Source organism: Stegodyphus dumicola, chromosome 10 (assembly GCF_044657685.1).
Source record: "Stegodyphus dumicola isolate Sdum_Otavi_A_Nest chromosome 10, ASM4465768v1".
NCBI classification, from domain to species: domain Eukaryota; kingdom Metazoa; phylum Arthropoda; class Arachnida; order Araneae; family Eresidae; genus Stegodyphus; species Stegodyphus dumicola.
In genome coordinates this window covers 170,326,411-170,903,126 of record NC_140777.1, presented here as the reverse complement: position 1 = coordinate 170,903,126, position 576,716 = coordinate 170,326,411, and the positions used below count along the sequence as shown (strand labels likewise).

The following is a 576,716-nucleotide window of genomic DNA, read 5'->3' as shown; positions in this document are numbered from 1 at the left end:
TATTTTGTAAAACTTTAACGAATTTTTCATTAACAAACTCAACGAGTTCAGAGCGAGCATTGTACGAAAAATAACAGTTTTATCTCCAGTGCGGAAATTCTAAAGATATGCTGTTTTCAAATGTATGTGGTTTACGTGAGAAGAACATGATATTCAATAAATATAGGTAACACACAAAACTTTAAAAAAAGGTTCCTTTTGGGCGTAATATAAAATCTGAGTGCTTCTAGATTTTATTTATCTTTTTTCCCTTCATTACACTCAGAAAATGTTATGCTCCAAATTTTATAAATTACTAAAATAAATAATCCACTTTAATGTTAATAATTTAATGATGATATAATCAAATAAATAATTGTTTTGTAAAGTTATAATAGTTTTGAAAATCACTGCCTGAAAATTTTCATTAAATTAAAAAAGATTATCAGATCTTGATTAATTTTACCTTATTTATGTCGAAGCATCACGTACTATCAATCTTATTTAATTTTACTTTATTTTTACGCAAAATTAAGTTCATAAATTTTGTGCCTAGAGTTTTTACCGTTTTACCAAAGTAAAGATGTTTGTACAAGAATTACGCGTGAAAAAAATGCGCGATATGCAGTAAAAAGTGCTTTAATGAGATATATTAAATCCTATTTGGAAAAAACTGTGGCTTTCATAATCTCATCACTATACAACGTATCACATTTAATAATTAAAAAGAGTTATGTTATCCAAACGCCATAGTTTTCAGTGTTAGAGTAAACCAGATCGTCCCTACTCTTTCTTGCCGACATGTCGATGACGCGCGCCCCGCCCACTGGGTTAGTCTATCTCTTATAAGGTCCATGCATAACTCAGTGACGTGCGTCTACTCTAAAATTTGCATGAATTTCTGACCACTCCTTCTTGGTGTTGCATTTTCAATGTCGACCAGTTTAGTAAATTAAACAATTCGAAGTTTAGTTTTTCCTTTTAATAACACTCAAATATATTCCTTTTTGATTTACTAGCATGCAACATTCTTTAACTCATACTTTTGTTAAACATGGTATGCCAAGCAATATGCTCATTCAGTTTTATTAATTTAAAAAACATAATCTAATAATAAAACAAAAATTATTAAATTAGAAGTATGTTTAATTTTTAATTTTTGCAAGTAATATTACAAGTTGGCTATGTTCCTATATGCTATGTATTGCTATTTTCAAGAACTCGAATTCTATAAGATTCTGTGAATAATATCTCCCTTTTTTTAGGAGATTATATAGATCAATACTTTTTTTAAAACAATCTGCATAGCAATGCTTGTCCTTTAATTATTAACGTTTATTAACCTTTTTCGAATTATTTTACTATTATTTTAATTTTAGTAAGCAAACATTTCGCTCTTTCATTTAGTACAACCCTTGAATACTATATGAAACTTTAAAATTAAATATATTGTTCAGGTTTGGTCATAAGAGAGTTACACATTTTGTGTTTCATTCTTAAGTAATATTGCATTTCTGTTAAATGTAAGTATAAGGCTAGGGGGATACTTATCGTAGGAAATGTTTTTACTTTTCCTAAATATAAAGATTCGATTATCCATGCTACAAGTTAATCTAAATAGAATTCCTGCACTATCTTCGGACTAAAACATTTACAAACTAATATAACACTTCGAAGGATTTACGTCAAATTTCTATTAAGTATGTATTATGTTTATCTCTATTAAGTTTGTATTAAATTTAAATACAACTGCTATTTGCCACTAAATTTCTATTAAGTTTGTATTAAATTTGTCAAACGCTTTATAATTTACTGTACAATCACATTTGGGTTTTTGTGTTGTGTATGAATAGGCGTCCTGAAAGGTATATCAAGTATTCGCAGGAAACTGAGCTTAAGAATGGATCACAAGGAAAATGGTGGAGATTTAGTTTATTTCGTTCTATCTGCACATTTTAAAATTAACTGAGAGAAGAAAGCAAGACCCATTCAGCCAAATTTTAATTCGATCGCCATTTTAAGGCATAAGGCATTCTGGAACATCACCGTACTTTGCTGAGAATCAAACCCCAAATCTTCCAATTACTAGTTGAAAGTGCCGATCATTGCATAATAATAACACATCGTTACGAAATGCCAAACTGAGGTAAGATAACTTCCCCTCAAAGCGGGGTTAGGTTTGCCAGAAAGTGGCAAGAAATGGCAGGGTTGCCAGATTTGGCTCGAAATTTCCCATTTGGAGACAAAAGCAGCTACATGCCATAGACGGAGTGAGAACATTCTAGAACGAATTCTTAAAGGTTTTCCCCAGAATGTTCTCGAAGTTAGGTTAAAAGCTATATATACCCCGCCTGTACGGGAGCAGAAGATTATCGGGAGTTATTGAACTCAGTAGTAGTTTGATTAGATAAGATAACATGGACAGGAGTCAAGCTATTGGTGCCATCTATTGATGATACCAGAACTAAATTCAAGAAATTATGTTTTATTTCTGGTTTCATCAACAGATGGCGTCAGTAGCTTGACTCAATAGAAGTGTCTTGAGCTCAGAGATTGGCTCGAGAGCTATCGACTGCGTCTGGAGCTGCACTTTAGTGTTTTACCGTGAAGCTGTCTTCATCTTTATAGCCTGAAGGCTGTGTTGCTGATTGTTTCAACGTGTTTGTCACAGTTTTTCGACGATTGTAAAGCATCTTTGCAACTACTCTGTGTGATACTGACGAATAAATTGTGTTTTAATTTTTCATCAAGTGCTGTCAGCAATCACTCTAAATCCACGAATCCATAGAACGCAACAATATTATAAAATATCTATAATTTGTTGTAATAGGATCTTTTAAATTCAGTCTTTTTTAAAACAGTTCAATGATTTTTATGTCTTTATATATTGACGTTACCACTATTGACGTTTTCGTCTTTATATATTGACCTACATTTTTGTTTTCCTCATTGCGCTAATTAAAACATTTCTTACTTTAATTTGCTCAAAAGCGCTTATTAATTGTTTTGTGTAACTTACATCAACTACAAAGTTTGACTCTAACAAACTATTCTCCCTTCCCATTTTTTCATTTTCATTTAAATAATGAGATGTCTAGACTATTTTCCACATACCGTCTTCAGGTTCTACTGCTGTTATAATTTTTTGCTTACTTATCTGTCATTTCAGGATACCTTTAGGGCTTGGATTTCATTCTATAATTAAATTTCTGAAGGTCTTCCGTCTGCACACAATTTCACAATTAAAGAGGGATATTTCTCAAAACCTATTCCTAACAGAGCTGAAACCTATTATTTCAGCTTTGTCCGGTTTTGGAAAGAGGAAGAAGTCGCAGGGATTAAAATGACCGGATACCAGAAATGGTTCAAAATAAATGCCTTCATAGTTCAAACTTGTCAATAATACATTTCAAGTTAAATTCATCTAATGAAATTCGTTATTATTTACCATAACATAATTGAGCAAACTCATAAACACCATGAACATTCTTTTAGAATAATTCCATCAATTTTTTCAACGCTCTGTAAGATTATGTTAGTTGAAAGACGTAGAGAACAACCATCATGTTCAACTGATATTCAAACCATTTCTGAACCGGTCAAACCTCTGGTAAGTACACCTAAAAATTCTTTACCGAAAACTTCCAGATGTACATTTTATGAAAACATTGCTGTCCGTATACGCCGCGTATCATCATGTAACAAACTCGGCGAGTATTCGAGAGGCGCGTGGTTCGAGCCCCGGCGAGGACATTGTTCATTTTTCATGTCTCCTGCTTCGAAATAGCCTAATGTCTTTACAATGTAAAGAAGGAAGGATATTCATACTTTAAGAGTTTTTGAATAACATGCATTTTCAGTCTCAGCGTTTTTCCTTGATAACTTTAGACAGATTGTTTTGGGTTTTTGTTCTGAAAGAATTTTCATAAAAACATCTGGAAAAATGTTCTAAAAATACAGTTGTACTAGAGCTATTTTGTATGCTTTGTACTAGAGTTATTTTTTATGTTTTTTTTAAACTTGAAGGTATTTATTAAGTACTTATTTATACATTGTGCAAAGCAGAAGAAATAGCGTCACGAATCGAACAAGAGGGTGCAATTAAACAGCAAAAATTAAAAAAAAAAATTTTTTAAAAAAATTTAAAAAAAACCTGAGAATTAGAAATTAGTTTCAACAAAAGCAGTGGATCAGAAAAAATTCGTCACAGGGGAAGAAAGAAAGAATTTGTTGCCAGCAGCAAAATTATCTCTAAGAATGCGTGGAATTTAAATCGGAAGCATTATGTTCGAAGGGGAAAAAAGAACACGAATTAAGTGTTTCTAGCACGAAAAGTGGCAGAATAAAATACGTTTCTTCTTTATCAAGGCCTGAAGAAAGTAAAAAGAATTAAGAATGCATTACACAAGACAATTCTTCAAGATACGATCTTAATTTTTATGGACTTTTATAAAGACGAAGCCGAAAAAAATTTCCTTAGAATGAGTATTTTACTCAGCATAACGTCACTCACGGTGACAAAAGTGAATATAAAAATTTTTTAGCACGCAAAAATATGTTATGTGTATGTGTGTGAAACCTGAATTTTTTTATAAATGGTGGCGCCGAAGATACTGAATAAAAATGTAACAAGCCATGTAAAATGGTACGTACTCGTTCTTGAGCAATTACAGTTGCATTTTCATATTTATTTAATATATTTGAAGTGAAAATAACAACAGCGGGCATAAATTAGCAGGACAGAAAAGCTGAGAATTAGTTCCTAAAATTCAGTGTGAAGATTAGGATAGGAAGTATATTCTTACTGAATAGATAAAGTTTTAGTTTGCAAGTTTTAATGCTGTTATTGGCTGAAATGTTTTTCAACTTTAAGTACATGCATGCATCATGAGTGAGTATTAATTTTGAAATAAAGAAATATTTATTTCAAATATGTTACTCGTCTTAGAACAGAAAAAGGAAATAACCAAATTGAAGAGAAGACTTAAGTCTTGCAAATTAAAGTTACAATTTATTTTACCTAATCTCATATATACAGGGTGTTTCAGCAAATCGGTTGCAAACTTTCAAGGGAGATAAGTACACCACACGACAACATATATATATATATATATATGTCATAATTTGATGCATAGGACGAAACCGATATTTTAACAGCTTTCTGCAGTCATGGCTGGGAGGTTCAATGCATATAGACGATAGAAAAAAACAGTTTTTTATAAATCACCAATCTTTTTTTCCACACATATCCAATTAGTACGGCAGACACTTATTCAATCATAATTAAATATGATAAATTTCTATGTACATTTTTTTTTAAGAAAGGAAGTAGGCATTTGAGAAGAGAAGCAGTGCGGTGTTCGCAGAGCAGCAGTTAGGAAAGGGAAGAACGACGTAATTGACGTATGACAGTTAAAGACTTGGCAACAACAGTTTTTTTAGAACAGTAACGTTTTGAACTGTAATGTTTGACGGTAATGTTTCTGAATAAAGCAAGTATCTAACAATTAATGTTTGAACGGTAACGTTTGATGGAAATGTTTTTGAATAAAGGAAATAATTAATTGCTAACACAAGCAATCCAACGCGTGAAAATAATTTTAAAATGAGCATATTTTTAGAATTTCCGATATACAGTCTCGCGCTCTGGAGATAAAATGTTTTTTTTTTTCGTACAGTGTCGCCATTCCTCGCTTTGGAATCGTTAAGTTTCTTAATTAAGAATCCTTTAATGTCTGAAAAAATATGAAATAGATAATAAAACAAATTTCAAATTCCAATTTTGGGCTTCCAGATGACCATATTCGATAGAAGATTACGTTATTCAAAACTGGATGGCTCTAGATTCCGTTATTTTATTCCAATGCGAGAAACACACATACATTTATGGAGATTCTTCATTATTTAATGTCTTTAAATATAATACTGGGCGATAATATTTGGTGTCAACAGTTTGAAAAATGAATCAACGCAGAAAGTGAATCGACGCAAAATGCCAAAACGAAATTAATAACCGTTTCGCGCTGACACGCCCTTTGGGCTAAAAGAAAAGAAAACAACCATTAATGTCTAAACCTTTCTTATTAACATTCTTTCCTTGAAATGACTTTCCATTTCGTAAAAATAGCAATCTTATAAAAGCAAAGGAAGCGGATTTCGTTTCTATGGATGCCCATTAACCTCCCCTCGCGTTTGTCTTTTAATGTGTTCCGACGTATCGCTTAATAAGATATTTTATTAATAAGAGACAATTAGATCACGGGAGCCTTTACTCAATTAAACTGTCCTAATTCATTATAAACTATTAAATGAAAATACCATTAGAGTTTTACAAAGAAGAAAATTTCTTCGAATATTTCAATAGAATTAAAAAAGAAATTTGAAATGGCGCATTCTCTTTCTTAAAAAGCAGGGGAATGTTGAATTGAACGTCATAATGCATTGGCTGTAGAATCTTAAATCCCCCCCTCTTTCTTCAGGCTCTTATTTTTATTTCTTCAGGCTCTTATTTTTTTCCAGTTAAGAAAGGTTTTCTGCAGCGGAAAAAAAGTGTTTTTCAATACCTCTAAGGCGTTGAAATTTTTTTTCTTTTACGAACAACAAATTATGCAAAAATGTATTATTCCTTTTCTTGGATCATTTTTTCTCTTGAATAGGAAAAGGTTATCAGGGAACTTTTAATACGATATAGTATGAGTTTTAGATTTATTAGAAATATACATTTTGATTATTCTCGAATTGAGCGCGTTTTTTTTGAGGAGGGAGAGAGAGAGGGGGCGATTGCATAGAGGTTTTATTTTCGGAGCATGTTGAACAGTAAACCTTTCGTCGATGGCAACAGAATGGAAACATAGTTATTTAAAAGCGCAAATTTTAAGTTTTCTTAAATATATTCATTTATTAACATTCAAAATATTAACTATTTTATATACATAAAAGTTTATTAGCTAGTATTAATTAAAAGAACAAAACGTTGGTGATGCATATTAAAATTAAGTAATCAATAATCTTAGAAGTTAATCATTCTAAACAGCATAAATATTAAATTCCTAGCAGCCCCCGTGAGTTAAATTATTAATCTTTACCGTTATCTTTTCAATTTTAATGTCTTGTCTTTTTACATGCATTTCTTTCTAAATATATCAACTTTGTGTTGAGAATTTAACAAATTCTCAAAGTAATTTACCGCATTTATACACTATATATCATTTATCGCATTTATACACTTATATGTCGCCCAACCAGTTTAGTGATTAGCGTCACTGACTGCCATGCCGAAGAGACCGGGTTCGAATCCCAGAGAAGGCATGGATGTTTGTAAGTGTATAGTGTCGGTGCGGCATGGCGGCACTCTAAATATGCGGCGAGCCGAAATTTATGTTATGTGGTTTGGTGTTATGTTATGTGCTTTTATGTGGCTTGGCGGAAAGGGAGACGAGTGAGAGACCTTCGACCCGTTTCCTTGGAGTGCTCTCCATCAAAATTGGGGCGGAACTGAGTAAAATTGCACTGTCACTTGAAAGATGCTCAAAGCTGTTGCCAACGTAATCTAGCGCTCCTCGCCACGAGGAATTTCGTGTGCTTGGACTGACTACGTCAGACAAGTGAGCATAAGCAACAACAACAACATACACTTATACTATTTCCGTATTTATTCTTCATAACGGATCATCTATGAGTGCTTCAGCATCAATCTATCTCATTCCTAAATCATCACACTCACATATACATGCACACACACCATCCCCCCACACATACACATATATATTTATATACGTATGTACACTGCGGGAAAAAAAAAGGACAGTTCTTTATCTCCCGTTCTACTGGTCGATTGACGAAATTCAAATTGCGTTTTTCATGTCTCGAAAGCGAGACTTAGGATATGTATTAGATTTATATATAGCATTGTTCTAATATACGTATTTTGTCAGAAAATTGGACTTTTTCTGAAATAACATACCAATTTTTTCCATATTTTAATTCTACGGCTCAAATTACGCCAAACTACTAAGTTTTGTAAAAATCGCACGGGTAGTTTTTAAAAAAATTAGCTCTCAAAATTTTAGCTCCCTAATGTTAATTGAGTTTGGTATATATTTATTAATCTCTGTTTTTTATTAAACTTGTTTGATTCTTCCTTTCACATTTTAAAATTGAGGTTCATTCCACATAAAACTCACCCATTTTTTATGATTTAATTTTTAAATTCGTATTTTTAAATAATTTTTATAAATTTTTCAAAAAAAAATTTCAATTAAAATCTATAATTATCATCATCTTAAAGTAGACGTATTTCTAAACATACCTGAAAAAAATTACAGTTTTTTATTGAAATTTTCCGAAGGTATACGTGAATTTATATATTGGTGCGTTTTGAAATTTGGCATATTTGTTGAAAGCGATAAAGCATCAAATGTTGTTTAGACACTTGGCTAAAATTATTCGGAAGTACAAACCATATGACTTTTTTCCGCTCATGGTGGCAATGTAAAAGGGTAGGAACGAGGTTCCTTTTTCCCCGCTCCGGCATAATGGAAGGGAAAGGAAAATTGGTTGTTCGCCAAGTGAATTATTCTTGGCGAAAACTGAAAAGATTTAAGCCAAGATACAGTTTTGAATTTCTCCGCAAATTTCGCACCAAATTTTACAAAAATTAATATATAGGCATAATTTGAGTCTTAAAATCGAAATATGGAAAAAAATTGGTATGTTATTTCAGAAAAAGTCCGATTTTTGTGTCAAAATATCTATGTTAGAACAATGCTATATATAAATGTAATATATATCTCAAGTCGCGCTTTCGAGACATGAAAAACGCAATTTGAATTTTGTCAATCGGCCCAGTAGAACGGGAGGTATAGAATTGTGCCATTTTTCATTTTTGCACATTGCACATGTAGGAATATTGATGAAACTGATGTCATTACGGCATTATATCATATGAAAAATAGTATTATATAAATAAATAAAGGATTAATTAAAGACAAGGAAATTATGCGTACTTCTTTTCTTACATTTTAAGGTATTTTCTCCCTCCTTACAGCTTGCTTTCGTGGTGTAACGGTACCACACTTGGCGTGAGAGGTCCAGGTTCTAGTCCTGGAGAGGGTATTGCACATTTTACACATCTCTTGCTGTAGAATAACCTAATGATACTACAAGTAGCGCCCAATCTAAAATGTGGCGGGCAATAATTCATCACCACCAGGACCTGGCGAGCATCAAAATAACCTAAGCGATTCTACAACATTATTAGATTATTATATTAAATCATACAATATTGCCAGTAGAATGCACTAATGCGATTCTGAAGACGACCTGTCATATCTCTCGGATGTTTTCATTATACTTTAAGCGTATTAAAAAGGCAGTTGATGCGATCCTGTTTGGCATCTGTCAGTTAAAAAGCAGTCCTATTTCGCACTTGTCACTGGTCATCGTTTTACTATCATAATCAGATATAAAACCACACTGATGGCCCATTCTCATTTTTATTCACACACACAAAAAAAAAAAAAAAAAAAACTGCTCCTATGTCTCTCGGCATGGCCAGATGTTTGGAGATCATCGTTGCTATTGTTCATAGTTGTTGCGCTATTACAGTTCTGCAAGGTGACGGGGCAGCATCGTGAGTATTTGTTCCTCCCATATTCCCTACTATTATTTGTTTAAGATGATCTCGCAAAGATTTTACCGTCTGTGTATTGACGGCATTTCAGGATGGACAAAATTTATCTGATAATTTACCATCAAGTGGGTTTATTACCTGATTCATGTTCAAAAACAAAGGCAAATACAGGGTAGGTAAATAGTTTTATATATACATATAACTCTTGTGTTAGCCACCTTTTGTGACAATACCTGGGGTAATTTATTTGTCACCATCACTTCATTTGACAACTTTTTTAGTTAAGTACAAAGGAACTATCAGAGCACAAGAAACTACATTCACATAATCTTCGATTTCCGAATTGGACCGATAAGTTCAGAGGAGATGAAGAGGATGAAATATTGCCATAGAACGTGAGGTCACAAATCCCGTCAGAGGGAGAAAATTCGAAAAAATAATTACAAATGGTGTGACGTCGAATGGAACAAAAAGGGCCACTAATACATAGAAAATCATTTATTTGACGTTGTTAGCAGGATTACAGTGAATCACAGATCTACGCTAGGAAAGAGACAAAGAGACAGTTTTATAGGAATTGTCCGAAGTTACAGCCGATGATGTCATTGCACAGCCGACACTGACGGGATTGCCGGACGCGTTCACACATACACAGCATGCTGGTCTCCTGAAGCGACGACGCTTCATGCTGTAATAATACTCCAGACAGCTGAAAGCAACAGATTTCAGGTGATCTCAGAAGAAGAAACCTAAGGGATTGAGGTCGAGGGTGGAGGCCAAGCAACAGATCCGTCGCGTCTAGTCCACCTCCCGGACTGTATAGCATCAATATGTAGCTCTTCGGATATTGCTGTTGGTACATACTAAGCGTCCATTGCTCAACCGTAAATCAGATGCATATCCGTATATTCCATTGTTCTTGTAATCTAACATGTTATTTTCGAATGAACCCTCGAATTCTGCAATGCTCACTAAGGAATATTTGCTCCCTGCTTTTATATTCCCCATACGCATTGTAAATTTGCATGAGAAAAAGTTTGTTCTTCTCGACCGCAGTGCTCCTAATCCTCACATTTGTTTGGTCTCATTTGTTCATATGAATCTGAGCATACTACCTAATAATCGGAGATATCAAATAGGTATTCTAACTAGGGCTTCCAAAAAAAAAATTAGAAGATGCAAAAAAACACCTATGAATGGAAGATATTTTGTAAGGATTTGTTTATTTTCATTTGACCAAGTATCTTATGTTCAAGACCTTTACTGTCATTCTCTTTTCCGTTTTTCTGCCAGAATGCTAATTTTTAGTTGGCGTGTAATCAAACGAGGTAGAAAGAGACAGTATTTTAAAGGAAGGTTTTGGATTGTTTAATCAGAGCGTGTTCTACCTGCTGAAGGCCACGCTGCTAGTTGAATTTCAGAGATAGCTGTGTGCGGCGTTGTTTTATTCTTGCCGATAGCGCTTTTTCACGCCGGTATAGCTATCTTGCGTTAGGTTTTGAGCTACCTTGCGCGTTATTTATTTCTGTGCAGCCTTTGGGTAAGAAGGCGGGATTTGAATAAGAAGGCCTTATATACTCCCCCTTTTAAAGGGCGACTGGGGGTTTTTAGAGGACCCTATCGCCAAATCCTGGGTGAGGAGAATCATCATCCAACACCCTTTTAGTTCGAGCGCGATTGCAGAAACATTAGGTTAATTGGAAAACCCGGAGAAGGAGTAATCGCCTTCGCCAGGATTCGAACGACGGACCTTTGGAATACCGGCCCAGCGTGCAGAACCAATACACCACGAAGGCACTCTAGGAAGGCGGGAGAAATGCCTTATAGGCCTTTAATTTACTAAATTATTCATTACTAAATATTAATTCGACCATTCTAATTCTTAATTGGATTAAGAAGCAGTCGCTGAACGTTGGCATACTAAGAAAGATCAACACCTTCTGTTTAATTATGCTTTCTGAAACCGCGTTTTTTTCCCTAAGAAGCGATTGCCATCAAAGCGTTCATTGCATTTAGAAGTGTTCAGGGTAGTGAGCATTTATTATTAAATTGTAAAACTTTTTTCCCACCTTGTAAAAAAATTTGTAAAAGAAAAGTGTAACGATTGGGCTTTTTTGAAGAACTAAATTTTTAGTTCTTGTTGAGAACAGAAGTGCCCCTTCCCCAAATAATCCCCATAAAATTTTCTTTTGAGCACTTTAATTTAGTGCGCTTGTTAATGTTTGTAAATTTACGTTTGATATTTATTAATGTTTGCAAGCTTCGTATTGTACGATACGGAAAATGAAGACTTCAGCAATTATTCAATCCTCCGAGCAAGCTTGCGCGATATAACTGATAGTTTGTTTATCTAGCACTGGATGAACTGTGCTTCGAACCCCGATGAAGACGCAGCTGATTCTCGCTGAAAAAAAAAAAAAAAGTAAAAAAAATTAAAAAAAAATAAAAGTCTGAAAGGTTTCGGATTTTAAATTACGTCCAAAGGGGCGTTTTTTTTTTTTTCACATTTTGCGCGTTACCTTTATTTATTAAATACTAGCCGCTAGGTGGGCGAGCCCTTCGTCTGGCTTTTAAATATACCAGAAAAATACCTAAAGGAAACACCAAGCATTAAATTTAAAACATGCACAGAATTTTACTCTCCAGAACAACTTTATCAAAAAAACATCAATAAGAATGTATTATATATATAAAAAATGAAATAAGCAACATCCCTTAATACAAATATTATTTATCCTAATAAATAAATTAACCAAATTCCCGTTACAAAATCTTAAGAATTTAAATGGTATAAAGGAAGTTAAGAACTTTGTTTCATAAAAAAAATCATGCAAAACTTTTTATATAATTTAAATTTTATATAATTAAAACATAATATAAAATATTACAATGAAATAAGAAATAAATCTCATATTTTCAAGAGAAAACAGTCAGCAGTCCAGTATCCAAAGCAATGAATAAAACACTGTTGCCAAAACCACCTTTCTAAAAGAATGAAACTATCATTAGAGAGCAATAACCAATCAAAATTGTGTCTTGTAGTTGATATAATTCAAAATATACAAACCTCTTTGCCATTAGCTAATAAAAAGAGAGAGAGAAAAAAGGAAATCCTTTCTGTTGTGCCTCGCGATACACAAGCGCGTCAGAATAAGAAGATTGCGATGTGCGTGTTGCGCGTATACTTAATAATATTTTATCTCATATTTTCAACAGTTACCAGTCCAGTATACAAAGCATTGAATGAAAAACTGTTTCCGAAACCACATTTCTAAAAGAATGAAACTACTCAAAATGATGGCATAAAATAAAAAAATAAATAAATAAATAAATAAATAAATAAATAAAAAAAAAAAATCTGATTCAAATTTTGAAAAAATCGCTTCGAGATGCACTGGCTTTTGTCTAGATGCTCCTATGTACCAAATTTCGTAGTCCTGGGTCTATTAGCTTACCCGCAGCACGAACGAAAGACACACAGACTCTTTCTTTTATTATATGTAGAGATTATGTTCTTCGCACTTACTAAGTCATAAAATGCAGTTCAAGAGCAGTATCACAAAATAATTTTTAAATGAGCGTTCTTTAGTATTTTCGATACACAGTCTCGCTCGCTGGAAATAAAAATGTTTTTCCTGTACAACTTTGCCATTGCTCAATTTAAAATCCTTGAGTTTGTTAATAAAAAATTCGTTTACATTTAACAGCCCACCAGCGGCCGAGCGATAAAGTCGCCGAACACTGGTAGTTCGGTCCGAGGTTCGAATCCCGCTAACGGGCTGGCTGCATGGGTGTTTTCGTGGTTTTCCCCACGTGTAACGTGTATACGAGCCAGTTTCCCTTAGAAAGTCCTCCACGAAAGCATCCCTCCCCTTAGGCAGATAGCCATCGAGGCTTTGCCTTAATCACACACACACACGTTAATGTTTTACAAGATATAAAATAGATGAGATAAAACAAATTTCAAATTTGGGCTTTCAGATTCCCACATTCGGAGGAGGATTACGTTGTTCAATATTTGATGGCTCTAGGTACCGTTGTTTTATCACAAGGCGAGAAACATACATTCATTCATGCAGATTCTTCATTATTTAATTTCTTCAAATATAATGCAGGGCTGTGATATGTAATGACAACAATTTGAAAAGTGAAGCAACACTTATCGTGAATCGACGGGAAATGCCAAAACGAAATTAATAGTCGTTGTAGGCAAGTTGCTTCTTTGGACTTAAAACTCTTTGCAGCTTCGATAAAAGGAAAAGTATTTAGAGACAAGCACTTGTCTTTTATACATGTTTAATCATTAGACGTTTAAAATTTATTAACACGCAGGAGAGAAAACGTTATTGTGTCAAAGAAAGCGAAATAATTTTTTTAACTTTTACCATTCCAAACTCAAGTTAAGAATAACGAATGTATTTTATACGGCGATTTAAAGCTTTTATTTTCCCTTGTAGTAGCCTATATTAGAAGCAAAAGTTTCACCAACTTTCTTCGAGACTTGTGAAAGGGCAAACAAGACAAGAAAAAAACACAGAAAGTACGGAAGTTGAACTGAGATTGCCTGAAGCAAAAACTGCCTTTGCTCTTGGGAACAACGCTTATAAAAAGGAAAAATTTCGAGAAGTTCTCACACAATTTGTCCGGTCTTTGGCATCCACACCACCTCCCTCTTCTAAGAGTGGCGGAACAATTGTGTGATGATGTTGTTGGCGTGACAGATATCGGAAAGAAATACCCTAGTGATGGATCATCCATTAGTGGTCTTTGAGTGCACTCTCAGAACATGTTCAGATGTGAGAAGATTCTGCCGCTAGGGGACGTAATAGAAAGTTGAGTGAATGAGGGTGCAGTTACCATAATGTTTGCAAGCCAAATTGCTCTTCTAATCAATATTCAAAGATTAACTTTGTGAAAACGTTTTTTTACCTTATTTACTCCTTTTTCCTGGAGTAGCAATTCAGTCCAATTACTTACTATCACTCACAGTTTAGGGGCACGTTTGTGGAACAGAATGTTTGTGTGATAGCTTTTAATGGATGAAAAATGGATTCCTTGATACTGTCGCGTTTTACGCGGCGTTAAGTGGTTTTACCGTTGTTTAGTGGTAGATTTTATTTTTCTTGTGACAGGCTATGATGGATTTAATAATATTTGCTGAAACTTACATGGGAATAAAAATATCCTTCAACGATCAGTTCAGTTGAGGCATAGATTAAAAATAGTTTTTTATTCTCATCGATATTATCTGCTGATATGAATATGTTATTATATAAGAAAGGAAGTCAACATTCAACTTTGATAGGCTGCTTCTAGATATTTTCAATAAATCTTAAAGCTTCTGTTGGGGGACAGGAGTGGAATATAAACGATGAACAGAGTTGTGAAAAGGCTACGAATCCTTGTATATATAGATGAGTAGAGTGAGCATATAGGGACAAGGAAGCAACGAAAATGAGCATTTGGGGACAAGATGTTTGCGAAAATCATTTGTGCGAAATTCGTTATCGGGCTTTGTAACCATTACACCCGAAAAGGGGATAGAATGGTGAATTCATCGTCCAAGTAAATTACATATATTCATCTAAATTGTTTAAGAAAGTCCAGAAAACCATAAGTAAGTTTGTACTAAAGAACAAATATGTCGTCAATGTAGCATATACCCTAAAACGCAAACTACACATTCGTAAAATTATGTACTCGAGATTGAGTTTGTAAGTATGACAGAGGAGGAAAGAGTATGAACTGTATAAGTACTAATTTAGCTACAGATTTATTGTTGTCTTCTTTAGACATGGTTTAGTCTAGGTTTGAAAAACTTTTCGGTGCCTTTAAATGTGTATTTGACTTACTCGTAACCTTATTTGCAGCCATGAAACCAGAACTGTAGCAATATAAAATGTTACCAAATAGAGATATAATCTGATGTTTGGTGAATCCCTTTTTCTACTGGTAACACCCCGCCAAACTCCATAGTAAAAGAGAGTTTTCAATTTTGTGTTTTTTCACATAAATGGTTTGTGTTTTAAATGATAATAAAAGATTATAAATTACGGTAATTTTTTTAACAGTGTACATACATTTAAAAGAGGAAAACCTGAAAAATATGCATTTAACTATTATTTTGTCTTGTGAAGCTGTAATTGAAGCTAGGACAGACTCAGCTCCTAAGGTACATAAAACAGTCTTCACAGTGACTAGAACTGTCGCTTATTCAGTGGTAGGTTCAGCCCTGACAGGGACGGTACTGGTACTGTTTTGTCTGCCCCTTGGTTGAGGGGGTGTTACATGGTGAGATATCAAAGGTCTGGCCGTGACCCAGGGGGTTTGGCCGTGACCTTCGGCCATGCTTAGATTTTACTACTACTAAAGCTGGAAGTGGTGGCCACTTTATTGTGGCAGCACCTTCACTTGGCCATGGTTTGGCTCGTCATTGCCAACACTGGCGGACAGTCTTTGACCTGACTTCGTTCTCTTTGTAGGTGACTGCTTACTGGCAGCCACCGACAAGTGAACTATGTAATTTTGTACCCCTGGGTTGACCAGAGGTTATGCCTCTTTGAACCGCCTCTAGGGGTTGGTGTATGTTAAGGGCTTCATACAGGGCAGGTCTGGGAGTCCCTTTTCCCTAGTATATTGCTAGGAGGAACGAAACAGGGTTTGGAATAAGAAACAGAATTTGAGTTTACCTACTTCTTGTTATCTACAGTAATGCTCTATGACGGTCCCGCGAAGCCGTTTTATGCGTCCTGCGAATACACTTGAATTATGTATTTGTTTTTAATAATTACTTATAAATTTAGATAATTCATCGCACTTTTGTTTGCAATTTAGTATTTATTAGGAGAATAGAAGAGCTCTATTCAGTCATTGCATTTCAGTTTAGTTCAAAGATACCGTTTTCACAATCGTATGTATTTTTTCTGAATGTGCCGAAGAAAAATTTAAAACGTAAAAGAAAGGGAATAGGTTGCCATAATTTCTTCTCAAGTTCTATTCCACTTGGAAAATTCTGTTTTAAAATCTGGAAAGTTTTCATTATTTGTTTATTTTTAGTTAATGTTAAAAGTAAATTATATAGTGATAAATTCAATATATTAGAATTATTTGAACTCGCTGTTAATACAAAAATTTAATGATTAGCTTTTAGTACTTTTGAATCACAATGTCTAATAAGAAATTTCTAGAAGATGTTTTCAAACAGATAGAGGATAAATACTATGAATTTGAATATCTTTTTGTATTACTTATGCATGTTTTGATAAATATTTGGCTAGTGAAATTTGAAATTAAGTTTAAACTTAAAGTGAAATTTTGTTTTATTTTGCTGAAACGAAAACTTCTGCCCGCCAACTGACTAAGAGTATGAAAAGGAGTTTAAGATTGCATCTAGGCTATTGACTTTGGCGAAGAAACAATATTGGAAACTAATTTTAGCCAGAGCTATAAATCGCATTGGGCCTTCTACTTTGCACTAGCTGTTTAATTTATAATTCTATATGCTACACATAATAATAAAGTATTATACTTGTACTCTAAATCTGAGTTTTTATCATCAATAGAGACAGTTTTTGTCTGGAAGAAAATTCACCAGCATCCCGCAATTTCTATCTTTGACTATGGTTAAATATCAAAGCTAGGCAGTTAGCTTTCGTGCGCTTTCACAAAATCAAAGCTTAGACTACGAAAGCTATAATACTTTACTACTCATGTAATTATATATATATACAAATATGATTGTGTATAAAAGATAAATATGAAGACTTTCGAATAACTTATAAGGTATTTCTCCCACTTCCCCAGCGTGCCTTCGTGGTGCAGTGGTTCTGCACACTGAGCCGGTATTTCAGAGGTCCGTGGTTCGATTCCCTGAGAAGGCGGTTGCATATTTTTCATCTTTTCTGCTTCCAATTAATCTAATGACTCTACAAACTAAGTGCATATTCATTCAGTAAAATCATTAACGGTTGCTAAAAATGAAAAGAGAGTTTTACCATGTAAACATTCGATAGAATAAAATATACAGTTACAATTATAAAAGAAAGTCTTTTTAAAGAAATACATTTTATACTAACGAACTTTTCCTTCAGGGTTGGTCAAATGTAATTATTGTAATTATGGGTATGTAATAATGTAATTATGGGTATTAATGTGTCGGGTTTTACTTGATCTGAAAATGGGTAACCAGTGAAATAAAAAGCGATTTATCTCTATGTCGCAAGTAACTATAAAGTCTTGAGAAGGTTTAAATGACCTTTTTATTACAGAAGAATTTAGAATAAAAACGCACTTACTTGTGCTAACAATATCAACCACAGTCGTGACTACTCAATAAATATTACTCGAGGGATGACTCAGTAATTCTCCCAGAGCATTAAAATTAAAGTGCCGAAAGTGATGTGATGAAAAGCGGAATAATTATAACAATCAAAGCTGGAAGGAACTAAACGTAGCGTGCACGAGCAGTCAGAAACACACCCTGTCTTAAAACTCCAAAGTACTATGTGTTTTGCTTTCTGATGAGGAATATGAAAAAGAGAACTTAAACTACAGATCCCGGTCATAACAACCGGTTAGTTTAGAACAATAACGTTACAAATAATAACATCAGTATTAGTTTTACCTTATGAAAATTTATTTAAATAACAAAACAATAGAATAAGGCTATTAAGAAATTGCATATAGACCTGCATACCTCTTTTCCTTACAGCTTTAAGTCATTGCATTTACATAAAATGCAAAAACTGTCGTATATAGTAGAGCTTCGATCTATCGTTATAACAACGATCGTTTTGTCGAATCTATCCTTCGCCACTTTTTTAGCTCCGAATGAAGTATTACATAAATAACATTACTTATATCTTTATCCATCTTTCATCGAACTGCCGTTTTACTGCCTTAATCGTTAACATAAATCTTTCGCACAGCCCTCAACTCCGGGTCAGCATTTTCGCTGAAATCTGCAGTGAGCTAATTTTTGTTATTGTCCATTAGTTTGTTTCTGGACTGATCAGCGACCAAGTGGTAAAGTCATTGAACATTGGTAGTTCGAGTATTGGCAAACACGCTGGCTGCAGGAACGTTTCCTTGGTTTTTGCAGTATGTAAAGGGGATACGAATCTGTTTTCTTTAAATAGACCTCCACGAAGACATCATATCCCTTAGGCAGACAGCTCATGTTTGATTTCTTATAATTAAATAAGTAAATAGTTTACGTATGCTGGTCTTTAGTATTTCAAGATTAGTATTCAGTTTGAGTCCGCGAAGAGTTGTAAAGAAGATAAAAAAATTAATAAAAAAGGTGTCGAACTTCTCTGAAACTTAAAGCTTTCCAAGATATAAAGTGTTTTTATGTGCAATACTGAAAGCGAAGCTGGACCATAAATCATTTTAAGCCTTAAAAAGTTCAGTTTTTAGTTGAGGCAAAAGCTGGACTGGATTGGATTGATTTAGGGAAAAGAACTCAAAAGTTAATCCCTAAGGAGAAGGATGCCACCATGGAGAATGTTTTAAGGAAAATCTGCCTGTATTAGTTCTACGCATAGGGAAAACCGCAAAGCATCTTATGACTCAACATTTAACAGTTTTTCGGCATTCCTTAAATGCCATCGAAAACGGATAGATCAAGTTTCACTGTACATTCATCTCAGAAACCTGTAAAAAATTATTTAATAAAAATAAAAATAAATAAGATATAAATTTTTAATGCAATCAGAAAGTGCAAAATTTTGCATTGCTGTTTTTATTGCTACATAATTTGAGTTACTATAATTTCCACGTTTTATATCATTTTTATAAGTCCTTTTTCAAGATCCGTATTTCGCTCGTATATCTTATTAAGTGAAAAAAAAATAAAAATTGATGCAAAATTCTAAAGTTCTTAAATATTTAAAAAATGAAAATTAAAAACAAGGACGCTTTTTCACCTTGGAAAAAAATCAGAATCTAGCTGGAATTAAAATGAAAAAACCTTTTTTTTTTCTCTGTAATATGCAGTTTTCTAAGTCGAAAACAAAACATGGTATAATGTAGATCGTAGATAGTCATAAACATTATTTAAAAAGGATAAAAAATTGTTTGATTCTACAATCCCTAAGAAGATTAAATGCCGTATATTTTTGTAAGAAAATAAAAATTTCCTGGAACGTAGTCTACCAGAACAGTTCTCAAAACGATGTTAAACTCCTTGGGTACCATCGGGCGAGAAACTTATTCCATAATCCGATTTTCTACCACTGCTTTGCAAATACGTTCGCCTTCAATCTAATAAGCCCAATCTAATCACTAGCAAAAAAACCTGGTTTGGTTCTGGGAAGATGGGAATGCAAAGGACTCAATTTGCAGTTTCAGTTATGGAAGAATTTATTTGCACTGTTTAGATGTACATTTCATTATATTTTCTTTATGTTTTTACGTAGTAACTTCTGCGACTTTACAGGCTCATTCAGTGAACTATTTATATTTCACTAATTAATAATAAGTTGTTGAATATGTTTTCAGAATTCGCATTCGAATAAAACATTAAAAATCTGATACAGACACCACATGACTTGTACGGCCTATTAACCTATACACACTTTTTGGCTGTATTTCATTCAAACGTATTTCCTGGAATTTCATTCGAGATATATTTCTCATTCAATTAATTGAGTTCTCACTTCGCGGTAAAGCACAGATACATAAAAACTCAAAGCATCTTCAATAAATATTGTAAAATATAGAAAATATAAAACACCAAATACAGTTAAACAGTTAGAAAAGCAATTTTTACAAATAGAATTGCAGTTTCCACGCAAAAACAAGGAATTCGAACAGAGGGCGAAAAGGCAGATTTTTCGGTGCACAGCACTAAACATTTAGTTTTGGTATCAATTGGATGTGTTCTGTGGGCGTTGGTCACTGACACTAACCACCAGAAGGGGTCATTTTTTTCTTGCGTCTTGGACAAAATATGTGTAATGGTCGCAAATAATTTCATTATAACACCTGATATAGTAAATAAAACAAGAGTTTTGCTGAAAAAGTTAAATGCCTTTTGCTGCCCCTCAAAGAGTTATAAGCGTTAGTCGGAAGCGGTGGTCTCTTTATTAAGGAGGCACCTAATACACTGACTACCAATAAGTATTTGGACACCTATGCAAATGACGATATCTGCTGTCCTAAGGTACGTCACGGACTCCGCCGGTATATATCGTGTAGGAAACAGCATCGGCTTTAGTTGCATGCAAGATGCCTCGCAATTCAGAGCTCTCTGATTTGGAGAAAGGTATAATTATCGGGTATCACAAATGCGGCCGATCCTTAAGGGACATATCTAGCCATCTGAAGTACCCAAAATCCACAGTGGCCTATGTGATTAAGAAGTGGAAGGTGAGCGGTGATTGTTGGAATGTGCCCCGAGTCGGCAGACCAACGAAACTGGGAGACAGAGACCGACGAGTGCTGTCCAGAGAAATTCGGAAGAACCGCACCCAACCGATGGCCTTCATCCGCGAGGAGTTTCAACAGGCATCCGGGAGTATTGTTTCAATGAATACCATCCGTAAGGAAGCACATCTGCTTGGTTTTCATGGTCGTGCTGCTGCCCATAAGCCTTTGATCACAAAGTCCAACCGTGTTGCTCGGTTAACGTGGTGCAAAGCACATCGAAATTGGACCGTAGATCAGTGGAAACGGCTTCTTTGGAGTGACGAATCAAAGTTCACCCTTTACCGTTCGGATGGCAGGGTCTGGGTCTGGCGTCTACCCGGAGAACGTCTCCTGTCAGAATGCATTGTGTCAACAGTCAATTTCGGCGGAGGTGGAATTATGGTATGGGTTGGGACCCTTGGTCCCCATTCATGGTAAGCTCAACTCCGATGCACTATTTTGGATGACAATGTGCTTCCTACGTTGTGGCAGTTTTACGGGTTGGACCCCTGTTATTTTCAGGACGACAATGATAGTTGTCATGTTTCGACGTTAACCAAGGCTTGGTATGGTGCCAATGGAGTTCATAGAATGGACTCGCCTGACCAGAGTCCAGACCTGAACCCTATCGAGAACCTCTGGGACGAGTTGCATCGACGAATTCAGGGGTGCACTACCCGTGCAAAATCGGTGAAGGAACTTCTATGTCTTCTCCAAGCCGAGTGGAAGAAAATACCACTAGCTGTCATACAAAGACTTCTGGAAAGTATGTCCCGCAGGGTCCACGCTGTAATTACCTCTCGTGGAGGCTCTACCAACTATTGATTTTGAATAAAGTTAGTTTTTCTTTTCTATCACAGGTGTCCAAATACTTATTGGTAGTCAGTGTAGATGGGCCATCGTTATCTCTTATGAAGGAACGAACAAATTATTATAATAATGCCTTCTGTGGGATTCGAATTCGGGTCCTGCAGTACGGCAGAAAGGATCACTAGCCATTTTCAAGCCTGGGTAGCATTTGCAATAACATTAACAATAGCATTTTCAAAAAAAGTAAAAATATTTTACTTTGGTGTTTATTTTGAAAAGAGATATGTAATATCTGTTTCATTTTATCACCATAACAACTTCATTTCGGCGAAGACTTTTCGTAAAATTTAAATGTTAAGCTTTTTTAAACTAGTATAAAATAAAAGTAGCCAAATTTATTGTTATATCTCTTAAATTTAAGTTTTTTAACTTTTTTTTGTCTGGCTGAACTTTCTTTGGTACCGGACAAAAAATAAGAATAGTAAGTTCTACTAAAAATAACCTGAAACTCTTAAATCCCAAGCTGTGAAGGGGAGGAGAGGAATTGTGTGATTTATCTAACCCACTTTACATTTAATCAACTGTTCTAGAATCAATTAACTCAATCAAATGGAAATTCCCACTTCGTAAAAATAAACAGGAATAAGTCTTCGCTGGTGTTCGGGTAAAATAGAGTACTATCTCGCAAACAAAAGCCATTACTTAAATTCACTTAACTACGTATTCACTTAATTTCGATAATTAACTCAAGAGCAACAGAATTCAGTTTCATTAACTCAAAAACGTCACAAACACCAGAGAAGAAATATTCATAATACCATCAAAGAAGTCCTCTTAAAAAATTAAAAAGGATATAGAGTCTAAATACCTTGCACCTAAAAATCATAAGAATTTATCCTCAAAACAACATTCAAATAATTATAAATGCGTTGTTAGTACAAACAATTAAAGGGCGCATTGTGAAAACTCTATCCTATCAAAACCCCGAGTAAAACTCCAAATTTCTTAAAAGTCTTACGGTTCAAAGTAATGGAGTGACTGGACAGACCCAAGTAAAGTAACACAAAATAAACAAATGAAACATAAAATATACAAATCAAAACACATTTATTAATTCTACATTGAATTTCAGATAGTTGCACAAATATAGTTGGATCAGTATCATACAAAATGAAACTTAAGATGAAAAATACATATATCATTCCAAAATGTACACTCATATTAATAGTTAGTATATTATTTTTTTAAACATTCCATAACTCACAAATTAATCAGGTGAAACAAGTCTTAATCCTCCCAAATAACTGATCATTTATTTAAAATTTCTAATCACTTCCTACTATATATATATTATTAACTAGTCCACCAAGGAATTAGGGAAGACAGAAAAGAGAGCAGAAATAATCTTAAAAATTTCACTCACACGTGGGAGACAAATTTTCCGAATTGAAAGATCTTTAGTGTCCAATCCAATATTCTAGGAAAAGAGCGAACACCATTATTTTTCTGGCAACAAGACTTTCAGTCTATTATTATTAGGAACCATAGGTGAAGGATACTAAAGACAAATACTTCTTCAATCAGTCAGAAACCGCTTTGAAAATGTCCATTCTGGAATGCATCTGGGTCAGGATGAGCCAGATACCAAGGACAAACACTTCTATCTGGAACACTCAATCAGGAACTGCTTTAAAACTGTCCATTCCAGAATGTAACTGGGTCAGGAAGAGCCGGATACCAAGGACTAACACTTCCTTCAGAAACTCTTCAATCAGTCAGGAACCGCTTTGAAAATATTCATTTTGGAATGCATCTGGGTCAGGATGAGCCGGATACCAAGGACAGACACTTGTATCAGGAACGCTTCGAGAATGTCTCTTTATGGTGTTCAGAAGAGATAATGAAAAAGATGCGGTGCTAAAGTTTTGTGTAAAGAGCTCTTGACATCGCGCAAACGAAAATTCTCATCAGCCAAAAACCAAGAGAAACGCGGCCCCAAACCGCTGGCGTAGGTGACCCGCAACAGGACAAACATCCCACGATTTCTTTTAAAAAAACTTCACCACTGCAATCTGTCTGATTTCAACACCCTAGCAAGTTCCGAAGAAAACTCGGTTTCTCCACCCACTAAAAAGTTTAGGCCCAAAATTCCGCATAAAATTAAACTTAACCTAACCGGGAATTTCTCTTTTATTTTGCTGAAAAACTCCACACGCACTCAATGAATCAAAATAGAGACGCTGTACAAAGATCTGTTGATCAGCTGGAAACAGTGAGTCACCCAGAAGTGTGAGAAACCAAAATTCGACCCCCAGCTGACAAGCAGAAAAACAAGAGATAAGAATTAATGCTTCTCCATACAATGATATTTACAGACGCCTTTCCGTCCGAAAGAAACTCATTTATTCAACATTTGCAGCATTCACAAAGAAAGAAGCAAGGACGCCAATTGAAACTTCCTTTTATCACCCCAAAACAACCGTTCCCCCCGCAGCGAAAGACATGCGATATTACACTACTGTACTGCCTTCTGTTATAAAAGCTAAGAAGTCATTTCCGTCCAAAGGAACGCTCCGTATCTTTGTTAGAAAAATTAACCATTGAAAAATAAATAGCTAAAGATTTTAACAGTTGCAAATATATATATATTTCACTACACGCTTTACAGTTTCAATTTAAATAAAGCACCTAAATATTGATTAATTTAATAACGTAAGCACCCTTAAAAATTCGCGACACAACATTATATATTTAATTTTGGTTATCTAAAACTTAATAAATTAATAATGATTACCTTAATTAATAATAACAATTATTAATTAGTATTAATTTTTGCAATAATTTAAATTTATCATGTGGATGAAATATCAGCTTATTTACTTTTTAGTAATTAAAATCTCAACTGTTTTCTAAAGATATTCAGTTTTTATCTTTGAATAAACGCACAAAATCAAAACTAAAGCAGTGGAAGACTTTTCCATAAAAAGCTAAGAACATATTTATTTAGGTAGTTTATTTAAAAGCAAGGTAATTAGCATATTAATTAATTATAAAATTGCTTCTTCAAACATATATTTTTGCAGGCAGTTCGTACATATTTATTCTTTTTTCTTCACCTCTTCTTTTAACTATATTTAGTTAGGTGCATAGCATTTTTGGGATCCCAGGTGGTCTTCTATTGCTTACGTGTTATTCCAAAAGACTTTACCTTTAAAGCCCCACCGATGTATTCAAATCAGTTGGCCTGTAAATAATGTTACCCCCCCTCCATCCTCAGTGGCTCAGCTCAACACATGAACATTTTTCGCACATTTTGGAATTTAGTACACTTCGCAATGTTTAAAAAATAAACATTTCATGAAGACCGTTGAAATTTTCGAAAGAAGTGCTTATAACTTCTGTCCTGTTGCCGAGTTCATTTGTTGTTTATTTTCCAAATTAAAAAAGAAACAACTTAGTGCATTGAATAAACAATTTTTGTGATTTTGTCAGTGAAATGATTGCTGAGATTTGTAAAACAAAAATTGATGAAACACGACCATCTAAAATTAAAACAGCACTCGCCTACCCCTCCCCCAAAAAAACGTCTTTTATATACTTAAGATTCCTAGATGAAAGTACTAAATGTTTTACGACACTATTTTAAGGAATGGTGTGTTGAAAAATTACCTCGAAATCACGTATCAATTTTATTAAAATAAAATCGCAATAAAAGATTCAGTTAATTATAACATCCAAAGTTGTTTAGTTTGTAAAAATATTTTTTTCGATACAATTCACTATGTAAAAATAATTTGTTTACCGAAGACATTTTTGCATAAATTATATATTAACAAAATTATTAATTATGCAAAAAATTATTTTATTAATCTATTAAGCAATTAAAAGTATTTTCTTTAAATGAAACTTTTATTTAATCCAAAAAAATTGACTTTCTAAAGCATAACAATGTGTGTTTGTAAAAAGTTCTTTTAAACTTCACGCGACACATGGCTACGTAACTAAGGATTAAAATTTTCGAAAATTTTCATTTATTCAACTTGAGGAGTTTTTGAAATATTTCGATGTCAGAAAAGTGAAGAAAGCTGGAATGCCTTCGCAGAGATCCGAACTCCAGACCACTTAAACATGTATCGAGTGTGCATTCAGTTACACCACAAAGGCAAGCATAAAGGAGGGAGAAAATACCTCGTAAGTTATTATCACCATGTATGCAGGATATTAGGGAAAATGTTCTATACTATAAGGACTACCTATTCTTTAGTAGTTTTGAAATATGTTGAGGTGAGAGCCACGTTTTTTCCTTAGCAACGTCTACTGAATACCAATATGTATGGTAATCCGGTTTGTGTCTTTTATTGCTCCAGAAATCGTTTTAGCTCTTTCTTCTGAGGGCGGGAGGAGGTCTTCCTTTAATATCGGACGTTGTCAACTTCGCAGTTAAATTCTATTGTGAAGAGAGGTATTCTGAATCTTATATAATAACCTGGACGACTCGCTGTGAAAGACAGCTTTTGTAGGTACTATTTATTTAATTTTCACATCATACTACGTTTACGGAAAGCCAACATATCTGCTACCCAGTTTTAAATAGAATTTAGTTTTCAAGAAGGTTGCAGAAAATTCGGTTCAAGATCCTGCTCAGCGCATGAACCCATTAATAAATATTTTACGTAAACTTTCAAATGTGCAGACTCATATAATGCAAAATTTGAGTTAATCTTTAATATGACTAGCTTTGGGTGATTGTAAATAAAGCTGATACAAAAATGATAAAAAAAAAAAAAAAAAAAAAAAAAAAGAAAAAAAGAAATATCTCAAAGGCTAACCCCTCCACAAAAAAAAAAAAAAAAAAAAAAAAAAAAAAAAAAAGGGGGGGGGAGATAAAGTGAGAAATTACGCTTCATAATGTAACAATTATGTGACTTGAATAAGCAATGAAAGACGTTGCGAAGAGCTGACTAAACATTAATTTTATGCATCGTTGCTAATATTGTCCGGCTCTACCTTTATTGCATTAATTTAGTTAGAAGGTTTTTCTCCCGCCTTCTTAGCATGCCTTCGTGGTGTAGTAATCTGCACGCTGGGTGCTTGTTCCAGAGGTCCGTGGTTCGATTCCCTGCGAAAGCGTTGCTTAATTTTCATCTCTCCTGCTTCGAAATAATCTAATGTCTCTACAGTGGCGCCCGAACTAAAACGGTGGTGGATGATGATTCTCCACACCCAGGATTTGGCGACTGGGTTCCCTAAACCCCAGTCACCCTTTAAAAGGAGGAGCATATAAGGTATTTCTCACGTTTTTTTAGCGTGCCTTCGTAGTGTAGTCGTCAGCACGCTGGCAGCGAATTCTAGAGGTTCGTGATTCAATTCCTGGCGAAGGCGTTGCTCACTTTTCATCTTTCTTGCTTCCAAAAAATTCCTAATGTCTCTACATAGTACTCAATTTCCTAATGTCTCTACATAGTTCTAAATATCCTAATGCCTCTACACAGTATTTATTACAAAACTGGCCTTCTATATCAAAGGGCCGGCAGCCCAGAAGGGCTATTGTTCTCAAAACGTATTTTGTGGCGTTTCACTGTAAACGGCAAATGACTTTTTAAATTGTTGCCACTAAATATTATTGCCCAGTATTATATTTAAAGAAATTAAATCATGAAGAAGTTGCATGATTGTATGTATGTTTATCGCATTGTGAAAAAATGACGGTACCTAGAACCATCCAATTTTGAATAACGTAATCCTCCGCCTGAACATGGGCACCTGGAAGCGTTAATTTGGAATATCCAATTTGTTTTATTATCTATTTCATATTTTGTAAAACTTTAACGAATTTTTGGTTAAGAAACTCAACCATTCCAAAGCGAGCAGTGCCAACACTATACGAAAAAAAAAAAAAAATTATCTCCCGCGCACGAGGCTGTGTATCGGAAATTCTAAAGATATGCTGTTTTTAAAGATTTTGCTATGTCGCTGTTGAATTGAACTTTATGTGGTTTAAGAGCGAAGAACATGATATTTAATAAATTAAGGTAACATACAAAAGCCTTTGGACATAATATAAAATCTGAAAACTTTCAGATTTTTTTTTTTTTTTTTTTTTTTACTGTTCAATAATTTTGAAAAGAAACATACAGTCTGCTGAATTTTTGAGTTTCCAAATTATGGCATAAAAGTCACAAAACCTCCTTGCGTATTAGTTATTTAAAAAAAAAATTTTTTTTTCCAATGGCAGATTGTGAAGAATTACAATTTTGTAACAGAGTCCATTAATCTCAACTAAGGCCAGATGTCGTGGTCTCTTTATTATGGAGGCACCTAATAGGAGGGCCACTATTGCCTCTTATGAAGGAGACGAACAGTTACAACCAGCCTTCTTCGGAATCCGAACCCAAACCCTTCGGTACCGCAGTCTGGCTCCCCTAACTACTACACTGTCTCGGCGTCTGTATTATGAGTTATAATATACATAATATTTTCTACAAAAAAAAAAAAAAAAAAAAAAAAAAAAAGGAATATTGCAACCATGAAGGATTATAAAATAGTAATCGAAAATCCATAGTTCCGGTCCGCGCAAGGACATAACATGTGTTTTGGTGTAGTCTGTACATATTAATTCCTGAAGATTTCTGACAAATTATTTAAAATAGTTCAGTCATTGTACAGTAATTACTGAACAATAGGTTTTTAAAATAGTCTTTACATATTAATTACTGTGCACACAGTTATTACTGAACAATAGTTTAAAATAATTCAGCAATTAATAGTAATTACTGAACAATACGTTTACAAATAGTCCGTACGCAGTAATTACTGAACATTTATAAATATTTATAAATAATCTGAACACAATAATTACTGAACAATATTTAGTAACTATAGTAATTACTGAAAAATAGTTTTTAAAACGTCTATGTACAGCAATTACTGAACATTTATCGGGAAAATATACTTAACTTGATTTTTAAAGTTAATTAATAAAAACACTTATGTTTAATGTTAGTTTCTGTCACTGAATACCAGGCATTTCATTAGAGATCAAATTGTTTTAACTTTGTGTTACTCAAATTTCTATTCTGCCCTCACCCTAAATTTTTGTAGTAACTAAAAATTGCCCATTCTCAGTATTAGGCAAAATATTTGAAAAATTATTGATGAACAGACGTAAAACATAATTTGCATCAGGAGAATTATCATAGCCCGAATCACTACGGGTTTAGAAAAGGCAAATCAATACATGCATTACTTGATATACCGGCAAAAATTAAAAAGATAAAATCCATGCAGCATATTCACCGCTGTAGAAAATTTAAGCTATGAGTCAAGTATATTAGTGTTTTCTATGTATATATACATATATGTGTATACTAAAGTACTCATAACTGTTTACACAGTGAAATGACTTATTCTATTTCCCGTCGATAGCTGTATATCATAATAAAATAACTCCACACATATTCCACAGTTTAAATACATTTATTTTCCATAGCGACACTCAGGCGCTAGGTTCCACCTTACAGCGTAACATATAAATCGCAACTTCCAATGTACCACAAATCAAGTTTCTCACAGAATACATTTCAATGTCAATTCCGGCGGCGCATGCGCCATTAGCCAACAAACCGCTCTGGCGCCAAGCATTTCTCAGCTAATACAAAACACACAGTGACTTGAAATATTAATCCACTCCCAAATGTTTCAGATTACCAGAATTTTACTTATGATAAAATTTGGTTGATCTTTACATTATGGTAACTTGGCGATTTTTTGGCGAAAATTTGGAGACCAACTCTACTACAGCAACCCTCTATTTTTTTTCCCCGCCGCCATTTTGTCTTCACGAAGTAAAGACATGTTTCTTTTCTTTTTATCTACTGAACACTTCTTCCAACAATCTACTAGCCGAATTACACTTATGCTAGAAATTTTATCTAACAAAACTGCTTAATCATGACAAATATTCACTGCAAAATTGGGAAAAAGTGCACAATACCATACTCCTTACGCGTTTTTCAAAATAACACATACACATAAACCATGTACACGCCGACTTATTTTTACTTAAAAAAAAAAAAAAAAAAAAAATCTGAAATGTTTCAGATTTTAAATTACGTCCAAAGGGGCGTTTTTTAACATTTTGTGTGTTACCTTTCTTTATTAAATATCATGTTCCTCGCACTTAAACCATAAGATCCAGTGCAACAGCAATATCGCAAAATAGTTTTAAAACGAGCATATCTTAAGAATTTCCGATACAGAGACTCACGCGCTGGAGATAAAAATGTGTTTTCTGCACAACGTTGCCATTGCTCGCTTTGAAATCCTTGAGTTTGTTAATCAAAAATTCGTCAAAGTTTTAAAAAATAGGAAATCGATCATAAAACAAATTTCAAATTTCAAATTTGGTCTTCCACATGCTCATATTCGTTGGAGGATTACGTTATTCAAAATTCGATGACTCTATGTACCGTTATTTTATGACAATGTGAGAAATATACATACATTTACGCGGATTTTCATTATTTAATTTCTTCAAATATAATGCAGGACTCTAACATTTTATGGCAACAGTTTGAAAAGTGAACCGACATTTATCCGTCCGACGCAAAATGCCAAAACGAAACTAATAGTCCTTCGGGATTCAAATCCCTTTGGACTAAAAACATCCCAGAATTACACAAAAATGGCATTGCGCACACTCTTCACTATATCCATGTACACTGCTTTTTTTCTCATAAATTAGAAAAATTTCACGAAAATACATGACAATTTTCTGAATCTTTAAACCCGGTAAAAAGAACATATATGAAATTACCTGATCGCGAAAAAGTACATACCCTTTCCAAATATGAACATTTCCCCGTATAAAATAAATAAAATATCCAAAAACTTTTACCTCTACATTATCTATTATATTACAAACGTCACTAACTAATTCATACTTTTACTTCATTACAAATGGTTACAAATACTTAGTGTCAAATATTTAAATTGTTTCCATGCACGTTTACGCAAATTACTTTACTTCCACCTTACATTTAGAACAATGCATAAAAATAATATCCTCAAATAATTAAAAATACTAACTTACCTATTCTTCTTCAGAATCTTGATAACGTGTCCGATAAACTTTTCTTATTTCTGTTTCAGGATCTTTAAAATCATACTTATAGTTCACACCAAGGTACCAGGTAAAATAAATAACTTAATAAAACATCTTTACTTCTATCTCGCACAACCTTAAAGAAACACTTATTACTACGCCTTTCAATCCCACTAAATACCCATTTCGAATTCACTTTAGTTAGGGGCATGGGATCCAAAAATTAACGAACACTGTTTCACACAACACAGAATAAAGGGAAATACAAAATTTCCAGATTTTTTCCCGATTTCCCCCCTTTTCTGATTAAAGAACCGTAATTCGTCCATTAATATCACATGACATATCACATGATCTCTCATTTCCCTCACACAAAATAATGCGTAATCGGAACTGAGTACTGCTCACATTATTACCAAAGTCCCAGGTAGTAACCTTTATCGCCTCCAAAATGTCGCCAAACTACCAGTTACCATATTGTAAAGATCAGCCTAAAATTTTAATAATGATGATAATTAATTAATTTAAATATGATAATTTTACTTATGACTGATGATTTGCGTAAAGCTAACTTGTATTTAAAATACGAAAATCCTTTGTATCTATCTATGATTTTATACTATTTCAGTTCGAATCGCACCTTTTTCTTACTTTTCATGAATCAAAGTATTTCATATGCGGTAATAATATTCTATACTGTAATAACTTTTTATACGAAGCACTTTACATTTAGTTTACCAATTAACTTGATTAACTAATCTGTATAATTAAAGAAGAGGTCCTTTTTAACCAAGCATTAAATATGCACAGCAATTTAACTTTCCTTAAATGAAGAGGAATATTTTTTATACATGTGCATCTCTTTTTGAAGTCATAGCTAGTTAATTCTTCATTAGACCAATTATATATAATTAAAGACGTATTTTTTTTCTCTAGAAATCATTAATCCGATAGCAACCACATCATTCATTTTAATGAGCTAAAAATTTTTTATTAGTTCAGTAATTAAATATGTTTTAATGGTGACTTTTAATTATAAGAAAATATTTTGTTTTTACACATGGCAGTACATTTTTAATCCTTTGATGGAACCATAAATATAGCACTTATGGATTAAACTTTGCATTAGTATTTTTTTATCATATTTAAACTTCATTTGAGTACCTTTTTTTTAAATTATAGATTTATTTTTTGGTTTCTTCCTAACATTCTTTACCTACGAATTTAATAACTTGCTGTTTTTATAAAAATAGTGAAGGTTTTCTGATTGAAGGCAATTAATTTTGTTTTCGTGTACATATAAAGGTTTTTGTAAAATTGTAGTGCATTCATTAATTTTATTCAACAGTTATTTTATTTATTAATTCTTTACTAGCTCTTTAGCTTTTCATTTTTCTTGTCAGGATGCTAATTTCTAGTTCGCATGTATTCAAATTAGGTAGAACGAGATAATATTTAATAGAAGGTTTTACAGGGCAAAATTAGAGCGTTTTCCGCCTGCTGAAGGCCACGTTATTAGTTGATTCTCTTGAGAACAGTTTACCTGCAGCTTTGTGTTATTCTAGCCATTAAGTTTATCATATTATTAGTAGGTATTAGGTTAAAGCCAATTTGCGTGCATTCTTTCTCAGTAGCCTTTGGGATACAATTTAATTCGTTAAATTCCTTACTTTTTGATTTACGTCATAAATGCTGGCTGGTTCTGTAAGCACAAGCCATGCGTTCTGTTAATCTATAATATTTAATAAAAGGGTCCTTTTACAGCCTTTCCAAGTTCCGTTGTAATTTTTAAGAAACAGCAAGAAGTCAAGTCTTCTAGAGTTCTATTTAGTTTGTGTTACCAAAAAGTGTGAAACTCTGTAAAATATTCTTATGCTAAAGAAAATTAAGAAGAAAATATTTTATCGTGATTGGTTTAAAGGCAGAAGGACAAAACGCAAATTTGATCAGAAATAATTTATTAAAATAATAGTCTTTCAGAGGCCCACAACTGAAATTTCAAAAATGTAAAATTCATCTTCATTATTAATTTTAATTTTTTGATCAACTTATAAGATATTTTCTCCATCCTTTCTGCATGCCTTCGTGGTGTAACGGTAGGACACTCGAAGCGTATTCGTGATGTTTAGGTTCGAGTCCCGACGCGGGCATTGCTCATTATTCACAGGTATTGCTCCCACATAAAAATATCCTAATGACTACAAACTATATAACTATTTACTGTAATAATAGATAGAAAGTTAAGTACGACATTTAAAGCTACGAGAACCTCAGCTTTAAAGGTGCTTGTCCGCATTTCGGGAGTTTATGATCGACAAGGATTGTCGAATCCTTGTCGATCATAAACTCCCTTTGTTCGACAAGGATTTTTTTTTTTTCTTTTGAAGAATATCTGTTTCAGGTTTTCTCAAAATTCATAGAATACTGTACTCATATTAATGTCGATTTAAATAGTGGAATTTCGTTATTCCAATTTCGACCATGGTTGGAATCGAACACAGGAATCAAGAATGGTTCGAATCGAAAATGGTTAGAATAGAAATTTAAATTAAATGCAAATTTCTAACTCCTAGAATATATTTCCACACTGCGAGAGCAGGCATTCTACGTTGTACAGATAACTACATTACGAAAGAAAAGTATAATTAATTGGGATACAGCATATAGCTTAGATTCCGCTAAAATATTTTAATTTATGTATGCCAGATATATTTGATTGCTATAGTTTGGTTTCTTTGAGTAACAAACTGCATGTTGGAAAAATTTGTAATATGGACGCCACATGATTTCTTTGTGCGACATAAATTACATAGATTTTTTTCCTGCTCTTCATTTAAACTTATTTTCTCGAATTTCATAAGAAATGTATTTCTCATTCAATCAACTCAATTCTCATTTTGCGGCAAGATACTGAATACATAAAACTCAAAATAGACAATGAAACTAGTGCACCAACTGACTTAATTCACTACTCCACTAAGAGTTTGAAACATAAGTAGATGGCTCTCTCGTTAGGCTTAGCTGTACGTAAACTTTTAAACTGTTGATAATTCTGCAGCTATTGCATGCAGTTTAACTAACGGCATGAAAACCTTAAACGGATCATAAGAACAACATAATGCAACCACTTTAGAACAAAAAACGCACAATATACTAACATAAAAGAATAAAATACTGATCTCACCGAGCCGGGTAACAGGAGACTACACGCGCACACACACACACACACACACACGTATGTAGTATGTGTGTGTGGTGTGTAATCTGTATATATATATATATATATATATATACACATATATACAGGTTTGGTGAAACCAACTGCAACAAAAAAGGAAGGAGCACAATTCCATATTATAAAAATCCCATGTACAAAATTTTAGCGTTCTACGGCTACTCGCTTACTCGCTTTTGATTTACAGGAAATACATATGTACGTACAGACAGACGTCAAGAAAAAATCCCTTCTAAATCCATTTTATATCCATTAATTTTACAGTCCTCTTTGAAAAATATAGTTCTTTATTCTGTCCATACGTATAATTGTTAGGGAAAAAAAAAAAAAAAAAAAAAAAAAAAAAAACCAAAAAAAAAAAAAAAAAACGTAAAGCTTTCAAATTTTACATTGCGCTCAAAGGAGCGTTTTTTTAACATTCTGTGTTACCTTTATTTATTAAATATCACATTCTTCTTACTTAAACTATAAAACTCAGTTCAACAGCAATATCCAAAATAATTTTAAAATGAGAATATCTTTAGAATTTCCGATACATAATCATCCGCGTTGGAGATAATTTTTTTTCCGTGCGGTGTTGCATTTGCTTGTTTTGAAATCGCTGAGTTTATAACTCCAAAATTCTTTAAAGTGTTACAAAATATGAAAACCACAATAAAACAAATTTCAAATTCCAAATTAGGGCTTCCAGATGCCCAGATTCGATGGAAGATTATGTTATTCAAAATTGGATGGCTCTGGATACCGTTGTTTTATCACAATGCGAGAAATATACATCCATTTATCCATATTCTATATTATTTGATTTTTTTTAATATAACAAGGCGGATAATATTTGGTGGCAATAATTTGAAAAGGTGAAGTAACATTTATAGTGAATCGACGCGAAATGCAAAACCGAAATGAATAGTCCTTCCGGGCAAGTTGCCCCTTTATACAAAAACAATTCAAATGGATTTGAAAGCGGTCAAAATGCATATTTTTAATAAAATTTGACACCCGAAATTTTCACGATAAGAATATTCCCTTTACAAAGCAGTAAAAAGAGTGCATTTATTAATGAAGCATCCTGTCCTAAATCCTGAATTATACGTCAGCTACAGGAGAACAAATTTCTCTATGGTTGACAATGGGTTAGATAAGTATCGGAACTGTAGACAGTAATCTAATGGATACCTGTAACTGCCCAAATATATAATAAATTATCCTCATTCTTTTTATCCTACACTGCAAGCATATTTATCTTCAATTACCGAATTTCCGATGACTCATTGTACAGTTACAGTCAACATTATGGACTGCAGTTTGCTTTCTCTTTTTCCAGCTTTAGAAGCTGAAACTCGATAGCACTTAGTTTAAATCTAATTACCTAATCTAATATACTTATTATATCAATTTTGTCATTATTATATGTTTAGAGGGATACTTATTAAGATCTGATCAGTTTCTCTGAAGCTTTGAGAAAGGTCGAAGTATTTTTCTAAAAAACTTAATGACCAACTGCTTCATCGCTTTATATCATTTCAGTTTATGAAAGTTTCACAAGAATACTCAGCAGAGTAAACCTGTTTACTAGTGGTTAATACTTTCTTTAAGGGAACGTAGCTTATTAAACATAAGAAATATGAAGAAAAATGACCAAAATCTTTGATAATATTTGTGTTAGAATTCTCATCTGCATATTGAGAATAGCGGGTTCGAAGTAGTCTGTTTTTTGTGTTCTGCATTCTAATTTTCGGCGAACTTTAAAGGAAATACTTTTTCTAATAACTTAAATTTTTGTTAACTTAAAAGGTAAAAACTTTATTAGTACATTTTGGAATTTTTTATAGTATATTTTATAAATCTCTTTAGTATGTCTTACAAATTATAAAAAAAAGTGATCAATAGTCCTCATAATATTTGTGCTATAATCTTCTCCTGCATATTGAGAAATAGGGAATTCGAAGTAGTTTATTATTTCGGTGTACATTTTAATATTATGCGAAATTTAAGGGTAAAACCTTTAATAATAATTCATAAATCTGCAACTGTTTCTAAACATTCCCTTTCATATTTACTCAGTCATAATATAGATCAAGAAGAGTCCAACATGGAGAAAACAAGCGGCTCAGAAATTTAAAAAAAAATCCCCGATGTTTCTCTTTTATAATTTAAGTTATTTACGAATTCAGAGATTAGAAATTCATATAATTTTTATGTAAGAGTATTCGGTACTACATGAATATGCTATATGTTTATACTGATGAAATCAGCAAATTATTTAAATTCAAAAGTACATTTTTATTTGAATTTTGAAGGCACAATTAGAGTGACTTGCTTGTTTGTTAAAGGTATTCTCCGTTTTTAAGCTAGTGAATATTAATAATAAAAATCAGTCTTTAACGTAGTATGTGAATTCTATGCATACTTAAAAATATCTACTAAGTGTTACATTAAAAAAATATGTTGAGTGTTAAAAGTAATTAGCTAATACTAAAATATAGGAAGAATTAACTTTATACAGTCTTATTGTTGAAACAACCGTATTACGATAGTAATATTTGCTTCCGATAATCTGTGATTTTATAATTTAAACTGATAATCATAAAGTAAGAAAGCAATTAAAAATTTTCGAATGTTTTTTATTTTTGTTGTTAAGATAGGCCATAAAGCATTAAATATTTATAAGTTTCGTTAAATTATGTAACCTACTCGCTAATATTTCAAGATGGAAACTGACATTTGAAGAAAGTACTAATATCTAGTCAGTTACAAAATAAGAAAGAAACCAATGCAGTCATAAAATAATTCTGAAATTCCTAAGCGGAAAATTCCCACTACGAAAAGAAATAAAACATAAAAAATTAATTCCAAAATAAATACCAGATTTCTCATGGGACTAAAAAAGGGAATATGTTGAGGAAAAAAATAACTATTTGTTGACATAAAGACATTTCAAATGCTTCAAAAAGGTAGCTTATATAAAAGCAAGAGCATATATATCTAAACTTAGTGCTATTTATCCCACATACATGTAGCTCTGGCCCACCAGCGGCCGAGCGGTAAAGTCGCTGAACACTGGTAGTTCGGTCCGAGGTTCGAATCCCGCGAACGGGCTGGCTGCATGGGCGTTTTCGTGGTTTTCCCCATGTGTAACATGTATACGAGCCAGTTTTCCTTAGAAAGTCCTCCACGAAGGCATCCCTCCTCTTAGGCAGATAGCCCTAGTGTGCTTTGCCATAATTAAATACACATACACACATGTAGCTCTGTTTCTGACTTTTAAAAGGGCTCATAGGCAAAATGAATTAGAATATTAAACTTCAATGCATCCTTGTCTGAAAATGTAAAATAAGATACATAAATATTTTCAGTTTTAAAATATTTATTTGTTCCTTCATCGTTGCCCGTTTTTGCCGGTTGCATATTTCTGAATTCTATTATATACAGATGTTAAATTTATTTATTAAATGTTAAATGCACGTGCTCTTGTATTTTTAATTTTTCCGGCTTAGCTTTCTCATAATATTCGTCACGCGCTGCACTGTACGGGAAATAAAATAATTTACAGTTACGGTAGTTTACAGTTAGTTGCTTGCTTTGAAATCGTTGAGTTTGTTAACCAAAAATTCGATAAATGTTACAAAATATGAAATCTATAGTAAAACAAATTTCAAACCCCAAATTAGGGCTTCCAGATGCGCATATTCAGGTGGAAACGTACGTTATTCAAAATTTGATGGCTCTAGGAACCGTTGTTTTATCGCAATGCGAGAAACATTCATACATTTATGCAGATTCTTCATTATTTAGTTCTTTAAATATAATGCGGGGCTGTAATAGTTTGTGGCAACAATTTGAAAAGTGAATCGACATTTATAGTGAACCAACGCAAAATGCCAAAACGAAAATAACAGGGCTTCTGGTAATTAACAGGCTAAACGAAATTAACAGAGCTAAGAACTTCAGCTTAAATACAAAATCAAACTAATTTCTAATTTACATTCTGGTTAGGAATACAGAAAGAAGTTAGAGCACAGATCCAAATCAGAATAACTGATTAGTTTGAAAGCTCTAACAAGGATTTTAAAAGTCAAGTATAACTGTGAAAAACGTGTAACTGAGGAACGTATAAACAACAATCTATATTCTAATTACTCTTACTAGAATTATTCTCATTTTGTTCAAAATGGATTCTAAAGAGTTAGAATGGATTTGGCAAGCATTCGGAAGACATTATTATACAGCTAAAAATGTTCTGGTATACTGTAGCTATCTTCACTAAGAAAACTGAATCTTGTAAACTAAACTTTTTTAAAGATTTTTCAAAAGTGAACGTTCTGATATTCAGATAGCTAAATTCAAATTTTGACTGAAAATAGGCTTTTAATATGAAATTTAAAGGAAACAGTCTTTTTCTTTTTATAAAATAAAAGGAATATAAATATAAATAAATTTATAAATTAAAACATTTTTTTAATTAAATTCTTTTATCCAGAGAAAAGTATTGATAGAAAATTGAGAATTGCTGCCTTAGAAATATATTCTTCCTATCCATTCATATTTTAAATACTGAATTTTGTCAACGGCTTCGTGAAACTTGCAATCTGTTTTGATCTAGTCTTTCAAGAGAATCAGTAGTTTGCACCAATTATGATCCTCGAAGAGTTAGAAAGATACAGAAGGATAAGTACTGAGTTACGTATTATTTAATTGGCAATTACCCGAAATAGCGGAATTCTTAATCCGTAATCTGGGCAACACCAAGGAACCATAATCCTGGTAACATCAAATGAAACTTCTAAGCATGCTACAGCTAAACAACGCTAAGTTTCAATTATGTGAATGTATACATATATTTAATTGGTGATGTTTAGCTTCCTTTTCGTACAATTTAGGAAAATAATGAGAGTTTAAGTAATAAAAATTACAAGGAGATTACGCTGTTGTATATCAATAAAATATATACTTAAATATATATATATATATCGGCTTTCTTGTAAGCATAAGATTAATACTAACACGACAAAATTGATGCATGAAGTTATATGGAATTCATTTATATTTTATTGCTTGATCAACCTGTAACGAAATGAACTCAAGGGTTGTTTGTCTAAGACCTTGACTGCGATTACTTCAAGTCATAAAATTTGAGGGTTTTATTTGTCATAAAATTTGAGTCTTAAAATTTGAGGGTATTTCTTATACCATTAATGAAAAGGATTTTGGATCGACGTATTTTAGATACACTCTGCGCACAAAAAGGGAAGACAGGCCTATATCTCCCAATTCAGAAATTCAGCTTGCGTTTTTCATGTCACGAAAGCGCAACTTAGGATGTGTATTAGATATATATATATAGCATTGTTCTGATATAGGTATTCTGACACAAAATCGGACATTTTATGAAATGAGATGCCAATTTACTTAATTTTTCAATTCTACGACACAAATGATGCTTAAATATTAAATTTTGTAAAATTTGGTGCGAAATTTATGGAGAAATTCAAAACTTTATCTTAGCGCACTTTTATCAGTTTGCATCAAGAATAAGTCACTTGGTGAAATCCTTAATTTATCGTAACCTAGTTTCCTTTTTCTTTATTCATTGAGCACTAGCGGAAAAAAAGGTGCATCATTCATTCCTTCAAATAATTTTAACAAAGTGTGTTAAGCGCATTTGGCGTTATTATCGCTCCAAAAAAAAAAAAAAAAAAAAAAAAAAAAAAAAAAAAAGGATGCCAAATTTCAAAAAGCTACAATATAAAAAATCCAAGTATATGTCTGGAAATTTTGAATAAAAAACTCTAAATTTTTTTAAGTATGTCTAGAAATGCATATATTTCAAGGTGATTGTACAATTTTTATAGGTTGCAATTCAAAAATGTTTTCGAAAAATTAATAAAAGTTTCTAAAAAATACAAATTTAAAAATAAATCAGAAAGTATCTGGAAATTTTATTTGCATCGAACCTAAATTTAGAATTCTGCAAGGTGGAAACAAGCAAGTTTAATAAAAAAGAGACATTAATAAATATATACCAAAATCAATTAATATTGAGTAGGTAAAACTGTGAGGCCCACCAGCGGCCGAGCGGTAAAGTCGCTGAACACTGGTAGTTCGGTCCGAGGTTCGAATCCCGTGAACGGGCTGGTTGCATGGGTGTTTTCGTGGTTTTCCCCATGTGATGCCAATTTCCCTTAGAAAGTCCTCTACGACGGCATCCCTCCCCTTAGGCTGATAGCCCTAGTGTGCTTTGCCATAATTTAATACACAGGAAAAACTTTGAGAGCTAAGTTTTTTAAAACTACTCGTTTAAAAACTTGGCACTTTGTTATAATTTCAGTCGTAGAATCGAAATACGGAAAACAATAGGTATGCTATTTCAGAAAAAGTCCTACTTTGTGTCAAGACACCGATGTCTAAACAATGTTTTATAAACTCTAATGTATATCCTAAATTGGGCTTTCGAAACATGAGAAACAGAAGTTCGTTTAAAGGGAAGGAATGAAACTCTTGGTAATTAATCCAACATTATCCTCTCACTTTTGGGACGTAAGACACAAATAACAAGCTCCGGTATCTTGTTGCTTTGAAATGCGAAAATTGCATAACATGTACTAATTTAAATGTTGTGAAATAAATTTCATTGTACCCGCCAGATTTATAGATCCTTGGTACCTTAACCAATTACCAAGGTAATTCCAGTAGTGTTCTCTCGGGATATTAAATCGCTTTAACTAGCTTGCAAAGATTCATGCAAACGTCTGCATCACAATTAGTGTCGAAATTGGAAACGGGAGCTCCTCAAAGTATTTTTTAGTCACAAAATTTTTAAATTTGCCGAATGCTTGGGAAACTTTTCCGGCACTTAATGAAAGAATCTTTCCTCTGAGCATATATATCATAGGTTGTTAGAATGGTGTAATACCAGGAAGTGCTTTAACGTTCTTTTTAGAAAGGAAAAACTATAATTGGCGAACAAAGCTCATTTTAACTCGGAGACTATGTTGGCTGTAATTTGATTCCGAAAGGTGCTCTCTTGAGAGCTTCGGTAAACGTGAACCTTCCATGGCATTTTTCTTTTGCATAAATTCTGAATGCATTCGGATCAGATTGACTGCCTTATATGGAAAAATAAACTAATTTTTTTTTACTAATTTTATGTATTTTACGCTCATGGCAATAATTGAAATGAAAGAAATGAAAATGAACTAACTAAGTGCAAGAAAATAAATTAACTAAAAACAAAGATAAATTATCCTAACGTCTGCACAATTAGGGTAACACTTAAAGTTGGCTCTGACTAAGGTCGGTGTAATAAGACTAATTCCCTAAATTACGAACAATATAAACAATAAAGACGACTGCATGCAGTTTTAAGCAGTTGGAAAACTGCATCATAACGGTAGATTACGGAAGTTCTTTATTAAGAGTAGTGAAGTTACGGTTACGGTTACTGGTTGATTAATGTTTTTCATTGCCTATTTTATTATTATACGTATTATTGCCGCGCAAACGGGATAGTTGTTAGCGATGCTGATTCTCAGACCGAAAAGCACGGGCTCCAATCACGGTAATGGGATAGATGTTTGTAAATGTAGAGTGTCCTGCGTGGCATAGAGGCACTTTAAATGTGCGGCGAGCCGATAGTCCTCTGGAGAAGATGAGGGTAGGAAAAGAAGGGAGAATCTCGGACCCCTGCCACCGGCGTACTGTCTGTCATAATTGTGGGCGGAACTGAACTAAAGTGGGGCTGTCACTTATTTGGTGCTCATGCCAACGACAGGCGAATTTTACTCCTTGCCGCTACGAATGTCGTGGGTCTGTGCTGGCCTTTGACAGAAAAGTGAGATTGGTAACAAAAACATTATTATCATTATTGGCTGAAAGAAATTTCGCATTATAAATCTACATGTGTTATAAGCGTTAGATAAGAATCAGATGACAAAAATTAATTTTGAAATGACGCATTATAGAGAACTTAGAAGGGAGGGGATATTTTGCAGTTACATACCAGAGATCAACAATATATAGCTTTAAAAACATCTTTTATTTTTGAAATTAATAGTATAATTACAGTTATTTTTCTTAAATATTTTGTAGAGACATTAGGATCTTTTTTTTTTTTTTTTTTTTTTTTTTTTTTTTTTTTTGAAAGCCGGAGAGAGGAAAACTTAGTAACGCTTTCGCCTGGAATCAAACCACGGACGGACCTCTGAAATACCGGCTCAGTGTGCTGACCACTACACCACGAAGGCACGCTAGAAAGGCGGGAGATAATAATTGGCGGATTCTCATCTGGAAGGAACTAGTACATGGAATACTTCTGAATTTGTGTATGAATGTTTCCGATTTGGTGAAGGCAGAGCGATGGTCTGGGTGCGACTATCGAAAAACGGTGGTCTGAGGTCTGGGAAGGGGGACGATTATTGACTCGTCCCTAGAGGGATGATCTGGGGACGACGCACTGGCCTGTACATTATCAAGAATGGAACACTAACGGCTCCGCAATATAGGGATGAAATTCCTTAGACCTATTGTTGTCCTATACGCTGCAATAATCGATGTTGAATTCGTTCTCATGAATGATAACATCAGGGCACATCATTCTCAGCCAGTAGGCTGTTTTCCTTTTGACAAAGGAATCCTTCTAATGGATTAGCCGGCATCAATCCAGATATGAACCCCTTAGAACATAGTTGGGACATTCTAGAGGAAAGGGTTGTTAGTCGCTTATCACCTCCAGAAATAATTCAGCAGTCTGAAAGCTCTCTTCTATAGGAATGAGAGAAAATAACACAGTCTCTCATTGATAACTTCATTGATTCTATGCTTCGTAAGTTACGACAGGCGAAAACACACCCCTTTTATCGAATTATTTGTATCCGAGAAATCACAATTTTTATTTGCTTGTATAATATGCATATAATGTGCATTTTTTGTTTATCAACATATGTTGTCAATAAAATTAAATTATTCCTTGTTCGTCACTATTTTTCCTCATATCTTACAACATCTGTGCATCATATATCAATCACCAAAACATTTCCTCATCCATAGTTTATATCCAAAATTATAATATCCCCTAATTGTTTTAAGCAATGTATTATTAGTTTTCAAAGACTCCTATTCTCTTGAAGTTATGGTTATATCTACTGCTCTTATTATTTATACGCTTATTAAAATAAAGATTTTAATTCAATTCATATTTCACAGAGAGGTAAAACTGGTTACCTTTATTTTAATTGAATTCATATTTGCTCTTACTAGGCAATATCATAATTTTTTACTTCTTTTAATTCATTTAAGATTCAATGAATAATGATTTAATAAATTATTCTTGATCCTATTCACATTTTTATTTTGAACCTCGTTAATTTGCAACAGTAAGTCGCATTTCAAGGTTCGTTTGAATAAGGCAAATCTACGGGGCCATCTATCTGAAAGGAAGAATGAATCCGTGGAGAACTTTTTGAGGGAAACTGGCTCACATTCACGTAACAGATGGGGAAAACCACAAAACCTAGCCATGCCACCAGCCCATTCATCCGCCTGGGGGTTTAAACACAAGGCTAGGTCGAAATACCAGTATTCGATGTCTTAATCACACAGCCACTTGTGAGTGGGCAAGTCTCATTTCAAATAGAAAATATTCACATAATAATTAACTATTAAATTATTTAATAATGGATGACTGATTGCACTGATGAGCAGTATACAATTATAATTTGAAACAGTAGTTAGTTTATATCACGTGATTTTAATAACTCTGCCAATAAATGACAGTAACAATTCTTCCAATTCAAAGTTCTGATAATTGTAAAGTGTAATAATTGCCAGAACGTTTGCAGTTGCCATGCGAAAAACAGAATAATGTATTCTAGAGCTTCTACAACCTTTAATAAGAGTTTTTATTAGTCCAAAGGGTCAATTTGTCCAGAAGAACTATAAATTTCGTTTTGGCATTTTGCGTTGGTTCACTATAAATGTCAGTTCACTTTTCAAATTGTTGCCACCCAATATTACCGCCCTGTGTTATATTTAAAGAAATTAAATAATGAAGGATCTGCATAAATGTATGTATATTTCTCGCATTGTAATAAAGCAACCGTACCTAGAGCCATCCAATTTTGAATAACGTAATCTTCTACCGAATATGGTCATCTGGAAGCCGAAATTTTTGAATTTGAATTTGTTATTGATTTCATATTTTGCGACACTTTGACGTATTTTTGATTAACAAACTCAACAATTTCAAAACTAGCAATGGCAACACTGTACGAAAAAAAAAATTTATCGCCAGCGCGCGAGATTGTGTATCGGACATTCTAAAGCTTTGCTCATTTTAAAATTATTTTGCGATATTGCTGTTGAATTGAATTTTATGGTTCAAGTGCAGAGACCATGATATTTAATAAGTAAAGGCAACACACAAAACGTTGAAGAAACGCCGCCTTGAGTGTAATGTAATATCTGAAAGCTTTCAAACATTTTTATTTTATTTGCTTTTTATATTATAATGCTTTTTCAAATAGCACTTTTTACACATTAATACATTTTTACTGTTACTTCACATCTATAAAAAAACTTTTTTTTTAATCAAAATTGTTACTAAGAGGAATTTTATTTTACTCTCTCAGACTTCAAACAAAATTTTTTGAAATAAGAAGCAAACGCTGATTAAAAATACAGAAGCAATAACATGTTGTTTTCACTGTTAACAGATTTAATTAGATGAAATAGGGTAAGAGAAAAGAAAGCTTCGTTTTTTATTTTGGAATAAATATGTCAAGAATTTAATAACAAAGACTGTCTTCTTGCATTATGTAATCCAATAACTTGAGCTCATAAGTGACAGTTCGGTGCAGTCAGATTTTAAACTCGCTTGCATTAATTTAGATTGAGGAGTTACGGCGAAAATGAATTGCACTGCGTAATTAAAATGCTTAAACATGTTTATTAAAGTAAAAAACAATGTTTCTTGAAACCTAGGTAACGTGCAGTATTATTTCCTTCGGAAATTAGATTGATCTAATTTGATTAATTACATATCTACAGCCGAGTTTCTAGTTTTCTTCCACGAAAGCTCTTCTTCTCGAAAGATTACCATAACCGAATACGTCTACGCAAGCAGCTGAATCTGTATCAATGGCTAGAAGTTTTGAAGTAATTCAGCTATAAAATTCCGATCACGCAAGAGTTAGCTACTCGAAAAGGTTTGTTTTTACTTCCTTGTATAAAGAAAGAATTGTAATCGCGATCGAAGAATTGTAAATATTATTAATTTTGGGTATCGTATTTCAATGAAAATATCCATTTAGACCGCTTTAACCATTTTAACCCTTTGTTGCATCATGTCCACTCTAGTAGACAAAAGTTTAAATTTGTTGATTCTTCTGTAAATGCCTTAACAGGTTCCATTCCTGTGTTTATTCATTCTGTATTATTAGAACATTCAACTGTCGATCATAGATGGCTGTATAGCATCACTAAGTAAAGCATTGCTATTTGGAAAATGGCTGCAACTTCTGTTTCCAAGTTAGTACAATTTCTCATAGTAAACATTATATAATCTTTCTTACATACATTTTCTTATATTGCAATTTTTTATTCGTAATTAGTCATTTTAGGCATTTTATTTTAAATGTCAGTTTGAGAAAATTGTGGTGTGGGTAGATAAAGATCTACCGAAAAGAGTGAATTGAAACACAAATATACTGCTTATCAAGCCAAAATACCACTGGAAATGTTTATGTTTGGCATGGAATTTCTAGAACATTTGACATTTGAATCCAATAGGTACAGGTTACAAAATCGTAGCAAAATGAATTCAATCCCAATCGACGAAATGAAGGTATTTTGGAGGATCTGTATGTACATGTCGGTTGTAGATTTACCATTTAAAAGATGCTATTGATCACTGCAAACAAGACAGGAAATGATTTCAAATGCAAGGACCGTAAATTGATGGGAAGAGATTTGTATGCATGTACGTATATGCATGCTGTCCACTGTAGTGAACAAACTATAGCAATTATTTAAAACGAAATTTGAATAAAATTAATTTTTTTATTATTACTAAGGTTATTTTAAGTGGAAAAATACAAACATTTTCGTTTAACTTCTCTAGATTATTTGTATGCAACAAAGGCTTAATAAACCTGCTTATTTCTGTCACTTCTACTTGCTTTTGATTTTTTCTCAGATATTTTTACATCACACTGTATAAGAAAAAGCAACAAACAACTTTGTATGCAACAAAGGGTTAACGATGTTTTTACGCGACATCTAGACTTACGCAGAGAATAGTACACTGCTTTTACTAAAAAGGATTGTAAAATGAATTTAAAATGGATTCAGGAGAGATTTTTTTCTTATACGTACATACGTACATACAAAATATACGTACATACAAACGTATGTATGTAACTCGCGTAACTCAAGAACGAATAGCCGTAAGACGTTGCAATTTTGTAAATGGCACTTCTGCACCACCCCTTCTCCGATGCAATCGGCTGCACCAATCTTATATATATATATATTTATATATATGTGTGCATGTGTATTCCCATTCTGTTACCTGGCTCGGTGAACTTAGTTTTTTTTTATTCTCATCAATTTTTAAATTGCGCATTTTTTACTTTAAAAGCGACTGAATTATGTGGATTTTATGTTCCCCTTAAGATCTTGATGCCTTTTGTTAATCTGTATGCAATAGCTGTAGAATTAGCAGCAATTTAAAAAATGGCGAGTTAAGCCTAACGAACCGCCATTTGTTTACAAATGAAATAGTAAAATAGTGAATTAAGTCAGTTTCTCCACCTTCAATGCCTTTTTGCCGAGTGCGACCAAAAGTCAATTTTCAGTTTTGTGCATCAAAAAATCTGCCTTCTTGTCCGCTGCCCGTGTTACTTGTTTTTGCGTAGAAAATCTAACATTAATTGTAAATATTTTTTTTTAAACTATTTTAACAGTATTTGGTGCTTTGTCTTTTTCTGTATTTTACAATTTTGAATATGTTTTGAGTTTTTATGTATTTTTGCTTTACCGCGAAGTGAGAAGTGAATTAATTGAATGAGAAATATATCTCTAATGAAATTCGAAGAAATGAGTTTAAATGAAATGCAGCAAAAAATGTGTATAATTTAATAGGCTATACAGTGAAGCTATGTGGTGTCCGCATCAGATTTTGTTTGGGTTATATATTCACATGACATAAAATGGTGAAAACATCCATACACGATAATGTTGTTACTTATTTTATTCGTCAGCAAACCGATTTTCTGCTTGGATGTTTTTTATGAACATATCCCCTTTCCACCCTAAAAACATAATGTGAATATAAGCTAAAACTTCTGTATAAAGACGGCAAGATGCGCCGTTGCGGCTTCTGCCTTCTGCAGGTTTATTTAAATACATTTTATAGAGTCTCCTGGGGTACGCATCTTGCACAGCACGCAGTAACCCATAAGCCAGATATACTCTTAATACAGGAGCCGTACTGCAGAACTGGAGAGGTGGCATGCCTACCAATTGCCTGGAAGATTTACCAGTGCAAAGCCGCAGCAAATGAACCTGCACCAAGAACTGCAATAGTTTGCTGCAACACAGCCTGGTCGCCTCTCATTATAACGCAACAGCGAGACCACGTAGCAATACTATTAAGTTTTGCGAGGATGCAGTTAATTATCTCTTCAATTTACAGCCCCCCTCCAGATGACATTCAAGAGACTATTTCAAGCATTGAGGACATTAGCTTTAAGTACCCATCGATCCCGCACTTACTCGGTGGTGATTTCAATGCCCATAGTACCATATGGGGGTATCCCACCACCACCCCTAAAGGGCAACTGCTAGAAGATTTCCTGAATTCTAACGGCCTTCAAATTATCAATGCACCTCATGCACAGCCAACCTTTGATAATACCTACCATCAGGGCTGGCCGGATATCACTATCACTACCCAGGACATCGCCAACAATGTCCATGACTGGCAGGTGGCCGACAACGAAAGTTGTTCGGACCACCGATATATTTACTTCAATATAGAAGGTGATACGAGCATTAGCATACTCAGGAGATTTAAGTTACCAAAGAATAGAATACAGGCACTCACAAGGGCCTTTTCGCAGGCGCTTCAAAAGGAGCAAGCGTCGGATTTATGCAATAATCAGAATGACCTTAATGACCATACAGAACAACTTCTAGACACCATCCGATGCATATGTGATATGATACCTGCCCACCAGGACTGCAAAACGACTACAGGGTATTGCGTGGTGGACGAAAGAACTGCGCCAACAACGGCAGAAGTGCAGAGCGTTAAGACGCCGTCTACGCTCTACGACAGACGAGGAAGCAAAGATTACAATTCTCGCAGCATTCAGAAAGGAAAGAGCAGCGTACAAGATTAACCTCCTAAAGGCGAAGATCGCCAGCTGGCGGAAGTTCTATACGGAGAACTCAAATCCATATGGAATACTGCACAAACTAGCAACCTCCAAAGTCTTCAAGCCGGATCATCTGTACGCCGAGACCACAAATCCACCCTCCACCGGCAACATAGCAGAAGATACTGCTACCACATATCTGAATGCAGCCTTCAGGGAAGATAACCCAGAGGATGACACGCCACAACAAAGACTAACAAGAGACTGTCAAGACGTCCCAGATACCCCGGATGATATCCCTTTCGAAACGGAGGAGATTAAGCAAGTCTTCAAATATCTTCCGCTCAAGAAAGCGCCAGGCCCTGAAGGACTGGACTATGCAATCATCAGGGTCGCATACACTGCCTGCCCAACATACTTCAAGGCCTTCTTTAATGAATTCCTAAGACAGCAGATATTTCCATCGGCCTTCAAAAAGGGCCAAGTCGTATTCTTTCTTAAAAAGAATAAATCACCAGAAGACCCCAGCTCCTACAGACCGATATGTTTATTGTCTGCGCTGGGGAAGGTTTACGAGAAACTTCTGGTGAATAGGTTAAAGTACCACCTTCACCGTACCAAATTCCTTAGCAATAACCAATATGGGTTCAGAACTGGCCTCTCTGCAGTACACGCTCTAGATAAGATCAGAAGCCACATTAACGATAATAGAGGCAATAACCGGCACACGGCATTTATATCACTAGATCTCCAGAGTGCCTTCCAGAGATCCACCAGACTCCCTCTGGTGGCCTGCAATCAAGCAGGCCCTCAGGGAGGCAAAGTGCCCCAAGAATCTATATAACATCTTCAACGATTATCTGGACTCAAGAAGTCTCATAATCTCAAACAATAGTAGTGTCTATACAAAGAAGCAGGAGAGGGGCTGCCCACAAGGCTCTTGCGCGGGGCCCCTGCTTTGGATAATTACGTTCAATGCGCTACTGCAACTCAATTGGCCTGACCACACCAAAGTAGTGGCGTATGCCGATGATGCGGCACTGCTAGTTACTGGCCGTACGCGAGACGAACTGGAGAGGAACGGCTCCGCCACTTGCTCCAAATTCTATGACACGTGCCAAAAGCTGAAACTCGTTATCTCAGCCCAGAAATCTACGGCCACGGTCATACCGCGTCCAGGTACAAACCCCACACGAGACGACCTTGTATTAAGCTAATGGGCAGAAACTTGAAAATGACCAAAACGTTGAAATACCTTGGAGTCACGTGGGACCAAGGCTTGACCTGGCTACCACATCTACAAGAAGTCAAAGTCATAACAGCCAACATTGCAAAGAAAGCCAGGCAGTTTCGGGGACAAAACTGGTGCAGATCCCTTATATTCAAAAACGCTCTACTTGACGGTTGCAGAAAGGATTGTACTCTATGCCTCAGCTATTTGGGCACTACCAATGGGCAGCCGTAAAATAAAAGCCCTGTCAACAATACAAAGACCTTTTGCTCTCGACATTAGCAAGGCATATAGAACAACCGCGACAAATGCAGCACTTGTGCTTACCGGGCTCACACCCTTTCACATCAGGGCCAAGTTAGAAGCAATATATGAGCGGGTAATAAGATTAAAGGAGAATGCTGCACTCGGCACCACAGTCTTCAGCACGCTGCAGTACGAAACACCAGGCAGCACACAGCACGTGCACCCAGCACATAAAAACTCGGGCATACACGTCAAAATAGCAAAGAGATCTACGCCGCGAATAGAGGATGTACCAGTCGTCTCGCAATTCTACACAGATGGCTCCAAACATGATAACGGAGTGGGTTGTGCTTATGCTTATTATGAGCATGGTACACTTCACAGTCAATGGAAAGGTCATCTTGCAGCTCACAATAGTATCTTCCAGGCGGAGGCCATAGCAATTGAAGCGGCAATACAGTACGCACATGACATACAACTTGCACGAACAGAAATCTGCACAGATAGCATGTCAGTGCTGCAGGCATTAAAGAATCATCATCACACATCTCCCATAATCCTGCAAATCCAACAGACATTGCATAGCAACCAGAAATCTAACATCAAGCTAAAATGAGTAAGAGGCCACTCTGGGATCGCAGGCAATGAGATGGCAGATCAACTGGCCAATGAGGCAGCAATCAACAATAATGCACAGGCTGTCTCAGCACTAATCCCGCCGTCATTTTTAAAAAGACAACTAAGAGACATAGGGAATAAACAATGGCAACACGAATGGGAGAATGGAGATACCGGCAGAAGGACTTTCGAATTCTACCCTGTAGTAGATAAAGAACGCTTACAGGCCATACCCCCTTTAGTAAACTATATCACGGGGCATGGCCCTTTTCCCACCTTCTTTTATTAGCGTGCTATCTCCATGACAGAAGCGTGTGTGTGGGGGGAAATTGGCTCCCCCGACCACTACGTGTTCAACTGTAGCCTCACGACGAGCCATCACCTACCATATCCCACTACGGATATAGTACCTTACAAGAGGTTCATCATCAAACACGCACCTGCGATAAGAAATATATGTAAAATTATACAGCAGCTGAGCGCCCTAGGGCAGGATGTCTGCCAACCAACATAGGAATAATAGCATACACAGCGCAATAATTCTATGTCTCTATTGTAACTTAGCAGGTGTTATGTCTAAAATTGTAAATATGTAAGTGTATCAGTAACTGTGTAATGTAAGTAATAGTGTAATGTAAGTAATTTAATCAATGAGTGTAATACGTCGTACTATGTGCACTTTTAACATAACGTAATCGGTAATGTAGTCATTAGCGCGTGTAACGCGTGCCCCATGTGTATTATTTTAAGTAACGCATATATGATTATAAGGCAAAGTATGTGTACCTATCTTGTTATATAGCATAATGTCATTTAAGAAGTAATAGCAATAATGTAAACCATAAGTAATCCAGTTATAAAGTAACTCAGCAAGTTCGCAATACAATTAGCTTAACGTAGTATACAGTCAGGTTATAACTCTAATAAGTGTAGATTAATGTCATGCATTATGTATGTGTAGTCTAATGTCATGTGAAGTGTAAAGTATGTATGTACTAATTCATGCAAGTATTATGTATAAGTTTAATGTCATGTCTATCATGTATATAATGTTATGTTTCATGTATGCATTATGGCCTATGAACACCCAGGTCAACCATTAACATAAGAATCTGTACAGAACCAATGTCAAACTGGAATAGCCCCTGTATGGCCATGTAAACCTTTTCATGAAGGCTCAGTAACTCCCGGTGCGCCCTTGTGGGACCCCAGGGAGTTCTTGTATCTATATAGGGGAGGGCGTGGGACATATGCCTGTTTACCTCCGTTAAACACCGTCCTCCGTCACCTGTCACCTGTATAAAGACGGCTTTAATGAAGCAAATAATCCTTGAAATTTGTTAGACAATTTCTAATAAATCTGAACTGTTAATTTCAGAGAATTTTAATTTCAAGAGACAGCTCAAATTGGTCATTGAATGGTGAATTTAAGCTGCATTTTTTATATAAAACAGATTTCATATTTTTAAATCTGAGTCTACTAAATATGAATAAGTGCACATTAAAATAAATTTCATTTGTTGTAAATTAGTGTAAAGAAAGAAATACACAATTACGTACTATATTAAAAAGTACTGTAAGCAAAGTCTTCTGTATTATATAAAATACAACAGGCGAAGAATGTATACATTAATTTCACTTATTAATAGATACATTCATCACTTACTGTATTTTATATTAAACAGAGTAATATAAAAAATTATGTAGAGCAGTTATCCAGTTTATGAGTTTTAATAAATAAATTGTTAAATTTAGAACTTATATTTTTTTGAAAAATCTCAATAGCGTTTAAAATTTAAAATTTTATTTAAGGAATGGCATATTTGCAATTAAATATGTGTTTAGCAATTCTGAGGAAAAAAAAATCTTACTGCAAGTAATTTAGCAAAACGTAAACTACAAGTTTCCGTTTACCATTTTCAATTTAAGAAACTAATTAGGATATAAATAATGCAACACAAATACTTAAACCAATATGTTAGATCACTAGAAGCACGAATTAAACTTTTAAGAATTTCTTGACTTTAATCGTATCAGACTTTTAATAGCAGAAAAAGTTTCAAGATGCATTATTCTCTTCTTACATTAAATTTAAAAATTAATATTCTTTTAGTGTTCATTTCAAATTTAATTATTTTTACTGGACCGGATAGATTTATGCATTCTTCTGACATCAATACCGGAGCATCCCCCACCCGCGTCAAGATCTCAAACGAAGCTTTATTTATTTCTGCCCTTGAAATCCGCGAAGAAAATTTCAAGTGTGAAAATATTTTCTTGCCTGAAATCCGAATTAGACAGTAACAGAGTTTTTCATAAAATGGATATTTAAAATCATATATATATGTATATATATATATATATATACATTGATTATATATATATATATATATATAAAATGTAGTAAGCTCGCCTAAAAGTTACCAGGGGCTGTGGCTCCAAAAAGTTCAACACATTTTAAAAAACAATGTCATTGAAGGGTGAGAAATTATGCTACACGAGAAAAGAAAATAAACACAGTAAAATACTTAGCGTTGGAAACTAGTAATGGCAAAAAATACAGTAAAATACCTATGGATATGACACTTGAAAAATTAAAACATATGAAAATCAAACAAGGAACAAGTTAAAACATAAAACAAATCTGATTTGTTTTATGTTTTAACTTGTTCCTTGTTTGATTTTCATATGTTTTAATTTTTCAAGTGTCATATCCATAGGTATTTTACTGTATTTTTTGCCATTACTAGTTTCCAACGCTAAGTATTTTATATATAATCATAATATATATATATATATATATATATATATATATTATGATTATATATATATATATATATATATATATATATATATATATATAATAGATACATTAAGTTATTTTTGAAACAAAAGACATGAAAAATGGGCAATGGCCTCGAGACTGGACCTCTCGAATACGCGCCGAGTGTGCTACCTTTACACCACGAAGGAACGCAGAAAGGAGGGAGAAAATACCTTGTATAATCCCCCCTTTAAAAGGCGACTGCGAATTAGAGGTCCCAAACGCCAACTCCTGGTGGTGACAATTATCATCCACCATCTTTTAGTTCGCGTGCCACTGCAGAGAAATTAGGTATTTTGAAGCAGGAGTACATGAAAAATGAACAGCGCCCTCAACGGGACTCGAACCCTGGACTTCTCGAATATATATATATATATATATATGTATATATATATATATATAAGACAAAAAAATTTAGAGCTAAAAGTGAAAAGAGTTTCTAAAAGAAGTGAAATTCAATACCAGTAAATTTTAAAATTCCCTACAAATATGTAAAATTAACCAAAAACATAAAGAACAGTTTCAGGAAGGTTTATTTTCCTCCTATATTTCATTTAAGATAATGAATCTCTTTTATTATACAATAATTCCTTCCACTTAATTCCATTTTAATTCCTGTTATCATATATTCTTCTTCTTCTCTTTCCGGCATAGTCTTTTACATTTTCATTTTAATTTTAGTTGCAATTACAGTGGTTAAAAATATTTTAGTTCTGGTTACTGCAATCGAACTAGTTGGTTACGTGGTTTAGTAATCCATGTAAGAGGATTTAAATTATTTCAAGAGTAAATATTTGTGGCCATTATTACAAATAATAACCAACTACTTTATCTACTGCTTAAAACTAGGAAACAATATAATTTGTTTTATATTACTAATTAAAAACAATTGTAATATACGGTAATGTTCTTATTAATTTCGTTCTTCAAATAATTAATAAGTTATTTCACTCGTATTACATCAGAGTTATTGCGTACCATTTATTTTGATATGTATTCATGTCGGAATTTCTAAGGGAATGTGGCATGCACAGAAATTCCTCGCTTTTTAATGATTTTTAGTTTTACACTTTCTAATTCACATTCAAAATTGTATATATTTGACTCTGCTTCAGTATAGTTTTAAATTCCTCTCTTTTTTACTTCCTTGTACGAAGTAAAAAGGAAGTATTGCAATCGCGAAAAGTTTCAGGCAGCATATTTCAACGAAAATATCCATTTTGACCGCTTTCGAATGCAATCTAACGATGTTTTTGCGTGATATCTGTACGTAAGGACAGAATAAAAGACTCTTTTCCTCCAAAAAAATTATAAAACTGCTCTAAAATGAATTCTGAAGAGAAATTTTCGTAGCGTCTATACGAACGTATGTACGTACGTATCTTGCATAACTCAAAAACGACTAGCCTCAGAACGTTGAAATTTTGTATATAGGACTGCTATAACATGTAGATGTGCACCTCGTATTTTGGTTACAATCGCCCGCACCAAAAGTATATAAATATATGTATATATATATCCCCTCTATTACCCGGCTCATTGATCTCAGTTTCTTTACTCTTATATGTTTGTGAATTGTACATTTTTTGCTTTAAAAATGATTGAGTTATGTTGTTCTTATCTTCCGGTTAAGGTTTTTATGCCTTTAGTAAATCTGTATGCAATGGTTTTAGAATTATAAACAATTTTAAAGTTGTTTAAGAGACGCTAAGCCTAATGATTTTTTTGATGGCGGCCATTGTTTGTTTATATTTGAAGCAGCAGAGTAGTGGATTTGTTGCCAATCTAGAGAAACGTATCTTCGCAACAACAAAGCTAACGCCTTCATTTATTATTGCGAATTAAATCATGCTTCATCCTTTCTGGAATTTTTCGAGGAAATAAGTGTTTAAGATTTACTTCGTAATTTTTAATATAGATATTTTGAGTTTTTATGTATTTTTGCCTTGTCGCGAAGTCAGAACTGAGAAATACTCAATCGTCCGTGAAAAACTGTTTGTTTTTTGTTTTGCTTGCTTAATTTCTTTTATACATCGTTCTAGCTTTATTATAGTATTTGAATAGAACATGTGGCAACGATTTGATAATTCTTTAAATGATATAAAATTTGTGCATTCTGAATTATAATAGGAACGAAATATAATATTGTTAAGTGAACCTAGCTCCAGAGTGTCACTATGGTAAACAAATGGAGTGAATTTTAAAGAATGCATTTATTCTATTGTGGTTTATGCGCTGTCAGCGAAGTAGATTTAATTCAATCCAATATGTTTAAACGAAATGCAAGAAAAAATGCGTATAATTTAATATTCCGTACAAGGAAGTCATGTGGTGTACACATCAGATTTTTTTAAAATTAAAATATGGGGTAATGCTAATTTTTTGCTACTTTTGTTTACATAAATTATTTAGCTTTGGAGCATGTTCAGTAGCGAAATGGTGTTTTAGGGTAACTTAATGCATTTGCAAGCTAGAACTGGACTGGTTTTATATATTAATATGTTCCGTATTAATCAGTGTTATAATTCTTAACTTGATTACTTACTAGAGGATAATTTGTTTACATATTCACTGAGAGAAAAGATAAAATAGAACAATTGTGAAACGAAAACAGTTCTTCCTCCAATAATTGAAACTATAGTATGAGTTTTACAGAGTTTGAATTTTCTGAGCAAATACAATAGTTACCTTAAGAATATCAATCTATTGTAAATCTAGTTCAATCCAATCTTAGTTTCTTAAAAGCGAAATTAGAAAATAAAATTCTTATTTCACATAAAGATTTATAAGGTTTTTTCTCTCTTCTTTCTGCATGCCTTCGTGGTGTAACGGTAGCACACTCTGGGCATACTTGAGAGGTCCAGGGTCGAGTCCCAGGAAAAACATTGCTCATTTTCGTATTTCCTGCTTGCAAAAAATACTAATGACTCTACAGAGTAGCAGTTGCATTAATATACATTCTTTCTGATTAAAATAGCATTTAATCTTCCCATATTTTATTCACAACATGCTTTTTGCATTTTTCTGCTTATTTACTAATTAGTCAGAAAATAATCAGGTCCAAATCAATTCTGAAATCATTTAAATTAATTTTTGTAGCAATTAATAGCACATTTTGAAGTTGTGGAACTATAATTTGGTACTAAAAACAGAAAACTTTCTGCTGTTACACCTCTCTTCCTGGGCAACATATAATCTTTTTGAGCCTGGTAGTTATGCGAAATAAAAAATTTAAATATAAACAGCTGTTCAGCTTTAAAATAACTAGAGCAAACTTTTCGAGTTTTAAATCAACCCAGATTGTAAAGAACGTAGAACTTCACGATTATATTCTATTTGACACGTTTCTTCCCCAAATTCACGTGACAAGAAAGAAACTGTTTTATTGAAAAGGTTATGAAGAAGTTGGCAAAGTACCAAGTGAAATAAAGTTTACCCTATGCTTTCGGATTTAATTTAAGGAAGATGCTTCAAACGTGATTTCCATAAAAAAGAGTTTCCTTTTTTTACTGGCAAAGAAGAAGTATTTTTATAAAAATTATTTGCAAGTTTACTTAAGTACTTTTACTGTACGTACTCTATGACTTCTAAGATTTAATACTGTAGTTTAGGTTTAATACTTTAATACTGCAGGATTTGAGAACTAGTTAATTTATTTTTTCGTAAACTTAAAACTAAAGGATCACATGATATATAATTAATGATCTCAAAATTGCATTGTTTAGTTATAAATATCGAATGCGAATCTGAAATTCTTTGAAGTTGTTAAAGACATTTTTAGCATTTTATTTTACCATAAAATATATTTCGAAGTACTTGATTGCAATTTTGAGACAATATTGTAGAGTTCCTCACTTTGTAAAGGCTAAGTTGTTGTTGAGCGTGAAGGATCTTAAGAACTGATAAGCGAATAATCGCTTAAGTTCGTGTGACAAGAAACAAAAAGATGGAAAGGTAAATAACCGTTTATTATTCAAATAAGATTTAACAGAACTCCGTCTTGGAGTGTACAGTCAAAGCCGACACTTGGGGTTGAACTTAAGAGGCGAATAAATAAACTAAAGCTAATCTAAACTAAAGAGATATAACCGAAGCTATCAAGATTCTAACCGAGTTGGCCCCTTAACGCTAATTGCGGAGCTATCAAGGGCCTGAGTACGGCCGGGCGTAATAACGGCTTTGCGAGAGCGTAGCCAAAAAGGCAGACGCTCGCAAATCAAAAACTCTGATTCTCTCTAACTCAGCAAGTAGAACTTCGCGGTCAAATACCGCTCTTCCTCATTATGTATTCAGAGTGATTTTAAAACTACGTTCTGGCCAGAAGTAGTACGTTGAAGTTTAAGAATTTGACAGGAAAGGAACTTAAAATTTAACTGTTAATAAAATTAACATAATCCTTACAACATATCTTTGCAAGGATTCAGTGCTCGTGGTCAAAATAAATAACCATAGAATAGAGAGCGATAATCGAGTTTATCGTATTTGTATTAGAAATTTAACTTTATGGAAATCAGAAAATATTGAAAGCTATTTTATCATATTTGACTTTCTTAAAAAATTTCTCTTGTATAATGATGTCTGAAAGGAGAAATGATAATCAGCTGAAAACAAATAAGGGAAATATGAAGATAATGGGAATTTCTACCAATAAATCTTGTGCCTTTTTCACAGTATCATACTTAAGAATACGAAGTATAAATTATTACAGAGATATGGTTAAGTTGTTTTGGATTGACTACTGCTATTTTTAAACCATTCGACTTCTGAATGAAACCTATTTATTCTTTAACGAATGACACATATAAGATTAGTTAAATGTCACGTTTTAGAAATATATAATAAATTTGACCAGCCACAGAGTTTTAAAATTCGAGCATAAATTTCTTTATGTGGATGTTAATTTTGGAAATGATTGAAATCCTTAATGCATCTAAAGTTATTGAGCAGATATTTCTTACACAACAAGGTCCATTTCAGTTGCATATCAGCAACTCATACATGTATAAATATATATACATTGGATTATCATACATGTATAAATATATATACATTGTTGCGTTTTTCTTTTCTGATACAAGTTGTTACGTTATTTCTTCTTTCACGTTCGTCCGGGGTTTGTAGTTTTGGAGTGAATAACGACGACACTTGATGAAGTATCGAAGCACTCTTTATTTACCAATATTAATCAGATAGCTCCAAAATCACTTTCACAGTAGTCGAACTTTTATAAATATGCTGGCACGTTCAGCGACACAGCCTTCACACTGTCAGGCAATAATGGTGAAGACAGCTGCACTGCAAAGCACCAGAGTACAGCTCCCGACTCTGCTTGGTCGTTCTCGGAACTCCACGTACTCTCGAGACTCTCCATGCTACAACTCGCGTTCATTCGTCGATACATAAGAGTTGAGTTGAGCTGAGAGCAGAATCTGGACACCCGTGCGGCTTACTAAGACTATTCGGATCTAGTCCAGGTTCCGCAACTATCTGGGGCAACACCTCATGGGGCCTATAAGGGCATACATTGGTCCTGTATACATGCTTACATAGTTACATAGTTCATAATATATGCTTACATAGTTACATAGTTCATAGTACATGCTTATGTACAAGTAGTTCATAATACATAGATCTTTCATAATACTTGCTTACATAGTTCATACATATACATGCTTACATACATAGTTCATACATATACATGCTTACATAGTACATAGTGGCTTACATAGTTCATAATATATTGAGCCTGTTACATAATACATACATATAGTTAATAATAATTTTCATTGGCCATAGTACATACATGTTTCATAATATATTGAGCCTGTTACATAAAACATAGTGGTTTACATAGTTCATACTTGCTTACATAGTTCATAATATATTGAGCCTGTTACATAATACATACATAGTAGTTCATAATAATTTTCATTGGTCATAGTACATACATGTTTCATAATATATACAATAATAATAATAATAATAATAAATAAAAAAAAGATAGAAGAGAGAGAGAAGAGAGATTGACAGGGAACTACTCCATACTGCACAAATCTGTTCCCAATTCCTCCAGTTTCTGCATTATCTTGCATATTTTGATGCGAAATGCTGGCTGTTTGATCAGATAACGCTTATGAGAAGTTGCCTGTTCCGGAAGCTGCACATGCCACTGTGCGGTTAGAGGGCATTGGGTCAAGTAATGGTCTGGTTTACCAATGCCTCCACAGACACAACTTTCGGTATTTGCAATTCCTCTCTCATAGTAATAGGAGGGGAAAGGCCCGTGCCCCGTCACAAATCTCGTTATTTGTGGGGATGACTCGAGACGATCGAGCGAAACTTTATGGTAATATTCATAGGTCTTCCTGCTTTGTTCGGTAGAGTCCCATTCCCATTGCCACTGGCGCTGAGCTGCTGTCCTTGTCACTTTTTTAAGGTGAGACCACGGGAGTTTGGTAATTACGCATTGTGCATCTATATTGTGAGCTGCTTCTTTTGCTAGTCTGTCGGCTTCCTCATTACCTTGAATGCCGGCATGTGCCTTTATCCAAGATATGAGGATATTCATTGTCGACGAACGCTCCTTCAGCGTGTCCTGAATCTCCGCTATGATAGGAGATGGATGTCTGGGATTTCGTAAGGCATATATGACCGAGAGGCTGTCTTAAAGAATATTAACAGTGGATCCTACTGGGGGGGGCTTGTTAACTCGATAGCTTTACGAATCGCAATTGCTTCAGCCTGGAAAACTGAATTATTCTGTCCCATATGACCTTTCCATGTTATCAGCGTTTCCTTGTTCTTAGTTACTATAAGGCCACAGCCTACTTGTCCGTCAACTTTTGAACCATCCGTATAAACATAATAATGATCCTTTATGTCAGAGTCATCTTTCCATGACGTGTGGGCCGAGACTCCTTTTCCGTAGTTAGACGAATGGATGACATTTACTGGCCTTATTTTTTCATGGAGGCTGTGCTGAGAGGTGGTGTGTGCTACAACCCCTTTTCCATGGTGTGAAGGATGGGTTGCATTTATGAGACGTTTTGTTTCATACTCCTCTGGATCATAGCATAGCGGTCCAAAAGTAGTGCAGAGATGTAATTGGAGAACAGTCGTTACTGCTGCTTCTTGTGCTGCTCTAATATGTAATGGCAAAAGTCCCGCCAGTATTGTGACTGCCACTGTCGATGTTGTACGGTATCCTTTTGTAATAGCCAAAGCCAAGGGGCGTTGTATACTACTGAGCAATTTCTTTTCCTTTCGTTCATTGGAGTATACCTCTCGACTCAGCACAGTCTAAGACAAAACTCGACAATGCACTAAAAGACTGTCGATGCACTCGACTACCAACTCGGCGCTAGACTTTGAGACACTCGCTCAATGACTGACTATCAGCTCGCTAGACGAGGCACACACTCTCGCACTCTAAGCGAGGCATACCTGACTGCGGACCAGCAGGGTTTATATAGCTTCCGGCTTGTGTTCCAGAACATTCTGGGCTAAACCGGTAAGAATTCGTTCCAGATGGTTCTCCATCCGTCCATGGCATATTGCCAATTTTTTCGCGAAATGTCGCCAAATGAGCGATCTCTCGCCAAATATGGCAACCCTGCATTCCCTGCCATTTTATGGCAACCCTAATACTGCTGTGCGGGGAAGCCATCTTACCGTACTTGGACATTTCGCAACAATATACATATATATATAATTCGATATATATAAATATATATATATATCCAATTATCCAATTGTTTATGCATGCTTATGTGTTTCTGTTATAGTATGATATTTATGTGTATTTTTGTTGTTTGGGGGATTTCTTTACTGGTTTAAAACACTGAGTTGATTTTTTTTTTTTTTCTGTCTGTCTCCTGTATGGTGCTCAATGCTCTTGCTAAAGACATGCTCAAAGTTGCACTCCTTGCTACGATGAATTTCGTTGCAAGGAGCTGATGTTACTGTCAGACAAGTGAGATAAGTCTGTCAGACTATCTATAATAATAAATCGTTTTATGCTGCACCTTTTCAAAATAAATCCATAGCATGTGACTTTTTTGTAGCATTAATCACTCCATAGCCACATAATGCTTCATCCAATAAAACAGTTTCAGATCTTTTACGGAAGTTCAAAATTAAACTATTGAAAAAAAAAAAAAAAAAAAAAAAAAAAGACAGAGAAGAAGCTGAACTAAAACTAAATCATTTTGAACCGGAGTTTTACCCTAAACGCATCACATTCAGTCTCTCTTAATTCATTCCTGTGAACTCACTCGCCTGCTACGCTTGCCTCAGTCGAAATCAGTTGTTATAAAAATGTAGAAAAGGCACAATTGTGATCAAGAACTGGGACGGACATTGCGCTTATTGCGGTGTGTAATTCAACTTAAGAATATATTCCTCAAGAAGAAACAACTGCTAAATTTCCGTAATTGCTAACTTCTTGTATGCACCAAGCTCAGTCATTCTAAAATGATTTAAATGCATATGAAACTCATAATTAATATACTTTGCAATTAAAAAATATTTTTATTAAAATGCACTTTTAATTCCAAATTTCATTTTAACATATTTCTTCAAAGTTTGTTGTAAATATTGCTTTTACTTTATAAAGTATTTTTGATAAGTATATTAATACATATATTTCTGCACTAAGTATATATGTTTAAGTATATAAGTATATATATGTTGTATAGACATTAGGTTATTTCGAAGCAGGAGACATGAAGAATGTGCAATGCCCTCGCCGGAACTCGAACCTCCGATCTCTTGAATACGCGCCGAGTGTGTTGATCACTACACCACGAGGGCATGCTAAGAAGGAGGGAGAAATACCTTATATACTCTCGATTTTAAAGGACGACTGGGGATTAGGAAACCCAATCGCGAAATCCTGGTTATGGAGAATTATCATCCAGCACCCTTTTAGTTCGGGTGCCACTGTAGAAACATTAGATTATTTTGAAAAAGGAGACATAAAAATAAGCAATGCCATCGCTGGGACTTGAACGGTGAGTCTCTCGAATACGCGTCGAGCGTGCTGACCACTACACCACGAAGGCATGTTTAGAAGGCGAGGGAAATATCATATAATGTATATAAAAATATTTCTGTAATAAGTACAATAAGTACATTTCTATGTTTTATTTTATAAGGCATTTTCTCTCTCCGCATGCCTTCGTCGTGTAAGTGAAAGCATGCTCGACGCGTATTCAAGAGGTTTAGGGTTCGAGTCCTGGCGTGGGCATTGCATATTGTTCACGTCCCCTGCTTCAAGCGAAAAAAAAGATAATGACTCTACAGTGGCACCTGAACTAAAAGGGAATGGACGATAATTCGTCACCAGCAGAGTTTGGAGACTGGGTCCCTTATCGCCAGTGGTCCTTTAAAAAGGGAAGTATATAATCTATATTCACCCTCCTTTCCGCGTATGCCTTCGTGTTGTAATTGGAAGCATATTCGACGCGTATTCGAGAGGTCCAGGGTTCGAGTCCCGGCAAGAGCATTGCACATTGTTCACGACGTCTGCTTCCCCCCCCCCGAAAAAAAACCTGACGACTTAATAACTTTATACATTGCAAAACCGCCATTTCTCTTTAATAAGCTGGGTTATATGATTGAATTAGGCAAACGGGGGGGGAAAGAAATTTTTCAATGAAATGTTGAAAAATACATTTTTAAAGTCAGGCACAGTTATAGAATTTTTTTGCTCTAAATGTATTGAAATCATGTTTATACACAAGGAAAATATGTGTTTTTGTTAAAAATACATAAAACGTAAAAATGTTCCCCAATATTTTTTATTGTGGTAATCCAAATATTCTGCAAACAAAAACATTTTTCCAGCAAATAAAATACATCAGTTTTTATTTATTCATAACTTATACGGCGTTAAAAATTTAAATATAATTTGTGTTACAAATCGAAAATAGAGCCTAGAGGCAAGATAAAAATGCTACATTTTAAAAAGTTTTCTTCAAGGTTCCTATATCTCTTCAGAAACTATTCGCATCTTTTCGTTTTCGTAACGTCCCTACCGAGACTTCAGATAAGAATCGATAGCGGTTCAGCTTCAAGTTATCTCCCCGAGCCTCACTCCTACCGTCTTGTCCCCCAAGCGACTGTCACCTGAATCTTCAAAGTGAGTGTTTTTCCTTCGGGCTGTAACTCTGGCAAACATTTCTTGGAATCGAAAGGGTAAATGGGACGTTCCGTCGGCAAATAGAAGCAAAATGTGCCTGCTTATTGGCTTAAAGATAAGTGTTTAGGTATTTCTTTTAGGTATTTTGCTTTTCAAAGAGGATTTAGACAGAAAAGCAGATTTAAGATTCTTTTGTTCTGTAAGCAGCGAAAAGAAAGCAATGACGCCTATTTAAAAATTAATAAACTGAATTTACTAAAAAGGTATTTTTCTGTGAAGAAATACTGCAGAAAGCTAGCAGTTTTAATGCTGGTCCATAGCAAAAGTTAGCATGTGGAAGAAAAGATGTCGGTATATACTAATTTAAATTTAGAAAATCAAAATCCCTTTTATATAACTGTTGATTTCAAATGCCCGTACTTTTCATCTTCCCCTTCCCCCCTCCTTAAAAAATATTTTATGTCAGTGTTCTGGGAATTATAATTTAAACACCCCAAAAATCAATTATTTAAAAAGGAAGGAAGCAGTGATTGAAAAAAAAAAAAAAAAAAAAAAAATACGTACCGATGGTCTATTATGTAGTATATTTAATCAATCAGCATTTAGTTCATATTTACGCTGTGTATAGCTTTTAATTAATCGTAATTAATCTTAATTTAACTAATTAAGAGCCCTTTCTTTATATTTAATTGCATTAAAATAGCACGCAAATGCAAATTAACGTAGCACGAAAATATGCATTCTTTTGAGCTATTATGAAAGGAAATCTTTATTAAAATGTATGTAACTGTAATATTTTTCCTAATATGCAGCACGTGATGGGAAATAATCTGCACACATATATGCAATATATATCTATCTTTATATTTTTATGAACTTGGACTAGAATCACATCAGTCCTATTTGTACTATGTATGTAATTTTTCCTAATTTTTATATTTAATTACATTTCTATCTACTTGCATATTATTGTCTACAATAGTGTAGTTATTCTAGTATCATTTCATTCTTAAGTTCGATATGTATACTGTAAAAAGAAGTTCATCTGGAACTGAATAGTACATTTATTTTATATCGCACGTAATCGGTCTCTACCTTACGTAATGGGTACGCGGGAAAAATCCACCCAGAACAAAAGGAAACGGAAAGAATTCCACCGAAAAAATAAGGAACTGAGGAGAAAAAAAAAAAAAAAAAAAAAACTCTAAGAATCTTGGCAAATAATATCTTCAAACGGAATAGGGAAAAACAGCCAACTTCGCATTTAACCAGCTGCATACAGCTGGGTAGCTGGGTGCCTTGAGAGAGGTGTAAGCCTACCAAGGTCATTTGGAAAGGAGTTTTTTCGTGATGCCTCTGGGAAAATTGTATATACTCCCCCACTTGTTTTTAAATAGATTTGTTTCGTCCCGTGTTATTAATACTGCTTTCACACTATCGCTCAGATGAATTCTTATTCAATTATGCGACATGGGTCAATGGATCACTTAACCACAGTTTAAGGGCCTACTATACGGAGTGCAAGAGGAGCAATTATTGATGAACTGAAAATGACCTGCTGGACATCTATGTATTTTTTATTATCGCACAGGCCAGCAGCTCGCTGCAATCATTGTCAGAAGTTTCCGCTAATCTGAATTTATGGTTACCATAATAAAACTTTTCTCTCCCAGCTTGGCGACATTTCTAAATACGCCTTAATTATCCATTGCAAAATAATGATGACTTATTTTCCCTTCCCGTTTTTTTTCCGGCGCTCTTCTTTCCGTTTTTTTTCCGGGTGACATTTTTCCTAGAACATATATAATAAAATACTCTGTTCATTTGTAAAACATCATAACGTTTTTTCTACATCGGAAACATATACTCTCTTTAAGAGCTTTGTTTGCTTATGTTATTATTTTCTATGCTTCTTATGTTATTATTTATATTAGAAACAATCATGATGTGTATTCTGTCATCTCAGCCCTTAGCTGGGGTCTGGCAGGAGAATAATCCTCTCCGATGAGTAGATGATAATCCTGTATTGTGAATAACCTGATTGGGAGCCTGCTCAGCCACGAGTAATAATAATGAATGAAAATGCATACATTTAATAGGTTGTGGTGTAGAGGGCAAAACCGCTGCACAAACCCCGGGTTGAAATGAACTTCAAACTCAAGTTCTAACCATAACATGAATTTTAATAAGATAAAAACATTAATAGTTGCGATTCTTGACAGTATGGGACTTGGATACATTTAGTCCCGTACTTTCAGAATTTTATTACAGGAAAAATGCTTCAACGCATTATACACAAGAAATGATCGTTCTTAGCAGGCCAACATGCCCATAGCTCTAAACAGTAAAGTTTTTTCTTATGCTTATGCTTATGCTTTACTTTCACTACAGGCATCAACTTCTTAGAGTTTAAGCCTGATCCTTCTAACTTGCCTTACGGCCATTCACGGTTGTAGAAAAATTTAGGGCCCTAGATCAGGCAATCAGAGCTTTAAGGTGGCGTACACTAACATAATACTAACATAATAGCAAAAATTTCAATTTTTAAGTCATGAAAATCATCTGAATCCTGACTGAAGAACATAAAACTGCTTAGTGAGAGGTTCGAGACAATAATATCTAATTGAGAATTCAGGGTAAGAGTATCACGTGACAGGTACTAGCCAGTATGGTTGGATCCACATTGGTAGGCGTGGTGAGTTCAATTATTTACACTTTGTACAAATAACACTAAAAGTCTTCGCCTGTCCAGGCACTAAGTCCATATTCTTAGTAGTAAACGGAAACACAAATTCACAAACACGAAATAAATCTTGGTTAAATACTTGGATAAATACTAGGATTAAATGCTTGATTAAATACTTGAATAAAATGTTGTTTTATTCAAGAATTATTTAGAATAATTTAATGTTATTTTACTGTTGAATAAGTTGGATAAAACTATATACATATTTACAGCAACCACTTTACATTGTGGTGAATTGACTTAGGTCATTTCACGACGCTTTCCACATTGGGATCGTAAGTTCGTATGTTTAGTTCGTAAGTTCTTTCAATGTACTGACTGGCGAATTCTCCAAAAGAGTTGTGAGCATCCATTAGGATCTGCTCCGTTATTTGTTTAATTTTTAAGTCTTCGTAAATGATCGTATTTCTGACATACCAAGGCGCATTAACCATCGCTCTTAGTATTTTATTTTGCAGGAATTTAATTTTCCTTCGTTCAGTCTTTAACGCCGTGGCCCAATCGTGGCTGCATAAAGCAAAATTGGTCTAATAAGTGCTAAATACAGAGTACGTTTAATTTTTAAGGCTAAGTTTAGATTTCCATCCTATGAGATTATAGAGGGACATGTAAGCTCTATTTGCTTTGCTAACTTGGTTAATTACATGGTCTTTAAAGCTAAGTCGTTTCTCAAGAATCACTCCGAGATATTTAGCGGACGAAGAGACTGGGGTGATATCATTTCCAATTTTTATGTCACTATTTGTTCTCTCATTTTTCTTGTAACGACGAAAGTGATATTGCATTTTGATGTATTAATTTTTACCTTCCATAGCTGACACCAGGCGGCGACAACGTTCACGTAGAATCGGAGGTTGTTTAGAGCTAACTGCGGGCTTCTTGATTGTAACAAAATCACTGTGTCATCTGCATATTTTAGTGTTTTGGACCCCAATGGATCAGGTAAGTCATTTATAAAAATATTAAAAAGCTTTGGTGCGATAACTGTTCCTTGCGGGACCCCACTTTGTATTACTTTCTTCTGTGACAGAGTATCTTCAACCCGAACTTGAAAAGTTCTTCTCTTCAGATAAGAAGTCATGAGCTTCACAAAACTGATGGGGAGCATGAAATTATTGATTTTAATAGATCAGGTCGTCGTGCCAGACTCTGTCGAACGCTTTCTCCAGGTCTAGGAAACACGCCGCAACTCCTGTCTTGTGGAAAAAGGCGCTGGAAATAAATTCTACAACATTAAGTACTTGGTGGGTCGTGCTATGGTGCTTTCTGAATCCGAATTGCGCTGGGTCGATCAGATCAAGGCGTTCCAGGTGACTTGTGATTCTTGAGTTAAGAGCTCTCTCGAATATTTTGCCAACCGCCGGTAAAAGGCTGATGGGACGATAACTGGTAGCTTCCGATGGGTATTCCCCCAGTTTTAAAATCGTAATAATTACAGAGTATTTTTTTTTTCTTCTCAGGAAACCACCTTATATATCTCCCTGTGTTTACTCGCGCTGAACTCCCAAGGGGAATGATTCTTTCACTCATACATAACAAAGAGTCCATCTCCTGATCCTGATGAAAAGATTTCTTTTACCTCTTTTTCCACTGGAGTGACCTTCGAGGTTGCAACTGGAATCATTAACAAAGGCACAGGATTTCACCACTGATGAAAATTATTGCACTTTGAAATCACTCATCCTACACAAAGAACATTTATGCCACCTTATCACAAGGTAAAACATATTCTCATATTTGGTAATTCAGGTTTTGTAATAACATTGAGAACGTTTCGGGCATGCATAAAATCTAATTCATCAACTCATAGAAGTTTGCATAATTTTCATAGTGATCAAAGCATTTCATGTATAGAAAAGAAAATGACATATAGAGAATACGGATATTTTTTACTGTTAACATAAAAGGAGTAGCTGCCTTTAGGTATTTTCTAATGCATTTTATCTTCGGAGGAAGTAGGTTAAATCAATGGGAACTTAAAACTGTAGAGTTCGCCCACTTATTTTAATTTTGGTATCTTTCCTGAATTATCTATTTCCCCTTTTATTTCCTCGCCAGGATGCAAAATGAGTAAGTGAATGAAAGTATTTAAACAGATTAAACGAGAAGGTTAGACACACGTGATTTCGTTAGCGTAGCTAACGTTTACTATTTTGTGCTCCAGACTTAGCTGCTAAGCACTCGGGCCGTCTAGTTTGTATAACGGCGTTGTAGGTTGCCGAATCAGCCTGTTAGATTATGTTAAATTGTATAGTATAGTACTACAGTTTACCTTTTGAATTTTCTTGTTAAATTACTTTTAAGTTATCACTGCAAGTAGTCGATGCTGTTGTAAGCATGATATCCGCGGCTTTCTGTTGAAGAAAAAGGGTCTTTTACACCCTTTTCGCCAGATTGTGCGTTGGCATTTTGTCACATTGCATGATAGCTAAGAAGGTTATAGCTTATAAAACAATTTTAAATTCACAGCTAATAATAAATGGAATGGTACAAGGTAATATATGAACTATTAGTTATCTTAATGACTGTTAGTGACGTGTTCAAGGTAAAACCCCGATTCAAGGTAAAACCAAGGATTTAGTTTTAGTTCAGATTCTTCTTCATTTTTTAAAAGAAATTTATTGAACCGATTCGTACAATACAATATTACTCAATATTCTTCGAAACACATCTCTCCTGCTTTAAGAGGACTCATACATCCGAAAACTCAAAAGATCTTCGAATATGTGACTGTCGCAAGAATTGAGATAACTTATTTATTTTAAAAGCAATTACTTCCAACTTTTTACAGCTAATTACATAATATAGCTGCTTTCTGAAATAGTAATCAGAAAGTTTGTGTTGCCACAAATATTTTTATAATTCAATCCGCTTTGTGACAAAATTTTTCGTCATGTTTCCACCTTGCGCGCACTGTTTAAAACATTCTGTTGCATAACTTAATTCCATATTTAATATAGAGCTTTTATAACATTTGGAAACAACTGTGAACCAAAAATTCTAAGAATTTCATGTTAAATTTTTATTTTATTTGGAGTTGAGTTTATAAAATGTATTTTATTAAAAAAATCTATAATAAATCTGTAATAATGTTTTCGTCCATAAATTTTTTTAATAATAAAATATTCATCAGATTTTTGGTTCAGTTAGAAAATAGTGCCCATATAAAGAATTCCATCCAATTTCAAGTATGTACCGTTAGCCATTTTTAATATATCATGCGCGCAGAGTTTAAACATGACGAAAATTTTCTCACAAAGCGGATTAAATTACAAAAATATTTGTGGCAACACAAACTTTCTGGTTACTAGTTTCCAAAGCAGCTATATTATGTAGTCAGCTATAAAAAGTTGGAAGTAATGGCTTTTAAAATAAATAAAATATCAAAATTCTTGCAAGTCACATATTCGAAGATCAGATCATAAGGGGTTTAAGGCGTATGAGTACCCTTAACACACTTGTTCCGACAAGATTTCCGTACTTTATATGCATCCTGGAAGTCCGGGGTCACAGGGATGACCTCTAATAACTAACTTCGTTGTAGCCGTCTTGATGTTCTCCAGGGTCCCAAGATGCTGTCCTTTGAGGGTGTTTTTAATCTCCGACGATCAAATCTCTTTTCATATCTCCGATCAAAAGTCTCAGACGGCGTTTTCTCAAGTTTGAAACAAAACTTATCTCTTATCGCTGCTCGAGAGTTTTTTGGACAGGATTCGAACTCCTGACCTTCCGGTTTCTAGCTAGACGTGCTTTCCAATTCCACCACGAAGGTACGCGGTAAGAAAGGTCAAAATACCGTACATTCCCACTTAAAGGGCGATTTGAGGAGAGGAATCCAGTCGCCAAATACTCAAGGAGCGAATTATCGTCCACTATATTTTTAGTTTGAGCGCCTTCGGGATTCTTCGAAGTCGAGAAAAGTGAGAAATCAGCAGTGCACTCTACGAGACCCGAATTCCCAGTCTTTCAATTCCTAAACCGAAGTCCTTTCCAATTATACTATGCAAACACGCAGTATGAATGGAGAAAAAATCTTACAAGTAGGCGCCATTCAATGTGATTACATGCGGCCACGGCTATTTTTGTAGCAAAACCAAATGGTAAGATTAATGAACAAGAAAACATTCTCTAAAATTGCAATGGAATTTAATTAATCGAGTAGAGATATAACTACAAACATTTAAATAGTTACAATATAAGGTATTTTTTTCCTAGCATGCGTTCGTTTGGTGGTGGTCTGCACGCTGGGGGCGTATTCCAGAGGTCCGCAGTTCGATTCCCGGCGAAGGCGTTGCTCATTTTTCAGCTCTCCTGCTTCCAAAAAATACACAATGTCTCTACAACTCTGACAGCATTTTATATGGGAATATGCAAAAGTTCATTTATGAGTTGTTCATACTGCCACTGACCTTGTACACAATGATCATTTATGAACTGTTCGCCTAATTTATGCCTTTTACGCCAAACTCCCCTAATTATGTACACAAAAATTATTTATGAACAGTTCTGAATACCTTTCATTAATTTTTTACGCAATGTTCATTTATGGACTGTTCATAATGTTTCTGGAAATTATTTTCCGATGATGCAATCCTAATCTGAATGTTCAAGGTCATTCTGGATCTTGGCAATTGTAAGGGAGTTCAACGATTTCGTCATCACCGCGTTCAGAAAGTTTATCATGATTTGCTTGGATTTCTTTCAGAAAGCTACTGGCAAATATCTTTTTCTGCTCTCAATTTTGGAAGATATTTGTCACAATTCATGTTAGTTATAGCGGTTGGTTTTTCTTCAACTTACACTATTTTATCATTTATTAAAAGCTTAGTATATTCAAAATGGTTCCTTTACTGTCTAAGGCGCGGCACCAGACATGTTCGATAAATGCAGCGCATCACCAAAATTAGTTTTCCTTGCTCTTATAACCTTTATTCCTTGCCCCTTCATTCGCCCTTGTAATCACATCATTCATGTTATGAAGGACCCTAATATTCATCTCACGGAGATAATATTTTTTTTCATCAATTTAATAATCCATTGACCACACGGTTGAATTAGGTTGTGGTGTTTGTTCGCAAATATACAATTTCAATATACTTAAGAGAGACATTTATATTGTGCACTGCGCGTTTGTCAGTAAGAATAAATATACCATTCTTCAGCTCATTGTAATATTTCAAAAGGCATTTATTAAAATTTACTAACGTCATGCACACCTTGAATTATATTTAAATTTCACTAGTGAACTCTTTAAAGGAGTTCAAGTTAAAGGCATGCTAAGAAGGGGGGAGAAATAAGGTATTTCTCCCCCTCCTTAGCATGCCTTTGTAATATGGTGGTCTGCACGCTGGGCGCGTATTCCAGAGGTCCGTGGTTCGATTCCGGATGAAGGCGTTGCTCATTTTTCATCACTCCTGCTTCCAATTAAGGGCTGTTAGAACCCAAAAATCTTTAAAAATTTTTGATTTCGGATTTTTGCTTTTTCAAATTTTCTACACTTTTATCTTTCTAAAAATACCATTCTTTAATCTCTATGAAAATTAGAACTGTAAAAAATCTAGTTTTAATTTGTTATCGAATGCTTAGAATTATAAATGAGGATTTTTACATAAAAACGCGTTTTTCTCCAAACGTGAGTTTTTTATACTCGATGTACCTTTTCTCAGGAACTACTGCTCACAGGTATCTAAAATTTTTATGGCTATTTTATTAGGTTTCCTTATATGTACTGAAATGAGCTTTTTGTGATAAACTAAGGAAAAAAAATTAAAACATTTTTGTATGAGAAAAGTGCTAAATTTTACTATGCATATATTCTGTAAATTATTACAAAATTCAAAATGTTTCAAAAGATCATTTCAGTATAATCAGATATGTATACTTTAATTACACAAAAAAATTAAAGCGTTCATCTGCAGCAGATTTTGAGAAAAAGCACATCGAAATAGCCGAAAGTAATCGAAAATATCGAAATTAACATTGTCGGTTACCCCTTAAGCTCTACAAAAGTATCAAGGAATTTTCTTTCTCCGATTACTAATAATTTTCTTCTTCTTTTTTTCCTTTTTCTTTCCTTTCTTTTTAGCCAAAAGGGGCAGTTTGCTCAGAATGGCTGTTAATTTCGTTTTGCCATTTTGCGTCGTCCACTATCAAACAGCGTTTCACTTTCCTACTTGAAATACCTATGTTACTCGCATTGCGAAAAAACAACTGTACCTACAGCCATCAAATTTTGAATAACGGAATCCTCCACCGACTATGGGCATCTGGAAGCCCAAAGTTGGAATTTAGAATTTGTTTCATTGTCGATTTCATATTTTGTAACACTTTAACGAATTTTGGATTAACAATCTCGACGATTTCAAAGCGAGCAATGTTAACACTGTGCGAAAAAAAAAAAAAAAAAAAAAAACATTTTTATCTCGAGCGTGCGAGATTGTGTATCAGAAAATCTAAAGATATGCTGTTTTTAAATACTTTGTGATAGTGCTGTTGAATTAAATTTTGTGGTTTATGTGCGAAGACCATGATATTTAATAAATGAAAGTAACATACAAAAAGTTAAAAAAAGGTCCTTTTGGGCGTAGTATAAAATCTGAAAGCTTTCAGCTTTTTTGTTACATATCTTTTTTTATTACTTACTTTCTTTCTTTATTTTTTTTACCACACATATTGATGTAGTATAAAACGGGGCTCCATCTTTCTCTATTTTATAACCTTCAGAACTTTTACGAGGGCTATCCAGAAAGTAGATTACGTTTTGGAATAAAAAAATAAACAAAGTATAGGAAACAAATTTTATTATATACAGATGAAAGCCACACTCAAATACTACTTTTCTACATAGTCACCATACAAATTAAGGCATTTATCGTAGCGATGTATTAGCTTGGAAATTCCTTCGTCGAAAAATTCGGCCGCCTGCGCCTTCAACCACTTCGTTACCTCTTCTTGCAGCTGTGCGTCGTCATCAAAACGCTGCATAGCCAGCCACTTCTTCATTGCTGGGAATAGGTGGAAGTCGCTCGGTGCCAGGTCGGGACTGTACGGCGGATGAGGAAACAACTCCCACTTAAAAGATTCAAGAACTTTACGAGAGACATTTGCCGTGTGGGGCCGGGCGTTGTCGTGAATCAACAAGATCTTAGAGCTCAACATTCCTCTGCGCTTGTTTTGAATTGCTCTTCTGAGTTTTTGGAGAGTTTGGCAATACCTTTGAGAGTTTATTGTAGTGCCTCTTTCCAGGAAGTCCACCAAAATTACACCTTTTCTGTCCCAAAAAACAGTCGCCATCATCTTCCTTGCCGACATTGTTTGCATGCATTTCTTGGGTTTTTGGGAAGAACTTGTGTGCCCCCACTGCATTGATTGCAATTTCGTTTCACAGTTCACATGTTTCACCCATGTTTCGTCACCAGTAACGATGCGATCGAGTAAAGAGTCACCATCCTTATGGTAAGCGTCCAAAAAGTTCAACGCTGCAGCCATTCGCTGATTTTTGTGGTCCTCTGTCAAGATTTTTGGAATCCATCTTGCACAAAACTTGTGGTAACCAAGCTTTTCGCTGATGATTTCGTGCAACAAACTTCGCGAAATTTGTGGAAAACTCAAAGAAAGTTCCGTTATTGTGAAATTTCGATTTTCACGGACTTTAGCATCGACTTTTTCGAGAAGTTCGGCGGTCACTATGCTGGGTCTCCCACTTCGATCTTCGTCGTGAACATTGGTTCGGCCATTTTGAAATCTTATGACCCACTCCACCTTCAGTGATAATGTTGTCCCCATACACTTCACGAAGCTGCCGATAGATTTCTATCGGTTTACAGTTTTTTGCAGTCAGAAACCTTATTACTGAGCGCACCTCGCAGGATTTTCAATTAACGCAGACATTTCAAACCGTCACAGTATCTGAACGGAGCACAGCACGAACCTCTCACTAGCACGGCTAGATGCAGACTGAGCTGCGCAACGCTCTGACCCCAAGATGGCCGCGCTAGCCCCGCCCCTAGCGGACACAGACGGAAACGTAATCTACTTCCTGGATGGCCCTCGTAATTTTAATAACATATATATTTTGGTCAATAGAAGTTACTGTTCACATATTTCGTCTGCATTATTAATGTTTTCAAGGTAGTACTTTGCAGGCCATTTTGGGCCATTCATTCGATACTCATGCAAAGTTAAAGCAATATCCTTGTCTTCACTATTAATGCATTTATAACCAATATTTTCTTTCATTGAATAAGCCAATTATATATTGTTACAAAATACTTCTCGGTTTTGAGGGTTAATTCTTCAGCTTTCTGGCCCACCATGGAACCATTAACTATTACATTCTTTACGTGAACTTTTGTGAATCAAACTTTTAGTTTTGTAAATCAAACCACATTACTGTGACTTTCCTTCCCTACATCTCTATTTCATTTTTTCATTTCCATTTTGCTTTGTTCTGCAAACTGTGTCTTTACGATTATTTGAAATCTTGTAGTAGAGGGGTTCAGAAACATTAAACTTAAGAGTAGCATCCCATAGACAAATGTTTCGGAGCAGGTGTAATAAATCGACTTTATGTCTTAGAGAGTATTACGCATTTAACTTGTCTCTAGTATTTTAAAAATGATGTATTAAATGAGATAAATTAAATAGAGTAAAATGATAAAAATGATGAAAATGATAAATGATAAAAATTTCTAAAATGGACTATAAATGAAGTGACTAGAATAAAAAATGAGAGCTTCCTGGAATAGAAAATTCATGAAGATATAGCGAAGAGATTTTTCGATGCACAAGCAGGGTTATTTAGAATTCCAGCTTAGTTAAACTGATTAATCCAGCTGATAATTCTGGACTAACCTGTTGTAAGAAGTTCCATTATGTTTCTATGTTACTTCAGTAAAGGCCAAATGACACAGACTGTCTATTTCGATTCCTTGAAATGAAACGCGAAACATTTTGGTCTGAAAGTGGATAAGTTCCTAAAAAAGAGATCAGAATAAAGGATCCTTTCCCTTGTTAGTTTCTTATAGCGTAATAAAGGATAATTCCTGTGCTGTTATAATGAGCTAAATGATTTCAAAGCCATGGGTTTCGTAGAGAGAAAAATATGTGTTGCTTTAAAAGAAAATGCTTCTTTGTGCGTAATTATCGAATAACTAGATTGTCTGAAATTAAGCAATTCTGAAATATATAAGGAAAACATACATATTAGATGGTGAGCTTCATGCAGTAGCTTTGAGTAAAGGATTTTCTTTTTGAGCAAGGCGCCTTCTTATTAGTAGTATTGCTTTTGAACTTGATAAAAACTAAAATGTAGAGCGACTGTGTTCTGGGTCTGTTATTTCCTAAGAGTCTCTTCGTTTAATAAGGTCTCCTGCCATTCGCAGGAAGAATAAAAAAATACGTTAGTCTGTCTCTCGGTTCTACGAAGGAAAAGCGGACTGCGCAGTTTCTTCATGCTTCTAAGCGGTTTGGAGAAGTGGTGTAACATAATCTTCGACCAATGTAAGATGATGTAAAGAGGGAGTGCATCAAAAGACAGTTTTAATTAATAATTACGTAAAGAAATAAATCGTTAAATTTTGAAGAAGAAGCAGGAAGGAGCGAAGCAGACGGTAAAAGAAAAACAGGGTGATCCGCTTTAAAGCTTTTGCGATGAGCAAGACGAGAAGCTGAAAAAATTGGTACGTAGGAGAGAGAGAGAAAATGTGCAGAGATGAGCTGAGTTTATTTTGCAAAGTAATGAACGATAACTGAAGATGGATCGGCTAAGATTCTGGCTTGTTAGCATGGGTGCGAAGAAATGCCAATTGTAATTCCCACCTGAATGTTTAAAAATAGGAAAGCTGTTCAAGTCTGTTATTTAGTGTGTGGTGGAAGAAATGGGATCCTGACGTCTCAATCCCAGCCTCAGGAGGCTTGATGTCGCTGTTTCCGATTGCGTAGCAGCGACGACTTGTTCATAACACTTCACAACTGTCTACAACGTATTATGAAGATCTTGTTTAAGATTGATATTTAGCATAACGATGAGCACAGGTGTACTGCAACGAAAAAGAACAGAGTTAATCGTGCAAATTCCCCCTTTCCCCGTGTTTGGACTTCCTTGGACACTCAAATAAATATTAATGTCGGTTTGAGATCAATTATAAAATACTGTCGGGCAATTAAACACGGGTATTTCTTCTTCAGGAGCCAAACATATTGTTACGTTATTTTATTTCTTCCTTTACGTTCGTTCTGATTTGGAGTGAATAAAGACTACACAACTTGATGAAGTATCCAAACACACTTTATTTAGCCAATATTAATCAGATCAGCTCCAAAGTCACTTTTTACAGTCGTCGAATATCTACTATAAACACACTGGACCAATCAGCGACACAGCCTTCAGGCTATCAAGGTGAAGACAGCTTCACGGCAAAGCACTAGAGTACAGCTTCCGACTCTCCTCTGTCATTCTCGGAACTCTACGTACTCTCGAGACTCTCCACGCTACAACTCGCGGTGCTCTCGACGATACACATGAGTACAGCTGCCGACTCGGTTCAGTCGTTCCCGGAGCTCAGCGCACTCTAAAACAGAACTCGACGATGCACTAACTCGCGATACACTAAAGACTCTCTCGATGCACTCGACGACCAACTCGGCGCTACACTTCAAGACACTCGCTCAGTAATTGACTATCAGCTTGCTAGACGAGGCACTCGCTGCTTGGCTGTCAACTGGATCGACTCCGCACGGACTGACTAACTCGAAACACTAACTGTCTGCCAATGCCAATGATTAAAATTTGCGGAGTCCCTATGGTTCAAAACCATGTACCTCCTCATCAGAATTACATAAAAGCGAGCAGAAATAGGAAAATTGCATAAGTAGTAAAATTGATGCTCAATAGTGGGAGCCACATGCCTCGAGAAAGTTTAGGGATAGCGAAAATTTATAAAAACTTAAGTATTTATAAAATTTTAATTTTAATTAGAATTTATAAAAATAATTTTTTCGCACTCTAGCAGGATTTATATAGCTTTTGACTTGTGTTCGAGAACACTCTGGGCTAAACCGGTAAGAATTCGTTCCAGAAGGTTTTCCATCCTTCCATGGCATATCGCCAATTTTGTCGCCAAATGGGCGATTTTTCACCAAGTGTGACAACCCTGCAATTCCTTGTCATTTTATGGCAACCCTATAACTGCTTTGCAGAGAAGCTATCTTACCGCGCCTGGACATTTCGTAACAATGTGTTGTCATTTTTGACAGAAATGTTTTCTGCGTAAGAAAAGCAACCTTCCAGATCAATAGAGTTTTATTAAAAATCTGAGCCAATGTAAGATCGATTTTTTCGCGTAGTTTTAATTTAAATTTGATATATTTCTCTTCCAGTTTAATACAGTCCTATGTTTTGCACAGATACGTTTCTTTACCCTTATATGTTGTAGATATTAAAGTAAGAGGAATTTGCAATATAATTTTATATTCAAATTTTAGGATCATCTAAGAAAGATTGGTGCAGGAGGATCGTTTGCTTTACTTTTTGTAATGAAACAGCAGGATGGTCAGGTTGGTTACTTTTTCATTCTTTTTCACATCACACGGCAAAGTACGATAGAAAAAAATTTGGTTTCAACAATATTATGGAGATGGAACAGAAGTACAGATTTTGGGGGATGTAACATCAATAGCATAAGATTAAGTCGATGAAACAGAAGTACAAATGCTATAGAAATTGTGTAGAGATTCTTGATCTTTCGAAGAGGGTATTATAAAAAGTCAACCATTTTCTAGGGGATTCAAATATCTGATCTTTCGCTTTGATAATTATTTATACCTGTAAAATACGCATGCAGTGATGTAAAAATTCTTTACATTTTATCTCGTTTAAAAGATTATTGGAAAGAGAGGAAGACACCGAGTCGATCAAATTCAAGTAATGACGAATTATCGTCTACCCACATTTTAGTTCAGGTGTCACTACACATATTACTCGGATTTTGAAAGTGAAAGGCGTAAAGAATCAGCCGAGTGTTCCTAGTAGATAGGATTCGAACCATAGATCTTTCACTTACTAGACGGATGATTTAACCATTTATACCACAAAAACAGAGTGGAAGAGATAATTCTTTGAAATTTTATTAAGATTTACTGCTGAGTGCAGCTGAAGAAAACATTTAGAACAATGAAGCCGAAAACAGATGCTTTTCTAATTCAAAATAAATAAATAAATAAATGATAAACAGCAATTAAAGGTCAGGCAAATGGTAATGTGTAAAGTACGTGGCTGTCAGCGAAGTTTAAGATTTGGATACTAGTTTTCGTGTAATAAGTTAACTTTGGAAGAAGTTTCTTTCGTTACTTTCGAAATTTCAAATCGCTGAAAGACGGATGATGTAGCAAAATCGTGGCACTTTTGTTGACAGACGTTCAGTGACTGGCGAAATTTTATTCAGGAATGCATGTTGTGTGCTCTGTGTATCAAAGTGTGTGTGTATTTAATTACGGCAAAGCACACGAGGGCTATCTGCCTAAGGGGAGGGATGCCTTTCGTGGAGGACTTTCTAAGGGAAACTGGCTCGTATACACGTTACACATGGGGAAAACCACGAAAACGCCCATGCAGCCAGCCCGTTCGCGGGATTCGAACCTCGGACCGAACTACCAGTGTTCAGCGACTTTACCGCTCGGCCACTGGTGGGCCTCTGCGTATCAAAAGATAGGGGGCGGGGAGCATTGAGTGGTAAAAATTGAGTTTTGCTGATGTTTGAAATTGATATTTCTGCTGTTTGAAGAAACATTCACAACGGTAAACGCATTTTTTTTATTGTTGTTCTTATTTTGTGGAATTTTATGTTTTGTTTATTTGCTATGAATTTTTGTCGTTATTGTTGTTTTTTTGAATTGTTTGTAATTTATTTTAGTTTATTTTGTTGATTTGTGCGCAATGCCGAACTGTGCGCGATGCCTAGATTGTGCAATTCACTGATTTTTTTTAATTAACAGAACGCTGTGTGCATGGTATTATTTGAAATTTATTGTTATTGTGTTAGTTTATTTTAGTGAGGTGTGCGTAATTCCTAGGCTGCATAGATTGTGCAATTCTCTGATGTTTTCTAAGTTAAAACAGATCGCTCTATGCTTGGATTCTTTTTAAATATTTTTGGTTAGAAACGTTACGTTTTTGCTATTTAAATTTTTGTTTTTATTTCCGATTTTTGACATAAATTGTGTGTTAAAAACGTGTTTTTTAGCACGTGTGAAAACCGCGTTTTTGCAGACATTTTAGGCTTAAAGTCTGATCAGTCATAAAATCAAGATCCTCCTCCCCAATGGCACACCCTCAACCGACTTCGGCTTGGCCTCTACTTATGAAGGCACCTAATGGGTGGACACGTTTGCTACCTATGAAGGAACAGACAGTTGCAGCCATGCTTTCTCCGGGATTCGAACCCAAGCCATTTGGTATCGCAGACGGATTCACTAACCACTATATCATCTGGGCCGTAAATCAAGACGTAATTTATATGAAAATATTTTACTATTGTTAATTTACCTGCGTAATTTTTAACTATTATTTAATTATTTTATACCAAATATAAATTCAATATCTGTAATAGTTTCAAGAATTACTACGGTATATTTCATGATTTAAATATTTTTCGAAATCTTCTCGATGTTTATAAATACTTTATTTTGAATCCTAATAAAAGAAATTTATGTCTGAGTTATGCGAAACACTTACGTTTAATTAAAATTTTAGAGTTCTATAGGACAACTATCCTAATAGCATTTTGAAAGTCTACGATTTTAAAAGCCAGACTACAATAATCCTGAAAATTTGGCAAAAAACAGCGAACTTAGAAAAGAACAGGCGATTTTGTTTGGAAACTGAATTATAGATAAACTTTAATGAGTTTTACGAACAAGTCAGGATATCCGAAACTCTGCCATTTAAACTTTGAAGATAATGAATTATTTCCTTGGCTTCTCCTTTATTCAAGATAATAGAATAAAAATGGGCGAAATTTCCTAAATTTGCATACTACATGAAAAAGTACTCTTCGATTTTCTATATAAATTCATTACTTGACTGAAAATCTCTATAAGAAAGAGCATGAAATTGAATTGCGTTGTGTTAATATCACAGCAAAATTCATGCTTGTTTCTCGAGCACTATAAAAGCAGTAATTTGTGCTGAATTTATTAATAAATTAATTGAATTCCATTTATGTCTGCTTGACATAAGTTCATGAATTTATGTTTTGTTTAAAACATAAATTCATGAATTTTGTTTGTAAAAAACATTTAATAAATCGAATAGGGGTTTTTCAATAGATTTAACGACAAGCAATCAAACATATTAATCCTCTGACAGGCTGGGGTTTTCGCTAAGGAAGCACAAATTTTCCAAAATTACCATGAGAAAGAAAATTATTTTCTTGGTTTTGATGTCATAATGTCCCTAGTACTATATATCTGAATTTATGTACTTTTGATATATTGCCGTAATTTCTTAGACATATTTCGAGTGTAAATACGTGCACGTATGTACACGTTCTTACAGACGTCACAAAAGTATTCCAGGCCGTATCTTCCACCGTATGTATACGGCCTTACCGACCAAATGGTTTTAATGCACTCAAAATTATCAATGTCTTTGTGTTTGATTACCGGTGGAATGGCAACCTTTTTTTAGGGAAAATGTCAATTTCGGTTATTTTCGGCATGTTTAAAATCAGTCCGAATATGTTTTCTGTAAAATTTCCTTTATAAAGATAGACCTTAATAGAGGTAGATCACTATTTGGTAGACATGCTGGAACTTGAAAATTACATGGTCGTCGCACTTGCAGTTTTCTACCAAAAAAAAAAAAAAAAAAAAAAAAAAAAAAAAAAAAAAATTCTACAAATCTGCATTCAATTAATTCATCAGTTACTTAATTTGTAACAGTCCATGGACCATTCATGACCTATTTGTATGTATCTGGACTAAGCCACACCAGCCTTTGTGAATGTGGCGATGTTGACTATCCAGAACATTGTGTCTTCCACTGCTCAGTTTTTAAAAAAAGTTACATGAAACAACTATCTCCGTAGAACTGGCCTTACTGGTTTAAACATCTCTTGCACAATAATGTCGGATTAAATAAGCTTCAGCAAGTCACGTCACTTTCCAGCGTTTCAATAATAACTGTATCACAACATAAAAATATTAAAGTTCCAGTATGGTCATTTTTAGTATCGTAATTTTAACTAATGGGCTTACTTTAAATTATCTTTTAAATTAATTTTTTCTGGCGTTTTTAATATGATATTTTAAAATAGGCTATTTTGAAGTTATGTTGAAATTCACTTTGTAAAACGTACAGTTACCTCATTGCATCAAAGAATATAGTTTTCAAAATTATTGTATTAATCTCTGTAGCATTATCTGGTTAATACTGGCTCAAATAGATTTGTTTTTCTGTACATTTTATCTGTATCGTACGTAACACAGTTGTGCACAATATCAAAATGTAACACTCTATGTAGCTTATTTATGACTATGTTCAATCATGATCCTCCGACTACATCTTGGATGTGGGAGCAGGTAGGTAGTAATTCCTTCCATGTGATGACATATTCTGTTTGCTGTCTTTTGACATCTTATGTTGGAGTTCATCCCACTGACTTGAGTAGTCATGAATAACTGCTATCAGGTGGAAATCTATTAAACATTAAAAATATTCCAAAATAAAATTGCCTTCGATTCCACTAAACAGTGTCTTTGCAAAAATTGTTAGGAATTATTCCAGATCATACTTACAGTTCCTACGAATAAAAATTTTAAGCTTTCATTGTCTATGTTTTATCGGCACAGAAGCTTTTCTTCGCAAGAGTTGCCCACCGTGGGCTGAGCTGTAAAATCACTGAAAGCTGTATACGGCCTTGCCGATCAGACGCTCAATCAATTCTTGATAGCTCAAATCCTTGATTTTAGCTACCAGCTCCTTTACCTAAATTTAGACGTGGCCTTGTTTTGGCCACGTCTAATTTAGGGGGAAACGGGCTGGTTGGCGTGGAGATTCTTTTTTTTTTTTTTTATTGGCCACCCTCTAACGTGGATTCAAGATAAGTTTCCCTTAAAATGATATCCAAACAGATGCCCAGTGTGTTTTTCTCTGACCCAAACAATCCAAATCTACCAATCCAATAACGTTTTAACCTGATCCAAACAATAGAATCAAGAGTGAAATAGCTTCGAATGTAATTCATCCAACCGAAGAATTATTTTGCTCTAAAAACTGCATGCCGCAGTAATCAGCAAAGCAGAAACTTAAAAACTGATTTTAAGCAAAGATTTGTAAAATGTAATTATTTAGCATTCCACAGAATTAATGTTATTAGAAATTATTGAAATATCGAACGTTTCATCTAGCTGGAAATAGAACGAACGGCGTAATGGAAACGAAAATATTCAGTAAAATGGAATATTTCTGTAATATCTGACGTAATGCTAGCAACTCATGATCTCCAGCCGAAAGTCCCCCAAAGTAGGAATAAACATTCAGATTATGACAATGTGTCAACTTGTAATATCCTCATATGAAATGCAGAGTATACGAATCTTGTGCAAATTTGCTTTAAACTGGTAAGTTATTAACTTGATAAATCAAATAAATAACTTAATAAATCAAGTTAAATTTTTATGTACAAAAATTATATGATAAACACTTTCATTAAATTATATGACTTTTTCCTATGATCGGGGAAAGGTGAATGACAAAACGTCATTAGGGAGCTTGAATAAAATTAAATTTGATCAAATAAAAAATTTCTCTGAAAGCACTGAAATCAGTACTTCTAAGATAATGAAGATAATGCATTCTAACCGTAAAATATATTGTTACGTTTTTCTCCTCACGTTAAGGGTTCGTGGATTTGGAGTGAATAACTACGACAGCACTTGATGAAGTATCAAAACACAATTTATTAGCAAGTATTACTCAGGACAGCTCCAAAATCACGTTTATAGTCGTCGAAGAACTACTACAAACACGCTGAAACCATCAGCGGCACAGCCTTCAAACTATCAAGCTATATCATTGAAGACAGTTTTCAGATCGGGTAAAGCACCAGAGTACGGCTCCCGACTCTGCTCGATCGTTCTCGGAACTCTACCTACTCTCGAGACTCTCCACATTAGAATTCGGAATGCACTCGACGGTACACTAAAGTGCAGCTCCCCGACTCGGTTCAGTCCTTCTCGGAACTCAACACATTTTAAAATAAAACTCGACGATGCACTAGCTCGCAATACACTAAGAGACTATCTCGATGCACTCGACGATTAACTCGGCACTAGACTACGAGACACTCGCTCCCTGACTCTTAACTGACTCTACTAGTCACTGAGCACTGACTCTCCGCATACCAGCAGAGTTTATATAGCTTTTGACTAGCGTTCGAGAACATTCTGGGCTAAACCAGTAAGAATTCTTTCCAGAACGTTCTCCATTTCTCTATGGCATATCGCTAATTTTGTCAAACAAATGGGCGATTTCTCGCCAAATATGTTAACCCTGTCTTCAATTGCAATTTTCTGGCAACCCTAAATCTGCTTTGCGAGGAAGCTATCGTATCGCGCCTGGACATTTCTTAACAATATCTTTTGGAAATGAGCATAAAATCTTAACAAATTTAGATGTTCACTAATAATATCAGAATATATGGTCCCCCCCCCAAATTTAAATTAATGATATCTTAAGTAATTCAATCATTTAAGGGGGAATCCCTTTCTTTGAACATCATGGAATAACGGAAATTAGGATCAGGGCTGCCAATCGTGTAATCACAAACTTTCTGTTCTGTTCGAAAGGAACAGATAAGAAAATGAATTACGACTGGTTATCCCTGCGAGTTTAGGATTGAGCACTTTACACGAACTGCTTGATTCGCCATCATGAATCCACTTCAGAATTAAAAAAAAATGCATAGAGTAAGGAAAGCTTTTTATTATGCATAGATGTAAAGATTTGTAACTGAATACGTCAAGTGTTGTAATATTTGCCAAATAATTAGCGATATTACTTATATCTAAATAGAATAAAAGGAACTTTCTCTAATGAAATCTTAGAAGTTGATATGCTAAGCCTTTACCCCAAGATAACAAAAAAAAAAAAAAAAAAAAAAAAAAAAAAAAAAAGGGGTCTTGCTTGTGTTGGTTCATCTTATTCCGAATTGTCTAGAACAGAAAGCCGTCCGCAAAAACTGTTACAGATTCATTTTTAAATAAATTAATATTAAAATGTGGAGCACCAGTAAAAAGTAATCTCATACAATATAAGCAATTCGTAAGTTAAATGTTTGAGGAAATGTGTACGGGTGTTGGCATGAAACATTACAAAACGGTGCCTTATCGACCACAGTCAAATATTACAATGCAGATGAATAGAAATATAGTTATATTTATCCGCAGTTCTGTAAGAAATTACCACCAACGCAGTTATAACAGTATTAATGAACAAGCCTATGCACCAAATTCCGAGAAACATGATGCCACTGGTGAATTGAATAATTTATTGGCAGAATTTGATCACGCCTCTAGATAAACTCTTTTTTGCTGAAAAAAGGTCGGAAGAATTTAAGTTGACAGACATTCAGAAATTAATGGATGAAGCAATGAGTATTTTGGATATCGGCTGAGCAAAAACAAAAAGTTTTATCATGATAAAATGAGGCGTGAGGTCGATTTAAAGGTGAGAGAAAAAGGTTTTAAAAATAAAGCCTTGCTTTAATAATACCTTGCGTACTGGAGCGAAAAATGGGGAAAATTTAATAAATTCAAAGGTCTCGTTTTTAATCGAGAAAATCAGGGAAATGCTTTTGTATTTAAAAGAAAAAAATGGCTAATCCTGTACATCAGATAAAAAAAGTATTATTACCTGGCTGGTATGCTGCTTACAAGAGCAGATTACAGAATCGCTTGATTTGAACAAGGCACTGTTTGGTTTATTTACATTTGGCGGTTTATTTAGCAGGGTTCAGTGTTCGGTTTATTTATCAGGGAAAGCTCGGTTTGTTTACCGGCGGCTTTCGGATAGCAAGACCCGCAGAAAAAGAGAAAGGATTCCGGGAAGGTGAAAAAAGAGAAAATGTTCAGGTTCGAGGACACATCAAAAAGAAAAGCTGCAGAATACAGGGAGCTAAGAAGAAAAAAAAAATATGTCAAATGTTCAAGAGGCCATTGTTGCCAAGGGGTGTTGCGACCACCCGAGTACGTGTGAACAACGGCAGGGTGAACACTGGCGATAAGGGAAACGTCCCGGTAAACAAGATCAGCAAGGAACTTGCTTTGACTTAAAAATGACTGGTCCGTAAAGGCAAAATCTAAGCTGCAAATGGCAACGGGAGGGGAAACCAATACGACGAGTAAAGTCAAAAGGATCAGAAAGCGAAAAGCACAGAATCAACTGCAGATGAAAGTGCGCAGACCGCCACCAGAGTGAAGGCGAAAAATGCCACCAGACGACTCGCATAATTACCACCCTCAGAAACGGATGATGGTGGACAAGACCGTCACGTTTCCAACTTGGAGTGTATTCCCGAAAATGATATGTTTAACTTCCACTATAAAAATAAAACATAAATTAAAATTTATTTAATTTCTTCGATTTATTTTATGTATACTTACGAAGTTGGTAGCATACTTTTGTGTTACCTCAAACGAATATATCTAAGTAAAATAATGAGAAGAAGCTTTTTTTGGTGATGTATTCGTTTGCTTTTAAGAATTTTATATGTGTGTTACAGGCAATTACGTGCGTTAGTCTAGAAGACTAATCTGTAGCAATTTTGTCGTGAAGGAATATCATACAATAGGAACTATTTTTTATACTAAGTAAAGCTAACTTAAGTAATCCTTTAATTGTAGTATGTTGAAAAAGGTTTAATACTCGTATCTTGAATGTATTACTATAGACTGTTGCGTGCATATGGGTTCGTAATGGATTGAATGCACACAGAACCGATAATAGTTTGATAAAATTTATTTTTACAAAAGAAACCTTTTACAGTTCTAGAATTTTCCACAAAACAATCGCACAGCTTGTCTCAGTATCACAGAACACAATTAGTAGTTCAACTTCAAACAATTAAAAACGCAGTGCAAAGTGCATCTAAAAAGGCGAAGCTCCTACCGAGATCTTTCAATACTACGAATTCACGCTGGACTAAACAACAACAACCGAGAAACTAGCACTCTTCCTGGTCTGATACAGTTTTCCTCAGACAGCCGAGAAATCGCTAGTACCTTCCATTTCTCGAAGTTATTGGAAGGCATACTAAGACTGGATAAAATTACTTATAATAACAATAACAGTTATTCAATTACAATACCCATTACAGTTATAGAGGGACCGGACCAAATAGTCGCTACGTTTGGCAACTTCTGACGATTTCTCGTCAGATTTGGCGACAAAAATAAGTTGCCAAAACCATTGCCAGTTTTTCGATATCTCGCCAATTATTAAATAGACTTGACCCTGTGTTCTTATTTTCTCGGTAGAGCATCTTCGTTTTGAAGCATTTCATGTTACAATATACAAAAAAAAAAAAAAAAAAAAAAAAAAACAGAAAGGTTTCAGATTTTAAATTAAGTCCAAAGGGGAGTTATTTAACGTTTTTTGTGTTATCTTTATTTATTAAATATCATGTTCTTTGTACTTAAACCATAAAATTCAGTTCAATAGCAATGTCGCAAAATAATTTTAAAATGCGCATATCTTTAGAATTTCCGATACAAAGTTCCGCGCGCTGGAGATAAAAAGGTTTTTTTTCCCCGTAGAGTGTTACCATTGCTCGCTTTGAAATCCTTGAATTTGTTAATCAAAAATTCGTTAAAGTTTTACAAAATATGAAACTGATTATAAAACAAATCCCAAATTTTAAATTTGGTCCTCCCACATGCCCATATTCGTAGAAGGATTACGTCATTCAAAATTCTATGGCTCTATGTACCGTTGTTTTATCACAATGCGAGAAATAGACATGCATTCATGCAGATTTTTCATTATTTAATTTCTTCAAGTATAATGCAAGACTCTAACATTGGGTGGCAACAGTTTGAAAAGTGAAACGGACATTCACAGTGATTTAACGCAAAATCTCAAAACGAAAACAATAGTCCTTCAGGGACAAAGCCCCTTTGGACAAAAAAAGAAACTAAATTTCATACATAATTTCATTAAAATTATTTAATTGTGCACTAATTCGTAACGATATGTTGAAAACTAATGTATTATACAAGCAAAATGTGTTCCTAATAGCGTGCATTGTAAGTGAAATTAAAATGTAGAATATTATAAATGAGCTTATTTAAAATTTAGATGCTCCAGTCAATATTTATAAAGTTAAGGGAAATTTAAGACCAGATCATTAGGTACAGATTTTGAAATATGGTGTTAATGAGGCCTAGTCTGTGTTATATTTATAGCCATGTAGGAATTCGGTTAGCAGGTAGTTGTTGAAATGCTACAGTTTTATACACTGTTTGATCCAATAAAAAGCTGGACAACAGAGTGAAAAGAAAAAGAGGTTTAGAGAGAAAACATAAAAATCGAAAGATTCTTTGCGTATCTGAATATGTACGCAAATAATGCAGTGTATTATTTATTTCTATAGCGAAACTATTTTCATTTCCGTATCCCTCGAAAGAGATGTGAAAACAGGATCTGGAAAAATGCTAAATGAAATACTGTAGAAAGTAAATTTGAAATTAAGAGTTTAAATACTCACGCTTTTAGATTTTCGAATTTAACACCATAGCCAAATTCATTAACCTTTTTGTTGGGAATTTGCTTAAATCCTGGTTTGGAAAATTGTAAAGTTTTTATGTTAATTAACTAATTATTATGATTTGAACTTTACGATAATTTCATCTTTCCGTAATCTTCGCCAGATTGTAAATTTAGTATTGTGTATTTAAGCTGAGGATATGAATGTTTAAGGCTTCTGGTAGTTTCCTCTTACTGTTACTTACTATCGTCAACTCTGCCTAAATTGCCTAAGTTATTCCGACTGTAGCATTTTGCTAGTCGACATTTAAAATACGCGCCGGTAATTATCTTGAGCCACGTATTTTGATGCTAATAATCGCCTAGCAGTGGCTAAGTGAATAAAGCAACAGTGTGCTGTTAGATTTTGCCAGTTAAACGTCGTCTCTGTTTGACTTATTCGTGGCTTACATTGTAAAGGCATTAGGACATTTTTTGAAGCAGAAGATGTGAAAAATATGATTTCCCTCGCCGAGGAGCGAACCCTAGACCTCTCCAATACGCGTCGAATGCGCTAACCATTTCATCACTAAGGTATGCTGGAAGGAGGGGAAAATACCTTATATACTCCCCCTTTTAAAAGGCGACAGGAGATTAGGAGATCCACTCTCCAAATCCTGGCAGTGAAGAATCATCATCTACGACCTTTTAATTCCATTGTAGAAACATTTTGGAAGTTTTCGAAATAAGGAAATTGAAGAAATGAGTAATGCGTTCGCCTGGACTAGAACCCTGGACCTCTCGAATACGCACCGAGTGTGCTAACTGTTACACCACAAAGACATGCTGAAAGGAGGGAAACATGGCTTATAATCTGATGTGTAATATGAATGCTAATTTTCTTAGAATGTTCTTTGTCAAGGACACTTTCGTTAGATAGTTAATCATGAAAATTCGGAGTTAAATCGCTCTAACTATAGGAAAAATACATTATCCGAATCAAAAATTCATCTCCTTCTTCACAGTTTTAGTTTTGCAGCGTACTACAATCACACTGCACTTAATACGGCTTCCCTTTAACTATTACCAGACCATTTGCATTAAAATCAAGGAATAGAAAGGAAGATATTATAGAAAAAGAGAGATTATATCTGAAGATATTTAATTTTTTATGAGTAATAACAAACGTTTTTTCGCTAGAAAAGAGACTTGATTTCATAACACGTCTGTTGCAGACTTTTTATAGGTATAGTTAGCCAATCTTAAATACGATACCCGACAAAGCTTTTATTCCTCAAAAGCCTGATCGGATGCTCGCCTTTGTCAGTTGGTGACTATATCTCATTCAGTATGAAAAATTCTTTGCTCGTTGATATTTGCTTCCTAGAGGATATGAATAATAGTTTAAATGCTGCGTATTTTTACTTGAAGTTGCCAAGAGAGTACAACTGACTTCTTTGAAAGTTTATTTATTAAGTTCAACTGTTCACATGTCTGCGATCAATGTTCAATCATTTTATAGATATTAAATGTATTGTTCTTTATGTTTAGGAAAACGTACGCCTTTATTTCTAATAAAATATTCTGAAATAATGTTCAATACATCGAAAACGTTGCTTTTTATAGTCTTATTGTAAAATTTTCAAGATACGATTTCAGTCAGATAGTTGATTGAAATTATTTCTGTTCTTTCCTTATTATTTGTGTGCTGTGCTCAAATCATACCTTTAAGATTTCTGCATAAGAAAACTAGCTCATATGTAATTTATTTTACCAAATAATACCAAGAAAATTCCATACAATTCTCTCATATTTTTAGAAATCGAATTCAAAAGGAAACTTTCTACGTAGTGTTACGAATTTTGTACATATATAAATAATCCTGGATAAATTGTAGTTTATTTTGCATAATGTAACATTACTTTCTAAATATGGTTACACCAAAGCCTCAAGGGCTATCTGCCTTATCGAAAGGTTGCCTTCGTTGAGGCCATTCTAAAGGAAATTGGCTCGTATATATATGGGAAAAACCTCAAAAAAGCCCATGCAGCCAGCCCCGTTGGCGGGATTCAAAGCTTTGACCGAACTACCAGTGTTCAGAGACTTTACCGTTTGGCGGCTGATGGGTCTTTGATGTATAAATAAGAACACCGACGCAAGTCTATTTAACATTGAGTTAATGGCTATCTCGCTAAATTGGCGAGATATAGCCAAGTTGGCCAGGGTTTTGGCATTTAATTTTTGTCGCCAAATTTGGTGATAAATCGCGAAAAGTTGCAAAACTTGGCAACCATTTGGCAACATTTCGGTCCAGTCCATGTATCACTTTAACTGATATTGTGATTGGGTGAATGTAATTAATTTATATATGTAGCTGTAACAATCCGATCCTCATATGCCTTTCAGTAATTTCGAGAAATGGAAGGTACTCAAAATCTCTCAGAGATTACGGAAGGAAACAAGACCGAGTAGGTGAAGGATCAGTTTCTGAGTGGTAGTTCCTACTTTAGGGCTGAAAGTGGAGTATTGAGAAATCCGTGAGAGCTTCGCCTTTTAAATGCGCTTTGTATTACGTTGTATTTAACGGCCTTAGTAGTTTGAAGTGTAAGTACTATTTATACTTTATTACCATAAAAGCTGGGAAGAGCTGTACGAGTAATTTTGTGGAAATTTCTACAAGTGTAAAATGCTTCTTTCGGTAAAATAAAATTTATGAAGCTGTCATGAATTCTGTGGGCGTTCAGTTTATTACGAACCCGTACACACGCAACCGTATAAATATTTTTAGCCATTTTTGTTGATTATGCTCAGTTTAAATTTTTTTTTTTTTTTTTTTTTTTTTTTTTTGCTTGCGTTGTTTAGCACTAGTTTAGACGCATGAAATAATTTGTGTGATTTGTGAAAGAAATTATTTATAAGTCCGACCTAAAAAGAATATATTATTAGACAATAATTAAACTAACTTTTTTACATATTACTAATATTATAAAAATTTTATATTGTCCCATATTAGAAGTGTCTCTATTAAATTCGATGTCTTCAGTTTATTAACGATTATAGTCGCATCTGCATTTTCTTCAATAATTTCTCTCTATTATGTCTAGCATAAATGAATCCCAGTTTTACCGATTCTTCAAAATTTTTTCAAATATAAATATTAATTATTCAGTTCAAGAACTTCAATTAAAAAAATTCAGTATGTAGCATAAATCCAAAAAAGATAGAAACTAGTATCAAGGTATACGAGTTTCTAGAGAACATGACCGCATAAATGGCGGACTTAGAAAATAATCATGGACATTAAGACATAGACTCCAAAAAATAGTCATAGACGTTAAGACGGAGACACCTAAAGAATTATCAGAAATGTTAACACACATACATCAAAAATAATCAGAAAATTTAAAACACAGACACCAAAACATAATCACAGATGTTAAGACACAGACATAAAAAAATAGTCACAGACGTCAAGACACAGACATAAAAAACAGTCATAGACGTTGAAACAGAGACACCAACTGTAGTCACAGACATTAAGACACAACCAAAAAGACAGTAAAACAGACCAAAAAGTCATCAAAAGAAGTTAAGATATAGACACCAAAAAAACGACAAAAGAGAAAGTAACAGACAGTAAGATTCTTCAATTCGTCAAAGTTTGCCTGTGAAACGACGTTTCCTGCGCCCATAGTCACCATGCAAAAAAACTGAAAAACACTCAACGCATATTTTAAATTCAGTCTATTTGCAATCTGCATGCATCTGAACCTTGAAGCAACTAAAACTCAGAGCTAAGATTATCAATCTTTAAATTTTAAGCAACCCTCCTAACCTTATACTTAATTGTTTTCATGAATCGCTTTTGTTTATGCCGCGCATGGCGTAACCTATCTTTGCAGATATAGATGGGAGATCTAATGATTCTTTAATGACAAATCGTTAACTCTAGGCAACCATTAAATGCGACTGATCTTTAAGGCTATAAGAACTGGAACATCATTTAATTTATGAAAAGAAATTTTCCCGTTTTCAATTAAGGATCACGTGATTTAATTATCGGAGATACTGAGGCAAAAATTTTCTTTCAATCGTGTGGTCAGTACATATTTTTGAAGCACTAGAATTCAGAATTTGAAGTTTATGCTATTTCAGTTACATTTTAACTGAACGCTTTCTGTCTCATATTTTATAAAATATTCGAATATACAAAAGCGATTTGAGATTGTCTTTTAAGACAATTAATTTTTCAATCAGAATTAATACATCTTATGTCGGTTGCAGCAATCAATATCATAATGTTGAATTTTCAAATTATATGCATTTACGAATATTTGCAATAGCTTTGATAAATACAGAGAAAAATCTATTATCAGTGCCTGGATTTTGCCATTTAAAACGTCTGTTTTTTTCATATGTTGAGTCAGACAGAAAGGAAACAAAATCATTAAATATTAATCTCAGATTGAAAAAAAATATTTTTTTTTATTTCTATATGCATAAATAAGAGATATTTCCTGTTATAAAGTCTCTTCTCCTTTCAATGCAACTAGGGCATATTTTGCCATGCTCGGATCTCAAGCCTAAAGAAAGTACGACCAGAAAAGTATTCAAATGGTAACTTAGGATTTAAAATAAAGCACCAATACACTTAAACAAACGAGATGAAGAGTGTCTTTCATTCTATATACATTTTTAAATTCAACTATCTTAAATATCTACAGGTTGATCTATATAGCAAATACGAGAAAGCTAAAAACAATTAAATATACTGGATAAATGGGTGTAAATCGTTTTAAAAGAGAGAATTAAAATTAAAATTTTTAAGAGACATTGACAGCTTTTGATGGTTATAAAAAAGTTTTAAATATCTGAATAACCTGTTGAAAATGTTTCTGATGATATGAAATTTATTGTGTAGAAGAAAGCCCGGTAGTGATTAAGAGAACAGACGTGTTGATTTTTCTTTGAAGATTTCTTTTAAGCAACATAAAATTTCAATGATATATTAGTATTGCTGATGTATTTAAAACAGTCTACCAGGACGTAGTTTATGTTTCCCACAAGTGCTCTGACAGGAAAGAGGTTCTTAGAAATAGTGATCGAGAAGTTTACAGAAAAATATCTATTGTGAACAGATTACAGAAAAATATCTAATGTGAACACCACCTGAATTTCGTGTATGGCGTATTAAATCATACACATTTTAGCTGCCCTCCATTTAAACTTACTTCCTAGAATTTTATTAGAGATATATTTCTTATTTAATCAATTCAGCTCTCACTTCGCGGCAAGGCAAAAATACGTAAAAAGTCAAAACTCCTTTATTCAAAATTGTAAAATAGAGAAAACCTTAAAACGACTAATACATTTGAAAACAGTTAAAAGAAACTTTTACAATTAAAAACGCCAAAACAAGCAATTAGGCCAGCGGTCAGGAAGACAAAATTTTCGGTGCACAAAATCGAAAGTTAACATTTGGTCTCAATGGGTAAAAAGACACTGAAGTTGGTGCACCAACTGTCTTTATTCACTATTCTGCTAAGAGTTTCAAATGAAATGAAAAATGAAGGAGCATAACTAGATGTTATAGCAGTACCGTTTAAAAAATTTCGCCGCCTTCTCGTTTTTGAGTTATGCGAGATGCTTACGTACATACGTACGTACAGCCATACGTAACGAAAAAATCTGAATCCATTTTACAATCGAAAAAGAGTCTCTTATTCTGTCCGCACGTACACATGCTACGAAAAATATCATTCAAATGGATTCGAGAGCCGTCAGAATGGATATTTTCGTTGAAATATGATACCCGAAATCTTCCGCTACTAGAATACTTCCTTTACTTTGTACATGGAAGTAAAAAAAACAATTTAAAAACAATTATCCTACAAAGAAAAACGTAATAAGAAGTAAAAGTGGAATAACCATTTTTTAACAGTAAAGTGTTTGTGCATTGATGAGAAGAGAAAATACTGTAAGTCACATGAATGACGAAAGAATTATTCACAAGCTGTTATTAGTGATTCGAGGAGAATCATTGCGTCACTAGTAACAATTCTTGAATATTTAAACTGGCGAAAGCTAAAAAAAAAAAAAAAAAAAAAAAAAAAAAAAACATTAAATAGATTAATAAGAGTGGTGAAAATGCTGTTTGTGCTTAATGGAATGGCGAGATTGGACATGAAATAGAATTAAGTGCTATTAAAAAGTATAAAAATGACAAATACGTAAAAGATTCAATTTGACGAGTTAATTCAACGCAATTAAATGATTAGAAAAGCTCAACAATTTAGACAATTTAATTAAAGGGTAGCTGCAAGGTTTTTTATGTTAATTAACCAGTTATTATGGTTTCAGTCTCTACTATAATTTTCTCTTTTCCGTATTCCTCACCAGAATGAAAATTAGTTGCGTGTATTCAAGTTGAAGGTTTTGAGTGCTGAGATTAGAGCTTCTAGCAGCCGCGTCTGGCTGTTATTCACTGTTGCCAATCTGCTTAAAAATATTTTGCGGACTTGGCTTCTTTCTAGCCGATGCTTTAAAATACCTGCCGGTCAGCTTAGTGAGTCTATTTTATGTATATTATCCGACTGCATTATTTTCATTGAAATTTTAATGTTCTGTATGTTAATTTGCAGAAGGTATTTAGACGTTTTTAGAGAAATTTCGGTAAAGAATTGTAAAAAATAATGGTCTTAAACAAAGATTCCTTAACTTATTATTCGAAATCAGAAGTATCGTCTGCTACCTTTTAAATGCATTCTTCTTTTACCATGTCACATGTGAACAAACTGCGAATTTGTTAAGAATATGTCTTTGAGCTTTCCAAGGAGAAATATCCCCATTCTACATATCCATAACGTTGTGAAATGCATGGTAATGAAATTTAGAAGTGGAAAATAATCAGCATTACAAATCGGAAAAGGCAAAACCGTCAATCATTACTTCTGCATGAAATATAGATTACTTCTGCATGAAATATACAGTGTCTCAAAAAAGTGATGGGACACTTGTGCTTTACAAAAGGAAACTGCAATAAAATAAATTTAAAAAACATGTAAAATTTTTTGTGCGTGTGTTTCATACTTAAATTTAGTAACAATTATTACATAACATACATTTTCTCAAAATATTAAAATATTAATTTAATAAAAATACAATTGTTTAGAACGGAGCAGAAAATGGCTCACTTAAGTGATGGGACACTACGTACTATGCAACAAAAATCGTCTGAAGTAAGCAATAAAAATATCTTTTGGGATATTTATTTTTACTGAAAAGCAATTGCCAGTAATTTATAAAATCGTCTGCAGTATTTCTCTCCAGTTTGTTTTGGAATTTTTGTGTTTTTTAGCTCTGTGCAGCCATGAATGCTAAACGAAAAGAAACTTTGCCTGGAATTCGAAAATTAGTTATTAATTTGCATATTGAACGTGGAAAATCTATTAGAGAAACTACTGAAACAGTTAACCTGAGTCATTAAACAGTTTTCAATATCATTAAACGATATAAAAAGAATCATATGATTCAGGATAAAAGAAGACCTGGCCGACCATCAAAGCTATCCAATGGAGTAAAGCGAATTATTGTTCGAAATATTAAAAAAAAATCCAAGAATGAGTGCTCCTAAAGTTGCTGCTGATTTACAAGCATTATATGGAGTAATTGTTAATCCTGAGACTATTAGAAGAGTAATTCGATCTACTGGATATCACGGTAGAGCAGCCAGGAAAAAATTCTTCGTAAGTGAAAAGAATAGAAAACTCAGACTGGCTTTCGCAAAATCCAACATAAATAAGAATTCTGATTACTGGAATGAAGTTATATTTGCTGATGAGAGTAAATTTAATATATTTGGTTCTGACGGTAGAATCTTGGTGTGGAGAAAACCCAGGGAAGAATTTCGCAAACAGAACTTGGTGCCAACAGTAAAACATGGTGGAAGAGGAGTTATGGTATGGGGGTGTATGTCGTACGCTGGAGTTGGTAATCTTGTTTTTATTGACAGTATAATGGATCAGTACAAGTATATTGACATTTTAAATCAAAATTTGAAATCTTCAGCACGAAAATTGAACCTTCATAACGATTTTAAATTCTACCAGGACAATGACCCCAAGCACAGTGCTTCGAACGTTAGACTCTGGCTGCTGTATAACTGTCCTGAAATAATAAAAACACCCCCACAATCTCCACAATTAAATCCCATAGAGAATATTTGGCAAGAATTGGAATCAAGAATTCGCAAACACACCATTTCTTCAAAACAACAATTAAAATCGGTGCTTCAAGAAGAATGGGGTAAAATCACTCCAGAAATCACAAAAAAGTTAGTCGAATCCATCCCAAGAAGATTAAATCATGTTTTAAAAGTAAAAGGAAATCCAACAAAATATTAAAACCTTTTAAAAAGTAAAATTTTTGGATAAATATTTGATGGAAAAGTAAGTGTCCCAACACTTAAGTGAGCCATTTTCTGCTCCGTTCTAAACAATTGTATTTTTATTAAATTAATATTTTAATATTTTGAGAAAATGTATGTTATGTAATAATTGTTACTAAATTTAAGTATGAAACACACCCACAAAAATTTTACATGTTTTTTAAATTTATTTTATTGCAGTTTCCTTTTGTAAAGCACAAGTGTCCCATCACTTTTTTGAGACACTGTAGATTTCAAACGAATACCCGAAAAGTGTAGGTACTGCTTCTATGTTTCTAAAGTTACATCGTTGATAGCAAAAGAAAATCCACCAAAGCAGAAATCAATTCCAAACTCTTCAAAACATCTGTCGCAACAATAAATAAAATAATAAACCAATATTTGCATTTTAAAAAAGCTAAAACACTTAATGTGTCCATCTTTTGCGGAGGCCCGTGGCTAGACGTAAAATTACTTGTAGAACCCTGTACGAAAACTATTTAGCAGGAGATAAATAGAAATAAACTGTAACCCTTAATGAAATTTGGGTTTACCTAAATGACTGGAATACAAAAAGTGTCTGTTTATTACCAAAAACGAAAAAGGAAAAAAAAAACGTACGTAACTGGTACTTCCAATTCGAAGAAAATTTCAGTAAAGAGTCTATGACTTTTGCAGGATTCTCTTACGATAGGAAATCAAAAATAAGAAGAGTAGTCAAAAATGTTTTAATCAACTCAATATACTATCAAGAGAAAGATTTTACGCTCGATATTTATTGAAAAAATCCTTTATCCCAATGACTTTCAAAGAATGAAACTTCATCAAGACAAAGCAACACGTCATACTTCATTCCTTGCAAAACTCAAGACTGATACAAGCATGTGTATTTAAGCGAAGTCCCATGAAGTTTCATCTACGGATTATAATCCTTTTGGTCTTCTGAAAAGAGTTCGTTTATAAGCGCAAAACCACCGCGGTTGATGGAATCAGGAAAACAATGAAGGAACAATAGAAATCAATACACCTGGAGATTTTATGAAGAGCTCTTCTATCATTGAAATCAGTATACAAACGTATAGTTCAGAAGAAAGACTATCTGCTCGAACACTTAAAAATTAATTAAACGGCTTTAATTAATTTTAATTATTTAAATGTCATATATTAATTAAAGGAGCTCGAAACCCCTCTAATAATGTGTAAAAAACCCCTGTAGTTACTTTTGTAAATACCCAGAAAGTTTTGGAGTTTGCTGTGCCACAAGCTCAGTTCTTCACTTAAAGACCATATAAAAAGATTACTTTAACTTAACTTATTACAGCATTTTATGATATGTTTACGACTAATCAGTAACTCGCGACCAGTCTATAGGGTATGCAGGACTTTTTTACAAGCTTCCAGTTAAAGTAGAACCCCACGGAACAATTTTTAAAAATTTAGTTCCAGAATGCAAGTATTGAAAATAGTAATTTTTTTATAATTTTTTAAATACGAATAAGAAGAATAAAGGATTTCTCAAACATGTACGCATTTCTGTTTTAAATAAAACTATCGTTAAATTTAAGGTGAAATTTGACACAGATGTCCGTGAAACAAGAAAATTTTACTCTGAATATACGTCATACATATATCATCTTTTGTGTAAGATAACTTGTAGTTATATCGCCTTTCGTCTTTTGTGTAAGATAACTTGTAGTTATATCGCCTTTCGTTATATCATTTCTATAATAAGTTACTTATGTTAGTTAGTTACACTAGTTATGTTAGTTACTCTTAGTTACTTATGTAACTAAGCATATATAGTTTGAGAAAGAAAGGTAAAAAAAGCAACTAATTAAGCAACGGTATCGTTTTGAGCCAAGATTAATCAATATGAGTAAGCATTTTAACTTTAAAATGATACAATGTTAGACCTTCTAAATAAAAATTTTAAACAATGTAATACGCATTAGAATTGGCATTTTTAATTAGCAAATACTAGCATGGTTTGCGCAAGCTTTCACTCTGAAATTAAATTGAAACTGAGATTTATATTTTCCTTGCTTGTTTGCAAATTCTTTATCTTTATTAATATTCTTAGTTCTTCATCTTTGTTAGCAGGGGCACTAATCCATGCGTAGCTCTGCTGATTACTTTATATATATAAATATACTGAGAAATTTAATAAATAAAAAAATCTAAAAGCTTTCAGATATTACATTACGCCAAAAGGTGCATTTTTTAACATTTTGTGGGTTACCTCTATTTATTAAATATCATGTTCTTCACACTTAAATCATAAAATTCAGTTCAACAGCAGTATCTCAAAATAATTTTAAAATGAGCATATGTTTAGAATTAATTTCTGATACACAGTCTGGCGCTTTGGAGATAAATATGTTTTCCTTTTCCGTACAGAGTTGCCATTGCTCGCTTTGATATCGCTGAGTTTGTTAATCAAAAATTCGTTAAGGTTTTACAAAATATGAAATAGATAATAAAAAAAATCCAAATTCCAATTCGCAAGGAGAATTTACGTTATTTAAAATTGGATGGCTATAGGTACCGTCGTTTTATCACAATCTGAGAAGTATACATACTTTTATGCAGGTTCTTTAATATTTAATTTCTTTAAATACAATACAGGGCTGTAATATTTGGTGGCAACAGTTTGAAACGTGACCCTACATGTAATGTTTTCAATGCAAAATGCCAAAACGAAATTAATAATCCTTCTGAGCAGACGCCCTTTGAGGTAATATTTATGTAATTACTAAATAGGACTTTACAGACAGGGTTTTGTGTACTAATATAGTTTTCAGGAATACATTTGATATTAAGCAAAAAAATGAATTTTGCTTCCTGTCGCTTTTTAAGTGTTGCTACAATTTAAGTAGAGCTTGTTACATTTTAACAAATAAACTAAGTAAAAATTTAAAGTCATGTGGAATTTAATCGTAGGTACAAATTTCCACTTCTTTGTCATAACCAGCGGGATCCTAAAATTAGTGTACATAAATTGAGATAGAAACACAAATTTGAAAGGATATTGTAAATGATATGAAATAGACTGAAAGTAAATTATCCCTGAATAGTAAGTTGAGGCCTTCAAAGCCTACGTAAAGTTAAGCAATTTTGCAACTGTTAGATATATTGAAAAATCTTCTACAAAATTTCTTACTAAAACTCTAACACTGTAACAAAAATGCATGATCATATGAACCTATTTTGTTTGCAATAAAATGCATTCAGTTTCATAAACGTCATTCCTTTCCGCTCAGAGACATCTTTTAGTCAAAACAGTTAGCTACACTACAGGCTCGCGACAGCTTTTACCCAAGCTATAGAAGGTACACAATTAGACGCACCCAGTACACAATTTACGTTTATAAACTTACATATTTTTAATACTGAATCCCTGGTATATTCAAAATGTCTGTTCTGAGTTTAAAACTTGATTTTTCTTGAAAATATTTCTGATGTTTTGCACTTTCTCTAAGGAAATGGTCCCTAGAGTGCCTTGTCGCCGGTAATGCTAGTAAAGGATGTTGTCATTTGAGAAGGGAAACAGTCCCACTTAAGCCGAAACCATCTCATGTCTTTTGTGGTATACTATTGCTGAAACTAATCCCCTTCTGAAACGACACCCCTCAATCGATGCACTGCATGATTTCCTCCTTCCCCTTACAGCCTTTCGAGGAAACGTCGCCCCTGCAGCTTCCAGCTTCGCCTACTGTCACCTAAACCCTCCATTAATCTTCTTCTTCACCTCTTCCAAGGTAGAGCGACAGGGGTGTTGGTGTGTGCTGGGGGATGGACTGTCGGGGGGAAGGACGAAATGTAAAGATCCCCGACGCCAGCGCCATCGGAAGCAGTCAAGGTGCGGATCCGGTCCGCCATTCATCCGCCATCCCTTGCGAAGGCGCCGCTGAGTGGTGGAGTCCGCAGTTTGCAATCGCCCGCCGCCAGGCACGTTCCGCGGTGCTGTTTTCTGCAGTCTTCTGCTTCTGAGTCTTGGAGACGGGGGTCTTGGATGTGAGGAGAGAGGCAAAGAGAGAGGGAAGACGACAGAGAGAGGGAAAGATGATCAACAGGAGGTTCGAGAGGCGGTGGTGATCGGCGGCGAGAAATGCTGGCCGGGAGAAACCTGGCCGCTTTTCTTCTCCTCCTCATCCTCTCTTCCTTTGCCATTCTTGCTCCAGGTAAGGTCCATTTCCACTGAAGTCTAACTTCTCCATTTCCTATTTTTCTTCTGCTCATTCAAGGGCGGGTAGCTAACGCATCCTTAATTAACACAACCAAACACGGACTTCACAAACCTACGTTAATAATTTGAGATCTTTGGCAAGGATTATAAGGTTCAGATGCATTTCCAGATAAACAAAGGGCAGAGGAATCTTGTTCTGATTACAAGACGCTTTGGTAACAAATGATGGGTTGTAATTATCCATTGCGTTTGCACTTCAAAGCACAGCGATTTGAGGTATCTTACTACAACTAAGTTTTTATTGAAACATTCAAATCGCTCTTAACATATCATTTTGATATATTATAGTATAAATTTACAAGAAATTATGGAAATTTCTACAATTAAAATACACTACTTTACAACAGCTGTCATAAACAGAACTAACACAGCTCTTTCTGGCGAAGTGAGACTCAAGTATGCGATGATAAATATGCTGAGAGACATTTGTACAGTCAGATGGAAGGAAACTTAAACTTTTGTGGCATTTATGAATAGTAGTATTTTAACTGGAAAATATAATTTTATTCTAAAAATGAATAATATAATTTTATTCTGATAAATCTTTAGAACGCTAAAATTCGTCATATTGTTTAATATTAATTTTAATTCTTTCCGTGAACTAAACACAAGATAATTTAAAATGTTAGAGTCTTTAATTATTCCTATTTGGAAACGTATCACAAGGCATTGTTATAATCATAAGAAGTACAGTTTTAAAAGTAAATGATTTATTTAATTTAATTTATATAGAGTTACTATTCTATTTATTTGCATACAAAATAGATTATCAAAAGGACGGTGTGTTTCTGTTCCACGAAGATGCTGTTAAATCCATGGACAACATTTGACTTTCTTTAGAAACAACTGTTCTCTAAAGACTACCGATAACAAAAACAATCGATTTATACGTATTTTGTGTTTTATACACATACTGTTTGGGTAATATATAAATACCCTATTTTATTCATGTCAAAATGTTTGTGAGAAAATAGATGCTGTTAAAAGGACTGAAGATAAAATATGTTTTCAATATTGCATCAAGTTTGTACGGTGAATCGCTTCTCCATTATCACTTACATTGTATTATGTAAGAGCATATTCTGAAACACTGTACATTCTGTACATGCTATTGACGTAAATATTTAAAAACGAAATGTTTTTCTAACAGATTTGCACTTATTAATAAATGATAAAATAAACTAATATCTACATATATCCTTACGTGTTTATAATATTCAAATTTTATTTTAATGCTTTTTATAATACTGCGCTGCGTAGTTTGTTTCCAAATTTTTCAAATCGTCAAAGATAGCTCAAAAAATCTTTGTGAATTCATTTTTAAGGAAAGTTTCGCTTATATGAAATATATTAGTTCGTATTTCCCTTTGCTCAAAGATAAGCTGTATATTTATTAAAAATATAACTTTGCTTTTTTAAATAAATAAAGCATAAGATTTAAATCTAAAATATACTAAGATAGTTTTTCCCTTTATCTTGATTTATATAATCTATCACTAAGCCATAATTAAAAAATGCAGGAATTTTAAAGTGACATTTAAAATTCTATAATTTTATGAAAGCACTGCGATTATTGAGTTAAATACTTTGGTTCAAACTTGGAAATAAAACAACTTTAATTTCTAGTTAGAAGCTGTAAGCAAAGAAAAGAGGTTCAGGAAACAGAACTTTTAGAGTTTTAAAGACCATGATGAACTGACGGAGAAAAATTTGCGAGGAATCATACTTGAAGGGGAAGAGCAATCCATACCTTGCTGTATGTCGAAGCAGTAGATCCTTCTGAAAAGAATTTATCACGTTATTCTAGGAAAGGTTTCATCATATAAAAAGGTACTCATTTGCACAATAAAGTCATCATACAGATTTTGATTGTAAGAAAAATTAACTTTTATTAATCCTTACTCTCCAGATTATGTATCTTGCGAACAGCTTTCCGTTCTCTCAAATGAAAATGTGACACTAAAACACAAATTTTGATAACATTTTAAAAATTCAGAAAATCTTATGAATAATATAATATGAGAATAAATAAAGGTCACATATTCAAAATCTGTATGAGCACAGTTAAGAGCTATACAGATTTAGAGATGATCTGTTTAGGAGCTGTAACATTGTAAAAATATTCTTAAATAACGGCCTTTTTCATTCCTAAACTTCGTAGATTTTCTAGGCTTATTTCGCTCTGAGCGATATTTGAACAATGAGTCTCGAATTCTTCGACTTTAGCTTACTCTAAACGACACTGCATTTCCTAGCCAAAAATATTCATTAACATGTGTTTTATCTTTGTGAATAAATTCATCCAAAAATTTAACAAATGACTACGCTATTGCTATGAGGAATGTGACGACATTTGATTGCATGCAATGAGCAACTACCAGGATTGCGCTATTACTTTGGTTTTTACTGTTTAAAAGAAAAACAGAAGCAATACTATTACTCAGTATTACGTTAAACAAACTCACGATGTAGTATAAGAACTTAGAGTGGGTTACTATAGATCTAATAAAAGGTTTTTTTCAAATTATCACGCATATATGTAATATCATTATTTCCAATACACGTATGTTCCTATGCTCGATAATCTGATTTTATTTACATTAACATGATTTCTGTAAACATTTATACATACATATTTTGATTATTTTTATTTTATTTTCTAATTAACCTGGTTCTACTTAAAATATCTATAACTGTTATATTGTGAGAAAAAAACGTCTTTTAAAGATTTCGATTTTTTTCATAATTAATATTTCTGAGAATAAAATCGTTTTTCTCTCAGACAAAAAAGGCGAATGAATGGATTTTAGCTCCTGTCTGTTTAAATCTAAGAAATGATAGAGCTTTCAAAAGAAACTGATAAGTAAATACTGAGACAAGATATTTAATTCTTAATGAAGAAAAAAATTAAAGTCCGAATCTTCATAAGCTCTGAATCTTGAACATAATAATAATGAGTTATTCATTTAGCGACATGCACAGCGCTTGCGGAAACAACTTTAGTCTTTCAGTATTTATGCTTGGACACTCTATAACCTTATAAAGAGCATTCGCCATTGTGTTCCTACAAATGTATAATCAGTGATTACCTTTCGGACTAAATCTGTTAATATATCTGGGAAAGCACCGTGATTTTCAATACTTGTTTAAAAGGACACCGTGATTTTCAATACTTGTTTCAAAAAGAAAGCACCGTGATTTTCAATACTTGTTCAAAAAGAAAGCACCGTGATTTTCAATACTTGTTCAAAAAGAAAGCACCGTGATTTCCAATACTTGTTCAAAAAGAAAGCACCGTGATTTTCAATACTTGTTTCAAAAAGAAGTCTGAGAAACGTCTTTTGTGAGACTTTGGGGAAGAATTTAAAGTATTGTCTTCCAGTATCATCTTCACCCGGTGTTTCTTGCCAAATTTCTATCCCCTTTTCTTGGCCATTAAGGTTAAAAAACTTCGTGGAATTTTACATTCAAGTACATTGTTTTAATTACAGTCTTACTAATTCATCAGCGTTTTCATTTTGGGCAATGTGGACGTCTAACACACTCAAAAACAGAGTAGCCATTGGTAAAACGGAGAAAATCTCAAGACACTGCACAAAAAGAAGCAACCGTGAATAATATTATGTTTCAAATGTTCAGAACTTAAAGCAGATAAACAGAGTAACGCTTAGTGTCTGCAGTTATGAAACTGTAGAAACTGTTATTAGTATGTAATATTCACCTTGTTACATTGGAGGTTTCCCCGCCGTGATAGTTGGTTCATGTCCGTGGCCGGAAGCCATCATTACTCACTCCAGTGGTACCTTGGTGCCCTCAATTCAATATAGCCTCATTTTCGTCTTTGAAAGTACCTTTTTAATTTCGAGAATATTTTTGAAATGCTGTATTTGTCAATTATTTTAGTACAGCTTAACTATCTGAGTAAACATTTGCCTTTAATTTGATACCTTTGATCCATTATAAAGCTTTCAGTAAAGTAAGTGTTTCAGCCTGGTAAACAGAAAATCTGCTAACTAGAGAGAAGGAACATTCTTCTTTAACTATGCCATCGTGGTAGATATAGAAATTGTTCCCTGTCCCATCATCATTTTTTGAACCGTTCGAGTTCAGAGTTTAGTTCGTAGTTCAGAGCCACTGTTCTGTGGAGAACTTAAATCCCACTTAAAAGCTTCAATTTTGGCCGTATGTTGTGACCACTTCAAATCAGGACTTTCTATTCCTTCACTTAAAATCAGGACATTCTATTCTTTCTTTAATAATACTTATTTTCAGCCTGGTAGACTGAACATCTGATATCTAGAGAGAAAGACCATCCTTCTTTAACTATGCCATCGTGATAGAGAATTCTTCACCGTCCTATCAGCATTTTTTCAACCGTCCGAATATAGTTCAAAACCACTATTCTGTGGAAAATTTAAATCCCACTTGAAAGCTTCAATTTTGGCCGCGAGTTGTTACCACTTCCAATATAGGCTTTCTATTCCTTCTTTAATAACACTTATGTCATAAAGATAAAAATCACACTTATTCTTTAATATCACTTATGTCATAAAGATAAAAATCACACTCATTCTTTGAATAGCACTTTCTATGTCCAGCTGTATATCAAGTTTAGATATTCCAGTAATTCGAATGAACTTCTTGACAATCTTGCTTGTCTTTGCTTTTTTTAAGTAATAGACGGGAAGCAACCATGTTAAGTTTTCTTCCATAATTATTACGAAATTTAATCATTTTTTGTCTTTTTAAAGTTTTGCCATTCATCTTGGTTGTCGGAGTTGTTGGGGCCGTACCACGCTTTTCAACTGTTATAAACATCAAACTTGATTTTTCCGGAGAAAATTCTAGTTTACAACTTTGTGCCCATTTTTGCAACTTTTTTAAAGCTTGTTTTGCTCTATTCCGAACTTGTTATTATAAATAGCGATGTCAGTTATTATAAATAGCACATCATCAGCATAAGTTTGTATATGCAAATCATCACCATATTCCAGTTTCAAAACAGAGTTCATAACAATGTTCCAGAACAAAAGCCCAGAAAGTTTAGAAGACAACAGGACGATATTCACGATGAAACATCGAGAGAAAATAAATACTCAAAGCAAATCGACCAGTAAATGTACCAAATACTATTACTGAGTTTTAAGTGAACTTTCTCTGATATGCAACATAACTGTAGCGTTTGATACATATAAATGACATGCTTAAATATTTAATCTTTCCTATTGCATTCGGATTTAGCGGAATAAAGAATGTCGGATCATTTACGAAACTTAGGAGTCGTATATTTTTTAGTAGACATGAAATGCGTAAATTGTTGTTGTTGAAACTTATCTCATTTACCTTACAATTACATCAGAACAATTCCGCGAAATTTATCGTGGCAAAGAATGCAAGATTGTGACTATCCTTGGCTATAGCCTTGAGCAGCATAGAGTACACTTTGCTCAGTTCCGCCCCAGTTTTGATAGAGAGCACCCGGGGGACGGGTCCAGAGGTCTTCCATACCACCAACCTCTCGAGAGGACTTTCGGCTCACCTCATTTTTAAAGTGCCCTCATGCTGCACGAACATCATATATTTACAAACATCCATGCCTTCTCAAGAATTCGAAACCGGTCCTTCGTTACTACACTCAGCGTCCGTCACTAACCACTATCTCGGTTGGGCAGCAGATTTCGTGCGTAATTGATCATTAAATTATTGCAAGTAAATTAAAAGAAAATAAAGGTCGTAATTGTTGGGGCCGGAAAGATATGTGGCAAATATCACTTCGGAAACAGAGTGTCGCAGATATTTTTAGTATGAGTATTCACGGATAAAAAGTAATGAATATGTGTAAGAAATCAATTTTAGACAAATATTAGCAATTCGACCAAAAAAAAAAAAAAAAAAAGGAATATGAAGGATCTGAATGAAAGGAACCGCCTACGCATAAGAATTATAGGCTCTAGTGTAGAATAGGGTACCCCTTCGATTAGCGACATTTTTTTTTTTTTTTAATTTTGACGATGAAACCTCACTTCTGGTTACCATGATAGTTTTAACTTTGTTTTAGCTTCCTGATTTTATTTAAATGAAAATAGATTGATGTGTACATGGACAAATTGAAGGCAGTGCGCAATGCCTAGTTTGTGCAATTGTAGGGTGTTTTTTAAGTCAAAACAGATCGATGTGTACATGGACACAGAGTTTGTGCAATTCTTTGACTTCTTATTTTGGTTTTGTGTAGCGGCCATCTTGAAATTGTGCCTTCCTGGCGCCGATTTTGGCGTCAAAAAAGAATCGCCCAAAAATAAGGGCCACCCAATTGTAAACTTTTACCGAATAATATTAGTTTTCTAATTCTGTAGTTAAAGTCTTACAGACATTGCTAGACTTATATGGAGTTATTGCTAATTCTGAAGCAAATCATAAAGTCTAAAGAAGGCTAAAGTTTACTTTTCTGTTTAATTCTTAAATGAACAGAAAAGTACAGCTTGTGCGACAGACTAACCTTCGCTTCTTGCGGGAATTTAAATAAGCATAAGATAAAGTTTTAACTCAAATGTAGGTAACGTAGCTATAGACTGCACTTATAATACACTACTTAAGCTGGCTCAAGATAATTATCGGCGTGCAAGATGCTTGATTTAGCTAGAGCTGACGATAGTAAATAACAGCAAAACGTGGTTGCCAGAAGCTCTAACTTTATGTTAAACTGCTTTCCTGTCCTCTTTCTTTCCCATTTTCCTGATGATATTCAATTGAGGTTGAAAGGGGAGAATATTAAAAGGAGGGATTTAGAAGATAGAATCAGAGGCTGTTCTGCGTGTCGAAGGCCACGTTGCTAATTTGATTCTCTTGAGAGTAGTATTCTGCGGCGTTGCTTTATTCTCGTTGTTAGGCTTGTCACGCCGACTTTAGGTCAAATCCAACTTGGGCGTTCTCCATTTGTGTAGCATTAGGCTAACTTGCCTTTCATATAGTTAAGTCAAATTTAACACCTATGATTTAAGACATAAATGCTGGCTTCTGTAAGCACGAAAATTGCATTCTGTTAGCTTTTATTTCATTTAAATAAAACGAGAATACGAGATGTTATAGCCTTCAGTTAGGGAGCTTATCGGATTTACCTTTACGTTTACTAGAACTAACAAAACTGCTATCTTTTATTCATGCTTTTAGTATCCCTGCGTTTCAGCATTTAGCAATTATAAAATGTCTGTTGAATTTTATAACAAACGAAAGGCAATAAACGCTTAGTTGCTGAAATAAATATTGTTGCGTGCTTGCTTCCTAATAGATAGAATGCACACAGTTCGATGATAGGTTAATAAAATTTATTTTATCAAAGGAAAAATTCTGAATTTTTCCACAGAAACAATTTTACAGGTGTTCACAGTATCACAGAGTGCAATCAGCAGTCACACTTCAAACTACCAATAACGGTAAGCACAACGCAATGTAAAGCGCACCTAAAGAGAAAGCTAACCTGGAGTTAATATCTCAGTTCACGCTGAAAAGCAACTCGCAAAAACAATAACAGCATACTGACTAACTAAGAGCAGATGCTCTCTCTCTCTCCAGCCTTATATAGTTTCAAACCGGCTGCCGAGATATTTATAGTACTTTCGGCTTCTCGAAATTACTGGAGAGCAATACAAGGGTGGAATTATGGTTACGGCTAACATAGTGCTCAATTACACTTATTCAGTTTCAATACATATTGCGGTGAACCGGACCAAAATGTCTTCAAGTTTGGTGACTTTTGGCGATTTCTCACCAAATTTGGCGAGAAAATAAGTCGTCAAAAACCTTACCATCTTGGCGATATCTCGGAAAATTACCGAGAAATCCATTTAGACAACGTTAAATGCACTTGCAAGCCGCACAACCGGTATAGTGGTTAGCGTCGCTGACTGTCGTGCCGAAGGGCGCGGGTTTGAATCTCGGAGAAGGCATGGATGTTTGTAAATGTATAGTGTCTGTGCGGCATGGCGGCACTCTAAATATGCGACGAGCCGAAAGCCCTCTCGTGTGGTTTGGTGGAAGGGGAGAGGAGTGGTGGACCCTTGACCCCGCCCCGCTGGTGCTCTCCATCAAAATTGCGGGCGGAACTAAGCTAAATCGCACTGTCACCTGAAAGATGCTCAAGGCTGTTGCCAACGGCAGGTGTATTCTAGCGCTCCTTGCACTTGCTCCTGTATTCTTATATGATAATGTTGATATTGATGACATAGCTTTCCTACCAGATAACTGACGTAAGACCGGAATAGTAAAAGCGTTATAAATACGAAGACTATACGTACTATCTCTAAACATTAAATTCAAAATGAAATGTATTTATTCAAAGACTATTGCTTATTTTTTTAGTATTTCAGTGTATGTAGTTTTTACCTTAGTTTTTAATCATCAAACAAATCTTCATGAAGAGAAAGACGTTTAGAAAACTGCACATGCTACCTTGAAAGTAATGAAAACATGGACAGTTGAATAAAGTTATAACATTTGCCAACATTTGTTTCTCGAAGGCTATGCATTTTAAACAATGTTAAGGCAGCCTCGTGCTAGCCAGGTCTGCGTGCCTCTTCATCCTAGGTTCTGTAATACTAATTTTAAGATGTGAGGATTTGTAGTATTTTCTCATACTTGCTTTTGTGGTTTAAGAGGTTTTAGCCTATTTTAGCCATTTGAAGAGCGGTGGTTCGAATCTATAATAATCACAAATAGGCAAACGTTATAGTTGACTTTTCACATTTCCTGCTCAAAATGTCCTGCGAGTCCTTACAAGGTCTAAAACTTACGTTTCGACAATATATCTCCCAAATTTTAAATGAAATTTGAGTAACCAGTTGTAAAATTCGGATGCAGTTTCGCGGAATGCACGTTACTTAATTGCTTATCGCGCTTTTATTTTCTGTTTATAAATTTAAGAGTATTTTAAAACCACGGAAAACTATAGTTAGATATGAAAATGAAAATATATTTCTTATAGCACTGCCCATTAGACTCAATTCTCAATATATATTAAATACATATTATATGTGAAGCAATGAAAAGGATACGGTTATCTAAATATCTTAAGTCCACACACCGGAGAGAAACGAACAGTAAGTAATGAAATAGTTTCCTAATTTAAATTAATTATACTAATGGTCTGTTATGTGAAGCTAAATATCAAGCCGGTGAGATATTGCTGTAAATAAAATCAAACATCACTTTAATGATAATCAACTAAAACTTTATTATCTACTCTCGTAATTATACAAACTTCTCGCATGTCAAATGTATAATTTTAAAGTTCTAGTGCAACGACCGACAGGAATGTCTAAAACAATACTACGGCTGACAATCAAAATTTAAAATTAATTCAAACTCAAACACTTATTACATAGAATCATTCAAATTCAAATAAGAATATAACCAGTACTTCATTTTAATGTATGCGAGTTGTTAAAAACTTCTTTATTTTAAAAAATAAGAGAAGAAAAATAAAGAATGTGTTAGTGTATTTACAGGTTACTATTTGAATGTTAATCTTATTACGATTGCAAATTATAATGTGTGTACTCTTAAATATGTTTATAAAATTTTAATTTCAAAGAATAATTTATTCAGTTTTGAGTAGAAAATTATGGTGTCCATTGTACTATGTTTTGTAATAAATAAATTATAAAAATTTGCCTTGCTAAAAAATCAAGATTTTACATTGATCGTTTTACATATTGTATGTATCTCGCATAACTCAGAATGTTGAAATTTTGTGTATGAGACTGCTATAATATCTAGATGTGCACCTCTCTTGTTGGTTGCAATCAGCCGAACCAAACTTATATAAGTTGTATTTATATATAACCCACTCTGTTACCCGTCTAGGTGAGCTCAGGTTTTTATTCTTGTATTGGCATTTTTTGCTTTAAATGTGAATGAATTATGTTATTATTACGTTCGGGTTAAGGATGTTATGCCTTTAGTTAATTTGCACGCAATATTCGTAGAATTATCAACAATTTAAAAGTAGTTTCAGTGGCATTAAGTCTAACGAAGTCGCCATTTGTTTAAATTTGAACTGTTAGTAGAATAGTGAATTAAGGCCGTTGTGCATCAGTTTCACTGTCTTTTTACCCAGTGGAACGAAACGTAAATTATGTGCACCGAAAAACCGGTCTTTCTGCCCGTTGGCCAATTTGTTTATTTTTTCGTGGAAACTCTAATTTTAATTGTTAAAAAATTAACTGTTTTTAACTGTATTTGGTGTTTTAGTTTTTTTATTTTGCAATTTTTAATGAAGATGTTTTAGGTTTCTTGTATTTTTACCTTACCGCGAAATCAGAACTCAGTTAATTGAAAGAGAAATATTTCTGTAATGAAGTTCGAGGAAATAAGTTTAAATGAAATGCAGCAAAACGTGTGTATAATTTAATAAGCCGTATAAGATAGTCATATGGTGTCCACACAAATTTTTTTCTGTTAATTTGACGTCTCTCTTCTGAAATTACTGCCTTAACATTTTTAAAAGTATGAATAAATTTATAAGTTCGCGATATTAAAATATTGTGTGAGATCCCAATTATCTGGCTTTGTTTTTGTATATGAGCGGGTTTCTTATTATTGATTTCTTTGACCTGTATTTTACTAAATTCATGTATAAAGCGATATATTTATAACTTATAGCTCTTTATGTGTGTTATAAAATATTCCTAAGCTCACAAGAGAAGCGTATCAAACTGTATAATAATCCTCTTAAACGATGTTATCTAAGTAATTCATCCATGAACGCTATCTAAAACAAAAATATTTGAAATTTCTTTCTCATAATATTACTTACACATTAGATGACTGATCTCGTTCGAAGGATGTTTTTTAAAAATATTGTTATATTTCTGAATTTATAAGAAATTTTATTATATTGCCCTCGATAAATGTAATGCCAAATGAACATAATTAACAAAAACATCAACTATCATTCACACGAAAATACTGATGATAGGAACATATTTTTTAGTTTATGATATATATACTAATCATAAGATAATCTACAGTGAAAGTAGAATAATTAGAAAATAGAGATCCACTGCTAATATATGACTAAATATATTAGTCAATATTCAAAAATTTTAAAAATTTGAAGGGAAAATGATATAATTTAAATTCTTTTCGGCTAATTGTTTTAACTCGCATTCTACGTCATGCATAATAATGTACAAACTTTGAGTGCAAAATTTCAAATCATTCTATAAGGAACTTTTAGAGTTATCATGGTTGAAAATAAACATAAATTAAAAAAAAAAAAAAAAAAACCCTCGCATTTAAAGTTTTTAGATTAATGTTATATGACATATAAACACAACTACTCACTTTGCTAAACGAAATGGGAAAATGCATATAATAAAAATACTTTACCAAATTCTGCAGACATATTGAAATGTTTGAAATTACTTAATTAAAGAATAACATAAAAACGTGTGAAAACTTCATCTTTAATTTTCGCTTTAAACTTTGACCTCCGGTGTGGCAGACTGTAACTTCTGGTTTGTCATCTCTCTCTCTCAAAAAAAAAAAAAAAAAAAAAAAAAAAAAAAAAATGGAATTTCCACTTCTAATTAACATATCAAGAAAAGAAAAACATTTGGTGTTTTTAATGGCTAAGAATGTGGCCTTTAAAAATGTTAGATAAAAAATTTAGTTGGCCCAAATCGCCCTTTTGTACGAAGTTAGTTACCTTAATGGCACTGATTACATCAATCTTCGAAAGTCTTATAAAATACTAATTATAGTATATTGATTTGCCTCATACATATTTGATATTCTTGTTTCGACTGATTTATAAATTCATTGATCATAGAAGCGTGAACTTAAAAACTACTTTTTATTCTTCGAAATATAAACAACTTTTCAAAGAATTTCTTTTTAACTTTTGCATTTCGCTTTATTTCCCAAGTGGTGAGGTTTGTGTAGAAATTCGAGATTAGAAATTGCCTTTTGATTTTCAACGAAAACTGCTCTACTGTTTCTCATGGGTATTTTGCCATTTAGAAAACTTTTCCTTTGCTCCTTCTTTTGCTATAATATGGCGAGTAAATTTCAAGCATCATTTATACCTTTGAACAATTTCAAAACATTCCAAAAATGTGATTGTATGTATATATGCTTGTATGTATCTGCTGTGAATGAAAATAAGAGCTTTGCAGATCTATGCATATATTCGATATAAATTTTCATAATATTGATTTTATTTTAACTTTCTTATCTTTTAAACAATAGTTGTAAAGATTTGCTCGAAAGATGAGTCGAAACAGGTACTTGTCGACCACGTAAAGTTAAATTAATTCATGTCATATCGTAAAGACAAATGCTTATGTATTAGATTAAAGGGTGCAACCTTTTTGTGGGACATTTCCTTAAATGGCTGATATTACAATGCATTGTTAACTGCTGATTCTTAAATGGCTGCTGTTACGGTTTTACCTTGCTGAAGTGTGTTGTGTATATAATTGTATTCGTGATAACTGACGTTACATTGCGGATTCTTAAATGTATACTGTTACAAATTTACATTGCTGAACTGTATTGTGCAACGATTGTATTCGTCATTGCTGATGTTACATTACTGATTCTATAATGGCTGCCTTTACGGTTTTACATTGCTGAAGTGCATTGTGTAAATGATTGTATTCGTCCTTGCTGATGTTACATTGTTGATTCTAAAATGGTTGCCTTTACGGTTTTACATTCTGAAGTGCATTGTGTAAATGAGTGTATTCGTCATTGCTGATGTTACATTGCTGATTCTAAAATGGCTGCTGTTACGGTTTTACATTGCTAAAGCATATTGTGCAAATGATTGTATTCGTAATTGATGGTGTTACATTGTTGATTCTTAAATGGCCGCTATTAAGTCTGTTGATGTATAGTGTATAAATGATAATTACATTGTATATGGGGACAGGAAGGCTAAACTTCCAGGTTGTTAGCCTATTGAGTCGCCGAAAACTAAACGTTGAAACTATCTCCCATATACTAATTCAGAAGTCAAACAACAAAATTCAGAGTTATATTTTGAAAATTTTCACAGGACTAGTTTCAGTGGTTTTACCGAACCCCATCCTCAGCTGCAAAACCATAAATGAACAAGATAGGAAATAATTCCAATCCATCTTTGCCTTCGGCCTTTAAAGAAATAACGTTTTAGTTCTGGTTTCATCAGCAAATGGCGCCGCTTGCTTATTCTTGTCCAGGCTTTCTTATCTTATTTAATCATTATTTCCTATCTTGTTCATTTACGGTTTTGCAACTGAGGATGGTGGTTCGGTAAAACCATCGAAACTAGTCTTGTGAAACTTTTGAAAATATAACGCTGATTTTTGTTGTTTGACTTCTGAATTAGTATTTGTTCGGCGTGTTATTGTGTCTAAATTATCTCCCATATATTTAATCATTGCATCCCTAGTGAGTCGACCTCTGTTTTCATTCTGCGGGCTTTTCATTGCATTACGTTAGCAATTTAAGTTTTTCAGTCTTAATTTCTCTCCAAGTTTTAGAGATAATCCGAATTTTACTCTGTCTTGTTTATTACAGTACGCATCACTCTTCTTCTGTTATCCAATACACAAATGGCGCGAAGTATCTAATAAAGATCTAAAATAATTCTAAATGCAGCATCTAAATTTCTACACGTGAGTTTCAGAGATATTTCAATCTAAATCAACATTCAGTCTATTCTAAAAATGATTTATTAGAATACCAAACAAATTAATCTAATCTAGAACCTATTTAACATCTCATCAGCAGCATCAAACAAATCGAGTTCCAGAGTTTCCACTGTTTCTACTTAGTGTTCTCAAAATCAATGCGCTTCTACTGATTTTCGAGTTGCCATTTAGAGGCAGAGAAAAGCGAATGTTCAAACCGGAACAACTGTGTTGTTGAAGATGTTAGCTAATTTTAACAAATTTCTGCTTAACGTAGTTGATCAAGTTAAATATTTAACTGGCCGTTGAAAAATAGCAAGGTTTTACATAACACTGTGAGAATATATTTTTATTATAAATATACGAAATAAGCAAATACTACCTTAGATAAAATAACATAAATTGACGACGTTAAACATGTTTATTAAGCATTGATACACATACTATATAACATAATTAATATCTGTCGACCAATGAAGCTATTTTTAGCATAAATCGGACGGCGAAACTGACTCATGTTGGTATCAACTAAGCAACTTTAAATTCTAAAGAAAAAAAGGATAGAAATGTTTTTAGAATAAAATTCAGAGGTATCGAATCCTTAATGTGTAGTTCTAATGTCGAGCAATATAGTTTACGAATGAGCGTAAAGCTGTTAGTTTACGAGCGCTTTTGTTTACAGTCAAGTTTGTGTGAACAATCGTTATCTCATCGTGTAGTGTTTTAGTATCGGCCAATATTATATTGCTTCTCTTGAGCAATATATTTCTGTTATTTAAACATTATCTTACTTACAGTTTAATTCAGGCTGCCCATCAGAAACGACTCATAGAATTACAATAAACACAAATATCATCGTCAGTTAAGTGTATTTGTCTACTTTTACGATAAATATGTATATCTACTGTTGTCATTAATTTTCAGTCCTTCCCTATTTTCTTATTCAATGTATGAGGAAATGTGTTTTTCCAAAGCAAAAGAAATCATTGAAGTCAAAATCCGAAAATCAAATTTAACTGTATTCTTTACCACACAGGTACCCCTCTACGCTCTTAAAATAAGAATAGAAGAATGAGTGCGTGATAACTCGACAAGTTCATTTGATAGTTGTTACTAACCATAGTTGGATTCCTGTATTATTTTCATTTTTGTTAACTATTGTACATTGTTTGCATGAATATGAAGTTGATAAACGCAATCGTGTATTAATTGTACTACGCAAACATTTATTCAATTGTGATTAATAATAAAAGTCTTAATAAAGGATTAATAATAAATTTTAAAAAAATCTGAAAGGCTTAAGATTTTAAATTACTTACAAAGGGGCGTTCTTTTTAACATTTTGTGTGTTACATTTATTTATTAAATATCATGTTCTTCGTACTTAGACCACAAAATTCAGTTCAAGAGCAATATCGCAAAAAATTTTACATTGAGTATATCCTTAGAATTTTCGAAGCACAGTCTTACGCGCTGGAGATAAAAATGTTTTTTCTGTATAACGTTGCCATTGCTCGCTTGGAAATCCTTGAGTTTGTAAATCAAAATTTCGTTAAAGTTTTAAAAAATGGGAAATAGATAATAAAACAGATTCCAAATGCCTATATTCGCAGGAGGATTACGTCATTCAAAGTTGCATGGCTATAGGTACCGTTGTTTTATCACAATGCGAAAAACATACATACATTTATGCAGATTCTTCATTATTTAATTTCTTCAGATATAACACAGTGCGATCATATTTGGTGGCAACAGTTTGAAAAGTGAAGCGGGTATTCAGAGTGATTCGACGCAAAATCCCAAAACAGAAACAATAGTCCTTCAGGGACAAAACCCCTTTGACTAATAATAATGACATAACTAATATACTAATAATTATTATTAATCCTTAAGAAAGCACTGTTATTTTTGTTGTTACAAATCTCACTTCTCTGACAATGGTCAGCTCAAGCCCACGACATTCATCGTGACAAGGTGTCAAATGCGCAGGAGAATTGAACACTGTATAAGTGACAGCCATACTTTAGTTCAATTCCGCCCCCAGTTTGAATAGAGCATATCGGAATGGACGTGTCCAAGGGTCTCCTATCCCTTTCCCCTACTACAATCTCTCGAGAGGACTTTCGGTTCGCCTCAAATTTAGAGTGCTCTCATGTCATACAGACGCTATACATTTACAAACATCCAAGCCTTCTCTGGGATTAGAACCCGGGCCCTTCACTACGGTAGTATTGTTACATGATAGTTACTAACCACTATCGTGGCTAGGAGGCACAAAGGATTAATAATAATTATTAAATGAAAGAGTTATTATTAAGTCTTCATATAACTGAAATACATTTATTTCTAGCACATGTTATGATAATAACGTATTTAAATTCATAATACAGATGTAAGAACTTGTTAAAATTATTAAGTGCCTTAATACAGTAACTCCTCAAATGAAGGGAACTAGAACTCAATAACTTTTGATTAATAAACATGAAGTAGCAAAAATTTAATGTTACTTTACCAAATTAAAAGATGACATTTAAATTATATAGAAAACACAGTATTTTGTGCAACTAAATTTGGTGATGAAATGCTTAGGAAGTACAAAATACATTTATTGCGCTTTAGAAAGACAGCAAGAATTATGATTTAATGCATATGACCGAAGTTATATAAATTGAAGTTGCAGTACATAAAGTAGGTAAACGTTTCACATATCTTCGTATTAATATTAGATTAAGAAAACATGATATTCTGTTACATAAAATTAATCCAGGAAATCCAAAAATGCTATGTAATGCAAATTTAAAAGTGAAGTGAAATAAATTCGAAATTAATGCAGTCAAGTTTGTTCTTATCAGAAAAGGAAACGCTTTACAAATGCAAATAACCCAGTACAGATTCTTATATTAAAACATTATTAATTTACTGCAAGACGCTGGGTGTGTGAAGTTTATTTCTGCATATTTGTTTATCAATGCTTCTTTCTTTTTTTCGGTTCAGGAAACTTATCTTATTTACAAAGAAGTATTCTAAACAAATTATTATTATGACTATTTTGTTTAAAATGAATTATTTCTTCCACTTATTTTTAACATGCTAAAATATAGCGGCTTTTCGCACATTTTTAGATGAATTTCATTGCGTTTATAGAAATATTTTACTCAAAACATTTTTGTTTTAAATGTTCTGTTTGATAATCCGTATTCTTTGCTATCTTTCTGCACCTTAATTTCCACAATACAGTAAAGCCTTTCGTAGTATTGGAAGAGGTATTTTACCTTCCCTTGAATTCCCCTTGAGCAACTTTCTAAAGTCCAAGGACGGTTGTAGGTCGACGGTTATTACGTTTGTACAATCCGCATTTTAAAAGTCCCAAAGAGCCAAATTCCGTGGATGATATATCAGAAAATTTAGTAGGGATATGAATTAAGGGTATGTATGGCCTTCACTCCCGTTTCTTGTTCCATTTTTTTCGTGAAATTAATAGTGGGATATTGATATGCGGTTGCTTGGTTTGTCTTAATGCAGTTTTACTCATTGATGGCTCCATGAGTAAAGAGATGTTATTTAATATTTAAAACCTTGCTATAAAATATGTTCTTGATAATACGTGGAGTTGAGCTTAATATGTTGCTCCATTCTCTTTGTTTTCAATTTTCCGTCCTATGAAAAACCAGCAACTATCGTGAATCGTGAATCTTTAAATTCTTTGAACCATGTTTTAAGATTTTTTTCCCTTCGGCTTGATGATACTAAATGGATCTCTTTTTATTGAATTCACTTAAACGCACCAAAGATTCCTCTATTGTGACAACATTTTTCCATTTGAACTGTTGTTAAAAGTGTCTGTTGCTTTGCGATTTAGGATACCTTTCAACGACTGATGAAACGCCTCGCCGCAGGATTTGCGCTCATTACTAGCAACTGTCAGAATTTGTGAGGGGTCGTATCATCGGATTGAAAGAGGCAGGTTGGGCAAATAGGAGAATCGCTCGGCATATGAGTCGAAGCGATGCGGCGATTAGAAGATGCTGGCAAGAATGGGTGGACAGTGGTAGATTTCAGGGTCACGATGGTAGCGGTTGACCTAGGGCCACAACAGATCGGGAAAACAGAGTGATTGTCAGATCAGCTGTCACAGAAACCGATTCATCGCTACCAATCATCAGAAGAGCGACCCGCGCACGAGTGTCCACCATCACCATTCACAGAAGCGAAATCTAGACTCGTACGGACCGTTACACCACCTGATACTCGCGTGTGCACACTGTTGAGCCAGATTACAGTGGTACTTGGCTCGATCAGGTTGGAATGATGAGGACGTATAGTCTTTAGCGACGAATCCCTCTTGCAATTGTTGTCGTGACGATTATCGAAGACGTGTCTGGAGAATCCCAGAGCAGCGTGCCGATCTTGCTTTCACTATTGCACGCCACACAGCCCTCAGCCAGGAGTTAAGGTCTGGGGTGCCATTTCCCTAGATAACCGTACCCCTTTGGTCGTCATTAGAGGCACACTTACAGCACAGCGGTACGTTGACGACATTCTGAGACTTGTTTTGCTACTGTTCCGTTTGCAGTACCCTGGCCTCCAGACTACATACGGCACGTGTTGCTATGAGCTGTCTTACAGCTTGTGAAACACTTCGTTGGCCAGCCAGCTTGCCAGATGTCTCTCCCATCGAACATGCCTGGAACATGGTGGGAAGGCGACTACATCTACAAGGAAATGTTTATGACCTAACCCAACAACTGGAGTAAATGTGGCAAGAAATACTGCATATGAGAGCAGCCGGGAGCTTTATCAGTCTATGCCACGCTGTGCGGCAGCTTGCATCCAGACTAGTAGTGGGTTATTACATTATTAAACTCGTTACTTTGTAACTAAGTAATTCCGAAAATAAATCATTCAATTGTTCTGAAATTTTAATCATTTTCTGTTCTATACATATTCTTCCTATCCACCAATTTTTGTCTCCATCGGACAACTCCTTCTTGGTGCGTCGACTTTTTTGTGATAGAGTGTAAATTGGCAGTTGGAAACAAATTCCAAGCAGACGATTTTTATAGCAAAGCAAAATCTTCTAAAAAATGTGCAAACAGCATCTGTAAACGTAAATAACAAGATTGCAGCAATGTAACAGTATTGTTACAATTTTGCAATTCATAAGTATCATTATTACGATTAAAATCATTAACAGATGCCATAATAAAGTAGGTAATAAAATTTAATTAAAGAAGGCAACGCGATTTAATCTGAACAGGTAATGCAATTTTAGAAAAGTGGTCGGACAATTTTTATAACGATATTCTTCTTTTGTTTACCTTTTAAATTTTGAATTTATTTCCCATTCTTCTTTTGTTTCAAAATGGATTTTTGATACGACTATTCAAAATAGTTTTCCTTTTATGATAATATTTGTTCTTCAGCTTTTATTTCATACTTACTTTTTACTTTTCCGTGAAACATTTTCGCTTTTATCTTATCTGTTTTTAAACTTCTCTCGCTTCTTTTCGCTTTGTCTTCTCTTCTTATCATTACATTTACTTTCCCTTAATATTTATCTTTAACAACACTGCTTCGTTATTCATCTGGAGTACCCAGACTTACATGTTTTATTTCTTTTTTACTAATAACTATTAAAGCAACTATTAGTAATGCTTTTCTTTTGAAGGAATTACATTCTTTCAGTACCCTTTATCTATATTTTTACTGCAATTTGTTTTCATTCAGATGAAATAAGCTTTACTTACCAGAAATAAGTTCATTTTATCATCATTGCTGATGTTTAATTTGTTGAAAGCATGCAGACATTTATTATTTTACACTAAATGTCAAAACTTAACTTTCTAAAACTATGTTCCATTCCACAATACATTTAATTGCTCCTAAGCAGTGAGTTAAAATTATATATATATTTAGCCATAAATATGAAGAGCAAAAACGTTGCTAAAATATATGCTTTTATAATTTTGGTGATTTTATACGTACAGCTTATTTCAAATTTAACGAATTATCTGGGCCGAAGATGGAATTCACAATAAGCCCAAAATGGTCGTTAATACGGGAAATAAAAAAAGGTACCGAAATATTGATTGAAGCCCAAAAATTGAGGTTTCAGTTCTCAATAATGTAACTGAATGAAAAATATTTTGCCTGTAACTCATAGTGATGGAGTTCTAAAACTTTTCTTCAAGCAATAAATTTTTGTTTAGAGTCTAAAGCCAAAAAAGCGTAAAACCTATTCTCTGCTCCATTCTCCGTACAATGTGTACCATGGACAAAAAAAGAGGACGACAGTTCTATATCATCCGTTCTACTGAGGCGATGGACGAAATTTAAATTACGTTTTTCATATTCTAAAAGCTCGACTTAAGATATATATTATATTTAAATATAGTATTATTCGAATGATAGGTATTTTGACACAAAATCGTACTTTTCCTGAAATGACATAGCTATTTGTTTCCATATTTCGATTTTAACACTCAAATTATGCTAAAATGCCAAGTTTTGTAAAAATCGCACGAGTAATTTTTTAAAAAACTGGCTCTCAAAGTTTTAGCTCCAGCGTGTTAATAGACTATTTATTAATATTATTTTTATTAAACTTATTTGATTCCTTTTTTGCAGTTCGAAATTTAGATTCAGTCCAAATAAAACTCTCAGACTTTTTCCGATTTATTTTTAAAATTTGTGTTTTTTAGTACTTTTTAAAAACTTTTCGAAAAAAAGTAAAACGTTTGAATCGTAACCTATAAAATTTTTGCCATCACCTTAAAGTAAATGTGTTTCTAGGCATACCTACAAAGTTAGAATATTTTTTTAAAAACTTTTCAAGATATACGTGAATTTATATGCTAGGGCATTTCATAATTTGGCATATTTGTTATTAGTGGTAATAACACCAAAAGTGGTTTACTTTTGGTTACATTACTCTGGCAAGAACATTTAATTTCAGTTTTATTTAGATTTCGTTCCCACATCGTTTAGTATTCATTGACCTAACAGTCATTTGTTCTTTATTTTAAATTATCGTATTATTTCCATATTCAAAGACCTAATTCATTTATACAATTTGATTGGTGGAAGGAAACTGTAATCTCAGAGAAATAAACTAACATCAAATATTTTTGACAGCTATCTTTAACACTTCACCAATGGCCGAGTGGCTAAGCCCACTGAATACCGGTAGTTCGAACTCGCTTGGGTTCTAAACCAAGCGAATGGATTGGCTGCATGGTTGGCGTTTGAGGTATCCTTGTGCTTTATGTGAATACAAACCACTGTTTCTCAGCAAGTCCCTTCTATGCTAAGATATCTCTTCCATTGAGTACGTATATTGTATCCCTTCTATTGAATACGTATTAGGGTATAAAGCAAAGATAATTCCTATTTTCATTTATTGTAATTTTAAAGTTGGTTTCTAAATTAATACGTTCTAAAAAAGGGAAATTATTTTAAAATTTAGAATAGATTTCTTTAATATGCAAAGATATAAATTCTTTAAAAATAGATAATTTTTGCTGCTCTTGTATTGAGAATTGAAAAGTCAATGCCATAGTAATTAATTCTGGATTTGCTGGATATTCCTTACGTGTATATATATATATATATATATATATATATATATATATATACATCTGGTTTTTGTCTAAAGGATGGAAATAATAAAGTTATTTAACACGAAATGAAACTGTCTGATGTAGCACCATCGATTGCAGTAACGAGTAGTTTAGTTCAAACTCTATACTTTCCTCCAAAAATTTACCCAAAATGAAAAACTGGCACAAAGCGAGAATAAGAATTAAGGTGGTGAAATGTGGCAACAGAAATGCTCCATGTACTTTCTTTTGGAAATTATGAAGACGAGTACAAATACACGTATGTAAATAGTAGCGATATACATGCAGTGCTTTTATGGAAAACATGAATTATTATTATTACTCATTCATGGCTTAAAATTGTCCATATTACCATACTTAATAGGTATTTGTCATTGAAATTTGTAAATATTGTTCGCATGTTTATATATGATTTTGGATATTTGTATCTGCATATTGCTCTTATTTTTATTGCCTCTGCAGTCGTTTGAGAATTGGTTTTAAAATGCCAGAATTTTCCTATTGCACGCTAACAAGAACAATAGGAACACAAAATATATTTCAGATGTGCAGTGTAGCTTACAGTGCCTTTGTTATTATTTTACTTAATGCTAGGAACGTTTTCCTATATGTAATTAATCAATTAGTTTTTACTGTATTTATGTTTATTACATAGAAATGTTCGGTATATATTCATGATTTTATACATTTCTAGTAATCTTGAAACGGTACTTTTTTGTTATGGGGATCAAACTCAGGAATGTATGTATGTATGCATGTAAGTATGTAAGTAAGTATGTATTCATGTAAGTAGGTATTTATACATGTGTGTCAGCATGTATGCAGGTATGTATGCATTTATATAAGAATGTATGCATGTATGGATGCAAGTAAGTATGTCTATATATATGCATGTATATAAGTATGTATGTATGTATGCATATGTATATGTATGTATATGTATATGTATGTATGCATTTATAGATGTAATGTCCATATGGGCGGCAGAAGTTAAATCTATGGAACTTCTTGATTACAAAGACATTTTAATGGAACTGAACAAACAGCAAATACACATACGACGCATAAAAAACAAAATACTAATAGAAAACTGCTGTCGTCTTACATCTAGCTTTGAATTTTAATTCTTTTTGCCAATTCTAAGAAAGTATTCCTAATAACTATATATTTCCCTGATTTATTGTTAAGCCAATTATTTAATTTTAGGTCAATTCCTACATTGATGTATATATGTATTTACGCATGCATGTATGTATGTACGTATGTATGTATGTGTATACACACGCACATTAGAAACCGGTATCCGATAACAGAAAAGTACCCTATAAGGTATTTCTCCAGCCTTCTTAGCATGCCTTCGTGGTGTAATGACCAGCACACTCGGCACGTATCGAGAGGTCCGAAGTTCGAGCCAGTCAATGGCGATAGTGGCTCCCGAACTAAAAAACTTATGGTGGATGATGATTCTCCACCACCAGAATTTGGCGATTTCGTCCCCTAATCCCCAGTCGCCCTTTAAAAGAGGGAGTATATATAGGTATTTCTCCCGCCTATTAAAATGCCTTTGTTGTGTAAGGGCGTGTATCTAGAGGTCCGAGGTTCGAGTCCCGGCGACGGTATTACTCATATTTCATGTCTCCTGTTTCGAAATAACCTAATGCCTCTACAACCCTTAAAACATATAGTACGTTTTTCCAGCAACTGTCTTTACGAGTATTGCTTTAGATCATTTCATATGTAACGTTTCTATTAAGAAAAATGTCTAAATAATTTTTAGTAAGTTTTTAGCAGACTTAAGCGCATACAAAGCATTTCTAAATGTGAAGCGTTTTTAAAACAGAAATACAGTGAAACTTCAAGCTGTGGAATGTATACAATACTGGAGACGCATCACGAGCGAGAGGGTTAGAAATTTCTTAAAAGATGATACTTATTGAAAGGAAAAAATTATTAAAATAACAGGATTATTAGTGACCATCTTAATAACACCAATAGCATCAAAATAGACATTTTAAGAATTTTTACAACTATCTATATTTAGCATCCCTTCTTCATATGACATTTTACAATTCGGATGTACGATTCAGTAATCGGAAAACATATTCAGATAATAATTCGCATTGACAAATAAAAATATAATCTGCTGATAAGTTTGCATAATTGTATTGCTCAACTATACCGGGTTTAGCAATTGAAATCTACTCCTTTCCCACTTACGTTAGTACGAATTCTTCACAACATCGCATACATTGACAACAGGAGATCAGGTGACAAGACATGGGTAATTTGGCTAATGTTTCTTTACATTTCATTTTCTAAAAAAATGAAATTTTCATACGTATATCTTTAAAATTTCCCGAATAAGTCAAATTCTATAAAACTGCATACAGTTTCTGCTACGAAATTATATTTCTTAAGAATTAAAGCTTAGCACTCTGGAACCTCACAAGTCGGAAAAATTATATACACCTTTTAAATTTTATTTTGGTAGTTTAAAAAATAATACTTTGTAAAATAGAAATTGCTTATTCCATTCTACATTTTCTGAGTGGCAATAAGAAAAACCAAAAGAGAAAATTCTTGAATATTGACTAAATACATCTAACATTTATGTTGTTATTGTCTACAATCGGACAGGTCCCATATATGACTGTCCATACAAAATACAAGAGGAAAATATAACCAGTAAATCCGCCACGAAGTGAAAGCAAAGTCCTTACAAAGAGGACTCAAATAGAAATACTTGACAGCAAAGAAAAGCGGAAGTGCTTTATCGGCATGACATCTGGAGTGACATATTTCTGAATTTCTATCAGCTGCAAACATCTTAACAGGAACTTTCATTGGACTGGGATGTCAGGCGGTTTGAAGTGTTCATTATGGAAAGCTGACATGTGAATGCACTGCTCTCAAAACATCGTTTTAATTTCGCAGTGTAAGACTGCCTATCGGTCATTTTAATTTAAGTGTACCGCAGATAGCTCGTGTATTGAATGCATAAATTTCAACTTTAGAACAGCGCCATTACAAAAAGACTGTCGTTTGGTTAGAATGAGAAAAACGTCTTAGCAAATCTAATCAAGTTGTAGAGTCAAAAGGTTATTTGGATGCGGGAGACGTGAAAAATGTACAGTGCCCTCCAACGGGAGTCGAACCCTGGACCCCTCGAATACGCACCAAGTGTTCAACCGTTACGCCATGAAGGCATGCAGGAAGGAAGGAGAAAAATACATTATATACTCCATCTTTTAAAGAGCGACTGGATATTAGGGGATCCACTCGCCAAATCCTGGTGATGACGAATTATTTTCCACTAGATCGGGCGCCAGTGTATAGTCATCAATTAATTTTGATCCGGAAGACGTGAAAAATCAGAAGTGCCCTTATATGACTGGAACCCTGGAACTCTCGAATATGCGCGGAGTGTGCCACGAAGGCATGCTGGAGGGAGAGAGAAAGTACTTATAAAGTTGTAGCGGAAGTGCTTTTCGGCATGATATCTGGAGAGCAGGAAGATGAAAAATGAGCAACGCCTTCGCCAGAAATTGAACCACGGACCTCTGGAATACGCGCCCAGCGTGCAGACCACCACACTACAATGGCATGCTGAGAAGGCGGGAGAAATACTTTATATACTCCTCTTTTTAAAGGGCGACTGGGGTTTTTAAGGAACCCAATCGCCAAATCCTGGGTGTGGAGATACATCATCCATCACCCTTTTAGTGCGGGCATCAACGTAGTGACATTAGGTTATTTCTAAGCCGGAAAATGAAAAATGAGCAACGCCTTACCAAGAAATCGAACTACAGACCTCTGGAATACGTGCTCAAGGTGCAGACCACCACACCACGAAGGCATGCCAAGAAGGCGGGAGAAATACCTTATATATCCCTCCTTTTAAAGGGCGACTGGGGTTACCCAATCGCCTAATCCTAGGTGTGGAGAATCATCGTTCACCACCCTTTTATTTCGGGCGCCCCCACCTATTAGGAATTTTTTGGAAGCAGAAGAGAGGAAAAATGAGTAACATCCTCACCGGGAATCGAACCACCGACCTCTGGAATACGCGCCCAAAGTGCTAACCACCACACTACGAAGGCATGGTAAGAAGGCAGAAGAAATACCTTATAAAGTTGTATTTTTAAAACGTAGAATTATTATCGCAGAAATGACTGGAAACTTTCGTTTGACAGTGCTGAATTCACTGTATAATGTGCACCTCATTGAATAAATCATGTGTCAGATTCTCGTGAGTTAGTATTGTTGCTTTCTACTACAATTGCGTGAATTTGGAGTGATTGGTGACAACACTTAAATCAAAACACAATTTATTCGTCAGCAGTGAAGCTATAACGCTGAAGACCGCTTCACGGCAAAGCACTAAACTATAGCTTTCGACGCGGTCTATCGTTCTCGAGCTAATCTTTGAACTTAAAACACTACCACTGAACTCAACGTATTACTCTACTCCGCGTACAGATAGGATATATATAGTTTTTGACCTGCCTTCGAGAACAGTCTGGGAAAAAACGGTAAGAATTCGGTCTGGAATGCACTTGCTCCATCTATGGCATATCACCAATTTCGTCGCCAAATAGGCGATTTCGCGCCAAATATGGCAACTATAAACATGTTTTTGCGGAAGCTACCTTACCGTAGTTATCTACTACGTTCACTGATATTTCAATAAAAGACTATCCAGTGAGTTATTTCATTATTTCATTTCGCAACAGCATGTTTTCTGTTGCATTTTAGATTGCCATATAGGTATTCAGATGTCATATACGTAATCATAACATCTACGTAACCAGATCGCTGTAAGACATATTAAATTTTCAATTTTCCCCTTGCACATGAGTTTAAATATATGGATGTTTATCTGATTTAATCCTCTATTTTCAGTATGCTACTGAAATTATGGAATTTGAACAAAGTCAGTTGTTTGAAGAAGTAATCCAGTTGCATGAAAATGTGTGTCCATGATGCTGAATGCAGTTTGTTTGTTGAGATAATCCTGAAAGAAGAAGAATCAGAGAAAAAGAAGAGAGACTAAATAGAAATTAAAGTCTTAATTGGGATAATCTGATTTTAAAATCTCAATCAGTCATTGTAATTTTTTTCTCCTTGACACTCTGTAAATGTAGTTAGATGATGCTGATTTTGGTCGGATCGATGGATTAATAAGGACAGTAGACAACAAATATCTACCATACGAACACTAGAACTGGATTCATGAATAAAATAACTGTTTTAACAGAAGTGGGATTTTCTTCTAAGAACATTGTGTTTACGCAGTTGAACAGAAGTACTTACATTCTTCCTTATATAGCGTATTTCCAGTTAACCGGAGGCATATTAACCTGACCTTGACCTTGTTTATAAAAAGGGGAGTCTATTTATTGCGAAATGATGAAAAATGTAATATCATAAATTATTAGAATAAAGTAAAATATGGTAAATACAAAAAAGAAAAAATGCGTTAAATAACAGCAGTGACAGCGTATGATGTCACAGTATTTAGGAACTGCTTTTATGCATAGCCGTATGTAATTAGTTGACAAAACAGGAATATGTCATCATTGTAAAATCAATCGTTGAAAATAAATTACAATCATAAAAATAAATTAAGTATATAGCCATTAATATTCTTCCCATTGACTGTATGCTGATTTGTTGTTACCAATCTCATTTTTCTTACAAATATCAGCATAAGTTCACGACATACATGGACACGTGCGCCTGTCGTTGGCAAGGACCTTGAGTACCATGTAGGTGGCAGCCGGATTTTAACACAGTTCCACCCTCAATTTTAAGATAGAGTATCCCGCGGGGATAGATTCGAGATCCTTCCACACTTCTTTCATTACCAGCAACCTCTCGAAAAGGCTTTCGGCTCGCCGCATCTTTAGAGTGTTTCCATGCCACACAGACACTATACGTTTACAAACATCCATACCCTCTCCAGGATTCGAAACCGGACCTCCTTCAGTACGAGATTCAGAGTCGCTAGCCTCTAAACCGGTTGGGCGGCGGATGCTGATTTAATTTATATAACCAATTGGACCTATTTCCAGATTATTTTCCAGATTATTACATTGTTTGAAAATAGATCAATTATTAATAGCAATATATTTTTGTTAATTATAATATTAATTATTTCTTTCTTCAGTATTTTGTAACTGCTGATAAATCTGAGTTAACCGTGGACGTCATTTCCGGTATTACCCTACTTATCTGGGGGGGCGGGGTGCCATATTTATGTTCAAAAATGAATCATGCCTTTCAAATTGCAGCTTTTGATATTATACGGATCCAGATGGGGAAAATGCAACTCATATTAAATAACAAAAAGTTAGTAATGTTAGTAATGGTGATATTTTTATTATAGAGCCGTAAGTATAATTTTTAAACATTTTTTCTATTAATTAAACATGTCTGGGGTCCATCAAAAAGTATCGTTAAAATGTAGAAAGATTCCTTAAATTTAGATTAAAATATCTGGATATTAAAATTAGATAAAATACCTTAAATATTGCAGTTTAAATCTCCATCTTCCTTCCTTTGAAATTGCCTCGAGTCAGTTCCTAATACTCAAGACTAACACTGATGGAAAATGGAAACGCGGCACTTAATTTGTTGACCATTCACCTATAAAATTAGTTGCATTTACCTTCCTGACATTTAAGCAAATAGGTAGCAACCATAAATGACAAACACTTAAAAAGATTCACTTCGGAAGATTTTATTTTCAGTCTTTCGTCAAATATATAAAGCATTCATTAAACTTCATGCACCACTTCACAGTCACGGAGGGCTCCTGAAAATCATCAAAAGAACAATTAATGGGCTGCCTAATGATGTCATAAGAAGTAAATTGCCTCTTAGTTAACAATAAAAAAAAATTCGATGGGAAAAGATTTGGGTAAAATTATCTTTCTTTCTTCCCCCCTTTTTTTTTTCCTTTTTTCTCTCCCTGCCGGATATAACTCTTCTTTTTCTTCGATGGCATTTCAAGATCAAATTTTAAGGAATTTGGCTTCTCTGAGAGCTAGAAAACTTTATGAGCAATTCTTGGCACGTAAAAGTATCAGCACTTTGGCTGTAAAAGCAGTAATATACTTCCTTATAATAAAACTATCGCCTCACCCCTTTTCTCTCGTGGTTAGCCATGACATTAAAAGTGCATAAAGTTTTTCGATAAAATAAAGTATATGTTCTCAATCTGCAGTTGTATCTAGCTTAGTGGTAGACAGAAAAATAGAACAAATAAAAATTCACCATCTAACTTTATGACGCCACAAAGTGCATATGAGCAGCTGCTAGTCTTTTATAGTACAAAGCGGGCGGCCGTATGTGTGTATATGTGCGATTAATATGTTTGACGCATGTGGATGTTTGTAACTTTTATGTCTATATAACATAAAGTCCTGATTATTCGAAAAAGTGAGCAAATACTGAAGCTTCCGTAAATTTACTAACTTTAAAATTTCGTTTTGGATACGCACTTGGATATTTTGAAGTATTGGATATGGATTGTGAACGTGCACTTCATTCAAAATGCGCCTGAAATTTTCAATAATTCGCTCACATGTTAAATAGTGTTACGAATTTTGTACATAGATAGATGATTTAATGCAGTTACATGTGAAATTGTTATATTTTTCTGTGTAATGTAACGCGAAAAATCTGAAGAGAGAAGTTAAGCCAAAAGAGTAAAAATACAGGGGCAAATTGAGTAAATGGGTATCTCGGTAATTTGGCGAGATGTCGCCAAGCTAATTTTGGCCACTTATATTGACCTCAAATTTGGCGACTTATGTTAACCCCAAGTTTGGCGACCAGTTGGCGACATTTTGGTCCGGTCTCTTTACATCATAATAAGTACTGCAATTGAATAAATGTAATAGACCACTATATTAGCTACAACCGTAATTCTGCACTGATATATTGTCATCCAGTAATTTCGAGAAGCAGAAAGTACTAGAAACATCTCGGCCGCCGAGTGAAAACTATACAAGGCCGGAGAGAAAGCATCTACTTTCAGTTGCTTAGTTATTGTTGTGAGTTGTGAGTTCCGCGTGACTTGAGGTACATCCTATTTAGATTTCTGTTTAGATGCGCTTTGCATTGCGTTGTGTTTAACGTTCTTAGTAGTTTGAAACGTAACAACTGATTGCACTCTATGGTAATGTGAACACCTGTACAATTATTTCTGCGGAAAATTCCAGTACTTTAAAGTGTTTATTTTGATAAAATAAATTTTATTAACCTATCATCGGACCTGTGTGCATCCAAACTATTACGAACCCGTACGCACGCAACAATAGTGTTATTGTATTCTCTATAGAATAAATGCGTGACAAAACATCTTCCATGATGCTTGTTAATTGATGCCTTATTCTTTCATCAGTTAAACGTTATAGGAATTTCCCTATGGTAGGCAGTAGATTAATTTGCCTGTTTGATGATGGTACTTCCGATATTGTCTTTTTCTTGCCAGGATGATTATATGATCTGCTTTCAAGCAAGCTGGAAATACCTGTATTTCCTGGCATTTATTGCTCGGTGCTAGAAGAAATTTTTTCGTATATATTACGAATTATCTTAATAAGAATACTCTTAATAGTATCTGGTCTCAGGGCTTTTCTTTTATTGAGCTGATTCATTATACTCATAATTCTTTGGAGGCAAATATAACATCACTGATGCTTCGTTTCATCTTCCTCTGGATCTCCTTGAGAAAGACTTCAACAAGGGTTTTGTTGACGGAATTTTCTGCTCTATTTTGTTGTGTGTTGGAATTTCTGATCGCGGTGTTTTCTTGATCTGTAATAGTGGTTGGACTGAACACTTTCTTGGAAGGTATTTTATAAAATATCCAGTATGGGTTGGCATTACTCTTCTTGGTATACAAAACATCTGCAATGCTTTGGTTTTGGGTTTAAAGATTTTTTTTTTTTTTTTTTTTTTTTTTTTTTTTGTATAACCGCTGCTGTGAGGCATATGCCGCCCATGCGTTTATTCTCCCTGCTTCGTTCGTTTTTGATTCCATTTTCCATCTCAGAGCTTTATTTTATTTGGCATTTTTCTTAATTCATCAGTCCACCAGTTTAGTGGATTTCAGTTTTGAGATGTCTTGGTCTAAAATGCTTGTTCCCAAAAATTTGGATTTTCTTAACAAAATTTTTCTTGCTATATTTATCTTATCACTGTTACGTGCTGTTTTAAAACTTCTTAATATATTTGGTTGTTCTTTTATTAATCGTTTTTGAAATTTCTTTGTTTCAGTTTTAGTTATTCTAAATCGCTTGGTTTTCATTGCTGATTTATTTTTTTTTTGTGGGAAATTAAATATATTTCGGATCTGAATTTCTTCTATCATCAGTCACTTGCCCTTCTTGTTTAAAATTTGCTATGCTGTTGCCGGTGATTGCCATATCTGGAAACCCTTGGCCTGTTTGTTTTAAATGATAGAACTTGTTCAATTCGATTTTGGAAATTCAGGTTATTAGTATTTAAATATATCCTATTTCTAGTGGAAGTACCCTCTGGCTGTTAAGCTAGATTGAGAGTAATGCATCTAGACAACAGACAGAACGATACCGCTGTAATCCTTCTCTAATAAAGATGCAAAAAATATGATTGATAGTCCCACAGTTTTTCGTCTGATGAGATATGGAACCCAAATAAAAAAATTTCTACAGAAAAATAAACTAATTCTTTCTAATTATATCAGCAACAATGGCACGCAGTTTTTAAGGATTTTCGTCTTTCTAATCAAATGGTCGTAAACGCTCAAGTTCCATCCAATATTTCAGTTATATTCAATTTTAATCAATATATTTTCAGTTATATTTCAGTCAATATATTTTCAGTTATATCCAATATTTCAGTTATATTCAATTTAAATATGGCAAAAATGTATCGTAATTAATCATAAATGAATAACGCGAAAAAACAAATACACAAACAGACATTCTTCCTTATATATATATTTTGTAAAACTTCGAAATTTTTTATTAACAAACTCTACGATTTGAAACCGAGCAGTGGCAACAGCTTTCGAAATAAAGCAGATTTTCATCTCCAGCTTGCGAGACTATTGCCACTTGAAAAACTGAGGGCGAAAATGATCGTTTCTCCGGGTTTTTTAATTGATATCTCTGATTTTAGCTGTTTGTTTTTGGAAAACAGTGGATGTCGACCTTGTTCAGGACCAAAAAAAGAATCGTAGAAAGTTTCGCGACGATAGCTATAGTAGTGACTGAGTTATTAGAGTACAAACACACATACTTTCTTCTTTTATATATATATATAGATAACTCCTCTTTGATCATTGTCGTTTGATCTCCTTGATTTTGACCATTCTATACTATGAGCGTTTAGGTCTCCTATAATATGTTAGGCTAAGAGCATTTTACCAATAATCTTTCAATTTCATGAATAGTTATATTAATATCTTCAAGTGGAGTAGCACACTGTGAAGATAATTTGAACATGTGTTGTATTTATTGAAATGGACAGAACATTGTTTGAGATTTTCAAGATAATTAGTTCCCATTCTCTATTGATTACAACTAGGACCGTTCTGGGGTTTAATTTATGCGAACGAAAATTCTTTTCTGTATTTTTGGAAAATATTATTACGAATTTGGTATTTAAAAAGCTAATGTTAGTTCAATTATAAATTAAATGGTTTTATTTCTCGCGCAGTGCAGCGCGTGACGAATATTAAAAGAAAGCTAAGCCGGAAAAATTAAAAATACAAGAGCGCGTGCGTTAAATAAATAAATATCTCTTTTTGATTTCGAGAAAGTACTGGAAAATTCTAGCGCGTGATTTTAAAATCTTATAAAAGGAGGAAAACATCTCAGTTTGTAGTAGTTGCTTAGTTTGTTGTTGTTTAGAAAACTACTGTTGTTGATTGTAGCGAATTCGCAGATTAGCGTTCTTTAGCTGTTTTGAATTACGTTCTATTGGATATTTGAGTAGTTAAAAGATAACTACTGTGAGATATTGTAATACAGCATGATAATTTGAGAAAATTTAAGCATTTTTGTTGTGATAATAATAAATTTTTGTTCATTTTTCATCGGACTTGTGCATTCATTTAGTAACGAATCCGTACGCACGCAACAATTTTTGGTGTCAGGAGTGGGGTTTGAATGCCAATCACAAGAGCGATGGAAGAGCAGTTAAAACAATTCATGGTAGCTTTTGCTACATTTAAAGAAGAAATGAAAGACTCTGTTAAAGAAGAAATTAGGTCCGTTAAAGAAGAAATGAAGTTGGGCCAGGAATCTGTTAAGGACGAAATGAAAGCCGTTCAAGCTGGTCAAGAAAAGATTGAAGCAGGTCAAGAAGAAATGAAAAGAGAGATTACCTGAATAATAGAAAATAAATTTGAAGCTATGGAAGGCAGAATTGACACAGTTGAAAATAAAGTTGGACTAATTGAAGAAAGAGTTTCTTCGGTGAAAGAAGAAATAAAAGAAAGAGTTTCTTCTGTAAAAGAACATATAGAAGGGAGAGTTTCTGCTGTGGAGGAACGAATTGAAGGAAGAGTTTGTGCCGTCCAACACCAAATCGAACAACAAATTGATGAGGGAGTTTCTGCAGTTGCCAAAGAAATGGATACTTTAAAGAAATTCGTAGCGTCGGCAGGAAGCAGGAGTGATAATTTTAAATTCTTACCAATGCCTGCTCGTCCACCTCTGAAGCTATCCACATATGATGGGAAGACCTCCTGGCAGGTGTATAAGACACAATTTTCTGTCGTGGCGGATGCGAATGGATGGGATTCCCAAGCTAAGGCCTGTTATCTCGTCGCTTCTCTGAGAGCAGACGCAGCGGATATCCTGCAGACGCTTCCCGAAAACCAGAGACTAGACTTTGAAGCTCTATCCGGCGCATTGGAGCTGCGCTTTGGCGAGAAATGTTTAAAGGACTACAGCAGGCTTCAATTAAAATCCCGTCAACAGAAGCCCACCGAATCACTCCAGGAACTCGCCACGGATGTTGAAAGGCTGTCCCACCTCGCATTTACGGAGTGCCCGAGAGAAACGAGGGAAATTCTGTCGCTGCAATATTTCATCGATGGCATCCGGGACCCTGAAATACAGAAAGCACTGCGAATGGCAGATGTAAAGGATGTAAAAAGCGCTCTGTTGTACACCGTGAAATTGGAGGCAGCCCAGCAAGCAACTCTTAGGGATCGCTACCCAGTCAGAGCTGTGCGAGTCCACGACCCAGGGGACCAATTGATGGCTCGTTTAGATGATATATCCAGACAAGTCGATGCTTTGATACGGAGTAGCAGTGAGAACAAAGTGGCTGTAAGATGTTGGAGATGTGGTTCTGAAGGTCACCTACGACGGCATTGCAGAACACCCCAGGGCACGGATAATGAAACGGATGAGTTGACAAGACCAGTGAATGCTTTAAGACGGAATAGTGGTGAAACAAAACCGACCCTAAAGTGCTGGAATTGCGGTGTTGAAGGCCACCTACGAAGGAACTGCAGAACTTCTCAGAGCACGGAAAATAAGGCATACGATTTAAACAGACAATTAAATGCCACGGGAAGGAAAAGGACTGACAAGAAACCAAAGTGCTGGAACTGTGGAGCTGAAGGTCACGTACGAAAGAATTGCAGAACACCCCAGGGTACGAAAATTGAGACAATTTCTGAGCAACGACGCAGGAAACAAATTAATGACCATATCAAGGAACGCAGGTTGCCAGATAATGAAAAATCCTGTTTTAAAGCGCTTAAGACCTCTATAGTGAGTGGCAACAATAACGGACTGTCCATCAATGGGAATATCGATGGAGTTCCTTGCAATATGATCATTGACACAGGAGCTAATGTTACCATCATTAGGAAAGATTTAGCTGAACAGTTTAAAGATAAACTTATTTGGACGCCATCCTGTGTTACCCTTCAGACTGCGTCTGGTGATAAGATCGATATAACTGGGAAGTTAAACGTAAGCATCACGTTTGGAAGTGCCGCCTACCATCACACGGCATATGTGGCGGATATCACAGATCCATGCATACTCGGATTGGACTTCTTAAGGAAATACAATTTTTCCTTAGACTTAAAAAACAACAAACTGCTTTCAGCATCTGATGGCATGACTATCCAACCTCAAAAAGGATCCTCGCCTGGAAATGCCGACGCCTTGTCCGAAAGATCCAGCTTGGGAAGCTGCCGAAATCATACTAGGGTCGAAAAGAAACGCAAGACTACCAGCTCTTCTCCAGCCCAGATGCTCTTTGGTCGAGACCTTCGTCTGACTTGTGACCGCCAGTTTGATCGCCGTACGGATGCGCCTTCATCGCCTGAGGAACACATCCAAGATGTCCAGGCCCGTTTTGAAGTGATGCCCCGTTTCGCACGAAAGCGAGTGAACTTGGCGACGGAGAAAGTGAAGACCAGATACAACACGAGAGCTACTGGACATAGATCCAACGAAGGAGACAAGGTGAGGTTGTGGAACCCGATTCAACGAAAAGGACTCAGTCCTAAACTACAGTCACCTTCGGATGGTCCATGTACAGTGCGGAACAGACTGAATGACGTCTCCGTAAGTCTTCGAACTGTAAACCTAAAGTCGGTCATTACGACAGGTTAGCTCATTACTATGGCCATAGTACGTAATGTAAATAATTGTAAATAGTATCAGACCATGGTCCTTTTTGTTTATAAATGTGTATTTAGTATTTGATTTGTATTTAGTATTTGATTTGCATTTAGTATTTGATTTGTATTTAGTATTTGTTTTGTATTTAGTATTTGATAGCATTTGATTTGTTTAAGTTAGTTATTGCATTTATTGTTTATATTGTTTGATATTGTAATGTAATGTTTATGCCTCAGTTGCATTTATGCCACAGTTGTAAGTTTAGCTTCCTGTCCAGGGATTGTACTGCCCGGGACGTGCAGTCCTTGGGAAGGGGGCAGTGTTACGAATTTGGTATTTAAAAAGCTAATGTTAGTTCAATTATAAATTAAATGGTTTTATTTCTCGCGCAGTGCAGCGCGTGACGAATATTAAAAGAAAGCTAAGCCGGAAAAATTAAAAATACAAGAGCGCGTGCGTTAAATAAATAAATATCTCTTTTTGATTTCGAGAAAGTACTGGAAAATTCTAGCGCGTGATTTTAAAATCTTATAAAAGGAGGAAAACATCTCAGTTTGTAGTAGTTGCTTAGTTTGTTGTTGTTTAGAAAACTACTGTTGTTGATTGTAGCGAATTCGCAGATTAGCGTTCTTTAGCTGTTTTGAATTACGTTCTATTGGATATTTGAGTAGTTAAAAGATAACTACTGTGAGATATTGTAATACAGCATGATAATTTGAGAAAATTTAAGCATTTTTGTTGTGATAATAATAAATTTTTGTTCATTTTTCATCGGACTTGTGCATTCATTTAGTAACGAATCCGTACGCACGCAACAATATTTCCCAGGAAATAGGTAACTCCTTATTTCTTGTTGCATTGCATAAGGTTCTTGGATAGATATTAAGTTGAATTGATATTCTTTCGTATATTGTACTAAAGAATACGTAGCTGATATGCTTCTAATTAGATTTATCTATAAGCATTTTATTTTATTGATGGAGAAATTTTATTTAGTATTGTAAAATTTGATTTTAAGTTTGAAATATTGGGTCTTTAAATCAGGTAATTTTGGTTATTGTGATTCATTTTTTGCTTGTTCACTAATTATTATTCCTCTTTATAGGCGAATAGACTTCATGAATTACATTTATTGCCATTTCATTTGCATTATTGTATAATGCGCTGTAATAAACACATCTTGTGTTTCTAATGTATTTTATTTAAAGAGATGTTCCTCTCCACAAGAAGGACAGTATTGTTTGTATGTGCAATGATTATGTGGATGAAATCTTGACACTTATAACAGCGCGGTACACCATCGAATCTGCTATCGTGGAAACGTTCCCCACTGTATGAAAATTCTTCTCACTTCTGTACTCTTTCCGTAAGTTTTCCGAGAAACATGGAATTATCCACTTTTTTGTAATATCCAGTTTTCCCTTTTCTGTTCGAAGAGTTTGGTAATTACATCTTCTCATGAGATATTTTTTGGGACATTATTGGTTTTCATATAGTTTATATGACTACGGCAAAGCCTCGAGGGTTAACTGCTTAAGAAAAGGGGAACCTTTGCGGAGGACTTTCAAAGAGAAACTGGATCGTTTACATTTTACACATGAAGAAAAACACGAAAACGCCCATGCAGTCAGCCTGTTCACGGAATTCGAACCTGGAACCAAACTAAAAGAGTCCAGCGACTAGGACATTAGTGATGGGAATATTTGGAAATAGACTATGGGTTTTTAACTTCTATAAAAACGTTGGTTACTTCTGTTTCCGAAATTGCATTTGCAGTTTTGTTAACTTTATCTTGGTTGCTACAAGAAACAATGATTCGTATTCTTCAAAATGGTGCAATTTTCTCTATTCTCGCATCTAGGGTTTTAAGAAGAATTAGTTAATTTATTTTTGTGTTACAGTAATTTTTCATATTTTAGTTCTTTTCCTGAATAAATAAGAATCTCAGGAAATTTTATTTTAAATTTCTGCATAAGATTTGTTCTTTTTGTTCGCTTTATTCTTATTGCAGAGTTATTGAGTGAGGTAAAAACAAGTGGTGTGAGGTATATTACTTTTGATAACAGTTATTTTAATTTGTTAGTCTCTTCTGTCCTTTCTGGTTTCTCTCACGTTTCCTGTCCAGAATGTAAATGAGTTGGAGTGAACAATAGTGTGTTTAAACTGAAGTAGCGAAAAGGTTAGACAGAGCGTGTTTTCGCGTCTGAGTACGCACGTTGTTACTTCTGCCGGCTGTTTAAATTTTGAGTCTCAGCTTCGCATTCTTGCCGCCGAAGTTAATTTCACGCAGGTGTAGGTTTATGAGTCAACCTGCTAGTTAAAATTAATTTGTGTAGTCTTGAACTACTAGGTTCCCCTTTTAATTAAGTTGCTACCGTTACGTTCCTCGTCACAGTGGCTGGTGAAATTGTAAACACGAAAGTTCGTGCCGTTCATAAATAACTGAGTTCGATGAAAGAGTCTTTTACACATTTTCCTTGTTGTATTCATCTTTTAGATTGAGCAATAAGTCTCTACTCAAACTTTCACGTAGGCTTGGTATGCTTACGAAAACACTAGGCGTTACAGTGTTCTTATGGCACGAGATGTTACACAGGCCTATTCATATAATTTTCATTTTTTTTGTTGCTGGCAAGGATGTTACGGCTTGCTTCTCGCGTTGTATGGGGAATGTGTTATTTCCTGTTCGTGGTGGAATCTAAAAAAACGTCTTGAGGTGGATTTGGTTTCACAAGACCTATTTGTATGATCAGTCGAGGTTTTCCTTCAGTTGAAGAAAAATGTATTGAGTTAAAAGTTTATTACTGCCTGTTCTCGTTTTTGTGATTTCTATGCATTTAAGCTTTTGGGAATATTATCTTTCTTTTGCTATCATTTTAGAATGTAAGTTATCTTGGTATATGCCTGTAAACTACTATACAGATTTAGTATCAGACTTAGGTCCTGAACTTGACGACTATTTCTTCATTTTGGAAGACTTAGTTTTCCAAAATGAAACTTGAATTATGTGAAAGTTTCAAGAAGGTTTGAATTATATGAGAATACATCAAAATTTCTATACCTTTATGCTACTATAGAGCAGTATTTAAATGCCGCCCAACCGGCATAGTGGTTAGTATCGCTGACTGTTGTGCCGAAGCACCCGGTTTAAATTCCAGAGAAGGCATGCATGTATTTATTATACGTAAACATTGCGGCGTGAAGACAAAATGATTAAATTTGTAAGCAGTTTGGGGATTTACAGGGGTGCGAAATTAATAGCCACATCTGGCAACTAAAACGGCCCTAACTCGGTAAGGCAGGGAGTCGAATTGGGCTTGGATGGCAGAAACGGGCAACTCATTCCATGCTGGTTCAAGTTTATGCAACCTTCATCTACTGTACCAGCTGGAGAGGGTGGTGGGCCAGTCTCTTAGCAACCCGTGACCGGATGTTTACATGATGATGGGGTGACAGATCTGGAGACCGTGTAGTCCAGAGCAGCAATAAGATACCCTGTGTATCCGATTGCCAAACTCCATCTTCCAACAAGATAATACGAGACCACAAGTTGCACGCCGTGTTCTGACCTTCCTTGATACACAGGGTTACAAACGAAAGGAATATGACCCGATCCCCCTGGTCGGGTCGTATTCCTCTTATTTGGCATAATACGATATACGAGTGAACTCCGACCTTACAAAGCGCTTAATGAATGCCAAATCCACTATACAACTTTTATTTTATGCAGTGCTCCGGATGTCGTTTCTCCTTTCTTCATTGTCTAAATCCGCTGAAATACTAAACATTTGCATATTCCTACCTCTTCTTCCTTTTATGTGATTTTGACATTCAACAGATCATTCCTTCCTGGTGTTGCAATTTTAATGGCCAGCAATGTATAATTGCCTTGCTGCAAAGTGTGACCTGAATTAATTGAATGAGAAATATATATCCAATTAAATTCGAGGTAGTAAATTTACATGAAATGCATTAAAATGTGCATACTTTAATAGGCGGTACAAGGAAGGTCACGTGGTGTCCACATCAAATTTTATAATCACTCTAGTAGTAGAAATAAACAGTGTCGGCCAGACAGAAACCTATAAGCAGGCTTTCTATTTAAATTCAGTTTTAATTTCAGTATAAAATTTAAATATTCTAATTCATGCAGAACTGTCCTCCTATTTAGGCTTGCGTAAAGATATTATTGTTGATATGTCAGCGGAAACAACATTTTAGTAGGTAGGCAAAAGCTTCTAGCTTTCTATGTGTCTCTTAACTACAGTTTGTCCAACAATATATATTCATAACATCAAACTGAAAATGGATGATTTATTGAAGTCATCATTTAAGATAAATTATCTCAATCAAATTGATAATCCTCCGAAATATTTTATTGAAGATAATTCCGATAGCCCTTCAAAGGATGAAGAACTGTGATCATACTTGCATATTATGTGAACAGGGGGAAAGTTTCTTTCGATTTAGGAAATAAATTTTGATTTGTGTAGGTTCCTAAAAATTTGCAAGCATATTTTATATGCACACATACGGGCCAAAAACATCTTTCGCAAAGATGGCGTTAGAAAATAATTCTGAATCTTCTATCGCGAGCAGTGATGCAAAAATCTTCAGATATTTATAAGCAAATTTCGGAAGACTTTGAGTTGGAGCAAATATTGAAATTAAAAAGAATATAACAAAATAAAAAAAAATAGGGAGCCGAATCTCAGCGTAAAAATATCCTCTATTTCTATTTCTCCTGTAATATTTTCAAATCTAGAAATTCTGCGTGATGTCACCCTTAATGTATATTACTATTTCCAATCTCTGTTTTCCTGAAGCACAAAAGTTTAGGATTGTGGCGAGTGTTTCACGATGTAATATATTTAAAATAAATATTTTCGAACGTTTGAAAGTCATAGTAAAGAAACAATTTATGTTATATAATACATTCCTTAAAAAATATTCAGTTTTCTATTTAAGGATATTGAAAATTTTTCTACATATTGGCAGACGAAACGCAATTTGAATGATATTTTATTTATGAAATGCCAATAGCTGTATGCATTTTCACGTTTTGTAAATAATGCAAACATTCGAGAATGTATATTTTGTTCGTATCTTCCTTTTTCTCTCATGTATATGAAGCCATACTCTGCTAATCGCGTTTGCTACAGGGGTTGTTTCGTGTTTTTTTCCAGTGTATAAATGTGAGCCAATTTCCTTTAGAAATTCCTTCATAAAGACATCCTTCCTGTAGATAGTTCTCCCGGCTTTTCCTGTAATTGATTGAACAAGAGCAATTAAGTCCAATGAAAAGCTAAACCTTGTAGGGTTTATATTTATTTTAACTAACATTTATTTTAAGTTTAAACTATCTTTCCTGTCAAGCCTTACTTTCCCCTGGAACTGCCAATGCCAGAATATGTAAATTTGAGTAGAACGCGCAAGCATTCAAATTATCAGCGGAAGTATTCTGATTTAAATAGAGAGGAAACAAGTTCGGTGTGAGATATTCTTACTTAGCGAGCGCGGAGGTAGTTAGCGAGAATTGAAGAACCCCGCGTTGCGGCCTATGTGCTTGGCGGGAAGTAGTGGTAATCGTTCCAGTGAGCTTCAAGTCTGCTGAATTTAGCAGCGGTATTGTAAAACGCGGTGAGTTAGTTATTTTAAAGAGCCTCGTAGTTAGAATCTTGTCTTTACTTTCTTTTCAGGTTATTATTTTTATTTGACTGCCAAGTTGGCACAGTCTGTGAGCGTCAAGAGCACGCAATTGTAATTTATTACGTTGAATAAAAAGGGACTTAAACCCTTCACAAGGCTCTATCTTTTATACAAGTTTTCACAGTCACCTCTTGGTTGCGTGCAAGTTGGAGGCGCGCAACGTTATAACCTACTTCATAAAAATGGCTACTCAGACGGGTTGGCCCACCTATTAATTGCCTCCATATTAAATGACCAGTGCCTCCAGCCTTAGTAGTGGGCAACGCCTATAATAACTAGTACTCGCCATTGGACAAAAAATTTGTAAGGATTATGCTAATTTTATTAACAGTTAAATTTTGAGTTAAATTTCCTTTCCTATAGCTTCTTAATTTCAACTTACCACTTCCTGCCAGAACGTAGTTTTAGAATCACGTTTGGATGCAAATGGAAGAAGAGCGATATTTAACCGCGAAGTTCTATTGTCTTAGTCAGAGAGAACCAGAGATTCTGGCTAGCACGCGTCCGCCTGTTTAGGCTACTCTCTCTTAAGCTATTATTACGCTTGGCCGTACTTTAGGCCCTTAATAGCTTCGCAGTCAATAAACGTTAAGAGGCCAACTCCGTTAGAATCTTGATAGCTTCGGCTATATCCTTTTAGTTAAGATCAATTAAGTTTTAATTCTTAGTTTCCTAAGTTCAAGCCCGAGTGTCGGCTTTATTGTAAAACTCCAAGACGGAGTTCTGTTAAATCTTATTTGAATAATAAAGGTTCTTCTAACCCCTTCCAAGTTTATTTGCTGTGTCACGAACTCAAATGATTATTCGCTTACTAGTTCTTAAGATTCTTCACATTCAACTGTAACTTAAGATACACATTACAGAATCTTTACAAGCTTATAAAAATGTATCGATTACTTGGCACGTATTTACCTTAAAATAGTTTTGTTTTAATATATTTAATACTCATAATGATTTGAAGGGCAGTATAAATACAATTTAACACTTGAAAAATTTATTTTTTCATGCAAAGACCAGAAGATTTCTTTTTGAATCCTAAAGTGATTTAAAACGTTATCTGAGAATGCATTCAAAATTGGTTCATTGCATTCCATTGGTTTTTAACGTTGGTGTTCTTTGAAAAAATTTCAGAAATGATAAATACACGGACAAAAATCACACAGTATGCTGCTTTAAATAATGTATCATGCAAATCTGAAAGCATTTTAGACTCTTATGTATTTCTCAAAGTTATGCCTATATGTTGCAGCGAAATTCTCATTTTCGAAACCCTGATCAATCCAGTGGCTATTAATTTCCAGGACTGCTCTAATAACACCAGACCAAATGAACGTGACCTTTGGATATGACCTTTGGATGGAGTAATCCCTATCTGCCGTAATACACTTCTGTGCTCGGCTGTATAAGTTGTGGAAACAACTTTTAAAGTCCTCTTTCGGAAGGCTCTTCAATGTCGACGTCATGTTGCATGACAACTCCGGCCTCCACATTGCGTTGCCAGTGAAGAGGATTTTGTCTCCTGAATTGGCCCCGCAGACTTCTTTTTGTTTCCCAAACTCAAAACTATGATCAAAGGAACACCCTTTGTGGATGTTGAAGATATAAAAAAAAACGTGATGTCGACATTAAAGAGCCTTCCGAAAGAAGACTTGAAAGTTGTTTCCACAACTTACACAGCCGAGAACAGAAGTGTATTACGGCAGATGGGGATTATTTCAAAACATATTAAAAGGTTACGTTTATCACATCATCTGTTCTAGTGTTATTAGAGAAGTCCTGGAAATTAATAGCCAAACCTTACTAGACATTAATGTATTATCCGAGTTAAAAGCTGTAGCTATAATACGATATTTTTCTTCCTAGTCATGAAGAATTCGTACCAATACTATACCCAAATACCTCTGCGAAAGGGTTTTGACAATCTTGATCTAAATAACATAACATTTGTAAATATTTCGATGCTGAGGAGAAATAGTTAAAGGCACGGTGATTGTTGTAAAACAAAATTAATCTAACGCGAACTTTTAACGAGGTACGCAACAGTGAAGTGTATTAAAAATGATTTGATTTTTATCCTTTTCCATCATTTTCAAGTAGGACTATGTTCCAAAATGACGGTCTTGGGGTTCGAAATAATTTTAAGACGCAAAACTTGTGTAATGTTCCAACCTAGAATTTACAGCTAAATGTCTGGATCCTTGGGAACTGGTAAGCAAATAATCGCTTTAGTTCAGTAGACAGACACGTAAACTTGAGAAGGGTTAATTACCCTTTATTACTCAAAATAAAGTTCACAGATGGCCCTTTCTCAGGACGTACATCAAAGCCTCCACTTGGGCTTGAACTCAAGAATACTAAGAACTAAAACTTAACTAATGCTTAACTAAAAAGATATATCCCAAGGTATCAAAATTCTATAGGAGTTTGCCCCTGAAACGCTAACTAAACGGCGAAGCTATGAAGGGCCTGAAATACGGCCGAGCGTTAGCTTAGAGAGAGTGTAGCCAGAAGACGAACGCGCGCTAGTTAGAATCTCTGGCTCTCTAATAAAGACGAAGTCAGTGGAACTTCTTCCTTCATTAGAATTTAACCGCAATTCTGAAAACACATTCTGGTAGGAAATTGTAAGCTGAAATTAGAAAAGATAGGAAAGTGACTTTAACTCAAAATAACTATTAACAACTTAGGATAAACCTTACAGATGTTTTAGTAGAACGTTTATATATTTCGGTAACACTAATTGCTGTAGTTTTCGTTTATGGCTTACTTCATATGTAAATGAGACCATTACAAAGTAAAATACAAATTTTGAAAATTGTAATTATGGTTGAACAACAGAAGAGTCTCTAATTTAGGCAAAAATACACAATGTTTTGATGGCGTCGTAAATGCGCGTGCACTAGTTACCTTATAACACCGTTCAGTTCTACGCTGGAGTCAACGACAGGCGGTTGTGGGAGCGAGGTACTGATTTTGTTTGCACAAAAATAAATATAAAATACCGAAAATAAAGATGCAGTGAGAATAAAGCGCACATTGAAGAGTACAGAGCAACACTACAAAAAGCTAGTGGTGTAACGATTTATAAATATTTTAATAGTTTTGCAGAATGTACAGCAATGCATTTTGTGGCGCATAATAGGAGAAGAGTGCAAGATACTGGTACAGAAAATATTTGTATGGTCGATATTACAATTAATAACCAGTCGCAGTATATACATTCGTAGCATCATCTGCCTACATTCATTCTGGAATAGATGCAGTGGATTTAAAAATGTTCTTTATTAATGTCCTCATAAAATATTCAGAGGAAAATGCGTTAATTGATGAAGAGTTTCATGTCGAAAACGCTATAGCGATGATTATTATGGGAGATTTTAATACCGAAGTTAAAAGAAAGATATCAACGAATTATTATAATCTTCAATCAAATTAGTGCACTGAAAAACATTTGACGCTTGCTGCTGAAAATTTGACATTTGTTTCTTCAAATGATAACTAATTAGCTTAATATACTTGAACAGATGGTGAACTTCATATTTTAGAAAAGCTTAATGGAGACGTTCAACCGGGCTAGTGGTTAGTGACTCTTAACTGTCATACCGGAGGGCCCGGGTTCGAATCCCGGAGAGGGCATGATTGTTTGTAAATGTATAGTGTCTGTGCGGCATGAAGGCATTCGAAAAATGCGGGCATCCGAAAGTCCTGTTAAGAAGTTGGTAGTAGGAGATGAATGGTAGGATACACGTGGACCCACCCTCCGGGGTGCTTTCTCTCAAAACTGCGGGGGGGGGACGGAACTGAGTTGAAATCAGTCTATGGTGCTCTAGGCTCTTGCCGACAACAGGTGCATTGGATGCCTTTCCGCGATGAATGTTGTGGGTTTCTGCTGACCTGACCATTCTTAGGCAAGGGATATTGGTAAAAACAACAATAACAAACTTAACGGACATACTTTTGAAGAGAATTCAGAGTATAAAACCTGAAAACGTTCCACTGAATATCTGCTTCCTTCTACACAGCACTGCGCTGCCACACAATTTCATTCTCGTCAGGCAGGTTCAGTAAAAAAATTGTTGCAGCTGTCATCCACAATCCTTATCGCTTATCGCTAACTGTGGTCGACTTATCGCTGAGTTTACATGCATAACAACAAAGTCTAGAGAAGTGTTAAAATACCCTTCTATTCACTCAAAGAATTATTCACAGACGGCCCCTTCTCGGGCGTACAGAAAAGTTTCCGCTTGGGCCTCAACACAAGATAAGAAAATAAGAAACTAATCTAATGCTAAACTAAAGTGAACTTTTCCGAAGCTGTACAAAATTATCTAATGCAGTGACCGGCGTTAAATTAACCGACGGATATCAGCAGGCACGTACAATACGGCCGAGCGTTGTTAGCTTTAAACAACGAAGTAGCCTGACGGCAAACACTCGTCACTAAGGACTCCTAAGCTCTTCTGTTAAAGTAAGCGAAACCTTCCTTTAAGTACTCTTTCCACCTCATTCACATGCAACGCGATACTGAAAACTTATTTTGGTAGGAAATAAAAGTAGTAGGGGGGAAAAGTGAACAGACAGTAAAGCAGGTTTAAAAATTAAAATAACACTTAGAAATTTAAAATAACTTCTACACATGTTATAAAGTATTTCTCCCGCCTTCTTAGCATACCTTTGAGGTGTAGTGGTCAGCACACTCGGCGCGTGTTTTGAGAGGTCCGTGGTTCGAGTCTCGGCGAGGGCATTGCTCATTTTTCATGTCTCCTGCTTCGAAATAACCTAATGTCTCTATAATGTAATGATTCGCAAATGCATAACATCTCCTTAGTTAGATGTGTAATACCTCCTTAATGATATGTGTGTAATCCCTTCAACAGCATGTGAACAAGCATTTTCTAGTGCAGTGTTAGTGAATGTTTGTGCGCCTCACGGTTCAGTGTACCTTACGTTTGTGTGCCTCACGGTGCACTAATTGCTGAGGCACTGCTAAAGCATCTTCGTGCTATTTTAATCAGTGTTTTTAGTAAGTGCTATATTAGTGCCTGACGCTACAATAATCAACACATTATGCAATCTAAGTGCACTCATCTGCACACATCAGTATTTACGAACTCATCATTCAAGGTGTACCTGTACTGCAGAACTGCCCAACACTAACTTCGTGCTCCAGTCTTCATGTGACTTCATGTACTCCATTTGAGAAATCAACATGCCATCACGTGACCACACATCCATAACCCTTACACCTGTACTTTCATTTCTAATCCATTTGATCTGATATGTCAACTTGTACTCGTATCATTTACGCTTTTTTCTCATGTGCCTTTCGCGCCTCTGTGTACCTGTGCATTCCCATCTGTATTCATGCGCATTAATATGATAATGTATGTCTTTGTTGTGCTTTAAGTGATTATGTGTATGTACCTGTTTTATGTGCTGTGTGTTTATGTATTTTGAGCTTTGTGTTTTATGTATTATTTGTTTATGTGTATTTATGTGCTTTTTTTTTGTGTGTGTGTGTGTGTGTGTGTGTGTGTGTACGTGTTTTTGTATTATTACTTTGACTACCTACCATCTGTAACACACAGCTTGCCTCTTCAATCTGAAATACAATCCTACTAATGCCCTTGTAAGGCCATACACTTCCCTTTGACAACCTCAATAATCTCCTGGTGCAGCCTCATGGGGCTCCAAGGAGCTATTGCTCTAGTTAGAGAAGGGCGTAGGACACATGCCTGTTTACCTCTGTTGCACACCAAACATCCCCGTCCTCCGTAACCTACTTACGTACAATGTAATGAATGATATCCCATGATAAAAAAAAAGTATATTTCTGTTTCTTCTGAACTTTCGAAAGCTTTTTGTCTTGTTTTATATAATATTAAATTCCTTAAGGTGTGAAAGAGGATAAAGAGTGTTTATTACATCGGCGAGTGTTTTTAGCTACAGTGTCACGTTTTATATGATGTTTTAACTGTCTTGGGATTCGTTTGTCACTATAACGGATTTTATCGTATAGAAAATTAAAATGAAAGTTTCCTGACTTCGGTGCAACCGTCTTTCGAAGTCCTTATCTTACATTCATTTCTATATATAAATTACATCATGTTCCCCGTTCAGTTATTTTTAATTGAAAATTCCTCAGAAACAGTATTATTGTTCTTAAATCAAGCTAATATGGAGCAAAAAATACATTTTAAATGGTATTCGGATTGATATTTGTAGTAACTAATTGCCATTTTTATCATACGTTGCACAGAGAAGATGGCCCATTAGTTTTGCTTCTTATACAAGATACAAAATTATTTTTCTGCTTTAATGGGTGAGATTATCTTAAGAGCTTTACTTACAAGTAGGTCTAGCATGGAAAACCTGTAAATCATAGGAGAATTATTTCTGTCCATAGGGAAATAAAGGAGAAGCTTTCGGGAAACATTACTTTGGCCATTTACCGAAAGAGTTCTTTAGTACGGAAAATGACCATAATCCTAGATGGCGAACATTCGGTACATATATTCGTCTTATCTTAACACAAGCATTATTTAAACTGTTATTCATGTCCTAAGCCCATGGGACATTTATTGGTCACTGTAATTTTTGTCATTTTTGGTCTACTACGTTAGAATTAATTTTTTATACATCTTGCAGAAACGCCGTCTTTAATCTTGCCGTTCTTTCATCACTTAATTTCTTCAAATATAATGCAGGACTCTAACATTTAGTGGCAACAGTTTTAAAAGTGAAACGGACATTTATTTGTTGGCCATTGAAAGTGAAAGTAGTAGTGTTTGTACTATATTACTTAATTGTACCTTACTTCCTAATTTTTAATACTTATTGACATAGCTATTTGCTATGAAATATAAGTTAAGCATACACGACCGTTCGGAAATACTGTAGCAGTTATCTTGTTCTTTGAAATAAGAAACAGTTTAATCTCAGTAAAACATAGCGTCAGCTTGGAAATTATCAAAAGTAAGTGATTAATGTTTTTACTCACAGCGGAAAAAACTTCTAAAATAGATTAAATGAAAGCAAATACGAAAATAAGCATTGAAAAAAGAAGCAGTCGCGTCGAATGTCACAATCTGAAATGAGGTCAAAACCCACCAGCACGTTTCTTATATTTCCCCCAATTTACGGCCTCAAATATGTTTTCAAATTGATCTTTTTAATAACGAATCCATTAAAACAGAGTAGAACTGGAAGGATTTCTTAAACTAGGGAATATTAAGTAACGCAACATCAAAGAACTCAGTTTTAGTCTTTAAAATGTCACTCTCAAATTTAGAATAATTTAGAGAGTACTTGTGATAGATATTGAGTAGGAGAAAAAAAAGATTCGTCGAATGAGTAGCTTTAAAATCTAAATACTTTTACTGCAAAGGAAACTTAGGAGTAAAATAAAAATACAAGTTAAAAAAGCATTTAAATCGATGCTTCTAATTTAGATCTCTCAGCGTTTTGCCCCCCCCAAACAAAAACGGAACAAATTATTCAAATACATATGTAAAGAACAGAAACAAAAATTTAAAAAAAAAAAAAATCTGAAAGGTTTCAGATTTTAAATTATACGTCCAAAGGTACGGGTTTTTTTTAACATTTTGTCTGTTACCTTTATTTATTAAATATCACGTTCTTCACACTTAAAGCATAAAATTCAGTTCAAGAGCAATATCGCAAAATAGTTTTAAAATGAGCATATCTAGAAATTCCGATAAAGAGTCTCGCGCCGCTGGAGATAAAAACGTTTTTTCTGTACAACGTTGCCATGGCTTGCTTTGAAGTCGTTGAGTTTGTTACCCAAAAATTCGTTAGAGTTTTACAAAATATGAAATCGATCATAAAACTAGTTTCAAATTTGGTCTTCCACATGCCCATATTCGTAGGAGGATTACGTCATTCAAAATTCGATGGCTCTGTGTACCGTTGTTTTATCACCCATGCGAGAAATATACATAGATTTAGGCAGATTTTTCATCACTTAATTTCTTCAAATATAATGCAGGACTCTAACATTTAGTGGCAACAGTTTGAAAAGTGAAACGGACATTTATAGCAAACCAACGCAAATCGCAAAACGAAATTAATAGTCCTTCTGGGCTAATACCTTTTGGGCTAAAATAAAAGCAAAATATGAAAGGGTTCAGATTTTAACGTTCGCTCAGAAGGGTTTGTTAAAGTTTTTTTGCGCTCTCGCTGAGATGGCAGGCTACTAGACAGACGTTGCACGAGATGCCTTTGTAAAACGTTTTTTGTCTTTTTATTGTAAAGTTTTGTATGTTTTCTTTATTTAATAAATAATAAATATCACGTTCTTGGTGCGCACCCGTAATAAAATTCGATTCAATAGCAAAAGCACAAAATATACAGAAATGTTTTTCGTACAGTGATGCCACTGGTCGCTTTGAAATCATTAAGTTTGCTAATCAAATGTTAGCTAAAGTTTTGCAAAATATTAAATGGATAATAAAACAAATTTAAAATTTAAAATTTAGGCTTCCAGGTGCCCATATTCGTGTGGAGGACTACGTTATTCAAAATTCGAGGGCTCTAGATATCGTTGTTTTTTCAAAATGCGAGAAACATGCCTACATTCATGCAGGTTCCTCTTTATTTATTAATTTATAATACAGGGCGATAATATTTGGTGGCATCAATTTGAAAAGTGATACGCCGTTTGTAGGGATTCAACATAAAATACCTTTTGGAGACTAATATGCCCTTCGGGATAACGTCCCTTTTGGAACACTTAATATGTATAGACATTAGGCATGTTTTTGAAAGCAGGAGAGGTGAGAGAGGAGCAATGCCCTCGCCGGGACTCGAACCACGGACCTTTCAAATACGCGCCGAGTGTGCTGACCACTACACCACGGAGGCGTGCTAAGAAGGCGGTAGAAATACCTTATAAATAATTGAGACATTTTGAGATACTAAAAGAGTTGCAGAATAAGCCATTTAAGGTGCTATTCAAGGGACGGTTTAAAGGAATTTGCATTTCATTTAATATACTTTAAAAAAAAATAACTATTTGTAGTTAATATAAATTATATATAACAGACCCATTAATCTTAGTTTAATTGCTTAATTTACGTTTTTTGTATATTATGACCATTCTTCTAAGCACGTTCATTTCGTCAGAAACGCATATTTTAAGGCCCGGAATAATATAGTGGCAATCTGCCCTTCGCGACCTTTCAGCCTCATAGAAATACAAAAAAGAAAAACGTATATTTAGTAACAAACGATATATAACATAAAAGCTATAAAACAGTTATTTGAAGCTATTTCATTTAAGATCATATTACGTTTATTGTGTTGTGGGGTTTCAACTTTTTATCTAACAACTGTGTAGGAACCTCGTGAACAGGTACGCGAATATTAGCTTTAGTTCAGAAACAGATACATAAAACTCAAGAAGAGACAATTATGCATTTTTTTCTCAAAATCAGAACTTAACAGTCGGCTCCGTTCTCAGAGGGCCCACCAGCGGCCAAGCGGTAAGTCGCTGAACACTGGTAGTTCGGTCCGAGGTACGGATCCGGCGAACGGGCTGGCTGCATGGGTGTTTTCGTGGTTTTCCCCATGTGTAACGTGTATACGAGCCAGTTTCCCTTAGAAAGTCCTCCACGAAGGCATCCCTTCCCTTAGGCAGGTAGCCCTAGTGTGCTTTGCCATAATTAAATACACCACCACCACCACCACTTAGGCTTCAATTTAAAGCAATAAGAAACAAAACTAATGCTCAACTAAAGGTTGTAGTCGAAGCTATCAAGATTTCCAAGTGTTGGCCTAAACTATCTGGCGAAGGTATCAAGGGCCTGAAATACGGCCGAGCCTAGTAATAGCTTAGAGTGTAGCCAAAAGGCGAACGTGCGCTAGTCAAAACCTCTGGCTCTCGAACGAAGTCAGTGGAACTTCGACTTAAATACCGCTCTTACTCATTTGCATTAAGCGCAATTCTAAAAACACATCCTGGCAGGATATTGTAAGCTGAAATTAGGAGGGGCAGGAAAGTAGTTTTAACTAAAGATAACTGTTAAAACATTGTAGAGACATTAGGTACTTTTTGGAAGCAGGAAAGATGAAAAATGAGCAACGCCTTCGCCGGGAATCGAACAACGGTCCTCTGGAATACGCGCCCAGCACGCAGACCCCCTACTCTGCGAAGACATGCCAAGAAGGCGGGAGAAATGCCTTATATACTCCGCTTTTAAAGGGCGACTGGGGTTTTTAGGAAACTCAGTCGCCAAATCCTGGGTGTGCAGAATCATCATCCACCACCCTTTTAATTCTGGCGCCACTGTAGAGACATTAGGATTTTTTGGAAGCATGAAAGATGAAAAATGAACAATACCCTCACCGGGAATTGAACCACAGACCTTTGGAATATGCGCTCAGCATGCAGACCACTACACCACGAAGGCATGCTAAGAAGGCGAGAGGAATACCTTTTGTACTCCTCCTTTTAAAGGGCGACTGGGGCTTTTAGGGGACCCATTCGCCAAATCCTAGGTGTGGAGAATCATCATCCCCCACTCTTTTAGTTCGCGCGCTACTTTAGAGTCATTAGGTATTTTTGGAAGCAGGCAAGATGAAAAATGATCAACGCCTTCGCTTAGAATCGAACCACGGACCTCTGGAACACGCGCCTAGCGTGCAGACTACTACACCACGAAGGCACGCTAAGAAAACGGTAGAAATACCTTATAAACTTAGGATAACCTTACAGGGTATCAAAATCATATACACTAAGCAAGAAATGTATTATAGTAATTTGACCCTTAGTTAAAGGAACTCTATTTTAGCTGTCATCGACCTCGAGGCAGGAGATGATAAACGATATTGATTGACCACTTTAAAGTTGTAGTATCCTTAGTAAATCTTGTTAAGTCTGAATCTCTATTACAGGCGTTAGGATGCAACGAGAGACACCAACAGAATATTAAATTTTCAGCTCAGTTATGTGTAAACCTATCAGCAGCCGAGTCGTACAGTCGCTGATCACTTGTAGTTTGTTGTAGGGTTGGAATCCCGGCGATACGGCTGGCAGCATGAGCATATTCGGGATTTTACCCATGTCTAACGTCTATACCTGCCAGTTTACGTGTACAGAGCCCTTAGAAAGTACTCCACGATGGCATCCCTCCCTTTAGGCGGATAACTCTCTAGGGTTATGCCATAAATAAATGAACCAGTAAAGTGTAATCGCTAACTTCTAATTACTGTATATTCAAGCATTCTATGCTCTATTAACCGCTAATTAAATCTGAATACTTTTTTGTTTGGTACAGACTCAAAGAAGGCAAAAGCCAGGGTGAGCTGGAAGCTTAGATGTTAGTGCAAATTGCAACTTTAGAATATAATTTAATATATTTTGTATCTAACACTTGTTTCTATTTCATCTTCGAAAATGTAAGGATTTTTGTCACTATATGGAGCATAACTGATGAAGTCAAAACTAAAATGAGGCAATGAATATAAAATAGCATTAAACGTTTTAATTTAACTCTCTTTTCCCATGGTGCATATTTACATTTCAAAATAAAGTCGTCAACGTTGACAATGGAGATATTTAAAGCAGAGAAAGAGAAAACAAACCGTGGAAGATAATTAGAATTTAAGATGGTCTCATCACTTCTGAGCAAATTCTAACTCCCTTAATGGTTTTCAGTATCGTTAAGATGCGTGGAAACTTCCTATGCAGATAGGAAAGTAAAACGAATAATTTTCCACTTATTTGATCGGTGGCCAAAATTAAAGAAGACTGTTTGCTTTTGTTTCGAATTAGCTGGAGGAAAAACATGTGAGGCACCATTTTTTCCCTGCCATTTTTATTTTATTGTTCGTGTTTCCTTCCTATTCCTTTAGCAGCTGCATCGATTTTCTTATTCGAAGTTCTGTTCTCGACCAGCTTCTATCGAATTTTATTTTCCCTCGACTTTCGGTATTTCTTTCCCTCCCAGTTCAGGAAGAGGAAGGGAAGGCAGCAATGGGCAGCATGTGGACGAGAGAAAACAATGTCTATGCAGTTCACTTACTTATTTATTTTTTCATCCAAACATTCTACGAGATCTTCCGCGGCTGGTTAAATGTTGAAAGAGGTTACGTGAAAAATGAGAACGTGGGGATTGTCGTCTGTTAGGTTGTTAAGACTGCCCTCCATAAATCACAGGGTTAAATGCACTGGCAGCGGAAAGTGTGTGGTGGCTTCTGTTGTTGTCTGAAAAGCTGCAGTAGATCAAACTTTAATGTGTTTTTCGAACAGAAGTTTTCTTTTTTTTTTTCAGGAAGGTTTATATTTCTTTGTTGAAGACTAGAGGTTACAGCTATTAATTTTATATCATAAAACCTCTCTGAAGCCCGCAGCAGTCTGGCATAAACCAGAACTGCATTTTTATTTATTTATTTTTCAGTAGTGCTTTTTAAAATTTCAATTTTATAATGTTTCAAAACGTTTCTCGGAGAAAGAGCCTATAGCTGTCAATCGGAAATCCCTTCACTAGTACTTTTCACTTCAAAGACAGTATCTTATTTACGAGCCACAGAATTATCCTTGAACAAAATAGTGAACGTATTCCTAGTTCAATCTTCGCAACATTAAACGTAATTTAGTTACTAAAGCATAAAAACAGTAGACAAACATGGAATGTAATATTTGTGGCTCTTCACAGTGAATTGTGTTTGAAGGATTATGTCTTGTTGTAGGATAGAGGAAATACACGAAGGAGAATAATGCTATTTTTGTTCGCATTACTATCATTTTCAATTAAACAAACGTTCCCAAGAGCAACATACCCTCATGTAAGATATTTTAAAACGGAGGGTAAATTTTGCATAAAATATCAATAGATAAATAGATTATTATCGTATAAAAGTAAAATAAATCCTCAGGTTTCTACGTAATGTACGAACTTTAATGCAGCTGTAAAGTTGTAGTAGCCATACCATTTGCAATTTGTATTCATATTCTATGCTCATCTAATAAGCGTAATATTAATGTGGACACCTAGAACACATTTCAGAAATGTTGATGGTTGCACATTTTTTAAACCATGTAAGGCTCCAAAATATAAATAGTCGCATTCAGTACGACAGAAATTACCTATATCATAGCCAGGTATCTAAATAGTGTAAAATCTACTTTCCCTATCGAATTAATTGGAACGTGGGGGAAAAAACATATATTTGCTCGTAGTCGTTGATCATTTCTCAGAGTGGATAAAAATATTTCCTCTGAAACCAGCTTCCGCTAAAATTGTTGCAGATTTATTCTGAAAGAAATATATATTAAAATATGGAGCTCTACTTAAAAATAATATCAGACAACGGACAACCATAATTGGTTAGTCAAAGGTTTGAGGATATATGTACAAATTTTGGAATGGAACATTTTAAGATGGTCCCTAATCGACGACTGCCGAATACTACAGAGCGGGTAAATTATAATTGTAATTATAATGCAAAGCGAATACTACATAGTTAAAATTATCCACACCTATATAAAAAAATTCCACAGACGATGGAATGACTTTGACTCATTTGCCTTGAGGACGGCTAAACGTGTTACTATCTGGAAGACACGGCCTGAGTACTTTCTTCGTAGAAGATTAATTCACGTCCCTAGAAAATCTTTCCAAAAGAGATATGCGGAATTTCAAATGACAGACTTTTAGAAAATAGTGGCTGTGGCAGTTAGAAATCAGAATATTGCCAAAGCCTTAAAAAAGTTTTGTTATGAATAAAGAAAAGGCGGGACGTTGATTTTAAGGTGAGAGATAAAGTTTTGAAAATAAACAGTCTCTTTTGTGTGCATCAGAAGGAAAGACTGGGAAATTTTATAACAAGTTCGAAGGCCAATTTATAATTGAAAGAACTAGGGAAACAGTAAACTTTCTGAAAGGTCAAAATGGTGAAAATACCAAAGGTAATGTAGATCAGATCGAGCGCTATTATGAGTGAACTGATATGCCACTGCTAAGAGATGTTTTGCGGGAATCATTAAGTGTGAGCAGCGAGTGGCTATCTAGAAGTGACACGGATACAGCAGTAGAAAGTGCGCAAAAATAAAGGAGGCTTTAAATGGTAGATAAGAAAACCTAAATTCGACGAATCTTCGAAAGCAAACCTACAGGAGAACGGGCGGCCAAGAAGAAAGAAAAAAAAAATTATCCAATGGTAAAAAAAGTACAAAGATCCCTCAGATGTCGCGACCAACTGAGTGATAAACAACAAGCGTCAGGAAATCAACAAATGAGAAGCCCAGCTATTAATGAGGATAACAGCTACGGGAAAAGTTCAGGGCTACCAACCCAGAATTAACGCTGTAAACGATCGATGGCTTTTGAATGAAAATTAAACAAGAAGCGTTTTCGATTTAATTATGCATCTATCTTGAAGGATTTTTATTTTTAGGATAAACATGATACTGTGATTTTAGTACAAGATGATGTATTCAGAAAATTTTGGCACAGTTACAGAATAGATGTTGGCAACTTATATATAATAGGCAGTATTTAAACTGAAGTTTTTGGATTTTAAGACAGAGCCTGCTTCTCGCATGTCGTGCACGATACGTGTTAGTTTTATTGCCAGCTTTAATAGACGTAATTATTCGGCTTTACGCTTTCTTGCTACCGATATTTTCCTTCTCACGCTTCGATAGTGTTAGTGAGCCAGTTTTTAGCAGTATTTAACCGTGAAGTCCTTGATTTCCGTTCAACATTTTATTTAAATTAGACTGAGGAATATTTTTACTTTTATAGTTTGGAATTACCTGATAAACTTCTGTTAAAAAATGAAAAAGGTATTAGCTAAAAAAGAAACTCAATAAAAAAAACTCAAACTAAGTAGAAAATTAATGCTACTTACAAAAGTTAACACAATTTTGTAATTTAGTAATTAATTAAGCAATTTTAGTAGAGATAACCACATACAGTTCCTCATGTTGCTTTTTCTAATGTTTTTTAGAATATGTTTTTCATGAAATATTACCATTAAAACTTATCCAAAAAGGTAAACTAATTAAATACTTTTATTACTTAACCACATAAGTTTAAAACTATATTGGCTGTTATATGCATCTTGCGCTATTCTATGACATACGAATTTTTACAGCCAGAAAACGCATATCTGCAATGTTATCGTCATACGCTGATTTATAGGTTCTTTATTTTTTACAAGGAGCTGCAAAATTTTTGAACCGTTTTATTTTAGAATGCCAGGTTTTTATGCCACGATGTTTTAGAATTGTGATGTTTTCTCCTTGCTTTTTTTTTCCCATGATAATTTATTTCGCGACATTTCCGCTTTGCATTGTTTACTCCGCTACATTTTCGTCCGTGATGTGTTTGGCGGACACCTCAAGGTAGTTATGATATTTTTGCGGTTTTCCTCGCACGAACTGCTAAATTTCTATCAGTAAAGCAGACATTTCGAAAAGGCATCTTTAATCCAAGCCAACCTAGTGTGCCTACAGATTAGAGCCAATTTCCAGGAAATGATGTATAGCAATGTTGTAGTCACAGAAAATCGTTCGCACTTCGACCTCCAAATGAAATGTGCAAGGACTTAGCACGTTTCGCTGGAAAATTATGGGTAGAATCTCAGAAAAGGGCAAAGTTAATTTTTTTTTCATGCTTACAGCTACAAAAATCCTATAACAATAACGTTCTGTATAAGTTTCTACATTAGATCTACAGTACGAAATTAACATACCGTGGACTGAAACTTGTCATCAACTGGATTTGGCCAACTGGGTCTCGTGACCTTGCCCATTCGACTTTTAAGTGGGGAAGAACTGTGGAATTCTCCAATAAATGTCCTCATGATGTAATAAGTAGTTAGCATATCCAGATAGCGTTGGAAGATCGTGATTTGAACCTTGCAAGATAGCAGCTGTTTTTCGTATTTCTAGTTTCAAAAAAAATCTAAGAGTTTTTAAAACGAAACTGGCTAAATAAAGCTTTCATAGTTTTTCCCTGTACATAAAATAAATAGATGTCCGTTTGGTTAGAAAGGAATCCACAAGACATTTAACTTTTTTATCTGCAAAGCTTTTTTTATATAGCCTTTTGCAAGAAACAGTTCGGTAGTAGATTATTAGATTAGGTTTATAGCCAAAATAATGATTTTTATTGCAAGATTGTGAATGAAATTCTAGTTTCCTCATAGCAGCTTTAAATAATTCACATATACTCCTCAGATAAATAATACAGTACAATTTTATAATTACTTAAGAACATTAAATGATAGTATATATTATGTTAATAACTTCCATAATACAAGCATTATTTATCAAATACTTTTGTAAATGGATAAAGTACGTGATGTTCTATTTTAAGTTTCAAAAAACACAATAAAAGAATTTTTTTTGGTGCGAGCAAACATTTATTCTTGCATATCTTGAAAATGTAACATTTAGTTACATAATTATCTAAAAGTCAAACGAACCGAACAAGTCTTTAAGCGAAAGAAATTTCCTAGACGGGTTGACGGTGATAATGCCATTCACTAATCCTCATTTTATGCTAGGATACTGGAGATAAGCAACACTCTGAGCGGAACTGTCAGTCCATTGGATTATGTCATTTGGTCTGGCAGTTGCCTACGCTTCAGCAATTTCGCTTGTACACAGAGTGTTGTTTTCACACCCCAGTTAGCAAAGTACAATGTTATCCGAATTTAGTTAATAGTTTGACGGCTTAAGGTTTATCAACACCTATTAAGGCTTAAGGTTTATCTACCCTATTATTAAGGGAATTGCATGTTATATTTTAATCAGAATGAAGAATGCCCTCATAGATGAATTAAAATTTTAGAATTAATTAAGATGCTTATAGAACGAAGAGTAGAAAATTTCTTAAAGTGGTGGTTGTGGGAAACAAGGTAATCAAATGAAGTAAAAACAATACTTACAGAACAATATATTTCTAACTGCACTTCTTTCATTGTATTAGATGTTTGATGTAAATTTTAAATACTTATAAATATTTTTAACTTCCTTTCAGTGATAAATGTAAACATTTTACTGTGTTGTAACTTCGAGTTCATTCGACACGAAATATATACTTATCCAAAACAGGTAGGTAGACAAAAGATTAATTATAGGACTGTCTGTTCAGGGTTGAATGCTTTCGTCGAGGCTTTTTCTACAGAAATAGTTTTATGCTTCAAATATTTATGTAATATTTATGTAAGCATTTATCTGCAGATTAAGCTCTCTATGTTCATTTTAATATTTAATTTAGTAAAAGTTATGGAGACATTAGGTATTTTTCGGAAGCAGGAAAGATGACAAATTAGCAACGCCTTCTCCAGGAATAGAACCCCGGACCTCTCAATTATGCGCTGAGCGTGCAGACCACTACACCACGAATGCGAGAGAACTGGGTTTTTTTGGGGACCCAGTCACCAAATCCTGGATGAAGAAAATCATTATCAAACACCCTTTTAGTTGGGGCGCCACTGTAGAGACATTAGGTATTTTTTGGAAGCAGGAGATATAAAAAATTAGCAACGCCTTCCCCGGAAATCGAACCGCGGACCTCTGAAATACGCACCCAGCGTGCAGACCACCACACCACGAAGGCATGCCAAGAAGGCGAGAAAAATACCTTATAAAGTATTCTGCAGTAATTTCTATTTCACTTATTCTAGAATCTTAAATATGCTGTCTGAGAGAATGATTAGATAGTTCTTAATTCTTCTGAGGTTCTTTGATATTTTTAACGATGACAGCATTATCTACTTATTATGCTAATATCGACAGAAATTCATTGATATGTCATTTATCATGCAAAACTGAACGTGTGTCTTCATATTACCAGACTTTATCATGTCTTCACTAAAGTTTTCTTGGAACTTCGAGTTCATTCGACACGAAATATATACTTATCCAAAACAGGTAGGTAGACAAAAGATTAATTATAGGACTGTCTGTTCAGGGTTGAATGCTTTCGTCGAGGCTTTTTCTACAGAAATAGTTTTATGCTTCAAATATTTATGTAATAATCTGATTTTGCTAGTGCTAACAATTGGAGCACATCTGTTAAGGCTCAGTCGTCTTAACCATTTTTTCACAAGTTTATTTAACGTTAAATGTCTGTTTCAGTATATAATTATCTACGGTGATCGAGTTTAGCGCAACTTCAGAAATACTATAGTAAATGTCAAACTTACTTTTATCCATTTGCAGTACTGTTCAGATTTCTCCATCGTGTAATTAAAATTTGGCGGTGCAGTTATTGAAGAATGAGCATTTTAAAATATATTATGCGGCTATCTCAGATTCATATAATAATTATGTGAGATGTAAGAATAATTATTATTCTAAACAAAGACTTCACATTTTTCAGGCATTACTTTAAATCGCTGAACACCTTAAAGCAATGGCGTTCAAAGTAAAAAAAAAAAAAAAAAAAAGCTGACTTTACTCATACATATAATATTACAAGATAATAAATTGTTCGCTAGCTTATCATTCTAAGGAAGTCCGAACATGTTTCCTGGGGCCTCATATCCGGAGAAATCATTCAAATGACAATATCCAATTCCGGTTCTACCACATGAGCTCTGTGAGGTTAATGTTATTATTCATTAGGGAAGTTTATCAATACAAATATTCTTCGAAAAGTCTTACATAGAAATGCAGAATTGTATTTACGTAGCTCTTGTCGGGACTGATCTGTGAAAAATGTGCAGACCATTGTGATTTTCTCTCTTTCTTTAACATAGGACTGCATTCCTACATTATGCTCTGATGGGTGTAGAGACATTAGATTTTTTTTGGGGTGGGAAGCAGGCAAGATAAAAAATATGCAACGCCTTCTCTGGGAATCGAACCGCAGACCTCTCATTTACGCGCCGAGAGTGCAGACCACTACACCACAAGAAGGAGGGAGAAATACCTTATATGAGAAAGCAAAAATTAAGACGCTATTTGAAGTGTTCGCGAATGTTTGTATCTTCGAAACTACGAATGTTAGAATCAGTCTCAATATATCAATAGATAGATGAAAGAGCCCATTAGAAATACACACACACACACAAATTATATTGGACAAAGGGTATCAGGTTCAATGTTCCTTCTAACCTTCTTCGGGAACATACAAGGACCTGACTCGGAACAGAGAGCTTACTAAAGCTATGTTCACTAATTGTGGTAAGTAGACAGGATACAGACGAAGGGTATACAAAACCCTTTATTTTTCTGTATATACAATAACTTCCGTACTTCGGAATACTCTGACCCACCACTCGGGGTCTAACGTAAAAGTATAAAAATAAAACTAAACTCTAATTTAACTTTAGAATAATACACGTGGAAGATTGGCCTTATAATAACAGGAAGCGTATGTAGCACAGAGACTGTGAATACTACAATACGTTTTAATTTATCAAGAGGATTAAAACCTCTGGCCTGGAAGGCAAACAGCAACTGCGTAACTTCTAAGGTAAGCGGCCTGCGTTGACTCACTGCTTCCTCTCCTTCGCTTGGCAAAAGGCCACAACTTAAATACTTGGCGTTCGCCAGACAAACTTTGCATAAAATCCTTAACGCTTATAATTCTGGCCGGAAGTAGAAAATAAGAAGTGATAGTAAAGATTTAAAATAAAATAAACGTTAGTAAAACTTAAGATCCTTACATACTTCCCGCCAGAGTTAATTAGTTTGAAACTGAGGTCTAAAACGACCTTGTTGAAAACTTTTAGCTCTAGAATCTAACGTGAGGGCAATCTTTTACAAACATAACTTCGCTAGAAACTAGAAATTTAAAAGAAAGAAATTTGTTACAAAAGCAGCTCCCAGGATATACAACAATTTTTTTTTCATCTGTACTGCATCTACGCAGGAGCTTTTATTCAGTTCTGGTTCCTTCCAGAGATCTGGAAGGAAAACTAGTTTAATGAAATGTTACACAATGACATGGCAAGTAACATATACAATTATACTGCTCTTAACATTCTTATTTCATTCATGACTATTTTAATTATCTCTCCCCGTGCTCTCTGACATGTGTTGTAAAAGAACACCAAACACGAATGTGTTTCTGTCTACGTGTGCCACACTTCCTCCTACAATCAAAACACTAACGTGTTAAAATTCAACATAACGAGACCTCTTAACACACCCTAATTTCAACTCTAAACCCTCAGGTACTATTCTAAAAGTGGCTAACTCTAAAGTGTAGCGTCAGAGAGCCTAACTACATCATTCAACCTTTAACACATATTCGCCATGATTTAGTCTTTATAGTCACACGAATAACAAATTTTTAACATTACTTTCACTTTTACCATATCACGGTATTTCTTAACATTTAAAATAACAGAACATATCAACATGTCGTTAATTTTACAGATTTGAAAACATACATTAGTAGTACATTGTTAACTTCTATTCTTTTCAAAGCAAGTGCCAATTCTTTCTACATTGAAATACTACATTTCAAAAAAAGTCTTTCAGACTAAAACTTCTCTCTTGCTAGAATGTTTTAAATAAAATTTATACAATAACTTTTTACAATATTTAAGTTTTTACACAACGCTATTATACATCAACTTTAGTTTTACGCACGAGAAATTGAAAAACATAATACGAAAATCGGTCACAACTCATTTCTCGCCCTTTTGGCGATAAAGGTAGACCTCGCATGAGGTAAAACTTCTTGAAATCTGCCACTTGCAGTAAGAATGAAAGATTAACTTAAGTTTGCAAAGTAACATAAAATTTTACTTATCTTTGTAATATTCGGACATCCTTTTCTGGGCCCAGTCTTTAAAGGTACTACAGATAGTAGTTTGGTTTATCCTCCTTCTTGTACGGGCTCGCCCTTCAGTGCTTTCCTCTGGAAGCTTCCTTTTTTCACTAGTACGGCCACCCTTGAATATTTCCTTTTCTCCTCTGCTTGTGGTCTTTGCCGTTTGATGGCAGCTAGTCTTGGCGGAACCGGGAAATTTCTTCCGTGTTCTTGCTTGGACCTCGTTGCTGGCCGTTCAAACTTTCCTTGTACTTTTTCCTCCGCCGCTGATGGCCCTTCCGCAGTTCGGCGACTTTTGCTGCGGAGAGTTCTGTCGGATGAGTAGATCTTCCGTTTTAAAGCCGGGTTATAGTTGCCGTCATTTCTCCTGGTCCTCTTCACATACGTCGTCCTTCTCCCTTCTTCATTCTGGGGGTGTTCGTGAACTCTGTTTTCTGGACGGTGGAACGGCTTCTTTTTCTTGTTACCTTCAATTTTTCCGTGGGGCAATTTTCTTTTCCCTGGCTCCTGCCTCTTATTGGCTTGCCTTTGTACTTGTCGTTTTCCCACCTCTGGAACTTGTACCTGCGGTGTCTGCCGTGCCGGATCCTGCAAAAGATCTGAAAAGATTTGCATTTTATTACTATCGAAGTAGGGCTTAATTTGATCAATGTTTGCGGAACAGGTTTCACCATTTCTGGCTTTTAACACTACAACAGCGTGAGTTATTTTTTCTATAACATATGGTCCTTCAAATCGTGGAAAAAATTTGGCAGTTTTATCTTCTGGTGCTGAAGAAAGTGAATGCTTAATTTTTAAAACTTCATCCCCTACTTTATAAGTTACTCCCCGTCGTTTCAAATCATAATATAGCTTCTGTTTTCTTTGTGCTACTTCCGTATTCTTTTTTGCTTCTTTTATTAGTTTTTCTATATCACCCATTTTAAATTCTGGGGCTCTTTGTTGCACATAAAATAATTTATCTAACGGTGTTATAATCTTTCTGCCTAGAAATAACTCAGCAGGAGTTTTTCCCGTTGTATCATGCTTTGCGGTCCTAAGGGCGAAAGCAAATTCATTGACATAGTTATCCCAGCTTTTATGAAAATTTTTAACATAACTACGGATAATTTTCACTATATTTCTGTTGACCCGTTCGCTATATTTGATTGCGGCCGATACGGGACCATTTTTAAATGACGTATGCCCAGTTTTTGGCACATGTCTTCAAATATATTACTTACAAATTGAGGACCATTATCCGATATAACTTTTAGGGGCGCCCCGTATTTTAAAATATCGCCCTTGTTAACTTTTGCAGTTCAGGAAAGTAGACTGCCTCGCGTACGCGTTGGATAGTTTTTCGAATACCAGCATGAGAAGCTAAAGGGCTGTCATGGAGCTCATGCAGGATATTTAATCTAAGACTAGCTGGGATAACAGGTCGAAATTCGTTGTTGGAATTCGTAGTTTTTGTATAAAATAATAGACCATCTATTAGTTCGTAATGGGCCGCCCTATTTCTTATCGCCACAATATCTTGGTGGCTAAAATTTTCAGGATCCTTCAAATACTCATAAATACTTCCAAACTCAGGATCCTTACCCAGTTCGGTTATTACAGTTTCTCGGGAATTTATTGTACACGCTGTAAGCATTGCCATCTTTACGGTATTGCCTTGTTCGTCTATTTTAATCCTTGATAGGGCATCTGCTACGATATTTTCCTTTCCAGGGGTATGCTTGATTACCAGATTATATTCTTGCAGCTTGAGTGCCCATCTTATTAACCTTGGGGATAAATTTTTCCCTGAGTACAATCTAGTTACCGCCGCATGATCAGAGTATACTGTAATCGGCGCCTTTCCAAAATAGACTCGGAACTTTTGCACTGCTAACAGAACTGCAAGTGCCTCTCTCTCGGTCGCGGAATAGTTTCTTTGTGTTTGATTTAAAGTTCGGCTAAATAATGCCACGGGCTGCTGATTTTGCGAAAGTACCGCTCCTACCGCATAATCCGAAGCATCCGCTGAAATTTCTAAATTTTCATCCTTTTCAGGAAATTTCAACACAGGGGCTTGCGTTAATGCTTGTTTTAATTTTTCGAAAGCACTATTGGCTTCGGCCGTCCACGAGAATCTTGCCTTTTTCCTTTTTAATTTTAACAATGGCTCAGCGATAGCCGCAAAATCTTTTATAAAGGACCTATAATATGAACAAAGTCCTAGAAAAGAAGAGAGCTTCTTTGCCGTGTTTGGAGTCGGATACTTTTGTACAGCGATTATTTTTGATTCATCTGTCTCGATCCCTTTTTGCGATATTTTGTAACCTAAATATTTTAATTCAGGGGCTGCAAATTTGCATTTTTCGACATTAACTTTTAGACCGGCCTCATTTAATAAAGAAAACACCTGTCTTAAATCCTGTACATGTTGGTCGAGCTTATCACTAGTAATAATGATATCGTCTAAATAGATAAATGTGGACTTTCCAAGAACAGGTCTTAAAACAATGTCCATGCATCGCTGAAATGTTGCCGGGGCGCCTGAAAGGCCAAACGGCATACGCAAAAATGCATAAGTGCCAGACTTGGTTATAAAAGCAGTCTTAGGCACGTCCTCAGGCCTCACCCCTATTTGAAAATAACCAGTCGTTAAGTCTAAAGTCGTCATAAATTTGGTTGATTTTATGTTCCTTAAAATTTCTTCTATGATCGGTAACGGATATAACGGATATTTCGTTATGGAATTTAATTTACGGTAATCAATAGCGAATCTCCACCTTTTTGGATGCTCCAAAGGATAATCATTATTTTTCTTACATAAAACCACCGGGCTAGCATAACTACTTGAGATGGGCGTTATGATTTTTTTACGTATCATATCGGTAATATGCCATTCTATAATTTTTTTCTTATTCTTATCATACCGGTATGGTTTTTGACGAACTGTCAATGCATTTCCGGTGTCAATACTATGGTTAGTAACCTGAGTAAATACTGGAATATCACTAAATAACGAAGCAAATTCACTTACCACTTGTCGGATTCTATCTTGCTCGTCATTAGGCAGGTGGTCAAGATTTAACCTTGGCGGTTCAACCTATTCTACACGCACTGGTTTCATTGTCAGCTTAAGGGACGCTTCATTAAAGTCCAGTGTTGCTTGTCCGTCTGAAAGAAAATCTATCCCTAAGATTAAATGTGCTTGCAGATTCTTTACTATAAAAAAACATCACCTTTATTTGTTCGTCCTTGATACGGATATACAAAGGTACTTTACCTACACACTTACATTTTTCTCCTTGCGCCGCTAACACTGTTGTATTATCCGCATTATATATGCGGTATTTGCGAAAATACTTTCTAAAAAACTCCTCTGCCACACAGGAACACTGCGCGCCGGCATCCAGGAGTGCGGTGGCTGGGATATTATTCACCAAGACTTCAATCTTCCGAAGAGTCAAATTTTTCACCATTACTGTATTTAACTTGTAGGAAGAGGGGTTTTCGTGGCCTTCGGATTTCCGCACCCTCTCGTCAGCAGAAATCCGTTTTAGTTTAAATTATTTTTCCTTTCGGTGCTTTCCTTCTTTTTCCACTGGCCTTGAGACCTTTTTCCTGGGTTGCTATTGAACTGTCGACGTTCGCCGGCTGTTTTTGAATGCTCGAATTTCCTTGCCCACTGATTCGCTTTGCTTCCGTAGAGTTTGCTGTAGTCTTGGCGTACCAAATTGGTTTCGCTGTTGATATTGGCGTCTTCTTTCGACGTCCGCCGTTCTTCTACTTTCAAACTGGATTGCTAGCTCAAATAACTTTTCCAGTGTAGTCGTATTTCTTAATTCAATAAAGTCTTGCACTTGGGGCAGTAACCTCGGCAAAATCACTTGAATTATTTCAGGATCCGGACGGTTTCCATACAAGAGTTTGAAGACGTGAATTTTTCTTAAAATAAAGCTTGAGAGGTTTTCGATTCTTTGTTGATATATACTAAAAAGTTCCGTTTCTAATTTCGCACGATCCCTTACAACAGGGAAGGCTTTTACTAGGGCAGTCTTGAAATTCTCGTAAGTATAGGTGGGACTTCCTGCTTGACCCAAGAGACTTCTGCCTATACATTTGAACCAGTTAAGCGCTTGGCCCCTCAAAGCGCTGGTAGCTAAGGTAACTTTTTGAAACTCGTGCACGGGGTAGAGCATGAAGTGGTCCTCCAATTTTTCCAAAAAACTGGTTACCGGTGAGTTTCCGTTAAACGTTGCTTCTGGTTTCATCGAAGCGCGCATGGTCTGGACGATGTAACCGAATCCTTCCAGGGCGGCAGCTGGCATTTCTGGATTCTGAGCCGTTTCTGCAGGCAGCACAGGTTCTTCTTGAAACTCGGCCATGGTTATTCTTCTTCGTTGGGCGCCACTATCAGGTTCAATGTTCCTTCTAACCTTCTTCGGGAACATACAAGGACCTGACTCGGAACAGAGAGCTTACTAAAGCTATGTTCACTAATTGTGGTAAGTAGACAGGATACAGACGAAGGGTATACAAAACCCTTTATTTTTCTTTATATACAATAACTTCCGTACTTCGGAATACACTGACCCACCACTCGGGGTCTAACGTAAAAGTATAAAAATAAAACTAAACTCTAATTTAACTTTAGAATAATACACGTGGAAGATTGGCCTTATAATAACAGGAAGCGTATGTAGCACAGAGACTGTGAATACTACAATACGTTTTAATTTATCAAGAGGATTAAAACCTCTGGCCTGGAAGGCAAACAGGAACTGCGTAACTTCTAAGGTAAGCGGCCTGCGTTGACTCACTGCTTCCTCTCCTTCGCTTGGCAAAAGGCCACAATTTAAGTACTTGGCGTTCGCCAGACAAACTTTGCATAAAATCCTTAACGCTTATAATTCTGGCCGGAAGTAGAAAATAAGAAGTGATAGTAAAGATTTAAAATAAAATAAACGTTAGTAAAACTTAAGATCCTTACAAGGGTATACGCTAAGTCACGGATTGAAAATAGTGAATTCTGGTGACGTCAAAGTTCGTGCACATGCGTGATCCCGTGTAAGTGGTAACGCTGTTTGGTAAACAGTCGGGCGTAGACATTCAATGCATTCGAGTGGTGATTGTTGTATTTTAGTTTATTTCGCCAAAAATATTTAATAATGAACTCGCAAAAGGAAAAATTAAGGCGATCAATGTAGAGAGAAGCAGAAAGAAATAAACGATACCACAATGTTCTACAAACAAAAAGAAGATTGAAAGAAATGTTTGCAAAAAAGGACGTAACAGACAGTACTACGAGCAAACTTCATCGAAATTATAGACACTTTGTTTGGAAGAGGAACATGAACTTCTCGTAACACAATAACACCTGTCAATCTTGGGTTGCCGCTTGTGGATACTTTCAGTGAAAAGATCTGAGATGATTTCAGATTTAAGGGCCAGTAGCTCCGCCCACTTCACCAAATTACCTCCAGAGACAACGCCTTCAACTCAGACGAGCCCTCGCCATTCAGACGCTAGCACGCAGCACTCTGCATTTACACCGCCGGACATTTATCGAACTAACTCAACGCCTGATGTGTCCACTGAAGACTCTAAAATTGCACCTTCACGAGATTGATTAATCTCATTTACGAACTTTGTCACGTTAGGATAGAAAAAGATATGCAATTTATGCCTGCTGACAAGTGTTTCTAGCACCTGAGTCTTCAGATTTAAGATGTCTGCAGTTATATTCCTAGCAAATGTAAAACCAATGAACGAATTGCCAAGTGTATTTGGATAGGTACCTGCCATTATATTGAGACTAAAACGATGTTTCATAAAACCAAATGCATTTTCATTTTGTTTGACGTCTGTCTTGAAATCTCCCATCATAACAATAGGAATATCTATATCTACAGTAAACTCTACATCGATTAATAAAGACACCTTAAATTATGCATCTTAATTTCTCATACTTTCGACAAATTTTAAATTCACTCAAAATTAATAAATAAAATAAACAAAAAATCAAATAAAATAAAGCATATGTTTGTGTAAAATCTTTTGTTTGTAAAAGAAGTAGTCTACCGTATTTTTGTTTTCGGCATTAGACAAGAAATCACAATAAAATGCGAACATTCGGCCTACATTTTAGAGCTTTTATGAATACTTGTCTTTCAAGAAGACTATATATTGAGACACCGTCTATAAATTGTACTGCAACTCCAAATTCAAAAGAACTCAGGTCTAATCACTTAAGCTGCATCAGTCATTTTGAACGACTGATCCTTAACCCGCCCGTTAGCATAAAGTTCTTCGATGTCACATCCCATAAATTGTCTGGCATAGTACTCTATGCATTAATCAATGATTAATAGAAAGCCAGCATCTAGCTGCGGCCAAAGCATATTTTATGTTTTATGTACACCTGAAAAGAAAATGTATAAAAACATTTCAATATAGATTAAATCATTTCATTCTTTCCAAGGAACAATCAATTCGTAAATATTTTTTTTTTTTTTTTTGTTTGTTGTTGCCAAACCAGAAAACAAAAATGTTTTACATTTCAAGTTAATACGTATAAGTATGGCGTCATGATTTAAATTTAACACAATATAACAACTTTTTCTAAATACAAAAATATAACGTGCTATTAACATATCGTGTCAATTATACTAACCTGGAACATAAATGTTTCCAACTTAAAATGCTGGCCTTAATAAAATATTTTCGACATACAGTGACGTCACATGCAGTCGTGTGCTTTCTTCAACGACAGAATGTGAATTGATATAATGATATGTTTAATCTTTGGCAATGCTACTTTTATTTCATATTTTGTACAACTTACAAATATTTTATTCTCTTTTCATGCATGTTCTACCTTACATATGATATGCGTGTGCAAAAATTATTGCACTTGAATCATAACAAGATTCCTTTCAATTAAATAACATGTTTATTAAATTATGAGGTATTTCTCTCACCTTCTTGGCGTGCCTTCGTGGTGTGGTCGTCTGCACACTGGACGCGTATTCCAGAGCTCCGTGTTCCGATTCCCGGCAAAGGCGTTGCTAATTTTTCATCTTTCCGGCCTCGAAATAAATCTAATGTCTCTACAAAGTAAACAGCTTTTCTTTACTTGTTTTTGATCCGCATCAAAAGCGAGCATTTTGTAAGGATAGAATATTCAAAATACATTCATTTAACTGAATAAATAATCAGATAAGAGATATCAGCAAGTACGCCAACTGGGGACATAAAATTAGGTAAAATTTAACTCTAGATTTCCACAAGTTTTATAGAAACTGAACCCAAGATTTATAAATTCCATTCATAAGTCAGTTTTGTTCACATTTAAAACTGTGTCTATTGTATCAGCCCCATCAGTGGCCGAGTGATTAAGATCCGAATACTGAGCGTTCTACTCCTGGATTCGATTCCAGAAACGGGCTGACTACATGATAGGTTTTCATTGTTTTCTCCGAGTGTAACGACCAGTTTATCTTAGAGAATTTTCCACGAAGGTATCTCCCTCATTAAACAGATAGCCTTCGTGTGCTTTGCCGTATACAAATAACCTAGTCCAGAACGTTGAGCGGAAAAGACAGATTGATCATCGTAGTTCGACTGCGGTTCGAATCGAGGTGACTGGGGTGCCTTGCTTGAATGGTTTTTTCATTTTTCCCATATATATGTTAAGCGCGAGCCACTTTTCATCAGAAAATTCTCCACGAAAACGCTCCCTTAGGTGGATATTTTGACGTATTCGATCAAACAACCAAACAGCTTTCAAAGCTATGTAATATGTAAAATTGTTTCATATTTATATAAATCCATTATTTGTTTTCAACAACTAATCGAAGACTATTCAATATTATAGTGCAATTCATATGTGAGAAATCATTTATTCATGCACTAGTAGTGCAGCTTTACTTGAGATAAACTCCCTATCAATTGCTTCAACGAGCCCCATACTTAAATTCAAAGTTATGTTCGGCAGATTTTCAACTTGTAAATATGTGTAGGAGTAAAATAACACTCCATCATAGCTATATAGAATAACCTTTAATAATCCTGAAACTGCTGGAGCATTTCAATTTCTAGCCCAGAAAGATACGTGTCTGTAAATATATTGATATTTCACGCAGAATGATTTAAAGCCTGAAAATCCGAGGCTTAAGATTCTATCGAAAATAGATGGCAGAATGCATATCTGAATGGCATGCCTTTCCGTTCGATGCTAGTGCAGGCGGTAAATAAGAAACCGTATTTCAGTATTTATGAAAATGTTTTGCATCAGATATTTACCGAAACCTCTCGTGTTTTTCCCTAGAAGGGTTTCCGTCCTTACCCCGAGTTTTGCTTTGTGGAAAAGCGACGAAATGCACGTCTTTAATATTCGGAAGTACGTATCCATGGAAACATTTCTGATTCGGCAGCTTACGTTTCTCACGAAGGACACAAAATACGCATGAGCGAAGAGAAAAATGAAAGAGTGAAAATGGTTTTTTTCCCCGAAAGGAAAAAACATTTCTGCCAGTTATTTTTGTTCGCTGCATTATTTTCTTGCAAGCCAATACGTCTGTAAATTTTGCATATATTCGTTGTTATTGATGCGTAGAAGAAATACTTTAATAAAAATTTTAAAATCTGAAAATAAAATATTGAATGTTAATTAGTTTTCTTCAAAATGAAAGAAAATGAAATCTTTTTGATTAAAACGTGTTTACTCTGTTACTTTAGAAAACTGAAACTGCAGTTAAATAATTTATTATAGCAAACTCTGAATGAGTGAGTACGGGTTTGTAATAGATTGAATGCACATAGGTCCGATGATAGTTTAATAAAATTTATTATATTAAAAGAAACACTTCAAAGTTCTGGAACTTTCCACAGAAATATTCATAAAGTTGTTCAGATTCGTACAGAAAGGTTCGTGCACTTCAAACTACTAAGAAGGAAAAATTAAACGCAATGTTAAGCACATCTAAAGATAAAGCTAACCTAGGGTTATCTCAGTTCATGCTAAACTATGAACTCGCTACAACAATATCTAAGCAATTGAGAGTAGATGCTCTCTATTCGATCTCAAATAATTTTCAACCGGCAGCCGAGATATTTCTAGTTTTTTCTGCTGCTCGGAATTACTGGAGGCAATACGAGTGTCGAATAAAGTGTGCAGCTAATGTACTGATCAATTACATTTATTCAGTTACAATACTTATTAGGATGATACAGGACCCGGACTTTACTAAAAGTTCGCCAAGTTTAGGACTTTTTGGCGATCTCTCACCAAATCTGGCGACAAAATAAGTTCCGAAAACCGTTGCCAGTTTCGCGATATCTCGCTAAATTACCGAGGTACTACTTTACTCAATGCTAAATAGACTTTCCCCTGTATTCTTATTTTTTGGGCATAGCTTGTCTCTTTAGATTTTTCATATTAGATTATACAAAATAAATACTACAATTTTACTTATAATTTCACTAAAATTACTTGTCTAAATAAAAAACGTTCGTAGCAGGCTATTGAGGGAAAACAGGAGCACGATAATGATGGGATTAGAAAACATTTATGGCTTTGGCATATTGATTGACACAGTAGGTAGTAGACACACTAGGACTATTGATAGTAGACACACTAGGACTATTGATAGTAGACACACTAGGATGAAGAGAAAGAAGATATTGTTACTGAGGTATGAATGTCCCTATTAGAGAGAATCAAGTCACATTTAATCACAAAATAGCTTCAAGTGTGTTGAAAGGATGTCTGATAGTTGGTGCATGGATATTATTGTACGCTAATACCATTTTTGCACTTCGTAAGTATTATTGGAACTTTTAATAGCCAACATTACCGAAGCCCCTTATGTACGCTGACATTTATTCGGCCACTTTCTGGTAGCAACATAAGCATTATTATACACACAAATGCAAATTATAGTTGCTTAGTTGCTTTTGTATACATAATGTGCCACTGATGATTTGACTGCATGATACCGGATCTTTTGTCAGCTAAATTCGTCCACTTTGGGACCACATCATGACGATTCGGTATGTTATCTCAAATGGATTTAATAATTTTGCCGAAATAAATTATTTCATATACGCAAACTGGCATTAAATCTTCACTATTTCATCTTCACTATGATGAACAGCTCAGCTACACCTACTATCATTTGTGTGGATACACAAGGCATTAATTCATTTATAATACAGATGTAGAATTGTCCTTCTGATCATTCCAATCTTCTTACGCAAGGGACACGAATGCATTTGCAATTGGTCTTTTAAGTTTAAAATCAAATTGATAGATTTCATAAAAAAATATTCTAAATAGTTGAACATTGAAAATCCTTTCGCATTTTCCAGAATCATATTTCCTCTCCTTTTTGGAATCATAAAATTTCTATGCCATCTAAATATGTAAGAAAATACTTTTCATATCACAAATTTGGTAATTAATCCACAACACGTATACAGCACTTTTCGTGGATCTATGGTATTCTTACATTAAGTAATGAACTGGATTACAGTTTGGTGCAGAAAACTTTTATCATTTTAAATACCTCTTTATAGAGCGAAAGCAATAAACAAAGAATTTTACATCGTTATGCATTCAAAATAGCTTCATTTGAAGACAATAAAAGTATAAGGTATTCCTCCCGCCTTCTTAGCACGCCTTTGTAGTGTAATGGTCAGCACGCTGGACGCATATTCGAGAGGTTCGTGGTTCGATTCCCGGCGAGGGCATTGTTCATTTTTCATCTCTTCTGCTTCCAAAATAACCTAATGCCTCTACAGTGGCGCCCGAACTGAAAAAGGTGTCGCACGATGATTCTCCACCACTAGGATTTGGCGACTAGGTCCCCTAATCCCCAGTCGCCCTTTAAAAGAGGGAGTATATAAGGTATTTCTCCCGCCTTCTTAGCGTGCCTTCGTAGTGTAGTGGTCTGCCCGCTGGGCGCGTATTCCAGAGGAGGGCGTTGCTCATTTTTCATCACTCCTGCTTTCAAAATATGCCTAATGTCTCAAGAGTGGCGCCAGAACTAAAAGAGTGGTGGATGAAGATTCTCCATACCCAGGATTTGGCGATTGGGGCGCCTAAAATCCCAGTCGCTCTTTAAAAGCGGGAGTATATAAGGTATTTTTCTCGCCTTCTTAGCACGTTTTCGTAGTTTAGTGGTCTGCACGTCGGGCGCGTATTCCAGAGGTCCGTGGTTCGATTCACGGCGATGGCGTTGCTCATTTTTCGTCACTCCTGCTTACAATTAATCCAATGTCTCTACAAACTCTCTACTTGGAAATTGATAATTTCTTTAACTACAAACGTTTTACAAGGATTATTTGTGTAATCTTTGTGGAGTTTTTCTAAAGGAAAGTGTCTAGTGTTTAAGGTTTACATATGGAGAAGCCCAGCGAAATCTATAAAAAAGTAGCTCTCTTAAGTCGGAATCAGTGAAGAAGAGGGGAAGAAGCATTCTATTGTCAATCATAGAAAAGAACAAAAGAAAGTAAAGAACACAAGAAGTAGAAATTAATACATTAAGTAAAATGTCGGTAAACATGAAAAAATTAGAGAGCTGAAAAACAAAAGAAGGTGATCAGATTTCGAATATGGGAAAAAGATCTGTTTGGGAAATAATAGAAGAAACACGAAGGAAAAAATAAAACAAGGTATTAGAAGAAACGGTATAGCATAAAAAGCAAAAGGAAAAAGTACAATAAAGAAAAGAAGTGAAGAAAGAGAGAAATCTGCGGCATAATAAATAAGGATAGAAAACGCATAGAAATGTATTGAAAGAATATTTGATATCACGAAAGCGATTCAGAAATTAAGTTAGTAGAAAAGAACACATAAAGTTTCAAGATAGGGAAATGGTTAGAAAAAAGGGGGAAAATGGCAAAGAAATGGAAGAAAAATAAGGGAAAATGTAAACTAGCATTTGGAAAAGAAAAAGGAATGCGAAACAAACAAAGAAAATCACGTAAGCATGTAGAAGAAAAAACAATAGCAATAAAAAATAGATCGACATTTTTTTGTGAATAAAGAAAACTAAATTTATCGAACTCCTTAAAAATGAAATAAAATATTTCTGTGCAATCCCTTTCACAAACTGGAGTTTAAAAGAATGCCTCACGGCATACTGGTGCTCCAATTAGCTAAATAAATTTTGAAAATTCACTTACTTTTGAAATAAATCTAATCAATTAAACTTCTGCAATGTCATCTGTTAGGTACATATATTAATTTTCAGGTGTTTTGAAAAGATAATACTATAACTCACTTCTGAATGGATTGTCAAAAAAAGCACGGTTTCAGCCTAGAAATGGAAAGAAATAAGGTGCGATTTTATATTACCATCTACTCGCATCACATATTTTACCGAAAATGAACAAAGTTTAAAATTTTCTACAAGCCCTTCATGAAGGAATTTTCAATTAGTAAGTTACTTCTTTCCCTTCTAGAGATCTTTTAGGGACAAGAAATAAACTCGTAGTATACAAAACTGGCTTTATAAATTTGCCAAAAATTATATGGTTTGAAACACTTTCGTCTGCAGTGAAATACCACACTAAGTTAACTGTATTACATTATTTTTACTTCCTTGTACGAAGTAAAGAAAGTATTGTAATCACGAAAAATTCCGGATACCATATTTCAACGAAAATATCCATTTTGACCGCTATCGAATGCAATTTAGAGATGTTTTGCGTGACATCTTGCACGTATGGACAGAATAAAGGACTCTGTTTTCCCCAAAAAAATTATAAAACGGATTTAAAATAGATTTTAAAGAGATTTTTTTCGTGGCATCTGTACGTACGTTCGTTCGTTCGTACGTATGTATGTATCTTGCATAACTCAAAAACGAGTAGCGTCAGAAAGTTGAAATTTTGTATATAGGGCTACTATAGGATGTAGTTGAGCAGCTCCCTTTTTGATGGCAATCTGCCAAACCAAATACAAATAAACATATATATGTATACGTATACTCACTCTTTTACTCGTCTCCACGAGCTCAGTATTTTTTATTCTTATATGTTGGTAAATTGTACATTTTTTGCTTTAAAAATGATTGAATTATGTTGTTCTCATCTTCCGGTTATGTTTTTTATGCCTTTACTTAACCTGCATGAAATGTTTGTAGAATTATTAACAATTTAAAAGTTATTTAAGTGCGGCTAAGCCTAATTTTTGTTTACCTTAGCAGCCATATTTGTTTACATTTGAAAATTAGCAGAATAGTGAATTTGTTGCCAATCTAGAAAAACTAAGCTTCCGAACAACAAAGATGACGTCTTCTTTTATTTTAGCGGATGAAATCATGCTAAATCAATTCTGGAATTAACATGTAAATTATTAAATTATCCCATATATTGACTCAGCATAGCGTCCACAACAAATTAAGTCAGTTTCTACGCCTTCAGTGTCTTTTTGCTGAGTGAGACGAAAAGTAAACTTTTAGTTTTGTGCGACGAAAAATCTGCCTTCTTCGCCCGCTGGCAGAATCACTTGTTTTTGCGTAGAAACGCTAATTTTAGTTCTAAAAGTTGTTCTTTAAATTGTTTCAACTGTATTTATGCTTTATATTTTTATATTTTTCAATATAAATAAAAATATTTTGAGGTTTTATGTACTTTTACCTTGTCGCGAAGTGAGAACTGTATTAATTAAATGAGAAACATATTTCTAATGAAATTCGAGGGAATAAGTTTAAATGAAATGAAGGAAAAAATACGTATAATTTAACATTGCGCACAGGGTAGTCATGTGGTGCACACATAGGATTTTGTTTTCTTTAGGTGGAAACCTGAAACCAATGCTACTATAAAAATGTTCTTCTAATGTAAAAATACTTTTTCAGAAATTTATATTCGAAACGTTAACATGCCTAGACGTCTGAACAAATTTCCTACTGTTCTAGAAATTGTTAATTAATGATACATCAGATAATTTTGATTGTATAAGGAAAACTGTTTTTAACTACTTCAGTTATGAAAAACGTGTTTTATTGACATATTTCTATGAGCAAATATGATAAGTGACCACATTGTTCCAGTTTCAATGCGTACCTCACATGATTCTTTTCTTATACTATTCACTCAATTTTTGTCGTGCAATATTTTAATCACTTTATTGTTACATCAAAAAGTTAATATATTGAAACTAATTTTATTGAATTTTTTAAGAAATATATATTTATATGATTAATTTATTATGTGGAGATAAAAGGTAATATAAAGAAAGGGTTCATAAAATTTCATGAACATAAGTATATTCTGTATAATTAGATATAACGCAAATACTTCTTAAGACTTCTCCAAAGTATCTGATGTCAACACGACATGATATCGTTGTAAAGCCTATTAAATTATACTCACTAATTGCTGCTCCTTATTTAAACTTATTTCCTTGAATTTCAATTAGAGATATATTTCTCATTCGACCAATTCAGTTCTCATTTTCAGGTAACGCAAAAATACATAAAAGCCCGAAACATCTTAATTAAAAATTGTAAAATACAAAATAAATAAATAAATAAAACACCAAATGTAGTTAAAAATAATTTCGACATTTAAAAGTTGAATGTCTATGAAAAAACAAGGAATCAGATTACAAGAATACAAAATATTTGGTGCACAAAACTCAAAGTTAAATTTGGCCCCACTGGGCAAAAAGACACTGCACTTGGTGCACCATCTACTAAGATTTTCAAATGTCAACAAATGGCGGCCTCTGTAGACCCAACGCCACTTACACTTTTAAATTGTTGATAATTCTAAAACATGCAGATTAACTAAAGGTATAAAAACCATTACCGGAACATAGGGGTAAGATTGCTATCAATGGGCCGGCTCCTTTGTTGTGCCACCTCCATTATTTTCTAATTATTTAGTAGCAAGCGCTACCTGTTGACTGTTTAGTATACTACATGAAACATCAACAAAACACTCAAACAATTGATATTTGAGGTTATCGTTATTACTGAAATTCTTATATTTAAGAAGATCTGTAAACTTTCTAATAAATGACAGTCCAATGGGACAAAATCGGGTTTATATGGGGGGAATGCGACATCGTTTCTCAGTCAAGCTCCAGTAATTTCATTGGTGTAGCTTAACATGTGTGAGGCTTCGGCTTTTCTCGGTGGAATACAATTTCTTTGGGATTTGCGAGTTCTGGCCTTTTCTCTTTGATTTCTTCCTCCAGTTTCATAAATTCTTGACAGCAAACATCCAAGTTGATCGTTTCGATACTTGGAAGCAGCTGAAAATGCACAATAGTTTGTAACCCCAACAAATTCACAGCATGATCTTTCTCTAATGCAGTTTGGCTTATAAGGTTATAAGGTATTTCTCTCGCCTTCCTAGCATGTCTTCGTGGTGTGGTTGTCTGCAAGCTGGGCCCGTGTTCCAGAGGTCCGTGGTTCGATTCCCGGCGAAGGCGTTCCTTATTTTTCAGTTCTCCGGCTTTGAAATAACCTAACGTCTCTACAGTGGCACCCGAACCAAAAAGGGTTGTGGATGACGATTCTTCACTTGCAGGATTTGGCAACTGGGTCCTCTAAAAACCCCAGAAGCCCTTTAAAAGGGGGAGTATATAAGGTATTTCTCCAGCCTTCCTAGCATGCCTTCGTGGTGTGGTGGTTTGTATGCTGGGCGCGTATTCCAGAGGTCCGCGGTTCGATTCCCGGCGAAGACGTTGCTTATTTTCAAATCTCTCTTGCCTCCAAAATCTCCTAATGTCTCTACAAGGTATTTTCTCCCTTCTAGTAGCACACTCGACGAGTATTCCAGAGATAAAGTGAGTGACTTTCCTAAATTGAAAAACCTTTAAATTTCGAACACCGAAAATCACAAGAACCTCATTTCCTAAACGCAACAAGCTGAAAAGCAAACTACCTAATATACGCAGCTTATATCACTTGGTATGTTACTCAATAAAACTACAACTACATTTAAATTAAAATTAACTTTTAAACGACATACTCTCAAACACATGAAAACTTTTTAATTCTGGTGCAAAGTTTTGTAACCATGATTTTCATTTGCTGTTTTGGCCAGGCTTACGTGTACATGGGAAACACAACAAAGTGTGTTCACTCGAACATTCGGGCTGTGTGTGCTGTCGTTCTTCCACAAAAGACAAATCTGTTGCGTTCTGAACCAATACATTTCTTTTAGTATATCGCTGAGTTTCCTGATTAAATTTGAAACATAAGTATCTTACTCTTTGCAGAGTGGCAAAATAAGCATTTAAATCACCGAATTCTTAATCGAAAATTATTTAAATTCGCACAAAATACGAAATAAATAAAAACATAAATTTGAAATTCAAAATTCTGGCCTCGAGGTGCACATGGAGAACTATTATGTGTTCAAAATAAGATGGCTGTAGTTGTTGCTGTTTTCACACAAAGTAAGGAACATATAAAGACATATACATAACATACAAATTCTTCGTTATTGAATAGTAGAGACTACTTTCTGTGTTACATACAGATTCTTCGTTATTAAATAGTAAAGAGTGTTTTCTGTGCTACATAAAGATTCTTCCCTATTTAATAGTACAGAATGTTGTGTTACATACAAATCCTTTGTTATTAAATAGTAGAGACTACTTTCTGTGTTACATACAGACTTTTCATCATTTAATAGTAGTGAGTGTTTTCTGTGCTACGTACAGATTCTTCCCTATTCAATAGTACAGAATGCTGTGTTACATACAAATTCTTCGTTATTAAGTAGTCGAGACTACTTTCTGTGTTACATACAGATTCTTCCCTATTTAATAGCACAGAATGGTGTGTTAGATACAAGTCCTTCGTTATTTAAGGGGACTCGGTAACCCAAAAGCAATGAAATTACCGATTTTTCGTTTCGCCCCCTTTTTTTTTTTTTGAAAAGTACTTTAATACCCTTACTACACTGAAGAAAAATTTTGAAATGATCTTACGATAATAAATGCTATAAAAAGGTTTTTAAAATTTTTGACACCCCTTTAAATGCCACACCCCCTCAGTCTTTATTTTTGTTTACTCCTTAATTCTTTCAATAACTTACTAAAAATCAGCGTAAATGAAAAGGAGTTAATTAAATATGACTCCAACTATTAAAAAGCTCTGTTTACGTGTATAAACTGATTTGTTTAAATACAAATTGAAGTTGGAAAAAAATTTTAACCTTTAAACTGGCAAGTTTATATATTTATATTGACCTCAGCAAATAATTTTATGTGTATTATCAGTCAGTTTTGCTATGCTTATTCAAAAATTTAAATTATCTGTGATTAGACACGAACAGAAAGAGGTGGTGTAGTGAAAGTGATCAAGTTTCTGACTAAAACATTATTTAAATAATGCAGGAACAAATATTAAAATCTTTAATTAACTAAAATCCACATAAATTAATTATAAATGAAATTTATATACGAGAATAAATGGCTAAAATAAGAGAAGAAATCACATAAGCTGCTGAGTGGTTTTAAATAAAATGTTTTATGTCTGCTGAAATTTCAAATTTTGCTTTTTAAAAAATTGAATAAAACAACAAATTAATATTATTAATATTGATTATAAGCGTTTTAGAAAATATATTATAATTAATTTATGCATTAAAATTGTTTTGAGCGTGCTTTAAAAAACAAAAACAGGTAAAAAAAAATTCTACTTGCATTTTATGATTTTTTTGCAATATTTCTAGCCAGATAAAGTTTTAAGCAAAAGCTCGTAATTTATGTTCATATTAATTAATTGAGCAGTACTAAGTTTTATTATATATATGTATTGAAATTCAGTAATAAAATTTTTAAGAAATTTGAAATGATTTAATGACCATTCAGACAGTTTAAAATTATATACTTAATAGAATCAAGGATGGGTTTTGAAAATTAGTGAAAAGAAAAATTATTGGAAGTGAAAATGTGATTGAAATCTTATTTTTTTAAAGTTTTTATATAAAAATGTGCTTTTTATTTTTTTCGCAGAAATTAATTCATTAATTTCAAAATCAATTCGTGAAGTTATTAAGAACACTATTATAAATACAATAAAAAAATTGAAGCAAAAATATTGAAAATTGTGGAAGACGAAAGAATTTTTAATTGATGATTTTTTTTAAATTAAAATTAAACAAAAATTACTAATAATCTTTTTTTCAGCTTAAAATCATTGTGTCTCATAAAACCGCTTAATATAATACATAAAAAGTAGATGAAAGTTCTTAAATAAAAAAAATCATTAAAAAGGTACCGAGTCCCCTAATAATAGAGACTACTTTCTGTGTAGCAGTAAGCTATTACCATCTAAGCAATTTTAACTCAGAGTTGTTCTTACATTACTTACCAAAAGAAAGATTTAACTATTTTCTAAGGTAAAGGCACATATATTATAAATAGAGAAATGTGCTCAGAATTTAGTTATTTAAAGAAATAATGCTAGACAAATATCACTGGATTCGCAAACGATTTCTGTTACCATCAAAGAACTTTGCATCAAAAGAATTCTTTTCCTCTCGTGTATCTTTAATTTCAAAACTGGATAAGAAAACGACATTTATCGCTTAGATGACTGATTTATGGCGAGAAATTAAGCTTTTCAATTCAGTGACTGCACAGAATCTATATATTTCCGCTCGAAAGATCCTAAAAAGGGATCAAGAAATGTAATTTTCATTTCAGAGTGCTTCATGTTGTAATAGGTACTGTTCAGAGGAATTAAACATATCTCATTCGGCAGTGTATAACTAATCAGATATGCTTCCTATCTTCTACGTACTTTTGATTTATTTTATATATGCTCATCCGATTAAGAGAAAAGCTAAATCAAATTTGGGCAACTTTAATTCGTGTAATTAGTTCACAAAGCTTATTTGAACATCAAAACAAATGAAGAGTGTAGGATAGAATGTATTACGAATGGAAGACGATACATGCGACTTAAAAGCATTCTTACTCGGTACTAAACCTGCACTAAAATATCCATCATTTGCAGAGTTTCGAAATGAAAGTGTTAGTAGCATCGAGGAAACTGTGATTTTAAGAAAAATAATAAAAGAATTGCTTAAAATTTGATAGGCAAATTGTTTCTCTGTTTAAATTAAACTAAACGATCCTTTATGTTATTGAAAAAAATTGTAAGATTTATCCTAAATTTTTAACAGTTATCTTTAGTTAATGCTGCTTTCCTGTCCATCCTAATTTCAGCTTACAATTTCCTACCAGAATGTGTTTCTAGAATCGCGTTTAATGCAAATAAGTAAGAGTGGTATTTACGTCGAAGTTCCACTGACTTCGAGAGAGAACCTCAGAGTTTCTGACTAGCGCGCGTTTACCTTTTTGGCGACGAATCTCTACGCTGTTACTAATCTCGACCGTGTTACAGGCCCTTCACAGCTTCGCTAGCTTATTCGATATTTAGGGGCCAATTACTTAAAAAATTAATAGTTTCGACTATATATCTTTACTTAAGCATTAATTAAGTCATTTCTTATTATTTTGAGTCCAAGCCAAAGTGTAGGTTTTGCTGTACGCCCTGAGAAAGGGGCCATCTGTTAAACTCTTATGTTGAGCAATAAAGGGTAAGTAAGCTTTTTTGAGTTTTCTGAACTAAAGCGATTAGTTGCGTAGCTGTTCATTAGGTTCTTCCACACTTAGTTGTTAGATAAAAAGGTGGAACCCAACAAAATAAGGCTGTCATAAAATGAGATAAAAAATAAACTGCTTAATGTAAGGTAACAAACTGTGTCAAAGAAACAAAAGCTAAATTCAGTTCGTTTGCTTTGGAAAGCTATTCATTAATCAACAACTTAGTGAAAACAAATCAGAATTTTTGCTGTTTAGTGTTTTTATTCTCGTGTCATTTCTGTTTTCTTGTTTCGGACATTCTCTGATTAATAAATTACACAACTGAATTACGTAAACAGAACCGATTTAACAGTTTTTTCTATTTAACTAATTTTCCCGTTATCTTCAATATAAAAATATGCTTTGTGCAACCAATCAAAATTGTGCTTTGTGGAACACATAATTCAAAATATACAAACCTCTTTGCCATTAGCTAATAAAGAGAGAGAGAGGAGGGGAAAGAAATTCTTTCTGTTACTCCTCGCGAGACACATGCGAATCAGAATAAGAAGATTGCGATGTCCATGTTGCGTATCATAAATCAAAAGAAAATAAGGAGCATGAAATAAGCAATATCCCTTAATGCAAATATTAATTCTCGTAATAAATAAATTAGCCAACTTCGCGTTGTAAAAAAAAATCATGTTAAACCCTTTCAGTATCTTAAAATCAGTGAAATAAGCAATAAATATTTTATCTCATATTTTCAACAGTTTGCAGTCCAGTATACAAAGCATTGAATGAAAAACTGTTGCCAAAACCACATTTCTACAAGAATGAAACTATTCAAAATGATGCAATTTCATCAAATAAATAAATAAATAAATAAATAAATAAAATTTCATTAGAATTTTGAAAAAATCGCTTCAAAGGTGCACCGGCTCTTGTTTAGATGCACTTACGTACCAAATTTCGTAGTCTTGGGTCTATTAGCTTACGCGCAGCACGAACGAAAGACACATAGACACACACAAACAAACTCTGTCTTTTATTATACAGAGAGATATTTATGTATATAAAAAAATTATTATAATGAGAAATTTTTTCTTAAAAGATTATTCCTATCTGAGGAAACAAAGTGCTTAGGGTATTAATTTAGACTATTTTTAATTGGTACTGAATTGTAAAAGCTAGAGAAAAATTTTTTAAAAGGGGTATAATAGTGAATAAAATTATAGTAATGGGATAAAGAAATTAAAAAATATTAATCACCTTCAGTTTAATGTTTCAAACAGAATTTTTCAAGGGGTTAGTAAATAAAAAACTAAACCTTGATGATTAATGAGTGCCGAACACATGTTTCGTTCGTCCTGTTACTGTGAGTTTCAAACCACTGCTAATTAATTGTCCACAGAACAAATTAAATTTCTTAAAAATCTCATATTGACAAGAACTTACCACGACGTGCGCTCGAGAGCGCAGTAGTTTAAAATAAACAATTCAGTAAATCCATGCTAAAATTAATTCAATACAAAATGATATAAAAACGGAATTTACGTACAGATATAAACGAAGCTCAAACGCCTGGCGGTCATACGAAATGACCGCTGTTCTAGATATTATAAATTGTAATTAAAATGATTTGTGCAAAGTGTCTTCAAATTTAAACTGAATTACCCAAGGCAGAAGGCGAGGACGACCCTTTGCTTGCTGCCCCAAGGGATTTCCCCCTTCTACTTGCTTAATTGCTTAAAGTAGAGTGCAATGAAGGAAACCACTGGCGGTACATTTCTTAAGAGCCCACCACTAGCTCAATCAATAAAGGTGATTTAAATAATGAAATGTTAATTCACATGTCAAAGATCTCTTTGTACACAACATTTCTTGTGTAGATCTTTCCATCATTTTTAAGCTCACCTTGCAGAGGACCATCCATTATTTTTTATTTTACGTCCGTTCTTTCACGAACTCTTGAACAGGCAACATAAAGTTGACCGTGTCCAAATGCAGGCTCGGGTAAAAAAATGCCCACACGCTAAAGCGTTTGGCTTTGAGACTTACGGATGGTCATAGCAAAGGCACGTTTTACAGGAAATTATCTACCTCTCAATTGAAACGGCAACCCTGTGCCGTGGCAACGTCACCCCATTGGTTAGTACAGTTACGCAAGCAACCAATAAACTATTGGCGACAAACAGACACTTAAGTATATATATATAGGGTGAAGTAACATCATCTCCTCCTAAACGGATGGCGCCCGGGCTTAGCGAAGCACACCGCAGGTCCGTGGCACGCCAGCCATTTTGACCATTCGCGTCTTCTTGGGAGTAAAAATCCTTTCCTTATTTCAATATAACGGATATTGAACCTTGTAGGAAGAACAAAGCTAAATTTTCAGAATTAACAAAATACTTTTATTTGAATTTTAGAACAGAACCAAAAAAAAAATAAAATACTGCAGCTTTTAACTATTAAAATTTTAAAACTCTTAACTACTACAGTTAAAACTCTTACAGCTATAAAAAAAATCTTTTGAATTCTCTTCTTGTCGCCACACCGTAAAATGCAAGTTCTTGTCCTATTATTTATATTTCACGTTCTCTTTAAGTCACGATCTTTACAAGTCATGATCTTTACAAGTCACGATCTTTATGAGTCATGATCTTTACAAGTCACAATCTTTACAAGTTTCCCCACAAGAAGCACATTCGTCACCGTAGAGACAATGCTGCTCAGAGTTCATTGAGAGAGAAAGAGTTAACTGCTAACCTTGACAAAGCATCAGCATTCCCATGTGAACTTCCTTTGCGGTATGTCACAGTCATGTTATACCGTTGTAACGCTAAGGCCCAACGAGACAGTTTAGCACCATGAGGGCCGCTTTGGGTCAAGTAGGTGAGGGGATTGTGATCAGACACAATCTGCACTTTGGTACCGAAAATCCATGTGTCAAATTTTTTCAAGGCTTCGATGACACAAAATGCTTCTCGTTCGATGGTTGACCATCGTTGTTGACAGGGTGTTAGTTTCTTGCTGAAAAATGCTATGGGCATTTCTTTGCCATGTTCGTCGTTTTGAGCTAAACACGCTCCAATTGCGAAAGCAGATGCATCCGTATAGAGTTGAAAGGGCTTGCTGATGTCCAGAGTATGCAGAGATGGCATTTTAATCAACTCTTCTTTAAGTTTGTTGAAAGCTGTTTCTTCTTCAGAGTCCCATGGAATATTATTTGAAACACTCTTCTTTGTAAGGTTTGTTAGAGGTAAAACAATCTTAGAAAAATTTGGGATATAATCCCTATAGTAGCTTGCTAGCCCTAAAAGACTTCTGACCTCTTTTTTTAGTGGTAGGCTTAGACAGATTTCTGATGACTTCTACCTTCTCAGGATCTGGAAAGTGAGTGCCAGAACCTATTACATGTCCTAGAAACTTCACGTGATTCGTTCCGAAATCACACGTTTCTAGATTTGCGGTTAGACTTGCGTTTCTCAGTGTCTGAAACACTTGGTCGATGTGATAGAGGTGGCCATCCCAAGTTTCAGAAAATATTGCCGCATCATCAATATATGAACGACAGTAGTTCTTACGGTTTGCAAGCACCTTATCCATCGATTTTTGGAAGGTACTTCCAGCACTTTTCAAACCGAAAGGGAGAACTTTTCATTGTTAATGGCCGGAATGAGTGATAAATGCTGTGTAGGGTTTAGCTTCTTCTTTCATAGGAATTTGCCAATATCCCTTGGTTAAATCAAGAACTGTTATGAATTTGGCTTTCCCTATTTCGAATAGTAAATCTTTAGCAATCTTCATCCGATAGGCGTCCGGAACTGTGAAGCTATTTAAAAGCCTGAAGTCTATGCACAGTCTAACGCCTCCATTCATTTTTGCAACACATACTATAGGATGTGTCCAGTCACTGTCACTGGGTTCTATAAGATCCCATTCTAACAGTTCTTTAACTTGACGATCGACTTCCTCTTGAAGTGAAACAGGAACACGGTAGGGCCTCAATCTTCTTGGATTACATTCTTCTGTAACCTTGATGTCATGACCATCAACATTGGCTTGACCAGGTTTGCTACTGAAAACATCTACATAAGATTTTAGCACTTTAAATAGTCCTTCCCGTTGGTAATATTTTAAGTAGCCTTTCAAATTTTGTAAATGGGTCCAGATATCATCAGCAGATTTATTCATAAGATGTGCTGGTGCATAGTGGATATCTCCAAACTCTTCATCTTGGTCAAAAATGATACCAACGTGATCTGCACGAGCAATATAAGGCCTTAACTTATTTATATGGAGTTCTCTAATACTTCCGTTTTCCATTTCGATTTTGGCAGAGTGTGGCCTGGTAAGTTTGATCACGGTAGCTGGTCCTTGCCACGTGTTGAGCAATTTATGTGATGATGATGGCATTAACACGAGAATTTTGTCCCCAACATTGAAAGTCTTTTCTTGAGAACGTAAATTGTATCTTGAAGTATACTCTTCTTGAGATATTTTGGAATTTGCTGATGCAATGTCATGAGCTTTTCTTAATTTTTCTAAAAGGTCTTGTAGATAATTTTCAATTGAACGGGAAACTGTAACTGGAATGCTACGTTTACCTGTCCATATCTCTTTCAGCAAAGATAATGGTCCTAGTGGTATTCTTCCATATACCATCTGGAAGGGAGACAAACCAGTGGTGCTATGTGGCACTTCTCTGTAGGCAAACAGGAGATAGGGAAGATTCAAATCCCAGTTTCTGCCATGTTCTTGGATATTTTTGTTCATCATCTCTTTTAAGGTTCTATTCCAACCCTCGACAGCACCCATACTCTCGGGGTGTCCTGGAGTGGAGAATCGTGGAGACACACCAAGTAAGTTCTCAAAGGCTCGGGTGAGTTTGGTTGTGAAATTAGTTCCCTGGTCGGAACAAATCACTTTTGGAAATCCAGTTTGAGTAAAAAGCCTCATCAAAACGTTGCATGTTGTTTTCGCACTTATGTCTTTGACGGGGAAGGCTTCTGCCCATCTGGTGCATAGGTCAACTGCACATATCACAAACCGATGACCTCTCCTGGATGGAGGTTCTAATGGCCCGATACAATCCACGCTCCATACTTCAAAGGGTGTTTCCGGTCTAACAATAGGTTGAATTGGAATTCGATCTTTGTACGTAACTGTTCTCCTCAATTGGCATTCTTTACAACTTTCGCAGAATTTTTTAACATCTTGCTTAATAGTAGGCCAAAAGAATGAGTACTTGATTCGTTGAATTGTCCTTTTCTCACTGAGGTGGCCGGCAAGAGGGATTTCATGTGCCATTCTTAGGACTTCCCTTCTTTTTTCTAAAGGTAACACAACTTGCTTAATGTTTTCACCATTGATATATTCGCAATGAAGTAATATGCCATCATCGAAAGTATATGAATTTTTATTTTTATTTGCCCATTCAAAGCATTTTTTCAGAGTTTCGTCTTATTCTTGATGTGTCTTGAATTCTAGTCTTACTCTGTTCGTTGCTTTCAGAGTATGTTTTCTTTTGAAATCTGATTAACAACAGCCAAATTTGTAGTATTGTCTTCAACTGGTGAGGGTTCATCATCTGTCTCTTTGTACTCTAAGGGGGATGCATCCCAATGACGATCACTGTTCCACAGTTCGATATTTCCACAGAACGTTTCATAAGCCGGAGTTCAATAGCAAGTCGGTAACCAGCTTTTTTGAAACAGCACACGTAATGGACACTCTACCGTGAAAATCATCGTCAATTTTCATCTGGAAAATCTTTAGTGGAGTAATTTCTTTTTCACCAAAAGCAGAAGATATCTCTATTTTACTTTCTCCTTCACAAAGTATGTTGTCAACGAATTTCTCACGGACTACTGAAATTTGTGCTCCCGTGTCTACGATTCCATTTAGAATAATATCTCCACATTTAACTTTGACAAGTTTTAATTCATCTATGTTTTTAGACACGTCCACTGATTTTGAGACAGGAATAGAGATCTTGCCAGCTAGCACTTCTGGTTTTTCTTTTTCTGCAAGGGGTGCTTGTGTTTGTATTAAGTTGTTTTGTGCTGTTGCAGAAGCACTTCTTGGTATCCGATTTTTGGTCATAACTTAGATGTATGACCTTCTTTCCCACAATTATAGCAAGTTAGCTTGAAATTAGGCTTTCGTGGTTCGTTACTCTTACGGGATGGATACACTCTTGGCGTATTTTCAGCGTACAGCGATTTATTTCTGAAAGCTCTTTCTGGACGGGGAGAACGAGGTTGCCATTTTTCATTAGTTCTGTCTGTTGATGGATTACCACCAGTCCGTTTTGAGATATTACGAACACTGTCATATTCGTCAAGTTTATCAGCTAATTTGGTTGGAGAAACGAACTTCGCCCAGTCGTCAAGAAGATGGTCTCTTACTTCATAGGGTACTCTTTTGTACCCTATATATTTTGGTCAGTAATAATAAAGTCTTTTGACGCGGCAAAATTTGTGATTTCAAGACCATTGATCCATTCTTCAAAATAACTTGTAATTTCGTAGTGAAAATCTCTCCATGATTTTTCAGCGCTCTTCTGGTGCATCACAAATTTTTTTTCTAAAGCTTTCAGGATTTAATTTAAATCTCTTCAATAAAATGGCCTTAATGTACTCATACTCTTCAAAATTTTCTTCAGATTCCCTACCAATCAATTGAGTGAGTTCAGATGGCATTAAAGTCAACAAACATGAAACCCAATCTTTAGGATCACTCTTTGTCCTTTTAGCTTGTCTTTCAAATAAGGATAAATAAATCACAATATCATCGTGTCTTAAAGTGAATTTGGGAATAAGCTTAATTAAATCAAAATTATGATGTCCATTTTCATTTGTTGGTGGAGTTTGTGTTAGTCGAACACGAGATTCAATTTCGAATTTCCTCAATTCAAACTCCATTTGCTCTCTTTTCTGCTGTGCTTCTAATTCTTCTTTCCTTCCTTGTTCCTCAATCTCTTCTTTCCTTCTCTGTTCCTCAAGCTCTTCTTTCCTTCGCCTTTCCTCAAGCTCTTCTTTCTTCGCTGTTCCTCTTCTTTTCTTTTCCTCTCTTCAATAATCGTTAAAAAAACTTCTTTAGCAAATGCTTCATCATATGCATCACTTTGAATTATTTCATTTTTTATCGCCACGATTTTCAAAAAAAAAAAAAAACTAATTTCTTGTTAATGCGTCCTTTAATTTATCCTTTAACATTAGTTAAAGTATGAACTCCCTGACTGCGGTTTTCTCTTTCGTTGGGGAAACAAAAAAAAATCGTTTCTATGTGTAACACTGACGTCAAGTACTGATTTCTGATTTTATTCAGTCAATAGACTCTTAGTTTTATAAAAAGCAATTTTTTTCTTTTTCTATTTAAATATAATTCACAATGAATTTAATTTTATTCGGCACGAAAATCAATCAGTGGAATCAATACTTAATGTGTTGTTCACCTACTCTGGCGAGTCAAACGAAATTACATTTGAACACTGGCGTATTTATTACTTTGACAAGTAAATAAACTAAGATTCCATGACGGAAACAATAATTAACTTTCCATAATCTTAATTAATTATTTTACGTTTGCAAGGTAAATTGAGAACTCACCGGAGTTATTTTGGTTCGTAATTACATGCGAGGAAACCCCGATCCTACCGGCTGCGCCAGTAAAAATCCTTTCCTTATTTCAATATAACGCATATTGAACCTTGTAGGAAGAAAAAAGCTAAATTTTCAGAATGAACAAAATACTTTTATTTGAATTTTAGAACAGAACCAAAAAAATAAAATACTGCAGCTCTTAACTATTAAAATTTTTAAACTCTTAACTACTACAGTTAAAACTCTTACAACTATAAAAAAAAATCTTTCAAATTCTCTTCTTGTTGCCACACCGTAAAATGCAAGTTCATGTCCTATTATTTATATTTCACGTTCTCTTTAAGTCACGATCTTTACAAGTCATGATCTTTACAAGTCACGATCTTTACAAGTCATGATCTTTACAAGTCACGATCTTTACAAGTCACGATCTTTACGAGTCATGATATTCACCAGTCACGATCTTTACATTGGGAATTTAATTAGCCGAGATATTAATTAAAAACTAATTTTCCCCTACGTTTTCCCTATATTTTCCACTTTCTTTCTTGGGTTTTCTTTCTTACAGGGCCTACATTTGGCCCTGTAATTTGGCCTACATTACATTTGGCCTACGTGCCAAATTCTTTTTTCTCGAATATATACGGAACGGTGCCGAGTTGAAATTCGAGACGCGTATCCTCGGATTCCAAAAAATTCTCCGAATACATCGATACCGTTCTCATCTTCGTACGGCTTTAATCGGTAGAGATATTAATTAAAAACTGCGGAAACGTTAATTTCCGCGCTCATTTTTTCGAGTGGCAACGATAAACTATCGTCGACACACACTTTAGCCGCTTATATATATATTACATAGTTGTTTATTGCCTTGCTTATTAGTCCAAAGGGGCGATTTGCACAGAAGAAGTATTAATACCGTTTTGGCGTTTTGCATTGGTTCACTATAAAAGTCAATTCATTTTTCAAATTTTTGCCAGCAAATATTAGAGCCCTGTATTATATTTAAAGAAATTAAATAATGAAGAATCTGCATAAATGTGTATATTTTTCTCGCATTGTGATAAAATAACTGTACCTAGAGCCATCAAATTGTGAATAATGTACGTTTCCACCTGAAAACTTGTTTTATTATCTATTTCATATTTTGTAAAACTTAAACGAATCTTTGATTAACAAACTCAACGATTTCAAGGCGAACAATGGCAACACTGTATGAAAAAAAAAACATTTTAATCTCCACCGCGCGAATCATATCGGAAATTCTAAAGATATGCTGATTTTAAAATTATTTTGCGATATTGCTGTAGAACTGAAGTTTATGGTTTAAGTGCTAAGAACATGATATTTAATAAATACAGGTAACACAAAAACGTTAAAAAAAACGCCTCCTTTGCGCGTAATGTAGTCTGAAAGCTTTGAGATTTTTTAAAAATTTATTCACTATTATTTAACAAATAATATCCATTGAATGCATTTTGTCACAGATCTTTGGCGATTTGCTTAATACAAATAAATTCGGCTATTTTATAGGAGTGCATTTACTATAACTGCTCCTTACATTATTAGTTTACAGATAACATTTATTGTATTTTGGATAAAGTTAAATTCGGTAGCATTTCGGAAAGCTATTAAGTATTAATTACTACTAAATGTTTTTATTTACAAAGTCTTTCCATTTAACAGAAGTTTTGTTTCTTAACTCCAAAGTCAAATAGTCATCTTTACTAAATATGCAGTCAGTGCACTATTTTCAATTATATTTTCAATTTTTCGGCTTCAAATTTTATAGCCAGAAACAAGAGGCAGTGTAATACCTAAAACGTAAGGTGTATGAGAAAGAATTTCAAATCTCAAGCGCTCTCTCTATCCATAATTTATATAATATTTTTACGAATTTTGTATACATGTAATTAATTTGACGAAACTGTACTTAAAATTACAGTATGAACATGAAAGGCCCAACAGTATTAAGCGTCGCGGGAAAAATAAGGTTGATGGGCCAAGCTGCCGATGGATTTTGACGGCCAATTTTATCGCCAAATTTGGCAACAAATAGCCTAAAGTCGACAATATATGCGACATTGTTGTCCAATCACTGTGTAATTGTAACTGCTCTAATCCGTATATGTAACTATATCCAGTTCTATATGTAACTGTAGCTCCATATGCTTTCCAGCAATTCTGAGAAGTAGGAGGTACTGGAAATTTCTGGCATCTTAGGGGAAACTATCTAAGACTGGAGACAGCGGCAGTTCTCAGTATTTTGTTTAAAGCTGAGTTCGGAGTACTGGATAATTTCCGTGCGAGCTTCGCTCTTTAGTTGCTCTTTGCACTGCTTTGTGTTTAACGTTCTTAGTAGTTTGAAGTAATAACTACGAGTTGTGCTGCGTCAAAGTCATACTGAGAAGATATACATTACTAGGTTTATAGAAAGTTGCAGAACTGTAAAGTGTTTCTTCTGCACAAATTAATTTTATCACATTATAAGGTACATCTCCGGCCTTCTTAGCATGCCTTCGTGGTGTAGTGGTCAGTACGCTCGGTGCGTATTCGAGAGGTCCGTGGTTCGAATACCGGCAAAGGTATTGCTCATTTTTCATTTCTCTTGCTTTCAAAAAATATCTAATGTCTCTACAGTGGCGCCCGAACTAAAAGGGATATGTACGATGATTCTCCACCACCAGGATTTGGCGATTGGGTCCCCTAATCCCCAGTCGTCCTTTAAAAGGAGGTATATAAGGTATTTCTACAGCCTTCTTAGCGGGCCTTCGGGGTGTAGTGGTCAACACGCTCGACGCGTATTCGAGAGGTCCGTGGTTCGAATCCCGGCAAGGGCACTGCTCATTTTTTATGTCTCTTGCTTTAAAAAAATACCTAATGTCTCTACAAAGTTATCATTGTTTTTGTAGCTCGTACACATGTAACAATACATTCACAATACTATCATCATGCAAATATTGGCTCATACTGCTACTCATTCTTGATTTCTGCATCTAATATGAATTTACAATTTTTGTATAAAACGTTTTAATCTTCTGTTCCGTATGCAGTTCTAGAACGCAATTCAAATCAATACTTAATTCGAAAGACAGAGAAAAGTGCAGACTTCTTAAGGCATTAATTGTTTAAACTGCAAAATTTTAAATCGTGTCAAATAATCATTCTCGAGAAAATGCAATTTATCCCTTTTGTCATGAAACTAATACTTATCAAATACATTTCTGTCGTAAGCGTACCAATTAAGATATATCCGAAAAAGATGATTAATATCCAGTGAGCAATGCCACCCAAATTCGTGTAATTAATTTAATATGTAAATCACATTTAAATGAAGGCAAAAATTGAGTAAGAACAAATGTTAAGGAAATGATTAAAACCCTTGTTTACAATCCGGAAAGAAGCGAATGAGAATCATTTTTAATTCTTAAAGAATTTCATGAATTTCTATCTTCGGAGCTCTTTTTCAGTTCACGCTGAATTAAAAGTATTCGCTTAAAATAACTTGCATCATTATGGCTTAGAGTACGCATACTCTTAAATATTTCTTGAAATGTTTTAATTTAGATATTTAAATCATCCTCATTAATTGGAATATAATTTACTTAGCCTGGATTCATTCCTGCTATAAAATTATTTTAATTCTAGTCGTGTTATCTAGAATATTCTCATCGTATTTAATTACCAATAAAGATACATGTCGGGATTATTAATTTACTTAAACTCATGCTTCAATAAACTCATAATGGATATTTCTTCCTCTTTCCAATGCATAGAATACTTGTTTGTTTCGTGAACTGTGTAATAGAGTGCTATGACAACGCTTAAAATTTATATATTTGCTATTCTAAAGTTTTATTTCTTGGTAAAAGCTAAATTAAATATCGGGGTTTAATGAAAGTTTCCCGCCACCACAAATATCGTTACGCAAAATGTTCGCGTTGGCGTGTTTAAACATAATTTGTCAACAAGTTTTGGCATTTTAAAAAAGAAACTTGCTTTAGAACACTTGTCGGGAGATGTATGTCTTCTCAATTGTTTCGGGAACATAGTATGTTCCCGAAACAATTGAGAAGACATACATCTCCTGACAAGTGTTCTAAAGCAAGTTTCGTTGAGTTTCGCATGAACAATGAATAAGAACACTTAACTTACTAAAGTTCTGTTCCAGATTGTGTGGAATAGACGACACAAGTAGGAAGGGCATACGAAACTCTTTATTTTCTATACTTTACAGGTACTCCCGAACTTCGGGATACAGAGAACAACCACTTGTGGTCTGAACGTAAGAATATAAAACTACTAATTAAAACTCTAACTAAAAGCTAACTTTGAATTAGTATACAAATTCCTAGCATTAAAACTGGCCTTTATTTAAAAGGGTACGTATGTAGTACGCCGAGCTGCTGAAACTACAATACGCTTTCAAATATCAAGAGGGCTAAACCTCTGGCCTTAAAGGCAAACAGCAACCGAGTGAAAACTCATAAGACTACAGCGGCAAGCGGCTTGCTTCCTAAATCTCCTTCTCTCTCTCTAACTCTTGACAAAAAACCACAACTTAAATACTTGGGCGTTAGCAAGACAATTTGCATAAACAAGTTAAAGCATTTAATTCTGGCCGGAAGTAGAAAATAAGAAGTGATAGTACAATTTTAAAATAAAATAAACTTTAGTAAAACTTATAAATACGAGTCAAATAAAATACAAAAATCCTTACACACTGTCCTGCAAAGTTCGTAAAAACATATCGTTATCATGAACTACAAGGTGTCTGAAATGAAACTATGACGCTACCACATTAGAACCATGATTTACTTCCAGTTCTACTACAAAAAGTCACCAAATCGTGTATAGCTTTAGGTACTAATGTTGTATCGGATGACACTGTGAAGGTTTAGTACCGAACGTTTAAAAAACAAGGACTATTACATTCAAGAAGCAGAGCGCTCTGGCAGGTGTACTGATGTTGATGAGGCTCGCCTGCGAGAACTTGTGGAAGAAGATCAGTATGCAACCACTCGAGAGCTTGCTAAATATGTAGATGTTAGTGCCATGCCCATTAGCTATGCTATGCATCGCATAAACTTGACCTACAAGTGCAATCGTTGGGTTTCGCATGAGCTGACTCAAGCAGACAAGGACAGACTGTCCTGCACTAATCTGCTCGAATAGTACAAGAACAAAAATCTGAACCACATCGTTCCTTGTGATAAAAAGCGAATTTACTTCAACAACACAGGCCGAAAAGGGGGTTGGTCTGCGCCCGCTGACACCGTCGGCAGCGTCGCAAAGCCCAGTTTTACTAACAAAAAGATTATGCTTTGCATCTGGTGGGATTGCCGTGGTGTTATCTACAAAGAGCATCTGGAAAAGGTAAAACCCTCGACAGGAAAGTGCACAGGGAGGTGGTAGTCCGCGTTCACGCTTCTATAAAGGAAAAACTTCGAACTCAGTTCCAGCGCAAAAAAAATAATGCTCCATCAAGATAATGCAAGAACATATGAGTCTGCATTCACCGGCTAGACTTTGTACAGACTCGATTGAGATTTTTTGCCACACCCATCATATAGTTCCGACAGCGCTCCTTCGGACTTCTAACTTTCTTCACAACTGCAGCTACACCTTACTGATGCTATCTTCCATTCTACACAGAACGTCCGAAGTGAGGTTGATCTATCTTTGGACTCTCGGCCACCAAGTGTCTTGGCCGAAGGCTTTGAAAAACTGCCAAACCGTTGGCAGAAAATCATAGATTTGGGTGGTGATTACTAAAGTTACTGCTTTCGTGTTTTTTCCTAACTTTATTAAGAACGCTTTTTGGCAGAAAACTAACGTTGCAACCAGCTGTTATTTATGAACGTTTGAATATGCGATTTAGTAAGTGAAATGCGGAAAAACTAAATAAAAATTTTGCATTTGATTAAAACACGTATAAATATGCAAGCTGTACTCCAAAAACTGTAGAAAGAAGATTTCGCAGTTTAAATTAGCTAAATTGTGTTAGTTAAAATGACAAAGCTCAATGACTATACACAAAGCGAAACCTGACTTCAGGGAAAGTTTTTTAAAGGATAATTAGTCCGTATTTAAGTTACAGGTTTAAAAAAATGAAAAAATATAAGTATTATGCAGTTAATACAGTTATTAGAACAGAATCAATAAGTGTTCAGTGATTTAAATTCTCAACCGTTGGTTGGCAAAATGTTTATGAAGAATATAGCTAGGAGGATTGACATTTGAATCACAGTATAAGTTAAAATTTGTATTTAGGCATATTATTCAATCCCGAAAATGATACAAAAAAAATCTCTTATAAAGCAATTTAACCTGAACTCGGGATGACATACGAATATTTAATAATCTTATCCATCTGAAGGTTGATCCTTTAAAAATTTATAAAACGTCTTAAAGTCTTAAGAGCAAATAAGTGAGTAAAGTGATGTGCCCTCGAGGCATTCTGATTATAGATCTTCTAAATGCTTCGTAATAATCTATTTAATACTCATGAGCAGAAAGTTTTCAAGGAAGTCTTAAGATACTTATATTTCTTTGAAAATGAGTTCACGTTTAGAAATTCATTGCAAAATGCTTTCTCGCCAAAATTTAATCTATCCCATATCTTAATTCCATAACAATAAAATATATGTAATACAGAGTTAGTTCGCACATTTTAGATGATTTTGCTTTGCTATAAAAAACTGACTGCTTATAAATGCCTTTTTTACCTGCAACTTTATTTTTGAAATTATAAATTATCCTCTGCTATTTGACAGTTTAATTTATAAATAGCTTTTAAAGAATGTGAAAGTCATGGTATCTCGATATCTAAAGCTGCGATAGGTAATATTTTCAACAAGAAAGGAGAATAACGTCGAAATTCGGCTTCAAGCAGATAAATTGTTCCAAATGCATATCCTAGGAAAAAACGTATTGTTTCGAATGTTGCAAAGATAAGATCTTTAATGCTAAAAGAACGTCCACAAGGACGTTGCAAAATCATTAAAATGCTCAGTACCAACTGTAAACAATGTGATTAATGCTATTTTAAATCTTAAAAAGGCGAAAAAAACATAATGTGCATCGTTTTTCTCTACGCCATATCGCCGAATGCAAAACGCGCAGAGGAATTCTTTATGAGAAACATTTATCCGGATAGAAACGGAAAAATGTCGTCAGAATAGATAACTGTTGGATATGCAGGATGTTTATAAAGTCCCGGATCCATTTTGATGTTTAATAACTCATAAAATAATGAAGATATAAACAAACTTATGGCATTTATTGATGGAATAACTTATATATTTTCCTTTTCAGGTTTGAATATCTTTGCTTTTGTAAATATCGTCTGCGCGTGAGGTTAATTTCAGATAATTTCATTTCCCAGTCTAAATATCTGTAATTTTCTAAATATCGTCTGCTTATTAATTGCATTTTTCTCTCTTTTGTTTTTGGCATCTTTCTGGCATTGTGGCGAATGAGATCTGAAAACCCCCATGAATACCGTGAGGCACAAAGAGATTCCCCAAAGGTTAATGTGTGGTGTGGGCTAATGCACGACCGAGTCGTTGGGCCTTTCTTTTTCACAGAAAACACGGTCTTATCAGTCGTATACTTAGAGATGTTGGAAAACTTCGCATTTCCACAACTAGAAGAGCTTCAGCCACATGTCTTTTTGCAACAAGATGGTGCACCACCTCATTGGGATACCATCGTTCGTAGTTCTTTGAATGACCATTTTACGTGAAGATGGATTGGGCGAGGAGGTCCAATTCCTTGGCCACCCAGATCACCTAATATAACGCCGCTGGACATTTTCCTTTGGGGATTTGTAAAGGACAACGTTTACAGGAGGAGAGTGTCGAACATGGATGACCTAAAAGCCAGAATGACAACCGCAATAGTCTCTGTGGATGCCGACATGCTTGCCGGTACCTGGCGTGAAATTGAATATCGAATTGATATTCTCCGTACGACGAAGGGGACACAGGTGGAAGTTCATTGACAAGGGTCATGAAACTTTTTGAGTCTATCTAACCATTTATGTTATTAGTTTTAATCTATCTTTATTATTTTATGAGTTATTAAACATCAAAATGGGTCCGGGACTTTATAAACATCATGTATTTAAATGAGTGCAATAAAAGGAGATCCATTTATTACCATCAAACAAGGAGAACAAAATCTTTAAAAATGGTTCAATGTATCTAAAGAAAGTTTTTCAAAGAGATTTATGATTTTTGTTGGTTTGTCACATAACGGCAAATTAAAATAAAGATAGTGGAGAAAAATGTTTAGATCAACTTTACATATTATCAGGAATATATTTTTGTACCCAATTTTGTAATATGAAATACCATCTCTTTATTCACAATGCCTTTAATCAGTAGAACTGCACCAAAACAAAACCAGCAGCCTAACCTCAAAATCCACTGTTAGTTTCTTGGGAAAATGGAACGAAAAACAGGTACCAAGTCCGTACCCTTCAGTTACATCCCTACTAAATCTCCTGACGCCTATAGATTTCTGCGCTTCTGGACTTTTAACGGTGTAGATGATAGTGACGAATAAGGGTTATAAGACAGAATATTTAAAAAACAAAACCTGCTCTGTAAGTACAATGCAAGTTGTCTACAAAATGTGAGAAAAGCCTCTGTATATTACTTTTATTTTTATAAATAGCATTTAGAATATTTAATAATATATTTTTCTACTGATTAAAATTATTTCCTTCAATCAAATTGCTTTTATATCTCTACTTCTTAAGGAAAACAAAAATGATACTTTAGTTTCCACTTCATACAGCATTATAGTATCTTACTATGATCATTCATTTTTAATCAAACGAAGAATTTAGAACTTGCAGCTTTTTCACGTGCATGAAATTGTATGTGCAAGAAATTTCAAAATACTTCACAAAACTAAAAAAAGTAAATGTAGTCTTATGACTTTGTTTAATATTTATTCTCTCTTTAATAAAAAAATTATCTTTATTAACCAAGACACTTTTCCTCTAAGTAATTAGAATCCTGGAGACAAAAAGAAAATTCACAGTTTTCCGAATTAAAATTATATTTATTCCTGAAGCTTAGAATCCAAATTTACCATTTTGAAGTTGAAAATCTGAGAAGTCAGTTAAACATACTTTCCAACAATATGGTTTTAAAATTTTTAATAACTGCCGTTACATTTTGATGGGGTGTGAAAATGTATGTTTTTCTTTTTGGTGGTTTTAGTAAAATATAAATTTCCGATAGTTTATTCTAATGATATTCTCTTTCCTTTAAATTAAATTTCGTTAATTTTGTTCAGCAAAGATAATGAGTTAAGTTAAGGGATTTAGTTTTAACGATAAATAGTCATTAAATTTTCTCATATTCTTTGATTACTGTATAATAAATGATAATTGCACATATGTTGTAATTAAATTTACAAGGCTCAGAGTAAAATATTATCGTAGATTTTGATAAAATTAGAGAACATCTTGCTGAAAACAAAAGAAATGATTTTTCTAGTATAACTATTTTAATTACCCCTATTTGTTTTTTTGGTTTTCTTGCCAATATATAAATTAGAAGACGATACGCATATAATGGGTTTTTTGATACGATAATCTATGATAGCTATGCTATTGTTATTAAGGAGCAAATTACCTAGAAGAAATGTAAGTACAACTTTTATTTTTTTTATCAGAACATGCAAAATAAGTAATCCGTAACCAACGATTAGCACTTCAAAATAATATGCATTATATACATCGATACAGTTAATATTCTAAGTGTCCGATTGGGATTTGTATTGCTTGGTCTACAAACCATGCCATTGAATTAATTAATGAACTTTTAATGATGTCTTGCAGAAATACCAACCACGATACATTCATGCATGTCATAAATTCATCAACGTTTATTGGAAAACTGTTATAACTCTGTGATCTATATGGATCTGTCGAGAAGCATTCTTACTGTTGCCTAACATGTCATTAACTCCATTTGATCATACCCCCACATTTTCGATGGAAGATAAATCAAGACATCTAGGTGGAAGAAATGAAATATTGTTAAATCTGGAGCAAGCTTTCGTTCCTACTGCAAGAAGAATCACATTTTCTCGCTGGAAAATTAAGCCAGGAAAATATTGCAATTACAGAAATATGATTGATAACAGCATATCATTAAAGCATCAAGTACCCGTTGCAATAGCTTGTGCTGCTATAAGAAGTGATATATTACTCAAATAACTGCCCATACAAAAATACTTATTCTTCTTCTTGTGGTATGCAAGATACGAAATATCTTCTCAATGGTGAACACTTATATGACATATGACCATAAACTAAGCTGATTCATCAGAGATAATGTCGTACTATTCAGTCTACCCAGCACGGCGTCGATGCAATATTGCATTTAAGCAGTATATTGCTGAGATGTCACAAGTAATTTGAGAAGTTTAATATTCCAATAGCGTAATAAATGGCGTTATAAACGGTACTCGCCTGGCAATGCTGCGGGAAGACGCACATAATAATTTTTTCTTCCTAATAATTCGTCCTCCATAAAACTGCTAATTATGGACATATTATGTCTGCTTTACGTGACGTAGACACATTCTTACTGTTACCTAGCACGAATTAAAATACTCAGTAGTTACATTATCAGGACTTGTGTTCCTCTTTACTTGCCTTGGAAACATGAACTGTCCTGACTCGGAACAGGGAGCTTACTAAAGCTATGTTCAATAAATTGTGAAGTAGACAATACACACAGGAAGGGTATACGTAACCCTTTATTTTTCCATCTTTACAGAGATTTCCGGACTTCGGAATACAGAGACCAACCACTTGTGGTCTGAACGTAAGAATATAAAACTACTAACTAAAACTTTAACTAAAACTAACTTTGGATTAATATACAAGTGCCTAACTTTAAGATTGGCCGTTATTTAACAAAATCCGTATGTAGTACAGAGAGCTGCTAACACTACGATACGTTTGAAATTATCAAGAGGACTAAACCTCTGGCCTTGAAGGCAACCAGCAACCGAGTAAAACTACTATGGCAAGCGGCCTGCTTCTAATAACTCCTTCCTCTCTCTTGCTTGGCAAAAAGCCACAACTTAAGTACTTGGCGTTAGCAAGACAAATTTGCATAAATAAGTTAAAGCTTTTAATTTCTGGCCGGAAGTAGAAAATAAGAAGTGATAGTAAAGATTTAAAACAAAATAAACGTTAGTAAAACTTAGGATCCTTACAACATAGCTTCGGAATTTAGAGATCAATCGGAGTGGAAAAGTGGTCATTTTTGCTTATATTACTTACTTTCTCTATACACTAAAAATAACTGTTGTGGCTACATTTTTTTTAAGTGGTTTTTTTTTTTTTGTTATTGGATTTAAATTTAATACCTCTTTCATATAAACTTAGTTTTCAGTTTTTACAGCCATGGGTTATTTTTCAGCGATGAAAGAGAAAATCTGCTTTATTATTTGGGAAAAATTACTGACATTAACAATCAGAAAATTTACATCTTTGTTCAACTAAAATGGCAAAGGACACTAGGGCTAACAGGAGTGATTTTTTTTTTTTTCAGAATACTTAATCCGCTCTATTTACGTAACATACTAAGTAATGAAAAACCCTATCAGGACTTCTATGTCTTTTGACTTTGTTTTGAAACATTCTGTGTCCTGAATAGGAACTCCTTATTCTATATTAGTTTTAAATTTTTACTTTGAAATCTTGCCTGAAATCAAACGGCGAACCCTAGGTGTGCCCATACCGGGCTCACCGATAATCTAGGACAACTGAGAATCTGTATTCTTTGTTTCTCCGCATCTCATCGGTCATATCATTGACAGCAATGCTCGCTTCAGCACTCCTTTTGAAGCTCTATTCAATCAGTGTGCCACTTTGGGCACACCCACAGAATTAAAACGATAAGTGCTATCTTCACAAAATTTTACTTGTGTACTCCTCTAGGCCTAATTAGACTGCCTACCTTTTTTTTTTTAAATCAAAACTCCGACTTTAAAAGGTAGCGTGCCGGAAAGGGTTAAAGGCAAGCAGCAACTGATTGAAAACTCGTACAGAATGCAGTGGCAAGGCGGTTCACTTTCCCTCTCTCTCTAACTTTTGGCAAAAAGCCACAACTTAAATACTTGGGTTAGCAAGTGCTTTTTCAGCGGAATTTACAACCGGGTTCAGCTACGGATGTTCATCAGTCTTACCTACTTCCCCACTAATAGACAACTAAAATAAAATCTAATTTAGATGTTAGGCAGTGACCTTGAAATAAACTAATAAAAGTGATGTCTGTACATGATGCCAGTTTCACTTATTTCATCATTATTTTACTCAGTTTTCAGACCCTTCATTTCTTTAGGAACAAAATATAAAATCATCAGTTTTCTCAGCTAAAACTTTTGAAACATTATTTTCTTGAACATAATGCTTTTCAGATAGATAAATAATTCATTGTTTAATTGAGATCAAATTTAAAAAAATAGTATATATGAGGCAACGAAAAAGATGCTGAAACTAATATTTGATCTTATACAGAAGTTTTTTCTTGTTTACCACTCTTTTAAAGACACAAATATTGAGTAAATCTAAATGTATAAAAATGCTGTAAACGTGTCTATATTCTGGTAGAAATTATTTTATTAAAATTATGCACTTTGAAGTAAAGCTTCACTTTCCCATTGTCTTTTATATGATTATTTTACTCATGCAATGAAAATATAAATGACTATATATTTGACTTCCACAGATTTCATTATATTTTCTTGTCAGCTCATTTGAATATTTTCACTGAAATAACTTAAACGCGAAGAACTTCAGATGATTGAAATTAATAGGCAGATAAACAATTCAAACGCAATTTTTTAATTTATTTTTATTGAATAATGACGCAAATATTAAATATTAAAAAATGATACATTAATAATGATGCAAAAACTAAATAATATATAAATTAAGTTTATAAACTTTAATCGTAGCTTAGACTACTAGCGCAATTCTACACAGCTTTTACTCAAAATATTTTTAAATAACTAACTTGTATCTTTTAAAATTATTTCAAAATACGTTCTTTTTGGCTCACCAGCTTGCCAATATATGTAGGATGCTTAGAATAGCATTTTTTCGTAAACCTAAGAAAGAAGTTTTTAACTTTAATGTCGCTCTGGCACTTTTTTATTTTTATTCCTTGTAAGCATGGCTTTTGAGCAAATAAATCTGCTTGTTAAGACTATTTGAAAGAACTTTCTATGTTTAGCCAATTTTGGTTTTTCACTGAGAGTAGATGGTGAACTAAAACTAGTTTTTTAAACTAATATATACGAAAAATACAAAATAAATTTCAACATAAAGCTACATCCATAATTCATTCTTTTTGTTCTGTACGTACAAGGTTCATTCCAAATTACGCGATTCATTTCTTAAAATTATGTTTTGCGATCTTCGAAAAAATATTAATGTGCTCATTTATACAAACTTAAATTTTATTAAGGCAATGAAAGCTTTTCAGTGTCATATATATATAGCTTTAAAGCCCTCGAGCGTGATTTTCGTTAGTAATTCACTAATCAGCTGTTTAAAATGCACGCCCTGCAATTACGTTAAAGAATGAATAAACCTGTGAAGACTATAATTTTCTTTAATCAACAACGCAGTTCTAATTTTATTTCAGAACTAGCGGGCAAGCCCACCAAATGAGCGGGCTTCAGTCAAAGCAAAATTTATTAGTTCTATGTTAACCTCCCGACTTCAGGAATACGCGCCTAGCGTGCAGGCCACTACACTACGAAGGGATGCTAAGAAGGCAGTAGAAATACCTTATATACTCTCCCTTTTAGAGGGCGACTGGAGTTTTTATGCGACCCAGTCGCCAAATCTCGGTATGAGAATCATCATCCACCACCCTTTTAATTCGGACGCCACTGTAGAGACATTAGGTACTTTTTGGGAGCAGGAGAGTGGAAAACTTAGCAACGCCCTCGCCGGGAATCGAACCACGGACCTCTGGAATACGCGTCCATCGTGCAGACCACTACACTACGAAGGGGGGGAAGGCTAAGAAGGCGGGAGAAATACCTTATAAGGTTAGTACATATGATGTTTTGATTTAAATTTAATGTAATGTAACAACATTTTCTCACTATCAATAAAAGAATTAACTTGGCAATAACATATCTTAATTATACTAACCTGAAACAAAAAAGTTTTCAACATCAGCTATGCTATTTATTTAAAATGATGAGATTAAAGAAAGATTTTTGGCATACAATGACGTCACATAAAATTGCGTGCTTTCTTCAACCTCAGAATATGATCACATCCGTTTAATTTTTAGCAATGCTAATTTTATTTCATATTTTGTAAAACTTACAAATTTTGATTCAGAACGGTTTGAAACGCCACGGTTTGAAAGCGAGCAGTTGCAACATTTTTCGCAATAAAGCATTTTTATCTCCAGCTCTCCCACGACTGTTGCCACTCTGAAAAATGAATGCGAAAATTAGTGCTTTCAGAGTTTTTAATTAAAATCTCGGCTGACTAAAGTCGTACGAAGACAGACAGTCGAAATGGCTTCCCACGAATTTTTGGAATCCGGATTTATATATTAAATGCTTTTCAATGCTTTTTATTTCATATTTTGCAAAACTTACAAAATTTTTATTAACAAACTCTACGATTTGAAAGCGAGCAGTGGCAACACTTTTCGAAATAAAGCAGATTTTTGTCTCCAGTGTGCGAGATTTTTGCCACGCAGAAAAATAAGGTCGAAATTTAGCTTTTTTTCAGAGTCTTTAATTAATACTTCGACTGATTAAAGTCTCACGAAGATGAGAATGGTCGAAATTTTGAATCTTTTGAAAATCATCTCCCCACCATTTTGGAAGAGATAATGATATAAACAAACAAACAAGCAGACAGACACGCATAGATATTTAATTAGCCTAGATAGCTATTATATGACTATCAATGATGTTCGGTTATTATTTTATCAGACTAATAGCTGAACAATCCAGTATTTTTAAGTATTATGTTTTGATTTATTTGCTATGACAGATGATTAATTAGTGATACTGCGTGGCCATTATGGACAATATTTTAACAGAAGAAATAATGTTACATTATTGTGACTTATCTCTCTGGCAAAACATCTTGTCATGTCCACGAATTTCCTCATGGTCAAGAGGCGAGTATTGCTCCCATTGTTGATTTAGAACTTGGGCACATTAGAGGTGGCAGCATGTATCTTCCCAGTTCCATTACAGTTTTAATAGAAAATCCCACAGAAGAATATCCCGGGTCTTCTACGGATTATGACAGTCTTGAAACACCTCTTCCCCTTCCACCAGTCTTTCGTAAGAACCTTCGGCTGGACAGTATTTAAAGTGTCCCCGAGCCGGAAGTATACTGTATGCTTAGGAACATCCGTGCCTTCTTTAGAATTTGAAACTAGGCATAATGGCATGATGCATGCCAATAGAGTTGCGGTAATAATACATATCCAGAGGATTCAAAACGTTCTAGAATCTGACCTTGGGAAGAACTTTAAAACGAATTAAAATGAGACTCAGACTGAAGTTAAGCGACTTTTCTCAATGTCCAGTACGAAGAAGAGAGCGTAACAAAGGCGTAAACGACTCTTCTATTAAAACTCGGCAATTTAACATAAGCCACCTCTTGTGCTTACAAAACCAGCCAACATTTATGGGTAACTCAAACGTAATGAATTTAAAAAAAAGCTAATTGGGTCGAAAGTTACCCAAAGACTACGCAGACTGAATTATCCGCAAGTTGGCTCAAACTTTTGCCGGTATAAGAAGCACTTACGGCAAAACTAAGGCAACGCACAGACAGAAGACATATCTCGGGGAAATATCCTCGTGCGATATCCCATATTCAAATAACATAACCTAATCTATCTTTTGAAACTTTTTTTGCAAAAATAACATTCTTCAGTGTATCGATAGATCGTATATCATTTTCTGTTTTTCTTGATTCGCCTTCTTATTTCCTTGTAAAGTAAAGGAAGTATTGTAATCGCGAAAAATTTCGGATATCATATTTTAAAGAGAATATCCATTTAGACTCCTCTCGGATGCATTTGAACAACCTGCGTGATGTTCGTACATAAAGACATAATAAAGGACGCTTTTTTTCAAAATGGATTTAAAATGAATTCAGAAAAGATTTTTTTTTTTGTGATATCTGTACGTACGTATGTACGTATGTATATATATAGCATAATTCAAGAACGCGTAGCCGTAGAATGTTGAATGTTAACGTTCTGTATATAGGACTGCTACATCTAGTTGTGCAATTCCCTTTTGCGTTTCATCAGACATGTATATATTCCCACTCTTTTATCCGGCTCGGTGACCTTAGTTTTTTTATTCTTATATGCTGATAAATTCAGCATTTTTTACTTTAAAAGATTGGATTATGCTGCTCTTATGTTTCGATTAAGTTTTTCTTTCTTTTTTTTTTTTTTTTCCTTTAGTTAAATTGCATGCAATAGTTGTAGAAATATCAACAATATAAAAGTTTAAATGAGGCGCAACGAAGCCGCCATTTTTTTTACATTTCAAACTCTTAGTAGAATAGTGAATTGAGTTCGTACACCAAGCTCAGTGTCTCGAGATCAGTTTCCGCGGTAAATTTGATATCCGATTTTGTGCACCGAAAATTTTGTCTTCCTGCTTTTTCGTCGAATTACTCGTTTTTGCGTACAAACTCTTAATTTTAATTTTAAATTTTGTTGTGCTAGTTGTATTGGGTGTTTGGGGGGGGGTTTCTGTATTTTACAATTTTTAATGAAGATGATTTGAGTATTTATGTGTTTTTGCCTTGCCGCGAAGTGAGAACTGAATTGATTGAATGATAAATATATCTCTAATAAAATTCGAGGAAATAAGTTTAAATCAAGTACAGCAAAAAAATGTCTATAATTTAATAGGCCGTACAAGGAAGTCATCTGCACACGTCGGATTTTTTATTTAAGTATTAAATGAATAGAAAGTATTGCTTGTGCAACAGACAAACTTCCGCCATTTGAGGGTGTTTAAAATAACACAAGTGATAAGTGACGGAGGACGTGGGCACTGTCCCTTTACCTTAATTCTTAATCAGTACAGCACCACATGCAACAGGAAGTTCCGTTTCCTGTAATAATGTAAATAATGTGGTCTAAGGTTACACATAAAAATACACTAATTAAGCTGGTACAGTTATTTAACGGCGCTGGGGTATTTTGGAACGCCGGCTAGCAAGGCGTTAAAGCCGAAACAGAGCTTTACCAGAGCAGGAGCAGCAGCAAGACGTGGCTGCCAGAAACTTTAATCTAAAGGTTCAAAATCCCCAGCTTAAACACACAAAAACAAGTAATTTGCATTATTTTAATACTTTTCAAGTCTGTTGATTAATAGCAGAATACGTTTGAAAGAAAGATTAAATATCCTACTCTTTGCTGAACAACAAAATTCTCTCGTCGGGGGGGGGAGATAAAAATATTTTATTTGGGAAGAGACAATAAGTTTCTTTTAAGTAAAAAAGTTTACTTACTAAATTGGAACGACAAATACATTGCGAGTGGCAGCATACTTCTTTTATATCTCGAAACTTCATGATTAAATTTGAAACATAAATCTTATGCTTTGTAAAATAGTAACACAAAGCTTTATCGATGATATATTGTTCTTATTATAGATATGCAAAAATCCCTAGATGCATGTTAAGGTATTTGCAATAATTATATAAAGTATTCAAATTATTTATGTGATGATTTGAGCTCTGTGTTTTAAGAATGCTGTGAAATTCTTGGAAGAGAAACTTTTGATAGTCTTGAAACTTGTTGGAAAACTTTTTCTTTAGAATTTACTGAAACTTAAATGTTTACTACTTTCGTGTTTGCGAAGGGCGTTTGTAACTACCAATGCAGTGTCTATGCTTGCATCAAAATCAAATAATCGATACCCTTTCTTGAATTTACAGCAGCTTATCAAGGAGACTTTTCTGTTATAAATGAAAAAGAAAAAAAAATCTCAAAATGTTTAGAATTTGAAAAAAAATCATTAAGTGGTTCATTAAGAGAACAAAAGAGATTCTTAACAGTCTATTACTTTAAGCCGAACTATTATTATCTTTATAATAGTTTAATTGTTTCTCCAATGCTTCATAAAATTTTTGTAAAAATGTTTTCATAAATATTATGCTCCTGCTTGGGCTTCCTCTAAAATTTTCACCAATGTTTCAAGCTTGCTATGGACATCACAAAATAAACACAGAACATGCGTAAGTGGCAATCTATGATTTACTGTCTTGAAAGCCATAGGACAGATTGATTAATTATGAAATAATTAATTTCAAGTTGTAAGGATCTTAAGTTTTACTAACGTTTATTTTATTTTAAATCTTTACTATCACTTCTTATTTTCTACTTCCGGCCAGAATTATAAGCGTGAAGGAGTTTATGCAAAGTTGTCTGGCGAACGCCAAGTATTTAAGTGTGGCCTTTTTGCCAAGCAGAAGAGAGGAAGCCGTGAGTTCGAAGCAGGCCGCTTACCTTAGAAGTTACGCAGTTGCTACCTTGCCTTCCAGGCCAGAGGTTTTAATCCTCTTGATAAATTAAACGTATTGTAGTGTTCACAGTCTCTGTGCTACATACGCTTCCTGTTATTATAAGGCCAATCTTATTCTAAAGTTAAATTAGAGTTTAGTTTTATTTTGATATCTTTTAAGTTAGACCCCGAGTGGAGGGTCATTGTATTCCGAAGTACGGAAGTCATTGTACATAAAGAAAAAATAAAGGGTTTTGTATACCCTTCGTCTGTATCCTGTCTACTTACTACAATTAGTGAACATAGCTTTAGTAAGCTCTCTGTTCTAGTCAGGTCATTGTATGTTTCCGAAGAAGGTTAGAAGAAACACTGAACCTGATAGTGGCGCCCGACGAAGAATAACCATGGCCGAGTTTCAAGAAGAACCTGTGCTGCCTGCAGAAACAGCTCAGAATCCAGAAATGCCAGCTGCCGCCCTGGAAGGATTTGGGTACATTGTCCAGACCATGCGCGCTTCGATGTAACCAGAAGCAACGTTTAATGGAAACTCACAGGTAACCAGTTTTTTGGAAAAATTGGATGACCACTTCATGCTCTACCCCGTGCACGAGTTTCAAAAAGTTACCTTAGCTACCAGCGCTTTGAGGGGCCAAGCGCTTAACTGGTTCAAATGTATCGGCAGAAGTCTCTTGGCTCAAGCAGGAAGTCCCACCTATACCTACGAAAATTTCAAGACTGCCCTACTAAAAGCCTTCCCTGTTGTAAGGGATCGTGCGAAATTAGAAACAGAACTTTTCAGTATATATCAACAAAGAATGGAAAACCTCTCGAGTTTTATTTTAAGAAAAATTCACGTTTTCAAGCTCTTGTATGGAAACCGTCCGGATCCTGAAATAATTCAAGTGATTTTGCCGAGGTTACTACCCCAAGTGCAAGACTTTATTGAATTGAGAAATCCGACTACACTGGAAAAATTATTTGAGCTAGCAATCCAGTTTGAAAGTAGAAGAACGGCGGACGTCGAAAGAAGACGCCAATATCAACAGCGAAACCAATTTGGTACGCCAAGACTACAGCAAACTCAAGCACATGGCTACGGAGAAAAAGCGAATCAGTGGGCAAGGAAACCCGAGCATTCAAAAACAGCCGGCGAACGTCGACAGTTCAATAGCAACCCAGGAAAAAAGTCTCAAGGCCAGTGGAGAAAGAAGGAAAGCACCGAAAGGAAAAATAATTTAAACTAAAACGGATTTCTGCTGACGAGAGGGTGCGGAAATCCGAAGGCCACGAAAACCCCTCTTCCTACAAGTTAAATACAGTAATGGTGAAAAATTTAACTCTTCCGAAGATTGAAGTCTTGGTAAATAATATCCCGGCCACCGCACTCCTGGATACCGGCGCGCAGTGTTCCTGTGTGGCAGAAGTCTTTTTTAGAAAGTATTTTCGCAAATATCGCATATATAATGCGGATAATACAACAGTATTAGCGGCGCAAGGAGAATAATGTAAGTGCGTAGGTAAAGTACCTTTGTACATCCGTATCAAGGACGAACAAGTAAAGGTGATGTTTTTTATAGTAAAGAATTTGCAAGCACACTTAATACTAGGAATAGACTTTCTTTCAGACCCACAAGCTACACTGGATTTTAATGAAGCGTCTCTTAAGCTGACGATGAAACCAGTGCGTGTAGAAAAGGTTGAACCGCCAAGGTTAAATCTCGACCACCTGCCTAATGACGAGCAAGATAGAATCCGACAAGTGGTAAGTGAATTTGCTTCCTTATTTAGTGATATTCCAGGATTTACCCAGGTTACTAACCATAGTATTGACACCGGAGATGCATTGCCGGTTCGTCAAAAACCATACCGGTATGATAAGAATAAGGAAAAAATTATAGAATGGCATATTACCGATATGCTACGTAAAAAGATCATAACGCCTATCTCAAGTAGTTATGCTAGTCCGGTGGTTTTATGTAAGAAAAATAATGATTATCCTTTGGAGCATCCAAAAAGGTGGAGATTCGCTATTGATTACCGTAAATTAAATTCCATAACGAAATATCCGGTATATCCGTTACCGATTATAGAAGAAATTTTAAGGAACATAAAATCAACCAAATTTATGACGACTTTAGACTTAACGAATGGTTATTTTCAAATAGGGATCAGGCCTGCGGACGTGCCTAAGACTGCTTTTATAACCAAGTCTGGCACTTATGCATTTTTGCGAATGCCGTTTGGCCTTTCAGGCGCCCCAGCAACATTTCAGCGATGCATGGACATTGTGTTAAGACCTGTTCTCGGAAAGTCCACATTTATCTATTTAGACGATATCATTATTACTAGTGATAATCTAGACCAACATGTACAGGATTTAAGACAGGTGTTTTCTTTATTAAATGAGGCCGGTCTAAAAGTTAATGTCGAAAAATGCAAATTTGCAGCCCCTGAATTAAAATATTTAGGTTACAAAATATCGCAAAAAGGGATCGAGACAGATGAATCAAAAATAATCGCTGTACAAAAGTATCCGACTCCAAACACGGCAAAGAAGCTCTCTTCTTTTCTAGGACTTTGTTCATATTATAGGTCCTTTATAAAAGATTTTGCGGCTATCGCTGAGCCATTGTTAAAATTAAAAAGGAAAAAGGCAAGATTCTCGTGGACGGCCGAAGCCAATAGTGCTTTCGAAAAATTAAAACAAGCATTAACGCAAGCCCCTGTGTTGAAATTTCCTGAAAAGGATGAAAATTTAGAAATTTCAGCGGATGCTTCGGATTATGCGGTAGGAGCGGTACTTTCGCAAAATCAGCAGCCAGTGGCATTTTTTAGCCGAACTTTAAATCAAACACAAAGAAACTATTCCGCGACCGAGAGAGAGGCACTTGCAGTTCTGTTAGCAGTGCAAAAGTTCCGAGTCTATTTTGGAAAGGCGCCGATAACAGTATATTCTGATCATGCGGCGGTAACTAGATTGTACTCTGGGAAAAATTTATCCTCAAGGTTAATAAGATGGGCACTCAAGCTGCAAGAATATAATCTGGTAATCAAGCATACCCCCGGAAAGGAAAATATCGTAGCAGATGCCCTGTCACGAATTAAATTAGACGAACAGGGTAATACCGTAAAAGTTGCAATGCTGACAGCGTGTACAATAAATTCCCGAGAAACTGTAATAACCGAACTGGGTAAGGATCCTGAGTTTGGAAGTATTTATGAGTATTTGAAGGATCCTGAAAATTTTAGCCACCAAGATATTGTGGCGATAAGAAATAGGGCGGCCCATTACGAACTAATAGATGGTCTATTATTTTATACAAAAACTACGAATTCCAACAACGAATTTCGACCTGTTATCCCAGCTAGTCTTAGATTAAATATCCTGCAAGAGCTCCATGACAGCCCTTTAGCTTCTCATGCTGGTATTCGAAAAACTACTCAACGCGTACGCGAGGCAGTCTACTTTCCTGAACTGCAAAAGTTAACAAGGGCGTATGTCCAGTCCTGCCCAACATGTCAAGCCGTTAATTATATTAATTTCCGCCCGGCCGGGTTTCTAAATAGTATTAAATCCGAATTTCCAAATGAAATAATCGGCATCGATTTATTGGGCCCTTTCCCAAAAAGTCAGTTAAAAAAAAGTCGCTATCTCCTTGTTATAGTTGATCATTTTAGTAAATGGACCGAAATTGTTCCCTTAAAACGAGCCTCCGCGAAATTAGTTACCGATTCTATTTTAAATAAATATATTTTAAAATACGGGGCGCCCCTAAAAGTTATATCGGATAATGGTCCTCAATTTGTAAGTAATATATTTGAAGACATGTGCCAAAAACTGGGCATACGTCATTTAAAAATGGTCCCGTATCGGCCGCAATCAAATATAGCGGAACGGGTCAACAGAAATATAGTGAAAATTATCCGTAGTTATGTTAAAAATTTTCATAAGAGCTGGGATAACTATGTCAATGAATTTGCTTTCGCCCTTAGGACCGCAAAACATGATACAACGGGCAAAACTCCTGCTGAGTTATTTCTAGGCAGAAAGGTTATAACACCGTTAGATAAACTATTTTATGTGCAACAAAGAGCCCCAGAATTTAAAATGGGTGATATAGAAAAACTAATAAAAGAAGCAAAAAAGAATACGGAAGTAGCACAAAGAAAACAAAAATTGTATTATGACTTGAAACGACGGGGAGTAACTTATAAAGTAGGGGATGAAGTACTAAAAATTAAGCATTCACTTTCTTCAGCACCAGAAGATAAAACTGCCAAATTTTTTCCACGCTTTGAAGGACCATATGTTATAGAAAAAATAACTCACGCTGTTGTAGTGTTAAAGGCAAGAAATGGTGAAACCTGTTCCGCAAACATTGATCAAATCAAGCCCTACTTCGATCGTAATAAAATGCAAATCTTTTCAGATCTTTTGCAGGATCCGGTACGGCAGACACCGCAGGTACAAGTTCCAGAGGTGGGAAAACGACAAGTACAAGGGCAAGCCAATGAGAGACAGAAGCAAGTGAAAAGAAAATTGCCCCGCGGAAAAATTGAAGGTACAAAGAAAAAGAAGCCGTTCCACCGTCCAGAAAACAGAGTTCACGAACACCACCAGAATGAAGAAGGGAGAAGGACGACGTATGTGGAAAGGACCGGGAGAAAGGACGGCAACTATAACCCGGCTGTGAAACGGAAGATTGAATCATCCGACAGAACTCTCCGCAGCAAAAGTCGCCGAACTGCGGAAGGGCCATCAGCGGCGGAGGAAAAAGTACAAGAAAAATTTGAACGGCCAACAACGAGGTCCAAGCAGGATCACGACAGAAGTTTCCCGGTTCCACCAAGACCAGCTGCCTTCAAACGGCCAAGACCACAAGCAGAGCACAAAAGGAAGATGTTCAAGGGTGGCCGTAGTGGTGAAAAACGGAAGCTTCCAGAGGAAAGCACTGAAGGGCGAGCCCGTACAAGAAGGAGGATCAACCAAGCTACGGTCTGCAGCACCTTTAAAGACTGGGCCCAGAAAAGGATGTCTGAATATTACAAAGATAAGTAAAATTTTATGTTACTTTACAAACTTAAGTTAATCTTTCATTCTTACTGCAAGTGGCAGATTTCAAGAAGTTTTACCTCATGCGAGGTCTACCTTTATCGCCAAAAGGGCGAGAAATGAGTTGTGACCGATTTTCTTATTATGTTTTTCAATTACTCGCGCGTAAAACTAAAGTTGATGTATAATAGCGTTGTATAAAGACTTAAATATTGTAAAAAGTTATTGTATAAATTTAATTTAAAACATTCTAACAAGAAAGAAGTTTTAGTCTGAAAGACTTTTTGAAATGTAGTATTATTTCAATGTAGAAAGAATTGGCACTTGGCTTTGAAAAGAATAGAAGTTAACAATGTACTACTAATGTATGTTTTCAAATGTGTAAAATTAACGGCATCTTGATATGTTCTTGTATACATGTGAACTGTTATTTTGAATGTTTAGAAATACCGTGATATGGTAAAAGTGAAAGTAATGTTAAAAATTTGTTATTCGTGTGACTGTAAAGATTAAATCATGGTGAATATGTGTTAAAGGTTGAATGATGTAGTTAGGCTCTCTGACGCTACACTTTAGAGTTAGCCACTTTCAGAATAGTACCTCAGGGTCTAGAGTTGAAATTAGGGTGTGTTAAGAGGTCTCGTATGTTGAATTTTAACACGTTAGTGTTTTGATTGTAGGAGGAAGTGTTGAACACATAGACAGAAACACATTCGTGTTTGGTGTTTTTACAACACATGTCAGAGAGCACGGGGAGAGATAATTAAAATAGTCATGAATGAAATAAGAATGTTAAGAAAAGTATATTCTATATGTTATTTGCAATGTCATTCTGTAACATTTCTTTAAACTAGTTTTCCTTCCAGATCTCTGGAAGGAACCAGAATTGAATAAAGCTCCTGTTTAGATGCAGTACAGATGAAAAAGAAAAAAGATTGTTGTATATTCCGGGAGCTGCTATTGTAACAAATTTCTTTCTTTTAAAATTTTCTAGTTTTTAGCTAAGTTATGATTGTAAAAGGTTGGCCTCGCGTTAGTTTCTAGAGCTAAAAGTTTTCAACAAGGTCGTTTTAGACCTCAGTTTCAAACTAATTAACTCTGGCGGGAAGTATGTAAGGATCTTAAGTTTTACTAACGTTTATTTTATTTTAAATCTTTACTATCACTTCTTATTTTCTACTTCCGGCCAGAATTATAAGCGTGAAGGAGTTTATGCAAAGTTGTCTGGCGAACGCCAAGTATTTAAGTGTGGCCTTTTTGCCAAGCAGAAGAGAGGAAGCCGTGAGTTCGAAGCAGGCCGCTTACCTTAGAAGTTACGCAGTTGCTACCTTGCCTTCCAGGCCAGAGGTTTTAATCCTCTTGATAAATTAAACGTATTGTAGTGTTCACAGTCTCTGTGCTACATACGCTTCCTGTTATTATAAGGCCAATCTTATTCTAAAGTTAAATTAGAGTTTAGTTTTATTTTGATATCTTTTAAGTTAGACCCCGAGTGGAGGGTCATTGTATTCCGAAGTACGGAAGTCATTGTACATAAAGAAAAAATAAAGGGTTTTGTATACCCTTCGTCTGTATCCTGTCTACTTACTACAATTAGTGAACATAGCTTTAGTAAGCTCTCTGTTCTAGTCAGGTCATTGTATGTTTCCGAAGAAGGTTAGAAGAAACACTGAACCTGATAAAGTAAGTAAAAATAAAACTTTTATAAAGCTGACAAAACCTTTTTTCTTGCCTTTTTCGCAACTTTGATAGTAACTCTTTAAAGAATCTGAAATAGTTTTATATTCTTAAGCAAAATTAAGAGGAAATGCCAGAATACTTTCATTAATTTTCTTTTTTCGTCTGTAATCAATGTTTTAAATAGCAGCCAATGAATCTTAATATCATTACTATCTTCTTAAAATGGCAGCGATTTTTTAATATGCTTCAAAATCAACTCCTTCTCAGAAAGACGTAGACGTTACGAGATTTTTAAAGGTGTTTGATACCAATATGAGTTGTACTGGTTTTTAAAGACGTCTTTTAGTTTGTACAGTCTCTCTTGGGTAGCATCTGCTAAGTCAAGACTGTATGTGTAGAACATAGACTCTTTGTGCAGACGAATTATCGTATGTCTAGATAAGATAAACAATAAGAATGTAGACCGTCCAACTAGTATACTCGTTAGCTTCGCTGACTATCATGCCAAAGGGACCGGGTTCGAATCCCACAGAATGCATAGATGTTCGTAAATGTACAGTGTCATGGAGGTATAGCGGCCCTCCAAATATGCAGCGAGCTGAAAGTCCTGTCGTGTGGTTTGGTGGAAGGGGAGAGGAGTGGGAGACCCTCAGACTCGTTCCCCCGTCCTCTATTGAACTGAGCTAAATCACACTGTCACCTGAATGGTGCTCAAGGCTGTGGCCAACGGCAGGTATAATCTAGCGCCTCTTGCCACGAGGAATTTCGTGGGCTTAGGCTGACTGAGTCAGACAAGTGAGCATAAGTAACAGTAACAGGAAGATAGGAAGGGTGTAAAAGACCCTTTTATTATGGGTCCCTTTAAGTTATTAAAAGACCCTTTTATTTATTTAATTATTACCTTTTTATTCTATTTTATTATTCAAAGACCCTTTAATTTATCTCAGTATAGTTGAACAGAGGGCAGTTCTTGTACTTATCCAGTGTTTATGGCGTAACACAAAAATAAGGAATTTTTAATTAACAAAATCTAAGTCGTAAATTAAGCAAAGGCTATACAGAAATAATTAACGCTCAGGTTCGCTCAAACCCACACCAGCGTGACAAGCATAATTATCAAGAATAAATTAACGTCGAAGACAGACTACGCCTATAAATGGATAGAGCACGCCATTAGAGGGAAAAAAATGCTCTTCTCATTTTTATCATTTGTCATAAAGGTTCAGACAAAGGTCGTTAAAAAGTAGAAAATTGCATTTCGCAAATAATGATTCTAGCTTCTGTCAAAGTAGTCCCCTTCGCTATCCATACACAGTTGCCAACGTTTCTGAAGGTCTTGGATCCAAGCAGGAAAATCTTCAATTGCAATGCTTGCAAGCTCATTTCCCCCAGCCTGTTGAATGTCTGCAACAATCTCGATGAAGCTTTCCTTTCAGTCACCGTTTCACACACAGGAACAAGAAAAAAATCACAATAATCCGTAGAGAGGTACTTCTGGAATTACTTCTGGAGTATGGTTACTTCTGAAAGACGGAGAGATGAAAAATGAGCAATTGCCTTCGTCGGGAATCGAACCACGGACGTCTGGAATAGCCCAGTGTGTAGAACCGCTACACCACGAAGGTACGCTAGGAAGGCAGGAGAAATACCTTATAAATCTTTGACACAAATAATGGATCACGTCTGGCTCTCTCCAATAGTTCAGCAGAAATTTTTCGTCTTTCCTCTTTCGGTTCATCTGTTAGTAAGTGAGGGACGATTATTGCATTGATTTTCCGTTTCCTTAAATCTTCGTGTAAAATCTTATGACACACATCACGATTCAAATTAAGTTCGCCTGATATCATACCCACAATAGCTTCTTGCAATAACTGCCTTACACGCTCCACGTTTGCATCGATATGTTCTATAGACGGTCGACCATGTATAGCTGCTGTCAAATCTTGCACTGAATATCGTTTTGCACCGTCTTGCACTCTCTTGTACTGGGATCGTCTTGCACAGAATCTCTGCCTTCACGAGACCTTTTGTGCCACTCGAAAATATGACTTCTTGAAAGCGTCTTGCCTGCATATGCTTGCTTAATCATGTTCCACGTTTCACTAGGGGTTTTCCCTAGCTTATAGCAGAATTTAATGTTCGCTTTTTGCTCACAATCAGCATGCAGTGTGTCATCTTAACGAATGCGACAACAATCCGAACAGTAATTTGCTAAGAACAGTAAGTTTGAGTGGAAACATGGTCAAGGCCATGTCAAGTAAGAATACATACCAGGTAACATAAAATAACATTTGTTCCTTTTTAGTACTGCAAACTTAGAAATAAAAAAAAAATATCCTGGAACTTTTCTGACAAAGGATGTATTTAAATTCTGGGGTGATAATTAAACAAATTAGATTAAGATGATAATTGCCGAAACGCACTGAAATATTTCTTGTTTGATGCTAGTAATATACATTAAAATTTTAGTTTTTGTTTATTAATATATTAAATATTCTTTTAGTACATTTGAAATATAGCAATATATATAAAAAAGCTATTAATTAAATAAAGTTAAAATCAAGTAAAAATATATGAAGTAAGAACGTAAATATCAAATAACTTTTCTAAAACCTAGGTTTAAAATTTTCTAAAATATAGTTTTGATATAAGATACCCAGTAAATTATCTGTATTACAACTAAATTTTATACTCCTTTTTTAATATAAAATAAAAAGGTAACTTTTCAGGAAATAAAACTTATACTTCGCCGCAGTCTCTTCTTACCATTAAGTTGAGGTTTGCAATATAACCGAAGTTTGAGAAAAAGCTAGAAATTCATGTTGAATGAAATGAAATGCCATCTTTGTTTGGTTACTTTTATCAACTAAATAGTACGAATGGTGGAGCTGGTTTGAGAAGCTAAGTATACAAATAACTTATATTAATATTAGTCGTCTCCCTACATGCACTTTAGCTAACATTAAACTTTTGCCAGAAGTCCAAAATATAGATATCACAAGTATCTCCAGAAAGTTACCATTCAAGATATGATTTGCGTTTGTCCTAAGAAATTGAAAGTAAGTGCGTTTCAAAGATGCTGAATGTGTAAAAATTTTAAACCCTCCTATTCCGGATCTGTGACCGTCAGCAATTCGGGATAACTTCAGACACCGAATAAATCTCGCTCGGATCGTTTCATAGATCAAAGGGTCTTTTGGGACCAGTGGACGCCGGACTGTTTGATTTACGGACTTTAATGTGGAGAAATTTCTCTCGCAGTTTGCTATAATGAAAGCGCTGGATTACTTTGAGTGAAATGCTGAATTAGGATTTGGAGAAAGTATATTTCATAATTTGTTATTTCACCGTAATGGATTTGGTAATTTATGTAATTACCAAATCCATTACGGTGAAATAATTTAATGTAATTAAATGGCCACTTATAACATTTAATGTAATTAAATGGCCACTTATGACTGAAAACGTTTCCTCTATTTCAAAAGTTCAAAAAATAATTTCTCAAATTTAACTATAGCTTGAACAGTATAACTCACAAACAAAAATTGCTTGTAAAGATCTTCAACGTAATACTAGGCTGCTCTTAATATTTAGTGCAAATTTAATAAAACAAATACAGATTTCACTCTCGTGGTTATAAGTTTTCTAAAAGTTTTTGAGACGCTTAACATACGCGACGTTTATTTGGACTATGAGCATCATTCAAATGCTACCAGATATACGTTAGCCACAGAAGTTGACATATCTCTCGCTAACTGTAACCTGTTTTGAGAAATAATACACATGTATGATAAAAAATATGTAAATCAGCTTCATAGATGTTAACATATCTTTCCTTAACTGAACCCTGTATTGAGAAATACAGAATGTAAGATACAGAAATACAGAATGTAAGATAAAAAAATATATAAATCAGCTTCATGGAAGTTGACATATCTCTCCCTAACTGGATCCTGTACTGAGAGATAATACACATGTAAGATACAAAATACGTAAATCGTTTCATAGAAGCTGATAATCTCTCCCTAACTGGATCCTGTATTGAGAAATAATACACATATAAGATAAAAAATATATAAATCAGCTTCATAATTTAATTTAGTAATAGCTTTTTAATTCCTCTTTTATAATTTCGGTATTTTCTCTCTGTATTCGAAAAGGAGTAATAACTTTCGTAGCTTAAACTTAAAATAAATGTTAGTTAAAATAAATATAAACCTTACACAACATTGTAGCATTTCGCGCAATCAGAATTCTTCCTTTTCAACACTGGATCTATGTTCTTTGCTTATCTACGTGTTACGCCATCAACAATGCTACGTCTTTTTTATCTTTTTCATTGTACATATACAGAAAAAAAAGTAGTTCGACCTGACAACGTTATTTCAGAGAAGTTTATATTTTTCCTTAAACAGAATTAGTTTCTGGTTTGGATATTTGTAAAATTCTCCTTTCCTCTAATTCCGTCACTTGATAAATATAAATAAAATTGCATTTGTAAAACTGTAAACTGTTTAAAAAATTGCCTTGTTACTTCGTATTGCCTACTTTAATCTAGGATGAAAACGTTCAAACAAGTTCTTTCCATAAGAAAGTTTGTAAACAATTCCGGGTTATGACTGCAGAGGTAATTTATTTCCTTTGTACTGGAAATTTTGAAAATTTAGGAAGTAGTTCACTTTTTTGAATTCTACTGTTGAATTCCACTCAGCTGCTCTTGTGAATATAATACGCGGAAGTAATGGAAACCACAACGAAGTAGAGAAAAATCAGTTTCAGTGTACATATATGGAAGAAAAACGTATGAAGAATTACGTATATTATCCGATCAATAGTTTTCAATATTTTTCAACACTTCCCCCCCCACACACACACACAAAGGAGAAAAGAAAGAAAAGAAAACATTAACTCAGATGTTTTCTTTTCTTTCTTTTTGTTAGCAAAAAAAGCAGAGATCACCGATACTCAGAAGCAGATGCAGACGGAAATAAAAGAATTTATTTAAGTAAATTCTCAGAATTGCTCTACTTAGAATCATAGCGCAAGTTCAAGAACATCTTTTGAACGGTCTAAATAAGACCTTTTCCAACATGTATATATGCAAGCTAAACTTTTGAACAGGAATGATCTCAGAAATGGCATTTGCACACTGTATGTCATTATTAACACCAAATGTGAACTGCTTGGAAATAACTTTTTCTTAGCTGAATATTAAGTCTTCTTTTCCCGAAAGACAGTCAAATTTTTAAATGTAAAATTGGCGAGTTCTTCAGGCATGTGCATTAATTTATTACTACTCAATAATTAAATTTTCTGTCTTCAAGTACTAAAAGATGAATGCATGATTTAGAAAGGGAGAAGACGACTAAGCGTATTACTATAAGGTATTTTCTCCTTCCTTCTTGCATGCCTTCGTGGTGTAACGGTAGCACATTCGAGAGGTCCAGGTTCGAGTCCCGATGAGAGCATGGGCGCATTAGCCACCTAGGCCCTGCAAGGCCATGTTTCTCACCCATCTCCTTAAATTCTTCGATGAACGCTGGATAATGGAGGACAAGGGGCATACACCTGCTTGCCTCTGGCACACGCCAGATGCCCCTGTTCTCCGTCACCTGTCTCCTGCTTCAAATTAACCTAATGACTCTACAGTGAAGCCCGAACTAAAGGCGATAAACGATAATTCTTCACCGCCAGGATTTGGCGATTGGGTCCCATCCTCCCCAGTTGCCCTTTAAAAGGGGGAATATATAAAGTATGTTCTCCTTTTTTCGAACACGCCTTCAATGGTGTAACGGTAGCACACTCGGCGCGTATTTGAGAGGTCCAGGTTCGAGTCCAGGCAATGGCTCTGCGCGCTTTTTATGTCTCCTGCTTCAAAGTAACCTAATGTTTCTACAGTACTTAACGGTATCGCGAAATTCTAATAATATTAACCTGCAGAACACAGATAGCAGTATTATTCTAGTGCAAAATGCACTTATATATATATCAAATAATAACTGTAAAATGCATACTGATATGTCATCCAAAATACTGCATTCGATAGAACAAATTCTGTTTATTTTCTCGACAAAATATTTGTATGGCTTTCACCAAGTTACTTACACTCCCTCACCATAAGAAAATAACATTCAGTAGATTAAAATCATTTGTTACTAACTAAGAAGTATATTTTTCACCGAATATAATTCTATAACAACACGCTTTATAATTTTTAAAAGTTAATTGACAGAAATGGTTAATAAAAGGCGATGGTAGATGGTGAACCTCCTAAGAGCTCCGGAAAAATCTTGTCAAATGTTACTTCTTTCAGTGAAGAATTTTGACAAAGGGGCGGTAGAGTAAACTGCAAGTTTAGCAACTTAATATTCTTAAACAAATCAACAGAAAATAACTTAATTAAGTTGCTATGATGGGAATCAAAAGAATCACTTAAGTTTTATCAACCTGAGTTTCCGACTTTTAAGCAGGCCTATTTCCTTTGTTTAGCTTCATAGCAATTATTTAAGGTTGTAGAGTCATTGAAGGAGAAGTAAAAAATGTGCAGTGCCCTTGCTGGAACTCGAACTCTGGACCTCTCGAATACGCGTCGAGTATGCTTCGAATTATACCACGAAGTCATGCAGAAAGAAGGATTATTCTACCCTTTTATTCCATTACTCTCCCCACTTTTAAAGAGCGGTTGGGGATTAAGGGCCACTGTCGCCAGATTCTGCTGGTGACGATTCTGCTGGTTATACTTCCAACTACACCAGGAAGACATACGGAAAGGAGGAAGAACATACCTTACAGGGTAATAGAATAAGTACCGCAAAAATTTCACATTAATGTGCCTCACTTAGTAGTTCCAAATTTCCCACACTCAAAGAGAAACAGTAGGCTGTAGATTCATTAGGCTTGTCGATGCAAAGTAACATTAAAAACTGTGCCCTTGCCAGGACTTCTATTTCTGACCTTCCGACTGCTAGCGGAATGTGTTTTCCAATTACACCACGCAGGTACACAGTAAGTTGGAATAAAAACCTTACTCACATTTGAGGCAGTAGTAAGACATTCATGTAAGATAAGCAACGCCATAAGAGCTATTCTTGCTTCTAGGCTTAGAATGCAAATTTGCAACAGTTATTTCAGACTGTGCATTTGCTAACTACATTACTTTCAAGTCGGAAGTTTTATATTACAGTAAATCAGTATCATTAAGTTGTCCACTTCCATCTGAACAATATCTAAGTTTGTGCTGCTCAAAACCAGATCAACTGTACAAACATGTATTTAAACAAACTCAATATAATTCACATAAAATCACAAAACTTCTATTATTATCTCGACAAAATGAATAACTTAGATTAACCGTAATGTGATTTTTACATTAAACATCTATTCATTCTTACATTACATTGCATAAAGATTCTTACATTAAACATCGATTGGATAGGTAATACATCTAGATTTGCAGTGAGGGTATTTGACATCGATTAAACTAAGAGGAAGGTCTAATTTCTAATGTGGTAATACCACATTTCAATTATGATGATGCAGGGTGTCCAAATTCTGCAATGTTGCTATGAAATAAGGATATAGTTGTCGAATCTTGGAAACTATGCGCAAGCGCAGTATACAGGTAATACGTGCAGATTTCTGCAAATCTGTTGGTAACAACATTCCACTGATCAATGCTTGTTACTGAGGCAGACATAGAATTGTGCACTTCTGCCGCAATTAAGATTGGACACTGATAACGTTCTCTGCAGTAGCTTAGCTTTAATCAATGCTTCCCAAAGCTGCTCCAGAGGTTTTACTATAATATATCTCTAATTAAAAGGACCAAAAATCACTCTAAATGCTTAGGTTTTCATTTTGCTTTTATTTATATTTCTTGCTTAAATATGGGCAATCACTCTATATGTTTAGATTTTTATTTTGCTTTTATTTAAATTTCTTGTTTAACTGTAAATAAAAGCAAAATAAACAATGTGCGTTATAAAGCAATTTCTTACATTTCTTTATGCGAGTTGCAGCAAATGAATAATTAATTTACATTACAGCTGAAAAATAATTTTAAGTTTACACTAGTCTCCGGGATCGGGATCGAGTTTGAACCTCGTCAAGATTAGCTCATTATAAAAAATATTCTATCTTACTGATAAAAGAAAAGTTGGTCTTTTCTCAGTTTTAAATAATTTTTTGCGAAGATTAATTTTAAACGCGTTATAGAATTTCAATACTTTTGAAATTTAAATGCAGCAGAAAATTAAAAATTTTCTCAAAAAATAACTTTTGTTTTCTGCATTTTGGATATTATTTACTATCAGAGGAATTAAACCGAAAATTCTATTGCCTATCTTTAAATTAATTTGAAAGAAAAACAGGAATAAAGAATACATTGAAGATTTAGAAGGGCTTTCATGCTTTATTGCTTTCCAGTAGCACATGTATCTGAGAAAATATTTTTTCTTTTCATGCTTGTTGATAAAGAAAACTAACTACAGAAAGAAGAAAGAGCCATTTTGATAGCTAAATCCTAATTTCATGAATTACATATAATTTTAAAAGAATTTTTTAAAAGATCTTAAGCATAATGCTTAAGATCATTATCTTGGGAGAATGTAGAATTATATTGCTGGTAAAACTTTGCGGAAATATTTAAAATCTAAATATCAAAACAGCTGTGATTGTTCTGACTCTAATAGCGCTGATTCCATTGCAATATGCATAACTTGAGATTAAGGTCTAAAAGACCAACATACAATCGTGGGTAAATTTTTTTAATTGAAAATAATTTCAGTTTTCCAAATTCTTCTTTGATACTTTTGCTCATTAGAAATTCACGAAAGATATTAAATTAGCTTATGCAATTAATTATTATCTTATTTTGATGTCCAAAATTCCAATTTCTTACAAATTTTGACAAAGAAAACTCGAGTTTTCTTCTTTTCTCGCGACACATAATTTTTAAGCTTCATTGCTTCTTAACATACCAGATTGCTACTTTAACTATATATTTTCATAATAAATGATTCGTCAAGTTCTGTTTCATATTTATGAATCTCCAGACAGTTCTGTGCTCTACTTTACAAGCAGGGCCAGATTACCAATTAGGCACAGTAGGCACGTGCCTAGGGCCTACGAAGGCCAAAGGTCTTAGGGCTTTGAAAAAAAATATATTGAAATAAAAATACCCCAAAAACTTATAAACATTTTTATATTATTATATAGTGAAGGTCAAAATAATATATGTAAATACAAATACACAAAAAATACGAATACAAAACGTTTGGTTTACTAAGTAGATCCTAAAATAACTCCTTTTTTCGGGATTTTGACACAGCGAATTCGTGTATTATATCTTCAAAATTAATGCCGCGAGCGACATCACTTTCAATACACAGAAGGCCCAGTGACGAAGTTCTCTCTTGACCCATAGTTGAACGCATAAAATTTTTTATAAGCTTCAACTTGGAGAATGATCTTTCTCCTTCTGCATTCGAACCCAATATCGAAAGGTATATGCGCAATGCAATATTAACATTTGCGAAACTTGACACAAGTTTATCCTTTATTTGTAATTTGATGAGATCCGTTATAGAGGTGGTTTTGGGGTACAAATTTGAAAAAATCAAATACTCATCAACAAAGTTTTCTTCTAAGTCAGACGGATACATTTTTACCAGAGCTTGAGCCTTAACCTTGATAATGTCCTCGGTCAGTGTATTATCCGTAAGAAAACTAAATGTGTCATAAAGGCTGGTATACGCAGTGCGTCTCTTTGTCATTTCAGCGCAAAGCACATCCAGAACAATAAAAAAAACATTAATCTTAAAGGAATCTTTGGCACTGCGAGAGGGAGTCTCATCTGGCCCTTCATCGAACTGTCGTTTTCTCTTACGAACTTTAGTTTCGGATTCTTTAAATTATGAATCTGGTGCAAGGGCTTTTGCCTTAAGATAATAGCTATTATACATGTCCTCAGTTCTGCAGTGAGATAAATATTGAATTAAACTGTCGTAAAGTCGCACCATCGTATTAAACTCGATGCCAGGTTCTTGAAGAGATTTATTTACAATATCGACGTGTTTTAGTAGATCTTCCCAAATAACTGTGAGTAATACCATCTCCAAAGTATTCATTTGATGGATTAAGGTTTGTGCCTCAATCACTGTTGTAGGTTTCATACCTTCTCTAGTTGAAATATTTGTAAGAATACCACGTATATCATCATAATGGGCACATAATGTTTTTACAGCCTCATAACGTGCTGACCATCTGGTCTCTGAAAGTCTTTTTACAGAAATTTTACTTCCCAAAGACCTTAGTTTAGACCATCTTTGAGGGGACGCTGCAAAGAAATTGTAGAGCGATTGCAAAATTTCAAAACATTTTACAGCTTCTAAGCAGCTTTCTGCCGCCGCTGTGCCAACTAGATTAAGACTATGAGCTCCACATGGTACCCAAGTGGCTGCGCTGTTGATTTCCCTAAATCTAGTTTGTACTCCCGAATACACTCCGCTCATATTAGCCGCATTGTCATAAGACTGACATCTGCAAAATTTTGGGTCTATTCCCTGATTTTCTAAAACTGAAATTAGAGTGTCAAAAAGATACTTGGCATCATGTTTTTCTATTTTAACAAACATCAAAAATCTTTCATATATATCTCCAGTTTTTGAGACATATCTAATAGAGTTGATCCGTATGGCTAACGTCAGGTGTAGAATCCACAGTGATTCCATAATACTTGGCTTCTTTGATTTCTGTAACTATTTTTTCCAATACTTTTGACCCCAGTAAAATTATTAGCTCTTCATACGTTGTGGAGGATAAATATGATACTTTTCCGCGGCCTGGATTACCGTATCTTCTTACGTGTTCTTCTAGAAACGGATCAAATTTGGCTAAGAGATCGATACACCCAAGAAAATTGCCATTACTAGGATCACCATGTATTTCATTATCGCCTCTAAACGCTAGCCCCCTTTCGGCCAAAAACTTAATTACTTCCACTACTCTTCTTAAAACCGTTGTCCAATATGTGCTTTCTTTTTCCTTGACAATATCAAACGTCTCATCAATTTTTCTAGTTTGTTGGTAGTTCACTAAAGCAGAAATAGATGCAAAATGTTCTTTTGACACTTCATGACTTGAAATTCTTGAATGTGCGTTTTTCCAGTCATTAAAGCCTGTAAGGAATTGGTTACACAGGTTTGGATTTCCAGGTAGGTCCGATTTGAACAAAATACATTTATAACAAAAAAAACTTGCCAGTAGATTCGGAAAATATCAACCAGTCCCTTTTTATAATATCATTGTTGTTCAGTTTTCTGAAAAAATAATCTTGTGATGAACATCTCATTATTTCGCCAAATTTAGTGGCGTATAACTTAAAATTTATATCCAATTTCTGCACAGGGTGATTACGAGAGAAGTAATCGATAAGATCTGCGCTTATGGTTGTCCACCGTGCTGGATCAGAACTGAAAATACTTGAGGCTGATGTTGTTGGTAGTGATTCAGGCACCACCTGCTTGGAAGCGTCGTTAAAATTTCGTAAACCCCCGTCAGCCTCGTCTTCTGTGACATTCTCAGTTTTATTGGTTGAACATTCTTGCGAGTCCCAACAAGCCTCAGCTTCTTTAGGTCTAACCTCGATCGAGGAAATATCTACCGCATCTGCATTATCTTCTGTCTCCTTAGAAATGTTAACATATTTCAATAAAGAACCTTTAATTTTACTAAGCGACTCACTCACTTTCTCTTTCTTTTTGCGTTTTTCATGTCCACTTTGGTGTTTTCTTTTATATCCATCAGACATTTTTCGCTAAAAAAAAATATTTAAAAAAAGCTTTTATAAATTGCGCTTAAAAGTTTAAAATAATTTTTCAACTTTCTGATATACCATAATAAAAGCGATGGGCACGCACAAACTAAAATTTAAACTTGTTTTCTCCTTCTTCTCGTCACCTTTAAATATACATTTTAGTTTGCGCCCGTCGCTTTTATTATGCTATCAGAAAGCTAAAAAGTTATTTTAAATTTGTTAAGTAATGCATTTTAAACTTGTAAAAACGAAACCCGGATTTACGAGTATGGATTAAAATTAAGCTATTCCAAAGGTGATTTGGACTGTACTATTTCTACGACTACTACTGGAGATTTTTTACAATAGTATGGCCAAACCACCCCATAGTAGGCCTACTCAAAGTTCCTTGCATTGTGCTGCATTCTACGGCGGACTATTATACTAATAAGAAGTGATAAAATGAAAATTCTATTATTTATAATGGAATGAAGCAATATTCCAGAATCAAAAACTAGGTTGAAATAAGTAGAGTATAAAAACAACTTTCCTTTACTTACCTTACTTATAATAAATTTAACTTCCAGTTTTTAAACTAAAGATTGACTTGGGGTTGAGCGTGATTAAATACAAGCACAGGCATACACGCTCTATCGTAGTGTTTACATATTAACTTATTACACAACTGAGCTACTAAAACAAAAGACCTTAGCAGCAGGGAAAACCTCTCGATCGCGCGCAAGCGTTTGGTAGTGGGCATGGAAACGTGGCCAACTGTGTCAAACGCATGTGCCCGTCCGAGAGGTTTTCCCGGCGGCTAATGTCTTGTCATGTTCATGTACTAAAACCCTGGAATTCTGCATGGAATTTGGTAGATATAAAAGTTGCATTGTTGCAGATAAACTCAATTCTGGAATTATGGCTATTGAAAATGGCTCTATGAAAAATAAAAACATTAAAATCCCAAAATAAAATAATGTTATTTTACCGCATCATCACATTTTCGGATTTATATCTACAACAAAATTATTACTTAATATTAGCGGTCAATTTCAGTTAAAAAATGTTTATTATTTCGGGGCCTACGCTGCTGCCTAGGGCCTACGACACCCTTAATCCGGCCCTGTTTACAAGGCATCATGAGTAATTTTCCAGATCTTAAATAATTTTAAATACTATCATGTTTCAAATTATATTTTATTGTGTTATTATTGATAACTGATAAAATTTTTAAATGAAAGAACTATAAAAATTTTTAATTGAACATAGCGGCGTTGATTTCGTTATTTCCAGTTGCAAATTAAGGATAAATTTATTAATTTCTGATCTCATATACTTTCTTAAAGAAGCCAAGATGATGTTGAAAGCTGATTGAAAAACCCTCAAGGATATTATTTTTCAGATACATTTTTTCTTTTTTGTGTATGTTTCGATAAGAAATAACATCATATTTTATTTATTGCCTATGATTTTATTCCCAGTCAAAGTAGTGCTTGAAAATGTTTGGGATATTATTACTTCCGCTCTAAAGATAGGATATTAAATTTTAAATCGAATACTTTAATCTTAGAAAAAGTATTTATTTCATACGCATATTAGACGAACACTTATTTCTAAGAAAATTACATTTTTAAATTTCAATTTAATTTATTTATACTTTTTGGATTTATTTTCGGAATTAAACTAACCGATCACCTTTATGATGGACTAGAATTTTCATGCTTTATTATTCCTTGAGGAAAAAATGATACTTTTTGGCATAAACGCTGGTGCTAATACAAACTGTCTTTGTTTGTTCAATACCTTTTAGTAAAGCAAACAATTTATTTGAATCGTGGCCTTGAACATATCTTTTTTTTCATAACATTTCAGACTTTAACAAAATACTTTTTTTTATATACGTATATATATATATACCTATAATGGTGCTACTTTGGTAGACGGTTGCACGAATTTTTGGCGATTTACGTTGGCGCAATTGTTGGCACGGTTTTTACAATCGTCAGCCATCTTGAAAAACGCTGTTTTTACTTACGCAGAGTATTCGAAACTTTAAAAAAATAAATATCGTTAAAAATTATGGATTAATTCTTTATTGAAAACGTTGTTTTTTTAAAATGACAGGCAAATGTAAATAAATACATTTACTACGAGTATAAAATACTAAAGTAAGGTTAAATTATTAATTTCATATAGCAAAGAAATAGAATAAAAACACAGCTATAAAAAAACTGCGTCAACGTTTAATTGGATTAAAATATTACTTAAATTCAATATCGAATTAAAAACATCATACCAACGTTTCAAAGAATTAAAATATTACTTAAATTCAAATACTTTAAAATAAGTTTTATAGGATATAATTATTTAATATTAAAACATATGTGGCAATAAATATCTCAGTAATTTTTGAAAACAGTTAATAAAAATTGAAGTATACAATTATAAAGTAAAAGAAAAATATGTACTTACATTTTTTGAGTATTTGACCTGTCGTATATATTGATAAGTACCACAAAAAAAATCGGAATCATAATTTAGATATCAATGGAAAAAATTTGCCGGTAAAAAAGGAGGAATGTCTAATATTTTTTTTTACCGTTACAGCGGTTATTTCTTCCACCGCGAGCACAATACCTTATACGGCCGTCCTCAGAATCGGCTCTTCTTTTAACGATCTTCATCTGTGATCCAGATCTCTCGCACTTCATTGAGGAAGCAATTACAGAGGTTTCCTCCAAAAATTTAAAATAAATTTCCTCTGACCCTTGTAACAATTTATCAATAAATCTTTGATTAGTAAAGCCAGGTGGGACAAAATAAGGTCTCAAAGGACAATTTTTTGATTCCGATACCAATAATTCTTGGTACTTACCAATAACAACAAGGAATACGAAGAGATGAATAAGGAATACGAAGAGATGAATAATAAAATTTTAAAATGGCGCGGTAATGCAAACATTCAGTAACCAATCAAGGAGCTGATTGCATAACACATAGAATTAAAATTATTTAAATAATCATACATAATAAAATCATTTTAAGAAATGCAAAATTAAATTGTATTTTAATATTTAACAGCCATAAATAATGTTTAAAACATTAGATTAAATTGATAGATATTAAAACCAATTACTTTTAATGTAAGGTGACGTCATTGATTACATCATCCCCAACATAAAATTGTATAAAATATCATAAACAATAAAATTTTTATTTCAAATAAAAATGCAAAATTAAATTTATTTTTAATATTTAGAAGTCATAAATAATATTTAAAACACGGAATTTATGCATAATAAAACTCATTATTTTTTAAATAAATTGACAACAAAGTATCGGTTACCATAAGTAACTTGTCCGGCAATGGATTTACCATAAGTCGTATCGCTCACCAAAAAAAATCGCCAAATTCAATGCAAACGTCTACCAAAGTAGCACCGATATAGTATTCTAGAAATACATTAAAATGCTTTGATAAATTTAAGAAATATGATGAGCTTAATTTAGGAGCAAAAAATAAAAATGCTTTAAAAATTGCAAAATTCAAAAGTTTTACGTTTTTTTCTCATGCCTAAGAATGTTTATAATTTACTGAACGTGATTTCTTCGAGGTGCTTGACTGTAAACCAAAGACCTCAGACTATAATACGCTTTTTATCGGTCTATATTGTCTTTAGCAAAACTTAAAAATGCCTCGTTAGCAATTACTGAAAGGCTGCTATTATAATTGCAACGAACCCCTTTTTTCCGAACTAACTGATGTGGATCTGTTTCGGAACACCAACGGTCAAACTTGTTTTTATTAAAAATGGCTCATTTCCGTCATCATTGACATTTTCGATAATGATGTTATTTTCTAGAGCTATTAGGCGTATAAGTTTCAAAATATTGCAATTTTTTAAGTAACTTTCAGTCCATGTACGAATATGCTCCTCTGCTAGCTGTCTAAGATGATGTTTTGCTAACGAACACATAGTGATCCGGATCTCCTGCAATCACGCAGAAGCAATGGTCATTTTCACTTCGTCTAAAGCAACGCAGATAAGTCATGAAGGACCCATTTCCTGTTAGAAACAGAGTAAATTGAAGTGAGCTGCTCCTTAGAAGCTAAATTGGGAATATGGTTTATCGTTCATTGATATTGTTGCTCGTGTTGGTTCGGATCCCATGACTGTCAAGTGAATATGGATCGTTGGATCCAGAAGCGATATTCTAAACAAAATGCAGGATGTCAGCAGCCCGGACAGGTACAGAGAAAAGTAGACGGAGCACCAGAACTTTGCATATGCTCACACAAGTTGAAATGGAGGCCGGCCCAGTCTCCTTTGTAAAAAAGTAAAGACAGAGAAATGTAGACGGAGCACCAGAACTTTGCATATGCTCACACAAGTTGAAATGGAGGCCGGCCCAGTCTCCTTTGTAAAAAAGTAAAGACAGAGAAATGTAGACGGAGCACCAGAACTTTGCATATGCTCACACAAGTTGAAATGGAGGCCGGCCCAGTCTCCTTTGTCAATAAAGACTTTGTGACCTATATAGGTCGCCTCAGTGCTCCGTCGCACCACTGTACAATGTACTAATGTCAGCCGCCCGGACAGTACATTGACGTCTGCAGCACCTCAGACTGTCAACACGGACTTCGACCATTTTGTGGCTTTTTTTGATATTGCAGCAAAGACAGGCGTTCTGATGTGATGAACGACGACAGTTGACACAGAAATGGAACCACGTCATCTTTTCAAACTTATCCCGATTTTCAGTACAGTATCATGATGGACGTATCCAAGTGTGGAGGCACAGTGGAGAACGAATGTTGCCAATTTGAATTCGTCATTGTCCCAGAACCTGCCATGCCGGTATGGGGCGCCGTTGAGAACATCACTCTTTAACCTCTTATTCGCATCAACGGTAATGTGAACAACCGCTGTTTCTTTTGTGACGTGTTAAGGTTTGTGGCTGTACCCTATCTTCGAGGCTGTTTGACGCCATTTTTCAGCATAATAACTCATGATCATCTGTTGCTCATGCTGTTCCTAATATTTCTCGATACAGAGCGTAGTAGACTGTTTCCCTGATCAGCATGTTCTCCAGACCTCTGATCAACTCAGAACATCTGGTTAATAACTGTCTACAGACTGGCATACCAGTGCTCAGCAGCTACTGAGACTGAATAGCTCTGCATACAGTTGAAGCCACATGGAATGAAGTACCCATATCTATTATCCAAACTCAGCAGCTCTGTGTAATAAATTCCGAACGTTGCACCAATAAATAAGTTGCTGATATTTGCTTTCCTTTTTAGAGTAGCAAATGTTAGTTTAAGTTAAACTTAGGTGTAGTTAAAGGCCAGCAGTACATAATTCTGAACATTATATCATACATAACCACCATAATAATGAAAGGAGATTGGTTTAAAAAATAGGAAAAAACTGGTTTCAAAGGAATTGATTGAATTCAAATTTTGCCTCCGTTTTGGTTAAGTAAAGCTTCATTAAGTGGCATTTTACCTAATTTATTAATTTGTTATTACGATATCAACGTATTTTTTCTGACAACACAGCTGCTTAAAAAAGTTCAAGAAATGAACCCATATTAGTTAGCCTCGGAGCTCAAAGCACTGGGATTTTCCCTTTTCTTTAGAGATTCAAATTACTATATAGAATCTTACTCTTTTTGACCACATAAACTATATTAGATCCTACTAAGGAACCTGGCGATTTCTCACACAGGCGTGTAATAATACCACTACAGGAGGAGGGTGAAAATAACCCTTTATTATTCTCAACTATGATTAAAAAAAAAATACACGTACTTCGTGCTTTACAATAACGCCGACAACTGGCGGTGGAACTTCAGAATCGTTAGACAATAAACTCAAATCTAAAGAGTTGTGCTGTGCTATCACTTTAAGTTAAGGCTAACTAGGTTGAGTTGACAACCTACCCAGCGAGATATTATTTAAATGTCAAAAAAAGCGCATCAGCAACTAAACGTAACAGCAAGGAGAGACGAGTAACGTGCGCTGGCTAATGAATACACACTATGAATAAACTCCAAGATTCTACCGTTTAAATGCTCCCTTCACTTAACTTTAAATTAACATCCTGGAGAGGAAATGCGAGAGGAAGTTGAGGAGTTCAGGGAAAATAACAAAAATTTGAATAATTGGTTCAATGAACTAAGGGAAACCCTAGAACTATTGGAAAATATATTTACTTTTTTTAATTAGCAATATTTAACGAGTTAAGAATTGTAGACCGTCATGTATGCATGCTTTGTTTTTTAATATAATAAGCTTTGTTCTTTTCGCCCCTATTTAAAATTAAAAGTTTTAAATAATAGTAAATTTTTAGAATTAATATTGTAGTAAGTATGATTAATATTTTTTCTAAGTTTTGTGGAATTACATCTTAACTTGTTTTAAAATTAAATCTAAAAAAAAATTTAATGTCATTCTTAATTTTATGAATTGTACTTCCTACATAAATTTTACTTGAATTAAATATTTGAACTGAATAAATTCACCACAATTGTTATCAAACAAATTTAATATTTATCATATCATCTGAGATATTCTTTTCTTCAAATTTACTTCCGAGTTTATTTCCTTCAATTCAGCTACTTAATATGTATTATATTTGATATCCAGTTACCGAGTTGTATCGTAACAGATTATTAAAAACGATAACCAAATGTAATTTTCATTTTAATCTTATATGAAAGAGACATTTACGTCAAAATTCAAATTAAACAGAAATCAACTTTGGAAAGTGGTTTCACAGAAAACTATCTATTTCCATGGAACCTGTCTCGTCCTTTTATTTTCTATAAATTTGATGTCAATTTGAGGTTTTGTTTCAGCAAAAATTTAATTTCGTTTTAATCTTATTTACTTTTAATAATACTTTTCTTTAATGCGTGAATTTTTTAATTTATTACTTATTGTTGAATTTAAAAGTTTAATCTTCTTTCGTGCAGGATATCAGCCAATATAAATTAACATATGAAGCGTTACTTCAGAAATAATTTTCTACCTTAATTGCACAACTAGTTAAAGGTAATAAATATTAATGTCACGCTCGTAGCATAGCAAAAAATAAAAATGATTCAGAAACTGCATGATATGAATAACTTAGTGTCAAACATTTTTCGTATGAAGATTAATTCTGGTCTAGATGTTTTTTGTGTCTACCTTAAGAGTAGCTGGCAGATGAATTTTGATTCTGTTGCTGAGATTTTCCAGGATGTCAAGCATGGTAAAAAGGAATTTAAGAATGCTCTTATGTAGAAAAACATAATAGGTTTTCATCCCTTTTTCAGTATAAAATGGCATTCTAAATGTTTTATATTCGATGATAAATTTGAAAAATAAAACTGTGTAAAAGAAGAGTGTAATTATAAAGATGTTCGATTCAGATATATAATTCCTAAATTAATATTGCTAGAATTGGCTGAATTTATTAGCTGAATTTATTTTGTATACTAAAATAACAATGTCTTATTTTGAAGAAAACTTTTATCATAAGTTGCATCTCAAATTCTTGCAGCCACTTTAAGAAATTTGAAGTTATTTAGGTAGATGTCAAAGTAAACACTTAAGCAGAATACGTTTGCTGTTTATAACCGCTATGGCACTAAGATTTGAGCGGAATTTCGAAGTGGGTTTCGAATTCGATTTTGAGCGAGTTCGAAACCATTTTGGAGGAAGGAATTTAAAAGAATTTCCTCCATGGTTTAAACTAATCAGGTTAGAGTAAATGAAGTCCCGCCCTTCCCTACGTCCCGTGCAATGAAGATCAAGCCATGAAACATCAATGTCTGACGTTACGACTTATCATGGACACTGCCATATTTGGACTTCTGGCTGGTTTTGTTTTTTACATCCTAATCGGTGTTGTCTACGTGTTCGCTATCACCCTTAAACGTTTATAAGTCTCCGGTTCTAAGTTTTATACTTAATGAATTTTTACTTAGTATATAGACAACTTCAAAGGGCTGCAAGTACCTGTTTCAAATTTAATAAGATCTAGGTATGTGATAATGAGTAAATTGTAATTATAAGATAAATATAGACATGAAGAAACCTACAAAACTAATAGAAGTGTTTCAAGTATTTTATGCAAGTTTTACCTAAAGACGCTTTATTGAACTTTGCGGACATTGATATTTGCTCTTAAAGTCCACGTATCTTTGTTTAGCAATATGCTTCTTAGCCTCATTTGTATGCTGTATGGCCATGATAAGTCGCGACATCACCTTGTTGACATTTCCTTGGCTTCATTTTTAAGACATCATGCTTACTCCATCTATTGTAACCTCTATAGTCTAAACACACTTCTTATCTGTATTGGATGTGGTCTTTACTGTGGTTTACTTACTAGTAAACATTCAAATATGTAGATAAAAATGATTTAAGCTTTGCTGCTAAAATACTGATATTGCACCAGTTCACATAATTATTTATTTGTCAAATGGCAGTTACATTGGCCGTTAGGCCATTAAACTCCTTGCCAAAAGCGCCGAAATCTACAAGAAAAATTTGTCAGTGCTTCACACTCGTCCAAATGTTCCACCGTCATTGGCCGTCCACTATTGCATAAAACACACAACAGCGAATCAGCTAGTCCAATGCGAAATAAATGATTCAACAATCGTCCAAATGTTCCACCGTCATTGGCCGTCCACTATTGCATAAAACACACAACAGCGAATCAGCTAGTCCAATGCGAAATAAATGATTCAACAAGCGGCAACGAATCCCCATCCTTGTTGTTGCCACCGGTGTTATCAAAGGAATGAGATTCAAATATATGTCTTTGATGCCGAACATACATTTTTACTAAGTTTTTGAAATCCGTTAATTTTTAAACCGTGTGAAACGAGTACCGTGTAAATCGAGGGATAGGTATATTTCATTCTTAGAGTCCGAGAAACGATTAAATGTACCTTACTGCATTTATAAAAAATAAGAAAACATAGGAAATAATAGGGGGACTGGAAAGAAATGTCGTTTCTGCGCATGTCGACAACAACATGCTAAGGGCTGAAGTGGAAACAAATCCATGCCAAACACTCTTAACCAACCTTGGTCGACCATCCAAGAACATTTAAAGCAGAATGAAAAAATAAGCAAAGCGGGTGTTAGAGTCACCCATAATCTGTCCGAAGAGAACAAAGCCAGCCGATCCATCACATGCAACGTATTGCTTCAACGACATCATATAGAACAGTTTTTTGATCGTTTGATTACTGGAGACGAAAAATGGGTCCTATATGTTAATCCAAAAGGCAAAAGGCAGCTTTAATAGGGGTTACAAAGGGTTTACATCCCGAAAAGGCGATCCTGTGTGTTTGGTGGAGTATTCGCGGAATTGTTCATTTTGAATTGCTGAAACCTGGACAAACTATTAATGTGAACAACTGGATCGAGTGAACCAATCTTTACTCCAAAAATATCCGGCGATTGTCAATAGAAAAGGCATCATTCTGCAACACGACAATGCAAGACCGCACTGTGCAAGACGGACACTGTAAAAAATGAATGAATTGCGATGGGAGGTGTTGCACCATGCTCGCCCGATAGGGTACACTCGGATTTCCACTTATTCCGATCCCTACAACATTTTCTTAGTGCCAAAAAATTTGAAAATTTGAATGATGCCCAAAATGCCATCTTGAGATATTTTACCCAGAAACCAATTGATTTATATCGGTACGGGGATTGAAAATCTGCACACTAGATGGCAAAAGGTTGTTGATAAAGACGGTGATTACATTATTGATTAAAAATAAAAACGTGTTAAAAATTTATTCGAGTGAATTTAATGTAAGAAAGCGACATTACTTTCCGGTCCCCCTATTAATATCCCTGACTAAATTTCAAGTTAAGATAAACAACGCTTTTCTCTGTTTCTTCAAAGATTATTTCAATAGTGTCAAACAACACTTTTCTCTTTTCTTCAAGTAATAAAAGTATTTTTCTTTCTTGAAGAAGTGGAACCTATGTTGCCTAACCCCCCAAAATCAGTGGAGTTTTGCATAAAACCAATTCATATCTATCGCCTAACTTTAACTAATAACAGTTTATACATTGATGCATTATTTCTTCGTTATATAGCCTATTCATACTTCACAGATGTTTTTGCTATTTAGAAACTACTGCTGTAAACATCTTATTCTGTTCAAGGTTCTTTAAATATTAAATAGTTAAAGACAGAGTCTCATTTAGGGTATGAAAGAATTTATTTCCTCGTTGAGAATTAAGTTGCTACTTAAAGAAATATATCAAGTATGGTACTGCCGAAATTTAAAGGAGACACTAATGAAACAATTGCATTTTCCTAATATTATTTCAATATTATGTTTTTGACATTCCAAAATTCAGAAGGTGGTGGTGTGGTGTATTTAATTACGGCAAAGCACACTACGGCTATCTGCCTAAGGGGAGGGATGCCTTCGAGGAGGACTTTCTAAGGGAAACTGGCTTGTATACACGTTACACATGGGGAAAACCACGAAAACACCCACGCAGCCAGCCCGTTCGCGGGATTCGAACCTCGGACCGAACTACCAGTGTTCAGCGACTTTACCGCTCGGCCGCTGGTGGGCCCAAAATTCAGCAGGAATTGTAATCCATAACTTAATAGTAAATAAAGGTTGTATCTTGCACAATAAGCTTTCCAAAGTTTTAATTATACGGTATCAGTTAAATAAACCGTAACTGCATGCTAAAAAATACCTCCTATTTTATTTAAAATTTCATATTGAGGCAAACGAGTTAAGGATGGTATTTATAAACATTTCTTCTAATAATAATTTGCAACTTCTACTAAAGAAGTAGAAAAGAGAAGTCTGAAAAATTCTTACTTTTTAACGCGATATAGTTAGGTTCCATAGCTTTTCTCGTGGTGAATGCGTAAATAGCTCGTTCGGTTAGATCACATTTCAGTTACAAACTATTAGATCCTAATCGTCAAGTAGAAATTTTGCGAAAATTAAAAAGTTCATCATAAATTGTACAATACAATGCACACATTGTAAATATTTTCATTCTAATGGAACAAAATATATTTTCAAATATTATTTCCAAATTTAGGCTTTAAACTTAATATAGAATTCCAAAAGAATTTTTAGTGAGAATTCGCCTAATGAACTAGGGCGAATTGCCGAAAGATGCTATTCCTTATATTACTAGCCCAAAGGTACAATTTGCCCAGAAATGTTATTAATTTCGTCGTCCACTATAAAAGGATGTTTTACTCTTCAAATTGTTGCCACCAAATATTAGAGCCCTACATTATATTTAGAGAAAATAAATAATGAAAAATCTGCACGAATGTACGTATGTTTCTCGCATTGTGAAAAATCAACTTTACCTAGAGACATTAAATCTGAAATAACGTAGTCCTCCACTCAAACATGGACACCTGGAAGCCCAAATTTGGAATATATAATTTGTTTTATTATCTATTTCATATTTTGTAATGCTTTAACAAATTTTTGATTAACAAACTCAGCGATTTGCAGCGAACAATGGCAACACTTTACGAAGAAAAGAAAAACAATTTTAACCTCCAGTGCGCGAGACTGTGTATCGGAAATTCTAGAGATATGCTCTATTAAAATATTTTGTGATATTTCTGTTGAATTGAATTTTATGTGGTTTAAGTGCAAAGAACATGGTCTTTAATAAATAAAGGTAACACATAAAACGTTAAAAAAGCGCCCTTTTGGGGGTAATATACAATCCAGAAGCTTTTAGATTGTTTTATTATAATCAAAATCTGCGATATTAATAACTATAATAAGAATTATAATTATAATGTTTAAGAATTCAACATTATAATTCTTGAATACATTTTTGCATTATTAATGTAATTTAAAATATTTAAATTTTAAGCATTTTTAACTGAATATGCTATACTTATTTAGGAAATCTATCGAGAAATATTTTTTCGCAGCCAAATGCAATAAAATAGAACTTTATACATGCATATAAGCCTTTCCATCCAGAAGTATTGGAGAAAAAATAGAGCATTGAAAGAATTAATAACGTGGAAATTTTGTTTTAATCATAGAATTAGCCTAAGACCAATACGTACAGATCAAAATTCCTTGCACTGTAATTTATCGTTAAATCTTTACGGCATAAAAGTACGAAATTGAGAATCCTTACACACATTCACAACAACGCTCAGCTGTGCGTTTCCACGAATCTTTCCCCGAAATGTAACTTATTGCTGACTGAGCATGTAGACAGGTTGTCTCGAAAGGACTGTGGTTCATTGCATGTATTGATGGCTCCAAGAATCGGAAAGCTGTCTCCATTTCGCTGCTGTATCGATCAGTACCGTAATCGTGAAATTCCCAGAGATAATCTTGTCAAACCTTCCAAGCACCAACCGTTTCTTTTTATATACAGCGTGGCTTTCCAAGTCTGGAAATTAAATGTATTTACAATCACAGCCGTGTTTCTGTGTTGGAAGTGTTTTATACGTGTTGGGGACAGGGTAACATAACTTTCCGCAAGAATCGTTTTTCGTGTAGATTTTTACGAAATGAATTTCTTGTATTACGGCAAGCCGTAGCCGAACGCGAGGTTACGTCGTTTATACAATATGCGTACGGAGAAATCGCGTTCTACAAAGTTAACTTTCTATGGAAAAAATGTATTAAATATGATTTAAAATAAAAAAACTATGTATAATTTAAACACACTTAAATATTGGTGTAATTAAGGGGGAAAACGAAACAAATGTTCATTGAGAGGAATTTTGTTTTTGTTTAATACTCTCATAAAGCTCATAATAACTTTTCTGCTTTTGAGTAAAATTGCAAAATCAGACTTTTCCACTGACTGTTTTAACAATTTGCTTAATTCCTTTTAAGTTAAAGACACTATATCCTTTCTTCATTATCTTTACTTTCATTGTTGGCAGGTGCTATACGATCATCCAATTCTTCATTCTTCATTTCCCGATCGTCTGTTTATCGATTATTTCTTTGGTTTCTTCCATATTAGAAAATCCTTCGCCAGCAATTGCCATTGCAATTTATGCGATTATTCTGGCTTCATTTTCAGTCGATGGACGTCGTTTAAAATTGTTCTTAACTTCTGGCCAAAGCTGTTGCCAGTAAGCATTCGGTACTGATGAATAAACGTTAAACCACGTATGAATGAAATTCTAGCATTGGACAGATTAAATGGAAGCAATTAAGATAACACGTATACACGAAAAAGTGTTCTGAAAACAGCGCTTGGAAAGGATTTACTGTATACGCATCAGAAACAGAATGTTCAAAATTAAGTTTATATTTTGAAATTAATTCAGGTAAATTTATCACCTGCAAGTATTGCATTAGTAAACTGTCGCACACAATGTATGTAATGTTAGAGATCTTTTTTCTTCTTTTTGGGGGTTTCAAACATTTTTGCGAATTCAGATGTAAACGGTAAGTTTAGAAAGAAAAACGCGTCTTTGTTTTAAAAACCTTACTAGACAAGCCAAACTAGAAATTAGTTAGTCCAAGAATGAATTTATAAATCCATTTTTCTTCACTCAGCAAATTTTAAGAACATAAAAAGAAGGCATTTAGAAGAATTTGTTTCAGATTGGACAATTACACGAAAGTTTACCTTCTAGAATCAAAATATTTGTTATGCGAATGCATATATAATATTTCATAGCATATTATTGTAAACGTTTGAAACTTTTACATATTTTATTACTATAAGCTCTTTAAGCATGACAGAACATGGCAACAGTGTTCGAACTATTACGATAGATGCCCTGAGATCTACGCTTGCTGAATTAATTCAATTCAGATCAAGAATCTGAATGTATTTTTAACTACTCAGAAATATTCTATGTGTCTAATATCTAGCTTTCTAAGAGTTAAAATATTCTGCTACAGTCCATTAGGCTATGCATTTTTATGGCCAGAGCCGGATGTAGATTTGATAAGGCCCTAAGCTGTTTGGGATATGGGGCCCTTTATAAGTCTGTTATACTATATTTATACCATATTTTAATTTTTGGGGGGGCCCCAAGAAAGTGGAGCCCTGAGCTATAGCTTGTGTAGCTTATACGTAAATCCTGCGCTGCTTATGGCTTACATCAGGAAGTTGATGTCTTATTGCTTCTAATAGAAAATAAATGCTAATTCAGAAGCCAAACAGCAAAAATCAGCGTTATATGTTCAAATTTTCGCAGGACTAGTTTCGATGGTTTTACCGAACCACCATCGTCAACTGCAAAAGCGCAAATGAACGAGACAGGATATAATGATCAGATAAGATAAGAAAGCCTGGACAGAAAATAAGCTAGTGGCGCCATCTGTTGGTAAAACCAGAACCAAAGTATAATTTCTTTAAAGGCCGAAGGCAAAGATGGATTGGAATTAGGATCGTTAACTAGAACAGAAAGATTTTTTTGAATGTGAAATGCCTCTAAAAAATCCAGTTCTCCAATGGAAGATGTTTTTTGAATAATTTTGGCAGCAGAAAAATTGAAAGTGTGATTTTCGGACCAACAATGTTGAGCAACAGAAGACTTCTGTGTTTCCTTTTTTCTAACATACGCCTCATGTTCCTTGACGCTAAATTTTAAGGCTCTGTTAGTTTGGCCAATGTAAATTAAACCACACCGGCAAGGAATCCTATAAATACCCCAGGAATTCATATCCGGAATGGGGTCCTTAAGTATGGAACTCGGAATTTTATTGATGGGAGAATAAACGACCCGAAAGTTAAATTTCTGCAAAATATGTGCAACTTTATAGCTAATTGATGGAAAGAAGGGAATGACAACAGAATTTTTATAATCTCCTAAAACAAGAGTGTGCCTTTTAGTGTGTTGAGGTGAGAATGTTTTAACTGCTTGATTAATAATGTTGGGTGAAAAGCCCCTGTCAATAGCTATTGCTTTTAAATAATTTAGTTCTTTATCAAGAGATAGTTTGGAGGAGCAAACTTGAAGAGCAAAAAAAAACATAGGAATAAAATGAAGCTAACTTTGTTGTTTGACTTCTGAATTAGTATTTGTTCGGCGTGTTATTGTGTCTTAGAAAATAAATGGTTTTGTCTCAACATATGTGGAAAGCTAGGAACTCACTCAAAATGAAACATTTGCTTTGAATTGTCTTATCTTCTTGTCAGTTCGTATGGTCTTCCAAATAAAACAAATTCATAAACATAAAGCGAATTCATAAACATAAAATGGCCCACCAGCGGCCGAGCGGTAAAGTCGCTGAACACTGGTAGTTCGGTCCGAGGTTCGAATCCCGCGAACGAGCTGGCTGCATGGGTGTTTTCGTGGTTTTCCCCATGTGAAACGTGTATACGAGCCAGTTTCCCTTAGAAAGTCCTCCACGAAAGGCATCCCTCCCTTTAGGCAGATAGCCCTCGAGGCTTTGCCATAATCACACACACACACATAAACATAAAATGATAAAAATAGTTAGTATTATAATATATGTTCTTGATATCTTTTAAAGATATTTTCAGGTGTATTAGCGGCTTAAGGTGTATCAGGTGAAGAAACCTATGTCCTACTTACATGTGGTGTCAAATCCTCTCGCATTAAGCCAATAAGTAGATTTTGATACTATCCACGGTATATTTAGTGTGTTTGTTGTTACTTAAGAAAATTATTATAAAGTTGATTCATTTCCACTGAGACTTTCGCTTAAGATTGAAAATTAACACAATTTTGAAATATTCTTATTAAAATTGTCAAGGAAATGCGAAAATAGAATTCAGTCTTCAGATTTGTTCTCCTTGTTAGTCCATTAATAAAGAAGATAATCATAAATTAAAGTTTTGAACGAAATGAAATTTCAATTATTTATAAATAATAGAATATACAAATAGAGGTAAATATTATTCATTTTGATAATATTTACCTCTATTTGTATATTGATTTTTGTAGAGATACAAATAAGGAACGGAAGTAATATTAAAAAATTAATTACATTTTGTATCTATCGAATTAAATGTTTTTAATAATACTAAATTAAATCTAGTTTAATGGGAGTTTTTTAATTTAAATTTCAATTGCTTTTATTTCATTCCTCTATTAAAATGTAATTTTTCACTAGCTTGTGAACCCCTCCTAGATCCTCTTAGAATTTGTACTTTTAATACCCCTGACACAAAAGCTTTTCATTTATTTCAATCTTTTCTGCATCTATTAACAGTAATGATGAATGTCTGTTTAATATTTATTTTCATAAATATGTAAATATATATATATACACATACTTTATTGAGTTTTCACACTTTTTATTGATTAATGATTGTAGTTAATTTATTATTTCTTACGTTCTTGTTTGCTCGTAGCTACAAATAACGAGCAGAATTCCATTTGTTAAAGGCTCATTAATTCTTTGGCTTTGACAGCGCATAAAATAGATTATTCAAAGGCTGTTTTATAATAAGCAAAAATTTCGAGGTATATCATTTTCTTTTCCAAATGGATACAATCTAGTCGATACAAATTATGTTAACACAATTATTCTTTACATTAAAATTCTCCCGTGCTGTTTCTTTCAAAAGGAAGAAAATGCAAAACCATTATTTTCTTTCATACATCTGCCATACTGAATACATCGCATACATTTGAGAAAGCCGACGGATGTAATAATCAATACATACAATTTTTCTTCAGAGTTGTGTCAGTTGTGCATTCAAAGCGATTTCTGGAATGTTTTCTCTCGTGATCTATTGTTGTTTTCCGATATATTTGACAATGGATATTTTGCATTCGCATTTTTCGTCGTGTTATCGTAGATTAAAAGTCTGTATTTCATATCTAGAACATTTTCAGGAGCTATTTTACTTGTTTCCATTTTTTTAATTATTTCAGTGTTTTATCATAAAAATCAAATGCAAGAATAATCAACTAAAACGTATTTACTATTATAATTATTATTACTTTGTAATATCTACTTGTTAAGCTTTTGGTGTGGCAACTGAAGTGCCTGCAGGAGCCAGACGGAAGAAAGGTTAAAAGAACCCTTTTCTAAACTCTTTCAACTTTGACGCTAATAAACTACGCCTCGCTCGGGTAGTAACTCAACTAACAAGAATTAAAATTCCTAAATATTAGCACAACAGCTAGAATTTCCCCAAGGTTCAGATAATCCTGTTACCTAAAACCGCATAGTAATAGCTAATAGTAATAGTAATAGCCTAAAAGTAATAGCTCTTACGGCACTTTAACCAGCAATAAAATGCAGAACCAAGAACCTCACGATACATAGGTATAGTGCTTGCCCACACTCTCTCACTTGCCCTTCTAGAACTCAGTATTTAAATCTTCTCTGGGTAGGTTTCTTTTAAAGGTAGAATTTATATTTCTTTACGCGCTACAAAATTTAAATATTCTGGCATAAACAATTAGGGGAATGAAGGCTTATAGGAAAGAAAGTACAAACGTAAACTTAACTGGTTATTCAAAGTAATATAAATTCCTACAAGTTTTCAAATGCAAAAGTTATAATTATCATTTCAGAAATTTTGGCTTCTATTTCTTAGTTACCTTCTACATTTAAGCCTTTTGAAAATCTCATCATTAGCCGAGTAGATAAGATGCCTAGAAACTGGAAGTTCAGTCTGCACACGAATCTCGACGAATGGGCTGAATGCCTGTATTCATGATTTTCCTCCTCATTAAATACAAGTCTTAGAATATCTATTCGAATTCGAGATGCCATCGCCTGGTTTGCTTTAGTTGAAATCAATCAGTCAACGTGCTTTTGCACTGCTATTTCGCTGATTGTAAATATGAAAACATAAAAAGAAATCAACATCACCGAGATATCCTAGCTCACATAGTAAAGAAATTACTATTTCTGTCAAAATGAACAATTAAACGAAACTTCTAAAATAAGGCGAAAAGCAGTCATAGTTTAACAACCATTTTGAGTAAATTTTCCATTTCTGGACGATCAAACATAAGAGTTCCTTCGTCAGGATCAAAATCATTTTTGCTTATGACAAACTAAGGTTACGTTTTTGCCTAATTTTTAAGTGTTATTTTGGTAGCTGATTTAATGAGCACTTACTGCCAGTCTGGTTTTTCCAGATTTATTTTCTTACAAAGATCTTACTGGTAACTCTTAGAATTTTAAAATGCCCCCATCATCGATGTTATAACATGCCAAGACGTATCTCAGCGTAAAGGAATGTAATATACTGTCAGTCAAATCCCACCATAATTAAATGGGGCACTTTAAAAAACCTTCCAGCAATATTTAATTTTGATGAAATATTTAAGAATTATTCTCCTTTTTTTGGAGAGTGGAGACAGCTTGCATTTTCAAGTGGAGACAGCTTGCATTGGTAGTTGGTAGTTGTAATGAAACGATTGTAATGAACGGTCATTATAGCGAGTATTGAATGTGTAGCTGGATATTTTCATTTATATAGTGATTTCATATCACATGGATTAGAAATTTAGCATTATTTCAATAATTATCTTTATGCACCTCTGGATCTTTTCAGTACGCCTTTCTGTTAGTGACAGCAAAAATGCAACTTTTTACGAAATGGATGCTTTTGTGACAAATTCAGTGTGATAATAAATGGACAGTTCAAATAGTCAAGTTATATCCATTAAATTGAATAACTAAAATTCTTTGAATAGGATGTAACTCGGCCTACTCCAGGGTAGGAACGCTGTGGTTTGATTTTTGGTTTCAATCTTCCATAAAAATACCATTATCAGGTTATTCTGTTTTTGTCAAGTTTGATGTCATATACGTTTTCTGCAGCTTTCTATGGAGTTGAGACGAATGAAATGTCCGTTTCAGATGCGTCCTGTACAAGTCCCAAGAAATTTAAATCTGCAATACCTAGCTAATCAAAATATTCACTTCTGCACCTACATACTTTTTCCATTGCTCAGCCAAGGACTGGATTGTGTGGCGAGAGATGTCCGCAATCTGCAATACGAAGAAATCTTCAACCATATATTGCACAGCCCGATTAAGAAAGGTTTTCTCTGCCAAAGGATGATCGAGATGCCGTTAGTCAATGGTTGGGAAACCTGGTCAGTATCCTGGATGATAAAGGGTTTCATTAACTGGCTATTCACGGAGAGCCCACACTGTTTTTTTGCGCGACATGTGGGCAAACGTTATCATATAACATAAGGGCACCGTGACTGTTGATCGTTGCTGAATTATTGTAGAAACGTTTGAAGTGCATTTCATGAAGCTCAGCACTATAATGATTTGCCTGAGAAATCCCCCCCTATACACAACATATACACCCCCCTATACACCACACGAATAACAACATTATCTGTTGGCACAAAGGTGGATTAGGAACTTGTCTTTGACGCTAGTTAGCGATCCAACTATTATCGTGGCATTTTACGCTTGTCACAGCAGATCCATTTTTCATCTGAGAATTCAGCAGAAATGACATTTATGCAGATTGTTCCGTAGATTCCGATGCAGATTGTTCTTTGCTTTGTGAGAAATGCACACCTCCATACGGCGAATTATGTTGGTTTGTGATCCGATTTGCGATTTTTTTCACCTTACCATTTGCACCTGGGCGCTGCACGACAACGGTATGGTGTGTGCGTAAGCTCATCTGGCACAAACATTTTTATAAGGGTCTGGGTACAGTAAGTCTCTTGAGATCTTCATCCAAGTATGATGTTGGTTGGTGCCCATAGGTCTTATTTTGCAATGATGTGTCACCGTAACGAAATTTGACAAGCAAACGGGAGAATGATACTTTCATTCGCCATTTCTGTTCCGAATGCCTGTTAATGTTTTCGCTGCCAGCTATTCAGAATGCTTCAGTTTAAATTCGTAAATCATTTACAATTGTGACGCATTTTATGCTGCACTTTGATTCTTCTCTATTCAAACACTAATTGCTTCCTGACTGTCTATCCTTCCTTGTCTGTTTATTGGGCATATATAGAATTTGTAAGGCTAGAAGCATAACTTTATTCTGTCATTGTGTTGCGTTATTGAGGAGAGTTTCCTATCAGACGTCAAAGCGGACCAACCAACAAAATACACTTCCACCAACAAAATACAAAACAATTCCGCTTTTTTGAAGTCGTGACTGATTGAGTAAATCGTTCAAATAATAGTTAGATATTATTATTATACAATTAGACAGTGATACTAATTTCCTTCTTAAAAGCTCTAATGCTGCAATATGCACTTGCATAATACAAATGTGTGTGTTTAAATACAAAGGTGCAGTAATTACCCGATTAACACGTGTGTTAATTTATACTAAATTTAACGAAAATAAACAAATGGTAAGTTACGATTTATTTGATCCCTAAAGAATGAAAGCAGCATAAAATTACCGTAACATAATTCGATAAAATTTTGTTTCCGAGTTTCGTAAATTTTTGTCTTTCATTCATTCATTTAAACAAAACGTTGTAAAACATTCCTAAAAGAAACAAAAGACAATTCCTTAACAAGCAGCAAATGAAAATTAAAGCAACATTACTCCAAAATTAATTAAAAATATCCACTGAACATGCAATTCGTTCGATTGTTCGATTTATTCGCTGTAGTAGAATATCGTGCCACCCAACCGGTTAGCGTCGCTGACTGCCGTGTCGAAGGGCCCGGTTTCGAATCCCGCAGAAGGCATGAATGTTTGTAAATGTATAGTGCTGATGCGGCATGGCGGCACTCTAAATATGCGGCGAGCCGAAAGTCCTCTCGTGTGGTTTGGTGGAAGCAGTGCAGGATTTACTCATAAGCTACACAAGCTATCACTTAGGGTCCACGCTTTCTTAAGGGCTCCAAAAAAACCCTCTAGTTATACGAAAATCATATTTGGCTCTGACATATAATATCTAGACTTCCGGCCCTGGTTGGAAGGGGAGAGAGATGAGAGACCCTTGGACCCGTCTCCCCCCCCGTTTGTTGCCAACAACAGGCGTATATTCCGTCCTTGCCACGAGGAATTTCGTGGGCTTGGGCTGATGTTACTGTCAGGGAAGTGAGCATAAGTAACAACAACAACAACAGAATATCGTAATATTTCATAGTGTTATCTTGAAGTTAACCTCTTTAAAATCAGTTACATACCACTTTTATTACCCAAAATTTCTAATAACTTATGTTACTAGAACTATTCTTCCGCTCTTAAGCATCTTAAAACCCAAAAGTTAAGTTTTAAGAATTTTTCAAAAAAAAAAAAAAAGTTTCCAAAACAATATATACAGTAAGAAAAAGCAGAGGTTTGTTGTTACTATTAATATTTTATCAGGTTACCTAAAACTTACTATTAATATTCTATTAAGTTATGTTTTTCAAGAAGTTTACTGAAAAAGAAAGGGCAAAAGTTTATTGAATAAATTATATAACTTAATGTATTATGCACAAAAGTAACCTCATACTTTTCCCTGAAAGGTTAACTTCATAACAGTTTGAAGTGCATTTAAAGAATTTAATCGATTTCCTCCGAAACTTATCTTTTATATTATTTATGAAGGGGAAAAATTGTTCCCAGCTGTACTTTGAAACAGAAGACTTCCCTAATCTTCCTTTTAATATCTTCTGCGTGCCTTACTTTGTTTTTTTTTTTTTTTTTTTTGGCATGGTTAAAGCAGTTGAAATTAATGCCTCTAAAAGGAATGGCATAGGTAATTCAAATTTCAAATTCGAGCTCTATTTATGGAAAAGAATTTTCCTTATCCAGCTAAAAAGGAAAGGTAAGGTGAGTGGTGGTGACTTTATTATGAAGCATTTAAAATTAAATTTAGCTAAAATCAAGTGTTTTCAAGAAGGTAAGAACTCCAAAAAATGTGCATATGGTATATTTACTCGAAGTTTCCGACGTTCAAATTAACAGTGCCGATTGTTAAACTTGAGTGAATAAAAGGGTCCGTTTACTCACTCAAATAAAGTTTATATTATATAATATTCTTTCTCTGTCTCTGTAGTACTTAGCGGTTGCCTTGTATCCGTCGTGGGTTGGGTTCTAGATATATTATCTAACATGAACTTGACGTGAACTTCGTGTGGGCATTTTCATACAGCATTAGTAGGACGAACATTTTATTGTCACACGAACAAAAACAAAAAATTATACATAACGTTGGTAGAAACATTAGATATTTTTTTAAAGTAAGAGATGGAAAATGACTAATGCCCTCACCGGGACTCGAACTACGGATCTCTCGAATTCGCGTCGAGCATGCTGACCACTACACTACGAAGGCATGCTAAGAAGACGGGAAAAATACTTTATATACTCCCCCTTTTAAAGGGCGACTGGGGCTTTAGGGGACCAAATCGCCAAATCCTGGTGAAGAATCATCATTTTAGTTCGGGCACCACTGTAGAGACATTTGGCATTTTTTTGAAAGTAGGAGATAGGTAAGATAAGGGCTTCCTTGCTTCGCGAGACTGAACCATACTACAAGTTCCTTAGCCCCTTAGAACCAAGCACAGAGGTTGAACCTCCGCCTCGCCCCTCGGAAAGGAGGACGCATCGCCTACTGGTCGTCAGATTTGCTACCTGCCAGTCGCTCAGGCTGCCCGTCGCAGTGGGATTTTACCCAGCAAACTCGAGGGCGCTACCCCTCGGGCTACTAGTCACACGGCTCTAGGACTTACCAGACAACCGAACAGGCCAATGAGTGACTTTTCCGGGGCCTCCAGAACCACTATGTTCATATGTTTTATACCCCCGTGGCCGAGCCTGCCTAGGTACAGATCCTAGCCAGTAGCTTCACAGAGTTCTCTGTGTCTCCCCCCGGGGTGGGGAGGATGTAGAAGATGAAAAATAAGCAATACCCTCGCCGAGACTCGAACCACGGACCTCTCGAATTCGCGTCGAGGGTGCTGACCACTACACCACGAAGGCATGCTAAGAAGGCGGACCTTATAAAGTTAGTAACAAAATTCTGCTGGCATACCGCGTCCAACATCATTATCGTAGCAATTCTCTTCTACTTCTATACTCTCGTTATTGTGTCACGGGAGAGAGAGGCGAAAACAATAACGCGTGCGCGCAGTTCGCCTAAAGTGCGCATGGTATTCACGAAATCATCAGTGATTGTCTTTTAGAGTTTGCGTCTAATTTTATGTTACTAAAAAAGTTTTTATTGTCATTTCATTATGACTCCCGATAATGAAATCACTTGAGGACACACGAACGTAGATGACTTTGGCTCTTATCTTATTTGTTAAAGTTATTGCATTGTCAAGAGCCTTACATACTTATAATGAGTGGATAATGTAATTGCTATATTATATTATAATTTTGATGAAGTAATTCATTAACGTGTATGAATTTTAAAGATCATACAGAATAATGCAATAATTGTTTTCATTCCTATGAATGAAAAAATTAAATTTCTAAGATACGTTAAGCATCTTTTCCGTTTTTCTGACTCTAAAAACTACCATTATTTAACGGAATACTTACGCTATAAGGAATTTCTCCCGCCACAAGTCCAGGTTCAGGTCCCGGCGAAGGCATTGTTTATTTTTCATGTCTTCTGCTTCAAAAATCCTAATGACTTTAGAGTGTAAAGGAAGTGTGTTGAAGCTTTCATAACTTAAAATTTTTTTCTATTATTTTTAACTTTATTTTAGAAGAATTGCTCATTCTAGTTTTGCAAAACTCTTAATAGAATTTAAGATTTGATGCTACTCTGTTTATGCATTTTCAAGTGTTTGATTGAAAACCACCAATTAAATTTTTATTCAGTTGTTTCATTTTTAAGTTTAAAGACAATTCCTTCGTTATGAGTAAGTATATGATTTCCTTAAGATCAACAAAATTTTTCAAATTATGTAATTATAGTAAATCATTAATCTCATCTTTACTTTTGAAAACTTTCTCATGATGTATTTGAAGACAAGAATATTTTATTACGCTTTGAAGCAACAAGGAAATATGTTATTTGGAAAATGTGAATCTGTCTGTCATTTCAGTTGTTTAATTCTTCTTTCTTTATAGTAAGTAATACTTCCATCCTTTTCGCATTCCTTTTCCAGCTCCTCATCATCAGTGAACGTCTTTTTTTTACTTCAGGTAAAAACACGTGCTTTCAAGAAGCGATCGTGATCGTATTGAAAGTACGTATAATTTACTATTCATATTCGCTAAGTCTGGAGTAAACTTTCTAAGATCATCTCCTTAATGAGGCTTTTAAGTTGCTCCTTTCATGAAATTAATCATTATTTCCACAACAAGACGAATTTTTTGAGGCCATAAATTGCAACGACAGTTTAAATTTCTCCCATTCTTATTCTAATATGTCATAAACAGGAAACAAAGAACAACAAACAATTTTTCTTCCCAGAACTGGGCATTTATTTCAATTAGAATATAAATGCTTGTTTGCAGCGGAAATAATTAGAGGTTCTTCTTTATGTTCCGCAAAAATCATTGTTTATACTTATTGCCAGTTTACGGCAATTGCCTCGAAGAATGTTAATTACTTACTATTTCAGAAAATTAAATACACAGTTTGACAGAACTTAGTTTCTAATTCTCTCCTTGAAACATGTGTGGGTGAGCAAATGTCTGGACGGTGATTGAAGTCACGAAAAGATAAAATTATAAATAAATAGTGACTTTAGTAATACCCCGATACAGATTTGAATAATAGCAAATTAAAGAAAAATAATTTCATAAAAAAACAAGACAGTAAATTACAAAAGCAAATCTTTTTAGTGTGATTTTATTGATGTTAACTATTTATGTGAACGACGTTGCTTCGAAATTCATCACCTTAAAAAGCCATGTATTAAATAAATTTTACAAGTTAAATAGAATTAATACAAGAAACCTGAGAAAAAAATACTAAATTCTTAACTGCCATTCGCTAACGAAGTTTTGTAAAAGTCATGAGCTAAATTCTCTTTCTAGGTCTAAGCCATTTGCTACGTTGATCAACAATTTAATTATGGAAATATGATTAATGCAATAGTCAATTTTATACCATCTGGTTTCGAACAGCTACTAAATATTTAAAAATAATTACAATAACTTATCACTCTTGATGAGGTTAAACCACCTAGTGTGCATTTACGTTTTTTGAAACTATAAGTTATATACCCTTTCTAATATAACTTTTCACATAACTCAGATAAAATTTAATATGCTGTAAGACATACTAAATTAAAATTTCTTAACTAAATTACGAAACCAAGGCAAATATATGTTTTACACTAATCGATTAACTTGCGAAATTCATTCTCTTTTTAAGTAAAAGTAATTTGATTATCTTCGAAAGCTCTCTTGAAGTAACCCAGGTTTTATCTTAAACGATCAAAAGTTTAACAGCGTGTCCATGGAACTTTGCAAACTCATCAAGACCCAAAAGTTAATCGAAAGCTTCCCTCCTTTTGCCTAAATAATTACTGTTCAGTGGATTAGTTTTAAAACTGGAACACCAGTAAATGCAAACTTAATCCCTTATCTAAATTGGATACGTCTTCCCAAATTTAGTATGTAATGAAAGCGGCTTTTTTTTTAATCTTTGATGAATACTAAGCAGTGTTCTAAGGATTGAAAGTTTTGTTTTCAATAGTGTGGAGTGGTACAACCTCATCTGCGCTGCAAGCAGTCTGCAGATATAAAGTTTCTTGTATTGAACGCGCGTGTGAAACAATTTTACTAAGATTTATTTGCTACGGCTCCCTGCTTCTTATTCTTGATGTTTGCTACATTATTCTCATTTTTAATAGTATTGTTTTCTTACTCATAAGCATAATAGTAAAGAAAGTAATCGAAACTTCAACAATAATTTATTTTTTTTTACTAATTTTTACTTCTTTGTACGATGTAAAGGAAGTATTTTAATTGCGAAAAATTTCGGGTATCATATTTCAACAAAAATATCCATTTTTACAGCTCTCGCAATCATTTGAACGATGCTTTTGCGTCACATCTGTACATACGGACATAATAAAGGGCTCTTTTTTCCAAAACGGATTATAAAAGAAGTTAAAATGAATTTCAGAAGAGATTGTTTCTGTGACGGCTGTACGTCTGTAAGACATCTATGCATAACATACATGTATTTATCTTGCATAAATCAAGAATGTATAGCCTTAGAGCTTTGAAATTTTGGTATACGAGTGTTATAACATCTAGTTAGCTGCAATCGGCCCCACCAAACATTTATACATATATATATTATTTACTACTGGATTATTGAATATATTATCTCCTTGGGAAATAAAGTATTTATGTTATAATTCTATTGTAATAAATTTACTCATTAACAAAACAAAAGTGCAAACAACAAGCTAAGTAATTATCGCTGTTGAGCGGAAAATAGTTGATAGTCCGTGGATTTTTTTCCTAGAATCTTCAAGGGGCACAAACTAATTGCCGATCAATTAACAATAATTAATAGGCGCGAAAGTGTTTCGGCTTTTTCTCAAGCAAGAGTCAAGACTAAAAAAGCCGCTCAGTAAGACTCAGTTTAAATTATTCAATTTGCTAATTAAGAAACAGTAATAATAGTACAAAGAAATTCGTTCTAGGAAAAAACCCAGAGAAAAAAAGCCGACAAGAAAAATGCTCACAAAATAATGCTCACAGGTATAAATGGTCACAGGAAAAAAAAATCCCACACAGAAATATGGTCACATAGAAAAAAGCTCACATGGAAAAAGGCTCACTTAGAAATATATTCACGCGGAAAAAAGCTCACATGGATATCTGCTCACATAGAATTAAGCCTATTGATAAATAAAATACGTAGAAATATCCTTGTGTTAATCAATCAATAATTAATCGATTTGAACATCGTACACATCCTTAATTTTTAAAGAAAAATTCTTTGATCATTTGAAAAAATTATTGGACAAATCCTCACCTTTCCAGGGTGGGTATATAGAAAAATGAAATCTATAGTAAATTTTTGCATGTACTATAATATTTTATACCACTGCCCATGTACGACATTTTTATTCCTGTAACTGCCAATACTTAATTTTTGCATACCTTTGATGTGTATCTATAGAAATTGATGTTTGAATGTAGTTATTTAAGTTTTGAGCCAAAAACGTTCTAAAAGACCGCAGTTTCCAAGTGTGAAATCATTATGAAGCAGCCTTCGAAAAAATGCCCTAAAACCACCAATTGTTACGAAAGCTTTCATAAGGTATTAAATTCATTATTTAATTGTAGCCATCCCAGTATGAGGTTTTTATTTGACGTAATCAAAAAAGATTTAGCCAGCCAACGTTTATTATTAGCTATTGTAAATACATAGCGTACTGAAGTAAAAAAAGAAAAAAAAAGGGGGGAAAGAAAATATGAAAAGCTTACATTTGGTAATCGCCGAATCATGTAAGAAACAATGATAAAATTAGATATTTACATATATTAGCTAACATTCAACATGTTTATGTATTTATAACTTTTTGAAATATATATTTATGATTTATATATATAATAAGGTATTTTGAGTGATTTAAATAAAATAATTATTTATGTTTGCTTATTCTTCTAAACGTTTATATTATAAAATGTGTAATTGATACTTACTATTATTTAATTTTTTTAACAATTAAAATTGAATTTAATTTTTCACTGTATATTCTGTTTCATTTTTCTTCCTTCTTTCTCTCCTTTTCCTAATTCAAAACGTCACATTTGTTAATCTTCTATGGCTGATCTTATATGGCTTATTTACGCATAAGTTATACAGAGTTTGAAAGATATATGCCATAGATGTTTTGGTGATTTAAATAAGGTTTCTTTGAACACTTCAAGTATACGATGTTCAAATCGATTTATTATTGATTAACCTAAGGATATTTCTACGTATTTTATTTATCAATGGGCTTATGTGAGCATATATCTATGTGAGCTTTTTTCCATGTGAGCATATTTCTAAGTAAGCATTTTTCCATGTGAGCTTTCTTCTATGTGGGCATATTTCCATGTGAGCTTTTTTCTATGTGGGCTATTTTCCTGTGAGTATTTATACCTGTGAGCATTTTTCTGCGGGCTTTTTTCCTGTGGGCATTTTTCCGGTCACCAAAGAAATTAAATGGTAGTTCTGTTTTACTTGAAATACGATCTGAGAACCGGAATTTAAGCTGAATATAATTATTATCAGGTTGAGTTTCATATCCTTACTCGAGGAAATTGCTCCCCGACACTTTCGCCTTTCATCATATTAAAAAAATTTAAACAATGGAGAACTAGTGTACACAAATACAATCCGCTAGTAAATAAATTATTATTTTATTATTTAGCAGCTACAGCGCAAGTATTAGGCAATTTATTACTGATAATTACTCTGGTTATATATATATATATATATATATATATAAATTATCACTCCGTTACCTGGCTCGGTGAATTAAGTCTTTTTATTCTTCTATGTTAGTAAATTCTGCATTTTTTGCTAGAAAAGTGATTGAGTTATGTTGTTCTTACGTTCCGTTAAATTTTTTATGCCTTTAGTTCATCTGCATGGAATAGTCGTAGAATTATTAAAAATTTAAACGTTTAAGTGGCGCTAAGCCTGACGATGCCGCCACTTAAGTGTCGCCATTTGAAACTCTTAGTAGAACAGTGAATTAAGTGAGTTGCTGCACCAACTTCTGTGTCATTTTAGCCAGTGGGTTAATTTTCAGTTCTGTGCACTGAAAATTTTGTCTTCCTGTTGTAAAAATTGTTTTTTAACTGTATTTGTTTTAGGCTTTCTGTATTTTACATTTTTTATGAAGATTTTTTGAGTTTTATGTACTTTTCCCTTGCTGCGAAAGGTGAACCGGATCGATTGAATGAGAAATATATCTCTAATGAAATTGGAGGAAATAAGTTTAAACGGAGTGCAGCAAAAATTAAATATAATTTAATAGGTCGTACAAGGAGGTCATGTGGTGTCCACATCAGATACTTATAAATAATTACATTAAGATTATCATCAAATTAATCATGCAGTTGCAATACAATTGATAGTCTCCATACCTTACTCTACCTGCGGATTCAGCACATTTTACATTACGGCATCGTCACATAACGCCTTTTTTTAGCCAGTTGTTAAAGTGACATGTTTCCCTTTTCATACTTCAAATTTTGAAAACATTTTTTATCAATAATGAATGAAAACTATCTATAAATGTGAAGCTTAAATTAAAAAATTATATGCAACTGCAGATAGGTGCAAAACAACTGCTGAGCTTTTCCAGATATTGTCGAAGGAAATGTTAATAGGGCCAATTTATGGCAATAATGTCGGTGGTGGGGGGGAAGGTGCCAGATTTAACCTTTGGATACGGAATTATCAGAATTTAAATGTACATACATGTTTCGCTTTCTTATTATATTTTGATTCCTTTTTTTGTCTCCTAGTAATTTATACTAAACAAAATAATAAATTATATAATTTATGCTAAATAGTAACGTACAAAATATACACATAGAATGCGTCAAATATATGCTCATTAATAAATGGAGTTCAAGCTATCCAAACATTTAGCAATTGCCTAATTTTTTGGATGTACGCTTATTGATCATCTCTTTAAGCTAAATTAAAGAATAAGAGAGAGAAAATTGCCTTTATGTAATACTTGATTCATATCCAAAAAAACCATCAGTAATAAGTTCCTCATCTAGAAATCCCTTCGATTCAATTATTTATGGGAATATTCGCTTCCTGACCATTTTGTCTTTAGCTTAGTTCTTCTCTAATGATGTAGTTTAGGCCGGAATCCTCTCAGGAGGAAGCAACCGAATTTCCGCCTCTAATGCGAAATCATTTTCCATGTAGCTTCGAGGAAACTCTACTCTCCTGTAACGTAATCGCACGGAAATTCCGAGTCAATAATGGTTGAAATTGCGTTCGGCCGGTCGTGTAACACAGAACCGCAATCACTCGCCATTTTCTAAATGGATACAGCGATTTGCATTTCTTTCAAGGAAGACTTGATCATTCAGTGTCAGTATCTGATGAGGAGTTAAATAAAATTGATGGGATTGCACGAAATTATTATTATGGCTATTTAATATGATTCTAAAATTGCTTCTACAATGCATATACCAATTTCTGTTAATCATAATTTAACTAAATCCTATAAATCTTTTTAAACCAAAGGGACAATTTGCCTGGAAGGGCTATTAATTTCGTTTTGGCATTTTGCAGCGTTCACTATAAAAATCCGTTTCACTTTTCAAATTGTTGCCACCAAATATTACATTTAAAAAAACTAAATATGAAGAATCTGTATGAATGTATATACGTTTCTGGCACTGTGAAAAAACAATGGTAACTAGAGACATCCAATTTTGAATAACGTAGTCCTCCAATCAAATAATATGGGCATTTGCAAGCCCAAATTTGGAATTCGTTTTATTATCTATTTCATACTTTGCAAAACTCTAACGAATTTTTGATTAACGAACTCAACGATTTCAAAGCGAGCAATGGCAACACTGTATGAAAAAAAAAACATTTTTATCTCCAGCGTGCGAGACTGTGTATCAAAAATTCTAAGGATGTGCTCTTTTTTAAATATTCTGTAATACTGTTGATGAATTTAATTTTATGGTTTAAGTGCGAAGAACGTGATATCCAATACATAAAGATAACACACAAATTGTTAGAAAAAACGCGCCTTTGGGCGTAAGATAAAATCTGAAAGCTTTCAGATTCCTCCCCCTCCCAAAGTGAAATTGCACCTGAAAGGTATTTATTTCAATATCATTGAAGAAATTCAGATAATTTAACCGGAGATTTATACAGTATTCATAAATATTATAACTATGAATAAAGTAGCTATATGTACTCACCAGCATAGATTTACAAGAATTGCATGTTAAAGGGCTAAGAAATAAGAATGCTATTATCTCCGACTTTCGATTTTGTACAAGCTTTAACTTTGCAGTTGCACTGTATATATAAGTACGTTATTCTTTTTTCATTTGAATTTATAAGGAAATTATTGCTTTTCCGCATACGTGGTTCATAACTAGCAACCCGTGCGACTGGCCATCAGAAGATCCGTGGTTCGATTCCCGGCGATGGCATAGCTGAGTTTTCACTTTTTCCTCTCGAGACAACTAATGTGTCTGCAACTGAAATTAAATTAAGCAAGCTATTGAATTAAATAAAATTAAGATGGTTTCCATTGGATATAAGCTACTCAATAAGACATAATTTCGCGAATTCTTAATTGACAGTATTGTGTCCATGTCATAAATAACAAGCTTCTTTTTTATCCTACAGAAAATGAAAGGTAGTTCGCATATTACTAGCATCTGAAGCTTGAATATATGTGGCGAAAATGCTTTATTGTGAGAGTACTGTGGAGAATAAAAATTCTTTTGTAAAATTTCATTAATGTATTTTGAAAAGTCACTAGGTCATATCGATACAGAAACGTGAAAAATGCACATTATTCCCGCCGGGATTCCAACTCCAGACCTCCGGAATACGCATCGAGCGTGTTTTCAATACACCACGAAAGCATCCGAAGAGAAGGAAGAAAATATCTTATCAGTTTCTTTAAAAAATAACCGGTATATAAAATGACTTATTTTGGGGGAAATTCATTATAAATTACTATCTTGGAATTAAACAATATAAAAAGGAAATGTTTATAACAAACAAGATGGGTATTAAAATTTCGTTGCGAATAAAACACCAGCCAGTTTTCCTGAGAAAATCCTCCAGCATCCTTCCTCTTAGGCAGATAGCCCTAGTGTGCTTTGTCATAATCAACGAAACCAAACCAAATAAAATGCAATTTCAACTAATTTTCGCAACTAAGTACTTTTTATTCCAAATCAATTCATTGAATAAATCTGTTGAATATCGTACTTGCCATTTAGGTTTGATTTTAGTTCTGCTTCATATTTTGTTTTTACAATTTTTACTTCATTCGACGTTTAAAAATATTTTCTTTCTTTGTCCTTCTTTTATACTTTTTTTCGATTGACTGGTTTAATTATTCAAGTTAAAATAAATGTAATTTATGATGCCATCTATTTTTTACATTATTATCTAACAGATAGCTAATTATAATATCTGATTAGATAGGATAACCTTTTTAAATACGAAGCTATTTTGTTAAAATTAGACTTTAATTAAATTAGAATTTTTAATAAAATTAGAATTTTTTTAAATTAACGAATTAAGCAATTCAAACTTCGCAAAATTTATTCTTTTTTAGTACATATACTATAGTAGAAATATTTGTGTCATTTAAAACATGTTAGTAACTGGAAGTATATCTGTACGATGAACGGCTTTGAAACTGAAGGCAAAATAAGAACCTTTATATAAACATATATTTAATAAAAGTCATCCGGAATTACGTATGTTTTGAAATAATTTAGACTGAACTGATAGCCTATACTTCCGGTTGGACAACTAATTTCTTCAGCTTGCTTTCTGGACTTGTAGAAATTCAATTGTTAGTTGTATCTTTCACATCATATTTCACTTTTATGCTTCAGAATATTTACAATGCAAATTTTAGTGTGAAATCAAATTTCGTAAATGCCTAGTGGCGCCTTGCATAATGAAAACTATTCGTTACCCTTCTCTTTATGCGACTGTGACTTTTGGGCCCCTGCTTCCTATTGATTATTTTGAGATCTTTTCTGGAATCTGATCCAAAATCTTGAAACAATTTAAAAGAACTTTTCTAAATATTACAAACACCATCAATGTTGGAACTACTAAGAAATTACTAATTTATTAGTTAAAAATATTTTTATGTACATATTCTAACTATTTTTCAATTCAGTTCAGTTTGAGTCTTCCCTGTACCTTGACTGGAAATAGAACACTCAGGTTGTGTTTGATTTTCCTACGCATCTACCCTCGGGTGTATTTGTTTTGGTAAAGGGAATGCAGGTTTAAAAATGTTGCCTGAACTGGCTAGCTTCTCCCCCTTCTTCAGGATGATCCTTATATATAACTATAACTGAAAAGTCTACCACACTGTTCAATTTGACAGTTTATTTACAGGAATGCCACTTCTTGGTAGTGGCATTCCTTCTTCAGAATGAGCCTGATATGCACGTAATGATCTTAATATGTAACTTCTTCAGAGTGATTCTGATGTTTAACTTCTTCAAAATGATCCTGGTATGCATATAACGGTAACTGAAAAGTCTATAACGCTGTTGATTTCATTTATTGACAGGAATGCCATTTCTTGTTAGTGGAATTTCTTCTTCAGAATGATCCTGATATGCAACATCTCCAGAATGATTCTGTTATGATGCAATGATCCTGATGTATAATGTCTTCGTAATGATCCTGATGAGTATATAACTGTAAGTGAAAGGTCTACCCCACTTTTCAGTTCAGAGTTTATTCACAGGAACGCCACTTCTTAGTAGTGGCATTCCTTCTTCAGAAGTAGCCTGGTATATGTGTAATGATCCTGATATAGAATGATCCTGATATGTTTGTAACGATCCTGATATGTAACATCTTCAAAATGATCCTGTTATGTATGCAATGATCCTAATGTGTAACTTCTTCGTAATAATCCTGATAAGTATATAACTGTAAGTGAAAAGTCTATCCCACTTTTCAGTTCAGAGTTTATTCACAGGAACGCCACTTCTTAGTAGTGGCATTTCTTCTTCAGAAGTAGCCTGGTATATAGTATGTAATGATCCTGATATGTAACTTCTTCAGAATGATACTGATATGTATGTAACTGTAACTGAAATGTCTACCACACTCTTCATTTCAGAGTTTATTCACAGGAATGCCACTTCTTGGTCGTGGCTTGAACGTTCTTCAAACTTCAAGTGTTTGATGGCTGACTTATGTTCATTTTATCTTTAGTAAAAGAAACTAATTTCTGGATTTCTCCACGTTTGTGCTCAAAGAACGCTCACAGTTCTTTATTTCTAATATAATATTAAGAAATGGGTTTGTTTCGTTGTTTCTCTGCTGGTTGCTTTTTTTATGCATAACGAATGTTTGTATTTAAGCGCCACCAAATCAGAAAGCTAAACATAACATAGTACTCGTTTAATTGCGTTGATAATGTGTGACGATATTCGCATGTGATTCATAATAAGGGATCGATTTCATTGTATAAGATGCTTTTTTACTGGTGATCGCATTCATTGTGTAAGATGCTGGTTTTGTGAAGCATTCATTACGGGAGGTACCATCATAATAATTAAAAATGACGTGAAGTGAAATAGATGTTTCACCTGCTTCATAAAAGTAAACCAGAATGTCAAAAATTTTGCAATCCGAAAGAGCCTAAAACGAAAATGCGAGACAGGGAAGTTTCTTTAGCTTCATAACGATTTTAATGCATAAGATGAACTTAAGCCATGTGCTAGTTAACTGTATACAATATATTACTATAGTATTATTATGTGTATAAGTCGGTTTCAGAGATGTAGCAATTCTGATAAGAAAACTCATTTCAAGAGTCACAGAATTCAGAATTAGGAATTAACGTAACGTGAATTCAGAATTAGGAATAAACGTAATATATAGGATCTGATTTTTAGAAATTACTTGTCGACTTATAACATGTTTTTAATGATATAACTCAAAACTTTCCTTCAGAAAGCTTAAGTATATTCCATCCACCCCTAATGCGCTTGCATCCCTGTTTGACCTTTGTAGAAGGCCAGCTTTTCGAATGTCGTCTTCAACTCACGCACAAATCGCCTCTAATCCACCAATTCATTCTTAAATATATTTTCCTTCCGAATAACTATATCTTCAAAAAAACTAACCTAATTCTCTTCTTTTTTTCTCTCTCAAAACAAGCAGATCGAAAGAGGAAAAGAACACAGTGCTCAACACAAATATTAAGCACCAATCCACGAAAGCGAAACCAACCACTTGTTGAGACGAGAAAAGTCTCTCAATCCCATTGGCGCCATTATGCCGGCACTCCTTTCCTTTCTAGAACGCCGAAGAGGGGAAGGGTGACTGGGGAGCAGGAGAAAACTGCTAGAATTAATGGCGGCCATTGCGCAGAATACTCTGCTGCACTCTCTGCTCCTTTCTTGCAGGCAAGAAATGGAGCAACAGGCATCAAACATTCAGGTCTAGAAGGGAATCACGTTGGAATTTAACATGCTTTACTGAGTGGCTTGCTCTCCATCTCCGAAAATTGATAGAACGTGCGAGAATCAAAAGAGTAAACTAATTCAGCAAAGTTGGGGTTCTAATCACACTTCCTTTTCTTAAAGAGATTTAAGGAACGTATACGTTCCTCGCATGCTCTTTTAAAGATTAATTACCTTGCTGATATTTTAAACTGATAACAAGTATATAATAGTTGATTATTCTAATACTGTTAGAAGTTGCTAGTGTATTCATGTGTAAAAAAAATTCACAAGTTTTACAGGGAAAGGGGATGTTAATAGAATGATTTCACTATGACGTCAGGAAGAATTCGAAAAATTTACACATGTCTTCTTTTGATATGCATCGTTTTAATGTTTAAGGCACTTAATTTAATAAATGGAATGTGTATCGTAATGCTGCATTGAACTACTCGATCGAGCTCATTTGGTCAGTGTTATTTGCTTAAATTGTGTTATCATATTCAGTTGTAGGGACATAAGTTTTATTTCAAAGCAAGAAGTATAAAAAATTAAGACACTGCCTCAGATAGGATTCACACTCCGGACTTTCGGATTGCCAGCCGGACGAACTTTCAATTACACCACGAAGGCACGCGGTTGAGATGAAAAAAAAATACCCTAAATACTTCTCTGCTTAAAGGACGACAGGCGGCTAGGACCCAGTTTTCCTTCTAATTTAAGACTAGTATCAAAGATTTAACGCCTTAATGTCTTTCTTAAATTTATTCATTTTAAATTATCTTAAATATTCCTCGCCGGGGGTCGATGTAGAGAATTCTGCGAAGTTACTGGCTAGGATCTGTACCTAGGCAGTCTCGACCACGGGATATAAAATTTATGAACTTGGTGGCTCTGAAGGCTCTGGGAAAGGTCACTCATTGGCCGGCCTCGGAGTCTGGCATGTCCTGATCGGTTGGATCCGTAGCCGGGGGGGTTATCCCGCCGGTTTGATGGGTGACGGCCTCCTGCGACGGGCTCGCCCATGCAACTGGCAGGAGCAATTGACGACCAGTGCTGCCTAGTGTCGTATTCAGGTGGTGTGCTGCTCCCCTGGAAGGGTAATAGGGGAGGTTTGAACCTCCACGAAGTGCCCAAAGGGGGAGGAGACCAGTAGTGTGCTGAGTTCAAGGGGCAGGGAAGCCAAAATCTTATCTTATCTTTAATATAAAAATGTATTTATTTATTAATAATTTAAAATAAAATATATTTATTTATAAATGTAAAACAGCTTTCAGGATTTTTTTTTCATATTTTAGATAATTAAATTTATTACCTGACAAAATTATTTTTCAAATATTGTAACATTTTAGGAACGGCGTGCATTTAATTATGGTAGATTTTAATTGGTATTATGCTGAAATTAAAGCTATTAAATCGTACAGTTACATTATAAGAATTTATTTAGTTTTACTAAACAGTTAATTTATGTTAATTCCCTTTGCTGTCTGTCCCGCTTCCCATTTGTTACCAATCTCACTTGTCTGAAAAAGGTCAGACGACATTCATCGTCGCAAGGAGACATAAGCGCCTGTCGTTGGCAAGAGCCTTGAGCTCCGTAAAGCTGACAGCTTGATTTTAGCTCAGTTCCGTCCACAGTTTTGAGAGAGAACAACCCGGGGGGGACGGGTGCGAAGGTCTCCCAATCCTCTTCCCCTATCACGAAGCTCTTAAGAAGGCATTCGGGTCAAAGCATATTTAGAGTATCTCCATGCCGCGCAGAACCTATACGTTTACAAACATCTATGCCTTCTCCGGGATTCGAACCCGAACCTTTCAGTACGGCAGTTAGACTCACTAACCATTATCCGGTTGGGCGGCTGGCTTTTAATTTTCCTGCCAGAATGTAGTTTACGTGTATTGAAATGAGGTTATAAGGCATTTCTCCTGCCTTTTTAGCATGCCTTCGTGGTGTAGCGGTCAGCACACTCGGTGCGTATTCGAGAAGAGGTCCGTGGCTCGAGTCCCTGTGAGAGCACTGCTCATTTTTCATCTTTCCTGCTTCGAAATACTCTAATGTCTCTACAAGGTCCAAACTGATTTTCTTGAGAGCAGTATTCTGCGGCGTTGTGTTGTTCTCACCATTAGTCTTTTGAAACCGATATTAGGTCTGAGCCAACTTGCGCATTTCTTTGTCTGTGTAACAGCTGGGCTAAATTGCATTCTACTCAGTTAAGTCAAATTCATTACTTCTGATTTAATCCATAAATGCTGGCTGTTCTGTAAGTACGAATATTGCCTTCTGTTAAAAATTTTACCTGAGTTAAATAAAATGGTCTTTTGAATCCTTCGTAAGTTTCTGTCGTCATTCCAAAGACATAGTAATAAATTAAGACACAATAACACACCGAACAAATACTAATTCAGAAGTCAAACAACAAAAATCAGAGATATATTTTCAAATTTTCACAGGATTAGTTTCGATGGTTTTACCGAACCACCATCGTCAGCTGCAAAAGCGCAAATGAACGACATAGGATATAATGATCAGATAAGAGACTGGACAGTAAATAAACTAGTGGCGCCATCTGTTGATGAAACCAGAACTAAAACATAATTTCTTTAAAGGCTGAAGGCAAAGATGGATTGGAATTAGTATCGTTCTAGAGGCATTTTACATTCAAGAAAATCTTTCTGTTCTAGTTAACGATCCTAATTCCAATCCATCTTTGCCTTTGGCCTTTAAAGAAATTATGTTTTAGTTCTGGTTTCATCAACAGATGGCGCCACTAGCTTATTTTCTGTCCAGTCTTTCTTATCTTATCTGATCATTATATCCTATCTCTTTCATTTGCGCTTTTGCAGCTGACAATGGTGGTTCGGTAAAACCATCGAAACTAGTCCTGTGAAAATTTGGAAATATAACGCTGATTTTTGTTGTTTGACTTCTGAATTAGACAGAGTAATAAGTCACATATGTCTTTATCGTTCTCGTTTAATTTTTGTGCTACCAAAGAAGACGAGGCTTTAAGCGTTCAAGTGAAACGAAGAACTAAATCTGTGATTTTAAATCAAAGCTTAGAAAGAACATAAGGATTTAGGGTCCGAGATAAGTCTAAAAGTAGGCATCATGCTTAAATCGAATTGCTAACAGGGAAAAAGAAAAAAAAAAAAAAGTTTTTTGATGTAAATCAGACGACTACGCATTCAAATGACGATATTGGAAGAGCTTTATTCCCTTATGAACCATATAACCTATGTATAATTTTGCGTACATATGTAGCATTTGTGAACATGGCAAAACCAGACAATTAATGTGAACTCATTCATTGTGATGTTCATTCTTTTGCTGTGGAATGGCAGCGAGTCCATAGTATCAATAGCTAAGTCTGGTATTTCCCATTTTTATCATATTTCATCAAAGCATTAACAGCGATTCTGTGTTGGATTCAAGGACTGAAGCAAAGCAAGTCATTTTGATAAAAGGAAGAGATATGTTCGTGGAGACAAGGTAAGCAATTCGTATTTATGTTATATATGAGGGAAAACACGAAAACTTTATAACCATGCAGTCTTCAGAAACAGAAGATCTGCTCTCTTACTCCGCAGTTTAATTAACTCTAGTGGAAGCTTGCAATTAATTATTTTGTAATTAATTTCAATGGCACTTCCCTTCATTATTTTTAAGTGATCACGCTACTTAGAAATAGCTGAATTCTATTAATTAATCAGAAAAATTTGAAGTCGTTTCTCTTGCTAAGAAAAAGAAGTAATGCTTCCATCCAAAATACTAAACTGGCTACCGATCTTTAAAATCAAAAATTTCGACTATTGAATAATCTCTATCTAATATCTAAAAATCGGATGCGAACACCGAATGACTGCCTTGTACGGCCAATTTAATTATACACATTTTTGCTTCATTTCATGTAAACTTATTTCCTCGAATTTCATCACAGGTTTATTTCTCATTCACTCAAGTCGCTCAATTTGCAGCAGGCAAAAATACATAAAACTCAATCTTCATTAAAAAATGTAAATTACAAAAAATCTAAAACCTCAAATACAGTTATGAACCGTTTTAAAAACAAATTTTACAGTTAAAATTAGAGTTTGCAAACAAAAAGAAGCATTTCGGGCAGGAAGTCAAAATTTTCGGCGAACAAAATCGGAAGTTGACCTTTGGTCCCACTTGGCAGAAAGACACTGAAGTTTTCACGCAAATTAACTTTATTCACTATTCTACTAAGAGTTTCAAATGTAAACAAATGGCTGCCTGATTAGGCTTGTTACCACTTAAACAACTTTTAAATTGCTCATTCTACAACTATTGCATGCAGATTAATTAAAGGAATAAAAACCTTATCTGGAATATAAGAGCAACATAATTCAATCACTTTTAAAGCAAAAATGCATAATTTTCCAACATATAAGAATAAAAATATTGAGCTGACCAAGCGGGCTAACAGAGTGGGTATCACGTTTGGTAATACGTTTGGAGTTGCCGATTGCGACCAAAAAGGGAGGTGCACAACTACATGTTATCGCAGTCCCATATAAACAATTATATAACCTGTTTTGGCAAAAACACTTCTTTTTTCTGTCCTTACGTTCGGATGTTCCGCAGAAACATTGTTCAAATGAATTCAAGAGCGGTCAGAATGGATATTTTCGCTGAAATATGATACCCGAAAGTTTTCGCGATTTCCTTTACTTCGTACAGGTAAGTAATAAATCATGAAATCTCGTTTTAAGTATGACCACTTGGCAAGTCTTTCCGCTATGGCCGGATTCTAATTTCAGCTATATTAAATTCATATCTAGAATAAGCAAATAAGCAAACATAAGCAGGATGGTATGGGTTTTTTTTTTTTTTTTTTTTTTTTTTTTTTTTTAGGCAATATTTGCAAATCAAAACAGGAAAAATAGATATCATTATCTGGGATTTATAAACACTCGGTAACCAAATCCTTTCGGAAAAATATAAAATTAACAACCTGGTATAAATTTTGCATAACCCGTTCTACAGTTAACCATACAAAAGCTCTTCAAATATAATACTTGGATATGAAGGATAAGAATACAAGATTTTTAAAGATATTCATGCTAAGAAGATTCTGTCTTTCATATTCTAATTTACAGGTGTGCACCAAAACTGTCATTGCTGCCATTTAATTTTGTTTTATCCATTTAATTTCTTGCATTACTGTAATAAGCAGGGTTAAATGATGCAACAAATTTTATTTCTTTAAATATTATTCTTAAGCACAAAAAAAGAAAACTTCATTGCTCCAAGTTGGATACATAGAATGAAATGGCGAAATATAGAACCGTTATTAACTTTCTTCACTAATATTTTTTTTCCGGAGGGGAAGGACTTCTGTTTCTGCTTATTAAAGTTTGATACCTGCAGTTATAAACTTTCTCAAAATCTGATACAGACATTTGTGGAAACAATTTTAGTATAAAAATGCAGAGGAGTTCTGTGAAAACGAAATGTAAATTTTTGCATTCCCTTAGAGTTACAACTTTTTGCTGTGATAAGTTTAATGTAAAATATTTCGCAAGTGTAAATGCAAAATTAGCGACGCTACTCAAAAGAGAATTTACTGGTTCTTTAGACCGTTTTTCAATGCTTACTAAATGATTTCGATCAAATTTGACCCTATTTATGGATAAAAACACAAATAGTTAGTTTAGCAATTAATAATTTCAACAGAAAATAGTACAACATTCTTCATTACTTTGCACCTAATCTCGTAAAACTATAAATTATTAATATTTCCGCGAACTTTGCACGTGACAGTACGCAACTACTTGCTTGGATTTAACCTATTAAGATATAATAAACAGTTTTCTAAATGATTTTCAAAACGATTATATAAAAGATTTATATTAAATGCGTAGAACACTTCTATATCCCCATTTTTTTCAAAATTTTCTACTTTACTTTAAAAAGCAATATGAATGGGGGAAAAATACTTAGATCAATATGTAAAGAAATAAATTTTATAGCCTCGTTTTCGGTTACTCTATACGTAGTAGGCGTATAGTAATAATAAATAAATGTATAATTATTGCAAATAGTAGCATTATTATTGCAATAATTATGTTAACTATTTTGTTATATATAATAACTAATCTAATGTAGACATCTTCGTCTCATTTGAACGTTTAGAGGCCAGATTGCTGTAAAAAATCGAAAATCGCTGAAATGTGAGCCCAGTCAAGTAAATTTCTACCTACAGTTGCCATAAAAATTCTTACGCTACCTTTATTTGCGTAACCGCTTTTGTCGTACAAATCTGCTTCCTCTTACAAAAATATTTCGAAAGTTTCAAATGATTTAAATATTTATATTATGGTATTTTTAATTTTTAAAATAAAAAAATTAATTTTTTCAAAATTACCAATCAGATTTTTATATGGCCTTCCGTCCATATAGTCATATATAGTCAAAACGTTCAATATAAAAAATAAAATATAAAACATAGATTTGGGTACGATAAAAATTAATCGAGATAATTAATTTTAAAGTTTGGTAACTTAATATATATTTTCATGGTCATAAAAATAAGCTCATCATTCTTCTTGAGCGGGCGGTTAATTATCGACTTCACAGCGTTTCCACTTCATTAATAATCATACACTATTTTCTTAAATACGAATTCTACAAAAGTCTGAATAAGACCCTTTTTATATATATAAAATTTGCATTGATAAATATTTTCACGATGGTGTGCATACCAGTGTTTGTAACTAAATCTATTAAAATTTTAAAAAATGTTTTATTTAGATACACATTTAAATTTTTCGCTCTTCAATTTGCGTACGACCCCTAAATTTTCAGACAACAGGATCTTAAACTTAAAAGATCTTAAAAGTATACTAATTTTAAGAATAAATATAAACTTTTACTAAATATAACTATAGGAGACGAGGGATCGTATAAAACTTTACATTTTATGATTTCCACACAACAGATTTTTTAAATTTTTAAAAATGTCAATACATAAAAATTTGCATCTTTCAAAGTATACGCCTATGACCAATGATTTCTTAAGAAAAGACCGTGTAAGAATTATTATGGAAGTAAAGATTTGATGATCACCTATTAAGATAAATAACATGGTTTTCTATACATTAATATGTCTACATTCATATGTATAAATTATGCCGAAATATTCCAAATAGCTGATTATGTATCAGATATACTAGTTCTTATCCTATCGAATACACTATCGAAAGATCTGATACACTACCGAAAAGAGAAAATGCTTAATTTTCAATATATATGTTCTATAAAAATATAAAAGTTCTCTAAAGCAATGACAGACACTCAAGTAATAAACAATAGAATATATAACATAAGTTAATCGATTCCTTAATCGATTATGTTGTTAAAATAGCTGGTTATCATTATATTAGTGTAAAGAAGAATATTATTTTAAAAATATAACTAACTTTTAGTTACATTTACCACACTACTTCGCCGAATAATTCAGAAATAGCTGTACAAATCTTCGAAGTACGAATTTGATGGGCTTTTGGGGAAGAGTAAATATACTTTTTTAATTTCTAGACTTCTTGCGCAGAATTATGAATTTTAATTTTAAATTCTTTCCCTATTAACAGCATTTAAATTTTTTGCAGTCTCCTCGTGCCTCGTTTCTTCGTTCCAACTCATTTTTCGTACCACTGAGCAGCTTAAATTTTACATTAGACAGCTAGAATTAAAACTTGCATGAATTTATTCAACTATGTTTTCATTATGAAGCTACCGAGATTACTTTAAGTTCTATGCATATTTCTTTCTCTGGTTTTCAGTGCAGATCTTTTGTTTTCACTAAGTTTTATAAGTATTTCTTTCTTGTTTTATGCAAAACTTAATTAAAAGAAATAGAAATTTAATTTAAGTTACGTGTGTTAGTAGTACAGGGGTTGGACAAAAATATGGAAACACCTTTAAAAAAACATGTTTCTTTGCTTAATATGGTGTAGGAAACCCGTCGGCATCCAAAACAGCTTGCAGTCTTCTCGAAATGGATAAATACAGTTCCTGTATGTTTGCCAAGGGAATATTATACCATTCTTCCTGCAAAACGGTGGCAAGTTCAGATAACGATGTTGGCGGTGGACAACGAGAACGCACTTTCCGTTCCAATGTAGACCACAAAGGTTCGATAATATTCAGGTCTGGTGACTGTGGTGGCCAGGGGAGATGGGACAACTCATCCTCGTGCTCAGAAAACCAGTCCTGGACAATGTGAGCTGTGTGAACAGGGGCTTTGTCGTCTTGGAAGACACCATCACCATCGGGGAACAAAGTTTGTACCATGGGATGAACTTGATCGGCCAAAATGTTCACATAAGTCTTGGCAGTCATGTGCCCTGACACAGTTATCATGGGGCTAGCAGAGAACCACGATATGGCTGCCCAAACCATAATAGAGCCCCTGCCATGTTTCACTCTTGGCAACAAGCAGTCTGTATTATAGGCTTGAGATGGCGTTCTCCAGACGTAAACTCGGCCAGAAGTGGGAAACAATGTGAAAGAAGACTCGTCAGACCATATTACTCGCTTCAACTGCTCTATAGTCCAAGCCTTTATGACTTAAACACCACCTTTTCCTGTTACGGGCATTAGCACCACTGATGAGTGGCTTCTCAATTGCAGCACGGCCAGCAATTCCCTGTTTATGAAGCTCCCTTCTAATTGTTTTGGTACTCACAGGGTTGGGTAACACAACATTCATTTCAGCAGTAACTTTTGCAGCTGTGGTCTTCTTATTTTTCGTCACAATTGCCCTTAATGATCGTCTGTCACGATCACTCAGGACACACTTTCGTCCGCGCTGTGATTTAGCAGATGATGTTTTTCCGCTTTTCAAATATGCGGAATAAATCTTCGATACAGTACCTCTTGAAACACTAAACACCTCGGCTACCTTGCCTACGGAAGCACCTACCATACGTGCTCCAACAATTTGCCCACGTTCGAAGTCTGTTAACTCTGACATAATGCAATGACAACCTCACATAACAGTACTCCGACAACAACTGAACTGTTTAGCACATTTACGAAGTTGTATAGGTGGCGTCAGTAGTCAAAAACGCCAGCGCCACCTACATATTTCATTAAAATCAGTCTTTCTTTTCAAACATGCATTTCACAAGGTGTTTCCATATTTTTGTCCATCCACTGTATCTGCATATATTTAAATATGTTTTTTGCGTAAATATTTACCCACAACCAAGTTTAAAAAGATTAAATTTACGTGTTCATTCTTTAAATTTAAAGCAGATTAAGAAGGAAATTTTTGAAAAAAGGCTTTTGTCTTCATTTCGTTGCATTACACTACCGCTGCATTTATCATCCATGTGACTGACAAGGGTTGACGTTCCCCAAAACTTAAGCGTTTTCATTTATCATCCACGTGGTCTGTTAAATTTTCAGTTTTCAAAGATCGGGTTATTCATCGTTTCACAGGCTATTTGATTTACCTTTCAAATTAAAAGAAAATGCTGAATTAATTACTCTATTTAAAGTAATGCATGAATTTGCTAATAATCTATATTTTATTTGTATTTATATTTCATCGAAATGATGTAGTTTGTAGCAGATGAAATTACCCATACGAATTTCTCATTGAAATTTTATCGCAAATATTTGCCGCATTATGTAATTAATAGAAAATATATCTACTTAATGTTAGGTCCTATCTAAAATCAGTGTTGTCAATACCACGACAGTGAATAAATACCATGGCTAAATACCACAACTGAAATTCTGACAATTTTCTTTGTGATATTCAAACCTAGGGACACGGGGACATTGCGGACAACCTGCAGAATCACAAAGCAGAAATCTTCTGCCTATGAAATCCTCTCATAGGCAGAAGCCAGTTCCCGGTCATGCTATACTTTATCTTTGATCGTCTGAACAATATTTTTTTATCTTTAAAATACCGCTGGTTGGCAAATTTCAATGGGTTCCGAATTAGAGCCTTTTTAGGAAATGTTGCCTGTTGCATCTCTCATTTCGCGATATGTTAAATTTTTATGGAGCAATAAGTGAACTTATTATTTATAGGTTCCTGAGTGATTTTGTAGTGGTAATTTCTCACTTTATAAACCCTTCAAAGAAGTTAGAAGTGGGAAAACAGGAATAGAAAACACATGAGTTCCCTTTGCTTGAGAATTTTTAAATAAAATAGGAAGAAAGTTAGACAAGTAACATTCACGATTTTTGCTATAGTAGCGTAATGCAATATGAGTAGAGAATGCATTGGTTGAATCTAGAAACACATGATAAATTATATATTGGGTAAACGTTAAATGACGGAACAATTTGAGGTATGCTTTTCTAGAGCTTAAAAAAGAATTAAGCACAATTTTCATTCAACATAATTTTGTATTGTGTTTACAAAGAATAATTCATTTTAAGCAAATAAGCAAGGTTGTTCAAGTAGATGTGACTCGCCGCCCAACAAGGATAGTATTTAGTGACTCTGACTGCAGCATCGAAGGGCCCGGGTTCGAATCCCAGAGACGTTTGTAAATATATAGTGTCTATGAGGCATGGGAGCACTCTAAATATACGACGAGCCGAAAGTACTTTCGAGAGGTTGGTGATAAGGTAAGAGGGATGGAAGACCTTGAACTTGTCCCCCCCCGGTGTGACCTCTCTCAAAATTGGGGGTGGAGAAGAGCGATATGTTAAATTTTTATGAGCTAACGTCGGTAGGTCACCTATATGGTACTCAAGGCTCTTGCCAACGTCAGGCGCATCTGATTCCTTGTCACGATGAATATCGTGGGCTTGTGTTGACCGTTGTCATACAAATGAGATTGGTAACAACAACAGCAGATGGGAATATAATATTTCTAATCCCGGAAAATATCAGAGGTGTTTAAAGTTGTAATTTAGTTTTGTTACTGTTTACAAACTCAAGACGCCCACCAGGGACCGAGCGGTGAAAGCTGCTGAACACTGGTAGTTTGGTACGGAGTTCGAGTCCCGGCGAACGGGCTAGCTGCATGGGGCCGCCCAGACGGTATAGTGGTTAGAGGAGTCTGACTGCGATACCGAAGGGCATGAGTTCGAATCCCAGAGAAGACATGAATGTAATTGTTCTGCCCCTTCGTAGGAGGCAAAAGTTGCCCACCCATTGGGTGCCTCCATAATAAAAAGTCCACCGCATTTGACCTTAAGACTGGCCGATGCCGGCATTGGTAAGTGCCCGCCACTGGAAAGAAGAACACTCCAGACACTAATTTTCATTACTTCATTCATTTTCATTATTGATTTTTAAGTGTTTTTATATCTTATGCGTCATGTCTTTATGTTTGAAGTAATCATAAACGACAATGATGATTCTAAACAACGGTGGTAAACGATTTTGGTACGGATAATAGAAGAACGTCCGTGTTGACATCTATCCAAATGACAGTTACTAGAGGATTAAGCATTAGTAGAGTGTTCATAGGTAACAATTTCTTTCTTTATCTTCCTCCTTCAACCATATTACTTCAGCTATAAAATTAATCTCCACAGAGCCTTATTTTCGAGTTATCACATTTCTAAAAGGATAATTAAAAGCATCCATATTTCCTATAGTTTATTCTTTTAGGCATCAGAAAATATTTTCAAAACTCTCTTTAATTCAACTTCTCTAATTGCATAAAAGATAGGTTCTTAAATTTCCAGATTCTTTTTCTAATTTTTTGAATATATAAAATCAGGTGTTTGGTTTCCTCGGATAATATTTCCAATGATTTCGCCACTATTTTAATTAAAGCTCATTATTTTTCTCTGATAACCCAGTGCCTCTATAAGTTTTTAATTAATAACCTGAAGATTAAATATAGGAAGAATATGAGCCCTCCTTTTCCCGTGTCTGAAAGCTTTCTCTTTCTGCTATTCATCAGTTTATTAACACGCTGTCTGCCTACCTTTAAACTCTCAAAACTTTTATCTACTAAGCGAAGTTACTCAAGCGCAAGATAATTAGCTTATTGCATCCAAAAATATTTGGATTAGAATATGCTAATCAGTCGGTAAACAACAAGTCAATGATTCTAATTAGAAAACTTATGCAGAAAATATTCTTTGCCTAGACTTGAAACAGGTATTAATTGTTATTGAACACGCAAAAAAACTACACTTTAATTCCACGCATTTAGTGTTCATTTTGGGGTCGTTTTAAATGCAAAGCATTAAATAATTAACTCAAACAAGTTTTTCTTGTAAATGCGTAAACCTTTTCTTAATTATACGGAAAACTTTTGGGAGAAAACTTTATCAAGCAGTAATGAAGTAGAGAACTTGCGTATTGTGGCATTTCTCTAAAGAACCTATAAAATTAGTTGAAATGTTCGCATGCGTTTCCTAAATGTTAACCTAAAATATGAGGACATTGATTTGTTTTCCAATCATACTTTAAATATTTTAAATTTCGACAAAAATATTCATAGACATTCGAATAACGGTTATTTGATAAAATGTTTAGAGAATAATTTGGAATCATCCTTTGCCTGAAAATAAATTTGCAGCAAAAATTTTTCTTTCGATAACCTATAATTTTCAAAAATATGCTACAACTTATTTTTGAAAGCCTTAACTTCTTTCGTAAATATCTTGATTCTTTTTAGGCTGATTGGTAAAAGAAAAAACTTTAAAATTTTCGAGAAATAGATTTGGTTCCCGAGGAAATAGAATTATAAAAATATTAATCATATCTAAGCGTACTACACATTATTATTTTTGATTTAAAAATATTTCTTATAAATTAGTAATTAAAATATAAATTCTATAATTTGTGAATAAGTTATATTTTATTATAAAAATAACGTAGTACAAAGAATGAAATCTAAAACTATAATGATACGTATCTACGACGTTTCAAATGATTTTGGTTTTCTGTTATATTTTATTATAAAAATAACGTAGTACAAAGAATGAAATCTAAAACTATAATGATACGTATCTACGACGTTTCAAATGATTTTGGTTTTCTGTATATTGGAAATCTTATAGAAGATAACTATCGATGATGGCGATTAATTATCTTCATAATGGATTCCTCCTAGCTGGCGTCATTTAAAGAAAAATTTGAAAATAAACGCTGGTGTACGAACCTATTAATAAAATTACGAATTAAGACAAATGTAAATGGCAAATAATCTCTACATATAATAAAAGGAAGGGTCTGTATGTCGTGAGCTAATAGACCCTGGCCTGTGAAATTTGGTCCATAGGGGTGCACTTAGACAAGAGCCAGTGCACCTCAAAACGATTTTTTCTAAATTCGAATGAGAAGTTTTTTTTTTTAAGAGTACGGCCGAGCGTAATAATAGCTTAAGAGAGAGTAGCCTAAGAGGCGAACGCGTGCTAGCCAGAATCTCTGGTTCTCTCTGACTAAGACAGTAGAACTTTGCGGTTAAATACCGCTCTTCCTCCATTTGTATTCAAACGTGATTCTAAAACTACGTCCTGGCTGGAAGTGGTAAGTTGGAATTAAGAAGCGATAGGACAGGAAGTTTAACTCAAAATTTAACTGCTAGCCAAATAAATATAATCCTTAAAAGCTTTTAATTAATATATCTGATTTTAGCTATTTTGGGGAGAAGTGGACGTCGACCTTTTCCAGGACCCAAAAAAGAATTGTAGAAAGTTCGGTGACGATGGCCATTGTAGTAAATGAGTTATTAGCGAACAAACACATAGACCTTTCTCGCTGTTCTTTGTATACTGGACTGCTGAGTGATATCTCTTGAAAATATGCGATAAAATATTATCGATTATACTTTCCTTTTCAGAATTTTTAGTTTTTGTGTGTGTGTGTTTATTTTATGTTATTTATTGCTTATTTTACTTTTTTAAGATACTGAAAAGTTTTGCGTGTTTTTTTAAGGAAACAAAATTCTTAATTTCCTTTGTGCCATTTGAATTCTTAAGATTTTGCAATGGGAAGTTGATTAATTTATTTATTAGGATAATTAATATTTGTATTAAGGTATATTGCTTATTTCATTGTATTTTTTTTTGCATATATAATACATTTTTATTGAAATTCGTGTATTTTTTTTTTTTTTTTTTTTTTTTTGATAGAGTTGTCCTGCAGAGTAAAACTGTGCAGTTTTTGAATTTAATGTTTGGTGTTCCCTTTCAGTATTTTCCCGCTACATTTAAAATCCAGACGAAGACTGGCCGCTTAGAGTCTAGTATAATAATAAAACGAGGTTTAAGAAACAATTAGAGTTAACTATGTATATACTCAGTTTTAAAATACTATTATTAGGTTAGGTTGCTTGAATGTTGCAAAGTGTACGAAAGTTATCTTCCTAACGGCAGGTGGTTGATTTCTAAGAGGCAATGGCTCCTATTCACGTTACACACAAAATTCAAGCATACAGCCTTAAATTGAACTTAAGTCCAATTCCATTATTCAACGATTTTAACCACACGGCCACTGGTAGGATAAAATGAGCAATGCCCTCATCAAGATTCGAGTCGTTAAAATACGAGATACAGGTTTATAGGTAAACGGAAAAAGTGTTTTTGATCCAATAACCAGACACTCGATAAGATTCATTGTGAATGGTCAAATCCATCGATGAGGTTTGGTTTCGTTTATCTCATTATTGCAAAGCACTCGGGAGCTATCTACTTAAGGGAAAGGAGGTCTTCGCGGAGGATTTTCTAAGGTAAACTGGCTCGTATACACGTTACACATGGGGTAAACCACAAAAACGCCCACGCAGCCAGCTCGTTCGTGGGTTTCGAACCTCGGACTGAGTTACCAGTGGTCAGCGACTTGACCGTTTAGCCGCTGGTGGGCTCCATCGGTGAGGAAGACAGCCAATGCAACCAAACATTTTACGCATATCGAATTCTCATCCTGGGCTTCGGATTATCAGTTAGTTACCGTTAACCGCTGTAACGCCCAGACAACATCTAGTCAGTAATAGAGATCCCAAATTAGCAGTCTCATAGTAAACACTCTTACTATTCTGCTGCCATGGCACCAAGCGAAAAGAATGGATATTTTCGTTGAAATATGATGCCCGAAATTTTTCGCAATTATAATACTTCCTTTACTTCGATCAAGGAAGTAAAACTGAACTGCGTATGAATCTTCTTGAACATTGATTTCTGATACTCTATCAGCTGCGTAAACAGAAAAGGAAGAAATTAATACAAATAATTTGGGAATGCGATTAATTATTTGAAAATTCCTGTATCGTAAGCTTCGAATCAAGCCTATAAGGCTACAGGCTGAAGAAGGCTATGATTTATTATTCAGGATTGATTCATTGTTATTTGTATAAAATTATTTTGTTGTTATAATAAGATTTGGAAGTGTACCTGTTTTATTTATTTAGTTAGTAAACTATTTTAATTTGATAGCAAAGTTAAACATTTTGGTAATGCCCTTTTGGTGTGTTTAGAAGTCTCAGTCGCGTTAGGAAGCAAACTATTTTGATAATAATATAATAGGTGTCAGTGCCAATTTTGATTTATCTCCCAGAAATACTGGTCACTTTTAGATTCGATTCTCTTAGAAAGATGGCCACGAAAAATAATGCATTTGAGTAAGATTTCAATCTGATTCTAGGTATATTTCTTCTAATCTTTAAACAATTGCAGGAGTATATATCAAAATCTTAAGTCTGAGAATTCAGATCTTTATATATTTCGGTTTCATAAATTAAAATTGAATTAGCTTTTAGGTGTAAAGATACACTTCAATGAAATTCCATCCAGTAACACCAGATATATAAAAAATTAACTTTAGGCTCTCTGTTTTAGTTTAAAAAGCCGCCGGTGTCTGATGCTTAGGATTACTAAGTAAGTATGAGGATGATACGGAACAAATAACACAAACAAAAGATTTTACGCGCTATTTATTTTATTTTATTTTATATTTATTACATTTATTCAAACTGACGCTATGTAAAACTGGTCGGTGATATGAGAAATAAGATACATAATTTAAGATGTTTGCAGTTATATTCCTAGTAAATGATAAATCTATAAATGAACTGCCAAGAGTATTCGGATAGTTACTTGGCATCATAACGGGTTTAAAATGATGTTTCATGAAATTAAATGCCTTTTCAGTTCGTTTGAGGCCTACATTGAAATCTCCCATCATAATAATAGGAATGTCTGTGTCTACAGTAAACTTTTTATTGACTAATAAAGTAGTCTTAGACTATTTCATCAATGCACTAAACAAGAACATCTTCAAATCTTCTGAATTAAAAACTGGATGAATATTGTTACTAAAGGTACAGGCGCGGTGAGATGGCTTCCCCGCAAAGTAGTTTTTGGGTTACCATAAAATGGCAAAAGAAGGCAGGGTTGCCACATTTGGCAATAAATCGCCCATTTGGCGACTTTTTCGTAAAATTGGCGATAGGCTATGGATGGATGGAGAACCTTCTGGAACGAATTCTTAACGGTTTAGCGCAGAATGTTCTCGAACACAAGCCGAAAGCTCCATAAACCCTGCTAGTCCGCAATCAGTGCGTGTGCCTCGTCGAGAGGGCGAATCAGAGTGCCTCGCATAGAGTGCGAGATAGTTAGTGTCTCTCATATAGTTAGTCCGTGCGGAGTCCATCGAGTTGACAGCCGTGCAGCAAGTGCCGAGTGGGTCGTCGAGTGCATAGAAAGAGTCTCGTAGTGTATCGCGGTTAGTGCATAGTCGACCGGGAACGACTGAGCCGAAGAGTCGGGAGCTGTGCTCTGTTTGTCATCGAGTACATCGTGAGTTGTAGCGTGGAGAGTCTCGAGAGTACGTGGAGTTCCGAGAACGACCCAGCATAGTCGGGAGCTGTACTCTGGTGCTTTGCAGTGAAGCTGTCTCCACCGTGATAGCCTGATTGCCTGAAGGCTGTGTCGCTGATCGTGTCAGCGTGTTTATAGTAGTTCATCGACGACTGTAAAACGTGTTTTGGAGCTGTCCTAACAATACTGGCAAATAAAGTGTGTTTCGATACTTCATCAAGTGTCGTCGTTATTCACTCCAAATCCACACGAACTCCGTGCGAAAGCGAAGGAAGAAAATAACTTAACAACTGATGTCAGAAGAAAAGAAAAACGCAACAATATATAGGGAAGACACAATAACAGATAGGGATGTTAGAATATATAGGGATGCTAGAATGAATCTGGCTGTCCATTAACAGTTACATCAACCAAACAAATATCGCCTGCTTCTGAATTCTGTATTCTGTTACGCAGTTTAATAGTAAATTCTGTTAGTACACAGTATGCTACACTCGTCAAATTTCTATGAATCGTAACACATATAGCTTGGTGACGTAAAATAAAATACAGCAAACACACCCAAAAACATTGACTGTCTATGCGCAACTGTCTACCAGGCGACCTTGCCACTAATGTGCGCTTGCGCATAGGCACGGAGCTTTTTGTGTCACCAAAATGTCGCTATTTTTGACGCGTTATTACCATGCATAAGCCCTTTGTCCAGTTTTTAATTTTTATTATTATTTTATTTATTTTTGTGTGTTTGTGTGTGTGTATGTATGCTCTTTCATCTACCTAATGATGTTTTTAGACTGAGTGTAACTTTTGTAGTTTCGAAGATATAAGCATTCTCGCACACCTCAAATGACATCTTAATTTTTTCTTTCCCATCAGACCACTATACAGGCACTTAATCCTACGTTAAAACTGGAAAACATTTCACCACGAAAACAAAATCTGACTACCTCAGACTTGTAGAAAACATAACGGCATATGACTAAAATATGCTACTTTATGTTTAGTAAATAATATAAAATCGTGATAAAATAATGTTTAGTAAATTAATAAATTTGCTAGTAAGTATTTCATTTGGTAAATTCATAAAATATGGAAATCAAGTATTATAACCAAATAAAATATATACGAATAAATCGATGAGTAAATATTGTATAGAAATAAAGTTTCGAGTGAGGTTATACTGTATACAGAAATCAGACGAAGCACTGGTCTAAAAATTTCAGTTTTATTTTGAATGCAGTTCCTAATTCAAAATAAAACATAATTGCTACCACAGAACATATAAGAGTTAAGTCAGTATGTTTGAATATAATTTTTAGTTAAACACAGACTAGCAGTTATATTTCTCCCTTCAAGTGAAGTTTCACATCAATAAAAGACTAGAATAAATGCCTTACACTTTTATCGGACCACAATATGTTATCCTTCAAAATACAGATGCAGCTTTCTGTGAAAATCATTATAGGCGCAGCTGGAAAATTTTAAATGGCCAATATTTGCACGCCAATGTCGCTGAAATAAGGTTTGTTAGTTTTGACCTCTTGGCTATTCTTTCTCAGTCCTCTCCGATCCATTTTTATACGCCAAGAAGGAAAAAAGTTCTTGTACCCTAAAATCCTTAACAGATGAAGGAAGAAATGTTCAGCCCTTCAGAAATATCTGTTCTCAATAATTGCTGTATGCGATGGTTTTTAACGATCCATGTCTCTCGAACAACGCCACGTTTTGCACGTACCAATTTTTTTTCATTGCTTATTTTACGTCCGTAAGCTCCAGAAATCAGGGCAGGGGTAATTTTATCACTCAGCGTACGTCGTTTACTTCAGAGGAGAGTATCCTGCACGAACTATAATGATATGGCCGTTTTATCACAGACGATAAAAGCTGGTTTCTTGATTAGAACGACAATGAAGAAGAAAATTATACCAGGAAGAAATTCTGAGGTGGAGCTGATGTAAGCGATGTAAACATTTAGGTACTGAAGACAAAGTTCGCTTTAAAAGAACATACTCCTTAAACTAAATTGTCATCAAATTGTTAGTAATTTTTTGTCATTTCAGAGTATTTCTTTATAAGAACTAAAGTTTATTTTTGTATGGATTTATCCAGTCTTAATTGTCCCAAATGCAATTAAATGTTTTATTACTAAAAGCCTCGATTTCTTCCAGCTTTAATGTATCGGACCACGTTCTAATCGTCAGTTTTGATATTTATTTTAAAGCTTACACGTTTAGCTTTCGAAAACTATTTTTATTTTCTCTTTTTCTCCAATCATTAGAAGCAGAGTTGTGGCTATATTTTGACTAGGCCTTGAACCGGAAGTTTCTGTTTAAGAACCCGGAAGTTGGTGTTTGAAGGTACACAGACTATTCTAAAGGTATTATAAATAAATTTAAATTCTAAATTATAATTCTGAAATTCTAAATAAATGAGAATTTTTCATTTGAAGACTTTTGGTGGTGTTCAAAATATGGTTTTCAAATTTTAAATTTCTTATTACGTGCTCGGGAACAAGATTAGTTTTGAAATTTAATTTTCCTATTTGATAACATTTCTTTTCCTTCTCTTCGTGTTTACGTTACATTAAACCTACTTTTTGAAAAGCTTGATTTTTTCAGCTTTTCTGCTACGAAAAATACTTTAACTCATAATTTTGCTATAGCAATTTCATGAAAATTTCTAAAAATATTCTATGAAATATTGTGAATTAAATGGAATAAAAACTTAAGTTTATATACATATTTAAAATTTTTGCAGACCAGTTTGTGGATGAAAAGAGCAAAATTTCTAGAAAAATAGCTAGGGCTTAAACAGGTATATTTAGTTCATATTTTACTTTGTCAGTTAGATTTTAGTAAATTTAACTCTTTATACCGTAATAAATGTAAGTAAAAAAAGTAAAATATTGATAAATATTTTTATTGGAACATATCTGGTTATCTTGAAATTGTAACATATTAACCTATAATGTGAAAAAAAGGCAAAATTTTTATTTAATAATATGTTTATCACATAGTTCTGTCATTTTAAGTAGCATTCTGCTAAATAACATCAATAATACATTTGTTTACACCATTTTCCCAAATTTCGATATGGAGCGTAGGATACTTAAGAAATATGTTTTGCAGATCACAAATGTATTTTTTTCGAATCTAGAAAAACAGATAATTCTTAAAAGTTCGAAAGTTATTTTTCACAATTGTATCAATTAATGTATTCGTTGAGCTAGAAAGGGTACTTATGTATTACTGCAACAGCCTTGGCGCAGTTTGGCGATTTTTGCAGAAGGGAAAAGTCATAATCGACAGGAAAAGTGTTTATTAATATGCATAATTTATCTTTTAATTAAGTATTTATATCAAAAATCAATCAACAACCTATTTCCAAATGAGTATTTTCCCCTGTTGTTCGTGGAAATTTCGTGGTCATAGCTTTTAGGGTAATCTCAAAAAAAGTTGCATTTTTTAGCAACTTTGTTGCAAAATACTGTAGTACGTAAAAGCTTTTGTTGCAGTTTCTTTCATTGCAGGCGAATCCCATAGGCGTGTGTTTTAAATATAAAAGATTTGCAACCTTCTAAAACTGAACTCAACACAAAAAAAGTATCCGATTTTCTCAATAAAATACGTTGGAAATTGTTTTGGTTTATTTGATTACGGCAAAGCACATGAGGGCTATCTGCTTCAGAGGACTTCAGAGGATGCCTTCGTGGAGGACTTTCTAAGGGATACTGGCTCGTTACATATGAGGAAAACCACGAAAACGCCCATGCAGCTAGACGTTTACGAGATTCGAACCTCGAAACGAACTACCAGTGGTCAAAGACTTTTACGCTCGGCCGTTAGTGCGTCTGTTGAAAATTTTAAAGCAGTAAGAGGAACGCATATGAAAATGACGATTTTGCTTGTTGAAACTGCAACATTATTATGAGCATGGTTGCCAGAGTTTGACGAATTCCGAAAATTTAACATATTCATTAACATTCCATAAAATGTTAATAATCTTAGAAATGAATTCTGAAAAATTCAATTTTGTCTTAAAACCCTATGAACGTGCAGTTTACCACTAAATGCCCTAATTTATTACAAAATTTTAATTTAACACAATGTTAAAGACCTCTGCTGATTTCATCTATTTTTCACTAAAAGATAATGTAGCGATAAACTTTTTCTAAGCATTAAAAGTATATTTTTTAAGTTAATTATTTCAGTAAAAAAAAAAAAGATGATAAAGTGCGTCTCGAACTCACTTTTTGTCCCTATCATTTTTGTGTCCGAATCACATTTTAAATTGTTGCTACCAAATGCTATGTATTACTTAAACAAAAATAAAATAATGAAGTATATTTATGTATACTGAAGAGCCACAACATTACGACCACATACTCAATAACGCATTGCGCGAACTTCGGCCTGCCAAACAACTACAACTCACCTTAGCATCATGCCATAAGTTCTTAGTAGATGACTGGAGACAGGTTGTACCAAATGCCTAAGCAGCAGTCACGCAAATTCGAGATTTTCCGACATGACCTTTTGAGCTCTGAACTTCCTTTCCATGACATCCCAAATGTGCTCTATCGTGTTAAGATCCGGCAGCCAGGAAAATTGGATCTCTACATCATCCATAAATTGGAATTCATCCTTATGTTCCTCGAACCACTCCAACACAATTCGATCCTTGTGACATGAGATGCTGCCCAGCTGGAAGATTATATTTTCAGTTGGGTAGACAGACGCCATATAAGGGGGGGGGGCGGAACTAATCCGCATTTATGCTCAGATAGTCCGTAAGTTTCATGGTCTGTTCTACCAAAAATTAAGAGTCCCAGAACCATCCGTGAGAACGTCCTACTAAGCGTAATGCCGCCACCAGCAACCTGAGTATGACCTGTCGTACAGGGAGTAAGCAACTGTTCGTACCCTGACACAACCATCGACGTGATGAATGAGAAATTGTGATTCATTCGACCAGGCAACTCTCTTCCACTTATCCATGGTCCAGCCTCAATGTTCCCGAGTCTAGTTTAGGATAATTACGCTTCGTCACACGAGTGGTACAGCTGCTGAATAGATCCGCTCCATCCAAGAATGTCCGCTGAACTGTGTGTTCCAAAAAAACTTGCACTTAAACCTGTATTGGGCTGTCAGCTGAGCCCCTGTAGGATGTCGATTTTGCTACACCAAACGGCCGAAGATCTCCAAAGTCCTTTTTCCTTGAGAAGCGCGGATGTTATTTATCCAATTTGCATAAATACTAATAACGGCAGACTATGAATAACCTACCAAGCCTTTAACAAGACTCGCAAAAGTATGTACAAGAATGATTCTTTTCTCCAAATTCCAAGTTTCTCTTTTGCCCTGATTATCAAGCAAAATGCTTGATTTGTTCCGGCTGTCATCAGGTGACTGCATAAAGGGCTCAGAAGGTAGCTTGTGTCCGAACCGTAGGTCCTAGGGGCAGGAGATGATGCTGAAAGATGATTCTTTACTTTCTGCAGCAGCATTTAAATATCATTTCCACTTAATCATGTGGCCTCTACATCATCCAGACGAATTCATTGAAAATATGAGGATGGTCATACTGCTTTGGCTCGTTAGTGTATGTATGTAGTTCTTCGCTTTAAAAACCAATGGCACCTAGAGCCACCGAATTTTAGCGTAGTTGCAAGGATTCATTTAGTTTAACCAACCATTTGTTTTACTTTAATTTGCTGCTCTGGCATTCTCATTTCCCATTTTCCTGCTATAATATAACTTTCTAGTTCGTTTGTATCCAAATGAGTTAGGAAGGAATTAGTGTTTAAAGGAAAGTTTTAGAGGTATATCTGCTTTAGACGCTAGAATCAGATCATGTTCCTCCTGCTGAAGACCACATCGCTAATTTGATTCCCTTGAGAGCGGTATTCTGAACGTTTTGTTATTCTCGCCATTAGGGTTGTCACGTCAACTTTAGGTTACGGCCAACTTTCACGTTTCTTTATCTCTGTAGCTGTTCCCTAAATTAAATTTGCCTAATTAAGCCAGATTCATTACCTTTTTAAGCTATAAATGCAAGCATTAGTAGCGCCTTCTGTTAACTTTTATAAATAAAAAGGTTAAATAAAAGGGTCTTTTACACCATTTCTCAGTCTCTGTAGTACTTTACAAAACATAGTGATAATTCACTTAAGGTGTTGAAAGATTCGTAAATTTTATGCTACCAAAGAAGATGAGACGTCGTAATTTAAACATGGGCACATGAAAGCCCAAATTTTGAGTTTCCAAATTTTTTTATTATTTATTTCATATTTCGTACAAATTGAACGAATTTGTTTAACAAACTCTGCGATTTGAGAGCGATGGTGTTGGAAATAAAACATTTCTTATCTCCAGGGCGCCAGACTGTTTCTATTCGACAAAATTTAAGATCTTTATCTTTCAATTTTAATCACAAATTCGGCTATTTGAAAGCAATATGTTGCTATTCCTTCAAATGGAATACATATTATCTTCACGTATCAGAGTGTTGCCATTCAGTAAAGCGTAAAATATCCAAGTAGAAAGTGATTGAAAAGCAATAATGGACTTTCTTTAAAATATTCTTCTCTTTTTTCATATCTGATTGATTTAAATAATAATGCATTTAAATCATGGGATGTTTAATTATAAATAATTAATATTTTTATAATCTGATATGAACTCATTAAAATCAATACGTAGTTTTTTTTAGTTTTTATAACTCGTTTAGGCGGCTGGCTGCTCGAGCGATTAGTTTTTTAGAAAACAATACAGAAAATATAAAGCAAAATATATAATTATTACCACTCAATCGAGAATTCTAAAGGTATGCTGTTTTTAAATATTAATATATGTATAATATTATTATTTTTTTAATATTTTAAATTTATATATTTTAAATATATGATTTAGCTCCTGAATTTTTTGTGGCGTGCGAATAAACGATGCTCAATAATAAGCTAAAAAGACAAAAAAATTTGCGTTACCAGGAGTGAGTCCAAGAAGAGCATCCTGGTAACCTGCAACGCTCAACGATATCCTAAAATATATTGAGACGTTAAATACGGTTTATATATATAATATTTGCCTTAAAGACCAGAATTCTATTACAGAACGTCCCATTTAATTTAAAGATGGCGAATAGAGAGCAATATCGGCTAAGATCTGTTCTAAGATGCTTTTATCTCTCTATACGCATCTTTGTACGAATTCTCACATAAATGAGAATAAAATAAAACATGAATAGTACTGTTATGCTTACCCCTCCACATATATCTTTCTAAAATATCGTTTGACACATGTTTTGTTACAATGGAAAAACATCTCCAGCACTTTTTTTATCTATCATATCGTCGTAATTCAAAAATCTCAAACTTCATTTTTTTTCCGTTATAACACTGTACCAGAAGAATGGAATTCTTTGGTCACTTCTTTCTTCAAATGATCAGTCAACAGGATCTTGAGGAAAGAGAAATCTCTTTTTTATACAATTTAAAAATGGCATGTCTTCCTAACAAGCGATAACAAAAATGCAGTTTTCATTTTTATGTTCAACGGCGCCATGCGTAGTTTGATACTAGATTTTTAGCTTTACCTTCATTGTAATGATTTCAAGAATAAACCCTAACAAAAAGCGATATACCACGATAAAGCCAAAAATAAATTTGTACAGGCATGAGGGAAAATTATAACATGATTTATATTGCAGAAATAATAATTAATTTAATCAAGAATTATTATATGTGTATTATATATGTATATGTTTGTGTGTCTTTTATACAGATCTACAGTTTAATTCCTATGTTTATGAAACTTACCACACTCGACCTTCAAAACAAGAGGAAGGTCACTGCCTACATAAGATTTCTCAAAAACTAGCGCATGGGGTCCACACTCTTTATATACATACATTTTATGCTAATTTAGCTAAATTTTAATTAAAACTCAGCGATTTAAAAGCTTTGTTATGCCATTCTGCAAAAGCGTAAGATATATGTGTTTCAGATTTAATTCGAAAACTCGGTGACATAAAAAAATTGTGTTGCCACTCAGAAAAATGAAATTAAATTAATTTTTCTAGAATTTAATAAACAAACTCCGCTATTTAAGAGAAATGTGTTGCCGCTGCCCAAATTAAAATATTTTAAAGTCCGTTATCGTTCGGCAAAGCGTAAAATATTTAATTCTTCAAGCATTAACACGCACTATGTTATGCATGCGTTTAATAACATAAATGTTATTACATCATACACATTTTCTTTGCTTTTGAAACTGAATTTGTGATATTGTCACAAAGAATTTTTGTGCCTATTTGTTACATGCAAGATAATAGCTGCTTTATTATAAAATATCGTTATTTCTTGTGAATCTTTATATCACAAGAGCAAATGAGTAAATTAATTTTATTGAGTATACAGTGCTTTCTCATATAAGAACCCTTCGCATGGCAAATATCCAGCATAAGATTTCCCAGTAGTTCTATAGTACGAAATGAACTCGATTTCACATACTTAGAAAAACATGGGAGTAAATTTGTTTTACTTTTTGTTGACTCTGTCTATATATGTAAAGAAGAACGTCTGTGTGTCTGTTCGCTAATAAGTCAGTCACTACTATAGCTATCGTCACCAAACTTTCTACAATTCTTTTCTGGGTCCTAGAAAAGGTCAACATCCTCTTTTTTGCAAAAAAAAATAGCTAAAATCAGAGATATTAATTAAAAACGCTTAAAACGCTAATTTTCGCCCGCGTTTTTCCGAGTGGCAATAGTATTGATATCAGCAACAATGGCCACAGCGTATATATCAGCAACAATGGCTGCGTGCCATTATGCCTTTTAGACCAACTGATTAAAAAGATGAAAATCATTCAAAACTGCCTGTCATTGTTGCTGATATAATGAGAGAGAATTAGTTTATTTTTCTATCGAAATTTTTATGTGCGTTCCATATCGCATCAGACTGTTGCCATTGTATGACTGTGAATCATATTTTTTGCTCAAAATAATGATGTATTTTTTTAAATTTTTGCTGGCCCAAATGGCAATTCCATATGTCATACGAGTATATATAGCATATGATTTTATGATTACGTAGTCAGTTGTGGTACATGTATTGAATATTACCTTGTTCCTTTGGCATTTTTAAGCAATACTATGAGGCGTCATATTCCTTATGACGCGTAATATGCTATTATACGAATTTTCAAATGATGTCATGAGTAAAATAATACATTACTCTCAATATAACTTAACTGGCATAAGGTACTTCTGCTAGTATATGACTATAAGAAACGCGTATATGAAAAGATATCGAGCAAAAGAACGGACAAAAAAAAACATATATCTTAACTTTATATCTTTACTATCCCTTCTTTAGTTCAGAGGAAGGAAACTCAAAGGGAAGTTCTAGACTTACCAGAAAATTCAAAGGAGATATGCAAGATTGGTCAAAGGCAGCTAAATCTTCTTCAGTGCTCAGCTGAAAACTAAAATGAACCAGAAAAACCTTGTGGGTTCATAACATAGATAAAAACTTGTTGCATCTAATAAAATAATGATTTCCAATAGCATCAATACTGATGGGAATTTTAACATTCTCTAAAATTTTCTACTTGTAATGTGTTAGCGATTTTGCCCAAGATCCGGAAAGGATTAGAATTATTCCTATGCCAGTTTATGGGAAACAACGTTCCGCATAACTCACGCCATCGTAGGAAGGTTTACATTAGTTATGAGAGGTGTCGCTATAATTGATTGCCTTCACAACTACCAGGTTGTATTTAATACTTGTATAAACTATCGGTGATAGTTATGCAAACAGTTTAATAATTTAACATATGAGCTTTTGTGATTTCTAGTTCCCTGTTGTTTGAAATTAATATAAGAATGATTTTAGACAATACTCCAACCATAAGTTCATATTAGCTTTGAAGAATTCTATATATTTCCCACTGGTAATCTGTTTGAATTTTTTTTTGATTAGTTTGTTCTGTCAAAACATATAATCGTATAATATAATAGCGATGGCCTTCGTGGAGGGCGTTTCTAAGGGAAACTGGTTCATATACACGTTACACATAATAAAAGCTAAGGAAACACTCATGCAACCAGTCTTAAATTGAAACCCAGGGATGATCTACCAGTGTTCAGCGATTTTACCGCTCGGCCGCTGGTAGACTGATACTTAACTGAATAATTATTCTTATTTATATTCTGAAAAGGAATTTATGTTGGAAAGCTAAATATTTTCTTTTATCTTCGGGTAAATCACTTCTAATAATGAGCAGACAGCTACTAAGCCATTGCTATTACTAAGATTTTATTCTTAGTAAGTATTATTCTTAGTAGATTCTTTGCAATGGTCTTTTTTATGATTTAGTTTATTTTTATCGTTGCATCCGTAATAGATTGAATGCATATAGAATCGATGATAGCTTGATGAAATTTATTTGACCAAAAGAACACTTTACAGTTCTGGAACTTTCCACAAAAATACTCGTAAGGCTCTTCTCGTGCAGTACAATCCGTAATTACACTTCAAACTACTAAGAACGTTAAACACAACGCGATGCAAAGCGTGTCTAAAGATCGAGGCTCAGACGGAGATATCTCAGTACTCTGTAATCGACTCTAAACTAACACCTCAGAAACTGATGCTCTCTGAGGTCTTATGTACTTTTCCTCCGGCCGCCGAGAAATCTTTAGTACCCTCCTTGAAATTATTGCAAAGTATATGAGGGCTGGATACGGTTATAGTTACATATAGGGAACAATTAATGTTATTCAGTTGCAATACCAATTAGTTATAAAGTGACCGAACAAAAATGTCGTCAAGTTTGAAAACTTTTAACGATTTCTCGTCAAACTTGGAGACAAAAATTAGTCGCCAAAACCATCGCCAGCTTGGCGATATCTCGCCAATTTAACAAGATAGCCATTTACTCAGTGTTAAATAGACTTTCACTGTAATCTTATTTTTCCGGCAGAGCTTCTTCTCTTTCGACCATATCATGTTATATCCCTCAAAAAAATATTACAATTTCACATATAAGTTCACTAAAATTATATGTATATATATATATATATATATAAAATATCCCACCAAAAATATTACAATTTCACATATAAGTTCACTAAAATTATATGTATATGTATATATATATAAAATTCGTAACATTATTTTGTTTGGACATGTCTTTAACTGCTAATTCCATCTTCGCCTATGCTGCATTTTTGTTGCAATGGTAAAATTAGTTCTGATTCACCAAACAATATAAATATGAAGTACGTTAAAAATTACTGTATTTTCCCTTCCATTTATTATTTCTATATCTCATTACCTTCCACATTCGAGATAACTGCGTTAGTTTTGACTTGATCTATTGCGACAATCATCTCCAATGATGGAATTTAAGCCACTTCTATGCTCCAACGCTTTCATACAAATGACACTGAAAATGAGACCTAACCATAACAGTAAAATTTATTGGTCATTTATTACTCATGTATACGAAAACTCATTACGTTGATGTGTTGTTGGAAGAGGAATATTTATTTAGCAGATGCTAAAATTTATCAAATGATAATTTCTCTCAAACTTCAGTTCAGCTTTCAGGTTTCGTTTTCGAAGATATTTTATCAATTTCAAAACCCACAATTTATATGTGAAATTCTGAAATGTGGAGGTAATATGTGACTAGCATATATTAGTTCGCTCGAAGAATTTTGTCTTTTAAAACATTTGGCTTAATATCTTAAGTCTAAAATATTAAAGTATTAATTCGAGACCACTTTAAGATATAAATCTTCATATCTTAGAATGCTCTCGATATTTCTCCTGTATTTTTAATTGAAAATTTTAAATCCTTGTGCACCACATTGTATTACACAAGTCTTACAGAGGTAAGTAAAAAAAAACAAACAAATACAACACAACACAAAATAAAATAAACTTACAAATTCACAGATGACACGTAAGAGATAAATTTACAGAAGAAAGAGAAAGCCATTTTATGTTGGACAAATACGTGAAGAGGGGGAGGAAATGTAATATTCACAGATTTTAACCTAGAAATGAGTTCCTTTCGTCCTTTCTTGAGCTTTGAACAATAGAACAACAAATGTTCGACATTTTGCACTTCCCCGAAACTGCATGAACACAAGTCTGTACTAGATAATCTAAATCTCTTCAGATATGAATTTAATATACCATGTCCAGTTAGAAATTGAGTAACTTCAAAATTGCAGAAAAGTGTTTATTATTCAGTCTGTGAGGAATGGAAGGAAAGTATAGTTTAGTTAAAGAGGCAGTAGTCGAATTCTTATATAGTTCATTCCACTTGAGTATTGTATCATCCCTACTTTTGTTCTTGTAAAATGACTTGGGGAGTATCATTGGAGTAATTACTTGAAGATGTGTGGCTTGTTTTGCCAACCAATCAGCCCTTTCATTTCCTAGATTGCCAATGTGGTCACGTGCATGAGAAAAGATAACATTAACACCTTTATTATTAAGGTCTTTAAGAAAAGCATGGGAAGTGACAATTAATTTATTATATGAGAAGATATTGCTAAGAGAATATAAGGATGAAAGAGAATCAGTGCAAATAAGAAATTTCGCACTTAGCGAACAGTTGTTAGATATCCACTTAATTGACTCACTAATGCACAGTAATTCGGCTTGGAAAACACATTTCTCCTGTATTGATATACAAGAGGAAGAAACTATTTTTACAGAAGTAATTTCATGTTAAACTCATCCCTTAAGCATCATGTAAGAATTATGTTAATTTTATTAACAGTTAAATTTTAAGTTCCTTTCCTGTCAAATTCTTAACTTCAACTTACTACTTCCGGCCAGAACGTAGTTTTGGAATCTTGCTGAATATTTAATGAGGAGCGGTATTTAAACCACGAAGTTACTTACTGAATCAGAGAGAATCAGAGTTTATGATTTACGCGCATCTGCCTTTTTGGCCACTCTCTCTCTCAAAACTGTTATTACGCTCGGCCGTACTCAGGCCCTTGCTAAGCTTTGTAGTCAAATAAGTTAAGGAGCCAACTCGATTTGAACCTTGATAGCTTCGGCTATATTTCTTTACTTAATCTTAGTTTTAGTTTAATTCTTAGTCTTTTAAGTTCAAGCCCGAGTGCGGGCTTTGTTTGTACACTCCCAGGAGGAGATTTGTTAAATCTTATTGGAATAATAAAGGGTTAGTTACCCTTCTATCTTGTTGTTTCTTGTCACCCGAGCTTTAGCGATTATTCGCTTATCAGTTCTTAAGATTCTTCACTTTCAACATTAACTTAGAATTACAAAGTGAGGAACTCAACAATCAGTTTTAATATACTTCTGAATAAGCTGTTTTTATGGCTATCTACCCTATAGTTTTAAATTCGCACTTATTCGTATTATCGCCTTAACCGTGCATTCGGAGAGAATCAAAATGAGAATATATTAAAAATTATTAGTTCATGCTCTTCAGTCAAACTAGCACCGAATTTAAATATTTGTAGCTATTCAAGACTCCATCCCGCCCCTGGATCGTACTAAGTGCACCTACGAAACTTCAGAAGTACACAGCACCAATGTGTTTCATCATGTGGTCACTCTTGTTTTGAACAGGAGGCTTCATAAGTAGCACCAATGGACGTTCGAGAGCTTCTGTTCCTTTTCTGACTGTCGTACCAATACGCCCGAGTTCGAATCTTGGAGATGGCATGGATGTTCGCGAGTGTATAGGGTTTGTGCAGCGAGGAAAATTCAAAATACACTTCGAGCCGAATATTCTCTGGAGTGGTTGATGGTATGATACCAGGTAAAAGAGACCCTAGTACCGTTTCCCAAAGTGCTCTCAATATAAACTGGGACTGAGCTTAAATGTTAGTAAGGCTTGGTGATACTTAACATACCTTCGAAATCCACGTTGCCGTCCTTGCTTCGTCCTGTATTTGTTGCGCTGATTAATAAGTTTATAACTGAAATACGAAGTGAAAATACATTAAAATTTTTTTTTTAAATCTGAAAGCTTCAGGATTTTAGTTTGAACACCTCCTTGGGTCGCCTATAGGAGTTGAAGCATCAAAACTGTGTATGGGCTTCTCTAAGTTCTCCCTAGTGTACTATAGCCTAATCAATGGGGAAATTTACTTTTCAAATTTGTTTATTCTTACTCTCATGAGTTATCAAGTTCGTGACTTATTAGTACTCAATTTAATTTCGGTTATGGAAAATAATGACAAACTTATTAGCTACAATTCGTAGTCAATGCAAATTAAAACTCAAAACTAGCAAATTGACTTGTGGAGTTTCAAAATAAGGCAAACATTTAAAAATGATAGAAACTCAATATAGATTTCACCTAATAAATCTGAGTTTTAAAACTGGATCCTCCAGCTAACTCTAGCCTTGAACGAAATATATAAGTCAATATTGCACAGCGATTGACAGTGAAGTGGCTTTGTTATAAGCAGCAACGTGAGACTAACTGCCAAAATGCTCTTTACAAACTTATTGTACTCAGCTCGCTATTTGCCTTTAACTCAATTACCATTCCGATGACAGTCGATGGTAAAATGAAAGGTACTAAAAGGGATTAACATAAAATGAATTATTAGCTAAAATCTACTTCTTAGAGCTCCGTCTTAAAAATAATGCTAGGCCGACATATATACATCAACAAAAGCGAATATGATAGCCATCTTGTTGCGTGCAAAGCGGTTTGCAAACTTATAAGATAGTACGGAAGCTAACACGCAAGGGAAATTAATAATGCACCAAAACTTGCATGCAAATCCAAGTGGAGAAAGGTAACAGTTGTGTGATATAACAAGAGTAAAATTTTGAAGGCGTGATGAAAGTTATGAAAAATGAACTCCTACAAATCTTTCGGAGAATCTTGTAAGGCAGCTAAGCGGATTCAACACAAGACTGTAATCAGTTCATTTAAACTCGAAGTTAAAAAAGCGAGAAAAAAATTATACTTTTATTCCAGTCGAAAAGTCGTGAGTTATATCCTGCATGCCCAATTCATGTATCCACTTATTTATGAATCATCTAGCAATAAGTAATGCCAGTCATATTCCGTTGCTGCTTTTGATAGTCAAGCAGATGTAAATATGGGGCCTTCCTTACAGAAGGAAATTTTACCGAGGTATAATACTATCGGAAAAAGGAAAGTGTTTCTAGAATTATTGAAAACCGATATCTAGGAGTAAACAGTTTCGCACAAAAATGTCATAAAAGTAGAAGGTAAATTTTCGGTTTTTGGATCGATTTCTAAAAATTTGAATTTTTTATTTTCTCATAACAGAAAGAAAAATGAAAAAGTTACTGATAATTTTGTTGGTCCTGGTCCTTTTACTTCCTCTTACGAAGCAAAGGAAGTATTGTAATAGCAAAAAATTCCGCGTATAATATTTCAATGAAAATATCCACTTTGAGCGCTCTGGAATCCAGTTAAGCGATTTTTTTGCGTGATATCTGTATGTCCGGACAGAATAAGGGACTCTTTTTTCCAAAACCGATTAGAAAATGGGTTTAAAGTGTATTCAGAGGCTGTTTCTCCGTGACGTACTTATGCACGTATGTATCTCGCATAACTCAAAAACGAATTGCCGTAGGACATTGAAATTGTGTATATGAGACTGCTATAACATGTAGTTGTACAATTCCCTATTTCACTGCAATCAACCTTAGGCACATGCACACATGCACACATATATATATATATATATATTCCCACCCTGTTACCCGTCTTGGTCAGCTCAGTATTTTTATTCTTATGTGTTGGTAAATTGTGCATATGTTGCTTTCAAACCAGTTGAATTATATTGTTCTCACATTCCGTTAAAAGTTTTTATGTCTTTAGTTAATCTGCATACAGTAATTATAGAATTATCAACAATTTAAAAGTGGTACTATGCCTAACGAAGCCACCCTTTGTTAACATTTGAAACTCTTAGTAGAACAATCATTTTGTTTTTACCCAGTGGGACCAAAAATTAAGTTTTGCCTCCCGCCCGCTTTCAGAATTACCTGTTTTTGTGTACAAACTTTAATTTTAATTGTAAGAATTCTTATTAACTGTATTTGGTATTTTGGTTTTTTCTGCATTTTATAATTTTTGAGATCTTATGTACTATGTTTGCCTTGCCGCGGAGTGAGAACGGAATTCATTGAATTAGAAATATATCTCTAATGTAGGGGGTCATCAACCCGTGGCCCGCTGAAGGCATTTTAGTGGCCCCACATTTGAATTTGAAGAAACATTAAATAATTTTAAGAAATTTTGATTTCAAGAAAAATTTCGTTGTCTGCTTTTTGTCGTAAAAAAAATTTAAAAAAAAAAAAAAAAAAAACTTTTTTTTCTTTTATTCTTGATATTTAAAACATTTTATTGACATGCCTGATATTATTTAAGATAAAAGTTTCTAAAAATGATCTCAATGATTTGAAATACCGTTAACTGGGAAAAGATCTACTTGTTCATAATCTTTATTATTTTATGAAAGCTTTTGAGACAAAATTAATCCTCACTGTAAATCAGTTGCTAAATAAGAATTCCACTCACTTTCCAAAATCGATGGAGTGTGTGAAGAACTCTACAACATGGAATTCAAACAATTATGTACAATGGCATTTCAGATTTGCAAGAGATACTCAAAAGCAGATTTTTCGATTTTCGTGAAAATAAAATTTTTATCAGAATGTTAGCAAGTATTCCACCTAAACTTCAATTAGAATTTATAGATTTACAGTGTGACTCTGCAGTAAAATGAAAGTTTCTTTGAAATCCTGCATTAACTGATTTTTATTCCAAGTACGTGACCGAAGACAAGTATCCAGGAATTCGTAAACAGGCACTCTTCATGTCTTCTATTTTGGCAGTACCTACATATGTGAACAGCTTTTTATGAATTGCCACAACACAGTTTAAACCGGATATTGAAGCTTTAATCAAGAATAAACAATGTCAAATTTCGCATTAAAACTAAAGGAACTACCATCTCCCGCCAGTAATGTAAGTTTTTTTTTTCTTTTTTTATTGTAAATGCATTTTGTAACACCGTTCTGTACAATCATCTTTATACTTTCTTTTTCCATAGTTAAAAAAGTCGCAAAACATTTAAATTCGATTTTCATTTGACTCTTTGGAACCAATGTATATATATATATATACAGGGGTTGGACAAAAATATGGAAACACCTTTAAAAAACATGTTTTTTTGCTTAATATGGTGTAGGAAACCCGTTGGCATCCAAAACAGCTTGCAGTCTTCTCGGAATGCATAAATACAGTTCCTGTATGTTTACCAAGGGAATATTATACCATTCTTCTTGCAAAACGGTGGCAAGTTCAGATAACGATGTTGGCGGTGGATAACGAGAACGCACTTTCCGTTCCAATGTAGACCACAAAGGTTCAATAATATTCAGGTCTGGTGACTGTGGTGGCCAGGGAAGATGGGACAACTCATCCTCGTGCTCAGAAAACCAGTCCTGGACAATGTGAGCTGTGTGAACAGGGGCTTTGTCGTCTTGGAAGACACCATCACCATCGGGGAACAAAGTTTGTACCAAGGGATGAACTTGATCGGCCAAAATGTTCACATAAGTCTTGGCAGTCATGTGCCCTGACGCAGTTATCATGGGGCTAGCAGAGAACCACGATATGGCTGCTCAAACCATAACAGAACCCCTGTCATGTTTCACTCTTGGCAACAAGCAGTCTGTATTATAGGCTTGAGATGGCGTTCTCCAGACGTAAACTCGGCCAGAAGTGGGAAACAATGTGAAAGAAGACTCGTCAGACCATATTACTCGCTTCAACTGCTCTATAGTCCAAGCCTTTATGACTTAAACACCACCTTTTCCTGTTACGGGCATTAGCACCACTGATGAGTGGCTTCTCAATTGCAGCACGGCCAGCAATTCCCTGTTTATGAAGCTCCCTTCTAATTGTTTTGGTACTCACAGGGTTCGGTAACACAACATTCATTTCAGCAGTAACTTTTGCAGCTGTGGTCTTCTTATTTTTCGTCACAATTGCCCTTAATGATCGTCTGTCACGATCACTCAGGACACACTTTCGTCCGCGCTGTGATTTAGCAGATGATGTTTTTCCGCTTTTCAAATATGCGGAATAAATCTTCGATACAGTACCTCTTGAAACACTAAACACCTCGGCTACCTTGCCTACGGAAGCACCTACCATACGTGCTCCAACAATTTGCCCACGTTCGAAGTCTGTTAACTCTGACATAATGCAATGACAACCTCACATAACAGTACTCCGACAACAACTGTACTGTTTAGCACATTTACGAAGTTGTATAGGTGGCGTCAGTAGTCAAAAACGCCAGCGCCATCTACATATTTCATTAAAATCAAACTTTCTTTTCAAACATGCATTTCACAAGGTGTTTCCATATTTTTGTTTATTCACTGTAAATCTGTAACATTATATTTTTGCTTAGAATCAATTGTAGTCTTGCAAAAGAAACCTCCCTTTTTTATATAAATTTTGTGACTACTCTTTTTTTTTTTTTTTTTTTTTTTTTTTTTTTTGACAGACATGTTGCCCGCGGATCTCTTTGAATTTATTGATGTGGTCCCTCGAGCGTAAGAGGTTAAAGATCCCCTACTCTAATGAAATTCGAGCAAATAAGTTCAATTGAAATGCAGCAAAAAATGTGCACAATTAAATAGGCCGTAAAAGATAGTCATGTGATGTAAACATCAGATGTCTTCATATAAAAATGCGTAGTGCTTCGAAATAGTGTAACATTAATATTTCATATTGCCCTATTACATAATTTGTATTATTATTATTATTATTATTATTATTATTATTATTATACTCTTTTAAATGCATTTTTCAGCCGCACATTTGAAAAATGTTATCACATTCTTAAATTTTAATACAGTTATCAATGAAGCCATATGTTAATTGAATCATAAATCCTGTTATTAAATGTTAAATGAATCAGGCAATAATCCTAATTTTAGCAAAATCATATATTTATTCGCATTCAGCAATATGCTGTGAAAATAACGTTCTTCGGAGAACTTTGTAAATTATCACTCCTCGTTGCTTAAACTTGAGTTCGATGTAATCATTTAGTAACTGAAGCAGTTAAATGCCTTTAAATAACTTATCATATTAAACTATATAATTTAATATGTTATTACGTGGACTACTTATTACTATATAATTTAGTAGAACTATTTTCACGTATTTAAGATATGTTATCTACAACTGGTGACATGTGCGGTATATTTATACCATATTATTATTATGCACTGTTTCTGTATGCAAAATAAACATTTGCTATGTATCTTCTTATAATTGAAATTAGGCTACATGTATGCGCAAATAATCTTTATAAATATTTTCTTTAAAGTAGTAGACTAAATCTTTTGTTTCATTAATGACGAAGCTCCTCAAACTATTGAAATAATCTTGTGGAAACACAAATGAAACTTTTCAGTTTTGATTAGGAGCTTACAGCCTACTTTTTTTTATTCCTGCTCATACTCTATTAAAAAAATCTGATGTGTACGTCACATGACTCCCTTGTACGGAATATTAAGTTATACGCATTTTTCTTGCATTTCATTTAAACTTATGGATTGAATTAAATCTACTTCGTCGATAGCGCATAAATCACAATAGAATAAATGCACTCTTTAAAATTCACTATATTTGTTTACCATAACGACACTCTAGCTCTAGGTTCACTTAACAGCGTAATATTTCTTTGCCACATGTTCTATCCGAATAAATCTAAAACTATCTATAAAAGAAATTAAGCAAACAAGAGAAACCGTTTCTCACAGACGATTCAGTATTTCTCCTTCAATTAATTCAGCTCTCACTTCGCAACAAGGTAAAAATACATAAAAACTCAAAACATCTGTATCAAAAATTACAAAGTAAATCTTAAACACTTATTTCCTCGAAAAAATTCCAAAAAGGATTAAGCATGATTTAATTAGCAATAATAAATGAAGGCGTTATCTTTGTTGTTGCGAAGCTTAGTCTCTCTAGATTTTGAACAAATCTACTATTCTGCTGTTTCAAATGTAAATAAATATTTCCGCCATGTTATTTAAAAATTAGGCTTAACCTCACATAAAACAGCTTTTAAATTGTTGATAATGCTACAAATATTGTTTTCAGATTTCCTAAAGGCATAAAAGTCTTAACCGGAAGATAAGAACAACATAATTCAAACATTTTTAAAGCAAAAAATGCATAATTTACAAATATATAAGAGTAAAGAAACTGTGATCACTAAGCAGGGTAACAGGGTGTATATATATATATACAAATATATTTAATAAGCTAGTAAGTACTGTGCAGTGAGACCTATTTGGTCTTAATATATATATATATATTAGACCTACATAAATATATAAATATATTTATATAGGTTTGGTGAGTCCGATTGCAACCAAAATACGAGGTGCACATCTACATGTTATACCAGTCTTATATATACAATTTCAACGTTCTAAAGGTACTCGTTTTTTGAGTTATACGAGATACATACGTACGTATGTACGTACGCACAGGCCCCACGAAAAATTCTCTTCAGAATTCATTTTAAATTAGTTTTGCAATTTTTTTGGGGGGAAAGAGTCCTTTATCCTGTACAGATGTCATGCAAAAACATCGTTAAATTGCATTCGATAGCGGTCAAAATGAATATTTTCGTAGAAATATGCTGAACGAAACTTTTCGCGATTACAATACTTCCGTTTTACTTCGTACAAGGAAGTAAAAAAGGATTCATACGTAAACTGAATGATTTAATGCATTTATTACTGAAGAAATGCTCAGTATATTTCAAAAAATATCATTAATTTGAATGAAGAAAGAAAGAACCTTGTAAAATATTTGCCTTAAACGTAAAATGATTGCAACATGACTGTGCTCACCATCTTTAGTTTAGATTAATTGATTAAGGAAAAGCAATTCGAGAGCTAGCTGCCTATGACAATGCCTTTGTGGAGGGTTCTTTAAGGGAAATTGCTTCGCATTCACGTTATACATGAGAAAAACAACGAAAACTGTCGTGCATTTAATACAATTTCGCTGAAGATTGGCAAGCGCGTAAATAACCGCTAAAAGGGAATTCTTTTTGACGGATGTGCAAACATTCATACACCGACAATATGAAACCTAAGACCTATTGTTATGATGTTTTTGTTTGTTTTTTTATTGTTCTCTACGTATTTTTTGTTTATCTTTTATGTTTTATGAGTTTAAAAGGACATTTAAATGTACGTTTTATGACATGCCTTTCTTTCAAAATTAACTGCCTTGAAGATAAATTGCTATGAATATTTCACCTCAATTAATTTCAATTACTATAACATAAATTTTAGACTTATCATTTTTCAACAAATTTATAAATTTTTTAATACTAGGAAATCTTAAATATTTGATAAAATATTCTTTAAAATTGTGTTGAAAAGCTTGTAATTATTAGCAAGATTTAATAAGGAACGAAAATCTAAGAATAATGCACGAGGAAATGCCAGTAACAGGCTGGAAAAGAGAAATGAAGGCATAAATATCTCATACAATAACTCACTTTTCAAAAATAAATATATGAAAAAATAAAAATGTGCCCATCCTTTTAGGCAAGAGGATTTTACGATTTGAGAATGGAAATATATGTATCGTTATTCTGAACTCAAGTTTCTTTAAATTTCATCCACATCACAGCTGTCACTACTCTTTATTCTCCCCGAAAAGCACCCTCTGACTTGGTAAGAAATACATTAACCTTATCTTGCAGCGTAGTACGTTCCATTCTTTCCCTTGAAGAAAGAGCATTCTTTTTTTTCCAAGAAGAAAGAATGCGGTTAACCGATTGCTAAATTGGATGTATTGATCTTTTTGAAAGTCTTCGAAAGTTGTTAAATCGTAATAGCCGCTTTTTATATCGTAGCATTTCGATTGCAGAATCGATATATTTATTTAGCAAGTTGAGAATTTTTTTTTATTTCTTCCTGTGAAGAACCAAATATATCTTGAGAAAAAAGAAAATTTTATCTAACAGAAAAGAAATCTTAATAAATAAGTAAAAGTCTTACATGTAAAGAAAAATGAATGGGTAATTACTGTTAATTATCCAAGATAATTGCACAAAAACGTTCCTGCCGTTTTGGACAGTCAGAAAGAAGAAGTCATAAAACAACTAATAATCACCGCTAATTCTCAAATTAACCACCATCGGCATCCTTTTGTCAACGAGTTGCTAGCTGTGCCATCCCATCGCGGTAAAACTCAGGAGTCTTGGACCCAAAAAAGTCTGTGAGGACCTTTCCGAGGTCTGGCCGGTTGTTGAAGGATTTCCCGAGAAGTTAGTTGTCCAGGAAATAGAAAAGGTGGTAGTCTGTTGCCGCGAGGTCTGGGGAGTATGATGGATGCGGTAGTGTCTCCCAGTCCAGTCGCTGGATGTTGACCCTGGCCTCTCGAGCCACATGCGACCTCGCATCGTCATGGTGGAGGAGTCACCCTTACGACTGGCCAATGCTGGTCTTTATGCATCAGTCTCTGCCGCACATTTTCCAACTGCTGCGAGTACAGGCTTGCCGTGATGGATTGGCCCACTGGCAGGAGCTCATAGTGCACCACTCGGCGACTAGTCCACCAGATACAGAGAATGATCTTGCGTAGGTGGAGAGAAGGTCTCGCAGTGTGAGACACAGGCTCCCGTGGTGACATTCAATGTCTGGAATGCCTGGGTGTGTCATACTGGACCTATTTTTCATCGCTAGTGAGTACTCAATCAAATATGGATGCATTGCGGTGCCGAGTAAGCAATGACAAACAGACAGCGACACGCTGTTGCTTGTTTGCATCGGACAGTGAGTGGGGTACCCACTTGCTAAGCTTGTATGCCTTTTCTGTGCTGTGCAAAAGGAGTCTGATCTTTTCATCCGTGACCTGAACTTCTGGAACCATTGCCTAGCGGTTCGTTCGTTAAAGGCATCATTCCCAAAGGCCTAGCAAATTCGGAGACTTGATTTCGCTGCTGACAGGGTCACTTCAAAATTACACAGCAAATAAGTCCTAACGAGCGCCTTTGACGCGTCCATTTCAATCAGCTGTACGAGTTACGTTTGAAGTGATGCTTTGACGCTTTGGTGTTTTTTCCCGGCATTCAGCAGGATAATTTGCTCCTTTGTTTGAAGTACGTTTGCAATGCGCTTTTATACTCTTGGTCAATGTCCGGACTCGCATCCTAACCACTTCATCGCCAGGTTTGGCGATTATTTTTATGTTGGGGTTCACTCTTCCAATGTCATATCAGAAACAGCAAGAGAATTTTTGGTTACTTTGTAATTAACTTATTTTTGATATCCAGTCAATCAGCAATCGATTTTAGTGATTTAATTTAACTCCAATAATTCCAAAAGGAGTTACCCTTTATCAAATCTTATTCGTAAAATCTAAAAACGAATCAACTGCAGAGAATCACTCAGAAAGAATGTAAAACTACGAAAGCGTGAAATAAAGTTTAACAAACAACATTTTACAAAGTCTCTCAGGCTTTTGTTACATAGATTATGAGAACTCTATCCAATATGTAAGTCATTTTTATTTTAAACGTAAGTGACTCAGTCTTTCAAATTTACTGTTGTAAATTTGAAAGACTGGGTCACACGTAAAGTGTATAAGGGTGGAAAACGTAGTGTAAAAGTGGGAAGGTTTTAAAAGACCCTTCTATTAACTCAGATACATGTTTAACAGGAGGCACTGCTCCTGCATACAGAACCAGCCAGCATTGATGTCTTAACTAAAAACGTAAGAAACTTTAAATTAGACTAAATAAGTCGGAAGTTAGCCAAACGTCTACACAGACATAAAACGCGCAAGTTGGCTCAGATCTAATATCAGCGTATCAAACTTAATGGCGAGAATTACGCAGATAACTAGCTCTCATAAGAATCAAGAAGCAAACGTGGCCTTCAGCAGGCGGAACACGCTCTAACTGTACCTTCTGAAACCTTCTTTCAAATGACCTCTCTGTCTACTTCAGTTGAAACGCGCGAACTAGAAATTAACATTCTGCCAGGCAAATGGAAAACGAGAAAGACAGTAAAGGTAATTAATATAAAATATCTGTTTAGTAAAAATAAAAGTATACTCTACAAGGTAAAATAGCGATAAATGATCTGTGTTTCAAATGAAATTATAAGGTAACATAGAGAAGTCTATTTATAGAAATAATTATTCGTTTATATTAAAAAAGAAATGTTTTATATAAATTATCGGACAGCATTTTAAGATACCAAAATATCAGCACGCTCAACGTAAGATTTTCATGCCATTAGTGAGGTACTAAACAAAACTGTAGAGTATAAAATAAATGAAGGCTTTCTAATTAGCATCATTTCTTAAATTCTCCGCTCTGATAAATTAAAATTTCATCAAGGATTTATATTTTCAAAAAAGCATAAATCTTGGTTCTCGTAACAAATTAATTTGCGAAAAAGCACGCCGAAAGGACGCTGAAATCTCATACTTAAAAGCATTTGCCACGAATGAAGTTCCTTTAAATATTTTTATATTAATTTATCTGTTAATTAACTGATACCCTGCATAAATTATTAAAACATAAATTAATAACGTAACTTTAAAAAATGTAACTCAGCACATAAACATCCTTAGCTTCAAATGAAATTGAAAAAAAAAACTTTTAATAAATAAATACCTAGCCATTAATTAGATTACTTTAAAATTCTGAGTTCCCCAAACAAATCATTATTTCAAAGAAGTTTATAGTTTGCATACCTTTATAAGCATATGTAAAACTTGACGATATTCCTGAAATGGGATTATTTCAGAAGTCGTATCTTACTGATACCATTTTGAAAGCTATATTTGAATATTAACTACAGCACAGGGCATGTTAAACCCTCCTAAGTTTACTGTTAAGCACGTACGTGCTTAACAGCAAACTTAGAGATGGTGTTAAGCACTTTCATTAATAATCGAATCAAAGCTTTCATTTTATCTCAAATTGTTCATGAAATGATTCGAGCAAAATGACTATATCAGTAACGAAATTCTCAGTCATCCCTTTTTGAAATGGTCCCTATAGTTATTAAGAATATCATTAAATATACTCTACAGTTTATACATTAAGTATACTCTACAGTTACATAAACTCTACAGTTTTTCACTTACATCCTTGTTCTCTCCGTGAAATAATAATAATTATGTTTTAGCCACAGCAGAAACAAAATTGCTTCTTTTCTGAAAATTATTGTGATCAATCTTGTGTTGTTTCCACAAATATCGCAGAAAATTGTTGCTTCCAAAACACTCGATCGTATAAAAATATAAAACTTTTCGCCTAAAATTTAGCTTATATTCCAAAATCTTACTTAATATTATCTCCAATCTATTATCCGTTTATCTGCCAATGCTCGTCAATTAGAACATTTAAAAGACAATTATTTAGATTACTTATTTTTCAGATTTTCTGTAAAAATGTATTGCAATTCTAAAACCAATTTTTGAAATAGCATTTGGTAATAAAAATGCAATATATTATTGTACATTCTTTCTTCTAAATAAGGCTTTCTGGATCTGACATTTTTAGTATTTTGGTATATGTGTTAATGAACTTAAAAATGGTGAAATGAAAATTTATAAATAATGTGCTGGTAAATAAATAATGGCATTTCTGGAATTTAGATTTCAGAAAAGGTAAGGCCAGTGAATCCATTAAAAAAATAATGTCGGTCATATGATTACTTCAGAACGAGAATAATTTCTTTGAATAAAACCTACTGTACTGTATTTAGGTTATATTTTTTCGCCTTTTCAAGGTTCAAATCAATATTAATCACCTTGTTTACTGTTAGCACCGAGCTTAATTTGGCGGATTTTCTTTTAACATTAGAGACCTTATCTTTACAGCACTCGAAACATTCAACGTTTTCTTTGGATATGTGTTTAGAACAATTTTCTCACTTGAAACCAAACGTTCACGTTCTTTTACTTTCTTGATGAAAATATTACTTATCGCAGCTTACATTATGCCTTTTACAGCTTTTTTTAATAACTAGATGCGGATAATTTTCTTCGGAAAGAGCTCAAACATAGCCTTCCATCCATTCCCGCTTTTAAAAACACCATTTCTCGTTGAAACAAAGCTGTCATGTTGCACACGATAATTTGTACATTTAGAAATATAATTGAACTTAAAAAAATATTTCCAAGCAATTTTTTATAAAGCACAATTGCCTAAAAAATGTGCAAACGGTATTTGTATGTATGATTAGTTTCCTTTCAAAATATGGCACTCTTACCTTTTAATTCTCGTTTAAAATTTTTAATAAAATAAACTCATTGTACACAAAAAAATCAAGTATTGTAAGCTTATGCAAGTTAATCGTTTTTTGTCTGAAATTCGTTTAAAAATATAAGGCCATCGTCTAGGTGAGGTCATTTTATTTTCGTGTCACTATAGTACGTAAAATATTTGCTGCAGTTAAGAGTTCTGTTTCTTCTTACGAGATAGTAGTTGAGCAGAAAATAAAAAATAAAATTAGTCAGTTCTTACATTAAAAAGAGCTGAATTAATCAAAGGTTAATAAAGTTTAGATTTCATTCACCAATACATTAAAGATACCAAAAAATTTAATGTGGACACCACATTACTTTCTTGTACGATCTTTTAAACCATACACAATTTTTTGTTTTCTTTTCATTTAGCCTTATTTCTTCGAATTATTCTAATTTGAAAAATGGATATCTCAAGGCAAGCTGAAAATGACATCAAAAACTGCGAATTTTGAAATTAAATATCCCTGAAAATGTTTGCCGTACAAGGTCAATCTTCTTACAATTTTATTTTTTCATAACGAGTATAAAACTTAACCAAATATAAATAAATATAAAAACGGGAGACCGTATTAACAGATAGGTTGCTCTATTTGTTGAAAGTTATTTTTTTAATTTCACATTGCTAAAGTATAAATATTTTCGTCATATAAAACGCTTTTGTAATATGAAGTATATAACTACGACCAACGACTGTGAAAATTAAGGATGGGTAAGGACTTTTAAGGCAGTTAAGAGAGTAGATGTGTATCTATTAAAAACGGTTTTTCATATATCATCTCCAAGGAAAAGAAATTCAAGTAAAGCAAGAATTATTAAAAGAAAAATCATTTTACTTAGTATTCTAATTAGAATTTTAAATCAGTACAATCTAGTCCTCTCTTGCGGTGAAAATCATTTCAAATCTTTAATGAAAAATATTGAATCGCAAAAATACCAAATTCAAAAGTAAAAATTTTAAATACTGAAAACGTAGTGAATGTCATTGATTGCAGATTAAGAGGAATAAACTAATCTTCTATCAATCAACAATAACGCAATTAAGTGAGAGTGTTTCGTCTTCTTTCATGTAAGGACTTGTCGGAGAATATTTTTCTTAAGGATTTGGTTTAATTCTGTTCTTAATCAGTAACTTAAATTGAAAAAGAATATCTAACTCATTTCGACTTAGTTTATGAGTCTTTTGGCTTAAATGGACAAATTTCTTTTTTCTTAATGGAGTGTTGTTCATAACTTATGATCTAGCTCTAACAATATATAGATATATATACATGATTGGCTCTGCCGATTGAAATAAAAAATATAGGTGCAAAACTATGTGTTTATAACAAGCCCATGTACAAAATTTCAACTTTCTATGGCTAATCGGTTTTGAGTTAGGCGAGATACATACATGCTTACGGACGGACGTACCTACAGACGTGGAGAAAATAACCCCTTTTGAACATCTTTTAAATCTATTTTACGATTTTTTTTGATAAAAAGTGTCCTTTAATATGTGTATACATACAGACGTCATTTAAAACAATCGTCTAAATGGATTCGGTAACGGTAGAAATGGAAATTTCCGTTAAAATAAGATATCTGAAATTTTTCGGGATTACAGTACTTACTCTACTTCGTATAAGGAAGTAAAAACGGTTTAAAAAGCATTTTCAGATAGTTCAGAGCCATTATGTAAATCGAATAATGTACTTGTCAATGTTTCCTTGGAAAATTTTAAGTTTAACACTTCAAAATTTAAGGTCTTTAAGCAATTTAGCTGAACTCTCCTGAAACGTTCTAACATCACCATTTTTAACTCAAGCTTTGCAATTTTTCGAAATATAACGTGAGCTATATAATATAATATTATAACATAGTGCGAAATTATTTCTCTCCATATATATTTATATTCGTTAAAAAATATATTTTCAAGTAACTTCGAATTTGCTGGTTTTAGATATTTATGTCATGGTCAAACCAAATGTGTTGTCCCGTTCTGTATTCTTCAAAAATGTATTTTTATGCGAATTTGCTGTTTTTATATGCATTTTCCTAAAGTTTTCGAAGTAAAATATTCTAAACAAAGATTCTTGTACTAATGCTTTGCTGTTATTTTTTAAATGGGAAGCTAGCGTTTTTCATTTGTGACCTGGACTGTATTTTTCGTATGTTTTGCTTTCCTTATTATGAACATAAAGAAAAGAAAGTTTTTTTTTCATAACGTCGTTGAATAAAGGATGCAATCTCAACGGAACTATCAGAAAATAATATTTTGCTCTGAGCATTGCTCCTATTACTGTTTTTGTTTTCTTTTTTATTATAGGAATATATATATATATCTGGTAGCGTCATAGCTCCATTTCAGACATCTAACTCATTTCAGTTCCATTTCAGACATGTCTGAAATGGAACTATCACGCTACCAGATTAGAATATATATATCATCAGATATTTATACATAATGATATATATATCATCATTTATAAATATCGGGTTTTAAAAAAAATTTTCCCGCAGCCTCTCCTCAAATACCCTCTACGCAAACAGTTTGCGTTGGCGTGTTTTATCGTATTTTGTCAAACGATTTTTGACATTTCAAAGGAAGAGACTTGCTTTAGAATACTGTGTTGTAAAATTTATAAAAGAAATATGTTTATCATTAAGTACAAGATGTCTGATATGGAACTATCACGCTACCAGATTAGAACCATCATTTACTTCCAGTTCTGGTTCAAAACGTCAGCTACAGAATGTCACCAAATCAAGTATACAGCTTTAGGTACTAATGCTGTATCATATGACATGGTGAATTCTTGGTACCGAAAGTTCAAAAATAAGAAATATGACATTCAAGAAGCACAGCACTCTGGCCAGCCTACTGGTGTTATGAGGTCCGTTTACGAGAACTTGTGAAAGAAGATCAGTCAGTATGCAAGCCCTCGAGAGCTAAGTAGATAGACGTTAGTGCCATGTCCATCAATCGTGCTATGCAATGCATAAACTTGACGTACAAGTTCAATCGCTGGATGGCGCGTGAGCTGACTCAAGCAGATAAGGACAGACATGGTCAGTCCTGCACTAATCTGCTCGAATAGTACAAGAACAAAATTCTGGGCCAGATTGCAACCAGTAATAAAAAGTGGATTTACTTCGAGAATGCAGGCCTGAAAGGGGGTTGGTCTGTACCCGGTAACCTCGCCGGCAGCGTCGCAAAGCGTAATGTGACTAACAAAAAGATCATGCTTTTTGTCTACTGGGATTGCCGTGGTATTATTCACGAAAATTATCTGGAATAAGTTGAAAAACGTCGAACTAAGTACCGGCGCAAAAAGGTAATGTTCCATCAAGATAATGCAAGACCACAAGTGTCTGATTACTAGCCGCACTAAATGTACTACTTTCATGTTTTCTCCCCTGACTTTATTAAGAAAATTTTGGGTGGAACACTTTCGTTGCAATCACATATATTTTGACTTTCAAATTTGTGACCCTGAAAATTAAAAATTTTATATAGCGTATTTCTTGCAACTCAGGAAAGCTTGCATTATAAGTAAATCTCGGTAATAAAGCGTTGCAAAACAAAATAAGGAAATTTTTGTTTGCTTTCGTTACCTGTCTTCAAGTAGAGGATGCATGCACTGCAATTTGCATGTTCAAAAACAAAAGCGATAAAAGTGAAGGCTAAAATTATTAAAAAATCTTTGTAATTCAGATATAAGGAGGAGGAATGCTTCCCTAATCTTTTCATCCTTACTCTAATTATCTGAAATTATCAGTAAAAAGAGACGACGAATGAGAAATGAAAACTGTTCGAGCTTATTAAAACTTGTTTTTACACAATTGCTGTCAGTTAAAAAAAAACGCAGTTTTCAGGCTAGACAATAAATAGAGTATTTATCAGCAAAATAGAATTGCAGTTTTACATTTATTTTAATATTTTTCATAATTTTAATTTTTTCATTTCGTAATGAATTAAAAATGACACTAACACCATTTAGTTACAATTATTAAACACCTTAATAATTAATTTACGAAGCATATGATCTTATGTCAATGATAAAAATGTTCAGTAGTCATAGATTTAAAATGTTTTAATTTTGAAAATTATGTTCCTATTTCCTGTTATTTTAACTATTCGAATAAGGTTCCTTAAAAAAAAAAAAAAAGTAACTTATTGAAAAGAACCTTGTAAAAGATTTGATTTCAAAAAAATTGTCTAGATAAGAAGAAACAGTCTGTCTGAATAAAATTTGTTTCTCAATGCAAATAAGAAAAATCTGATGTGTACACCACATGACTTCCTTGTACGGAATATTAAATTATAAGTATTTTTCCCCTGCATTTCATTTAGACTTATTTCCTCGAATTTCATGAGAGATATATTTCTCATTCAATTAATTCAGTTCTCACTTCGCGACTAGGCAAAAATACATAAAATTCAAAATATTTTCATTAAAAATTGAAAGATATAGAAAAACACAAAACACGAATACAGTTAAAACAATTTTTACAATTAAAATTACAGTTTTTACGCAAAAACAAACCCAAATATTCCATGCAGATTAATTAAAAGCATAAAAGCCTTAACCGGAAGATAAAAAACAACATAATTCAATCAGCAAAAAATGCACAATTTAGCAACATGTAAGAATAAAAACAACTGAGCTCACTGAGCAGAGTAACAGAGTGAATATATATATATGTAGTTTTGGTGACACCGATTGCAACAAAAAATGGAGTCGCATAAATTATATGTTAAAGCAGTCCTATATACAAAATTTCAACGTTCTGAGGCTACTCATTTTTGAGTTATGCGAGATACATACGTACGTACAGATGCCACCAAAAAATTTCTTTTGAATCCAATTTAAATCAGTTTTGTAATTCGTTTGGGGTAAGAGTCCTTTATTCTGACAAATGTCGCGCAAAAACATCTTTAAATTGCACTGGATGGCACTCAAAATGGATATTTTCCTTGAAATATGATACCCGGAATTTTTTGTGATTACAATACTTCCTTTACTTTGTATAAGGAAGTAAAAATCATGATTTTTTTAGTGCTAAACTGCTGTATGTGATGAATACGATTTATAATTTATGAATTTAGAATTTAGAATGAATGAATTTTTAATAATACCAAGTCAAGTATAATGTTAAAAAATTAGAATAAAAGGCAAAAGTTCTTAAGATTTTAATTCAAGGCGCCAATTTAGGATTTGGATATTGGATTGTTGTATGATGATGTTTAAGTAAATGTTTTGTATATATATGGTACAAATTAAATATTAGTCTAATATTTCTATAATAAGAACAAGTCATTATGAATCACGCCAATATAAATTATTGCTTCAAAACTGATTTCAAGTGTGCAGTTTTATATTCATTCAAAGATATTTGTGTCTTTTAAGCAGGAAAATTCAAACTGCTTTAAAGATCCTTCTTTGCATCCAGCTGTAATGCCAGTTGTAATTTTAGGAGCAACAACTGTAATTTCCTTTTCTGAAATCAAAATACTGGCATATTTCTGTTCTTATAAAATAGAGTTCTACAGTTTTTAGCCCAAATGGGAATTAACTCGGAAGGGCTATTAGTGTCGAAACGGCATTTTGTCTGAATCACTTTAAATGTCTGAATCACTTTTCAGATTGTTATCACCAAATATTATCGCCTTTATTACATTTAAAGAAACTAAGTAATGAAGAATCTGCATGAATGTATGTCTATTTCTGCATTGTAAGAAAACAACGGTTTTGGAATTACGAATTAGATTTATTTCATATTTTGTAAAACTTTAACGAATTTGTATTACAAAAATCCACTATTTCAAAACGAGCAGTGGCAACAGTGTAAGGAATAAAGCATTTTTATCGCCAGCGCGCAAGACTGTCTTTCGGAAATTCTAAAGACATGCTATTTTTAAATATTGTTAGGTTTTGCCTGGGTACGTGGATTTGGAGTGATTAACAACGACATTTGCTAAAATATCAAAACGCAATTTATTTAGCCCGTATTACTGAGAACAGATACAAAAACATGTTTACAGTCGTCGAAAAAATTCGACAAACACGTTGAAACAATCAGCAACACAGCTTTCAGGCTATAATGGTGAAGGAAGCTTCAAGGTAAAACACAAGAGTTCAGTTCCCGACTCGGTCTCGGAACTCAACGTATTCTCGAGTCTCTCCACGCTACAAATCGCGGTGTACTCGACGACTAACTCGACACTAGACTGACGATCAACTCGACAGACTACGAGACACTCGATCGACTCACGATCGACTGCTACTCCGAGTGCAGGCTATCGTAGGTTTTGGGCAGCTTTCGTGAAGGGCCAAACCAGTAAGAATCCATTCTAGAACCGTGTTTCCCAACTTGGGGCCCACGCCCCACAAGTGTGCAATGCGACTGTTAAGGAGGGCAATTCAAAAATGGACTCGTCCAGAGTTTAAGGGAACAAAGGATGTTCTAAATATGTTTCATAAGTCAAACTTTTTCGAAATTTCACTTTTTATTCCCAAAATAAAGAAATATGTAACTGATGTATACGTAAAAAAGTTTTTAAATTGCGGTGCATTTTAATTAATTTATGAAGAATTCTCGCTGTAGACATGGACATTTAAATGCTTTTAAAGGCATTTAAATAACTGACACATTATGTTTTCCAGACGTTTCTTGCACATTTCAGCCAACGAATTTATTTTATTTTTTACTGTAGGAATGGCAACCGGTATATTATTCTTTCCTTGAATGGTAACAGCAACTGCTTTCAGCTTTGTTTATATTGATCTTATATTTATTTCTTTCAGCCCTTAGTGAAATGAGGGGTGCAAGCAAGAAAAAACGTTCGTCTGTATTCGGAGATATATTTAAAATTTGGTTTCATACCCGGTCCATAAACGATCACCTTTTGTCCTTTTATGCCAATAATGCCTGACCAACAAATCAATGAAACTAGGTCGTCTTGAGGTGCAACAAGGCGAAACATGATGCTGATATTAATTCAGATTCGAATTATTTTCACACTTTAAGGAAATTTTTTGAAAATAGAGTAATATTAAAGTGTCTATTTACTGCTCATAATGCAACTGTTAATCGTGCTCTTGAGGCTATTTATCAAATTTCATTACTGATCGCTTAATCTGGGAAAAGCCGTACTATAGGGGAGAATTAAATCAAACCGTCAATATCAGCATTTAAAACTGTTCTAGAAAAAGATGACAAAGATGTTAAAGCTATGCCACTAAATAACAATACTGTTTGCAGAAGAAAGATTAAATGAGTGAGGATATTGAAATAGAACTTGATGAAAAGCTGAAGACAAGAAAACTTTCGGTGCAAATGGATGAACCAACTTTGAGAGACAGTGAGGCCGTACTTGTAACTTATGTAAGATATATTCATAAAGGGAATTTTGCCGAAGAAATGTTCTGTAAATCATTAGAAAGCACCACTACCTCCAAAGATATTTATAGTAAGCTAAAAAATTACTTAGATATAAAAAATATACCAATAAAAAATATAATACATTTTGTACTGCAGATGGTGCTCCTAATATGATGGTTGAAAAATAAAATAAAGCCCGGAATAAGAAAAAGGGTTGCTTAAAATTGATAAAAGATGAGAATCCAGAAATGCTTCTTGTGCATTGTGTTATTCACAGAGAAAACCTGGTATCTAAAAACAATTCGCCTGGTCAAAAGGAAGCACTAAATTCGGTTATAAAGTGTATCAATGCTATTAAAGCTAGGGCCAAATGTGAACGTCTTTTCGAGTTATTTTATGAAGAACAAAATGAAGACTATATGAGACTTGTATTTCACACTGAAGTAAGAAAGCTGTCGAAAGGGAACTGCTTAGAAAGATTTATGGAACTATTTGATACTCTTAGTTATTTTTTAAGCGACAAACCTGAAATGAAAAATCCATTCACGGATGATAACAAGGCAATTGTGAATTATTTAGCCGATAGCTTTCGAAAATTAAATATGTTAAATAAACAACTTCAAGGAGCAAATAAAACTTATGATGCAAAAGGAAGATATTTGGTTTCATTATCTCTGTTGAATTATGTCAGGCATATACTATTTAACTCAAAAATTTTGAAAAGTCTCATTGGCTCCAAAAATGTGACGTGACTACCGCTATACTTGTTATTGTCGATTATCTAAAAATTTTATCGGCTGATTTAAAAGATTTTGTAACTTAAAACAAATTGATTTTCCAACTTGGATGATGCAGCCAATGCTAGTGGATATGACTGATATTTCAAATATGCAGTAAAAAGAAGAACTCGCATAAATGCAAAATGAGGAGTCAATTAAAACGTTATTTAATATAAAAGGAGCGATGACATAGCTTTGTGAGGAAACCAGAGACTCAGAATCAGATATCCAAATGCAACAAAATTTGCAAGAGAACTATTGTTACCTTTTCCATCTTCATATTTTGCTGAATGCGGATTTAGTGCCATAAATGCTTAAAAAAAAAAAAAAAAGCGGTTGGATATACTGAAACCAGAAGACTTGAGACTCAAGTTATCTAAATTTGAACCTGACATAAAATTTCTTTGCAGCAAGTATCAAGCACAAGAAACTCGCTAAATTTAAATAATAAAAATTACTATTACTTAAAATAAAAAAACTTTGAGTTTTTTCTTGAATTTCAGTTCTCCATGTTTTGAAAGTTCACTTACTGTGTTTGCTCACAAAGTTTCGTAGTCATATCTTCCTAAAAGCTATCATTCAAGTTTCTTTCGTGAATATTTCAATTTTTAAATATTAAAAATTATGTATATGTTAGGGGGAGCGTAAAAATTTTATAGAGAATTAGATGGGGCATAGCACAAAAAAGGTTGGGAAACACTGTTCTAGAATGTTTTCCATCCGTCTATGACATATCGCCTATTTTGTTGCCAAATGGACGATTTGGCTCCAAATCTGGCAACCCTGCCTTCCTTTACATTTTCTGGCAACCCTAATCCTGCTTTGCGGGGAAGCTATCTTACTGCGGCTATATACTTTTAGCACCATATGGCATTAGCCCAAATGCTATCGAAAGGTATACGTGTCTCTCAAATTTTTTTAATAAAAAAGCCCTGTATGGGCGTAATATAAAATCTGAAAGCTTTCAGACTTTTTTAGTCTTTAATATCTTCCAACTACATATTCATTAAAAAATTTAAAATAAAATCATAAAGCGAAGTTTCATTGCAAAAAAAAAAAAAAAAAAAAAAAAAGTTAAACAATAACCTTTTCGCGACGGCGCACCTTTGTTTAAGACGCTCGTGCGGGACGGAAGGGAATCGAAGGCAGTCACCGTGCAAAACGTAGGTTTTGCATTGCTAAGCCTAATTTTATAAAAAAAAAAAAAATAAATAAATAAATCAGAGGAAAAACGTTTCGCTTCTAGCATCGTCATTTTTGGTATCATTTTAGATTATTACTTGAGTTCTTATATATGTTAAAATTAGCACTTAAGAACTTTTTTTTTCTTTATTTTGCATGAAAATAGACTTAAAAAATTGCTTATCTTGTAAAAGAATTTTCGGAAGCGCTATTCAAATTATTACAAAGTTTTAATTGATAAAATCTATCAATAAAGTTTAAAATTAATAAAAAGAACACAATAAAGACTATTTACGGTAAGAATTAACAAAATTTAAAATGAAAACGAGTGTGGTAAATCTCGAAGCACAGAGAAGTATCACTTTGTAACTGTTAGAAAAAGTATCACTTTTTAACTCTTTAGAAAATGAATCAGTATTCTCATTTGCGTTACTTAAATGGTTCACTAACCATACGAGGGTATTCTTCCTCTGATAAATAGCGCCTTCCCGCCATAATATACTGGAGGTGAGGCTTTCCTAAATAAAAAAAGAAGGAACAGAAATATATCTAAAGGCAATGCAAAACGTAAAAAAACTCTGCACAGTAACCCTAAAAGACCGTACATAGTAGAGGAAAAAATAGAATAAAAAAAGGAATTAGATATAAAATCAGATACGATAATGTTTTCATTAGCACGCAGCGATTTAAAGAGCTCACCTCTGTTTACACTTTCCCTCCTTCCCCACCCTCGCAAGAGCTGATGAGTAAAATACCAAAGTCAAGCAGAATATATCAAACTCAAGATCAGGAACCTAAAACTGTTTTCCTTTCATAGGATTTCACAGGTTTCATAGGATGCCATCTAGTGACCTTCAGAAAAGCATTCCAGTTTAAAATGCGTATACACATACAAGCATCACCCGTCCTCTGAGTGCAATCTCTAGTGATGCGTGGATGGGACGCCCGGCTGTAAGAGACGTTTTTAGGGAATGCGTATATGGAACGCTCTTCCTGAAAGGTTTAAAATAAAAAGTAAAAAGTCATTAAAATAAAAAGTAGACATCAGACTTTGTATCAGGTTGATAGAAGAGTAAACATTTTATTAACTTTTTAGGATTCTTGAATACAAAGAACGTCAATTTTATGATTTAACTACTAAGCGAAAGACATGTGTCAACTTTTTCACTTAAATCTTTTATGCCCATTATAATGAAAGCAAGTTAATAAAGTAATGTTGCTAAAACAGAAAAATAAATGCAAGTGTATAGTAAATAAATTATCTTTCAAACTACTTTAATTAAAAAGTTATTTCTACTATTAAAAAAGTTATGGTGTTACTAAAGACGACACTTGAAGAAATCTTCGAAATACTATCTGCGCGTTTACCTTAAGTCGAACTCGAGAGCTTCGAATTATTTGATCTATATACTGATGATTGCATAATAAGAGTCCGAGGGAAAAACACGAGATTTCTGGCTTCACCGACCTACATGACTGTAGAAGAATTAACAATCCTCAATTACTGATTTTAAAGTTGCTGACATATTTTAATCTATCATTTTAAACTGTGGCACTAGATGCAGAGTAATATGATTCAAGAATCTTTTCAAATTAGCCTTCCATTTGTTGAAGTCGAATTCAGAACGTTCATATTAAAGAATTTTCATATAGACAATTGCAATTGCAAGAGCAGGTGAGGGAAATGCTCTTATTATCTTATTGCCAGATTCGAAATTTAAATCATTTCTTTTGAAAGTTAACATTCGCTAAAATAAAATGCTGGCCATAGACCGAATTCATTCTGCTGAATTTAGTCCCGATAAGCTTTAAAATCCTAATGATATTAAGCCGCATTTCGAATTTCAGTTACATGTTAGGAAGCTTAAATGTATGTAAAGTAATTTGATTCAGCTATGAATAATGAACTAGCCAAAGTGTTCGTGACTGTGACAAAGTCAAATTGTGCAACAGGGCTCTTCCATTATGCATTTGTTAATACCTTCTGAAACTAGAGAAGTAGATGCTATCGTACGTCTCATCTCCAATAACAGGCACCAAAAATGGTGGAATATTTTTCTCTAAAGATTAGATTTTAAAGCAACATGCGTTTCTAAGCAATTTAGAATCCAAAATATAATCTAAACAATTGTCTCTAGGAACTCGATAAATATGTTCGTTTTAACGAGATAAACTTTATTAATGTTGGACCCAACCTCCAATCAACAAAACGCCAATAAATTTTGTGATATTCATTTCGGCCTTTCGGAGAAAGAGGTGAATTACAAGCCTGACAAATGACTTCCTAGCTTACCCAAGTTCCATTTGAAATGCTGAGATTGGATAGCTTACCTAATCTGTATTTGAAATGTGGACAAAAGGTCGTTATATGACATGGGCATAAATTGCGAGATGGGCATCGTGGACATTTACTATGTCAACTAGTAAATAACATTGCTTTGAATTTCCAACTGATCTTTAGAGAAGGTGACGTAAATACCAAGAAGCTGGGGTAAGATAATATTAACTCATATTTGAGAGTAATGATTGCCGAAGTATGAGTATGAGTAAATACGTAATCGTATTTTAACAAGGTAAATTGGAAAACTAATATGTAGATGCCAAAGGCCATTAAATGTCTCAACTAAAGAAGGAAGGTTTTGCCTTATTCAGAAAAATTTCATGAAATTATCCTTTCCCTCCCCCATTATTTAAAGCATTCATTATAAGCATATAAAGTATTTCTCTTCTTGACATGCCTTCGTGGTTCTTGACATGCACGCTGGGCGCGTATCCAGAGGTCCGCGGTTCGATTCCCGGCGAAGGCGTTGCTAATTTTTGATCTTGCTTGCTTCCAAAAAATACCTACAAGTCTCTACAAGCAGATTATTGAAATATTTATTCATTGCATATCGTTAGTGTGTCTTATCTATAAATCGCAAGCAGATTTTTAGCTTCAAAGCGATTGTAATATGCAACCGCCTTCGCCGGGAATCGAACCACGGACCTCTGGAATACCGGCCCAGCGTGCTACCGTTACACCACGAAGGCACGCTAGGGAAGTGGGAGAAATATCTTATATACTCCCCTTCTTATCCTTTTTCCTTGGGCTATAGGGGCCAAATTCGAACGTATTATTGCCATTTAGTCGCTTATTTTAAGAAAAACAAATCGACAGGGTCTTGCACTTCCTAATCCATTTTAAGGAGTAAGTTTTAAATCTCCATAGTTTGCTGAAATTTCTTGAGACACATTTAAAGTAGTGAAAGTGCGGGACATACGCCCCCTAGGGCGACTAAGGTTTTAAGGAACCTAGTCGCCAAATTTTGTGTGCGGAGAATCATCATCCACGACCCTTTTAGTTCGGGCGCCACTTGTAGAGTCATTAGGTTAATTGGAAGCAGAAAAGATGAAAAATATGCAACCGCCTTCGCCGGGAATCGAACCACGGACGTCTGGAATACCGGCCCAGCGTGCTACCGTTACACCACGAAGGCACGCTAGGGAAGTGGGAGAAATACCTTATATCCTTAGCAAGCAGGATTCGATAGTCAAACTGGATATTTAGCGTCTTACTGCTATGTCCAGTAAGAAGACAGTGAACGCAAGAGGAATGCAAAAGATAATTTAATTCAGAACTCAAAACAATTTAACATCTTGCGCTTACAAACCAGCCAGTATTTATTGTGTAACTCAAAAGATAAGGAATTCAAATTTAAAACTAAGTTAAATCTTAAGCTAGCCCAAAGGATACGCTGAAATGATTAACGCGCATGTTGGCTCAAACCTATACCGGTGTGAGAAACACCTAGGGCAAGAATTACGCAACGCCGAAGAGAAGCTGCTATCGTAGAGCTGCAACTAGTAACTTGGCTTTTAGTAGCCGGAACATGCTCTGATTACACAATCTAAAACTCTCTCTTTCTCTGCTGTCTCTTTCTACCTCATTTCAATAAGCGAGAAATACAAATTAACATTCTGGCAAGAAAACGGAAAGGGAGAATAACAGTGAAGATACTTAAAAATAAAATAACTCGTTAAATAAAAATAAATAAATCCTTGCAAATTAATGGGACAGAAGAGAAGAAACATTAGAGCAAACTTACAGAGAAGCAAAAGCCTCACTACTTCGTGATTGTATATCGTGAAGTTAAATGATCGAATTAAATTTTCTGAATCAATTCGCTTAAATTATCCAAATTGTCTAATATTAAGCAATATGCTAATATGCTTAATATTAGCATGGTATTAATTCATACCATTCTTAAAAACTTTATAAAATTTCAACAAAATTTTAATTAAATTTAATAGAAGGACCACCAAGACATTCCTTTTTTAAATATCCCTTAGATTAAAGAGAGAGTTCTAGTATGAAATCAATTCAGATATGAAAAGAAGCCCCCGAATCCATTAATTTGAATATATATAGGTATCAAGTGCTAGTCTGTTTGAATTAATTCAGTGGTGACAAAATGATTTTGTTAGAACTTTGTATGCTAGAGTATAAGGTACCCATTGACTCAATGCTAAATATTAGACTTTCCACTGCATTCTTACCTTTCCGGCATAGCTTCTCTTTAGATTTTTCATGCTGCAAAAGAAATACAACAATCTTACTTACAATTCTACTAAAATCACCTATCTAAGTATAAAATGCATAACAATAATTTAATAATGCATCTTTCTTCTGTTGTTTGTACTTTTTCTATTACTTTATATTTGTACCTTTCTAGCACATCCTTAAGTACTAAAAAAAATCATCATTATCTATCATTGCTTATTTTTTATCTTCAGTGGTATTATTCATGCCATACGGATTGAAAATTTCTTTAACTTTTATTTTAATCGCGAAATAAAAGTATCTTTATAACATTTTTTGCGCATATAATGTTTAATCGATATAATCTTTCTTCATTTCTTTTCAGAGGGGAACCCGGATGCCAAGCGGCTGTATGATGACCTCATCTCCAGGTACAACAAATTGGTGCGTCCGGTGATCAATGTTTCGGAGGCCCTGACGGTCTCCATCAAGCTCAAGCTGTCGCAGCTCATCGAAGTCGTAAGCCCTTGCTAATGTCCTTCTCTCATCCCAAACTATCTAGCGTCCACGCAGATAAGCGAAGACACTAAGGCGACTTTGAGGATTAAACTCTCACGTGATCTCACCCTCTTAAAACATATGCGCGATGAGCAAATGCTCTCGTTTATTTTCGTGAAGGTTCTCTTTAGGTGACTGCTCGTGGATATTAATGCGTTGTGTGATGGTGGGTTATTACCCTGGTGGAACTCATTTTCGTCAAGGGATGGAGCATAGAAAACGTGTCTTTCCATTCTAGTGCTAATGAAAATTAAAAGTACAAAAATGAAAAAGCACCTAATTTTCGGTTATTTTATGCTTATCATAAAATGCAGCATTTTCGATATGGAAACAAATAACCGAGAAAAGACTGGGAAATTTGCGAAAGTTATTAACAGATATTTGTTTTTGAAACTAATCAATCTGATTTATTTCCAACGAAATTTATTTTAAATCGGGGTTTAAAAGCTTCTTTATTGCATTATTTACAAAACAAAAATTTTTCTGAAACTAAATAAATGTTAAATGTATGATAGCGTATCTACATATTAATTTTGTATTCGATATTGCTTTTATTCTTCTATTTTAAATTATATATTTTTCATTTACATTTACATAAAATAGGTATTTCAGAATTAATGACTGATTTTTCAAGTTTTGATTTACAGTTAGTAATGTATTAAAAAGCTGAAATATGCATTAATACTTTCCTTTTATGCAACGTACTGGGTTTCTATTAGAACTGTTTGATCACGGCAAGTCACACTAGAGTAACCTGTCTAAAGAAAAGGATGATTTCGTGGATACATTTCGAAGGGAAGCTGGCTCATATTCCCATTACTTATGCAAATAAACATGAAATCTCCCATGCATCCAGCTCATTTGCCGGAGCTTGAACTGAACAATCTTACCGTTTGGCTACTGGTGAGCGTTAGGCATAGGTAAATAATTCATGTATTTTATGTTAAATTTCTTTATCAATAAACGAGACGTTTCGAATAGTTATATTTGCCATGCAAAACGCATATTTTATTTTGATGTTTATAAATGCTAAATAGAAAGTTTTATAATAAGACAAAGAAGTAATCATAACTGTGATTTATAAGAACAGTAATTCGGTGACTTTCACAACTTTTTCCTAGAACAAAAGTGCTCGCTGTGTATCCATGAAATAAAATGTTTCAGTACTTATAGATAAATTCAAAATCTTCACAAATTATGCTTGTGAGAGTGGATGAAATTGCACTTTATTACGCTTTTTATATCGTCTGCATCAAAATCTTTAAAAACAAAACCAAGAAAAGGAGTGAATTTACTAAAGGAATACGTAAAGTTTACTTAGTCATTTACGACAAAGAGCAGTCCAGTAGAAATTAATGAAACCGAGTGACGAAGCATGCTTTTCTGAACTAGGAATTGGCCACTAAAATGCTGGCAGCACAAAAACAGTTCAGGATTTGAAGAACTAGGACACTATATCATTTTCTGGTGACCAAACCCTCCAGTAGCTAATTGAGCAAGTTCGGTTCGGTTCGGTTCATACTCAAAATACTAGCAAATAGACTGGTGGGGTGGATGCTTTCGTAATTTTGTACATGTCTAAAGTGAATATGTCTCAGGTTTCTCTTAAAAAGGTCCTCCACGAAAGCATTCTTTGGTCGGATAGCTCTCTTGAATTTGAATTTGGGGTAACAGCAAAATGGTTCTACAGTCGTATTTCCAAACACAGTTATAACGGCCAGTCATCATAATTTAATAAGCATAAGAATAATATGTTAAAAATTTAGACCCGCTAGTAATAAACTGGATAGGAAGGTAGAATACTAATTATTCGAGCCAGGATTATAACTCGGTGAGCGGGTGGGATGGATAGGCATTTTATAATGAACCTTCTCCATATACATCTTAAATATTAGCTAATTTTCCTTAAAATGTCCTCCACGAAAGCGTCTTTTGTTTTAGGCAGAGGTAATTCTCAAGTAACATTGTATCAATTAAGTTGTAAGATTCTCACTAGTTAGTGTATTTCTCAGTTACTGTAGAAAGTGACGAATCTTAAGAACACGTTAGCAAATAATCGCTTAAGTTCGTGTAACAAGAAACAACAAGATGGAAGGGTAACTAACCCTTTATTATTGCAATAAGATTTAACAAAACTCTGTCTTGGAGTGTGCAATAAAAGCCGACACTTGGGCTTGAACTTAAGAGACTAGGAAATAAAGATTTAAATCCCGTTCCTAAGATTAACTAAAGAGATATAGCCGAAGCTATCAACATTCTAACCGAGTTGTCCCCTTAACTTTATTTGACTACGAAGCTTATCAAGGGCCTGAGTACGGCCGAGCGTAATAACAGCTTTGAGAGAGAGAGTGGCCAAGAGGCAGACGCGCGCAAATCAGAAACTCTGATTCTCTCTAACTCAGCAAGTAGACTTCGCGGTTTAAATACTGCTCCTCCTCATTAAGTATTCAGAGTGATTCCAAAAATATGTTCTGGCCGAAAGTAGTAAATTGAGGTTAAGAATTTGACAGGAAAGGAACTTTTACTTAAAATTTAACTGTTAATAAAATTAACATAATCCTTGCAAAGTAACTAACTAGCAGAAAAAGTTTTCCTAATTTTATACATTCATGTATAACAGAAAAAACAAATTCACCCCAAATTCTTTTTTTTTTTTTTTTTTTTTTTTTTTTTTTTCATCTTAAATACCCATTGTACAGTGCAATTTTTTATTACACATATCGCTTAGATAAGATGCCTGTATATGCATTTAAGTACTGTGGTTTTCGTTTTAATGATTTTAAGTAAACTTTAAAACACGCTTGAAATTTACGCTCAGTTAAATTCTTTCGATGAAGTTTTAAACAATTACAAAATAAAAAGAATATGTGTTTAGTGTATAGATATATGCATACAGGGTGCATCTGAACAAGTGGCAAAACCTTTAGGGGGTGACAGAAGGCAGTTATACGAGTACCCATCGGCATTTTCTGCCGTGGATTGCCGAGAGGATTGCTGGTTAAGCGAACCACGAAATTTCCAGGGCGATGGATTGGTCGAAGTGGTCCCATAACTTGGCTACCAAGATCACCGGAACCCTCTTCTTTGGACTTTTTCCTGTGGAGCAATACGAAAAACCTAATCTACGAGTGTCTCGTTGAAACCGATATGGATCTGAAACCGCCAGGATCGTTGTTGTTGCCGGTGATATTAGAGAAATGCCTGGTGTCTTCGCAATTGTACTTCAGTCCCTATCCTGCAGGTCTGAAGCCTGCATTACAGCTGGTGGAAAGTCTTTAGAGCAATTTCTATGAGCATGTTCTGTTAATAAAATGTTTTCTGAAGTATCTCCTCACATTCTTGTGTTAATCCTTTAAATGTGACAGTAGAAAATTATTCTTTAACTTCTCACCGCTATCAATCCGACCATACATTCTATGATGAATATTGCTCACGTAGCTGCCTTATATCACCCCCTAAAGTTTTTCCCACTTTTTCAGATTCTTTCTGTATATATATCATCTTAAAAGCTCATGGTATAAGGTTTAAAAATGTCTTCGAGCGATAAAATGAGAAATGCTTATTTATGTCTCAGAATTAGATGTCCTTTTATTAAGAAAGGAAATCGCCACAGAAGAGAAAATGATTAAAAAAATTGTACATAACTTACGATAATTCTTAACGCAAATTCTTTTGTGTGATTGTACAGTTTTATAAACATTGCACCAGCAGAAAAATTGTAAACCCGTTTTCAAAGACGATCAACATGTCACGGTAGACACGAACAGGGTCTATGCATGAGAATGACTTGTATGGAAAGATTTTATTTACTCGTATTCTATCGGAAAACTGGTAAACAGTGTAACGGTAATCAAAGTTTCACTAGCATGTGTTGCTTTTGGAAATAAATATCTGATGTGGATACCCCATGTCGTCTTTGTACGGCCTATTAAACTAGATACAATTTTAACCGCATTTCATTTAAACATATTTCCTCGAATTCTATCAAAGATATATTTATCGACCAATCAATTTAATTCTCACTTCCCGGCAAGGCAAAAAATTCCTAAAATCTCAATCTTTATTAAAAAGTGTAAAATATACAAAAAACCTAAAACACCAAATACAGTTAAAAACAACTAAAATAATTTTTATAATAAAAATTAGAGTTTTTACGCAAAATTAAGCAATTCATCAAACAGACAAAAAGACCAAATTTTCAGTGTATATATATATAATATTTTATATATATTTATTTAAGTTGTATTTTATATATATTTTATATATATATATATATATATATCATATATAAATAAACATATATATATATATATATATATAAATTCTATTTTCTATATAATATTTTATATATTATATATATATATATATATATTATATATAATATTTTATATATTATATATATATATATATTTTATATTTATTGTATATATTTATTTTATATAAATTATATATATATATTATATATATCTGTGTGTAATATATATTTATGTTTGGTGCCGTTAGTCTTGGATTGGATTTTTGGTTATTTTGGAATATATTTGTGGATTCGCAGGAAAGCATTAAGCTTTTATAGTTTCTAAACGTTTTGATTAAACCAAAAAAAAAAAAGGTTGGTAAAAACACAGATCTACTACTTTACCATTATTTATAGTCCTCAGATCATTAGGTCTACATGTTGCGTGTATTTAGTCGAATGTCGAAATATGTTTCGCCCTAGCTGGTGGGAGATTTCGCGTAACGTAGTACGTTTAGTTGCTAAGACTAGCATTACTCTTCTGTTTTAAGACACGGCTCTTTGGAGGCAATTAAACTTTAAACCCATATGTTATACTACAACTATCCAAACTTTTATATAATCATCGTATAGCATATGGTTGTCTAAAGTGCTGCCCAAAAGTCTTTAAAATGCGGCCCAAACCGCAAATAGTGAAAGTATTTAAATTTACACATTTTTAATGAAAATAATAAATGTTTGAATTTGATTCATATATAATCAATTCGTTCGCATTTATTTTAAAATAAAAATTTTAAAAAAATATCTTTGTATGTCATGATGTATTAATTGCAAAGTGACATTCAATTGAAAGAAAAATTTGGAAATGTTTCTTTACTGGAGTTTTATAAAGATTACCTACCCCGCGATAAATATCCTAAATTTCACAATCATGCTTTATTAATGTCTTCAGCTTTTTGCAGTACCTATATTTGTGAACAATTATATTCAAGAATGAAGCACGCAAAAAACAAAAATAGGGCAAAGATCACTGACAAACATCTTGAAAATGCATAAAGAATTGCAACTTCGTTTATTGAACCCGATATCGATTTACTTGTTCAACAAAAGCAAATTCATCCATCTCATTAATTTGAATTTTTTTTCATCTTTACGAAATCCAAACTAAATGAAACGAAACTTTTATAAATTAATAATAAATATGTACCTATACATATCTAATTCAAATTAAAAAATTAATAATAAAAAAGAATTGATTTTAATTAAACAACAAAGAGCTAATTTTTATTTCAATTTGTTAAAAAATATTGTATGTGTGGCCCCGCAATTTTTTTTTTCTTTGCAACGCGGCCCCGCAATTTTTTTTTCCTTTGCAATGCGGCCCTCATTCGGTTACAGTTTAGACACCCATGGTATAAAACCAAAGCATTTCATCTTTAAATTACGCTAAATAAACTTACTTTGCATAGAATTATTCTAAAACGTTAGACAACATTTACATCCATGATTCTAAACGACAAGGAACTATTGCTGCATAAAATGTCGTCGAAGATTGATGAGGTATAGAAAACAAAATTAGATATTTTAGATGGCACAGATAGTAAAAGTTACAAACTAAAAGCATTTTACAGTTTTTTACACCTAATTCAGAAAATTAATGAATATTTAAAAAAATTTAGAGTATTCATTATTTTTATTAACCATTTATTTTATGTTAATTAGCTTTTTCTGTCTTTTTTCCTTTCCATTTCCCTGCAAAATGCTAATAAGTTCGCACGTACTGAACTTCTACGCCCGCAACGCTATTTAAATAATTTCAAAACTTCCTTTCAGAAAGCACACGAATGTCTTACTGTAACACTGGAAAGCTTATGTAAGCAAAAATGGAACAAACTGACTGACAGATAAGTCTGAGACGTCACATGCTTTCACAATCATGCTTTTTGCAATTAATGAACAAATTTCTCTAATATCCATGTTCAATTACTATAGGCATGAGTTCCTTATGTGTGCCCACACGTTACTGCCTCAGAGTGCTGAAATGTAGCAAAAGTATATTCTTTTGAAAACTATATTTAATATCTAACTGATTCTGGATTATATTTTCGCACCAATGAAATTTAACAATGAGTTAAGTTGCTGTGGTTCTCTGAATCGCGTGACGCACTTAGATCGTGATATTATTCTTTTAAATTCAGTAACAAACTGTCTTCGTGTAATAATCATGTCTTAATTTGTTATATAACGTAATCCCCCTCATCATCCATATATCACATATTTGTGTGTCTAGCGAATGTAAATGAGGATCTTAATTCGGTATAACGCATTCTTAATATTCTTTATCGGATGCATTTGTTCTCCCGACAATGCTATCTGAAATGTGAACGTAAGACTTGTTTCAATATGCTCGATATAGGCAATTTTAAATTCATGGGATATCACCTGCAACAGACGGAAATGGTATTTCTCATTAAAGAGTGTCAGTTATGTCTAGTACCGAATGAATGAGTTCAGACTGAAACTGTCGGCGACTAATATCCGAAACTCATATTTGGGATTTATCACGCAACACCCATGGTTGAGTTATCAGAAGCAATATCTGTATCTAAATAGGATTAATATTACCTCTCGATATTTATTTAAGAATCAAATTTTGAATGTATTCTCTTGCATTTATTGCAAAGTAAGACAATATTGCGAATTATTACATCGAATGCCAGTCGAACAAAAAAATCTGAAATGTTTCAGATTTTAATGTTCGCCCAAAAGGGCTTGTTAAAGTTCTTTTACGTTCTCGCTGAGCTCGTAGTTTACTTAGTCTACTCTCTCACACACTGCTGCTCGCTCATTTATTTTGAATCTTTAGCTTCATTATTAAGCAGTATTTCCTTCGCACTTATGCCATATACATTTCAACATAAAAATCATAAAATTTTTATTTAATTTAACAAAATTCAGAATTCCTGATACAGCCTTAATTGTTGCCATACGTTTTAATACATTTTTCACTCTTTTCTCAGTTTATTACATCACTTTTCATTTTTTTAAATAAAATTGTAGAGTCATTAAGGTTTATTTGATGCTGGAGACGTGAAAAATTAACAATGCCCTCTCCGGGACTCAAACCTGGACCTCTCGAATACGTGCCGAGTGTACTACCGTTATACCACGAAGGCACGCAGAGAGGAGGGAGAAAATACCTTATAAGATAGCTAGCAAAAATATTTTTTGTCCTTTTTATTATTAACGTTTAATGTGTTAACTTTATTCATTAAAAGTCACGATTTCCGCGCTTACGCCACAGAAAATTCGATTCAACAGCAAAATCTCCAGATATTTAAAAACAGCCTTACTTTATAATTTTTTAGTATCGCATGCTGGAGGTAAAAAGGTTTTATTCCGTACGGTGTTGCCACTGCTCGCTTTCAAATCGTGGGGTTTGTGAATCAAAAACCCGTTAAAGTTTTACAAAATCTTAAATAGGTAACAAAACGAATTTGAAATTAAAACTTTTGGGTATACGTTCGCGTAAACGACGACATTATTCAAAACTGAATGGCTCTGTGTACCGCCGTTTTTTCACATTGCGAAATACGTTCATAAATTTCTGAAGCTTCTTCATTATTTAGTTTCTTTAAAAATAATATAGGGCGGTGACATTTGGATGCAACAATTTGAAAAGTGATACACCGTTTATAGTGATTCAACGTGAAATCGCCTTTTCCAGATTTTCCTTTTTGGGCTAAAAAGAACGTCACTTCCTTTTTATATTTCCTTTCTTCCGCTAATTATCATTACAATTGGCTTCAAAATTTTCTTTTCTTCAGTAAAATTCAAATCGATTTATGATTAATAATTATGCACAAATTTTATGTATTTCTAGAAGTACCGTAACAGCATGTATGTTACCGTATTAATTCCAAAAAATAATCGCTCGAATAAGGAATCTTCTGGAAGAAAAATGGTCTGCGTAAAACTTTGAACAGGTAAAGCTGTAAGATCAATTATGAAGACATCTTCATCCACAGAAATGGATGATACGGGATACCGTCAATTGAATACCAACGGAACTGCTGGCAGAAAAATGAGTCTATTAAGGAAGTACCTTAACTTTTACAGAAAGTTTCCTATTGCAGTTCTCTTTTCATGGTTTTTCTATGACAGCATTTCTTCTTTTCATCCCTTCACAGATCAATAAAACTCTTGATAAAATAAATGCTACCGCTTAAGTCTTAACGCTTTTTTTACTGCTTTTAATAGTTATTTGATTGTATATGACATAGAAATCAAGGTTTATAATTAATTTCATTTCACCGATGACGGGGATTATTCGTAATGGTAAAACTGATAAAGTATTAAAAGCTGTTTTAAAAACGAGAAAATTTTGTTCGGTGTCATTCATAATATGAAAAATAATTTGTGAATGTCTCCCTGTCTCTAACCTAACAATCAGCGATTTCCAGGGTGTTATTTATATATTTCATGTAAAAAAAAGTGAATATAGAACTAGAGCACTTGGTTACCAATATAATATATTACACAATGCTATATAAGCTAGCAGTACTCTAAAGAAATCGTGAATCCCGATTATTCATGTGCGGGTAATCCATACACCGTTCGTTCAAAAATTTACGGGACATGTGCATGAAGAAAAAGCGAAATAAATCTGATGTGTACACCACATGACTTCCTTGTACGGAATATTAAATTATACGCATTTTTTCTTGCATTTCATATAAACTTATTGTATTGAATTAAATCTACTTCGCCGACAGCGCATAAACCACAATAGAATAAATGCATTTTTTAAAATTCACTCTAGTATTTGTTTACCATAGCGATACTCTAGCGCTAGATTCACTTAAAAGTATTATATTTCGTTCATATTATAACTCATAATGCACAAAATGTTTATCATTTTAAGATTGGAATTATCTAATCGTTGTCACATGCTCTATTCAAATACAATAATAAAACTAGAATGATCTATAAAAGAAATTAAGCAAACAAAACAAAAAAGAAACAGTTTTTCACAGACCGATTGAGTATTTCTCATTCAATTAATTCAGTTCTCACTTCGCGACAAGGCAAAAATATATAAAAACTCAAAATACCTGTATTAAAAATTACGAAGTAAATCTTAAACGTTTATTTCCTCGAAAAAATTCCAGAAAGGATTAAGCATGATTTAATTTCGCAATAATAAATGAAGGCGTTATCTTTGTTGTTGCGAAGCTAAGTTTCTCTAGATTGGAAACAAATCCACTATTTTGCTGTTTCAAATGTAAACAAGCAATGGCCGCTATCAAAAACATTATTAGGCTTAGTGGCACTTAAACAACTTTAAAATTGTTGATAATTCTAAAAATATTGCATATAGATTTACTAAAGGCATAAAATCCTTAACAGGAAGATAAGAACAACATATTTCAATCATTTTTAAAGCAAAAAATGTACAATTTACAAACATATAAGAGTAAAGAAACTGAGATCACTGATCCGGGTTAGCAGAGTGGATATATATATAAATATATTTATATACGTTTGGTGCGGCCGATTGCAACCAAAATACGAGGTGCACATCTACATGTTAGAGAAGTCCTATATACAAAATTTCAACGTTCTGAGACTACTCGTTTTTGAGTTATGCGAGATACGTACGTTCGTACAGACGCCACGAAAAATTCTCTTCAGAACTCATTTTAAAGCAGTTTTATAATTTTTGGAGGAAAAGAGTCTTTTATTCTGTCCTTACGTACAGATATCACGCAAAAACATCGTTAAATTTCATTCGATAGCGGTGAAAATGGATATTTTCGTTGAAATATGCTACCTGAAAATTTTCGCGATTACAATACTTCCTTTTTACTTCGTACAAGGAAGTAAAAAAGTCGAAATGGGATTTTCCGTACTCTTATATAAAAGGCTGTATTGCTTTTCAAACTGTTGCCACCGTCCTGTAAACCGTCCATGATTACGCTATTAACCAGGATGAAAGGCAAGAACTTCCACAGCTAATATACAGGGATGATCTGTCTGCAGTCGTGTAAGTAACACTTCTTAGCATCGATACATCACCATTGACAGCGTCTTATACAACACATGTTTAGAGACCTATGTATTTCAATGATGCCAGGTTCATTCTGTAAGTTTCCATCCTATATATCAAATTCGTTTCTGTGGATAGATTTAAGATGGTGCGTAAGCACAAGAGATTTTGTTGCGTGTTACTTTGCTACGGTACCTAAGAATTAACTTCAGGGAGATATGTATTTTCAGAATTAATTCAGTATAAATTTTAATAATTAAGTATAAATTTAATGTATTTTCAGAATTAATTTAGTATAAATTTTTCAGAATTAATTCAGTATAAATTTTGAAATAGCTTGCACGGAGGAATGGTGGAGCGGTGAATGTACTAGTGTATTACTCACTTTCAGGGATGAATAAATCTTAACTGAATATTGCGATTTTTAGTTCTACTTAATTTAATTTATATTTTTTTATTACACTTCAAACCAAAAAATTAATGTAATTAATCTTGCACTAACTTTTGCTTTAATAATGCATAATTTAAATGTGCATAGATTTTGTTCCTTAAGAATTAATTTTCTAAGAGTTATATCTGTAGTATTCTTGCAGCTCTAGGAAAATAAATTAAATATAAACCTACACGGCAGTACCATAAATACATTCACAGAAACATGAAAATTATTAGAACGTATAATCTTCTTTACAAAAATGAACTGCATATTATTGTGAAATTCACTTGAATGCAGGATAACTCAAATTAAAATACTTTTTACCATAAACCACAATTTTCTTATCCGATTAAAGCGATCAAGCCAGCGAATCCTTTAGTTTCCTTTTTCACAAGTGGCACACAGCTTAAATTAAATTTTATCGCCTTAAAGCATACACTAAGTTGTTCTTAAAAACTATCAGTTTCTCTAAAGAGTTTTTATTAGATTAGATGCATATAAGCATGTGTCAAAGTGTTTTCAACCATTCTGATCAGAAACTTCCTCTTGCGAAAAATATTTTCTTAGTTTTTACTTATTTTATTTGTCTGTCTAAGAGGAGAAGGAATTTTAAGTTTTTATTTCCATAGAAAAACACCGTGTTTAATCTTTTTTTATGTCTGAAGAAAAGCGTTTTGCCTTTCTATTCTTTCCTGAGTCGAGAAGAAAAGTTTAATATTCAATTACAGCAAGTTTCAGCTTGAAGTACTTAACTTGGTAGAAATGTTTGACTTCAACCTGAATTTCCATCCTCATTTGATAAATTTCTTCATATTTCTAACTTACTTTTGGTAATGCAAACACAATCAGATTAGATACCATGTACCTTCCACTTCTTTAACACGCATTTAATATTTGGTTTCAAGTATGATGTTAAAAGAAAACGGATAGTTTTTCTTAGTCTTAAATGAAATATTTAGATGGTTTCCCTTTTCTCAATTTTTAACCAGTGTATAAAGGAAAAAACATGATTAATGACTGCTAGCCAGAATAACTGGAACATTAGTGAGCTTTTTTTGATTTTCAACATCACCTTACTAAGCGATAAACTTTCAGATTAGAAGTAGTCTTACCGTTTGGTTTAGATTTAGGTTTAGTCAATTTTGGCAAAGCATTCTAGAATGACTGCCTCTTACGCGTTTGTATTAAAATATCTGGAACGAATACTTTGTCTAAAAGTATATTCTCAAAAAATACAACAACTGAAACCATTTCAAAGTTATATTTATATTTTATACAAGTATACTCTTAAATAGTACCCCCTGCGAAAAGTATTCTTCCATATGTACTCTTTTTAATTAAAGTATGCTTAGAAATTTATGAATGTAGAGAGATAAAATTCTGATTCTATTTTATATGAATATAATCATTTAGTTGAATTTCTTCTTAAATTTCAAAATATGCTCAATCGTGGTATCTTTTTTTTCCCTAAACAGAAATGCTTTTTTTCGCCTCGTCTTCATTTAAAATATAAAATGAGAAATAGTGATGTTTTCTGTAATTTTGAAAAACAAGAATATTAGTGGAATAATTAGTTAAAGTCATAATCAATCTTCGGAATTTATTTGAAATACAGTGGAACCTCGGATCACGAACGCCTTCGGTTCACACTTCGGTTCACGAATAGATTATCTGAATAAAGGACAACCTTGGATGACGAAGGGTGTCTCGAGTAACGCCTAAGCCTTTAAGAAATGATTTTCAGAAGCGTTTTGAAGTAATTTGTGCTACATAGCTATGATCATATAATATCATTTTTGTAGTAAAATTTCATTTTTCTCTCCACCTACGCAACAACTGACGAATCTTTCTTAAGGACCACGCATAAAATGACGTTTAAAGCAGTACTATCAAAAGATATGTGACAGACTGGACAGGACTAAAAATAATGAATACTGAAGAAATTTCTGTAGGAATTATTAGCACAACTTGACAACTGCATCTAATGTTTTCAGGGTCCAGTCTAACAGCACTGAAAGGATTTGCGTTTTAAAACATCTAAAAGGTATAAAAATAAAAAAGGTTCCTGTATCAGTTATGTGCCATATGTCATCAGAAAAATCTTTGATACATTACAAAAAAAAATTAAAACATAGAGACAGAGTCCACAAAAATTATTAATTAGATCAAGATTTAAGTGCATTTTTATTTAAATCAATCAAATTAAAAAGCAAAACAAAATTTTATTAAAAACCTTCATTTATTGCTTTTAAATCGCTTAGTTTGTTAACAAATAATAGGCCGATTAAATTTGTAAGCTAAATATGTTGTTACGTTTTGACAAATGGCAACATACTGTTGCATACAAGATAAAAGTATTTCATTGCAGGCAGTGGAACCACATTGGTTTTAAATCGCTGAGTTTGTTAATTAAAAATTTATTGAATTCGCACAAAATAAGAATTAAATAAATGCTGTATAGAACAATTTAGTTGTCATTTTAAATTTAAATCTGAAAGGTTTCGGATTTTAACTGAAGTCCAAAGGGGCGTTTTTCTAACGTTTTGTGTGTTACTTTTATTTATTAAATAGGCTGATCTTTGGAATATGGTAACAGGTAGTTTGGCGACATTTTGGTAAGGCGATAAAGGTTACTAGCTAGGACTTTAGCGGTGTACATGGATAAAGTTAAGAGTGTGCGCAATGCCATTTTGTGCAATTCTGGGATGTTTTTTTAAGTGAAAATGGGTCGACGTGTACATGGATGATACCGTGTATGTGCAATTCTTAAAAACGCGGCAAGTGGGCGATTCTTCACATTCTCCCAATTTCGCACCTAATCTTCGTCACGATTAGGCACTTTTGTTCCATAAAAGTTCTAGCATAGGCGTAATTCGGCTAGCAGATTGTTGAGAATAAATGTTGAGTTAAAAAAAAAAATTCTTTACTTCGTGAAAACAAACTGGCGTCCAAACAAAAACTAGCGAGTTGCTGTAACAGGGTTGGTCGCCAAATTTTCGCCAAAAAATCGCCAAGTTACCATAATCTAAAGATTAACCATTAAATATCATGTTCTTATGCACTTAAAACCATAAAATTCAGTTCAATAGCAATGTCGCAAAATAATTTTAAAATGAACATATCTTTAGAATTTCCGATACACACTTCCGCGCGCTGGAGATAAAAAGATTTTCTTCCCCCGTAGAGTGTTGCTATTGCTCGCTTTTAAGTCGTTGAGTTTGTTACTCAAAAATTCATTAAAGTTTTATAAAATATGAAATCGATAATAAAACAAATTCGAAGTTTCAAATTGGGTCTTCCACATGTCCATATTCGTAGGAGGATTACGTCATTCAAAATCCGATGGCTCTATGTATGTTTTATCACAATGCGAGAAATAGACATACATTTATGCCAATTTTTCATTATTTAATTTCTTCAAATATAATGTAGGACTCTAACATTTGGTGGCAACAGTTTGAAAAGTGAAACGGACATTTATAGTGATTCAACGCAAAATGGCAAAACGAAAACATTAGTAAAAGCCCCTTTGGACTAAAAATTAATTCATTAAATTAAATTATGATTATGAACTATTCCGTACAGTTCTTAGTATAACCGTATAAATATAAATATAAATGAATTTAACCTTAAAATATTCGAACAATCCATCAGCGGAACGTAGAAATAAATACCGTATTTAATAAGTTTAACATTCATTTATTTTCTTATTTGAGCAGTAAAAAAAGGAATATTATAATTTAAGATATCCAGGTTAACTTATCAGTTAAACAAAATCATTTTAATGAAAAGAGCAAGCATAAATTTTTGCATATGTAAAACAATATATGTAAAGTCACATACCTTCAGGTGGTATTAGATTTATGAGCTCAAGCAGTTGCTAACGAGTTGATAGTTCAGATAGTTCATGGCGAAAGGAAAGATTAGAGCACAGATTATGGCACTGATTACAGGTTACGCAAATCCTGTGACGCTTCTTCCCAGGTTTTGAACGTCCAAGATGATTTCTTTCAGTGTTGACAAGAGCCAGAGCCTTTAACACCATTTAGGTGACAGCAGGACTATGCTCAGTTCCGCCTCCAGTTTTGAAGGAGAGTAACCCGGGGAGGCTACGGGTCAGAAGGTCTCTTCCCCTACCATCAACCTCTCGACACGGTCCCATCGGTACGGCAGTCAGCTTCGCGAATCACACTATCCTTGGGCGTCACAATCACTATTAATGACAGATACAGAATGGCTTCGCTTTTTGTAAACACGTTTGGGACAATTAATTTTAAATTTTGCTGATAGTTTTAAGTAAAACCTAATCCTGTGTTTCCTTGATTCTACATGATACTGGCTCCCACCAGAAATTGCGCATACTAAATGGTAAGTGGTATAGTTTAAAAGTAGACTGTTATTCCTAAATGTGAGCCCTTCCATATACGATGTTACAGACTTGTCTGCGAACGTTGTCTACTGTGAAAGAAATACCGAAAGCTATACTGAATGTCTTGGCTGTACTCAGTAAGTTGTTTAAGAAGTTAGCTGAATCCATTCCACCACCAGCTATTTCTAGGTTTGAGCTTAAGCTATGGTTGCAAAAATTCGGAATTTTAGCATTAAGACAAGTAGATTGTACACTCCTCAAAAGTGAAATTGCAACACCAAGAAAGAATGCACGTAGCGTCATGCAAATTGCAGGAGCGAGAGTTGTGAGGTCGATATGTAAATGATAAATGTTGCGCACGCATTGGATCACGTAGTACGCATATGCGGGCTATAAACGTCAGCCACTTTCTCTACTCATAAACAGTATCTGAGGGTTTACGGAGCATTGGAGACTTTAGAAGAAACTTTAGAAAAATATCTCTGAGACGTCGGCGAGCTCAATCGGCTCGATACCATCAGTTAACGACCGAGGAACGTGACCGTATTATCGAACTCGATGAGCTTGGTTTGTCGCTGCGCGCAGTAGCCACTCGTGTTGGGCATAATGCAACATCTAACGTTGTGTCACACAATGGATTCAGGAGGGTGTGCGTGCGCGTCGAAGAGAAAGTGGTGCTCACAGGGGCATGTCAGGGCACATAGACCGGCGTATTCATCGGTCAACTATTGGAGACCCTTTCTCCATGTCACGTGACATCCGAAGCCGGTTGCTTCAGGAGCAGATGGATCTGTGTCCACCCAAACTATTCGCAACAGATTGCATGAAGCACACTTACGTTCACGGTTACCAGCCACAAAAGTACCATTGACTGCTGAACACAAGACTAGACGCCTGGTGTGGTATCAGCATCATCGTGCGTGGACCATCGAATGGCATTGGGTTTTGTTCACGGATGAATCTCGTTTCTGTCTGGAGTAAGGACGGCCGTCGACTGGGCGACCCGGGAAACGCTACCAAACAGCCAATTTTGTCGAGCGTCATACCAGTCCTGCACTGGGCATTATGGTTCGGGGTGGCATAATGTTTGATCACAAGACGTCGCTGATACATATTAACGGCAGTTTCACAGCGGACTTCTACGTCACCCAAGTTGTGAAGCCTGTTGTTCTGCTCTGGTTGCAGGGCGCACCCCACACGGTATTCCAACAAGACAATGCCAAGACGCATGTCGCACGGTGTACTCTCAACAGCCTTACCGGATCTGACATCCTACCCTGGCCGGCCTAGAATAATATAACAAAGCTATTACTTAAAACATAGTATGCAAACAGACCTGGAGCTGCCCTCCATAGCATGTACGTGCGAAAGGCACCAACTGTAAAAACACCAATGTATATATAAGAGAAAACGAAAGGCTCTGCCCGCAGTCTGGTAAAATACAAAGCATTGCAAGCAACCCCTGGTAGGATCCTCTGTAGTCCTTTGGGGTGTAATTTATCTGGATATCTAGTGTGGCTGGACAATACCCACATTGCCAATGGTTAAACAATGGGTGTCCACCACATTTCTCCATATCCATATTCTACCCCTGGCTGGCAGCCTCTCCAAACCTGAATCCCATCGAATACTTGTGGGATGTCATTTGTGTCATTTGATGTGGCTTGGAAAAGGCTACCTCAGGCAGCCATGAATGAACTCATTGATAGCATTTTCGCCGGATTGCGGCCTGTATCACTGCCCGAGGTGGGCACATTAGATACTTAATAAAATAGTTTATAACTGTTTTTTAATCATTTGCATATCTATCTCACAATTCTCAATCCTGAAACTTGCATGACGCTACATGACGCTTCTTTCTTGGTGCTGCAGTTTCACTGTTGAGGTGTGTATTAAAAAAATTTTAGGAGGTCAGTCTTCGCTTACGTTATACAGTTTCTTCCACTGTCAAAAAGCAGTTAGGACGAGAATTCTAAGACTGAAGTGAATTATCACTAGGTCACGTAATTACAACAGGAACATACGAAGGTATAAAAGACCCCTTTATATAACTCAAATAAAGTTTCACAGAAGAAATTTCTTGTGCTTACAGAATAGCCAGCATTAATGGATTAAATCACAAGAAACGAATTTTAAATTGTGACTAAGTTAACTTGAGTTAGCTGAAAGCTACACAGACACAAAACGCGCAAGTTGGCTCTGACCTAAAGTCGGCGAAACAAGACAAATGGCGAAAACAACGCAACGCCGCAGAATACTACTCTCAAGAGAATCAATGAGGAAACGTGGCCTTCAACAGGCGGAACATGCTGCAATTCTACCCTCTAAAACTAGCCTTTAAATAATATCTCCTTTCTACTTCATTTGAATACACACGAACTAGAAATTTACATTCTCGCAGAAAAATGGAGAGCTAGAAAGAAAGTAAAGCAAATTAATATAAGAGAACTGGCTAGTAAAATTAAGCAATCCTCATAACGTTGTGATTTAAGTTTTATAAAACCTACCAGAAGTGGGCAATAAAGTTTTATGTTGAGGCTACGTGTGAGTTATCTGTTATGTTGGTAGTTAACTAGTATCACGGGCGAAAGCTCATTAAGTATTCTAGTAACTTCTTAGGACAACTGTTAGGTGTCAAAGTTTCGTTTTTTTGCCCCCATCGAAATTATACGCTTACCAACACAAAGAAATCACGATATCTGGATCCTGAACATTCATGGTAATTCAACTTTCTTCAAGATTTGTTGTGTCTTATCTCAGTTGTCTGATAGTAACATCAGAACAAGCGCAGGAAATTCATCCTGGCAAGGAGTAAAAGATTCCCACTGTTGTTGTTTGTGTTACTGAGGGAGCGGCTCTGAGGGTCTCCCATTCCTTTTGCTCCCTCTAGAGAGCCCTAGAGAGGATAACTTGCCCCCAAATATTATCCTTTTGTATTATATTTAAAGAAATTAAATAATGAAGAATACGCATGTATGGATAGATGTTTCTAATATTGTGAAAAAACAACGGTGTTTAGAGCTATCGAATTTTGAATCGGTATTTCAGCACCCGAACATGGACACCTGGAAGTCCTAATTTGCGATTTGTTTTGGTATATATTTCATATTTTCTAAAACTTGAACGAGTTTTTGATTAACGATTTACTCAACAATTTACACAACGATTTCAAAGCAAAGAGTAGCAACACTGTACAGAAATAGCATTTTTATGTCCGGTGGGCGAAACTGACTATCGGAAATTCTAAAGATATGCTGTTTTTAAATATTCTATGATTGTGCTGTTGAATTGTATATGGCGTAAGTACGAAGAAAATTATGCTTAGAAAAACAAAATGGATTAGTAGGAGAGTAACAGCAGGCCTGTGAACTGCAAGGTCAGAGAGAGCATAAAACACCTTAACAAACCCTTTTGAACGACCATTAAAATTTTAAACCTTGCAGGTTTTTTGGGGTGGTTGTTTTGTTGTTGTTCTTATAATTATGATTTTTGTTCAAACACACTAAGAAATGTAAAACAAAGGGATATAGATACACATAAATAGATATAGACGCATGTGAAAACGAAATCTGTAAGTAAGAAGGTGAAACTTATTCCATACCGCAAAATACAACTACCGAAGCATGTTTAAAACAAACATGGCAAACTTTTTTTTTTCATGTAACTTATAAGGTATTTCTCCCACCTTTTTGGCGAGCCTTCGTGGTGTAGTAGGTAGCACACTGAGCTGGTATTTCAGAGATCCATGGCTTGATTCTCGAAGGCGATTGCTAATTTTTCATCTCGCCTGCTTCCAAATTAACCTAATGTCTCTACAGTGGCGCCCGAACTAAAAGAGTGGCGGATGATGATTTCTCCCCACCCAGGATTTGGCGATTGGGTCCCCTAAAAATCCCAGTCGCCCTTTAAAAGGAGGAAGTATATAAGATATTTCTCCCACCTTCTTGGCGAGCTTTTGTGGTGTAGTGGGTAGCACACTGAGCCGGTATTTCAGAGATCCGTGGTTCGATTCCCGGCGAAGGCGTTTGCTAATTTTTCTTTTTGCCTTTTTCCAAATAAACCTAATGTCTCCACAAACTGTCAATGGGAGCTATAGTGAGTCATATCGTGAAGTTTATTTCAAACCCCGATTTGTTATAACACAGAACATACAACATACAAAAAGAATATCTATTTTTTTTTTAATTTTTGGAAGGCTGCACATCAAAGAAGCGTTAACAAAGTTTGTGAAAAAAATTATACGAGTTTTAACACCTTTAGTAAAAACATTATTTCAAAAAAAAAAAAAAAAAAAAAAAAAATAGGAAATCGTTTAAGAAATCAAAGTCAGGAAATCTATAATGTTTGACGTTCGAAAATTTTCCAAGATTAATGGAGAAGAAAATGAAAGAAATTTGTCTCTGTGCCCAATGGAGTTGAAAACGAGCTATACGGTCTAGTGAACGAAAAACTCAAAAAAATCTAGCTTTTCTATGGCAATCCAAATGGCTGCTGCTTCATTCAGAAATAGCATAAAGAAACCAAATGCGTCACATCTTGCACTGTAATCTCTATGTTGTACTTTTTATATTTGTGTGAACTTAAAAAAAAAGTTAATTTTACTATTTTAAAGAGAAAAAAAAATTAGATTCCAAATCAAAATCAAATACAAGATTTAGAGTAAGATAATTCGAATCAAACTTCATTTGAAAGTAGTAAGAATGATGTAAGAAATGTGTATTTACTACGTAATATATTAGAAAATAATATTTTAGCAAAATAAATCATCAGTTTACCTGTTTAACTTCAAAAACTGCTTAGAACATTGAACAGATGACGGCTATGAATAAACTGATCGGGAAATTTTTCATTTGAATTATTTCCTACAGTTTCATTATTATGTGGTTTTCTTTTTGGCTTCAGAACGTAAGCCCCAATAACCTTATTTTACTGCGTGGGGAGAATAAAATCATTTGATTGTTAATACACTAAAACATTCTTTGAAAAAACACTTTGAAGCAAAAAAACTTATTATTTTCCATCATGAATTCAAATTCTAATCTCTGAACTTTTCTAAATTAAGAAAATTTCTTGTTTAACGTATTTTGCTCTTACTATCTATTCTAATTTTGTTGTCTTAATTTTTACTTCTTTATAACGTAGTAAAGCAAGTATTGTAGCAGCGAAATATTTTGGGTATCATATTTCAATGAAAATATATATTTTAACCGCTCTTGAACACATTGGATAGATGCTTTTGCATGAAGAAAGACTTTTTTTTTCCTCAAACAATTGTAAAATGGATTTGAAATGGTTTCAGAAGAGATTTTTTCTTGACGTGTGGAAGTGCGGATGCATCTCGCGTAACTTAAAACCGAGTATCCTTAGAACGTTGAAATTTTTTATATGGGACTGCTATAACATATAGTTGTGCACTTCTCTTTTTTGTTGCAAACACATGTATATGTAAAAGATTAAATTAAAAGTGTATATTAATTTCCCTTCTCTATTCTAAAAATAGCAACATCTATTTGCACTGCATCATTTCGAGAAAACTCTATGTCATATGACTCTTACGTAACTTGATGATGTCAATTGAACTAAAACTCAAGCAGCCAGTAATAATTTTACAGCAATATTAACTAGCCAATCAAAATGCTTTGAGAACCAAAACTAACTCAGTTGGACTTAAGATTTCATCCAGAACATTACGCACATTCTTTCCACGCTTTGTCTTAGCTGTACTGCAGTCTGTCTGCTTCTTCTTTTTTGCTGCAAATCTATCAAAATGTAAGCCTTTTGGAGCAGGCACATTTAAACAGGTTGACTTGTGTGTAGCCGCACCATGTTGCTGAAAATAAAACTGAAGATTTAATCTGCCTTCACCTCCAATTTCCTAGTCATTATGGATCAATACTTCTACGCCATCAAAGTTCCTGCTCCTGAATATATTACACATATAATATATGTAAAATATAAAATATCTATCTTTCAAATAATAAATTAATAATAGCCCTTTAGCTCCCGTCTTTATTCTAAAAATAACAAAGCAATAAATTCTCCCTTCTGAAAAAACATTCGTCATCTAATCCGTGTTGCGCACTTATCGATGAAATCTGAACCCAACATCTGGACATTAAGGTGTCATGTTATCCGAAATAGTATAAAAAGTAATTGCGTTTCAACTCCCTCTCTCTCTCCAGCCCAGAAGGTTTCAGACCAATTAGTCTGCTTCCCGTTTTAGGGAAAATATTTGAACGCATCATATATCACAGAATGCAACCATATTTAGAGAAACTCCCAGAAAAACAGTTTGGATTCCGAAAAACGCTTTCCACCACAAAACAACTGGTCAGAGTTTCAGAGTACATCGGCAGTGCACTACATAACAGACAAAATGTGGCTTTGCTCATGCTAGACGTGGCCAAAGCGTTTGACCGCTTCTGGCATGAGGGTCTAATATTCAAGCTTCGCTCCCTCGGATTCACTAAAACTTTAACGCGTCTCATCTACTCATTCCTGAAAGGCGGAAGTTTTCACGTTTCTATTGGAAATGAGATTTCTGAAGTCAAAAGAATTCACGCCGGCGTCCCACGAGGTTCAATTTTTGGTCTGATTTTATATCTTTTCTTTGTGACAGACTAAAACAGGCCTTAACTACAATTACTTCATAGGCTGCTATGCCGATGATACGGCGCTTGCTGTCAAATCTATGTGTTCGAATCTAGCTGTCAGGAAGCTTCAACAAGTCATGCCACAAGTAGAATTCTGGTACACTAAATGGTGCATCTCAATTAAAGCAGATAAATCCAAACTACTTATTATAAGAAAGAGAAACTCTGCTACGGAAATCACTGAAAAGCTGAAGCTCTTCGACACAAAAGTTCCCAGAGTACGCAAGGCGAATAACCTTGGCGTCGTTATCAATGATAAATTCTCTTGGAAGGATCATCTGACTCACGTAAGGGGAAAAACACTAGGAGTTATTCAGAGTCTTAACCCAATTCTTAACGAGCACTCTAAACTGGACTTAAGAAGCAAGCGGCACTTATACATCTCTGTAATACGGCCAATCTTCACGTACGCATCCCCCGCGTGGGCATCAGTTAGAGACAGGGATATATCTAAATTACAAATTACTCAGAACAAGCTGCTGCGCACCATCACGAATGCGCATTATTTTGTATCAAATAAGACATTGCACAAAGATTTGAAAATTGAAACAGTCATAGAACATTTTCATCGTTTAAATTCCTGCTTTTTCCAGAAAGCAGTTACATGCCCTCATATGATGAAACTAAAAGTATTTGATTACATTTCACTACCAGAAGATAAAGAGCTACGACCGCTTGCAGCCCACTTAGCTAGAGATCTAAATTTTCCTACATAAAGTAGAATTTTCCTGTATATAGTTGTATATATTGTACATAGCATTCATTATTACTTTTTTCATTGCTCCGACTGTGGCGCGTCTTCTTGTATGGCCTAATCCTAGGCTTGCGGCATCTTGTTCGCCCCTCCCTTCTGCCATCACCTCAATCCCACAACTTTACTACGTCAGACTTACTACAGCCATGTGCCTCTTGGCAACTCTTCAAGAGCTGGAAACAGCGCGCTACCCCAGCAATAATTGTTCGGATCGAATCGGATCCCTCTCTCTCCTGCTTTATTTCGCTGCATCGCTTTGCTTGTAGCCACGCAGAGTTTACTTTTCCAATTTTCGTCCATTGTTTAAGAAATGTAAGCTGTACAAAACTGCGAGGTGCACAGCGCACTCAGAGTGATGATGTGCATTATCAAGGAATAAAATTATTAACAAACTCAGTGATTTGAAGACGAGTGATGGCAATATTGTACGAGGGAGCACATTTTTACCTCCAGCGCGCGAGATTGCGTATCGGAAATTTTAAATATAAGCTCTTTTTAAATTATTTTCTGATGTAGCTGTTGAATTGAATTTTATGGTTCAAGTGCGAAGAACATTATATTTAATAAGTAAAGGTAACACGCCAAAGGTTAAAATAAGTCCTTTTTGAGTTTAATGTAAAATCTGATAGCTTTCAGATTTCCCCACCCCCTTGAGCATAGTTTACATAGCAATGTGCGTATCTACTCCGAGAGAAGGCTAAATGATGTTATAATTTTTTGTAAATATTTAATTTATTTCGTTCAGAACTTGTTTTTATTTAATTTAATAACATCGCGCATTGATTTTATTCACTTATTTGTTTATTTATTAAATGTTTATTTTTTAAATAAACGCCCTTTGGTCGTAATGTAAAATTTGAAAGTTTCAGAATTTTATTGACTCTTTGTTCGAAGTCATGAGTAAGCCTGATTTTTACAGGGACCAGATAAAACACATTCCCGACCTCTACTAATCTCCTGTAGTACTTAAAATACGTAAAATATTACGTATTTTTTAATTACATATTTTTAAAATATAAAATTATAGTGGCCCACCATCTTGGGAATCATACACTAAGACGAGACCCTAGCTGGATCGAAGCGACTTAGAGTAAAAAAGATGTAAAAGACTCTTTTATTAAGACCTCAGTTAGTTTAACAGAAGGCACTTCCTGTACCTGCAAACCAGCCAGTATTTATGGCGTAGCGCAAAAGTGATGAATTCAAATTATAACTAACTTAAGTCATAAGTAGCTTAAGTCATAAGTCTTTCTACCACATTTGCAAAGTTTACAATAGTGATTTTATTTTATTTTTAAATTATTAAAACCATGTGTATTAAATTCATATTTATTTCATTCTTTCAGAACCTCAAAAATCAGATCATGACAACAAATCTTTGGGTGGAACAGGTATGTACTATTTCTTTAAGAATGCTTTTTGGTTGTTAGAATAGTACCGATAATAATTATCTGATAATTTTTGAAGAAATGCTATTCGATAACCTGATCATTGCTCATGTAGATTTGCTTTATATGAAAAGCCAATACATTTATTTATATAAAAGAAATTAATAATATGTAATGAAAATAATTAAATTTAAGCCTTGCGTTGTTATATTCATGGTTCCTTTATATAAACACCAAATTAGTAATGAATAACCCAGTAACTAAGAACTCAGGGTAAGTCGATTTTTCATCTGTTATTTTGTAATTGTAAATTACTTTCTAACTTTGAATACAATGAAATCGATATATTGTTCTAGTAAAGATCTTATAAGTACGTATCGTGCAAAATTAATAAAAAATTTCCAGAACTGCAGTAAGAGTCACCTTGTGCCAATGAACAAACTCTGTATATTTTTAAAAATATGAAACACACAAACACACCCCAGCAGATATTGGAAATCACTCGGGTAAGACGGATTGAGGAATCACTATTTTTCTGTTGGTATTATATGTTTGAAAATAGGTATAACTAATAGTATGATATATTTTCAGAAAAATCATCATATAGTTAATATGTTTAAAATTGTTCCCATTTGTGCACTGTAAACTAGCTGACGTCTAAACTAGCTGACAGAAAACTGAGCAATTATTTGAAGGAATTTTTCTGGCTTCAAGGATTTATTTCTCCAAAATCATTGGAAAATCTAAGTCTATTTCAAGCCTCAAATGAAAGAGAACTATCACGGCATCATGAAAAAATATAATTTTATAAAGTTTTAATGCATTAGTTTCAGATATTTTGAAAATTATCATTTAAAAGGTTTAGCGCGTCTAGGTTACCTGCAATAAAACAGGCAAAATAAATTTAAAATTCTATCATTTTGAAATTACAATTTCATAATTTTGTGTTGAGATTCTTTTATTTCGACCATTCATTTTTCCCACAAATAATGAAAATGCATCATTAAGAATAAAAAATTAAATAATATATAATATTCGATTTCGTGAATCATTTATACAGACTAATCGGAAAATAGCGCATGTCAAAATTGTGAAAATTGTGAAAATTACAAAGTGGATATTAATGGCAAATTGTTTCGACGGGTGGCATCCACACACTTTTGTAGTTTATGTTGTTAGTTATAAAAGCAGTTCGTTTGCTGCGAGATGAAGATATGCTTTCCTCAAGCAGAATGAATTTTCATGATTTATTTTTTCACAATGCATGAATTTAATTGAGATGTAATCCTTCTTACATTCTTTGTTGGCGAATATAACATTTGATTCCTAACCTCACCAATTTTATTCGAAGTCAGGAGAAACGGGCGGCCACTTCATTTCTTATAATGAACTTTTCCATTTTCTAAAAATCAGGTTACCTAGATCAGGAAAGTCGTTGTATAAGGTTCACGAGCATTTAGGAAGGTCTCTTTAACCCTTTGCGTCACAGTGTGTCCGGTCTGAACACACCTAAAATCTTCCTTCTGTAGGCACAGAAAAATTGAATGAAAAAGGATTTATAGATTACTATAGGTTACTCTGAACCTTTTTTTATTTATAGTAGATGGCAGCTCAACACAAACCAGTCCATATATTTTAGCCATGTTTAGTTTTTTAAGACCCTCATTTTTCAAAGAAATCTTCCAGATTTTTTTAGGGTATTAAAGGAATTGTTTGAAAAGAAATTTCTATGTTATTTTTTGGCTGTATGCTAATCTCCTTATTCTATATTAGCTTTAAATTTTTACCTTGAAATCTTGCCTAAAACCAAACGGCGAACCCTAGGTCCTTAGGTGTGCCCAGACCGGGCTAGGACAACTGAGAGTCTGTATTCTTCGCATCTCTTCGGTCAGTTCATTGGCAACAATGCTCGCTTCAGCACTCTTTTCGAAGCTCTATTCAATCAGTGTGCCACTTTGGGCACACCCACAGAATTAAAACGATAAGTGCTATCTTCACAAAATTTTACTTGTGTACTCCTCTAGGCCTAATTAAACTGCCTACCTTTTTTATCAAAACTCCGACTTTAAAAGGTAGCGTGCCGGAAAGGGTTAAACGCTTCAACAGATTTTTGGTAATAATGCGTTGCGAATTAAGGTTCAATCATAAAAGTTTGTTTTACGTAGGTAAACTCATTACCATTTTGGACAAACAAATGGTCTTTAGGCTTTAGTGTAGAAATGGATGCTTCTGCAATTAGCAACGAATTTTGTTTAATTTTGGCGATGAAACCTCATTTCTGATTACCATGATAGTTTTAACTTTGTTCTAGCTTCCTGATTTTTTAAGTGAAAATAGATCGATGTAAACATGGACAAAGTTAAGGCAGTGCGCAATGCCTAATTTGTGAAATTCTCTGATTTTTTTTAAGTGAAAATAGATCGATGTGTACATGGACACCGAATTTGTGCAATTCTTTGACTTCTTATTTTGGTTTTGTGTAGCTGCCAGCTTGAAATTGTGCCTTCCTGGCGCCAATCTTGGCATCAAAAAGAATCGCCAAAAAACAAGCGACAGCCAATTGTAAAATTTTACCGGGTCTTTAAAACAGAATGAAAATTAATGGGAATTTCATGATGTTCCCTTTCTGCAACTTAAAAGCGTGTTAGCTTACCTCAAAATAATCCTCCCTGAAAACATTCCTATCTTAGTCATTACTCTCTTCCTCTCTTGTAATTACCACTATTTTTAAAGCTAAAATTTTAACAATAACTTCGAATCGTTACTGTGAACAATTACTGGTTATTCCTCGACACAGCCTGTTTATTAAATTTTAATGTATGATTTTGTAAGAAAATATGAATATGACTTTCGTATACTTTGTTAATCAATCAATAAATAAAAACCGAAGAAAGAAAACAGTTGTCGGTATTTTTCAGTTATCTGAATGAGCTGAGGTTCAAGTTCATCCAGATCTCTATTACAGTTTACTCTCTAATCCACAATTCTATTCGGGGAGGGAGGTTAGCCTTCCTTCCCTGAGTTACGCGCCACTGCGCGGCGTAGAAGTACAGAAAAACTTTGAATTGAAATTCCACAATCCTAGATCGTAATCAATTATTTCAGTGCGCTACTCTATCTTAAACAAAAGAACTGGAGCATAAGAATAGCATTATTTTATTATTAGTAGCCCAAATGGCGTTAACCAAGAAGGGCTATTAGGCTCAGAACGGGAGTTTGCTTTGAATCATAATAAAAGTCTGAATCACATTTCAAATTGTTGCCACCAAATATTATCGTTCTGTATTATATTTAAAGAAATTAAATAATAAAGAATCTGCATGAACGTGTGTATGTTTCTTGCATTGTTAAAAAACGAAGGTACCTACAGCTATCAAATTTCGAATAACGTAGCCATCCACCCGAATACGAGCACCTAGAAGCCCAAATTTGGAATTTGCTTTATTGTCTACTTCATATTTTGTAAAACTTTAGAGAATTTTTTATTAAAAACTCAATACGATTTCAAAGCAGCAATCCCACACTGTACGGAATAAAGCATTTTTATCTCTACCCACGAAACTGTCAATCGGAGCTTCTAAAAATATGCTGTTTTAAAATATTTTCAACCCAAATGCCCCAGTGTTTCAGCCCAATGTTATCCCAAATGTTCTCGAAAAGTGTATGTGTCTGTAAATGCAAAAGACGACCGTTGAGGCTTAATATAAAATCTGAAAACTTTCAGATTTTCTTTCTTTTTATTATTCTTGTTATTATTATTATAAAGCTTTGATGATTTATGTCACGAAATCTATGCCTTAATTAGCAATTGCTCTGTGCGGCAATGTAGGACGAGAGTTATTTTGACTAGAAATGCAAATATTTCAGCTCACAGATTAGGTATCCTTTCTAAGTAGAGCAAAGTAGAGCAATGCAATAAACTGAATTCTCAGGATATAAAATGTACTGCAGGATGTCAGCTGTCTTGCCTCTAGTTTTTTTTTTTTTTTTTTTTTTTTTTTTTTTTTTTTTTTTTAATTATTTAACTTACTATTCATTTTTCTTGTTTCCTTTTAAATAAAAGATTAGGAAAACTTAATTATTGTGCTATGACAAAACGCATGTAAAGATACCATATTCTGATTAATTTCTTGCAGCAAGTCAATTTGATGTACGGTGACTCCAAAAACATTTTGCTTAAATTTTTGCAAAATTTTATGCTTGCTTTTATAAATTTCAAGCAAGACACAAGATTTGTGAAATTTTATAATTATGCATAAACCTGCTGGCCATTTGATTCTCCACATAGAGAAGAGTAAAAGTATTACATTAAAACATGCTTTTTTTTTATGAAATTCAAAGACATTATTATTCAGATTTTATGAAACAAAAATGAAAATACATCTTTTAAAAAATTTCTGTAAGTACCACTATTTTTTAAAGCTAAAATTTTAACGATAACTTCGAATCGTTATTGTGAACAATTACTGGTTATTCCTCAACACAGCCTGTTTATTAAATTTTAATCTATGATTTTGTAAGACAATATGAAACCTTGAAGAGAAACCACTAGGGAAGTAAGAAAGTTTAAGATTCTCGAAGAGTAGTAAATCTGATCCTGAAATCGCTGAGGACAAAGTCACACGTGTGCGGAGAAAATAATTGTATAATATAAAAGAGAAGGATGGGTTGAAAATGAAAGTAAAAGAGAAGAAGAATTCTGAGCGCAGTTACAAAAAAGAAAAACGTGGCAAGAAATCTAATTTAATCTCAAAGTTAAGTACCCCCACACTTGCTATAAAAGTCTCTGCAGCCATTAGCTAAGCAATGCCGGAGCGGTAAACTCGCTGAATCCTGTTAGTTCAAACTTGGCTTCGATTCCACGTAAACGGGCTGGCTGCGTAGGAGTTTTAGCTGTTTTCTCCATGTTTAACGTCCATACGAGCAGCTTCCCTTAGAAAATCCTCCACGAAGGCATCTCTCATCTTAGACAGGTAGCTCTAAACCAAAGCGAACAGCCAACTCTGCACCCAATATTCGGCATATTTGTGCCCAAACCATCCGAAATGTCATCAGATAAGGTGGTTATAACATTACAATAGCAAGAAAGAAACCGTTCATAAGTTTTCAAAATTAAAGCCTAAAACCTTATATCAAATGTTAAAGACATGCGAATAAATCTCTTAGGTTTGGATCATATGGCCCCAAACGAAGCTGGGAAGCATGTTTTCATTGATTTTGATACTATAAACTAGACGAAAAGTACTATTAAGTTAGGCTTGAGTAAAGATTTTATATTTCAGCAGGAGAATAATCCCAAACATACGGCACAAAATGTGAAAATGTGTGTTTATCACTGTGGGCAACAACTGCGTACTCCACAGTTCCTTGACATCAGTATTTTTGAGATTCTATGATCCATGCTCAAAACGTAGGTGCTGTGTAGGTTCACAAAATAACAAGCAAGCATCATTTACACGTGTTCTGTAAGATATTTAGAAGCAATGATTGACAATTTCATATTTATTCAAAACAAAAGAAATCTTGTAGCATATTTCTCAATTTTTTAAACAAAAATCTCTTAATGTCTATTTTATGTGCAACATATTGTTTTGTTTCCAATGATTTTTTGTTTCCAATGATTTTTTCTTTTCCTGCATTATTGTAAGAAAGGAAGCTACTCCTTAAGTGTATGAAATAAAAATACGTTACTAATAAGCAAATAATTTATTTGCTTTAAAATTTACATTTACCAAAAGAAAATTTGGTCATATTCTCAATTTTGGAGTCACTGCTGTTTGGGAAATCTTTTAAAATTCCAGTTCTGTTTGGAGACAAGCTCACGTGACTCACATGAAATTTCATGTTGATGTACACTAAATATCTTGCCCAAACTGAAACATCGACAAACATATTTTGATTGAGACTGGACTAGCATACTAAGTCCCTTTTTGCTTGCTTTGTCCTCAATATTTTTATTAAAAACTCAACTTTTTATTAAGCAAAAATAAGAAAATGTATTGAGGGAAATACTGAAATGCATACGAATTTTATTGAAACTGAAACACTTCATGTAAATTTTAAAACTAAGGGCAAAAAGCGGATGGAGAGCGGCCTATGGCAGATCATCCTCGAGATTGGCTAAGTTTTATTCAAAATTGACTCCAATCTGAAGTGGCGTTTTTAATAATTTTAAACGTTCACGAACTTTTATTGTAGTAATCTTCTCGAATTGCATGAGCAAACGTACGTAATAAACATTTACATAACTTCAACAACTTTACGTAAATCGAATCTGTAAACTGCTAAATTGCAATATCTTATATCATTTTTAGTATGTATGCATATTTTTTACATATGTATATATGTACTATTCACATAGTGTTATTTTGTAAATGAAACATCATGCAGAAGTATTTATTCGTATATAAAATATAAAACCACGAAAATTATGCAAAAGAATATGCAAACAAATTGAAACACTTTTCAAATGAAAGCAAAGTGTCTTGTGACAGATAATTAGGCTCTTTGGTTTTATATCCTCACCTAATATGGATATAAATTCGTGGAAATATTACAGGAACAACTATGCAAGGTGCGTAATGTTAATTTTATTCAGTAAAGTCCATTGCAAAATTACTGATTAGTAGCACAAGCTGTAATGTTATCATGTAGTCCAATAGGATTCATTTTCTGTGAACAGAAATACAAAATTTTGCATCTGTTCTTTCAGTACATGAGGATAGGAGTGAAAGGACTTTTATTTCAAAGATTGTACCAGTAGTTTTATAGAATTTAGCGTGTGGAATGCGAAATACATCGATGAAAAGACATCTGACGGATTGTGAGAATTAGTACGCAGTTGGGATGATGGAAGCAAGATTGGCAGTGCAAGGTCCATACAGACCAAAACGTACCCAAAGGTATCATGTCAAGTATTTTAAAACGGTTTAAAGAACTGGAAATATATGCAGATAGGTCGAAACCATGTCACAACAGACTCTTAGATCCGTTATTTGGTAAAGATTGTAAAAGGAAATAGACAACTGACATTAGCCCAGACTGCAGTGAGGTTTTCTGAAGCTACAGGAACTCGACTATTCAGATATATTCTAAGTTCATTTGAGACTATCCTGATATATTCTGGTTCAGCCAGATGCATGAGTTCAGAGAGTAAGCGCAAATGCATAAAATAAAGCTGTATGCAAAGAATCCCGCGATTTGCATTCCACTGAACAATGTGCCCGGTTGCAATGGTGCAGAAATCGCTCTGGTCGGAGCACCATAGATTTTGTTGCAGAACGACCTGAAAACATCCATGAAAGACATCGGTACAAGGAGGTGGATTCGCAGTAGGTGCGAACATCATACTGAATGGCGACACTGACCTACACATAACCAATGCAACTAATAATGCTGCAATTTATAGAGATGAGTTTATTTAATGTCAAATTATTTTTTTCCAGTGGCAGATTGTGAATAGTTACAAGTTTGACAAAGTCCATTAATCTATAACTAAGGCCAGATATCGTAGTCTCTTTATTATGGAGGCACCTAATAAGTGGGCCACCATTGCCTCCTATGAAAGGACGGACAGCTACAACTATGCCTTCTCCGGGATTCGAACCCAGGCCTTTCGGTATCGCAGTCAGGCTTCCCTAACCACTATACCGTCTGGGCGGCTTGTCAAATTATTTAAGGATGCAATAGGTAATAATTTCCTCCTAAGGGATGATAATGCTTGTCTCCATAGAGCTGCTCTAATGTCCGATTACCTAGAAGGCGAAGCAATCTTGCGACAAGAATGGCCTGCATATTTTCCAGATTAAAATCTGGGAGAACAGTATGTAATGCAGCAGGAGACTGATTTGTATCTCAGCGGTCTTCATCTAGCATTCTTGCAGAGTTTCAAGGAGTTATTCATAGCTGCCGTAGGAACTAATAGATAATAACTAATATAATACACATCTTGGAAAATAAATGCGTAACTTAACATTATGGTCAGGAATGACCACACACTTTGTTAAATTTTTCTCTGCATCTATAAAATGTTATAACGCAAACTTTTCTCTACCTCGCGTAATATGGCATTTATGATGTTTTTATTTAAATTTATTTTTTGTATAATTCACAGTTATGTAATTTGAAGACATGTCAGGTGTGACAAAATAAAGATCTTGTGCACGTTCCTTGTTGTTAGCTGCAAAACCATTCAAGTTACATACGCTTTTTATAGTTGTTTTTTTAACTTTAAGCGTAATTTTTCTGTCTTTATACATACAAATTATTTTAAACTCTTCTTCTAAAGTAGTTTTAGACATTTGTTTTTTAGATTTATTACCAACACATTCGGTTTTGAGTTTCGAATCAAAGGCAGATATATGAGTTCAGAGTTAACTATAGAACTATAGAACACGGAGTTAACTATAGAATATGTTTTGCTCTTATATCATGTCACTGACATCCAGTCTGCTAAAAAGCAACTTCTTCCCCACTCCCTTTCTGTCTTCGCTTTTTACATTTCTGTAAGTAAGTGACGTCAGTATAGGAAAGAGCCTAACCTTATTTGGCCACTGACCTTGGGGTAAATAATAAGGAGCACTACCGGTGATAAAAATGTGACTTAAAAATCCGGAAGACTATTGTTTGAATGCGCGAACTATGTGTCGAGTTAAAGAATTGTTTAGGGAGTTCTTATTTCGAATTGATAGGTTTCAGTTTGAGTGTGAGCTAACGCAACTGCAAATTTACGTAAGTCCCGCATTACGCAAGTCGGAGTTACTGTATATAGTTGTAATGAAAATAAGCTGAAATAAAATAATAATGAATATGAATTTTTAAGTATTACATCTTATTTCTTTCATTTTGAAGTTCTGTATATGATAGAAACATTTGAATAATTTTCAGTATTGGAACGACTATAAACTGACTTGGGATCCGAGGGAGTACGGAGGGGTGGACATGCTTCATGTGCCCTCTGACCATATATGGAGGCCGGACATCGTCCTCTATAATAAGTGAGTGTTTTTGTTTTTATCATTATTATAAAAAATTGGTTCTTTTTCCTTAGCGTCCATACCATTTCTCTTTTTTTAGCCAAACTGGCCCAGAGACACTATTAGTCTCGAATTAATAGACACTATTAGGCACTATTAGCCATTAGCCCAGAGACACTATTAGTCTCGAATTATTAGACACTATTAGGCATTATTAGACACTATTAGGCACTATTAGTCATTAGCCCAGAGACACTATTAGTCTCGAATTATTAGACACTATTAGGCACTATTAGTCATTTGCCCAGAGACACTATTAGTCTCGAATTAATAGACACTATTAGTCATTAGCCCAGAGACACTATTAGTCTCAAATTAATAGACGCTATTAGGCACTATTAGTCATTAGCCCAGACACACTATTAGTCTCGAATTATTAGACACTATTAGGCACTATTAGTCATTAGCCCAGAGACACTATTAGTCTCGAATTATTAGACATTATTAGGCACTATTAGTCATTAGCCCAGAAACACTATTAGTCTCGAATTATTAGACACTATTAGGCACTATTAGTCACTAGCCCAGAGACACTATTAGTCTCGAATTATTAGACACTATTAGGCACTATTAGTCATTAGCCCAGAGACACTATTAGTCTCGAATTATTAGACACTATTAGGCACTATTAGTCATTAGCCCAGAGACACTATTAGTCTCGAAACGGTATTTAGCGTCGAATCACTAAAAGCCTTGAATCACTTTTCAAATTGTTGCCACTAAATATTATCGCCCTCTATTATATTTAAAGAACTTAAATAATGAAACATCTACAGGAATGTTAGTATGTTTCTCCCACTGCGAAAAAACAACGGTAGAACCATCCAATTTTGGAAAACATAGTTCTCCATCCGAATATGGGTACTTGGAAGCCCAAATTTTAAATTTCCAACTTGTTTTATTATCTATTTCATATTTGTAATACTTTAACGAATTTTTGATTAACAAACTCGACGATTTCAAAGCGAGCAGAAGCATCACTGTACGGAATAATACATTTTTACCTCCAGTATTCGGAAATTCTAAAGATATGCTGTTTTTAAACATTTTTACCCCGAAAGAGCGCTAGCCCAAATGCTCTAAAAACGCGTATGCGCGTGTAAATGAAAAATTTGGCGTAATATAAAATCTGAAAGCTTTTATATTTTTTGTTTGTTTGTTTTGTTTTATGTAGGCGTATTTACTTGGCTCCAAGCATTGCCAGATTATTTAGCTTCGTTCCCAGCGACGTTTAGCTGCGTTCCTCGTCTTATAACCATCGCACCCGCAACCACATTTTTCATCTAATCGTAAATGTTACCTTTTTTCATTGTAAGGGTTACCACTGTTTGGGATTTCGAATACTTCTCAGTAAATCAATATAATCATTTTTGTTGATCCCGACACTAAATGTCATACCTAATCTGTTGTGCGCTTGTAGGATAACGTAAAATGGCGCCACATACGCTAAAAATGCACTTCATACGAAAAGGGCTATACAAAATTCTATTTCTTATTTTATATCTGCTGTTTGGTCTTATATTCTTTTTTAGTACAATGTTTTTAGTTACAGTTTCTTTGTTTAGTTAGTTAAGGAGCAATAAATATAGCTACTGTTTTCCTGTATCTGATTTTATTTCAGGTTTCCGTTTTTTAAGAGGGTTTAATTAAGCATATATCTTAGTTATGTATTTATCCAAAAATCATCCAATAAACCCAATAGCAACCCCTCTACTGGAACTTTCATGACAATCACTTTAAGACTAGATTCAAAGCTATTGTTCCCTTTAAGCGATTTTTCGGTAAAATGTATTTTTGTAGAAATTTTGCTCCAATATCTCACGTTAATTAAATTTTAAAATTGATTTCGAAACAAACATCATGATTTTTCTATACAAAACGTTGAAATACAACAAAAACAACAATATATATATATATACGCATATGGCGACGTATCTCGCTAAAACTGAAAATCTATTATGAGCATGATTGCCAAAGTTTAGGGCATTTCGAAAATTTGTGACTTCTCTTAAGGTGATTGTGTTAATATATATGTACCGAGAATTCAAGTTACAATAAATGCAATACTGGATTCCTTCATAACTAGATTTCCGTACTAAATGACTTTATACTGAATTGTTATTCTTATTTTTTTACTTTATTAATGATGCTGAGTTTTCGGTACTTACGTGTTATCGGAATCGCCTTGGTAGAAAATCGCCAAATTTTCAGGGTGTGCCAAACTCTGGCAACCATGCGCATAACCATTCTTGAGACAACCATGTTAAAACAGATCGCTGTGCACTTGGGAAGAATTCAAAAAGTTTTGGTGAAGAATGCAAGTGTTTTATTTTTTAATGTGTCACGTAATCCTTATTTAATAATTAAAATTTGTATTTTATATCGCTGAATTCTTTTTCTTTATCTTGGTGTTTTTTCTCTTCATATGTTGATAATGTCTGCTGACTTACTATAAATATCGACAGTTTGGGAATCTTTCTAAAAAAAATTCTCGAAAACTACCAACTTGACATGATAAGCAACTTTTACATTTTCATCTGTTAAAAATCCTCAAATTGCGCTACGATGGTTGTGTTAATACGTAAGTTCTGTGTTGGCTATTTTTTTTCTGTGACGTACGATCTGCTAACCTTAAATGGAAGTAATCTCAGTTAGACTGGTTGACAAATTTTTAGAGTCCTACAACGCTTTCCTGCAACTTGAAATTGATGTACGTCTACCAAGCGGAATGACTCAAATCTCGAATAACGGGCTAATTGCATGAGGTTTCCCGACGTATGCAACATGAATATGAGCGAGTTTCTCAAAATTTATCAGGTACTTACGTATTAACGCAACCAGGCCAAAATTCGAATAAATCGCCAAATTTGGCGACCCTACTTACGGCAACCCTACGTGTTGTACGTAGTTTTTCGTAAAGAAATTATTTTTCTTACTGGTTAGATTGAATGCCCTGAAATGCCTGCGAGTGAAAAAGATGCTGTTGAATTGTTGCAGGGATATGGAATTATACCGAACGAACGTACTTGTAAAAATTCTCATAAAATGAAACTGTATTTTGGAAAGCAAATCTTCTGGAAATGTAACGTCGAAGAGTGCAATCAACATTTGGGTGTGAGAATTGGTTTGAAGGTAGCCGAATTTCATTTGTGACAGCGGTGCGCTTCATTTATTGTTGGTGTAAAGAGTTAACCTCAATTAAATTTTGTGCAGAAGAGATGGGAATTGCTGACAAAACTGTTGACTCATTGAATTTATATGTCGCCAAGCTCAAGCTGTTAATATCGAAGACGGTTTTCAGTTAGTGCTAAAAGCAATAGCCAAAAGATTTCCGCCGAAAAAATAATTCTGCAACTTATTCAAATTCGAAACCGGAAGGGTTTAATTGCTATTTTATATTTTAAAACAAAATAATATAAAAAACTGTATTAAAAATTATCTGTAATTAATAAATGTACATTTTCTTTCTATTCATACTTTTTTACTCAAACTTACAAATCGCGCCAACCTGGTTGCGATAATACGTAAGTACCATTTAGCATTGAAAGCATTTCTTTTCTTAATCAGAAAGTCCTCGTGTGTTTTGTTATATTCAAATAAACATAAATGATCTGCATAGAACATGGGTTTTCGTAAAGCTTTTCCATTTGCATAGACCGTTACTGAGGCTTTGTATGAGTTAGCTGTATGTTGCTCTTAAGCAGTTCGGCCTATTTACTAGAAAAGCAGACAGGTCGCGGTTATCGAGGCTTCAGTGCTAAGCTTCCCATATTAATTAATTATGCACTTTCTTATGGTATCATTCAATACTCTTTGAACATTATTTTATATTGATATTACTTAATAATCTGTAACATTTCTTGTTATTTACCATAGATAAGCAAATTGTAATATGTGCTTATATTTGATAGCCAGTTTTAGTTTCAGGTTACATAATGTCCTGTATTTTCTACGGCACAGGTTGTCTGCATGAAAATGTAAAAATACAGACTGTTTATAAATGAATGGTGCGGTTTTAAAAATGAATAATTAATCGATGTATTACTTTATATCGGCAAACCTTGCAGCATAAGCAGCGGCAACTGACCATGTTTCTGATGCATTAATCACAATCCTTCAATATGTGCACCCTTGGTCCTACTGTAGAGGCATTAGGTTATTTTGAAGCAAGAGACATGAAAAATGTACAACGTCCTTGCCGGGACTCGAACCTCGCCCTCTCGAATACGCGTCGAGCGTGCTACCGTTACACAACGAAGGCATACAGAAAGGAGGGAGAAAATAACTTATGTACTCCTCGTTTTAAAGGACGACTGGGGATTAGAGGACCCACTCGCTAAATCCTGGTGGTGAAGAAGGATCATACGCCACCTTTTAGTTCCGGCGCCACTGTAGTGCCCTTAGGATTTTTCTTGAAGCAAAAGTCGTCAAACATATGCAGTGACCTCGCCGGGACTCGACCCTGGGCCTCTCGAATACGAGCCGAGTGTGCTACCGTTACACCACGAAGACATGCAGAAAGGGAGAAAGAAATACCTTATAATGCAATACACATTTACGCATCTAACACAATAATCAAATTCTTCCTATACTCGGTGTAACATGTTCGCCGTGACGGTTTTAACACTGTTTTATCTGATCACAGACTTCCTCAAGAGACATGGGCATTGGCGGTACATAAACTCGGTATTTAGCAAACCCCCAAAGAAAGAACTCGCATGGTGCTCAATCCGGATGCCAGCGGAGAAGGTTGTTGTCTGCTGTTGCAGCAGGTCCAGTTCTGCATTGGTGAAGAAGACGATTAAAAACCTCTCGTATATTCTCGTGAAAAAACGGGCCAGAGCACCGTCCAGTTGCAAAACGCAATCATCATAATTTGTGTTTAGCTAGGGTAACATTCAATGGATTAAATTAATTGTTGGAACAATTAGACTTCCAACATGTGTAGCAATGAGTCACCGATCACAGTTTCTTGTTTGAAGAAAAATGAGCCGTGCACTTTCTCGTGGGACACCGCACAGAAAACGTGCACAAAACTTACGCTACACTGAAACCAAAGATCTGAATCCTCATAATGGAGCACACAGAAAGCATTTGTCTTGATGCAGTGCCATCTTCGAAATTGACGATGCAGTTTCACAGCAAGCATGACAAGCAGCTAGCAAGTAGCATGTGAAAAACTTGGGCAATTGCCAATGCTTACGGTGTAGGTTTTACACGGGTAAGTTAATACATCAATTTATTATTAATTTTGAAAACCTCACGCTTCATTTATAAACACCCCGTGTTCAAAGTGGCATGTATTGTAAACGTAACCTGGGAACAATTTCTACTTGTCAGCAATGCTAGCAAGTAACCAGAGCGACTTACAGCATTGCTGACTGTGCACTGATTAGATTTCAGTACGCACATTTCTGATTAGATTTCTTCACATACAGTTCAATAAATAGATTCAAAAGTGAAACTAATGCCCTAAAAAATTTATTAGACACTTTCAAGAATTAAAAGAAAATCTCTGAAAATTACATTCTTCCTGATTATACATCCAACTAAATCTTAACATATTTACCACATAAACTGTAAATTATCAACATTTTATTCACGATAATTTTTGTATTTTAAAACGTTTTGTGTTTTATGAATATTATACTTTATAAGTGGTGCTTGTTTTACAGTGCGGATGGGAACTTCGAGGTAACTTTAGAGACGAAAGCTCAACTGGACAGCAGGGGGACAATCCAATGGAAACCTCCGGCTATCTATAAAAGCTCCTGCGAGATAGACGTCGAATATTTTCCATTCGACGAGCAGACGTGTCTCATGAAGTTCGGCTCATGGACTTACGATGGTTTTAAGGTAAATCTTCGGCTAATCTTTAGAATATGGTAACAGGTAGTTTGGCGACATTTTGGTAAGGCTATAAAGGTTACTAGCTAGGACTTTAGCAATAATCTGAGAAGTACACAGTTCGAATCACAGATTATTTTGTCTCAAAGAAATTAGAGATCATGAGACATGTAATGTGACATTTTCCGAAAAATTCCAATGGGGATTTTAGATAATAAGCACTTAGAAACAATTTCGCTGCTAAAGCGCAGAATCGTCCACTTATTTGTTTGGCGCTTTTTACAAGAGTAAGAAGAATTGGATTTTTGTCAATTTTCTTTGACTTTTTAAGTGAAATAGGTCGATGTGTACATGTATAAAGTCAAGAGTGTGCGCAATGCCATTTTTGTGCAATTCTGGGACGTTTTTTAAGTGAAAATAGGTCGACGTGTACATGGATACAGTGTATATGCAATTCTTAAAAACGCGGCAAGCAGTGGGCGATTCTACACTTTCTCCCAATTTCGCACCTAATCTTCGTCATGATTAAGCACTTTTGTTCCATAAAAGTTCTAGCATAAGCGTAATTTGGCTAACAGATTGTTGAAAAAAATGTTGAGTTTAAAAAAAAAAAAAAAAAAAAAAAAAAAAAAAAAAGCCTCTAGTTCGTGAAAACAAAATGGCGTCCAAAAAAAAACTAGCAGGTTGCTGTAGCAGGGTTGGTCGCCAAAGTTTTGCCAAAAAATATTTAAGTTACCATAATGTAAAGATTCACCAAATCTTCATTCCTTTACACTCGAATTCTTACTTTCCGTAAACAGCTTACCTGTCTCTGAGTGTAGCTGTAGAAAATATCACAGTAATTTTTTTTCTTTACTTTTAAGTAAAAATGAAAATAAGTTACAGATTTTGTTTGCTTGGTGTTTTGGAACGTCATACACATGAGAAATAAATTCCAAAATTTTAGAAAATTCAGACATCTAATTTCAAACTCAATGGGAAGCGTAACTAAAGTAAGTGAGAATTTAAAAAAATGATATAAAATGAACCTATAAAATAAAAGGGTAGATGAATAAGACAGATACAATCTGTGAGAAACTTTAATGATATGTCGCGATATTACATAACCAATTAGAATATGTGATCGGAACAACAGATGCGGGAATAATTTTAGAAAAAGGAAAACAATTTTTTTTTGCTGTATATACAGATTATTTGCAGGTGACCTGAATTATTGTAGAAAAATCATGTCATAAAAATTGAAACAAAACTGCACATGCTGGAAAACAAAATAGTGTGACGTGACTGTAAGAAGTAATCATAATATCAAGACGAGAATCTGGAGGTAAAAATTTTTCCACCAAAACTTCACAAGCATTTCCCACTGCTTTACACGACTGTTTAAAATCATTTGCTACTAAATATTCTTGTAAGATGCAATGAAAGATCTTTCCTTTGTAATTCACTACTTGTAATAGCCCTGTATTTAAAATGACCATTAAGTTCTATTTCAAATATGAGAATATTCTAAGGTAGAATTAAGGTTAATATTTTTTATAATTTTGTACTTCTTCAGAGCTTACAACACAGCCTTGATAAGTGTTTAAATAACAAGCACTAAAAGGCCTGCAATATGTAATAAAAAAATCTAGCGATAAATGTAAAGCTTGGAATGAAGATCTTCGGTAAGTTATACCTTAGTTTATGACAGTTATTAAATTGCAATTACCCATTAAAAAGAAAATGTTACGAAAGTAATGGTTAACCTTCAAGAAATCATATATACAGCGCGTTATTAAAAATACATACAAGGTTAGATTAAAACTTGTTTTGTAGGAAAAAATGTTAATACCTCTCAAATTAATATGATTTTTTTTTAATCTTTGGCAAACTTTCATCACAAAAAGAACATTCTTGTAATCCCTATTTGGGAACGACAACGACCATTTTCATACAATACCGTTACGCAATGATTTCATGAAAACGAAAATATATATAATAGGCCAATATAACGCGAGTACATAAGCCTAACTGGTTTGGGAAAACAACATTAATTTGTTTCTTGAATGCATGAATTTTTACGTGAAGAGTTATTACATTTTTTCACATTTTATTATCAATTTGATAAACCTAAAAACATGCTACTATACTTCGGGTAGTTTACATGTAGTTTTCTATATTAATTATCAACAAATGTTATACTTGTGTTTCTTCATAATGTGAAATTAATTCTCTTCATTTCTCCTTTACTTTATCTAACATTTTTTTCTTATGTGTGCATCCTTACATAAGAATTCACGAGCAATAATTTAGCTCTTAGCTTTGTATTCTATCCTCTTAGAATTTAAATATTTTTAAATACTATTTAATTCTCCTTGTTGCTATTAAGTATGCATTAAGAGAAAATTATTGTCTGCTTAGTTCTTAGTTATCCTATTGAGTGTGAAAATGACACCAAGTAACACGAGTTATCACCAGTTATGCACAAGTGTGACGTAGCAACATACTCGTAACATGTGCGCTTTCGTGTGAGGCAACCTGACTGTTTCGAAAAGCCACATTTTGTGTTTATCTATAACGATATAAATTAACTGTTTTGTTGTAGTTTTTCTTACATTTAAAAAAAATTTAAAAATTTGGTTTTATCTCCTACAAAAGAGCAAGCAGTAAATTTGTAGAAACATTAGGTATTTTTGAAAGCAGACAAAATGTGAAAAATTTGCAACGCCTTCGCCGGGAATCGAACCACGGACCTCTAGAATACACGCCCAGCGTGCAGACCATTACACCACGAAGGTATACCAAGAAGGCAGGAGAAATATCTTATATACTCCCCCTTTTAAAGGGCGGCTTGGGTTTTAAGGGACCCAATCGCTAAATCCTGGGAGTGGAGAATCATCATTCAACACCTTTTTAGTTTTGGCGCCACTATAGAGACATTAGGTATTTTTGGAAGCAGGCAAGATGTGAAAAATTTGCAACGCCTTCGCCGGGAATCAAACCACGCACCTCTGGAATACGCCCCCAGCGTGCAGAGCACCACACCACGAAGGCAAGCCAAGAAGGCGGGAGAAATACCTTATAAATTATTTCCAAAATTATGAAATCCTACCATTAAAAAATTTGTGTTTATGAGACAAAAAGTGTGTATACGATATAGTTATTTGAACATGGCCGACGAAATAGTAATAGATTACAACAACCGGACAATCTAACGAAACAGTAAAAATCAATTATTCTTAGGAATACAAAACTATACCGAATACTGATTGTTTGTTAAATAAAGAGGCTTCAGGTTTTTTCATAATTCTGTAGAAACGATCGGTGCAACTTTCCGGGATCCGCGTCAACTTTCGTGGCTCGATGATAGTTAACTTCAGCGGTCGACAGGGTAATATGTAAGTACTGTTTGCTGTTTCAACTTTTTCCTGTTTAGTTGCTTCTCAAAACAATTTTTTTAAATAGCATTGATAACATTACAAATAGAATAGCTTCGTTTAAAGACTTTTACGCCAGGATTGTATAAATTTATTAAAAAATTGTGAGGAGTCCAAATCTTAAAACTATTTATTCCAAATGTAAATTGTAAATTACGAATGAATACAGAAATTTGCTAAACCAACTTGCTGCTATTTTCACCTTAGTTAATTAAAATATTTAATAGTAACAAATAACAAGAGTATTCTGATTCTCTGTTGATAAATGCCACCTTCTAAGAAGGTGATTTGCCATTTGCAAATTAGATCTTTTACAAAAGACAGATGAGACTTTTTGGCTAGTTTTTAGTTTTCTTCCAATTAATATTGAATCCTTTTTACTACATCTGAATTTAGAAAAAAAATTCTTCAAGTTTATCATGAAAGATTAACAGACTGTGAAAGTAATAAAGTGTCAAAAGATTCATCTCACTGATAAAGCTTTCTCAGTTTTCAAAATTTATTAAAACATTAATTCCAGCAGTAAAGCAGTTCCAAAAATGAAATCCGTAGTAAACCATCACAAAATGTCTTCCAAACGTAATCCCAATTAAAGCCAACTATCAACGAACTGCAAGCTGGTTTGTTTCTCGAACCCATTTTCTGTGCAGCGTATAATATTGTACAGAAAAGGAGACTATATGGCGGCTTTGTCGGAAGACCTAAGGCGGAATGTCGGAAATTGTCTTCCACTTTAATGCAGTCTTCGAAATGATTACGTTAGGAATCAACTCTGTCTAAACCCCAGAGGCATGTGGAAGGTTTTTCATTTTTGGCTAGCATGCGTACAAAATAACTGATTTACCACTTCCATAAATCTATTCGCAGGAAGAATTTCTACACTTTTCACATGCAAAATCTTAAATTCCAAATGAAGTCTTATGTTTAGCCCTAATCATAAATCATTTCAGAAAATTTCAACGTTATGAATTTCCTTTCGTTAATCATTGCAGTTTCATTTAAATTTCAAGGTTCATTTAGAATGAAAAATTAATACTGCACGTTCATAAATAAAGTAGGATATGTGTCTTCAAAATAAATATTTTATAAGATATTTCTCCCGCCTTCTAAAAGGTGTTGGATGAGGTTTCTCCACACCGAGGATTTGGCGATTGGATCCCCTGAAAGCCTCAGTCGCCCTTTAAAAAGAGGAGCATATCAGGTATTTCTCCCACTTTTCTAGCGTGCCTTCGGGGTGTAGTGTTTCTGCACGCTGGGCCGGTATTCCAGAGGTCAGTGGTTCGATTCCCGGTTAATTTTTCATCTTGCCTGCTTCCAAAAAATCCTAATGTCTCCACAATGCCTACGACAAAGAGATAAATATTTTGCAGAAAGAACTATAATGATTATTTTTACATACAAGTCTGCATGGCACGAAATTATTTCACCTGCATTTGTATCAATAAATACTTAAACAACCAATATTTATAAATTAACTCGGAAGTGGCTACATGACTAATCTGCTGAAGGTTAATATTAATTTATATCCCCCTTTTTTTTTAAACTGTTTGAAAGCAGAACCATAATACTAAACCAAAATATAAGCAAACAAAAAACGTAAAACATTGACGGTGTGTTCTCCCTTTTGGTTTGAAGTGTCACTGGTGTTTGAGGCTTACTAATGGAAGTATGAAGATGCTATAGAACAAAAACAAACAAAAGATTTTACATACACATATATTTTTCATTTATTAGGCCAAAGGGGTAATTTGCACAAAAAGACTATTAATTTCGTTTTGGCCTCTTGCGTCGATTCACGATAAGCGTTGTTTCACTTTTCAAATTGTTGCCACCAAATATTATCGCCCTGTATTACATTTAAAGAAATTAAATAATGAAGAATCTGCATAAATGTATTTATGCTTCTCGCATTGTGATAAAACAACGGTACCTACAGCCATCAAAATTTGAATAACGTAATCTTCCATAAAATATAGGCATATGGAAGTCCTGATTTGAATTTGAAATGTGTTTTATTATCGATTTCATATTTTGTCAGACATTAAAGAATTTTTGATTAACAAACTAAACTATTTCAAAGAGAGCAATGCCACCACTGTACAAGAAAAAAAAACCTTTTTATCTCCAGCGCGCGAGACTGCATCGGAAATTCTAAAGATAGGCTCATTTTAAAATTATTTTGCGATATTGCTGTTGAACTGAGTTTTATGGTTTGAGTACGTAGAACAGGATATTTAATAAATAAGGTAACACACAAAACGTTAAAAAAAAAGGCCCTTTGGACTTAATTTAAAATCTTTAACCTTTCAGATTTTTTATTTATTTTATTTTTCATTTATTGCATTTATTCATTCAAAATAACCGTTTATAAAACTGGTCGATGGCATGAGAAATAAGATACATAATTTAAAATGCCTTTATTGGCCGATGGAAAGTTTACTGTAGATATAGATGTTCCTATTAGTATGATGGGAGATTTCGATTTAGACGTCCAACGAAATGAAAATACATTTGATTTTGTGAAACATCTTTTTATTCTCAATTTGGTGCCAATATGGTGACTACCCAAGTACACTTAACAATTCACTTATTGATACTTACTAGGAATATAACTGCAGATATCTTAAATCTTGAAATATCTTAAATCTTTTCACTGAAAGTATCCACAAGCGGCAGCCCAAGATTGACAGATGTTATTGTGTTATATGAAGTTGATGCTCCTTTCTCCACAACAAAATAATTAGAAAGTGTCATTGGTTTTACTCTAGTTTTCTCGTAGTATCGTGTGTTACGTTCCTTTTCGCAAACATTTCTTTCGTTCTTCTTTCGTTTGTTGCACATTGTAGTATCTTTTTTTTTTTTTTTTTTTTTTTTTTTTTTTTTTTTTTTTTTTTTTCAAAATTTTACCAGTATTATTTCAGTTTCATTTATTTTTTTCTACTGTTTCTCTAAGCATTAAAACGGTTTCAAAGGACAGTTTTCTCAAAATGTAAGTCTTATTCCTTTCTTTATGAAAGAATTTTTCAGCAGTTGAACTGTTTCAATTACTATGTAGATACATTCAGATTTTTTGGAAGCAGGGAAGATGAAAAGTGAGCAAACACCTTCTCCGGGAATTGAACCACAGACCTCTGGAATACCGGCCCAGTGTGCAGACCACCACACCACAAAAGCTCGCCAAGAAGGTGGGAGAAATGTCTCGAGAGGTTGCTGGTAGGGAAAGAGGGTGGGAGACCCTCGGACCCGTCCAGCCGAGGCGCTTTCTTTCAAAATTGGGGGCGGAATTGAGCTAAAATCGGGCTGTCGCCAATACAATATAGGCTCCATATAGGCAGGCGCATTAAGCACCATATAGGCAGACGCATATGACTCCTTGCCACGATGAAGCCGTGGATTGTGCTGACTTTTTTCAGACGAGTGAGATTGGTACTAGCAACAACAAAATATTGTTTCTAAACTTTTAAGTCTGTTTGAATAGCAGTACTTGTGAGTACTGAATGAATTTGTCCATTATACAAATAATCTTATAGTAATACTGCCTAATTTGATTCTTTTCTTTCTTTTCCATCGATAATGGGCCAGCCATCCACTGGGTTTAGTTAGGTTTTCGGCCGGAAATATCATTATCGGAACTATCTTCTAGCTTCACGCTTGTGCCATGTCCGCCAGGTTTGTCCTTGGGATGCAAACCAAATATGTTTATCTAAAGATGGAAATTTGTCGGTCAGTTAATAGTAAGAAGTCTAGCAGGGAAGAAGATATTCAATAGGCTCAAGCAACTGAATTCTTATAATTGCATTATTTGCATGCACGGCAGGAAACAGTATAGTTAAATACAATATTCAAAGATGCACTATGATAAAGGTACTAAAACTATTACTAAACCATAATCATTTGTAGCAGAATACGCAGTAACGAAATGTGGATATGATAATATTTACATAAGCATTTCCATATGAATAAAGTTAAAAGTAAGGCATAAAATTACCTTATATTAATAAATTTGTGTAACAGAACAATGTATTATCAAAATATTAACGAATTATAGTATTAAATAAGGCGAATCATACAACAAAGCTATACATTATTGAGCAAGTGTAAAAATCTTAAAATTATGTAGTATAAGGTACAAGGTACGAGGTACGATATAGTCCATATGAAGAGGGGGGAATGCATAAGAAAATACAAATGTACATAGTCTGCCGGTTCTTTTTTGAGAGGTTCGAGAAGGGAAATAGCTGAGAATTATTCGAGGCTGTTAGTTATATTCTTAGCAACGGCAGTATAATGTCTTGTGTGACTGAAAGCATATATGTTTTTGCTGGTGCTTCTGACTCAAGCTTGTTGATGGGTCATGGAGGGTCTTATAACATAACAGTTACAGGCATATATGCAATCAAATAAAAAGTGATCAGAATTTTCGACGCTACCGCAGATGCAAAGGTCATTATTTCTAAGGCTTAAACAAGCAAGAGATAAATATTTGGACCGTGCCCTTTTAGTTATTAGGTATATTGCTGACAGCGGTAATAAAGTTCTGATCGTTATTAAAAAATATGCTGTACATTCTTCAACCTGTAATGATCATGTTTCAATAGTTTTACCATTGTTTAGAAAGTTCAGTGCTGGGTTCAACTTTAGGATATGAGGCGGGAAAGCGTACCTTCAGTGAACTTGTTAGCTGATCTCTTCGCAAAGTCTTCAGCTGTTCCATTGCCCAAGATCTTACCAACCAAGAGATTACCAAGTCTGCGCCGGTACCCATTGAAAGGCTACGAGTTCAGCCTGAAACATCGATGTACTGATGTGAAGCTTCTTACCTCAGGGCGTGGACTACAAGGTTACCAGACGGTTCCTGTTCCTGCTCTTCCTTTTGAACTATCCGTATAAACAGCAGTTGCTTGTTGTGCGATGGGAAAATTGCAGTTAACAATGACGACAAACTTGGTGCAAGGTGAATAGGCAACGTAGCGCTCGTAATCCTACCATATATACGTTTTATTTTCACAGTGTTACATATTCCTTCAACCCGACTACCCTCGTTATGGCACTTTTCCTTTACACATTCAGATATAGTGGTCAAATTCCTGCTAAAGCATATAAGGCGCTGGTTGGTAAGCTTCTAATTCCCCGGGAGCTGCTAAGCAGAAATAGCCTTTACGCAGAACTGGGGGCTAATTACGTCTTTTTGGTTAAATTGACGCCACACGTTGAGGCACCATGAAAAATTATACCCTCGGCGACGATGTTGTACTATATCTTGAACATCTGTGAGGTGACACACCAGCTAGGAGCTGCGGTTCTACGCATAGTTGTAGAGTCATTAGATTATATCGATGGAAAAACGGAAAAAAACTTGCAGTTTCTTTCGCGGAGATTCGAACTCCGAACTTCAAGCATGCTTCCTGTTACACCACGAAGGTATGCGGAAAGAAGGAAGAAAATACCTTATATGTTCCACCTTTTAAAGGGCAAATTATCGTCCACTACCTTTCAAATAAAGTGCCAGTTCCAGAATAATTTTTAAATTTTTTGAAGCAGGAAGCTGAAGAAATCCGAAATTCCTTCGCCGGGATTTGAACTCTGGGTGTTCCGATTGCCAGTAGAACGTACTTCCAGTTATACCACGAAGACATGCGGAAAGGAGGGGAAAAAGTACCTCATATAGTATTCGAATGCTTGCGAAGTGTTTCTTTAATATCCGCGATGTGTGGAAGCAGCTGACTAGTGGTCATGCAACTAAACTCATGAAACTATAATCAACTTAGATCCAAGTCTCAGCGGTTAAATGGAGCGGCTGCATAAAGGCTTCATGATTTTCCTCGTCAAATAGCTCATATGCGAACTAATTATTTTAAAGCGAGCTCTCCACAGGAAGAGTAATCCTTTCAGGCTTTCAATGATCTAATAATAATGAATAAGTTGTTATAGATGAAAGTATTGGAAGAGCTTGCAAAATAGACACATTTTATTTCACTTCATTTAAATTTACATCATTTTTTATCAAGCGATTCACTGAAATCCGTCATGTTAAAAAATGTTTAATGTCAATAATGTTTCTGTTTTTGACGGAAAAATTCCGGACACTCCCATTGCAGTGTAATGCCATTAGAAACCAAATGATAAAAGATTCGCATTTTTGATCAGAAACTGATTTTTGACTGCTATTATTTACCAAATCAAAATCTAAATAAAGTTTTAAATGGAATGCGACGATATAACTGAATGAAAAAAGTGCTAAAACTCTTCTCATATGAAAGTTCGAAAGTTCCGTAGTACATGCGGAACAGCTAGTCCACAGAACTCACAATTTAGACATTTGTTTCTGAGAAAATATTTGAACCCAACACTTGGAATGCAATTTTTTAATTAAAACTCCATAACAAAATATTCAGTGAATTTAAATTACAGCATTTTTTGTAAAGTGTCATTACATCAAAGAATTATACTGGTTTCCTCTGTTAATACAATAAGCTTCTGGAATGGCAAATATGGCGTGAAATGGGAAGAACACTGCAAACCTTCTTTGATTGAAGATTCGGTTGAATGAAGAGTTTATTTGTATCTGCTCTGATCACTGTATGTAGTTTGATTATTACAATATAAAGAAAACTTATAGAAAATAATTAAGTAATTTACAAAGTTTATGACAAAATAACTTACAAACAAAAGTAGGACAAATTTTACAGGAAGATGTAATTTACTGCTCATATCCCGATAGTCATGTTTTAAAATACAGGCACATTTTTTAATCCTTTTATCCCTTTATTCTAGAAATTCTAAACACATTACATTACATTATGTTACATATATAGACATTATGCTATTTTATATGTAATATATATATATATATATGTATGTAATACAAACAAAAAACAAAGCAATGACCAGGAAATTGGGGTTCAATGCAGATTAAATCTTCAGTTTTTTTTAGCAACATGTTGCGACTACACACAAGTCGGCGCATTAAATGTGACTGTTCCAAAAAGCTTACATTTTTGATAATTTTGTAGCAAAAGAGCAGCAGCAGACGGACTACAGTCTAGCCAAGGCAAAGCATAGAAAGCAAGTACGTAATGTTCAGGAAGACATCTCAAGTCAGACTGAGTTAGTTTTGGTTTTCAAAGCATTTTGATTGGACAGTTAATATTTCTGTAATATTGGCTGGTTGAGTTTTAGTTCCATTTACATCATCAGAATTGCGTAAGAATCATATGACATAGAATAGTCTCCAAATGACGCAATGCAGAGAGGGGTTACTATTTTTAGAATAGAGAATGGAAATTAATTTATGCTGCTAATTTAATCTTTTACATGTATGTAATGTAATAATAAATATACATGTATATAATGTAATAATAATAATAATAAAACAGATAAATAATAATATATATGTTACTGGCAATGTATGAAACACAGGCTCGAGAGCCGCGTGCGGTTCTCGTGCGAAGAAAGTAATTAATTTATAAGGTATTTCTCCCGCCTTCCTAGCGTGCCTTCGTGGTGTAGCGGTTCTGCACGCCGGGCCGGTATTCCAGAAGTCTGTGGTTCGATTCCCGGCGAAGGCGTTGCTAATTTTTCCTCTTGCCTACTTCCAAAAAATACCCTTATGTCTCTACAAATTATTATTTTTTTTTTTTTTAAGTTGTAAGACGTTTACTTTTCTTGTATGTATGTCTCCATTTGAGTCTTGATTTGCGTTTATCTTAATCTTGTGAAATTGATGTATTATATAAAGTCATCTCTGTGTTCCATCTACTGCCAAAAAAGCATCACATCAGTAATCAACACTACAGAAGCCAGAATTGCATATTTTTAGGAATCATTATTTTCCAATAAAGTGCTCCTTCCTCAGTTAAGTTAATAAAGTGTGAGTGGCTTCTCATCAAAAATGAAGTATTCTTTTCATATAACAGCTGAAAATTTTCTAAGATATTTCTAATGTAAATTAATTCTGAGTTGAAAAACATTCTGTTATTAATATAACTAAAATGAAAGAGTAGACTTTATTTTATTAGTATTTAAACAACTAATGAAATCTTATTTTCAAATAAAAGAGAGAAACTTAGTGATTTTATACACAATATTTACCTGCTTTGAATGCGTTATTTGATGTCTGTGAGAAACTATTATTTCTTGCATGAAGAATATATCTGCAATATTAATAAGCATATATTCTTTACCAATTTGATTTCATAGACTTAATTTAGAAGTCAAACAACAAAAACCAGGGTTATATTTTCAAATATCAGAGAACTAGTTTCGATGGTTCTACCAAACCATCATCCTCAGCTGCAAAAGCGCAAATGAACGAGATAAGATATAATGATAAGATAAGAAAGCTTGGACTGGAGATAAGCCACTGGCGCCATCTGTTGATGAAACTAGAACTAAAATATAATTTCTTTAAAGGCTGAAAGAAAAGTTGGATTAGAATTAGGGTCGTTAACTAGACCAGAAAGATTTTTTTGAATGTGAAATGCCTCTAGAAAATCCAGTTCACCAATGGAAGATGTTTCTTGAATAATTTTGGCAGAAGAAATATTGAAAGTGTGATTTTCGGACCAACAATGTTGGGCAACAGAAGACTTCTGTGATTCCTTTTTTCTAACATTTGTTGTTTGACCTCTAAATTAATATTTGTTCGGCATTCCTAGTTTGCATAATTTTTCTGAGCAAAAGAAATGTTTTTATTCTTCTTTTAATGCATAAAAGTTTCGCCTTTAAGTGCACTTATCTGAAACCTGTTCTTCTTCTAGGTGGATCTACGGCACAAGGACGAGGTGGAAGGAACCAACCTGGTCGAAATCGGAATCGACCTGAGCGAGTTCTATTTGAGCGTCGAGTGGGACATACTCGACGTGCCCGCCATCCGTAATGAGAAGTTCTACACCTGCTGCGAAGAGCCGTACATCGACATCACCTTCAACATCAGCATGCGCCGAAAGACCCTTTTCTACACGGTCAACCTCATTATTCCGTGCATGGGCATATCCTTCCTGACGGTCCTCGTATTCTACCTGCCCTCGGACTCTGGGGAGAAGGTCTCCTTGTCCATATCGATCCTGCTGTCGCTTACCGTCTTTTTTTTACTGCTTGCCGAAATCATACCACCGACATCACTTGTGGTGCCACTACTCGGCAAGTATCTACTGTTCACGATGATTCTAGTCACTCTCTCCATTTGCGTCACGGTGGTGGTACTTAATGTGCATTTCAGGTAAGTTTGGTTTGCTTTGGTGGCCAAACCAGCTTTTATTTAAAATTTAATTCCAGGAACAAGCTAAACTTAAATGGTATCAACAGTTTGATTTTGAAATAAGACGTCAGGCTTACTGTACTAGAAGAAGTCACAGAGATCGTATTAACATGCTGTAGAATTCAAGCAACCAACCGGCATATCACCTGAAAGAATTTTTAGAGAAAACTACCTAATATGAAATTACTTCATTCTATAAACTAACGTTAGAGATTACGTTAAGAGATTATACAATCAAATGATACCTACTATGGTTCCACTACAAGTCACGTTTATACAGGTTGTCCCTGCTAATATGTTACAAACTAAACTGCGAGGGGAGGTAGGCCGCTCGGAATCACATAAGAATACCGGATCGAAACGATTTCCCGACGCAACAGAGGGCATTGAATAGGGGCAGATGTTTCGAGCGTGCTTGTTTCAAAACTTCATTTCACATTTAGCATTTCTTAGACATAAAATACAAATAAAGGACACAAAATAGGAGAAAAAGGGTGTTAATTACTCGCTGTTCGTAGGCATAAAAAGAAAAGTAACAAAGGGAAGTACAACTCTTATCAAAGGTGTTCGAATTAACGATCCGCGCATGTGATGCAGCCCTCACATTTTCGCTGCATGGAAGTTCGAACATTCTCAAACGTTCCAAGAGCGTCTCTGATTTCCCCTGCAACTACACCGATGACTACTATAAGGTCCTTGGCGCTATCATCGGCGGTTTCGTAGACAAAGGATTTCATGTGCCCCAAAAAGAAGGTCTGGCAATCGAGCAGGCCAATTCATTGGACCATCACAGCCGATCCCTCGTTGGCCAACTGTTGCATTCATTACGTACAGATGGGGTGAAAGGCCAATACTATTCAATGCCCTTTGTCGTGTCAGGAAGACATTTCCAACCCGGTATTCCTACGTGATTCCGAGTCATCTAGGTGTACCCTACCTACCCTCGATGGTTGTAACATTTAAGCTGGGACACCTGGTATAACGAAAACCTGTGAACAAATAAAACCCAGTCCCTCATCTACTGTTTAGATGAAAATAGTGAATTATAAACAGGAAAATATGTGTTGCATTTAAAGGTAATTTGAGTGTTCGCCTATCAGACAGAAACCTCATATTCATAAACATTGCGAAACCAAGACTGTGACTGACATATGTTAGTAGGTGAATATATGCAATATTTTTAAAGATGATAGTTCAAAAGTTAAATCATTATGTCGCAAGTTCATTGACCTCAATGGAAAATATTGAGAATCATTATTCTAGATAATTCTTAATTACTTACATACATCTGTCGTCTAATTCATTCCTTAACCATCACTTAAAATTACTGTATATTCCGACATATAACGAGCAACTATAATTTCAAACTACACGTTTTAGTTTTCCGGTATATTCGCCCTATATCGCGCTCTCTTTTAGAAAAAACCTGAAAGATACATGTGTGATGCTCTTATCTTTCGAATTCATTTATTCAAAGATTTTTCCCAGGCTTTCCAACCATGGTATACTGAACTGACAAAGCGATAATGGGAACAATATAAGTAGGAAGGAAATGCTTGAGGTATAAATAATTCTGCAAACAGGGTGCGTTGTATTGAGCGCAAGTGTGAGCAACTCAAGTGTTATTCTAATATTTCCAGGATAGTCGGGCATTATTTGAGATAATAATGCACTTCGGAGTTCAATGAATTCACGGCATTAGCAGTTAGATGTTTACTTTTTCTGTAGCCACTTGAAGAGTAGTGATTATAGTGAACACCGAAGGCAAGGAAGGAAATGGTGACCAAATACGTCATGTCAGTCTAGAAATAACGTGTGAGTGAATAATAAAAGCATGGAATGAAATTAAACACACTATAATTCAAAAATCATTAAAAAATGTAGCATATCGAACAATCTAGATGGATCGAAAGATGATTGTTTATTTATGAATCAGAATAACAGTGATGGCGAAGATGAAACAGAATTCGATGATGTGCCAGAATGACTAAAGACAAATATGACGAACTTTTTGTGTTGTCAGATAAGTTCATAAGGTACGCCATTTGTTTCAAATAAGCAGCATTTAGGCACATGTAGAAATCTAATATTTGTAAGTTCATCTTTCTTTATTTTTAAATCTGTCATTTCTACATCCGATATGTAACGCACAATCATTAATATTCATCTTATATTTTGCATTAAAATTGTACGTTATATTGCGGAATATGCAGTAAATGTATTCAAGCGTTCCTTTCGATTTCCTAAACGCTTTCTCCCTACAATGCAACTTTCAATTTTATTTCTATGCATACTTCTAAATATACTTCGCATCAATTTCTTCCTTTAAACGCCCCTTCTATCATCAGAACAAAAGATGTCTTCACCATCTGTTTTGGTTGGAAAGACACTTGCATCATCTCCCCAAATACAATTCTCATAATCGTATGCTCTATATGTCACGGAAATGCCATTTTCGACTTACCATTAATTTTAGCTGTCAAAACTGTTAACATAAAGCTTTAATTCTATACTTCTTGGAAGCCATTGACAGACAGATTTAGGTTATGCAGTAACAGTTATGTAATCTTCAGATGATGAAACTTTCCTTCCACGTTCATTTTCCAGCATGAAAGGCAATATTTATATGCAGTTTGAGTATACCTTTGCAATGCCTAACGTGAATATAATTTTATTCTGTCATTAAATCATTTATGAAACGTAATTCTTCCTAAAGAGTTAACTTTCTCATACGCCTTACAGTCATCTGAATAATCTAACATCCCTTTCTTGGAAATCAATGAGAGGTTTATTAATTTCAGATTAGGATATTTGGGTTGTTCTGTTCAAATGAACTTTGTTTATATTAATGTAATGATTAGCTCTCCTGTCCGGGCGTGTTGATTTGCAAGAAATATTGGCCTTCCTTCTCACTGTAGAAAAGACATCCCTCTTGTTATGTAAAAATATATTACCGTGTGTTTATGATTTAATGTTTTACTTCAAAATACTTCCATGCGGCTTAATTTCTAAAATCAGAAGTGCCGGAGCCCTCTGGAAAACCGTCAACAGAGAAGAATAAAAGTAAATAAATATATAAAATAATTATTAAAATAATTAATAATTTAAAAATTAAATAGTTGATTATTACGAAATTAATTAATAATTAATATCGGTCAATTATTATTTAATTCATGGTTATTATTTAATTAAATAAAATTAATTCTTATTATTAAAATATTTAAATAATTAAAGATCAAAGTAATTAAATAATTAAAATTAAAATTAAATAAAATGTAAAGAGATAAATTAAAATTTAATAAGCGGTTTGTAATATAATTTTATAGAACGTATGTCTGTACGTACATACGTTCGTACAGACGCCACGAAAATTTCTCTTCAGAATTCATTTTAAAGCAGTTTTATAATTTTTTTGGAGAAAACGAGTCTTTTATTCTGTTCTTACGTACAGATATCACCCAAAAATATCGTTAAATTGCGTTCGATAGCGGTCAAAATGGATATTTTCGTTGAAATATGTTGCCTGAAACTTTTCGCGATTACAATACTTCCTTTTTACTTTGTACAAGGAACTAAAAATGAGAATGAAATATGCCAATCTCTTAAAAACAGTGACATAAGAAATACAACGATTGTTGCCAAACCCATATTTCTAAAAGAATGAAACTATTCAAAATGATGCGATTTCATCAAAAGTTTATCAACAACAATAAGAAAAGAAAATTGTTGCCAAAATCACATTTTAAAGATGTGAGATGTGAGAAGTGTACTTGGAAGCTTCATTTAAAATTTTTTTTTAAAATACAAAATATTATCATTTTTCCAAAATTCTTTTTGGAAAAGCAGTCTCAAAGATGAAACTTTAACGTGTCCAAAAATCTAAGAAAAATAAACTGCACATTTTTAAAAATAAACTTTTTTAGAAAAAATGCCGTTGAAAAGTTGTTAAGCTCCGTTTGTTAAATAAATTCGTATTCAATCGATTTAGTTAAACACGAAATTTATTTTAAGTTCGTAAAATAGCTAAGTGCCTACGTTTCATGACGATGTGAAAATGGAGTGTGTAGAGTAAAATCTCGCTTTCCTATAGCCCATGATGTCTCAAAATGACGCGATTTCGTCACAAAACGTAAATAAAAAAATTCGAATTCGAATTTCGAAAAAATCGCTTCGAGGTGCACTGGCTCTTGTCTAGATGTATCTATGTACCAAATTTCGTAGCCATGTCTATTAGCTTACGTGTAGCGCGAACGAAAGACACACACACAGACAGAATCTTTCTTTTATTATATGTAGAGAAGATGAATGCTGCTTAACTTAAACAGGGTAACTGCTAATTCATGGTACAAAATTTGAGGGTTAGTACAAGACACTATAACAATCACATTTTGTAAATTAATTGTAATTAATTTTTAATTTTTAATTAATTTTGTAAATTAATTACATTTTGTAAATTAATTTCCAGTTGTAAACGAGGTTATGAAAAATAAAACACTTTCCCTATCATTTATTCCTGTGTTTGAGCTTCGACGCTTCACTTTTGACCATACATTCCTGTACAAAATGATGTGATTGTTACAGTATCCTGTACCAGCCCTCAAAGTGTGTACCATTAATTAGCAGTCACCCTGTATATACCACCAAACAAATTTCAATAAAAGCATTTCTTAAAAAGCAATGAAACTGTTGATATATGATGTTGGATATATCGGAATCAAAAAGAATGAATAAGCACTAAAATAAACAAACAAAAAAAATAACTTTTTGAAAGTTAACTGAAGCTTAAAATTGAAAGGCAAAAATGCTAATAATCGAGAAAACTCAGGTGAGTAATTTTATATTGTATAACACGCTTTAGGATGCAACGGTTTTCTTAGAATCATCAAATCGAGTTGCAGATCTCTCGAGGGCAAGCACAGAATGACTTCTCATTTCCGCTTTCTCGAGATTCAATTCTGCGGTCGAAAGCTTCACTTTAAAAAGCACCTTTTCTAGCAGTCTTAATAAATTCTTTTCTGTCTGCCGGAAATTGCTGTTGTGAGTAAATGGGTCTGTTGATAAGGCATGAGAAATTTAACGAAAATTTGAACCTGTTTGTAATAAAGGGGCAATGAGTTGCTCAGGATTTTCATTTAGCAATGATAAATGAATTAATAAAGCTTGCTTTAGTTTCAATGAATAGTTTCCTGATTACATTGTCTGGAAATAAAAGATTTCATTAAACAACACAAACGTTTTGCAATTATGCAATTCAATTAGAAGCGAAGAAATTTAAGCGTGCTGAGAAAATGAAATTATTTGAGGCGTGCTTGTTGTAGTTCTATTTTAAGAACCTTCAAGAATATTGAAGAATTAGTATGTCTTAAAATAAGTGGAGGATTCCTGATAGAATCAAAGAATAGCAAACCGTTGGTTACATGAGTTTGCTGAAAGCGTTGATAATGATTTAGAACTTATTATATCAATAAATAAATATCAATTTTTTTATCCTTCAGCTAACTATTAGCGTTTCAGAAAGTTTGTACCTCTCTGAAAACATGATCAATAACGCGAGTCACAGATAAAAAATTTTGCAAATTTTAAGTATTTCAAATATGAAACCAATTTACTTCTATTTGCTTATATTTTGCAGATTATATTTTCCGAACAGAAAAATACAAAGGTTGTTTGTGCATTTTTCAGACGATTTTTAATAAAAGAAAACATCCGCTTAAAATTTTTAACAGCAACTATGCTTTCTAAAGTATCGTCTGCTAGTTAAGCTTACCGTAAGACAAAGTAAGCAGCCACGCGTCCAAATCCACTGTTAAAACCTTATAAAAAATGGATCAAAAGAAACGAGTATCAGGGGCCATAACCCTTCACTCATACATCTACTAACGATGATTTATATAAAGATATATAAATTATCTGACGATGATTTATATAAAAGGATTTATATAAAATTTATGTGTATTTATAACAGTAAAACTTGTATAATGCTTATTTTATAAAACCCACTTTTTAATAAATTATTAGTCCAAAGGGGCTTTGTTCCTGAAGGACTGTTGTTTTCGTTTTGCGATTTTGCGTCGAATCACTCTAAATGTCCGTTTCACTTTTCAAACTGTTGCCACCCAATGTTAGAGTGCTACATGATATTTTAAGAAATTAAATAATAAAAAATCTGCATAAATGTATGTCTATTTCTCGCATTGTGATAAAACAACGGTACCTACAGCCATCTAATTTTGAATGACGTCATCCTCCTACGAATATGGGCGTGTGGAAGACCAAATTTGAAATTTGGAATTTGTTTTATGATCGATTTCATATTTTGTAAAACTTTAACGAATTTTTGAGTAACAAACTCAACAAGCGATTTAAAAGCGAGCAATGGTAACACTCTTCGGGAGCAGGGGGGGAAACCTTTTTATCTCCAGGAGGCGCCGAACTGTGTATCGGAAATTCTAAAGATAGGCTCATTTTAAAATTATTTTGCGACATTGCTACTGAACTGAATTTTATGGTTTAAGTGCAAATAACATGATAATTAATAAATAAAGGTAACACACAAAGCGTTGAAAAAACGTCCCTTAACTTAATAAACATATTTTCTTTATTCAGAAGCATAGCACTTAGCATAATAAAAGGTTTATATGAAAAACTATAAGATAACCACATTAAATCATGAGAATATCGAGGACGCAGCAGATTTCAGATTTGTAAAATTAGGTTAAATATTATATAAAAGAAGTCAAAAGCTAGTTATGTTATTAGTAGCAATGCTTAATATCAACATTTTGAGAGAAACTAGCTGCTATTTACGTTATGCTTAGAGAAAGTACAAAACCTTGGTCTGTTAACTTTATGCAAGTTACTGGAACCGAGCCCAAGCAGATATATTCAAAAAAATTAACATTAAATAGTTTAAACCACTTCACGTCGGCAGGCCTCCCTTTGCATCTTATATGCATTTTAGTAAAAGATTGTACTTTAAAATGAAAAACATTTTATTAAAGCAAAGGAAAATTTGGAATCTAATTTTTTTCCTTAATGAAACGTCATGCAACCGTTTGGAATAGTCAAAATAACAGAAGTCTTTATCCCAATCAACCACATAACAAAAGTAATTTTTTTAATTACTCTTGTATGAAATTTTATATGCTGAAATCAACTTTGAATCACATTAATTATCTAGCCAGAAAAGTTTGGGTTTTAAAGAGGTGAAGACAATTAGCTTCAACATTGTTGTTACGTAGTCATCACGCCCGTTCATCAAACTCAAAAAACTCGCTAAAAGTCTATCTTATTTTGATACAAAATAAAAACATATTTACATCCTATTTCCTAAATTCAAGTCCATGATTTAATTTGCTGTTGGAAGTCAATCATCAAAGATCATTCAACTTTCTCAAGGAACGCTCTGCTTCCCCCCCCCATCACTGCTTCTACGTATCTTGGACATCTCTATGTCTCTGTGTTTGAGTCCTCTGGGACTTGAATAAAGTATTCATACAAACAAATCGATAATTTTATTCTAACATCAATTAAGCCTTAGTTTTAATGGAAAGTGCCTCAAAGCACTGGATAATGCCCATCACTGAGCGGGAAATGAGGCCATCGCAACTTAAAGCTAATAAATGGGCTTCTTTAATCTAGTAGCATACGATAATTGGAAATAGTAATTATGATACCGAGTTAATTACTATTCAGACATAGGAGAGACTCAACGAGTTTCTTGAAAACAATGCAATATTTCAATCAAATTTGTTTTATGTTTGTATTTTATAAACAGCGTCAGTCCGTGGATAAAATCTATTGAATTTAGTATAGGATTAATAGGTTAACTAACATTTTTTTTCCAGTTTTATATGTTAATTTTCATTTATTCAATTCATCCATTCCTTTTTTCTTAAGATTAATTTGAGAAGTGATTTTGGTGTAAGGCTAGAGTACAAAAAAAATTTCCAGCTTCTATCAATTATTTTAAGAAATTCATCGTACAGAATTGAGTTTTCTTTCGCTTGAAAATTACGATTTTTCAAATACAAAACAATACAAAACAAAAAAATATATTAAAAAAAAAACTCCTAGTTTCACGAAAATATCATATTTCTTTGCCTTCTACTAATGAAATAGAATTTTAAATTAAAATTTTAAAACTTTCGTTTAAAAATCATTTAGAAGTTAATCTAACGTTAAACTTTATTTTTGTCTGAAAAACGAAATAAGGAATTAAACCATTTTTAACGATAAATGTACCCCTTTCATTAATACTACCGATGATATTAATTTAGAAGTTAAACAACAAAAATCAGCATTATATTTGCAAGTTTTCTCTGGACTAGTTTCGATGGTTTTTCGCACTTTGTCGGCTGAGGATGATGGTTCTCTAAAACCATCGAAACTCGTTCTAAATTAATATTTGTTCGAAGTGTTATTTTTCCCTAATTACTGATGATTCTGTTTCCTTCCGTTTGAAGATGGACTGCTTGAACTACTTGATTTCGATTGTTTGATAAGATGATTGGTTGATACCTTTCTTGCTAAGAGATAATTTTAATTATCTGAATATTAGCTAAATGACTGTTTTCAGTGTCTAACCAAATTTATTATGTTTCTTAGAAAACGTTTTTTTCCTTAAACTTCCTTTAATTTGCTAAATATGATATTTCTAGAGGATTCGATATTAGCATATTTAATTACATGGTTAAAAATGGTCGAAACTAAATAAACCAAGCTAATACAGATAGTTTCGAAGATACCGTAAAGTACTAAGTTTAATATTAAATTCTGTATACACCCCTATTAGTACAAAAGATAGCCAGGAGAACAAAATCTGCGTCACAGTTTTCGTTAATATATTATAGGAATTAAGTGTATCATGAATGTTAAATCGAATAATAAATTTTAAATATAAGTAACAAAGCATATATCGGACTGTCGTGTGCAGAGAAATGCTCACTTCATTTTATCATTTTTTAGATAATTCCTTCTAATATTTAATTATAATCAAAGCCGCGAAACCGGAATAGTGGTTAGTGACTCGGACTGTCGTACCGAAGGGCTAGGTTCGAATCCGGGAGATGACATGAACGTTTATAAATTTATTGTGTCTAAGTGGCGTAGGGGCACTCTAAATGTGCGGCGAGACGAAAGTGCTGTCGAGAGGTTGGTGGTAGAGGAAGAGGTGTGGGACACCCTCCGGCCCGAGGTGCTGCGTTTTAAAACTGCGGGCAGAATTGAGCAAAGTCATACTGTTATCTGTATGGGCCCAAGGCTTTTACTAGCGACATGTGCAATATGATAAAATTCTTGAGCTTGCTGTTATATCAGACAAGCAAGATTAGTTCAAACAACAATTATAATTAAAAGTAAATAAATCTATTATAAGAGGCGAATCAAATAAATGATTCAGATTTTGGAACGTAGCAGATCAGTATTGTAATTTAAAGTTTTTCGCGTTTACTCTTTTACTTTACTCCTGTAGAATAATTGCCGCTATGTATATTTAGTAGTTACTTGGAATTTATTTACTTTTTGTTTTCTTCTTGTTGCAGCTGCTGTAGTAGTTTTAAATCGCTCCTTGTTTTTAGACATAACAATTTATATCATCGTAAAATAAAAAGAAAAATTGCATGCGTAGTAATTAAAGGTTAGAAACCAGTAGAATGGCACAGTTTGCAAAGACATTAGGTTATTTCGAAGCAGGAAACATAAAAAATGAGGAATGCCCTTGCCGGGACTCGAACTTCGGAGCCCTGGAATATGCGGCCAGTCTGACCATTACACCACGAAGGCATGCTAAGAAGGCGGCAGAAATACCTATACACCCTCCTTTTAAACGGCGATTGGGGAGTAGGGTACCCAGTTGCCAAATCCTGAATCATCATCTACCACCTTTTTTTTTTTTAATTCGGGTATCACTGTAGAGACATTAGATTATTTTGAAAGCAGGAGATGTGAAAAATAAGCAACGCCTTCGCCGGGACTAAAACCTCGGATCTCTTGTATACGCACCGAGTGTGCTGACCATTACACCGCGAAGGCATGCTAAGAAGGCGAGAGAAATACCTTATAAGTTTATTTAGCAAAATAAAATAAGGAGAATGTGTAAAAATCATATATATTTTAAATTTCTAATTTTAGAAAAAAGCGAATACAGATCGCGCGTTGAAATGAATAGGCAAAATGTTTTATTTCATACGTAAACAGTTTCCGTACCGTTTATTTAAAATTTGTACCGTTTTTTTTTTTTTTTTTTTTTTTTGTGTGTGTGTGTGTGTGTTTCATTTTTATGATAATATTTTTGTCAATCCTACTTAGTATCTCAATATGGAGATGACATGTATGCTAGTATGTTGGTAATATATTTTCAAAAAAAAAAAAAAAAGGCATGAAATTGAAGATGTTATTCTTTTTTCTCGTAATCAACTTTAAATAATTCTCCAGTAAATGCCTGCCAATATTGAAAAATTGTCGCATTCATCTTGTGCATTCTTTTGCGATGTAAGTGGCATGCACAGGTGACAGATAAAAGCAAGATCCGGACGCCCGGTCGGCTTCCAGAGACTTTTTGTGTCTGGTTCGGGTCCCGCAACGGTCTGAAGCAACACAGCAACACAGCAACACACTCCCAGCACCCCAGTAGGTAGGCATTGGGAGTTTGTTGGGTCAACAAAAGTTCAGTGCCAAGCAGTAGCAGATGTTCAATATGTACGAACGTTAGTTGACATTTTCTTAGAACTTGCACATAAACCGTACAAATAGTACAAGCGCTACAACACATAATTAGCAATACACTGAGTGGACTTCCTTATACGTTATACTGTTGCGTGCGTACCGGGTTCGTAATACATTCTGCAAAGAAATTAAGAGAATTTTCGTATTTGCTCTACGATCTCCAGAACTACTAGACGGATTTTAATAAAATTTGGTGTGAACATAGATTGATATACTAATACAAACAAAATAAACATTCAACAATTATAATAGACACACATGTTCGTGTGTAACACTCGTGGGAGTCTGAAGGTCTGAAACAGCAGTTGCAGAAAACACAAAAGAAATGAGTTAATGGGGGGTATGGTCCCCTCTTACAGCCATACAGGCGTCGCAGCCTGATGTCATACTGGAAATCAGGCAGTTTATCATTGCTTGTAGCAATTGGTCCCACTCATTCAGCAACGCTGTTTTCAGTTCCTGGAGGGTTCTCGGAGAGGATTGCGAGTTGCAGTTGCCCTTCTCACAGCGTCCCAGACACGCTGTATAGGGCTGAGGTCTGGAGACCTGGCTGGCCAATCCATCCGACGAATATCCTCACTCTCGAGAAATTCGTCGACCAGAGCAGCTCTATGTGGCCTCGCGTTATCGTCATGCAAGATGAACTCGAGGCCCACTGCACCCCGTAAAAGGCGAACATAGAGCTCCAAGACCTCATCCCTAGGAGGGGTAAGAGGCCATCCAACATGATGCCTGCCCAGACCATTACACCGCAATAATTGTTGATTTCGCGGACATTGGAGGGTAGGTAGCGGATCCCTGGCTCTGTTCATATGAAAGTACAGCGAGAATCGATGTTTAGGCTAAAAAGGGACTCGTCAGTGAAGAGAACGGTCGCCCATTGCTCTGTACTCCAATCATTATGCTGCCTGCATCATGCTAATCGGACTCTCCTGTCCGCAGACGTCAGCGGGACGCAAACACCGGTCTTCTGGCAAACAACCCTTTCTCATTCAGTCTTTTGGAAATAGTCACCCTTGTTACACGGGTTTCTGTGGGTGCATGCAGATCCCGAGAGAGCTGAGAAGCTGTAGCCCTTCTGTTATGCCTCACTAAAATGGACAAATAGCGATTTTCTCTGGCTGTTTTGGCTCTTGGACGACCTTGCCCAGGCTTTCTCTCGATGGATCTAGTATCCTGGAACTATTTCCATAGGTTACACACGACGCTGAGCGTTAAATTAAACTACCTGCATATCTGGACTTGCGATTGGCCTGCCTCTAGCCTCCCCACAATTCGCCACCTCATTCCATCATCTAAACGTTGGTGGTTACTCATTTTTACTGTTCCGATGTGAATTTAACCGATTGCTGCAAGATAACACCAAGAAATTCGGCGAGGTGCGCAATTCGTCTTACCCCCCACGCGCTTATAAAGCCTTTTATAAAGCCACGCGCTTATAAAGCCGCCTACACACACGTGTACGCTTACGTATTTGATGTACAAGATTTGCATTTTTATCTAGAAGTATTGGTTTTTCCTTCAGTTCAATTTGAATGCACAAGTCAGATGAAGAGTTAATAACATTTATTCTAATCACCAGAAATATAACAAAACGCTGGTGTATTCCTCAAAGATATTCATACAATATCACACAATGTAAACAATAGTTGTATTTTAAACTACTAAAACATTAAATAGAACGCGATTCAAAGCGCAGAGAAGGCTAATCCGATCTCACCGCGAATTCGCTACAATCAACAAACAACAGTTATCTAAACAACAAATGAACTGAGATCTTTCTGTCTGGCTTTTATACTTTTTTTAATCTGCCGCTCGAGACTGTTCTAGCAATTTCTGGAAAGCAAAAGAGTAGAATTATGAAATATATATTTATTAAATGTTAAATGCGCGTGCATCTATACTTTGACTTTTCCGGCGTAGCTTTCTCTTAAAATAAGTCTCGGACTGCATTGCACGAGGATATAAAACAATTTTAATTACAATTCTTCTAAAAAACAGCTAACTAAATACAAAAGCCGTAGCAATACATATACTTAGTTGACTATACATTATACTAATTTGCCAGCACATTATAGGTATACATTGTTGACATTGCACTAAACACAGTATGCGGTGATACAACGGATGACATGAGAATACAGCTAGCTAATTTATAAAACACATTTTACACTGTACAAATGCCTAGTTATCTACACATTGTTCGGAGTAGAATATGAGCTATACATAAGCATTGTTAACAACATGTAATACACAGTATGCAGCTATACAGTGGAAGACAAGGCAGTACGGATGATATACTGATCTACCAAAAATCTTTAAAGAGCATTTTTCGTAATCTGAACAATTTGTTTTTAAAAATTTAGATTACTAAAAGTTAGGTATTAAGATACTTTTGAACGGAGGATGTTAGTCTGGTGCACATTTGTATTATTTGGGCTCTATTCTGACCCACAGAAATCCTGGCCCAGCGCTTCTAGTTTTTCCATTACGTGTTTCATTTTGCTCAGAAGTGCCGGATGTTTGACTAAAAATCGCTTAAAGGCTTGAAGCTTGAAGTGACAAGCACATCGAGCTGATACCTAGAAGATCTAACAGCACGATTAATCTATCACAATCTCTATTTTTGATTAGTCTAAAAGGGTCTCTACGGTGGCGCCCGAATTAAAATGCTGGGAATGATAACTTGTCATTCCTTAGATTTGGTTGAATGGGTCTCGTAATTTCCCCTAGTCAATCGTTAAGGTGAAGGAGATTGGAATAAATTGTTGAATTCTGGCCTCGTGACGTAAGACATTAGCAATCTAGACAGCAGTTAGAAAATCGGTGAGGTACCGGTGAGGACATAATTGACATTCTACATTTTTCTCTTTGCAAATCTTAAAAATATTTGCAAGACTGTTCAGTCTTATTTTATATAGGGTCGTTTAGTGCTAAAAAAATATTATATAAAATACTTTTTAGCATAACTAAGTGAAGAATGAAAACTGGGAGTCATAAATGAAATATTGTGCTATTCATTTATTCCAGAACTCTGGAAGAGCTGTGACAAAAAAAGATTTCCATTCACCAGCTTCAAAAAACAATATTAGCATTTCTTTCTCAAAATATTATTGAGTTATAATGCTGGCAACAAAAAAAAAGTTCTTTAGATAAAATTTTAAATGTTTATATAATAATGAGGAATAATAATGTAAAATACATAATTTAAGAATAAAATGTGTTAATTACAATTTCTTGCAACATTTCGTGTTCTAAACTAATTAAATTCAATTAAAATAATAATTAATCAATTGTTATTCTTATCCACTAAATTTTACTCGTATGTAATATAACAAATTTATTTAATGAATAGATTCATTCGTTTGTCAGAGTAATTGCATTATCTTTGAATTCTTAAAGAGTACTTTTTGCAATTAAAATAATGTTTCAATTGTTTTATAATTAAACGTATCTTTATTTTAGAATAGGAATAGCTGAGAATATTATGAAAAACTAATACTTTAAACAACCGCTAAAACAGAAATAAAACATTTTGATTATAATCAACTTTAAGAAACAGAGAATTAACTCTTAATTCGTGTATTCTATATTTGTTAGCACTTAAGTAAAATAATTAAGAAAATAATTTTCTTTTTTTATTTCCCAAATGACTGAAATGAAAATTTTTTATTCCAAAATTTCCCGTCTTCAGCTATTTCCTATGACATTTTATTAATCGAATTCCGATAGAAACTCATGTAATTTAACTTCAATTTTGGCAATCGTCAGACATTTGTTATTTAATCGCTTTTTGGTCTGATTGATTACAAATGAATTAATTCGTTTTTTGCTTTAAGAATTTCTCTCCCATCCTATCTATCCTTGATTATCTAGAATTATTTATTACGGCATTTTTATCTTAATTATTATAAATCCTAATCGAAATTTGATTACTTACCAATTAAAATGTGTTATAAGTACATCACTCAGGGAAAATGGATTATTATTTTTTAATTTATCCAGAAATACTCAAAAATCGCGAGCTTTTCTATATAACGCATCAGCAAGATGTTTTCTTGACAACCGTTCGGTGATTCATTCAGAGTAATCGAACTGTGGTATTGACTGTATTTTCAGAAACATGGTACATGGTTAATTCTGCACGAAAAAAAAAATAGTTCTATATCTCTTCTATTGGGCCGATTGATAAAGTTTAACTTCCATTAGTCACGTCTCGAAAGCGCGACTTAGTATTAGATTTACATACAGTATTATTCTAACATAGATATTTCGACACAAAATTGGACTTTTTCTGAAAAGACATACCGATTGTTTTTCATATTTCTATTCTACGACTAAAATTATGACAAAATATTAAATTTTGTAATATTTAGTGCGAAACTTACCGCTAAATTCAAAAATTTATCTTGGCGTACTTTTTTCAGTTTGCCCAAAGAATAACTCATTTGGCGAAATTAATTTACCATAACCTATTTTCCTTTCCCTTTTTTCATTGTGCACGAGTAGAAAAAAGGTACATTGTTCATTCTTTCAAATAATTTTAACAAAATGCATAAACTACATTTGACGTTATTATCGCTCATAACAAATATGCCAAATTTCAAAACTCGCCAATATATGAAGTCACAAATATCTTTCAATTTTTCATTTCCCCCCCCCAATAAAAAGCTCTAGTTTTTGCAGGTATGCTTAGAAAAGCATCTATTTTAAGATAATGGCAAAAAATGTTATTGGTTACGTTGAATTATAATTCAAAACGTATTTTGGAAAATCACTTAACGTAGTCTATAAAGTATCGACATGTTGCCTTGGCCTGCGAAATCTCCTATTTCTCTCTCGCACCGAGCATGTATGAGACAAGATTGGCCGACTAATACAGCATCACCCATAACCAGCACGAGCTGTTGCTGATATGACAGATCAAGTGCAATAGATACAAAACTCCATCCCACAAAATGACACACGGCACGTGTACGCGCGCTTACATACTTGCTTTCAGCATCGTGGTGACTAGAGTGGTTATTAATGTACAACCATTTCACATTTCACATGGCTCTTCTTGCCCATACTTTAACCAGTGAGCTTGAAACAATAATTAAATAAATATGTTGCCTAGCCAAATGTTTTTCCTATGTGTCATTCCTTTAAACAGTTTTTTTTTTTCTTATTGTTGGGGTTACACTTTCCGTCAGTATAATTAAAGGCCACCGATAGTGAAGGACCTGTGCAGTTATAAGGGTGTAAATGCTTGCGAAACAAGGTAATAGTGCGCTATATGTCATTGAAGAGAGATTTCACGGCCATCTGTCTTCTTTTATCTACAGATACTCATATGATATGTAATTAAATAATAGCGAAATAATATTTCTTCTGACTATTCCATAGCAGTGCACACATGCTTCTGACTAATGCACGACATCGCTGATTTAGGCTAACACAAATCGAAGTAAAATTATGAAATAAAATTAGAGGAATAGCGTTAAATGCCTTGTGGTGCGATCCGTTATATCCTATCGACGAGCTGACCATAGAGCGGAACTGTATACTGATTATCAAGATTACTATACTACAAAGGTTTACTCTTTCGTGACGTCACTGACTCATAGCCTGCGCAAAAGCAATTATTCCCTATTCGCTTTGTGTATTCATTTCTCCCATTTCACATCATTGAATTCGAGCATCGGAAGGAGTCTAACATTATTTGTCTACTGTCCTTGTAAATTACCACTTCTTAATGATAGTACCAAACCTAGTGTAATCACCTGTTGAAGATTGACTCCTATGTATTCTTGCGATATACTAGTAAGCACATTCAAATGAAACTGGAAGGTCTGGGCTTAGGTCTGTGAGAGATCCCAGTTGAATATTTCAAGAATTCTTGTTTCTAGAAAATATTTATCATAACAACACTTATTACTTAATTACAACACTTAATTTTGCCTTAAGTCTGAATGCATTAATTACAGTGACTGCATGCAGAGTTGTGCATTCTTCTGTTGTTTTTTTCCTTCCATAAATTATAAACAAGATGTAATAGAATTGATGGTCACAACTTTAAAGGAGAACTTAGAACATGGGGAATATAACAATTTTTATAATGCAATGTGTGGTGGAGTGTGAAATGTAAGCACAGAAATACAGTAAATATGAAGAACGGGGAAAACGTAAAGTTGTTTGAATAACGGATATTCACACGAATTTTTCAAGTGAACAACTAGCAACTCCAATAAATGTACCACATGATGAATTTCGTTTACCCTACCACCAGAATTAGCGTCGCTTCTGCAGTAATACCTGAAACATGTATTGCAGCTGGTGATAATTCATTTGAACAATTCTTGTAAATATTAAATATTATTTCTTGTAGATATCGGAAATCAAAACGACATTTTGTTCTCTATGCTTGTACTTAGTGTGTTTCCGTGTTCACATTTCACCGCACATTGTATAACGAAAATTGTTAATTTTGTGATATTTTATCATCCCTTAAAATTATCCGACCATGAATTCTATTATATCCTGTATATAAATTAAATAATGTCTATTCTCTGTTTGTTTTCATTTTTTCTTTGGCTCATAATTTAGAGACACAGTTGTTTCAATATCGAACAAATACAGTAAAGGAACCTTGAAATAATAGAAGCACTTCTTTGAATTATTAAAAAAAAATTACTGCTTGCTTTTTACATTTATATATTTCTAAGTGTAAACAAATGCATTTTTAAATAGTATTATATTTAAAAGGTTATGTAGTAATTTGTGTTCTATTTACGAACGTTTATAAGCATAGCTGAGTTGAGTCTTCATTGTTAAAATTGTTTAACAATTAATTTTAAATATTATTCTTTTGGAGAATGCTGTAAATTTTAAATATTTTCAGCTTACGTGTTAAAATATTATTTTAAAGAAAAATTCACTTTTATGTTTCTAAATAGGACACCTTCGACGCACAAAATGGCTCCTTGGGTAAAGAGAGTTTTCCTGCACCTTCTACCCAGGCTGCTTCTTATGAGGCGGCCTGCCTATCCTGACGACAGCCCTAAGGTAAATTTTTTAATGTTTACTTCTTTCCATAAGACTGGATTTAATCTTCTTTTTTCTTTTCTGTTTTTTATTCTAATAAAATATCGATTACTTTACGCTCTCTGAAAGATACACTGTCAGTTCTTAAAAACTTAATATTTACATTGGCGTATGGGTAGGATTTTTCTGTTAGTTTCGCAGATTAGAGAAGCAAAATATATCATCGTTTTTATTTGGAATGAAAAGGTCATGTTTTATTTCTTTCTGGTAAAAATGTTTATTCCATGAAAAGAAATGCTCTTCAATTTTTGGGTAAAATAAAAGGAGTAATGCATTAATAAATATACTTAAATATTTAATTCTAATTAAGAAGAACAAGCGTTGACAAAAGATGCTGTATAAGATCGAGAATGTTTGATAAACGGTTTAAAGATTTTTAAGAAATAAAATTTATCTTCTTAAAATATTTGGAAGAATGTCCGAAACTTTTTGAAAGATAAATGAAGATTGAAGGGTGGTTATACTCGAGCACGTTTTGGGGGGGAAAACTGCTCTTCAGAAAAGTTCTTAAAGTCCAAATCAAGGATGTGCTTTATCTGCTTTCATCTCAGTCCACTTTATGGATTAGCTGAAAATTTAATAAAGTGTAAAAATGTCAGTTTCGTAAAAAAGAATTTGCATAATGGAATTGTATTTTATTCTTGAATTTGAGGATGTTTTCAGCTGGGGTTAAAACTGAATCTTTCGCATCGTCATACTTCTCTACCACATATTGGTGATATTTTTAATGTCGGGAATATTGTTTAGTTTAACATTTATATAACATTTTTAGAGCAAAACAGAAACAACTTTTTCCTAAATATTACTAATCCCAAAACAAACATACCTAAAGTTTTAATTACCTTGAAGCGAATTCATTTTATCACCTGTAGATTTGGATTTTTTATATCATAGCAAAACACATTAAGACTACCTACCTAAGGAGAGGGATACAATCATGAAAGACCTTTCTAGGGCACACTGATTCATATTCTGTTTACACACTATGAAAGCAATGAAGCCCATGCAACTTCTTCACCAAGATTTGAACACGGAACAAACTATGCTTCAGCTGTCTTATCCCGCTGATCTTACCATCTCTTGAAAAAAATAATATGGTGTTACAATAAAATGTTATATAGTGTACCCTAAAGAAAGGAAATATCCAAAATTAATTAATTTATGAAAATTACCATAAGTGCCCAACCAGCAAGTAAATGCTGGTTGGGCACTTAATTTCAGAATTAACAATTATACGTACTCCTTGATTGTGTAGTGCAGAAAAGAAACATCAGAACTTTTCTATATAATTCCTTTATTGTCTTTTTTAGCAGCTACTGAATTAATTATCCTGATTATGTAAAATATTTCCAAAGAGACACAAGAGATTACACTGTCATTTCTACAGACCTTGACAGTTCTATCATAGACAGGCTACTCCCTGACTATCGTGAAACACGTTGCTATCCGGAATAATCCTCATAAATAAACTATCGACGAATTATTGAACACGTAAAAATCACTGGTGCTTGTCCGTTCTTGAATCAAACTCGAATTTAGGCCTAATTTATTTTTAGACTACAATACATCGTGAACGCATAGAATGGCAGGTCGAATTCTTAACGTAAACGCATCTTTCATTGATGAATGCTGGTACTTGCTTCAAAATGAAGCTAATCAAAGACCATTCTATGGTGTTTTTGACTTTACTGTTTTCTTGACTCTACCAGGAAAAATTGCATGCTTGAAGGCTTTCACTAAACCATCACTACGTACTTAACGCGAAGAATCGTAGCAGAAAGAGTAAGGCCGAAGCCTCCATCTTCTTTCAGCATGCTATCGAAAAGGGGGGAATCTGTTTAGTGAGAATTTTATTCACTCGCGCTGAGCGAATTCGATGAAGATTAGTTACTTGCAGTTCAAGAATGAATGCTTGCTTTCACATAAGGTTTAGAAGTAGCAAAAACCTTGCAAATGTCATTCGTTATCGAGACAGTGTTCTGTGCAGCTGGGAGTGCATCGTGAATTTTTTAACTCTTAATGAACCAGAAACAAGTTTTACTAATCCTGGTGCCAGAATAAAAAATCTGATGGGGCCAACACATCACGAGATTTAAAGCATCACTTCCGGTTGATCGTTTGTAAACAAAATTTAATTTGTTGTTCTAATAAATAAAAATGCTTAACTCCTGTCCTGCCATTCTTATCTTATCTAATCACTATATCTTATCTCCTTCATTTGAGCTTTGGCAGCTGAGGATGATGGTTAAGTAAAACCATATAAACTAGTCCTGTGAAAATTTGCAAATATAACGCTGATTTTTGTTCTTTGATTTCTAAATTAATAAATAAAAATGTGTTACGAAATGTTGGATTATATTGCATTATGTAGAACTGTTTAGTGAATTTTTTAGTGAAATTATGTATAATTTCACTAAAATTATTTAAATATACAAAATATTCGTAACAGTATGTAATAATCTATTATGTTATGTTATTCTCAGCGATGATTGTATATGCTTAGTATACGATAGATTCTTTAAATATCAGAGTTGATTATATCATAATGTATTTTTTCATAAAAATCTGTTCACAGTTGCAATGAAAGTTTCACTTCCTTTTTATCAATTTCAGCCAAAATCTAGTAACATGTTGTTCCACTGGTATAAAAGTCTTAAATACTAAAGTTTGAAATGTTTGGATTATATTTTAAAACAGATGTCCATTAAAAACTATTATGAGCTTCAAGTGATGTACCACTTTCAGCTGTCTAGGTTTACCCAAAATTTAATCAACTCTTTACATGATTGCAAAAAGCTTAACTATGAAAAACTGAAATTTTCGGAATTTTCAAATTCTTACATAAAATTTTCGCAAAATTCCTTTCCTTGAAATACAAACGTGACGTTTAGCAACTACACCCTATCCCTCGATTTACACGGAAATAGGTTCCGCACAAAATCGTGCAAATCGACATCTTAGATTTTGCTATGTAAAACCGTGTAAAACGAAAAACACACTTAAACGTGCATAATTTAGTTATTTGTTTACATAAAATAAAAGTAAAACATCTTAAAATAAATAAATTTATACTTCTTTCATTAAATAACAAATATATGTAGGTAATAGAAGTACATATTTAATTTATTTTACGTTAGGAAAATATAAAATCATTCAAAAAATTATTATAAGCTTAATCACTGACATCACAGGAAAAAGATACTATTTTTTTTATCTGAAAGTCGACAGTAACTGATTCTGAAGTACTTTTTAAATCTTTAAAGCCTTATTTGTAATAGCATTAGTATAAATTGGTATTCGTTTTTGATTTTGGTCTCTTATCTATATCACTAATGCCTTATCCATATTTTCTATTGCATCATCTCTTACATATGAAATTGGGCTCTTACTGCTGTTAGTTCCAGCTGCTACACGTTTTCTAATAGACTTTTCATTTTTTCTAATTGTCCTTATTGTGGCTTCCTTCATAGAGTAAAATTTAGCAAAACTGTTACTCTTTCTCTATTATGTAGAAGATTTAATATTTTAATTTTCGTTTCTAAAGAAATAACTTTTTTTATTTGGGTTTTTCCCCCAGATCTTTTGGTATTATAAAACCTTAGAAAATTTAATTAAATTATAAAAATGCCACAAAAAATATAAATGTTGAAAACTTACTAGTAAACATTCAGATACGTAGATAAAAATGATGTAAACTTTGCTGCTAAAATACTTAAACTGCACTAGTTAACATGATAGCTTTTTGTTGTGAAATACATATATATACTACGGGGATTCCTTTTTTACAACACGGGGAATCCCCATCTTTGTTGTTCCCAGCAGTGTTACCGAAGGAATGAAATTCAAAACTGATTTCCAAATATATGTATTTGCGTATATTCAGTCGAATATACATTTTTATCAAGTTTTTTAAATCCGTTAATTTGTAAACAGTGTAAAACCGAAACCGTGTGAAACGAGTACCGTGTAAATCTACGGATAGGTATACTGTCTAAGCGGCGTTAACTTTGAGTAACTGAATTCATAAAATTTGGATTAATCCCACCTGCTACTAATTCTTAATTATCAACACATAAAGTATTTCTGTCTGCACGTGTCTTGTGTAGTCACTGCATTTTTAAATGAGATAAGCAAAAGGTTCTCATTCTCCGCATCTACGAAATAGTTTAGAAGATTTGAATGGCACGTAATATTGCGTGCATGTTACATAAAGAAAACATTTTAAACGCTCTAGATAAGTTCTTATCCCTGCCACACGCACAAATAATCGAAATCCTCTGTTCCCACGCAATAAATTCTCCAAGTACCAGTGTTCAGACTTTGTAAAATATGCTAATCATAGGCATGTAAAAGAAGAAAATGCATTTCAGTTTTAGAATGCGTCGCTATGAATCGTTGGTATCTGACAACATTTTAAGAGAGCAAAATAAATAGGACAAAAAAGTTAGCGAAATGTGCTTTTAGGAAAAAGTAAAAAATTAAAACTAATGAGTTTATGAAAATTGTTGCATATTTCCGAAGTTAATTTGAGAATAAATTTTAAAACAGAAAAACTGCTACTCTTATAAAAAAATTTAGGAAGTTACGCTGTTTATCGTTTCCATATATATATCTCCTCATAAGCATGCTACGAAATTTCATTCTAACTTCAAGCGGTAACAATATTACATTTGAAGAAAACTCACGAATATAGCTGGAACTACAATGAGATACTGCTAGAGTCTTTCTTAAAAATGACAGCTCTTTTATGTTGAAACGAATATCTATAAAATTATCTACAGTCGAAAATTCATAACTTCGAAATTCAAAAGACGCAGTGAAAATTCAGATTTTCTCAGGGAGATAAAATTAAAACATGGAAATTATAGATAATAAAGTCTAATAACTGTTGGCCTCACGGACTTCTCCGATTATTTTTTACTTTATCCTATAAGCCTGACTTAGAAGAAAAAGAATATAGCAGTTTTCCATAAAAATATTTCAAATTGCTTCCGAGCTCATGAAACTTCAATTCTGAAACTTTCCAAAATGTCGTCCGATTTGGAGAAATATCGAAACATATCGCCAAAATATCTCGCCAAATTCAATATACATCGATACCAAAATTTTGTTCCGTGGGCTGCTAAATTTTAATAGACAGCATCTGTTGTTGCTTGTGAAATTTGCGAAACTCCAATGGTTATTTATATGGAATTAAACAATCTATAAAATAATAATATAATTATGCAATGTATATAATTACTGAACCCAAATTAAAAATAGCGCAAAAGGCACAAGAAGTGTATACCAACTGAAGTAAAATAAGATGCAAAACAAATAATAATAAATAAGTAAAAATGTTTCATTAATTCGATATATAAAAAACAGTCATACTAAAACAAAGGTACATCCTCTGAAAAGAATGTTCAAAGCATGCACGCTCACATTCAGCATTATGCAAAGAATGAAAAGTTTTAAAATCTTATTAAAAATTTGGCTTCTGAATTCGAAACCTAAATTCATAAAGTTTTTAAATTAGAGACTATGAGTTCAAAAATAAATGTTATAATCCGTAAGAATTTCTAACTCCAAAAGTATAAAAAAAAAGATCTATAAAAAAATCATCTATAAAAAAATTTGTCTTTTACTGACAAAACATGAGCAAACAAATAAAAACCATTTTCATTTTCTGTGAAATTGATTTAATCTGAAGTGTCGCATTCTTCAAAAAATTAGTTGCTCTTCATCAGTTTCGAAATTTGATTTATTTTTATAGTTTATTTTTTATCATAGCCTACTAGAACCGAAAAACTTCAAGCAACACTATCCCACACCGATTTATGTTTTTTACTTTTAACGCAAAGCAAAAATTAATTCACTTACAATTTTCTTATAATGTACTCGGGGCGTTATAATCTCTCTTGTATTATGTCATTGGCCTGAGAACTATTTTGATAATCAGAAAATATAAAATATCCAAACGGCTATAAATCAAATTTATAACACATTTGCTATCTACTTTGGGCTTTTCCCCTAGCAAGTTCATACGTCGTTGTGCATCTTTATCTAACAATATATTAATCGTTATTAAACTGTAATAACAGAATTTGAAGAACCTTTTTCATATTTCTAATATCTGCTTTTCAAAAATTAGTATAAGTCTGAGAAGATGATTTAAATTGAATTACATAATAGAAGACAGTCATATTGAATGATTCAAGACAGTCATAATGAATGATTCAAGACAGTCATAATTATTTTGAGCATAATGGTGCGAAATTCTTATAGTACGAAAGACTATTTGTACAGTTTAAATGTTTCTTCTATATTTTCAGGTGATGGTTCGCACCTGTAATGGGACCGAGCTTCAGCCTCAGGATTATGTAGGGGGCCGATGCCCGAGTTATGACGAACTGCCCCATTACAGCGGTTGTCGTATCCATGGTCCAAAGGAAGAGGACGTCGTTGGCCCACAGTTGGTGGAGCCACTACGCCGTCTTCACTTCTGCCCTGATCTGCAAAGGGCCATGGAGTCTGTTCACTATATAGCAGATCACACAAGACGTTATGAGGACCAAATGAGTGTAAGTATCGAAGCGTCATATTTTATAATCTAGTGTTCATTCTTCAGGCTTAAAACAACATATTATTATCAGCTTGTCATTAAATTGCTAGCAATTCATTAATGCTTCTCCCTACTACATGTCGGCATATATGTTTGCTATATCTATTTTTCATTTTTGAAATTATATTTGAGAATATGGTGCTATCTACTCCAATATGTTTCCATTTAACCAGATGATATGTTAAACAAAACAGAATATTCAAATGACTAAACTGTTATTTTTTATGCCGGATTTAACTTACAAAAATTGTAAACTAACATAACAAATTCAAATTCAAAATGGCACCTTGTCATTAATTAAGAGAGCCGTAACTTTGAAAAATGTTATACTCGTATCAACAATGCCTTAAAGATCGAAAGAACAGTATTCTTTACTGGAAACAAACAAACTCTGGACATCCCTCTTTCCGTCAACTAAATGACATTAAGAGTTCTCCTGCCCCGCCGAACCCGACGCAGGATTCAACCCCCTGCCCTCGCACCTTGAAGAGAGGGACGCATTGCTTTTTCGACACTGATCGTTGTCTATGATTTGCTACCTGCCAGTCACACGAGCTGCCATCACACAAGGGCATTACCCAGCATACCCGGGGCGTCACCCCCCAGGGAGTACCCGGGACGCCACCCCGGGCTACTAGAGTCTTGAGCTCTAGGACTTGCCAGACCACCGCGCCGACCAGCAAAGCAAGTGATTTTTTCGAAGCCTTTGAAGAACCACTAGGTTCATGATTTGTATACCTCTGTGGCCAATACTGCCTAGGTACAGATGCGAAGGTACTGCGTAGGTAGCCAGTAGCTTCGCAGAGTTCTCCAAGTCAACCCCTAGGGGAGGGGCTCATTGGAAATTCTAGCCTTGCTTCCTTCAGACACTCGTTCCTCTTCGGCACAGGATTGAAATAGTAAACTGCGGTTCGCCACTCCTTTCCGTCATCCACTTGCTCTGCTCTCGGCATCTCTACTTTTATCCTTCCTCGGCATCTCTACTTCCGGTTCTACTTCCGGTTACTTTTCCTCGGCATCTCTACTTCCGGTTCGAGAAGATGAGAAGATTATCATTTTATTAGAGGTCTTCGACCTGATAAGGCCTTTATTAGTGTATCTCACATAATCCCATAATCCCTTGAGCGATCAGAAAAATGTAAGTCCTGAAAAAAACTCCTTTGAAAGAGCAATATCATTGTCGTGAGGCGAAAGAAAAAAAAACCCTAAACATGTAATTAGAAAGAAAAAACTGTGAGTTGAACTGGCTAAAATCTACGACGTTGAAATTTGCAAGACCTGGCTAATCCCGCTCGACTAAGATTTCACTTGCTTCGCAGTGGTCACCTGTCTTCTTCAGAAAACTTTATCATAATTTCTACTGCTTTGAAAACTGCAATCATCTTTCCTGTAATTAGCTTAACTTGTTTTATTTCCTTTGCGATTACAATAATTTCATTCATAAGATTGAAATCTTTGGAATCTTTAAAGATAGATAAGATATGGCCTAATTTTTTTGTTGGTGACACGTTTTTCTTTAATCTATCTCTATAATTTCTTGTTTGTGAATGTCGAATTTTGCTTGCTCATAATTTGGAGTTAGGACAGAGAAATCCTTTTCAGGAGGTTCTGATTTATATCTTAATTTCTTAAAAAATCTGAAACTCTCTTGGTGAACTTTATAGTCTGCATATGAATTTACGTGATTTTCTGAACGAAATTCTAAAACTGTTTTCCTTCTGATTTTAATGTGAATGTGTTGCTTCTATGATTTTAGGGACATTTAGACCATCCCTTCTGCGTGTGGCCATATTCTTGGCATTTGAAGCATTGTACCAGGCATTTTTTATGGAATATTTTTCTATTTTTATATTGAAATTGGAAACATAGTTTAGGTTGAATATTGCTTTTGGAATAATGGAAAGTTTTATTAATTGATCATTTTTGGTTTTTTTTTTTTTTTTTTTTTTTTTTTTTTTTTTTGTAAACTGTTTTACTTTGATGTCTGGGAGATACCTGAGATCTATGTGGGAGAAAGTGGCCTCTTCTGCAACATTACTCAACATATTTTTAAGAATAACTTTGATGGAAGACTCTGAAGTGAGGTGATAAATAATGAGCTTTTTCAGGTTTTGCATGTGTATTTGAAATTATCTAATTTTTTCATATCCAGAAAGATCTATTTTGCTTTCATTTCAGCTTCTAAGTGGTTAATGCATGTTTCTTGTAACTTTTGTCTATGGCAATTATATCGAGATTTTCTTTCGTTAATTACTATAGAAGGAATTTTGTCTGGGCTTTAAATAACGAGACGGTTTTCATTATTTTGAGGGAACAGTATCTCGAATCTGTTGCTTTGGGCTGTTTCCGTTTTTCCTTTATTATTAGCTGGAGATTTGCAAGTTCATGTTAGGGGAATCCATTCATCTTTGGAAATTGCTTCCAAAAATTTCCAATTTGTTTTCTGAGGAGCGTTGGTGTTCTAAACGTCAGCGGGGGATTTTTCAGTGGAATTTTTAATATTCTCAAAGTCGTTTTTTAGGGAAAGTTCATCTGTCAGTTGAAAAAAATATTTCCGTGACGCTCAATTACATTTTTAAACGTGGAAGTTTGGGACGTTCTTATATTTTCGTCTGCAACATATTCCGTGCTATAACTTCTTCAGCATTTCTCATGGTCTCACGAACTAAATTTGTCATATTCGAAGTTACCCTTGAGTCTAATTTAGTAGAATAGTTGGAGTTTGATTCGCTTTTCATGTGTTCTTGTTAGCTTCTTTCAGGAGATTTTGCTCTCATCGGGTAGTATTTTGCTGCCCCAAACGATTAAGAGAAAAGATACTTACAAAGAATGAGCGGTCAAAAAGTCATGCTTCTCGCAACGACTTGGCTGTAATATTATGTGAAACAGACAAAATAATATATGACCGGTTCGAATAAATAGCTTGGCTTACATACTTTTAAGCTGGCTGCGGGCGCATATCCTTCCACCGAAACATTGCATACTTCAGACGACAGTGAATAGTTAAAAGTAACAAGGAATCATTTGTCGCTCGGGAAAATTTAAGTACAGGAATGGTAGCTGCCATACAGCCCCTTCCCGGATTCCGATGAAAGTCAGCTCTCTAACCGGACCATGGGTGGAGAAATACTATTTGATCTTGTTACGACAGTTTTGATTGATTTAAGTCGCAGGTGCCTGCTCATGTTCATCCTCCTGGGCCAATACAAATGCAGAATTCAAACAATTAATTCACACGGATGTGTACTTTCCTTTGATGTTCTCTGTAAAGTTCACTTACTTTCCTGGGCATGAGGTCACAGTAGTCCAGAATACGCTGTTGCGGTGGACACCTAGCGAAATCCTGTCTAATAAAGATCTGTAAGACATGCGTGGCAATTCAGCCTTCTGGATGGAGGAAGACATTACGGCATATATGTCGCGACACAGGAGATGGTCTCAAATCCCTCATTTTAAGCTGCAGAGATCGAAGAAATTCCAATTGGGAAACAACTGTCTGGTACGAATTTCTAAGAATTCTCCAGGTAATTCAGAGGAACTATACAAGAAATGGCCGTGGTGACGCATGTAAATCACACTTGAGACTGAAAAGCAAACTAATGAACACTAGTGGGAGGGAGTCTGGGTACTGTGTAGAGTTGTTGCTCCTCCAGGACGGTCTTAAGTTGGCGGTGCAGCCATGGTGCATGTTCCACTCCATTCCGCAGCAAACCTTCATTGTCGGTTGGACAAAGCGTATTGCCTTCCGTGAGGATGTTGATCCAGTTACATCCTTGACCAGTGTTGATCTAGCTATAAATGGGTTTAGAAATTCTTTGATGATTTCCGTAATTTTTCATATTTGCAAAATATTAAGCCAAGAGATACTTGCGCTTGAGCTTGAGCGGTTAAAAAACAGCCTGGGGCAAAAATATATTACTTGGGCAAATATTTCGAAAGCACTGAGCTGAGCCATTTCCAATTTAAAAAGATTACTGACGGTGACAGTTTGGCAAACCTAAATACCAAATTCAAGGATTGGGCGACTAAGAGGATGTATACGTTGTTCTTAAAATAAAATCATCAGCACGCTAATCATCGCTAGAAATAAATTTTAAATTCCTAAATTATTAATATGAGCATGGATGAGAATTTCTAGGTCCAAGACAGATTGTTAATCTTAGCATTTCCTTGGAAAACACATAAAGAGTTATGTTTCACTATTCTGCAGATAATAACAATATATATATTATTCACATTTTATAAATGACCTTACTCGTACCGTGAGTTCAGCTTTCAGTGCACATAAATATGCAATCTAATGTAGGAACATCGAACTTATCTATACTTATTAAAATGATTTCAATACTGAACTTTCGAAGAAGAGTTTTTTGTTCACTAAATAAAATGTACTTTTTACAAAATTCTTAAAAGAACGTTTAAAGCATTTTTCCTTCCTTACCGCATGCCTTCGTGGTGTAACTGGAAAGCATGTCATACTAGCAATCAGAATATCCTCAGTTTGAATCCCACAAAGAGCACTTTTGATTCTTTACGTATAAAAGCCTCGAAAAATTATAAATTTCTCATGATGCTCGAACTAAAACATAATGTGGTGGTCGATAATTAATTACCATCAGGATTTGGCAATTGAATCCTCTTCTTCTCAGTCGCCCTTTAAATGGGGGATAATGCAAGGCATTTTCTCCCTCTTTACACCGTGCCTTCATGGTGTAATTGTAAAGCACATGTAGCTAGATATCGGAAGATACAACATTAGAATCCTGCTCAGGCATTGGGCATTTTTTCGGCTTCTGGCTTTCGAAAATTCAAACAAGTCTTCACAAATTTTTATTTGTAGCATGCGATATACTGTCATGTACGATATATTGTCATCTGCAGTAAATTAATCTTGAAAATAATTCAACTTCGTCAATAATATTTTAATTTATTGAAATTCTAGGTTTACTTGATTTTTGACGTGAAGTATACTATTATTATTAAAAATATATGTTTTAAGTATAATATTGCAATAAAATTTCTGTTCAAAATAAATACTTTCTGTAAAACAGTCTAGTTCTTGCTCGGGAAAAAAATAATAAAACTGTATTACTCGTCTTTACCCCCACAAATTATAAACATACCAGAAGATTTCTTTTATTGTTTTGACGAAAGGAAAATTTATATTAACAAAATTTTTTTCTTTAAAGACGAGATGAAAAAATATTATAATTTAATAAAAGAAGCGAATCTTGAAAAGAGTTATTGGATATCTCTTGGGGCTACGACTCCAGAAAATTAAATAGCTGTCGGAAAAGAACAGTACTACCTGTGATGCATGATAAAAATATATTAGAGATCTTATATAAATAATTCTTTTGTGAAATTACTTTGGAGCAGATGTTCGACTGTGACCTCTACCAGAAAAGCATAATAAAATTTGCGTTTAGAACGTTGCTTCAAGCTAAGTTTATGAAAATATAAGCAGTAAATTTTATTAAGAATATTTAGTTTTTTAATTATATGATAACACTTTGGAAAATAATTTTCAGAAATTCGGTAGGTTTCGAAAATTAAATATGTAAAGATGTTTATAAATGTAATTATATTTAAACAAGTTGGAAATTAAAAATGGAATTTTTCTATTGTATAATTTTACTTTAAAATTTCCCTTTTTATATGAATTTAATAAGAAGAGAAATTTGAAATACTTTTTATGTCTTTTTAAACTTCCAGTTACTTGCTTTCATTTTATCATAAATAAAAAAAGATTCAAATGCTTGCTTTCATTTTTATCAGAAGTTGTTATATAAACACTCTACATTATAGAAAGTATTTACATTATATTGCCTGGTTTGGTTTGGTTTTTTTATTATGGCAAAGCACACTAAGTCTATCTGCTTAAGGGGAGGGATGCGTTCGTGGAGGACGTTCTAAGGGAAACTGACTCATATACACGTTACACATCATTATATTGACTGATATATATTAATTATATTACATAAAATGTTTATATAATAGCTTCCTCTGTGTTTGTGTGTATAGAGGCTGTTCGTACATTTTCGGACGACTTTGTTTTGCTATAAAAAAATTTGATGTGCACACCACATGACTTCCTTGCACAGAATATTAAATTATACGCATTTTTCTTGCATTTCGTTTAAACTTATTGTATTCAATTAAATCTACTTCGTCGATAGCGCATAAACCACAATAGAATAAATGCACTCTTTAAAATTCACTACAATATAGCGACACTCTGGCGCTAGGTTCACTTAACAGCGTTATATTTCGTTCCTATTATAACTCAGAATGCACAAAATTTATATCATTTGAAGAATTATCTAATCGCTGCCACATATTCTATTCAAATGCTATAATAAATCTAGAATGATGTATAAAAGAAATTAAGCAAACAAAACAAAAAAGAAAGAGCTTTTCACAGAACATTCAGTATTTCTCATTCAATTAATTCAGTTCTCACTTCGCTACAAGTCAAAAATAGATAAAAACTGAAAATATCAATATTAAAAATTACGAAGTAAATCCTAAACACTTATTTCCTCGAAAAAATTCCAGAAAGGCTTAAGCATGATTTAATTCTCAATAATAAAAGAAGACGTTATCTTTCTTGTTGCGAAGCTTAGTATCTCTAGATTGGCAGCAAATCTACTATTCTATTGTTTCAAATGTAAAGAAACATGTCCGCCATGTTATTTAAATATTATGCTTAAACTTAAACAGCTTTTAAATTGTTGATAATTATACAAATATTGCTTGCAGATTTCGTAAAGCATAAAAACCTTAACCGGAAGATAAGAACAACATAATTCAATCATTTTTAAAGCAAAAAATGTACAATTTACAAACATATAAGAGTAAAGAAACTGAGATCACTGAGCCGGGTAGCAGAGTGGATATATATTTATATACGCGTTTGGTGCGGCCGATTGCAACCAAAATACGAAGTGCACATCTTCATATTATAGCAGTCCTATATACAAAATTTCAACGTTCTGAGACTACTCGTTTTTGAGTTATGAGAGATACATACGTACGTACAGTACGTACAGACACCACGAAAAATTCTCTTCAGAATTCATTTTAAAGCAGTTTTATAATTTTTTTGGAGGAAAAGAGTCTTTTATTCTGTCCTTACGTACAGATGTCAAGGAAAAACATAGTTAAATTGCATTCGATACCGGTCAAAATGGCTATTTTTGTTGAAATATTTTGCCTGAAACTTTTCGCGATTACGATACTTCCTTTTTACTTCGTACAAGGAAGTAAAAATCACCTGCTTGGAAATAAATTTTTAACTGCAACTATGTTTTTGAAAGTAAAAATTATCGTCTGCTATTTGACAGTTTTGTTTTCATACAAAATGATGCTTTTAAAAACCCAATAGACAGAAGGCTATATTTGTGCTCTTTCCGAAGAAAATTATTCGTATTTAGTTATTAAAAAATGCTCCAAAGCCATGGGTTTTCCGTATCTAAAGCAACGTTAGATAATATTGTCAATAAGAAAGGAAAAAAACGTTAAGGTTTGTCTTCAAGGAGAAAAATTGTTTAAAATACATATCCAAGAAAAAAACGGAATGTTTCGAATGTAGCAAAGGTAAGAACTTTAATGCTAAAGGACAATCTTCGAAGTTAAAAGACAGTTACATAATTATTAAAATACTCTAAACTCTAAACAAAGTTATTGATGTATGTCAACTCTAAACAAAGTTATTGATGCTGGTTTGAATCTGAACGAAAAAACATCATGTGCATCGTTTTTCTCCACGAAAAGAAATCTTTGTGGAGAACTGCTGCAGAATTCTTTATGAGAAATATTTATCCGTGTCAAAATGGGAAAATGTTGCCAAAGTAGATTAATCTTGGGTATATTTAAATGACCGCAATAAGAAAATATCCATTTATTACCGTCAAAGAATGGGAAAAAAATCTTAGAACATGGTTCAAAGAATCTAAAGTTTTTCAAAGGGATTTATGATTGTTACTAGTTTTTGATATAATGACAAATAAAAATTAAAGAGAGTGCAGAAAGCTGTTAAGGTCAACTCCACATATAATCAGGAATATATTTTATACCCAATTTTAAAATATGAAATATCTTCTCTTAACCCCTCCTAACCCCCTTCCAGTGACATCAATCAGTAGGTCTGCATCAACACAAAACAAGCAGCCACCGCATGTCAAAATCCACTGTTAATTTCCTGAAAAAATGGAACAAGAAACCTGTATCAAGGCCATATCCTTACTCATATCCCTATTAATCTCCTGATGTATTATTTACAGATTGTTGCGCTTTAGACTTAAAAAGCGGATTGTCCATACGTCGACCTACAACCCTGTTGGGACTATGGAAAGCTGTTGAAGAGGAATGGGATAAAATACCTCTTCCGCTACTAAAAAAAGCTTTATTGTCTCGGAAATTACGGTGAAGAAAGATAGCGAAGATTAATGGTTATCAAATGGAACATTTAAAACGAGCAAAAAGTTTCGGTAACATATCACTCTTACTCCGCATTTTAATCAACAATACATAGTAGCAGTTGATAATACTGAAAATGCCGATCTTTATTTCAAAATGCTATCAAGAAAATTAAAATAGAAGGTTTTTTTTCCTAAAGTGCAAATAACCTTCTATAGTTCGATTGGCATTTTTAGTATGTTATCATTAAAAGAAGCATTTCAAATACTAATAACGTTGCATCCCATGAAAAAAAAACTCTCATACATGAATAAATAACTAAATAATTAAGACAAGTTTTCAAAACACAATTGAAGTATTTTCAGCAGCAAAAACTAAAGAGAAAATACTAAATCAAAGTAGAATTTAATTTTCTTGTGGCTACCAGACCAACAAAGGTATTACTTAAAAGAGCTCTGTCAGCGGCGGGCTTAATTCGTTCAAAAAATTTGATTTTCTATTAGGAGATTACAATTTGGGCACATTAGCGCGTTGTGAACTGTGCGCCTTCCTGTTAAAAAGGTCTATGGATAAAAAAAATTTTTAAATGTGTAAAAGCTAAATTATAATCTAAATTAGCATTAGACGCTTAATCCTTTTCGGCTGTCTTTTCTAAAAATACGAGTACTAATCTTTTTCTACAATGCGTCATTTCGAGACTTTCTTTCTTTTTACCATCGACGGAACAACTGGCCCACTGGGTTAGGTGCTTTTCAGCCTGTTGGATTCCGTCGATCGAATTAAAAATAAATAAATGAATAAACATAAATAAAGAGTTTAGTACTGTGTCCTCCGGGGATTGGTCACGAAACGAGGAACATTGAAGTAAGAACCAGAACATGGAAAGAAGGTGCATGGTGGGGACTGCTGAGACTAAGTGGAACACTTTTCACTATTATCGTACATGTTAAGCATAGAATTATATTAAGGATGTGCTATATTCGAAACTAATGCATGTCGCATGACTGGTTGCATAGTAAATAAAACTTAAAAAGTCAAGTAATTCAAACAGATGGGTGTAACTTATACTGGAAGCTATGTATTCCGTTTAAAGGGATATAAAACTACATATTTAAATTAAATATTTTTCCTTTCCAGTTCTTAAAATTAGAATCTTATTAAACAATATTTTGTTGGCGATGCATATATGAAACTGGAAATAGGAAATTCAAGATGAATTGAGTTGAATTATTTGAGATATGGCAAAGCACACAAGGGCTTTTCGCCTAAGGGAAGGAACGCCTTCCCGGAGGACTGTCCACATCATACGTAAGGGAAAGCCCGAAAATTCTCGTGTTACCAGTCCTTTTTATGGCAGAGTGATGAGTTTGTGTATCGGGTCTCAGAATCTCATTCGTGTATGTTTTTATATGATGTAATTTAAAAGATGAATTTTAGTTTTATGTCCCTTTTAGTAATTTACAACAAATACAAGCATTTCATTTTTCATAAAATTTTGAACTTATTCATCCCATTCCATCCTTTTAATGAAGAAGAAATATAAAAAATTAAATTAATTTCCCATATTTGACTAGTAATTTAAAAAAAAACCACATGCTCTTACATTCAACTATTGCTAATTTGTTAAATTAGATATAAAACAAGAACTTCATAGTTATAAAAATCCATCAGCTAACAATGTTTAAATCATGAATCACTTGTGTAGCTCCTAGTATAGTAACTGCATTTAAGAGTTTTAGCAAGTGAACAGTTTTATAACTTGTTTGTGTGAGATTATTTTTCTTGGATCTTTGAGCAGGTGAAAGAGGACTGGAAATACGTGGCAATGGTTCTGGACCGACTATTCCTGTGGATCTTTTCCGTAGCTGTTCTTGTCGGCACCTGCGGAATTATCCTGCACGCCCCCACGCTGTACGACACAAGAGAACCCATCGATATGATGATGTCAGAGGTCGCCATAGCCACATTCCACCACCACAAGAGTCTGTCGTGATTCTGTGGGTTTGGTCCTTTTTTGCATTCATCGTCAACCATCTGATGTTAACGTCGTCCAGATCTATTTACGTGCATCAGGGCATTTTATTCCCACTTTTGTGTATTACATGAAATTCGTGTGTTTAGTCAGCCATTTTGATATCAGCAATTTGGCAGTTCCCTATTTAGTTGATGAATTTATTAGACATATTTTAGAACCGTCAACGTATACAAAAAATGATCTTACAAAAGCGAGAAACAAATTTTTAAAGAGTTATTTCTCCCTTTTAAAGTACAATAACAAAGGAATTGTTCGAAACAAAACTGTAATTTTCAGATATATATATCAAGAGCCTAAAATGGCATTTTAAAATAATGTAGTTAAAATGCGTTAATAAAAAGTGTGCTTTAGTTATTCTTTTAGTAGCAGATACTAAATGAAAAAGACGTGAAAAACTTCACCTTGATCATAGAATAAATTTATATTTTTTTAGATTCGTGCGAATGCAGTATCTTGCCAAATGTTTTATATAAATTTTTAATCTAGTTCTTCAAGTTCAGGGGCTTCAAACTAAGAAGTTGTAAGTAATTAAACTATTTCCTTCTGTGAAAATTTATCACTTCATATATTCGCTGTTGCTCCTTACGTATTCAAACGTAGTTGTTTCTCATTTTGAGATTACTGACATCCCGATTAAGGTAAAATCGACAATTTTTTTAAATAAAGATACATTTAAAAATGTAGTTGAGGTAACTTCATGCTACAATTACTTTTTAAAATCAAAATAGGGTTTTTACAAGCTTTACTTCTGAGTAAAACTCACAAGATAGCAAAATGATAGTTGTGTTTCTAGAAATGCAATCAAAGGAGAAATTTATTGTAACCCTAAAAAAAAATCATTTTAATTTGTGATGTCTTTAATACAAATATTAATACAAATAATTTTTTTGTTTAAATGAAAATTATATATATGAGGACAGATAAAGGTGAAAGAGGTAAATTTACTATTTAAAAAATTATCTATATATGTATATATATTTGTAATCAATACACATAGGAATTCCAGTATTAAGCGATTATAATGAAAGGAAGTGACATAATAGAAAACGTAATATTACTCTATATATATATATACATATATATATATCTTACTCTTCTCTATTAGAAAGAATTAAAATTTACAGTGAAAGCATCTAAATTAGAAGATTTGGAGAGCTAAGCTTGACGTGTTGGATATTTACTGGAATTATGTTGAGGAAAGGAAAGTTGAAAAAGGATAACTCTTATGTAAAATTGAAAAATAAAAGGCATATACAAATTAAAATAGTATTTTGCTGAATACGTCTAAATTCATTATCAATGAAGCCCCTATAAATTTCGTTATTTTTGCCAAAAGGAGAAAGGAGGTAAAAAATCAAAATGGCTGACGGCACTTTATATATTAATTTTTAAATGATCCTTTTTCCCTCCTCCCCTCCGCGAGAAGTATTTTTAATTATTAATAACCACATGTATAGAAAGCATGAACATTACTAATGAAAACCACAGTGCATTCGTGGGGAAATACGAATACCTGCTTCAAATAAAGTCACTCAGAAGGATTATTATATACACCGAGATAGCATTTATTGGGTTGAAACATGAGTAATGGCCGTTTTTTTAATTTAAAAATGTTTATTTTAACAGAACAAAAAACAATAAATTAGTCAATAATATCCGAGTTTTTGGAATTTCCAATATAGACCCAAGATGCTGAGCTATAGTCATTTGGCTACAACCTATTCGTTCTGCTAATTCTCGAGTGCAGAAGCTGATTCAAACGCTCTTCGTCAAACTCATTTGGTCGTCCTGAATGAGCAGCGTCTTCGAGGTCGAATTGGCAAATCAATTTCTTGCAGTTCGTTTAGGCATTGCACCTTCTCCATACACTTCACAAATTTCTCGGGCAGATTCTGCAGCATTGGCGGCTCGATTAACCACAAAAAGAAGAAGATGACGAAAATGCTTATTTTTGTCAACTTGACACTCCATTTTAATGATCTGAAAAATAACAAAAATTAGCTCAGACAAAAAAATCAAATACGCCATCTTGTAGAAGGTAAGATTGTCTTTCGAATAAGCTAAAACATTATGCCAATACATTTTATTTTTACTGCGGGATTTTAAACACAACATAAACGGCCATTACTTATGTTTCAACCGAATAAGTAGTCTAAATCGAGTTTACTATTTTAAATGCAAGTAGCGTTTACTATATACAAATAATTTCTTGATTTGGATCATCTAAGCAAAGCAATATTTCTGTACATCGTTCAAATATTTCTTCTCTCTTTAAAGATGACGCATATGACTAAATAATAATTTTAGAAAGGCTTTAATTGCTCTTTAAAAATAATTATTGTAAGATCTTAATTAAATAAAAATTTTATTATTAATGAAAGAGCTTTGTGATTGTTAAGTGAATGATAAATATATGTTTAAATTTTATGAAAAAAAATTCGAATTCAACCAAATATGCTTTAAAACACAATTAGCATGCTTAATATCTAAATTATATAAATGCAAAAAAAATCTTTAGTAATTTTTAAGCATATTAAGAGTTTTAAATATTATTAAAATATCTTTCAACTGGAGAAAATTGTCTCATAATTAGTAAAAGAAATTTTTTATGCCACTTCCAATTCTTTCAAAAATGTTCTTTTCTATCCATGTGGTTACTGGTAGAAAGAAGTATTTCAGCTGAACGAAATTTGGAAATTCGAAAGAAAATGGAATCACATCAGGTTCAAAGTACAGACTGGAAATCCTAGAAAATTCTTTTCTTGAAATAGATAGGATCCCAATCCATGAAAAATGCAGAAGTGGGCTATGAACGGGAGCTTATTATAGTAGAACCAATCTATCCACTATCGCTAAAGGGCAGGTCCACAACGGATTACCATGAATAATGCAGTGGCGAGGCGAAATTCCTTTTTTCGAATTTAGCTGATGTGCTAGCCTTTGAAACTTGTACAGTGATAGAAAATTCCTTTTCTCCCATCTGGAAGTTTTATTAATGTAAACTTAGAAAAAAAAGGGTCCAAGAATTGCTTCATACTGTGAGGTTAGAGCCTCAGCTTTGTTGCCACTCTACAAAACTAAGTCAAATAAAATCCTCGAATCCTAGACTAAACCACTTACTGTAGTATCTTCCGATAAGAAATGTTAGTCGCATTTTTAAGTAATTTTTATTTTAAAAATTCTTCTATTTCATTCATATGGTATTTAGCAATGGTATATTTTATGTTTTGTATAAGATCTATTTCTTCCAGATTAATTTCAAATTGCAATTTAAATCATGTACCAAATTTATAATTGTAAATTCAGATACAGAGGAGGGAAAATTTTACGATATGCCTACAGAAATACCAAAATTTACATTTATTGAAAGATAATGTTTAAAACTCGGAAACTTTCATGTGGACTGCACAAAAATTATAAACATATTCTCAACATTTCTAAGAAAGTTGTACGTTCTTTTTTCTGGTGAAAATCAAAATGTGTATAAAATAATTTCCAATACATTATTTTTTGCGTGTTTTACATTTTGAGAATTTTAAGTTTTTAGTTAAACTATTTATTTGCTACCGAAAAGATGTGTTACTATATATTAGGGAAAAAAGCAGTAACGATAGCTTCAGTTTTATTATATTAAAAATTCTGTTTTCACATAATACTTTTCTTTACCAATGATGTTGCTTTCAAATATTAAAATTAAACTTCTCAGAGGGCCATAATCTCACTTGAGCAGGTTCTTTTTACAGAAAACTGCTTATAAATTGTTATTTTAAATGCAAAACAATTTTAAGGAAAAGCTTTATTTTCAACAAGTACTGCTTTCAAGAGTAAAATCGCAATAAATATAAAAGCATTTGCAGCTTTAAATGTGTAGATTGATGTAGTCTCAAACGAGAGAAAGCTATCCTATTTTTGAGGCTCTTTGAGGAGTTTAATTATTGTAGATGTTTTATCAGTTCTTCTTTCCCATTTTTCTGTCATAGTTTTCAATGTTGTGAACCATAATACTTTTTTATACAAATATATATATTGTTCATATGTCATGGATCAAGTTTACGTCACTGGATTAAAGAAACTACCTATTATTACTATTAAGAAAATACTGTTAAAAGTAATGAGATGTTGTTAGAGATAAATATTAAACATTGTTTAATTGTAATCGTAATCATGTAGATAGTCAGATGGCGATACGATGGATGCTTTTCGAAATAGAGCATTAATTCTCTACTAGGCGACACTCATTTCGCCTATCCAAAGTAGTTATCAAATTCTACCAAATTTTTCAAATAAACTGATTTGTATTCCGTCTTCTTTACTAAGGCCAAAACGTTGGTCAAAGATTTCTGCTGCACTTCTCGTAGCGGTAGGAGTGGAACGTAGAGCACGTTAACACTACAGAAGAATGGTCTCATGCGCACCAATTTCATACGTAAAAACCAAAAACGAGAGAGTTTAAATCCTCAATCCGAGTCGTAGAAGGCACGACAGAGTCACAGCACGCCGTCATTTGAATAACCTTCCTATTTTTTACTTGTTTTGGAGTAGTGCTCTATCGATTTAGCATCCATCGATAAACGCCATCGTCTTCTGCGACAGAATCAGTGCAGCTGCAATCGCTTGCAGAAAGTGAGTAATTTATGGAATTCAGCTAAGACAGTTTCCAACTGGATGGCGAATGTAGATAAGGCAGTGCTTAATCGCAAGCCGTAAACTATAGGCAATCCATTTAAACACTAAGTCTTTTATATCCCACGGATAATATTTAAGAAAGAAAGCGAGTTATCCTGAATTTAAAGTATACTAATAAATCCGGAAACACTAGCTTTTAAAGCAATTTTTCTTATTCAAAATTGTTTTCTAATAAAAGAAGGAAGTCGATGTATGTAAAACCTTATTTTGATAACAAATATATTAGAAATCGATATTCATTTAAAGATATAAAATGAAACTAGGAAATCGTCTGCTAAATATTTTTAATTTTATTGAATATTCCATCCAAATTTATAAAAACTGAAAGAATTGTTTAATTCCTTTAATGCTACGGTGTTATATATTTATTATTATATTTTTGACTTTATTCATCTTTATTCTAGTTAAGTTGCTTTTCACAAAATTAATTTGTTTATATTTTTAAAAATATTATAAGTTAATGGTTGATTTAATATTTTCCCAAAAAAAATGTGTATTTAAACAACACTCTCTTTTTAACGCAAAAAGAGAGTCATAATGTCATGATTATTTCATAAAATTTCTTAGAAAGAGTAAGTCTGAAGAATTTTTCAAACAGTTAATAACGATATGATTTTCTGTCGTAGAAATATTCATTTAGTTACAATTTCTTTAAAATATAAAAGAGTTTTTATTTATGTTTTATGTTTAGAAAAGAATTGGTAATTTCAAATGGAATAGCTTAATTTACCGCAATAATTTATGTCAAAAACTACCTTAATTTCATGCGAAAAGAATTCAAATATATTGGAGAGTAAATCTGGAGCTTTTGATCAACCGCCCACAAGACACATCAAATTACTAAATCTTAAAATCAGTCATGAATAAAAACAATAACGCACAATAGAGAAGGATGCGCACAAAAATTGTTCTAGATAATATTTGTATTAGAAAACTGATCATATGTCCCCCCCCCCAAAAAAAAACAAAGCGGTTATAGGAATCTGCATACTTAATCTAAAACATGGGTTCAGAAACATGTAAATTTTATCAGTTTAGCATAGCTATTAAAACATATTTCAACTCAACGCCTAATTTTTTATGGAAAATTAGATATTTTTCCTTCAAATCTAAAATATACCTCGTAATTTCGTCTTTAAATCAAATTTGTAGTCAAATATAATAATTAATGACAAAATTGTACTATGCAATGGTAACGCACTGGTAATGCATTAATGATTTATTTCTTATTTCACATTAAGTCTTTCATAGTTTGTATGTGAATCTACTACTATTGTATAGGAGTACTCTTGTGTACTTATTAAATAGCGTATTACTATTTTATAGTATTTTTTAATTGTTATGTCACTTAAAACAACTGAGATTACGAAAACATATTAAGTATTATGATATTATGAAATACTTATTTATAACTTAAAAGTTAATTTCCAGCTAAACGTTTCGCTATTTGTAAATCTATCAATAACCTCTCAGCTAATTTTTTTGAAACCATAAAGTTCTTTCGGTCAGAGTAAATGTCATGAAGATCTTAAATTTCTTCATTTAATTCATAAAGTAGTTCCTTTCGAATCTAAATTAGTTTGAAAATTATATGAATTGCTTTAAGGTAAAACAGTGGTCTCAAACTCAAATTGCACAGAGCCGCGTGCACGGGAAGCAGATTTTTTTTGGGACAAAATTTCAAATAAATATCTAAATTTTAACTTAATTTCAAATTCCACTTACCTAAACAGACATAAACAAATAATAATAATGCAAAGAAAAATATTCAAATTTATCGTGCTAATTTTCTATCTGTAACAAATTTCTGTTGGTCGCATTTCGTAATTCAAATGCACTAGCAATTGAATATTAAATTTTTTGGATTAATATTTATTTCAAATAATTCTAATGGTTTGAAATTACTACTAAATAATGTGCCTTTAGCATAAAATACAAAATTTGTTAAATCTTACCGAATTTCCGCAGAAAACTTTCCCAGAACAAAACTTGAGATTTCCTTTTTGTATTAAATATTTTATCGACACATGCAAAAAAAATATAGACAATAGTATATAAATAAATATACATTTCTCGGTTTTTCACTACAGCTTGAGACTTGATGGCGTTTCATGTCTGATAACTTCTATGGCCTTGGAGAAAAATTATTGGAAACTATCTTTCATTCCGGATTGTAAATGGTCATCATCATTCGAACCCTTTTATTAGAGTTGTTAATTCTCAACCAACTAGTACCTGTTTAAAGAAAAGCAGAAGTACCAACTCAATACGAAAAAAAAACGGACACGTTGGAATATAAAAGTTTTTCCAATTTTCGTTCCGACAAGTAAATTTATTGGTTGTATCGAAGTGACACCTAGTTTAGTCATGTGGCCTGGCATGCAAGTATACAAGGTCTCTAAATTTTTCATTTAACTGACATCGCAATTCTATACATTTTATTTCCTTTTTCGATCACTAGCAATCGCGCATATAAATGCAATTTATATATGTCCAGTGTTGTTTATATTGATGTTTTAAACTGTCATTTCCTGAGATGCGATGATTAATGTCCATTTTCTTTCAGCTTCTTTTGCGGGCCTGTCAGAGCAAACTTCGAACTCGGCTGAAATGTAACGACTGCTTAAATATTTGCTAGTGCTTTTCTAGTTTCTTAATAAACTATGTATTGCAGTCCACTGCCCGATGAATTTATGTTATGTCGAAATCAAGGGTTTGGTTTATTTAATTATGGCAAAACATGCAAGGGTTATCTGCCTAAGGGAAAGGACGCCTTCATGGAGGACTTCCTAAGGGAAACTAGCTCGTATACACATCACACGTAGGGAAAACCACGGAAACGCTCATGCAGTCTGTCCGTGCGCCTAGAATCGAGCCCGGGTCGGAAATACCAGTGTTCAGTAATTTTTTCGCTCGGCTGCTAGTGGGAACGAAATCAGTCAGCACGTATTAAAACAAATACCTAATTGAAACGTAATGGCGGACAGAAAAGAACAGCGTCAAGAGCCACACGCGGCCCCCCCTCCCACTTTGAGACCACTGGTTTAAAACACATTTCACTTAGCATGTAGATTATCTTTTTAATACATAGATTACTCTCGTACCGTATGGTCTTAAAGAAAAAATATAGTTGAATTTACTTTTTTTATATCTGATTCTGTGTATATTTGCTTTTCAATTCTTTAATTTTATACTCTTTGCTATGCTTTCTATTTCTTAAATTTAAATTTAATTTTCCTAATATTTATAAAATACGTTATTTATTTATTTTTTAAAAATAAATCTTGTACTTCCCCGCCCTCTCTCCTTCTTTCGCTCATTTTCCCATTTGGAACAGGATCTGAATAAAAGTAATACTTCCGCAGATTAATTCCCGCATATAATATAATTCATATAATTCCCGCTTCTAAATAAAAGTAATACTGCAGCTTCTTATTGAAGTATTTATGCTGTAAATCTCACCTAAAGGTCTAATATTGCTTATTTTTATTTAGCTAGTCAATCTGCCTTCAAGTAACAATGATGAATTAAATATAGTGTCAGTAGAACCCATGTTTTAGGGTATCAGCAGAATGTTCAGAATTATCTGTTTCTCTCAATCTCTAGAGATGTGTTAAAGCCTATAGAGAATGAGAGGAACAGCTGATTTTTAAAGAGAATTCACTTTAATTGTGCACATAATTAAATTACCTTAGTGTACATAATAACACCTATGGCTGCGCGTACACTAATAATGTTCTATCAAACTTCCTTTGCTCAAATAATTAACTTCAACAAAAATTTAGAATTTTCAAAACAGAAGTATCAGTTTATTTACAGAATCGACTCTAAATTAAGAAATCTTCTAATTGTTGAAGAATAAAATGCGCATTCTCAGATTTTCCAGCTTTCCATCTTAAAAAATCGCTGAAAGTATTTAGTGTATAAAAGTTGGAAATGAAGCAGTTCGCATTTGCGTAGTAAAAGAGACGTAGTCTTTGCGTAAAAGCTCGAGAAAGCTCTTCTGTATTTAGTTTATTCAGTGTCTAGCTATGTCTGTGTTTGAAATATGTCCATTTTTGTCGAGTATTGCAGCAGGAGTGAGACCTTAAATTCTCAAATATTTTACTGCACCCCTAAATTCGTGCTGTGACTTTGGAATCAAAAAGTTCGACGAAATCGGGCAAAAAAATATGGTTCGCGTGGTAAATGCGAGAAGTGTCACAGATCTTTGACCGACGAAACGTTCTCAAAAACTTTCCGTCCTCTCCTGCTGCTTCTTGAGCCTTATATCTATAGAGATCAAAATAGACAACGCTGTAATTTCTTTTGTCATTGCTGAATAATTTAGTTCTGTTTTAGAAATTGAGCGCCAGATGGCACTATAGATTTTACTGTTAGAAAGTATTAAAAGAGAGAACGCATATAAACGTATTTTTTTATATGTAGTTTCTGGAATTTTAGTGAGTAACTGATACAAATCGTGATGTATTATGATGTGCTAATGCATTCCTTTGCAGTTCTTTAACTACTTGATATTCTGATTGTATGTTTAAGTTCAGTATCAAAATGAATAACTAACTCATAAATGTGTAGTACTTATATCTATACGTTTAAATAAATTTTTCTGTACTTGTTTGTGTTTTCGTATTTAAGTCGATGAATGTTTGTTAGTAAATGAAATGTAAAATTATGTACAAAAAGGGAAGATCCTCACAAAACTGCTGAAATACAGCGTTCATGGTTCAAATATTTGACAAACTAAGAAGTTGATGTTATCCACTGATGTTTTTCAGAAGAGGTGCTCGATTGTATGGATTTCCTGTAACATGTATGATAAAAGTTCTCAAACGAATGAGAAAAGAATTGACCTTATGCTAAGTTATTTTCTATTTATTCTGCACTGTTACGAACGTTGCGTATTCCTAATTATAAATATGTTAATTGCCTTTGATGTTTACAGAACAATGAAAAAGTTAACTATTACTATGGATAGGTTTGTCCTTTCTTATGTTATTTCAACATTTTACATCTTAGTGAATAACTCTTAAGTTTTTTTTTTTTTTTTTTTTTTTTTTTTCAATATTTTGTACTCGGTAACATAAAACAAATAAAAGAAATTTCATTAGCAACTTACGCATGACACGCTTTGATCGTTATAAAATTAAACTACTAAATTATTTGTGTATTTGTAGAAATAGACCCAATTAAGGCTATTTTTGCAGCGTAATTTTATGGCATTTCGTGCGCTTAATACAATTTTTTTATGACTAAAGGCAGATTTAAAATAAGATTAAATTTTTTATTGTGGTGTTTTTAAAATGTATAAAATTTCTTAGCCGTAACGGAAGTAGAATAGTGGGAGAAATTTTATAGAATAGACAATTTTCAATGACGGAATCCTCTTCACAAAGGCATTTCAAAATGTTGAATACGGTATGTTAAGCATCATTTTTATGTGCTAGAGGAATAGCCTGTAAAAAATTTCAAATGCTTAACGAACCATCTATTGCCAACTGCGTAAGAATATACATGCCTCATAAGTTTAATGTCATAAAATTCGGGGAACATAGCCTAGAGATGAAAAAAATTCTTCCGAAATGATGATAACCGTGGAAGAGAAACATGGCCTATCGATCGCTCGGTATTGCAGTGCGAGCAAGAATTCAGGAGCAATGTTTTTTGCTCTTGTTACAAATTTTATCAGTTTCTTTAAAACAAATCCCTGATGAAAATAAATTTTAATGCGGCTATCCATCAAAACAGAAATAACAAATTTTGGTTTTTGTAAAGAAAAAGGGGAAGAATGTGTTTTTAATGCATTGAGTTTGTTTTGAAGTAAATTTATAGAGGATTGATAAGTTAAGCTGCAACAAAATTTCAGTAATCCTATTATTCTTTAATCTGAGTTCATTCACCGTAAAGTTTCATTTATTTATTTAATTTCAAAAATATATACTTCATTGGATAGAAAAGCAGACGATAAGCAGCCACTTGAAGGGCTTGCTCTCAAAGATAGATAGATGACTTAATTACTCATTTAAATTTGCTTCGATGGAAGATTTTTTAATCACTCGGAAAAAGTTATTAATAAAATGAAATAATATGACTAATGATTTCACAGCTCAGTGACTTTTCTCAATTTCTTTCTTAATTCTTAGTTGACCTTTTTATTTCTTTTCACTTGTGTACAAAATATCTCAAATATCTTTTCAGATACACTGAACTGAAAACTTAAAGTCTAATTCACAAAAATAGGCTTAACTTCTGTTGCTTTTTAAACAGAAAAGTGAAATTTGCACAAGATCTTTAGATCCAAACTCATAAAAGCAAATTTTATCCAATTAAAAAATTAATTTTCTTACTGAATACAAGAGCGAAAATAACAAACAACGATATTAAATCACCAGGTAAACTAAATATATACGAATCTTTGCAAAGATTATGAAGATGAACATGAAAAGGTTTTTTCAGGATATAGTTCCAGTACTTTTTAATAGCATTTGATAGCTTTTACGATCTCCTATGAAGAGTCTGGAGCTGTAAAATATCTAAAGTGATCCAAACATATTCAACTGAGATATTCTGTGGAGAAAAGCGCGCCATTTCGTTCTTGGAATGCATTCATTTTTGAATTATCAAAGACAAGTATCATTCGATTAGGTATTATCCAGTTAAGTATTGCCCTTCATTCATTAAATAGAGAGGAATTCATAGCGTATTAACTCTTCCAAAATACTTCGCATACGAATCGAAGATCTCGGATCGCTCCACATTAGTGAAGCATACTGTAAAGCAGTGTTTCTTGCTTTTGTTTTCGTCCTGACATACTTAAACTCCCAATAGTCGAAATTCACTGCCGCTAACTGAAAATAAATTTACAATTCCAATTACCCAGTACTTGATTCCACTCTTCTACTACGCTGTCGTTAAACATATGCCTGACTTTCATATTCTTTGATACTTGTGAGCTTTGCCTGTAGCATTTCAAAACTGAACATTTTAATCAAATATTATGCAAACCTGCGTTAAAAACAGTGGTTTTTTTTTTTTTTTTTTTTTTTTTTTTTTTAGCTGTTTTTTGATTTTTCTTCACTCCAGTGGGCAATTTTAGAGTCTTAATTAAGAAAATTTCCTTAGCATGCATTTTGTCATTTTGAGCTAATTGTGATGTGTCTGTTGCATCCTGTGAGAATTGTTGTAATGTTTCTTTGCTCACGGCATGTAAAATGATTGCAAATTTGTTAAATCTCGTTCTTTTCTCACTATTTGCCTTTCCCAATGCAGAAGTGAAATAGCATAAAAGTTATTTATATTAAAGTAGTTTCAATGTTAACATTTAGCAAATTAATTCAACTCATAATATTGAAAATTAATTTTAAAAAAATCACCTATTTATTAATATTTCTTTTTTTCAGTACCGCGAGTTATTATTTAAAACAAAACAGGTAATTAGTCTGAAAATATTTTTTCCCCTTTTTTAAAATCTAATGTAATCAATCCTTCTCGACGTTTATTGCTGTTGGAAAACCTCTCAAATCTTACACTAAAATTCTTGTGGATTATAAATCACGTGATGATTTATAACATCAGTAAGCTAGAGGTATAATGATCAAATAATTATCAAAGATGTATCTGTGGATCTCTTCAATTTATAGAAACTATTAAACACATAGAGTTCTTTTAATTTCCGCCGAAAAACATCCATCATTAGCGAATTTGTAGTATAAGTAGCAAAAAATTCAAAATTTAAGATTTTTACTAGCATTTACTACTCTAGGATTTTCACATTTTTACGTCATTCGAACTACATTTTCGCTATAAATTTCAAATAATGATTATCTTATGCAACAATAACTTCTATCTATTTTTAATTAAAACCTATTTCTGAGCCAAATGCTTTTGGGGATAAGATTTAAATTTAATGTATAGCCTTAAATTGTTTTCATTTCAAAATTTATAGAAAATTAACTGTACCTTAAATAATAACGGAATTCAATTTTCTTGCATTGTAGCGTAATTACAAGCTATACTTTTTTTTTTTTTTTTTTTTTTTTTTTTTTTTTTTTTTTTTTTAGTCCAAAAGCGCTATTAGTCTCAAAACGGCATTTTGTGACGTTTCACGATAAACGGCGAATCACTAATTAAATTGTTACCACGAAATATTGTCGGCCTGTATTATATTTAAAGAAATTAAATAATGAAAAATCCGCATGAAATGTATGTTTCTCGCACTGTGAAAAAATTACGGTACCTAGAGCCATCAAATTTTTAATAATGTAATCCTCCACTCTAACATGGGCACCTGGAATTCCGAATTTTGAATTTCGAATTAGTTTTAATATCCATTCCATAGTTTGTAAAAGTTTAACGAATTTTTGATTAACAAACTCAACAATTTCAAAAGAAGCAATAGCAACACTGTACGGGAAAAAAATACATTTTTTACCTCTAGCGCGCGAGACTGTCTATCGGACATTCTAAAGATATGCTGTTTTAAAATATTTTGTGGTATTGCTGTTGATGGAATTTTATGTGCTTTAAGTGCGAAGAGCATGGTATTTAATAAATAAAGGTAACACACAAAATGTTAACAATATGCCCTTTGGTCGTAATATAAAATCTGAAAGCTTTCATATTTTTTTCAACTGTCGTTTTTTGAATTTTTATTTTTCCTCTAATAGAATTGTCTTCATAGTTTTTAGAAATCTCTCTCAGTGAGAGGATACTATAAAGACTAATTAAAGGCAACGTACTGCCTTAGCAGTTCAACTTATTTTTCCTCGTATAACATAATTCTGGAAATTCTACAGCTTTGAACTACCATTTTGAAGGGCAATTCAAGAACTGAAAAGTGAAAAAACTTTTTAAAAACTTAAGTGCAAGAATTTGTTAAGTTATCGCAAAGGACATTAGAAGTGTCTCTTTAGAGAAGAGAAAGACTTATTGGGAAACTTTTCCGCGGAAAACCAGCTTTATTCACGTAACATGTGAGGAAAGCCACGAAAACGCCCTTTCAGAAAGAACATTTCTCGAAATTTTAGCCAAAGTCTAACTTCCCTGACATCCCTGTTCTTTATTCAGCTCTTGGTGGGATCTCCAAGTACAAAAATAAACTTTCGTTTGTTCTGGATAAAGCTTTTAAATTATAAACATTTCAAAAGAATCTTTTACTTTAATTTTGAATTTGATGATTTAATTTCAAAAGGCCTTTTACACTCATAACTATTCAATACATTAAAATAAAAGAATCAATTGCTAAATATTTCTAAGTATTTTGGGTAGTTTATAATAACTTTTCAGTTATCTGGTTTAATTACATTAAGTTACCTTTATTTAATAATCTATGATAATAAAACTTTTGATTATAAACGACTGTTGCAAAGTACTGAATTTGGTGATTAATAAATCCCATAATAAAACCTACTGCCTTGCTTCGTTTTTATTTCACATAAATAAAAACCTTTATTCGGCCATTTTCTTCTGTATTTTGTGCCAAATAAAAGCAAGAATAAATATTAACGAAATGGGATATTTTTAAGCCTTTTTCCTTTTTAATTTTTTCTATTTTGCCAATATATGTCCATGCAAACATAATGCTTTTCTTTTATCCCCCTTCAGCCGTATGTAGCGAATTTTGTTTTTGCTGTGATTGTTTTGTTCCTATGTTGATAAATCAAATTTATTAACCATTAAGTGAGAAAACGGGCATTATGAATTCAATACAATACTACTCTTTCTCTTATAAATTACAATATATCAAATAATGATATCTGTTGATTAAAAAAATATTATCATAATTTAATACAAATTTGCAATTATTCTGATTTAAAATTTATGAACCGAAGTAGAATATTCATTGACTTCAGTTGCAGAGCTTCATTGAAAAATATTTTATATGTATACAAATATATATGATGCCCGAGACTTTCGACAGAAATAAAGTAGATTTAAATAAACTAAAGCAAACTTAATGTGGCAAAAGAATAATTTATAGCTTGACATGTTGAATTCGTTGTATGTCTATTTCTTCAGTAATGCTGTATGACCAGACATTTTGGCCTGTCTTGTGTGTCGACAATAGTCTTTGTACTAGCTTGTCCCTTGAAAAATGAATAAAAAATCCATTTTTTGTCACCGATACGTTTTCAGTGGTTTGCCTTTATTGCTTTACTGTGTTCTGCGTACAAAATGGAAGACACATGATTTCTAAATAAACTAGAATATTTCATTAATTGTTTGCTTAAGTTTAAATTATTTTATTACCGAAATGTTGAGGAACTTGTATTCAAGATGAACACATAAGAAACTATATTCATTACTGTGACAAGCTGTTAATTGCTTCAATTGGCGTTACAAAGGTATTCTTCCTTGACTTGTACATGATATTTCATCGAGGCTTCATACTTATACCTTATCTCATCATGAGAACTCTATTATGTAGTATATATATATTCTATTCTGTAGTATATCTACAGTATATTCTGTAGTATTCTGTAATAAGCAAATCAGTAATTAAAAGCTCAATATATACTAACTACAGATACCCATTTGGGAAATCTGATGTCTTGATGTTCCGTTCATTTATTACATTTCCCAGTTGTACAATATCTCTTTACAGTACGAAGAAACCTACTGCAGATATTCATATTATAACTGCTCTTAATCCATTTTTATTCCTAGATGATATTTAGAAGGTTTTTAAATCTTTCACTGCATCCTCTATCAATCTAAAAAAAAGGAACAATTTTCAGTTTAGGAAAAATTACCATGTTACGTACACCACCTGTAAAAAGAACAACATGTGTTATGAAATTAGAACTTTTAAAAGTGAAAGAAGTGAATCAGAATGAATTCCAGGACTATACTATATTTTGGGTATACATACATGTTCAGCTTGTATGCATCGTAAATATTAGAAAATGAGGCAAAATTGTTTATTACAAATTCATCTTTCTTATTCAGAAAGAATAAGCATTGGAAAAACTCTTTGTGAGTGAACTAAACAGATGTTGCAAAAATGCATCTTTAGTTAACCCTTGAAAAAAATACTCTGTTCTTATACAAGAACATCTAAAATGATAACAAAAATTCAGCTAAATACTTAAAAAGGCATTTTAAAAAACTGGCCCACATCGTAATTCCTTTAAAATTGTTTTAAGAAATGGATAAATAAAAAAAGGCTTCTGAAATCTGCATATTCATTTTTAACGAATGTTTTAGTTTCCCTATTTGTTATATATCAGTTTTACTTAATTTGGTTTCACGCCTCTGATAGTTATACCAATACAAAATTTAAACTAAATCTTGTTTAATCTTTTCCTTTTCCTAATTTAATGTTCGCCTTTTACTGAGTCTCATTCTTGATGAAAACAAGAGTATTGATTCACTCTAATAAGGCTTAAACTCCTGATACTTAGTATTTTATGTTTATTCATTTCATTCAGTTAATACAGAATTGAAGTTAATTACGAAGAGTTAAACAAATGAAATTCTTCAAGTGTCACCTCGCTAAAGAACGTTGCACTTTGTGGAGCACACGAAAAAGAATTACGACTATAAAAGAAATCAAAGAAAGTATTTTATCATTGTAACTATTGATTAAGTCAAAGATGCTCATTTTAAAGTTTGCAAGCAGACAATTTTCTTGCTACTTTCAAATTGCTTTTAATTTACTTGCTCCGTAAAATTTTCCTGTTTAAGCTGTATTATAATACAAAATTTTGTATATTCTTGTTTGCAAATGTACCATTATATAAAGAATACTGAGAAGAAGAGAACTGGAAAATAGAAAAAAAGACAATTGCTTCAAATACAGTTGAAAGTTCACTCATCAGTAAATTATAAGTCAGGTATCATACACAGACTAAATGCAATAATAAGGAAATCCATGCTAAAGTAACACAATATATCTTCCTTTAAATCGGTTGTTGTTGTTTCCAATCCCCTAGCGTGGGAAAGCCTACACCAAGTCCAAATGACCACGTCGCAAAAGAGAATCACAAGCAGAATGCTACTCGGTCAAGAACTGTCCACGAGAAATATCCATACAGTTCAGGAGATAAACGGGCTAATAGGAAGCGAATAAATACAAGAACAGAAAGATTTTTATCATCTGCACAAAGGTCATAACCACAGAGGTGCTTGCTACGAAATCGCGCAAAGGCCGTTTGAAGAGCCTTGGATCTCCTGGACTGCAGAGAGAGGCTAGGGTTGTTTGCTAAGTAAGTTGGTGAACAGGAAGGGTTTGCAAGGTGAAAGTCATTTTAATCTGTGGGAGGATTGAATTTTTGAAGGACGCAAAACAGTGGTATTGGGATCAGGGAGGTCACAGCCCCCTCTAGCCAACCAATGAACGGACTATTTTCCAGGCATACCCACATGTAAGGGTATCGATGTTTCCTCTGACTAATCCAACTTAAATTCATATTTTAACTAGTACTTTCAGGTTCAGGTTGTAGTGTAGTGGACACCCATTGTTTAGCCATTGGTAATGTGGGTATTACTAGTACTTTCAATGATCTTCGTCCAATTCTTTAAATATTGGATGGATCTCTTGCTGCATCGTTCTCGGAAGTGTTGCTAAAAATGCCACTCCTTTCTCTACCCGTATCGTAAGGGCTTTCATCTGTACAAATAACCAATGCCCGTTCAGGAATGCCACTAATGACTTCAAGAGCCTGAGTGATTCCGGATCTTGACTATGCTTGACAATACCAGACAGCAATTCTTACCGGAAATCAACACGTTTAAAAGAGGTTATAGGGGTAAAACAACTAAAAGATGCGGATGTCTCAATGTTAACATCAATAAAACCACGTTTCTACACATAATTAAGTGGACTGTCTCGCTTTAAAAGTTGGTTACTTGGCCAGTTTAAGATGAAAGCAGAGGTTCTGTTATAAGAATCAAAGCTTTTAAGTTTATTGAAATACTTGCATGAATTGACTTCGTATCTCATAATCAGTAGCTGGATGTCCATCTTATGATGAACCATATTATTAGGACAGCTATATCTAAGACCGGTGAAGATTCTTGCAGCACTAAGGTTTAATTTATTTTTTTATCAAGTTAGTAGGAGATGCTACTTGAAAATCAGAAAGCCGTGTTCAAAGACAGAGAGGACCAAGGTACGAATAATATACGAACTAACTTCTAAACATAGAAGCGTCTGAATCCCAACCTCATTATATTTTAAGATCTTAAGTCTTTCCTGCTTTATTGGCTAATTTCTCAATATGTTTGGCACAATTCACTTCAAGATCTAAACTAAATCCAACATAAGTAGGATATTTATAAAACTCCAAGCGCTTTCTATTTACAAAAAGCTTAAGAGAGTAGTTATAGAGATTCCTATCAGTAGTGAAGAAGTAACCTATAGACATAGAACCATTGAAGGTGATTTTATCGTAATCCTCAAACTCCTGGACAGCCACTATGGCTCTATTCAACTGGCATTCAATTTTACTAATATTAGAATCGCTGCATAACAACGTCATCGTCAAATAGTCTCATTTGACAAGGATTAACGCATTTTTTAATCCCAGAAATAAACAAAGAGAACAGAGTGGTACACAAAAGAGCCTTGGGAGATTCCTTGATACGTTTAGTAATAGCCCGATAGATTAAACTTAAAATTGACGCAAAACGTTCGTTGATTCAGAAAGTTTGAAAGGGCTTTATCAAGGCAATGCTTTATCTTTAATGTTAAAACATCAAAGTTATTTTGACGTTTAGATTTCAATACCTTATCAAAGACACTGGACAAACCTAAAAATGCCACCATGATGTGTCTCGCTGGTTTCTGACTCTGAGAATCTTTAAAACACTGGATGAAGTACAATTTTTGGTCAATAGCCCAGAATGACCCCTAGAGAAGGCAAATTGCTTCGTGGGCAGCAAGTAATTAGTATGTAAGTGGTGAGTCAGTCCCCGCAGCATTATCATCTTCTTCAGTTTGGGAGTGATGCAGGTAACATATATAACTTGCTGTAAAACTGGCATTCTTGTTGTGTTTATGAATGAGAATAATTATTTGGTGATTTCCACTTCTCAAGAGCCTATTAGATTTCCAGGACAAGTTAACAATATAAATCTTTCACTGCCCAAAGTTCCAAGGTGGGACAAGAAATGTTCGTGTATGCCATCTGGACTAGATGATTTGTTGATGTGTATATTTTGTAGATCATAAATTAACACGAAAAATTCAAAATCAGCATTGAAAAATGAATAATCTGCGGGTCTATCTCTACGAGATTTTATTTGATCCCTGGTGACCCTTGCCAGGACGAAACGCACGTCATCACCAAAACGTCGTCGATAAAGAGACGCGAACGAAGTCTGCGTTTAGCCAATAGAATTATTGAAGAGAAAAAATTCATGTGACACTCATAGAAGTCTGCAAGTTCAAAGTGTTTCAGCTGCTGTTTCACTAAAATTACTTACATGTCTTCAAAATTCGTAACAATATTAATACCAGTTTAATTTCTTACAACACTTTTAAAATTATACCTTAGCCTTTTCACGTTTAATTCCTCTTTTACTGAATAGGTGGTACAATTTTCATTTTCTCTATACTCTGTCCATTAATTTCACTATATATTTAATTATTTGTTCCATGTATCCCACATTTTTCCCATTGAAGAAATAAATCTATGTCAAAACATCTTCTAAATCAATAAAAGTTTATTTAAAATTCCTTTTTTCAATAATTTTACATTAAATATGCATTTGGAAAGCTAATATCTTTTCTTTGAAACTTAATTTGAGGTAATCAGTCATTTATATGACTCTAATGTAACTGTAATGAAAATAAGAGAATTTTTTCATTCATTTATCTATGTTTGCTGGCTGTGTTTATTTCAGGAAACATTACATAGTTAAAAATATATCTTAAGGAATAAAACTATAGCATATGAAAAGTGAAATCCAACGTACTCTATAAGCAGAATAGAAAGTAAATCATTTGTTGAAAACTTGCATATTGTAAGACTGATCGAAATTACCTCTACCGCCATTAGGAGGTTAGCAGAGTTATAAACGGGACAAATCTTTTAAAATTCCAAAACTGGATCAGCCAGGACCTCAAAAAGAAGAACATCCAGAATACGGCTTTTCAAATAACTCAATAAAGTTAATTACGAGATAATTTAAATTTTTTCTCTAAAGACTGGTGATATCTACCAGCAAAGTCAAGATAATAATACATTATTACAAACTTTGTAATGCAAAATAAAACACATGTTACCTACATGTACAAAAAAAGAAAAATAGCAGTATAAATACAAACAGTTAATTATAAATAAAAATAGACGCAAGATTTTGTACTTATTCAATTTATAGTTTCATTTCGTTTACAGATACAGATTTTACGAAATTTAAATATCTTAATCTGGTTACTACAATTTTACAGAGGCGTAGCTAGAGGGGGGCAAGAGGGGGCATCTGTCCCCGTGCGCAGAATCCAAGGGGCGCCAAACTGATGTTACGACATTTTAGAATTAAATATTTTCCATCCTTGGCAAGCAGTAGAGGGCGAGAAATCTTGAGTTGTCCCTGGGTGGTGCTGAAAACCCTAGCTACGACTCTGCAATTTTACATAAATTACTTAAAGTATCAAATTCAACAATGTTAGATATATATATATATATATATATATGCAATATTTTTCGTAGATGAACAACTAAATAACAGATGCTCTAAATCGGCATTTCTTATGCAGTTTTTAATCGAGAATCTTTCATAGTATGAGGGAAAAGGGCTATGATGTGTCAAGGCTTGATTTAGGTACTTTGTCTCTTATACATCTTCTCTCGATTTCTGTTCAAATTATATTATAAGTGAACTTTTCTTTTTAATCCAAGATCATTCCACCTTGCCTGCCAATAAGCCATATTTTTTTTTTCAGTAAAGATTTTAGACAATCAAAAGAGGTTTTTAATTCAAGATTTACCACTTGATTTTCAGTGGCAGACTTTCCCAGTATATCAGCAAGCCCATTACCGGTAGTACCGATATGTTTGTCCAAAATAGTTTAACATTTCTAAAACAGCCAAGAAAGATAAGCATGTCTTTTATCTGTTTTATTAAATTGTTGCTGGAGGGAAAGTCTGTAACTGACATAATAGCACTTTGGCAATCACTATAGACCTCTAGTGGATCTTGCGTGACATTTGAAATAATCCAAAACACTGCATCCCGTAAAGCCACTAACTCTGCATGATGGTCTGATGCACTATAAAAAAAGGGCTATGTTTTCTTTGCATACTTAATTTGTTGAGGGAAAGCACGCAAAAAGTGACCCCCACATGACTATTTAATTAAGATCCATCTGTAAAAACAGTGTAACCTGACATATTCTGGGAAAACCTTTATACAAATTCCATTTCTTCAATGAGGCCGAGTAATAATCTGATACTTTATCTAGTTCAAAGTCTCCAGCAGACGAAACATCACTAAAGCAATCAAAAGTTCCATTGCCTGCTTTAAATTAATAAACGGCAAATTCTTTTTCAGCCGAAATATCAATCGGAATACATCCAGCCAAAATCTGAAGAGCCACTCTCGAAATAGTTTTAAAACACTTTGTAATTCCTAAAAGAGTGATTCTTTGAATTTGCGAAATTTTCTTGCGCATTCCGGCCGATCCAATCCACCATGCACCACATTGCATACAGAATCAGTCTTTCAATAGCTCTTTTATGTAAACTCTTAAGTACTTCACCTTGCAGATTCATTTTATTAAGTCTATTAACAATGTGAATACACTCTTAACAGATTTTTAGAATCTTTATTTGATTCAAGTACTAAATAAAAGTTAGCTTTTCGCCAATCGTATTTTCCAGATATTTAATTGCCGTAGAAACTTTGATTGATTGATCCTACAATTTGCACCTAGGATATATTGATCTAGTATTACTTTTTGTTACTATTTTTTTTCGTATCGAACATTAGCTTAACTTGCAATGACCACCTCTCCAACTCTTCATTAGTACAGATCATTCAGTAGTATATATTATTTATAGCAGCGGTTCTCAACCTTTTTACTAAAGCGTACCGTTTAACCAAAACCTGAAAAACTTTAGTACCACCACTACATTTGATAATGATTATTTTTCACTTTCTCAATAGAAATATTAAGAAAAAAATTAAATTACATTTTGCCATTTTCACAACGTATTGGCTATTTTTATTAAATATGCACACATAAAAAAATATCAGATTACAAATTGTTACCATTTTAATTATCAAAATCTAACTTATAATATTTTAAAACTTACGTTTTTAATTCTAAAATTAAGTGTGAAAATTGGGCCTGGGTGAATAGAGATCAATTTATGTTTGGTCATATTTCACTTATTTTGAATAGTAAATTAGGATCCATTTTAAATTTTGTTCTGTGTTTATTTTTCAAAGATAGCATCGAAGGAATTCCCTGCTCAAACAAATACGTTGTGCAAAATGGCAGTAAAAATTTAATAGCTTTATTTGAAATGCCTTTAAATGTGCTTTTTTGGTCCAGCGAAAAGATAACAAGTGTTATGTCGCTAATTTCAATTATTAATATGTGTTTCAATTCATTATTATTCTAATATTTTTGTTTGTATTCATGTGTATTTTAATCTGGAAAAAAAGTATTCTTAAGCTCTTAAGGTTTTATTTAACTCATTATGCTTGAGTAGGAATTGTAACTAAGGCGGGAAACGGTTGCGTGAGCCATCTGGTTTATGGCTTTTTACAACAATGGAGGCAGTTGGGAGTCGTGTGTCGCCCTTTTAACTCTTGGCGTTTGAAACGGAAATCGCTTTCCTGTCGCTTTGTTAAAGTTTTCAGTTTTCTTACTTGAAGACAGTGGGAGGTGTACTAAGTTAGATAATTGGATGCTCGTAAAAGCTAGTTTCGCTTGTTAGTTGGGAGGTCTATTTCTTTTTCTCACGTTATGAGTGCAGATGTTTTTCGAATTTCATTGTCAGATTTTCTGGTGTTTGATTCGTCATTTTCTCAATTTAGATAACATAAAATTCTTGGATTGGTAAGATTTAATTTTATGATTTTTTTTGAAAGCCTATGAACTCACAGAGGCGGAGAAACCGAGATTTCCTGGGTGCTTGCACCAGGCTAGAGATCATTCTGTTTCCTGATTCTTTCAAGCTAAGAGTAAGAAGAAAACGAGTGGCGGGGCTTGACCCCCTTTCGGGTCTTGCTCTCGCGAATGCCGTGAACCAGCGGGCGGCGGTCTTGAATTTCTGTCGGCTTTCAGCTGATGAGAATTTTGCTCGAGTTGAGACTAAGTGCTTATGCAAAATATAGCTTTGCTGCTGCTTCGTTATATTTTCCCAAGAACTTTAATTTGACATTCTCGATTTTACCTTAATACAGATTTTGTTGAAGCGTTAACGTTCCTGATAAAGACTGCTCCCTAATTTAAGAGAAGCATCCTGATACCTGTGTCTTCCTCGAGTCTTGATTTTGTTGAAGCGTTAACATTCCTGATAAAGACTGCTCCCTAATTTAAAAGAAGCATCCTGATTCCTGTGTCTTCCTTGGGTCTTGATTTGTTGAAGGCGTTAGCGTTCCTGATTTAAAAGCAGTTGGATTAGCTGTGGAACTATCTAAAACTCCGTATTAATCCGCCGATGATGGCATTCTCGTTCTCTTCGAATGGTCAACGAAATGAGTAGGACGATCTGTTGAACTATCATCACTCCATATTAATCAGTCGATGATGGCATAGGAGTTTAATGTATGAACTTCACCCTGTGAGTGAATTCTTTTTTCTGTCTTTTGTATTTAAATTGTAACCGAGTAATGATACTATATTAATATACGTGTGGTACAACCGCCTAAACTGTAAGTTATGTAATGTTAAAAAAAAATTAGTACACCTAACATGAGTATAAGATTTAAAATGATATATATGTTAATTTACCTCTTAAGGTTAATTTGTAGGGGACTGATAAGTTTACCTAGTTATCATATGTTTGAATATTCTAGAAATGAATAAATGTGTTTGATATGTATTTTATGTTTCATTTGTTTAATTTAGTGTAGTTACTGTGATCTGTCATGTCCCTCCATTTGTTTGAGCCGGGAGGCTTTTAAGAAACATGGAGTTTAACTGAATTTGGAGTTATTGATATTTCCTTTTGCATAGGTTACTCACAACGCAAACCTTAAACGTTAAATTGTATTACCACTATACGATTGATTGATTGGTTGATTGATTTTCTATAGGAATGTTTATAAGAATGTCGATATGATATATGAATATCATGAATTAGCTTTTGAATGTGAATTATTTGAATTATTTGATATTTTTTTGTTAATTTTATCCGGCACCATGAGTCAAAATTTAAAGTTAAAAGTATTAAAAGCAAAAATTTTCTATTTAACACAAGTTCGTTATTTTTGAAATCTTCAGTTGGAATTTGATCACATGAAATTTCTATCAATTGTTCTTTTTCTTCACGAGATAAAATTTCAGATACATTTGAACAAAATTTATTTCTCATCCAAATTTCTTTTTAAAAATTCTCGGGAAAATACATAGTGAAATTATTTATAAATGAAAAACAATGATTTTTATCTCGGTTGCTAATTCTTCTTTTATTTTCAAATTAGCTTCGGTTAAAAATTTTTCTAAAAAAATTTTTAAACTTAAGTGGTAAAAATAAACTTAAGTGGTAAAATAAACTTAAGTGGTAAAAAGTTTAAAACATTACTATCCTCGAAGTCTTAGCTCGATTTTTTTATCATTGCATTTATTTTATCTCTAATGGTAAACAAATTAACACTTTGTCCTCGTAAACCTAAATTTAATTCATTTAATTTTCCAAAAATATTAGCTTAATAGGATAAACCGACAACTTTATTTATCTGGCACACCTTTAGTATAGCCCACCCGGAATTTTAAACAAAAAAATATCGCCAAGAGCGGCGATAAATGATATGATCTGGTAACCCATACTATTCGCCAATATAAACAAGAGGATGAAATTACGGTTACAGCTAATTTAGTAGTCAGTTACATTTATTCAATTTCAATACAAATTACCGACATATCCGTTTACTCAAAGTTTAATGCACGTGCCCTGTATTCTTACTTTTTCAGTATAGATTTCTCTTAAAATTTGTCTCACGCTGCGTTGCAGGAGGAAATACAACATTTTAAATTAGAATTCTACTAAAATTAATATCTAAATACACAATTCGTAACACTGTTATTGGCGATTGTTTAACGCTCAGATACCGTGTATACTATTTTGTATATATTTTTTTGGCTACTTGAGGTGATATTTTTGCGTTTAGTTATTGCTTGCTCTAAAACTGCTGTAAGTGATGTTGTAATTAAGTATCAGGAGATTATAAAGGAAAATTTCAGGTGGGAGTTTTCAGATAAGCGTAAAATTTTGGGAATAGATATTTTATGTATGAATTAACAATAGAGTATGAACTTTTTAGAGGATTTTTGATTGGATTGTCGATTATTGAAGGATAACGTTTTCTGTGAAAAATGTAAGATACCATGCTGGTTAGTTAGTCAGAAAAAGTCCTCGAATGGTAGTATTTGCAAGAAATGTACGGCTGAGAAATCAATTAGGCTAGGATCTTGATTCGCCTGTAATAAGCTCAATAAGCTCAATTTTTCTAGAAACTTTTTTTTTTTTTTTTTTTTTTTTTTTTTTTTTTTTTTTTTTTTACAACGCGGATCAATGGAGTTGCTTATGCGCGAATTTCTGCAATTCTCCGATTTCTTTTAAGTGAAAGCAGATTTCTTAGTATATGAGCAATGCAGAGTTTATTCAATTTCTGATTTTTAAGTGAAAACAGATCGCTATATACATGAGCAGAGCACTACAGACCAGGCTTCCGGCCTCAGGTATAACCAATCGGGATAGTGCCTGACCTGTAGAAATTATCTACTATCTACTTCCGCCACTGCCAGGGCGAGCCCCGCAAACCAGCGGCATTTATTGAGTCTAAGTCAGAAGTTACCGATTCACAGTAATGGTTGTTACAATGGCACCTTTGCAGACGTTGTCTGCTACATGAAAAGATGTAAGTGCTGTACTGAGCTGAGTATTATTCATACGCGCGTGTAATTACAATTGCTCTGATTGTGTAATGTTCCATCGGCAGTAATGGGTTAAGAGCACTGCGTGAAATTTAGTACATTGAGTTAGTAAGGTGTCCGGACTTCACTACAAATCGTTATTGGTGAACTTGGCTTAATCTATGCTGCGTATCTGTCCGTGTCACATACTAAAGACATACTGTACATACATACATAGCATGATGATATACATAGCATGAAGATTACATACATAGCATGAAGATTATACATAGCACTAAAAATTACACATAGCACTAAAAATTACATATAGCATTAAAAAAATATACATAGCATCAAACATTATTACTGTTTTGCTCAATGAACAAATTATATAACTTACTATCCGCACAAATATTGTACTCATTAGTAGCTGTGCACACAGCATATTATAAACATTAAATAGGTCCTAGCAGCCACACGTTATTTACATATTACATAATATATGCGTTTCATAATATGCGCTTACATAATATATAGGATTATAAGATAAATAATTAAATACTCGAATGCAGAACATTGCAAATTTGAATAGGTAAGTAAATGAATGATACTGAGATACATTAGTAACGATTAATACTGAGTAACTAAAGAATAGTATTTAATACTAAAGCTCATAAGTGCATAACAAAGTTCGCAACTAGTATTATAAGTTTCAAAATTTCTTAATTTAATGCAAAACATACAGCTGTGTTTCAGGAATTTTGTGCGGAAATCGAAATGATGCAACTATCTTATACCTATTAATACTAAGTAAGCCGCGTGATAAATTCTAGATTAGATATGCTTGCTTAGTAGGTTACACGATTTGCAATAAGGCATAATTACATAGCAGTAAAATAATAAAGAATATAGGGAAGTGCTATGGCTGACATGACTTAGTGCGCATTTTGATTACATGACACTTCTTGGTAATATGCAATAAAAACATAAGAGATAAAAATGGCAGCATACTGAGATTAATGAGTACCAAGAATGAAGTTTCTGAGTACAGTAAGCAAAGCACAGAATACCATGGTAAGACCGGTAATCTATCCTGCGAACCTTTTGGTATATGCAGGGTTTAATGGAACTTCTATTTAGGATAAATACATCCACCATACTGTACCCTCCACTGGCCGAAAGATCCACTGTCCCCGCCAACAAATATCCTTTTATTAATCAAAATCAAAAATACAAATCATTAAATTTACATATTTACATAAAATTTTACATAACAAAATATACTATTTAGGATTACGACGTTTTAAACAAACATTTATACAACTTGTATTTCAAACATAAAATAAATCATTTATACAATTTGTATTTCATAAAATAAATAGATCATTTTCTTTTAATAACAAAAATTATTTTATAATTAAAACAGAGACTAAAAATATTCTTTTCTTACAAATTCAATAAACAAACTATTAATCTCATTAATAACTTATTACATTTTCAAACAAAAATACAAATCCTTTGCATATTTTAATTTAATAGAACCATTAACCATAATCAGTTCTTCTAATCAATAAGTCATATTGTCTTTTTAGACATTCACAATTTTTTATCTAGACTAGAATGTCTAGAATCCAACCCAAGTTTATATTTTTTATTGGCTTCTTTACAATTAATACATTCTGGATCTTCTTTACAATCCCAATGATTGTGACCTTCTCGAGCACATCTAGCACAAATCTGACTTTTTATACAATTTTTATGAAAATGGCCAAATTCTTGGCACTTGAAGCACTTAACAACATTCAAATACTCTTTAATCGATATTCGGAACCATTTCAAGTTAATTTTTCCTTGATTTATAATAAATTTGAATTTAGCAGGCTGAACTTCAGCCACCCAATGCAACTTATTATTTTTTGCTTTAATTGAAAACAAAAGTTCAAAACCTCCATTTTCAAAACTGTGATTTGTTTAATCACCGATTCTTGAATCTCTTTCTTTTTTAAATCAGCTTCTATATTATACAATATTATCTTTGGACTTTTCTTTTTTGGAGCCTTTGTTTCAACATCTTCTTTCAACAATATATTTGATCTTATTTCTTCTTCTAAAATTTCAACTTCTTCTTTATTTACACATTCTATAACAATTCCTCCGTTGTTAATTTTTCTCACATTTTTTATTCCAATCTTCAGCTGAGCCGGATCTATTGCTTCAACCACCTTCATTTTCACTTCTTCAGATGAAACCCCTTTCACCTTAGTGTATAACAATGCTACATGTTCTTCTTTTTTCTTAAATTTATCCTTCTTTTGAATCAATTTCTTTTCAACTCTTTGTTCTTGAACGATTTCAGCAAAGGACTTTTCAATAAAAGGTTGTGGTTTCTTTACCACTTCTAATTTTCCTTTCAGGTTCTCTATTTCCAACGCTTGTGAAACAATGTAACCAAATAGCACTTCTTGTGCTTTAAAAATCCTCTTACGAAGAGGTATTGTAACTCTAGAGGCATCTTCTAGACAAGTTTCTAGTTCACTAATAAGTGAACGAGTCTCCTCAATAAGTTCTGATTGAACAGCAGTCTCTGTCTGTACACTTTCATCCATTATCAAGCACTCTATGTGGAGTTTGGATTAGACCTCCCCCCTTAGGAGGAGGAGCCCCCAGACCACGACAAGGTCCCAAACTCCTGGGAAGTTTTCTTCAATTAGCTTATCAAAATTTGCAAGTAAATAAAATACTTTCAATAAATATCGCTTCCAATCACTAAATACCATGGTACTAGAATACCATGGTACAATGATTAAACAAGCATGAAATTTTGTACAACTGGCAAGACATATTATTGATACGCATACAGGATCTTGCTTACATTACTTATGGCAATGCTTAAATATACATAATATAATACATTCTTAAGATAATTTGCTTATGAAACATACTTATAAGAGTGTCAATTCATTACTTAATGCTGATGGGAATCCACTTACATATATATACGTTGGATTATGTATTTACTACATTCAGTTTAAGTGGAAGGCACAAGATTACGATTATAATGATTAAATTAATATATTAGACACGTTAAGGTGTTGACAACATATATTGTAGTTACAAAACTCAGATTAAAATGAAAGCATATGATATCAATTATAATAATTAAGTTAATACTATAAACACATCGAGGATGATTATTACACATCATGTCAAGTAAAAGTCACATAAAGTGTAGTATTTAAGGTAATACGTTAAATGCATCTAACGAATAGGATAAGAGTATGATGAAAATAATATGGACATAACAGTAGTAAACAGATATTACTTATCTGGTAGCAGGGTTATGCGCTGGGAGGTATTAGGTGACAAATGAAAAGTGTACCCTGCAGAACTTGATGATCTTGTGAAGCTTAAAGCACGCACCCCTCCGTTCTAGTAGCACTTTTGTCCATTCCCTCCAATATCTATCTGAAGGAGGACGCATGTGGTGCGCCTCTGTCATTCTGCATCTAAATGCATAATGGTCTGGCGTTCCGATTAGTCCACATTCACAGAGATCATAGTCTCTAAGTCCAAATCTGTGTAGGTAATCAGGAAACGGGCCTTGCCCAGAGAGGAACGTAGTCAATGAAGATGAGTTGGAGAAGACAAGGTCTGTAACTTTTGGGATAAATTTATACGTCCTTCGACCTGTCCGGGAAGTATCCCATCTCTGCTGCCATTCTGCGTAAAGGTCGCCGCGTGTAATCTTTTTGAGATAAGAGGAAGGCAGAGGTAGACCATGTTCTGGCAGGAAGATACCCGAAGCCGCTTGTTTTGCCTGTTCATCCGCCAGCTCGTTGCCGACTACACCTGTATGCGCTGGTACCCAGCTAATGATGGGACGATAATAGAGTGGGAGGTTGACTAATGCCCTTTGTATGTTGAATACGAAGGGGTCTCGGCTGGCTGGTCGTTCTATGGCGGCTATGCTCGACAGTGAGTCACTATAGATATAGACAGTTTCTTGGTGACTATATGAGAGATCGATTGCTTTTTTAATAGCTGACAATTCAGCTTGGTAGACTGTGTTGTTCGGATTGAGTCTACGTTTTCAGCGGTATTTGATTTCTCCATCGATCATTGTGCATAAGCCGCATCCAGTGCCATCCTTTGTTTTGGAACCATCCGTGTAGATGGCTATTGAGTTCTGCCGACAGAGAAGTGTCTGCGTGTATATATTTTCCGCGAGGTTATGCTGGGCTGGGTGGCAGGGATAGTCAAAGATCTTGTGCATATACTCCGAGGTATGCAAGTTCCTGTTCCAGAGTTTATAGTCTTTCTTAAGTCGGAGAGTATTGGAGATGGCCGACTCTCGCTCTGCCGCCAAGTCTAGTGGTGGTATCCCTGTTAGAACTTGCAGTGCCGCTGTTGAAGTTGTCCTGTATCCTCTGCTTATTTGCAAAAGGTGTGGGCGTTGGAGTGAGTTAAGTAGGCGTCTCTCTTGTACCGTTAGATGTTTTGCCCAAATGCCGGATCCATATAAAACTATGGCCTGAGCAACGATGAGATACCAATGTTTTAGCAGTTTCGATGAAATGCCCCAGGTTGGAGCCGCTGTTCTCTGCATGTAATTTTTAAGACTGTCTGTTTTTATTTTTAGATAATGAAGATACGGAAGCCAGGATAACCTTGAGTCAATGATTAAGCCCAAGTATTTGAGTTGTTTAACTATCTTGATGGGGTTGCCATAAAGTTTGATGGATGGATTCCTTTTGAGAGGTCTTTTGGCGCCTATGAGCAAAGCTTGGGATTTTGAGGCAGAGATCGTGATCTTGTCGTCCTTTGCCCAGAAGCTAAACTTGTCGAGGTAGAATTGCGCTGTCATTTCTAATTTGGATCTTCCATGGACTATAATCAAGAAGTCGTCCGCGTAGGCCAGTATGTCACAGTCCTGGCAATTGTCATCAAATTCCTTGAAGATTGAGTTGGCAACAATCGACCAAAGTACTGGTCCAAGGCATGAGCCCTGGGGGCATCCTTTCTTTAGGTGATGTCTGACTATACCATCGTTCGCTGTATACTGGAGTGTGCGATCGCTGAGGTAACTATGAATTAGCTCTTGTAGTTCTGCCGGGCAGTTCATCTGAGATAAAGCCTGTATAACGTCTGGCCACCACAGGGAGTCAAATGCTCCCTGGATGTCCAGACTAATGATCAAGGAGTGGTGCCCCTTGCTTCTGTTGCACTCTATCAAGTTTATTAACTTGGAGATGGCGTGTTTTGTAGAAAGTCCTCCTCGGAAGCCAAATTGCCTGGGGTCTATGGAATTGTTTCTTTGTAGGAAAAAAATTAGTCTTCCAAGTACTACCCTTTCTAGCAGCTTGCCAAACGAGGGAATGAGACATATTGGCCTGTAGGATGTGGGTTGTTGTGGATCTTTGCCCGTTTTATGGAAGAGTGCTACCTCTGCATTTTTGGTCGATTTCGGAAAGTGTCTATTCTTCCAACAGGCACCGATGTACTCTTCGACTAGGTCAGGCGCAAAAGCATAAATCATGCGTATTACGGCATTGTCTAGCCCGTCCGGGCCTGGTGCCTTTGTGTTTAGGTGTTTGACGATAGCCTCTATCTCATGCCTTGTAGGAGGGGGTTCCAAAGAAGTCTGATATCTCGTGAAGTTATTGAATGAAGTTCTTATCTCTGATTGCGCAAGGTTGTCATCTGTCGGTGGGTCTTCTTTGAAGAGTGACTTAAGTATGTAGCTGATTGCTTCGGTTGCACTAGTGGCTGTTGGAGCTACTGACAGGGGGATTTGTGTTGGTCTAAAGACCTTGCTGGTTGCAATCTTGAAAACCTTGTCGTATTTCTCAACGGTGCGAGAGCAGTATTCGCGCCAGGAGTCTTGCTTGGCTATAGAGATCTGTCGCTTATATTGCGCTTGTTGTATTTTGTAACGGGCGAAGAGTGTCCTGCGGACCATTGGCTCCTGTGTGGATTGAACTTGCCGTCTCAGTTTTCTGAGTTTGCTCCGTTCCTGTGACAATTGGGGTGTCCACCATGAGGCTGATGTCCGAATTTTAATTTTTTTTGTCTTGAAAGTCTTGCGGCAGGCATCAGTGCATTGGTCAATTAATTGGTCATAGGCTTTGTCTAGAGCTGCTCTTGTCGTGCTATTCTGAAGTGCTGTTTTAATAGAGCGGATGAAGGGAGAAAGGTGTTGTTCCAGTTTTTGTGTCCCACCATATGCTGTCTTAAATCTTTGTTTAATTACAATGCTGCGTGGGGATTGCAAGTTAAACATGATAGCTTGATGTTCACTAAGAGAAGGGAAGTCTGCTACTGTCCAGGCTGCAATATGTGAGGATAGCTGTGGTGTTGCCAAAGAGAGATCAGGCCAGCCTCTGGCATGTATTGTGTCAAAGGTGGGAGGGGAGTCGCTTTTATTGAGGATGCCAATCCATGAGAACTTATGAAATCTATGACATGAAAGGAGCGAGGACTGTCTGTTGGTGAGCCCCAAAGACGGTTAGCAGCGTTAAAATCCCCGCAGATCAGGATGTGGGTTAGAGAAGTATGGTGTAAGAAGTCAAGTTCAGTTAGGAGGTCGTTGATACTGAGACTAGGGGGAAAGTAGCATGAAATGACCATGAGGCTTCCCTCTATTGAGTCCAGAATGATGGCAATTGTGTGGTTTGTCGTTCTCCAGACCATGGGATTCATTGCACCGTTATAGACGATCATAGCTAGCTTGTTATGGGAAAGAAAAATTTTGTTATGTGAAGTTGAGCCAACTGGAAGACCTTCTTTAGTAATATAAACCTCTTGAAAGATACCTAAGTCCGCCTGCTGTTGGAATTGGACATGCAGCATGTGACTTGTGGCTACTGAGGATCTTTGTAAGTTACATTGGATGACTTTGAGAACTGGAATTCTTGATCTATGGGTGTTATCTATTGTTGTCCTGCTGTCCGCAGGAGTTTCTGGACCGCAGTCCTGTATACAGGACATTGTCTTGAACTAGCCGCGTGGTGGCAGTCGTGATCTGTACCTTGTTGCTGATTTGCCAATGTGCAGTTTTTGCATATAGGATGATCCTTGCAGGATCCTATGGGCATGGAATGTGGGCCTGCGTACTGCACACAAGAGGGTTTTTCTTGGCAATTCCTGCTGATGTGGCCTAGACCTTGACAGTTGAAGCAACGAGGGACACGGAGGTACCTTCTAAAAGGGCAGGAGAAGAAGCCTAAGTAGATGCGGCCGCTAGATCCAAGCCTGTTGAAGTAGTCCCTATCCAATCGGATAATCCAGTTATTCTTGGAGTTGGATTGGTGTAGGGGAGTTCTTGGGTGGATAGCCCTTACTTTGTTGGACGGGAGATGTAACTCAAATGCCGTAACGATGTCTTTTGTAGTGAATTCTTCCGGTGCACCAAAGAGGATTATCGACTCTCTTCTTGGCTTTGGCTCTCGAAGGGTGAGTGAATCTTTTAAAGATGGTACTTGTTCTATTGAACTTTCAGCTTGAGTAATTGCTCGCGGGTGCTACACCTGACTAAAAGCTCTTTGAATCTTGTGGTGCGAATCTGCTCCATAGGGATGCCCAATCTAGAGGGGTTTAGCTGAGAAGTAAGCTGCTTTTGGATGGCAATCGGGGAAGTGGTGGAATCTATGGAGGCTAGAAGTAGGACGTTGTCCGACAGCTTTTTCTGTGGCCGTTTCTTTTTCCGTTGAATCAAGGTGAATGGACCTCCCTCGTCTTCTTGAACTTCCTGCTGTGCCTCTGCAGTGGTGGGGAGATGAGAGGAGGTTGGAACAGAAACTGATGTTGAGGAAGGTTCGAATAATGTTAGCAATTTCTGCAGGGAATCTGCTTGTCCGTTGTAGACTTCCAGTTGTGCTTGATGGGAGTTTATTATTAATTCCTGTTCAAGCACCAATTTCTGAGCCAGGTCCACAAAGTCCAGGATTATTTTGAGATCCTCTTTGTTCAGTTTGCGTTTGGCGTTGTTGGCTGCCAGGAACCGGGAAATGAAGGTGATCTGAGCCAAAAAGTTATGCGTTCTTGAAAGGGATGAGTCGATAACGGGTGGACACGGTAAGCCTTCTGACGTAACGGAGGGGGGTGCGGAGGGAGGGAGTGAGGAGTCTTTAGCGGCCATTAGAAAATGGTCATATGATGAAATGGCACACACAGTGATTGACAACAGTATTATGACTGATAAAATGGCGAATTAATAATAAAGGTACTATACACTTATTGGTGTAAAGTAACAGGTCTTAAATGCAGCTTTGCAAAATAATTAACAAGGATTTGGTGTAGGTGACAAAATGGCCGACATACAGGATTTAGAAAAAAAATTAAACATATATATGCTAATACAAAATCAAAACACTAATTAATGCAATTAAACAAAATTGATAATATAGAATGGTGCAGTAATAAATTCCAAGATAATAAATACTTCTTTAGATGGTAAAATACCACAATTCATTACTGAGAAATTGATTTACAAAAATAAAGCAGTTGTTTAAGACTTAGAATCTGTCAACTGTAACTCTGTCAACTCTTAGATACTGTCAACAGGTAATATCACATATACGCTTATTAATGTAGGCAATTAAAGAGATAATGCAGTACCAAATATAGAGATAACATAAATTAGCACTCTGGCTCAACAACGAAAATAGCCTAACGAGATTAATTTAACAATGAATAAATGATGTACTTAAGGTATAAATGCAACATTTTAGAGTAAACAATTAGATATATGAACAGTCGTTAGTAATGAAAATCATGAATGCAAGCATTTTAAATACGATTAAAACATCTGTAAATAGCTGGGATATTAAATAGAAAACTCCCCTTAAATTTCTGAACTGCCTGAGCGGCTAGGTTTGAAGATTAATTACTAATTAACAAAAACACATTTTAGCAAGAGATCATTATAAACCACACTAAAGTATATGTAGATTAAGATTAAGAGCTTAGTAAATGTATAACAACATTTCAAACCAATTAAAAATTGCTTAAAAGTGACTGTAGCAGCCGAATTTACTTCAGTAAATACTCTAAGACCTGGTTATGCTGAATAGAACCAGTGTTCATAACTTTTATACATATTAATTTTTTAATTAAACAAAAAGAATGATCAAAATTCTGCCTCGACAAGTTTGCCAAACTCGATCTACTATATTGATATAAAAATTTTGGTTGTTCTAAGTATATTAGAAAAATATGACACTTTATATTACAAGAGGTACATTGAAGACATGACTTTATATTACAAGAGGTACATTACACATAGGCAAAGCCAATGCAGTGCGCAAGGGCGAGGTTGTGCGCGGTGCCTAGTTTGTGCAATTCTAGGATGTATTTTTAAGTGAAAATAGATCGATGTGTACATGGGCAGAGCCAATGTAGTGCGCAATGCCCAGGTTGTGCGCGGTGCCTAGTTTGTGCAATTCTAGGATTTTTTTTAAGTGAAAATAGATCGATGTGTACATGGGCAAAGCCAATGTAGTGCGCAATGCCGAGGTTGTGCGCGGTGCCTAGTTTGCGCAATTCTAGGATGTTTTTTTAAGTGAAATAGATCGATGTGTACATGGGCAGAGCACTACAGACCAGGCTTCCGGCCTCAGGTATAACCAATCGGAATAGTGCCTGACCTGTAGAAATTATCTACAATCTACTTCCGCCACTGCAAGGGCGAGCCCCGCAAACCAGCGGCATTTATTGAGTCTAAGTCAGAAGTTACCGATTCACAGTAATGGTTGTTACAATGGCACCTTTGCAGACGTTGTCTGCTACATGAAAAGATGTAAGTGCTGTACTGAGCTGAGTATTATTCATACGCGCGTGTAATTACAATTGCTCTGATTGTGTAATGTTCCATCGGCAGTAATGGGTTAAAAGCACTGCATGAAATTTAGTACATTGAGATAGTAAGGTGTCCGGACTTCACTACAAATCGTTATTGGTGAACTTGGCTTAATCTATGCTGCGTATCTGTCCGTGTCACATACTAAAGACATACTGTACATACATACATACATAGCATGATGATATACATAGCATGAAGATTACATACATAGCATGAAGATTATACATAGCACTAAAAATTACACATAGCATTAAAAAAAATATACATTGCATCAACATTATTACTGTTTTGCTCAATGAACAAATTATATAACTTACTAACCGCACAAATACACTAATTAGTAGCTGTGCACAAAGAATATTATAAACATTAAATAGGTCCTAGCAGCCAGACGTTATTTATATATTACATAATATATGCGTTTCATAATATGCGCTTACATAATATATAGGATTATAAGATAAATAATTAAATACTCGAATGCAGAACATTGCAAATTTGAATAGGTAAGTAAATGAATGATACTGAGATACTTTAATAACGATTAATAGTGAGTAACTAAAGAATAGTATTTAATACTAAAGCTCATAAGTGCATAACAAAGTTCGCAAATAGTACTATAAGTTTCAAAATTTCTTAATTTAATGCAAAACATACAGCTGTGTTTCAGGAATTTTGTGCGGAAATCGAAATGATGCAACTATCTTATAACTATTACTACTAAGTAAGCGCATGATAAATTCTAGATTAGATATGCTTGCTTAGTAGGTTACACGATTTGCAATAAGGCATAATTACATAGCAGTAAAATAATAAAGAATATAGGGAAGTGCTATGGCTGACATGACTTAGTGCGCATTTTGATTACATGACACTTCTTGGTAATATGCAATAAAAACATAAGAGATAAAAATGGCAACATACTGAGATGAATCAGTACTAAGAATGAAGTTTCTGAGTACAGTAAGCAAAGCACAGTATACCATGGTACAATGATTAAACAAGCATGAAATTTTGTACAACTGGCAACACATATTATTGATATGCATACAGGATCTTGCTTACATTACTTATGGCAATGCTTAAATATATATAATATAATACATTCTTAAGATAATTTGCTTATGAAACATACTTAAAGCCAATGTAGTGCGCAATGCCGAAGTTGTGCGCGGTGCCTAGTTTGCGCAATTCTAGGATGTTTTTTTAAGTGAAAATAGATCGATGTGTACATGGGCAGAGCCAATGTAGTGCGCAATGCCGAGGTTGTGCGCGGTGCCTAGTTTGTGCAATTCTAGGATGTTTTTAAGTGGAAATAGATCGATGTGTACATGGGCAAAGCCAATGTAGTGCGCAATGCCGAGGTTGTGCGCGGTGCCTAGTTTGCGCAATTCTAGGGTGTTTTTTTAAGTGAAATAGATCGATGTGTACATGGGCAGAGCCAATGTAGTGCACAATGCCGAGGTTGTGCAATTCTTTGATATTTTTAAGGTGGAAATAGATGGATGTGTACTTGGACTCCGAGCTTTGATGTTTTTCGAGCGAATACGGATCGTTGTGTATAAAGGAAAACGAGATAATGTGTGATGACGAGCTGTAATGTAACGTATTTTATATGCAATGTTTAACATATCGTTTGTGTATTTTAAATTTGTATTGTTATTTTAATTGTGAATTATATTTAAGACATACTTTTTCATTTAAATTGTATTTTTAATTTTTTGATTTTGATATGTTTATAATGCTTTCCGACTTACGATATATATCGATAGCCCGACGATCTACTCAACAGTAGCAAAACTCTAAACTTTGACCCTATAAGTAACTTTTACCTCATTATTATAATACGTAGTGTTTGCAATCGTAATCGCACTTGATAATATGAGTTCTTTGATAATACAGTGTTTCACAAAAGTGATGGGACACTTGTGCTTTACAAAAAAAAAAAACTGTAATAAAATAAATTAAAAAAACATGTAAAAATTTTTTGTGGGTTTGTTTCATACTTAAATTTAGTAACAATTATTACATAACATACATTTTCTCAAAATATTAATTTAATAAAAATACAATTGTTTAGAACTTAGCAAAAAATGGTTCACATAAGTGATGGGACACCTTTAGATACTACTTCGTACTATGCAACAAAAATCGTCTGAAGTAAGCAATAAAAATATTTTTGGGGGTTTTTATTTTTACTCAAAAGCAATTGGCAATAATTTATAAAATCGTCTGCAGTATTTCTGTCCAGTTTGTTTTGGAATTTTTGTATTTTTTATCTCTGTGCAGCTGTGAATGCTAAACGAAAAGAAACATTGCCTGAAATTCGAAAATTAGTTATTAATTTGCATATTGAACGTGGAAATTCTATTAGAGAAACTGCTGAAGCAGTTAACCTGAGTCATTCAACAGTTTTCACTATCATTAAACGATATAAAACGAATCATATGATTCAAGATAAAAGAAGATCTGGCCGACCATCAAAGCTATCCAATGGAATAAAGCAAATTATCGTTCGAAATATTTAAAAAAATTCAAGAATGAGTGCTCCTAAAGTTGCTGCTGATTTACAAGCATTATATGGAGTAATTGTTAATCCTGAGACTATTGGAAGAGTAATTCGATCGACTGGATATCACGGTAGAGCAGCCAGAAAAAAATTCTTCGTGAGTGAAAAGAATAGAAACCTCAGACTGGCTTTCGCAAAATCCAACATAAATAAGAATTCTGATTACTGGAATGAAGTTATATTTGCTGATGAGAGTAAATTTAATATATTTGATTCTGAGGGTAGAATCTTGGTGTGGAGAAAACCCAGGGAAGAATTTCGCAAACACACCATTTCTTCAAAACAACAATTAAAATCGGTGCTTCAAGAAGAATGGGGTAAAATCACTCCAGAAATCGCAAAAAAATTAGTCGAATCCATCCTAAGAAGATTAAATCATGTTTTAAAAGTAAAAGGAAATCCAACAAAATATTAAAACCTTTTAAAAAGTAAAATTTTTGGATAAATATTTGATGGAACAGTAAGTGTCCCATCACTTATGTGAGCCATTTTTTGCTCCATTCTAAACAATTGTATTTTTATTAAATTAATATTTTAATATTTTGAGAAAATGTATGTTATGTAATAATTGTTACTAAATTTAAGTATGAAACTCACCCACAAAAAATTTTTTACATTTTTTTTAAATTTATTTTACTACAGTTTCCTTTTGTAAAGCACAAGTGTCCCATCACTTTTGTGGGACACTGTATGTGTGTGTGTATGTGAAGCATTGCTTAGTGTTCCTAATTTGTAGTATTTATTTTCTTATAATATTTTCTTTCAATGTGAGAATTTTTTTTTATTTATTTATTTATGTGTAGAATTCTAGTATGCTTGCCTACAGAGAATATAATGTGATTTAGGAATTTAAGAACCTGTTTTTCATTAATGTGAAGTTTAAAATTTTTAGAAAATTATGAAAATTGTCTACTTACTGGTATATAAGGGATTATGTTGTTACGTAGCAAAACGTTAATTTGTAAATATGATAAAATTGATATGTTCCAGAGTATTAATTAAAAAAACTCTTTTTATTTGTATAAATGCTAAAGCTTAAAAATCTTTGAAAATACTGAAGCTGTATGAAATACAAGTATGGGAGACTGCGATGTTCTTTATCGTTGTAATAACTGGTAGAATTCGCTTGCTGTATCATGATAATTTTAAATATAAACAATTTATCATACTTATTTTCAGTTACGCCTAAGCTCAGAAATGTAAATTTAAAGAATTTGATGTTAATTTATAATAATAAACAATTCATTATTTTTTTAAAGAGAAAATAGAAATTACGCGCAGCATAGAGAATACATTGTGACGTCACACCAAATTATTTATTAAAGGTGAAATAGCTAAAGGTTTCCGGTATTGTTTTTAAAATTACATCCTTTTAACCTTAATCATTTTTATTAATCATTTCTTAATATTTCTTTCTCTTAAAATCGTGTATAATAGTCGTAAACTTCTTTCTATTATTCACGATTTCTGGTGAAATCAAGATGACCGCCATTTTTTGAAACACGGAGTTTCGTCGAAAATCTGGATGGCAACCATTTTTCAAAACAACGTATTTCATGTGCTTTGGCGCCAAACCAAATTCGCCAAACTTTGAAGGTGGGCTGTACTAAAGCTGTTCCATTTATCTAAATAAATATTTTGAAATTCAAATTTTGAATCACAGAGGAAAACTTGAATTTCTGATCGAAGTTCAATATAGTATATAAGACGATTTTAAACTTTGCCTCCAGATAACCACCTTACTTCGAAGTATAACAAAAGCGTTTCATGTTCACTGCCCATCTCTTGGCATAAAATCGTAAATATTCTTGAATTTAAATCTTGGCTTTTAATAAAATTAACAATTTTCATAGCTTGATCCAAAATGATTTTCAGGTTTCCGTGGATTATTTTTGTTACTAAAGCTTCAAGATGAATGGAGCAGTCAGCAAATTTAGTTTCAACTGCGACTTTCTTTATTTGAAAAAGAACTGTGGAAGGGTTTTTTTTGGGGGGGGGTTAAAGCACGAAGCTCTGTTACTGCGTACGGCAATGCAGTTATTCTAAGGAATTCATTCTCAGACATAAAATTGTCAATAACTTTGAAAATTTCATTTGCAGTTGCTCTATCGTGAACAGATACACAAAATAAATACTCTTCGGCTATTCGTTTACCTTCTTCAAAACGTATGTAAACTAATAATTGAACAAAATTCGTTACATCAATACTTTCATCCCATTGCAATGCTAAATACTGACTGTGTTTTATTTTTTGAATAAGTTTCTCTTTTACGGAATTTACCATTTCATGAATTCTTCGACTTACTGTATCATTTGATAACGGAATATTTATCAAGTTCATTAGCCACTTTTCGTTGAGCATAGTTAAAACGATATCTTTAGCTGCTGGTAATATAAGGTTTTCTCCAATAGTGTAAGACTGCCCAGTCTTGGCAATTCTTAGGATTACTGGGTAACTAGCTTTCAAAGCGTTTTTACTTGAAGTAACAAAGCCTTTCATTACTTGTTTAATATTTTTAACTCCGATAATTTCTTCTTAAAATATTCTTCGGATTTATCCTTTAAATTGACATGCTTAGATTCAAGACTACCGTTATGAAACGTGTGTGTGTGTGTGTAATTATGGCAAAACCTCGAGGGCTATCTGCCTAAGAGGAGGGATGCCTTCGTGGAGGACTTTCTAAGGGAAACTGGCTCGTATACACGTTACACATGGGGAAAACCACGAAAACGCCCATGCAGCCAGCCCGTTCGCGGGATTCGAAACCTCGGACCGAACTACGAGTGTTCAGCGACTTTACCGCTCGGCCACTGGTGGGCCTCCCCGTTATGAAACAATGGTTTCATACTTCGAATAGATAATAGTTCTCCGCAAACAAAACATTGAGATTGAGGGCCCATTTCATCTCAATTCCAAATAAACTCACATGATAAATAACTTTCATTACATTTTCTATCAAAAATTTTTCTTCTGTTTTTCAGTATTCTTAGTGCTAGTAAATTTTTCTGGATCCATCACCTGTGAATCATCACTTTTATGCGTAGTCAATAGTATTTTTTTTTTGAAATATTTTCCATTTTGAAAATCTAGGTTTTTTTTTATTATTTTTCACAACTACTTAAATGCACAATATGTTACGAGTTCTTAAAAATCAAACGAAAATACTCTCAAATCACGTGTAAATGTAAGGAATACAAAACAACAAGAAACAAAACACCTGCTGTTAAGAGACAGCAAATTGAAAAAAAAAAAATTCTGATTGAAAATAGAGCAGTATGAGGACTGAAACGGTGGCGAGACAAAGAGCTAATAAATCGATCTAATGCTAATAAATCGATCAACTCTATGAGAGTTAATGAGATGCTATTACGTTTTTATAGAAACTTATTTTTATTTCCTACTAAACACAACCACCCATTTCTATTACTCCTTTCAAAAACACCCTTTATGATAAATTTTATTATGTCTATGGGTGAAAGAATATTTGCGAAAATAAAAAAGTCTATGTGCGGCGATTGACCATGAACAAAACTCAGATCGCATAAATTTACGAGTGTTAGAGACACACTTAATCCGAATGTTGGAGTACTTAAATTTTGAATTTAATAGTTAAAATAGTTTGCTTCTTGGCGTACCACCTATTTTTCTCTTGCGTATCACCAGTAGTACGCGTACCACAGGTTTAAAATCGCTGATCTATAGTACGACGGGCACTTGCTGTGGCTAATAAAACAAATTCGGAATAGTGGAAAAGAGGGCTAAAAAAACAATATTTGGTCCCCACAAGTGGAACAAATATTGATCCTTGGGGACAACCCCTTTGTTAATTTCTATGATACCACTTGTTGCTATCATATAAGGAAACTTTCCTGTCATTCAAAAAAATCACATATGAACAAAAATATATTTCTTGGTCATTTGATGTTTTTTAACTCTTTTAACAAAATCGGCTTCTAAACGCTATTGAAAGTGCTCTTAAAGTCTAAAGACAGAATTGCAGTATATTTACCATCCATTCTCAGACATTAAATTGTCTACAGCCTGGGTAGTACTTTTACCCAGCGTAAAACCATACTAATTCTAATTTACAAGATTATTTGTTAATAAATAATATTCTAATCTTTGCGTCATAATCTTATCCAGCCCTTTGCTCGAAGAAGGCAGTAAACAAATGGAACGAAAAAAAGAAGGATTCTCTTTATTCTCTTTTCTTTGTTAAACAAAGCTAAAACAACCTCTTTCCAACACTCGGAAAAGATTTTCCTTTGCAGGCACCCATTGCTTTTCTGACTTAATTTTACATTAGCGTGTTTCTCTTCCGCATTTCTATAACAGAAGATTTTTTTAATTGTCTAACTTATACTCACATTTATACACATACATTACATTAAAATAAATACAGAATCTTTGTCTTTGAATAAGTTTGATGAAACAACTTTGCTCACGTTATCTGAAGAGAATATTACTTCCTTCAAAAGAAGGGCAAAGAAGGAACATCGTTTTATGGGAAATTGCTTTTACGTTGTATACAATTATAAATTACCTAAAATACTGAACTAGCTTTGTTTTTTACAAATTATCAATGCATTCTTGTTTATTTTTACAGTTAGGACATTCAGAAATATTTATATTGTCATTTGTGAGTTCTCTTTTAAAATCATTCGTGTATGATTTATTATTCCTATCATAATTTTTGTAATCGTCCTCAAAATGAATTTTCTTCAAATTTTATTCGTGTAGTCATTCTCTCTGTAGTAATCTTTTGAGCAAGAAGAAAGGAGGTGAGGACTTTGGCGAATGCCGTTTCCTCCAGTCCGTGAGCATATAGTCATTCAAAAGCATTTTCAATGCATTATTTTTTGTTCCTTTTAATTGTTAACATTTTTTTTTTTTTTTTTTTTTTTTTTTTTTTTTTCGGCAATCCAAGCAAATAACTTTTCATGTCATCTGCGCATTTTCCTTTTGCGTGCAGAAAGACTTAACAAGTGCAAAACAGTGCATTAAAGAACCTTGCAATTTTTTTTTTTTCTAATTTATAATCTTTATTTTGAAGTTATTGCTTAGTGCTATTTCGTTATGGCTTCATTTTTCGGAGAAGTAAGAGATTTATCATCGCGAGCTGTTGATGATGACGAAACAGAAGATTATCCAGTATTCACTTTGACCAGTGAGGTAACTGATGATTTTGAAAAATTCAAATCTCAGTGTGAACTTGTGCTGTTTGCAGTGGGTGATATTTCCACAGCTTTCGTTAAATGCTATTTTTGTCATGATGATACTAAATTATTAATGACTGTAAATTATTTGTGTGACAGAAATGATGAAGAATCGTTACTAACATGCCACATAAAGAATTCCATATATTCTAAACAATTGAAAGCGTGTTCTGTATATAGCATAAACTCTAATGTTGCTGTATGTGAAATTCTATCCAATGTTCCAGAGGAAATAAATGTAAATTTGTGTAGTAGGGTTTTAAAGCATCTTCCATGTGCACGTGCTGTTGTTTTGACCACTTGTCACATGTCTGCATATAAATGTATGAATCCTAATGATTCAGAAACATCATTCTTACGATCTCTAGCAACTTCGCAATATTTGATGAATAACACTTGTAAAATCCCTACCTTGTCACCACCTAATTTTTTGGCGAATTTTCCAGCTGCAGTGTTGACAGAATTTGAAGTAACTAATAAACCAGCTGTTGCTGTTATTTGTTATGTAGATTCAAACTCTTTGGATTCTGTTAGTGTCGAAGTCTTTGAAAGAATATTAGATGAAGATTTTGTATCAGGTGTGTCTGTTAATAGTGATGCTAAGCATAGACTTGCAAATTATACTGCAGTTCAACAGTCATGTATTTCCAATTTGTATACTTAAAAATAAAGAATTTCTGTGTATTTATTATTTGTATCTCTAATGTATGTATAAAATATTTCATCGTCATCATTATTCATCATGATAATTAGTTACACAGTGGTAGTGCTATTCATAATAAATAGTAATAAAGTAATAGAATAATTTGTTCAAAACATTAAATGTAAAACAGCATTTAAAGTGAAAAGTAATGTCCTCTCCAGAATGCATTAAACCTATTTAAGCAACAAGCGGTTAATCTTTGGATTATGGTAACTTGAAGATTTTTCGGCAAAAATCTGGCGACCAACCCTGCTACAGCACCGGCTAGTTTTTTTTTTTTTTTTTTTTTTTTTTTTTTTTTTGTTGTTTTTGACGCCATTTTGTTTTCAGGAAGTAACGGCATGTTTTTTTTTTTTACTCAACATTTTTTTCCAACAATCTGCTAGCCGAATTACACTTATGCTAGAACTTTTATGGAACAAAAGTGCTTAATCATGACAAAGATTAGGTTCGAAATTGGGAGAAAGTGCCGAAACGCCCACTGCTTGCCGCGTTTTTAAGAATTGCACATACACGGTATCCATGTACACGTCGACCTATTTTAACTTAAAAAAAAAATCCCAGAATTGCACAAAATCGGCATTGCGCACACTCTTGACTTTATCCATGTACACTGCTAAAGCCCTAGCTAGTAACCTTTATCGCCTTACCAAAATGTCGTCAAACTACCTGTTACCATATTCCAAAGATTAGCCCAACAAGTTGTTTGGAATTAGCAAAAACATATCAAGTTACTGTCTTCTCATGTAACATAATGAAAATTTAAATAATCATCTAGTGAAATTTTTCAGGCTGTCTTAAAACTAAAAAATAAGCAATTTTTTCTTGTATAGTATTGCAATAATAAATTGTAAGGATGTTAAAATTTGCCGAAAAGGTAATATGTTTTTAGGGTTATAGTTTACTTTAAAGTACCCCTTGTATTATCGCGAAGTTGTTTTTTCATTTATCACCAAGTTGTTGTCTCATTTATGACAACCTAAATAGTTGAATGCTATGGAAACCCTATTATGACGTAATTGGTTGCTGTGAATTTGAATCATGGAAAAAAATTTGGAAAGTGTGTGTCGGATTTTGGGTAAGGGCTTTTGTGTGATGGGATAAGTACGTTGTTATTTTGTGGTTTACACAGTAAATTGGCTGAATGTGCTAAGATTAATTTGAAGTTTCTGTAGGATTTGGAACGAAAGGGAAAAAAGCATTAATTGACTGGTGTGTAAATGAAGATTTACTTAGTAGCCGTTATTAAGGTCCTGTTTGGAGGAAGAAAATGTGTATGGTTGAACATCAGATATTTTAGAACGGAGGATATTTTTTACTCTTAGTTTTGTGAATTTATGTGGCGACACCAGTATACAAATTCTAGTTCAGATAATTTTAGGAAGTGTTTGGATGCTGTTAAGGAATTTTGTTTGACTGAAGATGCGTAAATAAGTAATAAGTAATTCGTAAATATTTCCTTCGTGTAGTGCTAAGATGAATTTCCTTTTTTATATTATTTCATTGTTTAATTTAAAATGTCGGATTATATATTTTTTTCTTGGCTGCTCCTTTGACTTTTTAAGTGAATATAGTAAATGTGTACATGGACAAAGGGAATGTGCAAAGCCTGTTTGTGCAATTCTCTTATGTTTTTTTAAGTGAAAATAGGTGGATGTGTACATGGATACCGAGTTTGTGTAATTCTTTGTTGTGTTATTTTGGTTTTGTCTATGAAGCTAAAATAACAAGTCAAAGAATTGCACAAACTCGGTATCCATGTACCGCCAAGTTTCGCCAATGGGTACCCTAAAATATACTTTTACCATTTTTAGTCCGAAGCGGCAATTTGCCCAGAAGGACTATTAATCTTGTTTTGGCATTTTGCGTTGATTCATTATCAGCATTGTTTCACTTTCAAATTGTTTCCACCAAATATTATCGCCCTGTATTATATTTAAAGAAATTTAATAATGAAGAATCTGCACAAATGTATGTATATTTTTCTCATTGGGATAAAACAACGGTACCTAGAGCCATCAAAATTTAAATAACATAAACCTGCTGCGAATATGGGCATCTAGAAGCCCAAATTTTGTTTTATTATCAATTTCATATTTTGTAAAACTTCAACGAATTTTTGATGAACAAACTTAAGGATTTCAACAATGGCAACTTTGAACAGAAAATGCATTTTTATCTCCAGCTCACAAGACTGTGTATCGGAAATTCTAAAGATACACTCATTTTAAAATTATTTTGCAATATTGCTCCTGAACTGAATTTTATGGTTTAAGTGCAAAGAACATGATATTTAATAAATAAAGGTAACACACAAAATGTTAAAGAAAAAAAAAAAAAAAAAAAGTCCTTTTGGACATAATTTAAAATCTGAAACTTTTTTTTTTTTTTTTTGTTATTTTTTTATCTTTGCATCTATTTCAACAATGTATTGAGTGGCACCGATTATTTCTTGCATTCTTTTCCCTTGCAAGGCATGCATTCTTCTAGTTCTTTTAGTGTTGTTCTCCCTATATACACAGCAATCTACTTTGACTAAAAGAAAGATATCAGAAAATCGCACAACTTCGGCACCAAAAATCTTAAAATGGGAAGGAAAAAAGAGGTGTATGATGCTTTTAATTTAGTTTACAATACACTGTATGTGTCTATAGAGCTCATTCCAAGATTTTGCCAAATGTAATGGAAACTGCAGTATCCACTGCCATACTGAAATGCTCTAATTCCCATAGGAAGGATCATAACAGGAGGGGGCATCAAAGTAATGCTAAGAAATTTTAGAATGAAATGTTTTCCATTCTTGGCAAATAGGAAGTGTTATATATGTAACTGTAACTGTATCTATTATTATCTTTAATCATAACTATAATATAGAATAGTAGATGAGTAATGTAGAATAAACGATGTTTGTGTACATCTTGTAATCATCACTGAGCACGTACCCAACACATATAAAATACAACACATGGCGCAGCCCATCGATGATTAAAAAAGAAAATCTTTTTTGAAGAACCATGTAGCGTGGGTAAACATATTCTAAACAAAAACATGATGGGAGGTTGTTTACTGTGAAATCGAAACTTACATCGCTGGTAAGTAAGTTGTTTATTTTTATTGGAAGTGGCTAAAAATACGTATATATAAGCTATTTAAAGTCCTAAATTAAATATGGATGGATTAAAGCCACCAAGTAATCTAAGTTTCGAAGGAAATTTAAACGAAAATTGGAAGAAATGGAAACAAAAATTCCAAATTTATATGTTAGCTTCTGGTGGTATTACTAAATCACCTGAAATTAAAGTAGCTATTTTATTGCACTTGAAAAATGTAATACTTTTAATTTAAGTGAAGAAGATAAGAAGGATGTTGACAAAGTAATTGAAGCTTTCGAAAATTTTTGCATACCGAAAGCAAACGAAGTGTTGATAGACATATATTTTTCTGTCGAACACAACATGTAGGTGAATCGTTTGATGATTTTTTAACCGATTTAAAGAAATTAAGTAGCAACTGTGGATTTGGAGAATTAAAAGATGGTTTAATAAGAGATAGAATAGTAAGTGGAATTTTAAATAAAAATCTCAAAGATAGATTATTAAGGGAAGATCAGTTAACATTGGAGAAATGTATTAAAATGTGTAAAGCTTCTGAATTAGCAGAACTTCAGCTCAAAACTTTAACTGAAGAAAATAAAATAGAAGCTATCAAACGTAATAAATTTCGACCTTCAGAGGAAAAAAGTCAGCCTTGTAAGAAAGACTATCATGTAAAACAAAAGCAACAAAGTACTAAATCTTCTTCAAACTATCAAGAAAATAAGTACAATAATCCAAAACCATATAGAAAATGTGGAACTTTTCATAAGTTATACAACTGTCCTGCTTATAATAAGATTTGGGTTGATCTTTACATTATGGTAACTTGGCGTTTTTTTGGCGAAAATTTGGCGACCAACTCTTCTACAGCAACCCTCTATTTTTTTTTCCCCGCCGCCATTTTGTCTTCACGAAGTAAAGACATGTTTCTTTTCTTTTTATCTACTGAACACTTCTTCCAACAATCTACTAGCCGAATTACACTTATGCTAGAAATTTTATCTAACAAAACTGCTTAATCATGACAAATATTCACTGCAAAATTGGGAAAAAGTGCACAATTCCATACTCCTTACACGTTTTTCAAAATAACACATACACATAAACCATGTACACGCTGACTTATTTTTACTTAAAAAAACATCCCAGAATTTCACAAAAATGGCATTGCGCACACTTTTCACTATATCCATGTACACTGCTTTTTTCTCATAAATTAGAAAAATTTCACGAAAATACATGACAATTTTCTCAATCTTTAAACCCAGTAAAAAGAACATATATGAAATTACCTGATCGCGAAAAAGTATTTACCCTTTCCAAATATGAACATTTCCACATATAAAATAAATAAAATATCCAAAAACTTTTACCTCTAAATCATCTATTATATTATAAACGTCACCAACGAATTCATACCGCAACCATTACAAATACTTAGTTTCAGATATTTAAATTATTTCCATGCACGTTTACTTCAGCTGAAACGTATACCAAATTCCTACAAACATAAAATTCTCAAAATAACTATCATTTAATTAAAATATAATTAAATTCAAAAACACTACTTAAAATATAAATGAGCACATACATTAAATTAATAAAAATTACCTTACCTTACAATCCTAATTACTTTAAACTAAATCATTGCTAATAACAATTTTCCCAATAATACCAAATTCCTTTCCACCTTACATTTAGAACAATGCATAAAAATAATATCCTCAAATAATTAAAAATACTAACTTACCTAATCTTCTTCAGAATCTTGATTACGTGTCCGATAAACTTTTCTTTAGTTACGGCCATGGGATCCAAAAATTCACGAACACTGTTTCACACAACACAGAATAAACCAAATACAAAATTTCCCGATTTCCCCCCTTTTCCGATTAAAGAACCGTAATTCGTCCATTAATATCACATGACATATCCCATGATCTCTCATTTCCCTCACACAAAATAATGCGTAATCGGAACTGAGTACTGCTCACATTATTACCAAAGTCCCAGGTAGTAACCTTTATCGCCTCCAAAATGTCGCCAAACTACCAGTTACCATATTGTAAAGATCAACCAAGATTTGCTTGTACTGTAAAAAGAAAAATCACTTTTCTAAAATGTGCACTTATAAAAATGTTAATGTTGTACAGAATAATTTAGAACATGAGTTACATAATAATGGTAATGAATATATTTTAGGGTCAGTAGAAGATAGAAATCCATTTTCTAAAAATAAAACCGAATGGTTTGAAAAACTAAAAGTAAACATATCTAAATATTTATTTGTTAAGTTGGATACTGGAGCTCAGTGTAATGTGCTACCATTGCCTAAATTTAAACAATTAAAATTAAGAGATAAATGTTTGACTGAATCAAAAGTCACTTTAAATAATTACAATGGTACTACAATTGATGTAGTTGGAAAATGTAAATTATTATGTGAAACATCGAAAGGGAACAAGGATGAAATAGAATTTCAAGTCGTAGCATGTGATAAAACTGTTCCAGCTATTTTAGGTTTACCTACATTGCAAAAATTAAACCTGATACAAAGGATTTGTACAGTAAATCCTGATTCCAATGAAAAGTTACCAGAATCTTTAAAAGGATATCAAGATTTGTTTAAAGGAACTGGGAATTTAACTGGATATACATATCATATTAAATTAAAACCAGGAGCTGTTGGTAAAATAGAGCCCTGTAGGAAAATTCCACTTAGCTTATTAAATCCATTGGAAAAGGAATTAGCAAGAATGGAAAAAGATGGTATTATAAAGAAAGTTAACCAACCAACAGAATTCGTGAATTCATTAGTGGTAGTAAGGAAAAAGGATGGAAATTTAAGAGTGTGTTTAGATCCTCAGCACCTTAACCATACTAATACTGAGAGAACATTATCACATACCAACCTTTGAAGAAATTTCATCTCAAATGACAAATGCAAAGGTCTTTAGTATTTTAGATGCAAACAAAGCATTTTGGCAAATTAAACTGTCAAATTCAAGTTGTGAATTTACTACATTTAACACTCCGTTTGGTAGATATTGTTTTTTGAGGTTGCCATATGGACTGAGTTCATCACCAGAAGTTTTCCACAGAAGTTTTTCTGAAATTTTTAGTGATTTAGAAGGAGTTCAAATATATATAGATGACTTATTAGTTTGGGGTAAAGATAAAAAAGAACATGATTCAAGATTAAAGAAGTTGTTGGACAGAGCCAGAGGAAAGAATGTTAAATTTAATTTAAATAAATGTAAATTTGGGCTGAATGAAGTGAAATATATGGGACATATATTTTCTAAAGATGGTTTAAAACCAGATGAAGACAAAATTAAGGCTATTCTAGATATAAAACCACCAAAAAATGTAAAAGAATTAGAAACTTTCCTAGGAATGATTACATATGTTTCTAGATTTATACCTAATGTATCAGAATTGACATCATGTTTAAGAGATTTGTTGAAAAAACAAGTTATCTGGAACTGGAATGCAACACATGAAAAAGCATTTAGAAGACTAAAAGATGTCTTAGTAAATAAACCAGTTTTACAGTATTATGATATAAACATGCTAGTAGTTTTATCTGTAGATGCATCTCAAGAAGGACTAGGAGCAGTCTTACTGCAGAATAATTTACCAGTAGCATATGCATCTAAGGCATTAACAGATACACAGAAGAATTATGCTCAAATTGAAAAGGAAACTTTAGCTATTGTATTTGCGTGTGAGAAATTTCACCAGTATATATTTGGAAAAAAATATTACTGTGGAAAGTGATCATAAACCACTGGAATCCATTTTCAAAAAGCCATTAAATAAATGCCTTGTAAGACTACAAAGAATGCGTATAAGATTACAGCCATATCAGTTTGAAATAAAATATAAACCAGGAAAAGAACTTTTTATAGTGGATGCATTATCAAGATCATTCACTAATGAAGGATCTGATTTCTTTGAAGGAGATATAGAAGCTCATGTAGGACTGGTTGTAGAATGTATACCAATGTCTAATGGTAAAATGGATGTTTTTCAACTGGAAACAGGAAAAGATTAAGAACTACAAGTTTAAAAAAAATTAATTAAAAATGAATGGCCAGATGAAAAATGTATGGTTCCAGAATTGGCAAAACCATATTTTAACTTTAGAGAAGAACTATCAGAAGCAAATGGATTAATATTTAAAAATTCCTGTGTTGTTGTACCAAGAAGTTTACGAAAAGATATGTTAAACAGAATTCATTATAGTTATTTAGGAGTAGTAAAATGCAAGATCAAAGCAAGAGAAATATTATATTGGCCAGGAATGTTGAAAGAAATTGAAGATTTGGTATTGAATTGTCAAACATGTTTAAGTTTACAAAAAGCTAATACTACAGAACCGATGATATCTAAAGAAATACCTAATGGTCCATGGGAAGTATTGGGAACAGATCTCTTTTACTTTCAAGGAAGGGATTATCTAATGGTTATAGATTATTTTAGCAAATATGTTGAAATTGGACATTTGGAAGATTTGTCAAGTGTAGCAGTGATAAAGCAATTGAAATCAATTTTTGCAAGACATGGTATTCCGAAAATAGTATATTCGGATAATGGTCCACAATATAATTGCAGAAAATGTAAAGATTTTGCAAGAAGATGGAATTTTGAAACCAGAACTTCAAGTCCAAATTATCCACAATCTAATGGAATGGTTGAAAGACATATTCAAACTGTCAAGCGAATGTTAGAAAAAGCTGTAGTTGACAACAAGGATCCATATTTAGTTTTACTGGAATATCGTAACTCTCCTATTTCAGATGAAATTAAGTCACCTTCAGAATTGATGTTTGGAAGAAAAGTAAATGGATTGATGCCTATAAAAGAGAATTTTGTCCAAGCTAAACGATATGAAGACCATAAACAACATTTACTGAAGAGACAAACCTTACAAAAAAGTTATTATGATAGGAATGCAAGACCATTAAAACCACTGAAAACAGGAGATCATGTTTACATAAAAGAGAAAGGGAAAAAACTAAATGAAAGAGGGAAAATTATAGAAGAAGCAGAAAGACCACGTTCATATAGGATTATAAGAACAGATGGAAGAATTGTAGAAAGGAACAGAAGAGACCTTCTTAAAGGAACTAATCAGGAAGAGTTTGCAATACAAAACAACTATGAGAATGAAGTTATAGTTGAACCCAAGATACATGAAAATAGTAGGAGCACTACAAATTTAGATGTGCCTGTAAGTCCTTCAAAATCTAACAGAAGTGTTGTGTCACCAAATAGTGAAAGAGGTATAGTATCATCAAATTTTTCAAATGGACATAACTACGTCACTCGATCTGGTAGGACTGTTAAGAAACCTTATTATTTAAAAGATTATGTTTAATTTTACTACTATTATTATTTTTTATAAAAAAGGGAGATGTTATATATGTAACTGTAACTGTATCTATTATTATCTTTAATCATAACTGTAATATAGAATAGTAGATGAGTAATGTAGAATAAACGATGTTTGTGTACATCTTGTAATCATCACTGAGCACGTACCCAACACATATAAAATACAACACAGGAAGGGGATGCAAAATCTTCAGTTTTCCCAGGTGCTAGAAACCCTAGTTATGGCTCAGGATCATAATCTGCAGTTACACTGCTGAAAATCTCTGCAGAAAGGGAAAGTAATTTAGTAAATTCTATGTGTATGCCTGGAATACCATACAAATACTTTTAGTAGCACTATTGGATGCTGCATAAACAGTTTCTGGTAATATGGTGCACAGCCTCCTCAGTACTTTTTGGTTGAGATGCGAATGATCAAAAACTATAATATTCCAGGTAAATACTGGGTCAGATTGTTTTAAGATAATGAACAATCAACCTCTAAAAAGACAGGTCACATTGTTATCTACAGAGAATAAAATTGGGTTAATCTTTGGATTATGGTAACTTGGCGAAAACTTGGCAACGAACCCTGCTACAGCAACCTGCTAGTTTTTGTTTGGATGCCATTTTGTTTTCACGAAGTAAAGGCTTTTTTTTTTTTTTTTTTTTTTTTTTTTTACTCAACATTTCCAACATTTTTTTCTAACAATCTGCTAGCCGAATTATGCTTATGCTAGAACTTTTATGGAACAAAAGTGCTTAATCATGACGAAGATTAGGTGCTAAATTGAGACAAAGTGCAGAATGGCCCACTGCTTGCCGCGTTTTTACGAATTTCACATACACGGTATCATCCATGTACACGTCGACCTATTTTCACTTAAAAAACATCCCAGAATGGCACAAAAATGGCATTGTGCACACTCTTGATTATATCCATGTACACTGCTAAAGTCCTAGCTAGTAACCTTTATCGCCTTACCAAAATGTCACCAAACTACCTGTTACCATATTCCAAAGATTAGCCTAAAATCGGTAAATAAACCATGGCAAGATAACCAATTCCAGGCCATTCACCAAGGAGTATTTCCTGGATCTTTCAACTTAATGAAATCTGGTGATGCCTCAACTTATCACTGATTATTCTGTAGCCCTAAGAAGAGAAATATCTGTTGCCACTGAAAGTAGAAAATTCTCCATACGTACATTGTTTGCCAAAAGACTCATTGTTCATATAAATCTCATAGCCTCATAATCAGCACAGCAATTGAGATAGGTAAAAGGGTATGTCATGCAGAACAGTGATATTCAGTATTGTTTCACAGATGAATCCAAGTATTCTTTTTGGTAGTATTTCTCAAACTTTAAAAACAGGGCTTTCTCCCCAGCTTTGCAGTCTGAGGAGATGGTGTACTTTTGTCTATATTCATTGCACATAGAATAGAAATATAGAATTTAAATATGCATATATTGCAAGAATTCCTTTGAGTATTTCAAATAATATGTCATTCTCTTTTCTAATGGAATAGTTAATAATGTTTTACATAGTAATAATACCAATTAGGACTGATTTGATAAGATTAATGAGTGTGGTGTTTCAGTATCAGATCCCAGGATTCATATGGTCCTTAAAAATCCTCAGGTTTTTTGGAATTGATTTTTGGTTCTTAAAACTTCTTAATTTTGACCGAATTCGGCAGGAGGTCCTTAATTTTAATCATCTGAAATTTCTGTCTGTTTTTACAATTGCCATTTTGAATGTGAATTAGCATTTTGGACAAGTATTTTTGGCAATTCATTAATAAATATATACTATTTAATATATCTTTTATGAGTGGGTGAATAGGTTCATGGATTATAATTTTTTTCCTATTTCTAATATAAGTGGTGGAATACTCAAGTTTCTAAGCAAGAAGTGAAACACAAGCATTTCAAAATTATTTCATTTTTTCTAATGAAGAAATCTTGAACAATTTTTCACTTTTGGGAATGTAAATTCTTTTATTAAACGATTCCAAAGTTAGCAATTTTAAGGTCAGTTTCTGTAGGAAATTTTTAATTCAGAAATCTGGGAATTTTTTAACAATATTTTTTAAAACATAATAACATTGATCAATTTCATTAAAATAATGCTGATATATTGAAATTGTATTCAAGAAATAACATTAAAATGAATGTTTTTTATTTTTCATTATCATATTTAAAGTGACATTACTTTCCATTCTGCCGACTTATTATACAATATTTTTAATCTGAAAAATAAACAAGGTAATAAATGCTTTAACTGCATTATAACACAAAATATGAAACATTCTTAGCAAAAGCAAAATAACTATGTAATTAATTAAAAATGCCTTCATTCTAATGTTTTTCATGGTAAGAGATTTTCCCACGTAATTGTCTCAAACATGCAGGTTTTTTTCATGCATCAGTTTTTTTCTATAAAATTGATTTTACACTTTTTCCCTCTGATTTATTTTTAACATATTTCTGGCTTTCTGCTGTTACAGAATTAGTAGGAGTAATTTTTCTTTAGAACTTTAGACATTGTAACTTGGAATGTTTAGAAGGATTTGAAGGCAAGATTTATAGACTCACTAATCTAGAAGATTCCAGAAAAATGTGTTCATGGTATTAACATGTAATTACAGAACATTTTGGAGATTTTTTGGAAGATCAATGTAAACATAGTATTTGAATGTTTTACTTCTGATACTAGAAGTCTTTTTCTTAACATGTTCATCTTCCCTTTGTTTTCTCCACTAGATAGAAGCATGGAAAATATCAAAAATGTTTCTAATCTTATCACATTGACAGACATTTAAAGAAAGATATTTTTCTATGAATGAAGAAATGGTAAACTTACAATTTAAAAGATTAATCTTATATGTCTCAATGCATCATCAGTGGCATAGCTATGGTAGGTCAACGGAACATCTGGCCCCGGGTGCAGTATCCATAGGATGCCAAATTGATGTTACAAAATTTTAGAATGAAAAGTTGCCAAATTGATGTTAGAAAATTTTAGAATGAAAAGTTTTTCATTCTTAGGAAAGAGAAGGGGTGCAAATTCTTCAGTTGTCCCTGGGTGCTAAAAACCCTAGCTATGGCTCTGTGCATCATACACAGGGCTGGCACTATAAATTTCCCACCTGATGCAATCTCTCTGGATCCTAAATTCTGCTGCCTAGTGCCTTCCTAAATTCTAAAATTTTCCCATTTCTAGATTTTGTTGCTCAGTGTGTCACTAAATTCTAAAAATTTCTACATCAGCTTTGTAACCAGCCCTTACCATATATCATTTCATATTTATTCTAAATGTTCATATTACTAAAGAAATAAAATTAGTACCTTTTCCTATATATTCTAAATGCATTTAGTTTTTTAGAATAACAGAAATCTTTTATTGAATTCTAAAATGAAAAGGAAACGTATCGAAGAAAGAAATCGAATGCATAAAGAGAAAAAAATTTATTCTTCAAAGATACGTACAGTTATCAGTATGTAAATTAAGCAGTTGTTTATAATCTAAGCCTGGGGTTGTAAGATAAAATATGTTTCTGGCCTCCACTTGCACACTGCATTAGTTCTTACCAGCTGTGGTAATTTGTAATTATTCATCATTGTGTTATCACTGCCGATATTTGAATTTGTTATGATGTGTTACTGAGCCAGCTTAGATAAAAATTAAGCTGTGTAGTCTTTGACTACTAGGCCACATTTTTAGTTTGAATTTGACTGTTCCTGTTTAATTGGATCACCATAAGCTAGTTGATTTTGCTAGCATAAAAACATGCCTTTATGTTCTAAGATCATTTTAAATAAGAGATTTATTTAAACCTTTATTTGACGTTTTAGTTACTTTCAGACATAGCGATAATTTGCTTCACCTCTATCAGGGGTTTCGGACTATTTAACTTTTATCATATCAAATAAAACCTCATAAGTACATAGTGGAGAGATTGACAAGTTAGAAGATAAAACATGCAGAAACTACTAGGAATATTGGTTTGCATATTGGAACAAATTTCTAATTGTTAGAAAAGATGCTTAAAGAGAAGGAAATTGATATTATAAATTAGCCAGAATATCTGGAAAGGCTTCAAATTAAAAAGATCCATAAATATTTTGTTAAGTATTGTTGCTACAAAATGTAAATGTTTTGTAGCTTTTAATGTGTAGTAGTTACCTTAATATCGTTTAAGAAACAATGTTATAAATTACATGTATTTTAAACTGTGACATGTTTATAGATTTTGATTTTAATAGTGCTTTTTAACAAGTATTTTTTTAATAAATTTTATAGTAGCCATATAAAATCTCTAATGACTAGCTAATTTAATTATTTGTAACTAACTGGTCACCCTTAAGAAATCTCTGCATATAAAAGTGAGTTATTGCCTTTCATTAATCTTTACTGTGTGGTCACAAGATGCAGCATAAAAATGTAAAACTTAATTCTTTGTATCTAGTGAGACTTAAAATAATACAAACCAACTTTCACCTCTGGTGCTTTAGTGTCTTATTGGAATCTTAAAACATATTAACTGGGTCACAAACCCAGAAACTCTATACGAAGCTAGTCACTAACTGCATCAAACAGAGCCTGACTTACTTTCAACACTTGCCAACCGTGCTTACATGAGGCCCTTCAGGTTTGTTCTAATCAGCAGGTCTCTCTCTAGACAAGCAGCAGTGGTGACAACATTCAGTCTTTTGGTTATGAATCATGCTGATTATGATCTTACTTCTCATTTTAACCTATGCCATTTGACATAAAATCTACCTGCTATTTACTAAACCTCTAGACTGACCAAGTATGTAAAAAAATGAGACATAAAAAAAATCAACATAAAGCTAACTGTTAGTAAAACGTACGTAAAATATCACTAATCTTCTTTCAAATATGCCCAACTATTATAAGGGTAAAATAATGAATGCTACACGATAAATTTTATGAAGTTCATTTTATTCTCAAATTTGTTTTATAATTATATTTATTAAATTATGTTTAATAATGATGCATTCTACTTGTGGATCTATTTTATTCTTAGGATGGTATCACAAAAGCGAAGTTCAGGCCTAGTTAATATCTTTAATTGAATTTATTCAGTTCCCATTTGTTTGATGGGTCCTTAATTTTTTTCATTAATGGTCCTTAAAAGTACTTAATTTCCATGTGCAGAAATGTGTACAAACCCTGGATCCTAGTGATTCACCACAATAAATTACTAAATTATGTTATGTAAAAAATGGTATGTTCATGACTTTGATGAACCACATGATATCATAATAATCTTTTTTCAATTTAAACATTGTAAAACAGCGTTGACAATTTTTTATTTACCGAGGAGTGAGGATGAATTCTGTATCGTTTTTCCAGAAAAAAGGCTTTACCAGGTTTTACCTTGCAATCAAATATGCTGAAGTATCCATGAAATGAAACTATATGTAAACAAAAAAATGTGGAGGTGCAATGTGAAAAGCTGTGAACAAACAAACAGCATTTGATCCGACAACTGGTTTATTGGTTCAAGAATACTATTCCTATCAGCACTGCATTTCATCTACTCTTTGGCAGAGGAACTAATATTGCTTAAGTGGTCCCATAAAAAGCTCAGCATCTGTTAAAATGCCACAATTGACTGGAATAATTTTATGAGAGATTTGTTCGCTAGATTTACTTAAAGGTATTCACTAGATTTACTTATTACTTAGAACAACCTAAAGGACGAATAGGTGGCCCTGTAAAAATAGTCAATATTGACGAGAGTTTTTGGAAGGATCAATAATGCATCCAGATTGCTGGTGAGCCTATAAAACAGACAAGTTTAAAAAGGCTGGTTATCACCATTTAACTGTGAATCACATATTTAATTTTGTAGATTCAACAATGGGTGCTCACACCCAAAATGTGGAAAGACTGTGTGGGGCTCTGTTAAATGGTGAAACAAAAAGCAGAGGGGTCTAGAGTCGTATTTTACTGAATTCATGTGGTGTCAATCCTTTGGGAATGATAAGCCTTTTGATGCCATAGTAAAAGCAATTGCAGAAATATAGCCGCCACAAGCTATATGCAAGGAGTGTAAATTTGCTGCCGTTTTGGAATGGGGGCTGTGAAAATCAAGCAGTATCTACTTTTGTGATTTTTCTTCTGTGTAAATATACCACTTTCTTTTGAAAAATCTTCCAAGAAGATATCATTACAGTAGAGATAATCCTTGCATGCTTTTCAGCATTCAGTAAAATAAACTGTAACAGTAGCTAAAATTACTTTATTATTAAAGTTATATTTCATAATAATGTAGTTGCAAATCAATAAATCTTCTCTCCTGTAATTTTTAATTTGAACGCTCTTTTAGAAAAGCTAAAAAGTTTCTTATATTTTATAGCATATATTAACTTCTGTGAGTAGATAAAGATTAATAACACAAAAAAAAGCTTGATTTTAATTTTTATTGATTGTTAACAAATAAAATTAAGCTACCTTAAAATTCCAGTATTTTTCAATTCAAAACATACCTTGCATTTTCAGCTCCATATTGGCTTATTTCTTTCTTCCCACTTTTTGGCTGACTATAGGACAAAACAGAATGTTCAAGAAATCTCAAATTAAACAACAAAAACCGACTGTATATGTGGTGGTGGGGAGAACAACTACATTTTTTTTTTTTTTTTTTTTTTTTTTTGTGTGTGTGTGTGTGTGTGAACAAAGCTTTGTTCAATTTTCAGTTTTGTAGTATACATTATTTTAATGTCCAGATGAGACAACTAGGTATTTGCACGTTCAATTTTCACAGTTTTGTAGTATCCATTATTTTAATGTCCAGATGAGACAACTAGGTATTTGCACATAAATTCCTCATGTAACTATTCTACTCAAACAGTTTGATACATTTGAAACAAATTTGGGTTTGCGAAACTCTAGACATTTAACTCCCGTCACCCTAATTAGGTGAATTGTATGATAATAATAATAATAGGAATATGTGATCAAACTACATTTGTGTTGGACACCTTATTTTTTAAAGCAGAAATCTCTCAAATTAATTTAGCTTTTCTAATGTGAATTCCATTTTTTATTTGCTCACATATTCAGAATTCAGCATTTCCCGAGCTTTCCAGATAGCTGATCTCTTGTTATGTTTTTAATATGAAGACAATAATACTTAATATGCTTTGATAAATTTTATGAAAATCAAATTAAGAGTAGAAATCAAAATGTTATGGTAAATAATTTTTTTTTTTTAATTCCTGTGGATGTCATAAAACTAAAATATTTAATTACATTTTTATATTTAAGGGGAAAGAAATACAAAGACAGCAAATTATTTCTTAATTTACAGACTGTTTATCATTTTAAAACTGCATTTAATACTTTACTTTGCGATGACGTATATATTTCACGTTAGTAAAATGAGAACATGTGGAAAAGATGTTGCTTCTGTTATTATTTTTGGTTTCTTTTGAAAGTATATTATCCCAAAAAATATGACAGACAAGTTATTGATATCATAGGATTGTGATACTGACAGCTGATCAGCAAGTGCCTCAACTTAAAATGTTTTCTAAGGTTGCTTACACATGCTTCGTAATCTTTTTGTGCAGACTAGCATTTTTTAAAGCTTTCCTCTCCGTAATTACTGCATCAATATATTTTGCTTCAAACTCTTTCATGTATTACTAGAATGCTTTCATGAAGATGACCTAAAGTTATAAAAACATTCTTGAAAATGCTAATGCCTAATTGTCTTTTTGATTAATACTAGATTGCCCTAGGAAGTTATTTTGACTGCTTTTTAATTTCAATTAGAAAAACAATTATGTATATAATGACACAATTTCTTAGAATTTTGTGACTTTTTGTACGACTTATAAATGCATTTATTAATAGTTGTAGTTACCTTTTAATTTCCGGTATATATACAGTGGCTCCCAAAAGTATCTAGTATTTGTAGAAAAATTACTTGAAATATTTTTTAAATATAGCGAAACTTTATTTTTAAGAAATTAAAAAATGATAAACATTTTATCTCACAAAAGTCTCCATACACTGAAATATTTTTGGATAAAATCAAAATTAGAATTATCGTTTGCCTTTTTTTAAAAATTATTTTTGCATTGTTGTGGTATTTAAAAAATCGTTTGCTTTAATTTTTTATTGTTTACTTCATAATATTCTATTTATTATTGAAATATGAGATAAAACGCTTTAAAGAAGAAAATTGGATTGAAAACAAGGTAAGAAAAGGTCGACCGAGAAAGTTAACTAAACGTGATAAGAGATTTATTCTTAGAAAATTTATGAAAAACCCACGTTTGAGTGCTATAAAATATTCTGCAGAATTTAATGCAAAGTTTTCTACTTCAATTTCACCTTAAACTGTTTGACGAGTTCTCAGAGAAGCTGGATTACATGGGCGTTCTGCCTGTAAAAAAAAATTTTGTTATTGAGAAAAACAGAAAGCTTAGGCTTTCATTCACAAAATGAATGATAAATACACCCGAAACGTACTGGAATAATGTCCTATTTGCTGATGAAAGCAAATTTAACATTTTTGGTTCCGATCTGTGTGGAGAAGAAAAAATGAGGAACTTCATTCTAAGAACTTAGTTGGAACAGTTAAGTATGGCAGTGGAGGTGTTATTGTGTGTGTGTGGGGGGGGGGCATGACAGCATCAGGACTAGGTAATTTGGTATTTATTGATGGCATAATGAATCATTCTCTTTATTATAAGAGACAATTTTAAATTATAAGCATATTTTAAATTATAATTTGGGTATTGGAAACAACTTTATTTTTAATCATGATAATGATCCTAAGTATACGGCTCTCAACATTCACCTGTAGTGTCTAATTGTCCATAGGTTTTTGAAAATACCACCTCAGTTGCCAGATTTAAACCCCATAGAACGCATTTGGAAAGAGCTGGAGGTTAAAGTACGAAAACACAACATCAAAACGAAAAGCGAACTCAAAACAGCTATGATGGAATAATGGATAAACATTGATACAGAAATTACCACAAAAAAAAAAAAAAACCTAGTAAAAGCTATTCGCAGACGTTTAAAAGCTGTTGTGGATGCTAAAGGATATCCTACTAATATTAATTTAACGTAAAATGAAAATATTTACTAATATGTCAAGATTTTTTTTAAGTGTACGAAGATTTTTGTGAGATAAAATGTTTGTCATGTTTTAATTATTAATTTTTCAAAAATAAAGTTTCTCTATATTTAAAAAATATTTCATGTAATTTTGTTATGAATAGATTATAGATCCTATTTATTAAAATCTCATTCAGAAAAGTTTACTTTTAATTAATGGATAGAGTCCTATTTCAATGAAAATAAGTATACAAACACTTTTAAAAGCCACTGTATATATGTAAAATATAAAAAAATAGGACGGTTTTGCCCTATATTGCCCAAAAGCAGTCATTTTCACTGCCTGGGAAATTTTAAAAAATCAAATGACTCTTATTATTGAATTGAATAAATTTCTTATATGACCAGTTCAGCTCTGTATTGAAAAAACAGTTTTCATTTTTTTTCGATTAGTCACATGATAACATACAAGTAAATGATAAATTGTCGATTTGTGCATATACTTGACATGTTGCAATTTCTCAATTAGCTAAAGTAGTACTTGTTATTCGAATCTTTATACAGCGATACCTGTTCTAACAAACTGTTTATTTTATTTCTTTTGTGCCCTAAATTCATGAAAGAAATAGAAGTGAGTTATTGGAAAAGCTAACGAACATAAGTGAAGAGTGCTCCGATATGAAGTCAGATGCAACAAATTCTGAATTATCATCTGAAGATGAAGCGGATTATATTCAAAATGAAACATCTGACAATGAAAATAGCGAAGAGCCTATATCACTAATGATGAAAATGAAAGTGTCATCAATACGCTCAGGAAAAGGCGTAGGGTGTTAAGTCGTTCAAAAAGATTCTGATGAAGAAACTGAAAACACCTTTCAGGAGACCGAAACAGCTGCTGATAGTACTGTGTAGTGAAAATTTGACATAGTTGGTATTTCTAGACAGTTACCATCCACTTGTATTTTCAAGAGTGTGAAAGGGCCAACAGGCTATGCAAATTTGTCAAGTACGACTTTGCCACAACAACAAAACAAATAATATATGTGAAAAATGTCAAAAGTATTGTTGCGTTATTTTCTGACACCAGTTGTTACATTATTTTCTTCCTTCACATTCGTACGGGGTTCGTGGGGATTTGGAGTGAATAACGACAACAGCACTTGACGGAATATCGAAACACACTTTATTTAGCCAATATTAATCAGGACAGCTCCAAAACACTTTTACAGTCATCGAAGATCTACTATAAACATGCTGGAACAATCAGTGACACAGCTTTCACACTGTCAGGCAATAACGGAGAGAGCTTCACTGCAAAGCACCAGACTACAGCTTCCGACTCTGCTCGGTCGTTCTCGGAACTCCATGTACTCTCGAGACTCTCCATGCTACAACTTGCAATGTACTCGATGACACACAGAATTCAGCTCCCGACTCTCGGTTCAGTCGTTCCCAGAGCTCAACACACTCTCTCAACAATGCAGTAACCGTGATACACAAAGAGACTGCACTCGACACTCGCTGCCCGGCTGTCAACTCGATCGACTCCGCACGAACTGACTAACTCGAGACACTATCTTGCGCTCTCTGACTGCGGACCAGCAGGGTTTATATAGCTTTCGGCTTGTGTTCCAGAACATTCTGGGCTAAACCGGTAAGAATTCGTTCCGGAAGGTTCTCCATCAGTCTATGGCATATCGTCAATTTTGTCACCAATAATGACAACTCTGCCTTTTTATGGCAACCCTAAACTTGTTTTGCACACCTGGACATTTCGTAACAGTATGTTTGCGGAAGATGTTCACATAAAAAAAATTCCACTTTCATTTGCAAAAAATGTACAAATAATAATGCATAAAACTGCTTTTTTCTCCCCCAAGTGAAGTAATTTTTTCTTGTTAATATTTACTAATAACTTGTTATATAACTGTAAATAACAAAAAATATTTAAAATGTTAAATTTCTTTACACATTATTCTTTTTTGGGCAATATAGGTATATACTAAGTTTCAGTCTTTCTAGTGTTAACATAGTATGTTAACACTAGAAAGTAACTAGTGTTAACATAGTGTATAACATAATCCCTCTAGACCAGTAAAGGCATGCTATTGGTGCCCAAGTGGTTATGTTAATACATAATATCAGCAATTTTATGGAGGAAAAAGTGCATAGTAATGATTGGATCATTCAGTATACCTTACTTTTTAATTTATGTAGTTAAAAAAAATCAAGCATTTAACATGTAGTAAACTGCGATGGCTAGTAAAAACTAACATAAAATAGATGATGTATGTTATAATTGAATCTATTATTTAAAAAGCTGCTTATTCAATTTGTTACTCTAGTTAGTGTTTAATGAATAAAATCAAGTGCATCATTAAAAAAATTTTATTCTTAATAAATTATTAATTTATTATATATATATATTATAATTAAATTATTAATTAAATATTATTTTAAAAAATGATTTATAGGTTTGGTTTATTTCATTATGGCAAAGCACCCAAGGGGAGGGATGCCTTCGTTGTGGACTTTCTAATAGAAACTGGCTCGTGCACACGTTACACATGGGGAAAACCATGAAAACACCCATTCGCCGGGATTCGAACCCTAAATGAACTACCAGTGTTCAGTGATTTTTACCACAGTGGGCCTTTGATTAATGGGAAAATCTTCCTGTAGCTGGTGAAATTATTTTACATTTAATGTGCAAAACTATCATTTAGCAGATAAATTTTAATTATATTTGTCATTCTTAAAACTGAAGTAATGTCAAGTATTAAGCTATGTGAACTTTTGACATTCAATAATTCATAAATAGTTAAAAGCTCCAATTTTTAAAAAAAAATTTGAAGATTAACTTAATATCAAATAATCTGATAATGGTTTAGAACTAAAATTTATAAATTCTTTGATCATATTATACCTTAAAAGCAATTTCATCCCAGTAGCAGAACTAATTGTTCTATGTTTTTCTTAAAGCTCTATCAAAATGAAGGATGTGTTCTGCAACAAGTCCTTAGAAATGTTCTGTTCATTGGACTGTTAGATGAATTTGCTGTTTCTCGTATAGGACTTTTACATGTAACATAAATAAAAGTTGATTTTCTTTAGCATCACATTTAAAATAATCTGTACTTAATATAGGTTAAGTATTTTTCCATAATAAAGTACCCACCTGTGAACTAATTAAATAATGTTCATTAGTTTCAACTATCCTATTAAACATGTTGGTCATTTCAGTAGTGAATAATAAATACTTTAATGTACCATGTTCAGCTTTTATGGTTTTTATATTTTTCTATGATAGAGGATTATAAATTTTCAGACAATACACAAAATAAAGCATAAAACTTATTGCACATAAACTATATACAGATGTATTAATTACAGATCTGCTGGGCAACAGATAAAACTATGAACTTCAGACATTTCATTATTACATAACAAAGCCAAAAAGGGTATTGGTACTGCAATAAAATTTTGCTAGTTATTCTTTTATGCTGTGGCTAAAATGTGTAAATAAAAACACGTACCTCATAAAGCAAGTTGGTGTGAAAAATTTGCAATTATATCTGTTATATAACAAAGATCTCAAGGTTAAAATTCCAGACAAGTTCATAAATGTTCAATAGTTCCATGGATAACTATTGCTTGCCTTTGAAGTATTATGGGAAAAGGAAATAGCCCTATAAAAATAAATCATAGTAGGGGAATATTTATCTTATCACTATGTTTTCTTATTGGTAAATAAGCAGAGTATGCAAACCCTCAAGGTTACAATAAAGTAAATCTGCCTTGAACAAGAATTCCTTGATTTGAGTATCTATGAAGCTCATAAAATACAGCTAACAGGGCTCTTTCCAACTGTCTTCTCCATCTAGGTTAAATCCTATGGAGTTAAAAAGTGAGCAGATCTGAAGCCAGAACTCTTATTTTCACCCATAAATCTTTCATCCACTCCATTGGGATGTTATGGGCTTTGACGATACTTTCTGCAATATTTTTGTATATTATAGTGATACAATAGTTTGTTGTTCTCCTGTTTGATGTTTAGAAAGAACTATGTATAAAATAAGGTTTGTGCTTCCACAGGCACATTGTATTTACACATTCCTTTACCATACATACTTTTAAATATCACATAAGCCAATAACTGCAGTAGCCAATGAATGGAAGAAAACATCTATATAAAAACAGTGTCATTTGCTTCCATTTCAAAAGGCAACAAATATGTCGAAAAGCAACATTCTTCAAATAGCATCCATTTACAATGGAAGGAGAAATCGATGGTTTTTCATCCCACAAGTTAGCAGACATTAGAGCAAACATGCTGCAAGTTGATATTGCTCAGTGTCTGAATGGGCTCTATCCTCAAATCTAAAAACCGTGAATGAAGAGAAAACTGTGGTACATATCAAGTTTGAACAGTTTGTGTGCCAATCCTTGGACAGTTTTAAAAAATGTGGATTTTGTTTAGATGTTAAAAATAATTAATTCAACACATCTTATGAATAAATACCAATGTTTGGATTGGATGAAAATGAAATGAGTTGCTATAGCATAATTGCTTATAAGTGATATGCATACAAAAAGCTCCTTCTAAATCTAATACAGTGCACTATGAAAGACTTGTACCATATCATGGTAATGAGCATTAGTTTCACCTGGTCTTGGAGATTACACTGCCCAGGACATGCAGTCCTTAAGGAGAGGGTAATGCTGTAAAATATCTGAATCTGTTTGGGTCGATATTTTGTGTTTGATCTGAATCCATATATATTGTATTTATTTTTAACATAGAATTACATTTCTTTTGAGTGCAATACCATTGGAATTGTAAAGATAGCTCAACTAAAATGCATGATGTGAGCAGAGAAAACATTTTCAAAGTTTTACAATTGTTCTTCCAGAAAATTCCATGCTAGAGTATAAGTATGGGTCAGAAAGTTAAATCAGCAATATTTTGCAATTAGCTTAATTATGAGTCTAGTGAGTGATTTGAGAAACTTCACGCCATTTCGTGTGTCAATGAGCAATTGCTCAATATTCACATCCACCTCAACTTATTTCCAGTTATATATTGTGCTTTTTAAGTAATTTATTTCCTGATTAACAATGTTGGACAGCCCCATGTGATGCAACAATATGCAAGTTATTTATTTACAACGTGTTATATTAATTAAATAATCAATTTCTTTCCAACTTTTTATTAGAACAATTTCATTCACAGAATGTTTTTAAATGAAAAATTTAATAGTCCTATGGTAACATTTATTTGAAAATTTTGCCTTGGTTGAATTTTTTCCCTCCAAAGTCTCCACTCCAAGAAAGATATTCAGTAACAAGTTTCTTTGTTTCTTCTGAGGATGGATCTAATTTCTTCCAACTGTATGATTCATAATCAATTTGCCAATCTTCAGAAAGCTGCAATTATAAAGATATTTTTATGAATATTTTCAGTAAAAACAGCTTTCAGAATTAATGTAACAATATCTCATTTAATTATAACTTATTTTCTTCCTTCACGTTCGTACGGGCTTTGTATGGATTTGGAGTGAATAACGACACTTGATGAAGTATCGAAACGCACTTTATTGGCTGTATTATTCAAAACAACTTCAATAACACGTTTATAGTCACCAAAGAACTACTATAAACATGCTGACATAGCCTCCAGGTTATCAAGCTATACCAGTGGAGACAGCTTCACTGCAAAGCACCAGAGTACAGCTCCCAACTCTGCTCGGTCATTCTCGAAACTCCACGTATTCGAGACTCTCCATGTTACAACTCGTGATGCACTTGATGATACACTAACTGCTCCCGACTCCTCGGTTCAGTCGTCCCAGGAGCTCAGCACACTCTCTCGATGATGCACTAAGAGACTTTTTCAATGTACTCGCTGACTGTCAACTCGATGGACTCCCCACGGACTAACTCGCTAGACGAGACACTAACTGGCACCGCATGCCAGCAGGATTTATATAGCTTTTGGTTTGTGTTCAAAAACATTCTGTGCTAAACCGGTAAGAATTCGTTCCAGAAGATTCTCCATCCGTCCATGGCCAAATGGGCTATTACTCGCCAAATGTGGCAACCCTACCTTCCTTTGTCATTTTATAGCAACCCTAAACTTGCTTTGCGGGGAAGCCATCTTACTGCGTCTTGACATTTCATAACAATACACACTACAAACTATGAAGTGATAGGAAATACATGCCATGTAATAAATAAAATAAGCTCATCAACATACAAAAAGACTATACTTTCAAAAGATACACACAAAGAACTACTAATTTGAAGCAGATAAACACTATGTGGTAAGATAAGCTTATCAGCATGCAAAAAGATTCCAAAATACATACTATATTTACTCAAAAGAAAGAAAAGACAAAAATTGCTGAATGAGAGAGATGAGTTTAATTATCATACAGTACAGTATAATTATACTACTTAAATACTAAATAAACCACTAATTGTTGCATATAAAAACTGTACAACTACCACTATTTCAGATAAAACAGCTTTATCAATTCACCTCATTATTTCCCTGCAAATGTCATCTTGTTAGCATATTCGAACAGCAGAAAGTCTTCCGACACTACTTATTAAAGCATAAGCAATGCTTTGTGTTCTGCAGCTGGTATTTCTACTGTCTATTCCTGTGAATATACAAAGTGCATCGATGCACTTCCTCTATGTGTTGTCACTAGTTCTTTACAAATGTTTTACAGCTGAAATTTTCATCATACGTGTATTGTTCTAATGCCATTTATAGTTTTTCAACGTGCACAGGAATTCAATTTGCACAGGAAATGCCATTCAAAAATTTCAAATTTTTTTATTTTGTAACCATAATTGTGAGAGTATTATTCTTTCAATGACAGATTCCCAGCTTTTTCTGAGCCATTGCTCCCTTTACAAAGAAAAACACACATTACCCTCTTTTCCATAATAATTAGTTTTGCCAAATATCAAAATACTGTCGTATATTGCCTATATCTATTACGAATCACAAAGTAGAAATTAATTTAAACAACCATCAAATAAAGCAAAATTGTTTAATATCTTTTCGCTAATACGCTTCTTATCACTAATACAGATTTATTGTCAAAATAAATAAAAATAAGACATTCCTAGAGCTATTCCTGGTTTTTATAAATTTGATCTTGCTCATGCACTGACATGTATGCCTTTGCTTTTTTGCAAAGAAAGTGCACTTGTGCTCTTGCCAAAAACAACCATGATTGACATTCTGCCAAACACTTAGAATCATCCAGAACAGGTATTAATTATGTGCCACAGGGCCAGGGGAACACACAAGAGTTTACACTATTTTTCACCTCACTTGAGGTGGATCTTCCTGGATCCTAGAAGATCCTAATCTTTGAAAAAAAATCCAGCAAAAATAATTTTTAACATATTTTCCAATATTGTGATCTTTTATACAAGAACTTTTTCTGTTCTTTTTTTCCCAAAATGCATATAGATTTTAAAGAAATATAATATTTATTAAACATAATTAAGTAAATAACTAATAATAATTTATTATCACATAATTATCATAACTAAGTAAGAATTTTTTTTTTGCAATGCTTATTAATATACATATACTTTAGCTCAAAGATAAACATAATAAATATTAATTTCAATATAATTAGAATAATTATTTATTACTTTAAAATTATTATATAATCAATTATAATAGTCATTATATTAGAATTCATTGTAATAATGAAATAATGGGTACTTTTCCCGTTTCACCGGCACAAATCTCGCAAAGCAGACTCTATTGGCGACAACACACAGTATACACATAAAAAATGTTACCAAATGTTAGTTCTAAGAATTTTTTATTTTGAAGGCATAAACACTTTAATATCCAAATTTTGTAAAAAGACATTAATTTAAGAATTTACTATGCTTTCATGGTACAGCATCCTGATTCGCCGGTTCATAACATGTGACCTCCAAGTGATCTCATCTCACGTAAACTACGCTGCAAAAATCTAATTTTCTCAGTAATCATCTACATTAATTTCAAGTTAAATCTTAATATGGAATAGAAGTTTAAATGCAAGAATTTTAATTCGTACGAATAGCTTACTCAGAAATTATGTAAAACCAGTGATTTACTTCGCTAGTGCATTCTCATTAGAATTTATGAATTTAACCCTTGACCTTTGAATTTTCTATATTTTCGCCTTCGGGTGAACGGTATGATTGCATCCTAATTGACTTAATTACTGTGAATGACCTTAGAACATATAATTGAACTATCTGGTAAAAATTCTAGGTAATAATAATTGTATGCCAGTATTGAAAGAAACAAACAATCTGATAAGAAATGGCTGCAACTTATTTTGAAAATTAGGCATAAAAGGTTACCAGCGAGGATATTCTGTTTAGCATCAGTTGTCCCATTTTTGGCGACTTTATCACCTGCACCGGCAAAATGGAAACGTACCAAATAATGAAAATTATACAATAAAGTGCAATAAAATAATTATAACTATTTGTGTAATATTATTTTATCATAAAATTATGTATATAGCAAAATTAAGTTTTGAAAATACTCATATTTTTACCAATATGTAAATAAATGCGCAAAATTAAACAATGAAACCAAACAGTTAATTACAAATGATGATTAGCATATTTACATAACTTACAAACTAACATTCTCCTTCCTTACATCTATGCTCTTTGAACAGTGAAAGTAAACTGAAAAATCCCTACCACATGATTAATCTCCATCCATCCTATTTCATGAACGAATCAGTCCAAATGCCATAGTTAAACTATACAAATTGCTTATTTTTGTCAAAACATGCTTGATTACATGATTTGCAACTTTGCTTGCCAACTTGCAAAGACTTGAACTGAATTAGGTATACCTATACATAATCCAAATTACAATTTTTAATGCTTATTTACACAATAACAATCAAATAGAAAATTTAGATAGCTGCGTAATATGTTTATTCATGAAAACAGTATTTTCCAAGTATTTATCATATTATTTTCATAAATAGGTAGGTATGCCATGACTATTCTTTTAACATTCTAAATGCCCCCTATTTGCCTCTGGACTGGCTATTGCCCTGATGGACAAATCCAGCACCCACTGATGGGGTATCACATCCTTTGAAAACCTGTTTTAAATCACCTCAATCTCAAGCACATACCTTCAAATAACAATATTTGAAATTTCATTTCGATTGCTCAAGCAGATAGACCGCTAGGGGGTTCATATATCAGGTAAGTTTTTATGACCCCCCTGTACTATTGTGCATTGCTTTTACATGCATATTTATTTAAAATTAGAAGCTCTAAAGGATGCATACTATTATTGACTGTGCTTGTTTTATGTTGCATCAATCAATATTTACAGTTAAAAAATTTTTAGTAATCGGAAGAAATACCTTATGTTTTTGAGAAATAGAGTTTACCAATGGACTATAAGTGTAATTCAGAGTTATAGATGACATTAGTAATTTTTCATGAATGGCTTTTGAAATGGATAACAAGTTGAAAAATGACATCCTTCATATTAAAACTGCACAGAGCGAAATGCAAATGTCTTTCCTAAGCCCCACCTACATAAGGAAACATATCTCGAACACCTATCTGCATGTCTATGGCACTGGCACCAATCTATCTACACATGGATACACATCTCTAGTGCCTGCACCAACAGCCGTGATCATTGTGCATGACAGGATATTATGACCATCCTGTATATTCTAAATTATGCATTAAAACAAGAAAAATGCAAATTTAATTTTTGCTGACAACCTGACTAAAATAGGAGCAGAATGAGGCAACCAAAACAAAACAAAAATGGCACCACACTTAAAACTATAAATGTGTAATTACCTTGAAAGCCAACTCATGTCCACGCCACACCCAAATACCTGAAATGGTGCTATTGTTATCTTCACCAAAGAGGAGGACACTTGCAAAAGCATTCTTTCTTAATTTATCTAGTCTCTGGAACATACCTAAGGATAAAAGTTAAAAAATTAAAAGTTCCTAATAAAAACAACTTTCTTTTTAAATCAAAATATGTATTCACAACTTTTAAAATAATTAAATATCTTTCTAGATTTATTTATTACAATTTTTGTTTTTGTAAGCTACATTTTTAGTAATAGACAAAGAAAAATTACCTACCTGAAATAAGATTACAGCTCATGAAAACAAGAGTGAGTTCTTGAGGATAGAGATATTCACAATACCAAATCGAATAATTCTCAGGATCAAACTTCTCCCAAAAGTGCTTCACAGATACACTTTCATCTTCATTACTGTAAACTCGCTTGAATTCATCCATGTTGAATGTCCTGTAAAACAGCAATTTCCCTAAATGTAACTATTCAGATATAGGAATTTATCATAAAATTTAGTCACAGCAACATTTTTGTGATTATTCCAACGTTTATTATGTTTGATAATGGAACATTTGGATAGAAAAGACACTAACCTGTATTTACAATTCAGACATATATTCATGAATTCTAATGTGAATTTATGTGTAACCAATTAAAACATGAATAATGTAAGCCCAAGATTTGGTCTGGCTTATTTGATATACACACTGGCCAATGAATAAAAAAACCCAAGAGCAATATTTTATTTGGACCACCTTTCACACGGATAACTTCTCTGAGCATTGAGTCTGTGTGCTTCTGAAGTGCATTTACATCCAAAGAAAACTATGCATTGGCTGTGCAACTTTTCAAATCTTGTAAATTAGATGGAAGAAAGAGGACAGTGCTGTCAGATGCACCTTTCCACCATACCCATACACTTTCTATGGGATTAACTCTTTCGCATCGAGAGAGGGCAAAATCTCAATTCCCCAAACATCAAAAACGCCTGTATCTAAGAATTTCTCCTGGAATGCTTTACCTTCCCCCATGACAACTTGAATATTACAGCGCTAACAATAGCCTTACTTAAGTAAAGCGAGAACTTCTTTCTTCGACGCTTTGACACTGTGTGAAGTCCCTTGGGACGGGATTGCAACTTCAGGCATCAAAAGCTAAACACGGACAGTAAACAAAGGAAAGGAAGGAACAAAGGAAACAAGAAAGCTACTTTTAGTAGCTTCAAAAGAATGATTGACATGTGATTTAACAACACCTGAAAGCAATGAGTAATGCAGTAACGTGATGGGGGAAAGCACTGGATAGGAAATTATTCAGGCGTTTCGGACGTTCCAGCCGATGTCTGAATGTTTGGCCATTTGGGGCGACTTTGATGCAAAAAAGTTAAGATATGGGCTATGTGATGGCCAGGGAAGGTGTTGGAAGTCACACTGATGTTCAGCGAATGAATTTTGAACCCTTCTCGCACTATGTATAGTTGCATTATCATCCATGAAGTATCCGTCACCATCAGGGCAAAAATGCAGCATTGCAGGGTGCACTTGATCTGTCAGTATATCTAGTTATTTCATGGCTGTTTGCCCTCGAGGAATAACAAGGCACCACTCCTATGCCAGCAGAACATACTCCATATCATGATACTCCCACCAGACCCTTGCGCAGTGCTAGTTAAGCAAAATGGATTCATCGGGTTCTCGCCAAATTTGACATCTTCCATCTGCGCAAAATAAGGTGTAGCGTGATTCATCCGACCACATTACCAGTATCCAATCCTCAGATGTCCAGTGTCTTTTTTCCCAACACAACTGCAAACAAATTATTGCAATGACGGCAAAAATCAATGGTTTTTCTCACAGGCAACCAACTATGCATTCCCAACCTCTGCAATTCTCTGTGCATGGTTCCAGCTGAAATCGGTTGGGAAGATAGCCTTGGCTGACGATCTGTATCAGTTGAAACACACTACAGTCCCCGATCTGCTGTACAATTCATTGGAGATGCCGACGATCACTCTCTTGGAAAACTGTGCTCGAATCGCAGTTACATCTTCTAGAAGGACTGCAGGTTGTTATACCAACTTTTTAAAACCTTTGATATGTCTTTTGAGAATCCAGTGAGATTTGCTGTCTTTGAAATTGAGGCTCTTGCTAAATGAGCACCAACAATAAGCCCTTTTTCAAATACAGTCAAAAGTCGTTAATTCGGACACCCATAATTCGGAATGATCTATAATCCGGACATCAAAACTAAAAACTTTCTGCGCATGCGCCGCGTTGACACATGCGCAGAGGCGTTCACGCGTGCGCGTAAGACCTTTTACGACTGCGCATATGAGTTTGCGCAAGTGCAGAATACGTTTTCGCGCGCGCATTTTATGTATAATCGACGTATAAGCTAAATAATTATTTATTTCAGTTAATGTTGATGATTGCGTTGTTCCTTAATTTTCGAATTGCATCCGGCTTATTATTTTTTGCAGACTGTAAGAGCAATTTTATAAAAGTAAGCTTAAACTTTCGATTATATCAAATAGAATTTCCGATATATATTTGTTAATATGTAAAGGATCTAAAGCGAAAGTGTGTTTTGAAATCCGAAATCTGTTTATCAATTTCACGCTGCTCGGCGGCGGGCGCGTAATGAATTGGAAGTTGATTTGTCAGCACTATCCTTATCTTCAGCGCAGATGTTTTTATTTTATTTGGCTTATAATTCCTTACCAAATGTAGTATTTCATCTCGATATGCTTCGTCTTTGATATGATTTAAAACAAGTTCCTCGTCATTATAATTCGCTTCCGATAGCGAAGAAAAGTGACAGAGGTTATTGAAAACAAAAAAATTTCGATTGACAAATTAGTCGGTATTCTTGACACAGCAATTATAGGACTTGAACGGCGGAACTTTGTAACTGAACAAGAAATTATGTCTGTTTAATAGAATTAAAGAGAAAGTATTATCACATGAAACGAAGCAAAACTTAAACAACTTACATTGAAAGAAATGTTTAATAAAGTAAACAAATAAATATTAAGCTTTTTCTTTTTGCAAATTTTGATACCCTTTAGATCATAATTGTTCTTTATTTCATAAATTACGGTTTCATATTTTTAATTTTATAATTTCTGCATGCCATCTTACGAGATTTAAACTGATGATCTATAATCCGGAAAAATCGATAATCCGGAATCGCCGAAGTCCCGACGAGTCCGGATTAACGACTTTTGACTGTAGTGAAAGATCTGTCGTTTTCCCACTTTATTTACACCTTACCTATACTAACATTCTAACCACGTATAACCTACACCATAACATTTTTTTTTTCGTATATTTCATCCCCAGCATGCATTCAGACGAAAATCTCAAATGTTTCTGATTCATTGGCTACTGTGTGTATTACAAAGTACATAAGGGATTGCTTTTACATGCAGAAGGTACTAAAGGTTATGTAAGGTGCAAGGATTTGATGCAAGCAGAAGGATTTAGTTCAATATTCGTAAAACTAATATTAATCTATTAATAGAAAATGTTATACAAAGAGTACAGAAATCTTGAACAAATTTATATATTTAGAAAAATGCATACTCTCCAGTTACAATATTTAAACCAATTTTTTAATGCTGTGTTGTTCAAAATAAAAAAAATAAAAAAAATTATTACATTACAGAGTTGCAAAAACTGGGTTTGTTCATTAATATTTTCATTGATATTGTTTAAGCAAGACTTTTACAGTACTAACCCCTTAGGAAACTGTTCAAAGGGATCCTTGGATTTGGGTTCTTGAGCTAAGACTAATTCAGTCTCATCAGGTTCATCAGCAACTTCTTTTTCTTTCTCTTCTTTTTTAGGTTTCTGCTCCTTTTTCTTCTTTTCCTCTTTGGGCTTTTGAGGTTTTTCTTCTTTTCCTTTGGCTGGTTTATTTTTACCTAACTGTTGTTGAATCTCTGCATATTTTTTAGCTAAAGAAACATTTTTTTAAACTGATATATGTAAATAACAAATACATGTTTGATTGCTTTACAAAAAAATGCAGAGAATCAAAAATCAAGAAGGGAAAAAATATGCTGAAATTTAAGACTTAGAAAATCAATACAATTTTTTTTACAATTTTTTTAAAAATTGTAATTACTTTTATGATCTGAGTATAATCATGCCCCTGTATTCATTGATTCAACATACATGGTTTACCACTGCTTGAATTTTTTACACACTGCCTGATTGAAAAAATGCCATACCATGAAAATATGAATACAACAAAAATTGCAGAGTTGTTGTACATGTTCGTTATATAAAAATTTCTGGGTGATCATAAAACATTTTGCATGCTACTAAACTGTACGCACTTGAATTTAAATGTTCAAAATACTTTAATCCTCTCTTTTTTTAAATGTACATATATATTATCCACTACAAGCTTTTTACAGTTATAATTACAAAGTTTACATAATCATCTACAATAAATTAGAAAAAAAAGACAATTTTTGGCGCAAAATTAAAATTATAATTAATACAAAAACAATTTTATTAGTAGCAGATCACTAAACTTAACTACAGGTCATAGTAGTACTCAGTATCACAAGAGGGGAAAAAAATTAAGTGCTATTTTTATAAAACTACTCACACAATTTTTGCAAAAACTTAAACAATTGCATATCATTTCACAAATGTGATTATCTGTCAATATTAGACTTGTGCATAAATCAATGCAAATAGTAATAATGGATATTCATAAATAGTGCAATGCTATGCATAAATCTATTTTCTAATTCGTCCCTCCATGATAATAAAAATGAAATTCAAAATTTAAATTTTGTAGATCAGATGATCAGACGTGGTTTTTAGCAAGAATCAGCTTTCCACTTCTTTTGTCTTTTCCTAATTTTCCATAATCAAACTAAACAATCTGACTTTCCCTAACCAAACTAAGCAATGTCCTCGACCAATTAATTATCAAATTAAGTTTGAATAATTATTTATAAGCATTTAATTACAAAATATAATGAATTAACTAAGAATAAGAAAGTACTTTTCTATTAGAGGTGCCTATCGCCATATGTGCACAAAAGTGGCAACTGTGGTAGCATATTTTTATCACATCATAAACGGCTGTAATAATATCACCTGCAAAAAGGGGAAAGAATGAAAATCAATCCAGGAATTTTTTCCATTAGACTTCCAGTTGATTAACCAAATAGTTTCTTTCCAGTTGTCACGTGAATCATACATTGGAAACTGAATTAAACTGATGAAGAAATAGCAATTGCTATATTAATGTGTCACAAAATTTAGGCAATGATGAATTAAGAATATTTCCCATGTATCCACAAACCTTTACATTTTACACACTGTTTATGTTTGGTGTGAAGTGATGCACTACGTGTTAATGCAAAATTTTATTCACTGCTTAGATTTTACTTTGAATGTGGATGGGGAGTGCATGTACACAAGAAGTAAGGCTAAACATTTTGCAGTTGATTTAGATATATTTTTACAGGGCATATCATTAATAATTAAGATATTTGAATCCTCATTTGCAGTCATTTTACTACAAAATACTTTTGTATTTCTTTTTTTTTGGGAGGGGGGGGCGAGCAGAATTTTTTTTATAGCCTAGTGTAAAAAACACAGCACTTCTTCAGAGTGTTAATATCTGTACTGAAGTAGTGATATTAATGTTCTCTAGTAGTAAGAGATCAAACTCATTCAGAACTTTCAAAGTATAAGCAGCATTCCATTACACCCCAGGATATATATTTATTGCATTCAAGCATATATTTAAAAATTCACACTCAAAATGACATCGTAAAAAAAAAATGTAAATGTCAGATACGTAAAATTAAGGTTCTTTTGCCAATTTTGACTGAAGTTAACGACTTTTAAGAACCAAAAGTCAATTAAAAAAACCCTCAGGACTTTTAAGGGCCATATAAACCCCATTTTACGAAAGTATTTACTGATTATTTTAAGCTTATCCCTCTGGTAATGCTGCTGCATAATCAACATTTTCCACTTAAATGTTTCACAGTACATCAGTTGGAAACACTGCCTTAGAGTACAATTATAATTAAACATTTGTAACAGTTTTAGCTGCTACATATATTAACTGCAATTATTTGAATTTTACTTATCAATATAAATTTACTTACCATCAAACTGTGCCATTTTTTCACAAAGAGTTACATTCCCCAAAACAGCTTTAAATTCAGGTTGGTTGATTAATGTGTTGAACCACCTATTTACATTTCGGTATGGTGCCCGAAAGGACGGTTCTAGAACCTAGAATGTAAATTAAAATGATGTCTAAAATCTTTAAATAAAAACTCATTGCATAAATTTAACTTTTGTTTCTATTTTTATTTCTCAGCCAAATTCAAAATCTGCAGAAATCACAGCATCATTTTAAGTAGCATTTAGAATTAGAATCACTGAATGCATTTTTCAAATTAGTATCTTATTCTTCACTTAAAAGCTTTTTACATTGTTGCAATTACAAAACCATTAACAGTTCTTTCAGTCATAGTACACTTCTGCAAAACCACTCAATAATTATGAAAGGGAAGGTAACCATTTGATAATTTTCATTGTTCCATCAAAGAAATCATCCTGGTCCAAAAGGCCCTACTCCCCACTGAACAAAATTTCTCCATTCTGAACAAATTCTTAAAAATAACATTTCTATGAGATATGTTTACTTTTCTAATTTTAGAAAATTTACTTTCCCTCTGAACGTTATGACCGGCTTTATTCGGTCATTAGAAGATTTGCTACTTGGCATACAGTTGCTTATAATTTAAGATATTTTGCTTTCTTACTTACTTTAATTACATAAAAATCTTAATGAATGCAAGTTTATGAAAATACAGACTAAAATAAGTAATTATACATACTCAATTAATAAATGCTGTTTAAATGCCAGTTTTCATGATGGATCTAAAATCCTGCACAGCTCAGAGGGTAAATAAGGATAAATTTAAAAGAGAGATTAAATGATAAGATTCAAGCTGGTTACTTCGGACTAACCAAGCTAGCTGAAATAAGTGTGATTTTTTGCTGCTTGTAAAATTTATCATATAACACAATACATGCACAAAAGACAACAGATATAAGAGCCCTGATTACAAAATGAGAATGTAGAAACTTGAGTAAATAAATGTAAATTTACAAAACAAAATAAAGTACTAATTATGATATTATATATGAAATTCATTACATAACATGTGCACTAATAATAGCCTTCAGCCTTCTACTATTAATAAGACTGTTATAATCCATATGCACAAATCTTGCAAAGTTGCTAATTTTACCCAGACTGTCATAGAACTTAGAAGCTAGATGATAATAATACATCCTTAATGTAGTCAAATCCAAGAAAGAAAGTGGAAAATGTAGGGAAAAATTAGTTTTTAATTAATATCTCGGCTAATTAAAGTCCCAAGAAGATGCGAATGGTCAAAATGGCGTGCCACGGACCTGCGGAATCCAATGATGTGCTTCGTTAAGCTCGGGAGCCAGACGGTTCAGAGGAGATAATGTTACTTCACCCCATATATATATATATATATATGCGGCTTAAGTGTCTGTTTGTCGCCGATAGTTTATTGGTTGCTTGCGTAACTGTACTAGCCAATGGAGGTGAAGTTGCCATGGCACAGGGTTGCCGTTTCAATTGAGATGTAGACAATTTCCTGTAAAACTTGCCTTTGCTATGACTATCAATATGTCTCAGGGCCAAGTGCTTAAGCGTGTTGGCATCTTTTTACCTGAGCCTGCATTTGGACACAGTCAACTTTATGTTGCCTGTTCAAGAGTAAAAATGATGGAAAGATCTACACAAGAAATGTGTACAAAAAGATATTTGACATGTAAATTAACACTTCATTATTTAAATCACCCTTATTTATTGAGCAAGTGGTGGTTCTTAAGAAATGTACTGCCAGTGGTTTCCTTCACTGCACTCTACTTTAAGCAAGTAGAAGGGGAAAACCCTGTGGGGCAGTAAGCAAAGAGGCGTCCTCGCCGCCTGCCCTGCGTAATTCAGTTTAAATTAGTAGACACCTTTGCACAAATCATTTTAATTACAATTTATAATATCTAGAACAGCGGTGATTTCGTATTACCGCCGGGCTTTCTAGTGAATTTAAACGAATAATTTATAAATAGATAAAACAGCATTTCAAGCAATTAAAGAGTAGAGCTTAGAACACACTCAAAACTTCTGGATAATAGATGTAATGTGTGCAATCCATGAAAGAAATTAGAGAATGTCCCCAAAAATAAGGGACTTGCTTAGCAAAGGGCAGCATACTTCCAAAGAACTTGAGGTTCATAATTTTTCTTTATTTTTGTAAAAAGGATGGTCACAGTCTTGCCAATATTAACCAAGATCTTCTATTTAGTGAGCCAAGTCCTATGTGTATGGATGCGATTTTGTAACCACTGGATGACAGGACTAAAAAATGAACTTTGTGCAAGCATCACTGTTGTCATCAGCATACATTGCAATTGTAGTTTTGATTGTGATGTAAATGTTAGAAAGGGATAATAGTGATCCTTGTAGTACTCTGGCTAGAATAGCACAACAGGCAGAATATATGCCAGAAACATTAACAATAAATAAAGGGTCTACCGATCAGGCAGGATTTCATTATGTTTGTAAGAGAAGATAATGCTTGGTTTCCTATCTGGGGAAAAAAAAAAAAAAGAGCCTTCCAAGAAAGTTTCAAACTTGTATATCATAGAAATAAATTTCCCTGAATATGCAGTAAGAAAAATAAAGTTTATTATATTTATTTTATATTTATGGAGTGACATTAATTAGACAAATTTAAATGTTTATTAATTTACTTCTTTCATAAAAAATCTACTTCATTATTTTTAAAAAGATATATTGCAGCTCTTGAAGTTTCCGGAATTTTATCAATAACCTTATGAAGTCTTTCAGAAGTTAATTCTTTATTATAAACTGGTACTTGGTTAACAAGCATGATCATTGTCCTGTACTGTGTAAAATCATTGTCCTGTACTGTGCATGATCATCCAGGAACTCGATACATATTGTTTTTTTTTTTTTTCTAATTTTAACTTCTGCTAAAATAACTGCACTGTGTCTTTGAAGGTCGTAAAGTAAATTGGGGAACAATTATTAATAATAACTAATTCCATCCTGTGATTATTTTTAACAGAATTTTTTCATATTTACTGAATCATTTATTTTAATAAACAGTTATTCCAGTAACAAAGTAAATCATAACTCCTAATTTAGTTCAGAGTTCAACCAAAATTTTAAAATTGTACATCTTTTTAAAAAGAAATATTGCACCGTAAAAATTAATCAAAATGCAAATTAAAACTGAAATGCACACAGCTTAATTATGTACAACTGGCATATTTTTTAAGTTAAAAAACTTACCAACTGGTATAGGGCTAATAAATTACAGCATAAACTTATGTCAGCCTGAGTAATGCTTTCACCGACTAGATAGGTATGTGTCAAGAGATGATCATTCAAAATTTTTAGAACTCTTTTCACATCTTCTTTAGCTTTTTCAGTGCTCTGTAAATTTAATAAAACATCTCATCTTTATAAATGCACAAGAAAATGACATGAAAGATATTTACAAAAGTGTTTTATATTTATAAAAGAAAACAATGTTCTTACTTGTTTATTATACTGTGTAAGCCCAAGACATGGAAAGATCCATGTATATGCAGGTGGTAGAATTTCATTATCACCAAAATTAATCCAGGATAAGATTAGAGCTTGATCAAGTTTAGTGGCCCCTTGTAGTTTATCATTACCCACTAAAACAGACAGAAACCTTAATTACTTATTAACCCTTTGACGCACGCAATATTAATTTTATAATTTTTTTAACTAAAAAATTGAATACAATGATCCTAGAGACAAATAATGTATGAATTTAAAAAAATCTACTCTTGCCCATTGTTCTGTAGGTGGTGGTCACACTGCGAAACCACCGCGCGTCTAGGACTTGGAAACTTACCGAGGTAAGTAGGGAAAAAAAACTTACCTTTCTCCGTGCGCGTTTCCAATAAATGACAAAATTTATGAATTTAAAACAAAATGCATGTAGAAATTGCATAATATATATATATATATATATATATATATATTACATTATACATGTATATATATATATTTCTACATGTATATATATATTTTTTACATTATTTTACAAAGTAAATCATAAGAAAAAATTAAAAAATAAACATTTATTTAATTTTTCTATAGCAATGAAAGTACCTACATAATAAGGACGTTTGGCTACATGGATTAAAAAACTCAGTAAAATAAGGATAAAAAGAAACTCTGTTTTCTTTTTAATTTCAAAGAACAAATATTTTTTGTGATGCTGTTCAAAGCATGTTTTGTCTTTTTGATACATGCATGCCCACATTGCACGTTTCGCCACATGTACCTTCTTCTATGAGGTTTCTTCCTTGTGCTACAAAATGTACACTGATTGGATCTAAATTTCACTGGTCCAGCATTATTTAGTTTCTTTTCATCATTTTCTTTTCATGAAATTTGTGGTTTTTTATGTTAATGAGGAGGAGCTTGGTCTTTTTGCCTTTGATAAGGATCATTCGTTTCCCATTCACACTTATTTTATTATTCGTATTTCATCTCAAAATATTCAGAAAATATTTTTAATTTAAACAAAACTTTACGCGATTTCTATTTTTAATTACAGCAAAGTATATTTACATTAAATTTAAACCACTGGAAATAATTTAAAAAATCACAATACTAGCTTGGGGAGCAAGTGTGTTGAGGTCAGAGAAAAGTCTCTGGAAAAGAAAGACCTTTTTACTGAGCAGGTGCATATATTGTATAGTAATAAAATAACTGTGATTTCAAAACTCCTTATCTATATCCGGTAAAAATAAACATTCCTATCTGAGAAGCAAGCAAACGCCATTGTGAAGAGCAGTGGTTTCAAGGCGCGACCACCGAGCCTCTAGAGCACTGTGACACAATGCTCTAGTGGTGCAGTGGTCGTGCCCTGAAACCACAAAGCAAATGCCATACATATACAGGTTTTTTTTTTTATATATGCTGTTTAACTATTGTTATTTTTATTGTTTATCATAGAAATCATGATGTGCGATGAATAACTTTTGAAACTTAAAGTTGTTTACATTAATAAAAGGAAGTTATTTTGTCTCATTGAAAACGAATTTTAAAAGGCATCCGATTTGAAGTACTAAGACTTAAAACATGTATGATTCTGCAGTCATTTTGTGTTATTTAGAGGTAAAAGATCAGTAATCAATTGATTTTCACTCAAAAATTTCGGAAGGAAGAGGTGAAAAAAATTCGAAAATTGGTGGTTTCAGGGCGCGACCACCGCGCGTCAAAGGGTTAAAGAACAGACTCATTAACACATGAAGAGCTTGATATCTGACAGTATTAAACCTCCAATTAGTAGTCTCAAATTCCTACCACTCTCATAAAGCTAATTATATACTTTAAATTATATCAAAAAATGCTAAATAAGTTTGGCATAGACATGATAGAAAAATACAAATATCCAGAGCAATCTTTCCTTATATATGTTTATTAAAAGTAATAATTAGCATATACCAAGATAAAAGAAATTTGAACTTTGTCTACTTATGACAACACAAACGGGCAGTTAAAATTTGATGAATGTGAAATGACTGAACAATGCATATTAACATATTATGCTGTGGTTAGTTCTCTTCATTCTGCAATTTAATTCTGTATTCTCAGAATATGTTTCAATTCTGTCAGATATATAGGCTTCCAAAATTCTAATAGAATGATTTAAAATGGCAAAATAAAAATTTTGCGTACTTAAGTTTACAGCTCCTGCAATCAATTGCCAATGATAATTGAAAACCACGGTTTTGAGAAAAAGTGATGAAATCGATGAAAGCCTGTTCGTTTGACAGAAAAACAATGAAGGGAGGATTCTACCTCAGCAGTGGTTATTCGGTAAGATATGCTGTGAAACTGGCGAATGTTTTGTAGATATGTGTAGATTAGACGTGGTGAATTATTTTTTAAGATGGAGAATAAAGAAGCATGCACACTAATGGCAAAGATAGTCAAATACGCAGAGGAACGATCCAAAATTTATTCAGACTGTTGGCACGCTTATAAAACTGAGGATTTCAAAAATCGTATGACTGTAAACCACAAATACCACTTTGTTCTACAGGTGTGCACACACAAAATATTGAGGGACTATGCATTTCTGCGAAGTGGCAAAATAAAAAACTATAAACTGCTTGCCATCATCTTCATTCATACCTAGCAGAATTTATGTGGATAAAGACAGTGGGATGACCAAATGCATTTGATAACATATTAAAAGTAATAGCGAAAATATGGCCGTCACAAACTTTCCCATAAACTTCTCTATTAAAAAAAAAAAACCTAAAATAGGTACCGGCATTTTAAAGAGGTCTCAGAATCCATCACAGATGAGTAATTTGGCCACTTTCAAATACAAAGACTTTGGAAGACATTTTGTTTGATGGCATAGTATGCTTCTCAAAATTGTTTAACTACTCAGGAAATAATTTTTAAGGAAATTACTTGCCAGGGCATTTTGTTAAAGGATCGTAATGTATTGATCAGCATAGGTCTTATCAGTCGGTGAGTGCTAAAGTAGTTTGACCTGCATTAAAATCCCAGTTTTTTCTCTTTTTCCTACATGGCTTACGTGTAACTTACATACGAACCAATTTCAATCAGGAAGTCCTCCATTCAGGCATACTTTTCTACAGGTAGGTAACCCTCAAGTTGCTTTTCTTAATCACTTAACCAAATCATTAGTCAGCATATCAAACTTGCCAACTTTATAAGTTAAAAAAAAATCTAAAAACTACTAATAATAATAAATTCAGTAAAAAGCATATATAGATGCTCCAATCTTACTTTCACAGATACGAACAAACCATTCTCAAAAACTGAAATTTGTCCGGAGTTCAGACTCACTACCATGATACAAATTCTAAGAAATTTGCCAAAGTAGTTTGTTGTGCACAATACCACACATTGCAGCCACTCTTTTTTATAGAAGAAATCTCGCTAAGATATAGTGCATTTCTTCATTAATCAATTATAATGCCATTTTTTTCATATCAGGTCAATGTGAGCCAGTTTCTGATAAGACTTCTATGAAGATACCTCTTAATAACCTTACCTAAACTACCATAATGAGTTGACAAACTAATCCACTTTGGCATACATTTCAGGTTATCTCTAAATTTCCCCACTTTATAATATGGGAAAACAATTCTTCCTTTTTGGAATTTGAATTGTTTGACTTAGCATTGATAGTCCTGGCAAAATAATTAATATTTTAGCAATATCAAAAAATATTTAGCTTTCAAAATGTTAAAATAAGTTGTTCAAAAAAACTCACTATAATTTAATGTGGTAATATTTATTAATTACGGAAAAACGGGGAGTTAAAATTATATCAAAGCAAAGCATTCATTTTTTAAGTGTGGTGATAATTTTTTAACAAGCATGAATAATGTTACTGCAATATCATTTAAATAAAATATATGGATAATATATTATATGAAAACAACCTTTTATATATTTTGCCATTTATATTTGAAGATTTTTCAAGATTTTTCAATAATTAAAAAGTATCTTGAGTGCCAAATTTAAGTACAAGATAATAAATAAAGCAGAATCAGAGAGCCCTTGCTGTAAATATAATACAATAAATTTCATTTCTCTAAATTTCTCTTTATCAATACATACATGATATTCAAATTTGCATGTTTTCTGCAAAATGTCCTTTACGATTTGTGCGAATTCCTTAAATACCGTAATTTCCGGTAGAAAGGCCGCATCAGCGCAAACGCCGCACTCGAGAAAAATGGCGGGGAAAAAATTTAAATTACACAGAAACGCTGCAATAGATTAAATTGCGCGTGACATCGTCGTGAGCCGTATAGATGCAAAAACTCAACCTAAGTCCTGACATATGACATACCAGTTAAGAAAAATGCATGAAATGAAACCATAACTCAAAAATAAATTAAAGGTAAGAAATGTGGAAAATATATTTACCTTCACGTATATACCCACTAAAGAAGTCCATATTTATAATACTCAGACTATATTATAAAAAATGTTGCGACAACGAAACATTAAATTTGGATGACAAAAGGAAATTTTAAATTTTCCTTACGAATTACAGCAGCAAACTATACATCATATGAAGCCATCAAAATCTTATTCTTCACTATCTGAATTCAAAGTCTTCCAGATCGTCGCATTCATCCTCTTGGTTTACAGTCTCTTTATCTAAAGATATAGTTTCAACTTTTTTGAACCCTGCTATTATTGACGATGTTTCTACCGATTTTCATGCACTTCCTGCCCCCACTTTGCAATTTCTTCATAAGATGCTCTACGCATTTTACCGCTTTTGGTTTACGTATGCAATCCTTCACTCATCCAACATTCCCACCGCTTTCGGACTTCAGCTTTGAAGGATTTATTACCTGACAAATCTAACGGTTGTAAATGTTGTAGATTTTGGTTGTAAGATTTTGTAAAACCACCAGGAACTATTGCTTCAGTCGTAGACAATTTTTGACATCTGGTTTTCACTGACTCAAAGAAATGAGCACGCATGGAATCCATTATCAATACCCTTTGGTTAGAAAAAAGATCCCATACGACACTGCCAAACTTTTTGTAGCCACTGATGCATAATTGTTTCGCACATCTAGCCGTTCTCGTTTGCACAAATAATTACGTCATTAAGAAAATCTCCCTTTGGAACAGTCTTTCGTTTAAAAATGATCGTCGCCGTTAGCTTGTCACCGTTTGCGGCTCAAGTTAACACACAAGTAAATGACATTCTTTCATGTCCCGTCATAAACACAGATACAGTTTTTTCACCAGTTTCATCAACAGTTTTGTTTGCAGGAGAGTCGAAAGCTAACGGCAATCCTTATTTATTATCTGTGACCGAATAATTTTTTTTGTCAATAATAGCTGTCACATATTTTAGAAAAGATTACTTTTTATCCTGCCAGTCCAGTGGTAATTGTTGCCCGACTGTTGTTCTAGTACGCATAGAAATATTTTTTCTTTTCATAAATCTGCTATACCTCCTTTGAAATCATTTATGTTCATTCGTTTTGCTATAAATTTTGCTTGTAAGTGAATTTTTACAGTCGAAATTGCCATTCCCTTTCCTCGTTGCTCCTTTATCCAGTTTGCAAGGTCGTTCTCTAGATTTGGACACCTTACAGTACCACTTCTTTTGGCTCATTTCTATTGTGGCATATTTTTAAGAAGTTCTTTTTCAGTTCTCCAATGTCGAATACATCTGTTGTCCACTTCAAACTCTTGAGCTGCTGCTCGATTTCCAATTTGTTTAGCACATGAAATTACATTAAGCTTAAAACTAGCAGTATAGCTTTTGTGCCGTTTAGGGACATTTTTAAAAAATTTCCGCTTCCTTCTTACTTAAAATCTATCCAACAAGTACTTGTACCCAAACTGATGGGATATGTATCTGGCAGAATGCCAAGAAAAATCTATTCATGCTGAAGGGGAAATACGTCAGAGTTCCTTATTGCGAGGCAGAAAGGCAGGGGTAGGATGGGTCCTGGAAGATTCATCGAATGGCAGAGGAGAGAGACTATTCAAACTGATGAGAATGTTGATTTGAAAGGGGGAAGAATGTTATTGTTCTGAGATCTCGTTTAGGGTGAATAAGGCATGTAGGTCCGTTCAAGGGAAAGAATGTAAACAAAATAACCTTCGCAAAAAGCAACTGAGTGGTCTTTTGTGTGGGAACAGCACCAGTCTGTGCACAATGACACGGCCATCCAAACTATGTACAATGACCATCATAGGAAATATTTTATTTTTAGTGCACCTAAACGCCGCATGGGTAGAAACGCCACACCCGCTGAAAATTTAAGTTTTACACACGTAAACGACGTGGCGTTTCTTCCGGAAATTACGGTAACTTTATTTTCATGAAATCAAGACGTATGCAATGACAGTTCTAATAGTTTTAAAAATATTACTGATGGACAAATTAGCAGAGCTTTCACTTCCCAAGAATAATTTAAAATAGCTACAACTTAAATTCAATTATAGGAAAAAAAGCACAAGAAATATTTGAAATGTAATTCAAGAATCTCTTAAAGCTTTTCTCCATTTATTTATCTCTTGGTGGTTGCTTACAGACCAATTAATGATAAGTAAGCCGTAACAAGAGAATATTTTTTCAAAAATAGTTACTAAACAAAAAATACAGAAACAAACAAAAAGAAAAATTATAAATATAAAAAAAGGAAAGCTTTTAGATTTTATATATGCCCAAACGGGCATTTTTTTAACATTTTGTGTGCTACCTTTATTCATTAAATATCATGTTCTTCGCACTTAACCTTTTCCCGTGGGCTATAGAGGCCAATTTTGAACGTATTATGGCCATTTAGTCACTTATTTTAAATGAAAGGAACAGAAAAACAAATCGACAGGATCTTGCTCTTCCTAATTAAGGAGTAAATTTTAAATCTCCATAATTTACTGAAATTTCTTGAGACACATTTAAAGTAGTGAAAGTGCGGGACATATATGTCCCAGCCCCCGGGAAAAGGTTAAACCATAAAATTCAGTTCAACAGGAATATCGCAAAATAATTTTAAAATAGAATCTTTAGAATTTCGGATACAGCTTTGGAGATAAAAAAGTTTTTTTCTGCTTACGATGTTGTCATTGTTAGCTTTGAAATCGTTGAGTTTGTTTATAAAAATTTGTTAAAGTTGTACAAAATATGAAATTGATAATAAAACAAATTCCAAACAAATTATTCAAAATTTGATGGCTCTAGGTACTGTTGTTTTATCACAATGCGAGAAACATACATTTAATGCAGATTTTTCATAATTTATTTTCTTTAAATATAATAGAAGACTAATATTTGGCGGCTACAATTTGAAAAGTGAACTAACATTTCAATGCAAAATGCCGAAATGAAATCAATAATCCTGAACAAATTGCTCATTTGGACTAAAAATGAAAAAGAAATAAAGGCAAAAAATATAAAACTTTAAAATTTCACTTGTTAAAATTTTACACATAAAAAATCATTTTCTTAAATACATTAAATAATACAAATTGTTTATGTAGATATTTTTAACTTTCTATTCAGTTATCAAAATCAATGTTGCAATTTGCATTACATTTCTCTCAATTTGTTAAATATTAATTTTTATGTATTTTTTATTATTCTGGATATTTTTTTTGTGTTTTTTTTTGGGGGGGGGGGTTATTTTGAGGAAACTAACAACTGTTCCAAAACAGTATGATTTAGCATCGATAATACATAAATGTGACATGACAAGATTCTCATAGTCTTTGCTTAACTTTTAAGTAATCCCAACAGTTTATTGTATATACCATATCTAACATCTGAATCTGTTCATTGTCTAACTAAATAAAGAACACTTGGTTCTTTTTTGACTTTAGCTAAAAAGCTGTTGAAAGTTTGAACTCAATTTAAATTTCTTACATGCTATACCAAAAACTATTATCTGCCAATTATACAACTAAACAACGAGCCATTTTCCTTCTAAATTTTGCCAGAATGACTGCAAGTTTAGCATTATCGGTGACAACTTTCATGGTCAACAGCAAGATATGCAAGTACAGACAAAAGTCTTTAATCCGGACTCGTCGGGACTTCGGCGGTTCCGGATTATCGATTTTTCCGGATTTAAATATGGTAAGATGGCATGCAGAAATTATAAAATTAAAAAATATGAAACTGTAATTTTTGAAATAAAGAACAATTATGATCTAAAGGATATCAAAATTTACCAAAAAAAAAGCAGCTTAATATTTATTTGTTTACTTTATTAAACATTTCTTTCAATGTGTGCATGCGTAAAGCATACATTACACATAGTCAAAATTAGAAAATTGCAACCAGAAAACTATTTGATGTGTATTTGCGATATTTATAATGAATTTGATTTAAGTCATATCAAAGACAGGGTACATCGAGATGAAATACCACATTTAGTAATGAATTATAAGCCGAATAAAACGAAAACGTCTGCCCTGAAGATAAGGAGAGTGCTGGCAGATCAACTTCCAGTTCACTGCGCGTCGCGACATTCCCCTTCCCCACAGAGCAGCATGAAATTGATAAAGAGATTTCAGAATGGTTAGAGAAACAAAGGATATGCCTTTATCCATTTTTTGCAGGAATTCCATATTTTGTTTGATGGACATCTAAACATGCTTTCGCTTCATAGATCCTTTGCCAGCTCCAGCATCGGAAATTCTATTTGACATAATCAAAAGTTCAAGCTTACTTTTATAAAATTGCTCTAACAGTCTGCAAAAAATAATAAGCCGCATCCAATTCGAAGATTAAGGAACAACACAATCTGCAACATTAACTGAAATAGATAATTAGATAATTTTAGATTAGCTTATACCGTCCGTTATACGTATTATGCGCATGCATAAAGGTATTACGCGCACGCATTAGTGCAGGCGTCACTGCATTATGCGTTGATGCAAAATGCATTCACACATGCGCAGAAAGTTTGTAGCTTCGAGGTTCGGATTATCGACTTTTGACTGTACTTTATATGTTTTTTTTTTTTTTTTTTTTTTTTTTTTTGTTTATTTAACATTTTTTATTACTTTATGCTTAACTACTGAGTATTCTGTACATCAGAATAGTGAAAACAGCCTAAGGAGAGCTGGCAACATAAGAGGGACAATCTGTTTTTTCCCCTTCCCACCTGCCAGTTTTTTATATAAACCTGGCAGCATTTTGGTAGTTTCCAGTTAAGATCCTATCATGATTCTTCTAGATTTTTTTTAACTGTGCCAATCATGAAGAACGATATAAATAGGAAACTATCAGCAGCTTCAATCTGGTAAGCCTGTTCATGCTGCTGTGCTTAATACTTAGTAATTAATCCCTGCTTATAAGGAATTTTGTAATGTTTATCATGAATTAGATTATTCCTCTCCTCTCCCTGAATTTTTTATCATTTTTCTTCATCTGTAAAAACTCTACACAAGGAATAGCATAACTGCCATCATTTAATGCAACCTCTTGCTATATGCTTTGCAGGAGATTCATCACTCATGAATACAAATCCTTTAGTACAATCTTTTCCTTCGCCATTATAAAATTTTGAATTTTTTTACAAATAATTTCTTACAAGCATGTTGCTTTTACATGCTACCTGACTATACATTTTTTTTGCATGAAAATTCTACTCTTCACTGTGGTATGCATGATGTTAATCCACTCATAATCTAAATCTCCAAAAACAAGACAAGCTTTTGCTTTTAACCCAATAAAATATACATTTAATTAGCCAAACAATTTAAATATTTCAATGTTTATTTTTAAAATTCCCTCAATCATCAGAAATAAATCATTCATAAATCGGACATAATGTTAAAACTTATTTAAAAATTTTAAAACTTACCATAATAAGCTATAGCATTACTTTCTGAAATACACTTCCCATCTGCAGTTTCTAAAGCAGGTACCTATTTGAAAAGAAAAAACAATATTCGTTATATTGGGATTCTCCTAGTAAAGAAACTCATAATTTAAAAAGAAAAATCATGGACATATTCCCATTTAGCAACATTACCTTAAAGATGGTTAAACATCATCAAAAGAAGTCATCAATTATAGAAATCACTAAATACAATTCTAAAGATTTTCAATGATAGTCATCAAAGTACGACAAAATATTTAGCACAAGAGAAAGTACCCAATTAATCTTGCTAAATAATTGCCAAAAAAATTCTGATAAAAATAAATGACAGTAAATGCACATTTTTACAATAAATATACCGTAGCTGCCAACCACAATAAGTGAAAAACCAGGAGGTTCACCTGTCAAAAAAAGAATTCCAGGAAAGTTTTCCCACACTGCATAGCGGTGCCATTTTAAAAAGAACTCAACTGATTTAAATTCATTAGTTAGTTCATCAACTATTTATACTATGATTTAATTATATATTCTAATTTGTATGTTCTTTGGCTAATTTTATTTAGCAATTTTAACACTTTTTATACTGATCAAATTCTGAAGAGGGAAGGAAAGCTTCAATTCATCAAGTACTTTTAAACAAGGTAAAAAATAATAATTAATGTACATACTGTTGTGTGGATAAACTTAGTTATTTATGTATGATATACATCAGATGTTTACATTTTTAGAATGATTTCAAGTTTGTTAAGTTAATGTTTAAAAAATACTTTTTTAAATGTTTGATCTGGTACCTTTTTCCTGAACTGAAGTCTACATCAATTTACATGATGGAAAGTCTTCATAAAATTTCCAAGAGTACTGATTTCCAGTATTCGTCAATCATTGTGCACTTAGAAACAGCTCTTTTCAAAAAGCTAAAGGTACAACAGTTCACAGATGAGATATCAGGAGACTTCGCAAGAATACGTTGAAAAATTATATTATATGCAATACCCGTATCGGTCTTTTCTTTCCCCCCCCCAAGGAATGCAATGATACTTTTCAAAGTATTACTTATTGCTTTGTCTTGTCTTGATGAAGTTTCATTCTCCGAAAACCACTGGGATGATATAACAGAATTTCTTCTGTAAATTTTTAACGCAAAACTTTCTCCTGACAGCACGGTGAGTTCATTTTAACAATTTTTTCCACTCTTTTTATTTCCCACTGTAAGAGAATCCTGCAACAATCACAAAACCCTTACTGAAACTTTCCTTGCATTGACGGAATCCGGTTTGTACAATTTTTCTATCTGTTTTCTATAATAAGCTTTTTGTTGTTGCAATCATTTAGGTAAATCCATGTTTTATCAAGGGTACAATGTATTTCCATTTACCTCCCAGTAAATAGTTTTCCTCATACAGTCAAAAGTCATTAATTCATACACCCATAATCCGGAATGATCTATAATCCGGACCTCAAAGCTACAAGTTTTGATGCCAGTCACATTTTTATTTTAAAATTAATATTTAAATTCATGGAGAAGACCAAAATCGTTACAAAAATATGTAAACACCCTCTGTATTCTTAAAAAGTAATTTCAATGATATATTTATTACAAATATATTTTTTCATTAATACAGTCAAAAGTCTTTAACCCGGACGTTCATAATCCGGAATGATCTATAATCCGGACATCAAAGCTACAAACTTTCTGCGCATGCGTATATACTATGCACATATGCATTTACGCACATGCATTTAATGTATAACAGACGGTATAAGCTAAGCTAAAATTATCTAATTATCTATTTTACTTAATGTTGCACATTGTGTTGTTCCTTAATCTTCGAATTGGATCCAGCTTATTATTTTTTGCAGACTGTTAGAGCAATTTTATAAAAGTAAGCTTGAACTTTCAATTATGTCAAATAAAATTTCCGATATATATTTACTAATATGTAACGGATCTACAAAGCGAAAGTATGTTTCGAAGTCCATTAAACAAAAAGTAGAATTGCTTCAAAAAATGGATAAAGGCATAATCCTTTAATTATCTAACCATTCCGAAATCTGTTTATCGATTTCCCGCTGCTCTGTGGCGGGAGGGGGGGGGACACGGAAACGCGGCGGTGCGCAATGAATTGGAAGTTAATCTGTCAGCACTATCCTTATCTTCAGGGCAGATGTTTTTATTTTATTTGGCTTATAATTCCTTACTAAATGTAGTATTTCATCTCGATGTACTCCATCTTTGATATGATTTAAATCAAATTCCTCGTCATCATAATTCGCTTCCGATAGTGAAGAAAGTGACACAGAGGTTATTGAAAACGAAAAAATTTCGATTGACAAATTAGTCGGTATTCTCGACACAGCAATTATAGGACTTGAAGAGCGGAACTTTGTAATTGAACAGGAAATTATGTCTGTTTATAGAATTAAAGAGAAAGTATTATCACATAAAATGAAGCAACTTAAACAACTTACATTGAAAGTGTTTAATAAAGTAAACAAGTAAATATTAAGTTTTTTTTTGTAAATTTTGATACTCTTTAGATCATAATTGTTCTTTATTTCATAAATTACGGTTTCATATTTTTAATTTTATAGTTTCTGCATGCCATTTTACCAGATTTAAACTGATGATCTATAATCCGGAATCGCCGAAGTCCCGACGAGTCCGGATTAACGACTTTTGACTGTATTCTAATAGCATACTTGCCAACTTATACCACTAAAAAAATCATTTTTTTTTAAACAAATCAGAAGAATTTTCTTAACAATTAAAAGATTGGACAACGACAGAACTATCATCTGATTGGCTGATCTCTACCAGGGGCAGAGCTGCAGACAGAACATTTCTGGCAAAGTTTCAAAATACCTTGCGCAGCTGGGACATCGCTTCCATAGCTAGGCACAACTACACTTCCAGCGGAGCTGTTTTCTCAAGGAATCCTCCCGTTTAAACCAATGCTGCCAGAATCTCATTTCTCAGAAAAGTCCTGTCGAGTGGAGACCATCGCTAGATGTGATAACTCCTTAATTATTATTCTGCATGAAGTGCAAGCATTGGCAAAAGCTTAATTTTTCTTTAAAAAATTTTAATATCATACATTTTACGATGTTTTTGAATTACGGAATAGGAATATTTCTCTTTGAGAAAACATATCCTTCAAATCCACAGCTTGTTTAAATCTGGAATTTTGAAAGAATAATAAAAAAATAGCAAATGATATTTCTCATTTCATATAATAAGCTTTTACCTGAAATTTTTATTCCAAAACACCTTTTTTTTATATCTTTTATCAAGATGAACAATTATGATCTAAAGGGTATCAAAATTTACAAAAAAAAGCTTAATATTTATTTGTTTACTTTATTAAACATTTTTTTCAATGTAAGTTGTTTAAGATGTTTCCACAAAAAAGTTCCTTTTTCTTTCGAGAATACCGACTAATTTGTCAATCGAAATTTTTTCGTTTTCAATAACCTCTGTGTCACTTTCTTCACTATCGGAAGCGAATTATGATGACGAGCAATTTGATTTAAATCATATCAAAGATGGAGTACATCGAGATGAAATACTACATTTAGTAAGGAATTATAAGCCAAATAAAATAAAAACATCTGCCCTGAAGATAAGGATAGTGCTGACAGATTAACTTCCAATTCATTGCGCACCGCCGCGTTTCCGTGTCCCCCCCCTCCCGCCACAGAGCAGCGGGAAATTGATAAACAGATTTCGGAATGGTTAAATAATTAAAGGATTATGCCTTTATCCATTTTTTTGATTGTTTTAGAAATGTGTAAACATCCTCTGTATTTTTAAGATATATTCTCCCTCCTTAAAAACAAATCATTATTGATTAAACATTTGGTTAAATCTTCATATAAAATTCCATAAATGTCTACAGTAGATTACAACATTTCAGATCAACTAAAAGTAAATGCCGAAGATCACTAGGAATGCCAGAATGAAATTTGCACAATTTAAGCTTTATTAATTCAATAATGAAACAAACTGTTCGAATTTTAATTTTATTGCTGAAAAACATTTTCTTCATACAGCTAAAACCTAAAGATTTGGCTATCTACGAGATGTCAAGAAACCAAGAGTCGGCAGCTGTGATATACATACAGATGAGTTCTACACATAAAAATTATCAAAGCTCTAATGATGATTTTTCAAACTAAAATCTGACTTGTTATTTAATTTTATTATCACAATTTAAGTGAATATCTTGCCACAGTATCACTCCTGATACTTCAGGAAATTTAACCGTCATTTTTATCAACTTGTAACAGAAGGTAAGTCTTGGTGAAACAGCACTTTTTTTCTTTGGCAATTTATAGGTGGAATTACTCAATATTTAGGCCAAGGAAGAAATTCAGTTTAACTGTTCAGTTAATTCTCATAAAGTATACCATTCTAGGAATATTCTACAGTTAGAAAACTAATAGATTTTTATTCCTCCAATTCTTACATGAAATACTATGAAGTTAAACCATGCCTTTGTTTGGAGGTTAAACTCTTAAAGCTTGAAAAATAACATAATAACTATAACCCTTTCTTAAATGCCTTCAATCCAGATTTAAAAAGGACTGAAAAATTACTGCATTTTGCTAAGATAATCTAAACAGTATTCTTTAGAATAAAGATGAATTTTCTCATACAAATGTTAAATTTTCAAAAATAAAGCATTCATGGAATACTCTACATTAGACAATCAACAGGTTTGTATTTCTCTAATTCTGACATGGACTACTCAAAAGTTTAGTCAAGTTTTTGTATGATAATCACCTAATAATAAAATACTAGTATATTAAAAATACATTAATTTTCTGGATAAGTTATTATATTGTGCAAATAAAATTTTAAAAGACTAAATTAGTTTAATATTTAGGCAAAATAAAATTCAATTTTATATTATAATTGTTTAATTAATTCTCAGAAAATATACCATTTTAGGAATATTCTGAATTGAAGAATTAACAGATTTTTTATTCCTCCAATTCTTACATGAAATACTATGAAGTTAAATCATGCCTTTGTTTGGAGGTTAAACTCTTAAAGCTTGAAAAAAAAAACATAATAACTATACCCATTTCTTAAAGGCCTTCAATCCATATTTAAAAAATAAACCATTTGTGGAATTTTCTATATTCGAAAACAGGTTCGTATTTCTCTAATTCTGACATGGACTTCTCAAAAGTTTAGTCATGTTTTTGTATGATAATCACCTAATAATAAAGTACCAGTATATTAAAAAAAATACATTAATTTTCTGGATAAAAAAAAGTTATATTGTGCAAATAAAATTTTAAGACTAAATTAGTTTAATGTTTAGGCAAGATAAAATTCAATTTTATATTATAATTGTTTAATTTATTCTCAGAAAATATGCCATATTAGGAATATTCTGAATTGAAGAATTGATTTTTTATTCCTCCAATTCTTACATGAAGTACTATAAAGTTAAATCATGCCTTTGTTTGGAGGTTAAACTCTTAAAGCTTGAAAAATAACATAATAACTATACCCATTTCTTAAAGGCCTTCAATCCTTATTTAAAAATAAACCATTCATGGAATTTTCTATATTAAGCAATCAATAGGTTTGTACTTCTCTAATTCTGACATGGACTACTCAAAAGTTTAGTCATATTTTTCTATGATAATCACCTAATAAAAAAATACCAGTATATTAAAAATACATTAATTTTCTGGATAAAAAAAAAAAGTTATATTGTGCAAATAAAATTTTAAAAGACTAAATTAGTTTAATATTTAGGCAAGATAAAATTCAATTTTATATTATAATTGTTTAATTAATTCACAGAAAATATACCATTTTAGGAATATTCTGAACTGAAGAATTAACAGATTTTTTATTCCTCCAATTCTTACATGAAATACTATGACGTTAAATCATGCCTTTGTTTGAAGGTTAAACTCTTAAAGCTTGAAAAATAACATAATAACTATACCCATTTCTTAAAGGCCTTCAATCCATATTAAAAAAAATTCATGGAATTTTCTATATTAGACAATCAACAGGTTTGTATTTCTCTAATTCTGACATGGACTACTCAAAAGTTTAGTCATGTTTTTGTATGATTATCCCCTAATAATATAAATTACATTAATTTTCTGGATAAAAGTGGAATGAAAGTTATTATATTGATGTGCAAATAAAACTTTAAAGGACTAAATTATTTTAATATTTAGGCGAGATAAAATTCTATTATAATTGTTTAATTAAATCTCAGGAAATATACCATTTTAGGAATATTTTGAATTGAAGAATTAATAGATTTTTTATTCCTCCAATTCAAACATGATCTACTACAAAGTTAAATCATGGCTTTGTTTGAAGGCTAGCTTTTTTTAACTGAAAATACTAATTCATTAAATTTGCAGTTTTCAAAATGTCAATTTTCTTCAAATACTATACAAAATGATGTTCACTTCACTATTATAATTGTTTAATTAAATCTCAGGAAATATACCATTTTAGGAATATTTTGAATTGAATTAATAGATTTTTTATTCCTCCAATTCAAACATGATCTACTACAAAGTTAAATCATGGCTTTGTTTGAAGGCTAGCTTTTTTTAACTGAAAATACTAATTCATTAAATTTGCAGTTTTCAAAATGTCAATTTTCTTCAAATACTATACAAAATGATGTTCACTTAAATTTTATAAGCAAAATTTACACAGCAATACATTTATATCCAATAAAAGCTTATAAAGAAGCAAACTGAACTACCTAAACTGGAAAATTAAACATTGCATTCACATTGTTCTGAATAAATTACTTAGTATTTATGGGCTTACACAACCACACAATTTACAGTTCTAAAAAATTATCTTTTATAGCTTTAAGGCAACTAACAAATTTAAAAACCACACTCGTAAATAATATGTTCATTTTCATAAACTTGACATTCTTTTCAGATGTACATTATACAATGCGTTTGGAGATTAATTATACCATTTTCATGCATTGTACCACAGTCTGAGACATCAACTTGCTTGTACAGTAGTAGTCAAAAATGATCCTATAAACAGCTAGACACACCTCCACATATTTCTCATTTTTAAAGACTCTTACAAGCTGTTCATGTGTATGTTTATGATATGCCCTTTTCAAAAACACAAAACAGCTCCCTTACAAATAAAGATACAATAACAATCTGATTTTATTGTTTTCATGAATAATGGTCTGATTAAGATCTGAATGTAGCAACCCGGCAGTTTTCAGATAACTGGCCCTTGGCGATTTGTTGACATCTCGGAAGAGTGCGTGTGTGCCAGATTATGGTAACCCTGACAAGCGTTACAAACCTATAACCCACTCAGGGAATTTTCCTGAAGGACGAAAAGGGATTTTTTTTGTTTACATAGATTTAGGAAACGTTACGGCAAGACAAAATAGAAGTTGGAAAATCGTAAATCATAATTAGTTCATATTTTCGCAAATCATTATTAACACCTGATAATGCTCTATTCCCGATAATGCTAAAAATAAAGCTCTATTCTGTTTACGGAACGGTAACAGTAAGACAAAATGAAAGTTGGAAAATCGCAAATCCTAATTAATTAGTTCATGTTTTTGCAAATCGTTATCAGGAGTTCATTTCAATTGAAAAAAATAAAGCTCTATTCTATTTATTCTACGTTTCCTAGTCTATTTATTTCTACCTTTTGTAAAATAAGGTAGTTGAATGACCCCCAAACACCCTCCAAAAAAAAAAATCGCAAATCATAATTAGTTCATATTTTCGTAAATCGTTATCGGGAGTTAATTGCAATTGAAAAAATAAAGCTCTATTATATTTATTTCTACCTTTTGTAAAATAAAATAGCTACCTCAGATGCTAAATTTATGTACGGAAGAAGGACCAGAAAGGTAAAATACAACTTTTAATTTAAGCTCAATGCTCCTAAAACATATTAGAATATATACAGGTGACATTTGTATATTAAACAAATAAGCTGACCACCATAACAAAATAAGCTGACTGAATTGCCAATTTTGTAACATGTAACTTTTAAATATTGCAAGGCTCTGTCTGCTTTAATAAGGCTGCTTATTTTATTTCACACATTTATACCTGTAGTTAATTTGTATTTGAAATTGTGAATAATTCATAAAATGCTGGTGAACAAAACCTGTGTCTATACATAAGAATTAGCTTTAATAAAATAAGTAGCATCAAAGTCTAATAATTTACGCTAATTGCTCTAAAAACCCCATACTTTTCTTCAAAACAGCACTTCAGTTAATAATTGTGTTAACAATGCAGTTGTTCTACATTTTTATGCACAGTGCTGTTACTTTCATTCTTTGGTTCAAAAAAGTGAATGGAATTATACATTCTGAAAATTAGTTCACAGCAATAATTAATCTTTTACTTGTATACAATTAAATTTTCATAATTTAAATTAGCTTTATGCGAATGAGAAAATTTGACAAATTCTTATGAAATGTATAATATTTTTAAACAAGTGCATTTTTAGCCACTGGTTCTTTTTAACTTAAATTCATATGCATTGTTTTGTATGCAAGATAAATAGATATTCTTCTGTTATCAGGACAAGATTCAAAATTATGTATATATGCATGTATGGATGAATGTGTGTGTAAGTGCATACATGCACACATATATATATATATATATACATATACACATGCATACATATGCACATTTCCTGAAACTGATCCCAATAACAAAACAGTAATAATTAAATAACATCCTGACTACTGGGAATCTGAGGTCAGAACTTTCATTAGTTGCACCTATCACATAACTTCAGAGATATAACTGTATTATAGTTTAGTACTTAAATATTACCTTGTTAAAAGTTAAAAAGTAGCAAAACTGAAGAATGCAAATGTGATATATTTCTTAACAATCATGTACAGTAATAGCTCTTTAATAATGGTTTTGATTATCTGCAGAATAAAGAAAACTAAAAAAGGTTATGAAAATTAGTTTGTTGAATTGAGATTGGCCAAATGATAAAGATTTATTTGCTTATAAATTATTTTTACATATAACTGAAATTTTATGATATGTGCTTGCTGGCTTCAGTTGTAAATAGTATTGTTATTATGACAGTTTAACTTTGGATATTTGCACCATGTTACCTCAAATTGGAACTATAGAATAAAGCATAGTAAAAAAAATGTTGGGAGGTCATAAATAAAATAAATGCAGAAATTTACTCAAGCCATTATTATTGTGAATGTATAGAACAGCAGCTAACAAATTTATAATTCACAATTAAATGTTCAAATTGTCATTATTGAGAATAATGTTTATTTTTGTCAAAGAGAAAGTGGGCAGTGTTAAGCCGAACAGTTTTTACAATAGAAATATTAACTGAAATGCAAAAGAACAACAAAATTATAAATGTAACCTCATTAATATTTTTATTCATTTCAGTTTTATCATTAAACATGTTTATTGCTTCTGTATCATGCCAAATGGACTGGCTACATGGACGTTTTCATAATTTTCTCTATGTATGATATGAATTTATGCTTTCAAAAAGCTAACCTAGTATTATCAGTCACTTCCTATTGAAATGCATTCAAAAACCTAACCTAGCATTATAAGTCACTTTAAAGTCCCAGTATTCGGTTAATTTAGCATTTGTAGCATCAGTGTTTTTATACTATACTACAAGTCTTATTAATATTTTAATTTAGTGCTGCATTTTAATAACTTTAATGTTTATTTTGTTCAATAAATAAATGAACTAAAAATATAAATTAATTTATTACAATTCTATTTTGTAATTATTATGCAAATTGTTTCATGTTTATAATTTTTAACGCTTCCAGCTGATTTAGTGAGCAGAAACAGCAGACTAGTATATATGGAGGAGCTGTCAGCTGTTATGCAACAAAATTATTCATCCTGCTGTCAGCATCATTCTAGTAGTATCATTAAGCATTAATCACCCAAGGTCAACAACTCCAGGGCAAATGGCTGAATCAAGCAAACCAAACATTCTAAAAAGAAACATTAAACAAAATAAAAACTTAATTCCTAAATCTTGATAAATCAGACAATTAAGCCATAAAACCTGCATACCAATTTTTCAGTTGCTAGATTGCAATACACTGACTTATAGTGTCCTTCAATGAAATCATTTTAAAGCAAGCTTATCAGATGATAAGCAAAAGTATTGCATCATTGGATTTAACAGTATGGTAATGATTGCATTGCTGGATAGTTACTACAGTAAGCCAACTGTAATGTCTCACAGTGTTGTTACTATTAAAATTCTAGCTTATATGTTATTACTTCATTTTCATATGGAAAGCCTTCATACGAAATTTATAGCATATAGTTCAATTTATATATGCTCTGTGAAAGTAATTGCCATTGAATCTAGAATTAATGCATCATGATTCATGATGAAATGTGATTTGAGACAAAATTTCTTAAATTAGAAAATACCAAAACAGATAAATAGGAAATGAAAGATGAAATTTATGTATTTTATACTGAAATGAAGATCTTAGTAAAGTGGCTGTATGCAAAGTTTAATGATAGATTTTTTTGTGCTAAAATGATGTGCTGTGAAAATTTTATTTTTATTAATATTTATATTTTTTTTCCCAAGGTGTCTATGTTTAAGCTATTTTAGATTTTTTTTCTCTTTTTATTATTAAAAAATGTCTTCTTTGTCATCATTACATTCAAATCCATCTCATAACCATTTTAAAATGAAGGAAATTTCTTTCTTTTTAATAGTTTAAGAATATTTTCACAAAATATAATTATAGAAGAAGTGAACTGATACATTTATAATTATATGTCTATATATAAAAAAGAATTTTTGAGAAAGATCCTTTATTTAATAGTAGAGACATTTAATACGAGCTATGTAATATTAGTTGAAATATTTGTGAAAGGAATATTTAATCAAACTATATTTATTATGTTTTAATAAAAATCACTGTAATTTTAAAAGTTGTTGAATTTAAAAGGAAGGGGGGAGAACTGCTGTTATTTCAAAACTCTAATAAAATAATTCTTTATTCCTGTGAGTGTATGAGAACGAAATAATCATCTGTTTATTTTTTGTAATGGTAGGAAAATTATGTGTATTTAATATAAAATTGTACACATGTAAATAAATTTTTTAATTTATTATTTTAATTGTGTTAGCTTCAATTTTTATTCATTAAATTATATATATATATATATTTAAAATTCAGCTAAATATTATTAACAAGGACTTTAATTGTTGATAAGTATTTTATATTTCATCCTGTCAAAAAATTTAATTTCCCTTTTGTGGTAGTTTTTCATACAGCTCTCATTTCCTGCTCAATAGTAAATATTGCATACTTATAATTTTATAAAAGATGCCTCCCTGCCCTGGAAAAAAAAAGGGACACAGATACACTCTTAATTTAAAATTCATATATAAGAACAACATGAAAATTATTAGATTTTCATGTTGTTTCATTAGAAGATTAGTCAATGGAACGAAATAACACATGTGTCTTCAATAGAGGACAACATATATATAATTCTGTTAGCTTCATTTATCCCATTAGCTTCTTTACCTGATAATAAAATTATAATTTTTTTTAATGAGTGAAAAGTCATAAATAAAGCTAATGGTGCCTTTTAATGTAGTATAAGTAATCTTACTCTTCAGAGATAATATATTTTTTTAACTCTTATCATTCGGTTTTAAAATAAGCATAAATTTGAGTTTACTGTTGTTTTGTTTATCGATATTTATTTCAACATTCACATATCTGCAATTTCCTTATCAATTTTTTAGAATATATTACGCATTTTTCTTTATGTACATTATTTATAACACTCCTATTGTCTTTTGTGGATTCTAAACTGACTATGAATGAGGGAAATTTCCATTATTAAATATTTCCTATTAGCTTACATAACATATAAAAATACACATGCACAGAATGTTTGAGATAGGTTTTATGCTTAGTAAATTGACCATTCTAAGGATGGAAGAGCTGTACAAACATAAAATGTAATTTTCTAAAATCATTAGGTTTGTCAAAGCAAGAAATATGCCAAACATGCAAAATCCTATCTGCAGTAGCAGATTTAGTTATTGAGGCTCAGGATAGAAATCTCACTAGCCCCTCCACCCCTTATTATAATAAAATCCCCATATAAAATGTCAACACAAATATATAAATAACATTTATTTAAATAAAATTAAATATTTGAATTGATTTGGAAAACAAAAGTCTTAAGATTAAGGAAAAATAATTTACATTAAGCAGATAAATTTATATTAAAAAAAGTCTTATTAATCAGCCATTTTTATGATTTAAAAAATGTTAAATTTTCTGTGAATAAAAAAAAAGCTATAACTGTTTTTAGTGAATTTTGACTTCTGAAAATTTGTTTATAGCTTCGTCAAAAATTCATTAATGCTTTTTAGCTACTGTATTTATTTTCAATGCAAAGGACTGCCAAGCCATTAAATCTTAGCACATAGTTGATGGAAGATAGCTTTTAATCAACTTCAACTTCGTTAAACTTCTCTAGCAAGAAGCAACTGAAACATACACTGTAAAAAAATCTTAAGCAGCACATGTAAGTTAGGAACTGATTCTCGCAATACAGACAACTTTTTAGCTTCGTCCTTTTCAACATATGCTTAAAAAATCAAGGTTCTTCGGAGGCAACCCCTTAATCAGTGGCCTGTATGTTCTGCCCCTCCTCTACACCTTTGCCTAGGCAGGATATGAAAAAGATGCAACACACTAGCCTAATTTCCAATTCCTAGCAGGATTTATTTCCAATTACACCACAAAGGCGCTCGGCAATAAAGGAGAAAATCCCTTACATTCTCTCCCATTTCAAGGGCGACTAGGAAGGTGGAGATACATTTGCTAAATCCTGATATTGACAAATTACAGTCTACCACATTTTAGTTCAGGAGCCAACAGGCAGGAAAAATATGTGTTGTCCTCGCCGAGTTTCGAACTTCGGCCCTCTTATTGCTAGTGGGGTGTGCTTCCGATTATACCATTAAGGACCGCCTTAAAGAGAAATACCTTACAACTCTTCCTATTAATAATGACTAAATTTTTCTAGACTTGTTTTTCAGTAAATTAAATTAATATGGAGTCATGTTCCATAGTTTTATGATACAGTCAAAAGACTTTAATCCGGACGTCCATAATCCGGAATGATCTATAATCTGGACCTCAAAGCTACAAACTTTCGGCGCATGCGTAAACGCGATTGCGCAAAGCTATTATGGGCATATACGTTTACGCATGCGCGTTTAATGTATAACGGACGGTATAAGCTAAGCTATAATTATCTATTTCAGTTAATGTTGCAGATTGCATTGTTCCTTAATCTTCTAATTGGATCCAGCTTATTATTTTTTGCAGACTGTTAAAGCAATTTTATAAAACTAAGCTTGAACTTTCGATTATGTCAAAAAGAATTTCCGATTCTGGAGCTGCCAAAGGATCTACAAAGCGAAAGCATGTTTCGATGTCCATCAAACAAAAAGTGGAATTGCTGCAAAAAATGGATAAAGGCTTATCCTTTGTTTCTCTAACCATTCCGAATCTGTTTATCAATTTCACACTGCTCTGTGGGGGGGGGACGTCATGGCGGCACAGTGAACTGGAAGTTGATCTGTCAGCACTATCCTTATCTTCAAGGCAGATGTTTTTATTTTATTCGGCTTATAATTCCTTACTAAATGCAGTATTTCACCTCGATGTACTCCGTCTTTGATATGATTTAAATCAAATTCCTTGTCATTATAAATATCATGAATACACAAATAGTGTTCTGGTTGCAATTTTCTAATTTCGACTATGCGTAATGTATGCTTTAGGCATGTGTATGTTGAAAGAAATGTTTAATAAAGTAAACAAATAAAAATTAAACTTTTTTTGTAAACTTTGATAGCCTTTAGATCATAATTGCTCTTTATTTCATGAATTACGGTTTCATATTTTTAATTTTATAATTTCTGCATGCCATCTTACCAGATTTAGACTGGTGATCTATAATCCGGAAAAAACAATAATCCGGAATCGCCGAAGTCCCGACGAGTCCGGATTAAAGACTTTTGACTGTATAATATTTTTTTTTTTAAATTTCCATTACGACATATGAATAACTTTGCTAAGCTTCCCATCTTAAGGGGATCATCTGTCACATGCATCGACAAAGTAAAATTCATCTTTCTGTTATAAATACAGGCTAACTCAAAAATCTATGATTAAGCTTCAAGAAACGTCAAGAAATAAATCGTATTTATATAGGGCAACAAGGCCAAAAATGCAAAACAGATAAATCTGCATTTTGTGTCAGCGCTCCTGGTAGGCACCTGAAGAGCTTTCTCATTAAAACTGCAAAATATGTAGCGCTTTACGAACTCTTAACAAAGAATCTCTAAGGGTTAAAGATTCTCTGTCAAGAGCTCTTTAGTTGCCAGAAATTGACTTCATGTAATGGATAGTTGACGGTAACGAACAAGCCACCGTAAGAATATACGGGGAAAGGTAAAAAACGAGCCAGCGTAAGAATTATGTACCATTAATATTATGATACACATATATACAATCATATGTGTATCATAATATTAATGTTTTTGCTTTTACAAAAGAACCTGTGTGAATGAACATGAACCTTTCAGGTTAGTAGTAGTAGTGTAGAATGGCAAATGATGAAGATCAACTTAATGAATACTTATTTCATTAAGTTACTTACTATACTTAATGAAACTTAAGTCTAAAGTGATTTCAGGCTTAAAATATTTTTAAAGCAAATATTACATATATTATAGTCATGTAGATCAATTAAGAATTACTAAATAATGGAAAAAACAAGAATATTAAAATTTTAATGTTTAGTTTATTTTGATCATCCACATTAAATTAATCGCATTGAATGCAATTTAAGTAACTTAATTTATATCTCATAAACTTGTGCTCAGCAAAAAATATTATAATCGTCAGTATGTCAGCATAAATTGGGGTAAGTTAAATTTTGTCTTGTTCTTTGCATGTTGCATGTTTGGTAGTTCAGAATTGTTTTCCCTCTCTGAATTCCCTCAGACAGGGATAACAATTTTGGCCGCCATCTTGGATGATTTCAAAAATGCGCTTAAATCCAAGATGGCGGCCGAAAAATCGCCAAGGGCCGGTTATCTGAAACGTGCCAGCAACCCATATCCAATCTTTTGGTTATGTAATATAATTTTGGTTAATCTTTGGATTATGGTAACTTGGCGACTTTTTGGTGACCAACCCTGCTACAGCAACCTGCTAGTTTTTGTTTGGACGCCATTTTGTTTTCATGAAGTAAAGGCATGTTTTTTTTTCCATTCAACATTTTTTTCCAACAATCTACTAGCCGAATAACGCTTATGCTAGAACTTTTATGGAACAAAAGTGCTTAACCATGACGAAGATTAGATGCGAAACTAGGACAAAGCGCAGAATCGCATACTGCTTGCTGCGTTTTAAAGAACTGCACATACACGCTATCACCCATGTACACGTCGACCTATTTTCACTTAAAAAAAATCCCAGAATTGCACAAAAATGGCATTGCGCACACTCTTGACTCCATGTACACTGCTAAAGTCCTAGCTAGTAACCTTTATCGCCTTACCAAAATGTCGCCAAACCACCTGTTACCATATTCCAAAGATTAGCCATAATTTTAAGTGCAAACATTTTCAATGTAGTTGTTAGCAGATCAATATGCAAACTTGAGTTTAGTGCATACATATACCCTGATAAATGGAACCATAGTCAGTCCAAACTTCCTAACATTAGTATAAATTACTCTAAACTGAGTCATTTCAAAATTAACCCAAGGCATATGTCCTTGAGTACTGTTTCATGACAATCATGACCATTTTTCCCCCCTCGAAATATTACATACAGTAATTGGTGCACGTGAATTCAAGAAAATGCAATACTTCTTCATGTTTTTATTTATTAATGAAAAAAACCAGAAATAAACACATAAAAGTAAACAATGGTTCTTTCTGATTATCTTCTCAAAAAATTTTCATAAGGTGATGCACCATGTTGCTAAAACAGTTTATACAAGCCACGACATCAAAATATGACACAACTGAGGTACGTGTATGGTGATTTCCTATATGTTTTTATCACCAATCCTCGAATTCCATATCACAGATTATGTTCTTACTGCATTAATATAAGTATTAACAAGACATAGTGCACAATAAAAATTAAGCTTTATTTAGGAACATCGCGCATACTCCCCGACAGCCTGCCTGTTTCGCTCTGCTCGCTACTCGTAAGAAACTTCTCCTCTAGGGTTGCCACACTTATCGGAGGGCGCAAGGTGCGCTCCTTATCGCCATCACCACAGAGTTTCCCCCCAGTTCCTTTAATGGCTATTCAAAGGAACGACATAGGTTATGAAATTATCTCAGAGGATCCGTACTGTCGGGTATTTTTTACATGATTACAAAATTAGAATATAAAATTAGAAAAGATCAAAATGCAATTCAATATATAACAAGGTATTGACACATATAATAAACATGAAATAACAAGAAATATGTTAAGATATGAATTTTAAAAAAGTGTTTTAAATTGTTATGTAAGAAGCAAGTTTCTTAGGGAAGTGAACATGTCTTCCCGATCTGGTGACAGTTTGTGTATTAGAGAGTTCGTTTGCAGATTTATTCTGCTGAACTGTCTTTAAGTCTTTATTTGTTTTCAGTTCAGGCAAATTAGAGTCCGAAAGCAAATAGGCTGGTTTCACACGGTCTATAGACACAGTAGATTTCAGACCGTTAACATCAATTGTGAAAGTTTTGTTCGTTCTAGAAAGAACTTTATGTGGACCTGTATATGGTTGGCACAGAGGTGGCTTTACTCGATCGACACGTAAGTATACATGCGTACACGACTTTAAGGTAGCACTTACGTAACACTTTTCTTGGCAATGTGCAGATGTTGCTATTGGATTGGATTGTTGCATTCTATGCTGAAGATTCGTGATGAATTGATTGTCATACGGAGATATCTTAGATGACGTTATCATATCACTAGGCAGCTTGAGAGTTGTGCCATACACCAGTTCAGCACAAGATGACTGTAGATCTTCCTTTACGGCTGTACGAATACCAAGCATAACAACTGGTAGTGTTTCAGTCCAGTTATTGGTCTCGTGAGCCTTGAGAAAAGATTTTAAATGTCGATGAAATCGTTCAACAATGCCGTTGGACATTGGATGATAAGCTGTTGTTGTGATTCTGTTCGTACCCAAAATGCGCATGAATTCTGCAAAAAGTGCGGATCTCATTTGAGAACCTTGGTCTGTTGTTATGATCGATGGGCAGCCAAAACGAGATATCCAACAGTTGAAGATAGCTCTGCAAATAGTTTCCGTTTTCATATCCGGGATGGGAATGGCTTCAGGCCATCTGGAGAATCTATCTATGAGAGTTAAAAGGTACACGTTGCCTTCTGATGGAGGTAACGGTCCGACGATATCCATATGGATTTCTGAAAAACGTGCATCAGGAAGAGAGAATGTGCCCAGTGGTGCTTTAGTATACCTAGTAATTTTCGATTTTTGGCAAGATTCACAGGATTTCACCCAGTTTTTGATTTGACGTTTCATATCGGGCCATACATAACGAGAACAAATAAGCTTCGTAGTAGCTGCAATTCCTATGTGACAGATTATGCAGATGATTAAAGATAAGTCTGCAAAAGGAATTCGGAACAAATGGGCGAGGAATGTCCGTTGATATGTCACAAAGAATATTACCATCAGAATACTGGCACGGTTTAAATTCCAGTTTCAAAGATAATGTGTTGTTTTTGAGAAGGTCTTGTACCTCCGGATCATGCCGTTGAGCTTCCGAAAATTTTTTAAAATCCAAAAATGGAGATTTTGTTATGGAATCAATTTTGATTCTTGAAAGAGCGTCAGCAACGACGTTTTTTGAACCTTGCACATGCCTAATATCAGTAGAGTACTGAGAAATAAAATCTAAATGGCGCAATTATCGAGGTGAACATTTATGAGGGTTCTGTTTAAAAGCGTATATTAACGGTTTTTGATCCGTATAAATTATAAAATTTCTGCCCTCTAACATGTGTCGGAATTTCTTAATTGCAGAATAAATTGAAAATAATTCCCTATCGTATGCGGACCATTTCTGTTGACTTTTATTGAGTTTCATAGAGAAAAATGCTATAGGTTCCCATGTTTGTTGAGACAACTGCATAAGTGTGCCGCCTATTGCGACGTCTGAGGCATCTACCCAGATGCTTAGCTGGGCTCCGGGAATAGGTTGTCTCAAAAGCGTAGCCTGAGCAATGGCATTTTTGGCAGCAATAAAGGCTTGTTCAGCATTCTTGTTCCAATTTAATTGTGGGGATGAATCCTGAACACGAGAACGAGGTTTCTTTTTATTAATATAGCCTTCTAACACTTTTATTAAAGGAGAAAGAATATGTGCTGCTTTAGGTATGAAACATCTGTAAAAGTTAAACATGCCTAAAAATCGGCGAAGCTGAGTGAGAGTGGTAGGTTGAGGAAAATCTAAAATACATTTGACTTTGTCAGGAAGAGGTTCAATTCCGTTTTCACTAAGGTGAAAACCTAAGAAATCAATAGACGTTTGACCAAAGGTGCATTTTGAAACATTTATGCAAAGTCCATATTCCTGAAGTTTGGAAAATAAAGCTTTCAAATGCCTGCAATGTTCCTCAGAATCTTTAGAGGCTATGAGCAAGTCATCGACAAAAGTGTAAACACCTTCTAAATCCCGCGTGACTTCATCTATAAAACGTTGAAAAGTCGCGGATGCATTGCATAAGACGAATTGCATACGGGGTACTTTCGAATAAACCGAATGGTGTGCATATGGCGGTTTTGTGGATGTCGGCTGGGTTAATTGGTATTTGATGGTATGCCTTAATCAGGTCGACATGACTAAAAATTTTAGTACCGTGCAATGCAGCAGTAAAATCGGCTAAGCATGGAATAGGGTATTTGTCTTTTATTGTTTGAGCGTTCAATGCTCGATAATCTCCTACAGGTCTCCATTCCAGACTTCCCTTTCTTGGAACCATGTGAAGTGGGGATGCATAATTGCTGCTCGAAGGTCTCAAATGCCCCAATTGCATCATAGTTTGAAATTCTTGTTTTGCTATTTTTAAGCGATCTGGAGCTAACCGACGAGGTTTTGCAACCACAGGTGGAACTTTAGTTATGATATAATGAACGGTGTTGTGTTTAACAGGTTGGTTAGGATCTGGTAACCTAGTAACTGAAGGAAATTCTTTTAAAATTTTGTGATATGGTGTATCACTAAATACAGTTTTTACTGAATAAATGCTTGCATTTTTCACGCAACCGATGGTTTTAAAATGCGATTTTAAATCTTTGAGACATTTGTTTCTGAGATCAGGCACCAATTCAAAGAAATGGAGAAAATCTGCTTCAAGAATGGGTGTACTAACATTTGCTATAAGAAAAGTCCATGTAAACTGTCGTATTAATTTGAAATCCAAAGAAAGTGTTTTTTGACCATAAACATGAATAGTAGAAGAATTAGCAGCGAAAAGTGTTTGTTGGGACGAATTCCGTTTTTGAGAATTTTTGAGAAAAGTAAGGACACGTCAGAGCCGGTATCGACCAAGAATGAAAGGTTTGTTCTACGGTCACGAACGAACAGGCGACGTGAAACTTGAGGCAAAGAATAAGTCGCCTCTATTCTTTGCTGGTTTCGTTTCCCTGCCATGAACAGGGTTTTGTACATTTGTCATCTCTACACTTTTTCCCAAAACGTCTATGATACCAGCAAACAGAATAATCAGTCCTTTTGGAATTGCTTCATTCCTTATTGCGATCTCCGCGATTTGGCGAGCGACCACGAGAAAGAGAAATGCGATCAATACGTTTGTTTAATTTTTCTATTTGTTTAAATAATTTATCCTCAAGAGACTGATCAACTGTGCGAGAAACGTCACAAGTCCCTGGGGTTGGATTTACTTCTAAAATTCTGTCGGCAATTTCTGCAGCTTTATCTACGGTTAAATTGGAAACCGCTGCCAAAATAGACTGAACAGTCGAAGGCAAACGTTGAAGGAATAATTCTAACATTAAGTTATCAGGAACATTTAAAGATTCTGCTCGACGTTTCATATTTCTAAGCAAATCGGAAGGTTTTCGAAAACCTAATTCTTCTCCGGATAATAATTGGCGAATTTCTTGCTGAGAAGATTCTCCTGAACGATTTATTAACTCAGTTTTGAGCTTTGTATATGGATCAATAGGGTCTGGTTTCATAAGTAAATCCCGTACTAGTGATGCGATATCTGGAGGAAGATGAGAAACTACATAATTATATTTAGTAATGGATTCTGTGATAGGTTTGGGGGTGGCAAGAGCAAAGATACTTTCACACATAATAAACCATAAAGATGGGTCTAATCGGTTATAAACTGGAATTTGGACGACATGAACATCAGACATTGTGCAAGGTTTTTAAGCCAAAATAAAAGCAAAAATTTAACTATAGAAAATGAAATTAAATGATAAGTAGAAAACAGAATTATAAAATGATCTATAATTACTACTCATCTGTGATTCGGAGGACGAAAACCGATGTAATCCATTACTTCTGGTTTGGAGATCTTGAGTGATGGCTTGTAGTCAAAACCGAAAGTGCTTTAGAACTGTTCATACGATTAAACACAGTCCAGTTTACCATTATGGTGATTTCCTATATGTTTTTACCACCAATCCTCGAATTCCATATCACAGATTATGTTCTTACTGCATTAATATAAGTATTAACAAGACATAGTGCACAATAAAAATTAAGCTTTATTTAGGAACATCGCGCATACTCCCCGACAGCCTGCCTGTTTCGCTCTGCTCGCTACTCGTAAGAAACTTCTCCTCTAGGGTTGCCACACTTATCGAAGGGCGCAAGGCGCGCTCCTTATCGCCATCACCACACGTGCAGCATATGCACAGAAGATGCCTATTTCAGTACACACAAATCTCTTTTAAGCCCAGGTATGTGCAAATACACAAGAGATAGGCATTTCAGTACATGTTAAATTCCAGCTCTTTCAAATTCAAGTTTGCAAGAAAATCTCCATCAGGCCATGGACAATACAATATAATGAGCCAATTTTTTCTGACAATAAGTTTCTAATGTCTAAAACAAAACATTTTGGGACATTCATTCCGTTGATAATCTTTCCGCAAGAACAAAGTACCTAAGAAATCGTGCAAGATTTGAAAATTATTTCTTCTTTCAATATTTTTTCTGTAGAATGGTAAACTTTTTTTTTATTTGTTAAAATTGTTGCTCTAATATTTTGTGGTGTCTAAACGAAAAATAGAAGTTATTTTTAAAGAAATCTGTTATGTTCTTTTCATAGTTAAAAGTTAAAAAAATTTGAATACTAGCTATGAAGAATAGCCAAGATTTTTCTTAGGTTCCGATGCTGATAAATGCGGTGATAATAAATGTGAAGATACTACTAACCATATTTCACAAGAATTGGTTATTTAGGAAGAAAGAAAAATTGATACCAAAGAAAGCACAATTCAATTTAATGAATGAATTTAGCTATCGGCAACAAAAAAATTTTTTAAATACCTAGTTTAACTCAAAAGTATTGAAAGGAGTGTCGAACGAATACAGAAGATGAGACGATCATAATTTTTACTGTCATCCAAATGAGAGTGATGCGGCATTCAAGATGTTACATTACAAACATAATGAGGAAGAAACAGTACAAAGTCCAAAATCCATATGTCTAATACCTGGAATAATCTACTTTCTAGACCTCTGGACCATCAGCAATATTTCTTTTTATAGTAAAGAATATAGAGGGTCCTGATTCTTAACTTTACTTGGGCAGTGAATAAAACAGTCATTTATTAGCATAAATTTGCACGATTAATAATTGTACTTCATAGCCACCTTTCTGCTTTCATAGCTTCTTTTTGTTGAAATTAAAACTTTCTACCTGATTATACCTGTCATCACCAATTTAACATTTACTGAGTATCTCGTATCCCTAAAGCCAATCTGGTGATGCTGAGCTTGAGAAAAACTAAGCAATGCCTAAAACAATTTTTGTTACCAAATACCATAGTAATAATCAGCATTAAGCTTGGTGATAATTAGACACTTTGACCAACTGCATTGCAAAGTGTTGACTGTATTAACAAGGAGAAATTTAACAGAAATCCTTTTCTATACCCAAAATATAGATTTTTATAAATGATAGAGACCAAATTTAGTGCTGTTTGAATTAATAAAAATTAACTTTTATTTAGACAAGCTATAAGTACATGCAGGTGGTAATAAATTAAGATGATTTAACAGAAGTTTTCCATTGTACTGACAATCAACTAAAAGTTGGTAAAATCTGTAGTATGGTTCTAAATCCAGAAAATATCACTCCCAATAGTGAAGAAAATTACATAGATGCTGTTGGGAGGGAAAAACGTTTCAATTAACAATTTAGTGGGATTTCTCAATCTGGCAGTTACAGGACTTAGAACTTTGTAACAAGGAATAATGTCTGTCCATGGAATTACACAGAAAGTACGACACAGCAGTTATAGGATTTGAACAGTGGAATTTTATAACTGAACAAGAAATTATAGCTGTCTATAAAATTAAGCAAATTATTAGCACAAGAAATAAAGCAATTTAAAACAACTTATAATGAAAGAAGTGCTTTATAAAATAAATAAATACTCAACATTTATTTATTAAATTATTAATTTCCCAATTTTTTATGTAAATTTTGATTCCCTTAAAGTTAAATGAAAAGTTCCTCACTTGACATGCATTAAAAAAAAGGACATAATTCACTATTGAAAACATGAGCTGATTACACATATTCATAATCAAGCAGCAACCAACTTGCATGTATTGCACATGCTCCACCATTTCTACACTATTCAGAACTAGTGTGAAATGTTTGGATTTATTATGCTATTTTTTGATTATCACAGACTGCTCTTTCTGAAAACTGGACATTTAGGCATCACAAAGCTATGATGGTTGACAAGAGAACAGGTTGCTTAAAAACTAGATGGTCTCATTCAAAACAGGAGTTACTTGTGATGCATATGCTTGCATAATACTTCATCTATTATTTCAAATTTGGGAATAAAAATTTATTATTAACCAGTGGAAACAAACTGAAATGAAATTAAATTATTTTGTGCCAAACTTCCTTTTCGACATGCTGCATTTCTACTCTTGCAAATATGATGCTACTTCCCTCTTTTCTATGAACTATATCACCATAACAACATCTAAAAGGAAAAAATGTGATTAAAAGTAGGCATGCAGATTGCACTCATATCACTTTGCAATTCAAGTTTAAAATGGCTCTCAAGGAATTAAATATTAAATTTGCCTCAACAACTGCTAGAATCTCTCTGCATCAATGCTACTTTTAAGTTCGTGTCATTAACTTGTAAAACATATGCATATACGACCACTTTTATTATAAGCTTATCATTTTATACCAAAAACTAATTCTATAGGAATACCAAAGAAATACTTTGTTTAACAAACTGGTAAAGTTTCCACTAGACAGAGAAAACAAATTCAAATTTGTTGAATACTATTCCTCCTGTTGTTACACGATCTACTATTAAGTTAGAACATGCCTTTGTTAGGAGGATAAATTGGATAGCACTGATTTTCACTAAAATAGTTGCTGTATTTTTAATATAAACACATTTATTTGATGCAGTTTTTCCAAGAAAAATGTTAAAACATCGTCAAAACAGAAGGGGAAAACAAAGAACTTATTAAAGGATTCTGATCTGGCAACACAAAGAAGCATTTCCCATATATTAAAAAAAAAAAGGCCCCAAAATCAAATGCAACGATGTAATGCGCAAATATCTTACTCCGATGTAAGATCACCTTCCATCAATGCAGGTCCTATATGATTATTCCACGTTATTTACAATGATGCCACACATTCGTTAAGCAAAGACTAAAACTAACCTATTTAGCTTAATGAGATAAACGCAAATCAACATTACATGCAATTTACTCAGTATGAAAAGATATCTTAAATGCACGTAAAACATACAAGGTTTAATACAATTCAATAAAAATTGTAAATTTTCTTAAGAAAATTTTACATTTCACAGATATTTGTCACAGGTTTAACAGATTTTTGTTATTTTGAAATATAAAGATTGTAATCTTAACAAAACGATTATATGTAATCAACATATTTCATAATAGATGACACGAATTTTTCTTTTACCTTCCCGTTTGGAAATTTTTTCAGAAAATCTTCAGTTTTGTTGCTTTCTCCCAAGACAAAATCCTTCGGCACATTGATGGGAAAGCCGCTATACTGTGCTGCAATCAATATCTTCTGGGAGCGGAAATTGTTTTCGAAAGTGTATAGTGTCTGAAATAATAAATTTCAAAAATTTTAGAAATATTTTGTAGTTTACTGAAGATCTATAAAACACATATTTCATGACAAATTGCAAAGGATTATTCAGATGTAACACATCACCATACTTACGGCAGCCATGGTTTCGAAAAAGGAGAACGTCTAAGAAAGTATTGCCACTCGAAATCGGCTAAATTAAGAGCTGCAAAAACGTTTACAACACACACATCTCAGTAATAATACTATAGTTTCATTTTTAAAAAAAAATTATTTAAACATTTTCTTTCCAATTTAGAGAAAAAATAATGAAATATTTTTTATTTCATAAACTTTATCTTCATTCTAATTCAGAAGTCAAACAACAAAAATCAGCGTTATATTTACAAAATTTTCACAGGACTAGTTTCGATGGTTTTACCGAACCACTATCCTCAGCTGCAAAACCGCTATCTTGTTCATTTGAGGTTTTGCAGCTGAGGATGGTGGTTCGGTAAAACCATCGAAACTAGTCCTGTGAAAATTTTGTAAATATAACGCTGATTTTTGTTGTTTGACTTCTGAATTAGTATTTATTTGGCGTGTTATTTTGTCTTAATTTATCTTCTGAAGTATCAAAATTTCTTTTTACTTCATGATTACTTGGCAGTTCAGATGTGAGTGAAGTGATTTCGATAGCACACTCGGGACCTATTCGAGAGGTCCAGGTTCGAGTCCCGGCGAAAGCATTGCACATTTTTCAGCTTCCTGACATCGAAAATAACCTAATGTCTCTACAACTTTAAGAGCTTAGTACTTTTTAGTTTCGTCGCATCTTGGCTCACAACTGCGGAAACTTAATCAAAATTTGAAATATCATTATCATTCGAGGTTTAGCATCGTTTCGGACAGAAGACATCCTAATTGCGAGTGAGTATTATTTTTTGTCTCTTTCTCCTCATGGCCGACAAAACGCCAGTTGAATAACACACACTCCTTAAATGGATGACTACATGGGTGTCGAAAGCCAGACGTATATTTTGCCAAATCTATATTTTGCCACCAAGATAGCTTTAGTTCTTATTACGGATGCCCGAGTACCAGAAAAGGATCACAAATATTGAGAAAAACGAAGAAAAGAAGAAACCCATCTCTAGCATGATGGCCATCTTGAATGCTAAAATTGCTTAAAATCATAATTCTCAGAATTCCAGTTATAGTGAAATGCTAAAGTGCTATAGTGAAATGCTACCAAATCATAAAGAATTCGACCCTATTTTCTAAATTTTCCAGAATAAAAGCATTTTAAGCTTCCTTCGAAGAATTATAGAGATTATCTTGCAACGAAATCTCATGGAACGAAAAATCTCACGGAAAAGCTTATAATTGCATTTCAAGCCATTAGACTGATGATGAGCCTCTCAGAACGACTCGAACTGATGAGAACCTCCTTTTCTAGACATCATAGAACTAAAGAGGTTAGAACAGGTTCTATTCAAGGAGGTCTATTCTAACCTCCTTGGATAGAATAGCCGAGCAGTAGATTGCAGGATTGCCTAGGTTGTGACGGATTGATTTGAACTGAAGGAATTATATTTTTTCACAATTAACATGCGCATGGCCTCACACGTCATGTTTGCATTTTTTCAACAACTGTTGCCTTAGATCTACGTGATAGGGACTCATAAAGGCCTTCGTAAGTCGTAAACCTTTAAATTAATGACAGTCTCCGGAAACTTGAAAACAGCGGAAGTTTTAGTCTCACTCCGCTAATAAGAGCAACGTTTTCTAGCCCTCACTTAGAGGGCTCATTTGTATTCCCAGGCTTCACACTCTTTATACAGCATAATACAGACATTATATCTGTGCATTTCTAATACCCTTTGAAAACTCCCATGCAGTTAGCCTATTCATTTGGGTTTGAACTAATGAAATCTAAATGACCCCGTTGGAATTACCAGTACTCAGCGCTCTTTACTGCAGCCAAAATTGATTCAAGGGCTTTGATTGCAACTGTGCAAAGAATCCGAGATACTTGAAGCATTTTTAAGCATCTTAGTATTGAAGTATTAAAATTTATTATGTTGAATTAAATTTGACTAGAAACAAAATGTTGTTAAGTAATGTGTTTTAAAGCTGACGCGGGGTAATTTCTGGATCTCCAAAAGCCGGTCTCCAAGTCACGTTTACTGAGCCTTTGCGTCTGCCAAACGGAAACTCTCCGGTTTAATCTGTGCAAAAGGGATTTTGTCAGTGTCACAGGAACGTGATTTATGGTATTGTTATTATAAGCTGCTTTTTTAGATCTCTTACCCATTTACTGGCATTATTTTTAAAATTATTGATGCTGCTTTTATGTGAAAGTTTAATTATTTGATTGATTTGGATAAAAGTGTTTTTTAAATTTAAATTAGTAATGGGTGTATGTGTTTCAGATACTTACCGGTTGGATATAGCATGACATAGCGATAATCAAACTTGAATTTTATTCTGTAGTTTTCTCCGATTGCTTTGTTTTAGTATATCCAAGTAAATGGGCAAAGATACAATAAGGAGCTCTTATTTAAAAAATCTGTGAGCTAAATATTAATGTTTGCTGTGTAATTTTTTTTTAACGTTCACGCTTTGTAACGTATTTGTTAATTAATCAAGTATAAATAGTCTTTTCGAAGTAAAATTTTTAATAAAATAAGTGTAAATTAGTGTATTTGAAATTTTGTTTTCGTATTTTAAAGATTTTATCTATTATATCTATTGTTTATAATAGGATATATTAAAATACACCTTTTTGAGCTCTTTTTCCACTTCTTTTTAAAACTATCAGCGTATGCGCATTGACTAGGATTGGTTATATAGTCAAAAACATTTTTATTTCATTAGTTAAGGCAATCTACTTTAGGGGGGTAACATACCTATGTACTTTTTTTTTACATGTGTATGCACTTCTAAGAAAAAAAATGCTCGTGCAGTGCTGAAGATTTCTGTTTGTATATTTGAAAATGAAAATTTCAGTCACCACTCAGATTTTAATTAATGTTTTGTAGTTGGTGGTATGTTTGGAATAATTTTGTCATATGGAGTTAAAAATTTTTTGTTATATCAAAATTTTTAATTCCATTTGCCCATGATATTTGCCTTTTATACTTCTCAGTTACAAGTATTCCGTTTGGGAAAAAGCATCATATTCCACTAGCATGATCATTGGTTTCATTGGAACATTAATCTGTTTCATGCTGATATTGTCATTTTAGTGCCAACCTGTATGAAAACTTATATATGTGTTATTCCATGTTTCTTCTAGGTGCGTAATAATTTTTTTTTTTTTTTTTTTTTTTCATTTTGATTCGTTTTAATATTGCATAAAAGTTTCTGAACATGTATGTGTGTTTTCTTCAAAATATGATAGGTGTTTGCATGCTTTAATTAGTGTAAATACAATGTAAAATTTTGTTCAAATTCTTCTTTCCATGCATCTTATTTATGTGGTCTTTTAAAATAAGCAATATTTCTGCACAAATGTGCAATCATCTTTTGGTGTAAAATTCATGGATTGTATTTTTGACTATGAACTCACTAAAGTCATTGATTGCAACAACTATGTGCATTCATGAGGCCAGTGTTTATCAGTAGTTGAAAATTTGTCTTCCCTCTGTTCATTTTTTACATGGTTAATAGTTGTACATGAAACATTATCAGTTTTAATTGCTTGGCTTATTGCTCAGGAAAATATGAATGTGTAGTCCTTTGTTTTCTGTAACTTGTTACTAATACGCCCTGTTTTGTCTGCTTTCACCCTGGGGTAAAAATTGGACTGTTTATCAGCTGCAATCCTCTTATCAGTAACCCTGACTGATAAAATCATATCCATTTCATTTGCTGCCCTCTCTCATCTTCCTCATTAGTGCCTTTACAAGTGGAAGGCTGAATTTTACCCAATTCATCCCCTTTTCAGAAAGTCATTGTTGAGAGGGTTATTTGTTGAGACAGAGAATATTATGCTATAAATGCCAGTTCAAATTAATAATCAATACACCAATTGTTGGAAAGTAATTTCAAAATGATCCACAGGCATGAAATGCAGTTCTATTTTCAGTTATATATGAATATTCTTAATTTGTCTCTTGATATTTTCATTCCTCTATGTTTAAAATGTAATCCTGAATTTATAGAAACCTTCTGTGGTCATCCAGCTGTAATATTCAAAGATAAATCATATACATTAAAAAGAAATTTTAAAAATGACAAAGCTAGATTTGTCAAGGAATGCATTGCACTCATTGCATTGAACTTTATTCATAAATTCTGAAGATGTATTAGAAGTAGAAAATCGTATCAGCATTCCTAACATAACTAAGCAGGGTTCGTACAGTCCTTAAGTGTTTTGGAATCAATTTTTGGTCCTTAATTTCGATCAAAATCGGCAGATAGTACTTAATTTTAATCATCTGAAATCTCTATCTTTTGGAGAAATATTTTTGGCGATCTGCTGACAAACATGGTTATCATGGGTTATAATTTGTTCCTATTTCTAATAGATGGGATACTCGAGTTTCTGAACAAGAAGTAAACATAAGCATTTCAAAATTATTTAATTGTTTCTAATTAAAAGCTCTTAAACAACTTTTCGTTTTTTGCAATGTGAATTCTTTAATTAAACTGATCTAAATTTAGCAACTTATAAACATTTTGGCAGTTTTAAGATCTGTTTCTATAGAAAATTTTTTAATTCCGAGATCTAGGAATTTTTTGACAGTTTTTTTTAGAGCATAGTAACATTTTTAAGCATTAATTATTGAATTATTTTAGTAATTAACATTTAATTTTTTTAATTATTAGTGATTTTATTAATCATTTTTATTTATTTATTGTTGTACCTCTTTCCTGACAGTGTTCCACAAGGCTCCAGCACATATAATTTTAGAAATTAAGCCTTGTTTTTGTCTATAAAATTAATTTTGCACTTTTTTCCTCTGATTTTTTTTCAAAACATTTCTTGCTTTATGCTGTTACAGAATTGGTAGGGGTAATTTTTTTTAGGATTTTAGACATTGCAGCTTGAAAGTTAAGAAAGATATGAAGGCAAGATTTATAGGCTCACGATTCTAGGAGATTCCAGAAAAATGAGACAAAATGAAAAATGTCTCCATAGTATTAACACGTAATTTCTTACTTTTTGGAGAACATCTGGAAGAACAATGAAAACATTATAGTTGAATGTTTTACTTCTGATACCAGAATCTTTTTCTTAACAATTTTATCTTCCCTTTACATTTTATACTTTTCACTAGACACAAACATGGAAAATGTCAAAAATGCTTCTAATCTTATTATATGGACAGGCATTATAGAAAGGAATTCCTTTATTAATAAAGAAATTGAAAACTGACAATTTAAAAGATTCATCCAATATGTCTTAATGCATCATACACAGGGCTAGCACTAGGCATTTTCCCACCTAATGCAATCTCTGTGTTAAATTCTGCTTCCAGTGTCTGTTCTAAATTCTAAAATTTTGCCATTTCTATACTTTATTGCTCAGTGTGTCACTGAACTCTAAAAATTATGCCACATCAACTCTCTAACCAAACCTTACCATATGTATTTCATATTTCTTCTGAATGTTCATAGTATTACGAAAGAAATAAAGTTATCAGCTTTTTCTATACATTCTAAATGCATATAGTTTATTTAGAATATCAAAAATCTTTAATTAATCCAAAATTTGTAAAATGAAAATGAAACTTGGAAGAAAGAAACTGAATACATACAGAAAAAGATAATTATTCTTCAAAGATATGTACAGTTATTGTTATGTAAATTACTTAATAGTTTACGATTTCAGCCCTTACTATAATTTCCCATTTCTATTTTCTCACTAGAATGCAAATCACTTAGACAGTTTTTAAACTGAGGTATTTGGAGTGTGTTTCTGACCTCCACTTGCTCCTTGCATTAGTTCCTGCCAGCTCTGATATTTTGTAATTATTCGTCTTTGCATTACCGTTTCCAGTATTTGAGTTTGTTATGATGATAGAGTTATTGAGCCAGCTGTAATTGATTTTGTTAGCATAAGAACATGCCTTTATTTTCTTAAGTTCTTTTTAAATAAGAAGCTTATTTAAATCTTTGTCGGACATTGTAGTTACTTGCAGACATAGAGATAATTTGCTTCATATCTGTTGATGGGTTTTGGTCTATTTAACTTTTACCAGATCAAATAAACTGTCATAGGTACATTGTGGACAGGTTAGGAGATAAAACACGCAGAAACTAGTGAAAACATTCTTTTGTGTATTGAGACAACTTTCTAATTGTTAGAAAAGATGCTTAAAGAGAAGGAAATCGATATAAATTAGTCAAAATGTCTGGGAAGGTTTCAAATTAAAAAGACGCATAAATATTTTATTGAGCTATGTCGTAATTCTTCTTGAAAAATTGCAATTTCAGCCACAGCCCCAAATAAGACAAGGTCTGGAATTTTATTTTAGTACTTAATTTTATACCATTAATTTAATAATTAATTACATTTTTATTTGTCTTCATGTTTTTTTTTAAATTTGAGTTATTTAATATTTTAATGGTTTATCTATTTTATTATTTTAATTATATAATAGTTTAATTACTAATAATTATGTTATTTTAATTATTTATTTTATTGTAATATTTATTTAAATTAATTTATTTTTCTTCTTTCCTGAGAACTTTCCCCATAGGGCTTCGGCACATCTAATCTTGGAAATTAAGGCCTGGTTTAAATATGCACAATAGCCTTAAAATAAAAAGATTTATAATAAGTTTCAATACTTATTGATAATATATAACAGTTACTCCTATTGATGCCCAAAAATAAATATCTTAACTATCATTGTATAATTCATATGCAGATCACTCAAAATTGCCAGTTCCAACATAGGCCTTAATATTGGCATAATGTTAGGGGGGCCAAGCTCCCATAACCGTGGTACCAATATCAGGGTTTGGATTATGGCATGGATATTTGTAAGTGTATTTGTGGCATAGAGATGCTGAAAATATTGTCATACAGAAAGTCTTTGTGATATATCAGTGAGTGAGTTCAGTATCTAAGAGAGGTGAACAAGCCAACAATGCTAAAACTTAAGTTGATTGTTCATGTTGTTCTCTATGCAAAAGCATCCAACTTGTCATTTCTGTTTCAAATATATTTGTTCATTTAATTATATATGTATGTTTAACATATATATAATTTTTTTAAATTTAATTTTATAAATTTTTAAAAGTACTTTATACAGTATCTGTGTATCTCCCATTTTACAAGTTCATGCAGTCTTTATTCATTTAACTTTAAAACTGTAATTATGTTTTTAATATAAATATTTCAACTTGGATTTTTTTTAAATTGTAGCTTATGAGGAATAATTTAATTGAGATATTCAAGAAGTTTCATAGATTTCCAAGAAAAGTATTACCTTCATTATCTACAGGTAAATGTTTTGTGGGGAAAAAATCTGTGTCACTTACTTATAATCAAGCTGTAGTTTCAAATTGTAGGAATTTTTCTAAGGCACGAAAGGTAAAGGACTTTAAATAGTTTAATAGTATTTTAAATTGTAACAATGTATTTATGTTTTATTCATGAAGACAAGTATTTTATGATTTTTTTAAACAACTAACTCATTTCAAAGATTTCATAATTTTCATAGAATCTAGAAACATTCTATAGAAATCTATTTCATAATAGTGAATACATTTCAGAAAAACTAAAAAATGACTTGCAAGTTTTTTCCTCTCTCCTTTTTGGGCAAAATGATCAAAGGATTTAATAAACCTTGTTAGGTGTAAAGGTATTTGAAAAACTTTATTGCCCTCAATAAATATTTTTAGCATTTCCTTTTTTGTAGTAGCCTTAGCAAGGATAGAGGAACACAGTCTTGGCAAGAGAAGGAAAATGTTCATAAGAATTTTCTGCTATTCTATTCCTTGTTTTCACAAACAATTCCTTAATATTTACAAAATTTATTTAGTATATATGCAGTTTGTGCAAAGTTTTATGCCTAAGTTCATACCAAATCAAAAGCTGAAGAAAATAAAAGTCTGACCAGTCTTGATACAGTCCTTGTGAGTTTGTGAATGTATCAAGTGGGCAACACTCGGCACATTCGTATAAAAATGCTTGATTCCTTTGTTTAACTCGCCTTTTAGAATATTCTTAATTGTCTTTATTCTTAATTCTTATTAATAAAAATCCCTGCTTACGATTTTCTTAATCTCTTCAGTGCTATTAATAACTTTCAAAATTAGACTTCATATGGGAAGAGAAAATAGTCTACCAGTACTAGATCTAGAGAATATGGGGTGTGGGTAAGAATTGTGACACTTTTCTTTGCTAGGAATTGTTAGATGAGAATCGACTTGAGTGATGCTGCATTTTTCTACAGCAGAAAACGGTTATTTGAATTGATCCTTTCCAGGCCTAATATTTTGGATTCTCTTCAGAAACTTGATCAGTACATCTTTATAAAATATGGAGTTTTCTGTGTATCCCTCTGAAATAAATTCCTTATAAATTTTAACTCCAATCAAAAATGGTTATCAACATGATTTGTAACTAAGCAGATGATTGCCATTTTGTATCAGGGCCAAATTTTATCTCGCTGAAATGTCGAACATGAAGATATGTGCCGTTATGGACAACTGAGAATTCCTTTATTGTTGAAATTTTTTAAAAGCAGTTACAAGTAATTTTTTTTTTTTTTTTTTTTTTGTTTTGAGATTCTAGATTTTTAAGAGTTTGCAGTTTTCAAATGGAGGGTTTTTCAGAGTTATAGCTTTTCTTTTCAACTGGTTGTTTTAGTTTTGGTTTTCAAAATTTATGATTATTATTAACTGAAGCAGTATGTAAGTGCTAAACAATGATATAATTGTTTTCTTCATATTTCAACTTTTTATGAATTGAATTATAAAAATTTAGAAATATAGAATGAATACTGAATTAGTGTAACTGGATTTATATATATAATTTTTCCATATGTATATTTATTATGCATTATATTCAGTTACATAATCAGGTTCAAGGAGTATTGTATATTTTATGTTCGTGCTTATTTTATTTTGTAGTGTATTACTTTAATATTACAGTACAAAGTTTGAAATCCAGAATTCCATTATCCGGAATTATCTAAAATCTGGACCTCAAAACCACCACCAACATTTTCTCGTAGGCTTTACGCATGCGCATTTGATTTCCTCTCCGCGCATAATAAAACATCTGTAGAGTCCCGATTCTTATTTTCACTTCGACACTAAATAAAATACCTTATGATTGAAGAAGCAATCATTTTAGCATAAATTTGTACGATCAGTAATTTGGCTCTGTTGCTGCGTATCTGCTTGGCATACATCTCAAACTGAAACATTCCACATAGATACATCGTTGATCTAACGCCAACCTGGCGAATCATTATTTGTTATTCTTTCCTTTCATCACCGCATGTTTATCAAAACATGACAACTTGAGTAATGACTCATGTAGCGATGCCTAAACATTTTTTTATGTTAGTCATTGAATAATAAAGGAGTATGGTAACCTTTTATGTTGACATTATGCTTGGCGATGATTACAGATTTAAGTTAAATGTGCTAAAAAATTTTGACGGGGAAAAATTTACCAAAAATTTCTTTCCATATGCTAAAAATAGATTTTGTTGATGATACTCATAGACCTAAAGATTACATTTAGGACTATTTAAATTAAGAATAACTGATTTGTTATTCACATAAACCTAGAACCAGCACCAGGGCTTGTATGGCCGCATCGAGTCGCAGAATTTAGGACCCACAGAGACAGCCTCAGGCAGTAAGTATATGATGGGGATTTATTTATTCAGAACTCTGATAAGCCTTAAGCATGTGCAAGAATTAGACATAAATATAATAAATAACTAATACAATTCAGGCTTAATTGTGTCAGTGCGCGATGGAAACAAGATAAAATTTAACAGAACAACTTATCATTAGTCGCTAAGCTCATGATGCATAGCCAAATATGTATAGTAAAGGATAGCTAAATTTGATAATTATAGCCGCTAATTTTAAAGGTTTTTGGATATCGCAAACAAAGGTGAAATTTTCCAGTTAACGGATTTTGTAAAGAAATGTGGAAAAGTGGTAATAAATGAACATGATATAAAAGAAATTTTTCATTGTGATGACAATGCTTCTCAATCATCAATCAATTAATAAATGGCAAAATCTGTAATATGATTCTAGATTTAGAAAATACCGCTACCGGAAGTGAAGAAAGTTACAGAGAATATACTGAAAACGAGAAAATTTCAATTGACAAATTATTCGGAATTCTCAAAATAGCAGCTACATGCCATCTTACTAGATTTAAACTCATGATCTAATATCTGAAATCGCCGAAGTCCCGACGAGTCTGGATTTCGGACTTTGTACTTTAGTAGCTTTTCTTAAATATTTGTGATTTAATTGTTAAGAGATGGTATTTTAAACTTCTATATTTAAGTTCTATTTGATAAATGAAAAATTTCTTTTGCAGAAAATGTCTGACTACACATATCCAAATGATACACCAATTGTATTTTTAAACTGTGAAAAGGCCTTTTCAGCCTTAACTGAGAAAGAAAAGCTGTATGCTCATTATTTATCAAGGGCTTCTTGGTATGGAGGTCTTATTGTTCTGTGTCAGGTATTTAATATATACATATATATTGTATTTTGTATGTATTAATTTTTAGTAATTCATTTCCATTTTCTTCTACTAAATATTTGGATGTTAGCCTTGCAAATTTTGTTGTAGTACAAAAGAGTGATCTTTAAAGTTTTATTTTTTTCTGAAATTACTGTTATTTTTTTAAAGTTTTATGCATCATATGTTTATGAAATGTAAAGTTATTTGAATGTTGTGTTTTCCCTTCAAGGTGTATTCATTCATCTTCAAGCATTAGATCTTGAAGGTCTACTGAAAATGTTAATTTTTTTTTTCATGTAGCGCTATTAATAATAATAAGATAATATTTTTTTGAGTACTCTTGGATTATTTTACCCAACCTTGACAAGAATCTGTGGGCAAAGTGTTATCTCACCAAAGTAGGCAAACTAGAATTTTATGAAAATGTAATCTGGCAGCCCACTAATGGTTACATGCCACCATTTATCATGGTGATAATGCACATGGCTTTAAAATTCAAGGGCAGTGTTTGTGTTTTCTGCTTGTTGTGATTAGTGTGTGAAGTTTTTTTCCCCTGTAAAGAATCGTATTCTCACTATGGAGTCTATCTGCTAATAGCAAAGAGAATATCCCTTTTTTTTTTTTTTTTTTTTTTTTTTTTTTTTTTTTTTTTTCCAGAAATATGGCATTTTTATTACTTGTAGAGAGTGTAGAAAGTGCCTTCTGTGAATTTATTTGTGCAATTTTATGTTAGACCTCACTGTGTTTTGTTCACATGCATAATCCAGTATATGGATAATTCAGTATATGAATAACTATATAAAGTGTAGAAATAAAAAGAATTGAAGGTGCTACCATCTGCCGCTTTTTTCTTTTGCTGTGTTTCCTTGGCACCATGTGTTGCCAATGCTACTCGTGTATGGGTTAGAGTTATCTTTTATGAACATTGCTTGTACTATTCTATTTTTCATCAGAATATTTTGGAATATTTCATTGTAAATGAGTATTGTCATTTCATTATACATTAGGTGTCATACTTAATGTATAGCACTTTTAAAATAGTGCAGAATGGCACAATAAATGCCAAAGCGGCACTGCCTGCCAACAGTCAGTTATTTAATATAATTCTTGCAATATTGCATTTGTTCCAAAAGAGAAATGTTCTCTGTTATGCTAAATACCATTTTTTGGTTTATGTCTGTAATTTAATCTTATGACTCCTTTTTTAATGCTTCATTTGTTAATTATTTTAATTGAGTTTTGTACATTTTATTTAGTAATTTAAGAACCAATTATATAACTATTTCTCTGTGTTATATATGTATCTCTGTCTCTTTTTCTAAGAGAGTTTTATGAATGAAATTAACATATATCAAGAGGAAAAATTACTCAAAAGAAACTTAGTAAATAAGAAAACTAAACAAAGAAAAAAAAAAGTAGTGAAAAATATCTAGAATTGAGCCAAAGGAGTAAAGAAATAAATAATTAAGTGAAAATGCTCCATATATTAATATCTCGAATATTATATATCTCGAATTGAACCAAAGGAGTAATCCAATAAATAAGTCAATATGGAACCAAAAATATGAGGTATGGTTATAATGGAAAAGTATCATTTTGAATAACTCTAATTGCTTTCTTTAAAATATATATTATAGTACTATATCAGTATAACCTAAGGTACATTTTAATCTTCTGAGTTTTATCTTTGAAATCTTTTTCCCAAAATACTTAGTAGGCTTAGCAGTAGCTGAATGTGTAAAACTACTGAGCACTTGTAGTTTAATCTGAGTTGGATGATTCTAAGGGAATTGGCTGATTGCGTGAGGTTTTTCATGTTTTTCCTCGCATGTAACATGAATACAAGCCAGTTTCTGTTATAACAAAGGCATCTCATCCTTAGGCCCTTGTATGTTTTGTCCTTATAAATTAAACAACAGAAGTGAATGTAAACTGCATATTTTCCCTGTCTCAGTTTTCTGTGGTCACCAGTAGCTGAGATGTAAAATCGCTGAACGTTGGTAGTTTGACCTGGGTTAGAATCTTGATGAACGATTTGGCTGCATTGGTTGATTTTAGTGGTTTTCCCCAGATGTTATATGATATGAGCCAATTTCCCATAGAAAGTCATCTTCGTAGGCAGATAGCCCTCCAATTGCTTAAAAAATTAACCCAAACCTCACTTTTTCTTGTGGTAAAATTATTAAGTTGGGGAGGGGGTATGTGCATTAAATTAACTGGTCATTAAATTGGTAAGTACAGTTAGGTAGTTATGAAATATAATGTAATTAGATATAGAAAAGTGATTTATTTTGAAGTTTTCAAATTTTATTTATTAGACTTCATTGGAGAGCCCCCTCATATATGTTTTACTTCATAAACTGTTCCGATCACAGCCTTTAAATGAGTTGAAGCAGATAGCTTTGCAGAAATGTGATTTTTCAGAAGATGAATTTACGGTAAGAAAAACAGTTCTATTTGCTACAAAATAAATGAGAATCAATTAAAAAAATGTATTGGTATTTTTGTATACATTTCTATCAGCATAATGTAAATTATTAGAACTTTTTTTTAAATTTTGTTTTTTGATATGGTATTATTTTTAGACAACTCTGCAGAATGGTAATTTTGCAAACATACAGGTTTTTAATTATCAAAAGTTTTCCATTACTGTGCATTTTTTAAATATAAAATTGTTTTTGTTTAAAATTTTGTCTATTTTCTAATGATAGAATTATTTGAGAATGATGTTTAGTTAAGCATTACAGTGAAAAATAAGATTTATGTATGTTAAAAATGAAAGCAACACTAACTACCAATTAATTCATAGAGATATTTTAAAGGATAAAACAAATATGTTTTAGAATGGATAAATGTAGAAAACTGCAAACCAAATTTTCAAGTTTTGAGTTACGAAATTTTTGTGGATCCAGACAGAATAAAAATTTCAGCTATGTTGAAGGTGACAATGAAGTGAAAAATATAAAAGTTAGCCATGCTGAAGTTTATCTTTTGGCTTATTTTGATTATAGTGAAGCATATAAGGACTATCTGTCTAAATTAAGAGCTGATGATCACATTTATCTCATATAATTACATTTCTGCTGTACTTGTTTTGTCAATGAAGAAATGTTTATTTTATTTTATAGGCTCTTCTGATATATGCTTGTGGAATATTTAGTAATACTGGCAATTACAAAGGTTTTGGTGATTCTAAATTCATTCCAAATCTGCCCAAGGTATATTTGTTATACTATCTTCTTTATAAAATGAAATATTGACCTTATTCCAAGTTAATTGATTTTTTTCCTTTCCTTTTTTAATAGGAAAAATTTACAAACCTAGTTAAAGTGAGCAAAGCTGCTAGTTTGTATCCTCAACAAATAGAAAGCTTGCTTGCTAGATGTTGTGAGCCTATGTACTCTTTAAAAGATAATGAAAAGCAGCTTGGTTTTCCCTATGTTGTAAGTTTTTTTTTTTTTTAATTCAATTTCTTTGCTACTTTCTAACATATAATTAAGTTGTAAAATTTGTTTTATTTGTGTCTTTTTAGAAATAACAAAAAAATAAATTATGTAATTACATTTTTAGCAGAATGTCATGAAACAGTAGTTTTTTTTTTTTTTTCTTTCATTATTTTATGTTTACAGCTGTAACAAATTAAAGGACTGAACATTTTGGTTTTTCAGCTGTATATATTTAAGTATTTAAAGTATTTTTCTGTTAAATCTATATAAATTGATTCTGTTTTTATTTTGGCATATTTACTCAGTGTCAGGTGTCACCAAGTTTGGTTTGGTGGTACACCTTCATAAAATTGCCACATCCGCATGCAGGTTGATTGTTGTTCGAAAAGATAGAAACTTTTGTAAGAGTGCTACGATATAAAGGTGAATAAAATTTTCGTAAGCATGTGGGCACCCTCATGTTGGGGAATCCTTTGCAAATCCTAATTTTTTGAGCTGGGGACAAAATAAATCATTCGCATCTTTTTAAAAATGAATACTTTGCAAAAATGCCTGCTTTCTTATGAAAAATGATGGCTCTGCATAAGGATGCCAACATTTTTGTTTTGACTAATAGTGAACCAAGGTATTTCTTCAGGTTGTGCATTTCAGAAAGAGACTTGTGTATTTTATCAACTTTGCTTTTACTGAAATAACAAACAACTATGCACATGAGGTAGGTGAGCTGTACAGTTTTTAAGTAACTTTTCCAGATCTGGAATGAATATAAACTATTAATTTAATAAGATGTCTTGTACTAAATCTTCAGTATTGTCTAATTTCATTGATATAATCATTCTAGATGAGTATTCTGAAAATTTATTATTTGATTGTGTTCATTATAATGGGATTTTAACATTTAGAACCCATATTGCAATTAATTGCTTAAAAAAGGAGGGGGAGATTACTTAGTGATGAAACTTTCAATAATATCTATTTCAATTTGACTAGTTTTACAGCATCTATTCATGTAAAATTGCAGCAGCCTAGTTGCTGGTTCATAATGCCACATACCATTGTATAATATGACCTGAAAATATGATAACTGAAAGGCTAGGCCTGAAATGGAAACCATCTACTTTGATACAGCCTGGGCAGTTTAAGTTTGCACTGCCTTTCCTACTACACAACAAAATTGATGTAAAACATCAAAACAGTGTATAAGGAAATAGTGAGTATAAAAACTCAGTGTTTAATTCTGTCATTCTAAAATGCTATTTTCTTGCTTTACTATCAGTGATCAATGATGATTATCGATGATGATGTCAAAATCTTGCATTACTTGCTCTGAACACAGTGTAAGATTTCATTATATCATTTGTAGATATTAGGTACTTCTTAATCTTTTTTACTTAAATGACTGTATGAGTTTGAAGAATTCTAAGGAAAATGTGTAGTTGTAGTATGAACTGATTTCTAGAAATGTAATATTAAACTATTTTCTCTTCTATGTCTCTATTTCTTGTCTCTTACCAGCAACAGAAATAAAATTCTGATGTCTTTTTGTCTAAACGAAAAACCAGTACAGTCAAAAGTCGTTAATCCGAACTCATCGGGACTTCGGCGTTTCCGGATTATAGATCATCAGTTTAAATCTCGTAAGATGGCATGCAGAAATTCTAAAATTAAAAATATGAAACCATAATTTATGAAATAAAGAACAATTATGATCTAAAGGGTATCAAAATTTACAAAAAAAAAAAAAGCTTAATATTTATTTGTTTACTTTATTAAACATTTCTTTCAATGTAAGTAAGTTTAAGTTGCTTTATTTTATGTGATAATACTTTCTCTTTAATTCTATAAAAAAACATAATTTCTTGTTCAGTTACAAAGTTCTGCTGTTCAAGTCCCGTTAATTGCTGTGCCGAGAATACCGACTAACTTGTCAATCGAAATTTTTTCGTTTTCACTAACCTCTCTGTCACATTCTTCATGTCTTTATCCATTTTTTGCAGCAATTCCACTTTTTGTTTGTTGGACATCGAAACATACTTTCGTTTTGTAGATCCTTTGGAAGTTCCAGCATCGGAAATTCTATTTGACATAATCAAAAGTTCAAGTTTACTTTTATAAAATTGCTCTTACAGTCTGCAAAAAATAAGAAGCGGGATCCAATTCGAAGATTAAGAAACAACGCAATCATTAACATTAACTGAAATAGATAATTAGATAATTTTAGCTTACACCGTCCGTTATACATTAATCGCGCAGGCGAAAACGTATTCTGCACTTGCGCACACGCATATGCGCAGTAGTCAAGGTCTTACGCGCAAGCGTAAGACGCCTGTGCGCATGTACCAACGCGGCGCATGCGCAGAAAGTTTTTAGCTTTGAGGTCCGGATTATGGGTGTCCGAATTAACGACTTTTGACTGTATATTTAAACCATTGCATAGAATGTATAAAAAACTGAACATTTGATAGAGTATTAAATATTTGGTAGACGTAATTGCATTAAATTCAGTGTATATTCATTCAAGATCCCCCCTCAAAAAACTATATGCAGCCTTATCATCTCTTGTATGTATCTCATCTCTTACAGCCTTATTTGAACGCTGGTAGTTCGGTCCGAGGTTCGAGTCCCGCGAACGGGCTGGCTGCATGGGCGTTTTTGTGGTTTTTTCCCCATGTGTAATGTATATACGAGTTCGTTTCCCCTAGAAAGTCCTCCACGAAGGCATCCCTCCCTTTAGGCAAATAGCCCTTGTGTGCTTTGCCATAACTGAATAATCCAATCCAATCTTACAACCTTATTTTCCTTTGTTTGTCATTTGGGTGAAAATAATGCTTAATTTATTGAAATATCAGAGTATCCTTCCAAGAAGCAAAACCTGAAAAATGATTCTGGTCCTTTTCAGTTTGCAGTAAATAAAATACTCAGCAGGTGCGAGCAGGCTTCACAAAGTTCCTGTTTTTCATGAAGGTCTGAAGATTTATTTCTTCTCTTGCTCAATTTATCAGGACCTGTGTTTCTTTTGACTTGCTTTGGAAACATGAATGGTCCTGACTTGGAACAGGGAGCTTACTCAAGCTATGTTCAAGAAATTGTGAAGTAGACAATACAAGCAGGAAGGGTATACGAAACCCTTTATTTTCTAGACTTTACAGGAATTTCCGAAACTTCGGAATACAGAGACCAACCACTTGTGGTCTGAACGTAAGACTATAAAAACTACTAACTAAAACTAACTTTGAATTAGTATACAAGTGCCTAGCATTAAGATTAGCCTTTATTTTAACAAAGGTCCGTATGTAGTACGCCGAGCTGCTAAAACTACGATACGTCTGCAATTATCAAGAGGATCAAACCTCTGGCCCTGAATGCAACCAGCAACCGAGTGAAAACTCGTGAAACTAAAATGACAAGCGGCTTGCTTCCAGTAACTCCTTCCTCTCTCTTGCTTGGCAAAAAGCTACAACTTAAGTACTTGGCATTAGCAAGACAATTTGCATAAATAAGTTAAAGCGTTTAATTCTGGCCGGAAGTAGAAAATAAGAAGTGACAGTACAGTTTTAAAATAAAATCAACGTTAGTAAGGATCCTTACAAATTTAATTAACCAATGATGCAAATGAAAATTGGATTTGCATAAGGATGCTCAAGCATAAAAGTGCATATATACTGATGAAGGTTTCTTTTCTTTTTTTTTTTTTTTTTTTTTTTCCTTTTTTTCCCCTTAAGTTAGAAATTACATGCATACTTATAAAAATTTCTGCTTTTCAGCTGACCAGCATAAGGATGGGGCACCTTTATAAAGCAGTCCTAAATTTGTATTGTTTACAATCATTAGCCTTTCAACCTTATTTTTCATCTAATTTATTTATTTATTTTTAAACTGGGGTAGATTTTTTACAGTTTGGCAGTTGCCATGAAATGAAGCAGCTATTCTCTTTCTTCAAGAAATATTCATCACAAAAGAAAATTGCATTTGAATATTCACCTCATGAAAATTAAAATGTCATTTGAAGCCGAAATGACTTTGCAGCCTTTGCTTATGTCAAGAAGAAAGTGGTATTTGACCACAACTGAAATGTGTGATCATTCTTTGCTTTTACTGATTTATTTACTTGTGCTTTTAGGAATTGATGTCTGTTAAGTCTTGTGAGCCAAAACTTGCTTTTAACAAATAGTAATACAACAGTTTATTGGAATAAAAGGATAAGCAAAAATTGATGAAATTCTAGAAATTGATGAAAGCTTACTCACAAAAAGAAAAAATAGTGTAGGCCATGTTCTTTTCCCAAATGGATTTCTGTTGGATTTTGAATTTGACAAAATTCTAGAAATTGGTGAAAATTTATTTGTAAAAAGAAAAAATAATGTAGGCCATGTTCTTTTCCTGCAATGGGTTTTCGGGTGGATTCTGTTGTGAAATTAAGAGAATTGGAAAGTTTTTGCTGCTATTTCCAATAATACTGTTTCATCTAATATTTAGTCATTTGCTTTTATTTTCATTTTACCTATAGCAAGTATTCTGTTACATCCATTCAGCAAATGTTAACAAGTTTGTTAAATTGCAATGAATTCATGAATTATGATTAAATTATTATATATACATTAGTTGAAAATTATTGTCGTTATTGTTGAAAATTTTATTTGAATGATTGCTTTTATTAGGGTACTACAACTTACTTGTCAAAAAATTTTGCTGAAGAAGACAAGGATATAGTTAGAGATTACTTAAAGAAACAGGTAATATAATAATTTTAGGTTTCATCTTATTCTAGTTAAATGTTAATTATATCATTTTAAAATTAATTTCTTTATGTGTGCAATGACATTTATATTTCCCAAGTATTTGTTTAGTTCTTCATTTCAAAGAATGGTTGATGACAAAAATGAATCATCTTGATTTGATGAGCTGATTTTTGTCAGTAACTTGTGACTATTTGGAATCAGTTTGTGAAATTGTGTAAAAAATCATCGATCAGTGGTTGTTTAATGATTTTTTATACAAAATTCTTGCATATAGCTATGAGTTTTGCAATAACTTAAATTTTGCTAGTGCAATTTAAACTGGAAAAAAGTTCATGTTGTATAAATGTTGTGTCATTGTTTATGTACATTTTAAATCAGTTATGTAGTATTCCTTAAATTACTTTTATTATTTTCTCTAATAGGTAAATATTTTGATTGAAAAATTTGCAGATTGAAGTTCCCCCCCCCCCCAAGTATTTTGTAAATCGAGTAAACTTTGCACAAAAGAGACTTTATCATCAGAAGCAGCCCGCCAGCGGCCGAACGGTAAAGTCGCTAAACACTGGTAGTTCGGTCCGAGGTTCGAATCCCACGAACAGGCCAGCTGCATGGGTGTTTTCGTGGTTTTCCCCATGTGTAATGTGTATACGAGCCAGTTTCCCTTAGAAAGTCCTCCACGAAGGTATCCCTGCTTTTAGGCAGATAGCCCTCAAGGCTTTGCCGTAATTAAATAATCTAACCTTATCATCAGAAGCCATTTAGCATTCTGAATACTGATTTTTATTATAAATCAACTGTATAACAATAAAACTGCAGTCTATACATATCATCATGGTACAAGTAATATGAAATTTCAAATGTGCAAATAATTTTATGTGCATATATATAAATAGTTATAGGAAAAATAAAGGAAATTATCTCGTAGTAAATTCGAAGTGAAATTTAGAAGGTAAAGAGTTTTAGAATAGAAATTTAGAATGCACTGTTGTGGTAATAATAATAAATTGACATATTTCCAATTTATTATTGCTATTGCAATACTACACATTAGCTGTCTAAATTAAAAATTTTTGCCGCAATAGTACACATTTTCATTTAAAATTTCACTTCGAATTTTCTGGGAGGATTTGGCAGAAGAAAGAAATTGGCAGCGAAGAAGCCTCGATCTCCATTGAGTAAACTACTGCCTGGGAAGTTTTATTTTAGCCAAAAATAGTTTGCAAATCCGAAATTTTTCAACAGTTTAACAAAAATTGTTAAATTTGATACAGTAAATTAGTTCTTAAATTACTGCATGAATGTTATTCAAAGGCAGAAATATCTCCATGCTTTTTTTTTTTTTTTTTAAAGACATGGGTTTTACATTTTCCTTTGAAATTTAGCCAACATGCAAAGGCTAACTGCCTGCTGGTCTTTGTGGCAATGAAGATATTAGGATAACAGGGTTACTCATAAATATCAAACACGGAAGTACTTTGTTCAGTTTTTCTAATATTGATAAAAATCTTTCTCTTCAGGTCATAAATATTGATATGCAAGAAATCGGCAGTATGAATATATACACGCAAAGTTAAATTTTACCAACTTATTATATTTATTTTCCTGCAATCAGTTTCCTAGGTTACTAAATATTTTAATATTGTTAGAAATCGAATTTAGTTTTAATTAATATTGTGTCCCAATTTCCTGATAATGGGTATGAACCAAACAGGATTTTTTATACAGTGTATATATATATTAAATGCCAAACCCTAAGTAGAGGTTGATTGCCAGTTCAGACCATATTTGTATGTCTAAATTTTGAAGATACAGAAGTATTCTAATACAATTCCTGGAAATGTAAGGGAATTAAAAAAATAAATAAATAAAAGGTTTCAGATTTAAGCAATTTCCCTAAAGTGTTTTTTTATGTTCTCACTGACTTTGCAGTCTGCTGTGACACTCACTCCTACTAGCCTTTTTTTTTTTTTTTTTTTTGTCTTATTAGTTTTATTGTTAAGCACTTAACGACATATACAATTCAACAGCAAAAGTACAAAAATTTTAAAAACGGCATAGCAGTATATGTTTAGAATTCCTAATGCGGTACTAAGTGCTGGCATACTTTTTTTTTAAGACACTCTCAGTTCATGATATCAATGTTCAATTTTTCTTATTAAGAAGATACTTTTATTATTAACGTTTTGTATGTTTACTTTATTTAATAAACATCACATTCTTCTCACTTATGCCGCATAAAATTTATTCACCAGCAAAATCACAAAATATGTAAAAAAATAGCATATCTTTAGAATTTACGATGGACAATCTTATGTACAGCATATCTTTAGAATTTTCGATGGACAATCTTATGTGCTGGAGATAGAAATATTTTTATTCTGCAGTGTTACCATTGCTTGCTTTAAAATCATTGAGTTTATCAATAAAAAAAATATTAAGGTTTTACAAAATATGCATTAAATAATAATAAAACAAACATGAAATTCAAAGTTCGGGCTTCCGGGTGCCTGTCTTTGTGTGGAGGACTATGTTATTCAAAATTTGATGTCTCAAGGTGCCATTGTTTTTTCACAGTATGAGCAACATTCATGCATTATTTACCATACATTCCGGCGTATAACGTGCATCTATAATTTCAAACCACGTTTCTTATTTTTTCGGTGTGTTTGCCATATAACACGCACCCCTTTCTTTATGAAGAAACCTGAAAGATGCATGTGTGATGCTCTTTTCTTTTGAAGCCATTCATTTGATGATTTTTGCCGATTTTCTAAAAGTGGTGTACTGAATTTACAAGCAATAATGGGAACAATATTGTGTTGGGGAAATGCTTGAGGGAGTAAATAATTCTGCAAAAAGGTTAGGTTGTTTTCACTGTAGATGTGTATAATGATATTCTAGTGTTTCGAGAAGTAGAGAATGTAATTTATTGTAAGAATGCACTTCTGACCCGAATGAATTTGGGGAATTAGGAGTTGGTTGTTTTCTATTTCTGTAAACATTAAAAAAATTTTTTAATTACAGCTTCAGATGTTTACAGAAAGAGTTAATTCAAATGTTAATTTTAACATGAAAGAAGTTAGTAAAATGCATTTGCTTTAGTTGAAATACAGTTAATCCAGTATTCCTTTTAATAGTAAATATGGTTCAAACCAAATGAAATAAAATAGTGCCTGGTTTCAAATTTAAATCATTCAGTTTGCAAAAGAAACTGGAAATCATGCAGCAGCAAGGATGTCTTGTGTTTGGGAAAGCTCCATACGTGTGTGGAAAATGAAATCACAGTGATTAATGTTCCAAAGAGTAATGTGCTTCATGTAAAGGAGTAACGAAATGGCCTTTCCTAGAAGGTGGGTGTTTCAAACTGGGTCATTGAAACTCGCCAGAATGGGTTAATTGTAACAAGAAACAGCTGACATTTATTTGCTTGAGTTGGTGTAGTTTATTTATGCCATGGAATAATTTATTTTATGAGAAAAAACAAGTTTCGTGAAGCTTCTGAAAGATTTGAACAACAAATTGATAAGCTTCCAGAAGTGTGTTACTGACCTAAGAAGGCAAAAAAATTATTTATTGTCACATATTGGAAATATGGATGAAACTCCAATAATATTTGATAAAAACCGGTTCAATAAATACAATAGGTCACAAAAAATCTCACCTCACTGTAGTGCTTTCCTGCATAACGGAAGGCACAAATTTAAATACCTTGGTTATTTTTAAAAGAGAATTTCAAAATGTTATTTCCAAAATTGTGTCTTCATTCATGCAATAGCAAGGATATCTGGTGCTGGTGAAAGTCCATAAGTGTGTGGCTGAACGAGGTGGATGAATGAAAATGAATGTGTGAATCAAGTTATTGATTAACCCTTCTAATCCAGGTATTGTACATTGCTTCATTTTCAGAATATTAATTTTTTATACTTGTTAAAAAACATTATCCTGATTTTTAATATTAATTTTTTATTTAACATTATCCTAATTTTTTTCCCCTTCCATAGAAAAACTGGTCAAGTCTTAAGTAATGAAAATGTCGTGTGAAACTTCATTTCTGAATTTTATGATTGCTTGTACATACATAAAAGTAATGATTTTAAGTATTGTTAATATTATTAAACCAAGTTTTCTTCTGTAGTATTAAGCTTTTTTATGTTCTACATCTCTAGAGTATGTGTGATTAATATTAATAACCACCATAAAATTCATATCATTACTTTCACAGACTGTATCTTACAAAGTATATTCTATTATTCATGACTCAATCTCTGGAAGCTTTAGCTCAAAGTTAAGAAAATAGTTAACTATAATGTCAGATATGCCCTCTTTTTCAGAGGAACCTATGTAAAGAATTTCATTTAAAAACTATCGGTTTTGAGTAAAAATAAATATATTATTTATTATAATAGCACTTTCTGATTCAGTCAGTCAATAAAATTTAAAAAGCCAGAAACAGCAGTAATAAAACAATTACTTTTTTGAGAAATCTTTCACTCTGCAGTGTTGTTCTCCCCCATGTACACAGCAATCTATTTTTTACTTAAAAAAATCAGAAAATTCCATGAACTCATTGTGCAGCTTTGGCACTTCTCGTGGGAGGATCGGTGTAACACCAGGGTATCTAGTTCAGAGACTTTACCCCTAATCAAACAATATAGTACTTTCTTAATATATGCAGTTAAAATAACCAAAACTTAATGTAAAAATTTTGAATAAACTAAAAAATATTTAAAATTATGCAATTTCTAACTTAAGGTTTGTAGAGTTTTGAAATTGATGTGCATGAGAAGAGTACGAAAGCAATAAATAATAATTAAGCATCTCTGGTGAAAGCCGTCCAAGCTGGTAACTAACTTCTCTGGAAATTAATACACAGCATATAACTTAGAAACAAGTGCAAGGGTATAATACTTTAAAGGTGCAATACAATAACACAGCTATTTAAGAGAAAATACATAACATGTTACATGACTATAGATGTGAATTATAAAGAGAATATGTACAACATATAGTACAAAAGGACCATCAAAGTATTGCACATCTGCCAAAACAAACGTGCTAGATGCATGCCTGGGTTACCATGTGAATTCTTTTTGGTGACATAGCAGTTTGCCATATAACCATTTTGGCTATATACTGCTAACTACTGAGGCTATTGCTTAATGAATATTTTTAGCAGCTTTTCATTAGGGAATGCAGATAATCAAAAAGATTATTATAATTATTGTAATTTATTGTTATATTTGTATTTGAATTTTGTATCTGTTGTTACTATTTTCACTGTTTTATATGTTGAGCCATTTTATATGTAAAAAATGTGTCTTTAAGAGCATAACTATCAATTTGTTCTGCATAGAATATTGAAGTCTTTAATTCAAGATTATTCAAGACATTAGATGAAACTGGTAAAGTGTGTTATGAAATTAAATTGGCATCTATATTACAAACAGGTAAGTTTAATCAATTTTAAAATGGTATGTTTTAGGCAGATTAAATTGAGTACATATTATTTCACATTAATGACCAGCATATATATTTTGTGGAAGTGATGCTACTTTTCTTGGAGGTGGAAATATTCTACATCATATTAGTTTAAGAATAGTTGGGTTATAGCAGGTATTTAAAAACATTTCTTTTGCTTTGAAAATATAACAAAACCTTGAGATTTAATCATTCTCAAAAAAAGATATTACTTGTTTATAAAAGTATCTCCAAAAGTAACATATTTGAATATGCATTCGCTAACACTGCATTAATACTTTCAAGAATTATATCATGGACGTCAAAGTGGCAAAGCTTACTTTAAACTAAATTATTTATCTACTACAAAGTTAAATGATTTACTTTGAATCAAATTTGTTACTTTTACTTTAAGGTTATCAAACTGTAAAATTTTTTTCTTGTAGCAAAATGTAAAAGTAATATGTTTAAAGAATGTTATAAGAGCTCTGACCAGCAAAAATTAATTACTGATGTTTTTCTAATTCTGGTATGTTAATGTGTTACAGTTAAATAGTTGTTTGTATGTAATGTTGTATGATTAATATGTAAAATATTCTAATTATTAAATAAAATAAATATGCATATTCTTGAAAATTATAAATTTTTGCAGTACATGTTTTTCATATAAATTTTTTTTTGGTGTTTTTCATATAAAATTCAAATTTCTTTCTCCCCCCCCTTTTTCTTTTCTTTTCTTTCTTTCTTCCTTCCTCCTCTTCTTCTTCTTTTTATTTATTTATTTTTTAAGAGATTGAATAATTTTTTAAGTTTCTTGAGTCTGGGACCAGATCCTAGGAGGTTTTTAAACCTTTTAAAGATTAATAAGCGGGAAAAAACTTAATAATAAGTTTTAATTAAAACAAATTTTGAAAGCTGTAATTAATGTAATAGAAATTTAAAAGAGTTTTTAAAAATTCACTTGTTTTAATTGCAATAATTAAATATGCATATTTATGTAAATAAAATATTATAAATGAAGTGCATAATTAAAATTACTGAATCATGGCATTCATGTTCTTGGTTTAATTTAGCAAAAATATTTGAGTATTTGTTCAGTTTTTTTTTGCGTTTTCATAGAATCTTTTTAAATCAAAGCAAATGAGGTGGGGGAGAGGAGATTACTTGAATATTTAATGTAGACACTAAACACAAAGTGACAGATTCTCTGTAGAATTAAGAAAATTATTTTTCCCTCTTTTTGTTTTAAGAATTTATAAAGTGCTAAATTCTGAATTTCATTAGGATAATCTATAAAAAGAGAAAATTTTAATTTAAATTTTTGTCTAAAGAAACAAAAAAAGAAGAAAAGAAAGTAAAAAAAAAAAAAAAAAAAAAAGATGAAGGGGGGGAAAGAGATCTTTGAAAAGAGTATGTAAGATTCAAATTCATACTGGTTCCAATCTGCTTTATGTTTTGTAAACTAGCATGTCTTATGTTTTGAAAATTTCTCAAAAATTATTTCTGATTATAGCATGGTTAGAAGGATTTTAGGTGTCCTTAAGTAATGAGTTTTCTATTGCCCAGGACCTGTAAGTAGTTTTAAGGTTATCTATACCCAAAACTATTTAGACTGTTCAAGACTTGGATTCCAGATTTTTCAGTATAGTGCAGTTGAATGATTGATAGGAATCCTTTGCAGGTTCAGCTCAATGACATATGGAAACAGCATTGTGTTCAGTGCATGAGGTGATATTTATTAAATTGAATTTATACATCTTGCCTTCAGTAATGATCAGCTAGAGAACTTTCAGTGTTACCACATACCACTGAAATTTAAATATAGTTATGTTCTTTTTTACCAGAAGCTTCTGTTGGACATAAAAATTAATACTTCCAAAGTTTTGAGTTAAAACATCTGTGTATAGGTTTTGGATTACTTGTTTCCCCATTTTAGAAGCAGATTCTCCGGGTTTTTATATAACATAGGTAATTATTAAAACATTGATTGAAATTACTGTTCCAGCTTCATGTATTTAGGATTATTCATTTTGGATTCTCTGTTTTAGGCTTAAAAGTACCCAGAGCATGGCAAAATAAGTTATTGTAATACATTGTGTAGTAGAATATGAAAATACAGTAAAAGAAATGTTGTTTTTATTACATATATTTACAAGAAACAGTGTTTGATATCTGCAAGACTTGTTCAATTGAATGACCACCAACTAACACATGCATTACATTCTAGCCCAATTCCAATTTAATGAACAATTTAACTTTATTTCCCTTATTTATTTTATTTTTAATAAAAATTACTTTGCATTATTAAATTTTTCCTTAATAACTCAGACACATGACTATTTATTGTGATGAACTCTTGCAAGAAGTGTTGTTTTGCTTATATTTACTGGGTTTTACTCTGTTTTTACTCAGCAATGTTAATTTTATTTTCTTGTTTTTACTCAGCAGTATTATTTATTTGTACTCTGTTGTATTAATTTCTTGCTGTTCTGGAAAAAATATATATATATATATATATGAATTTATGCACTGAACTTGAATTTATTTTATTATTGCCTCTTAATTTACTGCAGCTTTTAGTGAGTTATTTAATTTCAGATTTGCATGGACTTGCTACCTTTCTTGTTCTTAGTTTATATGTAAGATTTAAAAGAAAAAAATGTGTGAAGTAAAATTCTAACTTTAATTTGCAGTAGTACTTCAGCTCCCCGTTTTAATTTGGCTATTTCTCCTTTCTGTCCAAAATTTAGTAACTCCTTATAATAAATCTCTAAACTGTGTCATTTCAAAATTAATCTGTGCTATATAATTCTATGCTATATAATATGCTGTAGATGCAGACACTTGTATAAATGCTTCAGTGAATAAGATTCCAGTTGGAACTGAGACATTTTATTAATAGCTAATAGGAAAATTGTAAAATATAGATGAAATTACATCTTTCCCAAAGCTTTCATCTTGAACAAACAGCATTTTTTCTCTTGGCTTGTTGGCTGTGAACATGTTGCAGTTTAGTCATCACAATCCTGTTGCCATATGATGTAGAAAAGATACAAATGTAATTAAGACAGGCTTGTAGATTACACCTTTTACAATGTATGTAATTCATATGAAAATAGTGCTCCTCAAGTATAAAGAAGAATGTGTTTAATTGGCCACTACATCTGCTACATCTTTTATGTAACAAATTCTATCATTTCATGAGTCATGCTCTATGCTTTATTTTGGCATCAACTTATAAATCATCATATATATATAATGTTTCTTTATTAATGCCAACTTCTAAATTAGCACACATATATCTAATTGTTTTTATACAAATACTAGTTAATGTGACTTCTTTGTGTTAAATGATTATTTTCAGATGATGAAGAAGAAAAACATCTTGTCAGTGCTCATACTGTGAATGGACATAAATTTATGGTTACTCGAGGTGACTATAGCAAATTGTTAGAATTTGTCAACAAGTATTTGTTGTTAGCTAAGGTATTTATATGATTAATCCTTCTAGTAGAATTTTTACATGTCCTTGTTTTTCAAATTTTACTATTCCTTACTGAAATAACTATCTTACCATATTGCACAACTGTCTGATATTAAATACTGTTGTTTAATTACGTTTCCAAGAATATAGATCATTCTCAGTGGTGATTGCTGTGAGAGGTTTCAGGATGTATCATTTGTCGCTACATATTTCAAAACTGTCATTATTATTTATTTTTTGATTTAAAATGTAGCAAATATAGATTTGTAACTGCTGCATGCAAAAAGTGAGGTAATGACTGTTTTCTTATTAAAAGAGTACATTTTGAGCTATTTTTTAAATCCAAATGATATTTGACTAAATAGAGTCAAACCCTGCTAAGACAAACCTGGCTTGTAATGAACCCCTGGATATAACAAACAAATCTTGTGGTCTTATCCAGTTTCTTGTACACTTAATGTTGTTTTGCATTCTTATGAAACTGTATAGATGTCATCAAACAAATCTTTTTTACTATTTTTAATATTTTTCTAGAGCTTCTGCAAACTTAAAAAAAAAATTAATAACCACCATTAAAATTATCAATGTTATTAGAATTGATACTCCATATGTAAATGAAAGCACCAGTGCTTTATTTTTTTCTTATCTTCACCCCTTCATTTTTCTTTGTTCTAAATCAGGAATTCTCAGCCAGAATGGGAAGGAATGCAGTCAACCTTTTTCAGTTTTGGTTTATGAATATAAAAATATCTTTTTATTCAAATTTTTGCATTTATCAATTTTTTATACTTTTTCTTGTGTAATTTACAAAACACATTTTAAAAAGTGTAAATTTAAATAAATGTATATATATTTTTTGAGTTTTAGAAAGGAAGGGGGGAATGTTCATCTGGCAATGGTGAAAGGGGTGCATGGGGCAAAAATGGTTGAGAACCACTGTTCTGAACAAAGGCAAGTGTGGCACCCAAATCTAGAACGTGGATACAATAAGAATACCTTAGGACATCTTATGGCATACATCACAGCTGAACCAAAAAGTGTGAAAGGGTTATTTTACTCCATTCACTTCTATGATTGAGCTGAGAGATGGAATTCTATTCAAGGCTGCAATGATGGAAATTTTTTGTGTTTTGGGAAAGACGAAGTAGTGAAACTTAAGTGTTTGCAGCTGTTTCTACTTTTTGGGAATGAACAGTTTTCATCCTTTTCAGTTTGTGTTACTCGAGTGTAAATCAGGAGTTTTACATTCCTTAGGCCTTTTCTAAGACGTAAGATATTATTTATAAAGGTTTTTAAAGCTTTGGGTTGCAACCAAACATACCTTGAGAGAAATGATTGCGTTTTTATTGAATGTCAGAGGCAACACGCAACAAAATTATCTTCCTTTTCATATTTACCAGAAGAGTAAAACCCTCACGATTTCTTTAACCAATGTATGTTCTCACAAGTTCTTTGTTCTATCTGCACTCTTTTATATTTCAAAAATTCACCCACAGAGCGCTATATGTCTAAAACGTTTGCATTGAAAATAAGGTGAATGCTATTCGAAAAACACAAAATGGATCAGCCAAATTGATCTGCCCGCAGTGCAGTTTATTGTAACCTACAGTTGGTACCACATGAAAAAATGAAAACTATAGCACTTGTCCATAGAAAAAATTTGGGTATAAGGAAAAAGTTGACAAAGGTGAAGCATAAGGATGTTGAAGAAGCATTGCTGAGTTGGTTTGCCATTCAAAGAAGCCATAACCTGCAAATTATTCAGACAAATACTTCGGCCAGTGAGTTTGCAGTTAATTTGTAGTGACTGGAAAAGGAAAGGGGGAAAAGAAGAAAGAAAAAAATTAATAACTGCATATGTAATAACAATTTAATTTTTTTTTTTTGTTGTTGTTGTTGTTGTTGTGTGTGTGTGTGTGTATGTGGTGCATGTGACTATAGAGTCTTCGTGTTTTTTTTTAAGAGCGTTCACAGTAGACCCTACGTCAAAGACTTCGCTGCGAATTCTCACTATGAAAAACAGATACTGCAAAAAAAAGTTTAAATAATCATTTTATTCAAACTAAACAAAGGTTGCTCTCACTCAGCAGTCACAATTACCACCACATTTGGCTGAGTAACTCAAACAGAAAATAAAAATTAAAATCCCATTAAATTAAGATGCTTAAATGACTGGCTCTTTATTTATCTATCAGCTGCACACAGCTAAGCTGACCTAGAATATCAATATAATCTGAAGAGGGTGGCTAACACTAACTATAGAGCTATTTCCAAACATGCAGCATAAACTCAGAACTAACTCTGCTACTACTCTCAAACTCTTGAAACCACAGCTTAAATACTGCTATCAGGAGAGAAAGAGAAATCAAACTAAAAATAATTTTTTAGAATAAAATAAGGTCTTTACGTGACAAGATTAATAATTTTTCTCCCTTTATTCATCATGTAATTTTTTATATTTTTGTAAGATAATTTGTTTGTTTTTATATAGTCAGATACAGAGAATCAGACTTCCAGTTCAATTATTGGGGGGGGGGGGGTCAACTGTATAACATACAGTTGTTATTCTTTATTATTCAAAATTATAAATTTAGCAAAGAAATAATATTAGGTGCTGAAGATATGATTTATTTCTGTACTTTCTGTACTGAGGGTATTTACATAAGTGACTTAATACACGATTGATTTGGCTAAATGAACATTTTCTAAGTGATACTGCAAGACAATAGTTTTCTTAAGGTACAATTAAAAGCAGACCATTTCATTAGTCATTATATGTGTGTAAGCATAAATCCTTTTATACTGATAAACTAACCATTTTCTATTTTCACTTTTTTAAAATATTTTATCGCTGTTTGATTTAGTAACATAAAAATAGATAAAGAGTTGTAAAGTTGTAGATTTTTATAATTAATATATTATAGCATTCTTTTTTTTTTTTTTTTGTTCTGTGATGTAAAAACAGCCCACTTAATGTACTGAGATATAACCTTTTATCATAACCATAGTAGGATGTTTTACTGTTGCTGTGGTACAGTATAGTTTATATCTTTCATTGTGATTGCGTCATACAAATATATTCTTTTATTGGGTGTCGAAGAAAATATTATTTCATCACTGTAGGTAACTTTATGCTGTTACATTGTCCTAATTGTACATGATCACTTATCCAAGGTAGCTGTTTGAACTTTTTGTTTTTTATTAACAAAAGATTTCTTAACAAGCGTATGAGCTCTCAACACATTTTCACTCTGTCTCTGATTTATAGTCTATATGGAAGCATCAATGAATAGTTTATTTGTCATTAATGCATCAGTTTTTCACAACTATCAGAATGATCTTTTAAAGAGAAAGAAATCAGATTTTAGTCATTTTGTATGCACATTTCCATGGCCTTCAAGTTTTCCTCCAAGCTTCCACATTTCTATTTAGATTGAAATTACTAATGCATGTGCTAACTATTGTATGATGAAGGCTAGATTTCATAGCAGTTTGACTGCAAGAGAATCCTTCATTATGCGGTGCAGCAATTTTAGCATGCATAATTATTTTGTTTCCAAATGACATTTTTAACTTAACGTAAAAGGAATTCAAAAATACAACCAAGAATTCTTAACATTAGAAACTTTAAAAGCAAGCAATAATCATTGTTTTGGAAGAATTTGAATATCAAAAAAGAGGGGGAAGAAACGCAAAGCTGATCCTCAGAAGAAAGCCCATCTTGAAGGTGCTGCTCACGTCAACATAAAAGGTAAACATGTTATGGCCAAAGTTACAGGGCCAGATTGATCTTGTAAGTATCTCTGCATGAAAAATTCTTTTGATGATGAAGAAAGTATCATCATTAGTAGATTGTTGTATGCAGGACACTCGAAAAATGAAAAAGACATTTCTAATCGAGTTAATAGAGAGTAAACTTTGGAAAAGATGACGATCAAGATCTGAAGAGAACACGAAACCAAGAGGGAGTAATTTTTCTTATTTTGCAATGAAAGGGTGTGACTGCATTCCTGTTTGCAAACAAGCATTTATGAGCTTATATACTGTTTCGCATATCCAGGTTCAATATTTGATGACCATCCTTTTATTGGGCAAATCTCCAATCTTTGCCTGTAGAAAACACAACAATGGACCTCATGTTATTAAAGACAAGTATCTAGTCAAAATCAAAGAACACACCGAGTCACTTCCAATGAAAACTTCACACTACTCATCTAAAACCATGAAATATTCACATAGTGGTTTGAATGTTAAGTCAATGCATGCATCCTGATTTGAAAAATAGTATTAAATATGAGTATTATTTGAAGTAATTTAATGAAAATTATGATCTAAAATTTGGAAGGCCTCATGTGGATGTTTGTTTGGATTGTGAGCATTTAGGAGCAAGAAGGGGATAAGAATTTAAATGCTGGTGCAAAAAGTGTCGTTATAGCTCAGAGTTATGTTCATAAACGACATGTTAATAAATTTTATAACAAACTGGAGACGTTGCAAAACTTTGTGAAGAAAAACTGCATGAGTCAGCTCTATGCTTTAACTTCATGCAGAAGTTACCTTTGCCTGAACTTCCTGTTCAAGATGTCTTTTACTATAGACAACTGTAGGTCAGTGTTTTTGAAATCCATAACACTAAGGAAATTTCAGGACACTGTTATGTATATCATGAAGGACAAGTTCACAAAGGCTCTAATCAGGTGTGTACCTTCCTTAATGACTATATTAAATTGAAAATACCTGTTTTCAGACACGTGCCCAGGGCAGAACCAAAATCACACATTTGTGAGATTTTCAGCAGCTTTGCAGGTGAGCAAACGGTTAAACATTGTATATCATTATTTTCCTGTTCGAGGGTATTCCTACCTGTCTTGTGACAAGGATTTTGAAATGATGAAAAAGAACATAAGGAAACATGATACCTTAGGAATTTGAAGGCATGATCACTACTTTTAGAAAAAAACAAGCCTTTTACACTGAAAACAATAACGTATGAAGACATAGTAAACTTTAAGAATTGGTGGCCTACTGTGTACAAGAAAATAAATCAATACTAAGACATAAATAAGGAGAATAAGGAAATATTTACTATATCCGAGTACAGAATGTTTGTTTACAACAATGCCATTCAAGTTATGTTAAAATATACGATTTCATCAAAGGGTTTAAGACTAGAACATTCAAGATGGTCAAAAACAAAGGAACTAAACTTTACTGGTAAACCAAGCCTACACAGAACCTGTTGCAATAAACAAAAAAAAAAAAAAAAAAAAAAACTCGAGGTATCGTCAAGTTGATAAAATATGTGCCTAATGAAGCATTAGCATTCTATAATGGAATACCTACTTGGAAAACTACCGTGAAATATGAAGACTAATTTTTTAATATTTTGTGTTTATTGAATTTTTTAAGTTTTTCACATGTTTGAGTGGCCTAGTATTGATTTACTTACTAAATAATTTGTATATAACTTTGTTTAATATCAAGGATGTTTAACATATTTTCATAAATATTGTTTCTATATTGTAGTCTTATTGTTAACAGTGAAAAGTTGATACATGTCCATCAATAATTAATATTTTATGTAAAAATTTTTTAAAATGTGAAAAAATAATTATACAAATAAAGACATTCTTATGGGTCAGGCTGACAATTTAAAAAAGATTCCCTTATCATAATGTAAACTGTATTTGTTGTATTTGAAAACAAAAGTGTTTCTGCAAATATCTCAGAATGAGTTTCTTGGACTAGTACTGTCTCTTCACTCACCAATTCAATTATTATGCTGAAGTATAATGTCTGTTAGTAAATTGAATCTGAATAAAATGTAACATGCATTCATTTAACTAGTGCTATGAACATACCTAATCAAGCTTTTATAATTTTTTTAGTAGTTTGAGATGAAAATGATGATTAAATAACATTTTGTATAGTAAAATTAACGTGGATAACAAGAAAATGGCAGCAATTTGTACAATAGTATTCCTACAGTAACCAAAGAGCTGTAACTGCTAATATCATTCTTTCTTTATCAAAATATCATGCTATTTGTGCAGTTTGCAAAATGCATATAAATTAAGATTACTATCTGAATGTGTGCTGATGTACATATTCCTGTGATAATGTTTATAACATGAACAACAGATGGTATAATTAAGATACAATAACATGCCAAACAATTTAGAAGTCAAACAACAAAAATCAGCGTTATATTTTCAAATTTTCATGGGACTAGTTTCGATGGTTTTACCGCACCATCATCCTCAGCTGCAAAAGCGCAATTTGAAAATATAACGCAGATTTTTGTTGTTCGACTTTTAAATTAACAGATGGTATGTTTAATTTCCTTCTTTAATTTTGATTAGCACTAATTTATAGAAAGAATATCAATTACATATATAAAAAAATATGTATAATTAGCGTCACTAAAAATTTCAGTTTAAAAGCAAGTTTTGAAACTGTATGTGTAAATGAATGAAAGACAAATTAAAAAAACTTTTTATATATGAAATATACATATTTATATTTGAGAGAATAGGAAATTACTGTGTCAAATAAATAGCTGATGAAAAATGTTGAGAGAATTGTCATTAGAACATAGAGGTGCCTTTTGCAGGCTAAAAAGCAATTAAAAAATTTGTAAATATAAATATTTAATCCTTTAAAATTTATTTGCAGGAATATGCTGCAAATGAAAATGAAGTGAAAATGTTAGAAAAATACGTACAAAGTTTTCGAACAGGTTCACTTGATGCTCATAAAGATGGCTCTCGTTTCTGGATCAAGGATAAGGGCCCAGTAGTTGAAAGGTAGAGTTCAGAATTTCGTAAGATGTATGAAATATTAATATATTTTAATCAAATTTTCGTAAAACTTTTTTTTTTTTTTTTCTTTTCTATACCCTTTAAGACTTTTGCATACCCCATAAAACTTTGCAATAGGTCTTTCAGAATTTATGACATTCCTCACCCACCTCCAGTATTCCCACAAACTATCTTACTATTATGTTATTTTAATACTAATTTGACATTAATCTTACACATTTGTAAACTTATGTCCGTAATTTTACATTAAAAGTTTTTAATTTTATTCTGTAAAACAAAATCTAAATAAAATTTATAAAAACATAATCTTGGTTGTTCCAAAATTCTTATGTTTTGTACTTGGCAGTAGTATGAATTTCATGTAATAGAGGGACGTATTTCTTAATGGATTCATAATATTCTTTACAAAGCATTTCGTTATGTTTTAAAAATTAGCATGCTTTTGGACACATTTTAAAATTAACTTGCATAGTAGATAAATCAGTTCAGCACTTTTCATATGCCCATGTTTTATTAATTAATAAAAAAACATGTTTGCATATTTGTCTCTCTGAAAGGAAACTCAAAATTGACAAAATTAAATTTTTTTTTTTAAACTGGAATATTTAATTTAGAGAAAGTTAAAAAAAATATCCTTCTTTCCTTGTATCAATTGAATATGGTTCAAGATTCTATTCACTGAATATATTATTAGAATAAATATACTTATTCACACAGCACACTTCATCAAATATCTTATTGCCTTTATTTTAATATAATTTGAAACAATATGTATATTATTTTTCAATTTGCTTTAAGCTACTGGGAAAAACAAAAGATTAAGCATTTTACTGTATTTTTGAAGTTGAAGTAATTATTGATTATGAGTTACTTTTATGTCATTTTTATCATAGTTATTAACTTTACATATTTACATTATATGTTGTTAATAATTTAATTTTCAGTCTTAATAATTTTTAAATATAATACTTTTTAAAATAAATATTTTCGTTTCATTTTGTATGAAAATCATGTAGTTGCTTGAAAACAGTATTGCTCTGAGAAAACCTGCACAAATTGTTCTGTGATTAATATGAATGTTCAAATTATTTCTGAAATTTAGTAGTGTTAAATGATTTAATGCTTTTCGATAATAAATAACTCAACTATCAACTTTCAGTTTTAAATATGTCTTAAGTGAAATTTAATGGTATGTTATTGAACTAAACTGCATACTGTATGTATCTGGCATATTAGAAGAATATTGAATAAAGAACTGCTTATATTTAAGTTGTATATTTCATTAAAATGCATTAATTTAATATTGAATTGTTAATTATCTGCATAACTGCCAACCTGGAGATTCCTGATTTTTCATCACATCTTGCAGTAGACCAGCTTTTAATTTTTAGCCTGGATTGAGGAAAATGTTTCCTAGCAATAAATTAAATTTACTGAATTAATGAAACTTAAAATTAGGCAAATTCCATTCCTACATCTCTAGTGGTTTTCAGGATAACTTTTCTTATTAAACTTAATTTTATCGAAGTTGTATTGGCTTATTAATCTTTTTATTAAATTTCATTTGATATTTGTATATTTTGATATGAATATTTGTGGAATGTTTAATCAGTTAATATTTGTAGTTAATTTTAATTTACTTTAGTGTATGATGTATTACTAAGTTCATCCACACAGTAATTATGTCTACATTAGTTATCAGTTTGATTTTTATCATATTTAAAAGTATTTCGATAATTAAAAGCTTATACTCAGGATTTTCTCGGTTAAAAAGTATAAGAAAATTTTAAAAATTAATTTAGCCAAAAAATACAAAATTTAGAATGGTTAATTAAATACAAATAAATTTTACATCGGAATTATATTATAAATAGTTCAGAAACCTGAAACATTCATTACAAAGTGAATTAAAGTCAGTCTGAAGTTCCTTTGAAATGGTATCACATTACAGCATGAATGTGATTTCTTAACTTTTGATTTCACTCAGTTTTCTTGCAAAAATTTATCTGTTTTTAAGATTTCAAGGTTGGTAGCTGTGTATCTGTATATTGTAGAATTAGATGTTCAAACTATGGATGTGTTATCTGTTAACTGAGACATCCTTGTGAGATGTGATTAACATTATAAATTTATTTTGAAGTTAAGATTTTTATTTTAGAATTTTTGTTATTGTACTTTATTTATGTATTCAATTTTATATTATTTTAGTTACATTGGTTTCATTGAAACGTACAGAGATCCAGCTGGAATGAGAGCAGAATTTGAAGGTATATTTTTGTATCATTTTGTAAATTTTGCTGTTAAAACTTATGACATATGATTAAAAATGCGTAAAAGTTTTCAGCTATTATATATATATTTTTTCTTTTAAGGTTTTGTTGCAATAGTTAATAAATCTATGAGTGCCAAATTTGCTGATCTTGTAAATATGGCAGAAGATTTACTTCCACTTTTACCATGGCCAAAAGCATATGAAAAAGCTGAGTTTCTGAGGCCAGACTTTACATCTTTAGATGTGCTTACATTTGCTGGAAGTGGTATTCCATCTGGAATCTGCATACCTAACTGTAAGTTAATTTTCAATTTAACTTACCTGTTTAAAATTTCTGCATTCTAATTACCACAGGCATATGGTGATAAGTGGAGATTAAGATCACAGGATCTGTGCAGAAGCTATTTAGCTATTGCTACTACCAAGAAAAAATAATTTCATTTTTTTTACAAGTCATAAATTTGAAATCCCAGAGTCATAACTTGAATTTTTTAAATCAGATTTTCATTCTATTTGTAATATAAAATGCTGTTTTTGAAATTTTATTTTACAGAATAGAAACTAATGCAAATTATAATTTTAGGTGCCTAGATTCAGTGGCTGATTGGCTATATCTGTAAAATATGGGTAATTCATTGCAGATTAATTCTCTGTGGCTAAATAAAAGTATGCATAGGTTTTTTTTTAGATCATCCCATGTGCAATGTAACTAATTACCAAGAGAAATTTCTCTGTGGAGACATTCCTTGATTAATTTTTCCTTACTTTAATAAATTCCTTCTAATCTAATCTTTAATAAACTAAAATAGCAAACATGAGTCTCTTCTCAATTTTAATTACTCACATGAGCAATTTTCTCTAATTTTAATATTTACAATATCCTTAATATTTTCAATATCCATATGAAGATTCAGAATCATTCTGAATGTGTTAGTAAAACAACAAACACATTCATAAATAAGTTTTAAAAAAATACATATAACTTTAAAAATCTGATTTCTTATATATTATTTTTTAATTCTGAGTTAGAAAAGATTATGTATATTTCAGTTGTTCTTTAAATGATTTAAAATAAAACTGTGTAAGTAAACTATACATAATAAACTACAATTTATGAATTCATAATTTTAGAATATAAACACTATATTCCTGGAGTGGGAAAATTGTGGAAAGTTTTAGTATTATCAGTAGACCATAATTGTCATTTAAAAAAAAAAAAAAAAAAAAAAAAAAGTTATTTGGTAATGGTACAGGTATTAAGTTGTGAAATGTTTAAAAATCTGTACAATATTTCCACCACTTACTATGCATTGGTTTACGTCAGCTGTACCAAACAGTAAAAATCTAATTATAGTGCAATTTAAGTATGCTGAAAGAATTTTATGAGAATAAGGAACTGAAACTCAACATTTAAGGATCTTTGGTTATTTGAAATGCAAAATTGTTTTGAAGAAACTCAAGAAGCTGATCATATCTTTGTGTGTGTGGGGGGGGGGAGCTGTAATGTTTTACAAATTTTTGTGAAAGTTTAAATGTTATTAAAACTAGTATGAACCTATTGGAAGCCATCGATATGGATGAGCAGCAGCAACCAGGAAAGGAACCTTAGGGAAAGATGAGGTCTGTGTCAGTGTATGCTGTAGTATAGGATATTTTTCTAGTTGTCAATGAATCGCTCATCATAAAAAGGTCGTTTCATTATTATGTTATGACTGTGAATATTAAACTTTAAATCACCCACAGTTGTCATAAATTTCAGTTCTGTTCATATCAAAATTTTCATCTACTCATGAAAATGGTCTTTATTTTTTATTAAAAATTAAGTATCCAGTGCAACCCTACTTATTTTACCACTAGAAAGCCCGGCGGTCATACGAAACGACCGGTGTTCTAGATATTATAAATTGTAATTAAAATGATTTGTGGAAAGGTGTTTGTTAATTTAAACTGAATTACCCAGGGCAGGCGGCGAGGACGCCCCTTTGCTTACTGCTCCACAGGCTTTTCCCTGCTACTTGCTTAATTGCTTAAAGTAGATTATAATGAAGGAAACCACTGGCGATACATTTTTTAAGAACCATCGCCAGCTCAATCAATAAAGGTAATTTAAAATAATGAAATGTTAATTCACATGTCAAAGATCTCTTTGTACACAACATTTCTTGCGTAGATCTTTCCATCCTTTTTAAGCTCGCCTTGCTGAGGACCATCAATTATTTTTAATTTTACATGCGTTCTTTCACGAACTCTTAAACAGGCAACATAAAGTTGACTGTGTCCAAATGCAGGCTCAGGTAAAAAGATGCCAACACGCTTAAGCACTTGGCCCTGAGACATATTGATAGTCATAGCAAAGGCAAGTTTTACAGGAAATTGTCTACATCTCAATTGAAACGGCAACCCTGTGCCATGGCAACTTCACCTCCATTGGCTAGTACAGTTACGCAAGCAACCAATAAACTATAGGCGACAAACAGACACTTAAGCCGCATATATATATATGGGGTGAAGTAACATTATCTTCTCTGAAATGGCTGGCTCCCGAGCTTAACGAAGCACACCGTTGGATTCCGCAGGTCCGTGGCACGCCATTTTGACCATTCGCATCTTCTTGGGACTTTAATTAGCCGAGATATTAATTAAAAACTAATTTTTCCCTACATTTTCCACTTTCTTTCTTGGATTTGGCTACATGCCAAATTCTTTTTTCTTGAATATCTACGGAACGACGCCGAGTTAAAATTCAAGACGCGTATCCTCGGATTCCAAAAAATTCTCCGATCCCATCGATATCGTTCTCATCTTCGTACAACTTTAATCGGCCGAGATATTAATTAAAAACTGCCGAAACGTTTATTTCCACGCTCATTTTTCGGAGTGGCAACAATAAACTATCAGCGACACACACTTTAGCTGCTTATATATATAAAGATTTTGTCTCTAGAAATATTTTATTTTGACTTTGTATCATTTGTCTAGGAATGATTTCCTGCTTAATACTTGAATATTTTTGCATTAAATAATATAGACAATAAGTTCTAAAGTACGTTGACATACATAATATAAAGCATTTTGACCTGCATTTCTGTACTTGAGATACAGATTAATTATGAAATTTAAAAAAGGGTTGTGATTAGTAGCAGATAATGATGGAATCATAAATGCTAACTTTAAAAATTCTTAAATAATTTAAGAAAAAATGAAGCTCATTTAAATCTTTTTCTGAGACATTTAAAATGCCAATGAAAAGGAATTGTCATGTTATACTATAAGAAATGTAGGTCTTATACAGAGCATTAAACATCATACAGAAAAATAAAATAAGAAAGAGTCACTCATTACATTAATTAAAATTTATTATGTTTGCCAAGATTTAAAAAAAAAGGGGGGCATTAGAAGACATGCACACTTATTAGCTGTTGCTTATAAGAAAGGGAAACTACATTGTTGTGTTCAGAAGTAAAAGGTAATTTTAAAAAAGTGTGCTAATTATACAAAGACATTAAAATTCCGCTGAACATAATTATTTCATTTACAACTGAAAATCCTATTATTATGCTGGTATTGGCATATAAAATACATAAACTAGAGAAATAGAAGCAAATCATAAAAGGAAATATGTTTGACAACATGCACATTTGATTAAATATAGTAAGTGTGAAAGTGATCAGCTGATGTTAGTTATGTCTTGGACTTTATTTACCTGAAGGCTGAAAGTTGCGACTGACTGATCGATTTGAGACAGATCAAATGCAGTAAGGTAACACCAGAGAGCTGAATATTCTCCAAAGTCTGATCTTAATCTGGAAACAATTTTTGATTATGCAAACACTTAGTTCTTCTTCTTCTTCTTCTTCTTTTTTTTTTTTTTTTTTTTTTTTTTTTTTTTTTTTTTTTTTTTTCTGCAATATATGAAGACTATTACTTGCCATTGCTAGTACAAAGAAATTATTATTGAACTCCCAAATTATAGGTTTGGATATCTAAGGAGTTACTAGCATTCAAATAAATAAATCATCTCCTTAGAAAAGGCACAGTCTTTATGCAAGAGGATCATTATTTTGCATCTTACTTTTTGAATCTGCTATAGAAGAGTGTTTAATATGGTATCTTCATTTTCAATACAGCTAAAGTGACTACAGCTGTGTTGTGTTCATAGATGAGCCCGTGATCCATTTAATTGTTAATTTCGGGTGAACTTTCATCTGAAGAATGACTAGAACATGTAATTTTTCATCACACAGCCATTGGAGAGAAATTATATTTATTGTTCGAATGGATTAGCCCCCAGACTTGACACCAGTCCTCCTAAGCATAGCTAGGATGTCCTAGGTTAGTTAGTTGTATGCCAGCTCCCTCCATGGAGGAAGCCTTCTGGAACTCAGACTTGTTCTTTTAGATGAGTGGGATTTTGTTCCATATGACTTAATTGACACTTTAATAATATGTAAGATTTTGTGAAGGTGCATTTCTACTAGAAGAGATTACTGAATAATAATATTTTTGAGATGGAGATGGTTAAATTTTCTGCTTTTAAAATTTTATGTTTGACATTAGCAACAATATTTTAGCTTCAACTTGTAGAGAGTGTAATGTGTTAATCTTTTAAATTTTTTGTTTATATGTGTTCTTTTGCTCTGTAGAAATAGTTTGCGTTTAATAATTCTTTAATTTTTAACTGTGTAAGAGAAGTTATTGAGAATGAGGATAAAATAAAGTGGTTAGTATTATAAAAAATATCTGCTTTGTGCTTGCAGGCAAGGATATTATTATATTATTGTCTGTGAAAGGTTCTGAGATAAATTACTGGTGTTTAAAAGGAAGATTTATAAGTTTTAAAATGTTGAAAACTTTCTTTTGTTACTGATTTTATCCCATATGCATTAGAATGTTTATTTTTTTAAAGCTTTTTTCCCTAAAATTCTCAAGACATTATTATCTCTGTAAGATTTTTTAATTGCAACTTCATTATCATCAGAATGTTATATTTTCTAGGTTCATTGCTACTTGAATGAGTAGTTCTTTGCTGTAGGTTTTTATGGATTGGTTCATAAGCAAGCATTGTCACTCATCTGAATTTGTTACTGTCATATTGCATCTATTGTCAATAAACATTAATGTAAGCTATGTAATAATCAATACTTTTTAGTGCCCTCCTCAAAGTTGATGAGCTTTCTTAAATTGTTGAAATGTGTCTTGAATTGAACATCTTTGAAAGATTTGAATGTTGCTGTTTGACATATGAAAAAAATATTTGCTATGGTATGAATGGTTTTTCCTACTACACCAAGTTTGCCAGTTGTCAAGTGGCTGAATTCTAGAAATGCTGATAGCTTATTCCAGGTTCAGTTCATGGTGACTAATGTGCCGACTGAGTGGAAGTTTTATGGTTCTCCTCATTTGTGATATAGATATAAACCAGTTTCCATTAGAAATGATCTGTAAATACACTCTCATTCTCAGGTAGATTGCTTTTATGTGTCTAAGTAAAGCTCTTGTATCCCCCCCCCCAAATCAGGGTCATGAGTAAACATTACACTAGTGTGCGAAACTTAAGCAACAGATGTTCCTTTTGCCATAACTCCACGAGAATCCATCTGAGAGACATGAAATTCAGAATGAGAGACAGCATTTTGTATTTAAACGATGACGAAAGCATAGTTGCGCAAAAATGAATATAATGTTTACAGTATGGTATCAAACAAAAAAAAGGCTTTATTGAACTCATAGTATCATTACACATGGTTGTCTATACAAGAGGAAGAACAACAAGCAGACGTTCCTTAGTATGGGATATGCTTTCCCCTTACTGCACTGGTTGCTTCGTAACGTCTCTCTATACTCAGCACCAGATTGTCTAACAGATCTTGAGGTAAGAATCCATTCCTCAATCAGCATCTGTTTCAGTTGTTGGGTGGTCTCCGGAGGATGTAATCATGCCTTAAGGCGTCTCTGCAAAGCATACCACACATGTTCTATGGGATTTAAATCATAGGGGAGTATGCTGGCCAATCCATTCGATTGATATCTTCACTTTCCAGTTACTTCTGAACAGCAGAAGTCCGGTGTGGCCGTGCTTTGTCATCCATAAAAATGAAGTTACCTGCACATGGAGAAGGATCACCTCCTGACAATAGCAATCTCTGATTACATAACCTCTGTCAAAAAAATGGAGCTCTGTCCGCCCGTTCGCCTTAATGCCTTCCCAGACGAGAACTCCAGGACCACTTAGCGGTCTCTTTCGCCATGTTACTGGGATGAAACTGTGTCCCGACCTCCTTCCAAATCAACTGGCATTGAGAATCGCTTGTGGCACTAAAATGACTCTCATCCATAAAGAGGACACGATGCCATTGATGAGATATCCAGTTTTTAAGTTCCTTGCTCCACTCTAAACTGTGGCACCAGTGACCAACTTTCAAAGGGATGTAGCATTCAGGACAGCGGGGAATAGGCTACTTTTGTGAAGGCATCTGGAAACAGTAAACCGCGACACTTATCTCCCATTGCTGTAAACAGTTGCTGAGTTACAGCGCTTACTGACTGGTTTCAGGTTCTTTTTCCCTGCAAGATGATATATCGGTCATCCACTGCAGTTTTTTCCTTGGACGGCTACCACCAACCTTTCTAACACCTGCAGCTATGGCTTGGAAAGCCTTCCAAGCGCGTAAAACGACACTTTTGTTTATTCCGAACACTTCAGCTACACAGGTTACACTACCCTACACCTTTCCGATCATTCTTCCATGTATGTAGTCATCCAAGTGATTTCTTCTAGCCATATTTCACAAAAGAACTCGCACTTGCAGCGAATGTCGTTAATTGCGTCTCCGTCCTCCCTCTTATTGCAGTGTTAAGCGCGCTCACTGCACACGTTTTGCGTGCGCTCACGTCGTCTGTGACGTTTTGTTTCTGATTTTTGCCACACGCCTGATCTTTCTACTGAACTCTGTGTTCATTGTACTGATCACAAGAACTCCTCCTCTGTAATTTCATGGCTGTCTGATTAAAATTTACATTGTTGCTTAAGTTTTACACACCAGTGTATAATGTCTCTTGTATTTGAGATTTATTTTCCTTCTTTTTTTTTTTTTTTTTTTCTGTACTGTGGGATGCTTATTCTTATTTGTTTAGGTATAATGAAAACTGATATTGTGCAAAACTTTAATATATGTTAAGATTCAAATCATTTATTTTATTACTTAATTTACTTCTCTTCACTTTCTGTTTCATATTTCAGATGATGAAATCAGACAATGTGAAGGATTCAAAAATGTTTCCCTTGGAAATGTAATACATACCCAGCAGAAACATCCATATAATTTCCTCAACAAAGCAGATCAAGTAAGATTTGGATTGGTTTAATTAAAAAAATTATTTTGATCTCCAAGTTTAATTATGAAACTCATTATAAAATATAAAAAAGTGTTTTCAGGACTTTAATCTAAGCATTCTAATTAATAATATACTATTCATGCACATAAAAAAGATCCCTACCCCATAAACTCAAATTGACGTATCCTATGAAATGGTGAACCCTTTTGTAAAAGTATTAACCATTTTTGTTACTACATATGCAGTTGCGTACAAAGATTTCACCATCTAATATGCACAAGCAGTTGGGATTTGGAATATATTAAAGCATTCCTTTCCCAAAAACTGCTGATATATAGTTATATATATGATTTGTACTTTACTCTAAACTAAAGAAATCTCTAAAAAGCAACTTTGGAGAGTAACAACTTCATACTTAATTTTAATATAAGTAATGGCAAATAAAACAGACATTCAGATTTCAAATTTTAAGTTAGTTAGTCCTGCCAGCATTAAAATTTTTTTTATATATTTACCTTTTATTGTTTTCAGGTACACTGAATTTTTCAGACATTATATAACACTTTCCCTTTACTGTTCTAGGAATATGAAGACAAATATATGGTGAAAGCATTTGAAGTTTGTGTCGGCTTACATGAACTTCTGGGGCATGGCAGTGGAATCTTATTCAAAAAAGGAAAAGATGGTACATTTAATTTTGACATAAAGGAAGCTTTGCATTTGGAAACAAACACTCCGGTATTTTATTAATTTTTTTAACTGCATATTTTTTAGAAATTTTAATTATTTATTTTTAAAAACTTTTTTTTTTTAATAGATTGAAAGTTGGTATGAAGAAGGTGAGACCTATGATTCTGTGTTTTCTTCTCTTGGCTCTTCATATGAAGAATGCAGAGCTGAATGTGTTGCTTTGTACTTGTCTACAGTACCAGAAATACTAAGGTATAGATTTTATTCAGCCTGTCTATCCTACTGATCACATATTTTTATAATGTGTATTTTACTTTTGAAAAGTGATTATGTTGTTTTTGAATTGTCTTTAAAGTATTCTTAAATAGATAATCCATTTTAATGTACTTTTCAGCATTTAAATAAATTATGTTAAAATAAAATTGTTTATAGCTATACTGTGTTATAAAATTACGTTTTAAAGCTTCAGTATAATATTTTATTGAATTGCAGAGTATTTGGTCATGAAGGAAATGAAGCAGATGATGTCTTATATGTCAACTGGTTGGACATGTGCCTTAAAGGTCTACTTAGTCTTCAAATGTATGAACCCAAAACTGAATCTTGGTTACAGGTAAGCATAATTTTCATTTTATTATAAAAGCAAAACTTTTTTAAGCCAAACAAAATGTGATTGTCAAATCATAATCTAAAAGTAACATTTATAATGAGCTGTTATGCTAGTCATTAATTTTAGTTAGTGGATGGTGTAGACCAAGAAAAAATAAAACTTGCAGTCAGATAGTTAGTTTTTCTTAATAAATTACATTTGAGATGTAAGTATAAGATGTGAATGGAAATTACTTTCCCATATAGCATTAAATATTTAAACTCCAGTGCATGAGCAGTGGAGTTTAAATAAACTGAGTGAGAGTTAATCAAAATAACTGTCATTAATCTTAATTATTGTTAATCTGTTAAAATCATTAATCTGTTTCATAACATCTTGAAAAGATTTGAATTGTATTACATGAAATGAAATTTATTCAAGTAATATCTGAATTTAATCATCTGAGATTAATTAGAAATGTTTAAATTTTTTTAGGCACATTCGCAAGCCCGCTATGTAATACTACAAGTTCTTCTAGAAGGTGGAGGAGGTTTTGTAAAAGTAGAAAAGATTAAAGGGGAGGATGGAAATCCTGATCTGTTGCTCACAGTAGATCGTAGTAAAATTTTAAGTGTTGGTAAACCGTGCATTGGAAAATTTCTACAACGATTGCAAGTAGGTTTTTTGTAAATATAACTGAAAATTTATTTGCGTGTATTTAATTTAATGTGTTTGTTTTTATAATATAATTTTAATGAAAACCTCTTATAATATTTAAAAAATGAGGGGAAAAAAACATTTCAAAGAAAAACAGAATAATTTAGAAGACATAAGAAGCTGAGCAAGTATTACTACGAGGGTTGGGGCAAAAGTCATGGGAACTATTTTTTTCTTGTAGATATGTGAATGGATCACAAAACGTATATGTGTCGTGTGGAAGTTTTGCAGGCATAGTGTGTATGCAGAACAACAGATGGCTCTTTGATAGCTGGCTCTGTCGTAGCAAGCACTCTGAAATCAGTCAGTTGGTGAGTGTCGTGTGAGATGGAAGTAACCCGTGTTGAGCATCGCGCTTATATCAAAATAGACGTTCTCTGAGGGAGAAATGCGATGGAATGTCACAGTGAATTAGTAAAAGCCCTTGGAAATAATGCCCCATCATATCGTACAGTAGCACGGTGGGTAGGAAAGTTTCAGCAAGGACGTGTGTCAACCAGTGATGAGCAACGTTCGGGACGACCGGTGAGTGTGCGGACCGACTTGGCATTTGCCGTCATCGAGCACCTCATGGATGAAGATAGACAATGGATGTTAGAGAAGGAAAGTGGCATCGAGAAATGCACCGTCCACAGGATATTGCGTAATGAGCTACAGCTGCGCAAAATTGCTTTGCGACGGGTACCACATGCACTGACGGAAGTTCAAAGGTGGGTGCATTGTGCAATATGCTCCGACCACTTTGCACGCTGGCAACAGGATGACGATCAATTCTTGTCACGAATAATCGCCATCGATGAATTTTAGGCCAGGGCATACAATGCAGAACTGAAACGTCAGTCCATGGAGTGGCGACATCCTGGATCACCAAGGAAGTAGAAGGTCCGTCAGAATCCTTCCTCAGTCAACTTGATGGTGATCGTCACGTATGACGTCAGGGGTGTCATTGTTTGCCACTTTGTCCTCATGGCAGAACAGTGACCGCACAGTACTACAGGGACTTCCTGGTGCGACAGGTACAACGTTCCTGTGGACAGTGCAATAATTCTGCACAACAGTGCAAGACCACATAAAGCAGAGTGTGTACGGCAGCTACTCCGACGTTGGGTATAAGAAGAATTGGAGCACTCACCGTACTCTCCTGTCCTTTCGCCCTGTGACTTTGATCTTATTCCCAAGATTAAGGAACCAATACATGGTAGGCGGTTTGCAACACGTGCGGCAAATGCTGAGGCAGATGGTATTCAGTGCCTTCCCGTTGGCAGCGTGTGGTGACAGTAGCAGGGGACTACATTGAGGATTTTTAGGCCCAGGTTTGTCATGTCAACTTTATGTGTATTGTGTTATCATTCTTTTGCACAGTGAAGGCCATATTGCCCTGTATACTACCATAATAAATTCGTGTGTTACGATATTTCAGTGCTATTCATTGTCCACACATGTAGTTAAGACCTTGTCCTTTCGTCTGTATATGTCACATTTTCCAACCAGGCTGGTATCTTCAAGGAAAAAAATAATTGCCATGACTTTTGCCCCAACCTACGTATATCAAGTGGTTATTTAAATAGTTATATCATGCTAAGGCAGTACGACGATAAAACAAGGCAAAGATAAATGATCATAATAAGCCCCATATACAAAAGCTAGTTTTTCAGATTTAAGCATATCAAGTTTTTAATATGCTTATATACATTACATTTCAAAATAATGGCTTTTAATGATACAGAATAAGCATGTATGCATTTTAGTTTGAAAATCACTTACTAATATTTTTATTTTCAAAATATCAGGTGTCTGTATATTATCATCACTACCAGCCAAATCTGATCATCTGCATTCCAAAATTGTTGCCAGCATTATCAGTGTTTTCCTAAACATGTAGTGTCAAATATAGTAGGAAATAAATTTCAATTAGTGGGGTTGAAATATTACAGGAAGACCTCATATCGAACTTCGTTTGATATTCTTGCAATAAATAAACTAATATAGATGTATTTCAGAACTGACTGTTGTACCTTCAAATAATAAGATTTGTTATGCAATAACCTGAGGCAGTCCTGTTTTGGGAAATTCAAAATCAAACTGAATTGTATGTGGAATTCTGAAAACCAAGTTTTAAAGTTGTCTATCAGATATTTTTGATTCGTTGAACTTATTGAACTTGAAATTATAAAGTGGAGGTTTGAGGTGCCTTTTCATCGAGGTGCCATCACAGTGTGTACGAATAAGTTGAAACTCTGGGAACATAAAATTTTAGCCTACAGTTAGTTATTCCTCCTTTTCCAAATTAGTTCAAATTTTTAAGAAGGCTACTGATGCCAAGAATATAATATCAAATTATTTACAGTACCTCACTGATGAATTTAAAAATTAACTTTGTGATAGCATTTATACATTGGCATAGATGTGCAGCCAGAAACACTACAAGAGCAAGCTTTGGAAATTAAAAATGATTCTGCAGCCAAATATGACTTTGAAAAGATGGATTAGCAATTATTTTGGGTAAAATATCTCAAAGCATATCCCAGCATAGCAGAACAAGCACGACAACTGTACTTACCATTTTCAAGCACTTATTTGTGTAAATGGGAGTTTTCAGGAGTTGTAGCAATAAAAATGAAGTATAGAAGCAAACTTGGTTTTGCCAGTGATTTATGTTGCACAATTTCTTCTCTTCAACCAAGAATTGAAAAGCTTGTCAAAAATATGCAAGCTGATCCATTCCGTTAATTTTTTTATTCCCTCTCTTACCAGATGTGTGTAAAAACAGACTATTTCTATAATAAAACCTTTACAAATTATGTTTTTTTTTTCCCCCTTCTTACTGCCCTTATAAATAGGTAATCTTATTATTATTGGGGAAGAGGTGCTCAGAAATTTTCATTTTTGGCAGTAGGAGGGCATGATAAAAAAACTGTGCAAACTGTAGATGGTGTGCATGTCAGTTGCCTTTCATCTCTCTAATAACCAACACTTTCTAGCCAAAATTGTTGTTTTTATTGTGTAAACTTTACTCAACTGCTGCACTCTAAGATAATGTTGCATATGAAATGCCTAGAATATTAACCATTTCAGAGATGTGAAATCAAGTCTTTTATACCTATATTCGTGATTCATTCAGAGTTGCCAAAATCTTTTATCTTACCCACTTTTACATTACAGTCAAAAGTCGTTAATCCGGACCTCAAAGTTAAAAACTTTCTGCGCATGCGCCGCGTTGACACATGTGCGTAAGACCTTTACGACTGCACATATGCGTGGGCACAAGCGCAGAATACGTTTTCGCGTGCGCGTTTTATGTATAACAGACAGTATAAGCTAAAATTATCTAATTATCTATTTCAGTTAATGTTGATGATTGCGTTGTTCCTTAATCTTCGAGTTGGGTCCGGCTTATTATATTTTTCAGACTGTAAGAGCAATTTTATAAAAGTAAACTTGAACTTTCGATTATGTCAAATAGAATTTCCGATGCTGGAGCTCCCAAAGGATCTACAAAACGAAAGTATGTTTCGATGTCCATCAAACAAAAAGTGGAATTGCTGCAAAAAATGGATAAAGACATGAAGAAGGTGACAGAGAGGTTAGTGAAAAAGAAAAAATTTCGATTGACAAGTTAATTGGTATTCTCGGCACAGCAATTACGGGACTTGAACAGTGGAACTTTGTAAATGAACAAGAAATTATGTCTGTTTAAAGAATTAAAGAGAAAGTATTATCACATGAAACGAAGCAACTTAAACAACTTACATTGAAAGAAATGTTTAATAAAGTAAACAAATAAATATTAAGCTTTTTTTTTTTTTTTTTTTTTTTTTTGTAAATTTTGATACCCTTTAAATCATAATTGTTCTTTATTTCATGAATTACGGTTTCATATTTTTAATTTTAGAATTTCTGCATGCCATCTTGCGAGATTTAAACTGATGATCTATAATCCGGAATCGCCGAAGTCCCGACGAGTCCGGATTAACGACTTTTGACTGTAGTTGATTATAATGATACTGTTTCTTCTCAAGATAAGCCATTCCTGGCTGGTACATCGCTATGTGTGACAGGCAGATTAGTCCATGTTAAAAAGAAGCGGACATCTTTTATATTTTACTCACTCAATATATACTGATGACTGTACAATAGCTGATGTTGATTTTTTAATATCAGTACATTTTCCCCTCATATCCTTGTTATTCAAATTAACCATGAAAGTCTTAAATCAACAACTTTAAACCTTCATTATTAATATGTTACTTTAAGTGGTAATGAAACTGAGTATCTAAATCAAAGGTAAATTTAAATAAATTTATTATAAGCTTACACCATTTAATAGACCCTTGAATCAAGTTATCAGTATTTTGATGAAAAGAAAGTTATGCTATTATGCATTTTATAAAGAAACTTTGATTGTATTTTGAATAAATGCTAGTCTTGTAATATAACTAAACTATTATTTTGTTCTTAATGTTGTTCAATTTGATGAAATTATTAAATAAGTTAATAAAGGAAATTTAATTGATGTTGCTATAACTAACAGTAGGTATGAGGTAGTGATCTGGATGCATGTGTATTCACCAGCAACTTCTATACATCACCAAAAATATTGCTCGTGTCTGATTCATGCAAGCATTTGGCAGCCCTAAAAACTATGCCAAATTCTTTTAGAAAGATGAGGTTTTTCTTTTCTTCTTTTAATGTTCTAATAATCTGTATGATTACTAATTAATACATGCTAAAAATATTAAAACCCATTTCATTGATCTACTGACATTGAAGGTATATTTCATTGTCAAAAGGCACCAAAAGACTATACAGCTTATAGGTACCAGCTAATACACAAGTATCATGATATGTTGTGAAAGATTGGTTCAATAGGTTATCTATTATGAGAACATATTTAATTCTATCTGTGTTGCAATTTTATGTAATATTCTGTGTTTGCATGGTGATAAAAATAATTCTTCTCTTGTAATTGTGTACCCACTTTTAAAATAACTTGTGTTATATATTTATTATGTTTTTGAACATGTATTTTTTCTACATATTGTAAAATTTTTCTTGTAGCTATATAAGGCAACAGCAGATTTTACGTCAGCTAAAGCTATGTATGATAAATACTCAGCAGTAACATCAGAGGATAAATATCCATTCTTGGAATACAGGGAAATTGTTCTAGCACGGAAGAAACCAAGAAAAATGTTTGTTCAAGCAAATACATATATAGAAGGTAAGTGTTTTTTTTAAAATTCTTATAAGAGTACCATAAAGTTCTTTAAATGTTACAAACTTTTTAACATGTACTCTGCCGAGCAACCTACAAGACCTACTTCAACTTACGAGATAACTTGTGGTTGGCAGCAAACACGTTAAAATGATACATGCATGAACTTGAATTTATGCTTAAGTATAGTTGTTTGGAATCAAATGTAGGAAATTTTACTGAAATTTTAGAATTTGGCTAGAAACCTTTTGAAGGGGGGATATGTAAGATAAAAAATATGTAAATCAAAATAATAACTTTAATTTGCAACAGTCCCTTAAAATTTGGATATTTCACCTTTCCCTGCTTTACTTAATACCATGACGTAAGCAATTTGTTGATTAAAACTCAAACAGTCGAATTAGCTAATGAGAAAGTTGCAAGGCAGAAACTTTCCATTTTGGAATCTAATCTTCCGTCTTGGAAGTTTCTTTTCGCATTTTTGTTTTATGCATTGCTTCTGTCAACTTGCTGCTGCCTGGATAGTTTTGCTAATGCATCAAATATTGTTCGAATGTGTTCTGCTGGTTTGTTTTATGACAGGTCAGTAAGGTAAGTTCCCATACAAAATCCCATCATTTGGAGGTAGCTATTCAACGACTTCTTCTTCAAGCCATTCCAGAAAAACATTTTTAATTTCTGTTATGCACGATGTTGGACAACAGTTTTGGCAGCTGGCGGCACTTCAAGTCTTTCTAGACAAGGCTCAAGTTATTGGGCAAAGGAGAACTAATGTCAGCTCATGGCAAACAAACTTCATAATAGTTATCTCAATTAAATTTTGTTGTTTCTAGGAACTATTCTTTAGTTTTTAGGTCTATCTCCAGTTATGACTTTTTCTCCTCAGGATCCTTGGTTCTGATGTTTGAGTCATTACAGAATTTTCTCTTATAGCATCTGCTTATGGGACTTTAGCCATTAATATCCATCCGAGATAGGTTTCGATAAACCTGGGAACATAGTTCATACAACTAAACCTGGGAATAATATTTTTCTTCCATCTGTCAAAAGCTTAATCCATAATATCTGCTCAAATGAGGATCTGAATAGGTTCATAAGAGGTGTTAGTATCAGTTAAAACAAAATATTATTTTGATACAAGACTTTAAAATTGAAAGTTAAATTCCCATTTCCTTGCTTTATTTTGTAACAGTTAGACTTATCTTCTTTAGTGGAAATATCACCTAACAAAGAGTATTTAATTGTCTCTTGAAAAGTTATAGGATACTTCATCTGTGTTGCTATATGCATTTAATGTATGACCTTTGTGAACTAGTATTGGATTAAAAATGTAAATTGAAATCCAATAGCATTAGCCATTCCAGAAAAAAAAGTTAGCATTTTTTTCAGAAAAATTTCATTTTCCTCCTTCTGACTAGGTTTGTTACAAGCCTGCATTTGATTACACATCAAGGAAACATGCTTTTACTACAAATGAGATGTTTTAAAAATATGCGACACTTTGTAACTGAATGACTGGGAAACAAGGCACGCAAAACAGCATTTTTTATCCTTTACTAATTTCTGCCTTTCTTCTAGTATCAGTTTTTGAGCATTAAATCACCATTAGCATGCTTGCATTCATAAAATATGCATCTTGGTTTCATTCTTTCAGATTAAGGAATCTGAAAGAATGAAACCAAGATACATATTCCAAGATACCAAGTGTGGATGTACCAAGTCAAATTGGCTTCAAGAAAGTTAGCCATTCTTTGTTGCTCAACTGTCTAAACTGTAATTTAGGCAAAGTAAATTTTTTCTTTTAACTAGTTTTTAAAATTTTCTGAGAAATTATATCTTGGTTTTGAGCTTGAGCTTAAATACTCTCCAGTTCCACTTCATTTTTTAGGCCAATTTTATGTAACTCAAATTCTTGATCTTGTTTCTTTTCTTGAACACAAATTCTGATTTTGTTTATTTTTCTCTAATTTAAAGCTGATCTTGTTTCTTGATTCTATCATCAAAAATATTCTTCAAAATTCCTCTAACAAAATCTATGCCTTTTTTAGACTCATTGATAGTGACACTTCTTCGCAAATTTCATATGCTAGAAGTCATCTTTCTTGATGTATTTCACTGAAAAAATCATTTATGATGTATTTCCCTGATAAAACCATTTAAATCTCGATTAATAAATATTGGTTACTATACATAATCCTATGAGTGGACGACAAGTATTAAATGCAATCTAAAAATTCACCGATTTTCTCTATTAAACTTATAGCCAGAGACAATGATAAATTTTAAGAATATTCTTTTTAGAACAACAATAAACTGAAATTAAATATTATTGCCACTCACAAGTAGTATTAACAACACATTGTTTGCATTTATGTAAAGCTAGCACGCTTACATTAAAATTTTTAAAAAATACTTAATTTGCAGGTCATAATACTAAAAATTATTTCTCAAATTAAAGCAATTTATATTTAAAAGGCATTTTGTCAATACCTGCAAACAAAACTTAGTACAGTAGAATTCCAGAAATCCGCAAAGCTTGGGGCCAGAGGTTGTGCGGAATTTAGGATTTTGCGGATTTCAGAACAGAAAAGAAAAATCCTAATATTCAGACTAAAAGTGCAAAATAAATAAGGCGTATTAGATACATTTAATTAAATTATTATATACATTATTGCAATAACTTATTATTACATATATAAACTGATTATATTATTCATTGTATTATATATACATAGCATCAAGGTCTGCCGATTTTGCCTCATGCAAAGATTTCCGGTTTCGGATTCCGGTGTTAGAATCACTGTTGGTGTAAAACTTCAACGGCTTTTCTTTATTTTTCCGTATATCAACACAATCGTATCGCAATTCCATACGATTCTGCTATAAACCGAGGAGTAGCAGTCTCCATCTTTTGCAGAATTTGCACTTTTTGCATTACCGTCAATGCAATGTATTTACGTTTTTCAATGTTGCAAGCAGTAAAATCATGACTGCGTTTCTTATTTGTAATTGTATTAAAAAGGGCTGAAATTTAAAATATTCTTAATTTATCCACAAAATCTCTGGATAAAAAAAAAAAAGGCAGCACTAAATAATCTCATGAAATAACAAAGCTCAGAAAATACAACGTGAATCGTGAACTTGAAAGAAGAGTTGAGTGAATCGTCTGCTTTCATCGGTGCAGATGAGAGGAGAAAAAACTTTTATCATGATGTCAATAATTTGGTGTTTCCGTTATGACTCATTATTATTCGGTAATTATGACGCCATTATTCGGTAAGTATTGTTTCTTCGATATTTTGTACTCAATGTTGTGGTTTCCGGAACCTATAAACGGAATGTTTATATTTTGAGAGGCAACGCGGATTTCAGGTCAGCGGATTTTCAGTATTTGACTGTACTTACTACATTTATATATCAGTATTTAGTCATGAGTCCTATGGCATAGTCATATTATTTTCATGCTATAAGTATATTGGAAAATATTTAATAATGCTTATATATAGACTTTATGTGTAATAAATATCTTGTGAGGATCTTGATTCATGTTACTTTTTAAATTATGAAAGATCTGCACCTGTAATCAATAAAAAGCTTTGACATTTCTATGCATTTCATATAAAACAAATTTACTGTGGTACACTTTCTGTTGTTCTAGAAATGTAAGCAGCTGAATTTTTCTAATAGTAAACTGATAAATTCTTTTTTTTTTTTTAATTTTAGAATTATTAAATCTAGAAATTTTATTTCAGTGTCAAAAATTTAATTTCTGTTAATTTTATCAAACTTTTTTTCCTTTATATAAGAATTATTGTTCTTTATTCACATTTTCTTATATAAAATTTAATATTTTTATTTCAAAATCGTGTAAAAAATACATTGTTAAAGTCAGAATTACTGATTAAATGTATATTTTTTCTTATATTCTGAAGCATTTATCTCCTGTAGAATTTTTCAAACAAATATTTGTATTTCATGTTACTGATCTGTATTGAAATTTCATCATTTTTTATTTTCGTACTCCTTTTTTCAGATGGTAAAGTCCAGTTAAGAAGCTATGATTTGTCACCTGAAAGCTTAATACAATCTTTTGTAGATCGTTTTGAAAATGCAGAAGAGATTGATAATATTTTGGAAGAACTGTGGGCAAAAGATAAGCCTTATTTTTCATAATTTGAAATGTTAAAATACTATTGTATGATTTTTCATACAGAAATAAATTTGTTCTACAAAAATGGATTTTATTTGTCTTTGTTAAAATATTCTCTGCTGCTTTAAATGCTCACAAGATGCATTGAAAGAAAAAGTTATAAATATGAGAATTTAGGTGACTTCTTTAATAAAAGTATACGTATTTGTTTAGAATATTTGTAAATCAGAATATATTTTTTTAACTGTATCAAAATCGGCATTACCATCTACCAAAGTTCTTTAAAGTTTATTAG

At 33.4% G+C, this 576,716-nt stretch overlaps 4 protein-coding genes across 8 annotated transcripts; 3 read left to right on the top strand and 1 right to left on the bottom strand.

Moving 5' to 3' along the window:
• Positions 1-100,367: 100,367 nt before the first annotated feature.
• On the top strand, positions 100,368-420,121 carry LOC118191464 (acetylcholine receptor subunit alpha-like). 2 transcript variants are annotated; one of them, XM_085825870.1, is made up of 9 exons: positions 100,368-100,696; positions 318,835-318,968; positions 342,846-342,890; positions 351,774-351,883; positions 357,598-357,778; positions 369,945-370,405; positions 388,108-388,216; positions 394,570-394,818; positions 405,079-420,121. In XM_085825870.1, exons 1-9 carry the CDS (start codon positions 100,624-100,626, stop codon positions 405,271-405,273), a joined length of 1,557 nt encoding a protein of 518 aa, XP_085681996.1. In that variant the 5' UTR covers positions 100,368-100,623; the 3' UTR covers positions 405,274-420,121. The 2 variants fall into 2 exon arrangements, with proteins under 2 accessions (XP_085681996.1, XP_085681995.1); XM_085825869.1 differs by having other exon boundaries at positions 405,076-420,121.
• Positions 420,122-448,431: 28,310 nt separating this feature from the next.
• LOC118179534 (proteasome assembly chaperone 1-like) lies at positions 448,432-449,361 on the top strand. The gene has a single exon (XM_035348707.2). The coding sequence runs from the start codon at positions 448,538-448,540 to the stop codon at positions 449,339-449,341; it is 804 nt and encodes a 267-aa protein (XP_035204598.2). The 5' UTR covers positions 448,432-448,537; the 3' UTR covers positions 449,342-449,361.
• A 22,802-nt stretch (positions 449,362-472,163) lies between these two features.
• Positions 472,164-521,093, bottom strand: LOC118179533 (elongation factor 1-gamma-like). Its single transcript, XM_085825868.1, has 10 exons — positions 520,970-521,093; positions 520,700-520,849; positions 496,371-496,434; positions 486,523-486,665; positions 486,274-486,417; positions 483,011-483,140; positions 480,604-480,823; positions 477,149-477,318; positions 476,852-476,976; positions 472,164-472,396 (listed from the first exon to the last, which is right to left on the bottom strand). The coding sequence occupies exons 1-10, from the start codon at positions 520,976-520,978 to the stop codon at positions 472,244-472,246; spliced, it is 1,308 nt and encodes a 435-aa protein (XP_085681994.1). The 5' UTR covers positions 520,979-521,093; the 3' UTR covers positions 472,164-472,243.
• A 1,886-nt stretch (positions 521,094-522,979) lies between these two features.
• Positions 522,980-576,510, top strand: DppIII (dipeptidyl peptidase 3). Of its 4 annotated transcripts, none has more exons than XM_035372216.2 (19): positions 523,019-523,089; positions 528,198-528,365; positions 531,354-531,503; positions 533,825-533,944; positions 534,635-534,724; positions 534,812-534,949; positions 539,611-539,685; positions 545,045-545,138; positions 548,513-548,634; positions 555,308-555,438; positions 557,662-557,720; positions 557,826-558,020; positions 564,966-565,069; positions 565,643-565,798; positions 565,878-566,002; positions 566,243-566,363; positions 566,835-567,014; positions 572,115-572,277; positions 576,305-576,510. In XM_035372216.2, exons 1-19 carry the CDS (start codon positions 523,087-523,089, stop codon positions 576,442-576,444), a joined length of 2,334 nt encoding a protein of 777 aa, XP_035228107.1. In that variant the 5' UTR covers positions 523,019-523,086; the 3' UTR covers positions 576,445-576,510. The 4 variants fall into 4 exon arrangements, with proteins under 4 accessions (XP_035228108.1, XP_035228107.1, XP_035228109.1 ...); XM_035372218.2 differs by having other exon boundaries at positions 523,034-523,089; positions 528,198-528,276; XM_035372217.2 differs by lacking the exon at positions 528,198-528,365 and having other exon boundaries at positions 522,980-523,089.
• The last annotated feature ends 206 nt before the right edge of the window (positions 576,511-576,716 follow it).

What these genes read in the sequence shown, in the direction of transcription:
- LOC118191464 (XM_085825869.1), top strand. Translation starts at nt 100,624, where the DNA reads ATGCTGGCCGGGAGAAACCTGGCCGCTTTTCTTCTCCTCCTCATCCTC. An exon ending in CTTTGCCATTCTTGCTCCAG is followed by an intron (nt 100,697 to 318,834) that starts GTAAGGTCCATT and finishes ATTTCTTTTCAG; the next exon opens with AGGGGAACCCGGATGCCAAG. An exon ending in TGTCGCAGCTCATCGAAGTC is followed by an intron (nt 318,969 to 342,845) that starts GTAAGCCCTTGC and finishes TCATTCTTTCAG; the next exon opens with AACCTCAAAAATCAGATCAT.
- LOC118179533 (XM_085825868.1), bottom strand. An exon ending in TAATGCTATAGCTTATTATG is followed by an intron (nt 486,666 to 496,370) that starts GTAAGTTTTAAA and finishes TGTCTGTTTTAG; the next exon opens with TGGGTAATGATAAACTACAA. An exon ending in TTACACAGTATAATAAACAA is followed by an intron (nt 486,418 to 486,522) that starts GTAAGAACATTG and finishes TTAAATTTACAG; the next exon opens with AGCACTGAAAAAGCTAAAGA.
- DppIII (XM_035372216.2), top strand. An exon ending in AAGGGCCCAGTAGTTGAAAG is followed by an intron (nt 555,439 to 557,661) that starts GTAGAGTTCAGA and finishes ATATTATTTTAG; the next exon opens with TTACATTGGTTTCATTGAAA. An exon ending in TCCTCAACAAAGCAGATCAA is followed by an intron (nt 565,070 to 565,642) that starts GTAAGATTTGGA and finishes TTACTGTTCTAG; the next exon opens with GAATATGAAGACAAATATAT.
- LOC118179534 (XM_035348707.2), top strand. Translation starts at nt 448,538, where the DNA reads ATGGCTTCATTTTTCGGAGAAGTAAGAGATTTATCATCGCGAGCTGTT.